Genomic DNA, 560,990 nt, shown 5'->3' with positions numbered 1-560,990 from the left:
TGCTTGCTTTTGCATGGAAAGAGAAGATATTTTCAAGAATGTTACTAATGTCTATACAATTTAAAAACAAAACCTACTGACTTCCACTCAAAGCTTGGAGATATGTTTCGAAATGGTATGTTCTACAGAAAAAAGTTAGTCATACAAGGTTGGAACTACATGAGGGTGAGTAAATGATGACAGGATTTTCATTTTTGGTTCAACTATCCCTAAGGTTACAGAAACAAAAATGTGGTTTTGTGTATTTGTTTCAAATGCATTTACACTATTATTTGAAGGCATTTACACTCTTTTCATGGTTGGACCGCTATGGAGTGACCAACTTTCTTCTTGAAAACTGACCTCCTTTTAGTGGGCCTTCATTGGGTTGGGTAGTGAGATCATGTATACAGTATTTTGGTACTTTGATAGTAAAATTCCCCTCCCGTCCCGAGGGCTTCATTTACACATGCAAATGCGCCACACTGAGAGGTTACACATTTTCGCTGCCGTCGCTGCAGAAGGGTGAGCTCAACCCTCGAGCCAGATAATAGCCTTGTTACTGCTAGTTAATACAGGCAAATGAGCAGGTGTCCTTCCTTTATTCTGTCAAGCATGAAAGATTCACCCTCTTTCTCTTCCTCATACTGGCATGCAACAAGTCCAGCACCCCCTGATAGTTTCTGCCAGAGCAGAAAAATAGTTGATTTTGTAAACCCAAATTGATCATTTGCTCCTAATTCTGCTGTTGGAGTCCCTGGAAGGTTCCTAGTCATCTGAGCTTGACGCTTTATTGTAGTCTATCATGCCTGTGGTCCCAGCGCTGAAATCCGTGGCCGTCGGCCAGACCCACATTCTTCTGGAGAGCGAGTCGTGCCAACCTGGCCTGTGACCCTAGCGGAGAGGATTCCGTATCGATGCCAACAGCTGGCCTTCTACCCCACCCTAACTTCAGGACGTAACTTCCCCACTCCTCTTAAACAGTTTTGAATGTTGTGGAATTCCTGCAACTGAAAATAGCTTAAGGCTCGGGGGGTTGCAGAGCAATTCCAGCAGGCATTTGTTTGCATGACGCCCGCCTCTGCGCTCGCCCATGCACACAGTGTCTGAATGTAAAATCCCAGCCCCCAGGTTGTCAAGGGTTTGTTTAAGCTGTCTTCCCCACATCGAAGACAGGCCTGTGCGTGTTGGTTGGGGGAAGGGACAGGACCAGCTGTGGCCATATGTGTTCTGATAACCCACATAGCTGTGTGGGAGAGTCCCAAATTCTGACCAGTAATGGTAACCGTTTTTACCGTGCATATGTTTCACTTTTAGTTTCTGGCAGGCAGCTTGGCATTGCGTTTTTCAGACAACCTCATTGCAAACTGTATGTTTTCAGTTATCGTCATGAATTGAGTAATACCTTGTCGTCTTGCAACCGTGAAGTTTCACACATCAGTTTAATTTGCCTGTATTCAGGGAAAGAATTGAAAGTGAAGCAATGACAAATAGTGGTGTTGCAAGTATTGGTTTTCTTTTTCTTTTTTCCCTCACAAACCAGTTAAGTGTAAATCATGCCCTGCAGCTGATGTCATGTCATTGGCCTATTTATTTACACAGTCCAAGAAAATTCACGAATTGATCCGATCATCACAAATCGTAACTCTTACTATCATGTTACCAACAATATACTGAGGTTAAGGTTAGTGCTTTTGGTAGGTTGGGGGTTCGTATTTGTTTCAGCGTTATGTAGGCAGTCAGCACTATGAATGCCTGACATGGGGGGGAAATCATGCATTGTTTGTTGGGTTTGGGGTTTTTAAAATCCACAATCCTTAGTATCCCGCACCATTTGTGCTATGGACATGAGTGATGCTTCAAATTGTGCAGCTTATTGTAAGATTTTTGGCTGGTGGATGATAAAACAGAAGGGGAAAAAGTCAGCTGAAATGAGACTTTGGAGTGGGCTCTATTTAACAACCACCTAGCAGCAACTCAGCTTAGCAACCGTATATCAATGGCATGGCAACTACCCAGAACACCCTTACGTCGTGATATTTATTTAGGAAAAATTATTTAAGGTCTTTTTAAAAATCCATAATGCTTTGTATTAAACGTTAGCATGTTACCCATACGTGGCAATGAATGATAAAATCGTTTGGCTTTTTGTACAGTTTTTGGCTAGTGGACAATAAAACGGAAGAAAACAAATCATGCTGACTTTTTCAGAACACCTTAGCAGTAGGGATGTGACGGTGAAGAAATTTCCCTACTGGTTAATCAATGTGTGACAACACTCGTATCACCGGGCGGGGGGATGGATGTTGGAGTTTACCTCTTTTGCACCTTGCTATTAAATCGCTAATTTAGGCATTCAGAACGGTGTGTGTCCACTGGGGCTTAGCAGAGCAGCCGTTTTCAATTAATTTCTATGGAAGTTGAGCTTCACGCTGGCGCATGATCTGTGCTGCGACTGTCGGTCGACTCACGGTGCATTAAACAGACGCATTGTAGTTTTTAATTGTAGTGTCTGTTCTCTAACTGAACTAAATAATTTTTATTACTATAAACTAAATCAAAACAAACGGTGGGCAAGTGATGTGTTGCGGCTGAACATGGTGTAACATTGTTGTCAAAAGTACTGATTAATGTGTTGATAATTGTTAGAAAAATATGCAGTTTTGCACATCACTAGTGCTAAGGTGTTCTAGGTGGTTGATGCGATAGTCGGTGTGACACTAGTGTTGTCAAAGTCGGCACTGAAATTGTAAAAATGTGACTCTTTGAGCGCTGTTGAGCGGAATCGTAAACACCTCTGATTGCCCATTATGCTCATCAAATATGTCTGTGATTTTGTCTACAATTGTCAGTGCTTCAAAAATGATGCATCAATGAGCAACTTGCGAAGATATACGCAGGCGCGTTTGAAAGCAGACCGGTCCGCTGATAGACGCCTCTTGTGCTTTCAAGCTCTCCTGCTTTCAAAACACTTTCAGACACTTCCGTGTGCTTTCAAACACTCCCATGCGTTGATCATTGTAGTCAGTCACAGACATATCCGATAAGTGCGTGAGCACTATAGCCAATCAGAGGTGTTTATGATTCCGCTCAACAGTGCTCAGTCACATTTTTTACATTTCAGTTAGGGATGTGCGATTATACATTGCAGCCTCTTGTGATAACGATATATATCACTATATATATATAAAAAGTTAAAGTTTATTATTTATGATGATAATCGTTATAAGTAAATAATACATAAACATTTAAAGGCTGTAGGCTGTTTAAAAGTAAACATAGTTTATAAAAAATATCAAGTGAAAAATAAGCAACCATCTAGGCATAATTATTATTATTTGTAGAGACTAATTATTATAACATAGAGACGTAGCTAAATCTACTGTAGGCTACAACAGTAGCCCAATATATTCTGTCAATTTCTTCACATTAAACCAAACTTTTATTTTGACGGGTTGTTGTGAAGACCTTTGAGTGTCAGTATTAATTTCATGATATGATAGTTTTCTCAAATAAAACGGTAAATTCTCATGAAGTGACGGTTTTTGCGTTCGTGTCCTCATATAGTGACACACGGCAGAGACTACAAAGAGCGCGTGTGTGCGCTCCCGCACATTTGCGCCCATCATTCACACACAGACGTAGAACATGCAAGAGTAATATTTAAATAGTATTTTGCAGTTTAATATTCACAGACACTATTCGGCTACAGTCTGGATCCCTGCGATTAGATAAACACAGAAGCGACTGAATGCAGCTGCGCGTACCAAATATCAGTACTACCACTACTACTGCTGGTATCGTCACATTTTTTTTAAATTTCAGTACTGACTTGGTTACGAAGTACCAGTACTTGTGACATCCCTCTTAGGGAAATACTTCCAGTATTAGGCAATTATTTGAGGTGGGAGAACAGATTCGTCGTGTTACCTCCTCTAGCCGGAGCTGTTGCCCCACACACTCTACAGAGTATAGCTTGCTGCTGCTCGTCGGACGGCTTAAATCCGAACCAAGTCCATATAATGGATGTTGCACCGGTCACCAGCTCCTCCGTTTCGCTTTCAGCTGTGTTTACTCAAGATGACGAATACGATGATGCATTGCAGCTTGTGGCTCTAATTTCATGGGTAGATTGCGTCATCAATATGCATTATCGCAATAGAATTAAAATCTTTATCGTAGGCCAATTTTGTATCGTTTATATATTGCATATTGTTAATCGCCCATTACCAATTTCAGTACTGCCTTGATACCAAAGTCGGTACTTTTGACAGCACTAGTGTAACACAGACTATCGCAGAAACCACCTAAAACACCTTAGCATCATTGTGCGAGTTTTGCACAGGCAAGTGATGTGCAAAACTGCATATTTTTCTAACAATTACTCTTAAAAAAAATCTTGAATAATTAGGCTTGTTCAGGTTTTGAACTAAAAATCTATTTTGAAAAATATTGATATAAGCTTTGAGTTACTTTTGATGAAAGCCTGAAAGTGGTTCAGAAAATCCTGAGCTGAGATATTTTTATTTGGAGTAACACCTCTCTGTTTATGGTTCAGCACTTTTATCACACACCATCTGGCTTCGAATTGGTGGAGGAGCCACAATTATGCCTTAACTTTGAGACATGTCTGTCAGCAGATGCTATGAGAGACTCTGCATGGTCGAGACTGTAAACATGCTGCTTTAAATTTAGACATTTGTTGCGACGTTCTAACAGGTAGCTCCAAATCAAAATGGGGTCTGAATTGCTCCGGCACAAAGCTGTAATCCATTTTCTACAGTCAAAATGGCAAAAAAAAAGCACTGTCGTCTTGTAGTCGCTAAGTATTTTTCTATTGTATCAAATGCTTGCCAGCAGGGTTTCCCTGTGACTAACAAGAGTAAAGAATTGAGTCTCCCTTTCTCCTCTTTCCCGCAGCGGTGCCGTACCCTCCCACGACGCGGCTCACCCTGAAAGAGCTGTACGAGGATGGCAAGCCCAAGGTGGAGCTTTTGAAGAGCCACCTGGTGAAAGAGGGCCGTCTGGAGGAGGACGCAGCCCTACGCATCATCAACGACGGCGCCAACATCCTCCGCCACGAGAAGTGCATGCTGGAAGTGGAGGCCCCCATCACAGGTAGGCTATTGCACACTCAGCCATGTGCTGCTTGTTCTGATGACTCACTGTGCGGCAACACTACAAACCTGTCGTGATTCACAACCAGCATCTACATCCAGGATGTGGTTCTCGCAGGATCTTCTGTACACCTAATGCTGTATGATCACAGACAAGCGTCGATGCCCACTGCTGACAGTGACGATTCTTATCATGAAAAACGTTATGAGAGTTCCCTCAAGGTTCTGCGGTTACTTGATCGGGCGTCTCTGATTTCATCCTTAATCTTTAAGGTTTAGTCTTGACCCCGACATAATCCTCAAGCCAGTGAGAAGAGCGTGATTTATTTTCATATGGAGCTAGTCTTCCACAGCAACCTAATGTGGTTGCTCTATAAAGGTCAGAGAAACAGTTGCATCCTATACTCTCTCTCGCACACACCCCCACACTTTAATTCCCCAACGGAGGCCACAGGAAACCCCCAACACTCGCCATACACTCGAGCAAACACACAAACAGGTGTGTGGATATAAATGGGCACATCTATCCCCTCAACCCCACCCCCACCCCCCTGCACACTCTCGTGTTTTTCATAACACGCACTATGTGCGTAATAATTGGCCTACAATAGAAAAGCGAAAAAATTGTGGCATGGATAATCGAGAGAGTGCCTCTGTCTGCTGTTTTCTACAACTTTTTACCTTGTAAGCGGAAATGATGTTAGTTTGGCCACATCCTGTTTAGGGTGATCACTATTGATTATTTTTTTTTTTGAGTGGGCCTAGTATTTGTGCACTTCCGTTTTAGTGGTTTTAAGATTATTGCACCCTATTCCAATCTTAGCATTTCTGCTACCAATTTATTTCTTAAGATGACCTCTAACCTCCTTGCAAGTAACAGTGTCTGCTATTTCTTTCCACAATGTTTTCCAATGTTTTCACCCTTCCAATGATGTCACTCTGTTATTGTTTCAACTTCAAGTGTTGGTCTTACTGTGTTTTGTCTCCATCTTCAGTGTGTGGAGATGTCCATGGGCAGTTCTTCGACCTGATGAAGCTTTTTGAGGTGGGGGGTTCCCCGCAGAACACACGCTATCTATTTTTGGGAGACTACGTCGATCGAGGCTATTTCAGTATTGAGGTGAGTATTACCCAGTAGGGATGGGTGATATGGACTTAAAAATGTATCCCGATATTTTCTAGTATTTATTGCGATAACGATATCAATGACGATAAATGTAGTATCATTCCCCATGTTTTTGGATACAAGTGAAAGCTGCATGCATTCTTGCGAGTTTCAGAAAAACAAACAATGATCTAAAGTAAAACGTACATGTCATCAAATAGGCTCCTATAATACATAAAAACAATTTAATTAAATATATATATATATATATATATATATATATAATTAATTTGTTTTTTTTTATGTAAAATTACACACCAGCCTTTTCAGAAATGGAAAAGTTGCAGATATAATTGTCTTCTGTAAAGGTGCAGGTAATGTTTAAATAGTGCAACTGTGCTAAAAAACATCACACAATACAAACAATAATAATTTTGAAATCAATGACTAGTTTTACATGTAAACCGATTCTGTATTTATTCATACATGGTGCAAACAGTGGTAAAAATACCAGAAACAGCAAAAGTAATTATCCCAAAAATGTCTTCAGATTACAAAAAAGTTGAAAATAATGATTTAATGATAGAACTTCAGTAATTTGAGTTGATAAGATAATAATACCACAAATTCTTCTACTAATAAAAATAAACTGCACCAAGGAATAATGAGCTTCTGGGTTCATGAATATTAATCACATTGTCAGCGCTCATTCTAACTGATTTGCTGAAATCAAATCAGGCACCGTAATAGGTGCACGCCAGCCAATGAGATTCCCGTTTGTGCATTCGTTTCTTCCTGTTCACAAAAGGCTGAATAATTCCAAATAAACGCCATTATTTTACAGGAAAATACAACAAAGGATATTGTTTACATGTAGCTCATCAATTCTGTGTGGTATAAGACTCTCTTGCTCTCTCTTTGAGTGTGTGTGAAACACTGAGCGCTCTCAGTCGCGCGTCTCACACTAGTGTTTAATGTGCGTCAAATGCACTGCGCATTCATTGAAATAGTAGTAAAGTTTTATGAAATATAAACATTTAAATGGTGGCTGTCATAATAACTTGCCAGATTTATTCAAACATGCGTTAAATATTGAAGAACATTAACAATTATAATGAATATGTTATGTGGTGCATATATTTATTAGGAGTGTAAACCTACACTGGTCTTACGGTACGGTTCGATTACGAATATCATGCCATCGATGCAGTTCAATTCGATATCACGATGCATCACAATGCATTGACGATGCACTGCATCATGTATACAATTTTGTCAGTCAGTTATATGAACTGAACCTTTAATTTTACCTACTCAAAGAAAACGCGCTTCTTCAATGTATCAAACAACTCAAGTCTGGGCACGGAAAACAACTGGAGCCTTTAGAACAAATACACAATACAGTCCAAACTAAAGTCTAAATGCATCTGGTTGTTGAAACCACATATGTAAAGTTTACTCCTCGCTACAATGCTAAAAAAATGAACGTGTTATGGACTATATGACATGTTATAGCCCGCTATAACGGTGCTACTGAAGCACGCATCGACGCATCTGAGTATCTCCTCAACAAGCAAATGCACAAACTACCTAAAGTAAAGTCGCAGGTGCTCAGCATAAAATCATATTCATTAAAAGTAAAGAAACTGAATGATCTGACCAGTGCTGTTGCCCAAGTGTAAATTAAATCATTTTGATAAATCAGATAGCTTTGATTTACACACAGCGCGTTTGTTCTTCAGGCTGTGCTTACCAGGTTGTTCATAAAAGCCGAAATGTGCCCAGATGTCTGCTTTTAAAGTAGTTGAAGCATTTTAATTACTCGCACTCGCGTCTTGTCTCCCTCTGCCTTTGTATGCTACCGCGACAACGCACGTACGTGACAAATGACGTCAGAAAAGAATAAGTACATTAGAATCGCTATGATCTATTACTGAACCGATACCGTATCGTCCTCGTCTGCATCGCGATGCATCAAAGAAACGATTCATTTCGACACCCCTAATATTTATCAAAATGCTCCTCTCTAGAGTGAATTTTTCTAGCTGACTAATGAGTTTATGGACACTGGATATGGTTTTTCTGAGGTAAATGTGACGTTATGTGACATTGTTCACAAGCTGTTTTATTGACGTCTTTCCGCGGTTGAAACCGAGCGATTCCTTGTGACATGATACAAATTCGGTAAGTTGTACTGTATCTTTTAACACTTGCAGATACTCATTCATGTTTATTTCGCGCTGTAACTGGTATTAAAGCGGATGAGTTCATGTGCGCTGTCGCTTCTATTGAGCTGAGCTGCACCAGAGCGATCTCACTCCACAGAGCCAAAACGGTATTTGTTTTTGAATTTCTTAATAAAATGGACGTACTTTGAAATCTGGGACTTTGTTTCAAATCAATAGTAACAAAGCACAAAGATTATTGCGATTTTATTGGATGAGAGGCACGCTACAATGTCCCGTCCATTCATCAACTGGAAACAGGATGACTAATCGATTCTTGGGATTTAAAGGGTTAGTTCACCCAAAAATGAAAATTCTGTCATTAATTACTTACCCTCATGTCGTTCGACACCCGTAAGACCTCCGTTCATCTTCGGAACAATAATGAAGATATTTTAGTTGAAATCTGATGGCTCTGAAAGGCCTCCATTGGCACAATGGCACGGTTCACTCTCAAGACCCTTAAAAGGTACTAAAGAAGTCGTTACAAAGTCCATCTCACTACAGCGGTTCTAAAATAACTTTATAAATCGGCGAGAATAGTTTTTGTGCGCAAAAAAACCCTAAATAACGACTTGCATAGTGATGACGATTTCAAAACAAGGCATCATGAAGCTTCGAAGCGTTATGAATCAGCGAGTCGAATCAGTGGTTTGAATCGCCAAATTTCAGCAGTTTGGCGGTTTGACACGCGATCCGAATCATCATTCGGCTCATTGATTCATAACGCTTCGAAGCTTCATGAGGCCGTGTTTTGAAATCGTCATCACTATGTAAGTCGTTATTTAGGGTTTTTTTGCGCACAAAAACTATTCTTGCCGATTTATAAAGTTATTTTAGAACCGCTGTAGTGAGATGGACTTTGTAACGACGTCTTTAGTACCTTTTAAGGGTCTTGAGAGTGAACCGTGCCATTGTGCCAATGGAGGCCTTTCAGAGCCATCAGATTTCAACTAAAATATCTTCATTACGGTTCCGAAGATGAACGGAGGTCATACGGGTGTCGAACGACATGAGGGTAAGTAATTAATGACAGAATTTTCATTTTTGGGTGAACTAACCCTTTAAGAATCGATATTGGTTCGTAAAAATGAGAATCGATTAAAATCGAGAAATTTATATACATTTGTGTTTTTTTTTACCCAGCCCTAGTAATCACTATAAAATGTATTTTGTAATTTTAGGGATTTGTAGACATAGCTCTGCTGAAAGAAGTTACATCTTGCACATTGTAAACTCTTAAGACGTTCACATTTAATGTACCTTGGCACTCAGAAGATGCCATGTGGCTGTGCTTTTCAAACATCCTCTTTTGTACCAGGATGCATTGTGATGATGCAATCAGCATGTCGCCTCTGCCTGTAACACTCTGTCATCATTGTAAAGCCACCACAATGATGAAGCAGATGGCATTATTGATCCTGCAGGCCAGAGAAAGCGTTTCTCAAAATCGAGGTTACTGGTAAAATGTTTCTTGTTTGAGAAAAATTCTGGTCCAGTTTATCAGCTGCAGTCTTTCATATAGTTGGCCTTGATGTCTGATGTCATTCTGAATGGTCCGGCGACGCGCGAGTCCTCAAAAAGCTTCCACCTCTGTGTCACGCTTTGGTTGCAAAGTTCAGGGATGGAAGAAATGTCATGGTTAAAAGAGGCGGCGTAAGCGAGCGGACACACCGCTGCTCAATACCATCAAACACAGCTGAGGGTTTAGGGCCGTGGGCCACCTGAGACGCATAGAAAGAGAGCGTGTGTGTTTCACAATAAAGGCCACGCAAAGTTCCTACTCCCTCCCTGGACATCAGACCACAAAGGACTGAACTTCAGTCATCCACCACACCACCCGCTAATGCCCTCTGACTGGGACACTGCAGTCATCAAACGTTTCGTAGGTTACGCCACCAGACTTTGCCCCACCCTGACACCCAGAGCTGTGTGGAGAACACTTTTTTTTTTTTTGTATTTCAGTGTAGGACTTGATGAAACCGCAACTGCTACTGGGCCTTTTTTTTTTAAATAACCACAGCGTATCCTTCCAGAGAGGATAGCGAAACAATTATGTATCCTGTCCACTGTTATGCAGAAAAGCCTCGCAGGTGCTTAATGGGATAGCATGTCTATGACAGACACGGCAAGTTTTCAAGAGAACAGTATTGATTAACTTTAGACATTTCAGTGCTTTGAGTTCAGAGATGATATCAGAAGGGAATGTGAAAAGATTGCAAACATAGTCTTGCTTAATGCAGCACAATGTTCTGTCTGCTCAGATGTGTTAGTGGTTCAATGTGTTTGGAGTGTACATGAGCTTCAGTTTCTGAAATTCTTATCTGCGTGCGGTAGTCTAAGGTTGGGGATACTAGCATACTACTTACTGTATCCTTACTGTATACAATTACTAAAAATAGTACACTACCGTTAAAAGGTTTGAGGTAAGATTTACTTTAATGTTTTTGAAATCAATTTCTTATGCTTACCAAGACATCAAAAATACAGTAAAAACAGTTCAAATATCTTTAGTTTTCTATTTTAATACATATTTAATGTCATTTATTCCTGTGATGCAAAGCTAGATTTTCAGCATCATTACTCCAGTCTTCAGTCATATAATATATAATACAATATAATAATTTGCTGCTTAAGATCATTTATGAATGTTTAAAATTGTTGTGTTGCTTTATATTTCTGTGGAAACAGTCATACTTTTTTTCAGGATTCTTTGAAGTTCAAAATCTTTTTAGACATGACTTTTATTGTCTATTTTAATCATTTGAATTGGGCTTTGCTGAATAGAAGTATGAATTTATTTTCTTTTTTTTTATTGCAGGGGTGGCATCCAATTCAGTTTTGTGTAAAAACTAATTTTATTTTGAGTATTAAAAATTAAGTAATGTGTAAAATGTATTTGTTGATGGAACTATTTATAGTGGTAGGACAAGTCAACCCCATTGCATTGTGGGATATAGTATTTCTCACAGTCTACTAGCCTTAGTGGCAAATGAAGTCAGTCATCTAGGTCTTCCCGTGCATAAAGGAAATTTGCATACTGTGAATGCTAGTGGTCTGTTATGATGGAATGATTTTCATTTGAGTGATCTATTCCTTTAATAAAATATCAGGAGTTATGGAGGTATAATCCTCTTAAACACTGAACCTGCTTTGTCGTGGTCTTCCAGCATAATAGTTTAAGCTAAATCAGAATGTGAATGATTAGAGATTTAGATATTCTGAATAGTCTATATATAATTATAGATATTCTAAATATTATATTATATTATATATTATATATTATATATTATATATTATATATTATATTATAATAGCTTTAACCTTGATCAAACACAACTGAACCAGCTAATTAAGATCTTCAGGAGCACTTGATAATTAACGACAGGTGTGTTTGATCAGGTTTGGATCTGAACTCTGTAGATCTCCAGGATCAGGATTGGGCACCCCTGATCTAAATTATACAGGGAAACCTCTTTCTGTTATATTAGAGGTTAAAATTAACAACAGAGACCAAATTATTATATTCAACTGCTATTTTGTTTTCAGATATAATATTTGCACTCAGATTTTTGTAAACAACTTAATTGCGCATAAGGTAGTTTTCATAAACGCTTGTCTTCATGACAAATTTATATAAGCATACATATATAATTAACAGTAAATAAGCTTTTTATAGCTAGCTAGCAAACTGTGAGCATTGGATAACTTTCCTGAGGTAAATGTAACATTAAGTGAGCGGTTGAAAAACTGATAGAGCGATTACATGAGTCATGATGCATTTCGGCAACTTGGATTGTATCTTTCAACATACCTTTTATGTTCATACATGTTTTTTCATGTTAGAACGTGTATTAAAGAGGAAGAGATGACTCGCGCTCCATGCTGCCACTTGAACTAAGGTGCTGCGGTCTCTCACAGCACATTTAAAGGGATAGTTCACTCAAAAATTTTAATTACCCCATGATTTACTCACCCTCAGGCCATCCTAGGTGTAATTGACGTTGTTCTTTCAGATGAATACAATCTGAGTTATATTCAAATATGTCCTGACTAATCCAAGCATTATAATGGCAGTGAGTGGTAGCCCAAAATTTGAAGCCCAAAAAAGTGCATCCATTATAACAGTAATCCACACGGCTCCGGGGGTTAATAAAGGCCTTCTGAAGTAAATCGATGGGTTTTTGTAAGGAAAATATCCATATTTAACACGTATCTAGCTTCCAGTGCACCGCCTTCCAAATAAATATTGTATAAATGTATGATATAATCGTCAGAATTCGAAAGCTGAGACTTTATTTCTTATTAGAAGTAACAAAGCTCTTTGTGATTTACTGGATGGAAGGTGTGGGAAAAACCATTTCACAGGGGATTTATAGGGTCAAATAGAGCCCGTTTTAACATTGTGTTAACTCCACACAGTATGACATTGTGACACGTTTTTCCCACCCTCTTTTGATTGGCAGGCTATAATCAGCTCCGATCATTGTCTGTTTTTAAATGAAAATAATTTATTTTAGGGGCTGATACCGATTATTGGCTGATACATCAGTTCATCCCTACTAATGATTGCTTTCTCTAGTATAGTGTGTTTATATTTGATGGAGCATTTTAATTTTCCACTTGTATATCAATCTCTTTAACTCATGGTCCATCTTGATGTTTAGGACCGGGTAACTGCAACTACTTTATAATATGACGTACATTGCGATGCATATGTCACTCTTCGATACAGTGATTCATCACATTTTCATATTTGTATTGAAATGCCACCAAATGCACACAAGAAACCCAGTCTGCAGGATGTTTAGTTTGGCGCCTCATACAAACAACTCTGACCACATTGAGAAACAGGAGTTTCAAAGTTTCAGTGACCTGGATTTTCGTCGTTTGAGCTGTAGGAAATGTTCATAAACAAATAAATTGAAATATCGAAAGTTTCAGTGCAATTATGATCAAATATATGACCGTATATAGAGTATTGCTAGTGTATGTGGTTAATTTTGTTTTTGCCTTTTTTCTGTTTGCATCTCTGCAGTGTGTGCTCTATCTGTGGACCCTGAAGATCAACCACCCGACCACCCTCTTCCTCCTCAGAGGCAACCACGAGTGTCGGCATCTCACGGAGTACTTCACCTTTAAACAAGAATGTAAGCTCAGCTCTTTAGAAACTCTGATTGTGTGTGTGTATAAACGTTATCAAGAGAACGAAATAAGATTTTTCCCCGTCCTTTCATTCAACTCTGTCATGGCAATTTTTTTTCCGTGGCATCCCGAGAAAGATCATGTCTTGAGAGTATTGGGTGACGGGCCACTGGCACAGAGCTCAATTACAATCTCTCAGTGCTCGTCAGGGCTCTTCACTCCCCACTTAGATTTACATCAGCCATCATCCCAGTCATGACAAACTCTGACAGCTAACTGAAACCCTCGCACCGAACGGCTGCCTGCTTTCCACCAGCAGCTCATGATCATAAGCAGACCCACACAGAATCTGTGCGAAATTGTAACACCTGTCAATTTTATAAAGTCCTTGTCCCGTATGTGTTCATTAAATATTTTGGCTAATATAATTATGCTTCCAGCTGCCACTGTGTAGTTTTCTCAGCCCTCTTTTTTTTTACAGTGTTAAAAAGTCTATATCTGGAGCAGAAAGCAAAATCATTACGCCTTCGACTTTCTTTGCTTTTGTTTACTTTCTGTCCACTCAGAAGACGATTAGGGTAATGGAGTATTTTGACTTATGCTGCGTTCACACTAAACGCGAATAGAGCGTCAAAATCGTGTCTACCGCGTGTAGTTTGACGCGCAAAGATTTTGAATGCATTCGTGCGTCCGCGGCCAATTGGAAATTGACGCACGTTCAAGGCACTCCAGGAGAAATGTCATAAAACACCACTCTGCCTCTTTTCATTTTCGTTAAAAATATATATTAAGCATTAATAGCCACACAAATGTGGTCCAGGCAACTCCTTCATTATCTTCACAGTATGTTTAATTAAATATCCTTAAAATATAAAGTTATGAAACTTCTCTTTGCCCTCAGTCAAAACGATTTGGCAGACAACAAATGATAGATTCATGACACCAAAGATCGCCCGTTAGATCTACACAAGACAAGCCACTACAGGACATCCGAGCCAGCGGCAAGCGGCAGAAGGACTGGCCGAGGAAAGGCTGCCCTCGCCGGGGTTATGAGCGGTGATTGCCCGGTGATCGCCTGGATCTCACAACTCCAAAAACACAAGATAATTTTTTTTTAAATAGGCGCTCTGTTTATAAATAAACCACAGACTTGACCTTTAAACAACTACATTCTCACCTGAAAAAGTCTTAACTACATTTTGTTGCACAATAGTACTATTTTTAAAAAATGCAGGGTTTCTCATGACGTCACTTTACCACGTGACCGCAGCGGGCAGGCTCCTGATTGGTTAACGCGGCGCGAATTGACGGCAAAGTTCAAATTTTTCAACTCGGGCGTCAGACGCGAATTCGCTTCAAACACGTGAATGCACAAAAGCACCATTCGCGTGTAACGCGCGTATCGCGCAAGACGTTCAATTCGCGTCCAATTTGCGCGTCAACGCGCCTTTCCATTGACTTAACATTGAAATCACTCACACCAGACGCTCTATGTAATACTAAAATATTACAATTTATAGTGTTCAGTCACGTGACTGTTGCGTAGTCTTGGAGGGCAAAACCGCCATAGAACTGCAGCACAAGCCTGTCAAATTTCCATCTTAAAACAAACATATGTGAACAAGATGCGTGTTTTGGGCACTTGTGATCCATATACAGCACCTGCTGCAGTATTCCAATGACTAGAAACAGCGGGACGTTTTTAAAACGCTTAACATGAAAAACACTATAGGGTGAGTTGCACCAATAAGGATTCAATTAAGCAAGGTTTAACGCTAATCAAGGATTTGTTGATATGAGGTTTATTTTAAATCGAGTTGCACCATTTAATTTTAACACAGATTAATTACGCAGTAAAACCGTTGATGAAGCATCAGACGGAGGCTGAACTGACCGACGGCAGGCTAAAGAATCCTTATTTGTGCAACCCACCCTTAAAGTGCTGTAATGTACTAAAACAGTGATTTATTAAAAGCTCACATTCAGTTTACACCTTTTTGATGATGCATACTATATACAGGCAAGCAAATGAGCGAAGAATATGAACACAACGCGTTTTCTTTATAATGGGTTTCAATGGGAAAAAATACGCTTAACGAGAAACCTTGTTGCATAAATGTTCATTTGCTTTCCTGTTCAAAGTATGCAACATCAGTAAGGTGTATATTGAATTTGGTATTTTAATATCACTGTCTTGAAAAGTGACTGGCGGGCAAGGGAGGAAAGCCTTGTTTTGCCCTCCAGGTGGGCCTTCCTATAAGCGTGACATCACGTGAAAACTATGACTTAGGCTTGCTTATAAGCTAGTTATTCTACCGGTTATGATGGACTGTACCAGTATGACATTTTATACGGGTTTAAAGCAGAACCATTATTAATTAAACTTACTTGATAACTGATCCTATTTCAATATCCTAACAAATAGAATACCTTAAATAATGTATAGAATGTATAGTTGCTGGTAAACATCAGGCTTTGCTTGCAAATGTATTTATTTATTTATTTGATGCTTGTTTTTTTTAATAATTCCATACATGAGAATCTGGTTCAATCACGGACGCACAAGCATTGGCCATGGTAATGAGCAATACTAACTTGACTAAAAATTTTAGTACGTTAACTAACTTTTGAGGAATTTAGTTTATAATATTGAGTTTCTACTTACTGGTCCTGCACTCAGTTGATTTATAATAAATGTTCTATGGATTACAGTGCAAGGTAAGCACAGCGCATGCATGACCTATTTTTTTGCAGCATATGGGGTTTGTTTGTTTAATTCATAAATTAAGTAGGCTTTTTCAGATGGATCGCTCATACAGTCGACTAGTCGGTTACAAAATGTCTGTTTATACGTTATGGAAATGAAGTCATGCTGCACCTCCCTAGTTTGTATCAGCAGAATCCTGTGGCTGTTAATGCATTCATTCAGCCTAGATTGAGGCTGGCTGTTTCTCCATCCAGCTAATCAAGGAGCCTTTGATAATGATGTGCTACTTCACCAATTGCCGGCGCGTTGCAATGTTGTTCTTTGCTCATCACGAGGCAGCCTGTTTCTCATCTGTCAGTGCTGCTGTTTACAATATGCGGCACGATTGACCCGTTCTAAAATGTCAGGATTTAACAACGGTATGCGGCCCTTGTTCCACGTGTAACCTGTCTCTGGCCTCAGCTTCCTTTAATCAGCCTCCCGCCACGCTGGCTTCTTCAGTTTATCCCAATTAGCACGCGGATCTGCTGCAACATCACCTAACAAGGCATGCAACATCCTCCTCCATCTATTCCTCTAGCCTTGGAAAGTTGGCAAGCCTCAGTCTGCCCTCACCCACCCAGCATTACTGCGATATGTCAAACGGACAGCGTGACAGCCTTGGCTTGAAAAGCTCATTCACCCTGCTCGCGCCTGTTCAGAGATACATGGGTGTTTTTATTGTGGTTCTCTCATTGCAGGCAAGATTAAGTACTCTGAGCTTGTGTATGATGCCTGCATGGAGGCCTTTGACTGCCTTCCCCTGGCCGCTCTGCTCAACCAGCAGTTCCTGTGCGTTCACGGAGGCCTGTCCCCTGAGGTCACCTGCCTCGACGACATCCGGAAAGTAAGTAAGATGTGGAGCATCGCTTTGTGTCCTGTGCTGTTCCATTGTGTATGTAACGGACATGGTGTGACTGTACCAGAAGATGGTGAAATATATTACAAAAGCAATGCTTTGATCAGTGTAGTGATGATGCATTTAAAGGGGATGAATTTAGACTTGCAGTTTCTCAGAGGGAGTTGTACTGCTAAATCACAGCAAGCTGTCAACATGCTGAAACTCTCTCTGTAAGTTTGAACTTTAAACGGATTGCCTTTTAAAGTTGAATATTCAAGCTAAAAAAAGTCTAGGTAAACTCACTAGTCTACCTCATCATTCGAACTAGTGACCACCCTGATCCATCCCTGTTTTTTTGTTAATAATAATTATATTTACTAAATATTTATTTAAACACTTCAATTTATTATAATACTATTAATAACAAGAATAATAAATTATTTATTTATTACCAATTAAATTACACTTTAATTTATCACAAAATAATTAGTAGTAGTAATAGTATTTATTATTAGTATTATTATATAAAATATTTTATAATAACAAGATTATACAATAATAATGCTAAATTGAAATGTTTTTTAGAAGTCATAAAAAATAAAATAATAGGAATATATAGTCCTCATAGTTGGCGTTAGAAGCAGGAAAAAGGGCAAGCGTAAGGATTTGAGCGCATTTGACAAGGGACAAATTGTGATGGTTAGACGACTGGGTCAGAGCATCTCCAAAACTGCAGCTCTTGTGGAGTGTTCCCGGTCTACAGTGGTCAGTATCTATCAAAAGTGGTCCAAGGAAGGAACAGTGGTGAACCAGCGACAGGGTCATGGCTCATTGATGCACATGGGGAGCAAAGGCTGGCATGTGTGGTCCGATCAAACAGGCCCCACCTCTTAACTTACAGGACTTAAAGGATCTGCTACTAACATCTGGTGCCAGATGGCACAGCACACCTTCAGGGGTCTAGTGGAGTCCACGGGTCAGGGCTGTTTTGGCAGCAAAAGGGGGACCAACACAATATTAGGTGTTACATAATGTTATTCCTGATCAGTGTGTGTGTGTACCACTACTAATAATAATTAGTATACACTAGCATAAAAAACATAAAATGGTTTTCTCGTAATCACGGTCTGATCATTAAAAATGTCATTGATTAGGGAAGAAACGGTATGGAAATTTCACATCACGATTATAGTGACCCAAATGATCACGGTTATCAATATTATCACGGTTTTCTTCAAATGAGATGAAAGTGCAGGGCTCCAGACTTACTTTTTTCACTAGGAGCACAGTGGCCCCCAACTGAAAATTTTAGGGGCACAACCAGAAATTTTAGGGGCGCACACCGTAAATCAACATGCTAACCAAATCTACTAATTTCCACTGTATTACTAATAGGGATCGGTATCGTTAAGGTTTTAATGGTATTACTACTCTTACCGATACTGCTTATCGATCTGGTACTTTAACAGTATTCTTACCAGTTCTTTTTATTATACTTAATTAATTTTTTTATAAAAAAAAAACATAATTAAGAACATAATTAACATGGCTTTATAATCTGAAAAGTAAAATATCTATAGCAAAAGAAACCGCAAAGTTTGAACAAAAATATAAAATATCTATTTGTAAATGGACCAGTGTGCAGGCATTCGGAAGGTCTGCTAACATTAATATTACAGTAAAGAACAAACCTACAAAGAAATCTAATAAAGTAATGAAATGTAAAATAACACTGCATAGTTTTCACTGTATAAATTGATAGATTAATGCTTATAAAAGCTAAAGTTATTAATTGAAGAGATGTGAATATTTTCTATTTGCCTTTTGTTCGATTCGAATTAATGGCTCAATCGTCAGCAGGTTTATTAGACGCTGCCCCTTTAAGACCGATCAAATGTAGAACTAATAATATCATATTCTCCTATTTCTCCAAACTATTTACACCCATTTAAGATTTAAACTGTTAAAATAACTACTCTCCAATCCGGTCATTTTGACACCGGCTATTTGTTGTTTATTTGATGGTTTAGACGCGCACACGAAGCCTAAAATATAAAGAGCCAGCCGGTCCATTTCGCAGCACACACACATAAGCCGCCTTGAAGTTGGAAACAGCGTCTCTTGCGCAGATTATTGTGCATTTAATAGCTCTTTATTATCAAACACATCCTGCAGTTTAGCAACAGTAGAGAATGCAGTTTACAACAATCACTGAATCTGACGTTTAATTTAGGTTTAAGGAGAAATGACAGCGCAGCTGTGAAGGGAAGGGTGAGCTCGACGAACACGGCTATAGGAATAGTTTTACCTCATACCATCTTTTTTTATAATTCTTGGAAGCCAAAATCGAAAATAAAATTAGATTAATATCACAGCACATCCCTAAAGTTTAAGCTGACTAAACTTTTGTTTAGTTCTTGGCCATCTTCACTCATTAAAGCTGACTGTGGTGTTGTGTTCGCTGTAGCTCACGTGAGAGAGAGCGCTCGCTTTCTCTCTCTTCTGGATTGCGAATGGCAAAAATGCATCACCGACAAATGGTTTAATATTCTCTCATATAGAAACGGCTGGCAAAGATCGAATTTGCCAGACATAACATCTATCAATTATAATTAGTAGGCCTAAGTGTATTTTCTTAATTTCTCCAGTACCGACAGCAGGCAAATTTACTGGTCGCACATGTGCAACTGGATGCAAAATTCAGTCGCACACTCAAATTTTAGTCGCAAAATGCGACCATTTAGTTGCACTCTGGAGCCCTGAAGTGTTCAAAAAGAACAGATGCACACACTTAAAACATTTCAACATGTTTTATATTTGAAAGTCAACAAACAACAAATAAATCAAGCAGCTCTATGCACTTTTTTAAGCTAGATTCTATTCTGTGGGATCTCCTTCCTTATAATGGCCGTCGTCAATAGCAACGCATAATGCATAAATCATAATAAATCTCTAATATTATCTCTGTAAATATATTCTCAAGCAATATTCTCATCAGTGTTCTATCAGACACATTTAAATCTAGCATATTTTGTGTACGAGCCCAGTCTCCTAGTGAAATAATGCATATCCATATTTTCATATGATTTGACAGTTTATTTTAAAATAAAAAATCCAAAACGTGTGCATATAGGCCTACCTGACACCTAGATGAACACTTTACAGCTGGTTTTATGACTGCAAGTCATTTTCTTTAAATGCTATTGAAGTTAGAAACGTGTATACAAATCTTGTATGTAACTTTAGAGACGGTCCCTAAATTCGCGGATCTCGAGCGTCAAGCCAGCGTTATGCCAGTCATATCAGATGCGCTGTGGTTCTGCTGTGTTTGTTTGAAACCATTTTCGCTGCTGAAATAGAACAAAAACAGTCAATCACTGTATGATGGATGAATCTCCTGCGTACATCGCACGTTTTGAGCACAGATTTCAGTGAGAACTAATCTGAACGCCTCTTATTATTAGAAACACGTGTGGTTGGTTATAATGCGCAACGCGATTATAACCGATGGCTTTTGAGAAGACTATAATAAGTTAAACCGCCAAAGTGGCCAGTGTGAGTGGTAGTAATACCAGACGTAGTTTTGGTATTGAGGTCAAAGTCCACTTGCCTTGTGTTCGCAGATGTGAATTGTTTCCCCCTATTACAGCGACTTTCTTCTGGCATGTTCTGCAGACAGGATGACCATCTTCGATTAAGTTTCCCTCAGGACTTTTGTAAAAGCCAAAATATGACCACACCTCAGATTTGGTCCTTTTAGAAGGCTGAACAATCCCCCGAGTGCTGTCACTGCCTTCTGCCATTTCTTCTCATTCAAAAACAGCGCTGACTGCACAGGATTTACCGCGAGTTTTCAAAATCGTGATAATCACGCACGGTTTTAATGATAATACATTTTTAAACGATATTACTAACCTTCAGTACATTTTATCGTGAAAACGGTAATCGTTCCATCCCTAATTTATACATTTTCAAACTGACGGGCAGATTGAGCTTGTATTGTTGCAGGGATGGATAAATTGTTGAGATGGTCTAATTGTTTGCTTTGCTCTCCAGTTAGACCGGTTTAAAGAGCCGCCAGCTTTCGGGCCGATGTGCGACCTGCTGTGGTCTGACCCTGGTGAGGACTACGGCAGCGAAAAAAGCTCAGAGCACTTTTGTCACAACAGTGTGAGAGGATGTTCCTATTTCTACAGGTACTCCAGCTGACATTCTGCCCACATGCACATTTGTTTGATAGCTGCCTACTCAGTCCCTGTTCAGTCGCACCTCTCGATGTTAGTCATGGCGTTTAGACTGATGGACTGCTGGAATCGCTAATTACACCTCTCTCCGTCTCTCACAGCTACCCTGCAGTATGTGACTTTTTGATGAATAATAACTTGTTGTCAGTTATAAGAGCACACGAAGCCCAAGATGCAGGGTGAGTCCACTGCACAGCACACTCTTAAACCAGGCTAAGAGCTTCAATTCCATTTTAACAGCTCTTTTTAAATGAACTGCTGACAATTTCTGTCCCATTTCACTGACCCCCCTTAGGTATCGAATGTACAGAAAAAGTCAGACAACAGGCTTCCCCTCATTAATCACAATCTTCTCTGCACCAAACTACTTAGATGTGTATAACAATAAAGGTAAGAGCTTTCAAAATGCTTTTGAGCCTGTGCTGAACACTTTAATTTCTAGCTTTGTGCAATTTCTCAACAAGGTAAGCCAGTTTTGCTGAAAGGAAAATGTCTGTATATAGTTTTTTTTTCTCTCAAAATGAATTACAATTCTTAAGTCTTTCAGACTTTCTGATTGTTAATTTTTTTTGTCCCTTTACCCCTCAAGCTGCTGTGTTGAAATACGAGAACAACGTCATGAACATCCGGCAGTTCAATTGCTCTCCTCACCCGTACTGGCTGCCCAACTTCATGGATGTGTTCACGTGGTCACTGCCCTTTGTTGGGGAGAAAGGTAAGGAGCAAATAGAAACGGCTTAGACTGTTTTTCTTTTTTACATTGATTTTGACACCTGTCAGGAGTACGAAAATATTGGATGCCGTTTTAAAAATGAGTTGCTATTTAAAATAATGCTATTTATCAGCTCTGATGGTTTGCTTTGTTGAATCTCTAGGAAACATTCAGACAAAACATATGCAAACAAAAAGAATAAGCAAATACATATTTGTATAAAATTACCATAGATCTCATGTTGAACACAATGAAGCATGTCATTTATGTAGTATTAAAGCCTAAGCATGTAATAAATAGAAGTAGACCAATTTTTGGTTCAGAAAGCGTATGTTGGCGGTCTATGTAAGCCGGTCTTCTCTCATGTGCTCTCAGTAACGGAGATGCTGGTCAACGTGTTAAGCATCTGCTCAGATGATGAACTTATGTCAGAGGGAGATGACACATGTGAAGGTAAGAACATGTAAAGCTGTTGTTTTTAAAGCTTGTAGTTTTACGGCACCAGCATTTTTATTTATTTATTATTATCCTCCAAATAAATACATTTAGGCTTAAAGTTTTTTTCTTTAAAGAGGTGAGGGGTCAGGGCTCAATGCTAAGGACTGGCATAATACTGGCCTAGTCAGGCCAGTGATTTGTACGGGGCAAATGATTTGATTTTTAGTTGCCCCACCACGAAATAAAAAATATGGACAAACATGATCCATTTTTAAGTGGCGGCTCCTTTAAGGCTCAGTAAATGGCCACTGATATGATTGGCTAACGTCATAGGAATGCATATCAACGCCCACTTGTTGCGCATGAGTAAGTGCAGACAAAGAATTGGGAAATAATTTACTTGCGGTTTTTGTTGCAGAGAAAAGAGCTGTTTAAACTAGACGTGTCACAGCATGCGTTTTTCACTCTTGCATTTGTCCTCAGTCCTTCCAGAAAAATGCGGCTTTTTTTTGTGATTGTTGCGGGAAAAAATCCTTGATTATGCGGCACGTTTTCTTAAAAAATGCGATGAAAAATGCGGGATATTTATGCAATTTTATGCGATAAAATTGCGGGAACTTGCAAAAACTGCAGTTTGATGAGAAAGAGAAAAAAAGCACTACATCACAGAAAGTGCTGGAATATTTAAGTTCTCATCTTGTTTTATTGAAGACCTTAATAATGGCTCAAATTTACAAAACATTTAGTCAATCAAGTTCTGTAGCTTTACAAAAGGAATATGCTACAACTTCTGAAAAAATTAATAAATAACTTCCTGTTTTACAGATGTCGCTATACAAAACAGACATTTGAGTGCTTCCAATGCACAAAGTGCAATCTCTTAAAGGGTTAGTTCACCCAAAAATGAAAATTCTGTCATTAATGACTTCCCTTTATGTTGTTGGACACAAATTAAGATATTTTAGTTGAATTCCGATGGCTCAGAAAGGCCTCCATTGGCACAATGTACACTCTCAAGACCCATAAAAGGTAGCCTACTAAAGACGTCGTTACAAAGTCCATCTCACTACAGTGGTTCTACAATAACTTTATGAAGCGACGATAATAGTTATTGTGCAAAAAAAACTAAATAACGACTTATATAGTGATGACTGATTTCAAAACACAGCATCATGATGCTATGAATCATCGAGTCGATTCATGATTCGGATCGCGTGTCAAACTGCTGAAATACGTGACTTTGGCGATCCAACCCGCTGAATCGACTCATTGATTCATAACGCTTCAAACCGCTGAATCGACTCATTGATTCATAACGCTTCAAACCGCTGAATCGACTCATTGATTCATAACGCTTCAAAGCTTCATGATGCTGTGTTTTGAAATCAGTCAGCACACAGGGAAACTGCTTTGCTCTTTTGCTGTTATTTTTGTTGGCCAATGGGAGTTTGTGCTTCATCATGGTTTCACCGGTATCTATGGTTTCTCCACGGGGTTTGAAGCTTTTCGATGACGTTCGCGTCGGGTAATCACGTCACTTCAAAACGTTCCCATGGCAATAGGCGGAAATGGCGGCTCTTGTGTGAAGTAAACGAAAATTTTTCAACTTTCTGCTAATATATGACTTTTTTTGCAACGAAAATGCTGGGATTATGAAATCATGATAGCCCCGCATATTTTGCACGCGGAAATAGGCAATTTATGCGGCGAAAGTGCGGCGTATTTGAAAAAATGCGGCCCCCGCATGAATATGCAGACTTTGGCTGATTATGCGTTAAATCACGCGATCGCATAATCGCGTTTTTCTGGAGGGACTGGACTGTCCTGTTGTCGACAGACTTAAGTGCGAGGAGTACGTCAGAAATTGAATGCACATCTGTATACTGTATTCGGTATAGACGGCGTCAGTGATTTATAATGGGTTCTAATTGCTTTTGACGTGACATCACGCATCTAACGTGGGCAAGCGTCAGCCGTTAAGCAACTGAATGCCTGTGGGTGGGGCCTATGGTGCGATAATGTATGACTATTCGTCAATGTCTTGCTCTGGAGGCAGTCATATGCAAATATATTTGCTTGTGTGACGTCACAGATCCCGCAATATCAAAATGAGTCACTTTTGGAGCTTGATTAAATAAATTTATTGAAGTTTATGCTCACCATGGCTGCGTTCTTTGGTCATTTATTGTGAATTATTACTAAAGTTTAAAAATAACTCTTTGCTATTTGAATATATTTAGAAAAATAAAATAATTCCTGTGAAGTTGAATTTTCAGCATCACTCCAGTATCACATTGATCCTTCAGAAATCATTGTAATATGTTAATTTATTGTTATTATCAATGTTGAAAACCATTGTGCTGCTTAATATTTTTGTGGAAACATGATACTTTATTTTAGGATTGTTTCATGAATAGAAATTTCAAAAGAACAGTATTTATTTGAAATATAACATTTTGTAATATTAATAATGTGTCTGTCAATTTTGATCAATTGAATGCATCCTTACTGAATAAAAGTATGAATTTCTTTCAAATAAAAAATAAATACTCACCCCAAATTCACCCTTCGAATCATTTCTGTATATCATAATAATATTTGTAATAATGTAATCAACATTTATTTGAATTTAAATGTAACAAAAAGTCTGCTCCATTAGCCTTCTCGATAAAATGTCACCTTTCTTTTTTCTGCTCAATGTGGATTTCAGCTCTGTTAAATATATACCAGCATGCCCCTCATCTCATCAAATAATAGTTCTCTGATTAGTGTGTATTAGTCCTCAGTGAATAACCCATATATTTCTATTTAGGACACTATATTCTTGTGTGCAAGTTGCTTTAAATATGAACTCCGCGTTAAGCATTCAGGGTTTTTGTGATTTTAAAAGGCCATCCTGCTTTATTGTTTTATCTGTTTGATGCATATAACGCTGCATAAACAGGAAGTACATAGACAGTGCTTTGTTTTTTTACTGCATGAATGCCTTCGAAGCCCGTACTTTTTTTTATCAAATTTATAACACCCCTTCTATACAGACATGCATTGCTCTTAACGGTTTGCCTAAGCGAAGACAAACTGGGTCTCCATTCAGTCACTTCAGTGATTCAAAATTAATGACTGCTCTTAACACAAGAGCCATGAAGTACAGTGATGCCTCTCTTGCTGTAATGAAACCAGATGAACCCGTTCTGAATGCCCCCCATCCCCCCCTCACATCTGAGGAGCTGTCATGAAGGAATACAGTGTCCCATTTACGGTTCTTGATGCCCATTTGATTTGTCCTTCTTTTTTTTTCTTTTTTTGAATGGTGCATAATTTTAACTTGGCCTGACACACTTCCTCTATGTGTCTGTGAGCCTTTGAGTTTTGAAATGGGGTTTATTTATTCCTTATGGGAGTTCAGGATGTAATGCCTCATTTGATCTACAGTATTTATGACTCTAGCCATCAGATTAGGGCTAGTTTGCAGGTAATGATGTGGATTATCTCTCTTTACTTTATAATTTTTTTTCTGGATAAAAGTAGTTCATAAAATCAAGTAGATGGATATATAGCAAACTTGTTCCCATGTACCATCAATGAAACTAGACCCTAACCTTCTTTGTCTATTTTTATTTTTCTCTGTCCCTCCCCGTTTGTGCATGTTTGTGGCAGGTGGCACCCCGGCAGTCCGCAAGGAGGTGATCCGAAATAAGATTCGTGCCATTGGCAAGATGGCCAGAGTTTTCTCTGTTCTTAGGTGAATAATACACACTTCACATACAAATCCCTGATGGTCAAGTATTTGACACGCGCGCACACACTCCTTTCTGCAGAACACCGATGTTTGACCACTGTAAAAATATCCTGTTAGACTTGCAGTAAAAAATTTGCAGCTGTGGTTGCCAGAAGTTTACCTTAATAAATACTGAGACTATATAGATGTGAGTGTGTGTGCATATATAGATATAGATATAGTAGGGGTGTAACGGTACACAAAACTGACGATTCGGTACGTACCTTGGTTTTGAAGTCACGGTTCGGTACGAGTTCGGTACAGCAGTTTTACAAAATGGCTTTTTATTTGTTTTTATTAAACAGTGGTTTACTGAAGAAGAAAAAAAGTGTCTGTCCTTGAATGAATTAAATTATAACTAAAAGTTTATTGAAAACATTTCTGTAAATTATATAGGGAGCCCTTACTTGCACATTAATATTAAAGGTTAACAACAGAGCCCAAACTATTAGCCTAAATTCAGTTGCTATTTATGTTTAGGTATAATAATCAAGACTCAAATAATACATTGTATGCACACATGTAAACTTCACATAAGGCAGTTTTTGCATTAACTTCTAAATCTAATTATAAAATAGTTTTTCTCATATTCGTTGTTGAAATATAATCATTATACGCGGTGTCTGTCATTTTCATGACCGGTTTATTTAACATGCATGAAATAATCAAGACATCCTTTACAGGTTAAGTAGAATATAATGAATATATAGACTAATACAGAGCATACATTTAGTGAAAGAGTTGATTTTTTTTAGGGAATAAAATTCTGTGGACACTGAATGATTGCCTGAGGTAAATGGTATGCTAACGTTAATGTTACATGACATTGTTTAGTTTACAAGCAGTTATATTGACGTCTTTCCGCCGTTGAAACACTGATTGAGCGATTACACCACATATTATACATGACAGTAAGTTGTAATGTATCCTCAGCATACCTTCAGATGGTCATTCATGTTTATTCTTTAGGAAGAGGTGATCGATCGCCTTCAGAGATGATCGCGTTCATGCGTGTCGCGTGGCCGCTTGAACTGTGATCAGTCACGCCACATAGAGTGTCAAAACGGTATTTATCGTTTGAATTTCGTGATAAAATGGACTGAATACTTATGTTCGTGTGGAAACTCGGATTGAAGTGTGGTCCGCACTTAAAACAAGCCGACTGTTAAAGATTGCACTCGTAAACCGTTCGGTACAGGCGTGCACCGAACCGAAAGCCCTACGAATACGTATACCGTTACACCCCTAATATATAGATATAGATATATACAGATGTAGATATATAGATGGTGTACAGGGTCTCACACAAAGACAAAACACCATCAGGGTAAAAAACAGTAAAATGAAACTTAAGATTTACCATAAAGCACACTAATGTACATTACTGACAACAAAAATAAGAAACAAAATAATTGCATAATATATATCATATGCGATGTGTAAAGCAGAGACTTTAGTAGTCATTTTACTGTTTTTTTTTACTTTATTTTTTTTTTTTACCGTAAATGATATGGTAATATAAGTTTATGGTACTTGCAAAAACCATAAATTTGATAAGTAAAATGACATATCATGTAATGTAAAACTATTTACAGTTTTTCACTATATATGGTAAGGTAACTTGTAAAAAAAATTACAAACATTTTTGCAGTGTATACTTTAAACGCATTTGATGCAAGTAGAATATGAATAATGCATTTTAAGGTTGGTCGATCTATTTAAAATGTATTTATTTGGAAAAGCTCATGACCGTGTCAAGGTCATATGCCAGATCATTTTACATTACAAAGGCAAGCTTATGTCATGTGGTATGACTCCCCAAAATCTTAATATTTCTAAATTAAATAATTCATGATATTTGTAAAAAAAAAAAAAATAATAATAATAATACAAAAAAATTAAATTCAAAGTATAAGGAACATTTTTATTAATTTTCCTGGTTGCACCACATGATATTTTAGAGTCATTGAATTGATCTGTAATCTGTATTTTCAGAGAGGAGAACGAGAGTGTGTTGCAGTTAAAGGGCTTGACCCCCACTGGGACATTGCCTCTGGGTGTCCTGTCAGGAGGCAGACAGACCCTACAGAGCGGTAAGTCTTGCTCCCGGCCTTATTGAGCTGTATCTCTGGTGGTGTAGAGGGTGTGACCGGCTCTCCACCAACCCCCCTGCTCCTGTTACGCTCTTTCTTTCTCAGTCTTTCTGTCTATACCTCTCTCGCCCTGTTTCTGTCACCGCCTTGCCCGGCAGCTATGCCTCTCTCACGGTGCAGCGCATCGAAAGTGATATCGTATAGAGGGGGGTAAGATTTTAGAAGGGTTTGGTCATGAAGGGGATTTCAATCAACACGCTTCAGATTTCCTGCCCTGAAAGGGACCTGAAAAACTTCCAAGCAGCGCTGAGATCATAGCGAGTGCCAAGGAGCTGCTGCGGGTGATGCTTTCACAGTGAGAGGGGCTCCTGCGAGCTTATGACTATGACGCAATATGACCCAATTTAGCCAGCGCATGTCGGTGTGCCATGCTTCCTCTCCTGGCCTTCAATGTAAAAACTCACCAGCCTGCTGCATCCTGCCGCCCTCCTACTAACAGCCACATTAACATTGTCAGGTTTGTTTTTGATGAAACTAGTTGCTCTTTAATTTGTATAATTCAGATTGTTTCATAATATATAGAAAGATGCATGAAGCACTTCTCACACAAGTCACTTCAAATCAAGCAGCTTTCTGTTGGTCAACAGAACTGTCTGGGTAACTTTTTCACCCTTACACAGCTCCCGGGCATGCCGATTCCTGTTGAAATGATTGGATTTTGCCTGTGGAATTTCGTTAAGCAATAGTAAATGTGACCTCACCTTAAACTTTGGTGTGTGTTGCATCCTACATTTGTGAAAGATACATCAAAGTTGTGCTATTATTTTTTTTGAGTGGCCAGGCTTTTCAAGCCATATCTATAGTATCATACAGACTTGAGGGCGTGGGCTTTTTTTTTTACTTGAGCCAGAACATCTTAGAAACTTCATAGGAGTGTGCTAAACACTTTATCATCCAATTGGAAACACCCTGGTATCACAGTGACTAGTTTCCCATGCTCAAAACACTTTTGTTTTTTTAGGGCGAATATATGGGCTTGCTGCCCATATGGGCACAATAGCTTAACGTGTCTGAACATTGCACTCCTATGAAACTCCTAGGCCAGCGTTCTGCCCAAACTGCTCAATTTAAATGTTTTGGCTTGTATATGCATAGACTTTAAGTTGTTATAAAAAAATTCGGTCCCACTTTATAAGAGGTGGCCTTAACTACTATGTATTTACATCAAAAAATCTAACAATGTACTTATGTTCATATTGTATTGCAAAACACTTTTGCTGATATTGAGGTGGAATACGAGTGAAGTTAGGGATAGGTGTGGTTGTATGGAAGTGTCAACAGTGTAATTATAAATGTGATTACAGAAATGAGTTACATTTTTTTTTTTTTAATTACCGGCATGTAATTTCATCTGTAAGTACAATGTAAACATGTATGTACACAATAAGTGCATTGTATCAAATGATTAATTTAAATGTTAGTACATAGTACTTAAGGCCACCTAATATAAAGTGGGTCCCAAAAATTCTTTCACATAAATGCTGTCACATTGCAGGATGTGCGATGTCAAGAAAGTAGGGAACGTAGAGACCAGGCCCCACGGTTCAGAATGCATGGGATTTGCGTATTAATCGCTACGTTTAACCATCATAGAGTGAAAGTTTATCATTTGCATGCATTTAAGTCCTCTCAGTTTATATTCAAGCGCAAGAACACACAAAAGAGCATTTCAATGAGGAACTTGTGCGCTTTTTTCTGTGCACAGACAGAACACCAAATTCAATTCTCCTTCTCGCAAGCAAAATTGTCAAAATGCCCTTCTCGTAGAATATCCTTGTAAACATTGTCTTAAGTGAATGTAAACAGTTGAGAAAGAAAACGGATGCGTATCATTTATATCGAACAGCATCCGAATAAACAAAAGACAAATCTTTTTTTTTTTTTAAGCTACAAAAGTGATTATATTTATATTTAATATCTCTATATTTAATTTATGCAGTAAAGACTATACAGTATAATTTTTACATTTGATTATTCAATTTCTGTATCTGAATACTGTTAGACTTGCCTGAAAAACATTTATGTTGTATTTATCGTGCTTGTGATTTATTTTCTATGCAGATTCACTCCCCTACAAAATCACCCCAATCAATCTGATTAAATTGTTTTCAGATCACCATATATATCGAAGAAAATTAAAATATGGCAATGTTGTTTTTTTTCCAATATAGTGCAGCCTTAGTATAAAAGGGTATTCATTAGTGCAAAATACACTGAAAGGCACTTTTAAAGGACTTGTCCTATTTAGGGGTCTGTGGCATTAACATTTTTGGTTAAACGTCAAGGCACAATAAAATACAACTGCGTCTTGTGATTGTAATCTGTCGATGGTGCACTGGGGGAGGAGATGTAAATAAAAGAATTCTTCAGAAGCTGAAAATAGAAATAAAACGACACATCGCTCAAAGCTGTTTGGCCTCTCATCTTCCTGTGAAAGCCACAAATAAGCTGTCATCATGCATATACAGTACGTTGCGTGGTGTTTTTACGGCGAAAGTCTCTCCTTGTTTGGCTATTGTATACCTTCAGCTGTAAAAATAGACTCAGTCCATGTCAAGAGTCGTTCAGAAGGCCTTGCGCCTCAGGTTCAAAAGCATGGTTTCTCAAAAACAAACCTCACCAAGTAAAAACTAATTTTGAAATCTGTTTATGTTCTGGATGAAGCAACTAAACTAACCTCTTTTAGGTTTCTTCTTGTGTGGCATGTGAAGCATTTGGGCTGATGTTGGGAGGGGAAGATGAATGAATGGGCAACAGGGAGGGGGTTTGAATGTACTTGTGATTGCATTGATAACTTGACTCACTTTCTTTCCCCGTTCGTTTTGGGCATGGCACTACTACTCATGCTTACACAGCCACCATAGAAGCAGAGGAAGCACAAGGTATGCAAGACATCTGTGAAACCTTCTCAGTGTTGTCTGTCTGTTACCCTCCCCCTGTGATTTACTGTCTGTCGTTCCTGTGCATTTTGTCCTTTTGTAGTCGCCGATGTCACTATTTATTTGTGTGTGTAGTTCACATGCTTGTTACTTTTAAAGCTAGCAATTTAGTTTGATTTGCACATGTTGAGATATTTGTTTGTTGTTCCTGTTTTGTTCCGTCTGTTTGCATTTTAAAAGTGACTTGTAATCTCTGTGCCACTAAACGGATTAAAATGACACGCTTGCAACAACATTCACAAGACATTTTGCTTTCATAATGTGACGCAATATGATAAGGAACTTGTGTTAAGAAAGTAAATGGGGTCGTTTTGACTTTGACTTAAAATAATTGTATACCTAAATGAAAATTTTACACCCTCGTGTCATTCCAAACCTGTATGACTTTCTTTCAAAAAGTGTTTTTTTGTTTTTTCTCTCCATACAATAAGAAAAAAGTTTTGACTTTCATTGTATGGAGAAAACTAGCTCTTCAAAATAACTTTTGCGTTCCACCAAAAGTTTAGAATGACATGATGTAAATAGTAAATGATGACTATTTCCATTTTTGGGTGAACTTTTTAACCCAACATAAACTGGCCGCAGAGACAGGACGTTTCAAAAAAGGCTCACAATCGTGAGCGCTTCAGTCACAGCTGTAGGGGGAAGCCAGAGGCAGGGGTGTGAGCAGACCACAGCATGAGACTGAATCTTTGTTTTTATCAGTTTCACTTCCTGACCAAAGAGCACACGGGTAAACTCAAATCTAGGCCTGTTTTTGCCTTTAATGTCAGGCTTGACATGTGTACGCCAGCGTTTCTGGTTAATGCCATCTAAACTAATCGAAGCCTTACTGTACAACGTCTCTTTTTTACTTATATTAGCTGGATGCTTACATGTTTAGCTTTATTTCATCCACCTTTTTTGGGAAGAACAGCCCTCTCTTAGACTACGTTCACACTGCGACCTTAGTGTTCAATTCCGATTTATTGCTCCGATCCAATTTTTTTTGTTTAGCTGTTCACATTGTTTTAAATGTGGCCAATATCAGATTCCAGTGCGCACAGATTATGGTCTTGAACTGAAACGGAGAACAAAACAACGGTTAAAAGATGTCACTCATCGGCGTTATACGGAAGTAAACACCGAGAACATTAAAGTAAAATGATTTCGCGTTTTTATGAGCTCAGCAAATTTATGTGCAGGCAAGATAAAAGACGAGGATTCGAAAAAAGAGCAGAGTTTTTAAACATTTATGATACGAGCCCTCGTGTTTTGCTTGTGTGTGTGTGTATAAAGAGAGCTCTCACTGTAATACTTATGAGTTCTGACACATCACTGTCCTTCACTGATTCAGTTCGCAACTGGTTATGTGAAATCTTTGAAGCGACTCCCATGAGCGCAGAATTGTGAATATTGTTGTTCTAGAGAGATGTAAAAGACGCATGTGACCGTTCAGACTGAGGTTGCATTGCAAAACATCTGAGCTGAATCAGATTTAGTACCACATATGGAAGTGGGACAAATCAGAATGGAAAAGATCAGATTCCATGTGGTTTGTGCTGTTCACACTGTCATGAGAGAAACCGATCTGAGTCACACGAGCAAAAATTTGGGCCACATTTGCCTGCAGTCTGAACGTAGCCTTAGTAGTCATGCTACTTTAGTAACTGGAAATTTTCATATCTAATACGTTAATGTTGGGATATAAGCAGGGTTTGAAATTAACTTTTTCGCTCACTGGCCAATTTGGCTTCTAAATTAAGTTACCAGCCATTTAGAACTTGCCACTAGCCAAAAAGAAGAAAACAAAGGTAAAATGTTACAGTAAGGTTTTGTTGGTTAACATGAACTAATAATGAACTGCACTTCTACTAATCTTTGTTAATGTTAATTTTAACATTATTTAAATCAAAAATTGTATTTATTAACATTTATGCACTGTAAAGTAACATGAATTGTTAATAAAAAGTTCATGAACTAACCATGAGCAATACATGTGTTACTGCATTTGTTAACGTTGTTAACATCTTTCTTAACATTAGTTAATAAAAAAAGACAGGTGTTCATGTTACTTCACGGTGCATTAACTAATGTTAACAAATGAAACCTTATTGTAAAGTGTTACCAAAAAAAGAAATAAACCAGATTAACAGTCACACCATATATGTATATTTTCACTGGGGTTATTTACCCCCAGGCAAGTATCGCACATTATTTGTGTTTTTATAATCTATTATAAAAATATGCTTCAATGCAAATGAAAAAGCGCGCCATTTGTTGCCTAGTGACGTATATTCAAGTAAGCCAGATATGACTGAGTATTTGCGCTAAATCTGTGCAGATTTGGTTAACACGATTTGGCTTATACTTCCCCAGCAAAGTGAGTAAACATGAGTACAGTTAACCCGCCAAATTGGCTAGTGATTTTATAGCGTTACCCACCACAGTTGATTTTTACCCACATTTGGCGGGTGTTAATTTCAAACCCTGGATATAAGGCTGCATGATTTGTGAAAAAAGAAAATTTTTTCCTTAAGCTTGTTTTTTTAAGATCTAGGTTTGTGGTGTTTTTGTGTAATGTATATATGTATGTGTATAAATTAATATGACTGTAAAATAAAAGTAGTAGTAATAATAATTATCAAAATAATGATTATTGTAATATTTCACTTTAAAATAACTATTATTTATTCCTTAATTTTTTTCGTTTTCAAACATTAAATCAAGCTGATATTTTGATGAAATAACTTAGAAAGCCTGCATAGCTTCTCTTTTGTTGGAAACAGCCAGTTTAGAAGCGCTTCTCATAAGAATGGTTGGTGCGTGTTGCGCTCCCAAATGCACGTCATAAGCAACCCAAACTCATCAGCACATAAAGAGGCGAATTAGTGTGACATTTCCTTTGAACTGAATGCATACATTTAATTAAATTGATGCCTTTATGTTTTAAAACTCAACGCAATGATACCAATAACCCCCAAAACAGACGGAAATATAGTCATTGTTGGATGTCACTTCATAAGCATTATCTAACTTCCGGCTTCCATACTTCCAGCCATCCAAGGCTTCAACCCTCAACACAAGATCCAAAGCTTCGAAGAAGCACGTGGACTGGACCGGATAAACGAGCGAATGCCTCCGCGCAGGGACAGCGTGCAGCCAGACGGCACTGCCAACTCCATCAACGCAGCCAATTCCCCCGACAAGAACGGCACCAACGCACAGGCGTAGTAACCCAGCAGCTACCTAGCGCTCTCCCTCATCCTTTCCTTTGTCTCTCTCTTTTTTTTTTCTCTCTCTCTCTCTCTCTCTCTCTCCCTCTGTTTTCCTCTCATTCTCTCTCTTTTTGGTAGAGGTGATGCCCCCTACATGCAAAACTCTCCTGGACCATTTCGGGGAGAATCGCACAATACCATGAAGAGGGCGTAGTGAAAAACAAACCATGTTTCTTATTTATTTATTGATATAGATGATAAGAAATTTAAGATCTGTAATGGTGGAAAAATTGAGATGAATGAATACATACATGATGAATATTACATGTGTACATAAAATACAGAATATATATATATAGACATAGCATTGGGGTGGTGTAAGGTCATCTTAGATTCAGTAGATTAAAAAACAACAAAAAAAACCAATCCATTTTGTAAATTTACGTTTATAAATTAGATTTATTTCTGACATTTTTCTTTTCTTTCTTTCTTTCTTTTTTTTTTTTTTAAACAACCAAGACTTGCTCTGCAGAATTACTTTATCGTTGTTTGTGCGCTTGGCAAAAAAAAAATTGGGCCGACATAATTATATAGAATGCTTATTTGTGAATACCCAAAGCAAGTATGATAATTGTTGACGCAAAACAAAAACAAAAAAGTTTTATTGAAACGATGTGAAAAAAAATACCTTCAAAATGCCAATTATAGCTAAGGGGAGTGCATTAATAACAAGTGTTGACACATTTATATGTACATTTTCAAGTGTTCCCTCAACCAAATGTGATGTTTACTTTTGTTTCATTCGTTTTCTTTTTCCTGTTCGCAACTCAAAATTTCTACACTTGATTTGTAATCAATAAGGAGAAAAAGCAAAAGGTTAGAGGAGCGATCGTGTCTGCTTGTTTTTTTTGTTTGTTTACTCTCTCCCTTCTTTTTGTAGTCGGACACGCTTTTATTGGCCGTAATTTCGCACACGTTTAGATCTTTTCACGTTTTGCTAAAACCATAGTGGTAAAAGGCACGTTTTGACTGGCATGATTTTACACGGACATTTGTCTTGCCGCCCGTAATATAAATAAATATATTAAATGTGATTGGATGAGGTGAACGTTAAACATCTCAGAAAATGAGCATACATGCCTTACGTCTTGTGTCTCATCTCGGCTAAATGAAATTAGTTAAACCGAAAATTCTCGCTTGCCTTTTTTTATTTTCCGTTTCTACAAAACAATTGTAGCCCACCATTTGGATGTTTTTAACATTAAAACCCAATTCAATTGTCGGATTTTTGTACCTATAAAGGTTTGCATCAACAACAAACTTGTAAGTATCTTCAGCACTAGTATTTCTATAGCTGAGCGGTACGCTCTTCTAAACGCCTGTATTCTCTAGAGTGGACCATTGTCCACGCGCATATGATTGATTGAAGCCTCATCTTTGCTTTTATCTAAAGTAAAACAAGGTTATTTTGATTGCTTTTACTCTGTACTGGGTGTTTGGAGAAGGACAGGATTTGCAAGAACTGTTTACCGAAGCGTCTTTTCAGACCTTTTTTTTTTTTTTTACACTGTACTGTTATCTTTACATAAACCCGGCGACTGGAGATTGCGCTTTGCAAAGACTCTGACTTCCCGTACTTTTGAGGTCATGTGCCATGCTAATAATTATAGCAAGAGTTCTGTGCGCAGGCATTGAGACAGACGCTCACACATTTTTTTTTTTTTTTTTTTTTTTTTTTTTTTTTTTTTGATGTTGCTTAACGCAGTTCAGGTTCTGCATGTTTTCATGGCGCACATCTTAATACGAGACTTGACGAGGGTAAACCTACATGTTATCATAACTGTATTTAAAGTAACTCTTTCATCCAAAGAAAAATCAGTGTTTTAATGTAATATATGGCTTTTGATCATTGACAAAAAAAACAACTGCTGATTGTATATGATCGCTGCCTCTTTATTCAAGAGTGCTCAAAACAGCGATGCAGTCTTTAAAGAAGAAAAAAACCCACCTGTTAACGCTTTACTCTTTGCGATATAAAACAGACATGAGGGAGGCCTACATCCTTAAACAGGTACCAAAAGTTGATGAGTAAATCATCATGACCCCATGACCACCTTTTCATGTCCTCTTTTTAAGTGTTTGTCTCTTCAAGTCTTTGTTTTATGTAATGAGCCTCTGCAAACTATTATTTTGTTTAGTTTCCTTCATGTTTAATTTAAAAGGGTATGTCTGGTGTGAGAGAGTCAGGGGTTTCGGGTGGGAGGGGGAGGGTTTTGTTTCATACGGGAGAGGAATTGGGGCGCTCGGACCATTGACCCCGTTTTAGGAGGGCTTCTGTTTCAAATTCCAAACATATCTTGCAGAATCTACTAAAAAAATGTTTAAGACCTTTTTTTCTTAATAGCTAATAAAAGAGGGCGAGGTGAAGTTTGTGTCAAGTACTTGTATTGCGAGGCCTCTATAAATCTCGAATTATGTTGATGTATCGCTCCATTAAAAATGAAAGTAAAATGAAATACAAAAAATGTTGGGGAAAAAAAAAACCTGGTGTTGTTTCTTTATTTGTGTGTTTTTGGAAATTGGACTGTTTACATCTGCTTTTACCATTTTGAGTGGCTGATTGATGGCAAAGTAGTGTTTTGATAGACCGGCTTTGTCATTTTCTCTTCTTTATCCATGTCTGTGCTCGTCAAGGTTTCCTATGATTACGCCGCTCACATTTTGTTCTGTGCTTGAAGGACTGCTAGTGTATTGTTACCTGTCTGAACACAGCCCACACACACAAGCACATGCAGAGCAAGGCTGAGATTGTGTGGAACTTGCGCTTGAGGTAAAGAATCCACACACACACACACGGTGTTGACGTCTAACACTATTACAAATCCTTTTCGTTAATTGAAATAAAGCTAAAATAAAATATAAACATTTGAAGAAATGTTGCATTTGCACCTAACTGACATAAATTAAAACTGAAAAGTAAATGCTAATTCAAAATATTAATATATACTATAATGGTATATAAATAATTCTAAAATAACACTGCAGTAAGATGCATTTGATTATACATTTAGTAGTATAATTTTCTGGGAAGCTGCTTTGAAACGATATGTGTTGTGAAAAGCGCTATACAAATAAATTTGAATTGAATTAATATTAATCATGTGCAGCAACATGATAAAATGATGCGTCCATGTTGTGTTATAACCTGAACATGAGTTCATCATTTGAAAAGCTCGGTTTTCAAATCCGAAGGTCTTGTTGAAGGGTGTTTTTAGACTAGTTTGTGTGAAGGATGCAGCTGAACACAAAATGAAATCATGCTTTTGTTTTATTGAAAGGCCTTGAGCTGAAGCAGGCCCTTGAAATAGCATGTGTTGCACCACAGAATATTCCACAAACACCTATTCAATGCCATTTTAAAGCCTGCTCATTCTTAACCAACCTGAAAATGAATGTCAGTTTCCTATTATCTGTCAGCAGATCACGTGGAGCGTACATTGAAAGTCTTGCAGGAAAACAAACCACTCGCATCATTTTAAAATAAATTAGACGACTAGTTATTACTCGTAACTGCCCAACCCAATTATGATTGCAATTATACCGTTTTTAATTAGTATGTAATAAGCTCTTTTCATGTGAGGTTGAAATCCAACATCATTAAATATGATGGTGTATAATTTAAATGTATCTGAGCCTATAAAGTAGGACCGCATCTTTCTGGATTGAAGATGTAAGTAGACGGAGTATGCTGCTGAACATGGGGAGGTTATCACATTCATGTTTACTGGATTGCTTAATACTATTTTATTCTTACTTATGGTCTATTTGTTCAGGAGTCCTGTCAGACACCAGCAGTCCTGTTACTCTCTGTAGAATTACACAATGTTTGAATCATCAGTGTGTCTGGAAATTAGATGTTGAAAATGTACAGATGCAAGACTTAGAAATGGTTATTCTATGTTTTAACCCATGCAAAAGAGGCTGTTTTTGCTTGATTTCGTGTGCGTGACAGTTTGTAGTTGTTGCAACGTTTCCTCTAGGGCAGGGGTGTCCAACCCTGGTCCTGGAGAGCTACCACCCGGCACATTTTAGCTCCAACCTCAATCAAACACACCTGAACCAGCTAATCATGGTGCCCAGGGTGCTAGATAATTACAGACAGGTGTGTTGGAGTAGGGTTGGAACTGAAATCTGCAGGACGGTAGCTCTCCATGAGTAGGGTTGGACACCCCTGCTCTAGGGCAATGAATTTGCAATTGGTTGCATTTAGAGCAAATATATATATACGCGCGCGCACACACACACACATTTATTTTTACATACATACATTTTATATATTATATCAAAAGCATTACGCTGCCTCCGCCGGCTTGCCTTCCCATAGTGCATACTGGTGCCATGTGTTCCCCAGGTAAGCGACGCACACACACCCGGCCATCCACGTGATGTAAAAGAAAAGTGATTCATCAGACCAGGCCACCTTCTTCCATTGCTCCGTGGTCCAGTTCTGAAGCTCACGTGCCCACTGTTGCTGCTTTCAGCGATGGACAGGGGTCAGCATGGGCACCCTGACTGGTCTGCGGCTATGTAGCCCTATACGCAACAAATTGTGATGCACTGTGTATTCTGACACCTTTCTATCAGAGCCAGCATTAACTTCTTGAGCAATTTGAGCTACAGTAGCTCGTCTGTTTGATTGGACCACACGGGCCAGCCTTCGCTCTCCACGTGCATCAATGAGCCGCCCATGACCCTGTCACCGGTTCACCACTGTTCCTTCCTTGCACCACTTTTGATAGATACTAACCACTGCAGATGGGAATACCCCACAAGAGCTGCAGTTTTGGAGATGCTCTGACCCAGTCGTCTTGCCATCACAATTTGGCCCTTGTCAAACTCTCTCTCAACCTTACGCTTGCCCATTTTTACACATCAACTATGAGGACAAAATGTTCACTTGCTGCCTCATATATCCCACCCACTAATAGGTGCCGTGATGAGATAATCAATGTTCACTTCACCTGTCAGTGGTCATAATGTTATGCCTTCTGTGTTTTTTTTTTTTTTATATATGTGTGTGTGTGTATGTGTATATGTATGTTTTCAATTTATCAGTTACTAGTATATAAAATGTTCAGTTAATTAGGTTGTATTTTTCTTTCCTTTATTTTTATAAAGCATCAAGAAAGAGGGTGAGATCAACATTAATGATGCTGATGTTGTTGCAGTTTTTCTTTATTACAAAGGCAAGTGACTGTGAGTTATGTAGTACATCATCCAGATTTCTGCTTGTGAATTTGAGTGTTATTTAAAGACCCCCTGTGGTGAAAAAATTGTTTTTATTGTTGTTTATATCTGTGACATTTTAATATGCTCCAAGACAAACCATTTGCAAATTCATCAGTCAATGCCATTGCTGAGTTTACCAAAGTCTCAAAAACGTGGTTTGATATTGCCCGTTTCCTACCTTCACAAACATGTAACCAATCCCATCAGTGTGCAGGGCGGGGCTTTTCTCCACTGATGTTCTAATATGATGTTCAAAGCATTTGTGAGGATACTGATTTTTTTTAAAAGGCAGCTGACTCTGGCGAACTGGAGCAGGGTTTGGGTCAAATTAGCAACACACTAGCAGCTGTTTGATAATGTAGTCAAGCCAATTACAGTAATATGTCCGAACATTATTGTAGAGAACGACACAAAGCACATTACCATTCTGCTACATCGACTTTTAGAAGACCCTGTATAGTTCAAAATGATATACCTGAATTAAACCAAAATTTCCACTTGCCAGGCATTGTTACCGCAGTTGACCGACGGATCATGTGGTCCGACCAGGTGTGATTGAGTGGAGGCGGGACTAGTTTGCATATTCAGGGGCCGCAAATACTAAATATTGTGTGTGCATATATTCACCTAGGGCACCAAATAAGCCAGAACCGCTACTGCTGCAAGGGGTCTTTTAAAGGGTTAGTTAACCCAAAAATGTAAATTGTCATTAATTACACACCCTCATGTCGTTCCAAACCCGTAAAACCTCAGCTCATCTTCGGAACACAAATGAAGATATTTTTGATGAAATCCGAGAGCTTTCTGACCCCTCCATACCATAGACAGCTATTTAATTAACCCTTTCAAGGCCCAGAAAGGTAGTAAAAACATTGTTAAAATAGTCCATGTGACTATAGTGGTTCAACCTTAATTTTATGAAGTGATGAGAGTACTTTGTTAGAATACTAACAAACAAAAATAACAACTTTATTCAACAACTTCTTCTAGCCTGTGTCAGACTCTTACGTTGTTGACAGCTCTCGGATTTCATCAAAAATATCTTAATTTGTGTTCCGAAGGTGAACGAAGGTCTTACGGGTTTGGAACGACATGAGGGTGAGTAATTAATGACAGAATTTTCATTTTTGAGTGGACTAACCCTTTAAGTCGGCAAAGAAACTAAAGCAAGTATCTCAACTTCAAATGGAGAGCGCCCTCTTGTTGAATAATGAGGTGTTGCAGGTGCAGGGGTCAACTTCACATTGCAGTTAAAGGCCTACTGAAGTGCCTTGAAACACGCAGCATTTTTCAATGTGTTGACATAATTTCCACTAAAAACAGAAAGACAGGGCGGGAGATATCGAACAGCTCCTCCCCTTTTTTAAAAATGGCCAATAGAGTTTTGTTTATATAACTGCTCTGGCAGTGCCATTTAGCTCTGTAAAGCCACAGTTTCCTCCTAATCCCTAACTGTTTCTCCTCCTAATCTCCTCCATAACACTTTAAAATATAGCAGTCCGTGCAGAATTCCGACTCGCACATATGATCCGCTCTTTGCTGTCGTGTCTCGGAACCGGAGCAGACTATGTCTGCGTTGCGGCAGTGCGCGTGACACTAACGTGAAACCAGACTTCATTCGCCCCAGTGTTCACCATGTAGAAAATTAGTAAATGTATCAATGTCTTATATAGGACGGGACGCTTCAGATTCTAGAGAGCATTTGATTGGCCAGAGAAGCTGATGATGTAAGAGTGATGTCTTTAAAATCATGGAAGACTAAGTCTAGAATGCTTATTTCGTCTAAATGCAAATTTTGTCATTGTTTTGGAGCACACTGGCTTATCGATAACAGTAAGGCTAACATATTCATACTAAAAGCCAAAAAAACGTCAAATTTGATTTCACGGGGACTTTAACATCACTTTCTCTAGGTAGGTGGATTGGAGCGGTTATTCAGGCTCGTTGCTGTCAGGATTTTGTCTGTGATGTGATTTGCTTCACAAGCTCATTTTTTAATAATCCCCTGAAAGCACATTGTCCCTGTATAGATGCTATTGTACTAACAACAAACTGGCTTATTTAATGTAAGCCAGTCTCATCCATTATGCTCAATGAGAAATGGGATTATCTAATCCAATAGATGAAACGGTCATCATGTCGAGTATTTGATCTGAGGGATCATTTATCTGTACCTGTAATAATGCCTTTGTAATCTGATGACAACGGATGCTTTTAAAAATCTCTTTTTCCGCTTTCATGTCTGTCCACAGTTCTCTCTATTATTGTGGAGGTGGGCATCACTTGTGTTTTCTTTAGAAATTTTAAAAAAAAATATATAATTTTCTCTTTTTCTACTGTGTGAAATACATAGTGATAACATTTCAATACAGCCCACATCAGTTCCCCATGATATACAGGAAGATGAGTAAAATAATTCAACCCACAGTCAAAACATTGGTGGTGAGCTATTTAGAAGAGCTGAAAACAAGAAACATTTCAGGAAGTGAGAAGATCTTCCAGATTAGAGCGATTATTATTAAAAACGTGTTGCATTCAATCTACATTAGTTGAATCAATAACTTTGAACTGACTATGAATGTCATTCAACCAAGATATTTACTGTATGTACAACTTAAACATCTTAAAGGTAGGGTAGGCAATTTAACACTTTTTGTTATGGTTGAAACATTCTTCACGTTCTTAAACCAATCAATAATATATATTTTTTTACGTATCTTCTGTGGAATCCGTGGAATGTATTTCCATACCTCCGTACACCCGCGGACATCACACGTCATCAGCACATTCCATAATGCTATGCAGAGTTGTAGACACTCGCTGTAAACCCGGATAAATTGGGCTAAGTCAAAAAAAGGTAGTCAGTTGCATCAAATTTTGAGTTATGATGTTCACAATTTGAAGTAGGCAGAACTGTCAAGTTTTGAGTTAGTAGTACTCATGCATGTTAATTGCCCCTAACTTGAAGTACCGAGTTAGCTAATACATACATTTTGATAGCAACTAACGTAAAGTGAATTACCTAAATATTTTTTTATTTTGAGTTCTTGCTAATCAAATGTATTATTTACTTCATCGTAAATCCTAATAAGTTGTCAGAACTCTTTATTTTTTTTTTAAAGTTAAGAAATGTTTTGCTAGCTATAACAAACTAATTCAGAAAATGCCAACGTGCTAATTTGTTAACATGTTAACCATAGCATGGTATAGCACTGAATGAGTACAGTAACTTAAAACATGTAACTTACCTGCTCTCAAACCAAGCAGCATGATGGTAACTCTCCACAAACCCACATAACAGAAACTCTTCTAAATTAGCATAAAACATTAATCACTACAAAATCTCCCTTACCATTAATCTTGCACAAATTTTTTTCAGATTTTACTCTCCTTTTCGAGTGCCATGGGCAAAGCATGAAATAAAGTCCCAGCCCAGTTTCAGTTAAACTGAAGTTAGTCTAAATTAAAGGAAATGAGTTCATACAACTCAAAACAATGAAACAGTTCAGTTTACTTGAAATATGTCCGGGCTGTGAACTCAAAAGAAAAAGAGCATTCTAAATACTCATAGCAGTTAATTTAACTGAACTAAATGGTTTAATTTAAGTTTGTCCTTCTCAAACTAATTAAGTATTTTGAGCGTTAGGGTTTACAGTGCACAGAGCGGCACAAACCTACAGTAGCCGTCTTTTACAGTTCCTCCTGAATCAAAACAATGAGCTTATGCTGCGTTTACGTCATGTCGTAACCGTAATTTACAAGATGGCAACCCGTGACATTTGTGTCAACACTATCAACGGCAAAATGAATCTGCAGCAGTCAGGTGGTACAAGTTGTAGCTCTTTAAGTTGTTTATTATTATTGTAATGTTATGTGCATGAGGTAATTTAATACCGTCTTGTGGCGCTTTGCTGAATCTGCTCTGGCTGTGCGCGACCTGCGCGTTTGTGTTTTGGATGAGTGGCTTGGCTAAGCGTGGCTTAGGAGACGAGAGGGAATGTGGGTTCTTATGCTTTCAAAGCTTAATTTTGCTAGCCTCTCTGAAATTGCTTCCTCAACCTTTTAAAATAATGCGTCCTGGGAGTGTATACTAACTAGGTTTATCACTTGAAAGCGCATAGCGGGGATACAGTAAATATACTACTGTTCAAAAGCTTGGTTCAGGAAGAGGTTTTAATGTTTTTAAAAGCTCACCAAGGCATTTATTTGATGAAAATACGGTAAAAGAGTAATATTGTGAAATATAATTACAATTTAAAAGAACTGTTCATTTTAAAATGTAATTTATTCCTGTGATGCAATGCTGAATTTTAAGCATCATTCCTCCAGTCTTCAAGGAACTTTGCTGCCGTACCATTGGTGCAGAGGCGCAATGATATTACGCAGCGCCTGAAAATAGTCCCCAGAACACTCTGTGCAAGTAGGTTGTCACGTTGGTTATGTCTACGGAAGAAAGCCTATTTTCAGGCGCTGCGTAATATCATTGCGCCGCTGCACCCATGGTACGGCACAAAGATCCTCGATTATTAAGCAGGAATGAGAGAATAGTTCCTAGCCATATCGGTCTAGAAAATCGCAACTTTTCATTTTCCGTCGGTCTTGGTACACGATGTAACTATACACATCACAACATGTAAATAGGAAAATGTTGGCGTTGTTTTGTCACTTATTGAGCAGTGGGCTAGCTGGAGCCGTTTACCTCCAGTTTTTGTGCTAAGCTAGGCTAGCGGTGGGTGCGTCAGACAGAGTTATGGCACACACTGAGATGAGAATGGCATGTATGGACTTATCTAACTCTGGGGGATACGGTGAATAAGCTAAAGTCACAAAAAGTAGGCGTGTTCCTTATTTTTGTGGAAACTGTGCATCTTTTTTTCTTGATTCTTCGATGAACAGAAAGTTAAACAAGTACAACAGCATTTATTCAAATCTTTTGTAACATTATAAATGTATTTACTGTTACTTTTGATCAGTTGAATGAAAAAAAATCATACTAACCCAAACTTATGAACGATAGAGTAAATATATTTAATTTCCAGTTTAATTATTGACTGATCGAATTCTGTGCACATTACTTTTTGTCAAAAGAAGCTTGGTTTTTATTCTTGATATGTGTGTGTGCTTAGCTATAGCTGAACAGTTGGATTCTTACAGTTGTCCATTGTGGTTTAAAGGGTTTGCAGAGCATTATTGACCACCCACACATACTGGCGGGGCTACTTTTGGCTGTTCTTTGTGATGTAGTTCTCTTTATTTTGGACTGTCTTTGTCAAGGCCGTTTCTAGTAGAGAATCCTTCTGAAAGCTCATCCTCCAGCATGGCCGTTTTTTCTGGTGTATCTTACAAGAGAACAAAATTCTAAGAGTTTGACTTTTATACAGTTAGTGCAGCATTAGACAATGTGTGATCCTTCGGCCTTGATCAATGCTTTTAAACCGCATTCAATTCAATCTCTCTCCAAGATTATCTAGTTTTTTTTTTTTTTTACTGTATTATTGAACAAATTTTAAGGTGTATTATAATTTTAAGGCTTTAGCTTGACCCTTTTGAAGCTTTTAAAAATGTTTTAAGAATGAGATCATGCTTTTGTGTGCAGATTTTAGACTATAATTTCACACTTGCGGTTTCGTGCAGATTATACGGTGGACACAATTACATTAATTTAAGCGTCCAAAAAAGCCTAAGCAGAAAAACCATGGTATCATTTACAGTACTTCAAACAGTCAAGCCTGATCTGAGCATTTCACATGTTCATAAGAGAGAAACGTGTAAACAGCTCCACCTGCTGTCTCACTTGCTGTTTCACTTGCCTCTTTCTCTACATGTACTTCACTGAGTTATATCAAAGTTAGAACCAGTAATATGGGACTAAAGTTTTGCGGTAATGGATCGAAAAATAAGCGTCAATCAAACATTTAAAACGCATGTAAAAAAAATATTGCACAAACTAAAAAAAAAAAGCAAAATGATCAGAATAGCAAACAATGTGGTCACTGATCAAAATATAATAAGCATGAATCAAAACATTAAAAACGCATTTAAAAAAATAACTAGCATGAATCAACTTTAAACACATTGAAAATTTATATTGCACAAATTTTACACTTGTTTTCCATGGTTTTATTACTCTGTACTTATGTGCTCTTATATTTTCTGCTCCTATTTAATTTTTTGTACGCTTGTGCTGTTTTTTTTCTTCGCTCTTCTTTCCATGTTTTTGCAGTTTGAGTTTCATGTAAATTAGGCCGGGTTTAAGCGTGACCATTGGTCCACTAGTTGTCGATTGACAGCTCCTCTAGCCAATCAATCAAAGAGGAGAGTGGACGTCACTCTACTGCGACTCGTGGCAACCCCAGACTGTTCCCACAAAGTTGGGAACATGAAATTGTCCAAAATGTTTTGGGAAATATAAATAAACACAACTGAATAATCATTCAGTGAATTTCACACTTACGTAATTTTACAAAATAAAAGCTTGATTGGAAATGATGCTCAAAAGAATTCCTATATTTGTTGTTGTTCCATTTCTCATCTCAAGTGAAAAAAAAGTTGCTGCCTTAAATTTTTAAGTACAATCAACTTTGATGTTTAAGTAATTTCAACTTAAATTACATGAAACTGCCTTGAGTTGAATCTTGTATAACTAAATATGAAAATTGCTTATTATCAGCTGGCAATTTTCGAGCTGGGGTAAAATCTTATCTGTTATCGTTAAAGGGATCATGAATTGAGAAATCAACTTTTCCTTGAGCTTTTGATATATAAAAGGTCATTGTAATATAAGAATATCCTGTACGTTTCGGAGCTGAAAACTTCCTTGTTAGTCAAATAAAAGCTTTTATTGACAGCTGGCTCATCAAATGAGAGATCTGCGAATTTGCCTTCCTTTGACGTCAGAGCAGCAAAGCGCTACCTCAACAGAAGAAGATGAACGCCTAATTCTGTAGCCCTGCCCAGCGATTTGCACATGACATGTGATAGGTAAATAACGTGTCGCTAAACCTTATCGAGCTACCAAGCAATAAACATGCCATTGAAGATTACAAAATATTGTGCCTGGTTGTGGAAGAACACAAGTCGCTGCATAAGCTTCCTTCGGATTCCATAATAAGTTCCAGGTTGGTAAACGTTGGTAAGACGTTTGTTCGCTGTTTTTTATGTGACAGTATTGCATTTGTTACAGATCATTTGATATCTACTGATTATGTGTACGTGTCTCACTAAACATAATTAACAATAACTTACCACGCTGTCACAGGCTGGAGTATCCTTTGTATTTGAGGTGTTGTTGATTCATTGTCCTGTGATTCGGGATCAGACTCTGGGGCGAACATGTACGGGCTAGGGCTCGCAAAATCTCTAGCCTGACGTCCCGGGGCTATGTTTTCCAGTCAGGCTACCAAAATGCATAACCAGCCTGCCCGACGGGCTATCTTAAATAGTGCAATAAAAATCCTTTCTTGATGTGCGTTGTTCACTCTCTTGACTTGTTATTTGAAGGAAAAATACAATCGCTGAAGTTTTGAACATGCTGATTTGTGTGTGTGTGTGTTAGTGATGCACGGTTCACGGTTATTTACACCGATCAGACGGGCAAAATAAAATAAAAAAATAACATTCCAATTAATTTCGGGTGGATGAGATAAATCGTTGTGTTAGAAAGACATTTTGTGAGCCCTGTGGGCGTTTTTCCACATTGGAAGTTTTCAAAACAATTCCTCACGTGTACTGACGGGGGAGTCGAAACCCATTATAATATGCAAAACTGTTATCCAATCAGAGCAGTGGGCGTTTACTTCCATGTCTTCAGTGCGGCATGCCCATAAAAACCAAGCATTTCTGGAGCTAGGCTCAAAACCAAGGTAAATGGTAGAAAGAAAGGTAGAAAATAGTCTATTACTTATTCATCAATGTTTTTGAATGTAAAAACCATGCAAAAGTTGACCTCAGACAACGGTATAAAAAAAAAAGTTGTTTTAAAATTTGATTCACGCTTATTTTTTTTTTTACCTGTGACCGTAGGACTTTAGGCGGAAAACTGATCCCATACAGTAGAGCCAGAATTTTAGATGTGGAATCTGCTGCTCAAATCATATGGTTAATAGCTCACAGTGGGACTTTCCCTGATACAATTTCACTGATCCAATTTAGATATCTGCTATTTGGCATCCTGTTTTATAAATGTGCCATTGAATCAAGTCACACTGCTGTATCTTAAAGGGATGGTTCACTCAAAAATGAAAATTCTGCATTTACTAACGTATCCTCTTTATATAGGCTAATACAACACCTGTCAAACATTATGGAATCACTACTTTAGTGGATGTTCACCCAGATTTTTACGTTATAGCAAATAAACAAATCACACATATTGCAAACCAAAAAGTTCCGTTCAATAGCGTAACATTCTGGCTTTTATGAAACATACCTCAAACGAATTCAGGACATTTTTCTATATTAATGGCATGTTTTTTACCCAGATCAATGTGGATGAAATCATTCAATGTCGAGGGAAAAATTAAGGAATCATTTACAAAAAAAGTTATTTGATACTTCTCATCTGGCTTTTATGACAGCCTGAATTCTTTCACTAATGGAAAAACAATATTTCCTATCAAACTGGTTCCAACTTTTTCGAATAGAGGTTGACATCATCTTTTGCAGGATGGAGCCTTGTCGTGGACTACATGATTTTTTTTTTTCTCACCATAAATTTCCAATTGTATTGAGATCCGGACTGTCCCATGTCATTGAGTTGATAATATGCCTTTCCTGAAGGAAAGCTTTAACACTCTTTGCTCTGTGGCAAGATGCATTATCATCCTGAAAAACAAGTTCATCTCCAAACCTATTTTCTATCAATGGAATGAGAAAAGTGTCCAAAATTTAAATTTCAATGGTAATGATTGCCATCTCCCCTGGTCGTTTACATGCAACCCCATTTCATAAATGAGTTTGGAAATTTGATAGTTTTCTTCAGGCAGTCATCTTTATATGTTTCATTTGAACGGCTGATTGTTTCTCTTTTGCCCACTGTAACCTTGTTTTCTTATATTTATGTGCTGGTATTCATTTGTTTTTTTCTGTATGCAAATCCCATTTCATTCAACCAGTTTCTTACAGTTCTGCCTCATACATTGACTCCGGTTTCCAGTCATTTTTTTGTGCTTTTTCTATTTTCAGGGCTTATCGCTTTGAGTTTTCTATTCTGACACTGTCATCTTCCTTGGTCTGCCCGTACGCTTTCCTTTTTATAACCTTCCCTTTTAGTTTTTACTATACAAATTTTTGACAGCTGACTGGGAACAACCAACTTCTTTGGCCACACTCCATGTTAAAATTCCTTGTTGATCCTTCCACTGTTTCAAATGACAACTCTCTTGTTGGCGCCGTGTTTCCTTTCAGTTAGCCACCTCCGACAGCTTGTTAAGGTGTGTAAGCACTCTTTTAACTACTGACTAATTAGCACTTTTAGGGAATGTTTACTCGATAACAGTATCGTTTTCAAAAACGTGCACTTTGAAACTCATTTTTACAAAATTGAAAATGCTTACGGTGGACCACATTCCGTATTCAAGTAATGAAAAAAGTGTAACCGGAGCGACGATGACGTACGCGTTTTTACACTTTCTTCTTAATAATAATAATTTGTTACATTTATGTAGCACTTTTCTGGGTACTCAAAGCACTTTACATATAGAAGGGGGTAATCTCCTCAACCACCACCAATCTGCAGCATCCACCTGGATGATGCGACGGCAGCCATATTGCGCCAGAACGCCCACCACACACCAGCTGATTGGTGGAGAGGAGACGGGATGGGGATTATTAGGAGGCCATGATGGACAGAGGCCGATGTGCCAATTTGGCCAGGATGCCGGGGTTACACCCCTACTCTTTTTCTGAAGTACATCCTGGGATTTTTTATGACCACGGAGAGTCAGGACCTCAGTTTAACATCGCATCCGAAGGATGGTGTGTACTGACCAGGCTCAGCCCTGCTTAGCTTCAGTGGGAAACCATTGGGTTACAGGGTGATATGGCTGCTGCTTAAAGGCCTGTTCACACCGGGGCGATTTTCGCACGCGTTTATCGCCGATGTTTAACGCCTCGGGACTAAACAATGGGCGCCAATGTGAGTGTTCACACCGACGCGCAAAACGGCAGGCGTAAAAGCGTCATTTTTAAAAAAACGCCTCGGGTTCGTTTTTTTATTTTGACGCGGCGCATAAAAAACTGGCCGACCAATGAGATCAGCGCTTTTGTTCACGTGCCTGGTGCTGCTGAAGTGACCGTAAAACACGACTTGGTGGCGCTCAAGCACAAAACTCTCTTGCCGAGCACACATTGATACGAAGAAGAAGTAGTAAGTAGACAAAGAAGAAGATGAACTGCTAATGCTGCTTGCCAGTTAGCAAAAAGTGTGTGTGAATGGTTTTGGCCATATACATAATATATCTGTGGCTTTGGCAAGCACGTAAATACCGTCTCTCTTCTCCTTCTGTGTGACAAGCGAGTGTCAGAGGCGTAAAGTGCCGCAGCACCACCTTGTGTACCGGGAGCGCATCTACTGAATGTGCACGTTCACTCGGCGCATCGCCAGTGGAAATCGATTGGGTGAACACTCAAGACGCGCCGAAAAACGCTGGCGATAAGCGCGCGCGATATTCGTCCCGGTGTGTACAGGCCTTAAGTTGAATACAGAAGGCGGTCTGCCGGATGCTAGATATTTTTCTTTATAAAGTTTTGAAGATGGATTTTCTCCTCTGGCTCTCCTCTGGCCAGCAAACGAACAGATTATGATTCAGACAGCATTACAGGTCAGAGGTAAGATTGGAACGGAACATTCTGAATATTTATCCAGTTCCATCTGTCGTGTTAATGAGGCCTTCACAGGGGAGAGTCTAGTTGACACAATCTCTGCTGACAATTCAGGGATGCGTTGTGGTCATGTCTAGGCGCAGGTCCACCATCTGATCTGGATACGGCCCGGATCCGGCTGACTATAGTAAACCTCGGGATTAACAGAAAGACTAATATTAGCATAGATGACATTTTTCTTATGATGTAACGAGTACATAAGGGGTTATGGGAAGTGTTGACAATTCAACTCTCCATTGACTTTGCATTGCGTGAGGCTGCCTCCTTGTCATTTCGGACTTATAACAAAAAACAGAACAATGTCTAAAAGCTGATATGTGAAAAGATGTACAGCAAACAAGCCCCCCCCCCCCCCCCCCCCAAAAGTGGATATTGGCAATAAGACGTGAAACTTCAGCAGCAAGAATGGGTACATTTTGGGATCCTGACACTCAGTATGTCTATGTGTGCAGTAAACATTTTGTCACTGTTAAGTCAAATATCCAAATGTCAGTTTTATATATTATATTTCCTGTCTCTGATTACATTCCCCTCTAGTAGGTGGGTGTAGTTCTCAGTGTAATATATCGTGCTCTGTCTCAATTGCCTGTATCCACTTTTTTGTCCTTAAATGCTCTTTTTTTTTGGGATCAACAGCTTATACAACCTTTTGGGTTTTTTCGTTCTGGGTTGTTTAGCTTGTTTGCTGTACACCTCATCACATATCAGCTTTTATACATTGCTCCAACCCCAATTAAACACTGTACCAGCTAATCAAGGTCTTTTTAGGCATACTAGAAACTTCCAGACAGGTGTGTTAAGGCAAGTTGGAGCTAAACTCTGCAGGACAGTGGCCCTCCAGGACAGACTTTGGACACCCCTGCCATAGAGGATCAAATAGCTACAATTATAAAATGTTAAAATATTTGTTAAATAGTGTTTTATCAGATTTATATTTTATTTGTGTAATGTGTTTTTGTTAAGTCATGTTATAATTGTTTTGAACTGCTTGTTATTTACAATGGTTACTATTAACTGTTTTCATTGATTTTGTTTTGTTTATGCGGGTGAGTTGAATTGTATTAAATCCAGACCAAAAATCCTAATAATCAAACTAAATCATAATTATTAATGTTAATAATAATATAGGGAGCCCACAAAACAACAACAACAAAACATTTAAAATGTATTGTCCCTGTTGTTGTTTTTTTTTTTTTTTTTAAAGATAATAACAAATTAGATTTTAGTCATATTTTGACCACTCAAATAGGAAAAGTCCCCGGTTTCCCTTTCAGAAATCTGGTCACCTTAACTTAAATTTAGCAGCTGATTGGTTGATTGTAATTACATACCTTTCTATCAAAGTTATCTGACATTATCAAGATGAATGAGTTCTTGTCATTTTATTACCATTTTCTAAACCGTGATAATGTGAGAAATAATGTGATAATGTGTCTGAATACATTTTGGTTTTAATGTGTTGTTCATCTGAGGTGGTATTTACTTGATTTTAAGACCAGATATTTGTATGATTCCTGATAAGTAAAACCATAGAATTCAAAGGGGTGTAGGCTATTTTATTTAATTTTTTTACCTCACATTCAATAGGGAAGAAAAGACTATCGCAATTTCTGTTTCATGCCGGATGGCTTTAAACACTGCAAACTTAACAGGGTAATCGTCGTCCTAAACCCCACATTTAAACCTGGGTAAAGGAATGTTTCAAACTCGTAATTGAGAGACGGGTTTGCAGCACCGCTTTTTACCCAGGTCATGAAGCCCTGCTCTGAGTAGTGTTTAAAGGGGAAAATGTCAAGGGTGATGCTAACTGGAGTAAAGAACAGAACGTTTCATTCTTACCTTTATTGTGACCCCTTTGTTTTCAGCCACTAGAGAGCGCTGTTCTCAAATCACTATAATTTCATGTGTGCACATTAAGTTCATATTTGTTCAGTCTGAGTCAGACCATTGTGACAAATTATCTAAATATGCGGAACCAAGTAAGGTAGACACAAAATGTAGGCTATTTTTTCTAAGAGGAAATAAAAATTAAATTAAAAATATACCAAAAATAAAGTCTGAAATTACAATGTGGTATTGACATAGAAAGCCAGGATTACTTTTTCATGGGTGACTGTAGAGGAAAGGCATGTAGGCTAAAGGCACATTTGGTCGGTACAGAAGAGTCACCGTTAGTTACTGCGGTCATGCTTCATAACAATGTCCTTCTGTTGATGGTTGTCAGCCATAAGCAGTGAATAGCTTAGACTGTTATCAGCATAAGAAATGCAATCAGTATCGTATGTGCAAATGGGAAGTCAATGTGACGTAAAATATAAAATGTGAGTTTGCATGTGCATTCCATGCCGGATGTTACGCTAATAGACTTAGGCCTATACCATAATGACCGCCTTTTGATCCCGGTCAGATAGTGTTCCCAGCTGTTCCCTTCTGACGATAGCTCCACATAAAAATAGCTTAATGTGTTGTTTCCTCAGAAATGTTGAGTATCGGCGTAAGAGCACATATTAGCCATTGAAATATACATGTATTTATAGTAGACCCTTCAATTTCCCATCATAGAGATAAGACTGGTGGCTTATGGGAGCTAAATATAAACACTGATTACGGAATTTGATTACATTAGCTAGCAAAAGTACAGTCTGTTTTTTAAATGCTTCTTAGCAGGAATAGTGTTTTCTTATTACAGTGTTATAGTGGAATAATCTTGCGCAATTAATCACTTTTTGTTTTTAATGTAGTCACTGAAAACAAACAAGCCTAAAGGCTTTAAAGAATTAATATTTTTATTTTCAAAAAGGTAATTTTAGACTTCCTTTAGCCTAGAGCATTTTAATAATTTTTTTTTAGAATACATGACAAATTACAATATACAGTGATTAAATTTAGCAGTATTTTTACTATACATGTGTCTTTTTAATTAACATATGTTTTAATATTCCTCAAATATATATATATATTATAATAATTGTTAATATATAGACCTATTATAATAATTGTTAATTGTTAAATTATAATTGAAATATAGCATGTTTCACTTACAATTAACAGCTTTTTACTGTATTTTTATTTTGTTTTTGTGTTTTAACACTTTTTTTAATAGTGTCCTAAATTCATATACGCCTGTCTTATAAGGCTTTCATGAAATGGTATACTCTTTTCATGGCACACGCACTATAATGCATGCATGGGACAAGTATACGGTCATGCGGAAAGAACAATCAGGGCTTATTTCTGAACATTATCTCATAAAATGAGAAAGTTGCATGTTGTTCTTTAGCATTCTTCCAATGAAACGGCTTGTTTGCTACGTAATGTCCTACAGGAGGAAGACAAGTGCTAAAATATTTAACGTTTTTGCTGAAATTTTAAATAACACGTCATTTTCATGAAGTTTGATGGTGAATGTCATGCAGGTACTTCCTAGGAGACATAAAACATTTAAGTGTTAAACGTGTACAGATGAAATCATCTGAACTAAGCAAGTGGTCTCACCCTTTGTGTTCCCCTCATCATCAATAAAACAAATAGTATGACAAAATACACTGGAGAAACTTACAACTTCTGTAAAGCAAGAAAACTCCCAAACTTGAGCTATGCCTATATTCTTTAAAGCATTCCATAATAATCTAATTGCAAATTATTATAATAACGCTCATCCTTTACAATTTCCACTTTTACTATTATTCTTTCTTTTTTGATGAACTGGAAAAAAAAGTTAGCCTATATAATATAATTTTATGCCTATATAATATAATAAAAAAAAACAGATGTTTTTTTTATTATTGATTATTACATTACATACAATGGCAGTAAAGTATTCATAATTCATTGATTCTCCCTCTCCTTTTTAACTTTTAAATTATCCTTTCTATAAAAAAAAACCTTCAGCTTTTTATACATTCAGAAGGTCTGTGGTTTGTGGAAATGCACACACAGACCAGCCATTCATCATCAACTAATCAGCTCCCATTGATCACTCAGTGAGGCATTTAACCATGTATTACTGTCTTTGGAAGGCTTTTGTCTCTCATTCACATGCATAAATTCACATAATTTCATACTTGCATGCAATTCCCCAACTTTTTGTCAGCGAAACCTCTTTAACCGAATATATTTGCTTGAAGCACACCCTGGGGTTTCAAATTAAATTAGGTCAATAATAACTCATCATTAATAATAATAATAAACAATAAAATTAGGTTCAATGTTCTCTGATGTTTGGTTTATAGTAATGCGGGTAAACAATAGCCTATAAAGTATTTTTAAATCTTTTTTAGTTTATTTTATTTAGATTTTTTATTTGAAATTTATTTTAATTTTACATTTTTATGATTTAATTGGGCTACATATAGCTTTTGATTAAACTCACGAACCCCATACAGTTCCTTCAGGAACCCCAGTCTAGGAAACCCTGACGTAATATAGCCTAATATATGCATGCACTTCATGTTGTTAATAACAAAGAATGGGATATTTTCTTTTTCTTTGTATTTTTATATCAATATTCCTATACAAATCAATGTAATAAACGAGTTGGGTCAAAAAAAAATCAGATTATATTACTCAAATAATGTAACGGATTACGTTACTAACAACAATTTCGTAATTTAATTTGGAACCACCCGCAATGCAAAAGGGGCTTGCTGCCCTTGCGGCCCCGCATTTCATGCCGGTATCTCGGCCCACAGTGGGCTGCCTGCAAGGGCCCCATTCGGGCCCCAAAGGAGCATGTTTGCTGGGCAGTAACCAACTACAATTTGTAAGTAGCCTATAGGCTACTGTAAAAAAAAGTCAGTAAAACTAGGGCATAGCCTACTAGCTACTGTATAAATATGAAGGAATGTTCTGTAGGCTATTGGTTTTTTACAGGGGTTTTACCTGTATTTTGAATTACACATTGCATTAGTTTGTGTTTTAAAATTTCCTACTGTATGTAGCCCACTGGCAGAAAATTGCCAGTAGCTATAGGCTACATTTTCCATTTTTAATTTTTTACAGTGTAATCTACCCAGAAACACAAATTATAACAATTATGGTATGCTATGTTGTAAACATGTAGGCTAGGCCTAATTATATTATATATATTATTACAAAAAAATCTATAAAATGCCCCTGTGAGGAAATGTATTGCTATTCCATTTTGGAGTTTAGCTACAGTGCAGCCTACTGTCATAAAGCAATTTAGCTATAAAGTTGAACTGAAATGAATTTTCGAGAAATTTCGCTTACAGCGAGTCAGTTGCTACTTAATTAAAAAAGTTTATCTTTGCGTCAGATCAGTTTCCATCAGCGCGTCCAGCACGGTTAAGTTGGGCGTTCACTAACTGTTTGTATGACGTCACATCTAAAGGGAATTCTCGCTCTGTCAGTCAGTCCCCTATAAAACCGGCTTATCTCCAATGCTGGAGTCACTCAGAGCACAACCGCTGCTAACAGACACAGGACATCTCGAAAACGATCTTTTCTAACGCCATGTCTTCAGCCGCGTCTTCTGACTCGCGTCGCGTCAGCCCCGCCAGCGGCGTCAAATTCGACACGGCGCACCGCAAGAAAGCGTCGCCGAACATCTTTGAGAACATCAACCAGGACGTGCTGGTGAAACTCTTCGAGAAAGCAGGAGACCTGAAGGCGGTGGAGAGAGCCAGGAGCATCCTCGCTCTGAACCAGGATCCCGAGGGCATCTCCAAAGCGCTTATGGCTCTTCAGCTGGACAAGAAGGACAAATTTATGATTATTACTGGACTGACGCGCCAGTCGCTGAAGTTTCGTTGAGGCAGGTTTTCGTCGGGAAGCTGTGCAGATTTGTGCAGATTAAAAGATCGTGATCGCTCGGCACAAGAAACCTTATGCTGGAGGCTGGTGTTCTTCAAGACTTCGTGCTGAACTTATGATGGTGTCCTCCTACCAGAGTCATGATGTGCTGGGGAAATAGAGAACTGATCCAGAGCAACGAAGTTTGAGCCTGAGTGACGTTTTGATGTTTCTTGACACACCATGCAGCACTTCTGAAATATGGACTGATGCCACCGGCGAAATTTGATTATGAAGAGGTTCAGTGTCAGCAATGACCTGTTGCAATGTTACAGTCTACTTGAAAAAAATATTTTGAATAAAATTGTTTTGATAATATATCATGAGTAGGCTATTCATTTTTCTTAAAATGGGGTTCAACACTGTCAGATAAATGTGTAAAATATCTATTATATTTCTAAAACGAGCATTTACTTAAGTGAATGGGTTTCAAAACGGCTGTATTTTGCCTATACGCATGCATTAACTGCATGTTAAAACAGTAGCCTACACATATTTAAATAAAATAGCTAGATACTAATTAGAAGAACTATTAATTACCATAATCAATTATTGAAAGAAAAAATCTCACCAGTATGAATAATTGAGTTATAAGATTATAAAGTGCAGCCAGTCGCATATTACCGTTGTTCTGAAATTTTGTGGCGAAAATCCAGTCAAATCAGAGTCTTTCTTGCTATTTGGTGACTTTTGGACATTATAACATTTAGAAAATCGAACTCTTTTAAAAAAATGTTTTTGTGTATGATCTGGGTGATGTATAGGTGTGAATCGTCACTGGTCTCGCAATTCAATTCCATTACAATTATCATGTCGATATCACGATGCATTACATCCTCAATTTTCGATATTAGGCTACTGCACATTGTTACATTTTCGTCAATTAATACAAGCAGTTAGATATACAGGGAGTGCAGAATTATTAGGCACGTTGATTTTCTGATCATATTTTTTTTCCAGGCACATTTGACCAATTCCAAACCACAGTAATCCTAATAACTACTATTGATTTAGTATTTAATAATGTATAAGTGATAAATAATTGTTCATGAAGGCCGGAAATGAAAATCACCTTATATTCAGGTGTGCAGAATTATTAGGCATGTTTTCTTTTACAGATAAATTGAGCCAAAAAAGAGATTTAACTCAGACTGAAAAGTCAAAAAGTATTAAATGCCCATGAGAAGGATGCAATACTAATGCAATACTAGACATTGCAGTTAAGGCATGACCATTGGACAGTGAAATGCTCGTTGGGTCAGCAGGGTCAGACAAAAACATGTGGCGGAGAAAAGACACCTGTTAACTGCAATAGAATTAAGAATTAAGGTGAAGAATTAAGGGTGAAACCATCAGGAACCCTTTAGTCTCCAGCGCCACCATTTTCCAGAGCTGCAACCTACCTGGAGTTTCCAGAAGTGCAAGGTGTCAGGATCTCAGAGACTTCAGTTAGGTAAAGAATCCTAAAAAATGACCCCCACTAAATAAGAATCACAAGCTGAAGTGCTGTAAAATACATGAAGAAGGTTTTTTTATAGGCTTTATGGACAGATAGGTTGAGAGTGACTCTTGAAGGACCAGCACCACATCCTCTAGTACCACTGTTTGAAGAATTCATCTTCCAGAATCTGGCAGTACGTTTTGGGAGTTCATTTTAGTCCATCCTGAAGTCCGTTTTGCAGAGAATTCTTCAAACAGTGGTACTAGAGGATGTGGTGCTGGTCCTTCTAGAGTCACTCTCAACCTATCTGTCCATAAAGCCTATAAAAAAACCTTCTTCATGTATTTTACAACACTTCAGCTTATGATTCTTATTTAGTGGGGGTCATTTTTTAGGATTCTTTACCTAACTGAAGTCTCTGAGATCCTGACACCTTGCACTTCTGGAAACTCCAGGTAGGTTGCAGTTCTGGAAAATGGTGGCGCTGGAGACTAAAGGGTTCCTGATGGTTTCACCCTTAATTCTTCACCTTAATTCTTAATTTTTTTGCAGTTAACAGGTGTCTTTTCTTCACCACCTGTTTTTGTCAGATCCTGCTGACCCAACGAGCATTTCACTGTCCAATGGTCATGCCTTAACTGCAATGTCTAGTATTGCATTAGTATTGCATCCTTCTCATGGGCATTTAATACTTTTTGACTTTTCAGTCTGAGTTAAATCTCTTTTTTGGCTCAATTTATCTGTAAAAGAAAACATGCCTAATAATTCTGCACACCTGAATATAAGGTGATTTTCATTTCCAGCCTTCATGAACAATTATATATCACTTATACAGTATTAAATACTAAATCAATAGTAGTTATTAGGATTACTGTGGTTTGGAATTGGTCAAATGTGCCTGGAAAAAAAAATATGATCAGAAAATCAACGTGCCTAATAATTCTGCACTCCCTGTATGAACTCCCTTTTTATTTTATCTGCTCCAAGAAAGTACACTTTCTGAATGTAGCAAACATCAAACACAACTTAAAGGAACCCATCGACTTTTTGGGACTTTAGCTTATTCACCGTATCCCCCAGAGTTAGATAAGTCCATGCATATCATTCTCATCTCCGTGCGTACCATAACTCTGTCTGACACACCCACCGCTAGCCTAGCTTAGCACACAGACTGGATGTAAACGGCTCCAGCTAGCCTACTGCTCAATAAGTGACAAAATAACGCCAACATTTTCCTATTTACATGTTGGGATGTGATTAGTTACATTGTGTACTAAGACCGACGGAAAATGGAAAGTTGCGACTTTCTAGGCTGATATGGCTAGGAACTATTCTCTCATTCCTGTGTAGTAATCAAGGAACTTTGTGCCATACCATGGGTGCAGCGGCGCAGTGATATTACGCAGCGCCTGAAAATAGGCTAACTTCCGTCAACATAACCAACGTGACAACCTGCTTACACAGAGAGTGTGCTGGGGACTATTTTCAGGCGTTGTGTAATATCATTGCGCCTGCTGCAATAAAAGTATAGTTCCTAGCCATATCGGTCTAGAAAATCGCAACTTTCCATTTTCCGTCAGTCTTAGTACACAATGTAACTATACACATCACAACATGTAAATAGGAAAATGTTGGCGTCAGTTTTTCTTTGACTTCCTTGTGAATCGTCGCCCCCACGGCACGGTTGTTATCTTGTGGATAAACTAATTACTGCAAAAAAATTCAACGAGCATGTGCGACCTGCGCATATAAGTACATGCGGTAACAAATTCCTGCGGTGCGTGTACTCTTCTGATGATAAAATTTGCGTCATGCGCACTGTACGCTGACCCTCACTTACACGTAAAAAGTAAAGTATACTTTGGTCTTCAGGCTGAGTCTGAACACAGAAGATGACAGGAGCATTTAGAACTAAACACAAAATAGCCTACTAATTGTCAGTTTCACATGTTTTGGCCCTGTTGGCCTTCCATATACCAAAAGCGCATAAAAATTGTCAAGTACTTAAGTTACAATAACGCACACTCGCATAAACATGTATACTCATACACGATGTAAATATTAAAATAGTGGGTGGATTTTTTATCGCTTTTGTGTTTCACCTCCCTCCAACATTTTACGCTAGCGCGAGAAGCACGTATGTGACGAATGACGTCAGAGAAACGTCAGTTGGCTATAACGCCTATAACAGATTATGGTATTGCATCGATGCAGAATCGTCCACATCGTGATGCATCGTAGAAACGATTAATTTCAACACCCCTAGTAATGTAGCTGAAACATTTGAAAAATTATTTTGGTCAAGCTCTGGTAAATAAATTTGTTTGTTGTGGACTTCCACAGCCTATAGACCTTATGCGCCAGAGAAACAATCCCGCAGCCATCTTTACAATTTAGCATTTGAACTTCCGTTTTTGCGTTAGCTCTGTATATTTCCATGGCATCGCTTTTGAAGAGTAATTACCTAAGTTAATGAAAGTTATCATGAGCATTGTAATGTTTGAAGCGGATGTCATAACAAATGTCAGCAGACCAGGAAGATTTAAAGGTCCTGTTCTTCGTGATCCCATTTTTCAAACTTTAGTTAGTGTGTAATGTTGCTGTTAGAGCATAAATAATACCTGTAAAATTATAAAGCTCAAAGTTCAATGCCAAGCGAGATATTTTATTTGACAGAAGTTCCCTTTCAAAGCCTACAGCGAACGGCCGGTTTGGACTACATCCCTGTACATCCTGCTTTAATGACGTTAGTAGAACAGTTTGTTGACTAACCTCCGGCCACAAGAATACGCGAAAAAGGGGGCGTGGTCTTGTTGCTCCCTCGTGGAGAAGAGGAAGTGTTGCGTTCGGTTCGGTTCGGTTGCGCTTGTCGCCATGTCGTTCAGACGCTGTTATTTTCATCCCGGAGTCAAATCACCTTTGTTTGGCCTTCAGGGGCTGTAGTTTGAGCGCGTTCATCTCCCCGTTATGGTAAGAGGCGTGACCTTTCCGGGCAACGTGCCCTAAGCTGCTGTCGAATCACAACACGGGACCCGCTGGCACAATCAGAACTCGTTACGTATTTCTGAAGGAGGGACTTCATAGAACGAGGAAATTCTCAGGCCGTTTTGAGGACAGTGAAAACAGCAGTATACAGATAAGTAAATTGTGTGAAAAATACTGTTTTTTTTTACACATGAAACATGAACACATGTTATATTGCACACTGTAAACACAATCAAAGCTTAAAAAAAACACGAAAAACGGGACCTTTAAAAAAAGTTGCTGTGGAAAGGCAAACAGGTGTTTAGCCGAATTTCGACCGCCTGTCAAATTATTACCCCCCTCGTTGAAGTCACTACCTGATTGGCTAATCCTAACCCCTCCCCCACAAATGATCCTAAACCTACCAATACTAGGGGGGTAATAATTTAGCGGGGGTCGGAATTTTGGCACAACACCGGAAAAGGGGCGTGGCTACATAAGGTCTACAGAATTAGAGCAATTCTCAAAACATAGCCTATATTTTTTATATTGGTTCTTCTTTATTAATGAATCTTCGCATGTGCGCTTTGTAAACATGGGGGCGGTACTTCTGCCTACGTCTAGTGTGACGTTTTCGACGTGATTGCGCAATCACTAGCACGTCGCAGAGCAGCACAAGATGAGCAATTAAGGTTAAAAAGTATATTCTTTTTTCTTTTTTTTTTCGCTAGATAAGACCCTATTCCTCGTCTGGGATCATGCAGAGCATCGGAAGCCCTTCGAAGCGCTTTGAAACTGCATTGATTTGGACCTTGAACATTTTGGTTGCAATTGAAAACCATTATGTGAAGAAAAATGTTGAGTGTTTTCCTCAAAAAAGCTTAATTTCTTTTCGACTGAAGAAAGAAAGACATCAACATCTTGGATGAGATGGGAGTGAGTAAAATATCAGTACACTTTCATTTTGAAGTGAACTAATCCTTTAACATGAACTAACGATGAACAATAATTTTACATTAGGCCAATTTATTAATCTTAATGTAAACCAACATTTACCAATAAGCTAAATTAGCCTAATAGTTAATAGTTAGTTAAGGCCCTGTGAACAAACTATGAACATTTAAAAATCAACATTTATTATGCATAACTTTCAGATTGCCCCACTGTCAAAACATCATGTGCTCATAAAAGACTTTATGAAAAGAAAGTATGATTCGGAACCACTGATTAAATCCAGATTAAATATTAACAATATTCTTGTAGGCCTGAGAGATAGTATTGTTTTATGGTGAGTAAGCTTTTTGATGCTAGAAATCTTTTCGCCAATCATTCACGCTAAATCAGCAGAGTCATGGAACGAACCGTGTCTGCTCTCTGAGATAAGGGTGTTTTCTGATGTTGACAGTCTGAGCTGGCCGTTGCTGCCATCAGCAAGAGTCGGTTTCTTCTAGTTGAATCCAGTTTGAAATGCAAAGTTGTTTTTGCGAAGGGTTAAATATCAGATGACCTATATTAGCAGTTTTAACATGGTTTTAGAAGTCTGTTGGTATACAGTGAAAAGACACTTCTCACATCATAATCATGCGTTATTTTGACACAAATGCAAAACCATAACTATGTTTTACCATAACTATGTTTAAGGACAAAAAATATTGTTTACTGAAGGGCTGACTCTATGAAGTTAAAAGCTCAGATTTGTCTTTGCCTCTAGATGTATTATCACAACAATGGCAGTTTATTTACAGTCAAACAGAGGATCACATTACCCTGAATCTAACCCAACTGTCTCATTTAGTCTGCTGGACTTTTTTTAATGTATTATTTTTACAGAGCCAACAACATTTAAGTGTTTTGAAGCTGAAAACCTTTCAAGTATTTTGTATACTATATTATCAAAAACACTAGTGACTGGGGCAGTAAGGTATTGTGTAAACAAAAATAAAAAATGTATTATTATTATTAGGGCCCAAGCACCGAAGGTTTGTAATCGTTGGCGTTCTTATTCTTCTTCTTCCGTTTCTTCTTCCGCTCTGGAAGTCTATGGCAACCACTTGAGAGAAAGTTATGAAATTTGGTACACTGATAGAGGACATTCTGAATTGTAACCATAGTAAATTTGGAGTCTCTAACTCAATCTCTCTAGCGCCACCAACTGTCCAAAGTTTGACTTACGTTAGTGCTAATAACTTTTGAACCGTAAGGGCTAGACGTTTCTATTTTCCTCTGATTTCTTGGCTCAGGATGATTCGATTGAACCTCATGTTGATTCATCAGTGTTTTTAAATAACGTGCAAACAAATTTTACATAGCGCTTGCGAAAATAGACAGAAGGCTGTTTCTCCGGAACGCTTTATCATATTTTGTCCAACCTTAATACAGATCATTACAAGCATGACCTGAGGCTACATGCTGCACTTCAGCACAGCACCACCTACTGGTACTTTTTTTGGGGCGTCGGCCATTTTGAATTTTTTAGTAAAATGCTGTATTTTATGAACGATTTTGCGTATCGTTACAAAACTCGGTATGGGTCATCAGCACAATGTCCTGAATGAGCTTGAGAAGTTTTGAGCCAGCGCCACATAGTGGTAAAGTCAAATATTTTACATGCTTATTACTTTGGATTTGGTGAACTTATTTTCACGGGAGTCATATCCCTAGATTCCTGAATCCTTGCTGAGCCCAACAATACCAAACAACATTTGTTGGAAGTCTATGGCAGCCCAGTTATGAAATTTTGCACACTGATAGAGGACATTCTGAATTGTAACCATTTGTTCAACGTTGTGATTTAGCTTGAAAAAGGCGGTGGGACTGCACCACTATAATTTAACAAAACATGATTGCTCTGTACAGTTGTTTATTAATATTAAAATATAATGTTATTATTAATATAATGTATTAATATTATAGTATTTATATTTACACATTTAATATGTATATTTAACAATAATTTATAAAATATTTACATTAAATCTATTATTATTATTATTAATAATAATAATAATAATAATAAAGTATTATTGTTGTTATTATTATTATTATTATTGTTACTATGTTGATGTTATTTTGGTGGGTATTTTCTTCTTGTTGCTTGCTGGAAACAATCCTATAGATTCCAGATTTAACCAGTTGTGGATTTATAAGAGAGGAACTGAAAGTTCTGCCAAGAGTTGTGTCATAGTCAAGTAGTTTTCTGTGGGCAGTGCTGCTTTTCAGTGTGAGTCACCCTGGACAGTGACCCTTGAGCATCAACAGTAAATACAAGGACACAAACACTCCCTACAGTCCTTTGCAGTCAAATTCATTTTTCCCATTTCATATCAAGTTATAACAGTTCCAGTAAAACTGTGTACAAAGTGCCTTTAACTACTAACATTTAATAATTTGATACAATGCAGGCATAACATTATGACCTTTCTAATATTGTGCCAAAACAGCCCTGACCTGTCGAGGCATGGACTCCACTAGACCCCTGAAGGTGTGCTGTGGTATCTGGCACCAAGATGTTAGCAGCAGATCCTTTAAGTCCTGTAAGTTGCGAGGTGGGGCCTCCATGGATCGGACTTCGTTCAAAACATCCCACAGATGCTCGATTGGATTGAGATCTGGGGAATTTAGAGCCAAGTCAACACCACAAACTCTTTGTGTTGTGTCTCTGTTCCTTCCTTGGACCACTTTTGATACAACCCCAAATCAGAAAAAGGTGGGACAGTATGGAAAACGCAAATAAAATAAAAAAAAGTGATTTCTAAATTCACTTTGACTTGTATTTCATTGCAGACAATATGAACACAAAATATTTCATGTGCTCATGTAATTTGTAAATATGCATCCTTTCCTGACATTCAGACCTGCAACACATTTCAAAAAAAGTTGGGACAGGAGCAATTTAGGGCTAGTAATGAGGTAAAATGGTTAAATAATGATGTGATTTGAAACAGGTGATGTCAACAGGTGATTGCAATTATGATTTGGTACAAAAGCAGCATCCAAGAAAGGTCTAATCCTTTAGGAGCAAAGCTGGGCCGAGGATCGCCAGTTTGCCAACAAATACGTGAGAAAATTATTGAAATGTTTAAAAACAATGTTCCTCAAAGAAAGATAGGAAGAGATTTGGATATTTCACATTCAACAGTGCATATCATAATTAAAAGATTCAAGGAATCTGGAGGAATTTCAGTGCGTAAAGGACAAGGGCGCAAGCCTAAGCTGAACAATCGTGATCTCCGATCCCTCAGGCGGCACTGCATCAAGAATCGTCATTCATCTATAAGCGATATCACCACATGGGCTCAGGACTACTTTGGCAAACCTTTGTCAAGTACCACAATACGTAGTTACATCCACAAATGCCAGTTAAAACTGTACTGTGCCAAAAGGAAGCCCTATGTTAACAGTGTCCAGAAGCGCCGTCGACTTCTCTGGGCTCGGAGGCATCTGGGATGGACCATCACACAGTGGAAACGTGTACTGTGGTCAGATGAATCAGTATTTCAGGTATTTTCTGGGAGGAATGGACGCTGTGTGCTCTGGACCAAAGAAGAAAAGGATCATCCAGACTGTTACCAGCAACAAGTCCAAAAGCCAGGGTCTGTCATGGTATGGGGTTGTGTCAGTGCCCTTGGCAAAGGTAACTTGCACTTCTGTGAAGGCACCATTAATGCTGAAAAGTACATAGAGATTTTGGAGCATAATATGCTGCCTTCAAGAAGACATCTTTTCCATGCATATTTCAACAAGACAATGCAAAACCACATTCTGCACACATTACAAAGTCCTGGCTGCCGAGGAAGAGGGTACGGGTACTTGACTGGCCTGCCTGCAGTCCCGACCTGTCTCCAATAGAGAATGTGTTGCGCATTTTGAAGTGCAAAATGCGACAACGAAGACCCCGTATTGTTGCCCACCTTAAGACTTGTTTGCAGGAAGAATGGGACAAAATTACACCTGAAACACTTCATCACTTGGTGTCTTCAGTCCCTAAACGTCTTTTAAGTGTTGTGAAAAGGAATGGCAACATGTTAAATGCTTTACTGTCCCAACTTTTTTTTAAATGTGTTGCAGGTCTGAATGACAGGAAAGGATGCATATTTACAAATGACATTAAGTTGACCAGACAAAACATGAAATATTTTTTGTTCATATTGTCTGCAATGAAATACAAGTCAAAGTAAATTTAGAAATCATTTTAGATTTAAATGTAGAATTTTTTTTTTGCGTTTTCAATACTGTCCCAACTTTTTCTGATTTGGGGTTGTAGATACTTACCACTGCAGACCGGGAACACCCCACAAGAGCTGCAGTCATCTAGCCATCACAATTTGGTCCTTGTCAAACTCGCTCAAATCCTCACGCTTGCTAATTTTTCCTGCTTCTAACACATTAACTTTGAGGACAAAATGTTCACTTGCTGCCAAATATATCCCACCCAGCATGTGCCATGATGAAGAGATAATCAGTGTTATTCACTTCACCTGGTCATAATGTTATGCCAAATCAGTGTATTACTACATGCATGTTTTTTTTTTTACATTGTACTTATATTTAAAAAAATACCTGCATGTATTGACAGCTGTAATTACACTGTTGTCCTTTCCCTTATACCTTCATCCACTCTTAAACCTAGTCATACCACCAAACCTGTCCTAACCTTTGTCCTAACCAAGGGTTTTACAATAAAACAAAATAAGTATTGTACCTAATGATGATTATTATTAATGTAATCATTTTAATGTAAGCACATTTAAAGACACTCAATGTAAAGTGTGACCAATACATTTAAATTAACTATCACATTTTCAATCGACTGAATAACGCAATATTAAAAGATAAACTTATAAAATACAACTGGCAAAAGTCTGTCCTGTATGAAATATGAAGTTGAAAGCCGGCATATTACAGAAATATTATACAGTAGATCCTTTCATGGGATCAGACTCTCTTTGAATGCCCATGAGGGCTAAGTTCCTCCTCGGAAATCAAATGTCAGACCAAATGTGGACGTCTTTCAGTATGACACGGAAAATTCCCTGAAGATAGACTTTGTGGGAATATTATTCATACTCTTAATCCTGTATGATTTACTGAGTTCTGCTTTTATGGAAAATAATGTGACAAAATAATATATTTAGGCTTCATAGATTGGGATGTGTTACCCGGTATCCTATCGAAAATACACAATCTCTTTCTTTTTTCACACTGTTTTTGCTTTACACTGCAATAGATTTCGAGCTTCTTCGTCTTGTGCTGAAAGTGTCCCTCCCTTGTGTTTACTCCCAGTGTGGATCTCTATAGGTCACAGCAGGCCGTGATAAACACTGGAGCCTGTGTCCTGCACTCTGCTGATTAAAGTTCAGTCTCAAGACATTCCCTGCGAGCTCATTTGGTAGCTGGTGGGCTGTCCTGCTGGTTATGTGATCAGTGTGTCATATTTATCTAGTTACAAACGTATTTTTCACCTTTTATAATTGAAAAATAGTTCAAAGTTAGATATAATGTACGTGCTTTTTAAAATGCAGCTCAAGTTGGACTGTTCAGTCGTCTTGAATCATTTCAAAATATCTGTTTTGATATGCTCGTGTTCATTTATAAGTGATTAGTACAGTTAGTACAGTAAAGTAAAACTGGCTCATCCAGCAGGGTTGACTCTGCAAGGTCATTTTGTACAAAATTATGCAGATGATGCCACCTTCTGGACAATAAAGGAGTTGCACTTTTTGTATTTTCAATGTAGATATTATTAGATATAGATGTTGAAAAACATTATCTATCTATCTATCTATCTATCTATCTATCTATCTATCTATCTATCTATCTATCTATCTATCTATCTATCTATCTATCTATCTATCTATCTATCTATCTATCTATCTGTCTATTATCTATCTGTCTATTATCTATATATCTGTCTCTCTGTCTATCATCCTATCATTAGTCTATCTATCTATCTATCTATCTATCTATCTATCTATCTATCTATCTATCTATCTATCTATCTATCTATCTATCTATCTATCTATCTGTCTGTCTGTCTGTCTGTCTGTCTGTCTGTCTGTCTGTCTGTCTGTCTGTCTGTCTGTCTGTCTGTCTGTCTGTTATCTATCTATCTGTATGTCTATCTGTCTGTCTATCATCCTATATCAGTCTATCTATCTGTCTGTCTATTATCTATCTAGCTGTCTGTCTATCCGTCTATCTATCTATCTGTCTGTCTATCATCCTATCATCTATCTATCTATCTATCTGTCTGTCGTCTATGCTATTATCTATCTATCGATCTGTCTATCTATCTGTTTGTCTGTGTTAGTGTCTGTCTGTATGTCCATCCATTTGTCTGTCCATCCTTCTTAATGTAATTTTAAAATATGACTGATTAAAGGGATAGTTCACCCATTATTTAAAAATTTCACTCACTCTCATGTTGTTCCAAACCTGACTGACTTTCTTCTACTGTATGGATGAAAAAAACAAACAAAACAAAACTCAAAAAATCCTCTTTTATGTTCCACAGAAAAATGAAAGTCATACAGGTTTGGAACAACACATGGGTGAGTAAACTATTTTTGGGTGAACTATCCCTTTAACTATGAAAACACCACCCATCGTTCCATCCATCCAAATGAGCAAATTATTTCAGTCCAGTCCTCAGTGAGTCTAGTTGAGCTTTTAAATCGACTCGGAGCCAATGAATACAAAGTAACCACAGCCCTCAAACTGATGAAATGGTCTAGCTTACAGCTGCCAACATATGGAAGAATTTTACCCTCAAAGAACTCTGGGATTCTCTGGGAATGAGTAAAAACAAACAAGTTTACAAGCGTGTCCTCGGATCTTTGTAACAAATGACACTGGATGACTATCACGGCCTATTTAGTGGCTTGTTTTTGACCAGCGCAATTTGCAATGGTGAAATTGAAGGACGCATCCAGTTCATCTCAAGAAATTAAAGACAGACTTAAAAAAGCAGCTTAGACGAACATAGAACGTGAATCCTTTGGGTTTATCTGGTAGAAAATTATAACGAAAAATTGCCTCGTGCTACGCGTCGGTGCTTGATGATGTTGGACTTACTGTCAGTGTGAGTAAAGCCTTAACACGCTGAAACTGAACAAACAATTTACAGTATAGACTACATCACCACCAGAGCAAAAGAAAGAGCTGAAATCAGCTAAATTACTGTACTTAATCAAGGTTACAGAAACTTCTGAAAATGTGCTCCATGATACACTTGCTAATTCATATGACAGAACAATGTTGGCTTCTGTCACATGGCATTTTTCTCTTTTAAACACTCTCTATATGCTATTATTTAAAGGTAAACGTTATGAATACATTATCGGTGGTCCTTGCTGCGCTGTGCTGTCTGCCTGTATTTGAATAATCAATCATGATAGTGCCGAGATAATGAGCTGAGCCCAAAGAAATGAAAACTTACAACTGCACTCGCGCTGGCTTAAACTGGCTTATTTTGTAAACCAAAACTGCGTTTTGATATTCCATGTTTTAATATTGAAATAACCGACTTCTTCATAGCATGATGAAACCAGCTAAAATGGAGATTTTCAGATGTTTTTCGATACTTCGTGTCGCCAGTCGTACATCAGGGAACAGTCATCAAATCTGTAGTACAAAGGAAACCCCTCCGGCCCCTTCCGAGATCCAGCCAGTCTGCTGGGAATCACTTGCAATCCATTTCATTTTTTAAAGATTGTCTTACGTCGGTCCTTTTATCTTTAAAGCCCTATGGGCCTTCTTACCACACATTCATCATTTACAGAATGAAAAACATTGTAAAGAAAAGGCCTTTGGGAGAGACTGAGCTGTGATTTATAGGAGTAGCATTGCATCTGTTGTTTGCCTGTCATTCCGGAACAAAAACAACAGTGGCACTTTCTAAACGAGTGTGAATTAGTATTATAACACGAGCATTCAACTTTATAGAAAAAAAACAGAACTACTTATCATATTTGTGTCAGAATTGTTTTATTCTCTAGGATGCCATATTTTGTAATAAATAATGCTAGCATGTTAGTTTCACGTTGTTGTCATTTTGGGAATAATTTGATTATTTTGTCTCTTTTAATTGGAATTGGTCCTTTGTGAAAAGCACTAAAATGACCCAAACTCAGCAAAGTGCACGATAGCCCATAATATTACCATTTTCATCTCAATAATGCCTCATAGTGATCTCCTGGGTTTCTTTCGTCACTGCAAGAGATAGTAAATAGTTAATTTTCTATCCATTTTGAGAAGAAAAAGCTTTTGCTGAACATTTAGAGCAACACAAATCACTGGAACGAAAGATGACTGTATCGTTGTACTTCGGTCCATTGCTTTTGTGAGTCTGCTGATTAAATTCAGCTTCAAAATCTCTCATTTTAATATCATAGGACAATTCCATTCAGACTTTATGTACAAAATAAAACAAGAACATTTCATACGTCTTCAGTGGGCTGAGATCTAGGATATTTGATTGACATTTTCAGTTCTTACACACACATTTAACTTAAAATATAAACACAATATTACAACCAAAATAATTTTTTAATCACACATTTAAATAAAAGCTAAAAATTGTGCCTATTCTACATGCCTTAAATATATACATTAAAATGTGTTTTTTTGTTTGTTGGTAATTTACAAATTTAGCAAAATGCACTATGGTTCATAGCAATCCATTATCACCATCCCATGTCTGTATCTTCACTGGTAGTGTCCATACCACTGTCATAAACACAATGGATCAAGAGAATATGAACAGATATCATGCTGTGGCGTCATTCATCTGAAAAAGCAGAAGCTGCCTTGACTTCCACAGAAAGATCCTCAGTTTCAGAAGTAGAGATGCTCCATCAAACTTCATTTGTTCTTCAAGCTGAGAGGGAAAGCAAAACAGATTAGCCTGTCATGGCTTTGGTTAATGTTTTTTTTCTTCTTCATTTTAGTCATTTGACATTTTTTTTGTATCATTATTACTTTTAGTCCAATTTACTGGCTAAAATACCATCTCACTTTTCCACCGTCGGGCCAAACCGTTCTCATTGCTTAACTGTTCCATTCCGTGTTGATCCCGCCAAGCCAGAACAGTTTGTAAACATGCTGTACCGAACCAAGCTCAAATGGAAATATGACTGGAACCGTTCTTGGAACCGTTCAGCTCGACGGTGGAAAAGCACCTTAATTTTAGCAAACAAAAATAACATTTTGGTGTACAGCAAAGTATATTTAAATATTTAAATATTATTTAAAGGAACACTCCACTATTTTTGAAAATAGCTAATTTTCCAACTCCCCTAGAGTTAAACAGTTGAGTTTTACCCTTTTCGAATCCATTCAGCCGATCTCTGGGTCTGGCGGTAGCACTTTTAGCATAGCTTAGCATAGATCATTGAATCTGTTTAGACCGTTGGCATCTCACTCAAAAAAATGACCAAAGAGTTTCGATATTTTTCCTATTTAAAACTTGACTCTACTGTAGTTATATCGTGTACTAAGACCGACAGAAAATGAAAAGTGGTCTTTTTCTAGACCGATATGATAAGGAACTATACTCTCATTCCGGCGTAATAATCAAGGAATTTTGCTGCCGTACCATGGGTGCAGCAGCGCAATGATATTACGCAGCGCCTGAAAATAGGCTAACTTCCATCAACATAACCAATGCGACAACCTAAAAAGGGGAGCATGCCTTGTAACCATGGAGACATTTGTGAGAGACGATTCATTAGATATTTACTTTGATGCAGATCATGAACAGTATATATTTGAACGTATATATTAGAAGTATATATTAGAAGTTACCTAGCAGGGGACTATTTTCAGGCGCTGTGTAATATCAGTATGATCTACGCTATATGCTAAAAGTGCTACCGCCAGACCCGAAGATCGGCTGAATGGATTTGAAAACGGTAACACTCAACTCAACTGTTTAACTCTAGGGTTGGAAAATGAGCCTACACTCTAAAAAAAAGGTTCTATCTGGCACCAAAAATGGTTCTTCGTCGTAATCATAGAGGAACCACTTTTGGTGCTATATAGCACCATATCTTAACATGTTCTGTATATGGTCGTGGTGCTATATAGCACCATAGTTAGCGGTGCTATATAGCACCTTAGTCGAAGAACCTCTGAAGAATCACTGAAGCACCAAAATTGGTGCTATATAGCACTTAAAAAGGTTCCCCTATGATTACGAGCCAAGAACCATTTTCGGTGCCATATAGAACCCTTTTTTTAGAGTGATATTTTTCAAAATTAGTGGAGTGTTCCTTTAAACATGCATCAATCAAACACAGTCAGTACACTAATGTGTTATAATATTGTGAAATCTTTACGTTTTATTAATTAGCATATTTACAATGTGAAATTCTGACTAGTATGCAACTTAGTTCAAGTTTACTTGAGCGTTTGTATAATTCAAAAATCACAATTTTCCATACAAACTATCACATTTAACAACTTCATATAAAATCACCACCTCTTAAAATAGTTGTTTAGCATAGTTTGTACATTGTTAACATCTTGCAGTATCAGTGTGTTTTATGTGCTTTGTGTAACCTCAAAAAACACTTTTTCTCAATGAACATTTTCATTGGTAATTTCATTAACACTGAATGGAAGGGCATGTGATTAGTGACCCAAAGAGAACTCCAGCAGTGACACTCATTGCTCTCGCATCGATCCATCATTGAAAATTCTAAATCCGGCGTTCGGTACAAAATTGGCAGCAAACGCTCAATTGAGCCGAGTTCCAGAGATTCGGACACTGGCCTCCGGACAGATTTCTGACTCAGTCAAATGATTAGTTTAAATGTGTTTTAAAGGTTAATGGAATGGGGATTTAAAGATGAACATACTGGAACACAAAAAGCATGATGGTGGCAAACGACCAAATCCCCTGCTCTGTTTGGCAGCATTTACTGAGGTAAATAGTTCAAAGGCAGTGTTCTAAGCACCCATGACTAAACATGCTTACTGAACGTATGCATAAGCTTTCGTTTCAAGCCCTGCGTGAATGAGTGCTCGCGTTCCCAACTGTAGTCACGAATAAGACATAGACCCCAAAATGACATTTCCATTTTAAATTGTTATACATTTTGAAAACAATGGAGCACAGACTGGTTTGGTAACGTGAATACTTCATTCAATCATTTAAACTGTTGTAACAGTTCACATTAGAGGTGTTTTTTTTTTTTTATTAATCTTATGAGTGAACCAATCATTCTTGTTCAGGACTTCTGTCTTCAAAGTTTTACTTTATCATGAGCACTGATTTGGTGCTCAATTATTATCATCGATTATTGGTGCACAGTTATTAGGGGCCAAGTACCGAAGGTATAGGCATTTCACGAGTTCACACAAATTAAATAGATTAAAGATTATGCATATTTGGCGTGCTGTCTGGGGGAGGGCTCCAGGCTCTGAATTTTGGCCCGAACCCAGAGTAACCCCCCTCCCCCGTGATAGAGATGGTCTAGAACTAGACTGCATTGTATAATGGATTGTGGATTCCTTCTTCTTCTTCTGCTCTTGAGTCTATGGCAGCCCATAGAACCGCTTGCGGGAAAGTTTGGCACACTGATAGAGGACAGTCTGAATATTAACCATAGCAAATTTGGAGTGTCTAACTCAATCCCTCTAGCACCACCAACTGTCCAAAGTTGCACTCACATCTATGCTAATAACTTTTGAACCGTAAGGGCTAGAAACAAAATTCTGTTTTCCACAGAGTCGAGACGATTTGATTGCACCCTATGACGTCATTTTCCGACATGAAAACGTTTCCGCCATTTTGAGTTTTCCGAAAAATTTACTTTTTCAAACTCCTCCTAGGCCATTACTCGAATTTTCACGAAAATTTGACCATTCATCTTCAGACCATGCGACAAAAACTTTTGGAAATCAAGTGCAAACCGTTCTCGAATAACATAACATGCAAACAAATTCAATGAAGAGCACACCAAAATGAACACGAGGCTATATCTCTGCAACTTTTTAGCATATACTGACCAAACTTGGTGTGTTATGGCAACAATGACCTGAGGCTACCTGCACAGTTTTGGTCCAGTGATCCACCTAGTGATCAGGAGATATGAAAAATGGCTATTTTTGCTTAAAACTTCTGAAAAAAAAATCACAAAACTGGTCTCTTTGCAGAATGCCGAACAATACCCAATTTTCCCATATCGGCCATTTTGGTCGTCTGCTATTTTTAATTTTGTCCTAAAAGGCTGTCCTAAAAGAATGCATTAGTGTATTGTTATGAAACTCGATATGTGTTTTCGCCACCATGGCCTGACAGTACTCAAAAGGTTTTGTGGCATCGCCACCTTGTGGTCAAAAGTTATAATTAAATTTCCAAAAAGGCTAATAACGTTTGATTAAATTAGCCTATTGTAATGAAACTTAATAGATTCTTAATAGACTCCTTGGGTCATGCCAAGAACATAGATACCAATTTTGCCATAGTCGGCAGAATTTTCTGTCCGCCATTTTGCTTTTCTTTAAAAACCTACTTTTTCAAACTCCTCCTAGCACGTTGGTCTGATTTTCACTAAAATTGAATCGTAACATCTTCAGAACGGCAAAAAGTAATGGATTTCATGTTGATAGACGAAACCGTTTATCGTATACTGCATCGACAAAGTTGAGGCATGATGCCAAAATGACTCTGCTGTATCTCTGCAATGCTTTGGCACAGTGAAACCAAACTTTGCATATGTCATTGTAACCTTACTCTGACCACACCACATCAATGTGACCACAGCATCACCTATTGGTTGAAATCATATTACTAATGACTGTATTTGTGATTTTTCAACAACTTTGCCTTTATATGTCTTTAAGTGCTCATTATTGCAGTTGGTCTGATGCTCCCAACCACATTTGCATGACTTATCATGTTCTTTGTGCTTGACCCCCATAATTGCTGCTTGCAGCTATATTTTTTTATTATTATTATTATTATTGGTGCTTAATTATATTATAATGGTTCTTATAATTGAATGTTATTGAATGTTGATTGTAATATTTTGGGTTACACTTTATTTTAAGGTGACATTGTTACAGTGTAATTACACAAACAAGTACGGAATAATATTCACTACTGTACATGTACTAACTATAGGTTTGGGTTAGGGCTTGGTTTAGGGTTAGTTACTTGTAATTATGCTTACTTAATAAATTTACTTTTAGTAAGTACATATAACAAATGTAACTAAGTCACCTTAAAATAAAGTGTTACCATTTTTGTGGAAACCTTAATACACTACAACTGTTTTCAACATTGAGAATAATAAATGTTTCTTTAGCATCTAATCATGATATTAGAATGATTTCTGAAGGATCATGAGACCGTGAAAACTGGAGTAATGATGCTGAAAATATCAGCTTTGCATCACAGGAATAAATTACAATAGAAATATATTAAAATAGTGGTGTGACTGCATAGTCTTTGAGATGAATCTCCAACAGTTGACATGGTTATTTTTGTTTGGTTATGATTTTAATTAATCAAATCATTAAGTTTGATGTAACCAAATATAGTCTGAAACTACAAACAAAAGTTTAGTAATTATAGTCAAGTGTTGATGATTAGTATTCATTTCCCCTAAAGCCTGCCTCTCTCTCTCTCTCTCTCTCTCTCTCTCTCTCTCTCTCTCTCTCTCTCTCTCTCTCTCAAGATTCAGCCGCATTAAATCATCAGCTCCTGTAATATCTGAGCCTCAGGGTCCCATACATTGTGGGCCGTCCTTGTGTGCGCTCATCGCAGCTTCTTCTTGTGCATGCTTATGAACACGCAGGGTGAGAGGGTGGAATAATGCCACTGCGTGCCATTCTGTGACAGCTTGGGCACGCCTGCCGGTTCCCATCATGCATCTCACGTTCCTTCTCCTTCATCTCTACCTAATTAACATTCAATGCAGCCCAGCACGCTATGCTCTGACCTTGCCTGCTCTGATGCAGTTTCCACATGGAAACCGTGGCCCGTACGTTACCGTGAGGACATGGTCCAGTCAGGCGGAATATTGATTCAGAGCAGATATTGATCGCGTATACAACACTCCATTAACTTCTCTCACATGAACACAATGCAAGTTAACATTATGCTCTTGCGTATCAGCACTGTACAGTGTCCACATTACAGCGATTACATGTCAGTATAATTAATAACATTTAGTTACATAGTAACTAGATTTGAAGTTCCTGAAGGAAATAGTAGTGCTTGTACTACAATAAATAAATTTGTGATTGGAACAAATATCAATTTCGATCTTGATTCAGTATCAATTCATATGTATATATCCTACTGTACATATAAGGAAAAATAAGTTTGTCTTTTTAGCATTATTTAAAACTTTTCTTGGGTTAAATGCATGGCATTTATGTCTTGCATTCATTAATATTCACTTGTGTGTGTATAAGTATCATTAAAAATATTAGGATGTAAGTTATTAACTTTTTAAAATTTCACATTTAAAGAAATCTAGTGTTTGATAATGTCTAAATATTTATTCAAATGCAAAGCCTAAAAATAAGTAAGAAGATGTGATCTGCAATACTTTTTTGAGCAACTAGATACATGCATATTTATTGAAGAGCCATACAGGCACCTAGTGGATAAACCATGGCTTTACAAATGAAAATTATTTTCCAGCCACAAAATGACTCTAATTTGCCTCTTTGCATTGGAATTCTCTATTTTAACCTTAATTACTACACTAATTGTAATATAAATTATAAAAAATATATAATAGTAGGACTATTTAGTACCAAAAGATATCCTCGAAATATTCAATAAATATAATTAAACTAAAATATAGAACATTTATTTAATAGAAAAATAGTTAAGGTGTGGTCACATTTGACCACCAATGAGTATACGTGTGACCAATTAGTAAGCAATGAGGGCTAAATACAAGAAAAACATTAACATTAATGTTAACAATGTTGCATCTCCATCACTCTCGATAATAAAATGGTCCTGTAAATATGTTTGACTGTAATTAAAAATTGCTGCATATACCTGTATAGTAAAACTATAAAGTCAGATATAGTAAAACTATAAAGTCAGATACACTATAAAGTGTATCTGCTTAAGCCATTCAAATGCATTGACTGGTTTGTTTACTTTAGAAGCTCTCTGAAAACCACGTGACCGCGCGCGCCGCCGGGAGATGAGAGAGCATGTCGCGTCGCAACCGGTCGCAACTCTGTTCTTCAACGCCTCTGGCGTTAACTGTTATGCCACATTAGCGCCAAAACGCTATTTATTGTTTGAATTTCGTATTCAATTTTAAAAGCTTAGACTTTCATATCAAAAGCAGGTTTGGCAGTTTGGCGTGAGATTTAAATACGTGGCGGCCGGTGTTGATTCTGTGGCGCACCGCCACGAATTAGTCTATGTGTGGGAAACACTGGCCTCGTACAAATTGTGGTTTTGGTCTATACGGCTAATTTTGCCCTTCATGACAACTGTGAGGGGGGAGAATTTTTTTTATAACTCATTCGTTTACATTATATAAAGCCTTAAAGTTCTGCATAATTAAGGGCGTGGCCACTTTGAGTGACAGGTGGATAGCCATTTATCTGCTGTCTGCTAGTCGTCACATCACCTCAGCTTCGCCCACGTCCCGCCTCTTCGCTCATTGTCAGTTATCCGGGAGTGACGCGCTGCCAAGATGTCAAACGGCCAGCTCGACCCTACTTTACGCTTCAGAACTGCTCTTCAGAATCCTATGGGTGACGTCACGGACACTAAGTCCATATTTTTTACAGTCTACGGTTACTTTCAACACACTACTAACTTAACTCAGTCAGGCCACGCCCCCTTTTTTGTGTATGTCTTAGGGTATGGAAGCTTGTTTCCGCCACGGAATAAAACAATGTAAAATATAATTGTACTTTTTTTCTCACAATTCTAACTTTTTTTCTCTTTTCTCAGAATTGTGAGATATAAACCCGCAATTCTGAGAAAAAAAGTTTATATCTCACAATTCCGACTTTATAACGCAATAATATTTATATCACGCAATTCTGACTTTATAACTCGAAATTGCCAGTTATAAAGTCAGAATTGTGCAATATTAACTCGAAGAAGTCTGAATTGTTTGGATAAATAGCAATTACCTTGTATTATTTTTTATTCAGTGGCGCAAACAAGCTTTCATACTTGGGCGGTAATTATTTAAATTAAGAATATTGTGATGTGTTCGTTCCCAGAAGAAAACTCAAGACTACAATCGAGGCGTTTCAGGGAGTTCAGAAACAGTGTGCACTGATATGGAGAATAACTCCCTTTGAGTGACTTTGTGCTTGGTAAGTTTGCAGACCTTTTTCATGCTCAAACAGTAACATTTAACACTAAAGAAAGTTAAAAATGTAGGTCCTCTTTAAATCTTTTGAAACTGTTCACCAAAGAGATTTCTTCAGATTAATTTATTGATTCGTTCAGTGGCACTTTATGAATTGTTACACCAGTACGTTGCTACCAGTGAGTGTCTTTTTAAATGTGTAATGAGTGAGTCACTGAATCGTTCGCCAACCAGTCTTATTATGCTTTATTAAAATTTGTATTTTGATCTGTTACTGTAGAGATGTATTTTCTGCCATATTATCATTGTGATTCACAGCTGGTTAACTTTTGATTCTTGCCTTTTTTGTGTTCAAGATGAGATGCAGTGGCTGAAACTCACTTGTTCTGATGTTTGGAGCCCTGCAGATGTGCGTGGTATTGTGCCACGGAGTTGAGCGTAACACTGCAAACCTCGCATGTGTGACTCCGCTTCAGGCCTAAGAGAGCATACATAAATATATACACATCTATTAGACCACAACTAAACCAACTGCAAATGATCTCAAATCTTCTCTCAGGGCAATATGAGGACTTATTTAGACAAACACCAACAGACATCTAGAAACATGAGCATTTGACCATCTCTTCACCATACATGAATCACATGAAGTAAATTAGGATACAGCCCAAATACAGCACATTGATATTCTTTCTAAAAAAAAAGAAGACCATAATGGTAAATTTGTGAATATTTTTCACTCCAAAATCAAACGATAAATTATATTTTTCAAAATTAAGCCATAGGACTATTTCAGGCAAAATTGTTGCATTTATATATAAAAAACAAAACAAAAAGAAAAATAATAATTTTGTCTAAAACCATACTTATATATAAACATACTGTATACACTGACCAGGCATAACATTATGACCTAATATTGTGTTGGTCCCTCTTTTACTGCCAAAACAGCCCTGACCTGTCGAGGCATCGACTCTACTAGACCCCTGAAGGTGTGCTGTGGTATCTGGCACCAAGATGTTAGCAGCAGATCCTTTAAGTTGCGAGGTGGGGCCTCCATGGATCAAATTTGTTTGTTCAGCACATCCCACAGATGCTCGATTGGATTGAGATCTGGGGAATTTGGAGGCCAAATCAACACCACAAACTCGCTGTGCTACTCAAACCATTCCTGAATAATTTTTGCTTTGTGGCAGGGCGCATTATCCTGCTGAAAGAGACCATAGCCACCAGGGAATACCGTTTCCATGAAAGGGTATACATGATCTGCAACAATGCTTAGGTAGGTGGTACGTGTAACATCCACATGGATGGCAGGACCCAAGGTTTCCCAGCAGAACATTGCCCAAGCATCACACTGCCTCTGCCTTCTTCCCATATAATAATGTCAGAATGCCAGTAATAATGTAAAAAAAATCCTAATGGCCCTACAAATAGATATAATTTACAAAAATATATTATAATGTAATAAAATATACAACCATTTCTTTTGTTTTTTGGGGGGTAAAATAAGACGGACTTGTTTCTGTGACATTCATTCACATATAAAGGCTTGAAATGCAGACATCCATGCTCCAGTAAACAGATTATGCATGACACCAAATATATATGCCTCCTTCACACATGAACATAAGCTTATGTCCAAACATGACTCATATATTCAAAGAGCATGTCTGCATGGAACCATCCAGCGCGTGATGCGGTTTACTATGGGAAGATGGGTGGTGTTAAATGACCCTTACATATGCCACATGACCCTTGCATATGCCACAAAGCCAGTTTAAACAAGAGGAATCTTTTGTTATCCGAGTGTCTTAGCGATCAGGCCAGATAATGAATGGAGGCTCATCAATACCATTTACCACGGATCTATATTCAATCAAAGCCGTAGATTACGTTGGCCTCATCATTGCAGCAACACTGCCTCAGCTTTTCTTTGGCATTGTGCACATTCGCAATGATTAAACACACATAACAGAAGGGGCCGTGAAATACACTGATAAGTCGTATCCTCCCACAGCTCTGTCTTCCCACACCAAATCTGTTCTCCACCTCTAACTAGGACAGACCAGTAAATTATAAGCTTGTGTGAAGCTCGGAAAATCAGTTGCTGGCTTCCTGTGAGGTGGGAAGTCCGATTAAAGCGCTATAAAATGGGAATCAGTTATTGCCGAGCATTGATTCGGCCCTCTGCTGTTAGCACCACTAACTTTTTTATTTATTCAACGATAAAACAGCGTTTGATCGGACAATAGCCAGTGAGTAGAAACAGCATGTCAAGTACTATTCTAGTCTATGTTCATAGAAGACTAATATTTTAAACACCACAATAATAGTGTTTCCAATCCCGAGAGTGCTTGTACTATCACTGCAGAGTGCAGTACTCGGAAGCCTTGAACCCCCATTGAAAACTGCAGCGATGAGTCACATTTATGAGTCACAAGCGTGAGGGACAGGACACTTTTCAATCTGAATCTAAATCCAACATTTGGCCAAACGGCAGCTGGTAAACACCCACGAAATGGTTCTCTTCCCTCTACAAGTCAAAACTCACCATTGTCCGTTTGTTTGGCGAGCAAAGATCTTGCAATCGGGGAGACTCTTTGTCGCGCCATTAATTACCTATTGATAACTGCCTTGAACGAAAACTCTTTAGCTAAGCTGCTGAATAATGCAGATCTTTAATGAAATGCCTGCTTGTGAAAAGACTCTAAGACCATTAAAATGCCTCTACTAAGGCCTGTAAAACAGTGGATGGTCAATGCTAAAATGATATCTGTGCTTAAACGGTGACATTTACGACAGGGTTATTCATGAGCCATTACCACAAACTGATGAAAACAAACATCGTTACAGTTTAATGTACTTTTTTAAATGGACAGTTCAGCCAACCCTCATTCAATTTCACCTTTGCATCATTCCAAACCCATAAGGCTTTCATTCATCCACAGAACATAAAAGTCGCCCTTGTACATGAAATACAATTTCAGCTTTTAAGCTTTAAGTATTTTTTGCATGTTTAACTAAATACAAACAGGTCAGTCAGTAAAATAATAATTTGCGCACCAAATCACAATGTACTGAAAGAAATGTACTTTGAAAAATGACTTTTGATTGGTTCATTACATAAAGCTTGCTTCAGGAGACTTGGAAAATAGCGCAGACGAAGTCACATAAGCCACTTTTTAAATCGTTTTATGGTATTTTTGCATCCTTTCTGAACTGCTTTGAAAAGAGCAAGCAGCTCATTATTTAAAAATGTCCTTTTGTGTTCCACAGAAGAAAGTCATGTTTGGAACAGCATGGGGTGAATAAATGATGACAGGATATTCACTTTTGGGTGAACTATCCCTGTAAATCCTTGTTTTGTCTATTCCTCTCAGAACATACCGTTCATTTCATCTCCATCCTCCAGACTTTTTCCCAGCTGTGTGAGGAGGTTAGCTTGGGCTGCATTTTTTTTGTGCTTCTTGCCTTCGTAGTGCTGTCTAGCCATGCCGGGGTTGTTGAACCAGGCCTTGCACAACTGGCAGTAGCGGTGTGAGAGTCTGCCATGTATGGAAGGACTTCCTGGGGAATCTTCAGTCACCATATGCTCTGAACTGGCTGTCACTTCTGCAAGAGGGCAAAACAGATTTAGGGCCAGATTTACTAACAGCTTGCACCAGCGCAAACCCTCTTTCGGCATTAAAAAAACTACTGTCATTATAGGACCCTTTTAGACGCAAAATGTATGGGAGGAGAGTATTTAAATGAATCATGCAAGGTGATTTACTAAAGATTGCGCTAGTCAATTTACTGGTATTTGCACCATTATTTAACCTCCAAAAAAGCATGTCTTTAACCAATTATGGAAATGATCCGGCTGTGATCCCATCTGCGCTTTTTTGAAATTGTTCGCTTTTATCACTTCCGGTTCCATCTTCCTGAAGTCAATGGGTTTTTGGTTAAGGTCTTTATGGGGTGAACACAAGCTCCAGATATTTTACTTCAACAACATAAAATACATCAGTAATACCGGCTTGTGATTTTGGTAGCACTTTATTTTACAGTGTCATTGTTACATATGTTACATATAGTTACTATAGTAATAACTATAAATTATGCATAATTATATGCAACTAACCCTAAACTAAACCAAACCCAAATCCTAACCCTATAGTAAATACATGTAGTCACTTAATAATATTACTCCGTACTTAAATGTATCATTACAGTGTAACAAAGACACTCTAAAAAAGAGTGTAACTTTAAAATAAAGCTTTTACTTGTCAAGTGGCTATAGAGGTTGTTGGGGACATTAATGGCTCGTTTCCACTGAGCGGTACGGTTCGGTACAGTACGGTACGGTTCGGGTCGGTAAACCATGAATTCGGCGAGCGTTTCCACTGCCAACAGTACCCTTTTTGATAGGCGTGGTGTATGCCGGAAAGTAGTAATCAACGTCACTTGATAGGCGTGGTGTATGATGGCGCCTCTTGCGTTGTCGATCCCCCTGTCGCACGCGCAAGTGACGATTCTCTGTCAACCAATCAGCGTTCTGCAGTGAGTCTAGCTCCACCCTTTAGTACCGTACCACTGTGCTTGGTACCCTAACGGTAGGGTACCGGAAAAAGTGGTACGGTAAGGTACGGCATTTTGGTACCAGTCACAACTTTTGACAGTGGAAACGCAAATAAATGCGTACCGTACCGTACCGAACCGTACCACTCAGTAGAAACGAGCCATAAATGTCGTCACACCAAACAGAAAAACTCATCTACTGATCATCCCACTTTTACAGCCTCGTTGTGTTCTAGCAAACTATCTAACTCAAACTTCCAAGGAAAAGAGTTTAAATAAAGACAGAAAGAGTTGTCGGAAACGTAATGATGGTGACGTGGTGTAGTTTGTTTATGTTTAGCTTTTAACTTCTGCCAATTGTATTTAGGCATCAAAATTCATATAAATGTGTTTATTTGTGAAGATTATCATGATGAACATTATTGTCTGCAATATTCCAAAAACCAGTGGGTTTTTGTTGAAGGAACCAGGGTGATGCTAACTTTCAGGTTGGCCTAACAAAACAGTACAAATTTGATCAAATTATCAATAAATTTATAAACTAAAAATGCAGCATCTGCAACAAAAGAAATAAAGAAAAACGAGACATTCATAGTGCAACATACAACACAATCTTACGGCAATTTGTACATATTTTACATGGTGACTAATTCGTACAAATTTAAATTACCTTAAATGAAATTTTTTGCTAAATCGTAAGTATTATACGAATTGCCCAATTCGCATGAATTCATACGAATGACCTACCCCTAATCCCGCCCCTAAACCGACCCGTCACTGGGGTTTAGACGAATTTGTACGACCTCACTCGTACGAATTGGTCGTGAGAAAGCGTTGGCAACATACCAACACAAGTTAACAGCCAGCCTTACAGTTAAAATGGCAAATCCATTTCTCATTTTATTTACCAATATCGGGGCAACAACAGCAGGTGTGTGACAGCATTAATAACACATATTAGAATTTCGGAGACATGCGTACGTGATTCTAATGACATATTTTGCTTGCGGTCTGTCTCACCTGTCAAGGCATGGGTCACAGTCTCATGTCAGTTTGAAGTATTTCATGGGTAAAGGGCACAAATTAGGAACACAGAATGTCCCCTGGGGCTGCAACTTAATAAGGTGCATTCTGAATCTCATGACACTAATATGATGAATTTGTTTCATAAACAGACGGGAGGTTGTTTGTCTTGCACTAGCAGGTGTAAGCTTGTGTTCTCCCTGTTTGTTTTTAAGAAGTGAATTTTTATTACAAAGCTGAGAAGCTAATTATACTCAGTTATAGTAAACGGCATACATAAGACTACACTGACAGCTATCCCACGATACAACATGCAGAAAATAGGAACTCTTGGCTCTTCTGCTGTTTTTCAAATGGAAGATATCTGGGTAGATTCTGGCAGCTCTACACGTGTATTTATGGAAGGTATCAAAATAACTTGATAATAGAAGCATTTTTTTTCCTTTTTTTCTTCTTCCTTCTGTCTCAATTTTCATCCAATTCCCTAAGGTGCTTGAATGGAAGGTTGTTTTCATTATATCATAATCAGAGTGTGATATGAAACACTACCATTACAAATACAGTGGTCTGAGACCACAAGAGAAGTTCTAGTCATTAAAAAATCTTGAAAAAAAGGTATCATGGTTTCTACAAAAAACATGAAGCAGCACAACTATTTTCAACATTAATAATATAATGTTTCTTGAGTAGCAAATCAGCATATTAGAATGATTTCTGAAGGATCATGTGACACTGAAAACTGGAGTAACAATGCTGAAAATTCAGCTTTCCCATCACAGGAATAAAATTCATTTTAAAATAGATTCAAATAGTAAACAGTATGGAAGCTTGTTTCCGCAGTGGAATAAAGCCATTTTAAAAAGATAATTGTGACTTTTTATCTCACTATTCTAACTCTGGGTCTCAACTGCGTGTTATAAATCAGAATTGCGTTATATAAAGTCGAAATTACGAGTTATAAAGTCAGAATTGCGTGATAAAGTCGTAACTGTGAGTTATAGTCAGAATTGCGTTATATAAAATCACAATTACGAGTTATAAAGTCAGAACTGCGTGATAAAGTCGTAACTGTGAGTTATAGTCTGAATTGCGTGATATAAAGTCACAACTGTGAGTTATAAAGTCAGAATTGCGTGATAAAGTCGTAACTGTGAGTTATAGTCAGAATTACGTTATATAAAGTCACAACTGCGAGTTATAAAGTCGTAACTGTGAGTTATAGTCAGAATTGCATTATATAAAGTCATACTTACGAGTTATAAAGTCAGAATTGCGTTATATAAAGTTCAATAATGAGTTATAAAGTCAGAATTGCATGATAAAGTCGTAACTGCGAGTTATAAAGTCAGAATTGCGTGATAGTCGTAACTGTGAGTTATAAAGTCAGAGCTGCGTGATTAAAGTAATAATTTGCGAGAAATAAAGTCAGCATTGCAAAATGTAAACTCACAATTTTGACTTCACGCAATTGATATATATTTTATTATATTTTTATATTATATTTTATAAAAAAAAAGAATTGCGACTTTTAGAGCACGACCGATATATCGGCGGGCCGATATTATCGGCCGATATTAGGCTTTTTCCAAACTATCGGTATCGGCATTTATGATGGCCGATAAATTAATATTTAAAAAAAACCAAAAAACGGATGAAACACCGCTCAAACACATCGAGTGTTGGCGTTTCATAGTTTGTCCACCAGAGGGCGCTCTACAACGTGCAGGCTGGCAACACCAGCTGAGAGCGCTGCATTCACAACGCAGATCATCCGTGAAGTGCATGTAAGTTGGCACGGAGACATACATTGCTTGAATAACAATTAAAAGAACATCCTCATCAGTTCTCTCAACTCACATAACATGACAAAATTTGTAACTGCCAAGTCCAGTTTTGCTGCTGTTACATGTAAGCTAAGAGAGTTGGTAATTACGCTAGGTTGTTACAGTTGACTGACTAAGTTTAACTCGGACAATGTGACTGAATAAGATGTATTTCTTTAATAGTTTGACAGCATGAGACGTATCATCTCTCCCCTGCCCGTTATTTTGAAAAAGTATACATATTTCTAAATTACGACTTATCATAGACGCTAACCACAAAGCTAGCTAATGCCATGGCTATCAGTGGGAGACCGCGCTAACATTAATGCGCCTTGGAAATCACAACAAACTTATTCTGCCTAAATAAAGAAATGATTACTGTATTTATAACTAGTATATTTGTAGTTCCAGTCCCTGCATTGTAAATCGTAAGTTAGGCTCGTGAGGAGTTCACGAAAGTGCGTGACTTCGTTCAGACGCAGCATTAACAAGTCAAATAATGGATTTACTGCATCATCAGTGGTAGATTTTAGAAGGCAGGCAGCAAATGATGATTGAAAATGGTTTGTTGTAGCTTGATGGACAGAATTAAAAGAGTGCATGTAAAGGGATAAGCAAGTTGACATTGTAATTATAAGGTAGCTCATATTTATACTGTATATAGTTTATATTTTGCTGTTGTTGTTATTTATCAGAACTTATAGAACTTAACTGAATATTTTTTTTTCCAGTCTTGCTCAAATTTATATTTATAACGCTTACAACATCTATTAATACTGGTAACTTAGATTTTTTGTTATTGTGTTTTCGTCCAAACGACTTTAAGTTTCATATCTTAAGTTTGTATTTTTATACATTTTATTTATAAGAACTTTAATATATTTTTATGTTCCTCTGTTCTGTTGTGACAATTAAACAAACAAGTTTATTTTTAAACTGCATTATCATATTATTTTAGAGAGGCTGAGGGATCATGAATAACTACAAATAACTAATGTATAAGGGAAATCTGTTTAAGTGTTTTTTACGCGTTTCTGTTATTTTATTTATTTTTAATATATATCGGCTGATATATCGGAATATCGGATTTTTAAATGACCAAATATTTGTATCGTATCGGCCTTAAAAAACCTTTATCGGTCGGGCTCTAGCGACTTTACGCAATTCTGACTTTATGACTCTAAATTGCGACTGCACCATCATAAATCATAAATATTTAAGAGATATTTCTCACTAGAAATATTTAAGAGATAAGGTCTCACTAGAAACAAGAACCTTCTCATATCTTCTTCAAAAACACATGCAAAAAATTCTGGACAGAAAAATCGCCATAATTTAAGACCTTTATGACTGCGAAAGCAGCCGCATAGCAACCATCCAATTGTAACTGAATAATGCTGAGCCTCTACTATGACTGCTGAGCAAACAACAAAAGGACAGTTTCTTGAACCCTATTATGGTTACTAATAGTTTTTAATGGTGTTGCTTAGTGATGCTTGCTATTTGAACAAACACTTTACAAAAACAGCACGTAACTCGTCCCGCACCATTTGTACTGTGGACATAAAGGCACATTAAATCATGTGGCTTGATGATGAGAGGTGTGCTATTACTTTCTAAGCGATTAGACATAGAATTGCCGCCTGGTGAATGATAAAACAAGGAACACTGCCTTTTTTGCAGAAAATGAAAAAAATCTAGTCTTGCCAATGCATGTCACCTGATATACTGTATGTTACACAACAACAATGTATAAAACGCAACAACTCCATCAAGAGGTACCTGTCTTTTGTCAATGAGAAATGGCGGTACACTCCTACTTTATCTGTTTCTGCATATCCAGCAGGCATTCTGGATTGTTTTCTGAGCTCTTTCCATTTTTCTTTTTTTTGGGTCATTTCACACCCTCAGGTATTGTGGCCATGCACAATTATGCATGCTAAGAGAGTCAGTAATGTGTTGTTCCTGCTGAAGGCCCTGCTCTTATCATAAACATGCTAGAAGCGACAGTCTTCAGAACATAGACCTCTAATATGCCTAATGCACTCACATTTGAATGGATGAAAAACAGGACATCCAAGTGCTAATATACAGTACTGCAAACTTGTGAAACTCAGTTGTCAACTTTATAATCTTATAATAATCTTATTTTTTAAATTTTCTGAAAATGTGTGTGCTGGTTCCGATAGGTTTTTTTAATACATTTTCCCCATAGTGATTTATTTTTAAAATAGTCTTTGTTAAAGAGTTATAAGCCATTAACCAAGCCAACCAACTACGAGGTAAATCACAACTTTACAAACGTTGATTTGAACAACCCTCTAGCCTCTTTTTATTTTACTCGCCAGACTTTTTACATGGAATGCAAGTACAAAAAAAAAAAAAAAAAAAAATCGACATAAATATAATATAAGATATACATCGATCAGGCATAACATGGTGAAATTAACTCTGATTATCTCTTTTATCACGGCACCTGTTAGTGGGTGGGATATATTAGGCAGCAAGTGAACATTTTGTCCTCAAAGTTGATGTGTTAGAAGCCGGAAAAATGGGCAAGTGTAAGGATTTAAGAGAGTTTGACAAGGGCCAAAATGTGATTGCTAGACGACTGGGTCAGAGCATCTCCAAAACTGCAGCTCTTGTGGGGTGTTCCCGGTCTCTGTGGTCAGTATCTATCAAAAGTGGTCCAAGGAAGGAATAGTGGTGAACCGGCGACAGGGTCATGGGTGGCCAAGGCTCACTGATGCACGTGGGGAGCGAATGCTGGCCTGTGTGGTCCGATCAAACAGACGAGCTACTGTAGCTCAAACAGTAGGAAACATGTATTGCACCTACACAAAGCAAAAATGGTTCAGGAATGCTTTGAGGAGCACAACAATGAGTTTGAGGTGTTGACTTGACCTCCATGTTCCCCAGATCTCAATCCAATCGAGCATCTGTGGGATGTGCTGAACAAACAAGTCCGATTCATGGAGGCCCCACCTCGACTTACAGGACTTAAAGGATCCGTGCTAACATCTTGGTGCCAGATACCCCAGCACACCTTTGGAGATCTAGTGGAGTCCATGCCTCAATGGGTAAAGGCTGTTTTGGCAGTAAAAGCAATATTAAGAATGTCATAATGTTATGCCTGATTAGTGTAAAAATAAAATATAAATTTCAAACACTATTAAAGACAAGTAAACAGTCTCTAATAAACTAAGAACTACAAGCAATAGCACAAATAAACACAAAAGAACAAAGATTTAAATGAAATAAACAGGTTTTTCAGGTAGATCTAACAGTAGTTAGATACAGATTAGGTACAGAAATTAAATAAAGTAATCAAATGTAAAATAAGACTGCCCAGTCTCCACTGTATTAATTAAATACAGATTAGCCCTTATTAAAGTTACAAAAGTTATTCAGGCAAGAGCATTGCGTTACTTTTTTTTTTGGCAGTGAGTCTTTTGTTGTTTGATTATCATTAAAAACACAGTTTAAGACAATGCACAGATCCAATATACAGGATCTGGTCATTTAATTAGAATATCATCAAAAAGTTGATTTATTTCACTAATTCCATTCAAAAAGTGAAACTTGTATATTATATTCATTCTTTACACACAGACTGATATATTTAAAATGTTTATTTCTTTTAATTTTGATGATTATAACTGACAACTAAGGAAAATCCAAAATTCAGTATCTCAGAAAATTAGAATATTACTAAAGACCAATACAAAGAAAGGATTTTTAGAAATCTCTTCCAACTGAAAAGTATGAACATGAAAAGTATGAGCATGTACAGCACTCAATACTTAGTTGGGGCTCCTTTTGCCTGAATTACTGCAGCAATGCGGCGTGGCATGGAGTTGATCAGTTTGTGGCACTGCTCAGGTGTTATGAGAGCCCAGGTTGCTCTGATTGTGGCCTTCAGCTCTTCTGCATTGTTGGGTCTGGCATATCGCATCTTCCTCTTCACAATGCCCCATAGAAAATCTATGGGGTTAAGGTCAGGCGAGTTTGCTGGCCAATTAAGAACAGGGATACCATGGTCCTTAAACCAGGTACTGGTTGCTTTGGCACTGTGTGCAGGTGCCAAGTCCTGTTGGAAAATGAAATCTGCATTTCCATAAAGTTGGTCAGCAGCAGGAAGCATGAAGTGCTCTAAAACTTCCTGGTATACGGCTTGGACCTCAGAAAACACAGTGGACCAACACCAGCAGATGACATGGCACCCCAAACCATCACTGACTGTGGAAACTTTACACTGGACCTCAAGCAACATGGATTGTGTGCCTCTCCTCTCTTCCTCTAGACTCTGGGACCCTTATTTCCAAAGGAATGCGACAGCTGAAACCCATGTCTTGCATACGTCTGTGCGTAGTGGTTCTTGAAGCACTGACTCCAGCTGCAGTCCACTCTTTGTGAATCTCCCCCATATTTTTGAATGGGTTTTGTTTCACAATCCTCTACAGGGTGTGGTTATCCCTATTGCTTGTACACTTTTTTTCTACCACATCTTTTCCTTCCCTTCGCCTCTCTATTAATGTGCTTGGACACAGAGCTCTGTGAACAGCCCACCTCTTTTGCAATGACCTTTTGTGTTTTTCCCTCCTTGTGCAAGGTGTCAATGGTCGTCTTTTGGACAACTGTCAAGTCAGCAGTCTTCCCCATGATTGTGTAGCCTACAGAACTAGACTGAGAGACAATTTAAAGGCCTTTGCAGGTGTTTTGAGTTAATTAGCTGATTAGAGTGTGGCACCAGGTATCTTCAATATTGAACCTTTTCACAATATTCTAATTTTCTGAGATACTTAATTTGGAATTTTCCTTAGTTGTCAGTTATAATCATCAAAATTAAAATAAATAAACATTTGAAATATATCAGTCTGTGTGTAATGAATGAATATAATATACAAGTTTCACTTTTTGAATGGAATTAGTAAAATAAATAAACTTTTTGACGATATTCTATTTATTTGACCAGCACCTGTACTGATACTGTTACATATGCATTTTCTCTCTTGACTTTTTACGTTCACTTAAGACATAACTGGATACTCGCCAAAAGACAGGCATTTTGACCATTTTGAGTAAAATTGTCAGTTCAAGCACATGAAGACGTGAAAGAGTTCAATTCAGTATTTGCATGCGTATTTCACAGTTGCCTAATGGCAAAATAAAAAAAATGTGTCGCCTAGCGTGAAAGTTGATCACATATGCGAGTGATTTACTTGCATTGTAGAAAGTTGATGGAAGCAAAAAAAGTTTTTGATAATCGGCCAAAAAGACAAGGTACAAGACTGTGTACTTAATTGCTTAAGATCTACAATCCCATGAAGCATTGCAAACAGCATAATCGAATGAAAAACAATGGAGAAATATAAAACTGCTCATTTACAAAAGTTATTTATGTGTATAAAAACTATTTATTTTAAGTTTATTGCAAAATATGCATATACATACAAACATTTTAGCATTATGAAGGCGTAGGAAAATCGACTCGATTACGTTATTTGCAGTGTTTCATGGGAGTGGGCAGAGCTAAAGAGCTATTTTGGCACATGTTCCTTGTTTCCAATCTCTGATTGGTGTAATTTTCTGTACATCATCGTAAAACCTCGTAGCTCACAGTAAGGCTGTCTTTAAAGGTTTTTAAGTTTTTACTTCCGAAACCCGACTGTTGCGCACTATTAGCTTTTAGTTACTTGCTAAAGTCTTCTGTGAAACTTGTTCTGGATGGTTGCTATGCGTTTGTTAAGGTCTTCTGAGAAAGTGTGTTTCTATACGGTTACTAGGGTATTCTGGGAGATTGATATATAGTTGCTAAGGTCTCCTTAGTAGCTTTTAGTGCATTGTGTTGCGATTCACAAGGGTGTTTTGCATGGTTTCTATGCGGTTGTTAAGTAGTATTTTGCGCATTGCAGGGAATGTCAAGTACCTATGTTTAAAATGTAGATTTAGGACCATAACTCTAACTGTGAATAGTAGTCATATCATATCTCATATCATACTTCATCAAATGTCAATAATATCTAATAACTTGAGCATTAATAATAATGAACTCATTCTCAAGAATAAATTGCCTCATTATCTCATATTCAGAGTCCATCCATGGCTGAACAGGTCACTTCCCCGCTGGCTGCTTAAGACGTCATATGCGTGTAATTCTCGGGTATGAATACTGATCCAGGAACAGCTTGGCCTTCATATATAGTGATCTAGTCAGTGTGGAGCCGATCTTAGACCCCCACCTCCTACCTTTAGATGTGATGGCAGGTGGTTCCCCCAGCAGTAGCCTCAGTCTCTTGGCATGGATCTTGCCTTGGTAGTGCGACTGGGCCACTACCGCTGAAGTGAACGACATATTGCACAGCGTGCAGCACTTGTTCTTGTCCACGTCTCCCTCCGCACTGCCCTGGGATGACACAGACACAGACACATACTCTGATATCCTTTAACCAGGACCGTTTATCACCTTTAACTAATAATACTGCATGGAGAACAGAATGATTTATGAAGCAAACGTGTTATCATAACTTTAAGAGGAAGATATGAAATTTGGCTGTCAAATTGGCAGATGTGGGTCGCGCTGAGGAGAAGTAATTTACAAACTTCTGAAAACGGTGTAGCATTATATTCTACTCCCTGCACTGATGCAACCACTCTGAGTTTCTCATATTGACTGATATTGGCTCTAAACACTGTTGGGTGAAGTCAGATCGAAACTTTCGCTAAAAGCTAATCGTTATTTAAAGTGCAGCAGAAAAAGTAGTTACACTACCAAGCTAGTGCTCTATTAATAGTACACTATTAAACTAATAACAAAATGTAGATGAGCTACACTGAAGCTACTTGAGTGGACAATATTTTCAATATAAAAATATATTTAAAATATATGCTAAATATAGCAAAATTTGAAACTGAAAATATATTATTTTGTTTGAATATTTAAATGGCAAAATATATTACAAAATACACTTTAAAAGGCATTTGTATTTTACATTTGTATTTTACATTTGTATTTTTAAATATATTTTGGACAACATAAAGGTATTTTGACTGAAAATGTATTAAAAAGTAAAACTTACAAAAAAAATTGTTATATCAATATATTTTAACATGTATTATAATATATTTTACTATATCATAGTATATATATTTATATATAATATGGACATATATGTGAACAAATACATTTACATTAAAATTAATTAACTATCTATCTGTCTGTCTGTCTGTCTTTCTATCTATCATCCTATCATCAGTCTATCTATCTATCTGTCTGTCTGTCTGTCTGTCTGTCTGTCATCCTATCTACTATCTGTCTGTCTGTCTGTCTGTCTGTCTATCATCCTATCTGCCTGCCTGCCTGCCTATCTATCTATCTATCTATCTATCTATCTATCTATCTATCTATCTATCTATCTATCTATCTATCTATCTATCTATCTATCTATCTATCTATCTATCTATCTATCTATCTATCTATCTATCTATCTATCTATCTATCTATCTATCTATCTATCTATCTATCTATCTATCTATCTATCTATCTATCTATCTATCTATCTATCTATCTATCTATCTATCTATCTATCTATCTCTCTATCTATCTGTCTGTCTGTCTGTCTCTCTGTCTGTCTCTCTGTCTGTCTGTCTGTCTGTCTGTCTGTCTGTCTGTCATCCTATCTACTATCTGTCTGTCTGTCTATCATCCTGTCTGTCTGTCTGTCTGCCTATCTATCTATCTATCTATCTATCTATCTATCTATCTATCTATCTATCTATCTATCTATCTATCTATCTATCTATCTATCTGTCTGTCTGTCTGTCTGTCTGTCTGTCTGTCTGTCTGTCTGTCTGTCTGTCTGTCTGTCTGTCTGTCTGTCTGTCTGTCTGTCTGTCTGTCTGTCTGTCTGTCTGTCTGTCTGTCTGTCTGTCTGTCTGTCTGTCTGTCTGTCTATCTATCTCAAGTTAAAAAAGCATAGCAATAAGTAAAGACAGTATAGCAGCTTAATGTTTTGTTATAAAAATAACATCTAAAATGCCATTTATTCTCTTCAGTTACTCAATTTGGTGAGTGAATTTACATGAGCTATGAATTAATCAGATTTTCTTTCTACTGGAAAAGCGAAGTAATAAAAAATGTTTGTCACTGCTGAGCTATTGCATCATTCACCGTTTACAGGTTCATCTGCTCTTCAGATCAATATATAAATCAATGGTCAATATCCTGAGCACTAAGAAAGTGGGATTGCAAGGTCAATGATGTGCAATAAACTACAAATTAAAAGAAAAGCTAAGAGCAGAGGATAGTTGTGGAGTCTTTAAAGAATAGTTATGTCATTTTTACCAACAATCATGTCATTCCAAACCTGTATGCTGTCCTTTTATATAATACAAAAGTAGTGTGTGAAAAATCGTCATGCAATTTTTGCTATTTAGCAACAGTATCTTAATACAATCTATGAACTGTCATTTGTGGCAAGAAGTCTAAATTTCTCCATTCTCCATGGAAATATTACATGATGGTGAGTAAAAACAAATAAAAAATTTGCATGAAATGTTCCGTTAAACATTAAATAATGAGACACTGATTGACTTTCTGAGCTTTAAGTGTTCTGTAACCCTTGCGCTTGAACTGAGGTCTGTGTTCCCTCCGCAGGGCATCGATCTGTGTCCACACATTCTGCTTCTTGTTATTCCTCTCCTGACACGTAATAATGTCTTTATTTACTCCCCTGAGGGGAAAGACCTCACCAACCTCCAGCTAAACCATGAATGTCCATTTAGACATTGACCTTGACTGGAAACAATCATCACATCCACACAGGAGAGAAGCATCTCTTTTAATTTCAGGTGAGTTTTTTAATATTGCTGGCTGCGACAAGAAACAGCAAACATGTGCCTTAAACTGACGCAAGTTTACATTATGAGTTAGAGTGAGAAACTAAAATACACGAGGAGACTCAAATGTTTATAGATGCTTTATAAGTGTGTCTGTGGGGGTTACTTTGCTTTATTTTGAATTAAAATAGTCAAGTCTTTATGTAATGCTGATTGTTGTTTATATATCACAAGAAAACGTTAACAAATGTTTTCAAGAGCTCCGCAGTTAGGCTTGAGCTTGAGGATCACAGCAAAATACATGAAAAAGGTGAAAGAACTAGGGTAAAACACAGGTGCAAGCAACGATTACATTTAACTGAACAAAAAAACAACACTCTCTCTTGCCATCTGCAACCCACAACACCCCTTGTTCCCTGTGGAACAGCTTCCGAAATTCCCTCAAAATGCTTGTAATATTCAAATCCTGGACTAACATTTTCTGAACTGAGATGACAGCATATCTTAACTCATTAATGACAAGCTATGTGGTTTAATACAAAATAAACATTTATAACACTGACACATCAAAAAGACGGTTAGATAAAATGCTGTGTCTGACCCTCAGAACTCCACTTTCTAATTTATGTTGGTGCAAGAAAATGTTTTATCTTTTCATAATTTTTTTTAGTTCAAGTTTGACTGTAGGTGCGGTCACGCCATGTCGTAACTACCACAATTAGGTGATTTTAACTTATAAAAAGTGTCATGTCCTCCTAGCGCTCGTGATTACAGCTTGTAACCCAGCTAACAATTTTTGGTTCCCGGAATGTTCGATTTTTAAAGATTTGTTTTTGGTTAGCCAGGAAAGTTTTCTTAACAAAAACAGAACATTCCCCTAAATTTATCCTCTAACATTCCCCTGACATTATATTCTTACGTTCCTCTTGTTCCCCTAACGTTATATTCTAACGTTCCCCTAATGTTATCCTCTAATGTTCCCCTAACATTATCAACTAACGTTCCCCTGATGTTGTATTCTAACATTCCCCTAGCGTTATATTCTAACGTTTCCCTTATGTTATCCTCTAATGTTCCCCTAACGTTATCCTCTAACGTTCCCCTAATGTTATATTCTAATATTCCCCTAACATTATATCCTAACGTTTCCCTTATGTTAATTCACTAACGTTCCCCTAATGTTAACCTCTAACATTCCCCTAATGTTATATTCTAACATTCCTCTAATGTTATCCACTAACTTTCCCTTAATGTTATATTCCAACGTTCCCCTAACGTTATCCTCTAACATTCCGATGACATTGTATTCTAACATTCCCCTAACATTGCCCTTATGTTATCCTCTAATGTTCCCCTTACGTTATCCTCTAACGTTCCCCTGACATTACATTCTAACATTCCCCTAACGTTATATATTCTAACGTTTCCCTTATGTTAATCCACTAACGTTCCCCTAACGTTATCCTCTAACGTTCCCCTTACGTTATATTCTATCCTTCCCCTAATGTTATCCACTAACTTTCCCTTAGCGTTATATTCCAACGTTCCCCTAACGTTATCCTCTAATGTTCCCCTAATATTATTCTCTAACGTTCCCCTGACATTGTATTCTAACATTTCCCTAACGTTATATTCTAACGTTTCCTATATGTTATCCTCAACGTTCCCCTAACATTGTATTCTAACATCCCCCTACCGTTATATTCTAACATTTCCTATATGTTAATCCACTAACGTTCCCCTAATGTTATCCACTAACTTTCCCTTAACGTTATATTCCAACGTTCCCCTAACGTTATCCTCTAACGTTCCGATGACATTGTATTCTAACATTACCCTAACGTTGCCCTTATGTTATCCTCTAATGTTCCCCTTAAGTTATCCTCTAACGTTCCCCTGACATTGTATTCTAACATTCCCCTAATGTTATATATTCTAACGTTTCCCTTATGTTAATTCACTAACGTTATTTTCTAACGCTTCCCTGACATTGTATTCTAACATTCCCCTAACGTTCCCCTAACGTTATCCTCTAACGTTCCCCTGACATTGTATTCTAACATTCCCCTAACGTTATATATTCTAACGTTTCCCTTATGTTAATTCACTAACGTTATTTTCTAACGCTTCCCTGACATTGTATTCTAACATTCCCCTAACGTTCCCCTTACGTTATCCTCTAACGTTCCCCTGACATTGTATTCTAACATTCCCCTAACGTTATATATTCTAACGTTTCCCTTATGTTAATTCACTAACGTTATATTCTAACTTTCCCCTTGTTATCCACTAACGTTCCCCTAATGTTATCCTCTAACGTCCCCCATATGTTATATTTTAACGTTCCCCTAACATTATATTCATGGCTTTTCCAGGTTTTTCATGACCGTACTATCATGCAAGTCTGTCACAGATTTGTGTAAATCTTTTGACATTAGTAAGAAAGTCACTTATGAACAAAAATGTTTGCATATTTTGCAAAAATATGCCAAAAATATCCATTCAAAGTGAACAAATCCTCAACTGTAGTTTGTACCAGTCATAAAACCTCTAGACCTTCAGCAGTCCAAACCACAGACATTCACAAGCCATGTGTGACATGAAGTGACAGCTTGACATGTGAAAGTTGTAACAAAATGGATTGGGTCATTCTTCGTTCTTTTAAAAGATCCACTTCATCACTACACCCCAATAGTAGCCTGAAATGTGAGAGATGCGGGACTGGGCAGAAGTAATACGCTTAGACGAGCAGGTCATCCATGTCAATCAATATGTTGTGGACATAAAACCGTTTTCCTGGGGTAGCTACATCTGGGTTCCTCAATGGAGTAATGAAACTGCCAGCTTAAATTTTTTAGAAGGAAAGTGGTTTGGAATTGGTGCTAGTATATATTTTTCTGCAATCTAACAAATTCAAATAGCATAACTAGCAACAAATTCTCTATTAGTACCAATACATGTACATTAAATGGCCATATGTAGGCGTATTTCTTCACTTACATTGTCTGTCCGAAGTTTCTTTGCAGGGCAGCCACCATCCACTGGGTGTAACATGTAATACAGGCGAACTTTGTTTGCATGCTTTCGACTCTGCAAGAAAATGAGATAAAGAGTGTTTCACAAGCAGCCAGTTTCATTCCAGTGTTGACAGAAAAACAGCTTGCCATTGATTATCAAGCTAAGCGATGTCAGACCCGACCCAAACAATTCTCATCAGAGCTACAGGAACAAGATTATGGACCACTGCTTTCATTTCTCAAAGCTTGATATGCCCCACTGTAGCCTCTGAATGATCGCTCTGGTGGCTGAATAAAGGTCCGTATTGATTGCTGTGTAGCAGACGAATGCCCGGCCATATGAGCAGTGAAAAGGCACCAGAGAAGTAATTCTCACAAGAGGGTTCTTCAATCCATTATCAAGCAGGGTGATATGTGCCCCAAAATAGTAAATCTCCATAAAAAGCCACCGTAAACTAAAAAAGATTTGTAGCAGTTATGATGCCTGCGAGACAAAGGATTTTGGAAATCTTAAAGGCAGAAAGATGGATCATCAGACATTAAAGGAATAGTTTACACAATAATGAAACATCAGGTCGTCCCAAACGTGTATTGCTTTCTTTTATCTGGAGCAGATTTTGCAGAATGCCCTGTTGTTTATATTGACACAGTACTCAAAATAGATGATTAAAAAGTTATCTTGGAATATTTACTTCGTATTAAATTGACTGCGTATCTTCTATCCACTATTACAGTATGTTAAATGAATAAAACTTTCAAATATATAAAAAAATTTGGTAGTTATTTCTGTTTATACTGTTTATGGCTGTCAATTGAATAAATAATTGTAATTCATATTATAAATTAGAATGAAAATCAGTAAATGTACTTTTTTTAAAAACTTATTTAATTAAAAACCATGAGCCCTAAAAATACATTTTGTCTTTATTTTTCCCCCTCATATGTGACCATGGAACACAAAACCAGTGGTAAGTCGCACAGGTATATTTTTGGCAACATTGAATGGGTCAAAATTATCCATTTTTCTTTTATGCCAAAAATTAAGATCATGTTCCATGAAGAGATTTTGTAAATTTTCCTACCATAAATATATTAAGAAATATAGTCCTTGCTAAGGACTTCATTTGGACAACTTTAAAGGCGATTTTCTCAATATTTAAGATTTTTTTGCACCACAGATTCCGATTTTCAAATAGTTGTATCTCGACCACATATTGTCCAATCCTAACAAACCACACATGGAAAGCTTATTTATTCATCTTTCACATGATGTATAAATCTCAATTTCAAAAAAATGTATCCTTATGACTTGTTCTGTGGTCCAGGGTCACAAAAACCCTATAGTATGAACTACTTTTATGGCTCATAATCATCTTCATTGTATGTAAAACAGCAGCATGAACATTCTGCTAAACCTTTTTAGCTGTATACTTTGAATCCTCAAATACATGGTCTTTTGTACTTATTATAAATGAGTTTTTTAAATTTAGAGTAAATTTAGTAACATTTTTCAATTGTATAATCATTCTTGTCATTTTATGTAATTTTAACGTCATTTGAAATGCTTCATGGGATAAGTAGCTAATTCTTCAAGACAGAACATACTTTTATAGTGCAATGAATATTCTGTAAACTCCATTTGTGTTCCACAGAATAAAGAAACTCATACAGGTATAGAATGACATGAGGGGGAGTAAATGATGACATTTTAGGTTGCACTGAGTAACTGTTTAAATCATTATGCAAATGCTAATACTAAAGTATGCATTTAGTCAAGCACACCTTTGATATTCCACTGTGTTCTCTTTCACTAGAGTACATTTTCACCTCTGTGAGGGGCTTCAAAGTAGAGCAGCGAGGTGCTAATTGACCCGGGATACTCTTGATCCCATCAGTCACTGAGTCGTTCCCTCACCTGTTCCTTCTCTTTCTTATCAGATCCTTTCAGCCCATTGATGCGATATCAGGCATATGCTTTAGGTATCTGACACAGAATAGGTCAGCTGAATCATTTGCATTGTGGCTGCATTTATCCAGAATGCATAAAAATGCCACAACATCCCCGGTTCTGACTAATGTTTGGCATTGATCCTAACTGTCTGTTCGCTTATAATAAGCAAAGCGGCTAAGGCTATAGCGTTGACTTTGTTCGTTCTTGTAAGCTAGGTTCTCCTCAGCATGAGGTGGTGGCACTGAGATCGGTCTCATTAAATGCATGACCACACAACCTCATCACTCTGTATCCAGCAAACTTTTACCGTCCTCATTATATTGCACCAACCAGCTGACAATAACAAGCCAACAACTCAGGGCTTTGTTTTCTGAATTCTGTGCAGAAAAACAAGGAAAACCAAAAGCACTGAGCAGATGTGTCACTCTGCTGTAATGGGGAACATGCAGTCCGTTTAGAGCGGCTAGAGCGCAACTGGAGGGTTTTGTAAGTGCAAATCTCTTGAATTTCTATACATTTTATCAATAACATACAAACCTTTCAATACAGACCTAACATGAGCTCTGAGATTGTTACGGCTGTGTTTTGAATGTGTTTAGTTGAAAAACTACACTACACTATATTCACCAAGAAAGATGCACCAATCAGAATAGTCGCTGTTACTAAGGAATCATGGGGTGAAAAATCCTGCAGTGACTGTGCACTCCAAAAAACATTGCTAATGATTATTGTAAAAAGTTGTTTGTGTTGTTGTTTGTTTTTTGTTACATTTAAGTTAAAAAAATTGCTGTAAAAAAAACTGATGTTACACACTTTACATTTGGTGAATGCATTGTACATTTTACATTTTGCCATTAAATTATGTAGTTCATTTATATCATCCTATTTTAACTATTAAAACCTTAACTTATTTGATGTATCAACCTATTTGAGCTATTTAATTGATCATTTTTTTAAACCAATCAATTTTAACAATAATTTACTTTGCCTTGTTAAATACAATGTTTTCCTATAAAAAATTTAACATTTTGCTGATACTTTTTTTTACAGTTTTCTGTAAAATTACATGTATTGTCTAAATATAATATAATATAAAACATAAAAAATATAAAATATAAAATATAAAATATAAAATAAAATAATATAATTCTTATTATATATGGTTTTTACTGTACCATTTTTACATTTTCTTAAACTTTTTTACAATGTGTACCTGTATATTCAAACACTTTGCAAAAACTTCAAATATATTGTTATTATTAGTATTTATAAGCAAATGTTTTCATATTTCTGATTGGATGAGGTCATTTGCAATAAGTAGTTCATTTTCTCAAAGTATAAATGGTTTGTACCTTTTTGCTTTTCTTTCAATACTTCTTTGGATGTTGTGATGATTCAATCAGTCATACAGCAGTAAGTGGAGATCAAAATTACAAAATAGTACAAATTATTATTATTATTATTATGAGGAAGCATATGAAATAAAATGACAGATTTACACAAAACAAACAAATACGACATAAAAAAATATGCAAATGAATATGTACAGTATATATATACAAATTATATTTATAAAACGTTAGGATAGTTCCGGTCCTTGATGCTGATTGGTTGAGCTGCGTTTGAAGCATCTATAAATTACTCTACAATCATACACCTGTGACCTCATTACATCAGTATTCTTAATGACTAACCATTTTATAAAAGCCCCATGAAGTCATAATCCTTCTTGGGGTTTATTGCTTTAGTATATATGCGCCAAAACAAACATCTGGGGATATGAGCATATATGCCCATATACAGCAATATACAGTCAAACCAAAATTTATTCAGACACATTTTCTCACATTATCAGTTTATTCGCTATAGTTTAGAAAATTGTAATAAAATATGACAAGAACACAGAGTTAGACTGTGTCAGAACAAATTTATCTTGATGTCAGATAACTTTGATAGAAAGGTATGTAACGGATTACAATCAACCAATCAGCTGTCAGCTGTTCAATTTAAGCACACAATTAGATAATACCAATTTAGGTCAACCAATTAGCAAGCAATGCTTAATATTGTTCAGTCTGTGGTGTGAAATGTCACATTAGCAATTAAAGAAAAAACACTTAAAGTCCCTGTAAAGGCAATTCTGAGATTTTTTTCTAAACACATTATAAATGTTAGAAATGTATTGCTGAAACAAATTACAAAGACTGTGAACTATGTAGTACTGAATTCAGAAGTTAGACCGTTAAACAGTTTTTCACCGTTGCTGTGTTCAGGATTTTCTGGGCGGGGCTAAAACAGTGGCTCGATGACGCACTGGAGCCACCGAGCCTGGCTCCTCCCCTAACACGATCATAACTAGAGCACATTCGCATCAGTTTGCCCGCTCGATCGCGAGTTACTGTCAGTACAGTTAGTTATTACAGCCTACAACTTACAAAACAAATACGATGATCAAGAAGAGGTGGATAAATTTTGTGAACAGCCATCTTGATGGAGAGCTGAGGATCACCACCGACGCCTGCCTCTGAGTCTGCAGTGACAATACACCGGATCGTTTTACAAACTTTCACCGGAGACAACTGGGATTCACTGATAATCCGCTGCAGAACCGACTATCCCCCGCCCCGGCCTTAGTCCTCCCGTCCCGCCGACATCTGGTGCGTCGTGATCATAGACGCTCGTGATCAGTGAGTGTTGTCTTGTGTGCTACGGCCGCTTTCCCGCGAGTGGGCGTGGTTTCGGCGCCGACAGCGGACACATCCCCCAGCGTTTGAGAGCAGAGAATGCTGCTCATTTTTTCAAGTTTTTGATAAGCTATTTTATGTACTTGGCGGATTTTTTAATGATTCAAATTTGGCTGGGTGGTTAATAACACATTTATCTGTGGTGTGAGAAACTCAGAACACATGTTTAGTTTTGACTTTACAGGGACTTTAAGCAAAACAAGGTCAGGTCAAAGTGTCTGAATAATTTTGGTCCCAAATTTTTATCAATTTAACTGGTAGTCCACTCTATAAAGAATTTTTGGATATAATATGTCACAGTCACAGTTTACTTTATTTTGCTATCCTCACTTGCAAAAATTAACTAAAGTGTCCTACACCCACTACTAGTAAAACATTATATCTGGTGTCTGAATCATTTTTGGTTTGACTGTAAGTGGTAAAGTCCAGATCGACTTGCTGCAACCCTTGACACTTAAACCAGTGGTATGACGCTGAAAAAAGTAATCGGCAGATTAAAAACCCCAAACAGGGAACAATGAAAGATAAAGAACAAAAGAAATACAAAACTGAGACAGCCACAAGACCAGAGAGGGAATCCATGAAGTGGATCAAATCAGATCAAACCAATAGACCTTTAAGCTTCTCCAAAGTTCATACTAAAGTCTTATGATTCCCTCTTTTGCCCCATGAATGTGCTGTGGACAATTCAAGATGAACAACGTCTATAAAAGTAAGTGCCCATTTAAGCTTATTTAGAGTATGTAGAGGTTTCCATCTCATTGCAACTATCTTCATGTGTCCTTAATCTGTCAAACCAGCTAAAAACACCTTCTCCCACTGCATGAAAAGTGGGATTTTCGTCAGTATGTGACACTGTAGATTGCCGTGAAACTTCAGGTTTACGACTGTGCACGGCAATTTGCAGGCAACACCGAAAACTGCCGTAAATTGTCTGAAATTGACGTGGGCCTTGCTTGGCAGTTGTCCCCCCATGACCCCCCCTCCCCTTAATTCTAGGGGAGGCTTTATCATGTAAATGAAGATGCTGTGAGCTACACAAATGCAAATCAGAGTAGCAGCAGGGGGAGTTTTATCTAGGTTCTGAATTTTTTTGACTAAAACAAGTTTAAAGTTTAAGTTAAAATGTTAACTTAAATTTAAGTTAAATGTACTCGTTTTAGTTCACATTACTAAATTTTTAGGGCAACCAGTTTGCTCCAATTTTTTAAGTAGATTCAACTTGTCCGGGCTCACAGTGTAGATTAATTACTCTGTATGTCATTAGCAATAACCAATGTTATGTAAAAAAAATAAAAAAATACAGGACAGCAGTTCATGTCTTCAACCTTTAGAGAGGTTATGTGATGCAACAAGACAATGAACCAAAGCACACAAATAAATCAAGTAAAGCATACAGTTTACATACCAACATTAATTTGTCCACCCTGCACTGTGAATGATTTTTTAAATGGCTATTAATCATAAATGTGAAAAGTACAAGTTTGTTTGTTTATAGTTAAGTCAGATTGTGTTTTTCTGTAATTGTCATTTAAATTGAGCTCACACCACATTTTATGAATTATCAATGCAGATTTTCAAGAGGTGGTTTCCTGGACAGGGTTTAAATTATGCCAAGAGTAGGCCTTAATCTAGTTAATCGTGAGTTAAAAAATTGTTGCCTGGAACAAAGATTAAGCACAGATTACTAACACCTGGACTATGAGTCCTGAACTAAAATAAACTGGATTCATTTACAGTTTTATCTAATTGCTTACACACAATTTCTGAAAATATGGCTCCATTTCTTGTAACTCTACACACAAAACATCAGACATCTCTTGCAAAAGCAACACTTTGTGCAAAACTATTTTAACTATTTCCAAAAATGTAGTTTTTGCATATATCTAACTACACACAATGCACAACTGAGGAATTTACAGTTGAACTGAAATCAACTGAACTGAATCAACACTGAAGTCACTTGAGCTGAATATTGACACTATATTGGCTTGTTAGAGCCGGTTTACAGCAGAATTTGTTTTGAACTTGTTACTGAAGCTGCTATGAAACAATATATTTTGTTGTATGCATATTCTTTCTTTCTCAAACCTTAGTTTTGATTTCTAAGTGATCAATTTATGTATAAGTGTTTTCACACATGATCATTGGCTGTATGGGTCCTCAGTAAATGAATGTGGCATTTAAATGGCAAAAGTTATTCTTGTCTCTATAACTTATGGCTTCCTAAAGACACGTTTATGGGTAAATAAAATATTAATAATATAAATAAAATGAATATCAAAACATTTTAAATATAATGAAGTCATTTTATTATAGCACTCATCAGATGTTCCTGGAAACAAAACAGAGACAGAACAGTATAAACAAACTATACAACAAACTAAACACCAAATTACAAAAACATTATTATGTGAAAGTGAATAAAGTTGTGTGTGTTTTCAGTTATAAATATGTGCTGTGTAAATTAGCCTATACTTTTAGAAATTATATATAGCCTAACTTTAAAAAACAAACAATAACCCATATAGATAAATTATAATAATTGTATAATATTAAGCATTTACTTAATATACATTGTAACATTAGGCTACTTTACTCTAGCACAGTAGTCAGTTAAGCAATTAATTAATATCTTATATTAATCTGTATGTAGCCTAAGCTACATCTAAAGGTAAGTCTGCTTTAAAAAAAAATATTACACTTCGACATGTACAGAATGTGCGCGTTAAGAAACACGTTCAAATGTGTCTTCTTAACATGTTAAAACTGTGCGTCGACTGTGCGTGTATGCCTGTTACACGACCAGAATGTGCGTGTCTACACCATGGGTCTACACATACAGAAGACACACGTAAAAAATTGCTGCGTTGAAGCGGAAAACAGGGCGTGTTGAAGGTTGAAACGATTATAAGTCACGCGTTTCGTAGAAAGAGATTTGGCCCCGGGCGCGTTCCTTATTATAGCCCTAGTCCAATGAGGTGCGAGGTCGAGGTCATGGCCATGACGCGTAGAAGACGAGCTTTAAACTTTTTTTTATGTTTTTTGCTGCTTTCCTTTTTCGTGATCAACAATGACAGGACACCGTCTTCAACTCAATCTCTGCATGGACGCGACGAACTTTTTGGACTCATTTTCAGGAGGCTGTCTTCGTCTTCATAACTCTGAGGCAAACTGCAGTCGCTATGAACCAGAGCATGGGTATGTAACGTTACGATTTAAAGAATATGCTTTTATTCAGCTGTATAAGGAAATGGATGCGTTAATAGATCCGAGCTTAAAACTGCACATTTTGTTTACACAGACTATCCTCGCCTCATAACGAAGCTGTGAGCTCTTATCTGCTTGGAGCGATTTCCGCGAGTCCAGATTTAACCGCTGATCATGACGACATTGTGTGTAAGTAACTTCTAATGTGTTTCTCATTCCTTGTTTAATTTTAACGTGACTGTTTTTATTAATACCAGTCTCATGTAATTGTTTTCCAGCTGCCTGTAAGACGTATTATGAATCGACACGCTGGAGCTTCAGATACAAACAACCTGAACTTAACGTTACATAGCAGGCGGAAACTGCGAAGTTTAGCTCGGAGTCGATCAAGAAGAAAAAGGGTAAGATTTATTATATTAGATCCGTTTTTTGTCAATGTGAGTATTTTTCAGGTTGCTTATTGTCTTTATGGATTGTATTACAGTTGCTGGAAGCGAGAGAGTGCTGGATGAGGATGAGGTGGACGTTTGGAAGTCCGCGACCATTGAACTCATGTTTGACGAGGAAGACGGCTTTGTTGACGGGGTGTCTGGATGGATTGTGCGGCCACCGCGCTCTCGCAGCCTGGAGCACGCCGAACTCTACATTACATTACGAGACATTACTGCTGCACTGTACATAGTTGTGTGTTTAACAATAAAGCTCTTTCTTTAAGTAAACCGCTGTGTTTTATAAATGAAGCCCTTTCTCTTGAATGAACAGCTGTATGCTTATAAATGAAGCCCCTTGTTTGAATAAACGGCACGGTCCGTATAATTTTCCCATATATTCCTTGATGGTATGAATACATCATAGCACAATAACATTAATATGAAACAAATTATTACAACATAAATTATATATTTATTATTATTATTGGGGTTTACATTTATAATGAGCCAGGGGGACCAATAATGATTGGTTTGCAGTGATCTGCCAACCAATCACGAGGGATTTTTCTTTTTTAAATGTAGTGGCTTCAGCCAATAGTGAGTGAGTAAATTCAAGTCTGGCCGTTGACTCTCTGGTTTCGCTGCTATTCATATGCAAATTAGAGGCGTCGCACCTCCGCGCGGTCTCTCAGCGGGGGGCTCTCCACCTACGTCATGGTTCGTTTACGACAATTTGTGGCACAGACAAACGCGACGTTCGCTGCCTCTAAATTGTCGAAAACTGCCGAAAATTAGGGAGATTTCCAGGAGTATACAGGCGTTTACGGGGTCGAAAATCCCACTTTTCATGCAGTGTCCTTAGTTTTGTTAAAGGATTAGTTCACTTCAAAATGAAAATTTCTGATATTACTCACCCCCATCTCATGCAAGATTACTTTCTTTCTTCAGTCGAAAAGAAATTACGTTTTTTGAGGAAAACATTCCAGGATTTTTCTCCCAATCATAGACTTCCATGGCAACCAAAATGTTGAAGGTCCAAATCAATGCAGTTTCAAAGCGATTCGAAGGGCTTCAACGAAACTGCATACTTTCGCCTACGTCTACCGTGACCTTTTCAACGTCCTTGGCAATTATGCAATCCTTGGCACGTAGCAGCGCAGCGCAAGATGAGCAATTTAGGTTAAAAAGTATATAAATATCTTTTTTTTTTTTTATGACAGATAGTTGCGTTAGATAAGATCCTATTCCTCGTCTGGGATCGTGCAGAGCCTCTGAAGCGCTTTGAAACTGCATTGATTTGGACCTTCAATATTTTGGTTGCCATGGAAGTCAATGATGAGGAGAAAAATCCAGGAGTGTTTTCCTCAAAAAACTTAATTTATTTTCCACTGAAGAAAGAAAGACATTAACATCTTGGATGAGATGGGGGTGAGTAAAATATCGGGAAATTCTCATTTTGAAGTGAACTAATCGTTTAAGTTGAATGTCAGAGAGTTCATTTAAAATCAATACAGACAAAGGAACAGAAGAGTTGAATGTAGTGGACTTTTGTTTTTTACTATATGCCAAAAATGTAGCAACCCCAGGGCATTCCCAGATCATGTGATAAAAAGTAACAATTTCACATGTATGGCATAACATACAGTTAAATTTGAGCTTCATACTATAGATTGTATGTGGAGTCATTTAAGTCCTATTAATAGAATTTCAATGGATTTGTTTTTGTAGACGAATACCACATCACAGACGTCATCCCACTGTGATGATTATCTTAAAGCGATAGTTCACCCAAAAACTTTAATAATAATTTACTCACCCTCATGTAGTTCCGAACCCGCAAGACTTTCATTTATCTTTGGAGCACAAATAAAGATATTTGTAATGATATCTGAGAGAATTCTGTCCCTCTATTGACAGTCTACGCAACTACCACTTTGACACTTCAAAAAGTTCATAAAGAGGTCGTAAAACGAATCCACATGAATTGAGCAGTTCAGTCCATATTTTCTGAAGAGACTTATATGATGAACAGGTTTAATTTAGGCTTTTATTCATATATAAACATTCATCAATGCACACATCAGTTATGATAAATGGAAGCTCAAGCATGTTCACTTGACGTGTGAGAACCAATGAGGTTCATTCTCGTGTGTTATGCAGCACGTTTGAGCTTCCGCAAGAACCAATGAGGTTTGTTCTCTCGCATCAAGCATGTATGGTTTAGCTTCTGTAAATGTTTGCTGATACATTTTTATATGTGAATAAAAGCCTAATTTCGATCTGTTCATAATGATATAAAGAGACCGTGTCTCTTAAGAAAATTTGGACTAAACTGCTTGATTCATATGGATTAGTTTTACCATTTCTTTATGAAGTGTCAAAGTGGTAGTTACATAGACTGCCAATGGAGGGACCGAAATCTCTCAGATTTCATAAAAAATATCTTCATTTGTGTTCCGAAGATAAATGGAACGACATGAAGGAGAGTAAATGATGACAGAATTTTCATTTTTGGGTGAACTATCCCTTTAAAGCGGGTTAAACCAACCAGCTTTAAGATACTCATCACATAGGGATGACTTCTGGGACATGGTATTCGTCTAGAAAATATACAGCTTCAAACTCTTTAAAGAAATGCCTAGAGAAAATGAATGGGAAAAATACTTCCAGAACCAAAGCTGCAAACAGTGAGCGGTCCTGTTAATCATGCTGGTGTAAATAATCTCAAGCTCTTTGTTTGGAGAAACATTTAATCCGCATCTACCTGTACAACTGTGACCCACTGTGCTAGCAATCTCTAAATACAATCTTTCATTCAGTCAAGAACATAGCCGATCCATGTATCAAAAGCTATCCAGCATGACCATGCCAAGCAACAAGAGGGTCAGATAAAATCTGAACTTCTCATGTTGAAGCCTCATCGTTTAATCATGAGAGACATGATATTGCAGACGTGAACAGACTCTAGATTGGGTTAACAAGCTAACAGCTGGTTCTCAGCCAGCCCAAGTGTCGACCACATGGCTTCATTCCCTCAGGAGCAGGCAAGCGACAGGCAAATTTAAGAGGTAATAATTAAGACATCTCCGTTCATGGCTGAGGTAATGACATATGATGCAAGAAGCTGTCATCTGAATTAACCACTCTCTGGGTTTCCCATCAGGCCGATGCATTATTAGACAAAAACCGAGCAGACAAAAAACGCAGGGCTATTCAAACAGAATAGTCTCCATTTTGGGCAAACAACTATATCATATCTAATATCATGATTAGGGAGCCCCAGCTGGTCTGGGGTCCTGGATGATTGGTGTGCAATATAAAGACCTGCACGTCTAATTCCTCAGGTTGTTTTGTGAAATGGTATGGGGTGAAAGGAGCGAATGAGGAACAGCTGAGTGTTTCTGGGAAACACTGACCTTTTGAACCACTGAGATTTTGGCCCGACAAATCACAAATGCAGATATCCAATTCTATGTAATTATCTTGGAAACAGCTCTGAAAGTGCCAGCAATAATGTGACTCCTACAAAAAAAACTGGAAGGTTTTAAGAAGACAGAAAGCTGGCAATGCGCTGCTGCTAGTGATCCATATGCGTTCCAATAATGGCTTATCCCACTGCGGTTTATGCAACAGAAAACCGTTAACTGATGCAAATGAACAAAAGCAGGTACTTCTTTTTAAATGTACTAAAATGCTTATGCGTGCAAAGAGGACTTGCATCTACACTGGTTCAAGTGGATTTATAAATCAAATACTGTTGATCTAGAACAAATTTAAATGTGCTTTAGGCATAGCCAAGCAAATATATAATAAACACAACATTTATTTTGCAGTATAAATGGAAATATACACTACCATTCAAAAGGTCTTTTAAAGAAATTAATACTTTTATTCAGCAAGGATGCAATACATTAATCAAAAGTCACAGTAGACATTTATGTTAAAAAGATTTCTATTTCCAATAAATGCTTTACTTTTGAACTTTCTATTCATCAAAGAATACTGAAAAAAATAGTGGATTCCACAAAAATATTTAGTATGGGACATAACAAGCCGACTTAGTTTGTTCAGTGTGTTCTGCATAGTTGGCTGTAGGCTGTTTTTTTTAGGCCGATTCAACATGTAGAATCTGCTTTGGTCCGTCGGTTAGAGAGAGAACTCTGATTGGCTGTTCAGTTTAGCAAACGAGTCAGTGCAAGAGAACGAGCAAAAGTGATTAAAGCAAGCAAAGAAGTCATGATGGCACAGACAGAAGGCTGTTCTAATCATCTTACCTGAGCATACTACTGCGCAAATATTTTGATCAGCATGATTGATATGCAAAACGGTAAGGAAGTGCTGCTTTGTGCTTTGTTAATGGTTTATACCAGCAGTTTTAGGCCTGGGACACACTAGAAGATTTTCACATCTCACGATTTGACAGGTGAATAACAATGATTATCTCTTCATCATGGCACATGTTAGTGGGTGGGATATATTAGGCAGCAAGTGAACATCTTATCCTCAAAGTTGATGTGTTAGAAGCAGGAAAAATGGGCAAGCGTGAGGATTTGAGCGAGTTTGACAAGGGCCAAATTGTGATGGCTAGATGACTGGGTCAGAGCATCTCCAAAACTGCAGCTCTTGTGGGGTTTTCCCGGTCTGCAGTGGTCAGTATCTATCAAAAGTGGTCCAAGGAAGGAACAGTGGTGAACCGGCGACAGGGTCATGGGCGGCCAAGGCTCATTGATGCACTTGGGGAGCGAAGGCTGGCCCGTGTGTTGCCCATGCTGACCCCTGTCAACCTTTGAAAGTGCCAACAGAGGGCACGTGAGAATCAGAACTGGACCACGGAGCAATGGCACCAGGATGCACTATTGGAAAAAGGCAAGCCAACGGAGGCAGTTTGATGCTTTGGGCAATGTTCTGCTGGGAAACCTTGGGTCCTGCCATCCATTTGGATGTTACTTTTACATGAAGCTACTTCTACCACCTTCCTAAGCATTGCTGCGGACCATGTACACCATTTTAATGGAAATGGTATTCCCTGGTTGCTGTGGCCTCTTTCAGCAGAATAATGTGCCCTGTCACAAAGCAAAAATGGTTCAGCAATGGTTTGAGGAGCACAACAATGAGTTTGTGGTGTTGACTTGGCCTCCAAATTCCCCAGATCTCAATCCAATCGAGCATCTGTGGGATGTGCTGAACAAACAAGCCCAATGGAGGCCCCACCTCGCAACTTACAGGACTTAAAGGATCTGCTGCTAACATCTTGGTGCCAGATACCACAGCACACCTTCAGGGGTCTAGTGGAGTCCATGCCTCGATGGGTCAGGGCTGTTTTGGCAGTAAAAGCAATATTAAGAATGTAATAATGTTATGCCTAATTGGTGTAAGATTAAAATATACATTTCAAACGCTATTAGTATTAAGTAAACAGTCTCTAATAAACTGTAGTCTCTAATAAATAATGTTTTGGCTGTTTAAAGGGTGCCAACACAATATTAGGAAGGTGTTTATAATGTTATGCCTGATGTATGACAGTTTCAACCGATTTTTAGTATTATAATCCTTTGAACGCACACACTGGACGATTCAGCCGGACCGCAAAACCACACACTTGTTGTTTGTAGGAACGATTTCACAGTGACACGAGATCTCACAGAGACTCATGAGACCAAACGTGACCTGAGAAGAAAAACAAATCGAGGACAATTGACTTTGTCAGCTGGCTGTCATGGAACACGTTCTGTTAGCACAGTGAAAAACGAAGTAAAAAAAAAATTATATCGTTGCTATCATGGGTATGGCAGGTATCACGTCAAAAATATCTGCATAACTAGACAGTTATCTCCTTCAAATGCAGGCGCAAAACATGCAAACACGCAAAATGCTGATATACAGTATACTACAGTAGCAGTATAGAGATATGAATAATGTGGATAACATCACTCAGGTAGATTGAGAAATGTTGAAGCTCATACTGAAATCTCTTTTGATTGACTTTAGTACCTTATTAAATATGAGCAGTTTGAGACATTGAGATGAAACTTACTGTATGTGAAATTACCACAGTCTACTTCTCAAAAGAAAAATCAAGAGGACACTTGCACCAATATCTCCATTTGGTCTTTATTTAATCTCAGTGTTATCTGGGAGAAATAATAGAGATATAGATGCACTTATAATCTAATTTATTTTCTTTCATATGGGCAGGATTGTGAGGAATCACTCCAGGCTGTATATCAATCTACTTGCATATCTAGCTTGATATTATCAGATATAAATTTATTTACATACCGTGATTGATGGCGGGTGAAATTCATGCAGCCTTTTATAATTGCATATGAATATTAGAAGCAAAAATCTAATTAACCTACTTATCTGCCCTCATTTAAGAAAGTGCGCAGCAGACCGTAGAAAATTATTGACAGCGGATCAAATTAACGGGTATCAGTAAATGTTTATGCTTTGTGTGAATATGTGTGTGTGTGTGTTACTCACCTCATAGTGGGCGACTCTCTGTGACTCAGAGATAAGCTGAGCGCTGCACACTTTGCAGTAGCTGTCAGTGAATAACCCCGGATCCACTTCCGTAGACTTCATCTGAAGAGGAATATCAGTGTATTTTTATTGGTTTCACACATTCATTAGGAATACTTTAAATTAGTATCGCGAGACCATCTCTGCTTTCCTAAACTCATTATCACAAACTTTGTATATAACAGTGGGAAAATAAACACTCGATTGCTGAATCAAACAATATTCAGTGTATTTGTCATAACCTTGCCAACATCAATCATGCAAGATTTCATCACTGTGACATTTTTGGTTTATCATACAGTGACATTCTTTGTGCAAACTAATGAATTCTATGACATTTGGATTTTGGAAAAAAGAGGGACGCTGGAAAGGAGGGGGTATAATGAGACAGACAAGAGGAGAGATAAATCTGGCACCGCTCCATGTCAAAAGAGGCAACAACTCGCCTGGAGGAGAAAGAAGTGCCATACTGTAGAAGACATCTTTTTAGTGCTGATCTGGGACCATCTGACGCCAACCTTATACTGACCTTTAATAATCTAGACACTGCAAAATGATTGTAGGTCATAATAAGGAGAGATTTCTAATGACAGAAGGAGGTGAGGTCATCCATTTGGACCATACTATCGTTTGGAAAGCTCCTGGCAACTGACAGGGATCTTAAAGGGATAATTCGTTAAAAATTTAAATTCTGTCATCCTTTACTTACCCTCGTGTCATTTCAAATTCAAACCTAAATGACTTGCTTTCTTCTGTGAAACACAAAGGTAGATATTTTGAAGAGTGTTTCTACTGGTTTTGTTAAAGGGATAGTTCCCCCAAAAATGTTTTCTTTTTTTTTTAGCTGAAACTGTAGTCCTTGGTGATTCATATAATGCAAGTCAATGGCTACCATTACATTGAGAGTCAAAAAAACATATACAGGTAAAAATAATCGGGAACTAGGGGTGCTGAGTTGAGTTTTATTATATTTATGAAAGAAAGATACGCTGTACCGAGTCTTTCCGGAAAAACCCGAGCGGCTGGGGGCATATCGTGTGGGCAGAGCTAAAGAATCACGAACGCGCAGCGATTGCGTTGAGAGCTGAGAAAGCTGTGACATCCTTAAACATGGAAAAAAAACGTTATCCTAAATAAACCATGGAGATCAATCGGATTTAGCCATACATATATGATCCAGAATCAGATCTAGAGGCTGAAATTGAACAGGAGAAGCAGCAACGACGACTACAGCAGGACGTCTCAATGGTATGTACTGTAAAATGATAACTTATAATGGTACCTGCTTATAGCGGCTTGTCATGCGCGAGTTTTGCAACATGTGTGTGTGTTTACTCATGGTTTATGAGGACATAATTTGATTTATGGACTATTGTATGCAATTTAATGTTAGCAGTAGGAAGCGGAACGGTTTTGCAAGTCAGACTAGTGCGTGTTTACATAGAAAAACAATGAAATAATAGCGCATTTGAATGAACGAGTCAATAGCTAACAACACAAAGACATTTGTAGCAGTTTTACTCACCACCTGCTTCCAACCTTAATCGCTGGAACTGCTCCATCTTTCAGCGTTAGACGAGCTACAAATCCGGAGTTGAACTGGGCCTTGTTTATAAAATGATCGTCGCCGAAATGCAGGGATCCCATTAACGCTGGGTTCTTTGGGAAGCTGTACAGGGTTGTCTTGGGTTTCCCGGACAACCAAAAACACAAATCTTTGTTGACATTGTTGTTTTCGTGACGTCTTATGACGTGGACGTCAATTGAGTTGAAATGGCGTGCATTTGCTCTCTCGCTCTAGTCGCGCTCGATCCCTACCGGGAGAAGAGCCCGTACAAGGACATTCCGCCCCATCTGACGTCACATAGACCCATACTCAAAAAAAACTTGGAGTATTTTTGGCACAGAAATATTCCATCAAACGTCCAACTTTTTTTTTTAAACTTTGCCCATGTTTAGAATGGGAATCCAAGTCTTTAACAGTGTAAAAATCTCAGTATGCATGAAACAGCACCCCCCCCCCCCCCCTTTAAGATGACACAACTTAAAATACATTTGTTTTTTAAAATGTTTTTAATTTCCCACCTTTATCCATAAAATAATATTTCGTTTCTATATGTTGTCAAATATGGTTTTATGACTTTGAGAATTCGATGTAAGCTATTTCAAAAGTTATTGAGTGACGTGGCTACATTTGGTTGAGGACCAGCATGTCTCCAAAGACTTTATAGGAAGACGGTGCACTCTGATTACTTATGAATGGGAGAAAGTGCAACGCTCAATATGACAAATAAGCCATGCCTTCTAAATGAAAGAGCCAATCGTTGATTAGTAAAGTCATTACATCACTGCAGCTGCCGTTAGAAGCTCCGGTTCCTATAGAAACAGGCAGTGTTCTAAGACTTTTTTTAGGTTTAGGATTGTGCATGTGCATTAGCTTTGTCCTGGCTTTTTTGTCATGATTTGAGCGTTTAGAAACCAAATTTATGAGACAGTTGTTGTCAGATTTCATTGGTGATTTCAAAGAAATGTAATCATAAGCTTGGCGAACAGTTCTGGAGAATTTGATGTTTCCCCATTCAAAGAGATAGGAGCTGCACTTGCATGCCCGAGAGAGCCGTTTCAAAGATGGCCGCAGAGTGAAATTACTTTTCTTAAAGGGACTTTGATGTCTCAGAACTCATTTGACACTGCATGTTCATGCAGACATTGGTGAAAAACGAAATATATAGGTCTTGATTATCTTCTAGAGCATTCATCGGCATTAGGGGCCGTTCACTTAGAATGCGTTTTTTTTTTTCATTTGACTGAGCTACTTTTCCATTTTTTTTCTTTGTGAATGTGCAAGACAGACCGTTAACCAATGCACTTGCGTCTCCATCTTTTGCAGGGTCTAGTGCATGACACAGCATTCTAAAAACGCACATTAAAGATAAAATAAGTAAAGCTTCTAAAAGCGTCTCGAGACCTTGCGTTTTTCCCCATTTTTGCTTTCAGTGTGAACCGAACCCTTACTCCTGAGCACCAAAACTACATTAGAGTATTATAAGGTAAGAAGCATTTTTCTGCTGCTGCTGTGTAGTAAAATATACAGTGTTTTTAACATTTCGATTTAGCCTATTTAATCATGAGTTCTGAGCGTTCTCGCATAACTCTGTCCTCTTTCATTTGTTCATCTGTAAGTGTTGTTTGGGCTGTTTAATATAGGGTTTTATTTAAATACTCCATCACGGCACCGCCCCACAACATCAAGCCCAGCCCCCCAACAACACCCTGATAAAATATGTTCCCGCAGCTATGCCCGTGGCTCCTGACAATACATTGAGGTTTTTTTAAGCGAAGCGATTGGTTTGCACAAGAAAATGAACATTGTGTTGCCATTAAGGAAAAATGTTAGGGACTTTTAATTTGATAGAGACTTTTATTTTGATTTGATGTAGACCTGGAGTTTGGGGTTAGAGTTTATTTCCTGTACAGAAGTAAGGAAGGTGACAGAATGTGAGCACATGTAATCCATTTGTTGTTAGCACTAGAAGCAATGTTGTAAGTACAAAAATAATTTTTATGTTAATAAGTTAATGTTACAATACTGTTTAAAAAGAAAAGACTACACATAGTTACAATATTTATTTACGTTTATTTACAGGTATATTTCATTAGACAAGATTTATGTTAAAACAGTCAAACTTTATTTCTTTGTTACAGTTTTCACTCTGTCATGTAAGATGATGTTGAAGCCACAGTAAACAGCAAGAAATCGCTCACTACGACTTGTCGTCATTTTTGCATCAGAGTTAGCTGGTTGTATAGCTACAGTTGCTACACTGCAGTGAGGACAACACAGTGAAAAAACAGAGAAAAGTTAGTGTTGAACATTGTGGCAGGATGGAAGGGAAACGTGCTAAGTCTTCCGTAGCAAGTGGAAGTTCTCACTCATCTGCATCATCAAGGAGTGCAGTAATCCGTGCACGGGCTAAAGCTGCAGCTGCTAAAGTACGTGCTGAATATGCAGAAAAAGAGGCTAAAGCTAAAATAGAAAAGGCAACTAAGGAAGCTGAATCACAGTTGGAGAAGGTAAAAAGAGAGACTGAGCTGGAAACACTCGCCATGTGTCGTGAAGCAGCGGCTGCTGAAGCTGAAGCAGCCGTTTGGGAATCGGCCGACTCAATTGCGAAGTGTATTGTGTTGGATGAAACAGGCTCGTCAGGTGAAGATAAAATGGAGCGGACGAGCGAATACGTCCAAACTCATTTTGGCCCAACTAGCTCCCCAAAGCGAGAAGCTATGAACGCTTGCTCTCAGGCTTTTCAGCCTGCTACAGATGGCACTCTCATTTTCAGTCCGAACAATCCCTTCTCTTCATACCAGCAGGTTCCTGTTTCTTCACATGAGCCACGACAGGCTAATAACAAAGGAAATGGGAATTTATCAGAGGATGGTCTAGGCGATGCTTATGTTCCACCGGCAGCCAAATTGTCATATGGTCAGACTTTAAATGACAGAGAGGATGCTCAAGTCGATTCAAAGAAGTTCCATAGTGACTTGAATATTTCTGCTCCGTGCTATTACCCCCAGCTAAAAACTGATCAGAGCATGTCTGCAACTGAACATCTTGCGCAATATTTAGCGCGACGTGACCTGGTGAGTGCAAGCTTGTATGAGTTTGATGATAAACCAGAAAATTATCGTGCTTGGCAGTCTTCGTATAAAAATGCTACACAAGGGCTGGGTCTTACTGCTACTGAGGAGCTAGACTTAATGACTCGATGGCTTGGCAAAGAATCCAGCAACCAAGTGAAACGCCTGCGTTCAGTGCACGTAGCAAATCCAGATATAGCACTCAGAAAAGCCTGGGAACGTCTTCAGGAATGTTACGCAGCACCAGAGATAGTTGAAAAGGCCCTCTTCACTCGACTTGACAAGTTCCCCAAGGTTTTAGCGAAAGAAAATCTGAAGCTAAGGGAGTTAGCAGATCTGCTGATGGAAGTGCAGTGTGCTAAGGAAGACGGCTACTTTCCAGGTTTGTCCTACCTGGATACTGCACGAGGCATTGAACCTATAGTAGCCAAGCTGCCTTATGGACTTCAGGAAAAATGGATTTCTGCGGGTTCAAAGTATAAAGAAGAAAATGGAGGACGGTTTCCACCATTCGAATTCTTTACCAGATTCATGTGCTATGAGGCAAAGAAAAGGAATGATCCCAGTTTTGCCCTTTTAAATGCTAGCGGATCTGCTGTAAAGGCTGAAAGTCCCCAATTTAAAAGCACCAAGAACCCCATTGCAGTTCATAAGACCAATGTCTTCCCAGCAGAGTCGAGCACTTCTAGTGATCCAAATAAGAGCTGCCCTATACATGCAAAGCCACATCCACTGAAGAAGTGCAAAGCCTTTAGAGCCAAAGATCTTCAAGACAGGAAAGTCTTTCTGAAGGAGAGAGGATTCTGCTTCAAATGCTGTGGCTCGAATAGTCATGTGGCGAAGGACTGCACTGCAGTTGTGAAATGTTCTGAGTGTGACAGCACCAAGCATGTCTCCGCAATGCATCCGGGCCCTCCACCAAAGATCACTGCTCCAGTTACCTCGCCACAGAATGGCGGGGAGGGAGAAGAGGGTAACGATAGCGGGGAAGTCGTCAGCTCAAGCTGCACTGAAGTATGTGGTGTAGGACAAGTTGGGAGGTCATGTTCCAAGATATGCCTAGCAAAGGTGTATCACAAGGGCTGTCCAGATAAAGCCATCAAGGCATATATCGTTTTAGATGACCAAAGCAACCGGTCATTGGCGAGGTCCAGTTTCTTTGACCTTTTCAACATTCAGAGTAAGCCATATCCTTACTTACTGAGAACGTGCTCCGGCACAGAGGAAACATTTGGCAGAAGGGCTGAAGATTTTATGGTCAAAGCACTCGATGGGAAAGTGACAATCCCTCTTCCCTCGCTTATTGAATGTAATGACTTACCTGACAACCGGGCTGAAATTCCTACGCCAAACGCCGCTCTTCATCAACCTCACCTCGTCAAGGTAGCAGAACACATTCCCGAGTTGGACCCTACTGCGGAGATCCTCCTGCTGCTTGGTAGAGATATAATTAGAGTGCACAAGGTAAGGGAACAAGTAAATGGCCCTCCAAACGCCCCTTTTGCTCAACGTCTTGACCTGGGTTGGGTGGTGGTTGGAGAGGTCTGCCTAGGGAATGCGCACAAGCCAAATGTCAGCATTTACAAGACAACAGTGCTTGATTGTCAACGGCCCTCGCTCCTCCAACCGTGCACAAGTGTTATGCATGTCAGGGATAAGCTTCATGGCAAAGAGCCCAGGAAAAGTGTCTTAGGGCCCAGCAGGGCTAAAGAAGACAGGCTGGGTAAAAATGTATTCGATCGCACCGAACAAGACAACAAGCTGGCACCATCAATTGAGGATGAGACTTTCTTGAACATAATGGACAAAGAAGTCTACAGAAATGATTCACACAGTTGGGTCGCTCCACTACCGTTCAGACAGCCTAGAGAACGTTTGCCTAACAACCGCAGCCAAGCACTCAAACGTTTTGAATCACTTCGACGCAACTTGAGGAGAAAGCCGGAGATGGAACAGCAATATGTGGCATTCATGGGCAAACTGCTGGAAAATGATCATGCTGAGGTGGCACCAGAACTAAGGGAAGATGAAGAGTGTTGGTACTTACCAAGCTTTGCAGTGTTTCACCCACAAAAACCAGGTCAAATCAGGGTGGTGTTTGATTCGAGCGCCCAACACTCCGGGATCTCCTTAAATAATGTGCTATTGACTGGCCCTGATCTTAACAACTCCCTTCTGGGAGTACTCATGCGGTTCCGAAAGGAAAAGGTGGCTGTTATGGCAGACATACAGCAGATGTTTTACTGCTTCCTCGTAGAAGAAAAACATAGGAACTATTTGAGATTCTTATGGTTCAAGAACAATGATGTGGCAAGTGAAGTCGTAGACTACAGGATGAAGGTCCATGTGTTTGGGAACAGCCCGTCTCCAGCAGTGGCAATTTATGGGCTTAGAAGAGCTGTCAGAAAGGGTGCGCAAAGATATGGACAAGACACCGTCAACTTTGTCGAGCGCCACTTTTATGTTGATGACGGTCTTTGTTCTGTCCCTACTGATGCTGAAGCCATTGACTTGCTGCGTAGGACTCAGGCTTCATTGGCTGAGTCCAACCTTAGGCTCCACAAGTTTGCATCGAACAGTACGGCTGTCTTGGCAGCTTTCCCAAGTGAGGACTGTGTGGCAGCTGGAAAAGAGGTAGACCTCTGTGGGAAGGAGTCGCCCACCCAACGCAGCTTAGGCCTCTTGTGGGAGGTAGCTAGGGACACATTCACCTTCTCTGTGTCAACTGATGTAAAACCGTTTACCCGCCGTGGAGTTCTCTCCCTGGTGAACAGTGTTTTTGATCCCTTGGGTTATTTGGCTCCGATCGTAATCCAAGGAAGAGCCCTTCTCAGAGAGCTGAATTCTGGGGCTTCAGAGTGGGACACCATTACCTGAAGATAAATTAGGCAAGTGGGAGGCTTGGCGAAACTCACTTCAAGAGTTGAAGCACTTCCATATACCAAGGATGTACACAGGCATCTCTCTAACCAAAGCCGAACGAGTGGAACTCTGTGTGTTCTGTGATGCTTCTACAATGGCCATTGGGGCTGTAGCCTATTTGAAGACCATCCAAGAAGGCATTGTTGACATTGGATTTGTCATGGGGAAGTCTAAACTTGCTCCTCAATCTGAGCCAACCATACCAAGACTTGAGCTGTGTGCTGCGGTCTTGGCTGTAGAAATGGCCGAACTGATTCAGGAAGAACTGGACTTGAAGTTGAATTCCATTAAATTCTACACGGATAGCAGAGTGATCCTTGGATACATTCATAACCAATCCAGACGGTTTTATGTATATGTCCACAATCGAGTCCAGCGTATTCGCCAGACCACGAATCCTGAACAGTGGCACTATGTACGCACAGACGACAATCCGGCTGATGTTGCATCAAGGTCTGTTCCAGCATCACGTCTCACACAAACAATGTGGTTCAGCGGACCTACCTTTTTGCAAAAGCCTTCCATTCAACCAGAGCCTATTCAGTCATTCAGCTTAGTTTCACCAGAATTGGATGCAGAGATTCGTCCAGATGTGAAGAGTTATGCCACCCAGCTTCACGAGAAAGGTCTCAGCATAGAGCGTTTTGAGAGGTTCTCCACCTTTGACACACTCCAGCGAGCTTTGGCACTCTTAATTCACATTGCAAGATCTTTCAAGTTCCCTAACATCATGGACAAGTGTAGGGGATGGCATACATGTGAGCTGCCTCGCTCTCCAGATGAGCTTTCCCAAGCAAGAGAAGTCATCATTAGAGCCGTTCAGAGGAAAGCATTTGGAAAGGAATTTGAAGCTCTAGAAAGAGACAAGCCAATTCCTCTAAACAGCTGTCTACGTCGTCTCAACCCTATCTTGCAGGATGACCTCATCTGCATTGGTGGCCGTCTGAAAAACGCAGATTTAGAGATTGTGCAAAAGAACCCTGTAATTCTCCCAAAAGACAACCATGTTTCCTTACTGTTCATCAGACACCATCATACCCAAATAAAACATCAGGGCCGACATTTAACAGAAGGCTCTGTGAGAGCTGCAGGACTCTGGATCTTGGGAGGTAAAAGGCTCATTAACTCAACTCTTCACAAATGCGTGACCTGTCGTAGACTCAGAGGTCGGATGCAGGAGCAACTAATGGCAGATTTGCCACCTGAGCGCCTCAAGGCCTGCCCTCCCTTCACGTATGTAGGGCTAGACGTCTTCGGACCATGGCACATCACTACCAGACGTACAAGAGGAGTTCAGCCTGAGAGCAAACGGTGGGCCATATTATTCTGTTGTATGAGCTCCAGGGCGGTTCACACTGACTACGTTTACATGGACAGCAGTAATCTAATTATTGACCTTACTCTGAATAAGACAATAATCTGATTAAGGCGTTTACATGAGTTGCTTTTAGAATATTACGTTCATGTTCCCATTTTACATGTTACAGAACATAGCTCGATTAATAGTACGTCATTACGTACCCATGCCACACTACGCTGTCCGGCATCCAATCATAGCGCGACTTTCGTAGGTCTGTTCAAATCAATGGGCTCAGGCAACCCGCTGTAACTTTACCTGCGGGTGTCGCTGTTGGACAGTGTGACTTTATAAAAACGAGTGACTTTTATACTTTTTAATATATTATATATATATATATATATATATATATATATATATATATATATATATATATATATATATATATATATATATATATATATATATATATATATATATATATATATATATATATATAGTTTTATTTTTTGTATATATTGTGTCTTTCAGTTTTTTTTAAGAGACACTGCCCATCTTGCCTCCTTCTTGACAGCCAACATTTCGAATAATAGCTTTGATTAATGATGAAAATTAAGGTTTCAAAATCGTGATTGTTTGGATTGTTTTTTTCTGCCATCGAGCCACAAGCGCTCACTGAATGGCCATATGGCTCGCGAGCCTAGAGGTTCCCGACCGCTGTTGTAAGCAGACAATTATGAATCTGGGATTACAGATACAAACGTATTGTATTTTACTTTTACAATGAGCAGAATTATTACAACACAAAGAAAAAAAATATAGAGGAGGCCATGTCCGAGTGAGCAGTCAAGCAAGACACGCAGTCACGCACCATAGCAACACGTCATGGCAACGACATTTCAGACTGAAAGATACGTAAAAGATAAACGGGAATTTGAGCGCATTGTTACTGTTTTGTACGCGCGGTTATATTAATTATAATCCAAATTCTGTTTTATTTGTCACAATATTATTGATGATTGTTTAGAGGGGCACTTTATATACTTTTGATACGAGCCCCCAAAGCCCTCCCCTCTGCACTTGCCTGGTGTGTTTGCCTGGTGTGTGTGTCCTGTCACAAAATGCGGCGAAAACTCATACACGACGTTAATAGTTAGATTAAGGTGTGTACATGTCTACAATGCACTTGGATAATGCGACTAAAACAGGCATACTCCACATGTCTTAATTCGATTTTTGTTTAATTCGAGTATGGCTTTAACCGGATTAAGGTAATTAGAAATCGCTGTTTACATGGTAGTTTCTTAATCAGAGTATGGTCTTAATCAGATTAATATCGGAGTATTGTTGTCCATGTAAACGTACTGATTGAGGTGATTGCTTCAATGGACACTTCAAGCTGTGTCAATGCCTTAAGGCGTTTCTTTGCCATAAGAGGACCAGCCAAACAACTGAGGTCCGATTGTGGCACGAATTTCATTGGGGCCTGCAGAGAACTTGGGATGAGAGCAGATCATCCAGACACCACTGTGCAGAGGTACCTACACCAACAAGGATGCTCCTGGGTGTTTAACCCACCTCATGCTTCGCACATGGGTGGTTCATGGGAACGCCTCATTGGAGTGGCTCGAAGGATCCTGGAGTCAATGCTTCTTGAACATGGCACTCGCCTGACTCATGATGTTTTGTGCACTCTAATGGCAGAGGTGGCAGCAATTATGAATGCAAGGCCTCTGGTTCCAGTTTCAAATGATCCAGAGGATCCATTCATTCTCACACCATCTATGCTGTTAATTCAGAAAGTCGGCACCCCACCTCCTCCAGGAGACTTTACGGACAGAGACCTCTTAACCAAGCAGTGGAGGCAGGTACAAGCCTTGTCCAACATGTTCTGGCGCCGTTGGAGACAAGTGTATTTGTCAACTTTACAAGGCCGAAAGAAATGGACCAAGTCCCAACAAAATCTGCAAGAAGGAGATGTCGTCCTCCTCAAGGACAACCAAGCTGTCCGCAACAGCTGGCCTATGGCGATAGTCACAAAGGCTATTCCTGGAAAAGACGGGAAAGTCCGTAAGGTGGAATTGAAGACCACAGATCAAGGACATTCAAAAAAGTACCTTAGACCAGTGACAGAACTTGTTTTGCTTCTGCGTAGAGAGTGACGTTCGTCTGGTTAGTTAATACATAACTTGTTTGTGTAGTGACCTCACAGATGTCAAGCGGGGAGTGTGTTGCCATTAAGGAAAAATGTTAGGGACTTTTAATTTGATAGAGACTTTTATTTTGATTTGATGTAGACCTGGAGTTTGGGGTTAGAGTTTATTTCCTGTACAGAAGTAAGGAAGGTGACAGAATGTGAGCACATGTAATCCATTTGTTGTTAGCACTAGAAGCAATGTTGTAAGTACAAAAATAATTTTTATGTTAATAAGTTAATGTTACAATACTGTTTAAAAAGAAAAGACTACACATAGTTACAATATTTATTTACGTTTATTTACAGGTATATTTCATTAGACAAGATTTATGTTAAAACAGTCAAACTTTATTTCTTTGTTACAGTTTTCACTCTGTCATGTAAGATGATGTTGAAGCCACAGTAAACAGCAAGAAATCGCTCACTACGACTTGTCGTCATTTTTGCATCAGAGTTAGCTGGTTGTATAGCTACAGTTGCTACACTGCAGTGAGGACAACACAAACATCATTTACAACATTATTACCTGTAATCCACAGCCTTGGCAAACGGTACTGAGCGCGTTCATGGCAGTCTGGAGCCCGAGCTTCCCGTCACATAATGACGTATCACAGACTGATCGTTTCGCTTCATAAGACCTCATTGAATTGTCAGGAGCCACAGGTATACATTTTTTTATTTTTTTATCTCATAGTGACGTAGCCATTGACTTTTATTAAATAAATGACCAAGGACTAAAGTTTCAGCTAAAAATCTTCTTTACATTTCTACTCAAGAAAAAAAGACACCTACATCTTGGATGGCCTGAGGGTAAGTAAATTAACAGCAAATTAAAAATTTTTGGGTGAACTGTCCCTTTTAATGAGGGCCAACAGCATAACATTGGACCCCATTGACTTTCATTGAGTGAACAAAGAACACCGAGACATTTTTCAAACTATCTTCTTTTGTGTTGAGCAGAAGAAAGAAAGTCCTAGGTATGGAATGTGAGTGAATGATGGTCATATTTTAAAAGAAATTTAATGAACTAACAAATTCAGCAGGTGTAATTTTTGTAAATCCGAAAGTAATCTACACTCTTAAAAATTAAATATCCAAAAAGGTGTTTTTTCAGCGATACCTTAGATGATGTTCTAATCTAAAGAATTTGGTGCAATAGAACGTTTCCATGTATGTTAAAGGGGTCATGACATAAAAAAAATCAAATTTTCCTTGATATTCTGACCTCTTTGTATCATTAAAACATCTGCAAGTTTCATAGTTTAAAATGTCCACCTCATAATAATAAAAAAAAACAAGCACCGAAAACAGCTAATTTGGATTTTGTGGGAGTGGTGACGTCACACAGGCAAATACATTTTCATATGACTGCCGCTAGAGCAATACATCAACAAATAGTTTTATATTATTGCACCATTGGCAATCAGCCTTAAGGCCTGTTCACACCAGGACGATTTTTGCACGAATTTATCGCCAACGTTTAAACGGTTAGTTCACCCAAAAATGAAAATGCTGTCATTAATTACTCACCCTCATGTCGTTCAACACCCGTAAGACCTTTGTTCATCTTCAGAACACAAATTAAGATATTTTTGTTGAAATCCGATGGCTCATAAAGTCCACCATTGGCAGCAATGTAATTTGCACTCACAAGACCCATAAAATTTACTAAAGACGTCGTTACAAAGTCCATCTCACTACAGTTGTTCTACAATAATTTTATGAAGCTACGCGAATAGTTTTTGTGGGCAAACAAAAAAACAAAATAGGGACTTTATTCAACTTTATTCTGGGCCTCAGACGTGAACTCATGAAGCACCATGACACACAAAACGGCAGGCGTACACTCTAAAAAATGCTGTGTTAAAAATAACCCAAGTTGGGTTGAAAATGGACTAACCCAGCAATTGGGTTGTTTTAACCCAGCAATTGGGTTGTTTTAACCCAGCGATTGGGTTGTTTTAACCCAGCAAATGGGTTGTTTTAAGCAAACATTTAACACAACCGCTGGGTCAAAACAACCCAATTTGCGGGTTAGTCCATTTTCAACCCAACTTGGGCTATTTTTAACCCAGCATTTTTTAGAGTGTAAAAGCGTCATTATTATTATTTTTTTAATGCCTTGGGTGTCAAGCGAGTGTCAGAAGCGTAAAGTGGCGCAGAACCACCTTGTGAACTGGGAGCGGCATCTACTGAATTTGCACGTTCACTCGGTGCATCGCCAGTGAAAATCGTTTGGGTGTGAACACAAAGACGTGCCGAAAAACGTCTCAAAAACCACTTGCGATAAGTGCATGTGATAATCGCCCCGGTGTGCACAGGCCTTTAGAGGAGCCGGATCATTGTAGACAGAGGTTAAATATTAAGATTATAAGTGAACCTCAAAGATAACAAGGCCTACAAAATGGCCTACTTTAAAATCAGCAAGTTTACTTTAAAAAACAAACAAACTTGTAATTCTGCAGTTTACCTGTTTTTCGCATGCTTTGATGACTCTACTCATTCACAACCATTTTGAGATTGTCATGGGAGATATTATGCTGCTCTAGATTCGACTTCGGAGGGCCAGATCTGAGGAAACAACTGCTTAGGGCTCATTTGTGATTCAAGGGCATTGCCAACTGAAATTTGAATAATGATAAAAGAGTTTTATATAAAAATAAATAAAATGGTGATTGTTTTCAACCCCATTCTTTTCACCCTAGGGGTAGCTTCAAACCAACTAAATATCCCATAACTATTCCAGACAAATTGTTTGCAGGCAAAAAGAAAGTCTGTGACCCTCTGATGCCCCCCAAAACTAAATAACACCCTGCAGCATCCTGCAGTCCATGACTTTACACTCAATAATCCAAAATCATTACTTCCAAAAAAAAAGCCATTTATCCTCACTTAAACGCAAACAAATGCATTCTCACTTATGTATTGACCTGATTTGTATAATAATCAGCTTCCTCTAAAGTAAATAACTGATTTATGGGTTGAACTTAAGTAAGCACCACTACAAAAGCCCTTCTAAATGATAATCAATGGGTCAAATAGGTTCAGAATAGCAACTGGCCCTGCCAATTTCTCAGAAATGTAACCTTTAATTTAGAAGTGTAGGATTACAACAGTTTGAGGAATCAATTGGGAATTACACCATGATTGATCAGACACTGTATTTGAGACTTTAACTGTGAATAAGTTGCTCAATACAAATAGGGTTGCCAACCGTTCCGTATAATACGGAATCGTCCCGTATTTAAGGCATCAATGAAGCATTCCGTATGAAAGCCATACAGAACGCAGTTTGTCCCGTATTCAGGCATACGCTCTAAATTGAAAATTAATCATTGCAATCATCGTTTGATTTGCGAACAAGGATATATTTAATATCCTTTGGTGTAGAAAATAAATATTAATATATTTGAGCATGCAACATTATATCTATGCGACTGAACCATATAGGGCCTTTAAAATTAAGGTTACAAAATAAGTTTAAGAATGAGAATATAGAAGGATTATTGAGATATATTTAATACGTTTAGAGTTACAGGCACAACATGGGAAAAATAGTATTGATGGCACTCAGACAGCAATGTTCAAAAAAAAAAACGAGATACTTTTCTAGTTTCAACATTATTTGTTGTTCAGAAAATGTGTGAACATTGAAAATGTGAACCAATTTACTCATGGAGCCACATTGAGATCCCTATATCTCTTAAAAATTAAAAATTAAGAAACCAAAAGTAATTTATTTTTTAAAGAATTAGAATCTAAAAGGATATTAAAGGTATCTTCAAAATGAGTTACAGGTGTGCAAACTTTGATCAAAAAACACAAGAAGTGCTTTTTTCCCATTTTTGAACTGTCACTGTTGGCATATAATGCAACAAAGATTGCTAAAGTCAACAGATTTCACTAATAGATCTACCAATCTCTGTGTTAAAATAAAATAATGATGCTGCCATCTTTCTAAAGCCATTTTTCCACCCCTGTGAAAATTGTCATTCTGACCCCCACTGCAAAATATTGAATTAATCAGTAAATATGAATCCATCACATTTAATATTTTGTCTTTTTTCTTCATTTATGTTTGTCTTTCTTCGGAAACAAACGTAACAAAATCAAAAATTTGAACCGGGAAGTTTCTGAAATTTGGTTGATTTTGACACAGAATGACCCAAATGTGTTTGTCTGAGAACCTTTGATACACACACTTAACTGCAGATACTGAAATGGCATACACTGTGTGGTACAGTAAAAATATTTTGAGTGTCCCTTATTCTGTCCCTTATTTTCCTATAAAGAACTACGATTGTCCCTTATTTCTTTTCCAGAAGTTGGCAAGGCAACCCTAAGTACATAATACATGTCCATCAGGTGTCACTCCAAAGATGGTCTAGAAATCCAAATGTCCGAAATCTAACATGAAAGATCTCTTACAAATTACACTGAAATAACTCTAATCCTACACATATATATATATATATATATATATATATAGGTAAGTAGGCAAACATTTAGATATTTTTAGAAGGAATGATTTGGAAATGGTTTTCTGAAGAGATGGATCTTATCAGAGTCTTTCCTGTCAAAGTTAATCATGTCAATAAAAGTTCCTGCTAACAAAGGCCTGAGCAGATGCGCATAACGCTCTTCTTTCATGTGTGGAAAAGTGATTGCTTGCCTCGCGTAAACCCCAGAACCACATATTGATTTCCCTTCAGTTAGAAAAAAAATGCAATTTCCATTATTTCAATGAACATTATAATGGAGAATGAAGTGAGGAGAAAAAAATATATCATTGAGAGGAGGCACAGGAGAGCAGGTGCTTTCTTTTTATTCCTACAAAACCCACCATTTCTGAGTTACCAGCATCATGATACTATTGTAGATGACATTGGCTGTATTTATATGCACAAGAATATTCCGATATTAATTCAAACATGGTTATATTCTGATTATGCAAGTGCCATTAACATGATTGTCAACCATATTAAACCAATGTCTCAGTTTCTAGATATCTTAATAGGATAGCGGACATATTCCTGTATTATTCAGAACTTTTGATGATGTAGTCTTATAACTACAACTTAAATATCAACTCACTCTGCAATATGATATAGTGCATACCCAAAAACTTTATTTTGTGTAGCCATTTGTTTAAAAAACAATTTTACACTTATGATCCAATTAAGATCTCTTATCAGTTTCTTGACATTTCAGGTGTTTAAATATGCTCAGGTAGCCTACTCGAGATTTAGTAGCTCTAAAAAGTATTGTATAATAGTAGTAACGTAGTAATAGCAGTAACGTTAGTAGCCTAGTATAGGTTAGTAGGCTAGTACGATAATAATAAACTAAAATTTAAAAACAAATAAAGTTGCGCCTGTGTGCAAGTTCATGCATTATTATGAGTGAGGAAAAAATGGACATTCGTTTAAAAGTCAAAACAAAAGCTTACTTGTAATTCCAAACTGTATCCCCGGTGCAGGTGATCGGAACAGACGGTCAGATGAGGGCTGATACAGTCCATAGAGTGTGTGTGAGAGTGATGTTGCGCGTGCTGCTGTGTGTGTGTGTCGGTGTCCTCAGTGAGCTCCATGTTCGTCGACTGCTCTCCGCCCCCCCGCCGCGCTCATTGGCTGCTTCTTCCTCCACACATCGGCAACGTGCAAATCAAGAAATAATTGATTTAATGAAAATTAAATGTCATTTTTATTTAATCCGTGAACTGCTGAATAATTGGGAAAACGCTGATTCAATTTAAAATGCATTCTACAACGCTGTTGCAAACGTTATCATTTGTTATTATAGCATATTAGGCTACATTACTATTTTTTAAGGTGCCATATTGTTTACAATATTTGATACAATATTTTAAATTGTTCTTTGATATCTGAGTCATTCTATAGCATAATTAGGGGTACATGTCATGTCTGTGGACTCAATTATCAATTTTACAAATGTTCACTTAAAGCAATGATCGCTTTTATATCAGGGGATATTTGTTATTCATTTAATACAAAAATCCAACAGATACCTATTTTTTATCTTGCAAAAAATAGCATATTCTATACTGGTATTTGCTGTTTTTGTGCTGTCCGATTTGGTAAATGTGAAGTTTTGCTCTTCAGATAAGCTCTAAAATGCATGTTTCTGTATTTCTTATAAATATTTGTCCAAAAGAATCATTAAATTATGAGAAAGGTGTTTTAAAAAATATTTTGCTCATGCATCTACATTAAATCATCAATTTTGTGTAGGCTTTGGCCCTGTCCCAAATGGCACCCTAAACCCTCACAGTCTTCCTCTGAGTCCGCACTTTCACGACGTAATACCACTTTGACTGCTGGGAAGAAGTCCGCTGCGTAGCTCACACCAGTGCGGGCCCGGCAGAAGTGCGTATCGAGGGCCCATATCGCGAGCACCCTTCTGAGACCTAAAATGACAAATGGGACATCCTACGGTCTCGTGGACTTAAGGGACACGTACACGCAGCGGCCATTGTAAGTCCACAAGAACTATAGTGCACATGAAGTGTGCCATTTGGGACAGGGCCTATGTCTGAGAAATCAGTGTCTCCCTATCTCCCTATAAAAAACCCTATAAATCAGCAATGGTTTGTTCCAAAGTCACATGTCCAACATCACGTGATGTCATTGCTTTTTTGGAGGGAAATTTGAAGACAGTGGGTGCGTCCAAAACCTGGAAAATGCTGCCTTCGGAGGACACATTTCAAGGTAGGAAGGCATCAAGGCAAGTCCGAATCTAATGTTAGCTTCACTTCCTGTCTCCTGAGATGCCTTCACCTGATCGATTTTTGAAGGCAGCATTTTTGTATCCTTCGCTGCCTTTGATTTCCCACAATCCTGTGCGTTCCATTCTGTGACAGTTGAGCTGGAAAAAAAAGATGGCGTCCGAAAATTGCGTTGGCTGGTCAGTTTGTGTGTAAATGTACGTTTTTGACCAACATTTTCCCATTCTGATGTCATTTCTTGTGAGAAATTGCTAATGTAGTAATTACATATTTGTTTAGTTCTCACCAAAGCTCTCTCTGTTTTGCTGTAGATCATTAAACTGTAACGCTGCCTTAGAAGTCTGTCCGAAATTAGTTTTGTGAGGTGCCTTCATGTACAAACGAGTCAGCTGCCTAGGTTTTCGGACGCAGCAAGGTGTGGTAAGCAAGCGGAAACCTCCTCCAGTTTCTCTTGAAGCCAATATGGAAGTGACTTAAACTGCAACTGGCCGCCAGAGACAGGCTCCAGAAGGGAGCAGACACTCATTGAGCTCCATGTTAAAATGCCCAACTTTACAGCAGAAAAAAACATGTTTACAGCCTGGTAAAAATTGTGGTTTTGGTCTATATATCTAATTTTGCCCTTCATGACAACTGTGAGGGGGGTGAATTTTTTTATAACTCATTCGTTTACATTATGTAAAGCCTTAAATTTCTGCATAATTAAGGGCGTGGCCACTTTTAGTGACAGATGGATTGCCGTTTGTCTGCTGTCTGTTAGTCATCACGTCACCTCAGCTTCGCCCACGTCCCACCTCTTCGCCCATTGTCAGTTATCCGGGAGTGATGCGCTGCCAAGGTGGCAACGGCCAGCTCGACCCTACTTTACACTTCAAATCTGCTCTTCAGAATCCTATGGATGACGTCACGGACACTACGTCCATCTTTTTTTACAGTCTATTGGTCTGCATTATTGGAAACGCCCACACCAGTGTCATATTCGCCATATGCCGTGGGGGAAAACAAGCCATTAGAATGAATGCACGTAGACCTTGTTAGACGCTTTATCTTTACTTTATCTTAACTTCAGATAACTTACTAAAGGTGGAGAATGCCACATGGCAACTTTTCGGGACTAGCAAAGCAAAAATGAATCGTAATCATTACAAAGAGTCAAGATAAAGCGTCTAACAAGGTCTACGTGCATTCATTCTAATGGCTTGTTTTCCGCCACGGCATATGGCGAATATGACATTTTTGTGGGCGTTTCCAGTAATGCCGACCAAGTCTATGGCGTAACCACAGTCACTCCGGCCGGTGGTGATGTCATGTGCATACCCTCCATAGACTGTAAAAAAAAAAATCTAATCTGGTGATTTATTATCAATGTTGGAAACAGTTGTGATGCTTAATATTTGTTTTATAACCTGTGATTTTAAAGTTAAAATGCATAAGCTTGAACAAAGCATGTTTCCCAAAGTCTGGTATATCCTTTCATAAAAATACTTCCTTACATTTGACACAAGCATCATTTTGTACAGTCACAGAGTTCAACAGGTTCTGCATAAAAAGGAATGAGGTAAAGCAGGTACTGCCCTCTATTGTGAAACTGGTGTAAGTGCATGGATGGAGATGATGGACCCAGCTGTGGAGTATTTCATAAATCAGTTGATTGCTTTACATATACCTATCATGCTGCTGTCATAAGTCATATGATGACATTGATTTGTTTATAACTCTTTTTACAGGCATCACAGTGACGTATCTCAGTATTAAAGGTCAGGCCCTGATTACGAAAATAAAAGACTGCATGAGAATCGCTTGTAGAGTGACAGTCATAAATTTGAACAAACTGTTTTTTATATTATTCTCATGATGAAAGAACGGACTTGAGATTTAGAGCCAGCTTTCTTCTCTCAATCATCAGGGAGTTTGCAGTGCCAAAACTGTAGAATGGGGAAATCGGGAGGGGGAGATTCCTGGAGGAAACTTTTCCTCAGACAGAGTCTCCAAACCAAATGTAATAGTACAAGAAATAAAATAATAGATGAAGTAAAAATGATTTAACTGATAATATTTACTTCTCTTGTTAGTGGCTAAATGTAATACAACTCCACAGCTTTACCCCATTTTCAATTTGTCAATGTCATAAGCGAAACATATAAAAAAGATGTGTTTATATCCCGGAGGTATGAGAGGCCATCAGCTGATTTATGAAATCCTCCCCTCCTGCCAAAATCTGCTCTCACCTCACAGTGGGGGTCAGGTCTGTATCTCAAGACTCAAGTCTACAACTCCCATCTCTGTCAAATTCATGATCCATGACACCCAAGCCAGTAGTCATCTGTCCTGGTTATGTTAAAACTGAAACGCATGCTGTCCGAATTTAAATGCATCTGATTCAGCATTGAATCTGTGCCTAAAAGGAGTGGCAATGGGCCACCTTAAAAGGCCAGTTTACCCAAAGATGAAAATTCTGTTATTCTTCGCTTTACACTCCATTCTGTATGATGTTTTTTTTTTTAACGTGAAATACAAAAGGAGATATTTTACAGAATGTCCAAGCTGTTATTTTCTATATAATGAAAATTGTGACCATGACTGTCAAGTTCCAAAATAGACAAAAAGCATTGAAAGTATCAAACTGATCCTAGTCATATAATAGCTTTGTGTGAGGAAAATAACTAAATCTAAGTTTATTATGCGCAATTTAATCGATATCTGAATATACACAATCGCGATTGAGATTTGTGAGCTATAGCAGACTTAAAGGGTTATACGATGGTCTGAAGCGCAAAGCAGGTGCACTTAGGGTGTGTCCGAATCCACTTTTGCTAGTTTAACGACGGAAAAGAACGGTTGGTTGCTTTGGTACATTTCTCGAATCATCCTCGACATTTGCAAAACAGCGAGTGCATTTCTCAAAACAATTCGTACAAATAGCAAAACACCATGGATTACCTGCAAAAGCCAGTCTCTTGCTTAAAATCCTTAGTTCATCTCTCAAAAGTAAATATCTGTGTCAATGAACATGTCAGTGCCATCAGAATGACAAGTCCTTGTGTCATTGTGTATGAATAAGACAGTCAAATTGCTTAGTCATATTGTCAATATAACTGTACTCTGGAGGGAATGTTCTGATGTAAATATGGCTAAAATTTTGATGACAATTATTGTAAATTGTAGGTTACACCTTAGTGTATGTGGGAGTTTGAATGCAAGAGACTGGATAAGGTTCAGATTTATGCTTTTACTGTTTGTACTGTAATTTGGTGACAGACCATGTCATTGCGATACAGAAAGGAAAAGTCAGCACTGCATAGCACAAAGAAAAAACCCCCCAGAAAAACAAAAGTAGAAATGTGAACGTCTAACGGAAATGTATAGAAATATGCTTGACATTTTATGACAAGTTGTTCAACCATTTTGCATGTAAAGACTTATGCTATGAACTAATGCCTAAATGTTGTGGGGGGTGAGACTATTCAACAGAGACCCATTATAATACATTTTGATCAACATGACATAAGCAACGGATAATGTAGGAAACAGCAGAGAATTGTACATAATCATTTGCATGGATGTACACAAGCATTTGCAACTTGTTCAAAGAAATGAGAAAATGCTTTTTTGATGTGCACAAGTGACACAATGATGTGAAGATTGAACAGGTAGCTTTGAGAATTTCAATTCTGATCTGAGAAATGTACCAAAGCGACTGAGAAAAACTGTAAAAGCCAGTTGCGCTTGCACCATGGCGGATTCGCTATTTACATGAAAAGACTGAACGCTTTACCAAAGAGGAATCCTTTTATTTTTAATATTTGTGTGCTGTTGCGCGACCCTGTGTGTGTAATAAGCATTTGAGGTTGGGCAGTTCGGTCTGGACTTTATCCGTTGTGGAGAAACTATGCCCAAACAGAAGCTTTTCGGACCAATGAAATTGTCAGGGTGGGCTTTAGACGATGATGGACAGATAAACAGTAACGTAATCCTCCACGTCACCAAAGCGCGCTTGGGTTGAATTCGTTCTAATCCTAAACGGAGAACTTGTTCGTATATGCATTCACCTTCACTATTTCTCTCAGAAATGATGATTGTGTTGGTAAGTAGGCTACCCAGCTAACAGGGAACATTTCCATAACTTTCACTAACGTTCAGTAAAAGTTAGAAAAAAACATTCCTAAAATAATGTTTCAGGAGCATTCTTATAATGTTTTCATAGTTCAAATACATTCTCGTAACGCTGAGAGGAAACATTATTAGAACAACATTGTTGGAACGTTCTTATGATGTTATTTGTGCTTGACTGATGTTCTCATAATGTTGAGCGAAAACGTTCTCATAACAACGTTCTTGCAACGTCTTTATCATGTTATTTGTGCTTGACTGATGTTCTCATAATGTTGAGCGAAAATGTTCTCATAACAACGTTCTTGCAAAGTCTATCATGTTATTTGTGCTTGACTGATGTTCTCATAATGTTGAGCGAAAACGTTCTAACAACGTTCTTGCAACGTCTATCATGTTATTTGTGCTTGACTGATGTTCTCATAATGTTGAGCAAAAACGTTCTCATAACGATCTTGCAACGTCTTTATCATGTTATTTGTGCTTGACTGATGTTCTCATAATGTTGAGCGAAAACGTTCTCATAACAACGTTCTTGCAACGTCTTTATCATGTTATTTGTGCTTGACTGATGTTCTCATAATGTTGAGCGAAAACGTTCTCATAACAACGTTCTTGCAACGTCTTTATCATGTTATTTGTGCTTGACTGATGTTCTCATAATGTTGAGCAAAAATGTTCTCATAACAAAGTTCTTGCAACGTCTTTATTATGTTATTTGTGCTTGACTAATGTTCTCATAATGTTGAGCGAAAACGTTCTAACAACGTTCTTGCAACGTCTTTATCATGTTATTTGTGCTTAACTGATGTTCTCATAATGTTGAGCGAAAACGTTCTCATAACAACGTTCTTGCAACATCTTTATTATTTTATTTGTGCTTGACTGATGTTCTCATAATGTTAAGCGAAAACGTTCTCATAACAACGTTCTTGCAACGTCTTTATTATGTTATTTGTGCTTGACTGATGTTCTCATAATGTTGAGCGAAAACGTTCTCATAACAACGTTCTTGCAACGTCTTTATCATGTTATTTGTGCTTGACTGATGTTCTCATAATGTTGAGCTAAAACGTTCTCATAACAACGTTCTTGCAACGTCTTTATCATGTTATTTGTGCTTGACTGATGTTCTCATAATGTTGAGCAAAAATGTTCTCATAACAAAGTTCTTGCAACGTCTTTATCATGTTATTTGTGCTTGACTAATGTTCTCATAATGTTGAGCGAAAACGTTCTCATAACAAAGTTCTTGCAACGTCTTTATTGTGTTATTTGTGCTTAACTGATGTTCTCATAATGTTGAGCGAAAACGTTCTCATAACGCTCTTGCAACGTCTTTATTGTGTTATTTGTGCTTGACTGATGTTCTCATAATGTTCAGCGAAAACGTTCACATAACAACGTTCTTGCAACGTCTTTATTGTGTTATTTGTGCTTGCCTGATGTTCTCATAATGTTAAGCGAAAACATTCTCATAACAACGTTCTTGCAACGTCTTTATCATGTTATTTGTGCTTGACTGATGTTCTCATAATGTTGAGCGAAAACTTTCTCATAACAACGTTCTTGCAACGTCTTTATTATGTTATTTGTGCCTGACTGATGTTCTCATAATGTTGAGCGAAAACGTTCTCATAACAACGTTCTTGCAACGTCTTTATTATGTTATTTGTGCCTGACTGATGTTCTCATAATGTTGAGCGAAAACGTTCTCATAACAACGTTCTTGCAACGTCTTTATTATGTTATTTGTGCCTGACTGATGTTCTCATAATGTTGAGCGAAAATGTTCTCATAACGCTCTTGCAACGTCTTTATCATGTTATTTGTGCTTGCCTGATGTTCTCATAATGTTGAGCAAAATGTTCTCATAAAGTTCTTGCAACATCTTTATTGTTATTTGTGCTTGACTAATGTTCTCATAATGTTGAGCGAAAACGTTCTCATAACAAAGTTCTTGCAACGTCTTTATCATGTTATTTGTGCTTGACTGTTGTTCTCATAATGTTCACCGAAAACGTTCTCATAACAACGTTCTTGCAACGTCTTTATCATGTTATTTGTGCTTGACTGATGTTCTCAATGTTCAGCGAAAACGTTCACATAACAACGTTCTTGCAACGTCTTTATTGTGTTATTTGTGCTTGACTGATGTTCTCATAATGTTGAGCGAAAACGTTCTGACAACAACTTTTTGTTAGCTGGGTACTCTGTGTATCCTTAAATTCTTTTTTACAACACCAGCAAAGATCGTAAAGATTCTACTTCTTCCAGCGTGCGTGCTGACGGGGTTGCCAAGTTTTTTCAACAAAACCCGCCAAATTGGAAAAAAATGGCGTTTGGGGTGGTAAAATATGTGGGGGTTTTTTGGCTGGGTTGCCTGCTAAAATTCGCATTCCTGGGTCTAAATATCACATAAATGGGGTCGCTTCAACCCGCGGGAAAAACACAGACTTGGCAACACTGTGTGCAGTTGAGTTCTGTTGACATTTGTCAACTAACGTTATGCGTCGCTCCGTTGCTCTGATTGGTTGTAGGTCTATCCAATTGAGGTCTTTCCTGGTTCGGTTGAAATACGCCCCCATAATCACAGCCCAACAGAGCAGTATCCGACTCATATTCTGACTAGAATTGAGTTGGACAACATCAGGCTAGCAGTCGTTTTCAGTTCCCTCAAAATAGCAACGCGCCAACAATATGCCTGAACACACCTCTTTTTCAGACCAGCACGCCCATGGGCGAACAGATGGGCGCGAGTACATTTGCTATTTAAACAACGTGGCGCTGGACGTGAAAATGATAACTGCGCTGGGCAGAAACTAGCAAAAAACACTTGCGTCACGCCTGCCGTTGCATTGCGCCAGGTGTATGATAGGGCCCATATAGTTGACAGTTGATGGCACCCATTGACTTCCATAGTATTTTTGTCCTACTATGGAAGTCAATGGGTGCCGTCAGCTGTCTGGTTACCAACATTCTGTAAAATATCTTCTTTTGTGTTCAACAGAAGAAAGAAACTCATGCAGGTTTGGAACAACTTTAGGGTGAGTAAATTATGACAATGATGTCCATTTTGGGGTGAACTATCCCTTTAAGTAACGGTTTGAAAATATAGTGCATTGTTTCAGAATCTTTAGACTATAGTGAGAGTCATATGGACCACTTTTAGGGTGCTTTTTGTCATTTTTGGAGCTTGGACAATTCAGAAAAAGCAGTTCAGACATTCCCAGAAGAACGTCTGTCACATGGGTTTGGAAAAACATGAGGCAGGAGTAAATAATGACAGAATTTTGCTTTTGGATGAACTATCCCTTTAAGTTATACCAGATATCGATACATTATGTTCTTGAATATGTCTAAATAAACGATTGTGACATTGACTTTGATTACACAGGACATTTCTTAGCCCCAAAGTTTTGAGAAGTACTTCAACAGACAGCATTGCTTCACTCCCACCCGAGAAGGCCTTTTGCTTGATAAAATTGTGAGATGTTGAACAAAGAGTCCGATTTTTATCTAGATCAGAAGGATTGCGCAAACAGACCTCAGAGTTTAGATGATTTTGTGCTAATATTCTAGCTTAAAATAAACACTCATAATAACACTGGCGGACAAACCCCACAACATTGAATTGGGAACAGTGATGGCACCATGTTCCGAGTCTACGCATCCCATCTGGCAGAATCTGGCATGTGTGAGAACTTCACTCCCCATGTTTACCGCAGAGCCCATCTTACCTCAGTTGCTATCCTGTGAGAGCATCATATTATTTATGGCTTTTAATTGGCTTTTTTCCCCCTCAAGGCTGGAGGCAAAAGAGCAAGTCTTTTTCATTCAATAAAGCTGGGAAATATGCAGCAGCAAAGCCAACAGCTGCTTCTAATGATCATCCCATAGACTCTGGCAGTCAATGTCATCCCAGAGCACAAAAGCACAGCTATTTGCTTAACCTGGATAAACCATCACTATGCTTTTGCACGAGCTGAGGTCGGTCGACTTCTCCTGGGGGTTACACGCACTCAAGGTTTTTGCCATTTACCATGTATGGATTTTCTTTCGAAACGTGTTCCCTGATGATTTAATTATGGTTTAAATCAACCAGAGAGGACGTCAAAACAAAAGGTTGGGGGGGTCTTCAAATGTAACTAAACAGTTTTACTGGAATGTTCCTGGTTCAGTACAAGTTAAGATGGTCAACATCTGTGGCATGCTGTCGATTACCATAGACAATCATTTCGACTCTTCCCTCAGTTTGTAAACACACAAAATTGCACTTACAAGTCTATGGGACAGGACGTTCTTGAGGGTCTAAAAACTCATATTTAAGTTAAGGTATTAATACTATTATATTCATTTGTCTGTTAACAAACATCACAGGAGAATTGTCTTTTCTTTGTTTCTTTTTTTTTTTTGGAAGTCATGAAAATGTCCACCACATTTTAAATGATGTTTTATGTTTAGTAGCATTCTGTGATGGAAATGATGATGGCAGAAATTACATTTACATTTAGTCATTTTTACATTTACATTTACATTTAGTCATTTTTAAAATTATTTTTAAAATTACATTTAAAATATTTCTGTCAGCTCCTTTCTCTGCTAAGGCTAACACACAAACACACACACACAAATATTTTTATATTTTTTGTATAATTTGACAAAAACAGCTTGATTGGAAATTACGTTAGTTAGTTAGTTAAAATTTATTAAAAATTATTATTAACTTATAATTATGAGATTAAAAAATTGAAATGATGATAAAAAGATTATGAGTTAAGATTAAGATTATGATTATGATATACAAATTATGAGATAAATATTCATGACATAAAAAGTCAAATTATGACAAATGCATGACAAAAAGTCTAAATTATGACAAAGGCATAATTATGACAAAAAGTCAAAATTGTGAGGAAAAAAGTCATAATTATGACATAAGTCAAAATTATGAAAGTCGAAATTTAAATAAAAAGTATAGCCTAATTATGACAAGACATAATTATGACATGTTGAAATTATGAGATAAAAAGACATATCATGACAAAAGCATAATTACAAAAAGTCAAAATTATGAAAAAAAAGTCAATTCTACTTTTTGTCATAGTTTCAGCTTTTATCACAATTGACTTGTGTCTTATGTCCTAATTATGACTTTTTATAATTATGATTTACCATATGAAAAAATGACATCATTTTTTAGGATGGTTTTTATAGTTTAAGATTGAAGTCAGGGATAACGGTAAAACATAATCTAAATATAAAATCTATTTGCATAAATGTATTGCATGTACATTGTGAAAGTTCCAATCTTTGCAAGCTTTCCACACGTGAGCATGGCCGTGTCGTGCTCTTTAAAAGCAGCACCTGTGTATTCCGACTAGAATGATTTCATGGCAGCTTCATTGGCATAGGCATGTTGTCAACACCTGCACTATCTGAATCTGATGCTATCTCTGTTGCACACTTTATGATGCTGGGAATGTAAACAGGTGTAGTGCCAAAGGCAACATGAGACACACACATTCACACACTATGGCATCACAGAGTCGTGTGTTCTTATGAAAGTTATCCGGTCAACATCTTTCAACTGTTCTGATTTTTTGTTGACATTAAATGTCTTAGAATCCTGCATGGCTCTGATAACATATGCAGTGCTTCACTGAAACAATGGAAATTGAAATCAGATGAATGAAAGCGAGCGTTTTGATTCTGTTTACGAGCAGTATGCATCATTACTGCAAAGTTGGTTATTTGAAGGCCAGGCCTGTTACAGCATGATAGTAGATAAAGGATCTTACTGCTTCACAGCTCATCAGCAGCAAATAAGGGCCCTTAAACCGTATCAAGGTGATTACTGATTGGCAGGCTTTACAACACAGATGTTTTCTCAGGCAAATGCCCTCTTAGATAAATTGATAAATGCTTTTCTTGAGCTTTTAATAAAAAAGCTTTTAATATTTAAAAGCTTTTAATAAAAGGTTGCATCACAGCCATTAACCATGGTTTGCTACTTGCTAGTTGGAGGCATTCTAGTCATCAAGGAGAATGACATTTCTCTCTCTGGAAAGCATTTGATTGGACAAAAATCTGTGTACAGGATGAGTCATCAATATCTTTGGTCCAATTTCCATGAAGAAAAAGACTGTAAATTTGAAATGTCAAGTGTATGTCAACTGCATAGATGACCTCAAAGCTAATATGGACTAAAACTTTTAATTTTATTATTTAGTTGCATATTCTTTTATTCTTTTCTAAGTCATTAATTGTGAATAACTATCTAGATTTGACTTTCTCTCAAGCACAAGCAACATTTGATTACATAAATTGAATTCATTTGTTCAGAATTACAGTATTTATTAATTTATAGAAAATCCAGTAACACTTTATTTTAGGGTTCAATTCTCGCTATTAACTAGTTGCTTAATAGCATGCATATTACTAGGATATTGGCTGTTTATTAGTACTTACATCGATCAGGCATAACATTACGACAGTAATGTAGAAATTGCAGCTCTTGTGGGGTGTTCCCGGTCTGCAGTGGTCAGTATCTATCAAAAATGGTCCAAGGAAGGAACAGTGGTGAACCGGCGACAGGGTCATGGGCGGCCAAGGGTCATTGCACGTGGGGAGCGAAGTCTGGCCCGTGTGGTCCGATCAAACAGACGAGCTGTAGCTCAAATTGCTCCAGAAGTTAATGCTGAATCTGATAGAAAGGTCAGAATACACAGTGCATCACCGTTTTTTTCATATATAATCACAGTTTGTTGCATATGTAATCATTTACCTTTCATGGAAACGATATTCCCTGGTGGCTGTGACCTCTTTCAGCAGGATAATGCGCACTGCCACAAATCAAAAATGGTTCAGGAATGGTTTGAGGAGCACGAGTTTGAGGTGTTGACTTGGCCTCCAAATTCCCCAGATCTCAATCCAATCGAACATCTGTGGGATGTGCTGAACAAACAAGTCCGATCCATGGAGGCCCCACCTCGCAACTTACAGGATTTAAAGGATATGCTGCTAACATCTTGGTGCCAGATACCACAGCACACCTTCAGGGGTCTAGTGGAGTCCATGCCTCGATGGGTCAGGGCTGTTTTGGCAGTAAAAGGGGGACCAACACAACATTAGGAAGGTGTATAAAGCACATATTATTACCTTATTCTGCATGGCCTTATTCTACATCCCTTAATCCTACCCAATACCTAAACTTAAACGCTACAAAAACTACCTCACTACCTAATAAGCAGTAAATTAGGAGTTTATTAAGGCAAAAGTTCTAAAAAAAAAAAAAAGGCCAAAAACTCTTAAATTGGATCATTTATTATCATTTCTAGATCATGCAAAGATGGTGCAATGAGATGTATCGGAATATCATCCAGGGTGTGTGAGGATGAGATTCATGGGTATGAATCAAATTTTAAATCCAACCAAGATCAATAAAGAGACGGCACAATTACTCCCAAACTTTCTCTATTAGCAATGTTAAAACTAAATAGGTCTTATTACCGATCCCTGGGGAACTCCTCAAATCACTGGCTATTTAAACACTGCGTTATAAAAGAATTTGAGCGTTTTGAATTTGTTAGTCACACCCTAAGAAAAATGTGATTTTAATTAATCCCATTGTGTATGATTGCTGAAATTTTTTTTGTATTGGACATTTACGGAGCAACAGATTTTGTGTGAAAATAAATCATAATGGGTGGTGAGGGGGGCCTTTTACCCCACACACGGTGTAAACAGTATTGATACAAATACTTTAGCTAAAATAATAAAGTAAAAACCTAAAACCTAAACTTAAACGCTACACCTCACTAATAAGCAGTAAATTAGGAGTTTATTGAGACAAAAGTCCTAAAAAAAAGGGCAGAAACTCCTCTTGGATAATTTATTATCATTTATAATTTATAATATAATATTTTTGCTTTGACAGGAAAATATATTATTAACGGTCCTAAAAACAGGAGGGAAAACTCATACCGGCTTTCATCAGGAGAGCTGGGAGAGAAAAAAATGTCCCAAATCTCTCCCTCCCTCCAAAACAAATATATCTGATCTGTCTATACAAGATAAACACTTTGGCTGTTTGCTTACACACAGCACATACAGTGTCTGATATTTCTCTAATCTGATCTCAGTTCATAGTGATTATTTCACAACATGTGTTTTGTTGCAAAGCTGGACTGCTTGGCAGGTCACAACTGCTGCTTGTCTTTTGCATTTTCATGATTTATAACTACTTAAAACAGTCACTAATGCACAATATGTAAGAAAGAGTCAGTCACATATATTAAAAATATGTTCCGTTTTAATGTTCAGTGATTACAGTGCAATGTGCAAGTCCTCAGGCATGCTACAGGACACCTTCCACTTCATGAATAACTGTGATTTGCATCCTGCAAGCCAAACAAATGAGTGCCTTTATCGTCTAAGGTGCATGTATTATGTGTTTTTACTGAATATGCTAATAACTGAAAGTTGTGATGAATATTATAAAACATAAACATTATTAACAGATTGTATGAATAGATATGAATCCAACATGAAAATGTCAAGATATATCAAAATGCACTGATTTTCAGCATAAAAATAACTGTGAATATTGTTTTGTACTTGGATTGATTAGAATTGAATTTGAACTGAATTGCACTTGTTTGCATGTATTCCAACATTTGTTGGGCAAATAAACTCTTTCAAAACTGTCTGGTTGGGTTGTGGCCTTTATGGTTTATTTTTATACTATACTGTAAGGTAAATGGTAATATAATGCTGTAATGACAAAATTAGTTACAAAATGATTAAAAATCACTTGAACACTGACTCAAAAGCTGGGCATTTATGGCTTTTGAGGTTTTTAAGGGCCTTCTTAAATTCTTTGCTAGATTTGTCCCACTTGTGAATGCCTGTCAAAATATACTGTCTGCCCACCCCACGACCCATGATTAGGTAGTGGTTCTTTAAGTTTTCCAGTTGTTGGCACGGACAGTCTGCTCCGTTTTTCAGGTAAAGAACAAGCTTCTTTAGTTCCTGTTTATCCAGATTTCCAAGCTTCACCGGCTTCCTCCTTTTCTGCAGAATGATTTTTCGGTCTAAGTTGTCTATTTCGACTTCCTTAATCTTCGTCTTGATTGCTACAAAAAGAAAAATGTAGAAGTCATTAAGGTTCATATGAGACAATTGCATTGCACACCAATGAAGTCTTGAATAAATCTAGAAGAGTTCAAGTATCTAAAAACTTCAAGTACTGATAGAAAATACAAATATTTAAAGTATTTTTGCTTAAGGTCATTGTTGTATTTCTTTGCCATGGAGATGCTGAACACTTGGCTGTTTTTCATCATCTGTTTTCACGTTTAAGCCAAGAACTCACTCTAGTTTATGTCTTTCAGATGCTATTCTGAGCTAATTGCGCAAAGATGGTGCAATGAGATGTATCGCAATATCGTCCAGGGTGTGTGAGAATGAGATTCATGGGTATGAATCAAATTCTAAATCCGACCAAGATCAATAAAGAGACGGCACAATTCCTCCCAAACTTTCTCTATTAGCAATGTTAAAACTAAATAGGTCTTATTACCGATCCCTGGGGAACTCCTCAAATCACTGGCTATTTAAACACTGCGTTATAAAAGAATTTGAGCGTTTTGAATTAGTTATTGCCCATGTGTGTTGTGGATAGCAATTTTTTGCATTACCAACAACACAGAACATCTACTAAACATAATCAAACACATAATCAGGCTAGCAGCATGCTATTAAAGAACGTGGCCAAAGTCACACCCAAAGAAAAATGTGATTTTCATTAATCCCGTTGTGTATGATTGCTGAAAACAAATTTGTTGTATTGGACATTTACGGAGCAACAGATTTTGTGTGAAAATAAATCATAATGTGTGGGGGGGCGAGGGGGGCCTTTTACCCCACACACGGGGTAAAAGGCACACAGTATTGATGCAAATACTTTAGCTAAAATAATATGTTTTTATAATGCCTAAGTTAATACTTGTTCAAAACAATCACTTTAGCGAAGTTTGAACTATTTTCTGTTTATTTTGATAAACAAATTAATTCATTTTTGTTCAATAAATATGCTAAATATTTATTGTTAATATGTTAATAATTTATTCTATTGTAATATAGAAATATATTTCAAAAAGTAAACATAACGTAAACCAATCAGAGTCTGACAAATCTCCCATTCCCTTTAAAAGCCACCATGGCGGATTCGCTATTTACATGGCGGAAAGACTGAACGCTTCTCCAGAGAGGAATCCTTTTATTTTTAACATTTAAAAATGTTTGCGTGTGTAACAAGCAGAGTGTACAACGAACCCTTTAAATAACACAGAAAATACAGTCGTTTTCAGTTGCCTCAAAATAGCAACGCGCTAACAATGCGCCTGAACACACCTCGTTTTCAGACCAGCACGCCCCCGGGGGCGAACAGATCGCAGCGAGTCCATTTGTTATTTAAACAACGTGGCGCAGGAAGTGAAAATGACTATTAACATGCGTCAGGCTGAAACTAGCAAAAAGCACTTGTGTCGCGCCTGGTGTTGCATTGCACCGTATGCATGATGGGGCCTGAAAAGCAGATGTTTTGGAAAGTGCTACGGCAAGTTTTTGTGCCATCTAGTGGTTTAGAGGAAAATAAAATCAAAGGAGCCTTTTACCCCCTGGAGCCTTTAGCCCCATTGTAGTAGTTAAACTAGTTCTTAAATTCTACAACATAGGGGGGGGTGCCAAACTCAGCTCCTGGAGGGCCACAGTCCTGAAGAGTTTATCTTCAAGCCTAATTAAACACTTCCATCTAATCAAGTCCTTCAGGATTACTTGAAAACTACAGGTATGCGTGTTGGAACTCTGCAGGACTGTGGACCTCCAGGAGCTGTTGCTCTGCAAGCTGCCAAATGTTCTTATTCCCTGGAGCTCTATTTTAACAAAACAACTATCATATGGTGTACTTTCAATGACAATGTATTTTCTTCAAACACACCGGTGCCAGCAAAACAAACTACATCAGGTTTTCCATTGATGTCCTAAAGTTATTTATGTGTTGCAATTATACCTTCGACATAAAACAAGAATTCAATTAACATAAGCTACCTGAATAACACACAAACTGTACATTTTCATTTTCACATTTTACATGTTGAGACACATAGCTTGAGATACAGTCATCCTATAATGGCTAGAAAAAAAGCCTTTGTTGGGTTGGTGCTTGATAGCTTGCCATAAAAATAAAAGGTCCCATGAAATTCTTGCCAACGGCACGCTTCCTGTCTTTGACAACATCTCAGACCCTGAAAAAAGAGACCTGCTGGATTCTGACCACATCACTAGTTCTTTTGCAATGGAAGAAGTAGCTCTGTTTTTTATAAACCCGAAATATCTCCATTTGCGGTTGAAATCTAATAATCCACTGTCATGGATATGTGGTTTTACGACAAAAAAAAACTAGACAAGGAGGTTTGACCATGTTGAGTTGCATTTAAAAACAAAACAACTGGAATGGAACAACAGAAAAAGAACAATTGAGCTCTAAACAATACACAATAGTCAGTGTTTATCAGTACTGTGGACATGTTGTTATGTTTAAGCAGAACTACACCATACTTATGGTCTCAGGAGAGAAATAGATTTAAGGAGTGCAAATCCAGACCGTAATATTAGAAATACTCTTTTCAGGCTACAATATTATTGGAAACAAATGTTTGGGCTAAAAACCTGGACCTGAACGGAATCACAATGATGGGAATCAGCCGATCGGATTTTGTTCTCTTGAAGTCATTAGGCTCTTGCCAGTAAATGAAGCGTTTTGAAATCACTTGCATTATAGCAGAATGCTGAAACGGGTTTGGAACAAGATTTGGTTTTCAGTGCATGTTATGTTAGGAAAGATCTTTGCCAAAATATCTGGTGTATTTCAATATGTTTTAGACAGATTTCCATGATAATCTATAAAATACCTCATTTTCTTTTCTATTGTATTTAGTTTTAAAAAAGACTTTTTGAACCCAGTAGCCTTTGACTTTGCCTGTTTCAACTGTAAAATCAGCAAATTGATAGTCAGGGAAAAAAATAAAGCCACATCCACTTTTTCATTTCTCTCTTGTCAGTAAACACAACAGATTTTACTTGCATAGTGTTTTGTAGTCAAAGGCAATTTAATATATATATATATATATATATATATATATATATATATTTTTTTTTATTTATTTATTTTTTTTTTATTAGCAACTTGACTGGAAAATCTCATATTGAGGTTATCATTTAGATGTTATTTATCATGCGTTTATTTTGTTAATATTTCTTAAATAGACTACATATTTAAGCATCACATAAATTATTCTTTACCGAATTCACTGCCACACATGTGTTCCAGAATTGTATCTGTGTTCATCTCATTGTCGCATGGTGGGCACACAGAAGAGACACCTAGAAAAGGAAGGGAAAAAGATTCAATCCAAATGTCCTTCCATATGCAAGCAATAATGCTTGTAAAAGTATTTAATAATAACATAAATGTGTTATTTTGATTATGTGTTTGAGAAAAAGAACTATATGAACATCTAAATGACTGTAACTTAAATTGATACATATCAGCCTCTTTGTTTCCATCCATTTAACTTCTATATCACTGCAGGTTATGTTATGTTAAGTTTAAAGTGAGAACTAACACTAAATTCCTAATATCTAAATTCAGTAACTCTTGTTTATTTGTTAAAAATGCATCACAAACTTTATCAAACCGTCAAATTAAAAGTTTAGACACACATACTGATTCTTTAATACTACAATTTTTCACATTTTTAGAATAGTATAGTACAATAAAAACAAAATGTGAACAAAACAGTAGGCTACTCTCTTATGGCATCTGTGCTTGGTTCCAAGAACATTTAACATCCATTGAATAATCTTTCCACTCCACAAAAGGCTCTTTATAGTGGTAGAGATTCTTTAGCTTTTTAAAAATAGAAGAAAAGAAGAAAGAAAAACGTGGTACTTTTAAAAACTGCTCGCTGAATGTTCTTTTTGAAACAATGGCATCACTGCTAAAAAAAATTAAAATAAAATAAACACTTAATTGTAAAGTGACCGAATAGAGGCAAAATATATATGTCTAAAATATATAATGAAGATAATAAAAAGAAGAAAAAAAAGAAAATTTCGTAAATAATACACACCTGTGGTTTTGTCCATAGCATCGCTGTTGGTCGTGTTCATGGAAATGCAAACGTCGCCTTTAGGAAACTTCGAACAGTTGAGCATTTCAGGCCAAGGGAACCCAAACGCCTGCATAATAGGGGTACAACTGTCTCTGACAGCCTCGCAAAGCCAGCGGCACGGAGGTATGGGTCTGTCCAGGCACACCGGGGCGAAGAGCGAGCAGAGCAACACTTGCGTGCCGGGGTGACAGGCTTTGTGCACCAGAGGAACCCAGCTGCCCGCTTGCTGCTTCACCTCCGCTATGGTTTCATGCTCCAGCAAATTGGGAAGCACCATCTGCTTGTAACCCACATTAAAACACAACCTCAGGTCCTCGGGAATGTCAATGCACTGTTGCCTTCTGCCGTCACTTTCCGGCTTCCAGGTGTAGTACTCATACTCGGCAGCTTTGAGCAAAGGGAGCAAGAGAACCGCAGCGATGAAGATCCACAGCTTGGGGAAAAGGTTCTGCATGGCACGCGGGAGAAGTATAGTATCGATAACAGTTATATCCACCTGCGTTGCACTGGTAAGATTTCCGAGGAATGTATTTGCGTCAGTAGTGCACTAACTAGGTTTCTTTGACGTCCTCGTTCTCCACAGTCCTGATGTGAGTGTCGCGCGCTGCAGTTCGTTGGCGCAGCGCGAGAGTAAATGAATGCGATAGATAGGTGAAACAACCAATGGTAATGCAACCGGCTTGGCATAACGTGAAGATTGCTCAGTGCGCTTGCTTGACAAATGTTTTTCAAGCAAGAGGAAACTCAATTATTTAATTAAAGGGATAGTTCACCCAAAAATGAAAATTATGATTTACTCACCCTCAAGTCACCCTAATTGCATGACATTCTTCTTTTATACGAATACAATCGGAGTTATATTAAAAATGCCCTGGCTCTTCCAAGCTTTATAATAGCAGTGAATTTGCTTTGAAGTCCAAGGTGCATCTATCCATTATAAGGGCTCCACGTATGCGGCTAAGGGGGTGAATATGAGGCTTTCTGAAGTAAAGCCATGTGTTTGTGTAAGAAAAATATACATATTCAAAACTTTACAAACTGTAATCTCAAACTTCAGCTAACTCGTACACGCGTTCACAAGAGACTGTTCCAATGTATGACGTAGGACACTGGTGAGAATATGCTAGTTCTTGTGAAGTGAGAACCAAATTTGTTGACATCCATGTGAATAATTTAATTGTTTGAGCTATACTCTACATTTTATTAGTCTGAAAATGTTTATATCTGGGTGGCTTCATCAAAGCAGTAGTCTCAAAACCATCAAGGGTCACATGGTCTATCACACACTATGAATCGAACTGGGCTGCGTTTTCCAAAAGCATCGTAAGCCTAAATTGATCGTAAAAACGATCGTACGAGTGATCTTAATATTAAGGTCTGTTTCCCAAAAGCATCGTAACTTAAGTAGCACTTGAAAATGATCGTAGATCTACGAGTGCTCTGGAGTAATCGTAAAGCTCTAAGTGTATCGTAAGAAGACAGAGTTATGAGGTCACCTACAGGACAACCGACAGATTGCATCTTTAACTTTATTCAAGTGCATTGTGATAATACTATAAGGTTTTGATTGTACTTTATTGTACACTTTTTTTTGTTTGTTTTTTTTAATATTCTCATTATTATCAATGTTGATTTTTAAAAAAAAAAACAGTTCTGCTGCTTAATGTTTTTGTGGAAACTGACTTTATGATCACTGGATTTTTTTTTTTTTTTTATGAGGGCAGGTAACAAACAAAAAAAATTATAAATACACATCTGAATTAAATGAGGATATCTATTTCGTCTTTTTGAAAGGTATCTTTTCTTGGGTTTTTTTGTTCAGCCTTTTGTCAGTGCCTCAGCCTGAAGGTAGTTGCTTTATATAGACGTGTTTTGATTGCTAATCCACATCAGATGACAATTATTAGGTGAAACGTTCAGAGGAAACGATTCCAAATAAGGTTATATTTCAGCACTTCGCAAATGGACAGCGACTCTTAAGTAGCACTTAGAGCGCGTTCTCGCGCGTTCATGTTAAGTACATTTTTGGGAAACGCACGTGGAATTGCTGCGAATGATCGTAACTTCGCTCGTAGAGCATGCTCTTTAGAGCTAAGATACATCGTTATTGGGAAACCCGGCCCTGGATGACTTTTGCTGCGTTCCAGGCAGGTTTTTATGCCCGTAAGTTACAACTTCAAACAAAGTTTGTAAGTTACGAAGTTTAGAACTTTCTTTTTCTTGTGAGTTTTCAAAACTGACATTTTAAGTAATCTGAATTGTTTCATTGTTTCGAGTTATGAACTAGTTTCTTTTAATTTAGACTAACTTAAATTTAACATTTAAATATGTATTATTAATTTTGGGATTTCTATTTCCATCCATGCTTTTCCATGACACTCAAAGGGGACAGTAAATGCCTAAATTAAGTGTTATATCATGTTTTTTTGTGTGCAAGATTAACGTTAAAGGGTTAGTTCACCCAAAAATGAAAATTCTGTCATTAATTACTCACCCTCATGTCGTCCGACACCCGTAAGACCTCCGTTCATATTCGGAACACAAATGAAGATATTTTAGTTGAAAGCTGATGGCTGAGAAAGGCTTCAGATAGGCCTCCATTGGCATTCAGTACATTAATACTCCCAAGACCCATAAAAGGCACTTAAAACGTCGTTACAAAGTCCATCACACCACAGTGGCTCTACAATAATTTTACGATGCGACGACAATAGTTTTTGTGCGCAAAAAAAATAAAAATAACACCTTTATCCAGCTTGTTATTGTCTTCCGTGTGTGCCTCCACGACGCATGCGCGAGAATATGACGTAGCGCCAGCGTTCGGGAATCCATGAAATGCACACTTAAAGGTCCCATGGCATGAAATTTTCATTTTATGAGGTTTTTCAACATTAATATGAGTTCCCCTAGCCTGAATATTGTCCCCAAGTGGATAGAAATGTTGATCGGTGTAAAACCGAGTTGTGGCTGTCTTTCTCTGCCTTTGAGAAAATGACAGGCCAGACTAGCCAATCCTGAAGCCTCCTGGTTTGACGTCCAAGCAGGAACGGTTTCCTCCCTTTCCTCCACCCAGAGAATCTGGCACGCCCATGCAAGTGCTCGAGTGGAGAGATCATTACTTGTGAACGAGTGAACGCTGGCAGTTTCTCAGTGTTTGGATGTACAAATGAAAACAGAAGTCTTTTTTCAGTTCCTTCTGATCTGTGATCAGTGATTTCTGATGTGTAGCTTATTATTTATTATTCGTGCACACAATGCGGCTTCTCTCTCTCCAGACAGAATGGTGTTTTCGTGTTTTATATCTTGTGAGTCAGTGTTTTTGTACGTCCTCGTCGCGTCTATCGGTTCTAAAATGTGCATACAGTCATGAGTTTCTGCTCAACATCAGCAGAGATAAACCTCACACACGCCGAAGCTCGGCCTTCAACATCCCCGACCCCCAGTACTGCATCTGGCCCACAGCGGAGGCACCAAACGCGGCGTGAGATTAAGCAGAAGGGGGGTAAGCGCGAGCATATTCGGGCTAGCCAGCCTAGCCCCACAATAAACTGGATTACATTCGATTACTGCTGTTGTGTCTTTGTTTGCGCTGTGTACTCAACGCGCGTCACTGACGCTTTTATTTTATTTTAAAAATAATGCTATTATCAACACTTACTTTTAACTCGTTCATCTCGACAGCTGTAATGGTACTTTGCATGTGTTACAAAGTTGGTAGATAATGATGAAGAGAAGACGGACTCGGTGTGACTGGGACTCGTGTTTATTCAGAACTCTCAGATACAAACACAATAAACTCGCGCTGACTGACAGCGCTCTCATAACTCAGTAGTTACTATAAATAACTTTGTTAGCAATCGCTGAGCTCAGTCTCTGGTACATTAGTGATGTCCGGTTCGCGAACGATCTTTCTTTTGAACCAGTTCTTTTTAGTGAACCGAATCAGTTCACCAAATCGGACTGAATCGTTCTAAACGGTTCGCGTCTCCAGTCAGCGCTGATCCATAATTTACTAAAGTTACTAACTTTCTGACATGAGTGACAGTCCCTCCGACTAGAAATAGACTAATAACCTGAAGTATATGCTGTAACTAAAACAGTTCAGACATGCTGAGAACTGATGTGAAGTGAACTCAGGTCTCTCTGGCAGAAGCTCGTGCCTCGTTAAACCACGCCCCCTCCGCTCATATAAAATGCAAAGATGTCAGCCAATCACAACAGTGGGTGTTTTTACTGAAGTCTCACAGCAGACACGCCTCTTGAAGCAGGGCATTCAAGCCACAGGGCAAACAGCAGTATAGAAAAAATGCCTTTTATTTCTAAATTATGACATTTTATGATGTAAAAGTCATATTAACAATATAAGTACAGCTCAGGAAACATTATAAAATAATAGAAAAATGCCATGCCATGGGACCTTTAAGCCCCATTTTGAGCACTACGCTGAGACCTAAAGCACGATCAATGTAGAATCCAACAGCTTAGACACGCGTGTCTTCCTCTGCTTGTAAACAAATCCCTTCTGGGTCATGTGTCCGAGCGCCGGATCTGCGTCATATTCTCGCGCATGCGTCGTGGAGGCACACACGGAAGACAATAACAAGCTGGATAAAGGTGTTATTTTGATTTTTTTTTGCGCACAAAAACTATTGTCGTCGCATCGTAAAATTATTGTAGAGCCACTGTGGTGTGATGGACTTTGTAACGACGTTTTAAGTGCCTTTTATGGGTCTTGGGAGTATTAATGTACTGAATGCCAATGGAGGCCTATCTGAAGCCTTTCTCAGCCATCAGCTTTCAACTAAAATATCTTCATTTGTGTTCCGAATATGAACGGAGGTCTTACGGGTGTCGAACGACATGAGGGTGAGTAATTAATGACAGAATTTTCATTTTTGGGTGAACTAACCCTTTAAGTGGGAGATTCAGTAGTGTTGAATGTTGTATTATGCTAGTTTAGAAGAGTTTCTGTTAGGTTATTATTTTTTTATTTTTTTTGTAGGGTTACCATCATGGTGACGAGTGGAGCATGAGCTTAGTTTGAGAACAGTTATACAGATATATATTAAATCTATTATATTGCTGGCCCTGTTCTCATTCAGAAAGTGCTATGCTACCAAAGCATTGTGTAACCAATGGACCATTCGCAAATACCCGCCCCCTTTAGTTACTGTTGCTATGTCCGACAAGCCATGGCGCTCTCATACCACACACATGTTCTCATGTAGAGAAAATACATCGCGGAGCAAAGAGGATACTGACAACACGCCGACAGACAGGGCAGCGCAAGTTACTTTTAATATGAAACAAAGTCTCAACTTTGAAATTGTAATTTTTTTAAGAAATTTAAACAATAGATACCGTTTTGTGGCTCTTTAATGTGTCGTAATCGCTGTAGCGCCTCAGTTGCTGCTCGAGAACCGATTATCTCTTCCTTCTAGTTCATTGATAAGCATGAAATAAACATGAATTAACACTAAAAGAAATGTTGTTTCAACCGCGGAAAGACGTAAGTATACACCGTTTTTCCAAGTTCAAGTCCACCGACGTTAATCTAGCCTACTACTCTCCTGACTGCTTTGTCGGACAAAACGGCAGATTTGGCGATGTGGTTGGTCAGATCGCCTGTCAATCAAACTTGCGGCGAAGGGTGAATTAGCAAGGTGGCATTTATTGAATTAGCTAGTTAAAGCTAGTCAAGTTTCCACTACTAAAAATGTGAGATTACATGACATTTTTAAGGTAAATGTATGAATTAGCTTACTCAAATATTTTTTATGTATTAAAATGTATGATTACAAAATAAAAATCTGCAAGTTCTGCTTACTTAAACTTAACATTTCTTAACTTAAAAAAATTGAGACAACTGATTGAGTTTTGCCATAAAATAATTAATTATTTTAGATTAATGAAAAATGACTCTGTGGGGTTGTAATTGTAACAAAAATAAATTCTATATTTTCAACAAATAAATCTATGTTTGGTACTTAACTTAATATTTTGAATAACTTATTAAATAAAATGTTGTTACATGTTTTTTTACAGTTAAATGGTGGGTGTATTATCTTGAGTAATGTTTACTAGGCTTTTTAGATGTGTGCCTTTTCGAGATACTTTTTAAGTAAAATTTATTTAAAAGTCTAAACAAGTGGATTTGGCTGTTGCAAAAACACAAATGTTCATGACAGACGCCATTTTGATTGGTGACAGGACTGAATTTGCACTGCTGGCACCCCAACGACACTAAAAAAGGTAAGAATGACAATAAATATGAACTGTTCAATGGTTTGATGCTTTAAATATAGCAAGGATAAAGCTAAATGTTTGTATTATTGATAAATACTTACATTTGCCTCGAATTACTTCGCCTTCCTCGCATTGTCAACAGCAACCTTATCAAATGTTTACAAAACAAGCGTGAACCCAGTGTGCCTGTCTCTTTCTCTATTTCTGTTCTGTTACGTGATAGAAAGTCTAAGGCCTTCAAAGGCCGTATGGCAAACCCATCTAATCTGCTGCCTGTTACTTGTCAAACTAAGATTACTGTGGGGGGAAAAATTACAATTAATACTGTTAAGTTAGCACTTTTAAACATCCGTTCACTTAAAAACAAATCATTTCTAGTCAGCTACTTAACATCCACAAACAACCTAGATTTTTTGCTTCTAAATGAAAGTGGCTAGAAGACAGCAGCAGTGCAACAGTCCTCAATGCAACAGCCCCTCCTAACTTTACTTTTATGAGTGTCTGCAGGGCAGTCAGGAGGGGTGGAGGGGTCGCTGCTCTATTTAAAGATGTCTATCAATGTAAGCAAGTATCATTTGGTGACTATTTGTCTCTAGAATATCTGTGCATTGTGCTAAAATGTGCTCCACGCATCCTGCTTATCATTATTTATAGGCCTCCAAAATATTCTCCGGCCTTTATTGATGACTTTACAGAGCTGTTATCAGCAATCTCATCTGAGTATGACTGTTTTGCTATTGCTGGGGATTTTAACAGTCACATTGACAATGCTGAATCCAGTACAACAAAAGATCTCATGACTGTTCTTAACACTTTTGATTTGATGTTTGATGTTCACGGACCCACACATGATCGTGGACACACTCTAGATTTACTTATCAGTAAGGGTCTAAATATTTCATCGATAGTTATTAAGGATGTAGCACTGTCTAATCATTTCTGTATTTTCTTTGATATATCAATCTCTCCTGCCATTGAAACTAGATCTGTCTCTGTCAAAAAGTGATGCTTAAATGAGAACACTAGTGTGCTGTTTATGAAGGCTATATCTCTAACACCAAGCATATCTGCAGACTCTGCTGATTTTCTCCTTGACTCTTTTAACTCAAAAGTTAAGGGTGTAATTGATGATATTGCTCCTGTGAGAGTCAGAAAAAAGAGTGGCAAACAAAAAGCACCTTGGAGAAACTCAACAGCAGTGCAATTAATGAAAAGACAATGCAGGAAATCTGAACGCATGTGGCGGAAGACAAAACTTGTAGTCCATTATAAGATCTATAAAGACAGTCTTCGTGCTTTCAATGTGGAACTAGGCAAAGATAGACAGACCTTCTTTTCAAATATTATAAACAGAAACATAAACAACACGCACACTCTTTTTGCTACTGTAGAGAGACTAACAAACCCCCCGAGTCACATTCCCAGTGAAATGCTCTCAGACAGCAAATGCAGTGAGTTTGCCTCCTTCTTCTCAGAGAAAATCAATAATATCAGAAATGCGATCAGCACATCCTTGAGTTGCTCTGGGGTGAGTCAGATCAGACCACAACCTCAGAAAGTTACTATGACTAATTTCCAAGCAATTGATGGTAAAATTTTAGAAGAAACGGTACAGCACCTTAAAACATCAACCTGCGCTCTTGACACACTCCCCACTTCTTTTTTCAAAAGTGTGTTTAACTGTTTAGAAGCAGATCTCCTAGAAGTGGTAAACGCCTCACTTCTTTCTGGGACTTTTCCAAACTCCCTTAAAACCGCAGTAGTTAAGCATCTCCTGAAAAAGAGAAATCTGGATAACTCCATACTGAGCAACTACAGACTAATCTCAAATCTTCCCTTCATAGGCAAGATCATTGAAAAAGTTGTTTTCAGTCAACTGAACAAATTCTTAAGCTCAAACGGACACTTTGACAAATTTCAATCTGGTTTCCGACCGCATCACAGCACAGAGACGGCCCTCATTAAGATAATAAATGATATTCGCCTCAATACAGATACAGGCAAAACATCAATTTTGGTACTACTCGACCTCAGTGCTGCATTCGACACTGTTGACCACAACATACTTCTTGACAGGCTAGAAAATTGGGTTGGGCTTTCTGGAATGGTCCTCAAATGGTTCAGGTCATACTTAGAAGGGAGAGGCTATTATGTGAGTATAGGTGACCATAAATCTGAGTGGACATCCATGACATGCGGAGTCCCACAAGGGTTAATTCTTGCACCACTCCTATTCAACCTGTATATGCTGCCACTCAATTTTTCAATAATGAAAAATAACAAAATGGCTTGCCACAGCTATGCTGACGACACCCAGATCTACGTAGCCCTATCACCTAATGACTACAGCCCCATTGACTCTCTATGTAAATGCATTGATGAAGTTAACAGTTGGATGTGCCAAAACTTTCTTCAGTTAAACAAAGACAAAACTGAAATTACTACATTTGGAAACAAAGATGAAATTCTCAAGGTGAACGCATATCTTGAGACTAAAGGTCTGAAATCAAAAAATCAAGTCAGGAATCTTGGTGAGATTTTGGAGTCAGACCTGAGTTTCATGTCACGAACTGCCGTGAGACTGGGTTGAAATACGCTTACTATCATCTGAAAAATATTGCAAGAATTAGATGCTTTGTTTCCAGGCAAGACTTAGAGAAACTCATTCATGCTTTTATTACCAGTAGGGTGGACTATTGTAATGGTCTCCTCACCGGCCTTCCCAAAAAGACCATTAGACAGCTGCAGCTCATACAGAACGCTGCTGCTAGGATTCTGAGCAGAACCAGAAAATATGACCATATCACACCAGTCCTCAGGTCTTTACACTGGCTTCCAATTACATTTAGGATTGATTTTAAGGTGCTATTACTTGTATATAAATCACTCAATGACCTAGGACCTCAATACATTGCAGCTATGCTGATTAAATACAAACCCAACAGATCACTCAGATCATCAGGATCAAGTCAGTTAGAAATACCAAGGGTTCACTCAAAGCAAGGAGAGTCTGCTTTTAGCTATTATGCCAGCCGTAGCTGGAACCAGCTTCCTGAACAGATCAAATGTGCTGCAACAGTAGCCACTTTAAAATCCAGACTCAAAACACATCTGTTCAGCTGTGCATTTACTGAATGAGCACTGTGCCACTGTAGGTGCTTTGTCCGAACTGCTTGCATTTTAATTTATATGTTTCAATTTAACCCTGTTTTTATTTTTATTTTTAATTATACTTTTTATTTTTATCTTTCAATATTTTTATTTTGTTAAGGCTATCTGGGTGGAAGATGTTGAGAGACGGGGAGCGATAAATAAGTAAACCTGACTCTCCATTTTCTTCCACCACAGATAGGGGTTTTCATCTTTATTTTTAATTTCTTTTCATTCCTATTATAACTGTTTTAATTCTCTTACGAATATTTTTATTTCATTTCTGTGTAAAGCACTTTGAATTGCCACTGTGTATGAAATGTGCTAATAAACTTGCCTTACACGGCTTGGCTAACGCTAACAGGCTAAAGCTAAATTGCTGAATAAAGTCGTTATTTTTGTTTGTTTTTGCATACAAAAAGTATTCTCGTGGCTTCATAACATCAAGTTTGAAGCACTGGAGTCACATGGACTATTTAATTATGTCTTTCCTATACTCAGAGATGTATAGTAACAAAGTAGAACTACTTCACTACTGTACTTAAGTACTAAAAGGCAGTATCTGTACTTTACTAGAGTATTATTTTTTTCTCCTACTTCCACTTTTACTTCAGTACATATTTTCGATGAGTTTAATACTTTTACTCCGATATTTTTTTCTGTGCTGCATCGTTACTCGTTACAATTATAAAAATTTTACGAATCATTCCATTCCAAACCCACATTACCGCGCATGAGAGAGAGAGAGAGAGAGAGAGAGCGCGCGCGAGAGTGCGAGAGAGAGACAGAGCGCGCGAGAGAGAGCGCGCGAGAGAGCCCCGCGAGCGCGCATTCACTGTCTTTAAAACAACACGAGCGTCTTGCGCTCAAATTTCTCTCTACTTGTTTACATAGTTAATGTGCACTGTGAAGTAACATATACAAACAATGAACAGCTGTATTTTTATTAACTATATTAACAAAGATTAATAAATACAGTAACAAATGTATTGATCATGGTTCATGTTAGTTATTAGTCTAATACATTAACTAATGTAATGTTAACAAATCAAACCATATTGTAAAGTGTTACAAACAAATCATTTACTCAGAACACCTCTTGAAATGAGAATATAAGTGTGCTTATACCCCATTTTTTTTTAGTAAGAGTGGTTATAAGATTTAATCTTCATGAACTACAGTATTTTCAGGTTATTTATATGACAATATGTAGAAAAATTACCTACCAACATTATGATTGTCCTTTAGCTTAATCATTTGAAATAATAAAAACAATATGATGTTCAAACTTTTGACTACTTTCTTTAATAACTACATAACACAATACTTGTACTTTTACTTTCAGTACTTGAGTAGTACATTTTAAAATAAACTACTTGCAATACTTAAGTACAAAAAATGTTGAATACTTTAGTACTTCTACTTAAGTGTGGTGCTTAAAGAGCACTTCAACTTCTACTCAAGTCACTTTTTTGATAAGGAACTTGTACTTTTACTCAAGTATGTGTCTCTAGTACTTTATACATCTCTGCCTATACTTTAGGGCCTTGAAAGTGTTCATCACATTGTTGTCTATGGAGGGATCAGAGAGCTCTGGGATTTCATCAAAAATATCTTCATTTGTGTCTGAAGATGAACGAAGGTTTGGAACGAGGGTGAATTATTAAATGACAGAATTTACATTTCGGGGTGAACTAACCCTTTAAATTGGTGTTCACTTTTCTCAGTGATTATTTTTTTATCAGCTGATGTAATAATTATGATGTATTTGAATTCTATGTTTTTAACATTGTTCGAAAGATTGTTTTAATTAGATGACTGAATTACTGTTCTCAGTGGTTTAAACAGACCAATGGTCATTGAAAAAACTGTTATACGAAAATTAAATACTGTTGCTACCTCTTGTAGTACATAATGTTTTTTTTTACTTGAAGTCAGCTTTATGTAAAGGTGAAAAAATAAGCTATACTGTGTTTTGCACTGTTGCATTGTCATTTTAAAGAGAATAAATGTTTTGTATTGAGATGCTGGTTTACTGTTTCATGGTGAATAAAAAAAATGAAGAAAATAAAATTTAAAGGGAAAAAAAGTAGCTTGGAAAAAAAGTAACTTAATGTGTGGCTTACAAGGAGACATTTGTAAATATTACTTAAAAAATTATATTGGATATACTTAAAACTATAATTTTCTAAATTGATAATATTGAGTTGCTATTACTTAAGAGTCCAAGTTGAAAACATGCAAAGTCTAATAGGATGAACACAAATAAAATGAGTTTAAAATACTCAAAAAGCTGATGCAAATAGTTGCCTCAATTTTATTGAGTAAAACGGACACAGTATTTTTTACAGTGTACATTCCTTCTATAAATCAAAGAATGGAATACACATAAAGGCACTCCCGCTGGACAAAACTCTTTTAAGAGGATTTCAGCTTTTAGCACCTTCTTCCTTGAACCTTATTGGTAGAAACGGTAAAACTGAAATCCGTACAGCTGCATTTCTTCAGGTTGAAAAGCTCTTGTGTAACAGACTCATAAAATGAAAGTGAAAATGGCTGTACATGGAGTGTGTCAGTGGGGCATCTATAAAATGTCTGATCTAATTCTATAAAAGTTCCACAGCCTGATTTATAATAGTGTTTGTCAAGTTGGTCAAAGCAAGCCGGATGGCTCCTCTGCTACAAAGACACATTATTTAGAATTTACAATGAAGCATCTGCGACTTTTGGCTCGGTTTCTGGGACTGGGACGCAGATGCTTTCTAGATGCCCTTCACTGCGTCTCGTTTGCTTTTCACACTGATTTGAGAGCAGCTTCTACTCAAATACTAACTTCAGCCATTACAAACGTCAGTGTGGGCATTTCCTTTATCACATTACTGCAGCTGCATGCACTGGCTTTCATAACCACACAGAGCAGAATTATTTCACAATGTTCATAATGAAGTGAGAGTTGAATAAGAACAGACATGCTATCATGGGATGCCAAACTAGTCATCACTTAAGATGTTTTAATTACACCAAAATACATCTGTCATCAGGATGTGTTTACCTTGCTTTTTTCTCTCTAAACTCCACACGAGAGGATCTTTGGTGGTATCAGACCACATATCCCTCCAATGAGACCACCGGTTGCAAGAATCTCAGAGATTGATTCTCAAGAAATAAGGGAGATTTATTATGAATGTCTCCACTCATGACTTGGCTGGAATCCGAGATTTTCTTGATATTTTAGACAGCACTCACATTAGTTAAACATAGATTCTGTTCCCCTGACATTGAATTGGTGAAATATAAATAAAGTTGCAGAACATTTGTAGGGAATGATTGAGGACTGAGTCGAGTTTTTGACATGCTTACATACAGTTTTGGGCTAACACTATTGTTCAGAATGGTAATAAAATTATTCTATTTTATTTAGCCAAATTAAATAGTTTTAAAGGTGCAGTGTGTTATGAGTATCTATTGACAGAAATGCAATCTAATTCAGTGGTGGATAAAGACCTTACACAATGAACCGTTATGTTTTTATTACCTTAGAATGAGCCATTTCTATCAACATACACCACAGGTGAAGTCAACATTTTGTGCTGCCATTTTTCTACAGTGGCTCTAAATGGAAACTACTCTACAAGTGCTAGCTACTCTCTGCTGTCTCAGACGACAACATATTTGTCCTGTGTCGGCCACCGTAGCTTCGAAAGGGAGGGATGAGCGGTGGGCAGTTGCAATTCGCAACCTCACCACTAAATGCCGCTAAAATTTACACAGTGCACCTTAAATGCAAATTTGAGTTCTTAATATTTTTATTAAAGTACACTCTGTAACTTTTGACCCTCTAGTGGTTAAAAAAACATTGTTTTGGTTGTGCTTCGGCTCTACGTTAGCTTGGTCCTACCAGACTCTCGTACATTTCATTTGTACAGAGAGTCTGGCCACTCTCCATTGACAAGCGTTAACTTCCTTGAAGGCGGGGACTCTGTTGAAGTTTAAAACTATTGGATCTGCCCTGAGCCACTCTGGATCTGCCATAACTGCCATTGCTAACGTTTGGTCGTGAGCTTGTGACGTATGTCATCTCAAACCAAGCGGCAACCTCCTAAACTTTGCAGTTTCTCTTGAAGCTGATACGGAAGTGAATTAAACTGCAATTTATCAACTGGCCGCTAGGGACAGGCTCCAAAAGGGAGCAGAATCTCATTGAACTCTTGTTAAAATGCCCAACTCTACAGCAGAAAAAAACATGTTTACAGCCTGGTACAAATTGTGGTTTTGGTCTATACGGCTAATTTTTGCCCTTCATGACAACTGTGAGGGGGGAAACTGTGAATTTTTTTATAACTCATTCGTTTACATTATATAAAGCCTTAAAGTCCTGCATAATTAAGGGCGTGGCCACTTTGAGTGACTTTGTTAGTCGTCACATCACCTCAGCTTCGCCCACGTCCCGCCTCTTTGCCCATTTTCTGTTATCCGGGAGTGACGCACTGCCAAGATGGCCACTCCCTCTGTTCACTGATTGGACTGGTTAAAATTTGACTGGAGAAAACCAGAGAATATACCGCAAACCCAGACGGAGTACTGAAGGAAAAGGAAAATTGAGCAGAAGAACTTAGGAGGGCGGAGCCAGGCTAGCTCTGCGTGACTGTGTGGATGAATATGGCCCTTCACAATAGATAATGCTTTACAATGAACTCTGTTAAAAAAGCTACATATGGCATTTTATCTGTTACCTGTTGAGCAATAAAACTCCACCACTCTGTCGCAGGCACGGGGGGGGGGGGGGGGGGGGGCTTTTGGTGCTCGAGCCCCTGCCCTTTTTCAAAATGAATCAAAAGTGCCTCTCTCAGACAAATATCAATAATAATATCGTGGTCAATAACACTAAATAAATGTGATTATTATAACATGACATTGATGACAATGTATACAATAGTAACGAACGGCTCAAAAGTCGGACAATTTCTGTTTGAGGCGTTGCCATAACGCGTTGCTATGGGTTGCGTGCGTTTTGATTGATTGCTGAGCCTGATTTTCCTTTGTTCGGAAGCGGCTCTCGAGCCAAATATGGTCCTTTCCGAGAGTGTGTGGCCTTACGGAAAAAAAGTAAACCAATATTTTTTTTCATTCATAATCAGAGCTAATGTGTTGATTTAATTACAAATCTATATATTATATATTTTAAAGGTCCTGTTCTTCGTGATCCCATTTTTCAAACTTTAGTTAGTGTGTAATGTTGCTGTTAGAGCATTTATAATACCTGTAAAATTATAAAGCTCAAAGTTCAATGCCAAGCGAGATATTTTATTTAACAGAAGTTCCCTTTCAAAGCCTACAGCGAACGGCTGGTTAGGACTACATCCTGGTATTTCCTGCTTTAATTACGTCAGTAGAGCAGTTTGTCGACTAACCTCCGCCCACAAGAACGCGCGAAAAAGGGGGCGTGGTCTTGTTGCTCCCGCGTGGAAAATAGGAAGTGTTGCGTTCGGTTGCGTTCGTATAGTTTGTTTGTTGCCATGTCGTCGAGACGCTGTTATTTTCATCCCGGAGTCAAGTCACCTTTGTTTGGCTTTCCCAGGGACGCTGTACTTAGAGATCATTGAGCGCATGCATCCCCGTTATGGTAAGAGGCGTGACCTTTCCGGTAACGTGCGCTCTGCGTGTGCTAAGCTGCTGTCCAATCACAACACGGGAACCGCTGGCACAATCAGAACTCGTTACGTGTTTCTGAAGGAGGGACTTCATAGAACAGGGAAATACTCAAGCCGTTTTGAGGACAGTGAAAACAGCAGTATACAGATAAGTAAATTGTGTGAAAAATACTGTGTTTTTTTACATGTGAAACATGAACACATGTTATATTGCACACTGTAAACACAATCAAAGCTTCAAAAAAACACGAAAAACGGGACCTTTAAAGTATTACACAATTCACCAATGCCCGTTTGTCATGTATACACCAACCAATCGTGATCTGGCAAAGCAAGTTCAAATTCCATTGGGCATGTGAAGTGGAGCGGTAATTTTCTGTTCTTATTCATAAATCGGTTGAAAACTACATGGACAGACGAACTAACGTTTCGGGCTTTCGGTACGGTGCGCGCGTGTACCGAACGGTTATGAATGTAATCTATAACAGTTAACAGTCGGCTTGTTTAAAGCGCGGAACACACTTCAATCCGAGTTCCCACACGAACATATTAAGTATTCAGTCCATTTTATCACGAAATTCAAAGATAGACGCGTTTCAGTTCAACTTCAAGTGGCAGCGCGCGAGTGGATGCGATCATCTCTTCCTAAAAAAATGAATATCTAAAGGTATGTTGAGGATACATTACAACTTACTGAAACGTATCATATGTTGTGTAATCGCTCCATCGGCGTTTCAACCGCGGAAAGACAATAAAACAGCTTGTAAACAAACAATGTCATGTAGAATCACCTTAGAAGTCATTCAGTGTCCACAGCTGTGAGTTCACTAGAGAGATTAACTCTTTCACTGAATACATGCACTATATTAGCCTATATATTCGTTATATTAGCCTATATATTCATTATATACCACTTAGCCTGTTAGTGATGTCTTGTTTATTTAATGTATGTTTAAATAAACCTGTCATGAAAATTACAGCCACTAAATGATTATATTTCAACGAGTTGGAGAAAAAATAATAATAATTAGATTTAGATATTAATGCAAAAACTGCCTTATGTGAAGCTTATGAGTGTTGATTATTATATCTAAAAATAAATAGCAAATTAATTTAGGCTAATAGTTTGGGCTCTGTTGTTAATCTTTAATAGCAATATGTAAGGGCTCCCTATATAGTTTACAGCATTATCTTTAAGAAACTTTTAGTTATAACTGAATTCATTTAAGGACAGACACAATTTTTTTTTCATTAAACCACTGTTGAATAAAAATGAATAAAAAGTAATTTTGTAAAACTGCTGTACCGAATCCATACCGAACCGTGACTTCAAAACCGAGGTACTTACCGACCTTTTTGCCACCAGACTGTCCTCTGTTCAGTGATTTTTATTTTTATTTTAAAACAGGCGATTCCCCCGAAAGGGTCGAGATTTAGCGGCTCCGTGTCAACCTTTCTCTCTTGTTGTGACAACTAACCTATCCCACGCATCAAAGTAGCCAGAGCATCTGGTCTCTATTACGGATATGGTGAGACACGAGCTATGCTTATCTCAAGGCGAACACATTAATAGTGTCTGATATATAGTTTTTAAATATCTTGGATCTGTTCATTAATTGTATTCATTGAGAAGTGTGAGAGACGGCAGATGACAGTAGATGTTTGGCCCGAGTTCATGACAGGGAGCTCTGGGGCCGTAATGGGTTCAGAAGAAACAGAAATTACTTTTGCAGGAGCCTCAAGGGTGACTATATCAGGGCAATGTACTATGAAACTGTAACAGTGCAATGTATAAATAAACATTCAATATACATTTTCTTGCACGGTTTCTTAAATGTTCTTACATATTTTCTTATACATTTTCTTGCAAATTTTCTTACAAATGTTCTTATAATATACATTCTTTATGTATAAATATATATTATATACAATTAACTATTATTTACAGATCTCAAAACAAGCAATGCTGCCAGATGCAAATATAGCTGCTTCAAGTCAAGGCTCCAGATGCTCCCAGGTTTTCACAAGGGAAGGATTTGTTACAAAGCGCTTGAGTGAAGATAAACAGTTGGAAGTAGCCTAATATGCCTGATATTCCAGAAGGAAAGGTTATCTTACCGTCAAGCATCTTTCTAGCCTGATAAGCCAGACCCACATCAAGATGTTGGGTCTGGGAACTCACCATTGGCAGGGCTCAATCCTAGGGTCGGGACAAACGGTTTTTCTTTCAAATTCCCTCTGCACGCAATTGGATAGCGCTACAACCAACCAGAGAGCAATGTGAAGTGGAGCTAGTTGATAGATAGAAACTTTCGCCGTATCCGGTCGGCAAAACTCCGAACACATCTCCCTTTCTTAAGAATGACTTCAGTGCCGTTCTTTGTTCTTTTCTCAAAGAAAAGCTTAACTCAATGTCTTCCAGAGTCGCGGCCAAAGCCGTTTCGAAAGACCGCTGTTCACCAGATTCTTTGCCTACAAGTAGCGCCACACGGCAGTAGCATGCGGAACCACCACAACTCTGCCGTGACGTGCCGTCATTATGTTAAGCCCGCCCACCAACTCTATACACGATGTGATTGGCCTGACCAGAGTTTGGTTTTTCCAGCTCGCAGATCTACCGAGAGTTGCTAGACTACACTCGCGGCAGATTACATTTTCTGCCGCTAGGGTGTCTAGATTTCTAGGCTAGCAACTCTCGATTGATTAACACAAACCTTGCTCACTGGAGGTATGCTGGTGGTTGTGCAATCATTCAATCTTTTCATTTAATAATCTTTAATTACTGTGAACTATATTGTTTGTTTGATGCTAATTATATAATAAAAAAATTGAATCAAATAATTGTATTATCTCGCAACCATATACATAAGTGCAACAGTATATAGTAAATCCTGCAAAGGTTTTTGTATTTTAATTTTTAATAAAATGTATGTACATTTATAATACTAATACTTTCTATTATATTACTTTTGCATCAAATTACAAAAAACAAGTTGCTGCTGATGTGAGGGTGTTTGTAATACAGCGTCTATGGGAGTGATGGTAAAAAGTAACATCTTTCTCTCTTTTCACTGCCGTTATCAATCTCACTCTATTTTTTTCTTCTTTTTGAAAGTTGTGAAATCACTATTGTGGAGTTTTTCTTTTGCTATTTGAGCAAATGGGCACACAAAAATATATTTAATGTGTACTCTCATTCACCGCTATAAAAGTTAGCTCAACTATGACGACTTCTGCTCTAAGAAACCCATAAATGTGAAAAGGGTCTATAATAAAAAGAAAAACTGATTAAATTAAATAACAGTCTGTGCTTGCAAAAATATCATGGCTGTAAAAGTTTATTTTTTATGTTTAGTCATTTTGCTTCCACATTGTTTGAAAGGTAAGGTATGTCATATGTTTTTTATTATTATTATTATTATAGAAATGCATTCTTTATAGAAGGATAGAAAATTTCCTGTTGCAAAAATTCAAAAAACAAAAAACGTCAGATCAACAATTATGTGAGATGAGAATTTTGATATATATATATATATATATATATATATATATATATATATATATATATATATATATATATATATATACATACATACATACATACATACATACATACATACATACATACATACATACATACATACATACATACATACATACAGGTGCTGGTCATATAATTAGAATATCATCAAAAAGTTGTTTTATTTCACTAATTCCATTCAAAAAGTGAAACTTGTAAATTATATTCATTCACACAGACTGCTATATTTCAAATGTTTATTTCTTTTAATTTTGATGATTATTACTGACAACTAAGGAAAATCCCTAATTCAGTATCTCAGAAAATTTGAATATTGTGAAAAGGTTCAATATTGAAGACACCTGGTGCCACACTCTAATCAGCTAATTAACTCAAAACACCTGCAAAGGCCTTTAAATGGTCTCTCAGTCTAGTTCTAGGCTACACAATCATGGGGAAGACTGCTGACTTGACAGTTGTCCAAAAGACGACCACACCTTGCACAAGGAGGGTAAGACACAAAAGGTCATTGCAAAAGAGGCTGGCTGTTTACAGAGCTCTGTGTCCAAGCACATTAATAGAGAGGCGAAGGGAAGGAAAAGATGTGGTAGAAAAAAGTGTACAAGCAATAGGGATAACCGCACCCTGTAGAGGATTGTGAAACAAAACCCATTCAAAAATGTGGGGGAGATTCACAAAGAGTGGACTGCAGCTGGAGTCAGTGCTTCAAGAACCACTACGCACAGACGTATGCAAGACATGGGTTTCAGCTGTCGCATTCCTTGTGTCAAGCCATTCTTGAACAACAGACAGTGTCAGAAGCGTCTCGCCTGGGCTAAAGACAAAAAGGACTGGACTGCTGCTGAGTGGTCCAAAGTTATGTTCTCTGATGAAAGTAAATTTTGCATTTCCTTTGGAAATCAGGGTCCCAGAGTCTGGAGGAAGAGAGGAGAGGCACACAATCCACGTTGCTTGAGGTCCACAGTGTTAAGTTTCCACAGTCAGTGATGGTTTGGGGTGCCACGTTATCTGCTGGTGTTGGTCCACTGGGTTTTCTGAGGTCCAAGGTCAACGCAGCCGTATACCAGGAAGTTTTAGAGCACTTCATGCTTCCTGCTGCTGATCAACTTTATGGAGATGCAGATTTCATTTTCCAACAGGACTTGGCACCTGCACACAGTGCCAAAGACACCAGTACCTGGTTTAAGGACCATGGTATCCCAGTTCTTAATTGGCCAAACTCGCCTGACCTAAACCCCATAGAAGATCTATGGGGCATTGTGAAAAGGCTGATGCGATATGCCAGACTCAACAATGCAGAAGAGCTGAAGGCCACTATCAGAGCAACCTGGGCTCTCATAACACCTGAGCAGTGTCACAGACTGATCGACTCCATGCCACTCCGCATTGCTGCAGTAATTCAGGCAAAAGGAGCCCCAACTAAGTATTGAGTGCTGTACATGCTCATACTTTTCATGTTCATACTTTTCAGTTGGCCAAGATTTCCAAAAATCCTTTCTTTGTATTGGTCTTAAGTAATATAAGTAAAAGAAATAAATATTTGAAATATATCAGTCTGTGTGTAATGAATGAATACAATATACAAGTTTCACTTTTTGAATGGAATTAGTGAAATTAATCAACTTTTTGATGATATTCTAATTATATGACCAGCACCTGTGTGTATATATACATACATATATATAAAACAGGACAATCACATTGCAATATGCTAGCTTGTATTGATCTAAACTAAAACAACACTATAGAGGGGCATGAATTAAAAAACAAAATAGAATGATTAAAAACAAAATGTTACACAGACTAGGATGTCAGATATTGTATCAATACACTCAGAATGCTAATAAAATTAAAATATCACTGCGCAACATTTTACAAAATATTGTCTAATATATGATCTGACAAATGTTTTTTTTTTTTTTTACAGATCTCATAGACTTTCTGCATAAAGGTCATTCTTTTTTATGTCCATAGTGAGGTGATCCAATAGTCCTTCTGATTAATCATATATCATGTAAGGATGACTGAACCACTGCTGTAAAATAACAGTGATTCCTTGTAGCCTATATTCTCAATCATAAAGACTTTTCTCTGTTGTAAAAAGACAGATGGAGACTGCTGTTTAGGCATTATAGTTTCCTCCTGATTTAGCTCAGTGTCACAAATGCATCTGTGATCAAAGTGAAGGTTAGGCTATCGTGAATTAACATCAGTTCACTTTTAGTAAGCTGGACTGGGACGTTTCCTTTTCTCACAGGAACACAATGTCCTCCTCTCCGAAATGTTCTGATGATATTGTCCTAATGCTGGCAAACAAATAGCTACATTACTATGTTATGAGTGTCTGTTTTACATTTAAGTGGCATCCAAGACTAAATCCACCTCAGAATCACAAAGACAGTTTGTTTTTCTGCCACATGCCTCTGCCACTCAATTTCTGAAACTGTTACACAATGTAATTTTATTTTTATTTCCAATTGTCAGATTGTCTAATTATCATATTCTCCTGTACCACATTGAATTGAATTTACCACAGAAACATTAATTCTTCCGAAAACCCATTTAATCTTAGGTTGGTTATTGTAGGCTAGTCATGGTTATTTATTTAGGCCTACTTATTTTAACTACTGTGTCGGAAATCACTTAGCCTATATTCTATAGCGTTCTATTTGTTTACAATATTATTTGAATTACAAGTGCTTGCCTATGTTGACCAATTTGAATGAAAACGTTTAAAATAAAATGATGGCATTTATTTTGAATTTCAAATCGCCATTAGTTTGGAATTGGTGTAGCAGCGGAACTGAAGAATAAAGCCAAAGGTTCCTACCGGACTTTATTTTGAAGAGGATAGGAGGTTGAACAACAGGAAGAGGAGCAGAACTAGCCACCATGGCGGAGGTATGTGAATAAAAAACATTTTATTACAATTTCCTCTTGTCCATTGACAAGGATTGACGTCTGAAATAACGCGTTATACTAAATGTTTTATTATCCTATTCGGATAATTACATGCGTGTCTTCTTTGTAATACCATTATTGTTAGATACGTTAGCGCTTCTCTAGTGGTCGTCAAAGAGAATTATCTTTGTCGATCATTAACTTTCGTAAAATAAAATTGTCTTTGTCAGTATACTCGTATGAATATAAAGCCAGGTAACATATTTAAAGCGAGCTTCATGTTGTCATCCGATTTCAGTCGTTTTATTTGAACATATCTGAAGATGGTGCTGCTATTAGGGCGTTGTGTGAGGTTTATGTGTATACGGATATGATTTCCTGTTTTTAATGATCAGCTTTGATCATAATAATCACGATAAATGTTATTTTAGCACCAAATCAGCATATTAGAATGATTTCTGATTCTGAAGGATCATGTGATACCGAAGACTGGAGGAATGATGCTGAAAGTTCAGCCTTGCATCAGGAATAAATTACATTTATTCAAATAGAGAACTGAAATTGTAATAACTTCACTATACCACTGTTTTAATGTATTTTTAATACAGATAAATGCAGACTTAGTGAGCATAAGAGACTTCTTTCAAAAACTTTTGAACGGTAGTGTATGTTATAGATAAAGATGTCTTGCTAGGGTGAGAAAAGTAAGTTAAACTTTAAAGAAAAATATAACATGAATCATATTATTTTGAAATGGAAAACGTTAGTTAAGTTTTCAGCTTTAGCGGTTAAAATGTAATGATTTCTGTGTTTTTAATAATACACTCTTTTGTTTTCTCTCCAGACGCACAGCTTGCAGGACCTGCGGCAAGCAGCCGTCGCCTCCAAGGTTTTCGTGCAGAGAGACTACACCTCCGGCACCATCTGCAAGTTTCAGACCAAGTTCCCGGCAGAGCTGGAGAGCAGGGTGTGTAGCAGTGGCGGAGCCAGATGGGTGTCTGACTGGCCACCCCAAAATTTAGATCGCTACTTCCATTTCACCTCCTATTGAAAGAAGCATTTCTTTTGACGAGCAGCGGCGCGGAACATAGTTCATATATTAACATTGATTATTAATAGAATATTAACGATAGTTGCCAAACAGACGATTAAAAAAAAAGGGAGTCATGCACAAGCGCAGAGTTGTTCAAGATCCTGCCGCGCCATTCATAGTTTTTCCATTAAATGACAAAATTTGTCTCCAAATGTTTATTAATGTATAATGACTTCACCCTAGGCTGCAAGATTGTGTATAGACATTTTCAGTATTTTTCCTTGTGTAAAGTCTGTGTTATGGAAAGATATAATATAGATCGCCCTTTGTTTCTGTTTGCACATTTTTTGTACAGCAAAACACATCGATGCCACTGTTTTCATTCTTGAAGTGAACTTTTTGCCCGTATGGTGATTTAGATTCACTGTTTTGCATTGCCGCCTTGAACATGAGAAAGCGATGCGTTTAGTGTGTGGCATATGATGCTTCATCCACAGAGGATGTTGGGCTTGCGCTTAAATGGACAAATACACATAAAAGTATGACAAATAACCGTCTTGGCGAGTGTCTTAGGAAACACATGTCTTAACCGAAAGTAAGCATTTGACAAAGAAATCGTATGCGTGTCAATATTGGATTCAGTATTTTGACTGCAGCTTATAGTCTACCTCCTGCCATCTGTCATTAAAGTTGAATTTGAATTAATTTTTTTATACGTTTTTGAATGAAGGATTCAATGATAAAGACTCAGCGTTCATGAACGAGTCTCTTGAATGAATGATACATTTTCTTAAAGCTGCAGTCCTTAATTGTTTTTTTTTTTGGTTAAAAAAAAGATACATTTTTGAGTAAGTACATAACCAGCCAGTGTTCAAAACCTCATTACCTTACCCTGCCTCACAACAGTAAGCTTGTAATGCGTTATAATTTGAGTGGTACTGATAGCTCTCCATGGGAAGTATGAGCTTATACACTTTTATCCCAGTACTTCTATGATTTAATATGAGTTATTGTAAGACAGAAATAAGGATACTGTGTTGTTGGAAAGACTGTTTGTAAGGTGTTGACTTATTCATGATAACTGCTCTCTCTGGGGGGTACTTGTGAAAGGTTTAATAGACATTTAGGAATAGGATTGCGTGGGTGGTTAAATCAAGATCGCAATCTTTTAATGATTAGTCGTCCAGTAGTTATTACCTCTCACAGAGTGTGTATGCTGATAATTGTTTTGTTGTTGCAGATTGACAGGCAGCAGTTTGAGGAGACCATGCAGACCCTGAATAATCTCTATGCAGAGGCCGAGAAGCTGGGCGGCAGGTCATATCTGGAGGGCTGTTTGGCCTGCCTCACTGCATACACAATCTTCCTCTGCATGGAGACCCACTATGAGAAAGTGAGTTGACAGAGTTGTAGGCCATCGATATGACCTTGTCGATATGGATTTAAAACAATGTGTTAATTTGTTCAGGTGCTGAAAAAGATTGCCAAGTACATCCAGGAGCAGAATGAGAAGATCTTTGCTCCTCTTGGGCTTCTCCTGACTGACCCCATAGAGAGGGGACTCAGGGTTGTATCCTTTCCTACCTGAAAACGTGGGTCTTTCTGTCCCATGGTGAAAAAAGGTGTTTCCTGACCTGAAACAATTGCTGTTGTATTCTGGTAACTTCTCTACCGTTCAAAAGTTTTTCCAAAGAAATGAATACTTTTATTTAGCAAGGATGCATTCCTTTGCTCAAAAGTGAGTGCAAAGACGTTTATAATGTTGCAAAAGAGTTCTAGTTCAAATAAATGCTGTTTATGCATCCAAGTATCTTGAAAATTATAATGTCTACAAAAATATTAAACGGCACAACTGTTTTCAACATTGATAAAAATAAGGAATGTGTCTTGAGCAGCAAATCAGCATATTTAGAATGATTTCTGAAAGATCACAATGATTGCTACTGAATAAATAAAAAAAGAAATGTAAACTTTTGAACAGTAGTATTTTCCTCAAGACATCCGATAAAGATGTCTTGCTCAAGGAAAAGTAATGAGAGGTTTTTCCCCATGTTTCAGTTTCATACAAATTGTACTTGATATGGAAAACCTTAGTTTAGTCTTACGTCTTTGCTAAAATTTAATATTCAAGAGATTGTCTTGTAGGTGAGCGGTCAACTTTCATGTCTGTGTTTATTTCCTCAACTTGAGTTTTTAAAGGTGGAGATCACTATTTTTGAGGATAGAAGTATTGGTTCAAGATAAAACACACCAAAGGTAAGTCCTTTTTTTTTTTCCTGACCTAAGACTTTTTTTTGCACACTTCTATATGATATCCCATTTTTATGGAAGTGCATTGGTTCATACTTACAATAAATGAGTTAATCTTGAAATAATGCAATGTTTTATTTATTCTTGCAGGATCGTGTTTGGAACGTGTTTATTGGCCTGCTGGACTCAGTACCTGCTTCTCCATCATGATATCACAGCCCTATTGCTTTAAATGTAGATAGTATACCTTTATTTTCAGACCATTGATTCATTAATAGAGAGAGTGATTATATAATATAATTATATAATGTATCTTAAACTCTTGTATAATGTATCTGAAAACTCTCCAATTCAACTTTCCCTCAGTTATCGGCTTTAGTTATTTTAAATCTATGTTGTGCCATGTAATTTTATATTGCAGCATTTGATTTCCTGTCTCTTGTTTTCTGTATATACTCGTCTTGAATGGGAAGTATATATTAAGTGCACAATGTTCTGTCTCTGCATCTTGATTATTAGGATCGTTTGTAACTGCGTTCTCATAGTAAAAATCTTGTTTTGAGATATCTGCTCAAATATGTGCTTGTTAAACCTGTCAATACATTCATGCCGAAACTTTGGTTATGTGTGTATGGAAATTTGAGACTGATAATGACAGTTTGTTGTATTTATTGATTTTAAGGAATAAACAGTTTAGTTTCTTTATAACATTGTTCCATTCCCCTCTACAAAAAAAACCCTTTTATTTTTTAACACTACGTTTTACTATATTTACCAATGAACTACTGTACTTTTATTTGGGTCTGCCATATAATCCTTATTTCACACAAATGCCATAAATCCTTAAAAGGCATGGCTTGCATTTAATATTGCATATCCAGCTTGTATTTCAGACTGCTGTCCGTTTAACCTGTTTCTTGCGTAAATCTTTTTATCAGTGTTGTATCATAATGTCTTTTTTGAAAATCTTTTGACACTTATTTAAACTATGTATCGTATAATAAATAGTGTTTTCTTGAACAAATGTTTTGTGTTCATTTAAACATTCCATGTTAGTTGGCATTAAAATAGACATGAAAGGATTTCTGTTTGGCGGGACTTGATTTTGTCCACAGGGAATCGATTGGATTCCCTGTGGTTGTGGTTTGCCATTGTGGTGTGAGTGACAGCTGTCCTCACGCCAGTAAACACGTCATCAAAGAAGAGATTTTCTTTAAAATAACTGATAAATCATCTATAGTAAATACTGCAATATTTCATAGTGACTAAAATAACTTGTTATTGCACCCCTGACCGCTAGAGGGGTTGAAAAGCTTTACACCGAAACTCTTAATGACGTCAGAGGTGTCAGTTAAATTCAGTGTTTTTAGGGTGTTTGCGCGGCTGTCGTTTTTAACTGGGATTTAATCGTGTTTGAATGTGTCTTTAAAGAGTGGCATACATTTATTTGTTTAAACCAGTCTCGTCTTGAAACGCGTATAATGTTAGTGAATGATGCGCTAAGCTAGTTGCTAATGTTTAAATTCGCGCTTAGATTCACGAGCAGATGTTTAATGTCAATCACTTAACCTCATATAAGTTACTTTTTTGTATTTGACGCATGAGCCCGTGGTAATAAAATAACGTTAAAGTGCCTTAATTTTAGGTTGAAGGTGAATTCATCTCTTTATTTTTACTTAACGAACACAAGCGACCTCTGTATTGTGATGTTTTAAACATGATGTAAGTTACGGATCCGCTCTTTAATATGAAATGAAATCAGGACTGAAAGCAAGTCTCTGTGGATAAAGATCATCCTCCAGCACCCTGGCTCTTCCTTGCGTCAGTGGCTGTTACCTCCCCAAACAAGAGACTGCATTTATCCATACAGTCCGCGAGGAGCTGGACGTTTTTCAACAAAAAAATGAGCTGAAAAGGTAACTTCATCACACATCTGAGGATGGGAACACTAACAGCCGTCAGTAATAATATTCACCAACATTATTAGGAAAGCTAGTCATTTTAGCAGGGTGCTGGGGCATTCTCTTTTATAAGTTTTTTGTTTTTGTGTGTGGTAGTTCCTTGTATAACTTATGGGTTATTATGGATAGGATGGGTTGTTGACGTGACATGGCATTTTCACTGTCACACAAGACAAAAATAAATATAATTAGTATTGTCATCATTTAAATGCAGTAATTGGTTATACGTTTCTTTGTCTTACATGGACCAGTTGATATAAAACCTTTGTCTTTAGATTTTTTACATTTATGAGCATGTCTCAAGCATGGTTCAATGAATTACAAAATTATAAAGAAAAGCATACAAATGTTAATAAATACCTCGGGCATATTTTTATTTTACAAGTGTCTATTTTAGTAAATGACAATCCATATATTTCTAAAAGCAACTTGATACATTTTGTCACTGAAAAAAACCATGTCCTCTGGTGTGACACCATATCCTGATTTTAAATCGGGCAATTCCACTGACAAGTTTAATTAGTTGAAGGACCCCATTCTGGGTCATGTTACTGTGAAGCCCATGACATGTGCACATGGTAAGATTTTGTCTCAGAGTTGCTTAAATATGTAACTTTTTTGGAATCACTATAAAAGTGTTTATTTCTGTTGTCCTTAGGTGTGACACCATTTTTTCTATGGCACACCAAAGGACACATTTAAGTAAATTTTTTCAAAAAACTGAAAGAATTGGTAAAGTTAGTGATATTTTCTCAAACATCCGACTTAACAGTACATAACAATATGCATTTTTTTCTTCTAAAGTGGTGTTTTAAAAAAAGTTTGACAATTTATTTTACTTCTACTTCAAACATTTTCTTCTATTGAAAATACTTTTACAGATTTTGTTTTCGTTTAACCAGGTTTTTAATGATTTATGTAGTCTTTTTTAATTCCAGAAATACATTTTTCTCCTTAAATATCAATCGTCATTAGAACAGAACACATTTTGCACATAGAGAAAACTAGCTTGATCCATAATTCATGAAGGTCCTTACTTTAAAGCTGTAGATTCTAATGTATACTTCCCCATATAATATTTATACTTACTAGTCTTGGTTATTGGTGGGGTTATATGTACAGTCAAACCAAAATTTATTCAGACACCTTCAACATTTTCTCACATTATCACAGTTTATTCGCTATAGTTTAGAAAATGGTAATAAAACATGACAAGAACTCTCAAGAAACTTTTAAATTGTGTCAGAACACATTAATCTTGATAATGTCAGATAACTTTGATAGAAAGGTATGTAATGGATTACAATCAACCAATCAGCTGTTAAATTTAAGCACACAATTTGATCATACCAATTTAGGTCAACCAATTACCAAGCAATGCTTAATTTTGTTCTGTCTGTGGTGTGAAATGTCACATTAACAATTAAAGAAAAAACACTCAAGCAAAACATGGTCAGGTCAAAGTGTCTGTTCCCACATTTTTATAAATTTTACTGGTATTAAGAATTTTTGGGTATAACGTCACAGTTTACTTTATTTTGCTATCCTCGCTTGCATAAATTAACTATAATGTCCTGCACCCACTAGTAAAAACATATATCTGGTTTCTGAATAATTTTTGACTGCAATATGCTATATTGTTATCTTTTAATAATTCCCAATTGTAGCATTCTACTCTTCCCGCCTGTCCCGAGCCGACTTCGCTTCTTGATTCACCAAACCACTGCTGATCTCCCCGACCTCTGCACCTTCTCTGTGGGTGAGGGCTGCGCCCGCAGAGTCGTGGTGTGCTATTCCGACCTCAGGTAAAGCTGCCAGATCTAATGTCACGTGACATGCTCACAGAGATTTGGTGTCTCATTATTGTGGTGCATCTGATAGATTGCCAGAAGAGCATCATACGGGGAGAAGTTCCCATGAACAAGCATGCAGTCGAGACAGGGAAATGGAGGACAAAGGCAACAGACGGAGAGCCAGACGCCCAGACAAGGCATTTTACGTTCCACGCCCTAGGAGACATAAGGTAGATCTGGGACAACCGAATCACAAGGAATCATCGGAGGATTCTGATGTTGTATCCAATCAGGAGACAGAAGATGACAGCACTGACCAATCACTGGCCGATCAGGATCAGGAGTATGTGCAGCTTTCAAGGTCCGGGCCTTCCCCTTGGCCTCCAGCCTGGGACCAGACTGTGTCTTTCTTCATGTCTTTAACATTAGATGACAAGGCAGATGAAAATTGTGCCAACAACACGGTCCTTCCCACTGATGCGACACTCCAGCAGCAGGGCTTTGATGAAGGTTTGCTCTCTGAGGTATTGTAACTTCTTGAGTCTCATACACTAATTGCTTGGATTATTCATATTTAAAGGCACAATATGTAAGAATTTTGGAGTAAAATATCCAAACACCACTAGAACCACTTGTGTACTTATATTATCCTAAATGTTCCAAGAATGTTGAAATCCAGAGAATTAAATATCAAATATTTTAACCAGGACACGGACCATGTCCGTGCGTCGCCTATCAATGACATTATACCCGCGTAGGCATGTTGCGATTAATTGCTGAAGCTTTTATCACGGTATACGGTATTATCACGATATTGAGTTGATTTAAGTTGCAAAAAAAGTGTTATCATACTATAACAGGTTTAATAACTTTCTTTTATTTAAATACAATAAAGCAATACACAAATAGGTAACACTTTACAAAAAGGTCTCACTAGTTAATGCATTAACATTAACTAACAGCTGCTTTTTTTAACCAACATTATCAAAGAACAATAACTTTTAACTAAAATGTAGCTATTTGCACTTTGTTAGTGTTAGCTCAGGTCCGTTAAATAATAGTTACAACTTTTGATTTGAATAATGTGTTAATAAATGCTTTAGAAGTATTTTTCATTGTCAGTTTGTTAATGAATGAACTAATGTTCAATAATGGAGCCTTATTGTAAAGTGTGTGTGACTGAACAACAAAGAATCTGAACATATTCAAACAATATCTAGGGCATGTAATTTAGTCCAGATTAAAATATAAAATGTTTAAGTTTGAAAAGGAATAGCCTTTAAGTCTTTAAGTATTAAGTATTTGGTTATGTAATGAGCACCGTAGCGAATACAGAAATCTGAATGGCTGTGTGTTTAGTAGCGCGAGTCTGATTTGTTTACGAGGGTTACCGGAGAAACGGCTGCATTTCTGCTGTTCCATCAGTGCCCTCTGCTGTCAGAGAGTGAATTGCTGCGTCCCAATTCGCCTACTTATACTATGACCTAAAAGTATGTACTCTTTTTGTGAAGAAAAAGTACATACTTTTGAGTATGCAAGCTTTGGGACATACTACTTCGTCATCTATAACGGACTCTGTTGCTTAGTTACGTGCATCCCATCACCGTTTAAACTGTCCTGTCAATCATCGTCACAGTTCAAATCCTCCACGTTCCAGTGTTAATTTCGTTGACGAATAATTTTCGTCATAATTTTCGTCAACAACCTTTTTTCCCTGACGAAAACGAGACGATAACTAAATAAAAAATAGTGTTAGATGACTAAAACTATAACGAAAATCAACTCTCATTTTCGTCAACAAATAAAAACGAGACGAAAATGTTAGGGAGGGACGATTAGGGAAGAGATCCAGTCAGAACTGATGTCCGCGCACATTTGATTTGGACGTGCTGATCTAACCGCTGGAGAACACGGCGCTGTTGCACGTTCTACAGGCTCACGCAAGCATCCCCAATCCAGCGCTCCAGAGCGGCTTACAATCAATGAATAACACACATTTATGCCAGGCAATTGTTTATGAACTAATGCTGATGAATAAGGACAATGTTTACTTTACGATGTTTATATAGTAATGTGTTTTAGACGGTTGTAGCATATTTTATCGCCCTCATCTGAACTTGAATGAGCTCCTACAACTACAATAGAGGCTCAGACATTTCCAAATAAGAGTCCCGGTGTATTTCCAGCTGGTTTATAATTAAAAGTCACGCATTATATATTCGTTTTTGCTTACACAATAAACTGTATTTAGTTTCATTCCCATTTAATTCATAGTCAGGAGGAAAGACCAGTATTTAACACATATTCAATAAAGTATCAGGGTTATAATAGTTCACTAAAACCATAAAAAAAATCTTTGTTACTTAAAATTAAATAAATGTTAACTGAAATAAAAAAAAAATAAAAAAAAAAAGTTATTTGAATCTTTAGCTCAACATGATATAGGCTACTAACTAAAACAGAAATACAAATTTTTTCTGTTTTAGATACAAACTATATGGATGTTTTTAAAAACAAACGAAAAAGTGAATTGAGCTCTCTTTTGTGAATTTTTAATGTTAAAAACAAAATTATGTCAAAATGTCAGTTCAAGTGACAGTCGGTTATGTAATACTGTAATAAATGCTTAATGTATTACAATTTAACTAAACTCATTAGATTTTAGGAGACTAACTCTACTGTAGATTTAGTCGACTAAAAGCTTATGATATTTAGTCGACTAAAACTAGACTAAAACTAAAAACAATTCAGGTGACTAAAATATGACTAAAACTAAATGGCATTTTAGTCAAAAGACTATGACTAAAACTAAATCAAAATATGCTGTCAAAATTAACACTGCCACGTTCAATTTAATTTCCTACCGTATCGGAGAGAAATGTAGTAGCACGTTGATCTACCATTCGTGGGACTTTTAATGCGGAGTCTCCTCTCATGTGTTTGCAAAGTTAATGGCCAAACGTATCATTACAAAAGTTCACAATGCTGCTGCAGGTTAAATATAATGTTGATAATTGATGATTTTTTTGTTAGGTTAAATACTGATGATTGCTCACTCAAACCCCTTTATCTAACCCTCTCTACTTAACCACTTAACCGTCGGACCCGCATAACCGTCATGTTTGTAGTTTTTTTAACACTTTTTGTAGTTCTAATCGAATCCTCGTCCATCTCGCAATGGGTTGTGGGCAATATCAGCCGTTATAGTGCACCATCCGGGAATCTTTAGAATACTCTTTTCAACATACTACGATTTGGGCTTACTAATTCTATTTTCGAATACTATTTAGTACGGATAGTATGCGAATTGGGACGCAGCAAATGTGTTTAACAATATCGTGCATGTTCATTATTGTGATATCGTATTACCATATTCCGGCAGATGTCTATACCCGCGTTACCCTCGATTTCCGAGGTTTTATTTTGTAGAAACCATGGAAACACCAAAGATGCTTTTATTCATTGTGTGTTTTATTAGACAGGTGAGCAACTGTTTGGATGCATTCATAGACAGAAAACTAATCATTGTTATACAGCTCAACACAGTTAGTCTTATTGTTTAAAGGAACACGCCGACTTTTTGGGACTTTAGCTTATTCGCCGTATCCCCAGAGTTAGATAAGTTAGATAGTCTGACGCACCCACCGCTAGCCTAGCTTAGCACAAAGTCTGGAGGTAAACAGCTCCAGCTAGCCGACTGCTCAATTAGTGACAAAATAACGCCAACATTTTCCTATTTACATGTTGTTATGTGTATAGTTACATCGTGTACTAACTAAGACCGACAGAAAATGAAAAGTTGCGACTTTCTAGACCGATATGGCTAGGAACTATTCTCTCATTCCAGCATATAGGGCCCTATAATTTCCGCGATCACGGAATCTCGGAATTGGCATATTAACACGGAATCTAGAGTTAACGCGGAATTTCAGACCGGGGGAAGCAAATCTGAGCGACACAACACCTCCCGTTATTTCAGCTCCCCCTTTAAAACAATGAAAGTATGGCGAAGCGGCTCTCCACGCCTCTGCTTTCGTCAGCGAAAAAGTTAAGAAACTCAACGCTAAGCCCTCAGTACCGAGCCGAGCAGTTCCCTCACGGGGAGTACTTGCTGTATTTTGCCTTGTTTTTAATGCACTTTAGTGTACTGTATGGGAAATAATGCCTTGGCTTAAATGAACTTGAGAGAAAACGAGATGCTCGGGTCAGCGCGTCTGATTCACATCATGTTCGGCAGAGGTAGATCTTAAAGTGACAGTAGCACTGATAATGTCTGTCATTAATGTTCAAAGAACAACGTGAACAGAGAAGATTGTAGCTTTAATTATGATTCATCTATATTTTACTTATTATTTATGCAGTTAAGAAAGGTGTTGATAACTTTATTCAATTTCTGTGTAGACTATGTCTGACAGGGAAGGCCATGGGTAAATATAACATTTATTATAATGGGTTTATGTAAGGATTGTTTTAAGTTCAATTAAATTAAAAGTAATTTTTTTAAAGCCTAATAAATGTTGAAATTGGTAGCTTTCAGTTATACTGTAATGTAACGTCATTAATGTTTCATAGAGACATTAGTATCAGTGACACTGGCCTTCATTCATAAATGAAACATGCCATTACAACACATATTTAAAATATACTGTCTTTAAATTGTTTCTTCATTAATTTGGAGAGTAACTGAAATTATTACAATATTAAAAACTCCAATGTTTTTAATTGCAATTAATCATGATTAATTACAGAAAAAAATGTGTTTAATTAGTTTTTTTTATTATTATCAATTCACAGCACTAATATTTTGTTGTGACTTGAAGTACTTAGAGTGCAGTGTTATGTTGCATCATGCGGTATTTGTCCTGAAAAGTAAATGTGATGTTTGTTACCTCAATAAATTTAAGGTCATTCCTATTTTATGTTTTATGTTCTATAATATTAACATTAAAACACACTCTTTTTATGACTAAAATAACAGTTAAGGGTAAAAAAATGAATTCCCAAAAATTAAAACGGAAAAAAAGGAATTAGCAAAAACTAAAACGGAAATAACGGAAAAATTTGGGAACAAATCAAACGGAATTTGGGAAAAAAATAAAACGGATTTCATAGGGCCCTAAATGGGTGCACAGGCACAATGATATTATGCAGCGCCTTAAAATAGGCTTACTTCCGTCAACGTGACAACCTGCTTGCACGCTGCTGGGGACTATTTTCAGGCGCTGTGTAATATCACTGCGCCGCTGCTCCCATGGTATGGCACAAAGTTCCTTGATTATTACGCAGGAATGAGAGTATAGTTCCTAGCCATTTCGGTCTAGAAAATCGCATCTTTACATTTTCTGTCGGTCTTAGTACACAATGTAACTAATCACATCCCAACATGTAAATAGGAAAATGTTGGCGTTATTTTGCCACTTATTGAGCAGTCGGCTAGCTGGAGCGTTTACGGTGGGTGCGTCAGACAGAGTTATGGCACGCACGGAGATGAGAATGGTATGTATGGTTCTAGGGCTGCACGATATGAGGAAAAGCTGCGATGTGCGATAACATTGTTTAATATTGCGATGATGATATGACTTGCGATAAATATTCAAATGTGAATGTTAGCTATACTGTTCCCATGTCTTAGTGCTTTAATAGGTCGTGTTCAGTGTTGGGCAGTAACGGAATACATGTACCGGCATTACGTATTCAGAATACATATTATTAGTAACTGTATTCCGTTACAGTTACAATTTAAATAGTTGATATTTAGAATACAGTCACATTGTTGAAATCAATGGAGGACATTAACCATAGCCTACTTCTCTGTTTCATGAGTTTATTTACTCTCTAAATAAATTAAGGCAACTCAATGCATTTCTCAGAACTCCCCAATATGAAAACGAAAAAATGCACAGTTTGCGTGATCAGTCGGAAGAGGAGCAGCGGGAGCTAGAGGTAGAGATGGAGCCAGAGCAACAGAGCCAGGGCAAGAAATCGTTTCTATCTTGGAAATTCAAACAGAATTTCATATTAAAGAAGGAGAAGGGAGAACGAAATATAACACGGCAGTGCAACTGTGCAGTGCCGCGGTGGTTGGGGTGGCGGCTATACACGCAGGCACGCCTATATATTTTTTTTATATAGCCTATATTATATATATAAATTCGTTATATATTCGTTAAATATATTATTCGTTTATATATTTTATATAAATTGAGATTGACATGTGTGTGTATATATATATATATATATATATATATATATATATTTATATAGGCTACCTCAATTAAATAGCCTACATTTTGAAAAAAAAAGGCTCAAACATGCGTGTTTATTTTAGTAGGCCTACTTCCGTCAGTGAAACAACAAACTACAGTCTGTAAAACATTTAAATAAATATCTGTAAATAATCGAAATATAAATAGTATTAGTTAAATATTAGTTAAAGAAAAAATTTGTTTATATTTCCTCACAGACGTGCGTCATGCCTCTTTGCGCTGAAAGGGAAGACACGAGCAGGAAAGAAGCATCGTTTTCTGATATCTTAATGTTTTCTCCTGATGTTCCAAAACTGATAGGCTACTTGTAGTAAAATGTGAAGAACGAAATTATCTTCCGCAGAGTCAAGAACTGAGGCTTTGTTTGATTATGCGCTTTGAGAGAAAGCGAAACTAAAAATCTCCGGCGTGTATGAAATACGCTAAAGGCTACACATAAATTTGACCAAGTCTAATAGCAAGCACAAACTGTGTTAAATAAAGTAAATTTTGAAGTAAAATGTATCTGTCCTACTCCGTTTTCTACTTTACCACAGTAAATGATGCAAATATAGCCTAGGCTACTCCTAAATTAATCAAACAAGGAAGACACGTTTAATCCCCTGTGAGAGACGTAAATTAGGATTTGGGGAAACAAATAAGAGATTCCATGTCCAGTAGAATAAAATGGAGTAAGCCTAAGCCTATTGTTAAATTTGAGGAAAATCGTGTGACCAGATAGCAAAACGCAAGCAATCTTAAATTTGTCTCACCACACAAAGCTTCCTCTCTCGTTCAGCCTGAATCCATGTTTCCATGGCTGCGATGTAACATTTAATTGCAAACCTATTATTTATTTTGTAAATGAAGCTTTGTGCTTCACTCGTGTCATTAATATTCACGTAAAACAGCATTCACAAACAGAAAAAGGTGTTTTGGCCGACCACCGCCGGTGCCCTGCTTAGTTGACGTGCAACTTTACATTCTCCTATGCGCTGATTTACCAGCCCAAGCGCCGTTGACCCCGTTGACGGCAGCTAAATATTTTATAATATATGTTTAGTAAGCAGGATTTGATGGCCGCATTCTTAGACTTATAAAATGCAATTCAATGCGGAAGTAATCCAAGTATTCAGAATACGTTACTCAGATTGGCGCATGTAATAAACAGTTTTCCCTTATTCATCGTGTCAGGCTGTCGGTTGCGATGTGTTCATCGCGCGAGTTCATATCGCGATGACGATGAAAATTCGATGTATCGTTCAGCCCTAGTATGGACTTACCTTACTTTAGGGGATACAGTGAATAAGCTAAAGTCCCAAAAAGTCGGCGTGTTCCTTTAAATCTCGTTTCCTTGATTTACTGTGAGTACCATGTTTTACCATGCCTAATATCGATCTAGCTTACTGCAGTGTGCAACAAGTGTCTCAAAGTAGCCGCAGAGCGAACGCACAGAGTAGCTTTATAACATAACTTTCAACACACTCAAATGTATCTATGATAAAACATCACCCCACATGCGCATGACCGGAATAAATCAAGGCGTCATCAAGCTACGCCTTTGTTTTAAATAAGCGACCTCTAGTGGTGAAAAGTACATATTGTGGCTTTAACACATTTAGGCCTGACGCGATTGGTCGATACAATCGACTGTGTCGACGCTGTTAATTAGTTGACGTCAATATTTTTAGACTGGGTAAGTTGGGTACAATATGAAATGAAATTGTATTAGTACCAGTACTTTAAGAAATAACTTACTGCTCTTATTAGAGTGCTGTCATTTTTATTTTGCCTCGATGTGTGACGGCAGGAGTGAGAACCTGTGTGTGAGCTCAGCTTCCACCGTTCACTAAACATATAATATATACGCGCAGCTCAGGAAAGACCGCAACAGAAGTGCGGCACGGCCGGTACATGCTCGCGCGCAAGCGTGCTGCCGGACTGTGACCTGAAGCGCCCGCAGCCGCGTACACGCCTTTCACTCAGAAAGATCGCGACGCCAGTTTTGCGGATTATTGGGTTTTTGAATGGTAAAAAAGCTGTACAAATGCACGTCCTGGCGAGTACTCGGGTAAACGCAGTCAGATATGTCTTTACTGAACGTATACAGAGTTGAATGAGAAATCAGGTGTTACAATGAATTTGATCCGTGCAGCTCTTAAAGGGCCGGAGCTCATATTCTGTGTGAAGCAGGGCAGGACAGGAACATGCCGGCTAAGTGAGTTTTGTTGGGGGGGGTTTTTAACCCTAAAACAACGATAAAACAATGAATAGTCATGTTATTCAAATACTTTTACTGTTTTTTTGCCATGGTATTGATTTAGTATCGGTATTGAGGTATTTTAGTCTGGTATCGTATCGAAGTCATAATTTTGGTATTGTGACATCACTATTCTATATAAAAAGTATTTGCTGATATTCTCTTTTTTTGTTATGTTGGTTTACAAATGTGTACCTTTTTACATTTTTACTCTTTTAGTTTTACATTTTTGTCAAGGGCTTGTATACATTTATACTTTTTTATAGTACACTACTGAATGCCAAAGTTGCAAGTTAAATTAAAAGTTTTTTAGTAAAATTGTTGAAAATTATTGTGATAAATTAGTCGATAGATTAATCGATAGATTAGTCGATAGATTAATTGATAAAAAATAGTCGTTAGTGGCAGCCCTAAACACATTTATAAGGTCACCCAGAGTGTGATTTTTGTGTATACATGTTTTCAGTTGGTCCTGCATTTTATTTTTATTATTTTCTGGAAATTTAGAATGAATATTAGTACGGAATTTGTTTGTTAACTTTCTGATTTCATGCACAAATTTGTGCGTACGCATGGTTGGGAAATGAGACCCGGTGCATCTCTTACCGTAATTACCATCATCTTTATTCTGTTTGTTTTTGTCATTCATTCTGTCTTGTTCAGATCAAAGCCAAACTCATATGTGGGGACATCACCATACTGAACACCTGCAATGATTTCCCTGCCTATGCAAACATCTGGCTTGACCCAGAGGAGTTCGGCCACGTCATTGAGATCTACAACTTTCCTTCCTTGTTTAAAACAGACGACCTTCTTGATGCTTTTACTGAATATAGGTAATACGTCACCCTTATAATGTGAGTGAAATAATAATAATAATACAAATCCATAAATCTGTTATCATAAATCGGTCTACTTCTGTTTCCAGTAAAGAGGGGATGAAGATCAAGTGGGTTGATAACACTCATGCTCTCGGTATATTTTCAAGTCAGTCGGCAGGTATTGTTTTATTAGGCAGTATTTTTTCCATTCACGGATCAAGAATGATCATCCTTTATACATAGTTTGACTGACACATTTATTTTTTTTCAGCTACACAGGCACTCTCTCTTAAGCATCCAATACTGAAGACCCGCACGCTGCTAGAGGGGAGCCAGAAAGCGAAGTGGAAAGCAGCCAGACGAGCAGGTATGAAGGCTAAGACAGAATAAATGTCTTTCAGAAATATGGTGATTTTTATATTAGAAGATTCGAGTGTCAATGAACAAGATAAAGGAAAACCTGGTTCAAACACCTGAGAAAGTCTGTAAAATTGTACTTTTTGTAATTATTGGTTTGCTATGTTTATAAAAAAATTTTTTTATAATAGTTTGTACCTTTTTATGAAATTTAAATTTTAAGTGGTGAAACAATTGATTTGTTAAATTGGTTTTGAAGAACTATCTAATCAGTATTTATTTAATCAAAAATACAACATTAATGTTGTAAAATGTATTACAGTTTTTTTTTTTCTATTTCTATCTAGTATATGTTAAAATGTAATTTATCTCTGTGATGTCAAAGCTACATTTTTCAACATCATTACTCCATTATTCAGTATCATGTGATAATTCAGAAATCATTATAATATGCTCATTTGATTCTTGAGCAATTTGAGCTACAGTAGCTCGTCTGTTTGATCGGACCACAAGGGCCAGCCTTCGCTCCCCACGTGCGTCAGTGAGCCTTGGCCGCCCATGACCCTGTCGCCGGTTCACCACTGTTCCTTCCTTGGACCACTTTTGATAGATACTGACCACTGCAGACCGGGAACACCCCACAAGAGCTGCAGTTTTGAAGATGCTCGTCTAGCCATCAAAATTTGACCCTTGTCAAACTCACTCAAATCCTTACGCTTGCCCATTTTTCCTGCTTCTAACACATCAACTTTGAGTACAAAATGTTCACTTGCTGCCTAATATATCCACCCTCTAATAGGTGCCGTGATGAGATTATATATATATATATATACACCAAGTGCAAATAGCGTGCCTTGTTGGCAAGTGCTATTCACACTACCTCTGCCTAACAATGCCTGTTTGGGCCAAACAAGATTAAAAGAAGCGCATATTTCAATCAGTGGTGTAGTCAGTAAAGCGTAATGTTCAAGGATCTAGGTTTTGACGTGATCGACCCAGGTTCGAATCCGCCTTTTGCCAAGTTCACTCTTCTCCCTTTTCCCATCACATATCACATCGGAAAGGCATTTACTTTCAATAAAAATTAAGAAAATGTTCTAAAAATGATAAAGTGCCTAAAGAAATGCTTCATAATAATAAAAGGATTTATTGGACAGGGTTAGGGTTAAGTGTAGGGGGGGCTTTTATTGTCCCATTAAGGCGGCATCCATTTAATTTAATAAAATAAATATAATAATTTACACTCTGTTATTATTGCATCCTGTTAATGTACAACAATATTGAGGTGCAAATAGTATGTATCTGTCAAAATAAAGTATAAATTGCATGTAATTACTATTTACACATATCGCAAAGAACAGCTACTTTTATATGGTGTAAATAGAATACATAGCATCTACAGATATTTGCACTTAGTGTAAATATCATCTATTGCTAAGAAAATGTTATTTTCACTGTGTAAATAGAATCTAGTTCCTATTTACGCTGGGTGTAGTTAGCCTTTATATATCTTTAGCTGCTGCCATATATATATATATATATATATATATATATATATATATATATATATATATATATATATATATTTTATACAGCGCTGGAAAAAATTAAGAGACAACTTAATATGGATTTCTCAATGTTAAGTGGTCTCCTAATTTTTTCCAGAGCTGTATATATATGTGTATATGTATGTATATGTGTGTGTGTATATATATAATAATATATATATATATATAATAATATAATAATATTTCTGCTTGTTAGTCTCACCAAATGATTAGGAGGACAGACTTTTTTTTTAAAATATTCAGCAGTGAAGTTGTTTTGATAAAAAAAAAATGGGGGAAAAAGTGCTTTTTAATAGTCATTTTTTAACTTTTAAAAGTTGCATTACCCTGAAATTTTTCGTGGTACAAAAATATCACAATTAATTTGAATTGGGAAATTAAAAAAATAAGATCATCATCGATGTGTATAGCTTGCGATAAAAAAATAAATATATATACTGACTATAATATATAAATATATTATATATTATAAAAAATATATATACTCGTGATGTCGTGACCGCATCACCACCTCGGGTGTGCATTATTCTAATAATTCAACGGCCTGTCGTCAATTATTCCTTACATAAATACATTTTTTAACATGCATGTATTTTTAAATAATTGATAGATAGATAGATAGATAGATAGATAGATAGATAGATAGATAGATAGATAGATAGATAGATAGATAGATAGATAGATAGATAGATAGATAGATAGATAGATAGATAGATAGATAGATAGATAGATAGATAGATAGATAGATAGATAGATAGAAACAAACATCATGTCCACATAATGAACAAGTTTAAATGAGAATATATCTGAGTATGATGTTGTTGTGTGCCCCATACAGAGTTCATTCAGCCGGTGAAGGAAAGGCCGCGGACGGACACAGAGGTGGCTCGCAGGATGGTGACCCGAGCACTGGGGTTGAGAGGAGTCTTGAAGAAATGACTCCAACTGAACAAATCCACACGAGTTCCTGTCTTGTTTTTATTCGTTCAAATGACAAATGTCCTCGGCATCAACTACAACACCATCCAGACTGAGAAGCGGAGATGCTGCAAAGCTTTCTTTTAGCTTCACAGGAAGCGGAAAATCTAAAACACATGAAATGTATTTTGACACCCAAGTTAAATTTTTTTGAGTTCTGTACTATTTTAGGAAAATAGTTTGTTAAATAATCATTTGAGAATTTCTCGAGTGTTTATTTATCCAACCAAATTATTATTATTATTATTTTTAGCAGGAAACAGCCTTGTTTGTTTTCTCATGCTCTCATGAACATGACATCAAGTTCAAACTATTTTTTTTTTTTTTACTTTAAATCTTATTTTAATGACCGGTAGGCTATTTTGCTCATTTTGAAGCAAGTAGTGAAATGTCACTGTTTAGTGTAAGTTGAATGTGACCGTGGTTATTAATAAGCATGTCTTGATTGGATTTCCTGAAAATGGCTCCAGGACCATAATATTGAATCTAATAATTAAAGACTGTGATCATAAGAAGTTCATGCCGCTTCTGTTACTTCATGTTTAGCTTGTGTGTAATTTAAGATTGGAGTGGAGTCTAAGTTTCTACTATATTTGTCTTATTTTTGCACTGATGTTTTAAAATTGTTTGATAATTCAACTTATTACATTTTGATTAAATGTTTGTTGTTGCGGTTTTGATTTCTGTCACGTCTTTGTTTCCACACATTTTAGCACTGGAAATACATGGGTAATACAAATAACGCACATGAATCGCTTTTAATATAGAAAACAATGCAATGGTTTGACCAAATGTGTTGTTCAGTCATAAACACATTGTATGTTCTGGAAACCATTGAACTGGTCATAGGTACCCTCGTAAAACGGAGGGTAGATGCGTCACAAATTTGCAACAAATTCTTACAGTTTCACATTGCATACACAAAATATAATCCCTGACTGAACACAATAAATTACTTGACATGCTTGCTGAATTAACCACAAAAGAGTCTGACAGCCGCAAGTGGGGTTGGGTTTATGAAACTGCAAGCTTTGCGATACTATGAGTTGTAATGCAGAAAGAATCTAAAAGTTTAAGGAAGATCCAAGCTTGAACATTAAAGCATGAGGCTGTAACCACTACAACAATAAACTAGCATTTCAAACATAGAAATGCAATAAGTACAGTACATTTAAATAGCTTCTGAACAAAGCAAGCTTGATTTAGCGAGGACCGTGAAAACATGAGCTATACTTCAACCTAACGACTGTGCCTATATTTGGAGGTCGGTTAACAGAGCAGCGGTCGCTGCCTTTTGAAGTGCTGGAGTCTCTCTAGTGGTCAGTCATATTTGAATAGTCTTGAGTGACAGTCCGCAGCATCCTCCACTGAGAGCCTTTGACGTTCCTCACCGTCTCCTATCTGAGGTGCAACTGGTTGCTCATTCCGGGGTATTCGTCCATGTCTGAACTCCGCGAGCCACCTGGAAAGTGGTAGAGGTGGTGTTATTCACTTTCGAAACTCCCAATTAATTGAACCAATTGCTTCGCAAAATAAATCATTGTTTCAAAGCTCTCAAAATGCCAAAACCGTGTAACAAACTACACTACCAGTCAAAAGTTTGGACTCATTAAGATTTTTTTTTATGGTTTTGAAAGAAGTCTCTTCTGCTCACCAAGGCTGCATTTCTTTGATCCAAAATACAGCAAAAACAGTATTTTTGTGAAATATTTTTACAATTTAAAAGAACTTTTTCCTATTTGAATATATTTTATAATGCAAATTATTTCTGTGATTCAAAGCTGGATTTACAGCATCATTACTCCAGTCTTTAGAGTCACATGATCCTTCAGAAATCATTCTAATATGCCGATTTGATGCTCAAGAAACATTTATTATTATTATTATCAGTTTTGAACAGTTGTGTACAAAACTTTTCAGGATTATTTAATGAATAGAAAGTTCAAAAGAGCAGCATTTATCTGAAATATAAAGCTTTTGCAACATTATAAATGTCTATCGTCTGATCAATTTAATGCATCCTTACTGAATAAATGTATTAATTTCTTTAAGCCCCCCCCCCTCGGAAAAAAATCTAACCGACCCAAAACTTTTGAACAGTAGTACAATGTTACAAAAGCTTTTTATTTCAGATAAATACTGTTCTCTTGAGCTTTCTATTCATCAAAGAATCCTAAAAAAAAAAATGACATAACTGCTTTCAACATTGATAATAATCATAAATGTTTCTTGAGCAGCAAATCATCATATTAGAATGATTTCTGAAGGATCATGTGACACTGAAGACTGGAGTAATGATGCTCAAAATTCAGCTTTGCATCACAGGAATGAATGACATTTTAAAATATATTCAAATAGAAAACAGTTATTTTACATTTTAATAATATTTCACAATAATACAGCTTTTTTTTGTATTTTAATAACATAAATGCAGCCTTGGTGAGCAGAATAGACTTCTTTAAAAACATAAAAAAGATTCCAAACTTTTGAATGGTAGTGTACATAAAATATGTGTAAACCAATTGCAAATATTTTATTGAAAGTGTAATCTATTACATGCAGTTAACAAATAATCTAATACCATTAAATATGAATAGTCTATTATGTGTTCTTTTGTATTAATTTGCATGGTTTGTTTTATGGAGTGCTTGGCTAAACTGGCCAATAAGAGATAAAACTGATCTGAGATCAGGTAAAAACCATTCAGACACTGGTTCATGGGTTCGCAGAGATCATCGTACTCTAACGGCAAAGCACTTCAAAACTGTGGTGACGTAACAAATCCTCGTTTGATCAAACTGGTTTGAAACAAATGTTTCGAAGCTTCACAAAGCGCCATCCCTACTTCTAATGTTTTTTAAACTGTCCTGGCAGACTTTCATTACAGTATTTTCCTAATCAACTCACCTGTATGACAGTTGTACGTCCATATCCTGTATCCATCATAGCGGCACTTGCACTTCAAGACATTGTTGGTATAATCTGATTCGGCTACGTCATAGTTAGGATTGATTACAACCTGTGTGACAGAGTCATGTTAGTAAAAAAAAAACAATTGTGTTTTTAGTTCACTTCAGTTAAAACGGTACCTGGAAAATATAGTCTCCCGGTTTCACATCAGTGACATCGATCCACTGACAATCAATGTCATGTCTGTAGGTGTCCCAGCAGCCAACAGTGATGCCTTGTTCACCAAAGTTGGCACAAAGATACCGTTTCTGAATACCTGGATCAAAGAAACCAACCAATTAGATCTTCGAGCTGAATAATGACACTGTTTGCTTCTGTAGAGCTGTTCATGGATGAATCGGTAAAAAAAATTGACCCTAAAAAGATGGACGACGCGCCTTCACTCTCTCCTATTGAAGTAAGTGAAGCCGCCAGTGTCCAATTACGGCGATGACATCTTGGGTCTCGAGTCTGCGCAGTAGCAACTTTGAGCCCGAGTCTACGTAGTAGTGAGTGCGAAGTGGAGCCGCGTTATCAAGGTCCCCGCCGAATCAACAACTTTTTGTGAAATTAAGCTCCAATCTCCTCCCGAAGTTCCCGAAAATGTCCGTTGGTGCCTCAGTGACTACTTCGCTCAGAGAGGCTGTCAATCTCAGCAGTCAATCATGACGTCAGACCCCCGTTTGTATTGATTTTTTTAGTTTGTCTATGTCCCATTACATTACATGGAGAGGGCGGAGTTTATGACCTATACTGCCACCTGGGGGCGATCGAGGAGCTTCGGCTTCACTTTTCAAGACTCGTGTGGCACACTTGGGATGAATATAACTCGTTTCATAATTGATCAACTTTACAAACAAACTTTACTAAACTGAACTGACTTGAGCTGAATAAAAACACTATTGTCCTTTTTACAGCTGCTTTACAGCAGACTTTACATTTTATGAAGTTTGCAACATAGATTCTGTATCTATCTTTTATTACTGTGAAGCTGCTTTGAAACAAACTGTAATGTATAAATATGACTATTTCATTAAAAACTGATGGATCAAAGATGGCGCATTCTTATTTGTCGTCTTGTGCTGCGTTCACGCCATGTCGTGACCACACGTGACATACTCCGACTCAGAATGATGTGTTTCTATAGCAACCAATTCAATCTGCAGCAGTCAGGTGGTACAAGTCAGAACGCTCCGAAAATTCAGAGTTAACAAGTTGTAATTACGAGTTCTACGAGGACGTGAACGAACGCTTTTTACAAGTCACAAATCTCGACATGGCGAGAATGCACCTTTGAACTAGTCTTGCGTAGCCACACCTTCAGAATGACGGCAGAATGTCTGGACTCTTTCACAGCTTTCATTGGTCGAGGACCGCCCAAGTGGACATTTGACTGACATGTAATGCAACAAATCACAGTGCGTTTTGTTCATGTTTAGGGGCGTGAAAATGTAAATTCGATGTGTCTGCAATCTATAAATTATTCATTCAAGAACGTTGAGCAAGTTTACTGCAACAATGGAGCCGCGAACTTCACATACTTTTGAAAATCCAGCATTTAGTTGATCCTGGTAGGCGCTCAATGTCACAGTTGTAAACACAATGGCGTTCTTCTTCCACGAGGGAGTTTGGATTGATGCCATCTGTTTCTAGGCGGATCGTTAAAGAACGCAACACACTCGTCTCGCGGACATCTTGTAGAATTCGACCAATCAGATGACGACTTCGAAACTCCTGAAGTGTTTCCAGATAAGTGTGCCATACGCATCAGATATTCAGCCAACGGTCCGTGGGCGTGTGACGTCTGAGGCTGAGATTACCTTTGAACTAGTGTTGAGTAACTTTAGCGGTATTGGACCATCTCGTAAAAAGTTCTCACCTTCGTCACATTGAGTGTCCTCTAGACAGAAACTGGCCTTGTGACCCTCCGCCACCTTGGTGCCGTTCAGACTCAGCAGGTCATAATGTGTAAAAACCTCCATGCTGTGATAATGCCTGTACACAGAGACACGACAAAACAATGATTTTTAGATGTTTGTAAACGTTGCCATACTGGCATCGTATGTTAGTGTATATCTTTGTCGTTCACTAAGCTGTTTATGGTCTTGCCTGTGACACTCGTGCCAAGTCCAGGCATGGTAACCCATTTTGGGTCTGAAGTCAGCTTGGCCGACGTTGTGGATCTGGGAGGAGAAGCGGAGCAAGCGGCGGTAGGAGCCGTGGTCGTTCTTTTTCGCCGTGCTGGACAGGCAGTTCTCCTCTAGGGCGCACTCTAGAGCGTACATGGGCCGGTCCTCCAGATAGGTGGTCTGCTCCACCAGCTGAGCATTTAGCACCAGGTCAGGAGCCGCTGTGAGCGATAAGATCAGAGGTCAATTCCTCCATGCATATCAGTAAAGACAATCAGGTCAGACGGGCTTAGTTGGTCCTGAAGATCTACCATCCTATGTTAGTTTTTAAAAAATAAATTTAATTCACATTAAAGCCATGTTCAGAATAGAACACTAGCATACAGCTTACTACATACTGCACAGTTTTTTTGTCTTTATTTTTTTTATCAGTGCACTGCCGTTGAAAAGTTTGGGTTATGTTTTTGAAAGTCGTCTTTTATGTTCACCAAGACTGCATTTATTCGATTTTTTAATAAATAGAAAGTTCAGAAGAGAATGTATTTTGGGACTGTGATATGATCAACACTCAGAAAAAAAGGTACAGTGGAGATACTCAGAGCAGCTCTCTAGGACCGAACTTGCCTACCCCTGACTTAGAGGTACAAAAATGTACCCTTAAGGGTACCACCCCAGTGACGGCCACTTTTGAACTCTTTTTTTGAAAGTGAAGACTGGAAAGATATCCATCAAATTGTTCAAAAGATCATTGGAAAATATTAAATTTTTATTTCGTGTTTATCTTTTTAACTGTAAAGCTGATTTACATCTTGAATGTGTGTTGCATTTCTGTACCTATTTGTCCCTTCTGTTAATATGTGGTTGAGTCAAGTTGCTTCCCTTTTACCATAAGAGAAACTTTTGATTAACTTATAATTAAAGGAACACTCCACTTTTTTTGAAAATAGGCAAATTTTCCAACTCCCCTAGAGTTAAACAGTTGAGTTTTACCGTTTGCGAATCGATTCAGCCGATCTCTGGGTCTGGCGGTAGCACTTTTAGCATAGCTTAGCATAGATCATTGAATCTGATTAGACCGTGAGCATCTCGCTCAAAAAATGACCAAAGAGTTTCGATATTTTTCATATTTAAAACTTGACTCTTCTGTAGTTACATTGTGTACTAAGACCGATGAAAAATGAAAAGTTGCGATTTTCTAGGTCGACATGGCTAGGAACTATACTCTCATTCCTGCGTAATAAACAAGGAACTTTGCTATTGATATTACACAGCGCCTGAAATCGACATTTTTCATTTTCCGTCGGTCTTAGTACACGATGTAACAACAGAAGAGTCAAGTTTTAAATAGGAAAATTATCGAAACTCTTTTGTCATTTTTTGAGTGAGATGCTAACAGTCTAATCAGATTCAATGATCTATGCTAAGCTATGCTAAAAGTGCTACCGCCAGACCTGGAGATCGGCTGAATCGATTCGAAAACGGTAAAACTCAACTGTTTAACTCTAGGGGAGTTGGAAAATGAGCCCATTTTCAACACAAGTGGAGTGTTCCTTTAAAGGCCTGTTCACACCAAGGACGATAACTATAAAGATAACGATAAAGATATTATTTTAAAAAATCATTCTTAATATTCAAAAATAGCACAGTTTACATGATAACGGCACAGAGAAACGACTTGGAATCACTTTCAGAATGATTTTATCCAGCTGATAAATGACAGCCAATCAGATCCATCAAATCCATCCTGCTGTAACAAGCTCAAGCATTTAAAGCGGCAGACAAGCACGCGCTTAGAATAAACAGAACGATATCGTCTGCTGGTGTGGGTGATAATATAGTTTTCATTATAGTTATCTTTCTCTATCGTTCTCGGTGTGAACGGGTCTTTACACCAGAAATGTGATTTCTGGCATATTTTGTCTCCTCTTCGGAATTTTCTTGCGAATGATGTATGTTTAATGTCCTTATCTCTTGATTTCTGTTCATTTTGGTGCTATCGCCCCTTCACTACCTCGGATTGTTAGCCATTGTATGATTGTATATATTGTCGTGAGATATCTGTACCACTGTTTTGTTATTGTAAAAAAATAACAAATAAAAATGAACAAAAAAAAAGTTCAGAAGAACAGTATTTATTTGAAATAGAAATCTTTTGTAATATCACAACTGTCTTTACTGTTACTTTAGATCAATATAATGCATTTTTGATGAAGAAAAGTAGCCTATTCATTTCTTTTAAAAAATCTTACCAACTTCAAACTTTAGAACATTTGTGAATAAGCATTTAAAATAAAAGCAATTTTTTCATTTTTTAAATAACATTTTTGTATATGTCTTAACTCCAGAAAGCCAAGAAAACCAGATGAAATAAAAGGGAATTATTTGTCATTTATGAGACAATGCTTCCCCATCATTGGCAGAATTGTATGGCTTTCTGTGATTTCACTGTTATACAGTAGGGGGCGCTATTACACATCTTCTGAAAGAGTAGAGAATCTCTGGATCAAAACCATAGACTGTATAAAACAATGGACGTAGTGTCCGTGACGTCACCCGTAGGTTTCTGAAGAGCATTTTTGAAGGGCTGGCCATCACAATCTTGGCAGCGCGTCAACGCGGATCACTCCCGGATAACCAAAAATGGGCAAATAGGAGGAATGTGGGTGGAGCTGAGGTGCCTGGTTGCTGAAAACTTAGCTATAGATCAAAAGCACTTTTTGTACCAGACTGTAAAGTAGGGCATTTTAACATAGGGGGGTATATGGGATTGACTCCCTTTTGGAGGTGGCTGGCAACTTTAAAAAAAAAATTGTGGGGGGGGGGGAAGAGTCAAACATTAATTTTCAAATGAATGATAATTATGTCACAGTGGAAATAAAAGGTTAAGTGGAGTGCATTGCATTGTGGGATACTACAATTACTTTTGGAGCTGCTTTTTAGTCTCCTATTAGATTAAGCTTGATCCAGACAAGGAGTTAATTCACTTTTCTTAAAGGGTTAGTTCACCCAAAAATGAAAATAATGTAATTTATTACTCACCCTCATGCCGTTCCACACCCGTAAGACCATCATTCATCTTTGGAACACAAATTATGATATTTTTGTTGAAATCCGATGGCTCAGTGAGGCCTGCATAGGGATCAATGTAATTTACACTCTCAAGATCCATTAATGAACTAAAAACATATTTAAATCAGCCCATGTGAGTACAATGGTTCAATATTAATATTACAAAGCGACGAGAATATTTTTGGTGCGGCAAAAAAACGACTTATCTACGAATTATATAGTGATGGCCGATTTCAAAACACTGCTTCATGAAGCTTCGGAGCGTTATGAATCAGCGTATCGAATCATGATTCGGATCGTGTGTCAAACCGCCAAACTGCTGAAATCACGTGACTTTGGTTCTCCGAGGCGCTGATTCGATTCGCTGATTCATAACGCTCCGAAGCTTCATGATGCAGTGATTTTAAATCGGCCATCACTATATAAGTCGTTATTTAGTTTCTTTTGGCGCACCAAAAATAATCTTCTTGCTTTATAATATTAATATCGAACCACTGTACTCACATGGACTGATTTAAATATGTTTTTAGTTTGTGTTCCGAAGATGAACAGAGGTCTTACGGGTGTGGAACGGCATGAGGGTGAGTAATAAATTACATTATTTTCATTTTTGGATGAACTAACCCTTTAAGAGAATGATAATCAATAAGAGGTGATTGTCTCACTGTCAGAGCAGGAGACCCCAGCGGCAAAGCGTCCTCCTCCTTTCGGGCAGTTGATGTGTTTGCCGTGATGAAGACACTGAGGAAGACTCATCTCAGTTCCTGAGCATCTGACCCCACTCATCACAACATTGTCTGCATTTGCATCTCCAGCCCAGTACCACGTCTCCTATAAAAACACATGTTAAATATTAGTTAGTAAGTTTATTAGTCATAGGAATTATTGCTGTAAGAGTCCCACAATATATTCACATTCTCAAAGTCACCATGAAATCAATGCCCTCTTGACATCTCTTCTCTGATGACGGGCGTGAGGGCGGGATCAATCAGTCACTCACATGAGATCGACCAATAGCAAACCACAACCATCCAATCAATTCCCTATGGACAAAATCAAGTCCTGTCCAACATTTTTTCTTGTTTGAGAAGTCATTTCACTCGGATATACATCAAATCAATCAGTTTATTGAAAAGAAAACTGGTAACACTTTTAGAATATCTTTTAAGTGCTTTTTTGATATATATTTTTAAGAAAATCTTAAATAAATGTGTTAGTGTTTTGAAACGGAATATTGCTAACCCATGAAGATGGATATCTGGGTGCCATTACACCTTCACACCAAACGAGGGCTGTTCAATCACGTTTTACAGATCGACTGCATGTTCCTGAGCATCTGCTCACAAGATTGCTTTTCATTTGAGCTGTTGCATAAGCTTAGAGGTTTGAAACATAAGACGTCCCGTACCCCACAAGATCGGGAAAGTCTTTGTCAGTGTTTATGACTGCACAAACATATGTTCACGATGAGTAATCATCCAGTATTATGTTCTGTTTTCAATGTGTTGTGTCCTAGGCTGCACAGGGCTGAGTCACAGCCCCCTCTGGTAGATAAGCCTACAGGACTCCCAGCGTGGGCAGGGGGAATGTGGGCACATTCTGTCAGACTTTCCATGTGCTTCCTTCATCTCCCCCCGATGTTAAAAACCTTCCACACACGCTGTCTGGAAAGACCCACCGGTCCAGACTGTCAGACAAATCATGTTTAATGGCCACTCAGACATCTGGAAGTTGTATCTTGCACTTTTTGAGCTTTGGTAACAGTCTGAAAACGTGACCAACAGCATGTCGAAGTGTACAAACTTCACTATTAAGTAATTGAAATCTCTTTATTATGCTTTTAAGTCTCTTATGCTCACCAAGGCTGCATTTATTTGATCAAAAACACAGTGAAACAGTAATATTGTGAAATATTACTACAATTTAAAATAACTGTTTCCTATTTGAATATATTTTAGAATGCAATTTCTTCCTGTGATCAAAGCAGAATTTTAGCATCATTCCGCCAGTCTTCAGTGTCACATGATCCTTCAGAAATCATTCTAATTTGCTGCTCAAGAATCATTGTTGAAAACAGTTTCAACTGCTTAATATTTTTGTGAAAACTGATTTTTATTCAAGTTGAAAAGCACAGAGTTTATTCAAAAGCACAGTAGAAGTTTGTCAGCTATGTGTTCTTTCTGAATATAAGTATTAAGGTACTGAGCCCAGCATTTTGAACGTTAGTATATGTGGAACAGTACTTTAAAAACTAAAATACTTTATTTTACTTAAAATAAGTTCTTTAGGAGAAAAGGCCTTGACTGGACATCTGATTGACTACTTTTCTTGTTCAACCACTACACCAAGAAGACCAGAATAGTTGACTAACTTCTACATTTTGCTGGTCTATCCTGCTAAAAAAAGAAAAAAGAAACCTGCCGAAACTGGTTTAAGCTGGTATTAGCTGGTTTAAATGGGTTCTCTTAGGCTGACCAGTTGAAATGTGCCGAAAAACCTTCTAAAAAAAGCAAACAGACATGCTGGTAGACTAAATAAGACCAGCAAAAAAAAGTTTAAGCTGGTTCAAGGTGTTAATTTTTTAGCAGGGCAACAGTTAAATCAACACCACATTAGCATAAGCCAGCATGGATCGTTCACGCTAGCCTTTTCAGAATGCTCTAAGAACTATAATGACTATGAGTGACATTAGATTTAACTGCTTTGTGTCCTAAGGTCGAAGCCATTACGGCCATATTATGTCTTGACATGCGGCCATATGCCGCAACTAGTGGCAAATATCAGTCAATCATCATAATAACACTTAATCACGGCATTAGCCTGCAGAAGCACTTTAGCGTTTTCCAATTTCCACTCATAAAACCACCCCTCAAACCCTTCGTTCCATACCGTTTCTAATGCAAAAATTGTTTCCAGACCTGTATCACCAGTATTTTGTCACTGGGCTGTTAATTATCTGTCTCTAGTCCAGCCATTTCAGCTCTTGAAAGTCTGTGTGATCTTACATGCACGTTCAAATATGATTTAAATAATTGGGATTTAATAGGATTATGGCAAGCAAACGTATGGTGGAAGAAATGGGGACGCCACACTGGCTACATGGTATGTGCCTTCATTAAAGCTCTTCATCTACACCAAACACACCAAAATAGTCTCATATGCTATAATGATGATGACTCAAAACAATGCGTTGTGGATATTGATGGTTAAACACTATTGAATGTGGACCTTCATGAGAAGGTTGGTGTGTAGAATTTGCTAAAGTTGCGATCACATTTACCATTGTTCGGTGAATTTCATGGGTGAAATCTAGACATTTTAATAAGACCCCATGTGAACGTGAATTTTGTGTATGGATTCATGCTTGCTTTGAAAGTAGATTTACCTGAAACGCATGGCTGGCGAAGCCTAATCCCAGCTGTCTGCAGACCACCATGGCCTCTATAATCCCCCAGTTTTCACTACAAACGGTTCCCCAAACCAGAGAACCATTCTTCTCAGCAAGAACTTCCACACGTCCCTCGAGGGGGTTTCTTCCTCCGCTTAGACGTATCTGTTGTAGTCAAAAGTATTCATTGCTTTAAAATCTTACTGATTCATCAATTGTTAGAACATTAACGGAATATTTAGGGAACGTTTAAGAGTCCTCACCCTCTTCTGGAAACCCATGGCAGGTATATTGCAGCGTACAGCAGCGTCTTCCTCATGACTGCAGCCCAGCGCATCATTATTGAAGTAGCAGTCAGTGAGAGATTTCTCAAATCCAGAGCACTCCACCTCATTCATGTGGACCGGACCCATTCCTAAGAAAAAAACATGTACATTCATAATTCATTTTCAATATTAATTTAAAGGGATAGTTCACCCAAAAATGAAAATTACCCAGTGATTTACTCATTCTCAAGCCATCCTAGGTGTATATCTTTCAGACGAGAGTTATATTAGTTATATTAAAAGTTATATAAAAAAAAAAATCCTGCCTCTTCCAAGCATTATAATGGCAGTTAATGGCAGCCCAAAATTTGAAGCCCAAAAAAGTGCATCCATCCATTATAAAAGTAATCCACACGGCTCCAGGGTTTAATAAAGGCCTTCTGAAGCGAATCGATGGGTTTGTGTAAGAAAAATATCCATATTTAAAACTTTATAAAGAAAAATATCTAGCTTCCGCCTTCTGTATTTAACTTACGTAGAAAATGTAATATCTCTCACAGTTCAAAACGCTTACACTACGTCCAACGTCATGCGTCTGGTGGAAGCTAGATATTTTACTTTATAACATGTGAAATATGGATATTTTTCATACACACACACCCATCGATTCACTTCAGAATGCCTTTATTAACCCGCATGTGGATTACTTTTATAACCGATGGATGCACTTTTTTGGGGCTTCAAATTTTGGGCTGTCGTTCACTCCCATTATGAAGCTTGGATTTGCCAAGGACATTTAATAATATCATTTATATTCGTCTGAAAGAAAAAACTCATATTTACCTAAGATGGAGTGAGGGTAAATCATGGGGTAATTTTCATTTTTGGGTGAACTATCCCTTTAATGGTAATATACAGTGGAGCATTACGACAAACAGAGTGTTCATGGACAGGACATCTATCTGAGTTTAAATTATTTTATTTTCTTATCTGTAGATCATCTTAAAGTTTCAGCTAAAGGGTCCATAACAACACAGAAAAACATAAGCATATTTTATTGACTTGACTACTAAAAGTTGCAATTATTGACCAATCTCAAGCAGATTCACAAATTTAGCCCTCATGCTAATCAATTCCTGAAGTAACCTAGGGTGAATTGACTTGCTCAAAAGCACATTTTGGAGCTTAAAAACATCAACCAGATGTCATTCAATGGAGTCACATATAAAAAATATTTTTTCCATTAGATGCACCAAACAATTTTGTTTATCTGACGTTCTCTGCTGATCACATCAAATAACAGTAACAACTGTGCCTAAATGGATTTTAGGAGTTTGTTTTGATAGAGAACTGCAGAAGGCTTGTATTTGTTTAGACTAGAACAAGCAAAGAGTTGTTGACTTCTTCCATCAATGAGTAAATGAAGCCTTCAAATACCACACAAAGACTTTTGTCAGGGAAGAATGTATTTTAACGTGAATCAAAACATTAAACCATTTTTTGGGAACCCGTTTGGGACCGTTTTAAAGTAGTTTTTATAGCTGAAGGCTAAAGTAAATTTGAAGATTTGCAGCCAATTTGTAGGCTGTATTATTCAATAAATCCTTTGAGAAAGTAGAATGCATTGTTCTCATCTCGAAATTCAGTTCTGTGTTATTTTTGCCACACATCACTAAATACACCTACATAGTTTCCTAAATTTCCTAAACTATCAAAACAATCATCTTAAAGAGATAGTTCACCCAAAAATGAAAATTCTGTCATCATTAACTCACCCTCAAGTTGTTCGAAACAAAGGAAGATATTTGGCAGAGTGTCGGGGAAAAAATAGTATGGTAGTCAATGGGAGCCAAGATCTGCTTGGTTACAAACATTCTTCCAAATATCTTCCTTTGTGTTCAGCAGAACAACAACATTTATACAGGTTTGGAACAACTTGAGGGTGAGTAAATGATGACAGAATTAAATTTTTTGGGTGAACTATCCCTTTTATTACAGTGTGATTAATTTGAAACATTATGCATAGGAATACAATTAAAGTGTACAAGTGTGCATGACTCTCAGCAATTTTACAGCATTTTAAAATCAACTAAGGACCTGTCCAAACATCAGCTGAGGAGCAGCTATCTGCACATGCAGTTGGCGAACAGATGTTTCATTATGCAAAGTCTCCTGACCAAAGAATGTTCACATCTGCCTCTCATGCATCTGATCAAAGACACTTTAGTAAAGGGCAGTGATCCATGGATTTCTGTTAAATGCCAGAGACAGAGCCTGCCGTACATGCTGTTGTTTTGAAAAGGACAACGTGTGACTGACTGATTCTTGCTTCCTGCTTAATGGCTATACATTATAATTTTCTTTCCAAAATTTAGATATTAGATATTTCTAAGAGCCTGTTGTGAAATATAAGCTATGCATGATTATATGGTTAAATTCATTTTATTATTTGCATTTAGCCTTTGTAACCCCCTTCAGTACAAACCTGCGACTAGAGCAGTTTGATTCCAGTCTTTTGGAATTTTAATGCAGATTCCAAGAATAAATTCTGTTTTTTAAATTTAAACGAATCTAGTTTTGAATGAATCTGTTGAGTGAATGATTGAAGGAGTCACTCATAATACTCAAAAAAAATACTCACTCATCCCCACCTATTAGCGTAATGGTGTAAAAAGAGTCACCAAATGAATCAGTTAATGAATCTGAGTCTTTTTGGTGAACTGAATCAATCAAGACAATGGAATGAATCAAAACTCCCTCTACTAGATCTTTAAGGGATAGTTCATCTGTTCATCGGTCATTAATTACTCACCCATAAAGAGGTACTTCAGCGCTGGGAACATGAATCTGTATTTAAACTGGGTAATTTATGTAGTAGAAATGTAAAATTATTTTTGAATTGGGTGCCTTCTAGACTGAGAAAAGCCAGGAAATGTGTTTTTGGCCCATGTGGATGAAAGACAACAACTCCCAGAATGCACTTGCTTCGCTGACCTACGAGGCCACTCCCAAGCCACGTCTACCGGTTCTACAGTAGTTGACTAGAAACAAAAAAGACGCCGTAATATTGTGAGTCTCCGTGACGAGCTAGTTCCTAAAATAACTTAAACAGTAGTGTATTTTCCATTCAAATGGTGCTGTTGCTTTGTACCGGGATGTACAGCCAAAACCAGAAAAGGACAAGCAGTAAGTTTTCATCATTTCCCGATAAAAAAATTGGAGCGGTGAAAACAGTCGCTGCGGGCTATCGACCACCCGAATTTTGGAGAGGACACTAATATCGAAAACCTGAAAATACGGAGGGTGTGCAGTCGCCATTTCAAGCAGGAAGACTACGAACCGAATGTGCTTGGAATGAAGAGAGCCACTCAGAAGGACACCGCGATTCCTTCGATATTCACCTTCCCAGATGACGAACAGCCTGGGCCATCTGGTACTAAACGCATTCGCCTAGAGGTAAGACTTTCTCTAATACTCGACACGATTTCTGATCACATAGTAGCCTATACATAGTGATTTATAATAGTAAAATAGCAAAACATCAGAACGTAAAAAACGTTACCACGCATATACGCTGAGTAACTCGCCAATCTTGTCAATTATCTGAACATGCTCCTCCCGAGCTTTGGTGATAAAACATTATTTAACGTTTTTGAACATGTAGTTTCAGACTCCAATCACGTCTGTTGCGTTAGAACGTTAGTTGTACAGATCCCACCCCCTATGGGCAGGTTTAAAACATGTGGAACTAACTTCTACTACTGGCTGTAGTCTCTAGCCTCTGGCCAAAAAACGAGAGAATTATGCATTTTATTTCTAGAAAAAAATCCTCTGATGATGCAAATATCGTCATTTTGCATCATCTGAGGATTTTTTCCAGAAATAAAATGCATAATTCTCTCGTCTCAGGGGGACATGAGGGGGGAAAGTATGATAATTTGAATATACTACCGGGTTTCTACTGATACAAAGCTTAATGCTAATCGCTGAAGTAACCCTTTAAGTTGTTCCAAACCTGTGTCAATTTCTTTCTTCTGTTGAATACTATGGAGTCAATGGGGTCCCATTCACTGTTTGGCTACCCATATTCTTCAAAATATCTTCTTTTGTGTTAAACAGAACAAAGAAATGAATACAGGTTTGGAACAACTTGAGGGTGTGTAACTAATGACAGAATTTTCATTTTTGGGTGAACTGTCCCTTTAAGGCTCTCCTGGGACATGCAGTAGTTTGGAAATCAAGGTAATAGAGTCTCTGAATCTAAAAACTGATTATTTTAGGATAAACTCCCAACCCTCCCTGTGATCCATTTTATAGAACCACTGATATAATGTATTATGTATGAAAAGACATACTAACCTTGTCCTAACTTCGCTCCAGTGAGAGCGTCCTTGGCGCTCCCGAAGCCCAGCTCTCGACACACGACGGTAGCCGCCTTCAGGTTCCAGTTATCGTCACAGACCGTTCCCCAAATACCATTCTTCAGCACCTCCACTCGTCCTTCACCGATATTCGCACCTCCCCGCAGACGAACCAGGGGTTGCTGGGAAATCAGACAGGGAGTAAATTGGTGGTGTGATCAATTCACACAACCTCAGTGACCAGTGTTTGTTCAGTCTAGCTCTGTCCGTCTATGGATCTGATCCAGATGATTCAGCCTTTCAGATGAATTTTTTCCCATCCCCTGTATAAACAAATTCACTTCAGCTGTCTGGTGCCGTGCTTGAAAGTTATGTAATTTCCTTTTGATCCTTTCCTTTTGATGGAAACGTGATTTAATGCACTACATGTCACTATGACATTCAGGCTGAATGAACATGATGATCCACAGGAAAATATTGGAAGAGGAAATTATTCTTTCCAGAAATGTGAGAGGCCGAGAGATAGGGAAAACACTCGCTAAACATTCCACAACCACAAATCATCTCTGAGAGGGACTGTAACCCTAGCATCAACATACAACCATCTGCAGACAGAAAGAATGAAAAAATTGAAAATTAATTCAATTTGCACGTACGCTATAGTACAAACAAATAGTCTGTGAACCCAATGCTACCTGGAAACGGCTGATAGAAGACAGCCCAAAGTGAATTTTCCTCCATGACGTCATTGCTGATGACTGAGTAGATTCTTAGAAAATCTTTTTATTCCAGCGTCACTCCTTATTTTGCTGCTAAGCAGCGCTATCGCTACCACCACAATCATGAGGCTGCTAATGTTAACTTCATGCTCTGAATGTTGTTCATGCCAATAGCTGTTTCCATTCAAAGTTGCAAATTTAACTTATGCGCAAATCCATCCAAGGAGGAGAAGAGAACAAAATTGTCACTTCCTAATAAACTGGCGCCAAATATCACTAAGAAAAATGTAATTTGCTGCAGTAGGAGAAGCCAACTGTGGGTCTTTTTCATATATAATAAATTACTTTTATTAATGAAACACAGATGAAACACGATAGACACGGTCGTGTTATCTTGGTTTCGGAGGCGGATGCCTGTTGTTTGGGAATGCAGTCATGGAAGACAGTTCTGGGAATTATACCGAAGCACTTTGAAGACAGACTTTGGCTCAAGAATTTCAGAATAACCAAAAAAAACATTTTAGATGCTGTCCAACGAGATCGGTCTGCTGGTTAATCCAGTTATGATGTCCGATGTTACATGACTTTTTTAATGCGTATTGAGGAATTTATACGGTAAATGTGTTTCCATCGTAGTTTAGGCGCATGTTTTCTTATTGGATAAAAAAAATGATCCGCCTCAATTGATACGTTTCAACTGACCATGGTAAACATAAGATGAAGACTGTGGCTTCACTGTAAAAATATTGTTGGTTTAACAAAAAAAAAGTAAGTTACCTGGTTGCCTTAAAGTGCCCCTATTATGCTAGTTTAAACTTTCCTAATTTTGTTCTGGAGGTCTCCAACAATAGGTTTACATGCATCCCATCAAAGGTAAAAAAAACACTTTAATTTTCTCATAATATACATTGCACATGACCACATTGTTCAATGATTCTCAAAAAGCTCATGGATGAATCAGTCTCTCTAAATCCCTCCTTTCCGCAAGCCTACTCTTCTCTGATTGGTCAGATGGCCCAGTCTGTTGTGATTGGTCTACCGCGTACAGCGACCATTACCATAACTGAACTTCAGCTCTGTCCGGAGGCTTCAATTGTACACACACAGTGTGTACAGTAATGAGGACGTCGATTTTACACCAATACCAGCGCAAGTCTGAATCAATGATGAAACATTGGAAGAACTAGATATTCAACCCGAAAATTCAGCAGGACGTTTCTCAGTGATGGTACTCAGTTTGAGGAACATTATGAGATGTTCCAACTGTAATTCCTAACCATCAGCATAAAAGGGTTAGTTCACCCAAAAATGAAAATTCTGAAATTAATTACTTACCCTCATGTCGTTGGACACCCGTAAGACCTCCGTTCATCTTCAGAACACAAATGAAGATATTTTAGTTGAAATCCGATGGCTCAGAAAGGCCTCCATTGGCACAATGCACTTTACACTCTCAAGACCCTTAAAAGGTACGAAAGACGTCGTTACAAAAGTCCATCTCACTACAGTGGTTCTACAATAACTTTATGAAGTGAAGAGAATAGTTTTTCTGTGCAAAAAAAAACTAAATAACGACTTATATAGTGATGACCGATTTCAAAACACTGCATCATGAAGCTTCAAAGCGTTATGAATCAGTGAGTTGATTCAGCGGTTTGGATCGCCAAAGTCACGTGATTTCAGCAGTTTGGCGGTTTGACATGTGATCCGAATCATGATTCAACACCCTGATTCATAACGCTCCGAAGCTTCATGAAGCAGTGTTTTGAAATCGGTCATCACTATATAAGTCGTTATTTAGGGTTTTTTTGCGCACAAAAACTATTCTCGTTGCTTCGTAAAGTTATTGTAGAACTACTGTAGTGAGATGGACTTTGTAACGACGTCTTTAGTACCTTTTATGGGTCTTGAGAGTGTAAAGTGCATTGTGCCAATGGAGGCCTTTCTGAGCCATCGGATTTCAACTAAAATATTTTCATTTGTGTTCCGAAGATGAACGGAGGTCTTACGGGTGTCGAACGACATGAGGGTAAGTAATTAATGACAGAATTTTCATTTTTGGGTGAACTAAACCTTTAACAAGAGTGAGTGTATTTCTAATTTATTGCGGTGCACATGCGGGAACTGTGTCAGTAACAGCGCATACTTTAGCCGCGCACAACGTGAATGACTGATAACTTCAAAGTTTGCAAAACAAATCTTGCTCCATCCTTTATCTTTACTCAAAGTAGTAAAAATGACAGACAAACTGCATTAATAGACACAGTTTTAGGTAATACTGCAGCCCACAGCTGATTTACAGTAGTATTTCAGTAAGATACCTACACAATATGAAACACAATAAACACATTGTAGAGCACAGCGTCTTCTTGACATGATGCTATCCATTATCGCTGCAGTGTTTGAGGTGGATCAAGTTTTCCCTTGTGTCTGCGTGTGCAATAAGTGGACGGGAAATATGCTAATGTTTCATCCTGATGTCACAACGAAACGGCTTAGGACTCGTTTAAAAAATGATTTCAGAGTTGACTCTTACTTTTGAGAGACAATAACTTTATATATGCTGCACTTTCAGATTTAAAACTTTGCAGGATGTTTTCATTCACTTAAAACTATGTTACTACACTACATAAAAGGTAATTTTCAAAAATCCATAATAGGGGCACTTAAAATTTTTGAGTTCATTGAAATAAAACATTTGAGTACAATGAAGGAGTTTGGATTTATAAGTAGAAACTCAATACTGTTATCTAAACCACATTAATCATTTGTTGATTTGACAAAAGTTGATAACAAATCATGAAATTATTTATTTTTTACGGTGTAATTTAATTTTGACGTGTTGATGTGCATGAAAGAAAAAATTTGGCCAGCGGCTAACTAAACTAAATGCTCTAGACACAGAATGAGCAGATCTGAGTTAAATGCGTTAAAATAGGTTTATGGAAACATAGCTATCGACTAACTATTGTCCAGGTTGGATATGTTCTATAAAACCTAAGGCCGTAATATAGGCCTGCTATAAAGTAGGTAAATGTGTAGTTTATTAGTACAAACAAGTTTTTTTTTTCCATCATCAACTTTGTTGCTAAGCAGCACTAATTGGTACAGCCACTCAAACCATGAGATCGGTAAATGATACATTTTAAATATCTTTTAAATTGTACTCTATATTATGGCTTTTTTTTATCAAGAAGTACTTGGTGAGCCAAATGCTAACCAAAATGCCTTACGAAAGACAATCGAAATTACTTTTCCATTGTTGCTGACACAGTAGATTATTCTGAGATTCTGTAGATTTCCAGTGTTACTCCTTATTTTGGTGCCAAGCTGTGCTAATAGCTACAACCACAAGGCCGCTACTGCAAATGTTACACTACCAACCTCTGGTCTGTAGGCCTTGCGGAAGCCAGTGGAGGATGAGGGGGCAAAAGCTCTTCCAGGCACACAGCTGACCACCACAGGCAGGCCACGTCCACAAGTGCCATTCCTCTTGGGCTCCAGGGGTTTTCCCAGTTTACAGCTGGACAGGTGGGCTTCGTTTCCTGTGCAGTTCACCGAGAAACCCCAGTAGTTCTTTTTTTTACGCATGGACAGTGATCTGTAAAACAGAGCCACAGAGAAACTTCAGCTGTGCTATAAAATAATGAATAAATTGTGGAATATTATTTCAGTGATTAATTCTTGTTTAGGTGGATATCACAACAATGATTCAGAGGAATATCTTTTATGATTAATATAGTGATTAGACATTGCCTCTAGCAGTAAAGTAGTGCTAACCCAAGAAAATAGGACATTTCCCATGATTCCACAGCCAAGAGAAAATCCTAGATCAGAGAATCTAGTCTCAAACAATCTGTGAAGCATGCAGGTTTCCTTTCCTTTGGAAACCAAACCATTAAATATTAATTTAATGAGAACAGCATGTTCTGGGCTCAACACAAGTGTGTTGTGTCAACACAACACATGTATCAATAGCCTTTTGGTGCTATAATTATGTTGAGCAATGCAATCTATGATCTATTCATTGCAAATTAGGTTTCTCATATGAATAAAATTATAGGCCCAGACTTCAAAATACTGACATTGAGGAAAAGTGAGGTCACATAACCAGTGGCTTAAACACTGCACCTTTATGAAATGTTCCAACAAACAAACAAAAATATACATGGACATACCTCACCTTTAAATATCAACAGGCATTTTTTAGTACATGGCTTGGTTTAAAAATAAACCCATGAAAACATCTAAAGAAAAAAATAATATTTTCAGAACACTTATTTCCTGGAATGCTCTATTTTGGAAAACGTATACAAAAATAAGGACATTGGCTATAAACTTTTGTGTAATAGTGTATTTTAGTGTACAAATGTGGTAAGAACACACCAAAACTATAATTTATAGGGAGTTTTACAGTTAAATGTTCTTAGCAGAGTTACAGAGGAAACGCAATGTTCTCTGCTCGATGGGAAACGGCCAAGAAATATGTTGGGAAACAATCTGGCCATGATTCACTTGGGGAGGCGTTCACAGGACCAAAGAACTCTTGCTGCATGTTTGCATGGTAACTTTAAACTTTACAAAGTTAATGTTACTTTAGGGGAAACCTTAAATTCTCTGTGCAATGTTTTTGACATTGTGTATCTTTGTGTGTGCTTTCTTCCAGTTTTCATTGTATCATAATCATAAAAGACTGAACATTTATCTTTTTCACAGAGAGATGAAAAGTAATGATCATTATTATCATTATTGTCCTCGTTTTTCATACAAAGCAAAATTATTGGGGAGTTTTCCTTACTTATAGACTTTGTTGTTGTAGTTCTTCTCTCCGGGGAATCCGTACATTCCACAGACGACTCGGCTGTTTAAGGGGGTCCACTCCTCATCGCAGATCTGCCTCCATTTGCCCCGTTCTTTCAGTTCAACATAGCCTTCTGTGATGGGTATGCGCTTGAGGTGGGAAGATATTGGTCTTATACGGATTTCTTCCACCCGTTCTTCAAGAGTCTGAAGAGGAAGAAACAAAAGAAAACTTTTTTATTCATTAGCAGAATCCACACAATATTCCCAGAATGGCCATCATGACATATTTTTTTCAAGTCATTTCCTCAGGTTGCAGGAGATTACTTTGAGAAAGTTCTGAAGATGTTTAAGTCACTGTTTAAGAGTGTCTTCCACTCCTGGAGGGTGGAATCTGAGGGCCAAATTAAGGAGCCAGATAAATCATGCCTCACATTTGACAAGGCTGAAACAGGCTTAAAACAAGGTCAAAGTTGGAATTTGACTAATATCACTTCAATGTCTTCAGAAATGCCCTCAAAATATTCGAAACCCTTAAATGCATAACTCAGGTCTTTAGTGAAATAGGATGTCATTCACTACCCTCCTCCTCATTCATTTTAGACATCAACCTTCTTAGTATTCCTCTATCAATCAAACAAAAATGATAAAAGAATGCCTGTTTTCACATTCATTTTGTTTTCTATTAAATTTTTCAAAATTGTATCCACCTTTTTCCGGGGGGCGCTACTGTAAAAAAGAACCAATGGTAATTTGTGTGCTAGTTAGTGAAGAGGCTATGTGTTTTTCGGATCATTGGCAAGGTTTCAAAATTAACATTTGTACTATTTTTTTTTTTATCAGATGGTGCCACAAGGGTTACGTGAAGGTTACTGTGAAACAACATGAATGACACACACTAAACATTTTAGTTTAGTACATTTATTAGTTAACGTTAATTAATAATATCACAATACAATAAACAATACAATTTTCGTGCCCTTAATTGTCCTTACTTTACTGACCTTCCACAAAAGCTACAACAGCGTCCTGGCCCTGCAATACATGAACAACCCGCTGTCTGTACTTTACCTGTCACTGATGCTAGAATCCATGCCTTTTGATGGGATACGTGTAGGCTCAAGCTCAGCGCAATGTCTGCTTTTAGATCGTTTCTGACAGATACTGATACGCCTCTGAGCTTTTCAAATTGCTTATCGCCTAACCACCACAGGCTACTGAATCTAGAAAATAGCTAACAATGCAACCATACGTGATACGAGGCCACTTCTTCATGTCATCCTCCCAACCAACTACCGTGGAGGGTAAAGGTACTGTTGTTTCACCCTTTTGAAAGTTCGTTGAAGTTGTGTTCCCACATCGTTAGAAAATTTGGATAGCTTGAATGACTGTCAACTGTTGAATGTCAATAAGCTATGTTTCCATCCACCTATTTTTATGCGCATTTTGGGATATCGCATAAAAAAATGCTGAATGGAAATGCCAAGATGCGCATGAATTCTATCAATGCGCATAAAAAACTTATACGGATAAATGTTCTATCCGATATGAAAACGTGCGCATAAACTACGATGGAAATGCATAATGTCCCACTTGTTTACTTTGAACCGGAAGACACTCCCACTTTTGACGCAAGGCTTCATGGGGCGTAGGAAACTTGTGGATAGGGTCATCAACGACCCAAGGTGTGTAACAGAGTTAGAAAAGTATATTTTTTCTGCACAACAATAATGGAATCTTTGATGACTAAATAAGTACAATTCCCCTTATCATACACAACGCAAGTGTTTTTTTGCTAGTTTCAGCCTGACGCATTTATCATTTTCACATGCTGCTCCACGTTGTTTAAATAGCAAATGCACTCGTGCCGAGTCTGAAAACGAGGTGTGTTCAGGCACATTGTTGGCGCGTTGCTATTTTGAGGCAACTGAAAACAACTGTGCCATTGACCAACAAAAACCTGGTCTAAAATCAATAGCGCAGTATTTTTTGTGTTATTTAAATGGCGCATTAGTAATATGTGCCTATAGGCGGGTGCACAACGCGCCTACATTCTGTTTATTACACACACAGGGACGCGCAGCAGCACACAAACATTTTTAAATATTAAAAATAAATGGGTTCCTCTCTGGAGAAGCGGTCAGTTCCGCATCTGTCTTTTAAAGGGAATGGAAGATGAGACTCTGATTGGTTTACTGCACGTTACGCCCAAAACACACCCATGACTCAATAAGAGACTAGGTAAAACCCTTTTGGACAATGTGCCTGACGCACCGACCATTTTTTCAGTCGTTAAACTAGCAAAAGTGGATTCTAAGTGCATTTGCACCATGCGCTTCAAACCATGCACTCAGATCGTTAAAATAGGGCCCATAGTTACTGCAGGCAGAAAACAAAAGAAGAGGACGTATTATCAGCAAACCTTGAAATGGCTCAGCGATTTACTGCAGAGCAAGAACTGAACGCAATCAAATATTAGTGTCACTGTCACTTGATGGTGGATCTGGTGAAGAAGCTGTCAGCGATCAAAATATTGATTTTGAAGATGTTGAAAATTATAGTTTTGCAGATATGCTTGAGATGGCGAATATGAGCCAGATGCTGAATGTACTAGGAAATGAGCTCTGACGAGGACAGTGATGATGGTATAAAACATCTGCTGAAACTGAACCCTTTCAAGCTCCAAAAGATAACAAAATCTGCTTTATTTTATTCTTATGTAATTGTTACTGTAATATCAGGTGAGTTTTATATTATTGCGGCAGGTAGAGATCCATCTGTGTTAGATATAGATCTGGGTTGCTAAAGACCCGAATATGTAGTAATGTTTAGTAAAACATTCATGCAGGTTAACCAGTCTTAAGGGCGGTTATCCTAGATTTTGAGGGGTTGTGTTCGACCTTTCATTACAGAAACACGTGAATCTGTCATCGAATGCATTCATTTACAGGAATCTTATAGCTTGGAGAAATAATAAGTCTTATAAAATTCAAAAGCATCCTTGTTAGCTCCACAAAAAACACACTTACATGGGCTGTTTGCCGTGATATCAACTAAAAGGAATGTTTTAGATGTGTAAAACCAGCAATGTTGTACTATTAACAGGATATGTTTTAACTGACCATGGTAAACATAAGACGAAGGCTGTGGCTTCTAATTTAATTTCAGCGTGTGTTGATGTGCCCGTGTGTGCATGAAAGAAGAGAGAGAGAGAAAGTTGGCCAGCGGGATTAAACCAAAAGAATGTGGTGGCCTCACGTGGACCTAAAAGCTCTAGACACAGAGTGAGCCGAATGTAAATGTAAATATTACTATATAAAGGCCAGACCAATGGGTACAGTTAAAGTGGGCTCTCAAGTCAGACACATTCCTGTTTTCTTAAGCATTTGGAAGTCTGGAGGAAACCAAAGAGGTGACTGTTGAACTGAGGGTGTGAGACGGGGTCATCCAGCCAGATGTGAGGAAGAGTCTACGCCTGTTGCCTGATAGTGTGACCTCCGCCTAAAGAAACCAGACCTTCCACTGCATATTTTTACACCAAAGAGACGCCCTGTTTAATCAATCTCAGGCTTTGTTGAATTTCAGAGGTTGATCTACGATGATAGTACAGGTACATTTGGGTTTTTTTTTCAACGTACTGATAAAAAATACAGTTGGAATGTTTATAAATCCTATATATATATATATTCCTTTGCCAGCCGTAGTAAACCTGCCTATCAAACTGCCCTGCAGGAGTTTAGTGATACATCAAGCATCTTTTAAGGGATAAAATATCAGGCTAACAGGGAATGTTCTCTTGTACATAAGATTTGAACCAACAATTTGCGCCTTGTGAAGATTGAAGAATGTCTGGTCCAAGACCCGACATGCTATGACCAACAATGAAGGCAAGTTTGTAAACTCCTTGACTGATAGCATGACAAGTTTGACAGGAGCCATCAAGACTTCAAATCCAAGGTTTTGTTTTAGGGAAATTCCTAAAATTGCACTGTAAGTCCCTTTGAAATAAATTAAATGAAGCAAGTTACTCCAGCTAACAGTCATTGTCTGATGCAAGAAAAGTCAGACATTGCTGTATAAATAAAATACTGAATAGTGCCAGACACCCAGTAGCTATCAAGATTGTGGTTCAGGTCAAAGCAAATCTATTTGTTCAATTCCTGCATCTGACTATACCTTCTTCCCTACTACATAGTACGTGAGAAACAGTATGCGAAAAGGGTAGTATGCCAGAAAACATAATATTCATGAGAGGATTTGTGAATGACAGTGAAGCAATGCAACCGACGAAGCAAGTCACATGCCAATGACAACATGGCGGATGTAGTGTGTCCAAATTTAATTTATACCACATATTAATATTATATAAACTTTTATTTTATATAACCGTTGCTCATCAAATGTAGTACTAGACAGTGTGCGATTTCAGACGCAGCTAATGCCCTGCAAACATTTGTCTGACGGCAACATCATGTCCCTGGCCAAAAATACACTATATTGCCAAAAGTTTTGGGATGCCTGCCTTTACATGCACATTAACTTTAATGACATCCCATTCTTAATTCCCATTCTTGGAGTTGGCCCACCCTTTGCAGCTATAACAGCTTCAACTCTTCTTGGAAGGCTTTTCACAAGGTTAAGGAGTGTGTTTATGGGAATTTGTGACCATTCTTCTAGATGCGTGGAAGTGATTGGAACACCTGAATTCAATGATTTGGAGGGGTGTCCCAATACGTTCGGCAATAGAGTGTAGTCGCGGTAGGACAGCATAAATCGGCAAAAATATCTAACACAGAACATTTCCTAAAAATACAATATGGATACCGTCAACGACATCTGTTCAACTTTCATTTTTTGACTATTTTTCAACCATGACGGGACGTGTCGGAGGGACGTCTTTTCAATGGTCACTTAACAACAAATGTTTGCTGGGTATTTTTATACAAAAAGATTATCCAAGTATTTTTCCCTATTCTGCAATTTGTCACTACAGCACTACCTTTTTAAGGGGGATTATCGAATGTTTAAAGTAAACCCCTTTTAAAGATGTTTATTAGCTGCATAAATAACTTGGCTCTATTACAGACAAGTGCTTTCATACACAACAACTACGTAAACAGGTAAATATTTTTGTCAATATGCACATTCCATTGGGAAGCAAACCCCTCGCCATATGTGACTATCTACAGTGCTTAAATGAACTGTGAAGTGATTAACCCACTGCTAATAATCTAAAAGTAAGTGTACGACCAAACAGACTATTTCATTCAATCACATCACCTTCTCCTTCATTTTTGGTAGTAATAAAACCAGACAAAGAGGTCTTTGAGTTTGTAAATGCTGTCTGTCAGCTCATATATACAGCAGTATATCTGAGACATACGCACTTACAGTCATTCATATAAGTGAGAAACCATTCCCACATCTTACTGCGTTTAAGAACCGGGGGTCCATGTGTAAGCGATGGAAACGGTAGCAGCAAGACTAAATGAGGGGGAGGAAGCCCCTCGTAGTTCAGACATTCCTTAGTTGCTGAGGTGCCAGCTGGGACAGAACTACCTTCTTTTTACATTCATGGAATCCAGATATCAAAATATTTACATGCCATTAATGTTCCTCCGCAGGACTTCTCGAGGTGGGCGAGGTGATGGTGTCTGGTGCAGACGTGCAGTCAAAATCTCCCCTCTTATTCACTTCCCACCACGTGTTTCACGTTGGACCTCCACGTGCCTGTTCCAGGGACTAGGAGTGAAAACGCCTGTTGATTGTGCGGGTTTGTGGTTTTAGGGAGTGTTTGAGAGAATTTTAGGCACTTTTTGAGGAAGTAAAAGGATAATGTGAGGGGTTGATGGATTCAGCTGATATATTGATTTTTGCTGAAGTAATGAAGAAAAAGAGAAAGAAAGGGGATACATGAAAAACATCTGGATTTTCTCCATTGTTACAAGCCAAGCATATGTACACACAGCCATTCCCACCACCCCAAGAAGCAGGAAGTTTCTACAGCTCGGTGTGTCATCACAACACACACACACATATTCACACCACCACTCCAAAATCAGCCTGTCTACAACTGTCTGCAAGAAATGCTATTTTCAGACAGGCTTTTGTCTTCAGGGTCATTTTTGTGTCAGGACACCACTTACGACACTTGGACAAGAAACAAAGTATGACAGAACTAATGGTGAACTTTTGGCAGTAGAACAAGGGTCACAAGGGTCCCATGAACAAGTCGGTTCCATGGAAACGCTCCAGGTTAACGTAATCCCTGAACTCCACAGAGCAACTCTGGGCATATTTACATTCAACCTTTATGTTCTTCCCACAAGGGTATTTTTTCACAAACCAAGAGTAGCTAGACAGTTTGTGGACAAAGAAACTGGTCAGAACAAGTCTTGGGTTCTGGGACAACAAGAGACAACATTTAAACTCAATGCAGCAATCTAAATGTGCTTGAAAGTCAATGCAGCAAGACATCTTGTCAATATATAGAGTACATGATTCTGATTAGACAATATTCTATGGCTGAATATTTTGGTATAAAATTTAGTGACACATAAACTGTATATTTGACCATTGTCCCTAAAAAAACGAATCACTTGCCGGCGCGATCACATGCATTTTTTCCTGATAACAGCGGAAACAACTTAAAATACACCCAAAAAGTTTCTGTCTTCTGCTGAACACAAAGGAAGATATTTGGAAGAATGTTTGTACTCAAGCAGATCTCAAAAAATACTATGGTAGTCAATGGCTGCCGAGATCTGCTTGGATACAAACATTCTTCCAAATATCTTCCTTTGTGTTCAGCAGAAGAAAGAAACTCATACAGGTTTGGAACAACCTGGTGGTGAGTAATGATTACAGAATTTTCATTTTTGGATGAAGTATCCCTTTAACTGAACAACTACTAGTTGGCTAGAAAAATCTTTAGCCCTACCAAATACACACCATTTGTAGAGACCTTTCAGGATGAGTGTTTCGGGGTTTTCTAAAGATACTGATTTCAGTAATATCAGGACATTTTATGCATGCTATTCCAAATAAATTGAATTTAACCTCACAACTGACCTCCCCTCCCTATACTTCCTGACCTGGTTTTAAATCTGATAGCTTTTATTGTCATGAAGTATCTTGAGTTTCCTACTCTTCTTTGAAAATGGAATGTGAGAGAAAGCCAACACCTCTTAGCATGGTGGAAAATCCTGAACTTTGACCTCTTCAGGGTACATTTAGCATGTAGGTTCACTACTGATACATTCTGTTGAGACAACTGGTTGAGACAGACACAGGCTTGTTGACTTAAGAGCATGCTTTGTCTGTAAGTGAATATATAGGTCTATATATTCAAATCAATCACCATGACAAGCAGAGTGCAATCCATTACAAGCATTAATCTTCTTCAGGTCCTGTCTTTTTGCCTTATGAACTTGACCTTACAATGTTCTATCCTGATAAACATCTGCTGACTGTTCACAACAAACAGTAGGCACTACTCCATATTTAAAGGGGTGATTAATTGAGAAATCAACTTTCCCTTTAGCCTTGGATATATAAAAGTTCATTGTGATATACGAATATCCAGTACGTTTCGGAGCTGAAAACTTCCTTGTTAGAAAAGCTTTTATTGGCACCAGGCCCAGAAAACGCTCAATCTCAGAATTTGTCGACCCTTGACGTCATCGTATGCTTAAACGCCGCCTCAACAGATAAATATATACGCCTGATTCAGTAGCCCTGCCCACAGACTCGTGGAGCTAAATGGATCGCGCTACCGAGCAATAAACATGCCGAAGAGAGTAATATATTGCGCCGTGCCTGGTTGTGGAAATAACACAGTCGATGCACAAGCTTCCTTCGGATTCTAATATTGGAAATGTGTGGTTGAACTTTATTTTTAATAAATATCCAGCTTACGTGACATTGCACGAATGTTAATTTCACCGGATTCGTTTGTAAACAAGAGACTGGATTTGCAGACAGGATGAGATTACATGAATGAATGAAGCAACACACTAATGTAAGTAAAAATTTTTTTTATATGTGATAGTAATGCATTGATACAGATCAAATACAATGTTACATTGTGTACATGTCCAACTAATACAATCGCGGAAGTTTTGATCATGCTGTCTGCAACGTACTTGGCACACGCGTATATCCACCGATTGGGCAGCCAAAGTAATATAAAATAACATTCATATTAATTGCTGGTGGATGAGAGAGAAATCATTACGTTTGCTTGATAAAGACCTTTTTTTCGAGCCCTGTGGGTGAATCCTTACGGTTGCCGTTTTCCCACACGCTTTTAAAACAATGCCTCACGCGCACTCATGGGGGAGTCGAAGCTCATTAAATCTGAAAAGCTTATCCAATCATAGCAGTGGGTGTTTACTTCCAAGTCTTCAGTGCGGCACGCCCATTAAAACCGAGTGTGTCTTGAGAGAGGCTCAAAACCAGGGCAGAAAATAGCCTATTACTTATTCATTATGATGTTTTTGAATGTAAAAATCACGCAAACATCACAAGTAGACCTCAGACAACAGTATAACAATTTTTTTTTAAAGCCAGTTCATGACACATTTAATGATTTTGAATCATTTGAATTTGAATCATAACTTAATTTTGTCTGAGGTTGTATTGTATTTTTGCAAGTAGTCTACCACTCTCATCTCATCAGTTGGTAGGAAACATCTGCTATAGACAAACATGGAAATTAATTGTATAATCATTAGCTGAGAACTGGCATCAAATCCATGAACTGCAAACAGCTTCCATGTTCTGAACTTTTGGTGACCATTCTGTAGACCCTTGATTGTTTCCACGTGTTGTGGCAGATTGTGTGTGGTGGCGATTCATTTGATTACGATAAGCATTTCTTCTGTTCCACTTAATGTTTACAAGAATACAAAACAAACCATTAACTCGTTCATTTACCCCTGCTGTCTGCTCTGAGAGTCTGTCTTTTGTCTTTCTTATTAGTTTAGACAATAAATTAGTTTATTGTACAGTTTCTAGCTGCATGTTATAAGTATAAAATCTGTTTATGTTTCAGAGGCAGATAATATAGTGGGAAAACTGTGAAAAAGAAAACAATATAAACAGTTACATATTTGATTTATCATTCCAAAAGAAATGATCGCACTGGGGTAGTGATTGTTAGCATGTTGCTATGCGATTAGGCTGGTTGTCTTTAGATAAGTATTTCAGCTAATGCCTTCATCAAAAATGTGAATGTGAAAAATATCTGTGCTTCTGTGGAAAAATATAAATCTATGAGCATCTAAATGCAGCCGAAAGCTTTCCAGCTGTCTTGGAAAGACATTCATTAGATCAAGCATTTTGTGCTTTTGCAAGAGGTCATCCAATTAAGCAGTCTTTGAATGACTTGTCTAAACTGTTTCACAAGCCATTAAACCCAGCTAGTCAAATATAGTGTCTGAAGTGCACTTATGGGCTCTGAAATAACGCTAACGCTAACTAATGTTTTACGCTAACCACTACATGTTTTCAGGGTAATGTAGTGCATCTTTACATGTAAATAATAAGCTAATATGATCATAGCAGCAAACTGGATGTGATGCAGTAAAAAATTATATCCGTCATCTTCCCCTACATCTTTAAACAAGGTCTTTAAAAGGTTTAAAAGGTAATGTTTGCTAGGTGGAGCACACACAGGCTAACTGTGCTGACACCCAGGAAAGGTAAATAAAAGCACACAAACAGACTTTCAAACAGTTTTGTTTGTATGTATATGACAGAAAACCCCTTTATTCAGCAATTTTCCTGTTTTAGCAAAGGGTAATATTTGTGGAAGGATCTCGTAATCCACTGCTCATGATGCGCAGAATTTAGCACTGTTCGGCTGCCAGTTTTTGGCTACTCTTTGTCATTTCTGACATCAAATTGTCCATTGATGAGAAAAAATACACAAAAAGATGGACTCTTGCTTATAAAAACATTGGCACTAGAAGGAAGCCTGAGGAATCTGGGCGTCTGTCTCAGTTCAGTTCACCCTGCTGAGCTGGTGTTTGAGAATTCACTCATACAAGGTTCACAGAGACTGCTTGTGTCTCAGACTTCTGGTATGTGACGCCGGAAAAGTCACGATTACACCTACCAATAGATAACTTCTCACATTCATTCACAGACTGTCGCCTGACTGGTGACATCATAGGAATTTGAGGTGACCAATGGAACCTTTTCACAAACTGTGATGACACAATTCCACTGCTATCAACATCGCAAGTTTTTAATGTTTTCATTTAAAATAAAAATACATTTATAATACCACACTTATTATATCTACACTCACCTAAAGGATTATTAGGAACACCTGTTCAATTTCTCATTAATGCAATTATCTAATCAACCAATCACATGGCAGTTGCTTCAATGCATTTAGGGGTGTGGTCCTGGTCAAGACAAATTCCTGAACTCCAAACTGAATGTCAGAATGGGAAAGAAAGGTGATTTAAGCAATTTTGAGCGTGGCATGGTTGTAGGTGCCAGACGGGCCCGTCTGAGTATTTCACAATCTGCTCAGTTACTGGGATTTTCATGCACAACCATTTCTAGGGTTTACAAAGAATGGTGTGAAAAGGGAAAAACATCCAGTATGCGGCAGTCCTGTGGGCAAAAATGCCTTGTTGATGCTAGAGGTCAGAGGAGAATGGGCCGACTGATTCAAGCTGATAGAAGAGCATCTTTGACTGAAATAACCACTCGTTACAATCAAGGTATGCAGCAAAGCATTTGTGAAGCCACAACACGCACAACCTTGAAGCGGATGGGCTACAACAGCAGAAGACCCCACCGGGTACCACTCATCTCCACTACAAATAGGAAAAAGAGGCTACAATTTGCACGATTGGACAGTTGAAGACTGGAAAAATGGTGCCTGGTCTGATGAGTTTCGATTTCTGTTGAGACATTCAGATGGTAGAGTCAGAATTTGGCGTAAACAGAATGAGAACATGGATCCATCATGCCTTGTTACCACTGTGCAGGCTGGTGGTGGTGGTGTAATGGTGTGGGGATGTTTTCTTGGCACACTTTAGGCCCCTTAGTGCCAATTGGACATCGTTTAAATGCCACAGCCTACCTGAGCATTGTTTCTGATCATGTCCATCCCTTTATGACCACCATGTACCCATCCTCTGATGGCTACTTCCAGCAGGATAATGCACCATGTCACAAAGCTCGAATCATTTCAAATTGGTTTCTTGAACATGACAATGAGTTCACTGTACTAAAATGGTCCCCACAGTTACCAGATCTCAACCCAATAGAGCATCTTTGGGATGTGGTGGAACGGGAGCTTCGTGCTCTGGATGTGCATCCCACAAATCTCCATCAACTGCAAGATGCTATCCTATCAATATGGGCCAACATTTCTAAAGAATGCTTTCAGCACCTTGTTGAATCAATGCCATGTAGAATTAAGGCAGTTCTGAAGGCGAAAGGGGGTCAAACACAGTATTAGTATGGTGTTCCTAATAATCCTTTAGGCGAGTGTATATCTCTCTATATTTTCCCCTCTTTTGGAAAGTCATTGCAAATGGAGAAAATGGGAACACAAAAATTATATTTGTTGTAGTCTCCCGTTCACCACTATATAAGTTTATAGTGAACTATGACGACTTCCGAACGCCAGAAAAGTGAGAAGGGGGTCTGACGGCTGGTGTTTTTCATACCAGACAATTCCCTCATTGAAAACTATTAACCAACAGTCTTTTTGCTTCTCATAATTGAAGAATTCACGTTTGACGGGTGGGATTCCATTTTGCTTTTATTCCTTCCATTAGTCAGCAATTCCTAAAGGCGGCATTGAAGGAGTGGGGGAGCGGGTCGGGGACAGGAAGGATCGGGGGGGAGACGCACAATGTGGTAATGTCATTAAACCTAGTGGAAATGGAAAAGCACACCATGGGCTCTTTGATCGCTCTCAAAGGTCCATCTTTAAACCTGCTTACTGTGGTTGCCACAGTAACATGGCAAATATACAAATATCATGATTCTGGTACAGACCTTTGCATCAAAGAAAACGTGTGTGTGTGGACAGCTGGCATGTCATAAAAGGAGAATTGAATGCTAAAAAACGATTCTAGAGCAGCAACTTTGGAGAGGAATGTGTGACCTGTAGTAGCAGACGTTCACTTCCTTTTGTCCATGAGATAATGTTGGGAAAGCAGAACCTCCACTCAACTGAATTTTCGGATATGACAAAGATATGTGGTTGTTTCTCTGAGAAATAATGCTTTTGAGGAAGGTTCTTGGTAGGATTCTTGATTCTTCTCATGGAAAACAGTGTGGTTGATGATATAGTGTGGTTTTTGGTGCATATTGTCATCCTAAAAAGGTGTTTCAAAGGCATATCTGGTTTGCTTTAAAACAAATTACCATCAGTAGATACTTAGGCTTGGTTTACTAGCTCTGAACTCACATCTGCACTCCATTTCAGTAAAACCAAAGTGATTCAGCACTGTCAACCTCAGTTAGGTTAATAAACTGCCCAGAGTGATTTGACATACCTCAACATTGTTGTTCATTGTACTGATGAACCGGTGGCCAGGGATGCGCTTCTGATTGCACATCACCCCAACATCCTCACTGTGCCTGCAGTCCGACACTCCAAAGCCATTCGAGGAGCATTCTGCCAAAGATTTTTCTCTTCCTGTACAATGGACATTGTCTAGCCAAATGCGACCTGTGGAACAAAGAACAATTGTTGGTTTTGTCAATCACCGACAAGTGTTGTGCTTTGGATGCTGTGTTTGTGTTACTACCAGTCTTCTTAACTCACTTAAAGGCATACTATACCCAAAAAATATCCCATAATTTCCTCACATTCAAGCCATCCTAGGTGTATATGACTTTCTTCTTTCCCAGCTTTGTAATAGTGTCCATGTTTTTGAAGCTCCAAAAAGTGCATCCATCCATCCAACCAACCAAGTAATCCATACCCAACTCCAGTGAGTTAAAGGGATAGTTCAACCAAAAACGAAAATTTGATGTTTTTCTGCTTACCCCTAAGGCATCCAAGATGTAGGTGTCTTCGTTTCTTCAGTAGAACACTAATGAAGATTTTTAACTCCAACCGAATGGTATTTATGCAATTAATTTCACCTCATATCAGACGAACGCTTCAGCTCTCCAGACTGCCATCACATCCTGTCAGTGAGGTCAAATAGCAGCCGGGTCATAGATATATACATAGATTCCTCATTAGTGCCTGCATGGATCGCTCGAATGAGGAATCTACGTATACATATCTATGACCCGGCTGCTATTTGACCTCACTGACAGGATGTGATGGCAGTTGGAGAGCTGAAGCGTTCGTCTGATATGAGGTGAAATTAATTGCATAAATACCGTTCGGTTTCTCTCAGAAACCGATCGTTTCGTGTCTTAAGACATCAATGTGTCGTCACGAGCCGCAGGGTTTAATTTGAAGTTGTCTGTCCATGTTTTTTTTACTCTAATAGAATTAGACCCCATTGACAAGCATTATATGAGTGACACACAGCAACGGTTGGAGTTAAAAATCTTCATTTGTGTTCTACTGAAGAAACGAAGACACCTACATCTTGGATGCCTTAGGGGTAAGCAGAAAAACATCACATTTTCGTTTTTGGGTGAACTATCCCTTTAATAAAGGCCTTCTGAAGGGAAGCGATGGGTTTTGTAAGAAAAATATCCATATTTAAAACTTTATAAACTATAATAACTGGCTTCTGGCAATGGCCGTATGCGCGTATGCGAGTGACCTCTGACCCAATGTATGATGTAGGACATATCTCTTCTTCTCTCAAATCGAAATCCTCCAACATTTCTCTTTTAAACTTCTCATTTTAGACTTCTAATTCGTGACCAGCATTTTGTTGAGCTCTATCCTCTGCGCTTCTGCGTTTGTCAATTCTCACCTAAGGCAACGCCTACATCTTACGTCATGCGTTGGTTCGTCATACGTCAGACCCAAGCCAGTGATTATAGTTTTAAATATGGTTATACTTCACTTCAGAAGGCCTTTATTAACCCACTGAAGTCGTATGGATTACTTTAATGATGGATGGATGCACTTTTCGGATCTTCAAAAACTGCCACTATTCAATGCCATTACAAAGCTGGGAAGAGTCAGGATATTATTTAATATAACTCTGATTGTGTTCTGCTGAAAGAAGAAAGTCATATACATCTAGGATGGCATGAGGGTGAGTAAATTATAGGAAAAAGTTTATTTTGGGGTAAACAATTCCTTTAAAAGAACATTTCGCCTTATCTAATTCTAAACCTGTATGACTCACAAAAGGTGAGTTTTTAAACAATATCCTAAAAAAGCACCATTAAGGTATCATTAAAGTGGTTCACACTTGTGTGCTTTATTGTTATAGTGTTCTGAATGTCTTTACTCAATGATCAGACCAAAATCATAAAAAAGTTTGATATCTGCACTAGTTAAAAACAGTTTGAATGACTCTGTCATGAAATGGACTGATTGAGTTCTCACTGATCCAGTGAAAAAAAAGATTTTATGATGTTTTTATGGTGAATTTTGAAGCTTAAATCATGAAGCATTAAAAATCTTTAACAACCTAGTCAGTGTAGTTTTTGCTATTTTCCATTGCTTCAGTATAAAGTTATCCTTCCAGAATTTCTTCTCACTGTGCATTACATGCTGCATATGATTTTGCATACTCGGTGGAAAGTGGAAGACCAGTGGTTATTCTTCCATAGGGCTCAACCATAACCACCCACTGAACTCTGGATTTACAATCTTTGGACAGATTTATTGGAACAAATCATCATGTTTCTTTAGTAAAAAGACAGAGAGATGAGATTATGTCTGCTCTTGATGTTGAGTCTTGTTTCCATACTTTTTCGACTGATTGGTATCAATTACTGCTAATGACTAAAACATGATGGATTACTAATGTAATCCAAGAATAAGTGGATCTTTCAATTGACCATAAGCTTATAATATCCTATCAGAATGAGTTTTTGGAGTAATTCTTGCCTACCTTCTCCTTGTCCGAACTTTGCAGATGCAGACCAAGCCACAGCGCCCAGGAAGCCAAGCTGCCTGCACGCAACATGAGCCGCTTCGATTGAGAAGTCATCATCACAGATAGTCCCCCATTCATTGTTGTAGAAGACCTCTAGACGACCCTCGTAATGCTTGCGTTTATCCCCGGCTAGACGGAGTTGAATCTTGGGTTGCTGGGATTCAGATTGGGCCTGAACCAGGACCAGCAGACTGAAGATGTACAATGCAGAAGAGACCGCCATGGCTAAGCTTCTACAGGGACCTGCGAGAGCAATGTATAATTTGGGGAATTATTATTGACAGATACATTCAGTGAAATGATTAATTTGAAACCTAAACCGGATATCAGCACATTTCATTCAGTGTATAATGACCACAAAAACTCATTAGACGATCAAGAAGGCTACAAGGGAGGCAAAGGTATTTTCTTCGCTAATACAGAGCATGTGTATGACCATGCTGAACTCCGTCTCAATGTCAGTCCACTCTTCTCCAAATCCTGAGGCTATAGGAGACAGATGGACTGCATGGGGGTGTCTAGTGTCTACCTTTTCCATCACACATCACAAACTGTCAGTCAGAGAGATTTTGTAGAAATAAGACCTATAATACAGACATTATTGATGTCTCACAAAGGCCTGCATGTACACTGCATTAAAATCAGTATCTATGAGCACATTAATTCTGAACTCACAGTTCTTCAAACAAGAACTATGAATGGAAGCCAAATAGTTTCCAGGATGTTTATAGTTTATAGAAATGCCAGCACATGATATAACAACCTCCTTCATTCATACACATATAACTGCCAAAACCACAAAGTGGACATTTTCATAGAAGTAGACATCTACACACAGTTAAGATGCATGTTTTACTCACGTGTATCATGTACTTTGTGCGAGGTAACTAAAACTGAACTAAAAAGGTAACTAAAACTCCTCATCTTTCCAACCAGCAGGACAATTACTCCGTAACACAATATCCCATTTCCTGACTCAGAAAATCCCTTTCCCTAAGGGATTCTGTTCCCAAATAAATCACTAAAAGCTGCCTTTTCAATTAGTCACTTTATTCATTTAATTTTAATTTAGAGAGACTTTAAGGTGATGTCATAATCACTGTCCAAACAATGAAACCTCATCCAAGCTTCTGTGTTGCAGCAGGGAGACACACTTAGATTTATAACATAATCGTTAAAATGCTACTGGCCATGTGAGTATGATTTTTTTGTCTCATTCATTACACATTAATTGTCTTATATAATATGCTATTCAGCTGGAAATAGGTTTGTAGCCTACACATGTAATAATAGTCTACTATACAGTGATCGAAATAAATAAAAGTATAATTAAAAGTGTGTGTGTAAGGGCCTATATATGTATGTGTGTGTGTATATATATATATATATATATATATATATATATATATATATATATATATATATATATATATATATATATATATATATATATATATATATATATATATATATATATAGAAAATTTAGTTATTATAAAAGCAATAAAAGCAATTTAGCTTTATTGATATTATTACAATTTATACATTATTGATATTTGGAAAATAATTTTCTGGGAAAAACCTATACTACATATAAATATATAACACTAAATATTGTTACCTATTGTTCTTTATAATTCTTTTGTACTTTAATCTGTTTGAAACATTTGCTTTACATTGCTTTATGGTATTTAAATGTTCAGAGTTATTTTTGTTATAAGAAAAAAATATTAAATATTTATATAATAATTGAATTATTAGCCTATTCTTTTTTTGCAACTTATATAAATATCGTGATAATACCGTATACCGTGATACAAACTTGAGCAATTAATGCAACACGAAAATTTGATACCATCACATGGCTAGCATACAATTGTCCAATTAAATAAAAGTATAATTAAAAGTCTGTGTGTATATATTTATACATTATTTATATTTCTAAGCTGTAATTTAGCTATTTTTAAAAAATATTAAACATTATTGATATCTGGAAAACAATTTTCTGGGAAAAACCTATACTAGCCTATATTATTTGTATTTGAAGCGAAAGGAACGTTGTAGAAGGCCTAACGTACCTCATCACTTGAAGATTACACTAGCCTACTTGAGAATTAATACTCATTAAAACATTTTCAAAGGTCTATGGAACTAACATGAATATAACAAGTACATTTCTAAAAAACATGACTGTAGATTTTTAACGATTGTTCCTACTTAAATATGTTATGGGGTTAAATTCCAGTCATGATATCACATCATATTTCGTTATTACAGACACCCAACTCGAACTCCGGTGTTAGAATTTCAAAATAGTTTCAAACAGAATTCGCTTTAATGATAAATAAATTATAAAACACTAAACAGAATTTCTGATTGGCGCCTTAACTCACCTCTGGGAAAAGTTTGTTCTTGTGAAGAAACTCTGCCAAGTTCCACCCGCAGCTGGATGCAGCAGCGCTGATACTGTCTGTCTCCTGCAACACTTTTAAACGAGTTCACGCGCTTCACCGCCTCCCACCAGCGCTGCAATCTGAAACCAGCCAATGCTGCCCACATTATGAAAGTTACAGACACATGACTGACGTCATACGGCTGGGGATGCCCTGCAGACCTGCGTGAGGCTTCTCATGCACACGACTTTTCCATAGACAGACAGACAGACAGACAGAGCTCTGTGTTGGGAAGGCTACTTAGGTTACCAATTGCAAGTTACTGTGTAATATGTAGTGTAACTATTTCAATTACTTTATTAAAGCAATGTAACTGATTACATTTGATCATTTTTTGATTACTTTTGTAAATTTCCAACGAATGTTTTCAACTGTTAATCATTTCCAAACTTTTAAACCAAGCAGGGTTATAACCTCTAAAAACAGAGATAGTTATATTTAGTTATATTTAAGAGAAAACGTCTCGGTTACGTATGGTAACCCTCGTTCCCTGAAGGAGGGAACGGAGACGTACGTCCCAATTCGTCGGTACGTCCGACGTACGTCGAACGTGACCGACTGAATGGGAACACACAATTCTAGATCATTATACTGTAGTAAAACCATGTTTTTTCTTCTTACTGATAAAAAAAATCAAAACTCAAATAGTAATATATTTCTTGTATCATTTGTATTTGTATCATAATCACTGGCAACCCAAACAGACCCCCACAACCTTGCAGCTGTCATAACATGCATGGTATTGTTTATTTTAATAAAGTTCACAATAAATTCCACATAAAATTTTGTTGAGACTCATGACCAATCGTTGTGTTGACTAGTTAAATACCTCTATTTTGCAAGTCAAATGTGACAAATTAATAGAGAGATTTGTCCACTAGGTGGCGCTTAAAGGGTTAGTTCCATAGATATCCAAAATAAAGGCTAGATGTCTTACGCGGCGGCCATCTTGTCACAGGCAGGGCTCTGTGGTACCTGATGATCTGCATGAACACAAATACTCTTATCTCACTGAAATCTTGACAGATTTAAAAATGGTTTGATTTCTTATAAACTTTATTGACGTGGCTATAATTATGGATGCTTGAACAAATTATGAATAATTTTTCATAAGTATGCAGTGTCATAACTACATCTCTGACGTTCATAACAAACCAAACAGTTTGAAAATCGGTAGAAAATTGAGCAAGTTATGGTTATTTTAAAAGTGCAAGCACCCATGAAAACAATGTTTCGAGTGAGCAAGCTGCCTGTGACAAGATGGCCGCCAGATGTGGACGTCGACCTCCATTGGCCAGCAGCGCGGACAAGACATCTAGCCTTTATTATGTATATCTATGGTTAGTTCACCCAAAAATGAAAATTCTGTCACCCTCATGTCGAGTTCCAAACCCGCAAGACCTTCGTTCATCTTCTGAACACAAATGAAGGTATTTTTAATGAAATCCGAGAGGCCTAGAAAGGTAGTAAAAACATGGTTAAAATAGTCCATGTGACTACAGTGGTTCAACTTTAATTTTATGAAGTGACTAAAATACTTTTTGGAGCAAACCAAAACAGTGCAGCCCTTTTGAAGCGCTACATCAGAACGCAGCTTACCATTGGCCGCTGTTCACGTGAGCACCACGCATGCGTGTGATGCTGACCAGCTGACCAATGGTGAGCCGTCGGAAGTGCTGCACTGTTTACACTACGCGAGTACGCGTAGGAGTCTAGGAGACTGGCACAGACAAGAAGAGATTGTTGAATAGAGTCCTTATTTTTGTTTTTTTCGCACAAAAAGTATTCTTGTCGCTTCATAAAATAAAGGTGGAACCACTGTAGTCACATGGGCTATTTTTTGTGTTTTTACTACCTTTCTGGACCTTGAAAGTGTTGATTAAATTGCTGTCTATGGAAGGGTCAGAGAGCTCTCAGATTTAATAAAAAATATCTTAATTTGTGTTTCCAAAGATGAAAGAAGGTCTTACAGGTTTGGAATGACACGAGGGTGAGTAATTAATGACATAATTTAAATGTTTGGGTGAACTAACATTAACCCCTTCAGGTTATCATTCGTCATAGGAGATGTTTCTTTTGGATAGCATTTTAATAGTTGCCAAACATATTTTGCACTGAACTATTATATTTGCGTCCTTATAAAACAATTATTCAATATAGTAAGATTTAATTAAATAGATAAAATGTAAAAAAGTATGGTAAGTAGATAGATAGATAGATAGATAGATAGATAGATAGATAGATAGATAGATAGATAGATAGATAGATAGATAGATAGATAGATAGATAGATAGATAGATAGATAGATAGATAGATAGATAGATAGATAGATAGATAGATAGATAGATAGATAGATAGATAGATAGATAGATAGATAGATAGATAGATAGATAGATAGATAGATAGATAGATAGATAGATAGATAGATAGATAGATAGATAGATAGATAGATAGATAGATAGATAGATAGATAGATAGATAGATAGATCACAATCAAAAACTTTTTAACTGGTAATTTATTTATTCATTAGTTCAGTAAATGCTCAGTTGAGATAATTTACAACATAAAATTGAAGAGGTAAACACAAAATCTATAAGCAGTGTTTATTTAACCCCTGTATGTGTAATAGCATGAACACAGATTATGCTGCTGCCCAATAGACAAAAGCTTATATCAGTTACATTAAATAAATCAGAGGAGGGTTTACTTGACATGTATGACTAAATGTCTCTGTGTTCAGGGTTTACAGGGAACTGACAGCCAACCGAATGAGCAGGACACCCAGCAGCAGGACATGGCTGGAGCTCAGGGGCATGGCGGCGTTGTTGTCTCCATGGTGGTGGGACCGGTGGGGGCCATTACAGTCGTCGTTGAAGCAGCATTCCAGCTTCATCTCACCATTGCTCATGTGAGACTTATCACAGAAAGACTTGTAAGCACATGACTTCATCACAGAGCCTGTGGTGAAGAAAAAGCATAGATGTAAAACACACCATTTACAAAGAAAAAAGAATCCCCTCAGTCCAAGCATTGCTAAATGATACATTAGATAGATCCTACATTTAGATAATCCTCATTTGGTCTGTGCTTTTTCGTTGAGTGTGTGTGTGCAATCCAGCAGAAACAGTGTTATGTAATAGGGCTGACCGGGGCTATTAACTGTAGGTTTTGAGTCAGAAGTTTGTTTAGTAGTGGTTTTGTATATTGGCTTCAAACACATATTTCAAAACTGTCTTAAATCACCATATTTTTTTACGAATTCTGTCCTTCAAATTAAAATATAGCCTATATATTTTTATTGGTTTATTTTTTGCTATAGATGCTGGGTAAACAAGTGGAAACAGAGAGTACTTTTCATTGTCTTTGCAAGTTGTTTCATGTTTTACATGTTATAATTTAGTTATAATTAATATAATGTTTTATTGTAATATTTGTTATTTCAGTGCGTTAATTTCTTTTAAAAAAAGCATTGACTGTCTGTTTAATAGCAGGTTCCATTTGAACAACTTCATAGCCTAGTCTAGTGTATCGGGGATGTTGTCACAATAGGTCAACGAGTTCGATAAACTGTAGTCTACCTGTAAATAACGGTTTTCAAAGGTGTAAATGTTTGATAGCTTTATTAGTAACCAAGTCGTCAAGGCATGTGTTTGTACATAAATTGTATTTTAATAATAATCACACCCCAGGAAATATTCACTTGGGTTAAAACTGTGACAACTAGCCCCGGTTTGCCCCACTATATTAAAATGCTTGCACACCAGAGATATCATCAAGAGTGATGTCTCCCCCATGTGGCCAGTAAGCGAGCTACAACAGCAATCAAAATTGTGTGTGTATGAGTGTGTGTGTGTGTGTGTGTGTGTGTGTGTGTGTGTGTGTGTGTGTGTGTGTGTGTGTGTGTGTGTGTGTGTGTGTGTGTGTGTGTGTGTGTGTGTGTGTGTGTGTGTGTGTGTGTGTGTGTGTGTGTGTGTGTGTGTGTGTGTGTGTGTGTACTCACTTGGCCCTGTAATAGTAGAGCAGGCATCTGAATGAGCAGGGCACACTGTAGAGCCCTGCCGGTTACACTCCTCCATGTTATTCGCTACACAGGTGTGACACTTCAATCCCTCACCTTCACACATCGGACAAGAAAACACAGCTGATCTGAGATTAAACAACTCCAAACTCTTTGCAGATACTAGTAATCATTTCACAAGGACTGTCGGAATTTATATGTTATAAATAATATACACACAATTAAATTTTCTTAAAGTCTTTTACGCTCATCAAGCCTGCATTTGTTTAATTAAAAATACAGTAAAAACAGTAATATTGTGAAATATTATTAAAAAATGAAAATAACTGTTTTCTATTTGAACATATTTCAAAATGTAATTTATTCCTGTGATGCAAAGCTGAATTTTCAGTATCATTACTAGTGTTTAGTGTCACATGATCCTTCAGAAATCATTCTAATATGCTGATTTGATGACCAAGACACATGTTTTATTATTATCAGTGTTGAAAACAGTTGTGCTTGCTTACTATTTTTGTAGAAATGTTGATACTTTTTTCAGGATTCTTTCATGAATAGAAAGTACAATGAACAGCATTTATATGCATTTATTAAGCGTGTTTATTGCATGAATTAATTTAAAGTATTAATTTCTCTCTTTTTTAATCTTACCACAAATGTTTGAATCGTAATTATTTACACAAAAATATTAAGCAGCACAACTGTTTTCAACTACTGATAATAATATGAAATGTTTCTTGAGCAGAAAATCTGCATTTTAGAATGATTTCTAAAAGGATCATGTGACACTGAAGACTGGAGTAATGATGAAAATTCAACTTTACCATCACAGGAATAAATTATGTTTTAAAATGTATTAAAATATAAAACGATTATGTCGAATTGTAATAATATTTCACAACTTTACTGTATTTGTGTATCATTTAATGTGTATCATTACAATTATTAACATTAAAAACACCTGTTGCTGTATATAAAATGTGAAAATAAAATTAAAAATCTAAAATAAATCATTTCATATATATTTAAGCGTGTTGTTGTCATTATTATTAATAAAATAATTATAAAATAAAATTATAATAATGTAATAAAAACACTTGCTGCTGTTACAAAATGTATATACAAATTGGATTTGATTTATAATACATCTATCCACTGTAATATTCGAATGTATTATAAATAATAGCAATATTAATAAATATGTTAACATTATTGTAAGATTTTTCGTAAAATCTCCGTTGAGGAGTATCAACACTCAAAGCAATGTCAGCATTAAAATAAACAACCATAAAGCAATATAAAAAAAAAAAAAAACCAAGCATTTGATTTGCATGCATTTGATACTATGCAGTTACTCACTGTGTAGCACAGCGGCGAACAGGACCAGGGCGGCGAGGAGAGTCTTCATGTTGAGGAGGCTGTAGGAGAGAAGTGCTGGGACAGTGTGGAAGTCTTAACTACAAAGCACCTCAGCGCCTCTCCATAATCCCATAGTGTGCATTCATCACCCGAGCATTACACCGGCTTAACACACACAACGCATCCGCGTAATCAACTGTATACCAGGGGTGAAGGAGAATGAAGGGGGCCGCACCATTCAAAAGGAGAAATGATTTATGATCTGGACATTTGTCTGAACATTTCAATACAGATTAACTTTTTAAAATGAGTGGAGGACCCATGCAAGTCGATAACGCTTACCAGAAGGCCACAGAAGGACATCAGGGACCTTATTATTTATGTACTGTACATTTCAATGATTGAAACATTGCATTTATTGTGTATTATTAGTAGTACAACAGTGTTTTTATTGAATTCACTGCAGTTTATCTGTCCTCAATATAAGGACAATCTCTTTGTGAGTGCATACAGTATATTAATACCCAGTCAACCCTGTCACCCGATATCCCTCTTAAGAAGAGATTAGCTATGCAACACACTCACAACCTGAGAATCATTTCTGTAAAGACGTAGATACCAACACTATGACTGCAACATGCATCTTTGCACCTAATAACATATTTGAAAAAAAAAACAGTGTCATCAAGCTAATTATTTCTTTATTCAGGGAATGCATTTATGCACAAAATATATATATTAGTCAACGGGATTTCTGTGCAACTCTCTCTTCCACTTTACAAACATTAATAACACAATAAAAGAACTTCTCATAAAAATATACACAGGTCCGTGAGGACTGTAAAGAACACCAACACGCTGTTGAAACAATCATGACAATTTACAGGCTCGATTTCTCCACACGAGTCGACACGTCAATGTTTGGCACATGGATAGCGGTTTCATTTGGCAGTTGGATATTCTGAGCTGAAATATTGCATAAGATAGCACAGAGGAATTGTGGGTTAAAAAAAATAAACAAAAAATAAAAACAGCCAATAGAAAGCATCACTTCAGCATTAGGCACATATACTTAGATTGTCCATTTTTGAAATAGTTTTGAAATTGATTCAGTCCACAGGCATAACTTTTGAGAGTTAACTTGTGATATTCTGTCATTTATATCTGCGATATATCTGTAATTCATGCAGATTTCATAAAACAAAAAAAAAGTTTAAGTGCTTTCAGTTAGGTTTGCTTTTGTGCCGTTACATTTTGCAAAGCAAGCATTTGACCGGATGATTATGACCTCGGGGCTAGAAAAAAGCCATCAGAACATCTGGTAACACCAGAGCTTGCTTAATATAATAAATTATGATAATTTGGCACCTATAAACACCCAGAGAGGAAGAAAACCAATCTATGGAACTACGACTGTCTACAAACTCTTACAACAGAAGTTTTGAATATATATATATATATATAAATATTCCGGGTTCAATACAAGTTAAACTCGACAGCATTTCTGTTGAGTACCACAAAAAGTCATTTGAATCCATCATTTTTTTCACAGAGATTACAGTGAAGGATTTAAATGGAAGTGAATGGGGCCAATTTTATAAAAGTAATCACATTAAAGGTGCAGTGTGTAGTATTTATGAGGATCAATTGACAGAAATGCAATATAATTAACCTAACTATGTTTTCAGTGGTGTATAAAGACCTTACATAATGAACCATTATGTTTTTATTATCTTAAAATGAGCCATTTCTATCTACATACACCACGAGTCCTCTGACATTGGAAGTCACCATTTTGAGCCGCCAGGTTTCTACAGTAGCCCTAAATGGACAAACTTCTCTACAGAGCGCTTGCTAGTCTCTACTGTCTTAGAAGACGACATCTTTGCCCTGTGTTGGCCACCGTAGCTTCTCTATGTGCTTCGAAAGGGAGTGGTGAGCAAGTCTCAGCCTCAAGCATCACGCTGACGGACTGTTGGCTGAACGTCTGATGCAAAGGGCACAATTTTTCTGGAAACCGTTCAGGAGTTTCGAAGTCGTCATCTGATTGGTTGAATTCTACAGGATGTCCGCGAGACGTGTGTGTTGTGTTCTTTAACGGTCTGCCTGGAAACAAATGCCGTTATGCCAAACTCCCTCGTGGAAGAAAAGAACGCCGCCGTGTTTACAACTGTGATAATGAGCGCCTACCAACTAAACGCTGGATTTTCAAAAGTATGTGAAGTTCGCGGCTCCATTGAGTGAGGTAAATTTCCACATCGTTCTTGAATGAATAATTTATAGATGCACACCGGTCTGTTATTGCAGGGACATCGACTTTACATTTCCACGGCCCTAAACATGAGTCGGAACAATAGACTGTAAAAAAATATGGACGTTGTGTCCGTGACGTCACCCATAGGATTCTGAAGATCAGCTTTGAAGCGTAAAGTAGGGACGAGCTGGCCGTTGCCATCTTGGCAGCGCGTCATCGTGTGTCACTCCCGGAAAATGGGCAAGAAGGCGGGATGTGGGCGGAGCTGAGGTGACGCGATAACTAACACACAGCAGACAAATGGCTATCGACCTGTCACTCAAAGTGGCCACGCCCTTAATTATGCAGAACTTTAAGGCTTTATATAATGTAAACGAATGAGTTCACCCCCTCACAGTTGTCATGAAGGGCAAAATTAGCCGTATAGACCAAAACCACAATTTGTACCAGGCTGTAAACATGTTTTTTTCTGTTGTAAAGTTGGGCATTTTAACATGGAGCTCAATGTGATTCTAAAAGGGAGCCTGTCTCTAGCGGCCAGTCGATGAATTGCAGTTTAAGTCACTTCCGTATTGGCTTCAAGAGAAACTGGAGGTTACCGCTTGGGCGGAAACAATACGAACTGTGATTGGTTGTGTTACATGTCAGTCAAACGTCCTCTTGGGTGGTCCTCGACCAATGAAAGCTGCGAAAAATCCAGACCTTCTGCCGTCAAGGGGTGAGCGGTGGGTGGTTGCAATTCACAACCACACCGCTAGATGCCGCCAAATTTTGCACAGTGCACCTTTAATTCTTCTGTGAACATGTGCATATTATTTGAGCTCTAAAGCTATTTAAAATGTTTTTTTTTAGGGTTTTAGGCTTTATGGACGGCAACAAAGTAGTGATTTTTCACACTAATATCATATTAACACTCACATTGTTACTTGTGAGTATACTGTAATATATAATAGTCAATAATGTAACGTTTAACATTCACTTTCATTGTAAGTGCCTCACTGTAAACCACAAGAAGAGCAAATTCATTTTTGTGGTAACCACCAGTGATGTCAATTGGTCTTAATTCGTCCTGAACCCGTAGTTCCTTTAAATTTGTATCGTGATCACTAATATATAACCAAATAATTACACAGGTTACAGTATTATCCAATGCAAGAAACGTAACTAAAAAAAGTTGTAAATAATATGATTTGCTCCCTCGTTACAAATAGCAGCAGTGCAATCATGTAAACTATGAACAAGGCCAATGACCCTCATCCAATGTCCGTTCCTTTCCACGAACACCAGAACACACACACACCCAGAGTCTCTCCCAAACACACAGCTGCCATAACAGCCAGCAGAAAGTCTCAAGCAGTCATCAGAATGAGATATGTGGGTGGTTTTCCCACTTTCTTCAAGACTCTCACACCAATGAAACATTTTATACCAACAAATACAGGTGGAAGTCCAACATCAGCACTTTCTGAATCTGTAAAAAACATTTGGGACTGTTTTATTTGATTCTTCATCTCATATCGGGTTGTTTCTTCCAGTGCCTGAGCCAGACCGATGGAAAAGTGACTCCTTTCCAAAAATGAAAAAATGAGCAATGGGAGATCCAATGGGAGGAGTTCTTGGTCAGGGTGGGTTTGGGTCAGAAAGGGTGAGCTTCTCCTTCCTTTTAGTCCGTTGTGCCCAATTTTGCTATGAGCTCATCACAAATTTTAGTGAGCTCTTCAATCTCTTGATTCTGGAAATAACAATGTGACTTTTAAATAAGGTTTTCTTGTAAAAAATGAATTGTAACATCTTGATTTGATGTTACAGCATGTGTTGAATGTGTGAAAGTTTACCTTCTGTTCGAGCGCCCGCTCTAGGGAATCCACCTTCATCTGCTCTTTCCTCAGGCTGGCGTTCAGCGCCACACTCTCTGCATTGGCCTTAGTTCGCACCTGAGCTATTTCCTCATTCGCTCTACAAAAACGAACGCAGGTCAGGGATCATTCAATAGCACAAAATACATTGGATAAAAGGTGAAACTGACGTATCATTTCAATATTGAATATGGTTCTTACTTGTCAAGTTTCTCCTCTGCGTGGATTTTGAGGGTCTGATAACGTTGTTCCTCCTGCCTCACGCGCGTGAGGTAGTCCTGAGCGCACTTCTTTAGCACTTCCTCATTCTGATAAGAGACCAGCAGAATCCTCAATATATATCCAGAGGAATCGTTTATATATTTAGAATTGTGGACATTAAAGAAGACATCTTACCTTCTTATAGCCCTCAAGGACGGTCTTCAAGTTTTCGTAGCGTCTGAACAGGTCGGACAGCGAGCGCTCCACAGAGTTGAGGTCGGCGAGGGCTTGATCTCTCTCCATGGTTATCTGGTGGACACTTTTCTGAGATCCTATGTTCTTTTGCTGCTCATCTTCTGTATTGCAGAAATTACCAGACAAACAAAGATTGCACTGCATTGTAGAAATATGCAAACACTTTGTATTCATAATGTTACAGTTTTAAGAGGTAGATCACTCACCTATCATTTGAGCTACCGTCTTCTCATACTCATCCACTATTTTCCTACGGTGAAATCAGTAAATATTGTTAGAATTGTCCGGACTGTACAGTGCGGGGGATTAAAATGGGAGCATTCTGGGAAGGGTTCTAGATAAGGATGTACCTCATTTCAACGACCTCCAGTTTACCCTCTTCATATTTCCTCTTCCATTCATTGGCTTCGATCTCTTTGGCAATTATCTACAGGTACAAAACTGCAACTTTATCGACAGTCAACAGACTTTTAAATTCAATTTAAAACTAAATTTATAAAAATGTTATAACTAATTTAATAGCAAAAAATACATTTGTAAAAAAGTAAAATAATCATTAATTATTACTCAAATTTAACACTTTTTGAGACCTTTTTAAGACCATTATGAATTAAATTTAAGACCTATAAAGGAAATGCAGTCAAAAATGTACTTGCAAAGTAAATTCATTTATTCAAATTGAACAAATCGATAAACTTGCACTTCCATCCCACCAGGATTTCGCAACTTTTTTGGGTGATTTTTGAGATCAAAATTACAGATTTTGTGGTGCATTTGCATTTTTTCATAATTAGGACACCACATTTACCATATTATGTATTATGTTAAATGCACAATATGACAATATAATAAAAAACTAAAATACATAAATGTTGTTTATTTCGGTTTACAAATATTGCAGGTTCTAAAAAAAATGTATGTTGATTTTTCATATTTAGTAATCGCAGAAACACGAAAAACTGGAGGACTATTAGCTGAAGAATAAAATCCGTTTTATGTGTCTGTGGAACAATCTGAAAGAGACTCCAATAACACTAAAGCTGATTGGCTGCAATATAAGCTGCATATTGGTCTCATTTCTAGTCGTATTACAGCAAATTATATTTGGACTATTTAAACCTTCTAAAGTGCTGCAGGATTTCAATGAGCATTAGAGGTAACGTTACATGGATGTAGGAAAATTAAGACCTGTTTAAGAGACCTAGAACAGAATAGGGAATTTAAGACTTTTTAAGGCCTAAAATTTTGATTTTGAAATTCTAGACTTTTTAAGACCCAGTGGAAACACTGTTACTAATATAAATATATAAACATATAATTAAAAACTAAATAAATGTAATGTTTATTTGTCATTTAATGTGTTTACATATTTGTGACGGACTGATCTCAGGACAGTATATCTGGAATATCGGGATCATATGTTTGAGTGTTACCTCTTCTCTGATCAGCGTGAGCACTGCCGCTTTATCTATCTCACTGAGAGGGATTGAATCCAGCCCGGGACTCGTCTTCGCTATGGTCTCACTGCCTGAAGAGCTCAGAGAGTGACTCTTGCACAGACTCTCACTCTGCAGAACATCAGAGAAAAGCTTTAGGAACTATTTCATTTTGACGTTGATTCAATATACCATATGTTCTTTGGCAACATACATAATACCAAATTTTTCTGTGAGATGAAACTATGACTACACTCTTTCCTCTGACCCAGTTATTAGCTTGCCCTTGAACAGATTAAGTTCTGTGGACATCACTAATCCCCTTAATGGGTTTATAATTATGAATCTCTGTCTGGCAGATACAGTATGGCACCTCTGCTAGTAGTGTGTTGAAGATAGTCATACAGAATTTAAAGGAATGCCATAGATACTAATCAATCAGAACTTACCGAAGAGGAGAGGTCCTTCTCATCAAACTGGTCGGTTATGCCTACTGGCAGATCTGATTAAAAAGAAAGGAAGATTATAGACTTGATTAGCCTATATTCTAACAATTTCACAGGATTTTATGGTACATTTTTTTGTTACTTTGCCAGAGGAGAAAAATGTATTTGAAAATATCAAACAGTAAAAAGGTATTTACATTGTTTATAATAGTCTCCCTAGGCTTAAATATTAAGGTTTCATATAATTCATAAAGTAGCCATTAGAGGGCAGCACAGGCTACTAGCGAAGTGGTGTCACTTGCATTCAGATCAAATGCGAGTGCTTCGTTCACTTCTTTCTTCTAATTGAAATGTATCCAGTATCAAAGCATAATTACAAAGTTTAATGAAAGAGAAAGAAGAAACAGAAAGATTTAGACAGTACTAAATGGCATTCACAGCGTTTTTAATAATGGTAAAACTATTTTAGGGCGGGCCTTAAAGGGTTAGTTCACCCAAAAATGAAAATGATGTCATTAATGAATCACCCTCATGTCGTTCCACACCCGTAAGATCTCCGTTCATCTTCGGAAGACAGTTTAAGATATTTTAGATTTAGTCCGAGAGTTTTCTGTCCCTCCATTGAAAATGTATGTACGGTATACTGTCCATGTCCAGAAAGCTAATAAAAACATCATCAAAGTAGTCCATGTGACATCAGTGGGTTAGTTAGAATTTTTTGAAGCATCGAAAATACATTTTGGTCCAAAAATAACAAAAACTACGACTTTATTCAGCATTGTCTTCTCTTCCGTGTCTTTTGTCAATCCGTGTTCACGACTCTGCTGACGTGTTATCTGGTGCGCCCGAGCTTCGTTTACAGTCTGAGGCCCTGTCCCAAATGGCACACTTCATGTGCACTTTCGGTTTCAGTGCACTTACTGCAGGGTCTCCCATTTGTCATTTTAGGTCTCAGAAGGGTGCTCGTGAGCACCCCCTTTGAGGTCGATATGCGCACTTCTGCCGAGCCCGCACTGGTGCGGGTTACGCAGCGTACTTCTTCCCGGCAGTCAAAGCGGTGTTACGTCGTGAAAGTGCGGATTCAGAGGAAGACCGTGAGGGTTTAGGGTGCCATTTGGGACAGGGCCTGAGGGAGCTTGGGCACACCAGATAACACGTCTTACGTCAGCAGCGTCACTGCGGAGTCGTGAACGCGGATTGACAACAGACACAGAAGAGAAGACAATGCTGATTAAAGTCTTAGTTTTTGTTATTTTTGGACCAAAATGTATTTTCGATGCTTCAAAAAATTCTAACTAACCCACTGATGTCACATGGACTACTTTGATGATGTTTTTATTAGCTTTCTGCAAATGGACAGTATACCGTACATACATTTTCAATGGAGGGACAGAAAGCTCTCGGACTAAATCTAAAATATCTTAAACTGTGTTCCGAAGATGAACGGAGATCTTACGGGTGTGGAACGACATAAGGGTGATTCATTAATGACATCATTTTCATTTTTTGGTGAACTAACCCTTTAAATTCCCTTAATTGTACCCTGTGCGATTTGATTGGATCGTCCGAAGGCTATGCTATGATCATATTGGTTATTTATTTGCTTCCCACCGTATGGTCCTAGACACGACGTCAGCAGCAAACTATAAAACTAGTTTCTGACTGAGGCAGATAAATGTACATTTTAATAAGAGATTATGAAAACATATTTTAATTCAAATAATTTGTCTTCTTGATTTCACATAATTTTTTTAACTAGGTAACCAGAGACATATTTTTCAACATCTGTGACAGGACCTACTGATCAACTTCAACTACGAGAAAACATAATCTTGCCAGACTCTCTGGTGGGCTCAAAAGATCTCATTTCAAATTGAAAGGGAACAATAGGATTGTCTGCAACTGTTTTGTTTACTGGGTAAATGAATATGCCGACAGAACAGAGGACTGTTATTTTTTCCTGGGAAAGAGAGAGAGAGAGAGAGAGAGAGAGAGAGAGAGAGAGAGAGAGAGAGAGAGAGAGAGAGAAGCAAGCTGAACAAGTAAGTCTGTTTCCCATACAATGACCCCAAACTGTCCGACCTAACAGAGGTCAGGCTTGTTAAACCTCATTAGTGACAGATTGACCCAGTCTCTAATGATTATTGATTTATTATCCAAGAACAAACACTGCAGTACTACAAGTAGAACAGAATGAGCAGTAACAAGCCCTCAACTGTCCCCTCACCATCTGCAGTCTTGGTACAGGTGGTTGTTTTGGTGCAGTCTGAAAACTCCTCTGGCCCGTCCTTCTGGCCCATGACAGTGGAGGCTAGCTTCTCCTCATCTGTGGCGTGATGGACGCGGTGAGGCAGTTTAGACGCAGGATCCTCTTCTACGTCTTTCTCCTGTAAATGAGAAAGCAGGTAATAATGTTATACATATAGACTTGGCACACTAAAAAGACTTGATATGTAATACATAACAGATTTTATACTGATGGTAAACAGTGATTAATCTGGCTGCATACAAAATAGCACTGTAATGCAGCTTTAAACAGGCAAAATATTGGAACAGTCTAAAAAATTAGTTAAACTCTCTGGGACAAAAGCATAGACGAAGTGACCTGTTTTGGGAACTGCATCCTGTTTCAGTTTGCATGGTGCATGCGCACACACAGACACACACGCACACGCAATGACGCACACTAGTGTCCTGGATCAGAGAGAGCAATAATATAGAGATACTGTATTTGAAGAGGAGGGTTTGTTCAGAGTGAGTTAATGGGAGAAAGAGAGAGACTGTGAGGGAACTTGAAGGAGGATGCGTTTGCTGAGTCACTGCAGTAACAGCAAAGTCAAAGACAATACAGCAAATCTAGAGGCTTTGTATTTAGAATATTGCTCATGCATTCATATTAATGTACTATACATACTCACAAAAGCACACACATATATAATATGCACAGATACACAAAATACACAGATTCACGCATGCCCATACAACACAAGATGCATACTCTTATCAGTTCTGAAATCCTACCTGATTGCAGACATCCAGAGCTAGGGACTGATTCTCATACTTCTTTACTTTACATGAGTTCCTGCAGAAAGGAATATTGAAAGCATCAGCATATGCGAAAGAAACATTTTACTTTTAGCAAAAACTTCCTTCTTCAAAATATACTGTATTGATAGTTGCAGTAATACAGATAGTATCAGACAGACCAATATACAGACTGATTAATCAACATTGGTGATATTTTGCTCTCAATTCGATATTTTGTCAATGCATAATGCACATTTTATTCTTTTAAAATTTTTTGAGGGAACTGACTTGCGTTTTAGCAAATAAAAAAGTAATATTTTGTTTTTCATTTATTTCCAACAAAACTTTTCAGATAAACATGCAATGATGCACACTAACATCAGATTAAAAATTCCAGTCATAATAGTGCATTATATCCTATATAGCCTATACACATCAACACGTTACGTTGGCCATCCGGCCTGTTTTCTTGGTATTGGCATCTATTGAACAGCTGATTGGTTAAAGCCTATACACATCGACATTACGTTGGCCATCCAGCCTGTTTTCATGGTATTGGCATCTATTGAACAGCTGATTGGTTAAAGCCTATACACATCGACATTACGTTGGCCATCCAGCCTGTTTTCATGGTATTGGCATCTATTGAACAGCTGATTGGTTAAAGCCTATACACATCAACATTACGTTGGCCATCCAGCCTGTTTTCATGGTAATGGCATCTATTGAACAGCTGATTGGTTAAAGCCTATACACATCAACATTACATTGGCCATCCAGCCTGTTTTCATGGTAATGGCATCTATTGAACAGCTGATTGGTTAAAGCCTATACACATCAACATTACGTTGGCCATCCAGCCTGTTTTCTTGGTATTGGCATCTATTGAACAGCTGATTGGTTAAAGCCTATACACATCAACATTACATTGGCCATCCAGCCTGTTTTCATGGTAATGGCATCTATTGAACAGCTGATTGGTTAAAGCCTATACACATCAACATTACGTTGGCCATCCAGCCTGTTTTCTTGGTATTGGCATCTATTGAACAGCTCATTGGTTAACCACTCAGAAATAGGGATAATCGTTGTATCCTACAACAAAAAAAACAGTTTCGATAATTAAAACAGAGCCTGCATACATACAGTTTGTTTGATATTACAACTGTATATTGAGCACTATGAGAGGGTCAAATCTGAAAATCATTACAAAATGCCCATGGACTAAATCAATACTGTCTGCCTGGACAGTCGGAATACAATAAAATAAATAAAGTACACCTTCTGCCCTAATTTGTTTGGAGGACTGACATTGCACATGATTTGGAGCCAGAAGGCAGCCTTGAACAGCGCTCATGACATGCAATGGGACAGAAGAGATAACATTGAAAGTACAGGAAAGGAGGGCAGGAGAGGATACTTACAATAGAAAACAGAGAAACTGCACTTGCTCAGTGGTCCTGAGGACAGTATGACAGAGGAAGGGCGGGGGAGGGAGGGCAGGAAGGAGGGAGGAAGCAGACACAGAGAGGAGGGGATGTGGAGAGGGGACGTGCCATAAGACGTTAGAGGGCGAGATAGAAGCATGAAGAAAACAAGTAGGAGTGCGTTTAAGCTTCCTGACTTTCACAAACAAATAGGAGTTAGTTTGTCAAAGGGATGCCATAGTTTAGTGCAAAGTGGGAATCGTAAACACTGGGACAGTGTAAACAAGACTACCATAAACTTTACGACTGTAAACTATCAAATACGGTTGTGCCACATGAAGGATGCATGATTAGACGACAACTGAGATGTTGAAAAGGAAGGGTAGCGTACCAACAATAAACACAAATGTGAAAAGTAGAGTGACTGATGTGTTTATAATGCTTAGTGGGTGAAAAATCACTCCTGTTTACTAAAAGACGCAAAAGAAAGCCACAGATGCAACACACAACATACTTTTTGCCTGTCTGTCTAGCATAACTGCCACTCACGTGATGATCCTGTCTTTGTTTTTCTTCTGAGACTGTCCTGCTGGCTTCCGCTGCTCCAGAGTTTCGTCTGGTTGGTGTTTGTCCATTAGTTTCTCAGTCGTTGGTTTAATTGTGTCACTCCCACCTGAGGTCTTTGAGGACTTAAAAGGATCAATAGAGTCATCAAAATGATCAGGGTCAAAACTATATGATCCTTTAGGGAGTGTTGGTGAGTCGCCAAGTTTACGGTTCCCACCAAAAGGATCAAAGTTGGGATCATCCCACTGACTTGGGTCAAAGTTATAGGATTTCTTAGGAATAGGAATATCATCAACGTTCATTGGAGTCACATTCTCAGCTGGTGGTTGGTCTTGTTCTGATGAAGTTTCTGGTGGTAGAGCTGCTGTTTCTGATAGATTTGTAGATTTTGGTCGGTGTTTTTTTGGAGTAGCCAGCTTGCTGCTCATCTTCTTTCCAAACTTCTTGGGTGGAGGTCTCTTGGCTTCGGCATCATCAAGTCCAAGCTCCAACATTACTGGCTGTGCAGGCATTTCCTCAATCAACTCTGATTTAGTAGTGGCATTGTCAGGTGCAGGGTTCTGCAATTTGGACCCCCCAGTTGCGAATGTATTCATGGTGTTGTCAAACTGATCAGGATCAAAGTTGTAGCTCCCCTTCGGAAGTATCGGAGGATTCTCGTCCACTTCATTGGGGTCTATGCCATTCAATGGGGCCTTCACCTTGAGAGAAGGAGGTCTAGACTTGAGGGACTTAGTCTGTGGTTTGGAGGATGGTTCTTCAATGTGCCCATTGCAGATGTTGGCATCATCGGTTGGAACTGCTTCAGCAGGATCAGGCTGGTCCACATCCATGTCAGCAGAGGAAAGCTGGTTCCTGGATTTCAGGGTTGAGCTGGGGTCCACACTGCTCTGCCGCACGACCGGGGCAGGTGCATCCTCAGGAAAGCGCTCGTCCAGGGTCAGGTTCTGGGCTTTGGTTGTGATGGAGGTCAACTGATTCACATAATCTTCTGGGAAACCTGTTGAGAGTAGAAGAGGTTAAAAAAAATTAAATCAGGGTCTATATAATTTATAGAATTATTCTGTTGAAATATGCAATAATGTGTTATATATAATGTATAATGCAATATGTTCCCCTAATATAATCTTTCTTGTGTTTGCACTTTTCCTTTCATGTGTTCTTAGAGCACATACAGTATGCTCTATTGTTCAACCTATGGAGGATATTTGAAGAACAGACTTCCTTACAACAGAAAGGACGGGAAATGCTTCACTCAGGATGCAAAGAGTTGAACAATAGTCCTCTTTTCCCTGTCTCCAACAGGCACAAATAGCACAACTCCAAGCAACAATCAGCCAGAAAAGTGGGCTAGATGTTTCATCACACCCATTTTGGATGTACTGAAAAGAAGACTTGGCCTATGTGGCACGTCCTGATTTTGCAGAGTTAGACGTGTTCCTGGGTCAACATACACAATTTGCCAAAAGTATTAGGACATCCTTTCAAATCATTGAATTCAGGTGTTCCAATCACTTCCATGCACTTAGGCATGCAGACTGCTTCTACAAACATTTGTGAAAGAATGGGTCACTCTCAGGAGCTCAGTGATTTCAAGCGTAGTACCCTGATAGGTTGACACCTGTGCAATAAGTCCATTCGTGAAATTTCCTCACTACTAAATATTCCACAGTCAACAGTTAGTGGTATTATAACAAAGTGGAAGCAATTGGGAACAACAGCAACTTAGCCACAAAATGGTAGGCCACGTAAAATCACAGAGCGGGTTCAATGCATGCTGAGGTGCACAGTGCGCATAAGTTGCCAACTTTCTGCAGAGTCAATAGCTACAGACCTCCAAACTTTGTGTGGCCTTCAGATTAGCTCAAGAACAGTCTATAGAGAGCTTCATGGAATGGGTTTCCATGGCCGAGCAGCTACAGCCAAGCCATACACCAGCAAGTTCAATGCAAGCGTCAAATGTGGAGACGTGTTCTCTGGAGTGACGAATCACACTTCTCTGTCTGGCAATCCGATGGACGAGTCAGAGTTTGGCGGTTGCCAGGAGAACGGTACTTGCCTGACTACATTGTGCCAAGTGTAAAGTTTGGTGGAGGGGTGATTATGGTGTGGGGTTGTTTTTCAGGGGTTGGGCTTGGCCCCTTAGTTCCAGTGAATGGAACTCTTAATGCTTCAGCATACCAAGTCATTTTGGACAATTTCATGCTCCCAACTTTGTGGGAACAGGGATGGACCCTTCCTGTTCCAACATGACTGCGCACCAGTGCACAACGCAAGGTCCATAAAGACATGGAGGAGCGAGTTTGGTGTGGAGGAACTTGACTGGCCTGCACAGGGTTGTCCTCAATCCAATAGAACACCTTTGGGATGAATTAGAGCGGAGACTGCGAACCAGGCATTCTCGTCCAAAATCAGTGCCTGACCTTACAAATGCGCTTCTAGAAGAATGGTCAAAAATTCCCATAAACACACTCTTAAACCTTGTGGAAAGCCTTCCCAGAGGAGTTGAAGCTTTTATAGCTGCAAAGGGTGGGCCAACACCATATTAACCCCAACGGATTAAGAATGGGATGACATTAAAGTTCATGTTCATGTAAAGGCAGGCGTCCCAAAACTTTTGGCAAAATAGTGTATTTTGTTGATTCTGTAAAAAACATTCCTGTCCGAAAATGTAATGCTTACCATATCCCTTACCTCTAAACCTAACCCTGCCCATACGTTATCCCAAAAATCAGAGGGAAATGATGGTGAATAACACTGATGTAGAAGCACCTTTCCCTCGTTGTAAGCCTAAACTTGACATAAACTTTAAACTTGTCCCTCAAATTTGATTGGTTGATACTTGGAATGTTATTCCAAGATGTTGATCCAGGAACATGTCGCACTTGGTAAAAATCAGGTTCTGCGCCTTTCTGTGCCATAATACAAAAAAAACTACCTCAAAACCTGCATTTCAAGCCACTGTAACTAGAGGATACCTGCTGAACAAAATCACACTTCAACCATCTACATGTGAAATTGTGTCAATATTCTTAAAGTTGTCATTTTGAAACAATTCCCTTTGACAAACAGTTTGGCTGGCAGTCATCACTGAGTTTTGATGAAACAGCCTGTTGCTAAGAGACAGGAGACAGTCTATTTATGTATGAGATGGGTGACTTTGCGCTGACCTCCAATTGAGACGTCTTAGAGAAGTACTATCTGTTATCTGTTCAAAATATTTACATGCAGGAAAGAACATGTCCAACAGGAGAATGTATCGGAGTTGAATTTGTGAATCCTGTTAGTGCTCCAGCATTCTGACGTCATGAGTTTGAGTCTGTTCGAGTGACATTCAGTCGTGGTAAAGGCTCAAGGGTGCTGTCTGAAAGGTTAAAAGTTTGATCCTCAGAATGAGCAAGAGCCGTAAGCCTTAACTAATGAACCACAGACTGCTCCTGACTAACCCGGGTAACATCACATGAAAATCACATAAACAAATGCAACTTTTCGGCTAGTAATGTCTTAACTGCAACACAATGGTTTCTACTAGACATCCAAAAAGAGGAACTTGAGCTTTACCATCAAGCATTTTAGGGAACTAGCCTTACACATATTAAATAAACACAACTACAGCCTTCAATATTGCAAAGACAATATTCCACCCACAGACCTTCCATGAGTCCTTTCCGATGTCTACGCCCAATCTTCCTACTGCTTTCGCCAAGTTACTCTGTGTGTCTTTTTCCACACATCTGGTACTACGTTGTCCTTCACTGTTAAATGAGATGGCAGACAGCCCTTCCCATCGAGGACACTAAAAGTGCTGATCAGATTGTTTTTAAGTCTACGCAGCTGCTTTTGTCATCATTTCCAGAGGTCAAGGCTCCTCCTCTGCATCCACCTATAGGCAAGCTAATTTCGGCAATGGATAAACCTTTTGGCAGATATGAGGTACACCATGTCACTATACGTTCTATGACCTTTTTTTTAAACAGGAAGCACTGATTGTCAAATGTACTATGTGCCAATTTAGGGCTTTGAAATTAATTTATATTAGGTAGGATGTATCTGAAATGTAGGCTTGTACATCATATAGTTATTTTGAATGTTATGCAGAAACAGAAGCTTTCAGGCTATGAAAGCAACTGTTGCCTTTTAAACACACAACACCAGGGAAGGAGAATCATCATCAGGCACAATGCGATTGGTTATGCATCCAGTGCTAGTGGCCGTGACTTGAGCTTCCTCTTTGTGGCGAGAGTGTGATGCGTCGACAATGTTTATTTCATCGAAACAGAGCAGGCAGTGAGCGTGGGGGAATAAATTCAAAAGACAAAGGCTTCATCTCGACCCTGCTGAGAAACATTTCAGAGCGGTTTTGATTATATAACTACAGCAAAAAAAATAAGAACACTCATACCAGGCGAATGCATAATGCTGTCACAACACATTAGTCAATCCGGTCATAAAGATACTGCACAAAAGAGCCATAAAAATAACACTGTGCACGTCTGAGCTTGTTATAAAGTAGAAAAGGCAATCAAACAGTCAATAATGCTTGTTTTTCAGTTATATTCTCTGACGATAACAAGCAACTGTGCTTATGTATGATTTTACATTAAAGGTGCAGCAGGATTTAGTACCTGGGGTGGAGAGGACACAAGAAAGCTTCTGTTTACATAACCACCAATTCTGGCTAATGCACTGCTAGCCATGAAAACGTGTTCCTAGCAATAGCATGCGTCTGTACAGCTGTGAGGATGAGGACGACTGTAGTGGAAACTGGATTGTGCTCTGCTGGAGCCAGACTTTTACTGTCTGTCTGCTCAAGCAATCCAAACCCCGACACGTAGGCTTGGAAAGCCTGCCTCTATTAGCCTAAAGCACCATTTCTCAGGACAACTTTCTCTCAAAACTCACCAAAAATGTAGATATTTTTTTCATAAAAGATTTAATAGCCACATTTCCAAAGATACACTAAGAGAAAAGAGATAACTAGCAAGCCTAGAACAATTTCATGAGTGCGAAAGTTTGTTTTAGAGTGTCTGTGTGTGGCATTTAGAGAAAAGAATGAAATCACATGATGTTCTTCGCTGCGAGCTTTTGACCTTGCCCATTGATAAACGTGCTCTGAGAGGAGCGGACGCTTTTGTTCAATTCCAAACTCCTGAATTCCAAGCTGTGCGCTTTTCCCACACTGGGTCAGGGGCCTCTCTTTACCCAAACCTCTATTTTCCAACCTCAAAACCTCCTCCACTCCATTACATTTGAGTAACTAATAATGTCTGCGCAGTTTTGATTCAAGCTGAGGTCAAAATGCATCACTGTAGTTGAATCTTTGAAACACAAAACAAAGAAACTCATCCTCACTGTGGAAAACACTGGAAAACTTGACCCGAGCTACACCTGGAGACTAAAATAAGATTTCAAGTGTAAAACAATAGCAACATGCACATGTTTTTGCGCATACGCTTAATGGTAGTGACAAGTCACATTTTAGAGCGTTTATGAGATTTTAATGGGCAGATAAATTCCTCAAAAAGAGTCTGGGGAAGTGCAGCTGTTTTCAGTTAGTGCTATGGTACACTCCCCTGAATTTGGACACGTGTCTTTAAGAGGAAAATTTAAAGAAAACAAGGCATGCTTTTAAGTAAAAGGAAGAACTGGAATTGTACTCAACGTCTAGGTCAGATTCATTCCTTTAAAACAGTCAGTTTTCCCTCATGTTTGTGAATAACTTGTTGCTTCGGAAAAATTAATCTTTGCTTATTTACTTGCCTTCCAGCAAATCAGATTAAGTAACATTGCTATCCAATTAATATTCATGAGCCCAGCTGATTCATAAGGTAAAGTATAATTTATAGGACTATACTGACCCACTATCCAACACTACAAGAAATGCTACCAACGATATATTACATTCAAAATTGATACTAAAAAATCATACATACACACAAAACCACTAAGAGACATACTTTCTTCCTGTTGCCATGGAAACATTACATTGCATGAGGGGAATAGAGGCACATGTAGCGACAGGTGCTCAGTAGCATCTCTGAATATACCGTATGTATCTATGGCTCTCAGTTATTATCATGAGGTCTTCTTTTACCTGTGCTCTCTGTTATTGGTTGATCCAGTGCTGATGGTTCTTTATACAGCTGATGGACAGGCGTCTCAGCTTCAGGTGTGTCAAATTGGCCCTCTGAGTCCGAACTGATGGAAAACGGAGAAAAACTCTGTGGTTAGTCACGGCAAAGTTCTTAAATCTGTACTATGTAGACAAAAGTACATTGCCATGGTTATTTGGCGCAGCTTGATTTAAAAATCGGATGTATAATGCTGATCTCAGATCAGTATAAAACATACAAACGCGTCAGATCATCAAATGGCATCAATATTTAATAAAACATCTTGCACATGTGGCTTAAAGCTTTAGCCTCGGGTGAAACGAAACTGAACTGAGCACATCATGTCCTCATTAATTAATAACTATGTATAGCTTTGACACCAATGCTTTCTGCAAATTGTTTTTTATGTGTCTGTTTTGGTGGTTTTGTGTGCTCATATGTGTGTGAGGTAACACTGAAGAGCTTTCCAGGTAAAAGGAATAGTCCCAAAAATGGAAAATTACTCATGTTGTTCCAAACCCATATGACTCTAATTCTTCCGTTGAAAACAAAAGACGCATTATGCTATTAGGCTTTCAAGTTTCAGAAAAGACACATGTAGCATAAAAGTGTCACAAAAGCAGACCAGATGACCCATGTGCTATTTTCGAAGTGTTCTGGAGTTATGTGATAGCTTTGTGTGAGGGTTTGAAAGATTTTAAGGCAATAATGAAATCAATTCCAACATGTAAACCCAATCATTGTAATTGAATGGAAAAACCAGTCCAGTTTCCTAACATTTCTTTTGTATTCTGCAGGAAGAAAGAAAGACAGGTTTAGAACAACATTTTAATGTTTGGGTGTACTATCCTTTTTATATTCACAAGAGCATAACGGTCATGAGCCTGAGCTAAAAGGGAAGAATTGTTAATCTAGTGTGAGTGTGTGTGTGTGTGTGTGTGTGTGTGTGTGTGTGTGTGTGTGTGTGTGTGTGTGTGTGTGTGTGTGTGTGTGTGTGTGTGTGTGTGTGTGTGTGTGTGTGTGTGTGTGTGTGTGTGTGTGTGTGTGTGTGTGTGTGTGTGTGTGTGTGTGTGAAATCAGTCCCCAATCTGGGAGGACTGCCCAGTCTTTTTGCACTGGGCCACCTGCAGTCCCATTAGGGAAGCAATCATTACTAGTCCAGCAAACAAACACAACAGACAAGAGAATGGATGAACTTGCAAAAAAAAAAACCTCTTAATAAGTAGTGATGTGAAAGGGTTTTGCAAAAATATCAATTTTATTCTGTTGTTCCCTTCCAACAATCACCTATTTCTAACTGGGCGAACCCAAACCCAACACAATCCACTCCACTAATTCACTGTATTTTTCATAAAATCCCTGCCTGCACAACTCATGCTACTTGTATTGACTCATACTGAGCTCCATAGAAATGAGTAGCTCTCTGTGTGGGTGGCTTACTGTGTGCTTTTCTAAGTATATTTACAACTTTCATGATCCTGACACTCTTTTGGGCCATTGTTCTGGTCTGTGTGGTGATTAATTTGCGGCAGTCTCTCAGGCTGCGAGGCATTGGGAAAGAAAAGATTCTTCCTGGAAAGGAATGCTAGCAGACAGTTCCACAGCACATAGACAGGATGTCAACAACACAGCTTGAGGGGAACCAAAACAAAACATACTTTTTGCCTGGATGATACATATGAATTAAACATTATATCAACAAAAATAAACTGCATTTTTGCATATTCAATGAATATATGAGTGGTGCTTGCCTATAAAAAACTCTCTGCTACAATGCTAAGCTGCTGTGGGTGGTTGTATTAACATCTAACAGTGGGTGTTGCTATGTGTTTGTTAAGATGTTAGCACATTGCTTTGCGGTAGTTGGGATGCTTTGGGTGGTTTGCTAGAGTTATTCTGGTCTCTAGATATTGCTTGGATTCCTCCATTAATGGAAGTCTTTAAAGGGTAACTTCGGTGATTTAGCATCAAGCTTTGTATCAGTAGAAACCCGGTAGTATATTCGAATTATGGTACTTTTCCCCCTCATATCCCCCTGTGACGAGATAATTATGCATTTTATTTCTGGAAAAAATCCTCCGATGACGCAAATATCGTCATTTTGCGTCATCTGAGGATTTTTGGCCTGAGGCTAGAGTCTACAGGAGCTAGTTCCGAATGTTTTCAACCCGCCCACAGGGGAGGGATCTCACCCAGAGAATGTAACTCACTCGGGCATTCATAACGGAGCGGTGTTGAGCAAAGTGAGTGTTTCAACTTTTCAATGAATTCCTATGAAAGTTTAGCTTCCATATGCGATCTGATAACGCGCCAGACTGGACACGCGCCGAGAATGACAGCCGCGCTTACCTCAGCTCTTCGCTCTCGTGATGAATGAAATCTGACTCCTGCTGCGTCTGTGACGTGACTTTCGTTCGGCTCACTCACACTTTATTGAAAAGACACGATCAGTTTTTAATTGTAGTGTTTATTCTCTAACTGAACGAAATGATTGTATTACTATGAAAAACAAAATGACGTTGGGGGCGGTTCCGCGTTGGGCAAGTGATAACCAATAGCCGTGGCTTTGGGAGTGGCCTCGTAGGGCAGTGAAGCAAGTGCATTCTGGGAGTTGTTGTCTTTCATCCACATGAGACAAAAATACATTTTCTGTCTTTTCTCAGTCTAGAAGGCACCAAATTCAAAAATAATTTCACATTTCTACTACATAAATGACCCAGTTTAAATACACATTCATCTTCCCAGCGCTGAAGTGCCCCTTTAAAAATGGGGTTTTGACTGTCAGAGAAAGGTGTGGGACAAATTACGCACCAAATGTTAATAGTCAGGAGGGGTTCCTTCAAATCCTCAATCCTACATTTAAGCAAAAAAACAAAAAAAAACATTCTGATGTTTTAGCATGCATTACTAATGAATTAGAGTAATATACAAACAAGTTTCCTTTTTTTTAACAAAGGACAGGGCCAAGAAAGGCAGTGTTATCTACTAGCAAGGAAATTAGCCATGACACAGTTGGGGGTTGGGAGAGGAGAACGCTTAAATTCTGATCTTTATCTGAGCATAGGGACACATTAGACTAACAGCTAGAACCTCAGCCATGCACACTTCCTAAGGAAATCCCCAAATGATGCTGAAAACCCCCACAAACACACTGAGCGCAAACATACAGAAGAACAAACGTGTACATGCCACTTTCCCCAACCATGACAAGAGCACTAACAGACATCGACATGCAGAGCCTCTGATCTCTGGCTGCTTTGATCCATGTGGCTGACTGCTAAGCCATGGCTGTCTGCATAGCATTCAGAACAGTTAACACCATCATCTGACTCAAACAGGTGGCTCTGGAGGCAGTTTTGCTAAGGTTGGCTGATCTTGGGCACATTTTCAAGGTAAAACCTTGATTTAAGAACTAAAGAGCATTATAAATAAACAGATATCTCACACTTCCTCTCTCAAAAGAAACCTTACACCGCTACATTATATACCTCCATACATCACATCCTTATTTCCTTGGTCACGCTGGGAAGTTTACAAGGTTCTAGACTTGCCTGCAGCCATGAGACCTTTCGTCGTCGTCTTGATCTCCTGACATAGACTCTCGTGTCTCTTCCGTGAGGGGTTCGTCGTCCATCCCTGAATCAATATCATCTTCTTCCTCCCCTCCTCCTCTAACGGCTGACCAGGTCCATTTGGCCCACTGCACTGGTGACAGCCAAGACATCTTCAACCTTTTACTGGTGATACGCCAAACGTCTACTGGAACACCTTGTGGGCGAATCCAAACAAATGAGTCAGTCTCTCCTTGCCTCTTTTTCTCTCTCTTACAGATGTTTTTCTCAGTGGAGGGCAATGCTTCACGTGGTCTTGAAGCCGAGCTTCATGTTTTCGTCGCAAAAGCCTCTCTGCTTCCTTCCTCTCACGCGACTGTTGATGTTGAGTTCTCTTGGCTTCCTCTATCTCAGTGCAGCTGAGTGACGAAGAGTTTGCAGTCTCCTTTCCCTCGCAGAATACCACAGCAAAGATCAGCTGGCTGCCAGATAACTCCCCTTGTACACCCCTCCTTTTCAGGATCAGACTATTGAGAAGAAACGAATGGGGGGAGGAGAATAGAGAGTGCCTGTATCTCTGGTCCAGCTGATCCGGCAGCCCCTGTGGTATAAAAATGGTAGCTTCCCAAGCAGAACTGCCTCTCTCTCTCATGAAAAGCAGAAGAAGGGAACACAACCGAGGCTGAAGGGAAGGGAGAGGGGGGCTCCGTGGTTTCGGTAGGGAGACTGTGGAATGCAGAGCTGAGCTCCTCCTCAGTCTTTTTTCCATTAACCATCTCTAGCCTTGAGCTCCGGCTCACAACCAGGAAAACCTGTTCTCTCACTTGTCCTTTCACACACACTCATTGCTACCTGTTTGGAATGCCTTAGCAGATCGCCTGGGGAAATCAGCGTTCCCATGACTAATCTGAACTCAAACCAAAAGGGAAAAATGACCACACGATTTTTGCATACAAAACTCTGAGTCAAAAGCTTTCCTTTAAAAACACTTAAAACACAAATAAAGGCTTCTAACATGACCCAAGTACTCTCAGTGTGTACACTACATAATCTTAATCAGGATAATACCATACGCAAGAATTTAGTTGATGAATACCGCACCAAGCATCTTCATTTTACACCACAACTACTTCCTTTGATCACTGTCAACAGTCTAAAAATACAACCCCAGTGAGGCTGTGTTGTTGGTCGTGTTGCCATCACAAAGTCCACCAACACAACCAGAGCAGCAGTTCTCAAAGCCATAACTCGACTTAGCTTTGACAAAATGTCCTGAGCAATGAGATACCGAACTCAAATCTTTATGAAACCTCTACAGATGTTCCTCCATGGCTTGGGGTAACTTACATAACTGATGTCCACTGCGAAGATGGGTCATTCCACATCAGAGGTCTGCAGATATTTCAGGCAGAATTCATTCTGTGAGGCAGTTAACTGGTTTCGGAAGCCTGTATGATATTAGCAGAACTGCCAAACTTACGTATCTCTATTAAGGTTTTTCTTATAAGCTTGGGAGAGCATTTTAACATACCATGTTACTTACATCGGTTTATACTTGAGTGTATCATGTTTTGGTGAATAATCACAGAAGAAGAAGAGTTTTTTTCATCGACTTTTCCTTATATGAGACCACCCATGTACGTTATGGAGCGTTTGTGAGGTTTTAATACCACATGCTCAGGATATGAGGCTAAGATTAAGTTGAGGGGGACTGTACAAGGACGTCTCACATTTCAAACACACAACGGAAACTTGGCAAGAGACACCACAGAAGCCAGAATAAAAGAAAACACACAAAATAAAAGAAAAACAGGCCACTGAAGAAAGTGCTTCTAAAAGACGAGAAACGTTGCTCTCTTGCCCCAAAACAATGACTGGGCACACGTCTTCCGGTTAAGCAAACCAAACAGACCGAAATATGATGGTTTCTCAGACAGTTTTGGTTCAAGAGAAAAATCCTAAGGGAGTGTGCATCTGTGCTTTTAATTACAGATTCCACATTTGCAGAGTCGGACTGCAGCTCTGGATCCACCCAACAGTTTGTGACTGAACCGCCACGATTTGGACTCACAGAAAGACACAATTCCCTTGTTTGTCACAAGGGAGACTCTAAAAGAGATGAAAAATGTGAAGAATTCCAATCAATTTGTTCTGGGTGCACCCTGAGCGATACCTAACACTGATTTACAGAATGAAGGTAGTGAGATTTACATGTGTTAGTCCAGTGAAGCTCTGCTTTTACAAGCCACGTCCACCAAACAAAAGTATGGAAGCTGGTTTCCCCCACAGAATAAAACATTTTAAAAGGTAATTGCGACTTTTTATCTCACAATTGTTTACGTCTGTGAGTTAAAGCAGCACTAGGTAACTTTTCAACCTTTATGATATATTTTCAAACCTCTTGTGATGATACATCGACTTACAATAAGTTGAATGACACGTCTGCCATAGCCTGACGGGGTCTGTATCGTTTTTAATCGTACTTTTAAACTTCGGGTTTCGGGTAGTAACCCGAGAAAAAAAAGAACTACAAAATTCGACTGCTTTACGGCATATACGTCACTTCCACCACCACCCCCACTTCCTTAAATTCGGACGTGCAAGCCCAACTATCATTTGTTTTCCGAATGTTATAGTCATGGCCGAAGCAGCACAGAAAAATAAGAAAGCAAAGGTTTTGTCGGAGGAAAGCAAAAAGAGGAAACGAGAAAGTGATCGGATCAAAGGCAGGACGAGGATCAACATTGGGCCAGCGTTTGCTCGTTGGCGTGAGCTGAAGGAGGAGGGGCTACATTCTTGCAAGTAAATACGTAAGACGTACAAAATCATATTGTAGGATACCTAACATGTCTGTGATATTGGTTTATTTGTCTTTCCTCAAGCTATAATGCAAATCGATTTTTCAAATTTGCAGATTCATAGGGTAGCTTGATATTATAATATTGACGATATATGGTTATTACCTACCACTCAAACATTGAATTGAAGTATCATATAGATTCTGTAAAACAGGAACCAATAGACTAGGCTACTATAATGATGCTGGCTTGTAAACGTGAGCATCGCGATCATTTGGCGTTTGAAAAAAATAAAACCCATGAAATTATATTCATATGACATGATGAAACATATGCCACTGTACCTGGGATGAAGACATTTCACACGCGACGCAAGCAGAACACCTGCACGTGAACTACTGCAGTGTTCAGGGCTATCATAGTTGTCATGTCAACAAATGCACGTGCGATGCATCCCCTGATGTAGGATGACAGTTTACGACAGTAGTAGAGGACAATACTGTTTCTCAACTGTAGGGGGACCCCGAGAGCAAAAACTACCTAGTGCTGCTTTAAAGGCCCACTGAAATCAAAATAAAGTTTTTTAGCTTTTAGTATGATTATCTTAGCCTTAAGGTTATGAATAAGCTGGTGTGTTCCAAGACAATGACAAAATTTGCATTTAGGAGATACAAGCATTCAAAATGTACAATCTCTCACTTCCGTTAAAACGAATCACAGATTTTGATGACATCATCGCAGACTTCACCTTCTAATCAAATCTTCTGTCCAATCAAATGCGCTCTAGAATCTGAAGTCCCGCCCCCTGCATTATAAATAGACCCTGAACTGCGTCAGAAAACGGTCAGTTGTTCCCGCGTTTACTATTTTCTACAACGGCACATAGCACACTATATATGCGATAGGAAACGATTCAGACAGTGTAAATATGCTTTCATTTGGGGCGAATGAAGTCTGGGTTCACGATAGTTTCACGCATACCGCACACACATAGCGGAAGTCAACTCTAGACCAGAGCCGTTGACTACAGAGTCAGACACGAGAGCGCAGCACGGATCATATGCGCGAGTCGGCGCAGACAACAAAACATATCGGACCCATTTAAATGCTGCACAGAATGCTGTATTTCAAAGAGATATGGAAGAGATTATGATGATAAACAGTTAGATTCGGAGGAAACTGGCTTTAAAAACACAGAAAGGCTAGTCAAACTATGATAATAACGAAACGCTATTGGCTGTTTCAAAAAAGGGGAGGAGCTGCTAACAGCTGGAGCCGTTTCAATGGCATTTACGTCAACACATTGAATAATGCTGCGCGTTCCAAGGCACTTCAGTGGGCCTTTAAGGTCCTTTCACACTGGACGCGATTTTGATGCGCGATAGTTTTATTTTTTGATCAGCTGTTTGTGTAATGAGTGCTTCCACACCGAACGCGAATGTGCTGTGGCAAAAAAACTATGTTTATTTTTTTCGTTTCGATGTCGATTTTTTAAAATTCTAGCAGCGACAGAAAAGGCTTAAACCAATCACATACAAGGAAACAGAGGTGACAAAATGTCCAGTTGATGTCACTAGCTATTCAATCAACCTTTGCCAAGCATCGCATTTCTCATGAGATTACAGCTGTAGTTTTAATTACAGGTGTACAGCTGCAGCTGTGTTTACCCAGTGTAGGCTACAGACAACAATAACATAACCTTTTGAGTTAAAACTCGTTAATTTTTTTCTGAACCTAATTGTGTCTGCGAGTATGGAAAGTGAATGTGTTTCCGTCAGTACGACTGTGTGAAATTATTTTTGAATTTGGTGCCTTCTGGACTGAGAAAAGACAGAAAATGTATTTTTGTCTCATGTGGATGAAAGACAACAACTCCCAGAATGCACTTGCTTCGCTGCCCTGCGAGGCCACTCCGTAGTCTGTACAACGTCGTTTTAATACAGTAATTTTGTTCAGTTAGAGAATAAACACTACAATTAAAAACTGAACGTGTCTTTTCAATAAAGTGTGAGTGAGCAGAACGAAAGTCAAGGCACAGATGCAGCAGTGTCAGATTTAATTCGAGCTGAGGTAACGTTAAGCGCCAGTCTGGCACGTTTTCAGATCGCATACGGAAGCTAAACTATCACAGGAAATCATTGAAAAGTTGAAACACTCACTTTACTCTGCACTGCGCTCCATTATGATTGTCCGTGCGGCCGTCAGTGTCTTGTATTCTGTGCGTGAGATCTCTCCCCTATGGGCGGGTTGATAACATGCGGAACAGCTCCATCTAGTGGCTGTAGTCTTTAGCCTCTGGTCAAAAAATCCTCTGATGACGCAAAATGAAGATATTTGGCGAGGATTTTTTCCAGAAATAAAATGCATAATTCTCTCGTCTCAGGGGGATATGAGGGGGGAAAGTACCATCATTTGAATATACTACCGGGTTTCTACTGATACAGAGCCTAATGCTAAATCACTGAAGTTACCCTTTAAATGTTTACATTGTGACTCGACTGGAAACAGCTGCTCCGGATCAATTGATTCCTGAAGTTCTTGGTTTGTCTCGTCAGATGTGGTGCTACTGTCTCTAGAGGAGCTCCTCAAATTGTCCCACAGACATTTGAAAGTAAGTGCGGAACCGGCCATGATACAGTTTTAGCTCCTGTACAAGATTAGCATACTCCCCTTCAGACTCTCTGTTCTTTTAAGACTGGGTTCACCCAAAACCTTCTTTTCGGTCTTTGAAAAGCTCGTCTTTACTGGATGATGAAGTGTCCATGTTTTCTCAGTTGTCGCCGTGAATGTTTTAGAATGTTGGAGCTCTGAAACGTCACAGACATCGCAAATTCGTGCCGCGGCTGATGTGAATGGTTTTGACGCGAACTATTCGCACACGAAATATTCGCCGTTACATGTCCGGTGTGAAAGGGCCTTTATAAAGTCCACATTTTTTTTCTCGCAATTGCGAGTTTATAATTATAATAATTATAACTTTATATCACGCAATTCTGACTTCTTTTCTCAGAATTGTGAGATATAGTGCCCTATCATACATCCGGCTCAATGCGCGTTAATAATATGCGCCTTAGGCGGGTCCACAATGCACATACACTCTGCTTATTACACACACAGGAACACGCAGCAGCACACAAGCATTATTAAATATAAAAAATAAATGATTCGTCTCTGAAGAAGCATTCAGTCTTTCTCCTCGCAAATTCCGCCATGTAAATAGCAATCCGCCATGGCGTGAGCGCAACCGGCTTTTAAAGGGAATGGGAGATGAGACTCTGATTGGTTTATTGCACGTTACGCCCAAAACACACCCAGGACTCATTAAGAGAACAGGGACAACCCTTTTAGACCATGCGCTGGGCAATTTCCCATCGTTAAACTAGCAAAAGTGGATTTGGACACGCCCTAAGTGCACCTGCGCCATGCGCTTTAGACCATGCACTCAGAGCGGTAAAATAGGGCCCATATACTCGATAAAATCCAATTCTTAGGGGTAAAAAGACTGAATTTTTCTCAGAATTACGAGTTTATAGCTCACAATTCAGACTTTATATCTTGCAATTGCGTGTTACAAAGACAGAATTGTGAGCTATAAACTCGTAATTCTGAGAAAAAGTCCCATTATATCATGCAATTCTGACTTTATAAATTGCAATTGCAATTGCAAAAGTCAGAATTGTGAGATAAAAAGTCAAAATTACCTTTTTTATTTTTTATAAAAAAATATACTCACTGATTTTTTTATACTTTTTTTTATTTTTGAGTATTTTTTTATATTTTTTATATTTTTTATATTTTTTTATACTCACTGATTCATAACGCTTCGAAGCTTCATGAGGCCGTGTTTTGAAATCGTCATCACTATATAAGTCGTTATTTAGGGTTTTTTTGCGCACAAAAACTATTCTCGCCGATTCATAAAGTTATTTTATAACCACTGTGGTGAGATGGACTTTGTAACGACGTCTTTAGTACCTTTTGAGGGTCTTGAGAGTGTAAAGTGCATTGTGCAAATGGAGGCTTTTCAGAGCCATCAGATTTCAACTAAAATATCTTCATTTGTGTTCCGAAGACGAACGGAGGTCTTACGGGTGTCGAACGACATGAGGGTAAGTAATTAATGACAGAATTTTCATTTTTGGGTGAACTAACCCTTTAAAAGGAACTGAGCAGAAATTCCAACACGTGGGATTTTCATAAACCTTTAAAGTGTTGCTTTGTTGAATTACCTTTGTTGCACATGATTCCATTAGAGAAGTGACCCAAAAAGGTTTTCTTCTAAACTATGTAATATGATATGTGTTTAGTTCATAGACTTTAAGGGGAATTTGACCAATTAACACTTGCTATTTTTTTGTTCAGGCTACTTTTATTTCTTGAACACAGCTGCTACGGCCTATGAGTCAAGCTAGCTTAACACATCATAACAATGACAATCTCAGACAACCTTCAGAGCATCATATTCCTGTGTTCAGCGCCAGACTCAGCACGAGATCTCCTAAGCTCCCAGCATCCAATCTTGGTTGAGTGTGAATGATGACATCTGCTACCAGGGAGACTTCACTGTTAGATAAGATTATTTACTCTTAGTTTTCATTTTTGCATTATCACAAAATGTATTTAACTGCGGGATTTCAAAAAGCATCATTTATGGGAGGATGCCTTCAAAAAGCAATGCTTGCCCAGTTTCTCAGCCTTAAAGGAAATATTAGACTGAACTAGACTGTGGTAAAAGATCATGAATGAGGGGGCAGAGCCATCTTACATAACACTCTTTACTGATGTGAGAAATAGCAGTAAATCACAACTGAGCTCATGCCTCTGGAACAACACAACTTCACGCGGCTGCACACTGTGTACAGCCAAAAATAGGTCAAACAGAAAACGCTTCACATTTCCAGAAAAGACTGGAACATGATGGCCAATAAATAGTCACCTATCTAATACTGATAGGCTTTATGTGTTACTTAATCTATATAAAGCTGTATAGTCTATTTGCAGCTGAGCAATAATCATTGTTATTTTTACTGGAGTCACAAGGCAGGGAGATCAGCTGTCCAAAAACAATTCACATGAGAAAAACCACTCCCTTCAAAGAAAGGGTGTATCGCAACATGAGTCCAGAAACAGTTCAATGTTTAATCTTGGCATAATACAGGAGATTAAATGGAGGGTTTGGTTAGATTACAATCAAACATCCGAGTTTTTTAAACGCAGTTGAAATTCAAACTGTTGGGCGATATGAACAAAGAAGGTGCAACGTTGAAAAAGACGACAAAGTTCCAAAATTAGTCTATAGACTTTAGAATTCTATATACTGAATTTCTATGGGCTGGGAGTTGTTTTTGCTGTAGATCAAAGAACTATAATACTATAAACACCGCAGTCAAATAAACCAAAGGCCTTGTGCACCTCTTCCCTCATGAAGTGTTAGTGTAAAGTCACAGAGCCACCTTGTGGTGGAAAAACTGAACTACTAATAAAACTACAAGGGAACTATATTAACTTTATCACTGTATGAGTTAAATGGTTATTAAGAAATTAGACATGTTTCACAACTTTACCAGACATTAGTATTTAAAATTCCATCACTTCCATAATTTTTTTATGGTTATTTTAATAATAATAATTGTGCTTACATTTAGTGTGTTATGACCATGATTTATCGACACAGTCACACAAACTGTAAAATAATTATTTAGAACTTTAAGATAATTTGCTTCATTTCATGTAGGTCCATATTAACTGTTTTAACTAGCCAGGGGTTTAAAAATACAAAGAAATTAGTTAAAAAGTATTGGTATTTTTTACTTTATTAAAAGGTATCTAAGAATCAAACAAAAAATGTACTTGCCTGAATGTAAACATTTTCATATTTAATTTTAATTTTTAAAACTAAAAATAGGTTACACTTTATTTTAAGGTGTCTTTGTTAAACTATACTTAAACATTTAAGTACTGAGTAATATTAATTAACAACATGCACTTATACATGATTAGGATTTGTGTTTGGTTTGGCATTAGTTGCATGTAATTAAGCATAATTGATAGTTATTACTACGGTAACTACATGTAACATATGTAACAATGACACTGTAAAATAAAGTGCTACCAAAAAATATCGTAAAAGCTGAAACAAATAACAGAAAAGTTGTTACATGTAACTACTATAGGAGCTAAAATATTGTGCTTTGCAGCCTCACATTACAGTTTTTCTCAATTGTTTACACACAAATACTGGTACTTGAGACACAATGACCACAACATGTAACTCATGCACCAACCCCCTGAATCAATTCTGCTAAACTACAAGCACAATTCCTGCTTTACACTCGGATTACAGTTCTAAAACACTTTTTTTTGTTCAAAACATTACACACAATTCTCTGCATTTGACACAATTTTCATGCAGAAAATCTCTTGTTTTCATAAGGAACACACTGCCATTCAAATATGCACACTGACTCATCACATGGGCAAACACTTGTCACATTAACATATACAGCGCTTTAGCATCAAAGGGCAACAGGTGAGCTCTTCTGTTTTGGAGCAGCATAGTTGTTGTTTTTTTTACTGTAACTGAATACAATAAATTCTTCTGTTGTTTTGTATGTAGACCACTGTATGTGCAACTTTGTGTTGGTTAGGATGTACACTGCGTGTACATTGTTTTTGTGGGAAAAATTAAATACATTTGTTACTGTGTATTTGTGTGTTCTGAGCATATAAACAATATTCTCAAATATTTTACGACACACTTATGTATACTGTCTGTAGTAAGTGTAACACTGAACCAAAAAAAGACCTAAGCCATTATGATGAATGGAGAAGAAGTGTTTTCCATTCATCATAGTGTTTTACATTGAGCACATCAGTGTTCAACTGGTTCTTATAAATGTCTATTCATATGATGGTTTGTGTGTGTCATTTGAAAACACAATACCATTTTGAGAAAAAAATAACATTGTTTTGAAAGTAAAGTTTAATTCTGCAGGAGAATTGAGGGGTTTTTCCCATTGTGTGTGTTTTTTTATTTGTGTGTAGAGTTCTGAGAGTATGAGACACTTTCAGAAAATTCGTATTTTTGAGAAAAACTGTACAAGTGTTAAGTTTTGAACCAATAATTTCTGAAAATATTTTGAGCAGCAGTAAAAAAAGCACATTGGCTACATCTGCTGGTCAAATGTAGGTATATTCAAGCAGATGAACACATTGACACAATGTGGGAGTAACTTCTAAAATATTTTAATTTATGGGTCATTTAAAATATCATAACAGACCTAAAATAACGTATGCTTCTTATATTGTTATGTTTTCAATAGTATAGCTTATATACTACCAGGGTTGGGGAGTAACGAAATACATGCAACTTAGTTACATATTTTAAATACAAAATTTGAGTAACTTTCATTACAGTTACATTTGAAATGGGTGGTAATACAGTTACAGTTACATCCAAAAAGTATTTTAGATTACCAAAGTGATTACTTTGAATTTTAATGTCATTTATTTCATTTAAACATTAATGTAAACTGCAATTGGTGACTCTGACAGTATGCAAAAGCATCCTAAGATACATTTCTCCTCACAAGTTTCATACCCTTTGCAAAATATGCACATTTTTTATAATTTTAACAATATGAGAGGGATCTGGGATCATAGAAATTGCATGTGATTGTATTTATTAGTGTCCTGAATAAGCTATTTCACATAATAGATGTTTACATACACTCCACAAGACAAAATGACTGAAATTATACAAATTGCCACATTCAAAAATTGACCCACCCTTGAATCTGAACTGTCTGTCGTTACCTGGATGACTTACTACTGTTTTCATGTTTCATGTTAAGTCATTTGTTTAGGTAATTGCGACTTTTATCTCATAATTCTGACTTTTTTTCCTCGTAATTGCGAGATAATATCTCACAATTCTGACTTTTTTTATGAGAATTGTGCGATATAAACTCGCAATTGTTAGTTCTAATGCACAATTATGAGGGGGATAAAAGCCTGATATTTTTGACTGACTTTCTTCTTTTTTTAAAAAAGGTAGGTAGTTGCTTGCGACTTTTATCTCCCAATTCTCACTTTATAACACACAAATGTGAGTTTAAATCTTGCAAGTCTGACAAGAAAAAAAAAAGTCAGAATTGTGAGACAAAAAGGTCGCAATTACCTTTTTAGTGGCAGAAACAAGCTTCCATAAAACACAATGCATTAAGAGCAGGGGGTAAAAACTTTTGAACAGGATGTGTATATTTTTCTTATTTTGTTTAAAGATCATATTCCATTTAGTACTGCCCTTCCGAAGCTAATAACTACATGCTTCACAGAAGTCAAAAAAAGTACAATTTACCCTGTTCATCCAATTTAAAAGGTTCACACATCCCTCTTAATGCATCATGTTGCCTTCTTGAGCATCAGTATTATTATTATTTTCTAAGATTGTCTGCATTTTTTGCTTCAAGAAATATTGTGAAAACTGATGTTGTTTAAAATAATATGCAGAGGAAAACCAAGTCCTATGTTTGGTAGTCCCTTTGTGTTACATTAGTATTCCAAAGCATTTAGATTAAGTTACAAAACTTGTGTAATCCAATAAAATACATTACAAATTACCGTTTAAAGCATGTATTTTGTAGTGAAATACATTTTAAAAGTAACCTTCCCAACCCTGGTAAACTACCATTTAAATTTCAGTTCGTTTTCCTTTTAAATAAATTATTACTTTTTTCCAGTAAGGCTCTATTAAATTGATCAAAGTGACAGTTAAGTCATTTATAATGTAACAAAAGATTTATATTTCAAATAAATTATGTTCTTTAAAAAAATATATATTCATCAAAGAATCCTGAAAAAAAACAGTATCATAATTCCCACAAGCATTACATATTACAACATTGATAATAATTATTAGAAATATTAGACTGAGGCATATTAGACTGATTTATGAAGGATCATGTGGGAGTAATGATGCTGAAAATTCAGCTTAGCATCACAGGAATAAATGACATTTTAAAATATTGTAAAATATTATTACAATTTAAAATAGATTTTTTCATATTAGTCTTTTTGAGACATGTCAGTACTACTCCCACGTATGTATCATCACGCTCCAGCACACTTGACATAATACATCACAATACAAAAACTCAACACAAGTATGCCATTGTCCATAGATGTGCAGCCTTAATCACATGCATGAATGCAGAATATCATTTCAGCGCTGACCCTCTGACCTAAAACCAGCGACTCCTCCACCCCTCAAAACAGAAACAAACATTCATCAGAGGACCTCCTTATTAGCAATCCATATTAACAGAAAGGAATGTTTCTTTGAACAGTCTCTCTTTATCTAATAAAAGCTCAAACAGTTATATTACTAACTTCAAAATGACTGACTAATAAACAATAACTACAGCATATTTTGACCTGCACTGTGGGAAAATGGTAACATTGATTCAAGTGTCCTTCTAAGAAGCGCTACCAGCATGGAAAAGCTATTTTTAGGGTGTGTGTTTGAACAACGAGCACTGAATAGCATGCAAACCCGACAAGAAAACTTAGTAACGCTATACAATAAGTTCTCATTTCTAAACATTAGTTAACGCGGTAGCTAACAAAAACTAAAATGAAAATTTTTTTAAGCATTTATCATGTTTGTTAATGTTAGTGAAAACTTTGTCATTGTTAGTTCACAGTGCATTAAGTAATGTTAACAAATACAACTTTTGATTTATGTATTATAAATGCTATCTAAGAGTAATAAATGCTGTATGGAAGAAAAAAACAAAACAATTGAAGTCAATGGGGACCATCAAATGTCTGTTTGGCTACTGACATTTTTCAAAATATCTTCTTTTGTGTTCAGCAGAAGAAAGAAATCCATACAGGTTTGGAACAACTTGAGGGCGACCGAGTAAATCATTTTTGGGTGAACTATCCCTTTAATGTTAACAAATGAAACCGTATTATAAAGTATTAATGAAAACCTTGAGTCATCCAAACCGTTTCTGTAAACTGAACCTAATCAGATGCGTCATGTGTCAGATTTTCTAATCCAAATGTAATTTATTAAACACAAACTCAATGAAGTAGGGTCACATAAGGATCATTTCCCACAAAACACCACATATGCTGTAAGTTCAGTGCACTACATTACATACAACCTGATCCTGAAGAGGTTACGAATCACCCATACATTTGAATATGCAAATATGCTATACAAATAACACCACGTCAAAGTGGAAATTGGCATCCAATGAGTTAAATACTCTCGAGATGAACTGATGACCAGCTGACATGTCATTTGTACCTTTACAACCCACTACAGATGGTGATGTAATAATCAGTCATAAGTTTTATGGATGATCTTTAGGATCAAATGCTAGCATGATACAGACACTTTGCAACAGCCAACATGCAATATAAAATCGCACTCACAGTAGCGCCTTGCTAAATAAAAGATGTTCAAATAAAAATAATAAAAAGCCTTGAAACTTGTCAGTGTACCTAAAAGGCGTGGAGTTATTTGCACAAGAGCAGGGGTTTGCATTAAACAAAGCATTGCGTTATAAAAGACGATTCATTTAAACATTTCTAAAAAGTCTGTGACTCAAGCCTGATGAGAAACTTCACCAGCATAATGACCACACCTTTCTGTGACACCGGGGAAGTGCATATGACACAGTAACACTGACATAATGTACAAACAGGTGCAATATTAACAGGGTTTTACTGCACATTTACATGACTATGCATAATGCGTCATGCCTTTTTAAAGTACATATGTATCAAAGTAAGTCTATTGTATGAAGTTCAACTTACATGCTGATACTCTTCCGATTAAGGGAGTTTGTCCCATTGCTCTTTTTGCTTTGGGATCCCCCCATGATGTTGGTCTGTTTAGAGTGTGATTAAGTTAAGTTATTATTTTTAAGGTGGTCCGAGCAGGTGGAGTTGGCTCATCTTGGCTCCGGTCCCGACAGTTAAAGAGTCCGACAGAGCTACAGCAGTGACGGTGCAAAGTGTGTCAGAAATGCTGAAACACTGCTTGTTTCTACGCTGCATGCCCCTCCTATCTCAGTACACACACACACACACACGCTCCTACAGGAGCTACAGTAGCACATGACCTCTAAACACACACACACACACTCATGTTGGGTTTTCATGTTTTATGGGGACTTTCCATAGGCGTAATGGTTTTTATACCGTACATACCGTATATTCTATCCCCCTACACTGCCCCTGCCCCTAAACCTACCCATCACAGGAGACATTCTGCATTTTTACATTGTCAAAAAACATCACTTGGTCTGATTTATAAGATGTTTTCCTCATGGGGACCTAAAAATGTCCCCACAAGGACGAGGATTTCGGATATTGCCATCTTTGTGGGAACATTTTGTCCCCATAACGTAGTGATTACCAGTCCACACACGCACACACACACACACACACACACACACACACACACACTAGCTGTCAGTCAGACATTGGAGATTCCACGGAACCCTGGCAGGGAGGGATACACATCAGGCATCCATCCCGACAGGTTTATCTAATTATGTTCTGAATGGACCTGCATCGATGATCTAAAGTGATCATGTTTTGTTTTTCTAAACAAGCACCAACATGTGGACTTGGACAAAGTTCAGTTAACAACTTTTTCTTATACACAACTAAAAATGTTGCTGTGATCTCCCGAGACAGTCTAATTAAGGTTCAACTTCATATGTGGGTCAAATCTGATTAGCTGTTCTTTTTTTAGACCATATCAAGGTAAAAATGATGTGAGATGTTCTAAAAAAGGCTTGTAGAAAGACTGTAGAAAGGTGTTGATAGGGTTGCTTTTTGATGGAGTAACTTTTCAAAAATCAAAACTGTTTACTCACTCTCATGTCATTCCAAACTTGTATGACTTTCTTTCTTCTTTGGAATATAAAAGAAGATATTTCGAAGAATGTTCACGCTGCTCTTTTCCACACAATGGGCCTCATTCATGAAACACGAGCAGAACTAATTTGTGTGTAAACTGTTCGTAAAGCCGCTCTGAAGTAAATTTTCGGATTCACGATTTTCGGTTCGTATTTTCAAAATGTTAGTTGGTATGAAATAAATGTACACCTGCGATACCACGTCTAAATGTTGCGTAAAACATTTGAACATTCGGTGTTCTAATTTAGATGACAATTGATGACATTGCATTTTGATGCACTATGTACAACCCCAAATCAGAAAAAGTTGGGACAGTATGGAAAACGAAAAAAAAAAAAAAAGAAGTGTTCTCTTTCATAGGTTCACTCAACACTGCGTCACTTTAATGACGTAATGGGACGCCCTCTGGGTGTGCCGATTGTCTGAAGCCCTTATAGAATCACACCAATTGATTGGCTGATGGCGCGCACGTCGCCCCACCTGACGTAGTCACCTATATTAGCTCGCGCGCCATCTGCTCCTCAGATTTCTCTGCCTTCACGAAGCGGCCATTTCATGCCCTTCGGTTATCGATTTTTCTGTTTACCGCCCGGAGGAGCGACCAGAGTTATCCTCCACCCACCACGGTCTGGGGAGCTCGCGGTCGTCCATTTCCCTGTCAACGTCCTCACAGACGCATCGACCCAAAGCGGCCCAGCAAACCTTATGCTTCGGCCACTTCGAGTCGCTCCTGAGAAAAAGGGGAGCTGCAGTTCACGACCGGGGCTGGGTCAGACCGCGCAAGCGTTTCTGCCCGCCCCCCACCAGCTCTCCCTATCCAGCTCTGTCATTTCCGCCGCCCAGCGCGCTTCGGAATACAGAACCGACTCTATCCTCGCCTTTTCCGGCGCTGAAGGAAGGAGACGCTGTCTGCTTTCTCCCCTCACGTCTGATTGGCTCACCATCCGCCGCTCGTCCAGACGGAGACACATCCGGTCTTCTCCGGGAACCAGAGCGGCCCAGCCTTCCACTGCCTACTCCGCGCCAGGACGCCACGTGCTCTCCTCTGCGGATGGCCACACCCCCCTCAGAGGTCCAGCTCGACACCCCAACTCAGGTATGTCCACCGCACCTCATCATACCTCCCACTTTGTCAAATTTCTTCCACGAGTGGAAGCTTTTGCCAGGGATATCATCCTGGGTCCTCCGCACGATTCAGTCAGGCTACACACTTCAGTTCTGTCGCAACCCTCCTCGCTTCGACGGGGTCGCTCAGACGGTAGTAAACAGCGCCTCTCAGGCTTCTGTGCTACAACAAGAGCTCTCTTCTCTCCTCCTAAAGGGGGCAATAGAGGAAGTTCCGGCAACAGAGGAGAAATGTGGCTTCTTCAGCCGTTATTTCCTTGTTCCGAAGAAAGACGGCGGTCTGCGTCCCATCCTGGACCTCCGCCGCCTGAACTTTGCCCTCTACAAAGGGAAGTTCAAGATGCTAACGCTAAAGACTATCTTGTCTCAGATACGTGCGGAGGACTGGTTTGTCACTATAGACCTGAGAGATGCTTACTTCCATATTCAGGTTGTCAGACGACACAGGAAGTTTCTCAGGTTCGCCTTCAAAGGGAAGGCTTATCAATACAAAGTCCTTCCCTTCGGCCTTGCCCTGGCACCAAGGACGTTCACGAAGTGTATGGATGCTGCTCTGGCCCTGCTGAGGCTCCAGGGCATCCGTATTCTCAATTACCTGGACGACTGGCTCATTCTGGCCCACTCCAGGGAGTTAGCCTGTCATCACAGAGATGTCGTTCTTCGACACGTTCAATCTCTTGGCTTGAGAGTGAACACAGACAAGAGCGTTCTTACTCCGGCTCAGCAGACCACCTTCTTACCGTTTGGCCCCTGCTCGGATTTCCAGTATCACAACATGCTTGGTCCGCTTCAGGCTGGGCCATCATGTTTCTGTGGGTACGTGTCGCAGGCTCCTGGGTCTCATGGCCGCAGCTTCCCCGGTGCTTCCCCTGGGACTGCTCCATATGAGGCCCTTCCTCTGGTGGATGAAACGCTCAGGGGCTCGGTCAACAGGATCGGCCCTTCGCCTATTGAAGGTGTCACGCGGCTGCTTTTGTGCCCTATCAATGTGGCGAGACCCTCTTTTTCTTCAGAAAGGGGTCAAGATGGGGGCTGTTTTCCGTTGCCAAATGGTTACGACGGACGCCTCTCTTACCGACTGGGGTGCGGTATTCGAGGGCAGACCAGCTATGGGGATCTGGGAGGGGGAAGTTCTCTCCTGGCACATAAATTGCCTGGAGTTGAGAGCGGTATCCCTGGCCCTTCAGCATTTTCTCCCCTCACTCAGGGGGCATCATGTCATTGTCAGGACCGACAACATGGCAGTGGTGTCTCACGTAAATCGCCAGGGAGGATCACGGTCGCGCACCCTGGACAGGCATGCGCGCCGACTCCTCCTGTGGTCTCAGGACAAGTTTTTGTCCCTGAGAGCAGTCCATGTACCCGGAGTCTTAAACCTCGCTGCAGATTATCTGTCGAGACAGAAGCTCCGGTCGGGGGAATGGATGCTGAACCCTCAAACTGTGTCACAGATTTGGGAGATGTTCGGGAAAGCGGAAGTGGACCTCTTTGCCTCGAAGGAGTCGTCCCAGTGTCGGCTCTGGTTTTCTCTGAGCTCTCCGGCCCCGTTGGGGATAGATGCGTTCGCGCATCCATGGCCCAATCTGAAACTCTATGCGTTCCCGCCCATCAAGCTGATTCCGGCGGTTTTGTACAGAGTAAGGGAGAGTGGGGCCAGCCTCCTGCTGGTGGCTCCACACTGGCCATCCCAGACTTGGTTCTCGGAGATGGTTCTCCTCCTGGACTCCTCCCCATGGGAAATGCCGGTCAGGAAGGACCTTTTGACACAACTTCAGGGCAGGATTTGGCACCCTCACCCGGAGATTTGGAAGTTGTGGGTATGGCCCATCAAGGGCCAACGACACTAAACGCTGGTCTTTCTGCGGACGTTCAGGAGATCATTGCTAATGCAAGAGCCCCCTCCACAAGGAAACTCTATTCCTCCAAGTGGAGGGTCTTTGAGTCGTGGTGCTCGACTCATGCAGCAGATCCAGTTAACTGCCCGGTTGGTTCAGTTCTGGAGTTCCTGCAGGAGAAGTTTACTGCTGGAGCAGCGGCCACCACCCTTCGGGTCTATGTCGCAGCTATAGCTGCCGGTAGGGAGTCGGACGAAATCCCTCTAGGCAAGCATAGACTGGTTTCATCTTTCATGCGAGGGGTTAGGCACCTGAGACCAGCACGCTCCCCTGGTATTCCCTCTTGGGACCTCTCCGTGGTCCTTGAAGGGCTAACTTTGGCTCCATTTGAGCCTTTGGAGTCAGCTCCTGAGCGAATTCTGACTCTCAAAGTTGCTCTTTTGTTAGCTCTGTCTTCTTTGAAACGAGTGGGCGATCTACAGGCTCTCTCTGTTAACGGGACCTGTATGGATTTTGCCCCTGGCCTAGTCAAGGTTACCTTAAGACCTAGGCCGGGTTATGTGCCCAAAGTTTTGTCCACGTCATTTCGCTCTCAGGTTATTACTCTTCACTCCTTTCACCCCCCTCCGTTTGACTCGGAGGAAGACGAGAAACTTCATTTGCTCTGCCCAGTTCGAGCGTTGAAGTGTTATGTTGACCGTTCAGACGGCTGGAGGAAATCTAACCAGCTGTTGGTGTGCTTCGGTGCTGGCCGCCGCGGGCTTGCCGCTTCGAAGCAAAGGGTTTCCCATTGGGTGACAGAGGCTATTTCCTTAGCTTATGAGGTGCGTGGTTTACCTTCACCTCTTGATATTAGAGCACATTCTACCAGAGGTGTGGCTTCCTCTCAAGCACTTTTTAGAGGGGCTCTTTTGGAAGATATTTGTGTGGCGGCAGGTTGGTCCTCTCCGCACACTTTTGTGAGATTCTATAGTTTGGATCTCGACATGGCTCCGGGTTCGCATGTCCTGTCTGCTTAACCTAGTCATGCAGGTTATCCGGTGTTCTTTGAGCCAGATACGGCAGCGCTTTAGCTTGGCGTGTTTGGTATATCGTTCCCATTACGTCATTAAAGTGACGCAGCGTCGAGTGAACCTATGAAAGAGAACGTCTCAGGTTACTTGCGTAACCTATGTTCTCTGAGTAGGGAACGAGACGCTGCGTACGCTGCCAAGCTCCTCGCGCTGCCGACAGGCTTTCCTTTTCGGCAGAGAAATCTGAGGAGCAGATGGCGCGCGCTAATATAGGTGACTACGTCAGGTGGGGCGACGTGCGCGCCATAAGCCAATCAATTGGCGTGATTCTATAAGGGCTTCAGACAATCGGCACACCCAGAGGGCGTCCCATTACATCATTAAAGTGACGCAGCGTCTCGTTCCCTACTCAGAGAACATAGGTTACGCAAGTAACCTGAGACGATTTCTAAATTTACTTTGACTTGTATTTCATTGCAGACAATATGACCACACAATATTTCATGTTTTGTCTGGTCAACTTCATGTCATTTGTAAATATGCATCCTTTCCTGTCATTCAGACCTGCAACACATTTCAAAAAAAGTTGGGACAGTAAAGCATTTACCACTTTGTAATGTTGCCATTCCTTTTCACAACACTTAAAAGACGTTTAGGGACTGAAGACACCAAGTGATGAAGTGTTTCAGGTGTAATTTTGTCCCATTCTTCCTGCAAACAAGTCTTAAGGTGGGCAACAGTACGGGGTCTTCGTTGACGCATTTTGCACTTCAAAATGTGCCACACATTCTCAATTGGAGACAGGTCGGGACTGCAGGCAGGCCAGTCAAGTACCCGTACCCTCTTCCTCCGCAGCCAGGACTTTGTAATGTGTGCAGAATGTGGTTTTGCATTGTCTTGTTGAAATATGCATGGACGTCCCTGGAAAAGATGTCTTCTTGAAGGCAGCATATTATGCTCCAAAATCTCTATGTACTTTTCAGCATTAATGGTGCCTTCACAGAAGTGCAACTTACCTTTGCCAAGGGCACTGACACAACCCCATACCATGACAGACCCTGGCTTTTGGACTTGTTGCTGGTAACAGTCTGGATGATCCTTTTCTTCTTTGGTCCGGAGCACACGGCGTCCATTCCTCCCGAAAAATACCTGAAATACTGATTCATCTGACCACAGTACACGTTTCCACTGTGTGATGGTCGATCCCAGATGCCTCCGAGCTCAGAGAAGTCGACGGCGCTTCTGGACACTGTTAACATAGGGCTTCCTTTTGGCACAGTACAGTTTTAACTGGCATTTGTGGATGTAACTACGTATTAGAGCCCTGCGCGGGACTGTTTTCTTCATCCCGCTCCCGCCCGCACCCGCCGAATTTTTGACCATTACCGCCCGCTCCCGCAACGTATGTGTTACACTCCCGCCCGCTCCCGCAATATGTATGTCCACTCCCGCCCGCACCCGCAGAACTCTGAGAATTTATTCCCGCACAATAATAGAGATGCATTGATTTTGTGTCTTTTCCCGTCCCGCAAGAAAAAAAAACACGTATTTGTATTGATATTATTAAAGAGATTCATGGGGTTGTTTGTTTCGTTTCCCTGGCCTGCATGTAAAAAAAAAAAAAAAGACAAAACACAATACATTCAAATATAATTTCGTTTTTATCAAAAACTTTGCACATAAAAATAGACTGCTTTGCAAAAAAAAATACATAATATGATAAACTAGGCAACATGAAAAACAGCAGTTTTACAATATTAGCCAAATGTCGCAGGTATTCTGTTGGAAAAATACAAATAAGAATAAAAACATTCAAACTTAGGCAGCCTGCTCAATAACACTGGCATCATCACGCCTCTTGACCTAATTAACAAATGGCAACGAGGGGCTGTGCTCAAAAAACAACACTAATAAATAACATAAAATAAACAACGTTAACGAATGAATTTAACAAATGAATCACTTTGCAATATTGCTGTGGAGGAAGAGAATGTTGCTGATCGACTGCGGTCCCAATCCCGTGCGTCTCTCTTCCAAGATGCGCCCACAGACACTAAAGGCCCGCTCTGAAGGCGCACTGGATGCGGGGATACTAAAGATGAAACGTGCCAGCTTTGATAGCGCTGGGAAGCGCTCTTTGTTGAACTTCCACCATGGAAGCACGCTGTCTGGGTCTGGGTTATCAGAGAGCCGGGAGCTGAGATATTCAGCCATTTCATCATCGATCGGCTTTGGCACTGAAGCAACGGATGCATCGTCTTCCCAGTCTTTGAATCGGTCTGTGCTTTGCTTTTTGGCTGGTGGCTCATTCTCTGCTGTGGCTGGGCCCAGGTGAAACTGCATCTTCTGAATAATTTCCTTTGCGCCTTTGGATAGGATTTGATGTATATAAAAATTAATATGTATTTTTAAAATGGCTCATTAGATTTTGTATTTATTCATTGTCTTTTATCTCCGTTTCTATTTTTTTTTACTGCTTTTCACTTATTCTATTGTAATTGTACTGTGTTTTGTTTATGTCTGTAATAGGTTACATATAGCCTACCTTTAACCACTTCATCTTTTTCATCTGGGGGCAGCATCCGTAGCATTCGCATTTTAGGAGTCAGGAGCGTTGCAATTCTGTACATCATGTGGAGAGGTAATGCAGATGTGTCACTGGTACCCATCAGTTCTTCCAGACGCGAGGCACACACATTGGCGACTCCAGAGAGCAAGGGCTCGAGCATTGCTGCTTGGCAGTGTTCAATGAGTTTCACGGACCACGGCAGTGGAAGTGATGCGCTGGGAGTGGAGTTGTCGGACTCTAAGTCATTCGTAGCTTCCTTGAATAACTTAAGGAACGCAACTACTGTTTTTAAAGTGTTTGCATTGATCTGCGCAATTCTTTCATACTGGTTATTTCTAAGCAGTATTGTGGAGATCTCCTCATGCTGTTGCAGTATGGAATCCAGCATTTCATAATTTGAATTCCATCTTGTCTCGATGGATTGCTTGAGGGATTTTTTTAAGCTGTTTTGAAGACCTGAATGTTTGAAATATTTCACCAGTTTTTTTGCACTGGTCAACAGTTCAGACAGCTCAGTACTTTCAGCCAACACGTCTGGTGCAAATGCACTTGATAGGGTGACGTTCAGGATGTGCGCGTTGCAGTTCAGCCTGGTGTATCCACGCAGGGCAGCGACTATGTTGGCTCCACGGTCAGTGACAAACACAACACGGCCAGATAGAAGTGACGCATCTATTCCAAATTCACGGAGTTTCTGGAACAGCAGTTTCCTGATATTCTCCCCTGTCTTTGACACACCACTCTCAAAGGGAGCCGCGAATAACACCCTGGAAACGAGGTCGAAGTTGTTATTTGTATAATGGATGGTGCCGGATATGAAGGAAGTTTTATGATAATCCTCCGTCCATATATCGGTTGTGGTGGCACATCCATATGTATCAATGATAGGCTTTATCTCCGCTGCCACTGACGCCTGCAGTACTTGGGCTCGCCCCTCGACATGTCTGGATACAGTGGTTGGATGAGGTAAAACATCTTTAACATCAAATTTGCCATATTTCGCGGCAACATCAACAAAGTGTTGCGATATATCAACAAAGCCTTTCCCGGCGACGAAGTCATATGGCCTTATGTCTTTACAGCACATTTCCACACATTTCTCTGTAGTTTCTTGTTTAATGTGTGTAGGGAGATGTTGTTTATCCTTGAAAACCAGCTTACTTTGACCGGGGAGAACAGAGCAGGTGTGTCGCCTCAACCCAGACGTGCCGGATTTGTGCCCATTGTAGATGAGTATTTTTGCACATTTGTCACAATGAACAAAGTCCAGCTCCTTTCCATCTTTATCACAAACAATTGAGAAGCTTCTCCAAATGTCAGACTTCCCTTGCTTAGCTTTTGTGCTGTAAATACCTCGTTTGAGGTTCTTTTCTACGTCATCTATTGACATCTTCTCCATAATGTTAGGCAACCTCCCTATCCCGCCGATTCCCGCGGTGTTTTTTTTAGCCGCCCATTCCCGCCCGCAGCAAAATTCAAACCGCCCGCTCCCGCGAGATTTGCGTTGGGTCCCGCGGGACCCGGCGGGACCCAATCCCAATGCAGCCCTCTACTACGTATTGTGGAACTTGACAAAGGTTTGCCAAAGTAGTCCTGAGCCCATGTGGTGATATCGCTTATAGATGAATGACGATTCTTGATGCAGTGCCGCCTGAGGGATCGGAGATCACGGTTGTTCAGCTTAGGCTTGCGCCCTTGTCCTTTACGCACTGAAATTCCTCCAGATTCCTTGAATCTTTTAATTATGTTATGCACTGTTGAATGTGAAATATCCAAATCTCTTCCTATCTTTCTTTGAGGAACATTGTTTTTAAACATTTCAATAATTTTCTCACGTATTTGTTGGCAAACTGGCGATCCTCGGCCCAGCTTTGCTCCTAAAGGATTAGACCTTTCTTGTATGCTGCTTTTGTACCAAATCATAATTACAATCACCTGTTGACATCACCTGTTTCAAATCACATCATTATTTAACCATTTTACCTCATTACTAGCCCTAAATTGCTCCTGTCCCAACTTTTTTTTAAATGTGTTGCAGGTCTGAATGACAGGAAAGGATGCATATTTACAAATGACATGAAGTTGACCAGACAAAACATGAAATATTTTGTGTTCATATTGTCTGCAATGAAATACAAGTCAAAGTAATTTAGAAATCACTTCTTTTTTTTTTTTTTTGCGTTTTCCATACTGTACCAACTTTTTCTGATTTGGGGTTGTAGTATAATAATATTTCAAGAGTTGATTTGTCCCGGTTTTTTTTTTACTGTTGGGTAATAGGCAGCGCTATACCAGCTATTTTACAGGCCTTTTACCAGGCCGTTCAATCACAGTGGAGGAGCATTGGGATAAAAATTACACGAGCAATCATCCCACTTGTACACCGACTGAACAACAATAATGGAGAAGTTAATACTGCTTTTTACTGCATTTTTTATATTCAGTAATACTCTTCAAAATGAGATACTAGTAACACATTACAGCCATGGATATTCTGTATCAGCAACCAAAGTATCCCTGCTGGAAAAACGCTGCCCTAGCAAAGCACTTTCAAGCGCCACCAGCTGGCCATTTTTAGAAGAGCACCAGGCGTTTTTAGACAGCTAAAAATGCTTTAATGGACACACGATAATTGAATATTGCTAGGAATGTGGCCAATTAGTCTCTTTGGCATTTATGCAAAATACTGGAGCCAATCCTGAGAAAGAAGGCCAGAAGATTCCACAGCGTTCCTGGCCACATCATTTGCAGTTGTAACTCATGGGCAGGGATTATGCTAATTAAGAATGAGCGTACACGCGCGTCCTATTTATGAATATTTGGAATTCATTAATTAATATACACACGTTTAACTATCGATTCAGTGGTATACAAAGCATTTGTGAATCTGTAGGAGAATTTTCGTAAAGGTCCATTTCACGCGCAAATTACTCAGAATTTGCTCATATATTTACAAAAGTTTCATGAATGAGGCCCAATGGAAGTAGATGGGGACTGGGGTTGTCAAGCTCAAAAAAAGCACAATAAGAGTCGAGTAAAGTCACCTTCATTTATATAGCACTTTTTACAATACAGATTGTTTCAAAGCAGCTTTACAGTGATAATAGGAAATTAATGGCAGAGAGATTGTTTTGGCTGTACAGCAGCTCTAGAAAAAAGTTATTGTCCAGCTAGTAAGTTTTTGATGGATTCATTTCCGATTAAAAATCATTAGTTATATACTTTGGAGCCACTTACACGACACCACTTTCAACTAAAATAAATTTTAAAAAACTCCCAATGCGTTCTGGCCGTTCATTTGCATGGCAACAGTGTTTGGTGGCTTGAGAACTTTGAAATAGGTTTTGAAATGATACAATAATCATCTTCGTGTAAACTAAAAAAAAAAGTCTGCCTAACGTGTTTGTGTTCCAATGAAAAAGTAAGTTATCAAAATACATGTGGGTGACTAAACGATGACTGATTTTGATTTATAAGTGAACAGTCCCTTTAAAATCTGGACAAGATGTCAGAGCCGATAACCTCGCAGGCAGTGCTTCGACATTTAGCGCAACTGCGCCTCCAGTAACTCAAGTTTGATTTCAGGATCAAGAACCTGTACTGATCCTGTTCCTCTCTATCCCACCCTGTGCGTTCCTGTCTGATCTCTACACTAAAAAGGCCAAAAAATGTAACTTAAAAAAAGAGATCTGGACAGACAATCATGCAAAAGCATTAACCGTACATTTTCTCTTTTTGCAAGTCTATGATCTTCACATAAAAATGCTTCCAGTCTTGAATGTGTGCACAAGCTGTACATTTAAAAGGCACAAGTTTGACTGGCTACTTCATATCTTGATGACATAAGGTCAAAATATCGGTCTGAAAACCAGTCTGCAGCTCTAATAAGCACATGGAGCAACAGTGATATTTCATTAGCTTAACTGAATATAGCATCTTTCTATTGGTGAACTAAAGTACCTTTAAAAGTTGTTCCGGCACCTTCAACTGATTTCATTTATAGGATAAAAGCTTCAGGCAAAAAACGAGTTTAGCTCAGGTTTCCTCTCACATACCTGACACATTTTTACCCACATCTGCAGATCTCACACTACTCTGACACTATCTGATGTTGTTCTGAGATACATGTGGTTGGCTGGTTTCAAAGCAAAATTCCTCAGTATTCAAAATGTAGCTGAAGACACACCTCTTCCCGAAGGCATTTAACCACTCCGCAACATTAAACACACACACACACACACACACACACACACACACACACACACACACACCGTAAATCCGAGTGCAAACAAAGGGTTCTGAACAAGAAAAATGTAGACCGGGACTTTTGTTCATGGGGAATTGATTGGATGGTTGAATGGTTGTTGTTTGCTATTGGTTGATCGCATGTGAGTGACAGGTTGCCACGCCCTCCCGCCAATAAACACATCATCAGAGAAGAGATGTTGCTGCAAAAGGGAGTGGAAGCTATTGATTAAAGATTACGAGGGCACATGAATTAAAAAAAAATTGTGTGCAAGGATAAATGATTAATAGACTTAAACCAGGGCTCGACATTAACGCTTATCCGGGACAAGTGGATTTTTTGAAGGGGCAAGTGAAAGAGAATTTTACTTGCCCGACCGGACAAGCTGATTAAAACGTCAAAAAATAACTAGGGAATCACCAAAATGCAACAATAATTCTGCATTAATTTAGTGTAATTGGCGATCGATAGTGGATAATAATATATAATGTAATGAACTGACAGTAACACGGTTGCTCTGTTGACGCTCGCGCAGCCTCTCGAGGAGAAATCACAACAATTGAGCGCTGCTCATACAAATAAACTCAGTTAACATACACGGTTAAAATTACAAATTGAGGATTTTTTATATTTATAACATATGACATAAAATTATAACATATTTATAGCCTACAATTAAGCAACCTCACAGAACCAAGAGTGCTGCTTTCCTGAATACCATCACAACTGAAAATGACACTGATTTCATATGACAGTTCCATAAACAATTAATTAACATCAAGTTACTTACATTTTAGATGCAATATTCACTGTTTTTGTTCGATTTCAGCAGCAAAAATTGTTCCAAACAAAGATCACAGCAGAACCATAACGCTTCTCACAGCAACGGTGTGTTACTTAATGATTCAGTGTTTTGAATGAATCGGTTGAATCAAAGATTCAATGACCTATTCGTAAACGACTGCTGCTGCGTCCCAATTCGCATACTATCCGTACTAAATAGTATTCGAAAAAATAATTAGTAAGTCCTAAATCGTAGTATGTTGAAAAGAGTATTCCAAAGATTCCCGGATGGTCTATTTCTGGTCAGAATTCGAAGTGCAGATCGATGCGCACTCCAACGGCTGATATTGCCCACAACCCATTGCGAGATGGACGAGGATTCAATTAGAACTACAAACACGGATAAAAAGTGTTTAAAAAAACTACAAACATGACAGTTATGCGAGTCCGATGGTTAAAGGGTTAGTTCACCCAAAAATGAAAATTCTTTCATTAATTACTCACCCTCATGTTGTTCAACACCCGTAACACCTCTGTTCATCTTCGGAACACAAATGAAGATATTTTTGTTTAAAGCTGATGGCTAAGAAAGGCTTCAGATAGGCCTCCATTGGCATTCAGTACATTTACAATCACAAGACCCATAAAAGACACTTAAAACGTCGTTACAAAGTCCATCTCACCACAGTGGCTCTACAATAATTTTACGAAGCGACGACAATAGTTTTTGTGCGAAAAAAAAAATCAAAATAACGACTTTATTCAACCTCTTCTTGTCTTCCGTGTATGCCTCCACGACGCATGCGCGAGAATATGACGTAGCGCCGGCATTCGGGAATCCATGGAATGCACACATTAGTCCCATTTGAGCACTACGCCCGAGACCTAAAGCACGATCAATGTAGAATTCAACAGCTTAGACGCGGCGCGTCTTCCTCGGCGCGTCTTCCTCTGCTTGTAAACAAATCGCTTCTGGGTCATGTGTCCGAACGCAGGATCTGCGTAATATTCTCGCGCATGCGTCGTGGAGGCACACACGGAAGACAAGAACAAGTTGGATAAAGGCGTTATTTTGATTTTTCTTTGCGCACAAAAACTATTGTCGTCGCATCGTAAAATTATTGTAGTGCCACTGTGGTGAGATGGACTTTGTAACGACGTTTTAAGTGCCTTTTATGGGTCTTGTGAGTGTAAATGTACTAAATGCCAATGGAGGCCTATCTGAGGCCTATTTCTCAGCCATCAGCTTTCAACAAAAATATCTTCATTTGTGTTCCGAAGATGAACAGAGGTGTTACGGGTGTCGAACGACATGAGGGTGAGTAATTAATGACAGAATTTTCATTTTTGGGTGAACTAACCCTTTAAGTAGAGAGGGTTGGATAAAGGGGTTTGAGTGAGCAATTATCAGTATTTAACCTGGCAAAAAGATATTTATTCAATATTATCCACATTATATTTCACCTGCAGTAGCATTGAGAACTTTTGTAATGATACGTTTGGCCATCAACTTTTAAATGCATCATTATATTTAAACTGCAAACACATGAGGGGAGTCTCTGCATTAAAGACCCACGAATGGTAGATCCACGTGCTACTACATTTCTCTCCGATACTGTAGGAAATTAAATTGAATGTGGAGGATTTGAACTGTGACGATGATTGACAGGGCAGTTTAAACGGTGACGGGATGCATGTAACTAAGCGACAGAGTCCATTATAGATGACGAAGTAGTATGTCCCAAAGCTTACATACTCTTCTGCTACACACTAAAAAGTATGTACTTTTTCTTCACAAAAAGAGTACATACTTTTAGGTCGTAGTATAAGTAGGCGAATTGGGACTCAGCATGCCTCCTTGAATGAATCATCCGTTTGACTGAATCGTTTAAATGAATGACTCAATGACTCACTCATTAAGACGTTCACATGCTGCCACCTACTGGTGGTTTAGTTTATTTCTTATTTGTATACCGGTATTCAAACATATTTAAAAAAATCTCATTACATTATCTAATTAGTTGTATTTTTGTTTTGTGTGTGTAAATGGTTTAATTGGATTGGTACCAGCCCTATAGTGTCTTATTCTAATTGAATTTCGAGATCGAATTAAAAAATAAAATAAAATGAAAGCTGAAGCATAGCCTATATTTAATAAGATTATGGAAAAAAATGCCCTTTATAAAAGGTAAAAATATCCCAAATATGCCGATTTAAATATGTCTGATTGAACACTGATGAGACTATTGCTTCAGAATAAATTATATTTACAAAAAAATAAATAAAAAATAAACATCTGGACAAGCAAATTTTTCACTCGGACAAGTGAGTGACAGATTTACTGACAAGCACGTGAACCGGCTTAATGTCGAGCCCAGCTAAAACTACTGCGATATTGCATAAAAACAAGAATTGTTCATTTTGATTTCATTATGACTTTAAATGAATTTGGAAATTTTTTAGGTAAACAATTTTGGCTCTTAGTTTTCTCTCATGTCATATAATTACTTGGCCAGCTCATAATAAAGACCAAATCTCTCTGAATTAGGATGTGCATATATTGCCAGAAGCTTATAGAAAAGTGGCAAAGTTGATGGATTGAATGTTAATTGTTGTTACTTGAAGATTTTATAAAAAAGAAAAAAAAGAAAAGTGGTAATGACTAAATCTGGTAAAGACTGCCCTCTTGTGGTGGGGGTGAGCAAAGATTGTGTGATGCCAGACTGCAGAAAACCTCATTATAGAGAATCCTTCAAAGCACATATGACTGATGGACATGAAGCATACTTGGAAAGACAATTCCTGCAAATTGTAACCACATTAAGACACCCATTTTTTCTTCAGAAAATAAGAACCAAACAACCCTATAAAGCTGGAAAAAAAAAAAAATCAAAATTTAAGACAGCTGCCGTGTCTCATTTTAAAGCTGCAGGGGTCGCATTTGTCGTCATTGAGGCTGCCTCATTTCAGTATCGTAACCTTCACATTCCTAAGTCATACAACTATTTATGCTTCACTGGGAATAAGTCAAATTTATAATGATTACTTTTCTAAATTCAGACATCCTTGATGACGTGTGCGGTCCTCCAGAGGACGCAGCCTTCGAAATGAGACACTGCTAGCATGTGCTTACGTGTGTTTACATAGTTGCCATGCAACAAGCAGAACAAGAGTGCACGGAATATGAGAAATTCTCTTCAGTCGGGTCTCAGTGAATTGTATCTACACTCTTTTCAGAGGCACGGAACCATGAGTGATCTCAGGCTGCGAAACTTCCCATTGTTGACTCAATATGTTTCCACATCCTCCTTCCACAAGGGACGATTACATAGTCCACTGCACACTGTAGGGGTCCAGATCCAAGTATATGAACATGACAGATAGTGTTCCACTACTTATTCAGAAGACTAGAAGTTTCACCCTCCAGCAGGTCTTTAACTCAACTGATGGGCACAAGACTCCACATTTCCAAGCAATGAGTGTTTTAGGTGTGACCTCACCCTTCAGCCTCAAGACACTTGGAAATGCCAGAAAGAAAGAGAAAACCAAGCCAAGATGACGCAATCCACATGCAAAGGTCTTTTGAGACGAGTCACAGAATCATAAGCCAGGCATTTATCATTTTATATTTTTGTCAAATACAGATTTTCTTGATTCAGCGCCTCAGCATTGTGAAAAGATGCAGCCAACAGAGAGTCTTTACAAACGGGAGGGTGCCTGATTAAAGCTTTCCGAATGAGGGCAGTTTGGGGACTTGCGTGTCTTTCTTTGTGTGAGTCTAGAAAATGAATTGACCTTTGCTTCGGTGGATGAAGCAGAGACACAAATTACAGTACTGGCTTCAATGTAGAGGTCAGTTTTCTCATGCGGTTAACACATGTGACTGACCATGTAATGAGACAGTTCAGCTCTCCATTTCCTACTGCATAGCTCAAATAAAGTTTCCAGTCCTGATGATCAAAGATGATGCTGGTATTTACATATGTTTCCATGAATTGGTCAACCATGTGACTATGAAAGGAATGCAGGACTTTAACTACAGTAGGATTATAACATTTGTGCACTGATGTGTGTAAGTAGCAATAACTAGGTTTTTATATTTTGGTGAGGGGACCAAATGGTATACTTGTGAAAACAACAGCACCCTTTTTGGGAGACAACCGTGGCCAAGTTTGGATTAGATTCAAAAAAGGGTGACTTGAGTTTAGCCTAAAAGACATCCATGGGTTAAGAAAACAAATATGTTCCCATGGAAGTCTAGTAAATCATTGTATCATGATGTAAAATCTTCAGCCTAGAACAAAGTGACTATATGAGAAACAATGTGATAAGAATAGCGAATAAATTAACAACTGGGGACTAAATGAAGTGACTGAACCGGTGAAAACCCACCTGAATTTCCTTATCAGCAAAGAATAGGCTAACGTTACTGATTTAAAGTGAAATTAAACATCCCACTGATGTTTAATAGAATGTAATAAATATTAAGTCATCATTTACTTGCCTCCACCAGGACTGAGTTTGGACACCCATGGACTTTAAAACTCCTGTGTGATTTGCCATTCAATGTTCTACCTCGATTTCTGTGAAGTTTGACTCTTATCCCGCGAATCGATTCTTTACAACAGTTTGGTTTAATTAACTAGCTTTAAAACCTTTTCCGCGTTATGTCATTTTCTTCAAATGTTCTTGACTATGTCTGGCTTACTACGATCAGACATAAGTTACTTGACAGAGACAGAAAGGTTGACCGTTCAGTGCATTCACGGCGCCAGAATATTTTCTCTACCGGTGCTAAGGGGGGGCTAGACCAATATGTGGGGGTGCTAAGAAAATAATCAGTATTCATGACGTCATAGTTACTTCATAAAGAAATTGTCGTTTTCTTTTTTTAAATAAAAGCAGCTATGGTACACACCACATTCATCAGAAGTGTAGTTTAAAATTATATATGGTCAAAGAATAGGCATATTCAACAAAATAGATTTTTTATTTAGGTGACCACAAGACAACGACAAAAACCTTTTACATGCAAAGGTGACAAAATTTTGAAAAGAAGAAAAAATATATTGTCATTTTACTTATCTAGTAAATGCATCTTGATTTAAAAATGTTTAGATATTTAGATTAGGAAAAAAGACAAAAATACTAAGAAGAACATTTTTTGCAGTACGATTGCGTTTAGATGAATAGCCTATATAAGAAATGTAGGCTATTAAAAACAGAAAGACATATTGTTTCAGTCTTAAAGGCCGCGGAAACAGGCAAGTTTCGTTAAGCATGTCAATCCATTCCGAACATTCTTGGTTGGTTTGCTTCTTTATTGATTCAAGTAAAGATACAATTTAAACAAAACGAAATTCACTTTAAAAAAATGGCTTTCTGCATAACAAAACGTAATGAAGTCAAAATCATGTCTGATCCGCATGTCCCCCGACATATTGGGCATCTTAGTCTTATGATGTAGTGATCTTGCTCAAGCGTCAAGCTGTTCACTTTTTTAACATAGATGAAATAATATATTTTTTTTAATATAGTAGAGCCCTGCACGGGCCTCAAAACTAAGCCCTAGCCCGGCCCGTGTCCGACAGCTCATCAAAATGATCAGCCCGACTGGATCCCGTGTTTTTTTTTATCCTCCCTATTACACATTAGTTGCAGCCATTAAAATATTTCAGTTTTGTTATTAATGTCAAAGTAGTTATATTTCGTTTTGTTTCTTTATTAAGTTTATTTAGAAAAATATTTGAAGCATTTTGTTGCTTGTTAAATTAAAGTTTTTGTTATTTAAAGTGACGACCAAGCGGCCCTGGCCGATAGCGTTGGTTAACCCAACACTTTAGCCTCTCAAATCAACACTTGACTTCTCTTGCTTATAAAATCCATATAAACACTTAAAGCATCGTTTAAACGTTTAGCCTACTATCACCACCATCACAATAAAAATATTTTTTGACAAGATGAGGCAGGCAGATCGCAACGGCGCGCGCAAATGAAACGGGCTACACAATCTAAACAAATAATAAATAAAAAAAACATGGTTGTCTTGCCTACCTCTCCGTGAAATGAATATAAATCCGATCTTCAATTCCAGCGCTATATGCACATTTAACGGAGTTCATGTCAACGAAAGCAACAGATATGAGCATTTTATTCATCAGCTCATTTCAACATCAAAGACCGCATTATGGGAAAGAGCGACCTGAACACTGGTAAGAGCCTTTAGTCTCATTAGTTTTAATGAAGATGGTTGTGTTTTTGAACATCTCAGACTTGGCTTATTTTCAGTATCACTTGCGGCAGTTTGCGTGTTGGCTTGCTTTACTCATTTGTGGGCTCGTGTAGGCATAGCACCGTCCTCTAAACACTGCGCGAGTCAGTCTTGACAGTTGCGGACTCGCGATATCATGGTCTCATGTTGTTTCCACCAGCACAGCATATCTCATTGTTTCTTTTAATTCTTGAATGTCTAAAATATAAAATGAAGGAGAAGCCTAAAAAGGCCCGAAGCCCGGCCCGCGTTTGAGGTATGACGGGACAATTGGCCCGAAGCCCGGCCCTATAGGGGTGTAAAAAAGTCGGGACCGTCGGGCTTGGGCAGAAATGCAGGGCTCTATAATATAGGCTACTATTTAAACATAAATATGAAACTAAATAGGCTATACGTTTTCTTTAACCCTCTGGTCGACGAAAGCGGCGGCACGTTCTGATGGATTTTTTTCCTCATGACAGCGGGAAAAACTCACTTTAGCCTACTGCATAATTTTTGGCCATACTGTGCTTGAGACATAATTATAAATTATAGGCTAGATTGTCTACTTTTATTTGTATACATGCTCACAATAACGACAGTGGTCGTCAGTAAGTGCCATTAATGCGCATTGTATGTCACAAATCCTGCGGAGTCACTTCGTCGTCGTATTAACGGATTAGATTAGATTTACCGGTAGTTAGATTAAAGTGTGTACACAGTCCCGCCGCTGGCCGTTTTGATGCCCTAAGCGTGATCACTTAGAGTCATTTAGGTAGAGAGAGCATTTTCTTGTGGTGCCCTACGCATCGCGTGTGATGTATGGTGGGAGCGGCAGCACTGTGTGTATTTTCTGTAGCCTAATGGCCTTCGATAAGGGCATTTCTCTCTCTGACTCCTCTTTCTTTTCTCCTTTTGGACCCCATCAGAGACAGGGTTTCGGCCTGCACTCTGTATTCTTTATCAAAAAACGGTCCATTTGATTCTCAACTGCTTGGGGGGGCTAAACCGGGGCTATTCAAAATTCTGACGGGGCTTTAGCCCCCCCTAGCCCCGGTGTAGCGCCGTCACTGGTTCAGTGAGAAAGGAGTTGAACCGAGACCCGCTCGGTCCGATTCGTAAATAAATCGTTTTGTTAGCCGGTTCAACTGACTCATTGAAAAGATTCTATTTAAAAAAGCGAGGCGTTCAAATGCTGCAAAGCGAACGTTCTAAAAATTAATTGTTTAAACCTTCAATTTGATCTAATGAACTGTTATATGTACAAACATGGAACTGTGAGTATTTGTTCAAGAGAGCAAATCTGAAACTTCTGACAGCCGAGAACTATTCTGTCTCGAGAGCAGCGTGCGTAAACTCGAGCGCGCGTTCATGTTCGGCAGGGTTCAGGAGTTTTAATTCCCTCCATGCAGAGAGGAAAAAAATGAAACAATTCTGTAACGTTCTTGTGGAATAAGAGCGTTTCCTCACCTTTTTATGATGTTTGTTCAAAGGCTGGGCATCTTCATGCAAATTATTTTTCAAGTCTTAATGAATAGCCTAGTTTGAATAGTCTCAAGTAGCGGAACTTCTACATTTAAAGAGACGGACAAGTCTCGTAAATCCTGACGGCAGTAATGCTGTTGTGTTCATTGGCTGTGTGGAATTCTTGGCGGAGGATGCATGGGAGGGCAGTTCATGACTCTGTATGGAAAGGGGATGTTTTGTAATGTGTGGCGCACTATTCCAGACGGATAAATGGGAAATGAACGAACTTCCCGGTGGCTATGATCTAAATTCTGCCTTAAAGACACAGTGCTGGTATCTGAAGAATGTCTAATAACTAAATCGAATTTGAGATACATATACAGTCATCACAAAAAAATAAGTTGGGTTAGGTATTTAATAAATAATAACAACATTATGAATACACAATATTATGTAATCAACATTTAGAAAACACTAACCAAAGTTACATAGCAAAGTATACATTAGATCAGTGGTTCCCAACCACGTTCCTGGAGGACCCCCAACAGTGCACATTTTGCATGTCTCCTCAATCAAACACACCTGATTCAGGTCATCAGCTCATTAGTAGCTACTCCAAGACCTGATGTGGGTGTGTCAGACAAAGGACACATCCAAAATGTGCACTGTTGGGGGTCCTCCAGGAACGTGGTTGGGAACCACTGCATTAGATGAAAGTTTCTTTTACATTAGTGCTCAAAAAGGGTATTGTGTGGATCAAATGTCTCAAAGCCTGCCTTGAGAATACTGGAACAACATCTTAACAGGGCCGTAACCATCATAGACATTGAGGGGAACAAGCCCCCCCCCCCCTAATTAGAAATGGCCAAATTGTCCCCCCCAATATTTGAAATTCTTGCACTGCTCTGTATGTTGTTGTTAGGATGACAAAAAGGTTTATAAGTTACATTTTAGTCTGGTCTGCCTCAGGTCTAACAGCGCTCGTCAATGTCAGAATGATTGAGATGGCCAATCAAATCAAAGTAGGCGGGGTTTACGTTCTCTTTTGGCTTCACACACAGACGAGCGCGTCAATCATTGCGGAGAGAGACTATTCTTTCCGGTGAAATCACAAAACAAAATGCACACAAACGTGTCCCTGCTCTTAAAATACAATCATAGATGAACATCTTTGATTTTAATGAGGAAGAAGAAAAAAAAAAACAATATGAGGGCGGATTAGAACCCGGAACCTTTGACACAGTTTACACAAATTCAACCACCAGACCAAAAAGGAATTCAAATGTCAGCAGCGGATCTATGTATTTATTCACTAATGCGAAGAATTTCGGGACTAATAATATATTTGACGCAAATGAATGCAAATATTGTTTGCAAATAGTCCCAAAATAATTTTGTTCACGGTTCTGTTTCTTCATGCTTTATAAAAAAAAAAAATAATAATAATAATTGGTCCCCCCAATGTTCAAGACATGGTTACGGCCTTGGATCCTAATACCTGGCAACAGTTAAATTAGGATTCTAAATTCAAATTTCTTTATTATTTTATTGGCTGGTTAATATGTGTGGAGAGAATCGCCTCACTGTGGACTGGACTGGCATTAAAGGTTGTCAGTGCTATACCAATGGTATATAACATTTATAATTGAGCATATCTCACTGGAATATTTCCATAAATCTCTCTCAGAACCAGCAGAGCAGTATCTTCTGACTCCCTGCAAACAAAACAGGAAGAATTAATCATTTCATACACTGTAAACCCTAAAACTCAAAATAATTAATTGGTTTGAGTAGAGCCCTCAAATTAAACAAATTAGTTCAAACTAATGAACTTTTATGAGAATTTAAAACTTTTGTTTTCTTTTGAGTTCTCAAAACTGACATATTGGGAGTAATCTGAATTGTTTCATTGTTTTGAGAACTTGTTTTATTTTAATTTAGACTAACTTAAATTGAACTGAAACTGGGCTGGGATTTCTATTTCCCAGCATGCTTTGCCGTGACACTCAAAAGGGTAGATGGCAAAATAAAGTGTTATAGAGTTTCTGTTATGTTGTTGTTGTTGTTGTTTTTTTGTAGGGTTACCATCATGGTGACGAGTGGAGCATGAGCTTATTTGAGAACAGATATACAGATATATGTTAAATGTATTATATTTCTGTCCTCAAGTGATATGCTAATGCTATCAAAGCATTGTGTAACAAATTAGCAAGGTGGCATTTATTGAATTAGCTAGTTAAAGCTAGTCAAGTTTCCACTACTAAAAAATTGAGACTACATGATATTAAGTTAAATATATGAATAAGCTTACTCAAATATTTCAAGTTCAGAGCAATTCAAATTTATGATTACAAAATAAAAATCTGCAAGTTCTGCTTACTTAAACTTGAAATATCTTAACTTTTTGCCAACTTATTCGGGTTTACAGTGAAACATAGACAGATATGAATGATAAATACACAAGTATAATGAAATATTTTCTCTTACCAGTAGCACAGATGGCTCTGTATAGCAAACAGGTACTCATTGAAACTTTCAATTGGTGTCTCCTGAAGGACAAAGTCAATACGTCTCCCACGATTCAACATTCCCACCGTGGCGAAGTTTCCTTCCTCGTGCTCCATTGGTGACACTGCACCACAAATATTCAAATGTGAGATGGGACATTCGAAATCTGAGGTGGATTTGATAAATATCTGAAAAGTAAACGTTTCATTTCGATACCTTCTGCTTCATCAGTAGGGGTCACAGAACTGAGTCCACCCTCTGCGAGCGCTGGCGTTGGGACGTGAGCAATGCTCTGCCAAACCATTCGCAGGGATCCCAGTAAATCAGAACTGACTCGAGTCAACCCTTCTTTGAGTTCTGTATGCATCAAAAACATTTCATATAGTAAAATTTTGCCTCAGAGAAATTTTGGAATATAAAAACTATGGATTTCGTTCCATAAAGTGATGTGAAATACCGAGGTGCATCCTCTTTCTGCCTTTATGATGGGGTATCAACATTGGAGGCAGGTCCACGTCTTGAGGCACAAGCATGGGCTCGATCCGATACGCCACTGGGTCAAACTGCAGAGATTACAAGGTTTAAGAACATCGCTCTAAGGAAGTTATATGGTTCTCAGTCAGTGTTTTGGAGCATGTCTTACTGGATGGAAGATGTTGTAGAAACTCTTGCAAGTAGGGAAGCTGTAGTTAGGATCAATCCTCTTCAGACCTCTGACAATTAAAAACATTCCTATGGGCGAACCAACAGCAAAGAAAGCCTGAGGATGAAAGGCTAACTGAGGATAATCAATGGATACCTGCAGAATAAAGAACAAGTTATTTGGCAACTGTAACTTAATCAGTGAAATACTGTTTTTAAGTGAAAATTTTAAAGATGTTTCTGATGTTCAAGATCTTTCTGTTTTCATTTACTCACCCTCAAGTCATCCTAGGTGTATATGACACTCTTCTTTCAGACGAATACAATCTGAGTTTATTAAAAAAATGTCCTGGCTCTTCCAAGCTTTATAATGGAAGTAAATGGCTGTTTCTGTTTTGAAGTCTGATGTGTTTGTGTAAAAAAATATACACATTTAAAACTTTACAAACTGTAATCTCTAACTTTCCGCTAACTGTTGTACGCACGTTCATGAGAGACTGGCGTTCAAGCTTATGACATAGGACGCAGGCGTAGGGGAAGTTCAGGTGACGAATGAGGAAGTGCAGAGGATAGAGCAAAACAAAACTTGGTTCTCGCGAGAACTAGCATATTCTCCCCACATAGTCCTTTGTCATATGCTGGAACGCCAGTGTGGCGAGGTTGGCGAGGGACATGGGAGGAGCGAGCGGAACCGGTGGGTGATTGAGAATGAGCACCACCTGCGAGTCACACTGGTCTCGAGTCTCTCAGCGGGCTGAGGACCGAGCGGCAGTGTGTCAGGGAACCGGACCAAGACTTTTTCCCCCCTCTCTTCACTCTCTCGTCCGGTCGCTCTGGTGTCTCCGTCTCCCGTTCTCTTGTCTCGCCGGCCCGTATCCCCGGACGCAGAGTTTGGGTAGGCGTAGTCGCGGGGTACTCCCCGGCCTACGAGGGGTGTTGGGGGTATGTGGCTAGGGACATGGAAAGAGCGAGCGAGACCTGTGAGTCACACCGGTCTCGAGTCCTCTCATGAGGGAGCCTGGAGACACATAAGAAGGGGCGACATCATTGGAGGACGAGAGAGGGCCATGCCTGGAATTTTATGTTGTGTTTTGTTTATGTTTGTTTTGTACGTAGACGGCAGTCGTCCGTGAGGGGCTGCCATTGATTATTTTCATTTTGTGTTTATTATTTGATTAAAGTTGTTAAACGTTCGCCGGTTCCCGCTTCCTTTCTTCTCACACGAACAAACATTACTACATTGGTGCCGAAACCCGGGAGGAAGGAGAGACATGCTGTCGGAGAGCCCTTGCTGCTGAGGGGGATCACGGTGCTGAGGAGTTCAGGCAGCGCGGAAGAGAGAAGACCGCGAGTGGCTGCCCGAGGTGGTGGTGCTGGAACGAGTGAAGAGAGATCCGGTGGGACGGAGAGCTCGCTGCCGTGCCCCTGGGTCGAGGTGGGGTGGCTGCCGTCCTAGAGGGAGCGGAGGAGATGCCGGTGTTCACCGTGGGCAGGAGCCTGCTGCCGTCCGCCACGTTGGGGAGGAACAGGGAGCGCGGGACTTGCTGCCGGCTGCCCTCGACAGGAGGAGCCACTGCCGGCAGCCAGGGGGCAGAGGAGGATCGAGCCGTCCACCGAGCATCCAGTACCATCGCATGGCACCGCGAGGAAGAGCCTCTCAGCGGGCTGAGGACTGAGCGGCAGTGTGTCAGGGAACCGGACCAAGATTTTTTTTCCCCCTCTCTTCACTCTCTCGTCCGTTCGCTCTGGGGTCTCCGTCTCCCGTTCTCTTGTCTCGCCGGCCCGTATCCCCGGACGCAGAGTTTGGGCTCCCCGAGGAGGGGAGTAGGCGATTCGCAGGGTACTCCCTGGCCTACGAAGGGCGTTGGGGGTATGTGGCGAGGGACATGGGAGGAGCAAGCGGGACCAGTGGGTGATAGAGAATGAGAACAACCTGCAAGTCACACCGGTCTCGAGTCCTCTCATGAGGGAGCCCGGAGACACATAAGGAGGGGTGACATCAGTGGAGGACGAGAGAGGGCCAGGCCTTGAATTTTATGTTGTGTTTTGTTTAAGTTTGTTTTGTACGTAGGCAGCAGTCGTCCGTGAGGGGCTGCCGCCAATTATTTTCATTTTGTGTTTATTATTTGATTAAAGTCGTTAAACGTTCGCCGGTTCCCGCCTCCTTCTTCCCACACGAACAAACATTACTACAGCCAGTTGTAATTTCCGAAGTTAGAGATTACAGTTTGTAAAGTTTTAAATATGGATATTTTTCTTACACAAACGCATCGCTTCGCTTCAAAAGGCCTTTATTAACTCCAATTGTATTCGTCTGAAAGAAGAATGTCATATACACAGCATATCAGAGTCATGTCATATACATAATGATGCTGAAAATTCAGCTTTACCATCACAGGAATAAAGTTAAATATATTTAAACTAAATTAAAATAGAAAACATTATTTTCTCCTTTTTCTAAATACTTACTTGTCCAATGCCAACATCAAAATGCTGATAATCAACTGCACTTGTGGTGGGGGTTTGATGTTCATGAGCATTTCTCATTCCTAGACTTGGGGAGTATGTCTCATTTTGGGCTGCATGTCCACTTCCGATTCTGGAGTGCTGTTGGATATTCAAGAAGTAGTTGCAATAAAGTATGAAACAAGCATTCCGATCTAAAACAATGGACTCTTATCGTCTTCCTTTCCATTTCTGGGTGTGGAGAGGAAGCTTCACACAATTAAGCTACATTGCAAACCTTTCCACTTCTGCCATGAGACATCGAGCTCTTACAACGCTAGAAGGAATTTCAGGAATTACCTTCCATTTCTTGACACAGCTCATCAATTTCTTGCGAGGACCAAGGGGTATTCCGATGTCTTTTAGGTCCTTCTCTGAGCAGAGCATCTGAAACGGTGTAATTGGAATAAGAAAGGTGAAATGAAGAATTGAAGTGTTGCGTTTTTAAGATGCGTATTATGTTTCAGGACAGAAAACTAACCAAAGACTCCATATCCACTTGTTCTCTCTGCAGTATATTGAGGTGTTCTTCCAATCCATGGCTCTTCAGCAACTCCTCCAGACTCTCATACGAACTGCAACCTGTGTCAACATGAGGGTCCTTGTGGAGCTGTGCAGAGCACAAAGACATCAATTGATAACTTATATACTTTGCAATCTATAAAAGCAATAGACCTTATGTAGCCCAGCCCCGTTCTGTCTTCCGGTTTGTATTTCCAAGGTAAAATCTTATGGATTGATGAATAAGCCCGCTCATTTTAAAATCTTCCTGGTCTACTGACATTTATTATGACATCAGCTTTAAACATTACAATGCTCGTGATAACTTTCATTAACTCTACAATAAGTAAATCCACTTCATCAGTTAATAACTTTTCAACAGCGCTGCCATAGCAATATACAGAGCTATTGCAAAAACGAAAGACAAAATTCGAAAGATCGCTTGTTTCTCTGGTGCAAAAGGTCTATAAATAAAGGCACAGTAATGTTCAAAAGCCAAAACATAAGACAGTACATTTTTAGGAACAAAATGATGGTTAGATTTAGTTTTTTTTTTTGTTTCATAGCAAAAAACTTATTGCATAAAAAAAAAAGATATATATATTTAAAAAAAAAAGAATAAATAAATATATAATTTAATATTTTATATTCATAATTAACTTTTAAGGAAGTTTAAATTTTTTTTAAATTTATTAGATGAATAATGCAGAGACATGCTGGAATAATCTTTTTTATTTACAGATAAATACTAGTAATCTAACAACAATAATTACTTAATTTTAATTAGTCACATGTTAAATTCACCATTAATGTACAGTACAGTGTACTGTAGTATTTTACTGTAGACAATAACCATTAAAATTGATACATTAAATGTGTATTACTAAATAATTTTATAGAAATATTTTAAGGAAGTTTTAATTTTTTTTTTAATTTATTAGATGAATAATGCAGAGACATGCTGGAATAATCTTTTTTATTTACAGATAAATACTAGTAATCTAACAACAATAATTACTTAATTTTAATTAGTCACATGTTAAATTCACCATTAATGTACAGTACAGTGTACTGTAGTATTTTACTGTAGACAATAACCATTAAAATTGATACATTAAATATGTATTACTAAATAATTTTATAGAAATATTAATGACAAAAGCTTAGCGTAGTGCTGTTAGTGATTAGTTGTGATTAATCACATCTAACAAAAGTTTGTACACACACACACACACACACACACACTTATGTTAGATGCGATTTGACTGCACTAATATTATGATAAACCAGCGTTATGTAACATTATTTATATCCTATTATTAGCATGTATTAATATTAATATTTCCATTTTTTATTTTATTTTATTAATTTTATCATATGCATATGTCATTTTTGTAATATTTCTATATAGCTGTAATTTAGTTTTAGTTGAATAATTTAAGTACTTCATTATTTATAAATAAAGTAATTCAGTATTTTATTTCAGTGAGTTGGCATGGGAACATATCTAATTTTAATTTTTTTTTAAATATATTTAATTACAAAAAATAATTCCTAGTTTCAGTTAACAATAGCAACACTGGTGCAAACCTCATGATCTGTGGCATCTGCACCTGTCTCTTGATTGGTCAGGAGATCAAACAGAATCAAGGAGCCTGTATAAAGCAAGACACAATATTGGAAAAACTTTACACATGAAACATTTGTACTGTCCCTAAGTATTGGTTAGTATTATATCACCAAACCAATGTTCTGAAAAGCACAGTTATGTACCGAGGCTGTGTCCAACCAGGGAAACGTGTCCTGTGAAGTGTGGATTCCTCTGAAGGAAGAGGCTGTGGAGACGGTTGATCTCAGATGCCACTGTGTCCACGATAGTCTGGCAGTATGTGGCGCTATTGTAGAAGAAAAGGTCCAGCACGGTGTCGTTGCTGAACTGACGCAGACGGCTAATGCTAGGCAGAGTGATTCTCTCAATGTCTCTATTAAAAATAGAAATAAAACAATAAAAGCGTTTGTGTTGGTTTACTCCAGACACACAAAAAAATGATCAAGACAATTAGAGTTGTCTTACTTATCAACTCCTATTGTTTCTCCATGTAAGACTTTGTGCCAGTTGACTGGAAGATACTCAACCCTTCCAATGATGCACGATACCTCACTCTGCCTGAAGTGGCTGTTTATGAGGCCATTGGAGGCATTTCGAAATTCATTAACTGCAGCAGGGAATGGAGGAAAAAAAAAAAGTCAGAATGCTTAAAAAAAAAATGGTACAATAATATGGAGTGTATAAACGTGGTTTGTGAACTGCTTGATAGTTGCTGAACTCCAACAAGAAATGCTCATTCTTAGTTTTAGATGATAAAGGCTCACCACATTGGACAATGCCACGAAGACGTATGTCACAGGCCGGACCGATACCGTGAACCATGAACACCAGGTGGTCTACTATCTCTGGTTCTCCTACAGAAACACAGCAAGAAGTTATATCAAAAGATATTGTTCACAAACAAACATTACAAACCACTAACCCTAAGCCATGCTTGAGATTTAACTAAATCTACTAGATGTAGCCTAGCCTGAGGTTTCTTTCTGTCTACTGCCTACATAGAGTAGGAAGCTATCTTCTGAGGCAGCATCCCAATTAAAGTGAACAGCAGAGACTTAATTCACAACTAACAGAAATGAGATTGATGTAAGCATGCTGCTAAGCTAACAATGTGATATAACAATGTGATATTTATGCTGCATTCACGCCATGTCCTAATCACCATCATTTCGAGATGACAACACACAATGTTCTACTCATAGCTGTTCACATCTTTGAACTTTGAATTATGCTTTTCTATGGTAACACTATCAATGGCAAAAATAATCTCCAGCAGTCACGTGATACATTAGTCATGTGGTACAAGTCGGAGCTTTCTAAAAATTCTGAGTTTATTTAAGTTGTACTTACTAGTACTACGAGGACATGTCAGAATCTTAGGGTAGCAATTGCTAGTAAACTAGCAAGCTAGTAAATTGGTAGTAAACGCACCTTTTAACATGCAAAAACTACACAGCTCGCACAAATATTAGGTGAAATTGTCCAGAGTTTGATGTTAGCATGTTTCTAAGCTAACAGTGTGATTCTTTTATACACATTAAACTACACAGCTCACACAAATATTAGGCGAAATAGTCCAGTGTTTGATGTTAGCATAGCATGTTTCTAAGCTAACAGTATGACACTTTAATAAACTACACCATTCACACAGATATTAAGTGAAATAGTTCACTTAGTTTGATGTTAACATGTTTCTAAGCTAACAGATTCTTTAATACATATAAAACTACACCGCTCACACAAATATTAGGTGAAATAGTCCAGAGTTTGAGCATAGCATGTTTCTAAACGAACAGTAGCCTATGACACTTTAATAAACTACACAGCTCACACAAATATTGGGTGAAATTGTCCAGAGTTTGATGTTAGCATAGCATGTTTCTAAACTAACAGTATGACACTGTAATACACTACACAGCCCAAACAAATATTAGGTGAAATAGTCCAGAGTTTGATGTTAGCATAGCATGTTTCTAAACGAACAGTAGCCTGTGACACTTTAATAAACTACACAGCTCACACAAATATTGGGTGAAATAGTCAAGAGTTTGATGTTAGCATAGCATGTTTCTAAACGAACAGTAGCCTATGACACTTTAATAAACTACACAGCTCACACAAATATTAGGTGAAATAGTCCAAAGTTTGATGTTAGCATAGCATGTTTCTAAACGAACAGTAGCCTATGACACTTTAATAAACTACACAGCTCACACAAATATTGGGTGAAATAGTCCAGAATTTGATGTTAGCATAGCATGTTTCTAAACGAACAGTAGCCTATGACACTTTAATAAACTACACAGCTCACACAAATATTAGGTGAAATAGTCCAAAGTTTGATGTTAGCATAGCATGTTTCTAAACGAACAGTAGCCTATGACACTTTAATAAACTACACAGCTCACACAAATATTGGGTGAAATAGTCCAGAGTTTGATGTTAGCATAGCATGTTTCTAAACGAACAGTATGACACTTTAATAAACTACACAGCTCAAACAAATATTAGGTGAAATAGTCCAGAGTTTGATGTTAGCATAGCATGTTTTTAAATGAACAGTAGCCTATGACACTTTAATAAACTACACAGCTCACACAAATACAGGGTTTTTCCTACATTGAAATTTTTTGGGCGGCCGCCAAAACTAATTTTTGTCCCGCCAAAGCTTTATTTGATGAGTTATTGTGATTTATGAATGATGAAGAATAGATGCTGCGCTTGTAACTGAGTGACAGAGAACGATCAGAGCTCCTCCCCCGCTCGCACGCTCTCTGTCTTCAAAATAATCATTCTTAGCTTTCTAATATTTCACATATTACGTTAATCAAGATCAAAAGGTCGGAAGACCGAATCCATGTTGCACGTGGCGCTATCAGACGATGTTTTCCTTTAATTACCGCTGGGTGTGAAATGCGCTCAAAAAACATTGACTGATTCTCTGACCAGCTGACATAAACCATACTTTCAATAAACGGGAAACAAATCCTATCCGGTTATGAAGTGTTTTCTGTGTGTTGACAAATCTTTCGCGATGTTCTAACAGACGGGATTCGCACACAAAGCGTCTGCTAATGTCCGATTCGCCATAATGACTCCTTTGAACCGAATCATTTTAACGACCGGTTAGAACAACTGATCTGTCCAACACTGAACTCACGAATCAGTTTAAATTTACTCAGAACAATCTGAAATGAGAACACAAGTGTGCTGACCCAATTTAGCAAGAGTGGGTGTAAGAGTTAGTTTTAATTATCCACAGTCTTTCAGCTTATTTATGTTCATAATGTGTAGTAAAATACATAGCCTATAAATCACTTAGTTTAGACTGGAGTGAGGTGAAACCAGACCAAAGTTATTAGCTAGCTGATAATTTTATGAAATTGTATATGGCAGACAATTAGGCTATTTGTTCATTTTTGTAATACTACTTTTTAATATTGATATGATTATATACCAAAACAATTATCAGTAAATAGTGTAAAAATGAGGAACAAAAACAAACATCAAGGTATCCCACATGAAAAAATACTATAGTATATTATAGTATATTATAGTAAAATTACTATAGTGTTTTTGAACCATACTATAGTAAAGATACTACAGTAAATTGTAGTATATTGTAGTATATTATAGTATTTACTACACTTTGTTAATTTACTGTAGTATATTTACTATAGTACGGTTCAAAAACACTATAGTATTTACTAGAGTAATTTTACTATAATATACTATAGTATTTTTTCATGTGGGATCAAAATAAGATAAGCAAAAGTTACAAACTTTCTTTGAATTTATTTAAAATGTATTGTCAGTATTGCGCTTGCAGATAACGTGGGTAGGGTACTTTTTTAATGTGCGTGCGTGCGTGTGTATGGATGACCATGTCTGTCAGCCACCACCGAAGACCATTTTTGACCCAGGAAAAACCCTGAAATATTAGGTGAAATAGTCCAGAGTTTGATGTTAGAAGGTTGCTGAGCTAACAGTGTGATACTATAATACACATAAAAATACACAGCTCACACAAAGATTCGGTGAAATAGTTTAGAGTTTAAATGTTAGAAGGTTGCTGAGCTAACAATAGTTGTGTCCCAAAATGACACACAATGCAGGTGCTATGCACTCTATCGTCTAGTGTATAAATGTTAAGGTTATATTTTCATCAACCATTGAAGTCAAATATCCCCTCTACCTTCCTCTACATTAGGAAAGCTGCAGCAGTTGAGTTCATGAAGTGTCCAGCATTCCATAGCACACAAATGTTGGACAAATTGTCAATTTTGAATTAAGCTGAACTGTTTTATTTATCTTTTCAGTATTGAATAAAATAAGTATATTTGTTGTCTACATTTCTCTCTACATACTCGCCATCTTGCATGAGCGGTCACAGAACTGTACCGCTCAATAGAACTGTCTATTAGGTTTTATACCTTTTGGAAGTGCATTAGTGTCAGAAACGAGTAACTAGGAACTCCCTTGGATTTTAAATAGTTTAAAGTTTTAGGGAGCTGCACTTACCCTCTGGTATCTCTACTGGAATATTCTCAATTCCTCTCTTTAGAGTCATGGGTTGAGTTCGTTCAGACGGAGAAGGAGGAAAGTCCTTGCAGCTGCTGGGATACTGTGTCATGAGCTGAGGTAAAGCAGTGAGAGAGACACAATGTAACTTGTGGACAGAAAAGTGTCAATTTTCCATTAGCTTAACATTTAAATAATACCTTTGGATTGTGAAGGATCACAGTTTCTCCAGATGGGAGCTCCAAATTCGTCTTCCATTCGTCCAGCGTAACTGCAATCATATAGGCATCCTGTTTTTGAATAAAGAAATATTATTAAGTAAGTATTAAAAAATTTAATTATTCTAGAAAATCTGTGCATCTCACCTCTAGGAAATCACTTAGTTCCTCGCTGTAGGGAGTGTAGTTCACGTCTTTGCTGCCTTTGTGGAACCAGGAGCATCGTCGGACCTCGGTGGGCTTCTGTTCCCAATACACGGAGTAACGCTTCCTTTCACGTAGCCTGACGTCATACCGTCTTCCATCTGTAGCCACTACCACTTCATCCTTTTCACTTTTCCCCACTGCTAACAAAGCAGATTTCATGGTTATCATTCGAAAGATACATACTTGTGCTAATAAACTAACTATACTTTTAGCAATTGCAACCAATAGGTTTTAAAGTATCCAGAAAGAGACAATGGATGACCTCGACTGTAAGCATCCTCCAGACGCTGGGAGTCTTCTCTGCTGAAGGGCTGCCAGGAGTCCTTGGAGTCCACCAGCTGGTTGAAGAACCAGTGGTACTGGACGGGTTTATACGGCTCAGCAACATTCATGCTGAGAAGAGCAGAGACGCCACACCAAGACCAACGGACTGCAAATATAATGTTGCCATGTTTTTTAGCAATACACTAATGGTTTCTGTTATCTCATTTGTACACAAACACACAGGTTTCCATGTTTTATGGGGACTTCCCATTGATGTAAGGCCTTTTATACTGTACAAACTGTATAATCCATCCCCTAACCCTAAACCTACCCATCATTTTTAGATTGTCAAAACACTTCATTTAGTATGATTTGTAAGCTATTTTCCTCATGGGGACAAAAAAAAATTCCCCATATGGTCAAAATGTACTATACTTGTAGGGACATTTTGTCCCCATAACGTAGGGAACACCAGGTACACGCACACATAGACACTCCATAGAAATTATGGTTTTTATACTGTACAAACTGTATATTCTATCCCCTTACACTAAGCCTAACCTTACCCATCACAGAAAACTATCTGCATTTTTACATTTTTCAAAAAATAAATAAATATTAATAACAATTCTGTATGATTTATAATCTTGTTTCCTCATGGGGACCTCAATTTAGGTACCCACAGTGACACGAGTCCCCAAGAGTCAGTGTGCATTCAGGTTGAAGTCCCCACTGGGATAGAAAAACATGTACACACACACACACAGGACAAAATAATCTGCTAAATGAATAAATGTTGACACATAAAAACAAGAGAATATTTTTCTATATTTCAAATCGCTTCAGTTTTTTTAATTAATGGAAATTATGCCAAGCTACTTTTACACATTTTTTGGGATTTATAATATCCAGCCTGTTACACCACCAACATATTTTGGATTTGAAACTCCACATTGGATAACGTTTTGACGTTTTTTTAATTCTTTGTTTTTAAAGAATAGCTACACAAAAAAATGTCATTGTCAATATATTTATAACGTAATCAAATAACATAAAATATTGTCCATGTACGATCGGGAACAAAAACATAAAGCACAATACGACTCTTGACATTACTCAAACGTCAAGTAGCGGTTACGTCATCACTTTGGTGCCAGCTATCTATTACGTAATTTTGGAAGATGGCAGCAAAACAAATGACAAACAGAAGTCAAATTATCAGTTGGTCCACTGGCAATAGAAATATGTGTTGTGAACAATACAAAATAACCAAACTAAAGTGATTTTAATTTAATATACTGACATTGGAGCCTGTTTGCGGTTTTGTTGGGTGTAATTGTTCTGCAAAAGTAGGACACGACATGAGTGACCGAGGACAATGAAACATAAACAAACTGCATTTTATGTGATCGTGCCAGCTTAAGTATACACGACTAGATCTAGAACATAAATGACGATTCGATATATTGAAAAAATACATAGAAAAAGACAAACATCTGACTATCACAAGGACAACTGATTCAGAAGGCACCTAATACGCCTGTTTTAATAAATACATTTTAAAACACGATGTCAGGTCATACTGATCGTAAGTATTATGAACATTTATCATCTGATACAACCAATGAAGATAAATAGAGGGGAAACCATAATAAAGCATCTCAATATACTCACCGGCTGCTTGTAAGGATGCCCGCTTAGGACAAAATTGACTCCTGACAGAGAGAGAGCAAACTTCACACTGTTAATCCCTTTGGTGGTCAAGTCCGAAGTAAATGTATACCAGGAGCTGAAACCTTATAAGTGTTCTCTGAGGCTAAAGGTCGACTGATAGGGGGCATTTTGAAATAATCAATCAACCACAGCAACAGCAACATTTCCACATGGTGAGATGGGTTACGATGAGTCAATGAATCTGACATTATGATGCTCATAATCACATGCATAGTTACCTCAGAATAACAAACGATGCATTGATATTCTTTAGTTTTCAGTTTCTTGCATAAGATGTGTGTCCTTTAGAATTTATATTTAGAAAGACCACATTGGCGAATTAATTTCTATTTCAATTGAACTGTTTCTTTAAATATTTTAACTATAACTGACTGACAAGAACATTTAAAGGGATAGTTCACTCAAAAAATGCAACTTTTGTCATCACTTACTTACCTCAAGTTGTTCCAAACATATATGAGTTTTTTTACTCTGTTGAACACACAAGAATATATTTTAATGTTGTTAACCAGACAGTTGACGGTAGCTATTGACTTCAATAGTATTTTTTTTTCCTACTATGGAAGTCGATAGCTAGCTACCATCAACAGTTTGATTACCAACATTAAAATATCTTATTTTGTGTTCAACAGAAGAAGAAAGAAAAAACTCATATAGGTTTGGAACAACTTGAGGGTGAGTAGGTGATGACAAAAGTTTCATTTTTTTGAGTGAACTATCCCTTTAAATGTTCTTGTCAGTCAGTTTTTTGTTAAATTTAAAGAAACTTTATTTTTATTTCATTCACCAATGTGGTTAATGTTTTTGGGTGAACTATCCCTTTAAGTTTGGACACGGATTACTCTTTGTTTATATATATTCTATTCATTTTCTATTCAGGTTTGCAATTTGACTGCTAAGAAAATGACTGAATACAGCTTAAAATCATTTGTCATTTTGCAATGCTATATTTATTTTTTTATTAAATCTACACCAGAATGTTACAAATATAACCTAAATAAAGGTTGGAACCAAAGGTTGTTTTGTAGGTACTGATAAACTTAAATAATTTCTAATAAATTAAATATTTGATCATTTTGATAGATCTGTGAACAGGGTTAGAAGGATGTTGAGTTTGACAAATGGAGTCATGACTACACTGTATAAAACTTGAGAAATTAAAATAACCAAAATCTGTCTTGCATGTTTTAGCTAGTTCCCAAATGATGCTTTTCTCGGATGCTGCATTTTTGTACTCGAGAAAATTGTGTAACATGGTCGCATGCAAATTGTGAAATGTTCTTGGTATAAAATTAGCTTGTTAAAAATAGTTTTACTAAAATGTCAAAAATCTGACTCTTGTCAAAAAGCATGACCTCTGGCTTTTGCTTGTGTAATTTCATGTCTTCGTTCTCAGATATGACCTGGGCCGCAGATGATGGGACTGCCTCGTAGTGAAGGTAATAGTTTATCAAACATATCTATCTATCATTCTCAGCACATAAACCAAAACAAAACATTACAGACTCACTTCCAGGAAACTCCCAGGATGATGTCCCATACTGTACCAGATAACAGATAATACAGAGCAAAGGTCTCCTCACAGCAAGTAATCTTCTACAGTGTTGACAGACACTGAAATGTCGAATGATCTGCTCAAATTCCAGCCGATACATTAGAAATCCTCACAAACTTTATTGACAAAGATATCAGGGGATTTCCTGTATGCATACAGTCTCTACTGGAGATCTCTAGAAATATGCCAAGTTGTAAAATTGACCTAGAAGCCGTTTTAACATACATTAAAGGGATAGTTCACCCAAAAATGAAAATTACCCCATGATTTACTCACCCTCAAGCCATCCTAGGTGTATATGACATTCTTCTTTCAAACGAATACAATTGGAGTTTGTGTCCCGGCTAATCCAAGCATTATAATGGCAGCCCAAAATTTGAAGCCCGAAAAATGCATCCATCCATTATAGAAGTTGAAAGCTAGATATTTTACTTTATAGTTTTAAATATGGATATTTTTCTTAGACAAACCTATCGATTCGCTTCAGAAGGCCTTTATTAACCCCCGGAGCCGTGTGGATTACTTTTATAATTGAAGTGGATGCACTTTTTTGGGCTGTCATTCACTGTCATTATGCTTGGATTAGCCAGGACATTTATCAATATAACTCTGAAGAAGAATGTCATATACACCAAGGATGGCTTGAGGGTGAGTAAATCACGGGGTAATTTGGATTTTTGGATGAACTATCCCTTCAAGTTCTTTCACCAGGATAGTTCACATATATAAACCTCAAAGAGCTTGATAAGTTACAAATTTAGACATTTTCAAAAAGACAGCTCTACAATACCAAAACTTTCATTGTGAATGTCTAAAACAGTATACGAAGGCAAAAAACGAGAGTACTCGTTGGGTGACAGGCGACAAACATACAAAAACATACACATAATCGCAGCAACTGGCTTGGTAAACATTCACACAGTATACGTTTGTTGGTCGGGTTAAGGTGTGGCAGAATGTGAGTTCCTACAAAGGTAAGAGGTAGCCTGGGATGGCCGGCTTGCGTTCCTGTGCAGGAGCTACTGCCTCTCTCATTCGGAGGGGTCTGTGGCAGTTTGAGTCGTTGAGAGCTGGGTAATGCTGTCGGTAACATAAGTACGAGAAGGCCATACCGAGGAGAGATCCCACCAACACATCTGGGAGAGAACGGGAGACCATGTCATTGTCTTGAATCCATACATGTCACTAGAGCAGTGATAATGATGGCATGGAATTCTCACCTTGCCAGTGATGCTTGTAGTCACATGTTCGGGAGAGGGCGATCATGATGGCTATAAGAAGAGGGGTGAGGAAGGCACACAACCTCCAGGCTTTACCTTGGCCTGCTGGGCTAAAACAGTGCAGCTTCCCAGCCACGTACAGGGCAGTGAAGCCCAGACCAGCAAATGCAACTATGACAAAAAAAAGATAAAAGTTGTTACATTCGCAGGTAACTGAATGTTCCGACATTATTAAGTCATATTTTATCATTTTGAGTTACACACATACACATATAAAGATCAGTAAGAGTTTTTAATAATCTTTAATAAAGCAAGGAATGTGTAAATTTATCAAAAGTTTTGACAAACTATTTATATTTCAAATAAATGCTGTTCCTTTAACCTTTGTTCATCAAATAATTTACACTTTGCCATCCCAGAAACGAATTACATTCTAAAATATATTAAAATACAAAACTGCTATTTTAGGGGCCGTTCACACAACACCGGAAGGAAAAACTGAAATCTGTTCATGCGTTTTAGCTGTTAATTTATACGACAACGGCGTTTTGGGCGCTTGAAAAACTGAAACTTTTGAAAACCGGTCTCTGTGTAAACAACAAAAATTTGTGAAAATGGTGACATCATGTGCTTGTGTATTACGTGTTTAGACCACATCCACACGAAGCCAGAGCATTCTCTAGCCAATATAAAAAAATTCATTAAATACGGCATCATCTCAAGAAATATCTGGGTACACACAAAACCACTGAAACCGACTCAAAACGATGTATACATGCCAGACCAGTATGTGGCTACACTAGATGCACTAAAAACAGAGAAGAAAAGTTGGAGCATGAGTTGAGTTGTGGGGTGATGACATCATCGTTTCACAAAATATACGGATTGGCTGTACACACGAAAACTCTGGGACACGGTAGTAAAAATATAACCGTTTCAGGCTCCCAAAGCGCTGGATCCGTCTGGACGAAACGCAGATAGGACACAACATTTTACGTATAGAGCTAAACGCGTTTCAGTGTGTATGGGGCCTTAGTCTATAGGCGTGTAGTGTTTCTTTACAAAGTGACATCGCCACCTACTGGCCTGGCATGGATAATACAGCATTTTAGGGAAATTTCGCAGATCCATGTGAACTGGGATCGTTTTGACTGTACTCGGAAAATGTAAAGGAAAATCTGTTGTTGTCGTGTAAATGTACTCTTAAATTGTATTTTTTAAAGCCTAATAAATGTTGAAATTGGCATCTTTCATTTATACTATAACGCCATTCTGTTTCATAGAGACATTAGTATCAGTGACACTGGCCTTCATTCATAAAAAGATGCCATTACAACACATATTTAAAATATGCGGTCTTTAAATTGTTTCTACATTCATTTGGAGAGTAACTGAAATTATTACTATTACATATTAAAACTCCCAAAATATTAAAAACTTACGATTAATCGCGATTAATTACAGAAAACAATGCGATTAATTAGTCCCCCCCCCCCCGATTCCCAGCACTAATTAAAATTAGTATTATTATATTATTATTATTAATTTATTTTACTTAAATGTATATAGATTTGCCAGTGTATTAAGTGTAAAACAACTTTAAAGTCAACATGAAATCAAAATTGTCCCTACTGACTTCTATAATAAAATAAAAAAAATACACATTGTCCTGGTTTTATTATGCGTGATTCAGTGATGCCCTTTACTCTAAATAAAACAAATGTTGCTCATTGGAATCTTTTATGAAATGTACCAGAATCCCCTCTGAAGCAATCTACCAATGAAGCAATCAACAGAAATAAAATGGGTCGTGAACAGTGTTTCAAGTTGACTTTAAAAAACACCACTAAATAAACACTGCAGCTGCTCTTACAGGAAGAATGTCCGCTTGGAAAGCTCTTCCTGCCTTCCATTACTATATCCGGGTCACCGCTACAGCGAAGCTCTGGGTTCATTTGGCCATCCGGGAAACAGCGGTAGAAGAAATCAGGTCGGGGCCTGGTATGGAGGGAGAAAGGAAGTTTAATTAGGCCTGTGTCCTCTCTACTAGTCTTCAAAACAAATGCTTCATTTGTCAATGCTGAAAGTCAATGAGAGATCTTAATGTAATGTAAAAAATAAACAGCACATCTATCTGAAATTATTTACGAAACAAAGTCTTTATGTTAAATGGTTTGAGATTAATTCATTTTGAAAATTGTACAGTCCTGCAGGAATGTGGGATATTAGGGTAATATTGCATCTAGTGCAAAGTTAACATTGTGATAAGATTGGTCACTCACTCACTCACCTTCCCACAGCTAGCTTGACTGCATTAGTGAAAACTCCATTTAACACCAGGGTCAAAGTCACAGCTGTGTCATACAAAAGACATACAGAGACTTCCGTTAGCCGGCAATAACACAAAAGATTATGAGATCATCATTTGATACTTTTATCTCTTTCCAAAGACTATAAATAAACATTACTGGGAGGCATACAACTATTCTATAATAGAAGTATATTTTATATCCTCCTGGGACCCATGAATATACTTTTGTCCACTGTAGTGGACATTATATTTTAGACATCATACATGTCACGTGTCACAGTCAGGATGTCCTGTAAAGAGCACATTTGGGGCTTTGCAGAGATACCAAATGTTTGGAGGTTTCACCAGGACAACAACTTCTTCTTGGTCTTTAAAAACAGCTGACATTAATGTTTAGCACTCCTATGGAAAATAAAGTTTTTTAATTATAATTTAAATTGGATTCATTTTCAAATTGTTTGTTATAAATCAACATCTCAGGAAAATTTCATGGGGTTTCTAATCAAAATATGACTTTCTGTTACAAAACAGGGCATTGATTTCATAAATGTCCACTGTAGTGGACGCAAGGATTTTGGAGACATAAGTGAATAGGGAAAGATATTACATATCAATATTCCTATGAAATATTAGATATTATTATGAAAATGTTGCCAATTATTACTCCCATTATTACACTTCTTTTTTCACTACATGTTGCACCAAGAACACATTAATATGTAAATTAGATGCAGTGTACAGATACATTGTAGTGAATGGGAAAATCCAAGTATGGCCAGTTTACCCACATATTTCATAAAGTAAAATGGTATATCAATGCATTTCGTTATAGCTTTCATAACATAGTCCAGAATCATCTTTAAACAAAGTTTGTTTAAAAAAAATTCTGAAACCTAAAAATTGATTGGCGAATTAAAAATAAATCCCATTGTTTTTGCCTATACATGCAATTTCATGTCATTTTATTTTACCAAAGAGTCCTCAGGCCTGTACCATGATGGTAGTTTAACAAACTCAGGGTTACAGGATTAGTTGAGTTGACAAAACCAAACCAATCTATTCAGGCTTTGTTGGTCCCATGATACTGATCATCCGCTTTCTCTGTCAACTCAGGCTTTGATCCTGAGTTTAGGAGTTTAGCTGTGACATCAGCAGTGAACAGCCAATCACATGCTGTGGATCAAGGAAACTGAGATTCACTTCTCGCGAGAAGCAGTGAGATTCATTTCTCTCTTCTGCAGAATAATGACATGATTGAAAAATACTAAGAATTTAAACTAATTTACACAGGAAGAAGAAAAGAGCTGTCTATAAAAGAGGACCACTTAAAGAAAAATCTTACTACGTCAATGCAAGTAAAAGTTATTAAGTTAGTTTAGTTGATATATTGAGAGAATTGAACATTTCAGCTCACATGTAGTAATTTTTATAGTTTTATTTATTGATTTTAAAGCTTATTGGTATGATCTTTATATAGGCTATTTATATTAATTTTAACCAAGTGCCTATTAATGATTGATTCACTAAAATTATACATGTGTAATTGATTAAGGGTATAATAATTACATAAATGATAAATAAACCAACATTTTTATTATTATAAATAAGCATTGTTAAAAGTCAGACGCTTTAGTCTTTAAAAAACATTTGCTATGTAGTGACCTTTAATTTAGAGTAGAAAAAGGGGGACTGACTTTATTGGATCAGAGGTGTGTCACTTTGCTCACAGGTGATTGGTCCAATTTCAGTTTGAGATCTCTTATCCAGAACATAATCTGCCCTGGAGCAGGTTAGCCGTGGAGCGTAAGTTACTATGGAGATGAACACGGCTAAAAGCCAAACCTCTTTAATGGTACCAAAAACCCAGGATTGGCACAAACTAAGCTTAAACATATCTGGTTAGTCAGCTAAACCGGCTTCATGGTATAGGCCACTGGTGTCAACTACAGAGGACATATCATAACATATGAATAAAATATAATTTTTCAAAAATGTTCCCCCCCCCCCCCCCCCATTTGTTTCTTATGCTCTAAACAATGTAATGACATGAAAAAAATACTAAATTCAAAACACTTTTTTTTTCTGGTTCCCAGGAGGATATGAACTGAACAACAATGTCCTACACACGCACACATATATATTAGTGCTGTCAAATCGATTAATCACCTCCAAAATAAATCTTTGTGTTTCCATAATATATGTGTTTGTGTACTGTGTATAATTATTATGCATATTTGAATACACACACATACATGTATATATTTAAGAAATATTTGCATGCATGCATATATGCATATATATATATATATATATATATATATGCATGCAAATATTTCTTAAATATATACATGCATGAGTGTGTACATAGTTAGTGTAAAAATACAAAAATAGAATCATATTTGGCCTCTCTTTTTTACGTAATGTTTATTTAACCAAGAGAATTAAGTGTAACAGGGACATTCACATTTGATGTGTATACATTTCTTTTTCTTTTTTTTTTGCCTCATTTTAAAACACCACTGCACACCACTGAGTGATATATTATGTGACCCTGGACCACAAAACCAGTCATAAATAAGCTTTCCATTGATGTGTGGTTTGTTAGGATGGGACAATATTTGGCCGAGATACAACTATTTGAAAAGCTGGAATCTGAGGGTGCAAAAAAAAATCTAAATATTGAGAAAATCGCCTTTAAAGTTATCCACATGAAGCCCTTAGCAATGCATATTACAACTAATAATACATTTTTGATGTATTTACAGTAGGAAATTAGAAAATATCTTCATGGAACATGATCTTTACTTAATATCCTAATGATTTTTGGCATAAAAGAAAAATCAATCATTTTGACCAACACAATGTATTGTTGGCTATTGCCACAAATATACCCTTGCGACTGGTTTTGTGGTCCAGGGTCACATATATATCACGGCTCTGATGAATACTTGATTCTGATTGCTCAATTGTGCCATCCAGAGGTATGCTATTCCCTGATAAAAACTGATAACACAGGCTCATCCCGATTACTTATTTTTTTCTTCCTTGCATCATTTGGCAAGCGTTACAGTGTAAAAAAAAAAATTTCTTTTTAGTTATACTATGTAAAATTACTACATTTTATTTTAATCATGATTAATTATACATTTAATACATGTAAATGCACACACTTAAGTCCTTACCCAAAGATGCCTCTTTCGCATCATCCTTTCCACCTCGTTTCAAGAAGGTAAATAAAGAAATAACCACCAATGGGGTGAAGAGGGCGATAGACTGTTTAAATCAGAGAAAAAAAGGTAATGATATCCCTTTAATCAAACACCTGCATGGCATATTCAAATGCAGTTTCATGGCTGAATATGAGTGGTGAGCACTTACAAACATAAGGCGGGTAGGAACACGGTCCTTTTTGACGGGATGGAACTTATAGAGCCAAAGTTCCTCAGGCTGGATCTCACGGCCGAAGGGAGGAAGCTCTTCAGTCATGCTACAAGAACATAATAACAGCCTGAGAGAACAATCCTCATCTCCACAAAACAAACAAACAGAGGCACAGCTCAGGAGACTGAAAGATCTTCCCACACAGCTGTGAGAGAACCTGTCGCTCGCTTTATTGGGTGGCTCTCCAAACAGAACATAAACTGGTATAACAGGTTATGAATAAAGAATTTACCGGTTAGATTCGTCATACCCACAGAAGTACAAGGGTTAGGGTTAGTAATACAAGTGTACTTACAGAAAAACCCCTAAAAGCAGCAGCCGTACAATAACTTCAGCAATGAAGCCATTATCAAAACTCATCCTCATCTTTGGTCCTGGTTTGTCATTGAATATGGAGACACCTTCCCCTAAAACCTGGAAGAAAGTGGAAGATGATTTTGTATTGAACTGAAACCGTGATTTGAAATGTCCTGAATTGAATATCTGACAATCCAAGCAGGAACTTCCAATATAAACTTCATCAACAAACCTTTCACCAGCACGAAATAAGATATGATGGGGAACGTGACACTTCAGCTGGTTAGTTTTATAAACCCAACATCATTAGAAAATAAAGCACTAGTGTTATTCAAGAGGGGAGTTATATTACGTTCACTACCCTGAACCCTGTTAGTAAAATTAAACAGTTTAAGGTGGTTTCTGGATTCTAACTGGTCAGTGATGGTCATTACAAGCTGGTTGACCAGTTACCATGTTCCAAAAATCAACCAGAAGTATGACCATATAGCTGCTGGTTTGTTGCTGATCACCAACTAATGGCCACCTTGGATCAGCTAGAAACCATCTACCATGTTTCAAAATCCAGTTTAACCACCTTAAAATGATACATACAGCTGGTAGCTGCTTTGTTGGTGGTCCAAGATATCACAATTTAAGCCAGCATAAACAAGATGCCAGGTTTGTGGCTTGTCTACAGCTTAGACCAACTAGAAACCAGCTATCATGATTCGATTTAGCAGTTTTTCCTACAGTTCTAATCTGGTTAAAACATCCAGTTTAAGGTGGTATCTGAATTCGAACTGGTCTATAATAGTCATTACAAGCTGTTTGACCAGTTAGGTCTACACCAAAAACCAATCTGAATAACAAATCTGGTTTGTTGCTGATCACCACCTTAGATGGACTAGAAACCATCTACCATGTTCCCAAAACCAGTTTAACTACCTGAAGATGGAATATGAACAGCTGGTAGCTGGTTTATTAATGATCCAAGATGGCTTATACCACAGTTTTAAAGTAGTCTAAAATGATACAGTTTAGAACAACTAGAAACCAGCTACCATATTTCAAGACACAGCAAGATTTAGCTCAGTTTTTCCAGCAACGGAAGTAAGGATCGACATTTCCAAGTGAAACCAGAGCATCACTAGAGAGTCGCCACCAGTCGCGCGGCATATCTTATGATATTTGCTTACGAACATTTCCGCAAACACGACATCGCGCATCCTCCGTCTTTTGTCTGCATCGCGGAGTTGAATACAGACCTTCGGATTCTTTCCTTTTCTGTTTAAACCGTCGCCTTATCGTCGGCTGTTGAGAGCAGCCACCGGAGCAGAATTTTGCGCTGTCGGTCATATATATTTGTCATGTCCAGCTGCAGCTGACCGCGGTACAGATCAGCGATGAAGAGGTCCGACCGACAAGGCAGTGCACAGCCACTCTGACATTACACGTCAGTGCTTTCTGCCATGTCCGAATCGCGAAGGAGCCGTTTGATTGAACAGGTTCTTTTTACAGATTCGATCCGCAGAGCCTTTGTGAATCACATGAGAGTTTTTTTAATCAACTCTTGCCCTATATCTAATCTTTTTCTCTCCTTTTTTTAATTTCCAAAAATATACATGTAACATTTCAGAAGATACAAATGTTTTAAAATAATTCCATAACATCATAAAACAGGTTGCCTATTGTGTTAAGGATAACATTCATATCAAAGATACTCACATATTAAAGAGAAAGAAAAAGGGAAGGAAAAACGGTACACGTGTGTACTCAAAAAAATAAAGAAGAGGAATTTAATTGTTTGTAAATGTCCATAGTTCTTACTGCCTTGCGGTTTGAAAGTCCTTGCAAGGTTTCAAAATAAATCTTCATGTCAGCCTTGAAATGGGTGATATTGGGAATCTTTTCAGACCATTTACATTTGTGTATGTAGAGATTTAACATAAAAACATGTCTCTTTTCTTTTTCGTCATAAAAAATAGCATCTCTATGTTAATTTTAATTGCACTCAACATATTAAATACATATTCCACATCAATCCAGAAGAATTTAACATACATAAAAAAAGATGCAAAATAGTTTTAGTATCCATTTTACAAAATACACAAGATTCAGAAAGATAATTTTATATATTTTTAGAAACTTTTTTGATTTGTTGGATAAACTATATGTATAATTTTAAAGTATATTTCGTTAACTTTATTTTTAACACAGTATTTGTTATAAGTAAATCACATGGCAGTAAATGTAGATTGTGAATGGCTGATGACTTTGGCATTAGTTTTTAAAATACATTTTCACTTTGAAATTAATCAGATAATCCCAAGAATATTCCTAATGCAAAATTACACTTTCATCATGTCTCTTTACTCACTTAAAACCAGCTGTCATCAGACCATATACATCTGAATAGGCTACTATATACTCTTGAAATGTATAAACTTTTTAATACATTTATGAAAACATTTCAAATCATGCAAAATCAAAGTCAGCCTTCTCCTACGAACTCAACGATGTTACATTGACTTTAATGGGATTTGTGTGTTAAGTAAATGAACGAAAAAATGAGTGATAGTGGATGCATATAGCTAAATGTACTTTTGTGAACACGTCACGATGCGATGATTCAAATGTATCAGTGAATCACGAGCGGTCCGAGCGAATCGATTCGCATGAATCTGACAGCGCCCTCTATAGACGCTCACGCGCATTTAAAAAGGCCCAACCCTCGACAATTTTTGCACATGCAAATGTGTGGATGTGTGACGACATTCGACAAACTCATTCAAATGTGGATTCAGAGAAACACTTGAACATTCATTACAGTTTATTGAAGTCAAACCAGGCAAGTCTGAAAACGTTTAAATCTGTGGAATGTCACTTAAAGTACTCTCAGAATAAATTATGAATTCTGAAGAAATACATCTCAAAAGTTGGTCAAATAAAATACAAGAAAAGAAATGTACAAAATGTTTCTACGTTCACAAACATTCAGAAGCAATATTACAAGCATTCTTATGACACTACAATATAATGACAATGGAGTTGTTTTTTTCCTTTTTTTTCCGCTTTCGACTATGTACAATTGATCAAGCATCATTCTCTTACACAATGCAATGACATGGGCTACGTCACATAGCCAAAGAAATCTCTATCCATGAGTAGCACATCATTAGAAAACTTGGAGAGGACATACATTCTACCCAAGCCATATCATTTAGGATAAGTTTTATTCAGTTGGAGTGTGTAATGTGATTCAATGCGCGTGGTGAAAAATATTACAGGAACATTAAACTTTACACAAACTCTGTAACTCAGTAGCAAGAATTAGTAAACAGTCTATTTAAAAGGAATGTGAAATCAGTACACAGAAATCAAAGTGTACGCTGGTAGGACACCAGCTTTAGTAAATTTAGCTAAGCAACACAAAGAACATGCTCGGATAGCACAAAATGATAATGACACCTTCAAATACACAAAGAAAATGCACACAAAGTACAGTGCACTGACACCAAACACTGGAATCAATGGAGGTAATACACTTTTAACATTTGATGCGGCAAATATATAGCAACAAATCAGTTACAGTCAGATCAGTTATTGAACCACTGCATAAACAAAATTAAACGAGGGTTCAAACAAACCGTGCCGAAATATCACTGGCAAATTCTAGTGATCATCCGTATCCGATTAAACATGTAAAAAAAAAGAAAGAAAAAAAGGGGGTAAAAATAGTACCAATGACCAGGCATTGCATCCTGCCAACTGCATTTTCTTGATATTTTCAGCCATAAACATAAGGGCAAATATTGGTATTTTTAGGAACAAAAGTGCCTATGAATTCTAAAAATAAACATAAGCTATATAAAAATAAATGTAAACTATAAAAATATCACGTATCAGAACATAAACAAGCAAAAGAGACTCAAAATGCCTTCCATGTTTCAAAGATGCAGATGCAAGTAAGAGCATACATTATTTTCATAAACACACAAATCTCAGTTTGGCAGTCAAATCGTCGGAATTCCTTAAATTTGCCGTCGGATGCAAGAATCCAGTACAGATATCCACCAACAACGCTCCATTTCGAGACGAAGAAAAGAATAAATACAGAAATGAACAAAAAGGCAAAATGGACACGATTCAAGTAAAATTAAACTTGCAGCGTTTTCCCTCCTTTCCATAAAGTGACAAACATACTGGGTGGTGCCATCACGTATAATACTTGTCCTGTGGTATATAAAACTGTTCATGTGAAATGACTAACGAGTAAGTATACGAAGCCCATGTGCCGAAGCCGTCGAGATCGAGTCTTCGTCCGTGCAAACTGTGGCACAGCACGAATGCACAGCTACCAGTAACAAGAGAGTAACAGTTCCACTTTACAGCACAGGCATCAAAGCTATTGAGTTAAGTAGATTCACATCAAGTACAAGTCACAGAGAGGAATATGCTACGCTCTGCCCCTCCCACTGCATCCGACAGTTCGGTTTTAGCAAAGAAGCGCGTGTCGTTACAACCGAACGCAATCGAAGAACGATAAACAAAAGAGTGCGGTTAAGGTACGGTTGGATACCTTTGAAATGAGTACAGCGATATACTAGTCGTGAAATACAATCCAAAACCAAAAAAAAAGAACAGTAAGTCTGATTATATTTACACTCGGAAACCAATATAATAAAATAAAAAAGTTGGGAAAGAAAAAAATAAAATCACATTATTTAAAGATTGTACTCACAGTCTCACAACTAGCGCTGCTCGGAAACATATGGGTTCCTCGTATTTGATATTACACACTGGCACCTGGTCAATACTCACAATGGTAAATATCGGTTTAAGACACATGGCAGTGTTGGAGTATATGTGGCTTAACACTACACCACCGTTTGTACACGTTGGAACTGATCTTCTCGGGTGACCGATAGTTATTTCTAACACTTCTAACTCTGAACTTTACTCAATGGACCGAAAGATGATGGCAATACAGTACCGGCCAAGCAATTATGTCATTTTGCTGACAAAAAGGGCACATATACAACAATACGATTAGTGATATCAAATTGACTAATACAGATGAATAATACTGTACATTGTGAATGGATGTAAACATCGACATAAATATATTAATGATTATATATCTTACAAATCACAAACTCACTGGAATGGGGCGGCAGTTGAACAAACCTCGTATGTCTTGTTTTTTTTTTTCTTTTCTTTTTTTTTTCTCAAGATGTTACCACGACAGGCTCATATTCAGACATGTAGTGAAATCCTACTGGCGAGGGGCGACTGGTTGCGCCCGACACATATTACAACAGTCTTTTCTATTTACATGAGGTACATAAATAAAGTTCTTGGTTTAAAGTGTTTATAGAGTGTTTTTAAGTACCATAGATGTGGATACTGACTTTGCCGCTGAAAGGCGTCGTTTTAACCGAGTGGTTTTTTTTGTTGCCGAAACGGAGCATGTCTGAAAAACAGTGAGAATTAGCTGTGAAATTTTGCTTATAAAACCAGATACGAGTCGCTTACATTGTTGTATAAGCCCGTATGAATTTGACATGAGGCCGTAAATTGTGATATGTTTGAAAAAATTCATATCAGCTGCTGTAGATTTGGAATGAATCAAACCAGTTTATCAAGTCCACTTGGTTTAAATGGAAAGTGGACCAGCTAGCTGCATGTATCTATTGTAGTTTGAGAACTTTCATGTACTTTGATGTGGTTTTCAACACTTCCTTGGTGCTTTGGCCGCATTCACTCTCCCCCCTCGTCGTCGTCCTCTTCCTCCTCGTTGCCGTCGTCCCCTTCGTCTCCGGGCTCGAGCAGTTCCTTCTTTACAGCGACCTGGCTAGTGTTAGCCTGAGGCCCTAAGGGTCTCTGGGGGTCGTGGTTCGAGCAGCAGGGCCGGTTGTCCAGGGCAGACACTGCCAGCTGTCCTCTCTCGTGCTCTCGGCAGAAGGAGGCGGGGCAGAAGTGGCAGAAGGAGGAGGCGGAGCGCTGGCACACGCTGCACTGATGCCAGGGGCATTCCCATCGCCCTGAGAAAGACAGAAGAAACGCATCAGTCGTACAACATGAAAGCAGCTCAAGAGAGAGCTTTTGCCACTCTCATACTGGCGATTTCTTTTCTGCTTAACATTAATATCAGCAACATCTCCTTCTGATTGAATTGTCAGTTGGATTATAAACAGGTTATAAAATGCATGTAAGTGTAACTGGGTCAATGACAAATAAGGAAAAATCTCGTTTTGTATTCATGTTGGTTTTGAAAACCGTTTAAGTTGTTCTAGTTGGTTTGGTTCTAGTTTATGTTGATGTCCCTTTGATACCTCTAGACAAGTGGTCTTCGCTATTTTTCCCAGGAGAGACACACTGATAGGCAGTGTTGGGTGTAACGCATTACAAGTAACTTGAGTTACGTAATATTACTTTTTCCATGTAACTAGTAAAGTAACGCATTACTTTTCAAATTTACAACAAAATATCTGAGTTACTTTTTCAAAAAAGTAACGCAAGTTACTTTTCCACATTAATTTGACTGACAGCTCTCCTGCCCCCATGTTGAGAAAAATAAGTGCAGAGGCGGTGTGTGTAAACATGAGGGTTATTGTAGTTCCACACTAAATGTGAGCATTTATATATCTCACTTGCACAACAAAGATTCTGCACTCCTCAAAATGAATAAAATCAGTCAAATGCAAAATCAGAATACTATGCAAACCTCCAATAATTAAATGTTAAATAAAACAACAATTTTTATGCATTTAATCTATCTTTATATTTAATTTACCAATGTCTTGCTGCTGACCTTTGATGATGAAAATTACTAGATTTGTTTTGTTTTTATTGGTAAAACTTTTTTCTCCTGCATCCTATTCTACCATTATCCAGAATGGCAGCACAGCAGAGCGGCGCCCTCTACTGTTCATGTGTGAATTTGCATTTTTACCTCAGCCTGGGGCTTATAATTTAAATTTTGGTATGAAGAGGTCTTTACAAAAATATAATTTTTTGTTATAAACAAAAACAAAAACAAGCCCAGCCCAGGTGAGAAAAAGTAACGCAAGAGTAACGTAACACATTACTTTTCTTAAAAAGTAACCAAGTAACTCAATTAGTTACTTTTTAAGGTAGTAACGCAATATTGTAATGCATTACATTTCAAAGTAACTTTCCCCAACACTGCTGATAGGACAAAATCAATAGGAGAGCCACTTTTACCGCAAAGTTTCAAAAGTTACATCCAGTCATAAATAGCATGTCTGCTTATCAGTCTGTCATCCCTGAACATACAATATGCTATGCAATAAATACAAAAGGTAGATAGATAGTGGGTAGGCATAATATATTTTTAATGTAGGCTAAACTTTCTTTTAGTGCTGTTTTAAACTAGATTATTCACACATTTTTCTGTTTAAAACACGTTTTTAGTATATTTTATAATGTAAAAATTTCACAGTAAAATCACCAAATTAATGTAGAAAAAACAAAGACAGTATATTTTAAATATTTGCTTCAAAGGCATCTTTTTATGAATGAAGGCCAGTCTCACTGATACTAATACTGATGTCTCTATGAAGACCCTCCCCCATTTTAAACATTAATTATAGCCATTCAACATTACAGTGTAATTGAAGGCTTTTTAACATTTATTAGGCTTCAAACTTCATTAGTTAGTGCTGCTGTGACTTTAAGATCTGCTGCTGCCGAACATGACGCGGATCTGGCGCGTTGTCACACGCATCCCAATTCCTCAAAACTCTTAAGTTAATTTAAGACGTTATTTAACTCATTTAAAACGGTTCTTCTGAGGTTCTTCTGAGGATACTTGAAAAAAATTGACATTTGGGCATAATTCTGTGTGTTATAGTTTGTTCAAGAGCGAAAGAACACTGGATTCTGGCACGCTGTCTGTGCTCATGATACTGGCACGTAACCCACACAACTCAACCTAGTTGACAATATGTATCATATGCACGTAAAAAGTCATTTTGCCGTATAAATTGCACGATAAATACAAATTGTGTTATATATATATATATATATATATATATATATATATATATATATATATATACACAATCACCTCAGGAAGCATTACTGTGAAATCCCCACAGCCGACAAGAAGAGCCGGCGTGACGGACAGCACGTACCGTATGGAGGTTTAGTCAGGTTGAGGCAGAGGAGATGGTAGGCCTTCGGACAATCTTTTTTGTCACACATGACCAGCTCTCCTCCCTCTCCACAGCAGTAGCAGAAATACTCATGGGTCTGTTTGCTCTCCGTCTTCAGTTTGCGCTTCTTGGGCTTGAGTTTAGCATTGCGCACCTTCTCTTCCCTCTCCATAACCACTGCACTCTACAGGAAGTGACACAAGGTTTAAGACGGACATGATGGATGGAACCAAGAGAAAGACAAACAACAACCTAGAGTTAAATAAAGCACAGATACACTTCATCTATTGGAAACTCCAGATAATTGTCAACGGTGCAACAGGAAATCGTGGATAAGCACTTCATGTGTTCCTGTCTAAGTCAATTAGGCTTTACCTTGGGCTTGACTCCAAGAAAACCACTGCAGTTCTCGGACCCGCAGTGGCACGATGTCCTCCCATTACCCAGACAGTCCAGGTTGTAATTAAAGGTCAATTCCGTGTCTGAAGAAAATATGATTGTCAATTAGCTTCTAAACAAACGTGGTCACTTTTTCAAAGAAAAAACGTAGTAGTTCTTACCAGCAGCGATATCACACAAGGTGAAGAGTCCTATCCGCACGTCTCCGTTCACAGTCCACTTCTGGGTCTCACAGTTGGGACTGCAGCTGTGATTCATAAAGCGTGACAAATTCCCTTTGGGTCCAGCATCGATCACACGGTCCTGAGAAGCACAGGAGGGTTGACTTTAATATAGCTGAGATGACGTTATAATGTAACATGCACAAAGTGAACATGAAACGGTGGTACCTTTGTGAGGGTCAGCATGTAAAAGTTGGTCACATGGTTCTCATTGGCATGTCTTATTCGTTGCTTGCACTCCTCAGAGTCAATCAGTTCCCCAACATACTCCATGACAAAATCACCCTAAATGCAACCAAATAATGCCCAAAAAAAAATCAGTAAAAAGAGACATCTGATGCACAATAAAGTTCAAACTAATCATCAAGTAGAAAATATTCACAAAAAGTTTCTCACATCGATTATTTTTGACATTCCAAAAAAAAAGTCAGAATACCGGAATTAAGGTTTCTACATACAATTAGATAGATAAGATAGATTAGATAAGATAGATAAGATAGATAAGATAGATAAGATAGATAAGATAGAAACACAATTTATAATAATAAAATGATATTTCAGATTTTGGCTGTGAAGGAAATTCTTTGCATTTTCATGTAGCTTTTTTTAATGCTGAAAAGCAGGCCACCATCTCTAAAAAATAAATATAATGCTAAAATAATTCAATAAAAACAAACAAAAAAAATTACAGTATTCTTAATTTTTTGGAACAACGAATTTCCATGATTTTTTTTATATACTATAGACAATAGACTCAATTGTCTAGAAACAATTTCTGACCTATTAAATAATTTTGAGCAGAGCAAAAAGGTGTTATTTTAATTTTAACTTTTCTTTTGTGGCAATTTTTGCCTTTATTATGATAGGATAGTGTAGTGTGGACTGGAAGCAAGGTGGGGGAGAGTGGGGGGCAGGATCGGGAAAGGGGTTGCCCAAAGCACTATATGTCAGTGCTCTGCCCACGAGGTTATTGGCGACCATTCTAACTGTTATTATTAGATTTAATTTCTTTCCAGGTAATAATTTCAGTCATTCAACTTTAACTTAAGCTAGTTCTCAATGCAAATTTATAAATACTTTTTATTAGGAATGCACCGATATGAAAATTTTGGCCGATACCGATAACCGATAATTCTTAATATTTGAAAGCCGATAACCGATATATTGGCCGATAAATCTAAATACAAATTTTAATAAACTCTGAGAGCCTGATTACAAAAACAAAAGGCTCACCATTAAAAGCCATGTCCCAAACACTTCAACATAAATCAAACCTATACACTACAGTAGCCTATTTGAACCAGTGTGAGATTCCTTACCTTTTCAAATTAATTTTACACTCCTATGGCCAAATTTTTTTTTTTAACACTTTACAATAAGGTTTAATTTTTGTTAGTATTAGTTAACCAACAATGAATGAACAATACTTCAACAGGATTTATTAATTTTAGTTCATGTTAATCTCAACATATTCAGACCCAAAGTTGTGTCTTTTAACATTAGGTATGAGCTGTGAATGGACTGTTACAAAACACAAACATTTTATTACTAAAAGAAACAAAGGTTATTGCTCTCTGTTTGTTCATGATAGTTAATGCATTAATAAAATGAGACCTTATTTGTAAAATGTTACCAAAAATTATATTGTCTAAAAAATAAAAATAATATACCTAAATATAATGCAAACAAGTAATTGAAAAGCATTACTTAGGCTGCATAATAAAGAATCAGAATGCAAGTGCATGAAATAACCTCCGCACAGACGATAAAGAAATGGTTTTAATCAAACCATATTGTTGATGGAAATGATACGAGAACAATAAAAGTGCTAATTATAAAAAAATAATGCTTCTGTGTTTTTGAAAAAAAAAATATGTTTAATATTACAGTAATAGTAAACATCTGTAATATTAGTCTAGTCTATTAGGAATAATGTTGCTGTTTGAGAGCGCGCTGAAGCTGGAGAGAATGAACGAACAACCATAAACTGAAGCGCTTAGAAGTTTAATTAACAACTAAACGCATCATATATGAGAACAATCAGATATTTATACAAAATAAATATAATATTACAACTTATATTAGCACAAAGTCACGCATAGGTGAAGGGTTATAACTCCTGTGGATGCTCTTCCCCTGTTTGAGAGCGTGCTGAAACTTAAGATGATCACCGGTACAGTGAAGCACTGCGGGTTATTGACTTAACGAAACACATCCTATATGACTTTAATCAGATGTTTATACTACAAAAACGTAATATTACGACTTACATATGCTTAAAATGACGCGAATGCACAAGCGAACTTGACTGTGCTGGTCAGAATGCGTTGTTGACGCTTCCCACAACAGCGCGCTGAAAAACAACTAAACCCAGAGAATTCACTACGTTTTATAACAGAAATATTCTCATTGCAGTGTTATGTATAGGACAGTCCCAGTAGTTATTAATGCTGTGCATTTCTGTTTGAAATGCGCGCGCCGGTACAATGAAGTGCTTTACTGCATCGTTAATTGACTCAACCAAACGCATCCTATATGGGATTATATACACAAAATAATAAATATAATATTACAACTTACAATGGCACAAAAGGCTGTGAATGCACAAGCAAACTTGACTGTGCTCGTCATGAAGGTGTAACTCCGTGGGCGCGCGCTGAAGCTAAAGACCGGTACAATGAAGTGCTTTACTGCATCGTTTATTAACTCAACCAAACGCATCCTATATGATATTACATACACAGAATAATAATAAATATAATATTACAACTTACAATGGCACAAAAGGCTGTGAATGCACAAGCGAACTTGACTGTGCTCGTCATGAAGGTGTAACTCCGTGGGCGCGCTCTTCCCTCAACAAACGCGCTGAAACACAACGCTCTTTTACAGCCTATTCTATTCTCATTATCATTTTATGTAGATTATAGAAGACTTGCGCTGCACATGTTGCACATAACTGTATTTTCCTTTTCGAAGTGATTCCAAACATATTTAGAGCAATTTAAACCCATCATGGTGGACAGCGCGTCCGTCTCAGCTGAAGGAAATAATACATTATCTATCGGCTTGACTATATCGGTCAAATTTTCTTATTGGACCGATAACGATAACATCAAAAATAATCATTTATCGGCCGATAACGATATGTTGCCGATATATCGTGCATCCCTACTTTTTATATATATATATATATATATATATATATTTATATTTATATAATTTTTTAAAGCTCCAGGCCATTAGTGCTATTAGACTTTATGCTCAGTAATCCAACTCTCACCTTCTTGAGTTCCTGCTTGGTCTTTAGACCCCATCCTCGGCCGCTGGTCTTGATGACTTCAGTGTCAGGGTAGAGGCGTTTGGAGAAGCACTGGTTGTGGCAGCGGTCCCCTGCAGGACAGACTTGCGGGTGGCACTCGTACTGCAGCATGCGGTTCAAGCACTGAGAGTCCTGGCTGCATGGACGTTCATCTGTGGGTTTGCAGTTGCAACGTGGGATCTCTGAGAGGTCAGCGACGTGAAGCTGCACCTTCCCAACTGGCTTATTGGACTGAGGTAACAAACAAGGACAATACAGATTTTTACATTCTTTGTTTTTATATGCTTTATATATAGATTTTTGGTGGATACAAAAGGGATGGGCCGTATTATGGTACCATGTGTCAGTAGAAATGTGACAACCAATAGGTCAGATTATTATATATTATAAGAAATATTGAAAACAAACTCTGTACTGTGTTGTATTTGACTACGTTTAAAAATATAATCTAACATACATTTTTTAAAAATTATGTTTAATAAGTCATAAGCCTTTCATAAGTCACCTGATTATCAAAATAAAAACGAGATATTACATCATGTGGTCAAATTAAAAGATCAAATTGACTATCCAGCCAAAATAGTTATATTGTGATCATACGATTAACATCTACTGAAAGACACTGCAAACTTTTCAAATGGAGCAATAAAATGCAGGATTTGAACTACATCCTGTACCTTGATAAGTTTGTATGGTGGGGGTCTGCGAGAGTTGCGCTCCTGTTCGAGGGCCTCCTTGGTTTCTCGCTGTGCTTTTAGTTCATGGAACCTTTTTGCTGCCTCCTCAAGTGCTTTACACAAAAACATTAAAAACAAACAAGTCAATTAAGCTTATTTATTCAAGTCATCACCTTTACATGAAAAATATGGCTAATTAATATGCCAGAATAATAAAACTCCACTGAATTGGTCTAGTATCTCACCTTTCTTAAATGTCTTATTGATGCCAACTTGCCCCTCTGCAAAGTTCTTATCACTTTCAACGTATGGGAAAACTCTGCCCTGGTTTATCCAGTAATAGTCATGGGATCCAAAGAAAAAGACTGGAAAGTCGCCAATGTCATGCTTCAGGCTCTGGATGTTGGAGGGAACCAGGCGAGGGTTGCATATCTCAGCGGGCCACCACCTACACATGGTTCAACATCAACATTAAGTCTACAACTTATTCATTGATCACAGTTCAAATCTAGACATTATCTTCTTGGAAAATAAAACAAAAATACTGATGACTCATGCTGTACTCGAAGTCGTGTCCAAATATTTGCTCAGTCAAAGCTCTACACAGGTGCGTCTCAAAAGAATTTGCATATCGTGGAAAAATACCTTTTTGTCAATTTAATTAAAACAATTAAACTTCCATATATTCAATCAACATTTATTTGTGGAGCACATTTAAAAACAACACAAGTTGACCAAAGTGCTTTTTATGTCTAAAAATTACTCGATAAGCACATAACATAACTCAAAATACAACATTGATCATAGTCCCAAAATCTAGAGGCAATTGTATGCCACCGCGTAGAAATGTGTTTTCAGCATAGATTTAAAACATTCTAATGATGTAATATGCAGGGGAACACAATTCCAAAAACATGGAGCTGCCACAGAGACAGAATCTATATATACATATATATACATATATACATATATATATATACATATATACATATATATATATATACATATATATATACATATATATATATATATATATATATAATAGATTCATTAAACAAAGTTAACCATTTCCTTGTTTTAATTTAGATGGAAATCAAAAATCCAGTATCTCAAAATATTAGAATATTTCCTAAGATCAATCAATCAATCAATCAATCAAAAAAAAAAAAAAAAAAGAATTTACACTACAGTTCTGAAAAGTACAATGTTCATTTATGGACTCAATACTTGGTCAGTTACAAAGTTATTTAAAAAGATAGGTACTTAAAAAAAAAAAAAACTGCATAAACACAGGAAAGGAAATGTTTCTCATCAAGCCATATGGACCTATTCACATAAAATCCAAATTTTCAAAGCAAAACTCCCATCAAAATATTAAAAAGGTCCAATATTGGTGAACCCCAAGTCAGAGATTGCTTTGAAGGGTTTTTTCTTAAAGGGTTACTTCAGCAATTAAGCTTTGTATCAGTAGAAACCTGGTAGTATATTCAAATTATCGTACTTTCCCACCTCATGTCCCCCTGAGACGAGAGAATTATGCATTTTATTTCTGGAAAAAATCCTCTGCGTCTTTCTTTGCGTCATCTGAGGATTTTTTGGCAAGAGGCTATAGACTACAGCCAGTAGAAGGAGCTAGTTCCGCCCATAGGGGGACGGATCTCACTCACAGAATGTAAATGCGCACGGCCTCTCGGATCGGGCATTAATAACGAAGCGGTGTGGAGCAAAGTGAGTGTTTCAACTTTTCAATGAATTCCCATGAAAGTTAAGCTTCCATATGCGATCTGAAAACACGACAGACTGGACACGCGCCAAGAATGACTGCCGCGCTTACCTCAGCTCTTCGCTCTCATGATGAATGAAATCTGACTCCTGCTGCGTCTGTGACGTGACTTTCGTTCGGCACACGTTATTGAAAAGACACGTTCAGTTTTTAATTGTAGTGTTTATTCTCTAACTGAACGAAATTATTGCATTACTATGAAAAACAAAACGACGGTGGGGGCGGTGCCACAGTGGGCAAGTGATAACTAGTAGCCGTGGCTTGGGAGTGGCCTTGTTGGGCAGCGAAGCAAGTGCATTCTGGGAGTTGTCTTTCATCCACATGAGACAAAAATACATTTTCTGTCTTTTCTCAGTCTAGAAGGCACCAAATTCAAAAATAATTTCACATTTCTACTACATAAATGACCCAGTTTAAATACACATTCATCTTCCCAGCGCTGAAGTGCCCCTTTAAGCATTACATTTTTAATATTTATTTTACTTTTATTTTATTTTCACATTTACTATACTCTATATTATTCTGCATCAGATTTTGTGTGAATGTCTTTGGTGCAGAAAATGTTGAATTTTGTTAAATATTTTTGCGCCATGAACATGCCTTTAGCTTAGTAAAATAAATCTTAGGAGACGTTCAACAGTTGAACGGACGTACCTGTAGTTGCCCAGCTTGACCCAGACAATCTGCTTATAGTGAGGCTTCTTGCCCGCTCTGCATTCCCCACACAGCCATGTCCCCTCTGGCATCTCCATGTTCAAGCACTCGGGGTGGAACGAGGCAGGACAGGCCTCACAACACAACAGTCTTCCTCCTTTTTGACAAGCACACACACGCAGATAAACACAGAATCGAATAAACGGGCCCACAGTATCACCACATGCTTGTCCATTCCCGATAAGGCGGTATTCCACAAACCTCACCCATGAGCATGTCAGAATCAGACAGTTATATGTCCTCTGAGATCGATATACGCCTCTGAAATGCTTCAACGTATACATTTAGATTCTAAATGCCAATTTGAAGTTCAATTTGACATGCTCAAAAGACAGGGTTTGATGACTAACACCTTTCACCATTGTTAATGTGCTTTTTTGTGCCAGGTGATTAAATAAGCAGCCAATAGTGAATGATCAGAGGGGGGAACTATGGGAAACATGCAGTGATGCACACTGACTGATTGTCCGCATTAACATCACCTGCAGTACACTAGCAGACATAGAGCATGTATTTTGGATGGTGTCTGGTTTGACTGACAAGAAAAATAGGGCTGATGGACAGCCAAAGAAAGAGCTCATCAGTGGGTGCCCACTTTTCCCACTGCTTTGATTCCGGCAGTGTATTTCCGATTCATTTTCTCCAGAGGGATTTAAAAAAAAAATCTTATATGGAGTTCTATAACTGAACCAAACCAACATCATATTCGTTAAAACAACAAATTGATATTGTATATTATTTATGAGGGAATGAACAACTTGTGCCATGAATCGTCGCAAATTATGTAGGTAAAATATTTTTTTAAAAAGGTACAATATAATTTAACTAATTAAATGTACAAAAACTATATTAAAAATATTCAGATATACACATATTTAAAGGGCTAATTCACCCTATTATGTAGGTAAAGTATTTTTTTAAAAGATACAATATAATTGAACTAATTAAATGTACAAAAGCTATATACAAATATACACATATTTAAAGGGCTAATTAACCCTAAAATGAAAATTAAGTCATCATTTACTCACCCTGGTGTTGTTCTAATACAGTATGCTCTTCTTTCTTTTTCAAACCACAAAAGGAGAATTAAAAAATAAATAAAAATTGTCCCGCTCGCACTCATACACATAATGGCAGTGAATAGTGACCAGCATCAAGCTTTTAAAAAGAGATATAAGTATAACAGAATGGTCCCATCGTGACGCATCTTATATCCCATGTGTTCTGGTGGTATACAACAAAAAAAAAAAAAAAAAAAAAAAAAAAAAAATTTAATGTATTTAACGAAAATCCTGACCTTGGCCGTCTGGCTATGCGACGCGCATTCATGAAACAGAAAAAGCTTTGAGAAGTTGTGAGAAATCAAAAATAAGAAAATTGTAACATGAAATACAATCCATTTACTTTTTTCTTATCTGTTAAAGTGAAAGTGAGTGAAGTGACGTGTGGCTAAGTATGGTGACCCATACTTGGAATTTGTGCTCTGCATTTAACCCATCCAAGTGAACACACACCATGAGCAGCGGGCAGCCATATTGCTGCGGCGCCCAGGGAGCAGTTGGGGGTTCGGTGCCTTGCTCAAGGATCTCACCTCAGTCGTGGTATTGAGGGTGGAGGAGAGCGCTGGTTATTCACTCCCCCACCGACAATTCCTGCCGAACCTGAGACTCGAACCTGCAACCTTCGGGTTACAAGTCCAACTCTCTAACCATTGGGCCACGACTGCCCCCAAGACGGGGACTCTTTTCACAGCATGCCGAAACCCGGGAAACCCTGTTGTGTTCGTCGCCACAAAACAATAATCATGTTCACATCTGTCAACTGTCATCAGATAAACAGAGTTCCAGTCTGAAGAAATTCAACTCCGTGAAGAAAGTACACAGGTACTTTTTGGGGATTTCTAGGCATTGTATTTTACGTCACATTTTTTTAAACTAGTTCTCATATCTTGCGTGATTTTCGAAGTTAACTGTGGGGCTAATGGATTACGAACACACGCTGTGCACAGACAACCTTTGGCCATTGGCCAATGTCAAGATTTTGGTTAAGTAATACATTACATTTCGTTTTTTTTTTTAGCAAACCCTATCTTACACCACCAGAACACATGGGATATACATCATGTGTTGCATTACCCATTTTTGTGATACTTTTGCATGTTTTAAAAAGCTTGATGCTGGTCGCTATTCACTGCCATTAAACGGACAAGCACGAGCAGGACAATTTAAAATAAAAGAAAGAACGGCATAATGCAAAACAACACCAGGGTGAGTAAATGACTTCATTTTAATTTTAAGCTATCAAGTGCCTATAAACAGTTAAGCAATTTGCAATGTAATAAATAAAAAAAAGTTGTTTTTTTACTAAGTCAAACTGAAGTCTCACTGACTAGCTTTAACAGAAGCGTCTATCAGCGCTACTAACTGGAGTTCAAGATGTAGAAGTTATCTTTAAAAATCAATTTCTCTATGGACAAAATGAATGGGATTTTTACTCCTGGGACCCTTAAAATTTAAATTGCCATCCAAAATATATTTTTATGTTCAGAGGGAGGTAGGGTATAATTGTGCTCAAGCAAAACAAGCCAAGCAATTAATGCTAAGCCAAAGTGTTACGGACTCAGAATAACATGAATTACATGACATAACCTAGTTAAATTCCCAGGAATCTGTTAGAGACATTTATAGGTACACAAAAATTTGAGTATTACGGCGACTTCTATTTAATTTCTCTACACTATATCCCAGAAATTGTTAATCCAAAATAATTTAAAAGGCTGCTATCTGATTAAAGAACTCTGTGATTATTTAAGAGTTGTTGCTGCGTGTTATTTTAAGCCCACTGTGCGTTAGAAGCAGCGTGATGGTGTCAAATTACGAGCAATAAAATGACCCCAAAAATAAACAAATAAATAAAAAGTAGCAATAAGACAGCTGTGAAAGCATACAGATGGCAAACTACATAAACCAAGAAAACATGATTTTACCTTTCCCAATATTCTTTTTGGTAGCTGACGAAGAAGAAGGAATCATAGGTAATTTCATCAACTCAGCACGATTTGACTCAGTCAGAAGGTAGTGCGACTTAAAGGTATATGAACTTAATATGGTGTCAGTATGGTCGTGCACTAAAAGCCCTACACGAGACAAACAGGAAAAGTCATGAGTAATGAAACTACCCATGATTCCAGAAAACACACATCAGGAAAAAAATGACACGTGATTAAATAAGTAGTCCTGAAAAGAGAACACAAAAAAAGGAGAGAGTCTTAAGAGGAATACTGCAGTGTTAGCATGGGAGCTTTAGGATAAAATATGTTCTGGAAAAACTTTTTTTCTGCTTTTAAATGGTAGCCAAATGTTAAATGAACAGTTAATTCAAATATGTAAATTGAGTTACAGTATTTATTCACCCTCATATTGCTCCAAACCTATCTTTCAGTTAAAGTTTAGTCTGTTTGACACACATATGGCTTCAGCAGACTTGGAATGTTCAATGTAGTGCAGAGTCATAGGCTACGTTCACACTGTCAGTTATAACATCACGCGTACTCTCCATTTACAGGCCTATCATTTGCAGACATCAGGGAGCCGCTATCAATATGCGGGTTAGTCAATTGTTTTTGAATGTGAACTTGCTTTTTACTTTCAAAATCATGATAAACTCTGTGTATAGGGAGCGGTGGTACTGACCGCACATTTTAGACTACAAGATAAGATATTTGTTAATGATGCTCAGGATCTGTTGATCACCAAATCCTCCAACATAATTCTGTCAGTCATCTCTACTTACTTGTCATGTGATAAGTAAAATCTGACTTCTTCTGTTTAACTGACTACAACAGTAAGCGTAGTTGTGAATCCTGAAATTTACAGGTGAGAGATCACTAGGATGCAGTTGTCACTCCCAAAAATAACTGAACTGTGAGGGAACGTAACGTATTAAAGGGTTAGTTCACCCAAAAATTTAAATTCTGTCATCATTTACTCACCCTCAAGCTGTTCCAAACTTGTATACATTTCTTTATTCTGCTGAACACAAAGGAAGACATAATTCAAATATGTATTGTAAGAATGTTTGTAACCAAGCAGATCTCGCCAGCCATTGGCTACCATAGTGGGGGGAAAAATACTATGGTAGTCAATGGCTGGCGAGATCTGCTTGCTTAGTTACAAACATTCTTCCAAATGTCTTCCTTGTTGTGAATAAAGAAATTCATACAGGATTGGAACAACTTGAGGGTGAGTAAATGACAGAATTTTAATTTTTGGGTGAACTATCCCTTTAAGGCTCAAATACAGAACTAACAAACATATTCTGTTGCTGTATGAGCATGGCATATAGAGACTACTTTCATGATACATTTATGGTACTATTGACCCTTATTGGACCTTGAAAACCTCAGTCCTCAATTGCTAAAACATTCTTCTTTTTGCCTTTCAGAAATAAAGTGATGCTTGTTTGGAACAACGTGAGGGCGAGTAAATGACAGGTTTAACTCTTTTAATGACGCAGGTTGTATAATAACAAATATTGGTCATAAATGATCAAAGTGACATTCAGCTGCTCCCATGCCAACACAGACAAATTCAGTTTATCATTACCAATTAGTTCCAGGAGAAATTAGAGTGTTAAAGATCTTTTCTACAAAAGTGGGAAGGTGTCTGATAATTTCCAATTTTGAATATGCAATCAATGATATTCACTAATGTGTACATTCTAAGAAATGCTGAGTGCGTTTATAAAACGTTATTTAAAAAAAAAATCAGTGCATTAAAAATACCCATTTATGCATGAGATTTCTTTATAATTTTAGGGGTTTAGGTCTTGGAACGCACTCATTGACATTAACTTCTAGATGCACAATATTGTGACCATATTTGGTATCACTCAATATTACCAATTTATTTATTTTAAATTGTAATAATTTCACAATATTACTTTTTTCCCCCCTGTAATTGTGATCAAATAAATTGCAGGCTTGAAGGGCATAAGAGACTTCTTTTAAAAACATTCAAAATAGAAATGTTTCCAAACTTTTGACCGGTACTGTATATGAAGGCAATAATCTCTATAAAATCCATACAAATATGATAGCCATAAGCTAAAGATAAGACATAACTTCTAAAAGCAGGAGATTCTCTGTTTTTTTTTTTTTTTTTTTACAATTTTACCATTTACAACAAAAATACTTTTTTTTTATTTTTTATAATGTGTTCATTAATTGCTCACTGGAATGTCTTAAATTATTTATGATTATATTTTAATTTGAAAAGTTCTAAATTAGATATTGCATTTTGAATTCAGTCCTTCCCCAGAAGAATCACAGACGATTAAAATGTTACTAATTAGTAGGAAACAAACATGATCTGATGGATCACGAACACAGTACATCTAACAGTTAAGGATTAGATGACAAGAGAGAAGGTCAGAGGTCACATTAAAAAAGTGTCCTACTCTTAAAGAGAAGGAACATTGAACATTGCAAAGGATGACACCAGAGAACATTAAAATACTAATGTGGTGTTAAGACTGTTAAAAAGTGTTGCGTTCACTAAGTGCACATATATTTTGACGAACTTATTTAAACGGTCTTTAAAACGCGGTAATTATGCCATTAGCTATTACGCAAGGACTGAAGAATGTCAGGCCAAACGTACCTCGAGCGCAGATGAAACACCAGCCTACATTTACAGGTGATGAAAAATGTCCATTCTTCCTGGAACTGGAGTGGTTGCTACATATGATGATGTGGGGTGTTATCAACACACTACCAGCCGCCACACAGCCGTCTCCTGTGTGATACGCCACCGGACAGCGGATACATCGCATCATACGGCCTAAATGAAAAATATTAAAGAAAAACTGAGGGTTGGCTGATGTGCCTCTATGTTTCAGAAAAACACTTATTGAGTTCAATATATCTGTGGTGTACCTTTGCCAGCTTTGTGAAAGTCTCTGTCGAGACAGCATGTGGCACAGCTGTGCTGAGGGCAGCGGAGGCCTCTAGTATCGGTGGTGATGCCAGTGTACTTGCGAGCACAGGTATCGTGGTAATATCGGCCACAACCGTTCACCGAACACCGCTTCACATCACCCTCCAAGACCTTGCAGGAGAAACAAGGGTGGGAACCTGGAGAAAGTGACGGCGACAAACAGATTAGACTGAACTGGGGCCCGTTTCAGAAAGGAGGTTAAGTGAAAACTCTGAGTATGTTAACCCTGAAATGAGGGAAACTCTGGGTTTTCTGTTTCAGAATGGGAGGCATGTCAAGCCTGAGAAACCAGGGTAAGTCAAGCCTGGGTCAATTACCAGGGTAACTTACTCTATGAACCTAACCTGGCCAGGAGCAGGTTTTCTTTGGGAAACCCAGAGTGTCTTTCGGTCTCCTCCCCATTTTTAAAGCACCAGCAGTGTTTAAATACTTTATTCATTCATTCAAATTAGACAAATGCTTTTTTTTGTAGTATTTTGTCATGTTTCAAGTACAAATATCAATACAATTATAAATTAAATCTAAAGTAAGTGAAGTTTACTTAAAACAAGTTCAATTATCTGCCACTTGACAAAAATACAAAGTGAGAAAAGCATTCTTTGCAGTGCAGGTTCATTCATTCATTGCTCATATTTCATCATGAGGACACTGTCAACAATGGCATGTCCTTTTATACAGGATCCTGACGTTCACTTGATAAACCTCTAGAAGTAACCTAATAATTAGAATTTCCTTTAGGATTTGGACACATTGATGACACTCATATTCCCATCATAACACTTTCTGAAAATGGATTACTGTATGGGATGGAAGGATGCTGCCAGATGGTAGTATGAGATATGCCATAACCACCACCACAGCTGTTAAATACATTTCTTTACAGTTTTTACGGTCAACTTAGTAAAATGTTAATGTCATTACCCTAATTAATAAATGTAACAGGTGGGATCAGAGAACATAGACCCTTTTCACATTTCTGGGTTTCTCAGAGTGGAATTCGTCATAGTTGGGTTAACTTTTATAGCGGTGAATGAGACAATACATTAAATATATATTTTTTGGTCCCCATTTGCTCAAATAGCTAAAGAAAAACTCCACAATAGTGATTTCACAACTTTCAAAAAAAGGGGACAAAATAGAGTGATATTGATAACGGAAGTGAAAAGAGAGAAAGATATTACTTTCACCATCACTCCCATAGACGCTGTATTAGAAACACCCTCACAGCAGCGGTAACTTGTTTTTTGTAATTTGATGCAAAAGTAATATAATACAAAGTATTAGTGTTATAAATGTACATACATTTTTAAAAAAATACAAAAAATACAAAAATGTTGCAGGATTTACGATATTGATGACAATTTAGTTTGTCAAAGTCTGTAAAAAGGGTCTATGTGGGAAAAGCTGCTGCACATTGGACACTGAATGATATTTATTTAATATGTCAAATGTTTGTAAAGTCATTAAACCTGAACCTTTTATGCTTAAAGATTTACCTGATTGAATTATGTTTTTATTTTTAGCTGCTGCCACAATCTTTTTTTGCCTTTTGTATACCATGAAAATTAAACTTAATTAAACTAATTAAGAATTCAACTTATAGATTGACCCGGAAGTATGCAAACATCTTTATGTTGGGTGCTGTTGCCATGGTGAATCATAATTTCGGAGCTCCATTGATCGTGGCTTTTCATAGTTGGGGTGCATGTGCTTAACTCAGAGTCAGTCTACTCAGAGTTCAAGTTTAAACTCAGAGTTGGTTGAACAGTCTTATTGAAACGGGCCCCTGGTCTCCACAAATGATTCAAAAACACTTTTTTCAATGTTCTACAAAAAAACTAATTCTTAGCAAAAATAAAAATGCATGACAAACGGGGCTTTCGCACCAGGTAGTTCTAGGAACTAGCCACCAGGGTGGTTCCCTAAAAGAGCAAAAAGTTCCCCTAGGGCCATTTTCCTGGTTGCATTCGCACTGCCCGTAGGAACTTGAGTGACGTTAAGACATGCTTATTGTTGTGACTTTAATTTTGACGGCACAGAGAACGGCAGAGCCTGAGCACACAGCGCTCACATTACCGGTCTTCATTAGTTTACCATCTGTCTAGTCTCGCGTAGCCAGGACTGGACTCTTTCGCAGCTTTCATTGGTCAAGGACCACCCAAGAGGGCATTTGACGGACATGTAACGCAACCAATCACAGTTCGATTTGTTCGGCGTCATGTTTAGGGGCGCGAAAATGTAAAGTTGATGTCCCTGCAATAATGGTGTGGATCTAGTAATTATTAATTCAAGAACGATGTGCAAGTTTACAGCAAAAATGGAGCCGCAAACTTCACATACTTGTGAAAATCCAGCATTTAGTCGATCTTGGTTAGCGCTCATTGTCACAGTTATAAACACGTCGGCGTTGTTCTTCCATGAGGGAGTTTGGCGCAACAGCATTTGTTTCCAGGCGGACCGTTAAAGAACGCAACACACACGTCTCGCGGACATCCTGTAGAATTCAACCAATCAGATGTGTTTCCAGAAAGTGTCCTATATGCATCAGACATTCAGCCAATGGTCCGTGGCCGTGACGTCTGAGACTGTCTAACAGTCCTGTCTAATACATTATTAAATAGAACTGTCTGTTATACAAAGAAAGTAGATATGAAATAGTATTGGCGTTTGCCGTGTGGTTGATGTCCAATGTCGCAAGCTGAGCAGAAATACATAATAATTTTTTGCTTGGTCCCCTCAAAGTTGTGTTAGATTTTCTTCTTAGCGTAAAGGTTGAGAGGTCCATCAATCACTGTTTTCCATGTTCTTAGAGTTAGTTTTTGGAGTAAATATATAGGCTATAATGTGTGTGTGTACACAGCTTTTTAAAGTTTTGTGTGCATTCGGCCAATCAGCGTACACTTACGTCACAGGCTGGGTCAGTTACTCCTTTTGTGCTGAGTCAGACCCTACTCTGAAGTAGGAGTTAATTTAGTCCCCCCAAAAGCCGTTCCTAGAACTAAAATTGTTCCCAGTTCCTGCAGTGCGAACAACAACAGCAGCAGCGGGTACTTCCACCAATAGTTCTAGGAACTTTGAAAAGGTGCAAAAGCCCCTAAAATAATGATCTTTTTGAATAGAGATGTTTTTTACAAGCTCATTTTTTTCAACGTTATTGGTGGGTTGATTAACTGGTTACAGCTTTTGAAAATCTGATCACAAATCAGATGTATTGCTCACCTGTCTTACACTCTGGACACAGTAGTTCACCCTCTGTTCCACTGTTAGATCCGATACACTCTGGATGAAACAGCCTGTTACAGTCTCCCTCACAGCTCACCAAAGAATCCCCGAATGATTCACACACCTATGAGATTGTAAAAACACAACAACAGATTCTTATTAAACCTGAAAGAATCATACAAAATCTGAACAACTATTTTTCATTTCTGTGGATGCTATGAAAGCTTGTTTAAATAAAATAAAATGAAAAAGACTATTTCGCAATTGTTCAATTTGACAATTATGATTTTTTTCTAGCAATTGCTAGATTTAAATGCCCAATTCTGAGTTTGTTTCTCACAATTCTGAGTTTAGATATAAAACTTGGAACTGTGATATATATAAAGTCAGAATTGCAAGAAAAAAATATATATCTTAAATTTGTTATATCTTACAATTATGACTTTTTTCCTCAGAATTGTGAGATGTAAACTTTTGCAAAAAAAATTGTGAGAAGAAAAATCCTAATTGTGAAAAAGTCACAATTACTTTATTTTTTACTCCATGGTGGAAACAAGCTTCCATAGGATGCTGATCTGGTGCAACCACTAATAACACAAAACTACATAATAGCTCTGTTGCAAAACCTAGTGATAACTTTTTAGTACCGATAAACAACAGCATGAAATCATCTTTCAATTAAATTATTACATAAAGACATTTTAGATGCGATACAGTGAGTCAAATAAAGTGTAATGTATTGCAGCAGAGTCATATAATACACTACTGTTTAAACGTTTGGGGTTAGACAGTTTCTTTTTAAAGAAATTAATACTTTTATTCAGCAAGGATGCATTAAAACGATGAACAGTGACAGTAAAGACATTTAAAATGATTGCTGTTCTTTTGAAGTTTCTACTCAAAGAATCATGAATAAATGCATCACAATTCATATTTTAAAAATATTAGGCAGCACAACTGTTTTCAACATCGATAAGAAATGTTTCTTGAGCAGCAAATCATCATATTAGAATGATTTCTGAAGGATCATGTGACTGAAGACTGGAGTAATGATGCTGAGAATTCAGCTTTGACACTACAGGAATAAAATCACATTTTAAAATATAGTAAAATTGAAAACAGTTCTATTAAATTGCAATATTTCACAATATTATTGATTCTACTGTATTTTTGATCAAATAAATGTAGCCTTTGTGAGCATAAGAAAAAACGTACCGCCTCCCAAACTTTTGAACAGTATATTGTCATTATATATAATGTTACATAAATAGTGTTTATAGTGCTCACATGGCAGACTGTGTCCTTTTTTGAGGAACTTCCTCCCTGACGGGACAGGCTGGAGTCCACGGACTGTGCATCCGATCCGTCAGCATCTACTGTAGCAGGACTGTCCGAGCGCTTCCCAAATCCAGTCTACAAGGGATGCAAATGTATGGAAAAATTTAACTTTATAGCCACGTCATTTGGCTACAAAACATGCCAGACATTCAAATGAACACATTTCTCATAACAATTGTGTAACCGAAGAAGGGCTGTATCACTCAGATGTCAATGAACAGATCCTGCTGGTCTAGTCTGACCTGTGGGTCATTGAGGCCTCTGGAGTCAGAATCAGAAGTATCTCTGTACAGTGAGCTGGCCATCTCCACATCCGTAGATGCTCTGCTGCGTTTCTTCAGTGGTTTACATGAGTCTGAGATCTCACTGGCACCTACAAGATTGAAGTAGTGTTAGTAGGGGGATATTGATCTATAAATGAATTTATAGACTCATTTAAAACATAACATCAAAGAAAACTATTTAGAAAAACTTTAATGTAAAATTCATCTTGTAGTGTCAAGCACCTTTTTGCGATCCCGTTTTGAAATCCATCTGAGGTGCTGTTTCAGCCTGCAGAACAAAAAACATAAGGCATGTTTGTTATAAGATGTTCCCCTTCTACTTGACATGTAAATAGTATATACACAGTATATATACCATTATGTCTCTTTTCTGCTGATATTATGAATAGGTGCTATCGGTGCAGGTATATCACTGCTCTGTATGCATTTAAAGGTGTGTTCATTCTTGGCATGTTTGGTTCAATTACAACGAACCCTGGTGCGATTGCTCGGTTAGTGCGGTTCATTTGTACGTGTGTGAACGCTGCCGTCCGAACCCTGGTGTGCACCAAAGAAATGGACCGAGACCGCTGAAAAGATGGGTCTATCCGCTTCCAAGCGAACTCTGGTGCAGTTCGAATGATATATGAAAGCACCATGGACCAAAGACATGTAATTGAAAACAAAAACAGGAAGATGACGCTCACGCACTGTTTTTTTTCTCGTCATAATCGCGAGTTTGCCCATCACAGTTCAATACAGGCATCAGAACCGCGTCTCCTCGCAGTTGATCGTTTTGGGTGTGTGATGAAGGGATTCCTGCCACTGTTTTGACTCCTTTACACATTTTATAAGCTCTTCACAAGTTCTCAGCTGGTCAAAATACCATCATATGCAGGCTACGCATACACAACTAGCGCATTTATCCCCCCGACACAACATTGTTTTGGGTGTTTGGGAAGTTCCATCTCAAAATAGGCAATACGTCATAAAAGCCAACCAATCAGGTTGAGAAAGTATCCCTTTGCCTTTAGGTTCGGTATCTTTTGGTTTGGTGTTAAAAATGCCAATCGGACAAGGAGTAAATGCTTTTTTTTAGGTTCTGTCTAAACAAACAAACCAAACACACTAATTTAATTGTGCATCTTTTCAACATAAACAGTTTAACCAATTACAGATTGCGTTCACTTTTTTTGAAAATAGGCTCATTTTCCAACTCCTTAGAGTTAAACAGTTGAGTTACCGTTTTTGAATCCATTCAGCCGATCTCCGGGTCTGGCGGTAGCACTTTTAGCATAGCTTAGCATAGATCATTGAATCTGATTAGACCGTTAGCATCTCGCTCAAAAAAAATGACCAAAGAGTTTTGATATTTGATATCCTATTTAAAACCTAAGACTAAGAAACTAAGACAGACGAAAAATGAAAAGTGGCGATTTTCTAGGCCGATATGGCTAGGAACTAGGGCTGGGCGATATATCGCATGACATTGTTAGGCGCATCTCGTCAGTAAAGCCGGTTCCTTGATTAGTAGTAAATCGCCATCACCTGCTTTCAGATAGAGCGGCATTTACTACACAGAGCCGTAGTTCACTGACAAGCTGAGCCATATCGCCTTAATTATCACGGACGTATCGCCTGCGATAAATGAGGCGATATGGCTCAGCTTGTCAGTGAACTACGGCTCTGTGTAGTAAATGCCGCTCTATCTGAAAGCAGGTGATGGCGATTTACTACTAATCAAGGAACCGGCTTTACTGACGAGATGCGCCTAACAATGTCATGCGATATATCGCCCAGCCCTACTAGGAACTATACTCTCATTCCGGCATAATAATCATGGAGCTTTGCTGCCATACCATGGGTGCAGCAGGCGCAACGATATTACGCAGCGCCTGAAAATAGTCCACAGCACGCTCCCTGTGCAAGCAGGTTGTCACGTTGGTTATGTTGACAGAAGGCCCCGATAAGACGGAGCGCGTTTTTCAGATTTGAAAATGCAAGGCGCAACACACTGCCTTTTTTTGTTGACGTTTTTCAATTTAGAAAATAGCAGTGCGCTGCGTTTTTTATTGTTTCTTAGCAACCCCCGAATCAGCTGTGCTGTCAGTCCAATCAAGATAACCGTCACCACAACGGAAGAACCGCCTCAATGGGGAAAAACACGATGACGTTGGGTGCTTTTCTGCTCAGAGTTGATTTTTTTTCAACTTCATGCGCTCAGAGCGCTCTTTCAAAAACTCGAGGTGCAGCAGGCAGTTAAAACGCGCGAGGTTAGACGCGCATAACGCTCTCTGCCAACAGAAATCTATTAAAAAAAAGGCGCCTCTCACTGCAAAAACGCATTCTGTCTGTTCGGGGTCCAATTTAGCCTATTTTCAGATGCTGCATAATATCATTGCGCCTGCTGCACCCATGGTACGGCAGCAAAGTTCCTTGTTTATTATGCAGAAATGAGAGTATTAGTTCCTAGCCATATCGGCCTAGAAAATCGAAACTACAGAAGAGTCAAGTTTTAAATAGGAAAAATATTGAAACTCTTTGTTAATTTTTTGAGTGAGATCCTAACGGTCTAATCAGATTCAATGATCTATGTTAAGCTATGCTAAAAGTGCTACCGCCAGACCTGGAGATCGGCTGAATGGATTCGAAAACGGTAAAACTCAACTGTTTAACTCTAGGGGAGTTGGAAAATGAGCCCATTTATTTCTTTAACAAGTGAGTGCTGTTTACCAGATGCAATGTGAAGAATTGTGCTGTGCAAATAACGTTCTCCACATATATCTAATAGATAATTATAAATATATTAGTATATAAATAACACGTTGGCATCGCCATCTTTGGATAATTCCTTTAGTGAAAGTATGTAGGTGGTGACTACAAACACATGGGTTTGTTGGATTCATCACTTAAATAATTGTATAGTACAAATGTATGTGCTCTACCTGTTCTTTCTTCACTTTCTTTTTTGGCACTGGTTCCACACTCTTCTCCGACTCAGAACGGCTTCGCACAGACCGGCGCTGCTGCTTTCTCTCTGGTATCACACACACAGAGGATGTGTTCATAGACTTATACCGCAAAGGACATCTGAACATCTCTGTCAAAGGGAGTTTGTGTAACACTGTGTTTGTGCTCATATATACCTGTGGATTGCTCTGCTGAAGCATGCTCAGCACTCTCCTGGTCACTCCAGCCTGAGGGAGATGCAGCTCGCTCCTCTTCACTGGAACACGTCTCTGGTTCTGCCTTATCACTGGAGCCCTTTGTGGAATAGATTAAGAAACATTAAAAAAAAAAAAAACTACCACCAACTGCTCGGCAAAAAAGGTGCAATTTCTTCTTAAGCAGCATGCAAGTAGGGTAAGTGCAGAGGCCTAATTTTGGGTTAGCTAGCTGCAGCATTGGTTATTAAGTAAATAGTAGGCTTTAATAGCTTTGCATGTACCTTAAGACCATTTTAACCATAGGTGTATTTAACCGTGGACATGGAGTTCTTTTTATTCCTGTTTGCATCAAACCCTTTAGTTTCATCTGACCCTTTTGAAGGTCCAGTCGTGTCGGATGCTGGAGTTTGTTTCTGGGTGAGCGAGGAGGATTTTTCTTGAAACCCTCCCAAACAATGTGGGGATGTAGGTGCTTGACCCCAAGACTCAACTAATCTCTGCAATTCTTAATCTGTGATCCTTGGAGAGTCTTTGTCCCCTCAAACTCTCCTCCGCACCGTTCATTAGGACGATATAGACACACGTCCTCTTCCAGGCAGATTTGTAACATCTTTAGATTGGAATTTCTTAATTATTGCTCTGATGACGAAAATGGGGATTTTCAATGCTTTAGCCATTTTCTTACAGCCACTTTCTATTTAAGCACAACAATATTTCGCTGCACATCACAAAACATTTCATCTTGGCACTAAGAGTTCTCCTAAATAGCAGTATAAGTTCTTAGTTACGAGTTTTCTCTTAAAACTTATTCACAAAGCTGCTGAGACCAACTTTTACTAAGGAATAGAGAAAAGTCTTAAGCTAAGAGTAAAGGGGTTGATTTGGTTGCTATGGATGATGTCTTCACACTTACTATGACCACATTGATTGGCTGATAGGAGAGGAGTCTCTGTCAGTGATTTAATCAGAAATATTGTAGAACAAAATATCAGATTGCCACATGATTGCCACATTCAAATAAAGATTTTAAAAAGTAGGCTAAGTGTCACTGACTAAACAAGTATGTTCAGCTAATTGTCAGCCTTCGAGATTGCGGCATTCAAGCGACAAATTATGTTTTGTAAACAAAGTTCGGGAGAAGTACCATCTAATCAGCTTGAGAGGAGGCATCCAGTATACACAGCCACCTCACCTAGTACCTCAACAGTACCCCTCCGCCACCCTGACTCCTCACTCTCGGCCAAGCCAGGGATATGGGGGAGTACTCTGGGCTTGGGCTAAATTCCGAGCTCGAAGCCCTCTATCCCCCGGACAGCACGCCAAACATATGCGCCAAATAATGTGTGAACAACTGCCACATGAAATCAGATTTGATTTATTTATAAAATCAATATTGTATATGGCATTTTTTTTACTTTGTATTATGATAGGACAGTGGAGTAGACAGGAAGCATAGTGGAAGAGAGAAGGGGGGAAAAAAGTCTGCAACAGCCATTAGGATTGTTTGTGATTTGGTCTTAGTGACTTAGGAGTCCTCTTGACTTTTCACAGATTTAGGAGCTTGTTTTAGCACTAAAATACTTTGTGAAATACTCTTATAGCAAAAATTTAGGACTGACACGCCCAGTTTCTCATAAATCAGCCAATTAGGAGCTACTTTTAGCTTTAAGAGGTTTTGTGAATACGGCCCCAGAACTATATTCTTTGGTTTTACTCATTGTGATGAATGATTGAGGGAATTTGGCCTTTGTGTTTCCTCATATTTATATTCCTGTAAAAACAAGAAGTCACAGCTGGACAATTTCCTGTTCCTAGTCACCCTGTTGTGCTTTAAAAAAAAGTTGTAAAAATGAATGGGAATATACTTCAGAGATATTTTACTCTTAAAAAAATTCTAGGGGTGCCAAAAATTGTGTTCAACATGTTTTGGAGAAAAACATTTATTTCATAATGTGATTTTCCACCCACTTTCAATTCTTCTACGGGGGCCAATAATTCTGACCACAACTGTATATACACACACATACATACATATACACAAGTGTTTAGAGTTCCAAATTATTATGCAAGTGACATATCAGTAGATTTCAGTACAATAAACATTCAGATTTTAGTTTTTGAAAGAAAGCGTTTGTTTGTTTTACAGCTCAACAGAGGCTTTTTTTAATTGCTATCCTTTAATACAATATTTTTCTTTTTTTGACAGAAACTTTCCTTAAGCCTTTTTCTGACCGAGTTCTCTTGTGCTGTAAATTACAAATCTTATGATAGTTTGATAATCTCCATTCAGTTTTCACACAATTAGTTGTTTTCATGCCTTTTGCATAACATTGCACCATTTCATACTTTTCATCTTCAGAAAGATCTTTCTTCCTCCCCAATTTACATGGAACAACCTCTCCAAGTCAGGTTTCCATTTACCTAAGCAGACCTGGCAAACTATTTAACAAACCGGTCTGAGATTGATACCAGTTATCTAAAAAGATATGGAGAAATAAAACAAACACTTTCTTTGAAAAACTAAAATCTGAATGTTTATTGTACTCAAATCCTACTGATATGTCACTTGCATAATAATTTGGAACAGTTTATATACATAAACATATTTCATACACACTAATGAAATATAGACATGTCCTATTTTTACTTTATTGCATAGCTGTAGTAACTTGGGGTAACTACTATTCATAATCAAGAAACTGTAGCCATTTAAAAACGTCTTTTTGAAATTACGTTTCAACATTTCTTTGATTTACACCTTTCTTTATGAAGCTGACATGCCTGTGCTCGATGGTGCCATGATATTATTTACTGTACCAGACTCTCTCATGTTCACGAGCATTTTTTCCATTCTTACCTCAGGCGACTGAACCTGATCGCTGGGCCTCTCCTCACTCTCGGTCTTCTTAGGCAAGTCCACCTTTTGTTTTGGGAGTTGCCAGTCGCACTTTATGATTTCCACATTGAGTTTCTTCATGGTAATGGAGAGTGGGAGGAGCTTGCGGGCTGCAGCGGTCCTCCAAGGTGTCCTGACTGGAGGTGGGGAGGGTTCCTGCGGGTGGGGATCTGGTTTTGGGGGGCTACGGGGTTGCTCTTGTTCCATTTCATCCTCTCCCTGATTGGGAGATGATGGTTCCCCACTACTATTGATGCTGCACTGTCTCCGCGGCTGCTGCCGACGAGGCACAGGCTCCTCTTTGGTTCCAGCACTACCTTTAGAGCGTCTCTGCTTTCGTTCAGGCCGGTTTTTACCAGTTGCCCTAGGTGGGGTCACAGGTTCAGCAACAGTAGTAGCAACAGCAACAGTAGCAGCAACAGCAGCAGCAGCAGCAGCAGCAGCAGCAGCAGCAGCTGGTTCCTTGTCGATGTAGATGAAGGTGTAGTTCTCATTGCGTTCTTCTCGTGTCATTTGCAGTGCAGCTTCCGCGTGACCCACGCCCACTTTCCACTGGGCACGCTCCTTCTGTGACTGAGGCTTCAGCAACTATAAAATATACAAACCACAGCATGAGCACTCAGAAATTACCACAGAAAGGAGGTCACCAAATGTAGAGTTATGGGATACCTTTTGTTTCTCGGTTGGGTTGGTTGTCTTCCGGAGTGTTTCTGCTTGCAACTCATCAAATTGGCTCTCACCCTGGTACACCACAATTCTTTTCTCATGGATCCAGGCCCTCTCAGGGACACTCCCAAAGAATTGCACATGGTATTCCTTGACACCTGTTCAGGAAAGATTGAAGCAAGATATTAGAAACATGAATGATTAATCTGCCGATTATTTTTTCGATTAATCGAATAAAATAAAACTAAAAATTATTATACATGACAAAAATGTAATTAATTTTAATCTATTATTTTAAACAATGTTATTCCACATCCTGGCCAATGCTGTCATCCAATATAAAGCCTATGAAAACATAGTGAATGTATGTAGGCTATGCTGCACATAAGGAAAAAAGGGGTTAAAATACAAACATTACAATCTAAACCTAAAATCAACTTTAAAGCAGAAATTAGATTGACTAAATTATAAATGATATATAAAAAACAAAAGCACAAAATGTTAACTTGAACAAGGTATGAAGAACACAAACATTCACTCATCTGAACATAGTAAATATATTACATAAATGGCCTATTCCAACAATAGTGCCTTAACTGTTACAGCTCTCATAAATATGATTACTTGTGTTGTGTAACATGTAGAATTTTAAACCTACACTTAATTTAACATTTTAGCAAAATGTGCATTTAAGTCAGAATTATTGTGCTCCTATTCTACTGCACTCCGCCTGTTTGACGTGCATGCACCCACCGGCGCTCATTTACTGAAGTTTAACAAGACGCTTGTTGTCAAAACATGCTAAATACAATGTATCATTCCACTGTTAAGCGGAAGACACTCCTGTGCGACAATCAAACATGAACATTATTGACAACTTACTGGCCTGTTTACAGGACATTAAAGCCTGGATGGCTGCAAACTTTTTGAAATTAAATGACGACAAAACTGACATTGTGTTTGGCCCTAGAAATCAGGAAGTGGTTCAATTCTTAAAAGCTACACCCCTGTCAGGCTCAATTACAACTAGCGTAAAAAATGTAGGGTTTGATCTGGACACAGATTTAAAAATGGACAGACAAATAAATTCAGTTGTCAGATCTAGTTTCTTTTGCCTTTGTCTTTTATCCAAAACAAAACTTTTATCTTCTGTTGACTTTGAGAAGGCAATCACTGCGGTCGTTTTTTTACGTATGGACTATTGCAACTCGCTTTATTTTGGAATTATAGGCTGCTGCCAAACTGCTCAAGTCAGCTAAGAAATTTGAATCAATTAGTCTGATATTAAATCGTTGACATGGTTGCCGATTCAGGAAAGTATTAGCTATAAGATCTTAATACTTGTTTTTAAGGCGTTACAAGGTTTTGCCCCTACTTACCTTTCTAGTATGATGGCATTTTATAATCCATCTAGATCTTTGAGATCTGAAAATCAAAATCTTGTTGTTGCTAAAACTAAGGGTGATCGAGCTTTCTTTCATATCGGTCCCAATGATCTTCCTCTCTTTAAGGTCAGTACAGTCACTACCAAAATTTAAGGTCATGTGAAACGCACATCTTTTAAAAACCGCCTGGGCACCTTCTTGATGGGTGTTTGAGCATTACCTTGTCTATGTCCTGTGTGCTTTCTTTGTATTTTATCTGTTTTCTTCCTTGTTATTTGTGTTTTCTTTATTGTTTGGAAAGCACTTTGGGCAACAGCAGTTGCATTAAATGTGCTATATAAATAAAGAAAATGAAATGGAAATACTCAAGGGACTTCCGAACATTTGTAGATAAGGATATAACCATAAAGTGTAAGTTGTGCTGAGAAAAACATGTGTCAGTGGCATTAAAGTACCAATGGTTTTTCGAATATTCCCTTTTCATGCAGTGTGTAATATAGCTGTTTGAGAATGTGAACGTTCTGCAAAGTTGTAAAGTCAAAAGTGCACAATAAATAAAGTTATTGTCTCCCAAAAGAAAGAATCGACTCTGAACTGCCTATTTTACTCAATTGTATTTCGGATCTCACTGCGTGATGGTTCAACGTCACTAGAGAAGTAATTTGCATAATGCCCGTCTATGTTGTACGTTGTCTGTGTGTAGTCATTTGAGAATCATTGAAAAATGTGGTGATGTGCAATGTATATTATGAGAAAATTAAACCTTTGATGCATGTCAAACTCCAAAACTAATTTAAGAGCCTTTAAAATAGCATAATAGGGGCACTTTAGCACACGCATCTGTCAAAGCATGAAAGGGCAAGACGTGGTTAACGCTTATGCTTTTGTTTGAAGCGCTTACAAATATAAAATGTTTTGGACATCTTGGATCATGTACCTATCCCACAGCAGCTCACTCGGTGTCCCCTGCTATTGGGTTATTCACAACTGTAAAGCGACGTGACTGGCTGATGGTTTCTGAGCACAGCATACAGATGTGACTAATCGATAATCAAATTTGTTGACGATAATAATCAATTTGAACTATTAGTTGTTGCAGCTCTAACTGAAGTAACTGAAATGCACTGATAAAAATGATTTTGTGGTGAATTAAACGGTCAGGCAAGAATTTAAAACACAAAGTAAATTCTATATTAGTACTCAATTCAAGCTTGCAGATATTAAAGCATACATTTCAACGTTATAAAATTAAGTAAAACTACTTAATTCTTCTGATACTGGTATTCCCATCATGCTCTGGTACTTGAATAACTAATAAGGTTTATTTTTCGCTGTTTTCGAGCTGTATTTACACTGTTTAATCATACACTTTAAAGTGTGGTTTAATTCAGCGTTATATTATTTGAGTAAAAAGTATTGCAAAGGAAACTTCAACCAAGTAGAAGTTACTCAACCTTTTACTGGCCAAATTAAAATTACTTAGTTTCTTTGTTAATTTACTTAATTTAAAGGGTTAGTTCACCCAAAAATTAATTCTGTCATTAGTTACTCACCCTCATGTCGTTCCAAACCCGTAAGACCTTCGTTCATCTTCAGAACAAAATTTTTTGATGAAATCCGAGAGCTTTCTGACCCCTCAATAGACAGCAATTTAATTAACACTTTCAAGGCCCAGAAAGGCATTAAAAACAGTCCCTATACACAGAAGTGAAGAAATTGTTGAATAAAGTTATTTTTGTTGTTTTTTGCGCACAAAAAAGTATTCTCGCACTTCATAAAATTAAGATTGAACCACTGTAGTCACAGACTACCGGTATTTTAACAATGTTTTCACTACTTTTCTGGGCCTTGAAAGTGTTGTAAATTCAAATAGCTGTCTATGGAGGGGTCAGAGAGCTCTCGCATTTCATCAAAAATATCTTAATTTGTGTTCCGAAGATGAACGAACGTCTTACGGGTTTGGAACGACATGAGGGTGAGTAATTAATGACAGAATTTTCATTTTTGGGTGAACTAACGCTTTAAGTACGGTTTACTTAATTGCAAATGTGAAATTTACTTAAAAATGTGAGACAAAACTTGCAAAAGAAAAATTAAGTACATTCCTCATACTACATTCCCTGTACTCCCTGTATATTTGTCAACAATGCATTACAGCAATATTAATATAATCAAATTAAATCATCTTTTGAATGTCTCAATTTTATAAGGTTCTCTCCCTTTAATTAGAAGTACACTATGCAAGCTGGCCAAAAAAAATTATATTTACTATCAAACCAGTGTTTTGTCGTCTATTTTGCTTGTTTTGTCTGTCCAGTAAGGACAGAACTAAAACAACCCACTTTAGACTTTAATTTAGCACATGAACCACATCACTCAATGCCACATAACAATAAAAGACTGTCTAAACAAACCAAACTGAAATATTGTCTCATGTCAAAGAAACAAACCTGATAATTGTGTAGCATTTGATGGGCACAGATTTTTTTGGTTCATTTTCTTGATTTGATCAAGTCAGAGGTTATCGAACATGTTTGGGAAGATTTTAGTCATGCATCTCCTAGCAATGATGCAGATGCTTTTGTGTGAGTTTGCTGTGATTGGAATGACTTGAAAGTCTGGTAGTGTGTGATCCTCAGTCATTTAGTATATAGACTAACCCACATTGGTACATCATAAGCCAATCAACGGCAACAGACACGTTTGTCAGGTCAGATCAATGCGTTACCCCTGTCAGTGTCTGTTAGCATTGGTCAGCACTTGCTTTCGCTGATTGAGAATGTTCAATCTGCATTTGTTGGGGCGTGGAATGTCTGAGAAGTGATACTGTATCACTTAATCTGGTGATTATGTAACCTTTTTCAAAGTTTTTCATGTAACCTTTTTCAAAGTTGGCAAGTGTATGACGCCAAGTGTTTTAAAATCTGTTCAGATAGATTTGTGTAGAGTATTCTACAATTCTTAACAACCTTATTCTTAACAACCTTAAGAATATACTTGTATGAACTTGTAGTAGATAAATTACCTCTTGTATTAAGACGTATATGAACGTTTGACTGAGGGTCTGATGACACCATGCACGGCCACCAAGGATACGTCCCAACCTTAGCCCACACCAAGTCACCGATCTCATACTCTTGACAAGAGCCAGTGCTAGTGATGACCGAAGGAAATTGCTTTTCGACCTAAACAAGAACACAAGATGGTCTTGGATGAACAGGAAAAGTAAGCTTGAATCTCATAAACCAGAGATTCCCAAGACTTCCAAAGTGGAAACGACAATAGACATGTCAATAATATGAAACTTACTTTCTGTTCCTTGGGTTCTGCTTTGGGGCTATTGAGGGTTGAAGAAGGTTGCTCTTCTCTGAATGCAACCTGACCTTCGCTGGGCTGTGCGGGGTTGTGGACAGCCCCGGACTGTTCCTCCTCGCCTTTGCATGGCTGCTGGCTCTCCTCTTCTGGACAAGCAACATGTCTGCTGCTTCTCTTTTTCCTCTTCTCCTTCTTCTGCTCATGTCTTCTCCTTGAAGCCTCGCCAGCCTGAAACTCTTGCAGCAGGTCCCCGCACAGTGAGGACTCAAACAGCTCCCTACCGTTCTGGTAGGTCTTAATGATCTTTATTTTGATCTCTGGGGAGCTGGTCTTTTTGGGAGTGGAGATAGATTGCACAGTGGGGTTGGAGACGGTGCTTTCTTGAGGTGACAGGAGGGGTGGCGAAGAGGGCAAGAGCAAGGGAGGAGGGGGCGGCAAGACTTGAGGCATTAGGTGGGAGGCAGGAGGAGGGTGATGGTGGTGAGGTAACAGCTGCGGGTTATGTGGGTGGTGTTGCTGCTGATGGTGGTGATGGTGAGGAGGATGATGAGGCTGGTGGTGATGATGGGGATGAGGCAGAGGTGAGATGTGTGTTGGAGGCTTCTCCTGGACCACTGGGGGTCTCAATACTGTTCCCTCACCAAGCAGCAAACCATGATCGCCATAGTTTCGTATGGCGCCATAGCCATTAGCTGAGCCATTGGGGAACTGAGAGTACAAGGCAAACTTGGCCTGTTGCTCATAGGTACCTACGCCCGTCGGGTAACCATTTGTAATAACTGGGAGGTCTTCAGCAGGGTAAGAAAAGCCTGACTCCATAGGAGACTCAAAGTTTTGCTGTCCTCCATCATCTCCTGGGTCACTGATGGCTTCATAGACATCATCCTGTCTGATGTTGGCTGAGTCAATAAGCTGAGGGGGTTGCTGAATTGTGTTTCCCATGATCCCTTGCATGAAAGAGAAGGAGAAATCCATTGTTCTGCTCCAGCATCCTTAAGTTTCCCTTTTTCTTACAGGGCCTGCTGATATGATGAGGAGAAACAGAATGTTTATGATGCATAAAAACATGTTACCTCGTCTTATCACATTTGTGAAACATTGCTCCAGGCAAAAAATTTTATTAAACCATTTAATAACCATATTTTGAGACAAAATGGGTCAAGAATTTGTGGTTTATGTTTTGCGCAAAAAAGTCTGAGAATATCAGGCTGCTTCTGCAACGCTGCAATCGCCCTCCCAAGGGATAAAGTTTACTCTAGTGTACTCCAAGTTATGCCAACTTTCCCTGGAATTTAGAGTGGAAACTTTAGTTAGAATTTTGATTGAAATCACACAGCCTGTTTAGCATATTTACTTCCAATCAAACAAGTCCAATAACATTTCCTCATACTACATTCCCTGTACTCCCTGTATATTTGTCAACAATATGCAATTAAATTAAATAATCTTTTGAATGTTTCCATTTTTTAAGGTTCTCTCCCTTTAATCAGAAGTACACCATGCAAGCCGGCCAAATTTAATATTTACTATCAAGCCAGTTTTTTTTTTTGTCGTCTATTTTGCTTGTTTTGTCTGTCCAGTAAGGACAGACATAAAGCAACCAGCTTAAGACTATTTTAGCACATGAACCACATCACTCAATGCCACATAACAATAAAAGACTGTTTCTAAACAAACCAAACTGAAACATTGTTCCATGTCAAAGAAACAAACCTGCAATGACCAGCAGTTGGCTAACATTAGCCTGCTAGCGTTTTCTGGATAACAAAACAGAGCCGATATAAGCATATTAACAATGTATAAACACACACAACTTAATGTAAATGCTATATGGGCCACAAATAAACAATTAATAATATCTTGTGTGGTTAAAAAACAAATCGTGTTTTCCCAACAGCCTTGTAAAGCGGACCCGTGTAATGTCGCTGCATTATATGAAAGGCGGCGTTAGCGGATGTGCTAATGTGTGTGTACATGGGGAAAACAATAATACACGTACATTTTTGGTTTATCACCGGGGAATGTTTTAAACATACGTTTTGATGTAAAATTGTATGTTTCTTAGAAAACTGCATCATGCGGAGAGCCTTAAAAACTGAATAAGTGAATGCGAACATGCCAACATGGCTGCCCGTGCCCCTTTAAATCAAATTGGCCATATTACATTTCCACCAGGAAAAGGTGTGATGAAAACCATTGCTTTACAGTAACAAAAACAGAAATGCATGCAGCGCTTGTTTGGATTCAACGCGATATCATGAAACGAAGCATCGAAACAGCGGTAGAATAAAAGCGTCTGTACCTTCAGCGTGTTCCATTCTAAACAAATACACCAAATAAACTGGATTCCTGCTGCAGTTAACATACATATAAACACAAAGACCTATGACTCCACGTTTTTTTTTAATCTAATCCGTTGTTTGGAAAGAAAATTGGGCTAGATCAGTCGTATGTCGATCCCCATGATAGGATGTGTGGCTGTGGAATCGGGAGAGGCCCCGTTTTTTTGCGGGATGCTCCTGCAGACCTAGGGAAATTTGGCTCCCATATATTTTATTATAGCCGTCTCCCTCCCTCTAGCTGTAACAAAAGCCCCTCTGCTTGAGGCCTCTGTCTCAGCGCCAAAATAAAATCTCCCCCATTGGCTGTGCAGCAAGATGTGAGGGGCATGTTGGGACGAGTAGTTTTTCTTCTTCTTATGATTACAATATAAAACCATTAAAGTGGATGATTATGATTGCTTGAAAACAAAGCAATGTATTCGAGTACAGCTATAATATCGTTTTTATTTTCAATTAGACTATCATTTTACTATTTATATAGGAGGGTACTATTTGACAACCCTAGACATTTTACTCTCTATGTAAATCAGCCATCTATTTTTTATTAATTTTAATAACACATTTTACTGTTATTTTAGACCATACAAAAACATTCATTGAGCATTAATTTTTAAATTAAATTAATTTATATTAAACATTTAAGATATTTTTATGCTTTATAGATCAAGAGGGTCAAGAGATAGAGCTCTTTATTTAATAAATGAGACCTGCACTATTTTATATCCAGCTTAACTTTACATGAATTGTTTTAAGAAAACAGAAGCCATTTTACCTATAATATGGTTTTTATTTTCAATTTGACTATCATTTTACTATTCATATAGCAGGGTACTATTTGACAACCCTAGACAATATATTTTGCTGTGCATATCAGCCATCTATTTTTAGACAATAATACATTTTACTGTTATTTTAGGGCATACACAAAAATTCACTCAGCACAGACATGTTTAAATAACGTGAATTTATATAAACATTTAAGATATTTTTAAGCTTTATGGATAAAGAGGGATAAGAGCTCTTTATTTATTAAATGAGACCTACACTATTTCATAACTACCAGAAATTGTTTTAAGAAAATGCAAGCCATTTTAAAAAAAAATTCAATAATATATAATTATAAAGTATATTATAATATAATAAAATATTATATTATATAATTAATATCATTGAAAATTAGAACACAAAAAAACAATATTATTTAGGATTTTATGTTCCTTTTAGGATTGTAGCGCCATCTTCTGCACAAATACCTAACGATCCTATGAAACGCCTTGCTACTCTTTCGCTGTTCTGGGCACTGCAAATATGGCTGTTGCCATAGCAACTCTGAACTACAGCTGAACTAAGAACAGTAGGCCGAACGTTCATGTGCGGCGATTTCGAATCGCTGCTTCATGAAGCTTCGAAACCTTTACGAATCTTTTGTTCGAATCACTGGTTCGGAGCGTGTATCAAACTTTTGTTTTAATGGACATAAGTAAAATAAAATGGAACAATAGTAGTTAAAAGTATCTGGTTTTAGTTGAGCCATCCATTGAACAAACAAACAAGCCCTGACAATTGATAAAAGAACACATATTATGCAGACTTTATACAGAATCTTATTGGATGATTAGTTAATTGCATTGGATAGATTTTACTTTCAATAAAACATTTGCAATGGGTTTGTAAAAGGTGTTTTTATGCGTTTTTGGCGTGAGTATTTGTTGCAAATACATTGTTTTGACCAGCAGAGGTCACTAGCGTGTGGCGTTTCGAACACTTCGGAACAGTGAATCATTTTGCGAGGTTCAATTGATTCGAAGCTTCGAAAAGCTTCGTTTCTCCCATGTGCCCTCGTCATCACGGATGAGGTCATGGGAAGTTCCACTGACCGCCCCGTCCAAGCGGATTGGCCAGCTTCGCTAGTGCGTCCAGCTCGTGGATTGGTGCTCGTGGCTGTCAATCACGCCGCTCCTCTCGTCGGATGATCCTCCTCGGTAGGACGGTCGGCTTTCACCGGGGCACCAGAGGCAATCCGACATCCCATTTTTAAAATCCGATCAAAACAGTACATCAGCTCGGATGTATTAATTTACAAGTCTATTTAGATTTAAACCTAAGGAGTGACAAACCGTGGTGAATGGAGTATCACAACCCGCAAAAGGTCAGTTTTTCTGCCGTACCATCGCCTCCGAGGAAATTTGACCCTCAACTGCAGGAGGAGCGCTGTCGAGCCGAACATTTTTCTCCCCCGTCATCCGATCTGACACTACAGCCAATGGTTACAGCCTAACAGCCATCGCACCGCACGACACGGGCCTTTTCCCGCAGGTTAGTAACGTTAGTTGTTTAATGCTCAATATCACACTGTGATCATCTCTATCCTTTAGCTTTCATCCGTTGCCGCTGTATTGTTAAGCAACCGCTCGCGGCTAACTTGCTTGTAACGTTAATCATTAACGAAAGTAAAACAAAAGTATTGTCCGATCGCTTTTGTATGTAACGTTAGTTGATCGATGTTGTGTATGTCGACTGTATCCATAGATCATTCCATAGATCATTAGCATCTGTAACAGTTAGTAGTTTAAAGTTGTGTTTTGAGATGGTGGTCGTGTATCTGCGGCCTCTATTGTGGCCTTCAGCGCCTGTCATTAAACTCCTGCGTGTTTACGTACCCGCACCACTTTTTATATAACAATTAGGATAGTTTAAACTGTTAAATTGTAATTATAACTGGAAGCGGAGACTGTAGTTCATTTTGACATTGGCGTAACTTACGCATTACAAAGAAAGCCATTGCACTTTAATAATAGCGGAGTCTTTGTCACAATGGCCATAAATATGATAACTATTATAAGTTGCAATTTGAGTCAAACCTTCGGGTAAAATGCAGTGTTACTTGTATTGGCGTTAAATATGGCCGGTGACTTTGACCGGTCTCCGTGTTTGTGTTCTGTTTTAGCAACGCAAGTGGCGTAGACACACACGTGAGTCAGTATTTGTGTGCAGTGCTCGCGACCGCCGCTTCGTCACAACAGCTTTAATACAGCAGTGACGCATGTCGTGAAGTTATTATTGTTTCAGTGTTCATGAATTAATGGACACACACACATATTCACAAGTAAATAGTAACAATTATAAGTTTCACAAATAAATTAAACGAATTCACAAAAATTAAAAGGTAATCTATTCATAAATACCTCAGACAGTCAAGATTTGATCACGTTTGTGGAACCCCTTACACTTATTTGTGTATCTGTATCTATTTGTGATTATATGCACATTTATTCATGATTAGTGGAACAATAATCAATCATTCCTATATTGATATCATGGTCTTTAAAAAAAAAACAGGTGTGTAATTTCACGATTCTAGAAACAATTTAAATGCCACAGAAAGACGAATATTGAAATAGGAAGTAGATTATCAAAAATAAAAGTATCACAAAACATAAACAAATGAAATGAATGGGATTTGTTTTTGAATCTGGAGTTTTATATTTGTGAGTCTATATTTTGTTAATTAAAGGCACAATATGTAGGATTTTTAGATTAAAATACCCCAAAACCACTAGAACAATGTTATATTTTGTTGACTTGTGTACTTGCATTATCCAAAATGTTTCCAAGAATGTTTAAATCCAGAGAAATAAGCTATTTTAACCAGGACACGGACCACCCGCGTTACCCTCGAACGTTTTATTTTGTAGAAACCATTGAAACACCAAAGACGTTTTAATATATTATGTTTTTTTTAGACAGGTGAGCAACTGTTTGGATACATTCATCGACAGAAAACGAATCATTGTTATATAGCTCAACAAAGTTAGTCTTATTGTTTTTATCTTGTTTTCTTGATTTAGCGCGAGTACCATGTTTTACCATGCCTAACGTCGATCTAGCTTACTGCAGTGTGCAACAAGTGTCTCAAAGTAGCCGCAGAGCGAACGCACAGAGTAGCTTTATAACATAACTTTCAACACACTCAAATGTATCTAATATGATAAAACAGTGCTGTGTTACCCCACATACACATGACCGGAAGAAGCAGAAGTGCTCGTCTGTGGCATAATAAACGCTCCACTGCTTTCGAGCTCGCGTTTGTCTCTCATCGCTCCAGCTGCCTCGTTCTGCTCAAACGGATTTAGGCTCCGCCTTGCTTCATACTACAGTAACGTTAATAAATCTTTAATACATTAAAGGGATAGTTCACCCAAAAATGAAAATTTGATGTTTTTCTGCTTACCCCTAATACATCCAAGATGTAGGTGTCTTCGTTTCTTCAGTAGAACACAAATTAAGATTTTTAACTCCAACCGTTGCTGTGTGTCACTCATATAATGCTTGTCAATGGAGACAAATTCTATTAGAGTAAAAAAACATGGACAGACAACTTCAAATTAAACCCAGCGGCTCGTGACGACACATTGATGTCTTAAGACACGAAACGATCGCTTTCTGAGAGAAACCCAACAGTATTTATGCAAATATATCACCTCATATCAGACGAACGCTTCAGCTCTGCAGACTGCCATCACTTCTCGTAGGTGAGGTCAAAATTCTGTCCGGGTCATACTATAGATATATACATAGATACCTCATTTGTGCCTGCGTGGATCATGGCGTGGATCGCTCGAATGAGGAATCTATGTATATATCTATGACCCGGCCGGAATTTTGACCTCACACACGGGAAGTGATGGCAGTCTGCAGAGCTGAAGACATACGTCTGATATGAGGTGAATTAATTGCATAAATACCGTTCGGTTTCTCTCAGAAACCGTTCGTTTCGTGTCTTAAGACATCAATGTGTCGTCACGAGCCGCAGGGTTTAATTTGAAGTTGACTGTCCATGTTTTTTTTACTCTAATAGAATTAGTCTCCATTGACAAGCATTATATGAGTGACACACAGCAACGGTTGGAGTTAAAAATCTTCATTTGTGTTCTACTGAAGAAACGAAGACACTAGGGCTACAACGACGCGTCGACGTCGTCGATGACGTCGACTACGAAAATACGTTGACGCGTCGGCGGCACAATATTTACGTTCTAGAATGGAACAGAAGATCTAGAATAATGGCAGCTTCTGCTCCCGGGCATAGTGAAAATGATCATTTATCATATAAAGCCAGACCGCGACATTCAAAAGTGTGGGAGTACTTTAAACAGAAGCCGAATAAAACTGTGCTTTGTTCGCTCTGTAACGCCGGTTTCACACTGCACGCGGTGGCAGAGCAGAAGCTGTGCGCGTGGAGAGCGGGAGCTTTCACACTGTCAGTCAGTGTTGCCAAGTCCGCTTTTTTCCGCGGAATTGGGCTACTTCTACACTGTTGCCGCGGGCTGTGTCTCATGTCCGCGGGTTGAATAGAAAAAACACACATATTTAACCCCCCGAACGCGATGTTTACCAAAGAACCTCCCCGAAACGCGATTGAGCTTGTTTTGGGCTAGTTTTGAGTAACGAATGGGTGGGTTTTGTTGTATAAACCTGGCAACCCTGCTACCAGTGTTCTCTCGCGCAGCTGAACCGTGGCGCGTGTATTGCAACAGACGGTCACATTTTCCTGGGTTCTTCTCCGACCCCAGTACGTCTCGTGCTTTTATTTATTATGGGCTGCATATATCTGCTGTAAATGCGACCTGGTTCCGCTCTGTCCCAAACACATATGCATAATAACTTGCTGTATATAGGTAGTTTACATGATTAAAGTAACATTAAAGTTAAGATATGCCTCTAGCTTTAATCATTTAAATGTGTCTTTGAAGTTTGGGCAAAAACTTCTGGCCGCTTTAGTCGTTGTTTATGCACATGTATATCTTCAAAATAGACGACTAGTTATACATTAACACTATGCTGAAAGCTCCTGTATGTGAACCTTTTGCAGATAAATACAAGTGCATTTTCGTTTACTATTGACAAAAATCAATAAGTAAATCATACTCAACTACTATAGTAAACAACTTTTCCTAATTAGGCCTACTCTGTATACATTTTATGATGAATAGTATCATTATATATTATGTTTAAAAAGCTTCTTGTGTTCATATATTTCATTATAAAATGGCATACTATGTACACTACCCTTCCTGAAATACAATTAATATTGTCATCATTCATTGATTTCATGTTAAAATAATATACAAATTCACTACCCTCTTTGAAATACAATAATCAGTAAAAAAGAATAATAAGATTAATCTGGAAAAATAATCGTTAGATTAGTCGACTAATCGAAAAAATAATCGTTAGATTAGTCGACAGAAAAAATAATCGTTAGTTGCAGCTCTAGAAGACACCTACATCTTGGATGCCTTAGGGGTAAGCAGAAAAACATCACATTTTCGTTTTTGGGTGAACTATCCCTTTAACTCATCCATAAATATGATTTCTGCCTGAGTCCCGTCAGATTCTTTTCCACCTGCTAGAGGTGAAGACAACAACTCCTATGATTCCGCGAAATCAAGGCGTCATCAAGCTACGCCTTTGTTTTGAATAAGCGACCTCTAGCTGCAAAAATTACATATTGTGCCTTTTAATATAGCAACAATAACTTCTTTTATTAGTTTTTGTTTTGACACGCATTCAAATCTTCCCCATAGTTTTTGCATTTAAATAATACACAAAACATAACTAACAGTGTTTACTAGGGGTGTAACGGTACACAAAACTGACGGTTCGGTACTTACCTCAGTTTTGATGTCACAGTTCGGTACGGGTTCGGTACAGCAGGGGAGAGAACTAAATATAAAATAGCTTTTTTTTTTTTTTTTTTTTAAACAGTGGTTTACTAAACAAATTGTCTCTGTCCTTAAATTAATTCAATATTAACTAAAATTTTCTTAAAGATAATGCTGTAAACTGTATAGGGAGCCCTTACTTGCACATAGAGGATATTAGAGGTTAACAACAGAGCCCAAACTATTAGCCTAAATTCAGTTGCTATTTATTTTTAGATCTAATAATCAACACTCAAATAACACATTGTATGCAAACATGTAAACTTCACATAAGGCAGTTTTCTAACTTCTAAATCTAATTGTAAAATTATGTTTTTACTCCAAATTATGTTGTTAAAATCATTTATAGCCTACACAGTGACTGCCATTTTCATGACAGATTAATTTAAACATACATTAAATAATCAAGACATCAGTAACAGGTTAGGTAGAATATAATGAATATATAGGCTAATATAGTGCATATATTTAGTGAAAGAGTTTATTTCTCTAGTGAACTAACAGCTGTGGACACTGAATGACTTCTGAGGTAAATGCTACGTGACTTTACAAGCTGTTTTATTGACGTCATCCCACCGTTGGAACACTGATTTTTTCTTTTGCAGGACACCCAATTTTAAGTCACAAAATGGCCGTTTTCAGCTCACAGGTGCTTCTCGCTGTTACAAGATCAAGGTGAGGTCATCATCCAATAAACATTGGCTGAATTTGAAATCGCCCCCTGTACCCTCAAATAGGGTACTATTTGAAGGGACAGCCCTTTGTAGTGGTGTCTGAAACTATAGTGGACATTATTGAGTGCACTCATTCAATCCAACATTGCATTGCAATAACGAGTGTACAGCCGATGTACACACAACGGCTGTCCGACTTTACGTACTCGGTTTCATTCACTCCTTCAAGTGAACTGTATCAGTGGACTAACGTAGGGAATAGTGAATGAGGGTTTAGGGGGTGATTTCGGATTCAGCCATTGTATTCACTTCACGTGTCTTATTCATCTGTTTTAAGCGATGTTCTGGTTCAAAACAGTGCTGTCAGTTACCATAGAAATTAAATAATTTTGCCCTTGTATTTTTTTTTTTTATAGCATATACAGTCAAACCAAAATGTATTCAGACACTTTCAACATTTTCTCACATTATCAGTTTATTCGCTATAGTTTAGAAAATGGTAATAAAATATGACAAGAACTCAGAGTTAAACTGTGTCATCTTGATGTCATAACTTTGATTGAAAGGTATGTAATGGATTACAATCAACGAATCAGCTGTTAAATTTAAGTACACAATTAGATAATACCCATTTTAGTCAACCAATTGCCAAGCAATGCTTAATTTTGTTAATTCTGTGGTGTAAAAGGTCACATTATCAATTCAAGAAAAAATTCAAGAAGGCCAAAGTTTCTGAATAATTTTGGTACCAATTTTTTTTATCAATTTTACTGGTTGTCCACTGTATGAAGAATTTTTGGGTATAATATGTCAGTTTACTTTATTTTGCTGTCCTCACTAACATAAATGAACTATAGTGTCCTGCACCCACTAGTAAAATATATATATATATCTGGCATAATCTTTGGTTTGACTGAATATTAATTCTTGCATTCAAAATATATTTGACCTGTAAAGTTGGCAAAGTCATTTTAGACAGACAACTTTTCTAGGCTGATAAATGTAATTCCTGAAGCTGGATTTTTAATGTAATTTAGCTTCTTCCTTGAACGTGTAATTATAAAGTTGCCATGTTTACTGTCTTTATATGATCATGATATGATTGAAAGATTATAAACAGAAAAGGCTTGTAAGCCATTTCAAAACAACACTAATTTCATGATTTTAATTTCATGGCTATATTTTTGAAACTGCTCTCTGCACAATACCTTGCCCCATAGAGCACATTACTGTAAACACAATTTTGCTTGTTTATACAAACGAAGGAACAAGCACAGAACATCCCTTAATTATTCTATAATATTTTATTTGTGCTTTAATACTATAAACAGTCTCTATATTTTCATTTCCTTTCAGAGGATCCTACTTGCTCTCTAAAAGACACGGCTGTGTTTCGCTCCCGTCGACTGCATGCATACGGTATCATTCAGAGTTCCTTGGGCGGGTTGCCCGGTGTCCCAGGCCTTTGTATCCCTGTTACTCATCCAGCTTGATCCGCCCTGGTTGCGTAGCTGCACGTCCTCTCCACGGTTCTTGTGCGTGGCTGCAAGAGGCGAAAGACACTGCTGCGGGTTCTGAACCCATCAAGGGTGACCCTGTCCCGGCTGCCTCTGTCACTCAACCACCGCCAGGACCACCAGCACCACCAGCAGTGCCAAGGAAGTCTCTGGGACAGAAAGTCTTGGATGAGCTCAAGCATTACTATCATGGCTTCCGCCTTCTTGGCATCGACACAAAAATCGCGGGCAGGATGGTCTGGAAGTTACTGCACGGGCAGCTGCTCACCAGGAGGGAGAGGAGGAGGGTATGTTTGGGGTGTAAAAGTTTAAGAAATCTTGGAATTAGAATTATTTAAGATGTTTTTACTTTGGGTTTACCACGCTTGAGTGATTGTAGATGAGATGTTATTCCATGGTTCTTTGATATGGATATGATAATTATAGTGACCCGTGCTGGCAAAATGAGTCGGAATGCGCACGGGATAATTTCAAACTACAGACAAAACAAGTGAAAAATTTCGATTTTGAGGTTTTCACAAAAAATTTTTCAGTAAGGTCTAGTCATCCCAATGCTCCAAATAGAAATTAAAAATCTAAAAGTATCTTTATTTGTACGTTATCGGAGGAGTACTTTTCCTTTGTCCATGAAAACTATCTCACTTGTGCTGACTGAAAGATCTGACGCTGACTGGACAATCGCGCTCGGGCACGGTACAAGGTGCCTAGTGTGAGGACACCCTTAAAGAGTTGGATTGTCATGTTAAACATGGCCAAAATGTAAAACATTTGTTGGATGAGTCTATTTCTGTGCCAAATACACTCCTTCAGGATTCGAATAAGTTTCTGAAAGTAGTTTTTTCGAGTATTGCTTCATGCAGGGTGGGATTCTTTGTATGGACATTTCTCCCGGATGAGCGCATGCGCACATCAACCAGAGCGAGAGCAAGAGCACACCCATCAACAAGCTTCATTACGGAAGCGCTGTCATTTTGTTTTTAGGCCACAAAATCAACAATGTCACTAAAGAAGTGTGTTTTTGGTTGTAAGGGAAAGATAACCCAAATAACTAGGGGTGCACCGAAATTTCGGCCGCTGAAAATGTAAGCCGGAAATGGCATTATCGGTTTCGGGCTGAAGTATAAAAAAAAAACAGCCGAAAACGTAAACTGAAAATCAATGTCACCCACCCCTCCCATCCGTGCACGACCGCTTAGGTTTCACTCACGATCGAGCTGTTATCACGCGTCTGCATATCAAAGATTAAGCATGTCAGCGGTATGGAAGTATTTTAAAGTTTCAGAGGAGGACATCAAAGTTGCAATATGTTGTTTAAAATGGAAGTAAAAAATTGTTTACATGCAGCAGCAGAATAGAGGCCCACTGCCATTCAGTGATTTTGTGTGCAGTTATTCAGATAATTGTGGATCTTTTTTTGCTGTTAAATTTTATTTGATGGAACATAAAACTTGAAGAATAATATTATTTGGTATTATTATTTATATTTATTGTTAAACATTTTATATAAAAGTTTTTAAAAGAAGCTATTTTCGGCTTCAGTTTCGGTTTTCGGCCAAGTGCATCCTAAATTTTCAGTTTCGGCCCAGAATTTGCATTTCGGTGCATCACTACAAATTACCCAGCGTTAAGGAAACAGTGGAAGCAGTTTGTTTTCCAACGGAGCAACAACGGAGTTCTGTATTGTGTATGTGTGTGTGTAGCTCCGCCCACTGCACGCCTCCACGAGTTTGGCTGTTTTTAGAAAATAATCAGTACAGCGTGCCGTACATGATGACTGTTTTTTATATTATAAAACTAAAGACTCTTTGGTGATATGAAAGATGCAATACTACTTTATAGGTACTCAAGATTAACATGAGATAGGCAGAGACTGTGTGTGTTATGTACCCTTTAATATCCAATATGTTAATCAAACAAATGTGGTATCATGGAGGTATCTTGGGGTGTGTCAAATTTTGTGTTATTACCAGAGTTTTAAAGGTATGGTTGCTAGGTGATTTTTGTTTTGGAACCTTCAGATTCTCAAAATTGACTATGCTGACTATCGACTTCAAACAGTAATTTTTTTTCCCGTCCGATTCAAACAAATCATACATCTTTTTAAAAGTTTTTTCAATAATAGAGAATAGAGAAACAACTCCTTTTTTTTATAAAATTTGCTCATTGCAACTCATTTTGCCAGCATGGGTCACAAATATCTCCTTTATGTATTTAAATGGTACTCCAAGTTAATTTAAATAATACATGCTGTAGCAATCCATCCGATTATGATGTGAACACGAGTTGAATAACATCCGGTATTCCAAAAACTTCTTTTAAGAATGTTTAACAAAATTAACTGGAAACAAAACGTTTTGAGCAAGATTTGAGCGATGCAGTCATTGTGGGAAATTGTCACCATCGTTAAGTAATATTATGGAGCTTTATTTTGAATATTAAGTGTTTGGAAGTATTTAAATCTTATTACACTTATTAACTTCACAATTATTAAATCCACGTCTGTAAAAATAAATAAATAACTTAGGCTTTTGTAATACCATTGGCACTACCATGGTACATGTACAAAAACGATGTATAACTACTGGACCATGTCCATTATTACCATATTTATACACCATGGTATTTGCATAATATGCCAAGGTACTTCAAAGAATGTCATGGTATTACCATGTTACCATGCAAGTAATACCATAGTACCGAGTCTCAACTTCTTTATATAAGAGGATGTAAGTAGTTATGAGTTATGTCAAAATAATTATGTTTGATAATCCTGTTAGAACAAACCAGTGCTTGATCAAGGATTTATAATGTAAGGTGACACAAATAGGATTGCATAACTAAGATGATTTACACCTCAGAGAAAGTACAGCTGGATTAGGCCAGAAGAGCTTCTCTCAGTTTCACTAACCCATGTTGCTTTTGTTTTTGACTATGGACGAATAAAACTTGCCCCATTGTCTCCACAGCTGATGCGGACATGTGCCGACTTGTTCCGGCTCCTGCCGTTCATGGTCTTTATCATCGTTCCGTTCATGGAGTTTTTGCTCCCCGTGTTCCTCAAACTCTTCCCAGAAATGTTGCCTTCCACATTTGAGACCGAGTCCAAGAAGGTATGTCATGTTTTTTTTAAATGACAGCAAAAGTTGACTAGTTCAGTTTGATTAATTGGACAATCATGAAACACGAGAATTACGAATGTGTGTAAAACTAATCTGCAAATTTCAAAATTGAGTATCAACTACTGAAACTGCTGAGTTTGTGATGAGTTCAGTTTGATTCATCGGGTCTCATTCATGAAACATAAATTGAACAAATTTATATAATTGATTCGGAAACCATTCTCCATTGAATCTGATTAGTAATTTCAAGTTGTTTGCAGATTAAATCAGTGTAAACCGTTGCCCAATTAATCTAAATAATAACTTTCATGAAGTTGTTTGCATATTCCAAATGCATCTGCACATTTCAAAACTGATGAGTAATGACTACGCAAAGTGCTGAATTAGTTTATTTTACACTGACAGGAGGAAAAACAGAAGAAGGGACTTGCTGCTAAACTGGAGCTGGCCAAGTTCTTGCAGGAGACCATTGCTGAGATGGCCAGGAGGAATAAAGCAGCTGTCGGAGACGAGACTCAGAGGTTCTCCACATATGTACAGCAGGTTAGTTTGATAATCAAAGCCATTTTCCCATTTCCCATCTAGTGAAATTGTTCTTATTGACTCTTCTAACTTGTCTGCTATAGGTGCGGCACACGGGTGAACAGCCCACCACTAAAGACATTGTGAAGTTCTCCAAGCTCTTTGAGGATGAGCTGACGCTGGAGCATCTGGAGCGGCCGCAGCTGGTGGCCTTGTGCAAACTGCTGGAGCTGCAGCCCATCGGCACCAATAACCTACTGCGTTTCCAGCTGATGATGCAGCTGCGCAACATCAAGGCAGACGATGAGGTGAGACAAAGGCAGACAGCTGCTACTGACCCTTTAAAATAGTTGTACAGCTGAATTTATGACTTGACATGTTGCTGTGACCACTAGGTTTGTGGGTGACTGAGCCATACGTCTTAAAGTGTAGGGGCCATTCACTTTTAAAAAAACGTGTTTTGCAAAAACGTTCTGTGTATATGGCCCCTTAGACCTTAAAGGGTTAGTTCACCCAAAAATGAAAATTCTGTCATTAATTACTCACCCTCATGTCGTTCCAAACCCATAAGACCTTCATTCATCTTCGGAACACAAATTAATATAATTTTGAAGACATCCGAGAGCTCTCTGACCCCTCCATAGACAGCAATTTAATTACCACTTTCAAGAACCAGAAAGGTAGCAAGACATGGTTAAAATAGTCCATGTGACTACAGTGGTTTAACCTTAATTTTATGAAGCGATGAGAATACTTTTTGTGCCCAAAATACAAACAAAAATAACGACTTTATTCAACAATTTCTTCATGTCTGTGTCAGTCTCCTACGCTGTTGACATTGGTCAGCTCCTGCGTCAGCATCACAACCATGTGTCGTGGTGCTCACGTGAACAGCATCGGCCAATGGTAAGCTGGCGTGGCTCTGACGTAACTCGGAGGCACTGTGCTGTATTTACTACACTGCAGAAAATGCTTTTCTTACTTAGTATTTTTGTCTTGTTTCTAGTCCAAACATCTAAAAATTCTTAAAACAACAATAATTTACTAGACAAGTAAAAATGATTGTCTTGTTTTGGGTGAAAAATAATAACTCAAAATTAAGTGAGTTTTTGCTTAAAATAAGCTAAATAATGTGCCAATGGGGTAAGCAAAATAATTTTAATTCAAACAGAAAACGAGATAAGTTTGCTTATTTTAAGCAAACACTCATTTAATTTTGAGTTATTTCCCAAAACAAGACAATAACCTTTGCTTGGCTTGTAAACATTTCTTAACGTAAGACTTTTTAGATATTTGGACTGGAAACAAGACAAAAATACTAAGTAAGAAAAACATTTTTTGCAGTGTATACGTCAACAGCATAGGAGACTGACACAGAGGTGAAAAAATGATTTTTGTTTGTATTTTGGGTACAAAAAGTATTCTCGTCGCTTCGTAAAATTAACATTGAACCACTGGAGTTACATGGACTATTTTAACAATGGTTTTACTTCCTTTCTGGACCTTGAAAGTGTTAATTAAATTGCTGTCTATGGAGGGATCAGAGAGCTCTCGGATTTCATCAAAGATATCTTCATTTGTGTTCCGAAGATGAATGAAGGTCTTACGGGTTGGAAGAGATGAGGGTGGGTAATTTAATGACAGAATTTAAATTTTTAGGTGAACTAACCCTTTAAAGTAATGTTCCGGGTTCAATATGTTAAGGAGATGATCTCCGCTCTTGGATAATCACTGTTTGTGTCTCTTTGTAGGTGATTGCCACGGAAGGTGTGCCTGCAATGAATGTAGCAGAGCTTCAAGCTGCCTGCAGGAGTCGCGGTATGAGATCTTTGGGTCTGACCACAGATCAGCTCCGACAGCAGCTACAGCAGGTGTGTGTGTGTGTGTGCCTGCACAGACCAGTCTGTCTGGGTTGTAAACCTGCCTACTAGAGGATATTTATGACTGTTTTCTACCCAAAGACTGTTGACAAATTGAAGTGTGACACATAAAACAGACTTTGAAACAATCTTCTTATACACCGATCAGGCATAACACTATGACCACTGACAGGTGAAGTGAATAATTATCTCTTCATCACGGTACATGTTAGTGGGTGGGATATATTAGGCAGCAAGTGAACAATTTGTACTCAAAGTTGATGTGTTAGAAGAAGAAAAAAAGGGCAAGCGCACGGATTTGAGCAAGTTTGACAAGGGCCAAATTGTGATGGCTAGAACAACTGGGCCAGAGCATCTCCTAAACTGCAGCTCTAGTGGGGTGTTCTGGTCTGCAGTGGTCAGAGTATCTATCAAAAGTGGTAAAAGGAAGGAACAGTGGTGAACCGGCGACAGGGTCATGGGCGGCCAAAGCTCATTGATGCACGTGGGGAGCGAATGCTGGCACGTGTGGTGCGATTGAACAGACGAGCTACTTTAGCTCAAATTGCTCAATAAGTTAATGCTGGCTCTGATAGAAAGGTGTCAGAATACACAGTGCATCGCAGTTTGTTACATATGGGGCTGCAATAGTCGCAAATCAGTCAGGGTGCCCACGCTGACCCCTGTACAACAGGAGCATCAGAACTGGACCACGGAGCAATGGAAGAAGGTGGGCTGGTCTGATGAATCATGTTTTCTTTTACATCACGTGGATGGCCGGGTGCGTGTGCGTCGCTTACCTGGGGAACACAGGGCAGAGGCAGTGTGATGCTTTGGGCAATGTTCTGCTGGGAAACCTTGGATCGTGCCATCCATGTGGATGTTACTGTGACACGTACCACCTACCTAAGCATTGTTGCAGACCATTTACACCCTTTCATGGAAACGGTATTCCCTGGTGGCTGTGGTCTCTTTCAGCAGGATAATGCGCCCTGCCACACAACAAAAATGGTTCAGGAATGGTTTGAGGAGCACAAGTTGAAGGTGTTGACTTGGCCTCCAAATTCCCCAGATCTCAATCCAATCGAGCATCTGTGGGATGTGCTGAACATACAAGTCTGATCCATGGATGCCCCAACTCGCATCTTACAGGACTTAAAGGATCTGCTGCTAACATCTTGGTGCCAGATACCACAACACACCTTCAGGGGTCTAGTGGACTCCATGCCACGACGGGGTCAGGGCTGTTTTGGCAGCAAAAGGGGACCAGCACAATGTTAGGTCATAATATTATGCCTGATCGGTTTATTTACCCTCTTAAATGCATTATTTCCCTGTTGCCATGGGTGGAAGTGGTATCGTAATGCTGCATCATCCATGCTTACAGCTATATTTATGATGTTTTCCATCTAAATACTGTATATAGAGCTATGTGTCACTGCTTGCTCTTTTTGCTTTGAATCATTGATGATTTGTTGATCTTTTTTGCGTTCTTCATCTCTCAGTGGCTGGACCTGCACCTGAAAGAGAATGTCCCACCGTCCCTCTTGCTGCTCTCCCGTGCAATGTACCTGACGGACCTCACTCCTAAAACTCCAGTCATCCCACCAGTGCCCAAACTGGAGGTGAACACTCAATATACATTATATAGGCTTCAAAGTTGTCATCTTCCCATGTCTCTTTTGTGTTTTCCCATTTTTGCTCTTGTATTAATTTCTGGCTGATAACCAATCGTCCGGTAACCAATATGTTACTAAAATATTGCAAATCCTACTTTACTTTACTCAGACAAGTTAGAGCTGTTGTATCCAAGTTATCTGATTCCCATAATGTAAAGTTGGTTACAAACAGCATAATTATATTTGTAAAAATATTCAGTACACATTCTGTAAATGTTCAAAGATCACACATACTGTACATTATACATCTAGAAAATTGCATAAATTAAACCAGATGTTTACTAACTGCTTAAAAACTGTACAACAGATTACCTTTGACCTTTTGAAACCTTAACCAATTGATGCATAGACCTTAATCAGGAAGAAATGCAAACTGGCACATCCCCGCATAAGTGACGGCTGATATGTTATCACATATTGCTAATGGTTGTTATGGATTCATGTGCAATGTCCTTCTTCTCTATATCCGTGTCACAGAAAGCCACTCCTCCTGTGGAGGCCGAAACAGCAACCAAAGGGAATCCACTGTCCTCCTCAGTGGAGGCGCTGGTGGACTCCGCTCCAGTCATCAAAGACAGAAAGGTAGGAATCTTATGTCGCCAATCAATCAATTTCTCATTATTTGAAGGTGTCTCAGCCTATTGTATGACAGACGAATTGAAGAGAATATAGAAGAAATGGTTACAAAGAGATTTCATTTATGATATTCCTAATAAATGACAGTGACTTAAAAGATGTTTTGGGTCAGTGGTCAACGAATGTCCGGCACCAGATAAGGAATCTGGGCGTAATATTCGACTCATTCTTATCGTTTGCTGCACAGATTAAGTGTGTGGTGAGAAGAAGTTTTTTTCAGCTGAGGACTATTGCTAAAATGACTGCTGCTGAGACCATGATTCGCGCATTTATTTCGTCCCGTTTGGACTATTGTAATGCAATTTATTTTGGAGCTAATCAATCTCTCATTTCGAAATTACAATTGGTCCAGAATGCTGCGAGGCTCCTCACGAGCACAAAGAAAAGGAATCATATTACCCCAGTGTTGGAAAGTCTGCACTGGTTTCCGGTTAAATTTCGGATTCATTACAAGGTTTTGCTCGATGTCTATAAAGCTGTCCACGGTCAGGCCCCAGAATATAATACGAATCTGGCTTCTCCGAATTCTAGTAGACCTCAAAGATCGTTAAATTGCCTACTACTCGCATTTCCTAAAACACGCCTGAAATCTAAAGTGGGTCGGGCATTTTCTGTTGCTGGTCCGAGACTGTGAAATACCCTTCCACCTGACATCAGATCTGCTCCCTTAATTAGCACTTTTAAATCTCGATTGAAAACATACTTGTTCTCTATGGCTTTTAACTGTTTATTTTTTTTTTTAATGTATTTATTACTTTATTTCTTTATTATCATTGTTTTTTTCTGTTTAATTATTGTTCTAGACATCCTTTCATTGTTATTGTACAGCCCTTTGGGCTACTTTGTAGTGGAAAGGGCTTTATAAATAAATCAGACTTGAGACAGACTACTTGTTTTGTATTGTAGTCAGAAGAGTTGTTGGAGAAACCCAGAGGGTTAGACATGCCATCACCCGAAGCTCAGTTAATACATGTAAGTGTGTCATCACAAATATGTGTACTTAGAAAAAAAACATTGATTTTAATAAGATAACTTTGAATATTATGCATATTTTACCAGACTGTCCTGCTTTTATGTTACTAGGCAACCGTTATGTTCAGAAGTTTAATTAATAGATGATTTTAAAAAGGCTTCCCTAAAAACATTTTGAATTTCTATCAACTATTAAAACAAAAGATTTTTAAAAGAGTTTTAATTTAACATTGTAATTTTTTTTTGGCATGAATATTATGGAGGCCCAAACCTGAAGAAATTAAAAATAAATAAATACATGTCATAATAGGAAAATAAATAACTTGATAAAACAAATATAACTCATTTGTAATTGAATTTAATCCTGAATTTGTTTTTGTAGAACTTCTGTATTTATATTTAAATGTATTTTTATTCATTTTAACTTTGATTTATTTATACTTTAATTTATCTTTTTATATTTATTTATGCTTTCACTTCCTTCCTCATTCCATGCTGCACATGGTAAAGTAAATGTGGGAATAAATACATATAAAAATAAATGAAAAAAAAAAGAAATGAAGAAAAAAGCAATACAATATTAAATGAATTATATTTGTTTTATCAAGTCATTTATTCCCTTATTTATTTTCCTATTGTTTACATTTATTACATTTCCTATTTTATTTATTTTTCCTGCAGGTTTGGGCCTCCATAGAATGTGTTATTTAAAATATATAAATAAATATTTAATAGCTCATATGTAACTTGTTTTATATTTGTATTTAGTGTGAGTGTAGCTTCTACAGTGTTGTTTAATGTGACCAGAAAGGTCAAAGTTCTAGAAGGTGCTGGACATCAACACACTCACCCCCATCTGTTCTGTCCCATCAGGCTAAAGAAGCAGAGTTGTCACAGAAGTCCAAGAGGAGCGCCAATGGGATATGAGTTGGACTCTATCTTTCCACACTCACCTTATTCTGTCGGAGAAGAGGGTGTGGGGTTTGAGGCATCTCTGTGACAGTCCAGGACCTCTCACACCTCTCATACGGACCTGATGGACTGGCCGCATCACATTGACATCTGGTCCTCCAAAAAGGAGGAAAATGGTTTATGTTAGACTATAGTCATCACTCCTGCTTGACACCCGTGACATGTTTACATCTGAAGATTTGCCGAATTCTGTAAATTTGCAAGAGAAGAGCATCAAGACTTGGTCCAGCCAGCAAATGCATAAGGAACTCGCAAGATTTGCCTCTTTTTGCTGAACTTCATTATGTAAATGTGTAAATAAATTGTACAATACCTGCATATTATATAAGTGCTACTGGTTCATACAGTCGGCTGTGCCATATGTCTAGACTAAAAGGTGAAAGTCATATTATTTTAATATGAGGAAATGCATTTGCTTGCATTCTGGATTTATTTTGGCAGATGAATTGTAAAATGGCCAAGTATTTGGGTATTTTTTTATTTGAGAATTTCAAATTCCCTTTTCTAAGGGAATTTTACCTTCACTCCCTCAGGAGATGCGATTAGTGGTGTGGCGATTTACGCCCGGCCTGCCTATGGCAGACTTTGTGGTTTGGCACAAAAAACTTTGTGGTTTGTTTGTTTTCAAACAGAGTGTATTTCATTTGTTCATTGGTATGATGTGCCCCCCTTTGAATCATGCATTTAAATTTCCCTTGGCAGAAAAGCCAAATGACTATTGGAGTCATAAGTTTATGTTTAGAATATGGTGAAATACATTAAGAATTCCCCCAAAGAGAATTTTTTTTATTTTTTATTTTATCTGTTTGGATTATTGCGTTTGATGTTGCACTGGATAAACCCAGTCAGGGAAAACAATATTGTATGGCAATACTGTAAAATTTTCATTTAAAAAGCATTGAATCCCCCAGATGTTGCTTTATTTATCCCATCGTCTGCTGTTAATTTGACTGTCATCTTAACTCCATTTGTTACCTCTTAAAACTACCCTGTCCCACTCTGTCCCAGTGCACTTTTTTATGTTGATCAATTGTGTAAAATTGAAAAACGAGTTTAAACTGCCTCTCATTTTGTAAAACGGCTTACCGTCTCTGACCATTGTACAGTCAAGAAGTGAAGGTGCTCAATGCTCATACCTCTTCTAAACATCCAAGTGTTATTACACTCGTTTATTTAGTGTCATTTGAACACATTTTGGTTTCCAAAATTGACATTTTAAAGGGTCAAATTCACACACATTTGCAATTATTTGATTCTTTTTTGTGTTTAACCGTTCATTAAAAAAAGCTTCAAAGGTCAAAAAGATTGATATGAAATGTATTATTTTGTCTTGAATCCGATCATCTAAATTTGTTGCAAAATAAAAGATTTTTTTTAACTAACCTCCACCTGTTAGTTAAATTACCTATGGGGTTATAGGAGGTCTGTGTAGAATGAGATTTTAAAAAAATGCATGTTTAGAGCTATCATTAGCATATTAATGGTAACTTAATATATTATAGGAAAAAAATCGACTTTTCCGTTTCTTAAGACAACTTGCATTCACACAAAACGTTTGCGTTCGCTTGTTAAACTTTAGTGTTCTGAGAAATTTTTGCAAGCGAACGCAAAACTTTAGCGTTTACTTGCTAGAAAGTTTTGCGAGCGAACAAAAAGTTTCTCTTTTCCATCACCATGACCCTTTTACGGTCTTCGTAGTTTTGTAAAATGAAAAAATCATGCAAACAATATTTTCTCACACAGTATTCTTCTTTATAGCCTACATGAAACCATATAGTTGCCTTTTATATCGTAAGGAATCATCATGTTTGGCGGTCCTTGGCATAAAAGTTATTGGCATTTAGGCCTACTTATTTTGTTTTTATCAAGCCTCGCCACTGTTCTCCACCACATACTTTGACTGCACACAGCCTGTGATTCCTGCTGATCAAAGATGTGTGCTCTGTTTTTTTTTTTTAGTTTGACTCTGTTTACCCGAGCTGATAAGCAGGAATCTCATTATCCAAGTTCTCATTCCTTAGATTAGTTCAGTGGAGCATTAGGCCAGGACTTACACTGCTCATGCTGGTACACGAGGCTGGTCACAAGACTCCTGAACTTCTTTAAAGTCTCCCATAAACCTGCCTGGAATTTGAGTGTTCTTACATTTTGGGTGCACACATTTAGGTGGCGGGTCAAAGTTAGCCAGAGAAGAAGGCTACTTCAACATGTTAAAAATAAGTTAAATATATATATATTGCAAAATAATTACGAAATAACATTAATCATAATTCGACTGGTTGTCATTTTAGGACCAATTAAAAAAAAAAAAATATCTAAATTGCATTTCACAGAGATCACAGTTTTTGCAAACTTACTATTTTGTACTTTGTTGATACTAAACTTATGAAACTATAATGAAATTATGCAATTTTTACTATATGGCCCCTATACGACGAGAATACCTTTTGTGCGCAAAAAAAATAACGACTTTATTCAACAATTTGGTTCTAGCCTGTGTCAGTCTCCTGCGCAGTTTACGTTGTAAACAGTGCAGCTTAGTCGTTATTTTTGTGTTTTTGCGCACAAAAAGTAGTATTGTTGGTGAACTAACCCTTTAAAAGGATTTGCTATCCTTTGGCTCCCTCTAGTGGATAACATTAGTATTATGGCCTTCATCTCTACCGTTAATGATTACTTTATTACTGATAATAATAATATATACCCACAACATTAAACTCAAATTCACATTTCCGGATTTATCAGAAGCGGAAGTCGTCAAAGAGGGTAACTTATGCACTAATTGGGAAAACTGGCAAAATGCGAGTAAAACAAAACGATTAACTTATCAGTTTAAACTACAGTTTGGACTCCATATATAGTGTTCCTTACTACTTACCCAAACATCCAGTGATCCAAAATTCAACATATTGAATTTGACAAAAATTGATAACTGCAAATCCACAGTTTGCTGTTTTTTCTGTAAATTGCAGCTATCTTTTTGCTTCTCTTATCTGTGGCTTTCGGCAATCTGTAAAAATATACCGCAGATTTCTTGTCAAATCTATTTGTAAGCCTACAATCAATCTCAAAGCTGCGTTCACGCTAAAAAACCAGTGCGGCCATAAGTCTTTCTGCCAGTCAGTAGGGCGTAACCGCCAATCCGGACGACGGTGACGTCACGTGCAAAATATATTTAATGAGAGACCACATTAAATATATACTTTTATGTTCCCGTTTGCTCAAATAGCAAAAGAAAAACTCAACAAAAGTGTTCTCAAAACTTTCAAAAGGGGGGGGGGGGGGGGGGGGGGGTTAAGAGATTGATAACGGCAGAGAGAAAGATGTAAATTTTACCGTCACTCCCACACCACAGCTGCTGTATTGGAAACACCCCAACAGGAGCGTTTTCTTGTAATTTGGTGCAAAGGTAATATAATAGAAAGTATACTGTTATATTTTTAAAAAATTACACTTTTGCACTTTTGTTTCTTAAAAAGATTGTTCTTACATTTTCAATAAGCCGTTCTATTTCAAAACTACATTTTTCGGACTATTTCATGTCAGCCTTTACAGGGTTAATTGTGTGGAAGTGGGACCATCTAGTGGTTAAAGTGTAGGACTACATCTCTCAAATCATCCTACGTATGCCAGTAAACAGAGCGAACAGTGGAAAATGATCTTCCTGGTTTCTTGGTGCCTACCATGATGTTTTTTTTTTTTTTTTCCATTCAGATTTTTATTAACAGTAAAAAAAGAGGGTGATTTTAAGCTAGCACATGTAGGCCTATAATCGGGGATCCACTGTTACTCAGGTTAGGTTTTGAAATCACTAGTAATGGGGCCATGTGTTCACAGTACAGCTTTTTTGCCAAAACTCAACACTCACCCTGAAACCAATCATTCATATCTGTTTATCTAAATCATTATGTTTTATAACAATGGCACTGTGAGTAGCTGCTCAAAAACACACTACAATAGACAGACAGCACAAAGTACATCTCTACAGACACGAGGCGCACATCCTACACATCATAGAGGCCTATATTTTTGAAGGATGTGGTTGCTACTTGCAGCTTCCTGTCTTGCTCTGAGGTGCGCATAAAGGGAGACAATCAAAAACATCTTTGACTTAGAGAGACTCGTACAGTTGTCGAGCGTTGTTTTTATTTTGGGCCAAGATTTTGATCGGTGAATGAGACATTGAGGACCACCGACAGACTAAAGGGACTGGGATTTCTTAAGGAGTTGGGGTGAATTTAAAGGGAGGGAGCCATGACCTCCCTCCTGATGCGTATCTTTCGGTTGGGTGTGGAGAAAAAGCGGATTAGGCACTACGAAAACCTGAAGAGGGATGTGGATCCACACCAGATGTGGGAGACTCTGGGAGAACTGGGGGATGGAGCTTTTGGGAAGGTGTATAAGGTAAGGGATTCAAATGATGATGATGATATATTAAATTCTCTGTTAAATACAAAATAACACACTTGCAATATATTTCTCTCAGGTCATTTACTGCAAACTATATTGGATTTAATGCTAGCACTAAATGTGTTGAAAATAATCACAATAAAACTAGGCCTTATAGGCTACTGACATAGTCTGATCTTATCTGTCATTCAAAGGAAATGCCTCCCTCGTCACACTGGCATGCCAGCTAAACTGACAAACATATTTTGCTAGTAGTTGTTTCTTGTTTAAAAAGTCATAATTATGTAAAATTGTGACTTAAATTATGGAATGCCAAGTCAGATTTTTTTTTTTAAATTGACTTGAAAGGTCAATTATGACATTAAAAAAGTCTCAATTATTTACTAAATAATTATTATGACATGAGATACACTTTGAAGTATTGATTTTCTTAGTATTGCTTTCCGTCTCTGACCTGAGTGGTGATGTTTCGTTCCTAAATGAATCAGTTGGAATTATCTTATCCAATGATTCACTCATAAGTGCACTAACTTGTCGCCACCTACTGGCGTAATGAAGTAGCCTGCAAAAAGAGACACTAAAATACACTTTAGTTGAAATGTTTTATGCAGTATTGCTTATCAAGTAAATTGATCTTGTTTGAATAATGTTTAGATATTTATTTTCTAAAAAACAGCCTGAAAATTTGAATTTCAGATTAATATTTACTGTTTAGGCCTAGAAAACATTTTTTTGAATTAATTTTAGTTTATTTTAAGTTTGGTGTAAATAGATAAAAACATAAAAAAATGTATTTCAGCGTCTTCAGTAGCGTAGTCAGCGTAAGGTTTAAAGGGTTACTTCAGCGATTTAGCATTAAAGGTTAGTTCACCCAAAAATGAAAATTCGTTCATTAATTACTTACCCTCATGTCGTTCGACACTCGTAAGACCTCCGTTCATCTTTGGAACAGAAATGAAGATATTTTAGTTGAAATCTGATGGCTCTGAAAGGCCTCCATTGGCACAATGCACGGTACACTCTCAAGACCCTTAAAAGGTACTAAAGACGTCGTTACAAAGTCCATCTCACTACAGTGGTTCTAAAATAACTTTATGAATCGGCGACAATAGTTTTTGTGCGCAAAAAAACCCTAAATAACGACTTACATAGTGATGACGATTTCAAAACAAAGCATCATGAAGCTTCGAAGCATTATGAATCAGTGAGCCGAATGATGATTCGGATCGCGTGTCAAACCGACAAACTGCTGAAATTTGGCGATTCAAACCGCTGATTGGGCTCACTGATTCATAACGCTTCGAAGCTTCATGATGCCTTGTTTTGAAATCGTCATCACTATGTAAGTCGTTATTTAGGGTTTTTTTTGCGCACAAAAACTATTATCGGCGATTCATAAAGCTAATTATGGTACTTTTCCCCCTCATGTCCCCCTGAGACGAGATAATTATGCATTTTATTTCTGGAAAAAATCCTCCGATGATGCAAATATCGTCATTTTGCGTCATCGGAGGATTTTTTGGCTAGAGACTACAGCCAGTAGAAGGAGCCAGTTCCACATGTTTTCAACCCACCCACATGGGACAGATCTCACTCACAGAATGTAAATGCGCACGGCCGCTCGGATCGGGCATTCATAACGGAGCGGTGCTGAGCAAAGTGAGTGTTTCAACCTTTCAATGAATTCCTATGAAAGTTAAGCTTCCATAGGCATGATCTGAAAGTGCGCCAGACTGGACACGCGCCGAGAATGACTGCCGCGCTTACCTCAGCTCTTCGCTCTCGTGATGAATGAAATCTGGCTCCTGCTGCGTTTGAGACGTGACTTCATTCGGCTCACTCACACTTTATTGAAAAGACACGTTCAGTTGTAGTGTTTATTCTCTAACTGAACGAAATTATTGTATTACTATGAAAATCAAAACAACGGTGGGCGTGGTGTAACGGTGGGCAAGTGATAACCAGTGGCCATGGCTATGGGAGTGACCTCGTTGGGCAGCGAAGCAAGTGCATTCTGGGAGTTGTAGTCTCATCCACATAAGACAAAAATACATTTTCTGTCTTTTCTCAGTCTAGAAGGCACCAAATTCAAAAATAATTTCACATTTATGCTACATAAATGACCCAGTTTAAATACACATTCATCTTCCCAGCACTGAAGTACCCCTTTAAGGATCTTGGTTTTGACGCGATCGACCTGGGTTCGAATCCGCCCATCACATATAACATCGGAAAGGCATTTATTTTCAATAAAAAATAAGAAAAATTTTTAAAAGTGGAAATAAAGTGCCTAACGAAATTATATTTAATAATAATAAAAGCATTTATTGGGTAAGCTTAGAGTTAGGTGTAGGGAGGGATTTTATTGTCCCATTAAGGCGGCATCCATTTAATAATTTTAATAAATATAATCATTTACACATGTTATTATTGCATCCTGTTAATGTACAACAATACTGAGGTGCAAATAGTATGTATCTGCCAAAATAAAGTATACATTTCATGTAATTACTATTTAAACCTATTGAAGATAACTGCTACTTTTACATGGTGTAAATAGAATGTATCACTATTTTCATTTAGTGTGCTATTTCACTTAGTAAATAGAATCTATCGCTATTTGCGCTTAGTGCAAATAGCCGCTGCCTTTTTAAAAAATTGCTTTGAGATGAAAAACATATGTATGCACATTGTTTTACTTGTAGGTTTCCAAGGTGATGAATAACGGGGGTTTAGGGCTATACTGCGGTTTGGCAACTTCCTGTCAAACCAAAATGTGAAAGATCAATGATGGCTTCCTGTTAGTGATTTCAACCTCATATTATTCAACCTCTTTTTTTTCTGCATCCTTCTCTGAAAATGAATCGCACTTTGCAGCTGTACAACTTTCAGCCTCTTTGCAGTTTCTATAAGTGCATGTCTTGCACCGCTTTTATAATTTCGGATTACTTTCATGCACTTTTTTTAGAAGTGACAAAGACAAATGTTACAGTATGTAGTGTTGATCTCAGGCTCACAATCAGACTACGGGGGTCCAGGGAGCTGTTAAAGTGATTGAAGTGCGCAGTGAAGAGCAGCTGGACGACTACATGACTGAGATAGACATCCTAGCAGCCTGTCGCCATGCAAACATCATCTCCTTGCTGGACGCCATCTTCTTTGAGGGCTGGCTCTGGGTAAGCCACATCTGTTTATGGAGGTTTCCCCCGCCAGCTATGGACGCTTGTATGTAACATAGTTTCAATTTTTTTATTTTTTATATTCTGTTATATGGATAGACTATAAATGCTGTATAAAACTCTCTTGCAAGCTTTTTTAAATTTTTCTGCTAGATTTTAAATGCCATTAATGTATAGATTGCATTGTGTTACCCTTGTCCAAGACCCAGGCCTTTAATGTTAAAAATATAAAAATACATCATAAAAATATTGGAGAAAATAGTAATTTAAACAAAGAATGAAATAAATCTCAAATTATTGTGTGACATCATTAATATAATATTTTTGACACCCTCAGTTGTGGTATCATCATGCAGTTCCATCTTAACCAACAATTTTTTCACTGGATATATGAATATATTGTAGTTATTGTAGCTAACCAATATGTGCCATGCCCATTTCCATCATCATCCTTTTTGCCACACACACACACACACACACACACACACACACACACACAAATGTCGGGACATTCCATAGTCGTAATGTTTTTTTATACCGTACAAACCGTATTTTCTATCCCCCTACACTGCCCCTACCCCTAAACCTACCAATCACAGGAAACTGCACAGTTTACTTTCTGTGAAAAAAACCTCATTCTGTATGATTTATAAGCCTTTTGAAAAGTGAGGACATGGGTAACGTCCTCATATTTCACCCTCTCCTTGTAATACCTATGTCATACCCATGTCATTATACACATTTGTGTCCTGATATTTCACAAAAACATGCCCACACACACACACAGCTCTGGAAAAAATTAAAAGACCACTTAACATTGAGAAATCATATATGTGCATATATATGTATGTATGTATGTATGTATGTATGTATGTATGTATATATATATATATATATATATATATATATATATATATATATATATATATATATATATATATATATATATATATATATATATATATATATATATATATATATATATATATATATATATATATATATATATATATATGTATGTATATGTGTGTGTGTGTGTGTGTGTATGTATATATAAATATAAATATTTGCATGTGCATACTGTATATATATTTAAATATGTAAATGTATAAATTACGTAAATGTACATACAAACATATACATAACGTATAAATATATATATATAAGATATATACATTTCCTTCATTTTAGTTTATTAAACACAATGAATCTTTTGAGATGTTATGGGAATGTTCATGACAACTCAGAATAATGACAGAAAATGATAACTCTTCTTTGATGTATGTACATGCACTCTATTTCATTAGATTCTCTGAATGCTTTCTCTTTTTAGATCCTGATTGAATACTGTCCTGGAGGAGCTCTGGATGATATCATGTTGGGTGAGTGTGGAACAGACTTGATACTATTATCATTTATGGTTGTGTCTGTGTGGCGTTATCATACTTTATACATGCTGTGTGTGTTCCAGAGCTGGAGCGCGGCCTTACGGAGCAGCAAATCAGTGAAGTGTGCTGTCAGACTCTACAGGCTCTGTCTTACCTGCACCAGCATCACATTATACACAGAGACCTGAAGGCAGGCAATATTCTGCTCACAATAGATGGACAGGTCAAACTAGGTACAGATATACTGTTCTTTGTTCCCCTCTCACATTTTTACGATTAAATACGCAATGCAGTCTGTGCTGTATCTATTTACATTCTCTTTCAGCTGACTTTGGTGTGTCTGCAAAAAATGACAATACCCTTCAAAAACGATCAACTTTCATTGGAACTCCATACTGGTGAGACTCCCTTCTGTCATCATTTACTCACCCTTGTATTATTTCATATAAGAAAAAAGTCATACAGATCAACAGGAGGGTGAGTAAAAGAGAATTATACATTTTGGGTACACTATCCCTTTAAAGTGCCCCTATTATGCTTTTTCGGATATTATCTTTCATATAGGGTGTAATACAGCGGTCTGCAGAGTTTTAAAGATCAAAGTGCTTGATAAATGGAGTTATTGTCTCTCAAAAGAAAGAACTGATTCTGAACTGCCTGAAATGAGTCGTCAGTAATTACAGTCTTAGTTCCTGCAAGAACCTACACTATATTGCCAAATGTTTTGGGACGCCTGCCTTTGCAACCACATTAACTTTAATGACATCCCATTCTTAACCCGTAGGGTTTAATTTGGAGTTTGCCCACCCTTTGCAGCTATAACAGCTTCAACTCCACAAGGTTTAGGAGTGTGTTTATGGGAATTTTTGACCATTCTTCAAGAGGCGCATTTGTGAGGTCAGACACTGATTTTAGAAGAGAAGGCCCGACTCACAGTCTCCGCTCTAATTCATCCCACAGGTCAGGACTCTCCACACAGTCAAGTTCTTCCACACCAAACTCGCTCATCCATGTCTTTATGGTCCTTGCTTTGTGCACTGGTGTGCAGTCATGTTGGAACAGGAAGAGGCCATCCCCAAACTGTTCCCACAAAGTTGTGAGCATGAAAATGTCCAAAATGTCTTGATATGCTGAAGCATTAAGAGTTCCTTTCACTGGAACTAAGGGGCCTAGCCCAACCCCTGAAAAGCGAACCCCACACCATAATCCCACCTCCACCAAACTTTACACTTGGCACATTGCAGTCTGGCAAGTACTGTTCACCTGGCAACCGCCAAACCCAGACTTGTCCATCGGATTGCCAGACAGAGAAGGGTGATTCGTCACTCCAGAGAACACGTCTCAACTGCTCTAGAGCACCTGAATTTAATGATTTGGAGGGGTGTTCTAATACTTTTGACAATATTGTGTACATAGGCTTGTAAAACAATGTACATAATGCCAGCCTATGGTCTTCATTGGCTACTCACGATCAATGTCTACTTCGACCCGCCCTCAAACACTGTAGTTGAGATTTGGTTCATGTTGTTGACGTGTTCGCTGTTTTCTGGGCTCGAATTGATACTGTAAAACTGACTCCCTTGTTACTGTTCGTATCACTGTGGAGTTGAAATTCAGATATGGTAATGGGTGTTTCATTTCCAAAATGCGCTGTAAGTGGAGGGTTAGGGTTTTAAAAAGATTTAATCTGAATCAGAGTGTTTTAGAGAGACAGAATCCTTTATCAAACCATTTCAGACACTGTGGAAAAAGAGGTGATGCTGCAATGTGTGATATGAGAAAATTCAAGTTTTATTTTGACCTTGAATGCATGTAAACCTGTTGTAGGAGACCTCCAAAACAAAAGAAGGAACCTTTAAAATAGCATAATAGGGGCCCTTTAAATTATATAACTACATGAAAGTTAACACAATTAAATTATTCCTCTGAAAACAACCATTCTGTCACTAAAAAGAACCGTTAGATCATCAAAATATTTTGTCTTTCAAGGATGGCACCGGAGGTGATTATGTGTGAAACGTCGAAGGACAATCCCTACTCCTCTAAAGCTGACATCTGGTCATTGGGCATCACTTTAATTGAGGCTGCTGAGATGGAGCCCCCTCATCATTCTCTCAACCCTATGAGGGTCCTGCTGAAGATCACCAAGTCTCCACCACCCACACTCTCAAATCCTCGCCATTGGTGGGTCTTCACTTCTTCGTCACCTCTCTGGATCTGCTAAGAGGTTTAGGCTTACCCTGATTTCTGTCACCAGGTCATCACATTTCCAAGATTTTCTACGGAGGACCTTGCAGAAGAACCCAGAGGCTCGTTGGGGTGCCCAACAGCTCATGGCCCACCCTTTCTCTTATGCAGGACGAGACGGACGAGCCCTTAAAGAACTTGTCGCTGAGGCCAAAGCAGAGGTCACTGAGGTCATAGAAGCTGAGGTAAACACACAATGTTCATTAAAAATTAACAATTAATAAATGATTAATTAAATAAATAATGTAATCGATAATTTGAATTCGTCATTTATTCAGAAATACATTAATACAATGAAAAATGCAATGATATTTCTGAATTGATAATACATGATATTTGTTAAGAAATACACTTATGTTGAAAGGTTTGGGGTCAGTGTTGAAAGGTTTGGGGTCAGTCACATTTTTTTAAAGTACTTTTATTCAGCAAGATGTATTAAATTGATCAAAAGAAATTTATATTTAAAAAATGTTTTATTATATATTATATTATATACAAGTATTAAGCAGGACTGTTTTCAACATTGATAATAATAATAAATGTTTCTTGAGTATTTAATCAGCATATTAGAATGATTTCTGAAGAATCGTGTGACACTGAACACTATAGGAATTATGCCGAATAAATTACATTAAAATAAACAAAACAAATTGTAATAATAATATTCATAATATTCCTGTTTTTAAAATATTTTTGATCAAATAAATGCAGCCTTGGTGACAATAAGAGACTTCTTTCAAAAACATAAATAAATAAAAAATATGAAATTCTGACATGGCTTCATGGTGTAATGAAAATATTTTATTACTTTTTACTTTATGGTTACACCATATGATATTTTTAGGGTCATTAAGTTGAAACTTTTTTTAGAAAACTTAACTACGTTAACTCAAAAAAAAAGAAAACTGTTGTTAGACCTGTGAAACAAACATAATCCATTTTCTGCATTTATTCAACTGCAGTTAGATTTCCAATGTTCTGGGAAAGAGCCGGTCGCCACAGAGTCGGAGCAAACAGCGACACAACCAGGACAAACCATTGAAGAACAAGGACCACAAGAACCTGAGAGCCCTCAAAAGACCTGTGTTCCAGATGCTGTTCCTCAGTCTCCCACCAACTCAGAGCCAAAACCTGAGTTTAAAGTAACCCGCAGGGCTTCCCAGGCCACAGATAAAGCTCAGAAGAGGGCAAGACGCCTCTCTGTTCCAGGAAATCTGCTCTCGTTTCTGACCGGGAGCTCCCGTCGTTGCAAATCTGGATTCTGGGGTGACAATCCACCCGCTCAAGGAACTAAAGACTCTGAAAATTCAAGCGCAGCACAAACTTGCCCTTCAGATGGCAATGAAAGTGAAATTACTGATAAACCGATGGAGCAAATTTCTGACGTAGTTGATGCTCCAAGTAATAAGGTCGCTGACACCAAAGAAAAGGAAGCTAGAGTAGAAATTGACAAGGAGGAAGCCCAAAACTTAAACCACTCAAGCAAACCAGAACAAACACAGTTACTGACAGATTCATCTGAAAAGGAAACACTAGATTTTACCAAGGAGGACACTGACGCTGATGAAGAAAACAATGGCAATGTGAAGTCTGTTGATTCTGGAAACGATGACCAAACTTTTTGGAAATCCCTCCAAAAACCTGCTGTTATCGACAAAGACACAACACATCCACAGAACACACTGGTTACAGCTTTGTGTTTGGAAACACCACTAGCTAAAACAGCTGAAAGGAATGAGGGAAATTATAAATACATGTACCTTGATTTGGCCTGTTCTTTGAAAACTTTAAATTCTCCTCTCACAGTTGATATTAACAAAAGCTTAACTGTTGAGATGCCTAATAATGTTCCTGAAGAAGTTCCTGACCTTAAGAAAGCAGAAGAGACAACTGAACCATCAGAAAATGACACTGTAGAAGAAAAAACTGAGGCAGAAATAGAAGAACCAGCTGAACTGGAGACAGATGGAGGAACAGGGGATGAAACAAAAGAGGAAAGCTGTGAAAGTGACAAGGATGTTAGTGCAGGGACAGAAGAACATATAACGACCAGAGAAGATCATATTACCATGAAGGTAGAGTTTGAGGATATCAAAGAAGCTGTCAACGAAGAGCATGTTACCACTGAAGTCGGCTATGAAGATGTCAACTCAAGAAATGAAAAGTCTGAGGAAGAGAAAAGCTGTGAAAAAGACAAGGATCTCGTTCCAGAAACAGAGGAAGAGGAATGTTCAACCAGCAAGGAAGAAGTTACTATGGAGGTTGATCAAAACGAAAACAGCGAGAACACAAGAGAATCTGAGGAGATGGAAACACCAACCCAAAATGAGATGACAAAGATCATTGATTCACAGATGCCAGAGTTGTCATGTCAAAATAAAGAAGAGATCAACTCTGATGGAGAAAAGAACATCGTTGGTAACGAAGAAGATGCTGTTGGAGAGAGGGCAAGTCTAACAGAAATCTCTTCTAAACAAAAAGAAGATGGCACAGATTCAGAGGAACCTCAGCAAGAGCTTCAAACGAATACAAATAGTACAAAGAATGTTACAGGAGAGCAATCAAAACATCTAGGCGAAGATAAAACAGATGTTCCTGGACCAAAGTTGAAAAAGCAAGTGATGTTTACTTTTCAGGAGGATAAAAACGAGCAAGAAAGGCCACATGCAAATGGCTTGAAAGATTCAGATGTAACGCCAACACATGGATCTAATGGATCCACACCTAAGGAATCTAATGAAGACGCATTTCAACCTCTTTCTTCAACCGAGCCTCCACTGTCTCCTGGGTTTGAAGTGGTGAGTGTGAAACAAACAACTAGCTAAAAACATTAGCAACCAGTCAAATTTAACACAATCGTTCCCTATTTGTGCTAATTCAGGAAACGCACCCAAGCAGACGAACCGTTAAAAGGACACGTAAATTTTTGGTGGATGGTCGTGAGGTCAGTGTCACCACTTCCAAAGTGGTTAGTGAAGGAGACAGCAAGGAACAACAAATGCGCTACAACAGGTAACAAGTCTTAATGCTTTAGGGTGGACATGGGAAAACGGAAGCATCACATTCTGAATGTATGTGTTCGGGGGTGTTTGCAGACGGCAAGAGCTGCACGCGTTGAAGCTCTTGCAGAGAGAAGAGCAGAGAGAACATGCCCAGCTGGAGCAGAAACTACAGCAGCAGCGAGAGCAGATGTTCCGCCATATAGAACAAGAGATGACCGTAAGCCACATGCACCACAGCCCTTTGGTCTCTGTTAGCAACTTAAGACATGCTATAAAATATAAATGTTTCCATTAGGGTTGTTGTCTAAAGTACAGGTAAAGTACAGATCATTAAAGATAAATAAAAAATAAATAATCGCATTGGCAGCCACAGATTCGCAATATATTAGCACCGTATCATTTGTTTGGCCTAGAATCTACTATTTATTTATATTTTGTTGATACCAGTCAATGTTGAAAATAATTTTGTATGCCTATTTTAAGATTTAGATCATCATCTATCAATAAATTAAAGGTGTAGCCATAGATTTTGGCTAATATTTAACCATTTATAACTTTTACTAAACCATACCACTTTCCTTAAGTGCATGTCGAAGTACAAAAACTTTTACAAATGTTACTTTGACATGCGTGGACTTATTTTTGCTTATTTAAACACTGTACTGTTTTCTAAAGCAGAATTCAAAAGGAATATTTATGCATTTTTCAAACTGTACATTAATATAAATGCCTAAATTCGCCTGTAACATACAAACTATTATTTTTGTTACATTTTAACATTTTATTTCATTTTTTTTTATAAATTTGTATTAATCATTATTATTATGTTATTATTATTTTTATGTTTTCATTTTGTCAGCATAAGACAAATGGAAAAAAAATCAAATAATTTTTTTTTCTTTTTATTGTTCACCGGCCAAAAATTGCAACATTGTAAACTAAAACTAATAAAACAGTTTTCACTAATTGTAATAAAGCTAAAATAAAAAATATAATGAAATAAAATAATTAAATTAAATATAAAATAAAATAGATGAAAACTTACAAAACTTAAATGAAAATGACAAATGTTGCCTTGTTTTAGTTGAAGTAAAAAGATAACTAAAATAAAATAACTATATGAAAATATGAACATAAACTAATACTAAAATAACACTGAACTGCAAAAGTATTAGCACAGTCTCCTCAATAAGCAGGATGTGAGGTAATAATTCATAACCATAAATATGAGCACTAGAAATAAAAATGCTTGCCCATTAATAACCTCAGTCTCAGCTGTATGTTTATCCTGTTACAGAGCAAGAAGCAGTACTATGACGGTGAGCTTGAGAGACTTGAGAAACAGTACCAGCAGCAAAGCGGTCAGATGGAGGCTGAGCACACATCCCGGCTCAGGGAGGACGCGCGGAGGCTCAAGGCCCAGCAGGAGAAAGAGCTGACCCGCAAGAGCAGTGCACTGAAAGCGGACCCCAAAGAGGTACAGACTGCTCCATTTACCCACACTGACACAGAACTAGGATGAATGCATGAATACAGTGACCACACTAAATAGGCCTAAACGCATGAAAACAGTGTATTTCTATTTTAGGAGCAGCGGTTCCTGCAGAAGCAGCAGCAGGAGCTGAATGATGCTCTGCAGAAGGGCGTTCAGGAACACAAGAGGAAGGTGGCGTCCATGGAGTGGGAGATTACAGTCAAATCTCAGCAGCTCAAGCGAGGTAAATATGCCACTGCTAAAAAACGTATTTATGTAATTTTTACAAAAATCACTATTTATGACTGTACTTGGTCATAAAAATGTCTAAAAATATAGATAAATGTAACCGTAAATAATGAATTGATAAATCATTTTTAAATTGCATTTATATGTCGATAAAATTGAATTAATATTCAATACTAAATTAAGTGATAAAATCAACTAAAATAAGGTGATAAAATTAAGGAATTTTAAACAAAAATGTTAAGTAACTTTTCAAATGAACAAACAATTTTTACAAACCATTTATTTATACATGTCCGTTGGGAGCAATGCAACTCCAGAATGATAGGAAAGACATCATTAAAGTAATCCATGTGACTCCATTGGTTTAACCTCAATTTTATGAGGCGACACGAATGCTTTGTTTGCACAAAAAAACATAATTTACCACTTACATATACAGGAGAATGTTTGGTAGTATGTGATTCTAAACATACACACTGTTTCCTTCTTTCTCAAGCTCGGGAGGCAATAATTTGGGAATTAGAACAGCGCCATCTACAGGAAAAGTACCACCTATTCAAACAGCAGGTGAAGGAGCAGTACTCCCTACAGAGACAGCAGCTGAGCAAGAGACACAACAAGGTAAATTATGTGGTAACCTCCAAAAGCATTCTGCATCCTGTTTTGTATTTATCTTCTTGTTTTTCTGTACCTTATCCTGACCAGTCTTTTTTGGCTCTTATGGCAGGATAAGGAGAGAGCGTCTCGGTTCCAGCAGGCTCTTCTAGATGAGCAGAAGTCATTGCAGGCCCAGGAGAGAGCATCCTTCCATAAGGCCCAAAAAGCTGAAGCAAAGTCTCGTTTGAATCAGTTCAAAATGGAGCTCAGGAAGCAGGGTGTGAGCGGCCCAGAGCAGCGGCAACGTCTCACACAGGTTTGAATTCATAAGCCTTTGAGTGTTAAAACATTATGTAGTAAAATAAACTTACACTTTGAATAAGGCCGTTTTCAAACCTGGATCGTTTGTTTAGGAACTTGGCACATTTTCTACCTTAGTTCGGTTTGTTTAGGCATATATGAACATGACAAAGCGTTCAGATCCGCGACAAAACAATCGGTCTGAGATCCTGAAAACAAACTCTGGAGTGGGATTCATTTCATAGGACCAGTAACATTTGATTTACATTTTAGATGAGGTTTAGGGGGGTGAGTGTAACGCCCGTACGTAAACCTCACTCCCCTGGCCTTAAGAGGCTCACTAGCAACTGGCGCTAGAGGCACGTCCGCCTCTCACGCCGGAGACCCCGGTTTGAATCCCGCTCAGAGTGGGTCGAGTAGAATCAGTTACATTTGGTGCCGTGACTCCGATGGGAGTGAGGTTTAGGGGGGTGAGTGTAACAGACGTGTATGTAAACCGCACTCCCCTGGGTTCAAGAAGTGTGCTAACGACTGATGCTAGAAACACGCCCGCTCTCTCACCGGATACCCCGGGTTCGAATCCCGCTCGGAGCGGGTCGTGTAGCACTGATTACATTTGGTGCCGTGACCCGGATGGGAGTGAGTGTAACAGATAACTCCCCTGGCCTCAAGAGGCGTGCTAGCAACTGGCGCTAGAGGCACGTCCGCCTCTAACGCCGGAGACCCCGGTTTGAATCCCGCTCAGAGTGGGTCGAGTAGAATCAGTTACATTTGGTGCCGTGATCAGGATGGGAGTGAGATTTAGGGGGGTGAGTGTAACAGACGTGCATGTAAACCTCACTCCCCTGGGTTCAAGAAGTGTGCTTGCGACTGATGCTAGAGACACGCCCGCTCTCTCACCGGAGACCCCGGGTTCGAATCCCGCTCGGAGCGGGTCGAGTAGCACCGATTACATTTGGTGCCGTGACCCGGATGGGAGTGAGTGTAACAGATGCGTGTAAACCTCACTCCCCTGGCCTCAAGAGGCATGCTAGCGACTGATGCTAGAGGCACACCTGCCTCAAACACCCGCCTCCCACGCCAGAGACCCCGGTTTGCTTCCCGCTCAGAGTGGGTCGAGTAGAATCAGTTACATTTGGTGCCGTGACCCGGATGGGAGTGAGTCTAACAGATGCGTGTAAACCTCACTCCCCTGGCCTTCACTAGCAACTGACGCTAGAGGCACGTCCACCTCTCACGCCGGAGACCCCGGTTTAAAGCCCGCTCAGAGTGGGTCGAGTAGAATCAGTTACAATTGGTGCCGTGACCCGGGTGGGAGTGAGGTTTAGAGGGGTGAGTGTGTAACAGACGTGCGTGTAAACCTCACTCCCCTGGGTTCAGGAAGTACGCTAGTGACTGACGCTAGAGACACGCCCGCTTTCTCACCGGATACCCCGGGTTCGAATTTCGGAGCGGGTTGAGTAGCATCGATTACGTTTGGTGCCGTGACCTGGATGGGAGTGAGTGTAACAGATGCATGTAAACCTCACTCCCCTGGCCTCAAGAGGTGTGCTAGCAACTGATGCTAGAGGCACACCTGTCTCCAACACCCGCCTCCCACGCCGGAGACCCCGGTTCGAATCCTGCTCAGAACGGGTCAAGTAGGACCAGTTACACATGTTAAGAATGTTGTCCCGACGAAGCCTTAATTCCTTCTCAAAATGATAAAGTAATATAATGACAGCTTTAAAGAAAACCACAGTAAGCCCGCAGAGCTGTTGTCTACCCATCCTGATGGATGACAGCTATGAGTGGAAACCTGAAACATAAACAGGTGCACTCTGACCCGTGAGAGGACAGTTTACTCGCACATGACTTGTATTAACATTGTTGCCTTGTGAAAGTGAACCGAACCAAGTAGAAATGGCACCATTTAATCCCTGTTTCAGAACAAAGCGAACTCCCTAAAACGAAACAGTTGCAATTGATAAAGTTTGTTCTCTCTGCTTTTGCGTCCTCAGTTTCTGTCAGAGGAGGAAGCCAGACAGAAGCAAGAGAGACAGAGTCTTCAAGAAAGTCATGAGAACCAATTAAAAGCGGTGCAGGAACAATGTGATGTCAGTACAGCTGAACTACAGCAGCTTCAGGTACATCAACGACAGTGTGTCTATCTATAGCCTTACAGTGTTTTCATATTGAGGGAAGGTGATTCTCAGTGTCAATGTGTTTGAATGGGTTTTAGAATGAGAAGCTTCAAGTTCTTGTGGACATGGAGAAGAAAAAGATCAAAGCTCTAGAGGACGAGCACACTCTGGAGCTCAACGAATGGAGAGATAAGCTTGCATGCAGAAAAGAGGTAACGGATAGTAAAAGTCAAATTTGAGGTTTAAAGCTTTAAATTGGGCAAATACGTGACGACTGTTGTATGCGTATATTTAGGTGTTAGAGGAAGATTTGGCTCGCAGACGTAGAGAAAAAGAAGGAACCAGGAGACGAAGCAGTGAGCCGGAAAACCGACATGCAGCTCGTCGTCCAAAGTTCTTCCATAACCTAAGCTTCTCCTGACAAAGTGAAGGAATACACTAAACCCTAATGTCATTATATACAGTAATACAGTACACTGACATTCAAAAGTTTGGTGTCAGTAAGAATTTTTTTTAAAGATGCAATATGTAAAAAAAATTCTGTAAAATATCCAAAAACCACTAGGCCAGTGTTATATATTTTGTTCAGTTGAGTACTTACAATATCCCAAAATGTTTCTAACTATTTGTAAAACGTGAGAAATCGCAATTTTAACCAAGTAACCGGGACGTGTGAGGGAGTCGCCTGTCGATTGCGTCATATCTACGTTACCCTCTGGTTTTATTTTGAAGAAACGCTTTACCCTTACTGCAGTGTGCAACAAGTGTCATAACAGCACGTCGAGTGAACGCACAGAGTAACGTCATCACGTCATTTTAAACACACTCAGATGTATCTAATATGATATACAGAGCTGCGTTATCGTGTTGATCGTGTTGGTAAGTACTCTGTGTATCCTTAAATTCTTTTTTTACAACACCGGCAAAGTTCGTTTACACTCATCTTTTTCTTCTAACGTTAGGCTACTTATTCCAGCGTGCGTGCAGACATGGTTGCCAAGTTTTTACAAGAAAACCCGCCCAATTGCTAACGTTCCTCAAAACTAGCCAAAAACAAGCCCAATAGCTTTCCAGGGGGGGTTCTCCAGGAAAAAAAGGCATTTGGGGGGTAAAATATGTGTTATTTTGGAAGGACTGCCTGTTAAAATTCGCATTCCTGGGTCTGTATATCACATAATTGGGGTCGCTTCAACCCGTGGACTTGGCAACACAGTGCAGTTGAGTTCTGTTGACATTTGACAACTAACATTATGCGTCGCTCGGTCGCTCCGTTGCTCTGATTGGTTGTAGGTCTATCCAATTGAGGTCTTTCCTGGTTCGGTTGAAACACACTCCATAATCACATCCCAACGGAACAGTATCAGACTCATATTCTGACTAGAATTGAGTATGACGACGTCAGGCTAACACTGAAGACTGAAAATTCAGTAAATTCAGTAAATTACATTTTAACATGTATTAAAATTGTGAAATGGATTATCAAAAAAGAAAACAACATGCAGGGCGGGATTTGGTTCTATACATCGGTTGTTGATTGGACGTAGGCAGATCTAAATGCGAGCTTGCAGTAATTTATGAACAAAAGGGGCGGGGTTTAAGTGGAATTACGAGGTCAAAAAATTTAATATAATTAAACACATGCAGTGAATCTATAACATGCATTTTAAAAAAATTTGAATTTCTACTTCATGCTTACTTTAAATTATAATAATATAATATTTTATAATATAGCGTTGGTGAGCATAAGAGACTTCTTTCAAAAGCATTAAAACATCTTACTGACCCCAAACTTTTGAACAGTAGTATGCGTGTTTGTATGGGGCTTGATGTCTCACTGGGAAAGTTATTTTATTAATTAATTTAGTTTTCAAATACAGATATATTATGGAAGAGGGCTTTTTACGTAATATTTTGAGATATTTTTCGTTTAGTGTGATAACATGCTCCACTATCAAAGACAGAAATGGACTATGATCAAGAAAACATGCAACTATATACAGTATGGATGGACATTTGGGTTTCAGTTCAGAAGTTTATGTATTTTTGTAAATATGTTTAAAATCTGCTTAGACATAATTCCTCTGTAAGTGTATCTTATAGCCTGAAGATGAAAATTCATATGTAAATAAACCTTCTAACTATTTTAGACAAAGAGTCTATTCAGAGTATCTCTTCGGGTGGGTGTGTTTGAAGCTTTTGAATAGTCATCCTCATGCACACAAACACAGCACAGAAGCCTGGGTCTGTCTGTAATGCATTTGAGAACATTATTACATGAAGCTACACCCCAGACCAATATCTGTCTCCACTGTCAACATAATTACGATTGAGCAGAGAGGGCTGCTGGATAGACATTTTCAACCTCTTCACGGTAAGAGAAATGCTTTCATATAATAAATGTCTGGACGTTATAAATGTCTATGTATAAAATTATAGTTATTCTAGTAAACTTTAATTTATATATACATACGATCTATTGCCAAATCCTAAATACTAACAAAATAGTTTACCATTTTAATGATTTGTCATGTGTTGCAAGTAACTTGAAGCACAGTGCTCATAACTATTATGAATATTGACAAGCCTACTTGAAATAGAGAAAAATTGTCCTACTGCAGGAATATTGAAATAATCTTTTAGCCTGTTAAATTGTACTCATTCATCTAAATCTTAGCCTGATTTTGAAAAAGATGTAGGTTAAGAACAAAAGGAGGTAAAAACAAACATGTAATGCTAATTCATTTAGCGGTATTGTTTTGTTATTGTTGCTCATTAAAACAGATTATAGCTGTATGTCCTATGAGGAATCTTGAGTTCAGCATAAACAATTATTCTTTCAAACAATATTCTCCGACAGCATCAGTCATTTTATATTAAGTACGGCAAGGTAATAAGAAACGTTTCAATTAGCTTATCGGCTGTGCCATACATTAACACTTGCTTTATTTTCAAGATGTTTTATGTAACTGTTGTTGATTTTGTTCTCTGTGGAATTCTCGATTGGAAGTATAGCGGGAAAAATGTTGATAATATCTCAAGGACTCACCTTAGGCTTTTTAAAGTATCTTACATCTCAATATTTTTTTTATGTTTTACAATCTCCCTAAAGTGCATTATGGGCACTAAATGGATGAGTTGAAAGTGCTGTATCACCATGATTTCCTGTCCATTACTTTCACATCTGTGCAATTTCTGAGGTCCTCCAATGGAGCTGCGGTAAACACTGATGGCATTTTAATGATCGGTTGTTTTCCAAACAATACAATTGATCCCTAATAAATGCAGCTAAACGTGTCTTAAGTGCATCTCTTTTTTTAAGCAAGTATTTCTAACATTATAAAATACCATTCTTTCTCTCTTGTATATAATATCCATTAGACTCTTGTCTGGTAATATGCTAAATTACTATTGCATTTCAGTAAGCTTATTTCTTTTGTCTTAAACTCTGAATTGTGTGCTGTTTATCAAGTGTATGCTAACTCAATGTGTCTCAATTTGTTAGGGCCAAAATGGGGCAGTTAAGCAAGCTTGTTCCGTTAATTTTGGTTGTGATGGCAGTGCTACACAATTCCTCCGGAGGAACGACGAACCGCAAGACGTACACCCCTCCCAAGAAGCCATCCGTTAAGCCATCACAGAGGACCAAGACCCAAGCTAACTATCCCAGACAACCCTCCAATCCTGGTGCAGGAATTAACCCAGGCTACCCTAACCAGCAGTATCCTGGTAGAGGCGGCTCCAACCCAGCAGGATATCCCAACCAGAATCCTGGAGCAGGTAGCTATCCACCTGGTGGCAGCTATCCATCAGCTGGTGGCAGCTCCAGTCAGTATCCGGGAAGAGGCGGCTCCAACCCAGCAGGATATCCCAACCAGAATCCTGGAGCAGGTAGCTATCCAGCTGGTGGCAGCTATCCTTCGGCTGGTGGCAACCCCAATCCATATCCGGGAAGAGGAGGTGTTAGCCCTGGAGGGTATCCCAATCAGAATCCTGGTGCAGGTACCTATCCAGCTGGAGGCAACCCTAATCAATATCCAGGAAGAGGAGGTGTTAGCCCTGGATGGTATCCCAATCAGAATCCTGGAGTAGGTACCTATCCAGCTGGAGGCAACCCCAATCAATATCCAGGAAGAGGAGGTGTTAGCCCTGGAGGCTATCCCAACCAGAATCCTGGAGTAGGTACCTATCCAGCTGGAGGCAACCCCAATCAATATCCAGGGAGAGGAGGTGTTAGCCCTGGAGGCTATCCCAACCAGAATCCTGGAGCAGGGGGTTTCTCTAATCAGTATCCAGGTAGAAGTGAGTACAACCCTGGTGGGTATCCAGCAGCTGGATCTTATCCAGTGAGAACTGCAGGGCAACCTGGGGGATACCCAGGAGGATACCCTTCCGTTGGAGGGGGATATCCCAACTGGAACCCCAACAATAAGATTCTCAGTCCACGTTATGGAGGCGCATTTGGAGGTGGTGGGTTTGGCACGGGTGGTTCTCCTTTCTCTCAAACAGTGAAAGGCATGGGCTATAGCCCTTCTGTACAATCCAAAGGCTTTGCAAAAAAGGCAATGCTAGCTGCAGGTGTTGGAGCAGTGGCAGGAATGGCTATAGGCTATGGAGTCGGAAACTTTCCACGCCCTAACTTCCAATTCCGTAGCCCCCAGGAGGAACGCCACTACAACAACTATATGCACCGACATCAGGGCACTCATTTTAAAGGCAAAACTAACAAAGAAGAACCTAGCTACACATCAAAGCTGCCACACCAGCCTCAGTCATATGACCAATTCATGAACACATGCATGAAGCGAAGTGATCTTTTAATAGAGCAAAACATGAAAGATCCCGCAGTTCGCAACAACATTCAAAGAGATGAGCCATTGACTGATTCTCTAGGTATGAATGAGAAAGGTGAGGCAATGACAATGACAAAGAATGACACCGCATCCCCTACAACTGATTATCCAAAGGATGCTGGGATTCATAAGGATGAGGACGATGACACAGTGAGTATCGTACAGATTGGCTATCCAGCACTTATTGAGCAGATGAAAGCTCGAAAGTGTGTTGAGCTGTTCTTGGTTTACTCTGAGAGACTCTCTGAGAAGCAGAAAGAAAGTAGGAAGGAAAAAAAGAAAGAAAAAAATGCTCTCAGAAGTTCCAGTAAACATAATGGACGTGTCTCTGGAGTTCTTCTGTTTCTCACTACTTCCCTTATGCTTCTTAGAAGCACTTAGTAGCACTCGACATTGATTATATGGAATGCAGTTGCCCTTCCTTTCCACTCTACAACTGTAGGAATCCAAAGCTGAAGTTACATTTAAAATGTTGTGTATAATATAAAGATGTCTTGACTGAAAGTTTCTCTTTACTGCTTAAAATCGAACAAGACACTCCCTCACTGGCTATTGCAATGTATAGTACCAGACAAAAAATGTATAGCCTAATGGCCATATTCGTTTTATGAATGCATTGTATAATATAAAATCATTGTATAATATAGAAAAACTATTGTTTTTATTATTGTTCCTGAAAAATAAAAACTGAATTCCTTTAATAAAATGTTAACTGATGCATTTATTCATAGGATCTATAAAAAAAAATTGATATGAAAAATAGCAGCATCTGTTTTTTTTTCTGTCATCCTTTGGCTAGCGTTGTATCACGTTCTTATTCATCCAAATGCTTTTAAAACCATTCAAGCACATCAAGACAAAAGAGAACACGTCTGTGAAAGTCCTGACACACACACTTGATGAACAAACAATAACACACAGAATTATGCCAAAATGCCCGTTTTGTCACGTGTCCTCATAAGAGCAGTCTTAAATCAGTTAAGTAACTTAAACTTGAAGAGAAAATGAGATGCGCGCGATAGCATGTCAGATCCGCATTATATTCGACAGACAGATCTTAAAGTGACAGCAGCCTAATAAACCAGTTGCTGCCATGTCTGTCATTAATGTTAAATGTTAAAGAACAAAGGTAAAAGATTTTTTTTTTTTTGCTTTAATAAGGATTAATATATATTTAATGTATAATTTATGCGGTTAAGACTGTGAAGTGTTTGATAACTTTGTTCAATTTCTGTATATTGATTATACATGAAGGCCACAGCTAAATATGACATTTATTATAATGGGTTTATGTGAAGATAGTTTTAAATTCACTTAAATTAAAAGGGTTTTTTTTAAAGCCTGATAAATGTTGAAATTGATAGCTTTCAATTATACAGAAATGTTGAATGTCTATTATTAATGTTAAAAAAATCAGTGTAAGTATCAGTGATACTGGCTTTCATTCATAAAAAGATGGCATTACAACAAATATTTAAAATATACCGTCTTTAAGTTGTTTTTACATTCATTTGGAGAGCAACTGTGAAATTATTACAGTATGAAAATATAAAATAATTTGATAATTTAATCGATTGACAGCACAAAAAAAACATTATCATCAATAATAATAATAATCTTTTATTTTCCAGAAAATACATTTACATTTTTTTTTAAATAAAATGTAAACTGATTCATTTGTGTTCTTCAGTAGTAGTAGTAGTAGTATTTATTATTAGAGTCCAAATCTTTTAGTAATTCCCTAAATGTTATTTCCCTCAAGAACGTGCAGTGTAAACCGAAATTTACAATGTTTCAATGTTATCAAACATTGGCTGATCTGTTTAAAAGCCCCCTAGCAAAATGAAGACCATTGCCATGGTAACATCACAGAGCAGACTGTGTGGCCTTCACATGATACATGAGTTGCTAGGAGACCAGGCCATTCAGAGAAGGAACATCATGATTAGGATAAAGAAAAGTGGATGGGAATAATTAGAGTCAATTATTTATTAATTTCAACTCTGAAAACAGTACAAAGACCAAACAATGACATGGTTTAAAACACCTGCCAAAATACACATCAAACCCTGAAACTGACAGAAGAGTAACTGACATCACTGGAAAGAAAGGACCAGCAAAAAGTGTGTTATTTTTTCTTATGTTCATCACTTGACACTTCAGCTCAAAGTTTGCATTCAATGATTTCAGGCAGAGAATGCACTTAAATATTAGCCCTTAAATTAAAGTTTTAAAGGGATAGTTCACCCAAAAATGAAAATTCTGTCATTAATTACTCACTCTCATGTCGTTCCAAACCCGCAATACTTTCGTTCATCTTCGGAAAACAAATTAAGATCTTTTTAAAGGAATCTGAGAGCTTTCTGTCTATCCATTGACAGGCGAACGCAAGTACTGCTTTCAACGCCCCAAAAAAAGCTCTCAGATTACTTTAAAAAGATCTTTATTTATGTTCCGAAAAAGAACGAAAGTCTTATCGGTTTGGAACGGCATGATTTTTTATTTTTGGGTGAACTAATCCTTTAATAGCAATGTGAGCACTACTTCCAGGCATTAGCAGCACAGCATCAATTAAATATAAATTTACATTCATCACACCAACAGATAAAACAATTGGATATATGTTTTATAGTAAAAAAATGTATTAACTCAACCTTACACTCAAAAAATGCTGGGTTAAAAATAACCCAAATTGGGTTAATTATGAACAAACCCAGCGATTGGATAGTTTTAACCCAGCCCAACCAACTGGGTAGTTTTATTTAACTCAACAATTGTTTAAAAATTACAATATTGTGTTCTTAAAAGAGGTTGAAATTAACATTTATTCATATGTTTAATAAATGGATACTTAAAGCTGCAGTCTGTAACTTTTTGCGCTCTAGCGGTTAATAAACAGAACTGCATGTGTCTTGCGGAAGAACATTGCAGCCGGAGCTACTTCTCTCTGTTTATGTCTATGACGAGTCACGCAGGGACTGTGCTCCTCCACAGGGGTCCTACCAGACCGGTCTCAAATAGTCCCAATATAAACACTTACTATAAGTGTACCATAATGATTCAGGGTAAGACAAAAACACGGTTTGGAAAATGGATTCATGTTGTACATTCTCATTATATCATTTTTGAAAATCTTGAACACAAAAAAATTACCAACAGCAGCTTTAAATAATACTTAAATAATAATTATTCAATTGCTTATTAAATGTCTGCCTTTTGATTATTACTGTTGCCTTTAGTAATTATGTGTCTGATTTTTAATTTCCAACCTATGTTGGGTCCTTTTTAAGCCAAATATAATAGTATTTTTTTAACAATAAAACTGCCCAGCAGGTTGGTCAAACATTTAATCCAATCGCTAGGTTTGTCCATATTTTAACCCAACTTGGGTTGTTTTAAACCCAGCATTTTTTAGAGTGTATACCTTGATGATACCAGAATTCCAGTAGTCGGTAGCAATACCATTAAAATGTTATGGTTTTCGGTACCACAGCAAAATCTGTTGTAGGCTATTTTACTATTTTATTAAATTCAATGCGTTTTTGAAAATGTAGCCTTTTATTTATGATGGTAATCATTATAAGTAAATAATCCATGCTGTTTAATAGTCTTAATCTACTGTACAACAGTAGCCTAATGTATTTCTGTCAATTTCTTCAAGTTGAACCGAACTTTTATTTTGACGAGTGGCCGTGAAGACATTTTAGGTTCTGTGTGTGTATATGGCAATAGTTTTTCTCAAATGAAACGGTAAAATGCTTGTGAAGTGACTGTCTGGCTGAATCTGAAATCGCCCCCGAAACCCTCAAAAGGACATTATTTGAGGGGACAGCCATTTGTAGCGGTGTCCAAAACCATAGTGGGCGTTATCGAGTGCACTCATTGTATCCCACATTGCTCCGCAATAACAAGTGTAGGCTACAGCCGATGTGCACTCAACGGTTGTCTGAAATCTCTCACTCGTTTTCATTCACTCCTTCAAGTGAACTCTATCAGTGGACTAAAAAGTAGGGAGTAGTGACTGATGGTTTAAGAGGCGATTTCGGGTTCTGGAGATGAAATTAACGCATTCATGTCCTCATATAGTGAGGCTGAAAACACTGCGAACGTCAGTGTGCTTCAGTGTGTGTGTGTGGTAAATGAAACCATGCGTCTGCCCCACACACACAGAGACAGGCAGAACATGCAGGATTAATATTTCTAAATAGTCTTTTGTGGTTTAATATTCACAAACACTATATATCGAGGTATATATCGGCAACAGTGCTCCTAATACAAAAAAAAAGTTAGTCTAGAGCCATGCGCTCGGATAAACACAGAAGCGACTGATATCAGCTGCCTATAAGTGGGTACCGAATATACCCGGTACTCTCTGTACTACAGAAATGCTGGTATCATCACATTTTTTTTTATTTTAGTACCGATAGGCTACTGTGACAACCTTAATAGGCTATGTATATGTCATCACTGTCTCACATTTCACGCTCCTCTAATATTGTTGGTAATAAATAAGTTTCACTTCATCAAAGAAAATGATTGCATCCTCCGTTTAAAATGAAACGTTTCTGCATTAGCGAGACAAATGCCTCAAGCCTTGTAATTCATCCCCACATAAAGATGTGTGCCACTGTTCCAAGTGTTAGGAGGATGCTGGCCGCGTGCTGTGAGCTGCCTGTGTTCCTGTTATACTGCCAGTCTGAGCGATTGTGGTTTCCAGATCCATCGGGGTAATAGCGCCTGCCCTGTTCGTCGTAGCCATGGCCGTACCTCGGTCTGCCCACAGAGCCCAGCCCATAGCCGATGGCCGCTCCTCCGATAGCCCCCGCGGCTGCAGCACCTGCCAGTTTCAGGCCCTTAGATGAGCTTTTGCCCCTGCCAGCCCTGCTACCCCCGCCACCCCCTCCACGTCTGCAGTGGGCCCAGGGGTACAACGACGCCACCAGTAAAATCCACACCCACATGATCATGAGCTTCTGATTACCCATCATGTGTAGAGGTCCCTTCAAAAGACAATGGAAAAGAATTATACACATTTTAATAAAGGTTCCTATAATAATATTACATCAATTTAAAAGTTACCGGTTATTCTATTTACCTACTATTCTACTTTTTCAATAATCGTTTCATAAGGTGTTTTATTATCAAGGGCAAAATGTCTGTGCACAGTTACAAATTAAGAATATCGGTAACAATTTACAATAAGGTTTCATTTTGTGTAACTTTTGGCCATAAGTTTTAGTGATTAATGCAGCCTTCAGGTGTTATCGGAATTATCGTAGGTATGAGTTTACTAGGTAAACATTCTACATGAACCACCTCTGATGTCGTGTTTACCACTGGGAAGTTCGGAAATAATTTTGATACCCAAAATTCCCATGTTGGGCGTGCCATAAACTTGAAACATGGTGGCGGAAGAACTACTACTGTGACAGGGATGATTTATTAGTTTTTTTCCACCAAAACAGCTAGATTGTCTGGTCTTGGCATAAATGTAGTGCATATTTAATCATTTGAAGCAAATTGTATGTTTCATACACAGCGAAAATAGCCTGCATTTGACCGAAATTACAGGATCGGCCGAAAGCGTACTGGATTTATATGGTTGTCAGTGCATGTAACACTAGGCTACATATAATGTTGGTTTTAATACGATTTTCCCAATAAATAGGAAGGAATAAACCTGGTGTGCTCCCGTTCCTGTTCATTTCGACAACAAAGAACTTGATTACAAGCTCGTATTATCACGACTTCTGAAGTGGGGATTATGAATTTCCAATAGCATGTGAAGGCAGCATAAAAAACAAATCATGCATTTAGCGGAAGAACGTTGTTTACTCTGTGCGGATGAATATGGCCCTTCACAATAGATAATGCAATGAACTCTGTTAGAGAGCAACATATGGCAATTTATCTCGTCAATAAAATACCTTACTCACATGTTGAGTAATAAACCAAGCCATTGTTGATTCTAGTTTCGATTCTAGAATCAGTTCAAGGTTTAGCGTTCTCCATGTCTATGGCAAGCCATTTTAGCTTAAATTGTTCCCAACGCTACTCGTCGTAATTGCATTTTTAGGGTTGAGTGGGGGAAAACGCCATGCCTACTGTTTTTCCCAAAATATCCACTAGATAAAAAAAATTCACGGCGAAGCTTACACTGGTGACGTACCTGAGATTTCACGTTAAGTGATATCAATTAAATCAGTTAAGTGGTTAAATAAAAATATTTGGACTTTATATTTAAAAATTACCTCAGTTAGCCATCCAATTAGCATCAGCTAACAATATTTTTTCAAAAAGGTTGATTTTCAAAATGGTTTATTAATACATATTTATATACTGTTATTTTGGCTTGTTTTTAAAAAAAAAAGCTAAAACATGCTTGTACTCTGATTTACTGTAAACGTACAGCAAATTGCTTTGTCAGAGTGGGGCCATTTTACCTCACCCTGGGGGGCATTTTACCCCACGTGTGGACGGAGTAAAACTCCCCTTGGTACAAATGTAATTTTTGTTAAAAATCATGAAAACATGAAAACTCCTGACATTTTTCATCCTTGGTTTATCATGTATGTCATTCTCACTGAAAACTAGGATAACTATTCTTGACACATTTAACTTTTGTTTCACAGAAATAAGTTAGACCTGGTGAATAAGATCAGAATGAACGTATATTTATTTCTTTGTATTAAACATTTTAGTCATTATTCTGTCATTTTTCATCGACAATCAGTATGTAATTCACACATTTATGCCAAAATTCTTAATATCCAGAGCAGTCGCGCGGTCACTGTTTAAGATTAATCAAACAACATCATTAAAACTGATTTAAAACAGTTACCACGCATTAATCCTATGCTATCACGAAATTTAACCGTGGTTTTACAGCAAAAACAAAACATGGTGGTAGTTTAACCATTTGTAGTAAAACTGTGCTAAACAGGCCTACAAAAAAACATACATTTTTACAATAATAAAACCACGGTTAATTTTCGAAAGGGTGTTTATCAATCTAATTCATTTAAAAATGTAAATTCAACAGGTATGAAATACGATCAGAAAAAGAAAAACGCACTTGAATGGAACAAGCTCATAATCACGACTTGTGGGAAGTGGGAATTATGAAATTTCCGATATGTGACGCCAGCATTAGGGCGTGTCCGAATCCACTTTTGCTAGCAAGTTCTAATTGTCATTGCACATCCAAAGAGAAGTGCTGACAACAAGCAAACGTAGTCTACTGACTGACTGGTGTATCAATTGTCAAGCCCACCTAAAATGAGTGCTACGATCTGCATTTGCTGACACAGTCACCCACTTCTTGTGCCATAATTATATACAGTATATTCGTTATATATTTATTGCATTACATAGACATCCATGTGTATGTCATTGATGTCACAATGGTTATGAAACTAATACTGTAATATGAAAACAATAATTAATTAAAACAATTAAATAAACCGATGAAAATCTTTAGGATAGGCTACATTACATATTTGATAGGCTATATTAAATGGGTTACCTCAGTATTCAGCTATATTAACTTTTAATCTCTTCCTTATTTTGCAAATCTCAACAAAGCCCCATCTGTTGCTACAAACAGAAGCATCTTACCAAGTGATGATCAGTGGCTTCTCTTCACCGCTTGAACTGGCCAGCCTTTACTGTGAGAATCTGCTCTGTGTTGTAAACAACCACCTTATGGAACTGGAGCGAATAACCAATCAGCGATGCTCAATGGCCCCGCCCACTTGAGAACAAAGGCTCAACAGAGGATGAATTAGTGCTTGGCACAAGACTGCTTTTTACTCATTTTAAAGCGATTTCTATTAAGATTTACATCCCATTGCTCCCACACCCGATTTCCCCCTTGTGTCTATTATCTCTGACCATTAAGTTCTCAAATCTCAGTTGTAATAGTAAGAGATCAGTGCTTAGGAGTGTTCAAGAAACTAATAAAATATATTTGGAGAGATTACAAGTCTTTATTCCACATGGAAAAATGATCCTTATGTTGAAATAGCATGCCTAATGTGGAGCAATGGGTTAATGTAGTGTGGCGTGAAACATATTCATGGTAAATGGACTGTAATTTTTATCTCCACGGCTCAGACCCATGAGATTTATTCAAATGCTAGAAAATATCAAAAAGATTAATATGACAGACAGCTACAGGGATCACTAAAATGTTATGAGATCTTTCGCTGAGGTAAATGTGCATGCAGGTCCACACAATAAATTCAATCATTTATTCTATGGTTTTTTTTTTATTATTATGGGGCAAAAATCTGAGCATAAACACTTGTAAAATTACACACATGAAAGATATTAAATATTTTCTGTACCAAAAAACATTATTACAAACAGTCTGCAATTATTGATTAGATTTACAAATTATTTATCTTCGTTTCACATTTTGTCTGTTTATTCACACTGTCTTACACATTAAATCTGATTTTTAATGACTAGAAAAATAAACATTCTTATGGCTAATTACAATTGTGCATGAGTAAAAGTCGCAAGTTTTGGCAAGTAACAGCCTGCTGTTTATCCAATAAAGCTTATTTAGAGAAAGCCATGGTACCTTTGGATATTGCTGTATTATAATATTATATAATACACAATAACCGGCTCATAGAAAACCAAACTAAACTTAGAATATGTTCCTGTCCCTGAGAGAGCAGCGTTTTGCTGCTGTTGGTGCACCCTCTTAAAGATGGTGTTCAGAGGAATGATGCTTGCATCATCAAGTGGTTTTATCAGCTACAGACTTCATGTATCTCTTGATTATACGGCGCAAATCAGCGTATCTGACATAACAAGTAAAAAGGGTACAGAAAGGAAATTAGTGCACACGATGATTACAAAAGACTGTATTTTTATTTATGACAGGCTGTACCTCTTCTTCAGTTTCCGTATCTCTCTTTCTTCTTCCTCTTGCAGCTTCGCAATGAAACTTTGTAAAACAGGAAGCTCAAACTTGATGTATTGTGCCACCTTGAGGACAAAATGAAATATTACAACAATAAATACAAACTTGCACTACTCACAAAGGTACACTAAAGTACTACTCTTACAATTTCTGAATTAACTAGTAAGATGACAGTATGCAAATGCAGCCAAAATGTGCAATATACAACCAGACACATTGTAATGTGCATGATCTTCCATAAGCAATGTGAAAAATGTACAGGAAGTTATAAAATATTTCCAATTATATATTTCTAAAATATCTATTTTATTTGATTAGTCTGAATATATATATATATATATATATATATATATATATATATATATATATATATATATATATATATATATATATATATATATATATATATATATATATATATATATATATATGAATGTAATTATGTATGTATGTATATATATATATATATATATATATATATATATATATATATATATATATATATTATTTTTTTTTTTAAATATATATATTACATAAAAACTTAGAACTACTCAACATAGAATCATTAAATAAATACATAATTCATAATGTTAATGAAACATTTAAACATAGAAACAATTGAATAAATTATTTAATAATGAAATCACCAAACAAATTAATAAATATGCGTTCTTTTTCATTTTAGCATCAGTTTGCGTTCATTGTTTCATTTTTATTATCATCTTTGGAAAAAACTATTCAAAGATAATGATAAAAATGAATGCAAAATCATGGTAAAATGAATAACTAATTTGTTTTGTGATTTAATAATTATTATGATTTATATGTTTTATTAATGTAATTATGCAATTAACGATTTATTGGTATGGATGGATGGATGGATGGATGGATGGACGGGCAGGCGGAAGGATGGAGGGACGTATGTACGGACAGACAGACAGACAGACAGACAGACAGATAGATAGATAGATAGATAGATAGATAGATAGATAGATAGATAGATAGATAGATAGATAGATAGATAGATAGATAGATAGATAGATAGATAGATAGATAGATAGATAGATAGACAGATAGATAGACAGATAGATAGATAGACGGGCAGGCAGGCAGAAGGATGGAGGGACGGACGGACAGACAGACAGAGTCAATGTGATATTTGGTCTCTTACATCATAGGTGACCTCTTCCACCTGGTCGGTCTCCATTAGGAACAGTTTGCTGACCTGTTCACAAGGTCCTTTCAAAACTCTGACCGCCAAAGGATGATCATTAGGCTTCAGCTGATGTCTCTCTGAAAGCAATGGAATATGAGCTCAGGCATAAATAAAAGAACAATATGACACATGTGAATTCAGTTAGGACGTACCGCCACTCGTGTGGACAAGATAGAGGCTGAACTCATCCGGGCTGTTCTCAATCTTGAACTTGCTCAGTAACACCCGCATGACCTGTGCCGTCGTCATACAGCTGTTGATGCGGACATTGGTCACAGAGCCGAACGCTGGCGTAAAAACCGCTGTCTGTTTTGACAAATCAATTGTGAGCAAAATTAAGCTGTAGGGCTATACCACTGAACGCTTATACCAGTTTTTGAAACATGCCGCTTGCCTTGTGGTTATAAAAGTGTCCGTTGAAGGAGCATCTGTGTCTCTTGATTCTCCTGATGCCAAGTCGTCGTCCACTGATTCTCCTCCCACCGACATCACTCCTGGTCCTGATGACCCGATCCGAGTGTGTCGACTCCTGCTGGCCCTCACCTGCCAGATGAGTTTTGACCAAATTAGACTATGTCATTCAAAAATGATGAATAGGCGGTGAACACGGTTAAGTGATTAGAAAAAGTCAGGAATGTATTCACCTGCCTCTTCCTTCTCCTCACCGGAGTCTTTTGATGAGTCATCTGCTGCTTCAATGGAAATACACGGCTGATTTGTTTCATGATTTCTAAAAGGCAAGAAAACAAAAACCTAAAAGAACATTCTGGAGAAAACAATTTTGACTCCATCAGTTTGTAAATAAAAAAGTTGCTTTTACAGTAACGCATTTACAATGAAAGTCTATGGGGCAAGAGCCCTGTGCTCATCATTTTGTGCTTAGATGAAGTGAAAGTGTATAGTTGGTATCTATAAAGTTCCTTTTTGAGGAAGTTTTTAGTATTATCTATGAAGTTTTACTTTTTGAAGTGGGCTATTCTTGGGTGTGGGTGGAGTTTGCTCCATGTTTTACTTTGGCTGCTCCAAGTTTTACTTTGGCTGTAAATCTCCCCCTATATACCATTAGATAGAGCACTATTTGAGGAGACAGCAATTTGTAGTGGTGTCCGAAACCACACTGGACGTTATCGAGTGCACTCATTAATAATGTACCGCAATAACGAGTGTACAACTCATGTACACTCAACAGCTATAGAATAAGCTATGCACTGTGAGAGTCGTGCCGAATGGATTCCCGCGTCTCACCAGAAGATGGCGCCCGCAGCTGAATCATCCATTTTCCAAACTGGACGCTGGTCCAATGTGGCTACAGCATCGTAATGTCGTACAGGTATAAAAGTCCCTTTTAATTGGTTATTAAATTGTTTAAGTAAGGTTTATACCGTTATACATGCTAGTTTCCATGACATAGCTCAAGATAAATATTACTACTGGAGCTGCCCGTTTGCTAATTTTCAAATGATTAAACAGCAAGCATATAAAAGCGGCAGCCCTTCCGTCACATTTAGTGTCCGAATTCACTGGACTATAACAGTGGGGTAATGTAGGGAATAGAGAATGAGGGTATATGGGGCGCTTTCCAACACAGCTCTTGTTTTACCAGCTCATTGTTTTGGTCCAGGTGGAGGAACTGAAAGAAAGGCAGCGGCTGGTTTGGCGAACGCGCGGATGACGTGTGATGTAGGGAGACATGCAGGTAGTACAACCAAACATTGCATTCGGACTTAAAAAAAAGCCTACCCTACCTTTAATTCAATAAATATTAAATAACATATACACTAATGTTCAAAAGTTTAGGTTCAGTGTAAACAAATTAATAATTTTATTCAGAGAGGACTCATGTCCATTTGCCAGGGCATTTCTAGTACAAATAAACACTGTTTTGAACTTTCTATTAATCAAAGAAAATTGTAGAAAAATGTATCATGATTTACATGTTAGAATGAAGGATCATGTGACACTGAAGACTGGAGTAGGCTAATGACGCTGAAAATTCAGCTTTGACATCACAGGGATAAATAAAATTGTATAACATATTAAAACAGAAAACAGTTATTTTAAAGTTCCCCTGTAAGTTCCTCAATAATTATATCCCTTAAAACTAATCTTTGACATGATTGGATACAACGTAGTTTGTGATGTAGAGAACAGGGCGATTTCAAACCACGTTTTTGAGACTGTTGCGTCCGAAAAAGCGTACTCTCTTGAGTAGGTACTTATTTTGAATAAGTAATTACTTCACGACCGCCAAAAAGTATGTTCTAATCTACATAGTATGAATGTGTGTAGTATGAATGTAAACCGGACCTACATCGCCATGTTGTCATTATCATGTGACCTACCAGCGTCAGTTGAGTCGCTTCACTGCCGTTCACAAATCTCTACCGTGACCTCATAATAAGGCCTTGTGGATTTACAATGGCCGCTGCGTGCACGTGTCCGTTATGTCCACTAGACCGTAGGGTGTCCCATTCGTCATTTAAAGGGTTAGTTAACCCAAAAAAGAAAATTCTGTCATTAATTACTTTAACCCTCATGACGTTCGACACCCGTAAGACCTTTGTTCATCTTCGGAATACAAATTAAGATATTTTTGTTGAAATCCGATGGCTCAGAAAGGCCTCCATTGGCAGCAATGACATTTCCTCTCTCAAGACCCGTTTCGGATGTGAGTTATACACTCACCTAAAGGATTATTAGGAACACCATACTAATACTGTGTTTGACCCCCTTTCGCCTTCAGAACTGCCTTAATTCTACGTGGCATTGATTCAACAAGGTGCTGAAAGCATTCTTTAGAAATGTTGGCCCATATTGATAGTATAGCATCTTGCAGTTGATGGAGATTTGTGGGATGCACATCCAGGGCACGAAGCTCCCGTTCCACCACATCCCAAAGATGCTCTATTGGGTTGAGATCTGGTGACTGTGGGGGCCATTTTAGTACAGTGAACTCATTGTCATGTTCAAGAAACCAATTTGAAATGATTTGAGCTTTGTGACATGGTGCATTATCCTGCTGGAAGTAGCCATCAGAGGATGGGTACATGGTGGTCATAAAGGGATGGACATGATCAGAAACAATGCTCAGGTAGGCTGTGGCATTTAAACAATGCCCAATTGGCACTAAGGGGCCTAAAGTGTGCCAAGAAAACATCCCCCACACCATTACACCACCACCACCAGCCTGCACAGTGGTAACAAGGCATGATGGATCCATGTTCTCATTCTGTTTACGCCAAATTCTGACTCTACCATCTGAATGTCTCAACAGAAATTGAGACTCATCAGACCAGGCAACATTTTTCCAGTCTTCAACTGTCCAATTTTGGTGAACTTCTTTTTTGGTGAGCGTCTTTTTCCTATTTGTAGTGGAGATGAGTGGTACCCGGTGGGGTCTTCTGCTGTTGTAGCCCATCTGCCTCAAGGTTGTGCGTGTTGTGGCTTCACAAATGCTTTGCTGCATACCTCGGTTGTAACGAGTGATTATTTTTTAGTCAAAGTTGCTCTTCTATCAGCTTGAATCAGTCGGCCCATTCTCCTCTGACCTCTAGCATCAACAAGGCATTTTCCCCCACAGGACTGCCGCATACTGGATGCTTTTCCCTTTTCACACTATTCTTTGTAAACCCTAGAAATGGTTGTGCGTGAAAATCCCAGTAACTGAGCAGATTGTGAAATACTCAGACCGGCCCGTCTGGCACCAACAACCATGCCACGCTCAAAATTGCTTAAATCACCTTTCTTTCCCATTCTGACATTCAGTTTGGAGTTCAGGAAATTGTCTTGACCACTAAATGCATTGAAGCAACTGCCATGTGATTGGTTGATTGGATAATTGCATTAATGAGAAATTGAACAGGTGTTCCTAATAATCCTTTAGGTGAGTGTATGTTGACTTTGCTCATGGTTTGTCTTAAGGAATATTATAAACACCACATAGACATATAAACAACATTAAAAACTTGATTTTCACCACAGGAGGTCTTTAAATTGTAATCATATTTCACAATACTATTACAGTTTTTACTGTATTTATGATCAAATAAATCCAGCCTAGGTGAGTATTTAAAAAACATTAAAAAAATCGTGCTGATTTTAGTTAAGTTTTAAATAGTTTTGCGCAAACAAGGCCATTAAACATTTATCTCACACCAGTCTCTTGTTAATGTTTAAGGATTTTGGCTCTGCTTTCTAAACTTCAAACATAACTGTGTGTTTTGACACTTATTCTGGTTCCATTGTAAAGGCAAACCAATAAACACATTGTTTTTACAAACTGAGGTATGAAATTAATTTCTTTGGCAATTACATATGCTATATTTATCCCAAAACATTAACCCGGAAGCACCAATAACTATAATATAATAAAAAATAAAAATAAATCATATCTGACTTGACTGTGTTGATGTCCGTTTCATCGCTCAGAGATGTTAGTGAGGGGCGTGGCCTGCCTGTCTCTTTCTCATCTTGCATCTGCAGTCTGATTGGCCGCCGTACGCCCCAAAAAACATTGAGCAAGCCCTCTATGATCAACTCTCCTTCCTCCTGTAAAATTCACATAACACCTCAGTCATCAGGTGTATGACACCAATTCAACACAGGCAACAATTGACCAACTAACCTCTCTGTGCCTCAACTGGAGGGCTTCTCCTTCATAATAAAGGTTGTACGTTTGAAGGTGTGAGAGAATAACGCTCCTGCAAACAAAAAGAAAATCAAGTTAGGTTTACGAGAACAGCGAGAGCAAGAAACCCTCGCAGTAACATAATAACAAGATGCACTTACTTGCTTACGAATTTGTTTTCTCCAACCTGGATCTTGTCTGAATCCTCACCGTCCATGTCAGGTCAGTGAAGAAACACAAGGAAGGCCTGTAAAAAATTAATTGAAAAGGGTCTCTGTGGTCAGAGGAGAATCTCATGACTTTACGCCTCATATCGCAGAATGACTAGAGGCTCTCTCTCTCTCTCTCTCTCTCACACACACACACACACACACACACACACACACACACACACACACACACACACACACACACACACACACACACACACACACACACACACACACACACACACACACACACACACACACACACACACACACACACACACACACACACACACACACACACACACACACACACACACACACACACACACACACACACACACACAGTTTGAACTGTCTCACACCATACTATTAAGGCTGTAAACACACATTTAGGCCTAATAATATGTATATTTACCATGGTTTACTGTGACACATTTCATCCTTTTTACTGCTAATTCAAAAGTAATGAACACAAAATTGCTAGTTCCTCACAAGCAAGCAATAACTTCACAGAATTTGCACAGCTGAAATTAGTTTTAAACCAACATTTCATCCATTATAAGCTCAAATGCAGCACAAGATCTCAATTTATCTGAATTTATATTGTTATATCTTTGGTAACAAACCTGTAAAGGTCAAGATGCCGGAGCAGCACGTGTGGTAATCCAGCAAAGGAAGTTAAACCAAGTCGGACTCAGGCACTCACATCAGAGAAAGTGATCAATCAGGAAACGTGGAAGTCTTGGAAGTCAGCTGGTCACCATGAAAACAGCTGTGCTGTGGGATGAAAGTGTGTCGTTGACAAGCTACAGGAGCCTTTGCCCCTCCCTATATAAGACTCTTCCTCATTGCAAACGCTCAAGTCAGGAAGTCACCGCTTTTTTTCTCTCGGGTCAGACTTCCTCCTATGTGCTGCAGATATGCACACACTGCCCCCGACCACAATTCAGCACAGCAAGATAATTACTAACACAGAAACCCAACACTCGGGCGGTTTGCTGGGCCAGACAGGAAGTACGCTTGGCCGAGCACATAAACAGGCCTGTAGAGTGTACACCGGGGCAGATGTTAACACACCGTCCCGTGGATACCAATGAACACATAATGTCCTTCCACTAAAAGTTAAGTGAGCAGAAATATGCATTATGTAAACATGCATTATGTATATTAGGAGTGCTGGGTGTGTCATAAGTCAATTTCCTTTGCATTCTTTCTTAAAATACAATACTTTCATTTTGAGAAGGCACAGAGTTGTTTCTCTGTGTTTGAGGAATCCAGGTGACCCATAAAAAGAGGAAACTTTATAATACAGTAGGTTGAGATGTGAATGACACATTGTATTTTACTGTATGAACACTTTTGACACTTAAACCAGAGGATGAGGAGATTTTTGTTCAGACATGAGAAGGAACAGTGACTTGATGCAAAGGCTGCTTTCTCTTGTGCATGTTGCAACTTCCATCAGTTACTCTGGTAACAGGCAGGTTTGAGCACAGCATTGCCACCTTGTGGAAGCTAAACTAAATACAAGTGGACTCAGGATCTCTGGATCACTATCTATGTATGTATGTATGTATGTATGTATCTATCTGTCTGTCTGTCTGTCTGTCGGATGGATGGACGGATGGATAGACAGGCAAACATATAGATTTTATATGTCTGTCTGTCTATCCATCAGTCTATCTATCTATCTATCTATCTATCTATCTATCTATCTATCTATCTATCTATCTATCTATCTATCTATCTATCTGAAACACAGGCAAACATTTACATTTATGCATTTGGCAGACGCTTTTATCCAAAGCGACTTACAGTGCCCTTATTACAGGGGCAATCCCCCTGGAGCAACATGGAGTAAAGTGCCTTGCTCAAGGATACACTGGTGGTGATCACTGGGATCGAACCAGCAACCTTCTGCGTATCAGTTCCATGGTTTGACCCACTGGACCACCATCTCACAAATAGATTCTATATGTCTGTCTGTCTATCTATCTCTCAGTGTCTATCTATCTGTCTCTATCTATCTATCTATCTATCTATCTATCTATCTATCTATCTATCTATCTATCTATCTATCTATCTATCTATCTATCTATCTATCTATCTATCTATCTATCTATCTATCTATCTATCTATCTATCTATCTATCTATCTATCTATCTATCTATCTATCTATCGGATGAATAGACAGACAGGCAAACATATAGATTCTTTATGTCTGCCTGTCTGTCTGTCTATCCATCCATCTATCTATCTATTGGATGAATGAACGGATGGATAGACAGACATATAGATCCTATATGTCTGCCTGCCTGTCTGTCTGTCTGTCTGTCTGTCTGTCTGTCTGTCTGTCTGTCTGTCTGTCTATCTATCTATCTATCTATCTATCTATCTATCTATCTATCTATCTATCTATCTATCTATCTATCTATTGTGACATACGTCCCGACCCTCTATCAGCGTCGGGCTGAGCGGTCACAGGCAGCTGCGGGTCATCAACCATCCCCTATATAAGACTCAGAGGCAAGCAGAGAGGTGAGAGATGTCTCCAGAAGACTCGGCTAACCTCCAGCCCACTCACGGGAGAAGAGCACGGATCCACACTGCACCGCACCACTGGGAGAACGAAGGACGAGACGCCGAGCACCCACCGACTTCACGCCGAAACGGCCCACTTTCACTCTGCCACTTAAATAAAACCCACCCTTCGGGGAACTCACCTGCAACCTCGTGTCGTGTGCTTCTTCACCCCGTCACACTATCTATCTATCTATCTATCTATCTATCTATCTATCTATCTATCTATCTATCTATCTATCTATCTATCTATCTATCTATCTATCTATCTATCTATCTATCTATCTATCTATCTATCTATCTATCTATCTATCTATCTATCTATCTGTCTATCTGTGTGTCTATCTATCTATCTGTCTGTCTGTGTGTCTATCTATCTGTCTGTCTGTGTGTCTATCTATCTATCTGTCTGTCTGTGTGTCTATCTATCTATCTGTCTGTCTGTCTATCTATCGGATGGATGGATGAACAGACAGACAGGCAAACATATATATTCTATATGTCTGCCTGTCTATTTATCTATCTGTCTGTCTGTCTATCTATCTATCGGATGGATGGATGGATAGACAGACAGGCAAACATATAGATTCTATATGTCTGACTGTCTGTCTATCCATCCGTCCATCCATCTGTCTATCTGTGTGTCTATCTATCTCTCTGTCTATCCATCCATCTATCTATTGGATGAATGAACAGATGGATAGACAGACATATAGATTCTATATGTGTGTATATATATTTATATATATATATCTGCCTGTCTGTCTATCTATCTGCCTGTCCGTCCGTACATCCATCCATCTATCTGACCAGATTGGTACTGGACTAATAAAATCTCTGATAATGTCTTTGTCTCTCTTCATTAAAATGTTTATTAAATATTACTTAATTTGTATTACAGCATAACACTATACTGTGCCATATCACCGATCCTGTCATAGTAAATAAATAGAGGAATTGAAGCTATTTTTAAAAATGTATTATTATTATTAATCCAAACAAATGTCCTCTGCATTTCTACCACAACATCACTGTGTATTTTTTAAAGTGAATTCTGTTTCTACAAATTTTGTTTGATTTTCACATAACTGACCTTGTTTAAATTATGTGAAAAAAATATTAGTAATTAATTTTCTAAGATACAGAATCCCACATATCCCACACTAGCTTGGACATTTGCACATCATGGAGTCATTCACGGATGCCTTTATTACTAAATGACAATGGGCCAGTCAAATAGCAGGCAAACATGCAAAATGTCCTTTATTTAGGCAGCAATCAACCAGTTTAAGGGTATACAGAACAGATATATCTACATATATACAAACGAGCATTTACAACCTGTCTTGAATACTTAGGATTAAATTGAGACATACAGTAATGGCACACTCGCAGGCGGCCCACATCCTGTTATAGCATTCAATACAATCAATCAAAATGTTCATTCACATGCTACAGATGATGCAAAAGGCCTAGGTGCAAAACAGAAGTGTTTCTAGAGAGTCCCCGTGGAGCGCTTGAGGACTAATGGAACGATGCTGGAAAAAGAGCAAGGATCATTCTGCACTTCATGCTGCGCTCTAGATGACATTCTCAAACAGCTGCATGGAGCTCATAATGTTCTCGTCCTAATAAAAGAGAAAGAGGCGTCAGTCGCAGTTTGTTGCTGACAGCTTCATGTTAGAGAGAGTTTAGAAAATGTCTGGCTGTCACGCTGACAGCGAAAGCCTCCATATCAAAGTAAAGCAGTCGAATGTTGACATTTATTTGACATTAACTCTGATGCTTCTGTCAAAGCATGGTGAGGAACCGCAGATACTTCTAGACAGGACATGAAAACAAAAGGTTTGGAAGGGGTCTTATAAAATAATTTTATAAAAGGTCCACTTACTGTATAAAGTTAGCCCAGATTTTTGTGCCAGAACAACTCAAAATGTATTTCATGACTATTTTCCATCTTCTTATTAAACAGGCTGTTTATTTTTGTTTAATATTACATAAAATAACAATCTAATTATTATTCATAAGCTAAGCTGATTTTTAATGTGTTCTCATCTACTTTTATTTTAAATGGGCATTGTTCCTATGGTAATATTATTTCAAAGAATGAGCCCTTTTTTGTAGCTTGGCTTTCAATGAATTTCATTTATAAAATAATAGCAAACTATGGTGCTCTTCGTCATTTTTTCCCAAACTATTTTACGTTTTAGTAATTTAGAATTTTGGTACAAAATGGTACAAAACTTGGTAAAGTTGCTATATGAACACATGGTCATGATTCGAAAAGGTTGGGTCTGAAAAACACTTGTACTCCTTGTAGAAAGAAATGACTGCATTGGAAATGAATGGGAAATTAATTTCATCTAATAATGGACAAACAAAATCTTCCTGAATGCTCGCTTTTTGAGATATCAACCTGAAATTTGCAACACAAATTGTTTAGATTTACAGCTTTGATTTTCTCACAATTTTAGAGTCAAATGTTTTGGAAAACATATATTTCATTTAAAAATTGAAAATAGTATTTTCGCTTAGTTTAAGTTGGAAATTTCATTTTCAGGTCTATACTCAAAAAGTGGTTAACAGGTAATAAATGGATTGTAACTACTGCATTAAAGGGGTCATAAATTGAGAAATCAACTTTCCCTTGAGCTTTTGATATATAAGAATATCCTGTAAGTTTCAGAGCTGAAAACTTCCTTGTTAGTCAAAGAAAAGCTTTTATAGACACCAGGCCCAGCAAACCATCGATTTCAGAATATGCCACACCATGAAGTCATCGTGTGGTGAAACACCGCCTCTGCAGTAGAAGATCAACGGCTACTTCATCACTGCCTGTTTAGCCCCGCCTAACGATTCGCGTATGTAACATAGGCCTAGTGTTAAACCAGATCGAGCTACCAAGCAAAAACATGTCGTTGAGGATTACAAAATATTGTGCAGTGATTGGGTTCAACAGTAATGCAGCATGTAAGTTACTGTGTTCATTCTAATGCCTGATCTGAAATGTGTTGATTCATGTAGTCAGATGTTCTTTGTCAGTAAATCAGACCAGTGACTAAACATCAACTTGCGTTGTTTCTCTTAGTAGGATGAAAATAATCTGTTATTTAACGTGATTAAATTCTATAAAGAAAGCGATCAAAGAAAGCTCCCTTTGCAATCGTTTGAGCAGCGCTGAACCTGTCAATCAAACAGGAGAGTTTATCAGTGACGCGCTTTTCAGTGACTCCCGTTTTATTCAACGAATCTCTTAACTATATCACGTTTGCACTGTCAGTGAAGATGAAAGCATTCATTAGTGTACAGAAACAATGCAGTTGCAATTAGGGATTCCAGGATTTGGGTTCAGATTCGGCCGAATATTGGGCTTTTTGACGAGGTTCGGTTTCTGCCGAACCTTAGAATTTTTTTCCACTGAACCGAACGTAATCATGACGTAAAAACGTAATGACGCCACCGTTGATTATGGGAACGTGTTTAGGCTACTAGCTGGACCGTTCGAATCCAGTAGGCAGTGACAAAGGGAAAATGGAACTCATGAACAGAAAACGTGTTGTTTGGCAGTACTTTAAGTCAAAAGAAGGCGATTCAAGTCAAGCTACATGTTCAATTTGCAATGCCGATTTGTCTCGTGGTGGCAAGGACCCTAAACAATAGCAACAGTTAAAACATTATTAAAAATGAATACGAGTTGTGCATGAAGGAATCAACAGACAGCAGCCAAAATGCAGCAACTTCAGGTAGGAAGGAAAGTCATCCTGGCACAATGTTGCCTTTTCTTAATTTTAATTAAATTAAATAAAAAATACACTGCTGTAGGGATGCTTATTTCAGTTAATTTTCCCAACCGACAACCACTGCTCATTATCCGATAATTAAAGGTCCCATGGCATGACATTTTCATTTTATGAGGTTTTTCAACATTAATATGAGTACCCCTTGCCTGAATATTGTCCCCAAGGGGAAATTTTGATCGGTGTAAACCGAGTTCTGGCTGTCTTTCTCTGCCTTTGAGAAAATGACAGCTCAGACGAGCTGATCTTGAATTTTCCTGTTATGACGTCATAACACAGGGTTTCTGCAGGGTTTAATCAGTCAAATTTAATGATTTGAATTTATGACCTAAACGAATTATGATAAATAACTTCAGTCATTAAAATTCCTTTCAAAAGTCTTTATTATTGACTTTCATTGAAAGTAACAAGTTTTATTATTTAAAGAGTAATTCTATTATTTCTTACTTAAGATTAAGAAACTGAAGCCTTCGCCTTCTTTTTCTTGAGTATCAAGAACACAGGAACACTTAACAATTGTAACATTGTAAAGTAACATTGTAAATTAACAATTATTTTATGGCATTACTTTCCAAAATAACAAGTCAGTCAGTCAGTTAGTGTCTGGCACTGGATGCGACAGAAACGGAATCCCGTGCTGTACTTGGACCGGGTAACGCTAGTGACGGAGCCGAACAAAACTGACGGATCGCCTGCACCCGCTGCAGGCCTTTTACAACAACGATATGCTTTTCCGACTTTGCATGCGACTTCAAGGCTTTTATGCCTAAACTAGACAGCTCCAACGTCTTCTTACACAGAGTGCAATAGGCTTGATACCGATTGTTAGCGACGGGCTTGAGCCAGGCCCAGTTCCAGAATCAAATCACTGAGGGTGCTTCTGAAATTACTGAGGGTGCTCTAGTAAATGTGCTCCACCACAGCAGTGTACAGTGAGAAATTTATGATTATTTATTTACTATTCACTTTTACCAATAATTGGAATTTCACAAATATTTTGCTTCAAATTGTATATTAATCTATTAGTCTACCTTTACATTACATTAGATTAGATTTTTTTTAGGTCATTACATTGTTTGGAGCATAAAAAAATCCTGTTATATGCTATATCCTCTGCTCTGTAGAGGACACCAGAACTATTTATTGAGAAAATGAAAAGACATGAATAGACAAAAACAATGGGATTTTTTTTTTTCATTCACCAGTCAATTTTTATGCTTCAAGCTTTTTTTATCCAAACTTTGTATTAAGATGATTCTCAATGTTATGAAAGATATAAAATAATAATTTGATATACCATTTTACTATGCAATATGTGTGTAAACATGGCCATGTGCCATTCCCATTCTATGCAATGCATCTATACACTGAATATAATTTGTATATTCATGTGTTTTGGGACAATATGTAATTGTAAAAAGACGTGTAATCCTATTTTCATAAGAAAGTCTCATATTTCATAAGAATATCCAGACTTAAAACTGTGCATGTTGTCAGAGAAATTCGCTAAAATATAATTAAAACCTCTATTCTGGGTCTCAGGAGGATATTTCTGTCTCGAGCAGAGTGGCATTTATATTTAGATGTCACTTCCTAAACTTTGCTGCATGCGATTGGCCGCCGGTCCTCTTAGCAACAATAGTTTTATTCAATGAATGTTACAGACTGTAGCCTCGAAAGCAAGCCAAGATCGCTACGATCACTAAAATGCTGTTGCTTTGTCAGTTCATCGCGATCTCAAAGCTCCGTTATAAAAATTAAGTTGTCAACAATAAATATCTTACCTACATCGTGTCTTGTTAATGAGAGGTTTCGCGAGCCTGCATTAACTGCATAGCCTAAAAACGCTGCGGTTTTGAGCGGTGAGATTCTGATCACATTCAAGAGATTAATAACTATATCTGTGATTGCAATCATTGGCTGCATTACTCACCGCTGCAAACACTCGCTGTAATGCATGCATTTGACGCTCTCCAGAGGAAACAAATGTGCAAATCTGCCAAATCTGTTTCGCCAATATTATTACAGTATCATCTGAGGGTGCTTTTGCTTAGCACTCCCGTAGAACCGGGCCTGGCTTGTCCCAGCTACTAAACGCACCGTCTTCGAGCCATAGATCTTTAAAGGTACATTTTCCCATTGTGATAGCCAGGATGATTTCAATTAAACTAAGCAGTGACTCAGTATGATACAGTATGTTCGGAGTTTGCGCGGGTCTCTGTGAAAGTCCTTCCGACAAGTCTGTATGCTGCCGCAAGGACCTTGTAGTTCTGGAACGCTGTGATACCAGTGTGATACCACCCAGATTCCTCATACAGAACTACAACAGGCGAAACAAATGAATGCCATTGCCGCCGCGAGCGCATTTTGATGGAAGAACAAATTAATGGACGAGCATATCAATTTAAGACGTGGCTAAATGTTTTTTATGACCTTGTATGGAAAATCCGGACGTTTTTATGACTTTTTATGGCCTTAAATTCTTATTGTTAAATTTATGACTTTTTATGACCCCGCGGAAACCCTGATAACAGGAACGGTTACCTCCCTTTCCTCCACCCAGAGAATTTGGCACGCCCATGCGAGCACCATATTTGTTTGTCCTCGAGAGATCATGGCTTGTGAACGAGTGAATGCTGGCAGTTTCTCAGTGTTTGGATGTACAAATGAAAACAGAAGTCTTTTTTCAGTTCCTTCTGATCTGTGATCAGTGATTTCTGATGTGTAGCTAATTATTCAAGTTCACACAGAACTTTATTATTTGTGCACACGCTGCGGCTTCTCTCTCTCCCGACAGAACGGTGTTTTCTATCTTGTGAGTCAGTGTTTTTGTACGTCCTCGTTGCGTCTATCTGTTCTAAAATGTGCATACAGTCGTGAGTTTCTGCTCAACATCGGCAGAGCCACATCTTTAGAGATAATCTCACGCACACCGAAGCTCGGGCTGCACTGACCGGTCGGCCTTCAACATCACCGACCCCCAGTACTGCATCTGGCCCACAGCGGAGGCACCAATGCGCGGTAGGGCTGTACGATTAATCGAAAAATAACCGAAACCGACATTCAGAACTTCTAACCGACGTATTTTTCCCATGTCGGTTATTTCGGTTTTCACGTGACTCCGCCCCGTCAGTCACATCAAGTGCAGTTTGCAGGCACACAGACAGATGCAGGAGCAGTTATCTGTGTTAATAGATGCCCAGAATCACTATAGTAACTTCATGTTTTACACAGTTTATACAGGTCAGTTAATTGCCGTTCTTATAGCCTACGCGCTGACACACACACACACACACACACACACACACACACACACACACACACAGACGGTGTGCGCAAGCCCCGAAGCCAGATCGCTTTCACTTTCATGCTCAAGTTTGTCAAGTACATGCGTTTAAAGGCTTGCCAGTTTCAACATTTTGGGCCCTATCTTGCACCCAGCGCAATTGACTTTGTACACCGACGCATGTGTCATTCCTATTTTGCACCCGCGCAAAGCGCGCTTTTCCCTCCACAGAAGCACGTCGCTAAACTAGTGAATGAACTTGCGCTACCTGGACGGTTCAGCGCAAAAAAGGAGGCGTGTTCCGGCGCAAACAATCCCTGGTGCTATTTTGCTGTTCCATTAAACAATTGCGCCACTGACCAGAAAAAAGCTAGTCTAAAGTCAGTGGCGCGTTGCGCGTTGTTCATTATGCTATTTTAAGGGCGCATGCTTGACCATAATGTATAGCGTGCACAACGCGCATACACTTTGCTCATGTAGGCTAATCTACACAGATGCAACAGTTATTTTTGCAAATCATAAATTGTTACACTAAAAAAATATTAACACATGAGATGACGGAAATCATTGTGGTGTGCCACGAAGATGTGAAAAAATAGGCATAAATCTAGCTTACAAATGATTCAGGCTAATTGTAATAATTAAGGATAAGACCTGTTTGCCCAATAGTGGCAAGACATAGGCTATATGTAGCTATATAAGGACATCTGACAAATTGGTTTGTCAGTCAAGAACCAGGAAAAAAAATCGACTGAAAAACTGAAAAAACTGAAAGACTGAAAAAAAAAAGACTGTGAAATCACCTTTACCATAATGTACAACATTACAACTTCACTTCTCTGTCTTTCACTGCTCTTACAAGAACATCAGTCTCCTCGGCTGTGAACCGCTCGGCGTGCGCCTGGTAAATACGCCATAATAATAGCAATCCATAATGGAACTTGCGCACCTGCTTTTAAAGGGAATGTTGGATGACGCTCGGATTGGTTTATTCACGTTACGCCCAAACCACACCTATGAATAATGAAGCTACTTCAGACCAACCCATTTTAGATTTGCGCCGGGCGCAAGAGCCATTTATCCCGCCGGGAAAATAGCAGCAGCGCCGAGACCCGCCCACAAAGTTACTTGCGCTTCGCGCTTTGACACTTGCGTTTCAGATCGTTAAAATAGGGCCCTTAAAGCGATTGTGCACTATTCAAAAACAACAATACATATCCGTTCAGTGCTCAGCTTTTTTTCTGTGACACAGAGAGCCGAGTCGTGTCGCGTCTCTTACAACACGCGCGCGCCCTGAAGGCAGACCTCTTTCACCTAAGTCCTCACAAAGCTTTGCCATTTGTATGTGGTTTAAGCCCCGCCAGTTTGAACAGTAAAGCGAGTTTCGACCATCAGATGTGTATTATGTTGAACTAATGCCTGATATATTGTGACAAACGAAAACTCAGACAGAAGCTCGCACATCACACGAAGATCGCGCGCAGAAACGCAGTGTCACCGCCGTCCTGTGACTAAAGTCACTAAAGGAGCTTAGAAACTCAACCGGTATAGGCATACATTTGAATACCTTTGAAGTAAGTACAAACCGCAGCTTCATAATGAATAGAGACGGTATGACTAATTCACACACACAATCACTCTCATATCTCTACTCCCATAGACAATAACTGCTAAAAGTGAACCGTTTCCTTCAAGTATTTTAAAATCACAAAGAAATGCACTTTTTCATTAGAAAAAAAAAAATCCACCTTTAATAGTAGAAAATATTTACAGTACAAACCTTATCAGTGAACTTACTCAAAAACCTTATGAGGGCAAAAAAAAGAGCAAAATAATCGTTCATTAATCGTAATCGAGGTCAAATGTTCAATTAATCGAGGTTTTTATTTTTGGTCAAATCGTTACAGCCCTAATGCGCGGCGCATGATTATACAGAAGGGGGGTAAACGTGAGCGTATCCAGGGTTTTTACTGGGTCAAAATTGGTCTTCGGTGGTGTCTGACAGACATGGTCATCCACACACACAGTAAAAAAGTACTCTACCTACGTGATCTGTGAGCGCAATACTGACAATAAATTTAAAATAAATGCAAAGAAACCGTTTGTAATTTTTGCTTATCTTATTTTGACATCTGATATTATGTATGATCTCTACCTTGACGTTTGTTTCTTTTGATCCTCATTTTTTACAATATTTACTGATAATTGTTTTGGTATAATCATATCAATATTAAAAAGTAGCATTAAAAAATTAACAAATAGCCTAATTTTCTACCATATACAATTTTGTAAAATTATCAGCTAGCTAACAACTTTGTTCTGGTCTCACTTCACTCCAGTCTACACTAAATGATATTTCACTACACATTGTCAACATAAATAAGCTGAATGTCTGTGGATGATTAAACTAATTCTTACTATCCACTAGCTAAATTGGGTAAGCACACTTGTGTTCTCATCTCAGATGTGTTCTGAGTAAATGAATAAACTGATTCGTTCGTTCAGTGTTGGACGGATCAGTTGTTCTAACCAGTCGCTAAAATGATTCGATTCAATGGAGTCAATGGATCGCGAATCGGACATTAGCAGACCCGTCTGTTAGAACATCGCAAAAGATTTGTCAATACAGAATACACTTCATAACTGAATATAATGTTTTCCCGTTTATTGAAACTATGGTTTATGTCAGCTGGTCAGAGAAGAGTCAATGTTTTTTGAGTGCAGTTCACACCCAGCGGGAATTCAAGGAAAAAATTGTCCGAATGCGGCACGTGCAACATGGATTCGGTCTTCCGAAATTTTGATTTTGATTAATATGTGAAATGTGAGCCAATATGTGAAATATGAGAAGACATCGACAGAGAGAGAGCGCGCGCGGGGGAGGAGCTCTCTGCTCGTTCTCTCTGTCTCTCAGTTAACACGGCCGTATCACAAGTGCAACAGTCATCTATTCTACCCTCATAAATCACAATAAATCATCAAATAAGGCTTTGGCGGGCCAAAAATTTGTCTTGGCGGCCGCCAAAAATTTTCAATGCAGGAAAAACCCTGGTATCCGGGCTAGGGTAGCCAGCTATCCCCACAATAAACTGGATTACATTCGATTACTGCTGTTGTGTCTTTGTTTGCGCTGTGTACTCAATGCACGTCACTGACGCTTTTCATTTGATAGGAAAATATCTAAAAATAATGCTATAATCAACAATTACTCGTAACTCGTTCATCTCGACAGCTGTAATGGTACATCACATGTGTTACAAAGTTGGTAGAATAAGGAGGAAGACGGGTCGGCGTGACTGGGACTCTGTCTGTTTATTCAGAACTCTCAGATACAAACACAATAAACCCGCGGTGATAGCGCTCTCACAACTCAGTTGTTACTATATAACTTTGTTAGCAATCGCTCCGTCTCTGGTCCGTGATGTCCGGTTTGCGAACGAATCGTTCTTTCGAACCAGTTCACCAAATCGGACTGAATCATTCTACACGGTTCGCGTCTCGAGTCAGCGCTGATCCATAATTTACTAAAGTTACTAACTTTCTGACATGAGTGACAGTCCCTCCGACTAGAAATAAACTAATAACCAGAAGTATATGCTAGTCACTACAACAGTTCTCTGAACTGAGACGTGCTTAGAGAACTGATGAGAAGTGAACTCAGGTCCATCCGTCTCTCTGGCAGCAGGCTCGTACCTCGTAGACCTTGTTAAACCAAGCCCCCTCTGCTACAAGATCTGATACTCATTTCAAATGCAAAGATGTCAGCCAATCACAACAGTGGGCGTTTTTTACTGAAGTCTCACAGCAGACACGCCCCTTGAAACAGGGCATTCAGCCAGAGGGCAAACATCAGTATAGAAAAAATGCCTTTTATTTCTAAATTATGACATTTTATGATGTAAAAATCATACTAACAATATAAGTACACCTCAGAATACATTATAAAATAAAATAAAAAATCCATGCCATGGGACCTTTAACCATTAACTGATAAGATTATAATATTGAATTGGGTGTGGGCATGGGCGTGTTGGTCTGAAAACGAGGTGTGTTCAGGCGCATTGTTGGCGCGTTGCTATTTTGAGGCAACTGAAAATGACTTTGCCATTGACCAAAAAAAAACCTGGTCTAAAGTCAGCACACAAACTTTTTTAAATATTAAAAATAAAAGATTACTCTCTGGAGAAGGGTTCAGTCTTTCCCTACACAAATTCCGCCATGGTGCAAGTGCAACTGGCTTTTAAAGGGAATGGGAGATGAGATTGGTTTATTGCACGTTACGCCCAAAACACACCCAGGCCTCATTAAGAGCTTACGTACAACCCTTTTGGACCATGAGCCTGGCGCGCCAACTGGTTTTTCAGTCGTTAAACAAGCAAAAGTGGATTCGGACACGCCCTAAGCGCTCAGATCGTTAAAACAGGGCCCTATGACTGCTGATTTGCAAATGTGGGTGGCCATATGTTAACTATTTCATAAGTGTTTTCCGAATGAGCTGTTTTTGTAGCTTGGTTCTCGAATAAATGTCCTTTTTGGACTGGGTAGGAAATTTTGACCTCTGAAAGTTATAGTATATTTTTATATAAAGCAAACAATGAACTCTTCCATTTCAAAAGATTAAAAAAAGAAGTTTGATTTCTTATGATATGACCCCTTTTAAACATGGCCTACCTTCTGACAGGTCTCTATGAACTCATCAACGGTTACAACTCCGTCTCTGTTCCGGTCCATTTTCTTTGAAGCAAAGGTGTTTTGAGATTTTGGTCAAGCAGATGACAATGGCAGGCTGAAATAACTTTCCACAGGACTGCTAAAAGTTCAGTACCTGGAAGAATATCTCCACGTGTTCAAATGCAGCATCATCTTTGACACTAGGAGACGTGTGCCTGCCCATCATGTCATAGATGGACTTCATGATAGCCATCATTTCCTGTAGAAAGTCCAGTAAAAATAGCAAACACATATTTGTACTAAAGAAACAATGTGCAGACTGTTAACACTTTCATACCTCTTTGGTGATGTAGCCGTCTTTATTAATGTCATAGAGGTTAAAGGCCCAGCTCAGTTTCTCTGTCACAGAACCTCGAAGCAGAACAGACAGGCCAATTACAAAGTCCTGCCAACACACATTATTTAGTGTTAAAAAAAAAGAATTAATTAAATATTCTCAGTTGTGATGTCTGTTGGACTAATACAAATGTATAGGAAGATATTATTGTTCATCTTCTGATGTACATGAATATACACATTTGAGTTGAATACAGTAGTATAACAGAGCTGAAGTCTTTCAAATGACTTTGTTTTAATAATATTTAATAGTATTTAATAATGTTCCTAACCTCAAAACGTATAGAGCCGTTTCGGTCCAAGTCAAAAGCATTGAAGAGGAAATGTGCATATGTGGTAGCATCTGGGGAAAAAAAATTATTAACTATATTTCTGCATAAATATTTGGATTTAATAACTTCACTAAGCTTCGACACCTACTTAATCTTTATTATAACTTTTCCACATTTGACAAAAATAGTCACCAAAAAGTATAAAAAAAAGTTAAATAAAAAAATGGTGATTAATACTATTAACAATGCTATACACTGTATAACTAATTTTTAAACCTATTTTTGATCAAAACACCATTTAAAAAAGAAAGAAAGAATATATTAAAATGAATAAACTGCTAATATACACTATATTGCCAAAAGTATTGGGACACCCCTCCAAATCATTGAATTCAGGTGTTCCAATCACTTCCATGGCCACAGGTGTATAAAATCTAGCACCTAGGCATGCAGACGCTTCTAAAAACATTTGTGAAAGAATGGGTCCCTCTCAGTGAATTCAAGCGTGGTACCAGCTGTTAGTGGTATTATAACAAAGTGGAAGCAATTGGGAACAACAGCAACAGCCACGTAAAATAACAAGAGGGGTCAGCGCATGCTGAGGCGCACAGTGCGCAGAAGTTGACAACTTTCTGCAGAGTCAAAAGCTACAGACCTCCAAACTTCGTGTTGATTAGTTCAAGAACAGTGTGGGTTTCCACGGCTAAGCAGCTCCTTACTTCACCAAGTGCAATGCAAAGCGTCGGATGCAGTGGTGTAAAGCCACTGGACTCTAGAGCAGTGGAGACGTGTTCTCTGGAGTGACGAATCACGCTTCTCTGTCTGGCAATCCGATGGACGAGTCTGGGTTTGGCGGTTGTCAAGGACACAGTACTTGCCTGACTGCATTGTGCCAAGTGTAAAGTTTGGTGCAGGGGGATTATGGTGTGGGGTTGTTTTTCAGTGGTTGGGCTTGGCCCCTTAGTTCCAGTGAAAGGAACTCTTAATGCTTCAGCATACCAAGACATTTTGGACAATTTCATGCTCCCAACTTTGTCGGAACAGTTTGGGGATGGCCCCTTCCTGTTCCAACATGACTGCACACCAGTGCACAAAGCAAGGTCCATAAAGACATGGATGAGCAAGTTTGGTGTGGAGTAACTTGACTGGCCTGCACAGAGTCCTGACCTCAACCCGATAGAACACCTTTGGGATGAATTAGAAGGGAGACTGCGAGCCAGGCCTTCTCATCCAACATAAATGCCTTACCTCACAAATGTGCTTCCCATAAACAGACTCCTAAACCTTGTGGAAAGACTTCCCAGAAGAGTTGAAGCTGTTTTAGCTCCAAAGAGTGGGCCAACTCCATATTAAACCCTACCGATTAAGAATGGGATGTCATTAAAGTTCATGTGCACGGAAAGGCAGGCATCCCAAAACTTTTGGCAAAAGTGTATATATATATATATATATATATATATATATATATATATATATATATATATATATATATATATATATATATATATATATATATATATATATATATATATGATTCCACACAGTCATCAAATTGTATTTAAACAATTTTAGTTTTTAAAAATAAAGTTAATGTATTAATGAATAAATATTTATATTTTTAATTATATATATTTAAATTCATCCACATTTGTCATATTCATATTGAGTGAATTCACAATCAAACCTTGAAAAGCTGAAAATGCGATAATCACCCTACCTCCTTGAGGGAAGAACTGGGAATAGATCAATTTAAACGTCTCCTCATCCACCAGTCCGCTAGGACACTCCTATTTAGAAACATGACAAAAACTTGAGGATACTTTCATTTGCGACAAACTCAAAAGGATAGTTCACCCTAAAATGAAAATGAGGTCATCATTTGGTGTTGTTCTAATGCAGTATGCCAGTCTTTCTTTTTTGGACAACAAAAGGAGAATTAAAAAAGAAAATGCCCCAATCGTGCTCGTCCATAGCACAGAATGTTCCCATGCGACGTGCCGTATATTCCATGTGTTTTGGTGGTATACGATAGGGTTTGGTGAAAAACAAACCAAAATTCTATGCATTATTTAACAAAAATCCTGACCTTGGTTGTTGGTCTTCTGTGCACAGCTGCGTGGTCGTGAGACTCTACTAATGCCACAGTTCACTCTAAAGGCCAACTCACACCACACAGACATCTGTTGGAAGTTGTTGGATCAGTGTGATACCCGTCGGTGTTTGTTGCCGTTGGTCTGAGGTTTGTTTTCTCCCGACTGAACATGTTCAATCTGCGTTTGTTGTGGAATGTCTGAGCAGTGTGGTATGATTTTCCAACAAACTGTGACGTAATCTAACCTGGCCACAAATTGTTGCCATGACGATTAGGCAAGTCCCTTGCAAAGACTGCGTGTAGGTGCTGGGCGTTCTTAGTAAATTATCCTTGTAGTGAAAATGGCAGGTTTCTGGACAAATCAGAAGACAATTCTAGAGAAAGAATAAGAAGATAGTTGCAAGAGAACACTGGCAGAGTTGGAGCGTGCACGCGTGAAATCTGAGCGAGAGCAGAGCCATATTTAAAAGCTTGCATCCAGTAAGTTATGTGCTATAGAGTGAAAGAAATCTGGCTGCGAGTGGAGAAATTTGTTACATGGATGCACTCTCGTGTAACAATAATGCGCACTCGACATTTAACGCAACAGAAACGGCCTCAAAAATAAACTATAAAACGAGAAAGTCATGTCTGAAAGCTGCAATATTTATTTGTATTGGTTAAAATGAATGTAGAATATCTCGTGTTTTCCCGTGGGTGCTCAAGTTTGTCGGTGTCTGTTGGGCAGCGTGAACATGGGATTTATTTACAAAATTAGTTTGTTGGCGTTTGTCTGTGCAGTGCGAATTGGCCTTAACTCGCCCATGAAATGCACGTTGTGTGAAAAAAACACGACAAAAAGTACACTGATATTTTTTGGGTGATTTCTAGGCGTTGTATTTCATGATGACTTAATTTACATTTTAGGTTGAACTATCCCTTTAAGCTTCTTAAGCAGTCTTACGTTTTTGAAGCCTCTGTAGAGCGACTGCAGCTCCTTCCTAGTGAACTTGGTCTGAGCCTGGAGCTGCTCCAGGCCCTCTGGCTGATGTCGCACCATGGACAACTCCAGATCATTGTCAATGCTGTCTGTCAGAGAGAGAGCATGAAGAAGAGGGGGGAGAGGAGGGCCGTGGAGGTGGTGAGTGACTGATATCAGTTGGGTTGCACTAAGGGCAGGACAGTAAAAAAGGAAACAGGTAAAGCATGGAGTGCAGGTGAAAGGACAGCCACATATTTGGGGTTTAAAAGAGGAAGACAAAAATATGCCGCATTTACATTACATGGTTCAAGTGACCCAATTCACCCATCGCTGCAAGTTTGATTGACAGGCGATCTGACCAATCACATTGCCGAATCTGCCGTTTTGTCCGACAAAGCAGTCAGGAGAGTTAGTAGATTAACGTTGGTGGACTTGAACTTGGAAAAACGGTGTGTACTGACGTCTTTCCGCGGTTGAAACAACATTTCTTTTAGTGTCCATTCATGTTTATTTCATGCTTATAAATTAACTAGAAGGAAGAGATAATCGGTTCACGAGCAGCTTTAACCTGAGGCGCTACAGCGATCACGACACATTAAAGAGCCACAAAACGGTATTTATTGTTTAAATTTCTTTAAAAAATGACAATTTCAAAGTTGAGACTTTGTTTCATATCAAAAGTAACTGTCCTGTCTGTCGGCGTGTTGTCCGTATCCAATGGAAGATGAAGGCTCAACCAAATGTTTTGCTGACTTTTAAAGATGGTATGGAAAGCAAAATCTTGGGCCCTATCATACACCCGGCACAATGCAATGCCAGGCAAGCAAGTGTTTTTTGCTTCCATCACGTCCAGTAGGGCTGTAGCGATACACTAATCTCACGATACGATACGATACACGATATTCAGCTCACGATACGATATATATCACGATATTCAGCCAACGATACGATTCGATACGATTCGATATAATTCGATACACTTACATCATTTTCTGAAAGATTTAAAGGGGACAGAGTGATTTTGGTGACATCTTGTGAGTGTTTCATTTACTTGGATTGAATTAACTGAACTGAAAACTAAAATCATCAATTACACAATATATGTCTCTGACGGGACAGAGAGTCTACAGCTTGCAAATGCTGGACAAAATGAATCAAAGATGTGTTGAGAAAATTAGTTCCATTTATTGAAACAGTGCAAACTGTAGCTTACAAGCCTTTGAAAAGTAAATAAAGTGCAGTATTGCAATTAACAATGGAGTTTTAAAAAGCTTGACACTGACATTTGGTAGTATTTCCAGAGTATTTCACGTTTGTGTCACACAGCTTGCAAACCAACCGCGATGCTTTGTCTAAGTCAAGGGTCTCCAACCTTTTTTCATTTGAGAGCTACTTTTTAAAAAAGAAAGTCAAAGAGAGCTACTCATGTTATATAATACTTAAAACTCTTAAATAATGCATCATAATTCTCATATTAAAAACTATCCAAACTGTTTTACAACTGAAAGAGTATAGTAGTAGTTCCAGTAGTCGGTACAATACCACTATTTTTTTTTTTTAAATAAATGTTTTATTATATATGATGATAATCATAAGTAAATAATACATAAACATGTAAAGGCTGAATGCTGTTTAAAAGTAAACATTGTTTATAAATGAAAGATCAAGTGAAAAATAAGCAACCATTAATAATTATATAATTAGTATTATTTATTTCATAATTATTATTATTAGTAGAGACGTATTATTATTACATAGACGTAGCTAAATTTACTGTAGGCTACAATCTGTAGTCAATCTTCACAATCTCTTCACGTTAAACCGAACTTTTATTTTGACGGGTTGCCGTGATTACCAGTGTCTGTGTTCATGAGGATATGACAGTAGGCGTTTCTCAATGTCAAGGAAGGATCCTCGGAAGCCAGAATTCCGAGGATGCTACGTCATCGACGTCCGTCGAAGGACTGTTCCAATGTCGAGGATCCTCGGAATTTCAACCAAGGTCTGAGTCCTTCGTTCGAAAAATATGCCATATACAGGAAAGGATGCATACGAGTAGACTTCGCGCACTTAGCGTTCTCAAATCACCCACAATCCTATGCGCGCAGCTTTGCTATCTTGTTCAAAAAATACAAATTATCGGACGTTGGCAGAGTCGGAGCGTTAACGGGGCAATATGCTTTCAAGTGTAAGTATTTACGTTACCAAACATTTGTTATAACCGTAGTAAATATAAGTAAAGTTTAACTTGTAAATGCCAGTACAAATTACAACCGTATACAAATGTCGTTATTGATAACGGACGCTAACGGACCTTTTCACTGACGTAATGAGGCTGACGTGCACTTGCTAGCCTGTTCCATTTACGTGTTCTCCGAATGCTTAAGAGGAGCCTCGCCTAGCCTCTGAAGGAAGTGACTTGGAAGGATCAGTCCTGCAGAGGAAGGATCCTTGACATTGAGAAACACCTAGTGGGTGTGCGTCTCAGTCATTCAGCTCCCTAGTTCAGTCAGGGCACTGATCAGGGATCAGCCCATTGACTCATGTCCTGATCAGTGCCCTGACTACTGAACCAGGAGCAGAATGAGACGCAGCCAGTTTTCTCAAATGAAACGGTAAATTCTCATGAAGTGACGGTTTATGCGTTCGTGTCGGAGCGAGTGCGCGCGCGGCGCTCGTCATCCACACAGACGCAGAACATGCAGGAGTAATATTTAAATAGTATTTTGCAGTTTATTATTTACAGACACTAGTATATATTCGGCTTCAGTCTGGAGCCCTGCGCTTAAATGAACACGGAAGCGACTGAACACAGCTGCTATGGTGAGCTATTTTTAGAACAGACCCGCGGGCAACTCCTGTGGTCCTTGCGGGCGACTCATGTTGTTGACCCCTGAGTCTAAGTCGTCGCTTTCCTTCTTCTTTTTAAACCCAAAGTGCTCCCATACATCTGTTTTTAAGCATGAAGGCGCTGGATTTATATTCGCCGCCATTTTCTTGAATCTCCTCGCTCTGACTCCGTAAACAAGAAGAGGTAGACGTTGGCGTCTGTGTAAAGATAGTAGTACGGGTAACTTGCTCTACAGCGATACTAGCGGCTGGCTAAAATCGCTCTTCCTGCAACGCAAATGGGGGTAAACAGTAAACACAGGGATTTGAATGGGACTTATGTATCGATACTCGCGGCTTAAAAATCGATACTTTCTTGGGAGAAAAAATATCGATTTATATCGCAGAATCGATAAAATTGCCCAGCCCTAACGTCCAGGACCACGTTGTTTAAATAGCAAATACACTCACGCCCTTCTGTTCGCCCCTGGGGCGTGCTGGTCTGAAAACGAGGTGTGTTCAGGCGCATTGTTGGGGCGTTGCTATTTTGAGGCAACTGAAAACGACTGCGCCACTGACTAGTGGTGCAACGGATCACAAAACTCACGGTTCGGATCGAACTACGGATCATGAGTCACGGATCGGATCAGAATAAAAGGGGGAGGAGACTATTTTTATTTGCTTTCCATTTATTACATGAAAACTTTTGGTGTTAACATAACCTATATGGTTTATAGGTTAACAAGAAACTTTTGGTGTTCACAAAAATTTAATAAATATATAACCATCTGAATAAATCAAATTTGACTAAAAACAACCTGAGATGTGAAAATGGGCCTGAGCTGCTTTTTTATTTTTTTAAAGAGATTATGATGTCAACATTCTCTGGGGAGAGAGTAAACCTTTCACACTTGTCAGCATTGCAATTCTCTTTGTAGGCCTATACACTATTTTATAGATATCATGTTTAAACGCACTACACTTAAACAACGTTTTATTGAATTCATTACTTTGTATTTATATAGCCTAATACCTACTTTAGATGTATATATTATACATTGCTCATGCAAATTGCAAAACAGACAATAGACTATGTTAAAATAACAAACATTTTAAATTAACTTACGCTTTTCTTTCGTTTTTAAATCTTTTTACAAGAAATCCTGCAGGTCATAAAGAACTATGTTTTTCCACCTCCATGAAAGGACAGGTGCTCTCCATTATTTATCTTTGTTTACTTAAAGGCAGTTTTCCTTGCTTTACTCGAGGCAAAAAGCCATGTGATGACTTTGAAACCGAGTGGACTTTACATTATATGCATCTGTGGTGGAATTACTAGATTTTCGCATCGATACATGTTTGTTTTAATGCGGATGCGCTGTCACTTTAATTCAGCGCCAGCACATCAAAAAATAGACTCTGTGCAGAAACGATCGCAGCACAGCTGTATGGCTACACGCTCCTGGAACGCACTGACGGACCGAAGCCGCGTGTAAAAGCTGTATCCGTTAACAAGGGTACGGAAAAAATACGCACCGCATACGCACTGCAAACGGAGTGTGAAACGGGCGTCAGCAGGTGCCATGCTCGATGTATGCGCCCCTTTCATACGGCTTTCTCGTGCCACAGTGCCTACATACGGTTACAGTTTTGTCCACACCCTTCTTCCGTCATCATTATATTTTACGGGGAAGCCAACATGCTCCCATACATGCGATTTGAATGATGCGGGAGGCTTTTCAAGTTCTTCTACTTCTCTGCTAGCCACTGCTGACTGATTAACATGCCCTGTTCACGTGAACACATGTGTTTCTCTGAAACTCTGCATCGAGTTTAAAGGAACGAGATCACTTAAAAGCAATATTGGCAGAAAAACTGTCTTTTAGTCTGCGATCACTAAACAATTCAGATTAATCCACGAGTTAAAAAAAAATGCACAATAAATCCGCGGGTCACGTGCGTGCCGAACCGTGGGTCGTGATCCGTACGGATCACGGATCAACTGCGATCCGTTACACCCCTACCACTGACCAACAAAAACCTGGTCTAAAGTCAATTTTTTTGTGTTATTTAAAGGGCATGTTAGTAATGTGCGCCTATAGCCGTGTACACAACATGCGTACACTGCTTATTACACACACAGGGAAGCGCAGCAGCACACAAACATTTTTAAATATAAAAAATAAAAGGATTCCTCTCTGGAGAAGTGTTCAGTCTTTCCACTCGCAAATTCCGCCATGTAAATAGCGAATCCGCCATAGTGCAAGCACAACTGGCTTTTAAAGGGAATGGGAGATGAGACTCTGATTGTTTTTTTTTGCATGTTACGCCTAAAACACACCCATTATTCATTAAGAGACTAGGGACAACCCTTTTGGACCTTTCGTCGACTGTTTTTCCGTCGTTAAACTAGCAAAAAAGGATTCACACCTGCACCATGTGATTCAGACCAGGCGCTCAGATAAATATTAAAATATTGCCCCTTGTATTATAATATTTTCTGCGTCCATTTCAAATGACAGCTTTTTTACGTCCTTGTCGACCTAAGCTTTTCCTGGATCAGAACGTCTACCTTGGGTTGTTTCGCCAAATGGATACTTTTAAAAGATGTGAGCTGGTCGTCAAAAAAACCCTGATATAGTCAACAACATCGGAATTGGACATCAAGACCTGCAATGTAAATGCGGCCATAGACACTGTAAACCACAGAAGAGGAGCTATTGGGGAGACAGACAGGGCAGAACGGGAGACCAGAGAGATCAATATCAGCGATTCTCTACTGGTTTTGCTTCAGGGCCCAGATTTGTAATTGGGCATCGAGTGGGGAATAACATTCTTTACATTTAATTCGCACTTAAGTGTATACCATGTGTACATTCTTTGTATGTAATGTTTTTGACACTTAACTGCATGCAAATTAAACAAATATGCATTTATAGGAACCTATAATAAATAAGTCCAGCTAACTTTATGGCACTTTAAGTCTTAAGTACTTTACATCTTTATATGTGATTTCATAATTACTTCTATTGGTTTTTGTATAAAATATGGTTAAAGTGTACCGCCAAATAGTGCAAAGTATTTATGGCAAACTAAAATATAATTTAATGTCTTTCTACTGAAACCGTTTGTCATTTATTTAAATATATTTTTAATTACACATTTGTAATGATTATGTTGCAATTTAGTACATTTAAAATATATTAACTTTAAATGTAATACTGAATAACGCATTACTGTTAAAATGATAAACAAGTACTTTACATATGCTTAAGTGTGTTAGTCAACACGTCAAGTAAGTAACGACAAATGATTTTTAAATCTTAATGATTTAAAATGCACTTTAAGGTAAAACTTTTAACAACATTACAAAGTGCACTATCTAAGTCTACTTAAGTGTGTTAAGAAACAGTCATAAAAGTGTGCTCTCTAAGTACACTTAGGTGACCTTTAATTTCATAAATATACACCGATCAGGCATAACATTGTGATCTAATATTGTGTTGTTCACCCTTTTTCTGCCAAAACAGCCCTGATCCGTAAAGGCATGGACTCCACTAGACCCCTGAAGGTGTGCTGTGGTATCTGGCACCAAGATGTGAGCAGCAGATCCTTTAAGTCCTGTAAGTTACGAGGTGGATCGGACTTGTTTGTTCAGCACATCGTTCAGCACATCCCACAGATGCTCGATTGGATTGAAACCTGGGGAATGGAGGCCAAGTCAACACCTCAAACTCGTTGTTGTGCTCCTCGAACCATTCCTGAACCATTTTTGTTTTGTGGCAGGGCGCATTATCCTGCTGAAAGAGACCGCAGACACCAGGGAATACCGTTTCCATGAAAGGGTGAACATGGTCTGCAACAATGCCTAGGTAGGTGGTGCGTGTCAAAGTAACATCCACATGGATGGCAGGACCCAAAAACATGCCCAAAGCTCCACACTGCCTTCACCGGCTTGCCTTCTTCCCAAAGTGCATAATGCCCATAAGCGACGCACCCGGCCATCCACATGAGGTGAAAGAAAACATGATTCATTAGACCAGGCCACCTTCTTCCATTGCTCCGGGGTCCAGTTCTGATGGGACCACATGGGCCTTCGCTCCCCACGTGCATCAATGAGCCTTGGCTGCCCATGACCCTCTCGCCGGTTCACCACTGTTCCTTCCTTTGACCACTTTTGATAGATACTGACCACTGCAGACCGGGAACACCTCGCAAGAACTGTAGTTTTGGAGATGATCTGAGCCAGTCGTCTAGCCATCACAAATTGGCCCTTGTCAAACTCGCTCAAATCCTTACGCTTGCCCATTTTTCCTGCTTCTAACACATTAACTTTGAGGACAAAATGTTCACTTGCTGCCTAATATATCCCAACCATTAACAGGTGCCGTGATGAAGAGATAATCAGTGTTCACTTCACCTGTCATAATGTTATGCCTGATCGGTGTATTATCAAGTACAAGGGTAATATGAACTGCATAGGCCCAAACAAGATAAAAATTGATTAACAAGCTTTGTTAGAAAAGACCTGCAACCCACCAGTTGAGAACCGCCAATCTATTTGACATTTACTCACCATCTATGAGGCATACGAGAACATAAAGAAGGAAGGGAAGAGATTTAGAGAGGAAATAAAGAGGAAGCAAAGGGAAAACAACACATTAGTTGGATCGTACCAAGACAAAATGACATTAAATTAATGCATTTGCTCATATTGAATATAGCTGTTATGTTCTTCTCGGGTTATGTGCAGTTGTTACCCAGTGACATGAAACATGAAAATTGACTTTCGCAGTTCCAGATTTCGAAGTTTCTACATGCAGCACATTTTTTTAGGTTGCCTGACCAAATAATTATTCACAGTCTAAAGCTGATGCAAACAGACCATTAAGACTAACAACATATGAACAGAAGAAAAGTTGTCAGTTAAAGGGGTGGTAAAACACGATTTCACTTTACTAACTTTAGCTAGTGTGTAATGTTGCTGTTTGAGCATAAACAACATCTGCAAAGTTACAACGTTCAAAGTTTAAAGCAAAGGGAGATATTTGCTTTTAAAGAAATCAATTTCTAAGGACTACAGCAAACGGCCGGTAGAGACTACAGACATTCCTCCAGGGCTGTTGACATCACCAGCCACAATATTTACATAAACCCCTCCTCCGAGAATATTAAATAAATGGTAAATGGACTGCATTTTTATATCGCTTTTAACAGGCCATCCAAAGCGCTTTTACATTTTTGACTCACATTCACACACCGACGGCGGTGTCAGCCATGCAAGGCACCTTCCAGCTCGTCGGGAGCAGCTGGGGTTAGGTGTCTTGCTCATGGACACCTCGGCACTTGGTCAGGTGGAACCGGGGATCGAACCCCCAACCTTCCAGTTTTTAGACAACCTACATGAACCACTGAGCAACTGCCGCCCCAAATATGTGAGGCCATTTTGTATTGCTGTGGGGAAGAGTTGTTGTGGTATAGTTAGTAGGCTGGAGTGTTGTTGCCGTAATGCCGACGAAACGCTGTTATTTTCATCCGGATTGCAGGTCCACTTTGTTCAGCCTTCCTAGGGACGGGGGTGCGTTGCAGTGCGTTTAACATACAACATGTTATATGCATGTGTGAATGAGACAGAGGGGAACATGGTCGCATTTGCAGCAGATATATGCTGCCCATCATAAATCAAAGCACGAGACAGACAGGGGTCGGAGGACAAGACCGGAAAATGTGACATAATGGACAATATTCGTCTGTATTTGCAATACACGAGCCGCGGTTCAGCTGCGCGAGACAAACACTGCCAGTGTGAATGCACAACGGGCGCGCGCGGCTCCCGCTGCACATTTCATGGAGGAAAGCTTCCACAATCTTCGCGAGTTCAATGCAGGATTCGCACAACAGCTTGTCCTGAAAGATGGATTTAAAAACAGAAGCTGTTTACGGGCCAGGGGTCACAACCTGTAAGTATGACTGAACAGGTTCTGCTCGATCATCTTCACTAAAATTGTCTGGGTCCGATTCGGGCTGAAATTGGTATGGTTTTATTGACGCCATTGTTTCTAATACTACCAAAGCACAGTCTACCGGTAAAGGTAAGGGGCGTGACGTTTCCGACAAACGTGCACTAGGCGGTTAGCGAATCACACCACACTGGGCCAGCTAACCAATCTGAGCCCATTGCATTTTTTTGAGGGACCGGCTTCATAGAACCCGGAAACCATCAGACCGTTTTTACAAGGAGGGACAGAGCAGTGTAGAATACAGGTAAAATATATGAAAAATAATGTTTTTTTTTTTTAAACGAAGCATGAACACATGTTACAGTGCACCCCACAAACACAATCAAGCCTTCGAAAGAATGTGTTTTACCACCCTTTTAACAAAAAAAGTCATTTATGTAACATGCATATTATTCAAGTCAAAAATATGACTTAATATGACCGTTTCAACCTACATTACCATTCGTAAGTTTGGTGTAATTAAGATTTTTTTTCGGAAAGAAATTATTCAGTAAGAATGCATTTAATTGACAAAAAGTGACAGTAAAGATATTTATAACGTTACAAAAGATTCAAATAAATGCTGTTCTTTTGAACTTCCAGTTCATAAAAGTATTCTGAAAATAATTTGTTGATAATAAGAAATGCTTCATGAGCAACAAATCAGCATCTTAGAATGATTTCTGAAGGATCATGTGACACCGAAGATTGGAGTAATGAGCTTTGCATCACAGGAATAAATCACATTTTAAAATATATTATAATAGAAAAAGTTCAACTGTATAATTTCACAATATTACTGCTTTTACGGTATTTTTGATCAAATAAACAAGAAAAAAAAATCTTAATAGAAAAAGTTCAACTGTATAATTTCACAATATTACTGCTTTTACGATATTTTTGATCAAATAAACAAACAAAAAATCTTACCGACCCCAAACTTTTGAACGGTAGTGTACACTTGTTACACCAATGCAATTCATTTTAAATAGTCTAGTTAGGTATAAACCGCTCCTGCTACCCATTTACCCCTTTTACAGTAAACTAGGGCCAACATCAAAACCATACGGTGGTTCTTACCATCCAGCTGTGGGTCCGCGGCACCAAACTGTTTGAGCACCATTATAAACATAAGAAGCACTACAGCAATCGCGAACAACTCCATGCCCTGAATAACCATTGCGACGAGTGCTAACTGCGATTAGCTATGCGATTCCTTTCAGAAAATGTACAGAGGTCAAGAGGTCATGCCAGATTTCAGTTGAACGATTTTAGGAAAAGCATCTCATCTTGTTTGATCAATGTTTCTTCAAACTACTTTGCAGCAACAGGTTCTTAAAGACTCCATTCCCGGAACAATTCTCAATTCCTGTAGACTCGCAGGTAATCACAGATGCATTAAGCTGTAAACAAACCACAAATGTAAACCGTACAGTCATGCCTGCACTACGGATCCTTTCAAATGATGTCCTTTTAAAATAAAAGCAGATTAAAGTCACTAGGTTAGAAATCCCTCCACAACAACATCAACTGCACGGAAGCCTCCTGCAGCTTGGGTCTCCACGGACTAGTGTGTCATGGTCCTCCTCGGACATTATACTCCTTATGGAGTACCGAAAGAGTCTGATCTCAAGACACAGACACTCCCTCTTCTCTCTCCATCTCTCTAGCAATAATGCACAATGATGAGCCAGCCATAATGTGAGTAGCCTATGCTTAGAAGCAGTTGAAATGGTGAATCACTTACTTACATGACACAACAATACAGAATTGAATCACAATATTTTGGACGTACAAGAGGGGTGTTGTATCTTTGTAAAAGGGGTTTAAAAGGGGGTTTTGTTTTGTGATTATGACAGGATGACTGTACATTATCCCACTTATTGCCTGGCTACTTGCCAAATAAATAAATAAATAAAATGTGATAAAGCGATATGAAATATTGATTTCAGCCGAACTCATTTTATCATGTGAGAAGATAGAGACCATAGTAACACAAGATGCATGATGCTAGTACAGATATTAGGCCATTTAGTGAGAAAATGAGAGGTTAGTGGACATTACACAAGAATACCTGACCACAGAATGCTGTGAATGACCACTTAAAAACAAGTATTTTATGCACCAAATAATAATTTTTTATAGTTATTATGAAGTTGTAAAGGTTTGTCTAAAGTGGAGACAAAGTAAAACATAACGATTATAAAATATAGTAAGATTTAAATCAATAAATAAAATGAAATGTATGGTAAGTAAATAAATAAAAGGACAGACAGACAAATAGATATAGATAAACAGATAGACAGACAGACAGACAGACGGATGGATAGACAGACAGACAGACGGATAGATAGACAGACAGATAGATAGACAGACAGACTGATAGATAAACAGACAGACAGACCTGGATAGATAGACAGACAGACAGATAGATAAACAGACAGACAGACGGGATAGACAGATAGACACAGACAGACAGAGAGACAGACAGACAGAAGGGATAGATAGACAGACAGACGGGATAGATAGACAGACAGATAGATAGACAGACAGACAGACAGATAGAAACAGACGGGATAGATAGACAAACAGACGGATAGATAAACAGACAGACAGACAGATGGAATAGATAGACAGATAGACACAGACAGATAGACAGACAGACAGACAGACAGGATAGATAGATAGACAGACAGGATAGTTAAACAGACTAACAGACGGGATAGATAGACAGACAGACAGACGGGATAGACAGATAGACACAGACAGACAGATAAATAGACAGACAGATAAATAGACAGACAGACACACACAGACAGACAGATAGACACAGACGGGATAGATAGACAGACAGACGGGATAGATAGACAGATAGACACAGACATATAGACAGACAGACAGGATAGATAGACAGACAGGATAGTTAAACAGACAAACAGACGGGATAGATAGACAGACAGACAGATAGGTAAATAGACAGATAGACACAGATAGACAGACAGATGGATAGATAAACAGATAAACAGACAGACATATATGCACAGACAGACAGATATATAGACAGACAGATTGGATAGACAGACAGACAGATAAACAGACAGACAGACGGATAGATATACAAACGGATAGACAGACAGGATAGATAGACAGACAGACAGACAGACGGATAGATAAACAGACAGACATACAGATAGATAAATAGACAGACAGACGGGATAGATAGACAGACAGATAGACAGACAGATGGATAGACAGACAGACAGATAGACACAGACAGACAGAAGGGATAGATAGACAGATGGAAAGATAGACAGATAGATAGATTAATAAACAGATAGACACAGACAGACAGATAGACACAGACGGGATAGATAGACAGACAGACGGATAGATAAACAGACAGACGGGATGGATAGACAGATAGACACAGACAGATAGACAGATAGACAGACAGACAGGATAGATAAACAGACAAACAGACGGGATAGATAGACAGAGACAGATAAGGTAAATAGACATATATGCACAGACAGACAGACAGATATATAGACAGACAGATTGGATAGACAGACAGATAAACAGACAGACAGACGGATAGATAGACAGACAGACAAATAGACACAGACTGACAGAAGGGATAGATAGACAGACAGACAGACAGACAGATAAATAAATAGACAGATAGACACAGACAGACAGAGAGACACAGATGGGATAGATAGACAGAGACAGATAGACACAGATAGACAGACAGACAGACAGGATAGATAAACAGACAGACAGATGGGATAGATAGACAGATAGATAGACAGACAGATGGATAGATAAACAGATAGACAGACAGACAGATATGCACAGACAGATTGGATAGACAGACAGACAGATAAACAGACAGATGGACAGATAAACAGACAGACTGACGGGATAGACAGACAGATAGATAAACAGAGACAGATAGACACAGACAGACAGATAGTCAAACATACAGACGGGATAGATAGACAGTCAGACAGACAGACATATAAGGAATCATGAAATTACTCCTCACTCAACATGCTCTTAAGTGTGTATGCATTAGCAGAAGGGCATTATGACTATTTTATGGCTCTTCCGTGTGTAAAAAATTATGTGAAAATCTTGACTGTGCATTTCTGTAGCATTTACAGCTCTTTTTCCTCATCAGTTGCCCAAACACATGAAACCGGAAGCTTCGTCCCCATTCAAACTGAGGAGCAGAGTAAACATTGAATGTTTTAAAGTTCACACAGCATATTAAAACTATGATATTCATACGTGAGATGCTGAAGTCTACAGACTGACAGACTCTATTTTGAAATGCACTCTTGAAGACTGTAAGCCAGCAATATATGTTGATTAAATGATATGGGGAGAAAACAATACATCTAAAGCATCTACTGTAAAACTGTTTGGCAATTTATATTTATACTTTTACTCATCTGCAACAATTATAGTTTATAGCCCTATAGTTTATACTAATATGAGAATAGTGCATCAGAATGGTAAAGGAAGATATACTAATAATCACTGATAACATGAGAAACTTTCCCCTTCATAAACCCGTGTGCAGGAGGGCAAAGATGATTGCTGATGAGTTTGCACTTATTAATGCATGAGTTTAAACTGGGCACAGGCATCAGTGAGATGGGGGGAATCAATACATGAAGAGAGGACATGGCCTTTGGGGCCTGCCAGAAACTCTCTCTAAAATCTCCATCTGCATTGAAGTTTTTTATTTTTATTTTACATTTATGCAAGATTTTGTAAGAACAAGGACTGACATAGGACATGAGGGAAATTATAAATTAACTATATCTACTATGTTCAAAAAAGAAGTGTCTCATGCTTAAAGCTGCATTTATTTATCAACAATAGAGTATAATAAAATTACAATTAAAAACATGATATCTATTACACCGATCAGGCATAACATTATGATCTAATATTGTGTTGTTCCCCCTTTTGCTGCCAAAACAGCCCTGACCCGTCGAGGCATGGACTCCACTAGACCCCTGAAGGTGTGCTGTGGTATCTGGCACCAAGATGTTAGCAGCAGATCCTTTAAGTCCTGTAAATCGTAATTGTTTGTTCAGCACATCCCACAGATGCTCGATTGGATTGAGATCTGGGGAATTTGGAGGCCAAGTCAACACCTCAAACTTGTTGTTGTGCTCCTCAAACCATTCCTGAACCATTTTTGCTTTGTGGCAGGGTGCATTATCCTGCTGAAAGAGACCACAGACACCAGGGAATACCGTTTCCATGAAAGGGTGTAAATGGTCTGCAACAATGCTTAGATAGGTGGTTCGTGTGAAAGTAACATCCACATGGATGGCAGAACCCAAGGTTTCCCAGCAGAATATTGCCCAAAGCATCACACTGCCTCCGCCGGCTTGCCTTTTTCCCATGCAGCCCCTATACGCAACAAACTGCGATGTACTGTGTATTCTGACACCTTTCTATCAGAACCAGCATTAACTTCTTGAGCAATTTGAGCTACAGAAGCTTGTCAGTTTGAAAGGACCACGCGGGCCAGCCTTTGCTCTCCACATGCATTAATGAGCCTTGTCCGCCCATGACCCTCTCGCCGGTTAACCACTGTTCCTTCCTTGGACCACTTTTGATAGATACTGACCACTGCAGACCGGGAACACCCCACAAGAGCTTGTCAAACTCGCTCAAATCCTTACGCTTGCCCATTTTTCCTGCTTCTAACACATCAACTTTGAGGACAAAATGTTAACTTGCTGCATAATATATCCCATATATATATTAAGAGATAATCAGTGTTATTCACTTCATAATGTCATAATGATATTGTGGCGGAGGGGCGTGGTTTTGCAAGGTCTGTAGCGGGAGAGAGAGCCCCGAGCCGAGTGGTGAGTAAGTAGGTCAAGTGCTGATGAGTAACACCTGTGTCTGATTGCAGTAATTGGCATGGAGAGACTGCATATAAGCTACAGCGGGGAGAGAGTTGGGAGAGAGAGCTTTGGACTGGGACTTCGCGTGTCTGCCTGCCTGTACAACCTGTGTGAAACTGAGTGATTTAACTGACGTTCTGCTGAGACTTATTACTGTGTTGATGCACCCACGAGGGCACATTTTGTTTGTATTTAAAGTGTGGAGAATAAAATTGCGAGTCCCAGTCACGCCGACCCCGCCTTCTTCCTTTCCTCACCCACACACTCATCGAACCTCATCACACTGGTGCCGAAACCCGGGAATGGAAGAAGATCGCCGCCGCCATGCAATCTTCGCCGGGAACGCCACTTGCCGACATCGTACGATCGCTCACAGGTCTTCATCAAGAACACCACCAGGAACTGCTGGCCGTGAGGGAGGAGCACGGGAAACACTTCGAGGTCCTCCTCCGTGCACAGCATGAAGACCGCGAGCTGTTCCGGAGCTGGATGGACCGGGAGATTCGGGCCGTCCCCGCCCCCGCCAAAGACTCCATCGCAACGCTGCCTCTCAACAAGATGGGTCCAGATGACGACCCCGAGGCTTTTTTCGACCTTTTTAGGAGGTCCGCTGAAGCACGGGGATGGCCCAGGTCGGACTGGCCAATGTGGCTCCTGCCATTGCTTTCCGGAGAGGCACAGGTAGCCGCCCACCAACTGCCAGTCCAGAATCTCCTGGTCTACGACGACCTGAAGCACGCCATCCTTCAGCGGGTCGACCGGACCCCGGAACAACATCGCCAGCGGTTCCGGACCCTGGCCCTCGAAGAGTCCGGTCGACCCTTTGCTTTTGCACACCAGCTCCGGGACTCATGTCGCAAGTGGCTGATGGCCGACGGGAGTGACGTCGAGGGAGTCGTAGATCGAGTGGTGCTGGAGCAGTTCGTCCCAGTGCCACCGCCCGACGTCGCTGAACCAGGCCATCCAGCTGGCGGAGGATCAAATGGTGGCGTGCCACGGGGTTGGCGAGCCCCTGCCATCGGCATCTCTCTTTCTCTCTCGCTCTTCTCCTTCCCCTTTCCCTTCTCTCTCCAAACCTGTCCCTCTTCCCAGGTCTCGCGGTGGGATGCTGCCCAAACCAGCGCCGAGATGGAGGACGGGTGCTCCGCCCGGGGCAACGGCAGCTCCCAGACCGGCGCCCAGGGGAGGGGGAGTGACCACCGACCCGTTCCCCTCCTCATCCTCAACGGCACTCTCTCGACGCCAATACGCTGACCTACTTCCAGCCACTAGGGCGGCGGGGAAGTCTGGGCCGGCTTGCTGGTCCTGTGGGGACCCGGGACACTTTATTGATCGTGTCCAGTCATGGATCCGGGTCCCCGACGCGCCACAAGCTGCCCCCGATCAAGCCGGACTGTAACAGGTACCCGTGAGTATCAAGGGAGGCAGTTCTGCTCCGCACTATTTCGGCGAAAAAGTGTCGCGAGCATGCTGTTCTCTTTAATCTCCCGGGTGGGAATCCCAAAAGAGATTCTCACCGATCAGGGCACGGCGTTTATGTCACGGACAATCCGCGAGCTTTACGAATTGTTGGGCATTAAATCGATTCGCATCAGCATCTATCACCCACAAACGGACGGTCTGATCAAGCGTTTTAATCGCACATTAAAAGCCATGATTCGTAAGTTTGTTCACGAGGACGCCAAAATTGGGATAAATGGCTAGAGCCTAGGGCTGGGCGATATGGAGCAAAAAATATATCTCGCTATATTTTGCTATATCTCGATATACGATATATATCTCTATCTTTACAGGAAAAATAACCCCCCAAAAACTACTGCAAAAACAAATATGCCAAATACCACAAAGTCTTTTTTTTTTAATTGAAGTGCAAAGAGGTAGGCAGTTCATGTAGGAACAAAGTAGGGATGCAACCATACAGTAAGTCCACAGTTCAATACATACCTCAGCTTTTTTTACCACGGTTTTCGGTTCGGTTCGGTTCTGATGGCTAGTCGCATCAGATTTTTTCTTTTCTATTCTTAGCCGAACAGCAAGAGCTTAAGGAGGAAAAAATACTATTTTATTTATTGCAATACTCTTTATTTATTTTACTTAAAATACTTGAAAACCCTTACTTAAGCTTAACTTTACTTTTAAAAATCCTTGTACACATTCCTAGTGTACTGTATAATATAAAATAAATATATATTAATAAAGATTTACACTGGCAGCTCAGAGCTGTACAGCAGCATTTAAGTATGAAATTGAATGAATAAATGTAAAAATAAAACACTACATAGACTTCCCTATAAAATATACATTGATTCTTATTAAAGCTACTGTATTAGTTTTTCAGTCAAGAGCCGTGAGTGATTTTGTCTTTGTCTTTTGTTAACCACTAAAGGAATAGTTCACTCAAAAATGAAAATTCTGTCATTGATTACTTGCGCTCAAGTTGTTTTAAACCTGAATAAAGTTCTTTCTTCTGTTGGACATATATTTTGAAGAATATTGGAAACCAAACAGTTGCTGGTCCCCATTGTAGGAAATAATAATATGAATGTCAATCGCTACCATCAGCTGTCTGTGTTCAACAGAAGAAATTAATACAGGTTTGGAACAACATTAGAGTGAGTAAATAATGACATCATTTTAGAGTGAACTGTCCCTTTAAGGACAAGCGGCAGCGTGTTCACTAGGCTGCCCTGCTGTCAATTTAAGACTTTCACGCATCTAATATACAGACACACGCCGATTTTACTTTCACTTTAGACATAACCGACAGTGTGTATGACAGTATTAGCGTAAGATTTAGTCCAGTAATCACTTGTTTGACAGGCTTTTAGTGCGTGCGCTCGGGAAAGCGCATGGTGCCCTACGCGTAAGGCTTTAAAACGCATGCAAATAATGAATTTTCATTCAAACATAAAACAACGCAAATCAAGGACATAGTAAGTAACCTTCTCCAGCGAGCAAGCCGCTCTCTCTCCGTAGTGTACAGTCACGGGAGTTCTTGTCTCGCAAAGTAATGCCGCCTAGGTAAACTGTATCTTGGATCAAGTGTTTGAGAACCAACTGTCGGCATTCATGGCAGTAGACATCTGTCTGCTGTACGTCCGACGCCTTAAAACCGAAGTATCTTCATATAATGGAGCCAGTTGTTTTTAAGACGAGTTCTGTAGCCTCCGAGCAGGTTGTGGACGCCGCCATGACAACACGCGAGGGGAGGGGGAACAAAAGCAAGGAGGGGGGGGGGCGAGCGAGCGGGGGCGAGCACAGCACAGAGAAGGCAAACAAGCAAAGTGGCGGAATCAGAATTAAATATAAACAATATATCGATATATACGATATGTCAAAATCCATTTCGTGTTTAAAAACTATATCGAGATATTTTAAATATCGAGATATCACCCACCCCTACTAGAGCCTCTGTTGTTCGCTGTCCGCGAGGTCCCCCAAGCCTCCACTGGGTTTTCCCCCTTTGAACTGCTCTATGGACGCCAGCCTCGGGGGGTGCTGGATGTCCTTAGAGAGGTTTGGGAGGACGGACCTTCCGCGAGTAAGAACGAAATTCAGTATGTCCTGGACCTGAGAACAAAACTCCACACTTTGGGGCGGCTGTCTATGGAGAATTTGTTACAGGCTCAGGACAAACAGAGACAGCAGTACAACAGAGGCGCTAGATTTTCACCGGGAGATAAAGTGCTTGTGTTACTCCCTACGTCTAGCTCTAAATTACTTGTAAAGTGGCAAGGGCCCTTTGAGGTCACACCACGAGTTGGAGATCTCAACTATGAGGTGATACTGTCAGATAGGGACGGGGCACATCAAATTTACCACCTCAACCTGTTAAAGAAATGGTTTGAGGCCGAGTCCGTGATGCAAGCGACGGTAGTGAGTGGAGAGGAGGATCTCTGGCCAGAGGCGGTCCAAAAACCTCAATCTCTCGCTCTGGCCTCTGGGAGAGACCACCTCTCACCCTCGCAGCTCACTGACGTACAACGGTTACAAGCAGAGTTTGCTGACGTGTTCTGGCCGGACCGACCTCATTCAGCACCACGTTGAGACGGAGCCGGGGGTTGTGTCGACACTGGACTTAACAAAGGGATATTGGCAGATCCCCTTATCTCCTATGTCCAAAGAAAAGACCGCTTTCACCACGCGGTTTGGATTACACCAATTTGTCACCCTTCCTTTCGGCTTGTTCGGGGCTCCTGCGACCTTCCAGCGTCTGATGGACAGAATTCTCCGGCCGCATGCTGCATATGCCACTGCCTATCTAGATGATATCATCATCTACAGTGCAGACTGGCAGCGTCATATGCAGCATTTGCGAGCTGTCCTGAAGTCGTTGAGAAGGGCGGGGCTCACCGCCAACCCGAAGAAGTGTGCAATTGGGCGGGTGGAAGTAAAGTACCACTTGGGTCATGGTCAGGTGCGTCCCCAAATTGACAAGACCGCAGCTGTTGCGACCTGTCCGAGACCCAAGACCAAAAAGGAGGTTAAATAGTTCCTGGGGCTAGCGGGATATTACAGGAGGTTTGTGCCTAACTATTCGGACTTCGCTAGCCCGCTGACTGATCTAACTAAAAAGGAGGTACCAGATACGGTTCATTGGACGGAGCGGTGCCAGCAGGCTTTTACTCAGATAAAGGCTGCTCTGTGTGGTGGACCGCTCTTACAAGCTCCTAACTTTTCTCTCCCTTTTCTCCTACAGACTGACGCCTCAGACAGGGGGTTGGGTGCAGTCCTGTCCCAGGAGGTGGAGGGTGAAGAGCGGCCGGTGCTGTACATCAGGATGGCTCCCCGGCCTCAGTTGGGCGGTGGGGGTAAGTGGCGAAGGGGGCGTGGTTTTGCAAGGTCTGTAGCGGGAGAGAGCCGAGCTGAGAGGTGAGTAAGTAGGTCAAGTGCTGATGAGTAACATCTGTGTCTGATTGCAGTTATTGGCATGGAGAGACTGCATATAAGCTACAGCGGGGAGAGAGTTGGGAGAGAGAGCTTTGGACTGGGACTATGCGTGTCTGCCTGCCTGTACAACCTGTGTGAAACTGAATGATTTAACTGACGTTCTGCTGAGACTTATTACTGTGTTGATGCGCCCACGAGCGCCCATTTTGTTTGTATTTAAAGTGTGAAGAATAAAATCGCGAGTCCCGGTCACGCCGACCCCGCCTTCTTCCTTTCCTCACCCACACACTCATCGAACCTCATCACAGATATGCCTGAAAAAGTTGAAATTTCAGCTTCCATCCTTCAGAAAGCATTCTAATATGCTGATTTGCTGCTCAAGAAACATTTGTTATTGTTGTGCTGCCTAATATTTGGGGGGAAACTGATACAATTTTTACAGGACTATCTGAAGAATAAAATGTTTGAGCATTTGAAATAGAAATGTTAAAACAATGTAAAAGTCTTTAATGTCACTTTTGACCAATCTGAAGCATTAAAACTAATCCCAAATGTTAAATGGTAGTATATAATGTAACATGCAGCCATGAAGGATTTATTTTGTCATTTGGAAACTGCTGTGCATGTTTTTCATAGGCGATGCATTAAAGTATGCATGAGGGTGAATATTATCTCAGGGGAGTGTCTTCACATAAGTGATTAAAACTCAGCGCAGCTCTAAATTTAATGGCCTTGTTGCTGAAACAGCATTATAGTCTATGAGTATGAGACATCAAACATTACTTATAGATGTCGTGAGTTCTTAGTTTTGTTTTGGTGGGGGAATGTTTTGCCTGCTATTATTTATTATGCTGCCTGTAAGTTTTAAAAGATTTAGGTGATATGTAAATGTGAGACATATTTGCATATCAATATGCCTTGTATAAATCCAAAGCAATACAGAAACAGATAGTTGTTAACAACGAAAAACTTTTCAACAGGAACTTCGAGATTACTTGAGAATTTTTATCATTATCCAATAATTCTCATCAGCATTTCTCTGTGGTTCTCCAGTAATATTGTATTAATAAATCACATTTCCCTCATTCAATAAGAAGTGTCAGCATATTACATCATGGAATGGTGCACCTATACATCTCGCTACTGAGGGATTAATAGAAAACTGTAAATAATATCAATGCGATATGTCTGAAAACAAGGACAGATCTAGATGAAAAAGAGTTTCAATGACTGTATGGATTCAGTACAATTTGGTTCTGAATGTGGCAGGAATATAATAATTTACAATTCTTGTAAACATGTCATTTAAAATATTGCTGACCAGATTCTAAAGTTTTCTAAAGTAGTACACACACACACACACACACACACACACACACACACACACACACACACACACACTTTTTTTGTGTGTGTGTGTGTGTGTGAAAGAAGTCTCACAAGGGCTGCATTATTGGATAAAAAAAAAAACATTAATATTTTTCCAATTTTAAATAACTGTTTTCTATTTTGATACATTTTAAAATGTAATTTATTCCTGCGATGCAAAGCTGAATTTTCAGCACCATTCCTTGTTTCTCCAGTGTCACATGATCCTTCAGAAATCATTCTAATATGCTGATTTGTTGCTCCATTTCTTATTATCAATGTTTAAAATAGTTGTGCTGCTTAATATTTTTTAGTGAAAACTGTAAAGTTCAACAGAACACCATTTATTTGAAATAGAAATAAATGTATTTACCGGTACTTATTTAGTTATTGAGTGCTATACTAGTTTATATGGCATTTCAGTACACTCACAGCCTAAAGTAATTATATTTGTGAAGGGTGTCCATATTTCCATCTTCAAAGGTACACTGCCATCTGTTGGGCTCACAATACAAAGTACAGAGGAAAAAACCTAGTTCAGCTGGACTTTGACTACTTGGGATTCTGTCCTGGTTTCTTGCTCTGATCTATTCTGAATTTTTGCCACCTCTGGCATCTCTTTCTTTTCTGAGTTTCATGTGTGCCTCCTGAAAAATGTATTTACATTTTTGTAATAAAATTACCAACACAATGTTAGGAATATTAGTATCATAATGTTATGCCTGATCGGTGTATATATTCAAATGTAATATTTGTTTCCACACAAAATTTGCCAAACAAACCTATATGGGTAACTTCTAGGTTCAACTCCTAATTAAATTAGGTCCATTTTTAAGTAGCCATGTCATAACACGTGAATGGAAAATTATTGTGCTTATTTAATTCATTGGTTTTAGTGGATTATACCAAATGAGAAGTAGAGCTTCTCACTGCTCATAATCCTTTAAATTCACTAACAGTGGAACTAACTCCTTCCTAAATGCTGCTGCTCACAAAAAAACATGCAATGATTATAATACTCTTCTTCAGAGGCTTAAGTAATGAGAAAGCAGTTTTAACAACCTGCTTTTAACAACCTCCAGTCATACTTCATTTCACTGGCACGAAGACAAAGTTTGGAGGCTGCCTGGTGTCCCAAATGGTTTGTTTCAATAGGTGAAGCAGAATCACATTTCTGCACCTGATTCAGCAGTTTGATATTTTAGTCACTGGTCAGGGGAGCCTCTAAAAAAGCAACACATGTATTTCTTTAAAGAATTGACATAAATAATAGCTCATTTTAAATGCACACAAATTGACAGCCGAAATGACCTAAAGAGAAGTGAGGAGTGAATGTTTTTTGGGGCCAAAGGCTTGTCTGAATATAGAAATAGAAACTAGAAGACACCACAGGCAGCTAAAAAATGCTGATGGGATGGTGGGTTTAAAGTGAACTGGTCTCAGTCCTGCAGATGTAGGCACACACTCACGCTACATTGCTCACTGTCTGTTGCAGCTCAGACACATCTTGTCCCCTCACGCCGTCCCTGAGCGGTCTGACACAAGTTACATATTAATTACCACACAAACCTGCATATAACACTGACTAAAACATCTCAGTTTTTACAGAAAGATAATCAACTATAATATTGGAAGATTCTTTATAGTGGGGCAGAAGGGGGAGGGATCAGTGAAAGAAGATGAAAGAAAAATTAGAGGAGGATGGAGAGAGCGATGCTGTAATAACAGGAAAATATGACATTAGATTGAGTGTCTAGTGAGTTGCGGAACAGTGTTGCCCTTAGCAGAAGCAGCAGTATATTTTATAGATTGTTATAGACAGTATATAGAGTTGTAGATCATATAGTGCATACCCTATTATGTTTTTTCAAATATTCCCTTTCATGCAGTGTGTAATATAGCTGTCTGTGAAAGTAAACGGTCTGCAAAGTTGTAAAGTCGAAAGTGCACGATAAATAATGTTATTGTCTCCCAAAAGAAAGAACTGACTCTTAACCACCTAAACGAGTCGTCAGGTATAGGCTATCACCTACGGCTACATGTCACTTGCTAATACACTATATTGCCAAAAGTTTTGGGACGCCTGCTTTCCGTGCACATGAACTTTAATGACATCCCATTCTTAATCCATAGGGTTTAATATGGAGTTGGCCCACCCTTTGCTGCTATAACAGCTTCAACTCTTCTGGGAAGGCTTTCCACAAGGTTTAGGAGTGTGTTTATGGGAATTTTTGACCATTCCCCTAGAAGTGCTTTTGTGAGGTCAGGCACGGATGTTGGATGAGAAGGCCTGGCTCGTAGTCTCTGCTCTAATTAATCCCAAAGGTGTTCTATCGGGTTGAGGTCAGGACTCTGTGCAGGCCAGTCAAGTTCCTCCACACCAAACTCGCTCATCCATGTCTTTAAGGACCTTGCTTTGTGCACTGGTGCGCAGTCATGTTGGAACAGGAAGGGGCCATCCCCAAACTGTTCCCGAAAAGTTGGGAACAAGAAACTGTCCAAAATGTCTTGGTATGCTAAAGCATTAAGAGTTCCTTTCACTGGAACTAAGGGGCCAAGCCCAACCCCTGAAACCCCACCAAACTTTACACTTGGCACAATGCAGTCAGGCAAGTACCGTTCTCCTGGCAACCGCCAAACCCAGACTCGTCCATCGGATTGCCAGACAGAGAAGCGTGATTCGTCACCCCAGAGAACACATCTCCACTGCTCTAGAGTCCAGTGGCTTTACACCACTGCATCCGACGCGTTGCATTGCACTTGGTGATGTAAGGCTTGGCTGCAGCTGCTCGGCCATGGAAACCCATTCCATTAAGCTCTCTACTGACTGTTCTTGAGCTAATCTAAAGGCCACACTAAGTTTGGAGGTCTGTAGCTATTGACTTTGCAGAAAGTTGGCGACTTCTGCACACTGTGATTTTACGTGGCCTACCAACTTTGTGGCTGAGTTGCTGTTATTCCCAATTCCTTCCACTTTGTTATAATACCACTAACAGTTGACTGGAATATTTAGTAGTGAGGAAATTTTATGAATGGACTCCTATCACGGTACCATGCTTGAATTCACTGAGCTCCTGAGAGCGACCCATTCTTTCACAAATGTTTGTAGAAGCGTCTGCATGCCTAGGTGCTTGATTTTATACACCTGTGGCCATGGAAGTGATTGGAACACCTGAATTCAATGATTTGGAGGGGAGTCCCAATACTTTTGGCAATATAGTGTACATATGCATAATGTCCTACTATGTTCTGCGTTGTCTGCTTATGAACAATTTGACCCGCTTTACAATGCGGGATATGCAAAATGCTTGCTCTTGAAAGATGGGTCAGAACCCAATTTATTTGGACCAGCTTGCTCCTCCGAATCACAACCTGTAAGTATGATTAATTATTGCTACATTTTCTACCGGGTATTCAAAATACGTGGTTTTGTGTTTTATATTGTGTTCAGTTATGGTAATGGGTGTTTAGCTCCCGACACGTGCTGCAAGTGATAGACCAATCGTAACAGAATGGGCCATCTGGCCAATCAGAACAGAGTAGGCTCTCGGAAAGGAGGGGCTGAATCATCTGACGAGTTGTTTGAGAATTATTGAAAAATGTGGTTTTGTGCAATGTATATTATGAGAATTTTTTTTGACCTTTGATGCATACAAACCAGTTGTAGGAGACCTGCAAAACAAAAATAGGAACCTTAAAAAATTGCATAATAGGGGTACTTTAAAGAAATAAATACTTCTATTTAGAAAGGATTAATTAAATGTTGCAAAAGATTTCTATTTCAAATAAACTATTCTATTTTGAACACAGAATCCTGAAAAAAATATTCCACAAAAAATATTAAGCAGTGCAACTGTTTTTAACATTGATAATAATAAGAAATGTTTATTTAGCAGCTAATCAGAATGATTTCTGAAGGATCATGTGACACTGAAGACTGGAGTAATGATGATGAAAATATCTGCTAGTACTGGGACTATACTGGAACTGGAACTAACAGCTGGACGATATTCACCATTTGTGTTTTTGTTTGTGTTCACAGAATTTCAGACCAGAGTATGTGAACGGTGCAGAACGGAAGCTAGTGTGGAGTTGTATGATTTTGAATGGAGCGAGGGGCATGATTTTGAAAGTCTGTTTCACTCACTCCAGGATCGCTCAGAGCAGTATTTCTTTCACCACTGAGCAGGGAGCGTGAAATGGAAAACCTGGAGTGGAGCGTAATATGCTAGCTTCAAGTCATGTCTTGAATGATGCTATATATGAGCCAAGCGCACATGCACGTCATACCACAAAGTAATTTTAACTGTGGGAACCTAAAGTGATTTTCTTAAAGCTCAGATGTGTTTAAGTTGGGGTTGTGGCAGTTAAAGAATTATGGCAGAAGTAAGAATAGACTATATCTCTAAGGGTGCGTTCACACGTTCTGGACCAGAGTTTGATTGTTTCCCTTTCCCCTGTTAGATTGTGTTCACATTATATTATTTGGGTCTAAACCGTAGAGAGCCGTACAAGTCCTGAAAAGTGAAGCCAAAACGTTTCGATCGCCCCTAGGTGGCTGGTCCCAGTGTAGGTCATAAACCCCGCCCTCTCCATGTAATCTAATGGGACGTGAGACAAACTAAACAATCAAATTACACTTCAAATACATTTTTTCCAACAATGGTTTCTGTCATTTTAGGTAGTTTTTATCATGCTGATGTAAGTTCAAGTGTTCGGTTTTTAAATAAGTTTGGTTTTAGTTAGTTATTGATGCTATAAAAGCTTGACAGCTTCTATGACCAAAGTAGTCACTGAGGCACCAACTGAATTTACTTTTTGGGAGGAGATTGGAGCTTCAATTTTAATTTGTACATTTCCATAACTGTTTATTTCACACCGTCATAATGAGTTGTTCTGCAGTAAACTGTACTAACCAATTCTGCGGGAGTGTGGACGGGGCCTTGATACCGCGTCTCCACTTCACGCTCACTGCTGTGTAGACTCGGAGTCCAAGTTTACTACTGCGGAGACTCTGGATCCAAGTTCACTAATGCGCAGACTCAGGATCCAAGATGTCAGCGCCATATTAGGACAGTTGCTTGGTAACGACGACACGAGAAGGCGGCAAAATGCATAGCGTTGCTCACTTCACTTTTATATTTTGTTTTTTGAACCTTTGGTTTTGTTTTCAAAGCATCAGCACATAACGGCACTTGCGTCTATCTGCCGTGAATGTACTGCAAATGTTCTAAAGAACGTGGGAGTGGCTTAGAAATTAGCAGTTTTGTAAAATCACACGTCATCAATAGCAGTTCACCTCCGTGATTTAGTATGATTGTGTTTATATCAGCAGTGAATTTACATGAAGAGTTTATGTGAACCGTACCCTAGACCACCCTTTTTATGCAGACTCGGGTACGGTTCACATGTGCGTATATGTTATGAATGCTACATTAAACATCTCCTTTGTAATTAGTTCCCTCCACTCCTCCATCTGGATAATGGCTAGCACTAGTGTTCATATAATTTTCTGGGTTTTTAAGAGTCATACTTGAGCCTTGGGGCGCTGTACTGGCGATGATCCATTTGACCAGACAGCATTTCATGAGGGACTTGCGGGAGATGCGCGGCTTCTGCCACTTCCCGTCGCTCTCCTTCTGCCCGCTGGGGTCCCCATCCCGCCCGTTGGCGTCAGGCAGCAGACCTCCATCGACGCCCTTCTGTCCATCTGCCTGGAGGACAAAGACAACGAGAAAACACATTAAAAGAGCCCAGATCTTAAAAACACGTGAAGAAGTTTGGCACAGAATATCATCTTTTTGAATGTGCTGTTGTTACAACCTTCAACGTCTGCTCAGCCATGCTATTTTTAGTTTTTAAAACATAGAAAATGGATGGATGCTGTGTATCAAGAGAAGCTGATGATTCAGATAATACCAGTTCTATCATTTAACAACCATTAACATGACCATAAAACAAATAAGTGTAATCTAAATCAGTTATATTTTTTACAGATTCTTGTAACTTTCATTGTCACCTCAGGATGGCTGTGGGCATGCCAGCCAATGCTTTTACCCCTCTAGTAAATATCTAATTGGAAACTGATGTTGTTGCAACTCACTACGTGTTACAACACTCCCCAGCCACCCCACAGGTGGGTTTACCACCAGTAACACGGACATGACAAACACATCAACGATGGGTAAGGTGAGAGACATGATAAAAAGATACACAAATAAAATAAGTAAAAATATGACAGACAGAGTGAGGAAAGTGTCTAAGGAATAGCTTCCTATTAAAAAAATGTCCTTCAAAAAAATGCACTTCTCATGGAAATGCACACATCTGTGAGAATTCGCTTGCGTGTGCAAACTATTGTTTGTCTTAAATGGCGTAAGGAATCCTGTGAGGGCCCTCGCTTTTTTCTTGTTTCTTATTTGCATATGAAAAGACAGTAAGCTTTGCTATGAACATTTAGAGAATCGCTAAATTATTCATGCTCCCCAAAAACAGCATCAATAAAACATCAAGAGGCCACCATCTTGGGGGACATCATTTTTGAGCGCCAGCATGTGTTAAATATTGCCATGAAAGAGAATTCGTATTACTCACTAAAAGAACTATAAAGAACATTTTTAATTCTTCAAATACACACAGTTTAAGCACTTACTGAAAAAGTTGTAAATACCTACAAGCACTAATTTGCTTGGCTACACATCAGCTCTAAAAGGAAGTGGTGAGTTCCATAATCACACCAGCAAAATCATTGCAGAGTGCCAGACTGTTTCCTTCCTTGACTGTATTTGTGTGTTTAAAACTGTGATTTGGATGATAACAATGCTTGCTGTTGTGTGGGCATGTGCGTATTTGTGCTGGACTGTCATGTTATCACCTAGAGACCTTGGCACCTGCTGCATTATTGACATGACTGCAGCGAGTCAGTCGAGTGTATCGTGTATGGTAAGGAATGTCAGCATAGCAGACTCCAATTAATCTCTGGCTTGACCACTGTGACTGCTCAACGTGTCCCAAACAACCACATATGGCACCTTCAACACAAACAGCCCTTGATATCCCCACAGGAACAACATAGAAGCTGCACTGGTACAAGAGAAAATAGAGCAGCACGTTATACAAGTGATTTTAGTAAGAGTGATTCTTGCTCATTAGGGTTGCAGATGTATTGCCTTTCTAGCAACAACTTCATGACCTTGAATTAGATGAATCCAGACTGAACTTTCAGTACTTTACCTGTTTTGGGGATTGAGTGAGTACATGACAATGGGACTAATGGTACTACACAGGACACACTAGGGCAGCTGTAGCTGACCAGGATCTAGAGTGACACTAGTTGAGTTGGAACTGGAGCAACACTCACTAAGCAGGATAAAGAGCCAAGTAGAAACTAATGCACAAGTTGAGCAGGCTTTTGAACCAACACTGGCCAAGCAACGGCTATAGTTTATCCTAGAGCGAGTTTATTCTGGCTACACTGTAAACCCTAACGCTCAAAATAAAGAATTATTATTATAAATAATACATAATAATAATTGGTTTGAGTAGAGCCAAGTCAGCCAACTCAAATAAATAAGTTAAATCAAATGAACTTTTATGAGTATTTAGAACGCTCTTTTTCTTTTGAGTTCACAAAATAGGCATGAGCTTATTTAGATATATGCTTATCTTAGTAGATATATGTTAATGTTTTATATTGCTGTACTTATTCAGCAAGTGATATGCTATGCTAATGCTATCAAAACCCTATGGCTGAATCCGAAATCGCCCCCTATACCCTCAAATAGGGCACACATTTGTAGCGGTGTCCGAAACCATAGTGGACATTGTTAAGTGCACTCATTCAATCCCACATTGCACCTCAATAACGACTGTACAGCCGATATACACCCAACGGCTGTCCGACTTCACGCACTCGTATTCATTCACTCGGTCAAGTGAACTATATTAGTGAACTAACGTAGGGAATAGTGAATGCGATTTCGGATTCAGCCTGTGTTACCAGTTAGCAAGGCAGCATTTATTGAATTAGCTAATTGAAGCTAGCCAAGTTTCCACTACTAAAAATATTTAAGTTGAGATAACATGACAATATTAAAGGGTTAGTTCACCCAAAAATGAAAATTCTGTCATTAATTACTTACCCTCATGTCGTTCGACACCCGTAAGACCTCCGTTCATCTTCGGAACACAAATGAAGATATTTTAGTTGAAATCTGATGGCTCTGAAAGACCTCCATTGGCACAATGCACGGTTCACTTTCAAGACCCTTAAAAGCTACTAAAGACGTCGTTACAAAGTCCATCTCACTACAGTGGTTCTACAATAACTTTATGAATCTGCGAGAATAGTTTTTGTGCGCAAAAAAACCCAAAATAACGACTTATATAGTGATGACGATTTCAAAACACGGCCTCATGAAGCTTCGAAGCGTTATGAATCAGTGAGTCGAATCATGATTCGGATCGCGTGTCAAACCGCCAAACTGCTGAAATTTGGCGATCCAAACTGCTCATTTGACTCACTGATTCATAACGCTTCAAAGCTTCATGAGGCCGTGTTTTGAAATCGTTTTCAAAACGATTTTTTTGCGCACAAAAAATATTCTCGCCGATTCATAAAGTTATTTTAGAACCACTGTAGTGATATGGACTTTGTAACGACGTCTTTAGTACCTTTTAAGGGTCTTGAGAGTGAACCGTGCATTGTGCCAATGGAGGCCTTTCAGAGCCATCAGATTTCAACTAAAATATCTTCATTTGTGTTCCGAAGACGAACGGAGGTCATACAGGTGTCGAACGACATGAGGGTAAGTAATTAATGACAGAATTTTCATTTTTGGGTGAACTAACCCTTTAAGTCAAATTTTATGTAATTGATTACCTCAAATATTTTGAGTTTTGCCAGCTTATTCAGGTTTAGCGTCACCATCTGGACAGACTTGAAAGCAATACTAGCAGAGAATGACTTCAGAGCAGTGCTAACTGAAATGATTCTAGAGCAGCACTATCCGAGCAGATTCTAAAGAAACACCAGGGTAGCATTATCGGAGCAGGATCTAGAGCAGCTGTAGCTGAATAGAAACAAGTGCAACAATACTTGAGCAACTGCTCAACAGAGTTTATTCTAGAGCATGTATGGGAAACAGGTCAATTTAGCTCAAAGGGAATTTATTTATTTAGGGAGTCACTTATTTTAAGGCCGAACAAGTGAACGTCCAGCCCTCAATTGAACGGGCTGTATTGATCAACTCTGCAGTATAATATCAAAATATAGTGAAAATACTATTATTAGCAAGGTAACAAGATCAGCAGTTTAAGACATTAAACAACAGGGCAAATTAGCATGAGGGCGCAATCCTAAAAGAGCTGATAGGAGTGGAAAGTTCTGCACGTGATTTACTGACGACGAGCGAATGAAAGAACACAGCCGGATCATTTCCATGATGACTACCAAGAGCAATGCAAATTAGTGTCTGGCTTAAGACATGCTTTTTTGGGCTGTAAATAATATGGGCTGCGCAAATACCAGTAAATTGACTAGCGCAAACATTAGCAAGTCACCTTGCATGATTTATTTAAGTACTCTGCTCCCATACATTTTGCATCTGAAAGGGAAACTTTCCTGGAAAGGGGTTTCCCAGGTTCATTGATTCCCTCTTTTCACGTTTAGAGTGAGGTCTTGGGCAGCCAATCAGTTAGTGTTTTGGTGGATGAATGGAGCAGAGTCTCGTGGCTGAAGTTTAACCCTCTGGTGCTCTTCGTTTAGGGGTTGCATTGGTTGTCTTCCCGGTCATAAGTGACCGGACACCTAAAAATGTAACTTTCTCCACCCCAGTAAAAACAATGCAATTTATTTTTCTTCAATACTATTTTTTCTTTTTAATTTTGTATTTTGAGATGATTTTATGGTATTTTTTAACATTTATGCAATAATTATGGTCTATTTTTGCCATTGAAAATTATACACATGTTTTTTTTCAGGTTAAAATAGAGACTAGGCCTTCAATATATATATATATATATATATATATATATATATATATATATATATATATATATATATATATTTTTTTTTTTTTTAAGGCAGATTAGCGCCCTCTTTTGGAATTATTTAAGAAATCATGCAACCATGGGTGTAATCACAAGAGGTCTCTATGGAGAGGCATGAGAATTCCCTAGTTCTGTTTTGAACACATTTAATAATTTTTTGTTGTTGATGGATTTGAATATATATTTAAAAAATCTTTTAGATTTTTTTGTTTGTTAGAAATATAGATTTTTTTTTCTGTGAATTTGTGTTTTTGCAGATTTCCCATTCATTTCCTATGGTGTCATTTTTGACCAAAGAGCACAAGTGGGAGTATTTTTTTTGACCACTTAGCATGCTTGAATCATGCCCTCATTTTTTTGTGTGTTAACATACCTAATGCTAGAAAACTCACCAAATTTCATATAATTCTGATGAAGCTGTGATTTAAAAAAATTCCAAATGTGGTTCATAGGTTCAGTTTTTCATAGGTGTGTGTGTGTATAAGTGTGCGTGTGAGTGGATGTGTCAATATCACACTCTTGATGTTTTAGAGTGTCACCCCTTTACTGCTGTGTACTTTTTTCAGCATTGTGGCCGATTTGTAGATTGTACACACAAATATTCGGAGAATTTTTGCCGATTTCCCATTCATTTCCTATGGTCGGTCATTTATGACCGAAGACAATGAACGTTACTTCTTTTTTTTTTTTTTACGACCAATTAGAATCATGACCCCAATTTTGTTGTGTGTTTACATACCTAATGCTAGAAAAGTCACCAAGTTTCATATCATTCCGATGAAGCAGTGATTTTTTAAATTTCAAAACAGAAATGACCGAAGAGCACCAGAGGGTTAAAGCGAGCAAAGAAAATTTCCAAAAAATCCTGGAAAGTTTCTGGAAACTTTGCAACCCTAGATGTAGAAACAAGTGCAGCAATAGTTGAGCAACATCTCTGAGTTTATTCTAGAGCAGGCATTCTCAACCTTGGTCCTCGAGGGCCACTGTCCTGCAGAGTTTAGCTCCAACCCTAATCAAACACACCTGAGCCAGCTAATTAAGCTCTTCAGGGTTACTAGAAAGCTACAGGCAGGTGAGTTTGATCAAGGTTGGAGCTAAACTCTGCAGGACAGTGGCACTCAAGGACCAGGGCTGAGAACCCCTGTTCTAGAGCATCACATATCCAAACATATCCACAATATAGTGCAACACTAGCTATCAATTGAGCAGAGCAGAAGACTCTAGAACAGCTGTAGCAGGATATTGATAAAAACTGCAACTATATAACTATCTAAGTTGAAAATGATTAGAGAACCAATAACACGAACTTCAGTTTATAGGTTAAAAAAAAACCTACAACACAACAACCAACAGTGAGCACATGAATATCCAATCACATTCATAAACCATGTGAAACCATAATTAGGCTCTTGGGTTCAAAATGCACCAAACAAACATTTCTTACACTTTTAAAATGTGCATGTACACAGTCCCGACAGACAGTGTTAAGATTTTGTTCAATCCTCTTGTTCTCTGCCCACCCAATGATCTTACCTTTATGCAATGATGTTTTGGGTTTTTCTTGTGAATGATTCTCAGAGACCAGCAAGTAAGACATTTTCCTGTCTAGAGAAGTTGGCAAAATGTTCAGTGAATTATTAAACACTACTTAGAGTTATGTTGTGTTCGAATTTTAAAACAGTCTGCCAGCATGGAGAGGCAACATTACATCACTTCCACCTCTGAGGCCCCCCTAGTGTAAGCTGCATTTCATTTTTCAGGAACCGAAGAAGAATCTAATCTCCTCCTGTAATGATCAGATAGACGAGGAGTTGACCAAGATGAGCCAAGTATACTTTCTATGTTGTGTGAGTGTCACATTTTGCTATTGAATTAATACAATACTTGCTTTAAATAACTGCTAATGGTCTATCTGGCTCATTTAAAAAAATAAAAAATAAAAAAATAATATTTTGTGCAATGCAGTTGTATTTTTTATTTTATTTTGCTTTATAAAACTATTCATTTTGACATCATCCTACACACAAAGAGAAGAAAAAAAATCTGTTAACTCCCACCAAAATACTGGTTACTGAGTGTTTAAGGAGAACAAATTCTTTAGTGGAAGGCAAGCTTTAAACTATCACGGTGATCAATCACAAATGACAGTATCAAGCAACAGTCATGAACACACTGTTCCTTTGCCACTGAAGCCATCACTGCAGTTGTCATAGGTCATCAGTGTCAATGTTTTGTGTGTGTGTGCAACTATAAATATCACCAGTGTAGTGGGAATATGCAATGTTATCATGTAAAATATTAAAAGAAAATGTTGGTAGCATTTCCCAGAATTCCTTTACCGTCATTGACTGGCCTAAAAAAATAGAATTAGAAATTTGGTATAGATGTTGATATATTTATTTTTGTCCCTTTTCCATGTTTCCTCCAAAAGCTCTTATATTAAGTTAGGCAAGGGACATGAAGGTCATGATATCAAATTCTTGACACCGGCTGTTCTAAAGTAGTCTAAAGAAGGCACAGTGTTACATAATAATCAGATTACAGGTTATTAAAGTCACTTTCCAACAAACTTTGTAGATGAAAATGGCTTAGGGCTCCTCTCAAGACAATTTAATACACTCAAAATCTCTCTCTCTCGCTCTCTCTCACTCACTCACACACACACACACACACACACACAGATCCACTGCTTGGTATGAATAACCAGCCTTGAGAAATTTGTGTGTGATTGAAGACAATATTAGAAAGCAGGCATTGATAGAAAGTTAAATAGGAAACAACCTTTAACAAAATCATATTTATCACTTACATAAGCAATAAATTACAAGTAATGTAATTGAGTGTAGAGAAATGAATTGTCGTTAAAGAAGACGATGACTTAAATGTGCACAATACCTCAAGTTTAACACCCCAATTCTAATTGGAAATACGAGGATTGGATTAAAGTTACTTAATACTTAAAAATGAAAGGCATGGAAAGACAAAGAGATAAGTTTTTTGCCTTTAAATTTATTTATTTTTATATTATTTGCAAAGTAGGTATATAAACAACTTTTATCAGTTGGGAGACCAAATAATGTACTATATACACATTTTCTTTGCCTTCGTCTCAGGTAGGCTAAAGCCTCTTACCTGCATGGTGTTCAGGTCGTCTGTTTTGATGACTAAATTAATGAATGTTGACGGATCCTCAGATGTTTGCGCGCGCTCTCATTTACTGCCTGCTTTGATGGCTCTATAGATGTGAAAACAGAAGAATATTCTGCTCGACCTCTAGTAACAGAGAAGATGGGACGACAGCGAGAGAGAGAGAGAGAGAGAGAGAGAGAGAGAGAGAGAGAGAGAGAGAGAGAGCGAGAGCGAGAGAGAGAGAGAGAGAGAGAGAGAGAGAGAGAGCGCGTGATGAACGGTGGAAAAGCTTTTGTCACATTGTCTTTTCAGTCATTCGTTAAATTCAACGTGTGATGATGACTGGATTATCACACGGGCTATTTCAAGTGATGTTATAGTTTTAGAAAAACATAAAAAATATTATAATAAAACAAGCTATTTAGTTTAATGTGAAGTGCACAATAGTTTTTTTTGTTGAAGAAAATAAAGGATTGTTTATTTATTCATTTATAGTTTGTGTAGCCTGGTTTAGTGATTAATACAATTATTATAGGTCTACAAGTTATTTCCCTTAAAATATAGCTATAATTGTTACATTTTTACGACCACATTGGATGTGATTTTCTCAGCGAACTAGCATGCTAACATGTCATAAAAAAAGTTAATTTGAAGAAAACAAATTAATAACTGCAAAAGCCAAATTTTGTTTTCATGATCATACAGAAATGAGAAATATTGTGATGTAGTCACAATATACCAACAAGACCATTAAAAACTTACCCTTCACTCTTGCCCGTTTGCGGTCAGATTCGTTCAACACACTGATTCATTCAAATAACGAAACAAGTGAGCGAGTCACTGAATCATTCATCCAATAGATTCGTTCAAACACACTGATTCATTTAAGAATTGACTCACTACTGTGTTGCTTGGGAACGGGCCTTTCCCGAGTTTCTTTGCGAATTGCCTACTGTCCCTCGTTTACAAAGTAATCTCAGTAAAATACTCAGACCAAACATAGCCTTTAATCCTCAGACACGACCCTGGACACTAATAAAAATAAACCATTCCCCTGATGCTGGGATTCTTCTGAAGACTGTATTGTGGTTCACTCCTATTGGTTGTTGCTCCCAAAAGTCGCTCTTCGTTTGCATAAAGTTGAATATATCTTTGACTGTTCTAATATGATGGACATAAACATATATTACGTATAGCAGCCCGAACAGTCACTAATGTGGAATCGATGTAAATCTTCTCACCTATGTTGTTGCCTAACAAATATTTTGGAGGGACAAGACAAGCATCTGGGTTCACGAAACCATTCAGGCTCAGTCACGGCGAGCACATCCAAAACATAAATTATAGGAACGTTTCTGATTATTTAAATTAACGACACCACTACATGATGTAGTGACAGATCATAAGCGCTCCAGTGACTTCACTCCTATTGGTTGTCACTCCCTAAATTCACTCTTAATTTGCATAAAGTTGAACTTATCTCAGCTTTGTTGAATCACTGAGCCGAATGATGATTCGGATCGCGTGTCAAACCGCCAAACTGCTGAAATTTGGCGATTCAAACCGCTGAACCGACTCAGTGATTCATAACGCTTCGAAGCTTCATGATGCTTTGTTTTGAAATCGTCATCACTATGTAAGTCGTTATTTAGGGTTTTTTTTGCGCACAAAAACTATTGTCGCCGATTCATAAAGTTATTTTAGAACCACTGTAGTGAGATGGACTTTGTAACGACGTCTTTAGTACCTTTTAAGGGTCTTGACAGTGTAGAGTACCATTGAGCCAATGGAGGACTTTCAGAGACATCAGATTTCAACTAAAATATCTTCATTTCTGTTCCGAAGATGAACGGAGGTCTGACGGGTGTCGAACGACATGAGGGTAAGTAATTAATGACAGAATTTTCATTTTTGGGTGAACTAACCCTTTAAGTATTAAATTAGTGGTCACCAGGTGCTCAGTAATTCTCAGTCATTTACATGCATGTTTTAAAAAAAGGTTTTTTAAAAAAAAAAAGAGTTTAAGAAAGTGTTAGACGGTGTCTTTATTTGATTGGAATTAACTAAATGGAGGAGAAAGGTCCAATCTGTGTAAAGCTCCTCATTAAACTCATTCTGTTTCTGATTGTTCAAAAGTGCTTTTATCTACACTATTCCCCCAGTGCTTCACAAGCTTAATTAATCTGAACCCATCATTTCCAGATGGGTTCACCACCCTGTTCTTTAACGTTCTTAAGTCTCGCCAGAATCACCGTATGTGGAGGAGTGTGAGAGAGTTAGAAGATAAATTAGGTTTTTTAGTTTATTTTTGGTTGCTGGAGGTTTGCTTGAAGGTGAATTCCTTGCACAGACAAAATTACTCAATCAATTTGTATGCCTGGTACGACTTGCACGGGTAGTGCAATGGGGTTGAAGACTTGAGCCCCCTCAGATCTGCACCATTAACGTCACCATTTATTACCTTTAGCTGAAATCTTTGTCCTCACTTTTCACTCTGTAAAACCTGTTTTGGCAATGTTTTACAGATCTTGTGTTGGTATTTTCTATATGTATGGTCCTATTTCAGGCCATTAAATTGATTTCTACTTCAAGTCTGATCAATAGACGGCTTAACTGGACCCAAGTGCCTTCCTCTGTCACTATCTTTAGAGGAAGGTGAAGTGATGAGTATCCCAAATTTAGTCCTGAAAGGAAAATTAGAGGACTAGGGGTCCACACTTAAATGCATCCCATAAAATAATTCAATTTATCATATAAATGGTTGATAATTTATATAATAACAATGGGTGTTCCATTATTGAAGATCACATTAAAAGTGTAAAAATATTTTACCATGTATATAATGTATAATTTACTTTTTATTTCATTATATATATATATATATATATATATATATATATATATATATATATATATATATATATATATATATATATATATATATATATATATATATATATATATATATATATAAAAATAAATAAAGTTCTTCAGGTACAATAGGTTTATTTGACATGCAGAATTAGAATAATCAAATGTAAAAATAAAATATTGCATAGTCTTCATGTATTAATTAAATATAAAGGTATTCTTATTAAAGATAAAAAAAGTTATTCAGTCAAGAGCAGTAAGTTATATTCTCTTTTGTTTGATTCACATTAATGACAGCAGCAAGTTTATTAGTCTGCTCTCACATTAAGACCAAATGCACGGATCCAATATACTGATACATATCTGGTTTACACCGAACTGTTTACTTTCACTTGAGACATAACCGTCTGTGTTCACATGAATACGATTATGTGTGTTTTGGACCATTCAAGAGCAATAAGACGTGAAACGGAATTGAATTCGCAATCACACGCTGAGAGACGGGGCTTTCTGTACACGGACTGCCGCAGGAATATAAGGCTGCTGTCGCTTTAAGACTGAATGCACGGATCCAATATGATACACATCCGTTTTCTTTCTCAATTGTTTATGTTCACATAAGCGGCTGTGTTTACGAGGATACTCAACGAGACGGGCATTTTGGCATAATTTTGCATGCATGTGTCCGTTTAAGCACAAATAGAAGCGGAAGAGAACAGAATTGGGTGTTTGCGTGCTGTCTGTACTGCTCTGTGTGTGCACAGTCTTCAGGTTCAGAATTTAGTTCTCTTTCGCGTCTTGCGCGACAATAGTTTAAAATCACTTACATTTTTAAACTGACAGGTCCTAAAACACATGCAAATTATGAACTTTCACTCTATGATGGATAAACTTTGCAAGCATCACGTGCATTTTGAAACTATGATCCCTATAGTTGACATCGCACATCCTGCGATGTGACATCGCGGATGCACACATCACAATATCAATGCTAAAACGATATATCATGCATGCCCAACCCGGAAAACCGAGTCAAAATTATCTCATAAAATTAATAGTAAATATGACTTGAGGGGGCATTCATGTCCAATTTCCCACTGAGAAACGTCTCGGTTACGTATGTAACCCTCGTTCCCTGAAGGAGGGAACGGAGACGTACGTCGGAACTGACCGACGAATTGGGATCTGTCTTCAGAGACCAGTCTACTTCGAGTGTATCAGAAACGAGCCAATTGTATTGGCATGCGGTCCACGCACCGCCCCGCACCGCGGGTATAAACACGGAAGTGGAGTACCGCATATTGCTTTTCCAACTGAGGAGCCGAATAAGTGACTCGGCCCTTCAGCGGAAGCACAGCACCTGGCGACGGGACATACGTCACCGTTCCCTCCTTCAGGGAACGAGGGTTACATACGTAACCGAGACGTTCCCTTTCAGTCGGTCACGTTCGACGTACGTCGGAACTGACCGACGAATTGGGATCCCTACCAACACGCCAGAGATGCTGGCCCTTCAAGCGCCCTGCCTGAGCTCAATGGACCACTCCTATGGAGTGGGAGTCAGGGCTCCCGGCAGGGAAGGTCAGTCACTGCTGTTCCTGCAAGACCCACTCTGCGTGACTACTGGATAACGCTGGGAAGCGTGCCAGTCTCAGGGAGATGGAACGCTGCGGAGCCACGTCCTCCAAGGGAGGAGAGGTGGAATACTCATAAGGACTAACCTATCAGGGTAGTGCAACATATGGCAGTCTCTGGGGTGGATCCAACCTGGTCCCAGGGGGGAAAGAACACACCCAGAGACGACAGAGCGGGGCTCTGTCAAGGGAAAGACACGGGGCTAGCCGAGTAGGGTAGCAGGTACCGTGGAAATACACATATGGGGTCGCCGTGAGGGGACCAACACATATGGAACTCAGCCTACACACACGTTCCACAAGCATACGGGTGCAGGCCTGGCGTCAGACGGCCGCAAAGTCTGACACCGAAGGGGTGACGGAGGAGCTCGACAGGGTTCACCATTTCTGGGGAACACAACTGGAGAAGATAAACGCACGAATCCGGCCATAGGCGGGAGTGCCGTAGCAAGCCGACACAGGAACGGGCACTTCACGTCTACCGGCCGTTGGAGGCGAGTACACGGGAAGAAACCGGCTCCACACGGAGGCTATAGAATCTAGCGAACGTGTTAGGTGTCGCCCAGCCCGCAGCTCTACAGATGTCTGTCAGCGAGGCGCCTTGAGCCAGTGCCCAGGAGGAGGCAACACTCCTTGTGGAGTGTGCTCGCAACCCGAACGGGCAAGGCACGTCTTGCGATTGGTACGCTAAAGATGATAGCATCCACTATCCAGTGGGCTAACCTCTGCTTGGAGACAGCCTTTCCCTTCTGCTGCCTCCATAACAGACGAAGAGCTGCTCTGAGGTCCTAAAGCTTTGTGTCCGGTCAACGTAAGCGCGAAGAGCGCGGACAGGACATGACAAAGCCAGGGCTGGGTCTGCCTCCTCCGAGGGCAGCGCTTGCAGGTTCACCACCTGGTCCCGAAAGGGAGTGGTAGGAACCTTGGGCACGTATCCGGGCCGGGGTCTCAGGATGACGTGAGAGTTACCGGGCCCGAATTCTAGGCACGATTCGTAGACCGAAGCGCATGCAGGTCCCCCACCCTCTTGATTGAGGCAAATGCAGACAGGAGTACCGTCTTCATAGACAGGATTTTTAACTCAACGGACTGCAAAGGCTCAAAAGGAGGGCCCTGAAGTGCTCTGAGCACCAGGGCTAAGTCCCAAGAGGGTAGCGAGATAGAACGAGGAGGATTTAGTCTCCTCGCACCTCTGAGGAACCTGACGATTAAGTCGTGCTTCCCTAAGGTTTTACCTTCAACTACATCGTGATACGCCGCTATTGCTGCGACGTACACTTTCAGGGTGGAGGGAGACAGCCTTCGCTCCAACCCATCTTGTAGGAAAGAAAGCACAACATTAATCGAACACTTCCGGGGGTCTTCTGGCGAGAAGAACACCACTCAACGAACAGGTTCCACTTCAGGGCATAGAGGCGCCTCGTAGAGGGGACCAGGTCCGGTTGGGCCAGTAGGGCGCAACTAGCAAGACCTGCTCCTCGTCCTCCCTGACCTTGCACAGAGTCTGTGCTAGAAGGCTCACTGGGGGAAACGCATATTTGTACTGATATGCCTTCCCCTCGAACGCAAAGCATAAGAACGGTCTGTGTCGAGGGAGAATAGAGACATGAAAGTACGCGTCCTTCAGGTCGATCGCTGCAAACCAATCTTGGGGACGGATGCATTCGAAAATGCATTTCTGCGTTAGCATTCTGAACGGAAGCTTGTGCAGGGCCCGTTTCAGAACACGCAGGTCCAAGATTGGCCGTAACCCACCGCCTTTCTTGGGTACAATGAAGTAGGGGCTGTAGAACCCCGACTTCATATCGGCTGGAGGAACCGGCTCGACCGCATCCTTAGCCAGTAGGACATCGATCTCTGACCGCAAGACATGGGCATCACTGCTCCGCACGGAGGTGAAGAGGATGCCCTTGTGCTTGGGAGGCCGGTACGCGAACTGAGTCGCATAGCCGAGTCTGATAGTACAGATGAGCCAGCGAGACGGTCTGGGGGCTCTCTTAGCCAGGCCCCCAGAAGCCGTGCAAGCGGGACCAATGGCACCACAGACGTACCCGGGGTGGGGCAGCGAGGTGGAACGCTCAGACCCAAACCGGACGGCCCGGAGGCGACCCGGAGTGGGTCTGATCGTTCCAGGGTGGGGCAGTGTGTGGGAGAGAAGGCACGGGGGCGTCCTCTAGCCTCACACCACCCCCTGGCGAAGAAGAGAGGGGAAGCCAGGAGTGGCAAGGCCCGGGGGCGTCGCACACAGCCGGCTTGAGCCTCTCTGGGCCCAGGGACAAAGGAAACTGCTCTGAGAACGTGGGTACTGCTGGACTCCGGAGAGCCAGCGGCAGGACCGAAACCGAAAAATATATTCTCCCCCCGGTCCTCCTCCGGGGGAGGGAGGGGTGCGGACACCGACTCCCTGAGCAGTTCCCCTCTTGCTGGGCTGCCCGTTTCAGGGCCGCTTGCCCTTGTGCTTGCCAGCGGACTTTGCGGGACCCTGGACGGGTTGGGCGCCTCCCTTGCGCCCGGCCACCTGCTGCCTGGGTGGAGGCTGCTGCTTGGCTTAGCAGGGGCGGAGGCGGACGCAGGGAGACACCCTCGGCGACAAGCAGATGGAGATGCTGCGGACAACGACTGGGTGGAGGCAGCAGCTGGTTGTCGTGGCAGGAAGTTTTTTTTTTTTTTTTTTTTTATTATTTTTTACCTCCACCTGCTTCTGGGCCACCAAGAACTGCTGGGCACAGTTCTCGATGACGTCGCCGAAGAGGCCAGCCTGACAGACAGGGGCGTTGAGGAACCGAACTTTGTCGGGCTCACGCATATCTGCCAGGTTAGCCCCAGCTTTCTGGACCACTAGTGTGGACATCGCCTGACCCAGGGAGCGTGCAGTGACTTCCGTCACCCGGAGGGCGAGGTCCATCACAACACGCAGTTCCTGCATAACCCCTGGGTCGGGACTACCCTCGTGCATGCAGGACAGAGGGCAGTGAGAGAGGGAAAAAACTTAAACATTATGGCCCTTTTGGCGTTCCATATTTTGGCACCAAATAGTTCCACACTGCTAAGTTTTTCCAATGCACAACCGAGCAGCCACCCCAGAAAGCATGGCTGTCAACTCTGAATCTGATTCAGCATGAGCACACTATTATAGTGGGAAACTCAGCATCATCATTTCCAGCGCATAACAGCCCTCTCTCCGATGCAGCAATTGACATCTGTCCTCCGCCAGAGCCCCAAATGAAACGCTAGGTCCCCCCTTTTTTCAAAAAAGGACCAGCAATCCCATCCGTAAGCTACCAGCAGGCATGTGAGACAATGAGCGTGGCCGTCCGACTTGACGGCACACGGCGCGCTGAACACTCAAGCCTCCAAGAAGAGGCACGGTGAACAAAGCGCCGATGTGGTCATGTTCTCATAAGGGAACATGAACCACCCACGAACAAAGTCTCAGCATGCTTGTGATGCGATAGAGGAGTGGGGGCCCACGGGGAATGTACCCGGCGGGGAAGCCCCACTATAATCCTCAGGCCACCAAGACTTATTAGCCAAAGTAGACCTTTTCCGGTGCACCAGAAAAGGAACTAGATCAGGGAATAAGCAATGGGACTCAACCCCGTTTGAGGTATCACAGTCTCGACCGCGCACCAGAGGACCGAGTGACGTGCTGGGTTGCCGTGGCAACCCCCGCTGTCCGCCGGTGCCAGACAGCACACGACGCGCTGAACGCTCGGGCCCGAACAACGCGCCGACGTGACCACGTTCTCCTGGGAGAACGCGGATCACCCACGAACGCAATCTCACATTTTTATATGCGAGAGAGATCGTGGCCGTCAAATGAGGACAGGAAACAACCGCATCCAGAAACACACGGTTTGAATGACATCTTGAAAAAGACGCAGGGTCAAACCGTGTTGCTCTTTTTAGAAGGAAATGCTCTTTTAGAAGTGCTGAAGCGCTCAGGGAGATGACCACGGCTCACAGCAGTCCGATTGCAAGCCTGCATGTGAGCACTCAAGAACGGAAACGCCCAGCCAACCAACACAGGAACAAGTGTATGTTGCAGCGGCCGCTCGCTGACTCGCGCCGTCACACCAGCACCCAGGTAAGAGAGCGATCCTCCTCGAGACTCGTTTAAACACTCTTCGCAGAAACAGCTTGATACAACAAACCGTTCGGCTCCGAAGTTAAAAGCAATATGCGGTACTCCACTTCCGTGTTTATACCCGCGGTGCGGGGCGGTGCGTGGACCGCATGCCAATACAATTGGCTCGTTTCTAATACACTCGAAGTAGACTGGTCTCTGAAGACAGATCCCAATTCGTCGGTCAGTTCCGATGTACGTCGAACGTGACCGACTGAAAGGGAACTCATATTTATGATAATTCTGATATCAGCCATTTTTTTTTATCGTTCATCAGCTGGATAAAATCGTGCTGAAAGTGATTCCGACAATATCGTTTCTCTGTGCCGTTATCATTATGGTTGTGGTGTAAACTCTGCTATTCTTTAAAGGAACACGCCACTATTTTTGAAAATAGGAGTTTTACCGTTTTCAAATCCATTCAGCCGATCTCCGGGTCTGGCGGTAGCACTTTTAGCATAGCTTAGCATAGATCATTGAATCTGATTAGACCGTTAGCATCTATTCTAGAGTTAGCAAAGAGTTTCGATATTTTTTTTATTTAAAACTTGACTCTTCAGTATAGTCTCATTATGATATACCTTCAAAGCCATTGTAAAATACAGTATAAACACACACCTGTGACCTTATTATATCCCTATTACTGCCCCTGTGTCTGGGTGTTGCTTGGCAACCATTCTGCTAAACATTGCTGAAGAAGAACCACATTGCTTGGCAGAATAATTTTTTTTGTTATTAATAAATGAATACATTTTTGCTGCTGTGTTTATTTTATGGAATCTTTCCAGGTATACAGTATACTGTAGTAACAACAGCCTTAGCTCTTCTAATATCAATGTAAACCACAGCTACTGGGTATTTACAGGCATTTGTAAATGGTAACAGGTTTTTTTGGTAAATATCCACATAGATAAATCATATCCATAAGATATGATGGTGACAGAATGAAAGGTGAAAGATGCAAACAGGATGCAGAATATTCTTCATACTTAGTGTGATAAATGAGCTGTGTTTCGGACTCATATTTTAGATCAGTTCAGAACTGTAAAAAAGTTACAAAACTACCTGCTGAATAAAAGCAGAATATGAATGAATAAATTATAATGAAGACTTGGGGGCTTTATGTAGAATTCAGAAACCCTTGTTATTAGCGGCCCTTGTTTTTAGTTAGTATCACCGGTGGCCGTTAAAGAATTAGTTCACTTTAAAATGAAAATTTCCTGATAATTTACTCACCCCCATCTCATCCAAGATGTTAATGTCTTTCTTTCTTCAATCAAAAATAAATTAAGTTTTTTGAGTAAAACATTCCCAAAAGGTACATATTAGTTCCATATTACAAATCCGTACCTTAAGGTAGTACTAGGCCTACTATGAACCTTTTTTGTGGTAAAACATTTACTGTACAAATATGTCCTTTTAAGGGTACTGCTCCAATAAGCTGTTGTACCCCTAAAGGTAAAATTTTGAGACCTTTTTTCTCTGTGTGAATAATAAAAAACTATGTTTTTATTTAGTGCATATAATCTATTTTTTAGAATTCATGACTTTTCATATTTCACTAATAAGGTTAACGAGGTACCATATAAAATAACTACCTAGAGAACATGTAGCCTATACTGTGGATTTGACAAATGTACACATAGGCCAGTGTTGTAACACTGCTATACAGGGGGGTATTCCAGAAAGCAGGTTATGTGACATACCTAGGTATGTTCAAGGATAAATAAGCGAATAACCTCAACTTTCGGTTCCAAAAACGGAGGTAACTTTCAGGGTATGTAAAGCCATGGGCGTCACTTGGCCCTTTTTAGAGACTTTAGAGACTTCTGTCCAGCCCCCCTAAAAAAATGTGTGATTAACCTTTCAAACATATGAAACTGGCCGGAGGCTTCGGTTTCGTCCTGTCTTTTAATCTGCGTTAATCAGCGTGTTCTTCAATCCGCAGCGGAATCGAGCAGAGCGCACATCAGAGGCAGAGGTGTGTGTGTTGATCTGAGCTCTCATTGGTCTGTCACCGCTCGTCAATGTCAAAGTATTTGAGAAAACCAATCAAATCAGAGTAGGCGGGCTTTATGTTCACACAGATGCAGCTGAGGCTGAGCGTGAATTTTAGCAGCATGACAACATCAAGTGCGAGATATGTAAGTAGCTAAACTAAACAGTTCATTTTTGACAGCTGCTTCTATAAGTCAGAAATGTTAAACAAATGACAAAAATATTCACGCATATTAATAAACTTTTGTCTAATTTTGCAATTTTGATTTGAAATAGACCTATGTAATGTAATTTATAATATAATTAACAAACAAGAAATATTAACAAAGTAATTAATGTGTGCATATTGTAAATGTAATAATTCCATGTGTAGCTCTCAGTAAATAAAAAGCCAATATCCTAATATGCAAACTAATAAGCTACGTTAATAGTGAGAATTGGACCCTAAACTAAAGTGTTACCATTTTTTTTATACCCTCACTGGGGACTGAGCCCCCCTAAAATGAAAATCCTAGGAACGCCCCTGTAAGTAGCCATAGCAAATCACTCTCTGAGAGTATAGCTCCAGAGCAGGTTATGTTCCAGGGTTAGTTTGCTTAAGAGGTATTCAGATGTATTTTATATAATTAATATAGTTATTAATATAACCAAAATTGTTTCAGTTATATAATATACAATATTACATATTAATTCTAAATAATTAGAATAAAAATATTACAAGGTAATGTTAAATGTTAATTCAATTAAAATATATTTATTATTTATTTTATTGTCATCTCCCACATGGATCTGCATTCAATTAATTAGCATCCTATATATAATCCAATATAATCCTTATTCTAAGTGAATAAAAATTACTTAATAAAAAAATGATTGCATAACCATCAAATAGGTGGCAATGTGCATTAAGTAGAGGAACTAAGAGGAAGTAGAATGGAATGTAAAGAATGTAAAGCTTTTTCCCATAGTGAATCATCGATTCGTCGCTTTGTTGAGAATGTCTTGTGTGTTAACCGGGAACTTACTCTGAGTTGTCTGTACTTAGCCTACTCCCGGACTCGTTTTTGGAACCAGCATACCTCGAGTAAGCATGGTTTGGGTTAATCAACCGAGAGTTCAGGGTGTGACGGTAAGTTAACCTTCCTTTCTGATGATTGGAGATTTGAACACAGAGATTTTTACACAGGTTTGAACACATTTGTTTATTTTTAATTAGAACTTATTTAACACTTTTTATACTTAAAACACTACTCCAATATGCAATAAAATTTATTTTCAGACCTTCCTTAATCATGCATCACATGGGCTTCATTTCCATTTCCACAGTGTTTTCATTCAATTTTGGTTAAAACATAGACATAACATTTTGTTTCCCCTCGACTGTCTGTTTATTTTATTATTGCTGATCCAGCAGCACAACATAACATAATGAACATAACAATAAATGGTTGTCAAGTACAACGCTTTGCCCAGTTTATTGGAAACCTTACTACAAATTCAGTCAAAATAAAATACTTGCCTGCAAAAATCATCTTAAACTGTCCTGCAAAGCATTGGTAGGCGTTTTAGAATTTGTCTTTCACAACAAGTGAAGAATATATATATATATATATATATATATATATATATATATATATATATATATATATATATATATATATATATATATATATATATATATATATATATATATATATATATATATATATATATATATATTAAGGGTGAACAAATCTCAATTGGAGTGCTGGAAATAAGAGTCTAGTGAACAAGTGTTGTTTTATGTGTGCCCGTGTTCATTCTAGGGTGAAAATCAAGTGGAAAGCCTTTGCCTCGGTGCAGAAATACAGAGCAATGCATTTCCCAGAAGCTCTAATGATAAAGCCACTATACTAACCTTTAATTAAAATATCTTGAACTTAATTAATCCTTCCAAGACAAAGGTTTCCCTGCAGACATTTATAAATATATAATCAATTCAAGAAAAAAAAGGCCCCCAAAAAAATATCAATGTCACACAAATACTTAGCTTATAAAAATGGTGTATTAATACAGGAAAAAAATACATATTTACACATCAAATGATCTGTGCAGCAGTGCCCTCTGCTGGGCTTCAGCAATAAATATGAAAGAGTTAAAGGGTTAGTTAGTTCACCCAAAAATGACACATGAAACCCTGACTGACACAAACGAGAAGAAATTGTTGAATAAAGTTGTTATTTTTGAAAGTATTCTTGTCGCTTCATAAAATTAAGGTTGAACCACTGAAGTCACATGGACTATTTTAAAGATGTTTTACTACCTTTCTGGGCCTTGTGTTAAGTGTTAATTATATTGCTGTCTATGGAGGGGTCAGAGAGCTCTTGGATTTCATCAAAAATATCTTCATGTGTGTCCCGGAGATGAATGAAGGTCTTGCGGGTTTGGAACGACATGAGGGTATAATTAACGACAGAATTACCCTTTTAATGATTTCAATACAAAATATATTAAATATCTTATGGTGAATATCATTATTATTAATAAATAATAATAAATAATTGATAGCTAGATGAAATATCAACATAATCAACATCTGACAGCTAGCATTGACATCATTGTTGGCTTTAAAAGTAATGTATTTCATTAAAATGAAATCAGTAGACAGATTACTCAAGTGGAAAAACTAAAAATATATTTATGAAACCTCTGATTAAGGACTATCATTTGTTGTAAAAACTCATTATAAAAGGTGGAACTGAGGTTAAGAGGTCTCACCCTGATATAATCAGCGAGGTTAATGTTCAAATGTTGTGAGAATCACTCGCAATATTGGTAAACTGTTGCTCATTAAGTTGCAATTAAGTCCGTTTCTATTTCAGGAGTTGAAGTGTTCATGAGTAACAGTAGCGTCAGAAAATTAACATTATTCCCATTCATCATCTTCAGCTGTGGGCATCGCTCCATCTGCAGAATGATTGGCTCCTGCATGGCCCACTTCTCCAAGACCTGATTGGCTAGTAGAACCTATATGATTTGGATGTGAAGACCAAGCATGACACCAGCTGTACTGGGCCTCTGCCACAGTCTTGGCTTAAGGCTGGAATCAAGCCCATTGACATTTGTTTGAGCCCTGAAGCGACTGGGTCAGAGAGAAGACGCCACACCCACTGGGTGATGATGAAACAAACGGCTGGAAATGTCATATGGAGATGCACAGCACTGCTGAGGCGACAGCCACAGTCATTGCGCTCATCTCTTATGAGTCCAGTCAGGGCCACTGACCCGCTGTCACAAAACCACATCCCATAATGATTTAGCTCAGATGACAACAGACCAAACAATATAGCTTGACAGGTCTTTTTATGAGACTGAAACTACAATGCAAGCACTATTTCAGTACATTATGAAGGCCTTTAAGATATGCGTAAGTATATATTTGACAGTTTTATACCTATATATATATATATATACACACAAATCATGCATAAAATTATGACCACTGACATCTGAAGTGAATAACACTGATTATCTCTTCCTCTCAGCACCTGTTAGTGGGTGGGATATATTAGGCAGCAAGTAAACATTTTGTCCTCAAAGTTGATGTGTTAGAAGCAGGAAAAATGGGCAAGCGAAAGAATTTGAGCGAGTTCGACAAGGGCCAAATAGCTTGTTTGCAATCACGTGGTTCTGATGACGTGCGAAATTCAGATGGAGGGCAGGAAGTAAAAAACAGAATGGACGAAAGGGGAAAGTCCGTAAAGTGCTGGTTTAGAAAGCTATAAACAGAAAATCACCACATATGTTGGACGTGATCCTTATGTTATGAAGAGGAGCGATTTTTCTACTGAATTGGAAGACTTGCCTGGCATCTAGACGGTTGATATAGAAAATGTGAAGCTACTGTCACGCCGTGTTGAGTTCTGGTTTGTTTATATTGGGCTGTCTTTCTGCTAGTGAATTTAGGCTATTTTGATTTTCTCGACTCGTAGGCCATATGGGAAAGTGAATATTTACAATGACAACAATAAGCTTCAGTTACATTTACATCTTTCCAACAAAGACGACTTCTGTCAGCTTGTTTAACACATTTTTATTTGGACACATTTCTACCATATAATGATGGCTGAAGCAGCGGCGTGTGACACGGTTTTTACGGTAACCAGATCAACATTGTGAACTGAATTCTTCAAAACTTCAGTGAAAACATCAAATGAACATGCAATGAAATAAAATATATTTTCTATTTCGCGCTAAAGCAGGGACGTCACGTACAAACAACCTATAGTGGTCTGATCAAACAGACGAGCTACTGTAGCTCAAACTGCTGGCTCTGATAGAAAGGAGTCAGAATACACAGTGCATCGCAGTTTTTTGCGTACGGGGCAGCGTAGCCGCAGACCAGTCAGGGTGCCAAGCATTGTTGCAGACCATGTACACCCTTTCATGGAAACGGTTTTCCCTGGTGGCTGTGGCCTCTTTCAGCAGGATAATGCACCCTGCCACAAAGCAAAAATGGTTAAAGGTCCCATGGCATGAAATTTTCATTTTATGGAGGTTTTCAACATTAATATGAGTTCCCCTAGCCTGAATATTGTCCCAAAGTGGCTAGAAATTTTGATATGTGTAAACCGAGTTCTGGCTGTCTTTCTCTGCCTTTGAGAAAATGACAGCCCAGATGAGCTGATCTGGAATTTTCCTGCTATGTCGTCATAACAGGAACGGTTACCTCCCTTTCCTCCGGCCAGAGAATTTGGCACGCCCATGCGAGCGCCATATTTGTTTGTCCTCGAGAGATCATGGCTTGTGAATGAGTGAATGCTGGCAGTTTCTCAGTGTTTGGATGTACAAATGAAAACAGAAGTCTTTTTTCAGTTCCTTCTGATCTGTGATCAGTGATTTCTGATGTGTAGCTAATTATTCAAGTTCACACAGAACTTTATTATTCGTGCACACACTGCGGCTTCTCTCTCTCCCGACAGAATGGTGTTTTCGTGTTTTCTATCTTGTGAGTCAGTGTTTTTGCATGTCCTCGTCGCGTCTATCTGTTCTTAAATTTGCTCAACAAATCTACTCAACATCGGCAGAGCCACATTTTTAGAGCTAAACCTCACACACGCCGAAGCTCGGGCTGCACTGACCGGTCGGCCTTCAACATCACCGACCCCCAGTACTGCATCTGGCCCACAGCGGAGGCATCATACGCGGCGCGAAATTAAGCAGAAGGGGGGTAAGCACGGGGTATCCGGGCTAGGCTAGCCAGCTATCCCCACAATAAACTGGATCATATTTGATTACTGCTCTGTTGTGTCTTTGTTTGCGCTGTGTACTCAATGCACGTCACTGACGCTTTTCATGTGATAGGAAAATATCTAAAAATAATGCTATAATCAACAATTACTCGTAACTCGTTCATCTCGCCAGCTGTAATGGTACATTGCATGTGTTACAAAGTTGGTAGAATAAGGAGGAAGACGGGCTCGGCATGACTGGGACTCGTGTTTATTCAGAACTGTCATATACAAACTAAATAAACTCGCGCTGACAGCGCTCTCACAACTCAGTAGTTACAATATAACTTTGTTAGCAATCGCTCCGTCTCTGGTCCGTTGATTACCGGTTCATCATCATTCTTTTGGACCGGTTCTTTTTAGTGAACTGGTTCTTTTTAGTGAACCTTTCGAACCAGTTCACCAAATCGGACTGAATCGTTCTAAACGGTTCGCGTCTCGAGTCAGCGCTGATCCATCATTTACTAAAGTTACTAACTTTCTGATATGAGTGACAGTCCCTCCGACTAGAAATAAACCAATAACTTGAAGTATATGCTAGTAACTACAACAGTTCACTGAACTGAGACGTGCTCAGAGAACTGATGAGAAGTGACATCCGTCTCTCTGGCAGGCATGTGCCTCCTAGACCTCGTTAAACCACGCCCCCTCCGCTCATTTCAAATGCAAAGATGTCAGCCAATCACAACAGTGGGCGTTTTTACTGAAGTCTCACAGCAGACACGCCCCTTGAAACAGGGCATTCAGTCAGAGGGCAAACATCAGTATAGAAAAAATGCCTTTTATTTCTAAATTATGACATTTTATGATGTAAAAATCATACTAACAATATAAGTACACCTCAGAATACATTATAAAATAAAATAAAAAATCCATGCCATGGGACCTTTAAGGAATGGTTTAAGGAGCACAACAACAAGTTTGAGGTGTTTTGGCCTCCAAATTCCCTAGATCTCAATCCAATCGAGCATCTGTGGGATGTGCTGAACAATCCCCACCTCGCAATTTAAGGACTTAAAGGATCTGCTGCTGACATCTTGGTGCCAGATACCACAGCAAACTATATATATATACTCTAGAGTCTAGACAAAACAATGACTATAGGGAGCAAATGGTTTCTAAAATAAAGAATTTAGAAGCTAGACGATTTTTTAGATGTTAAATTACAAAATCAATTGATGAAGATGGTTGTTGGTTGAGTGCAGCTTGTTTACATTTTAACAACAGTAATTGCTGTGACAAAGGGACGTTTTAGTATATAGATTATGACAATTTATACAACAGGGCTGTTAAATGCTTGATTCTGACTGGCTGACGAATGTTCTAAGTGTGCAATTATTATTCAGTAAATGCACAGCTATTCCAAGGCCTGTCGGGTGCAGTTCCTTCTCACTTCACAATCGCAAGTCCTTACAGCATACAAATGAACCTAACATACAAAGACATTGACCAAGCAAACAAATATGACTAACAGGATAAAAATGGAAAACAATTTCTATGTTTTTCCAACTAAATTACCTTTTACTCCACTTCTCATTACCACCTCGGGTGCCATTCTTTTTCTCTGATGACGTGTACTGGCTCGAGGGCGGGACAACCTGTCACTCACATGCGATCGACCAATAGCAAACTACAACAATCCAATCAATTCCCCATGGACAAAATCAAGTCCAGCCCTACATTTTTTTCTTTTTTGAGTAGCAGTTTCACTCAGATACAGTACATCTGGAAAGTATTCACAGCGCTTCACTTTTTCCACAGTTTGTTATGTTACAGCCTTATTCCAAAATTGATTAAATTCATTATTTTCCTCAAAATTCTACAAACAATACTCCATAATGACATGAAAGAAGTTTGTTTAAAATATTAGCAAATGTATACAAATTCACAGCCTTTGCTCAATACTTTGTTGAAGCACATTTGGCACCAATTACAGCCTCCAGTCTTTTTGAGTATGATGCTACAAACTTGGCACACCTATGTTGGGGCAGTTTCTCCCATTCTTCTTTGCAGGACCTCTCAAGCTCCATCAGGTTGGATGGGGAGCTTCAGTGCACAGCCATTTTCAGATCTCACCAGAAATGTTCAATTGGGTTCAAGTCTGGGCTCTGGCTCGGCCACTCAAGGACATTCACAGAGTTGTCCCGTTGCCACTCCTTTGTTATCTTGGCTGTGTGCTTAGGGTCGTTGTCCTGTTGGAAGATGAACCTTCGACCCAGTCTGAGGTCCAGGGGGCTCTGGAGCAGATGTCTCTGTTCATTGCTGTAGTCATCTATCCCTCGATCCTGACTAGTCTCCCAGTTCCTGCCGCTGAATAACATCCCCACAGCATGATGCTGCCACCACCATGCTTCACTGGATTCCTCCAGACATGATGCTTGCCATTTAGGCCAAAGAGTTCAATCTTTGTTTCATCAGACCAGAGAATTTTGTTTCTCATGGTCTGAGAGTCCTTCAGGTGCCTTTTGGCAAACTCCAGGTGGGCTGTCATGTGTCTTTTATGTGGCTTCCGTCTGGCCACTCTACCATACAGGCCTGATTGGTGGAGTGCTGCAGAGATGGTTGTTCTTCTGGAAGGTTCTCCTCTCTCCACAAAGAAATTCTGCAGCTCTGTCAGAGTGACCATCGGGTTCTTGGTCACCTCCCTGACTAAGGCCCTTCACCCCTGTCGCTCAGTTTCGCCAGGCGGCCAGCTCTAGGAAAAGTCCTGGTGGTTCCAAACTTCTTGCATTTACGGATGATGGAGGCCACTGTGCTCATTGGGGCATTCAATGCTGCAGAATTTTTTTCTGTACCCTTCCCCAGATCTGTGCATCAATAAAATCCTGTCTCGGAGGTCTACAGAATTCCTTGGACTTTATGGCTTTGGTTTGTGCTCTGAAATGCACTGTTAACTGTGGGACCTTATAGACAGGTGTGTGCGTTTCCAAATCATGTCCAATCAACTGAATTTACCACAGGTGGACTCCAATTAAGTTGTAGAAACATCTCAAGGATGATTAGTGGAAACAGGATGCACCTGAGCTCAATTTTGAGTGTCATGGCAAAGGCTGTGATTACTTATGTAGATGTGATTTTGCATTTTTTAATAAATTTGCAAAGATTTCAAACAAACTTCTTTAACATTGCCATAATGGAGTTTTGTTTGTAGAATTTTGAGGAAAATAATGATTTTATTCAATTTTGGAATAAGGCTGTAACATAACAAAATGAGGAAAAAGTGAAGCGTAGTGAATACTTTCCGGATGCACTACATCACAATAGCGAAAGATAAAAAAAAAGAAAGACTATTGCAACTTCATGCCGGCTTTAACTAATGCACAAAACTGTTTTGAGAATTTCATGACACATTAAGACGAACCAGCTCATATGAGTCATTTGTTTGCAAATCACATCACAGCTCGTGTTGTGTTCGTTGTTGTGCTGTGAGAAAAATAATGGACAAAACACCAAGGTTCCTAACTATCACCAATGCTGACCATAAAAAGATGCATATTTGTGCTATTTTTAGTTGCGCTACAGAGCCCTGCATTTAAACACTATTTGCATGCATAAAAAATATATGAAAAAGGATTTGCTACATAGATGAAAAACAATTGTCCTAACAAGTACACCATTTTTTGCATAGCTATTCAGTTATATAAAGACAGTTCCCACAGATTAAAAACAATCACCCTAACAAGTACACAATAGCCTTACAATTGAGCTCTAGTTGTTGATCACTACAATAACTAGCACATTTTCTGGATAAACATTCCACAGTTATTGGTTCATTAGTCATGTTGGGAATTAAGGAGAGCTGTGAAAATGAAGACTAAAGAACATTCCGATGAAGCTGAGGCACAGTAGATTGAATAAGAGAAAAGGTTCAAAGCAATATTGAAGTGCTTGAAAGTCCCAGTGTTTGTTGAATTAGCAGGAAGAGGGGACTTAGCAATTTTTGTACCCATTGCAAATTACAAGCAGCAACTCAGCAAAGTTTTTTGAAGATATTAAGCTTGTTCTTCACATCACACCCAAGTGTAATGTAGGATGTTTATTAATTTACTAAACTTCTGCTTTCAAAGAACAGTACGTCTACATGTGCAGTGCAGATATAATTGGCCTGTAACAAAATAATGTTAGGTAGGACACATTTGGTCAATTGATGCTTGAAATATTTTGAGTGTGAAATTGTAGGGTTTATAGTTATTAATAATGAAAGTTCAATAATGTTGTGAAGTTTCTATAATAAAGTATGGATGTGCCAAAATATACTGTAGGGAAGTACTGCACTGAAAATTGTTGGCTTAGCTTAAGCAGGGGAGGAAGGTCAACTTGGCATCTGAGCAGGGCACAGATCCCAAACACAAGGTGGAATGAACACTGAAGAACAAAAAGCTGAAAGTCCTACAAGACCCAATATCAAAGCTCTGATCTCAACCCAATTGAGAATTCAAGGCACTATTTGAAAAGTGCGTGCCTGACAAACTTGAACAACCTTGAGCCAATCTTCACAGAATATTGAGCCAAAATCACACTTGACGGGGTGTGAATTTGGTACATATTGATGTAACCGTGCTGCAAACAGATTTTTACATTTTCTAAAAACAACGTGGGAGGTGATTGCCTGTTTTAAAATTTGCAGCTACAATGCTAGTTTGTTGTATAGTAAACGACTGCCAAGATGCTGCCATGCCAGTGCTAAGGTGCTGTGAGTAGTTTGCTCGGTTGTTCTGGGGTGCGTTTCAAGAACAACGACGTAACTGCTAAACTTAAACTAGGCTACCATAGTACGATGCATCGTTGAAGAAATCAACCAGCTTGTCACGACTGTTTCTCGAAACCGTAGTGTCGCAAATTTGTCGTTCAACCACCTTGGTGAATGATGTCACGCAGGTGGTGGAGTAATAACTTCTTTTAATTAATCCGTTTGAGATCGAATTAATGCTAGATATTTTTGCAATTAATTACGGACATGACATCTGAGGAGTAATTCAAATTTTTTTTGCTTTATTTCCAGATACAATCAAAGGCTCGTTCTTACGTACTAGAGCACACACATGCGCACTCTTCAAAAATGGTGCTTTATATCTCTTACACAAGTCCTGAAAAGTGAAGCCAAAACGTTCCGATCGCCCCCAGGTGAATGGTCCGAGTATTGGTCATAAACCCCGCCCCCTCAATGTAATGTAATGGGACGTGAGACAAACTAAACAATCCAATTACAGTTCAAATACATTTGTTCCCAAAGATAGTTTCTGTCCTTTTAGGTATAGGGGAGCGCGGGGCACAACCTAAACACGCATGGTTTAAAACTTTCCACACATGCCAGGATGGCGAAACTATTGCGCCAAAATTAAGAAATCTTTGGAAGATATTACTTAACATTTATTTAACCATAGCAAACGTAAATTTCTTACGTTTATTTTTCATATCTGTTTTTTGTGTTTATTTAAAATAAGACAAATCTGATATTATTTTAATCTTATATCGTTTATTTAACAGTTGAGATTGTTCTTTAATGCTGATCTAACCAGTAGAAGACACGAGCCGCGGTTTAAATCCCAGTTGTGCAGGCGGGGGGTGTTGTAACACTGCGTTACAATGAGCCCCTATTTGAACTACGCTATTATATTCTAAACTTTTATGAATTCTTTTGAGAAACCACTAGAAAAGGGTGTATAATGACTGAGAGTCAATGTTCAGAAATGATTCATTATTATTATGTGTTTAACTATGCTGTTTAGCTGTATTTAGCAATGTGTTTGTTGTCAACTCAAAAATTAGTATATTTTTAATGATTAAAAAATGCCATTATTATATTTAAAAAAGTTAATAATTGTATTTTATTGACAAAATAGTTTAGTTTGTCTTGTATAATTTTTGGATTATATCAGATAACATTTTAAGCTGTCATTTGGTCATGTTACAATGTGACCCTCACATGTTACAATGTACCCCACCTATGGGGCATGTTGTCACATTTCACTTCCATTTTTTCGGGGTAAATCAAGAAAAAAGTATGCACTGTATTAATGAAACAAAACCACATAATTGTACTAGATGTGAGAAATTAATGTGGGAAAAAATAAATACTCTGAACCCCAAGTGGATTTACACAAACTGAGACAGTCCAAAAGCGTTAGGTTGTGCCCCGCTCTCCCATACTTTGTGTCACGCTTATTAAAGTTCAAGTGTTTTTTTTTTTTTTTAAATAAGTGTGGTTTTAGTTAGTTATTTGATGCTATAAAAACGTGAGTGTGACGTCATGATTGACAGCTTCTCTGAGCGAAGTAGTCTGATTTATACTTCTGCGTCAGACCTGAGTCGTTGCCTGTGCGCCGTATGCAACATGTCGGATTTCATTTATACTTCTATGTCAGCGCCATGTTGGGACATTGGCGACTTCACTTTTCTGCAATGGAAGAGAGTGAAGGTGCATCGTCCATCTTTTTTACAGTCTATGATCTTGACAAACTAAAAGACGTAAATTACATTTGTATATATTCGAAATAAAAGATATAGATTGTACTGAAAGTCAGCTTGCTTATTTTGCTCAAGATAACGGTTTATTATGTTCACATGTCATGCAAACAAGAAACTATGCTTCTAGCCACAGGTCGAGAGCTGTCGTTCCACACAGCTTTGTGATGATGTTTGCGAATTTTCATTGGAACTATGGTTTTGGGAAACACAGAGTTGTTGAACTATGCTTATAACGACGGAACTTGCGAACATACACTAACCTAAAGGATTATTAGCAACACCTGTTCAATTTCTCATTAAAGCAATGATCTAATCAACCAATCACATGGCAGTTGCTTCAATGCATTTAGGGGTGTGGTCCTGGTCAAGACAATCTCCTGAACTCCAAACTGAATGTCAGAATGGGAAAGAAAGATTTCATCGATTTAAATTAAATGATTTAAGCAATTTTGAGCGTGGCATGGTTGTTGGTGCCAGACGGGCCGGTCTGAGTATTTCACAATCTGCTCAGTTACTGGGATTTTCACGCACAACCATTTCTAGGGTTTACAAAGAACCTGTGGGCGAAAATGCCTTGTTGATGCTAGAGGTCAGAGGAGAATGGGCCGACTGATTCAAGCTGATAGAAGAGCAACTTTGACTGAAATAACCATTCGTTACAACCGAGGTATGCAGCAAAGCATTTGTGAAGCCACAACACGCACAACCTTGAGGCAGATGGGCTACAACAGCAGTAGACCCCACCGGGTACCACTCATCTCCACTACAAATAGGAAAAAGAGGCAATTTGCTCAAGCTCACCAAAATTGGACAGTTGAAGACTGGAAAAATGTTGCCTGGTCTGATGAGTCTCGATTTCTGTTGAGACGTTCAGATGGTAGAGTCAGAATTTGGCGTAAACAGAATGAGAACATGGATCCATCATGCCTTGTTACCACTGTGCAGGCTGGTGGTGGTGGTGTAATGGTGTGGGGGATGTTTTCTTGGCACACTTTAGGCCCCTTAGTGCCAATTGGGCATCTTTTAAATGTCACAGCCTACCTGAGCATTGTTTCTGACCATGTCCATCCCTTTATGACCACCATGTACCCATCCTCTGATGGCTACTTCCAGCAGGATAATGCACCATGTCACAAAGCTTGAATCATTTCAAATTGGTTTCTTGAACATGACAATGAGTTCACTGTACTAAAATGGCCCCCACAGTCACCAGATCTCAACCCAATAGAGCATCTTTGGGATGTGGTGGAACGGGAGCTTCGTGCCCTGGATGTGCATCCCACAAATCTCCATCAACTGCAAGATGCTATCCTATCAATATGGGCCAACATTTCTAAAGAATGCTTTCAGCACCTTGTTGAAGCAATGCCACGTATAATTAAGGCAGTTCTGAAGGCGAAAGGGGGTCACACACAGTATTAGTATGGTGTCATAATCCTTCAGGTGAGTGTAGTTGGCTAATAATAATGCAACCCTGGGTGGTTGCTTAGTAGTTGTAAATAGTACTAGACCAAGTCAAAAACCTCTATGCTAGTGTGCTATGGGTAGTTGCCAATATTCAGTTGTTAAGGTGAGCTAAGGTTTCTATGCAGTTTTGAGTCCTTCTTTAGTGTAAATATGAGCAATATTAATGGTAGCCTACTTATGAGCATGTTTTTATTGTTTAAAGGATATTGTATAACATATGTTTTAACAAATGTCCCATGTTTTAGTGCTAATCAGTGTTGTTCTTATTAACTAAAAGTAAAACAATTAAAACAATCATATTTGTTCATTTAAAAAAGCTGAAATAATACAAACCTAAATTTTAGATATAAAAGTTTAGTAAAAAAGTACTCAAATGAACTAAAACTGAAATGAAGCTCTAGGGTAAGTTCTGCCAGGAATATTCAATGTTACGTCACTTATTACAATCAGACCTAAACAATCATGTCCTAATACTCGGAGTATAAAAGATCAGTGCTAACACATGTCTGAGTTTGCAGATGCTGACGCCAACATGTACCTCCATCCTCCCCAACACCAGGATGGTCCCTGCCTATACCTCCCAGGGGGTCGGCTGCGCCCCTGCCTTCATCTCCAGGCAGGAAATGCAGAGTCCCTTACCCCCGAGACGGGAGCTACGGACGGGGCCCACGCCAAAGAACTCTAAATATAATACTTGCTGGTCTGTTACTAAATTTGTTACTTCATTGTACTTCATCTGGCCTCCCGAGTGTTTCTGGTAGAAATAAAAATTAAGCTAAAAAATTTAAAAACTAATAAAAATGACAAAAGCACATAACAAAATGACTAAACCTCAAATTAAAACCACAACTGAAAATATTAAAACAAAAGCTAATTCTAGATATTAATAAACACTAGGCTATAAAATAACACCGCAAAGAGAATGAAATCCCCTAATTATTTTCTGGAATTGTATTCTCTTTTAATAAAACGAGAATTGACCTTTTCTCTAAAAACGTATCCATTTTCTTCCAGTTAGCGATCAAAATGATCTTGTGATCATCTTGAGATAATTTTAATAATAAGAAAATGGCAAGACTAAAGCCTCATTAGGCCCTTCAGCACAGCCAGTCTGCCGTCAGGAGCTGCAACTGCATTTGCTCATCTCCAAATATCATATGCCAGCTGCAGACTACAGTAGCTGACCTTTCCCCCTTTCTCTAATACCCCAGAGCATCGCCATTCTGACATTTCCAGTGTTCAAGAGGATGGAGGCGTGCATGCTGTCTTATTCCAATAGAGGCCTTTGTGATATTTAGACAGAGAATGAGAAAGCCTTGATCTTTGACAGATGAATATGAGGACAGGGACCATTAAAGGTTTTAATATACTGGCATGACCTCCCTAATTAAATCCATGTCTGTCATAAAGCCATGCTCCGTCTGCCTCTGCACGCTTAGGGCTGCCTTAGACTTGACTTTTTGAAGAATAATTTTTACTTGGCTACTTAAAAAGCATTTTTTAAGCCAAAAAATATATATTTTTGACAATTTTGTAGAACATTTTGATATTTATAAGATACAATAAACACGATTCAAAATGGTAAACAGCATTTTACATTCATCCCCCCCTCATAAACATGCCTGCAGTTCCATTGCTAAACACTTGATGGCAGTATAAGCAGGGCTTGACTTTGTGATGGCAGAAGTCCTGTTGCATCTCCATTTGCATTGAGCATCTTGACTGCATCAGGTGCACCTGTCACCTTAAAGATTTACACGGCCATCAGCATTAGATCAATTACTATAGTTCACCGACGTCTGAAATATGCACTGGATACAGTCTATTACGTTGCTTATATAGCCTAATAGTTGTGCTTAGTGGGAAAAAAAATGCAAACATTGGGTCTCATTCACTAAACACGTGTACCCACAAATTTGTATGTGAAATCTGCATATGAAATATCATACTAAAATGTATTCTAAATTCACAGAACAACTGAAACCACAAAAACACTTTCTCTGTGTGGCTTTATAATCGTGCTAAGAAGTTATAGAACACGACTATAATTATATTATAATATTATAAAATTAATCAATTATACAATTTAATATAGGCCTAATCTTAAATATATTTCATCATATAATACAGTGAAAGAGAAAGAAAAGTTGCGTTATAGTGTCAGCTGTGTGGTTTCTCTGAATAACGCAGATATATATGTACAGCTGGCTAGTGATGAGAGGTCTGTATAATAGGTGTTTATTGTGTTTCAACTGGTTTTGAGAATGACACACTTGGCCTTGCTCGAGAATCTGGCGAGAGAGCGTCTGCAGAAAGCGACATATGTTTGACGAGAGTGACTAATGCTGCATTCCAGACAGATCGGAATTTGTATTTTTCCTACCTTCTTCTAGGAAATAACGTCTAGAATGCCACTCAAAGTCGGAAATTCATGTGTAGGCCTAAACTCAGGGTACACCGATCAACCCTGACCTCAGTGAGACGTCACTTTCAAGATGTCGGCAAGTCCTGCTTTCAATGAGTAGCTATAAATATAAAAACAAACTTTAACATTAGACATTAAAAGGATAGTTCACCCAAAAATGAAAATCAACCCATGATTTACTCACCCTCAAGCCATCCAAGATGCTATACAACATGTTGGAGTAAAAAAATGTCCTGCCTAATTCAAGCATTGTAATGGATAGATATTTTACTTTATAACAATATTTTTCTTACAAAAACCCATTGCTTCGCTTAATTCAGAAGGTCTTTATTAACCCCCCCGGAGCCGTGTGGATTATTATTTTTTTTATAATGGATGGATACACTTTTTAGGACTTAAAATTTGGGGCTGCCGTTCACTGCCATTGTAAGGCTTGGATTAGCTAGGACATTTTTTAAAGGGATAGTTCACCCTGAAATGAAAATAAAGCTTTTACGCACCCTGCTGTTGTTCCAATGCCCAATGTCCTGCTATCTTTTTCAGACCTCAAAAGCAGAAATTTTAAAAATAGTCTTGCACGCGCTCCTCCATATAATGGCAGTGAATAGCGACCAGGCTAAAACATTACAAAAATTATACAAAAGTATCACGCAATGATACAGTGAGACGCGCGCCATATATGGAAAGTGTTCCGGAGGGATACTATAAGGTTTTGCGTGAAAGAAACCGTAATATTCAGTAAAAATCCTGAGCTTGGACGTTACTCTGTGCCCGTTCCTGTGAGTGCATACACCGAGCTGTCAGCAGCCACTCACAAAATGTTGTCATGACAACCAGGACACAACATTCACTTCAGGAGGTTTACTATATTATTAGTATTATTGTATTATTTCTTTTCATATATCTTATAGAAAAGACGAGAGTTGCGTTTGTTTCTATTTAGCCTGATTTCTGCGTGTGTGTGCTTATCCTGGGTACCATGACAACAGTGCGGCTGCTGACGGCTCGCACACACTCACAGGAGCGCGCACAGAGTAACGGCCGAGCTCAGTATTTTGACTGAATAATATGGTTTATTTCTCGCAAAACTGTATAGTATGCCTCCTGAACACTTTCCATATATGTCGCGTCTCACTGTATCATTGCGTGATACTTTTGTAGCTATCATTTTTGTAATGTTTTAGCCTGGTCGCTATTCGCTGCCATTTTATGGAAGAGCACGCGTGTGCAGGACTATTTTTTAAAATTTCTGCTTTTGAGGTCCGAAAAAGATAGTAGGACAAAGGGCATTGGAATAACAGCAGGGTGAGTAAAAGGTGGTTTAATTTTCATTTCAGGGTGAACTATCCCTTTAATATAACTCTGATTGTATTCGTCTGAAAGAAGAATGTCATATACACGTAGGATGGCTTGAGGGTGAGTAAATCATGGGATAATTTTCATTTTTGTTTGAACTACCCCTTTTAGTTCATGTAATATATGCCTCCATTTTGTTTTTAGTCTGCTGTTTTCAAAGCGATTTTATGTTGTTTTGTTATAGTTGACACAAAAACACGATATGCTCTCGTTGTGTGGTGGCGACATCATGTGGTCAGTGTGAACGTGACCTGTGATTGCCTTGAGGTCTGAAGTAGGACATTTAATTTGGGATATTCCCTCATCTGGAACGCAGCATTTGGGCTATAGAGGAACATTGATTCTGGAGAGCCACTGCCCTGCAGAGTTTAGCTCTAGCCCTGAAGAAACACTCACCTGCCTGTAACTTTAGTAATCCTGAAGACCTTGATTAGCTTGTTCAGGTGTGTTTAATCAGGGTTAGAGCTAAACTCTGCAGGGCAGTGGCTCTCCAGGATCAACGTTCCCCACACCTGCCTTATCATTGGTGTAAAACTCAGGTCAGAACCACTGTCCTGCAGTGTTTAGCTCCATCCCTAATTAAACCTGAACACCTGAACCAGCAAATCAATATCCTCAGGATTACTAGAAACTTCCAGGTAGGGGAGTTGGAGCTGGTTGGAGCTATGCAGGACTCTCCAGGAGCTGAGTTTGAGACCACTGCCTTTTATGGAGATGATTTGATTTGTGCATATGTCTAATCACTCATTAAGGCCTAGTCCACACGTACACAGGTATTTTTTCCCTCCGTTTAAAAAAAAAAAAATCACGTCCACATGAAAACGCAAAACACGCTATGAAGCGCTCTCAAGAGCATGCCAAATCAACAGGTGGAAATATAACCCTAACCGTAAAGCCATGTTGGCCAATCAGAGGCCTGGAAAAAAATATTATTGCCGGTTCCGATTATGACGCAACATGCCAAAATCTCTGACACCACTGCAACCAGAGTTTCTAAAAATGTTCACCCTGGCAAGAGTTTTCAAAAAAGTTTGGTTTCAGTGTCCGGATACTGCATTTGCATGTGAAAAAGATGCGGCCAAACTGCATAGAAAAAGATGCGGTTTTGAAAATACCCGTGTTCGTGTGGACAGGGCCTTAGAATACTCCAAATTCACTAAGGGCTGTGTCCAAAATCACATACTCTCTTGAATGTGTGTAGTAATGTAATCTGGACATACTACATTCGCCATGTTGCGCTTATCACATGACCTACACTGTAAAAAAATATTTTCATGATTTAATAATTTAATAATATAATGTGGTTCAGATAACAGTTTCTATTTATTAAACCAATCTCCTTTGTTGTATTAACTCACATTTTCCATTTCAATGAACTCAAAATTTTAAGGCAACCAGGAAACTAACTTTTTTAAAACCAACAATATATATATTTTTTTACAGTGTACCAGCTTCAGTTACGTCGCTTCATTGCCATTCACAAATCTTCTCCCGTGGCCTCATGGGATAGTAAAGTGTCCATCATGCACACTTCAGAATCTCGCTGGAAGTAGTAGGTCATCCAGTTACTTTTTATTCTTTTCTGTGAATTTGTATACTTTTGTCACAAACTGTTTTTGGCCTACTATATTTAGTATGTAATTATGTATGCAATTTCAGATGCATCTCAACGTTAGAACGATATTAAGAACAAATGCATGTGAATTAGGCATAGATTTTTTTTGTATGAGAAGTTCTGTAAGTACAAAATAATCCACACAATTATTTGTGAGTGAGACCCACTTAATCTTATTTAACAGCGATCTTCATACCCGAAAACAAGGTAAAGTGGGAATTATAGCCATGAACTCTGACAGACCGAGAACATTAAAGATTAATAACAGTATATTAGAGAGGAAATTTGGAAGTGGAGTGTCTTGTAGAAGTTTGTTTTACACAATAATTTATCATATTTTTAAGCCGGGTTTGCGTGTATGAGTGTGACAAAATGCACTGCATTTATTTATTGAAGGTGTCATACTACCAGCTTTGGTTAAAGCTATGTTTCTTTTATAAAATACACTCATATAGTTCCCTAGCAACAAGCGCTGATGGCAACCGCAGTGCAGTAAATATTTGAGTATATTTTCCCTCTCTCTTGCCTAAAAGACACTCACTTTCATGTTGCTATTCTGAATACAAATAAGTGAGGCAATTTCATATACTGTTTAGCTGTAAACAATGTAGAGTCTGTTTTTTTCAGGACAACACATTTTATGGTTTTAAGTGATGCTGTATTCGACTCTATATATAAACTTTAAAACTCCCTAAATCTGATAGGCAGCTGACTTCTAAGGCGGGATCCTAACTATCATGATACCCTCCATCAGTCATTGATCTGGAACACTTTAAATAGCCCTTTGCTAAAACAATCATTTGAAATGCTTTTAAAGGGTTAGTTCTCCCAAAAATGAAAATAATGTAATTTATTACTCACCCTCATGCCGTTCCACACCCGTAAGACCTCCGTTCATCTTCGGAGCACAAATTAAGATATTTTTGTTGAAATCCGATGGCTCAGTGAGGCCTGCATAGCCAGCAATGACATTTAAACAAAAAACATTTAAATCAGTTCATGTGAATACAATGGTTCAATATTAATATTTTAAAGCGACGAGAATATTTTTGGTGCGCCACAAAAACCCTAAATAACGACTTATATAGTGATGGCCGATTTCAAAACACTGCTTGATGAAGCTTCGGAGTGTTATGAATCAGCGTATCGAATCAGCGGTTCGGAGTTTGACATGTGATCCGAATCATGATTCAACGCGCTGATTCATAACGCTCCGTAATAAATGGTGAGTAATAATAAATTACATTATTTTCATTTTTGGGTGAACTAACCCTTTAAGTAAATGTATAATGTACACTACCATTCACAATGTTTTGTTCAGTAAGATTTTGTAATTTTTTTGAAAGTTTTCTTATGTTCACCCAGGCTGGATTTATTGGATCACACAGTAATGATGTGAAATATAATTGCTTTCTATTTTAATATATTGTAAAATATCCTTTATTCCTATAATGGCAAAGCTGGATTTTCAGCATCATTCAGTGCCACATGATCCTTCAGAAATCATTCTAATATGCTGATTTGCTGCTCAAGAAACATTTCTTATAATTATCAATGTTGAAAACAGCTTAATATTTCTGTGGAAACCATGATATATAATTTTCAGGACGTTCAGATGAATAGAGTATTTTTTTTAAATATAAATCTTTTGTAACATTATAAATCTCTTTACTGCCACTTTTGTCCAAAATGAATGACTTTGCTGACAAAAAAATATTAGATAAAATAATTTTGAACAATAGTGAAAAGACTGTTATTAAATTATTACTGGTTTTAAATATTATTTTTTAAAGTGTTAGATGATGGCAAAGCTAATATATCTCCCGGAACATATCTAATATCGCTTGATAAATAATTATTAAAAACTCTAATATGGGCCAATAATCGTATAAAACCATAACAATATATCTTGCATCCCTAACGCAATCCAATTAGAAGGTCTCATACTGTGCAGTCGCACATATTACAATATTTCAACCTTTTTGAAGCTTGAATCTGAAAATCCTGCATACCTAATGAAGCATAATTAACCTTTTGTGGAACCTAAAACGTGGCTACAATGTCTTAAAATGGTTGTCTATAAGCAGCTCACTTACTTTTGAGCATATAAACAGTATATGTATGCATATGCATGTACACACATTTCATATACCAACAACGCTTTAAATAGGTGTCAACATAAATATACATTTACAACCATAGCAAGCCTTTCTGTGCAAAAGAATGATCAAAACTGCTCAGCATCACTGCACTGAGCAGGATATGTTAGTCCACTGAGGTTATTGACCGCCTCATGAGGTGTGTAGAAATGATGAAATGGTTCAGTGTATGAAGCATTTCATCCATTTCAAGAGCAAAGTAATGACGCACAGAATATATAAGGCACGGTCTGTGCAAGATCAGAATGCCATGGTGAAATGAAACGCAAGTCATGGATGAGCATTGGGCCGGACTTCCTACAATTGCTCCCCATGGGAGCTTCCGGTACAGGCCTGTGCAGCAAAACAGCCTGTTATAGTTCCAGAAGCACGCTATATTTTATTCCCCAGCCTGATTGTTGGTCTTCCATGGCTCTCAGATCCTACAATTTGCTCAAATTTCAACTTTTTACACCACGCCGTCGCTTCCTTCACTCAGGGAAATGCCTGCATTCCTTCATTCAGAAGCATAAAGAGGACAAAACGCCGACAAATTACAGAGAGGGACATTAACGCTGACGAACACAACATGACAAGAAAATGGTAGAGACTCGCGCCTCCCAGCTCCCTTTCTCGCCCAAAGAGATTTAAATAATAAAAACCGTCGGCCTGTGAACAAACAGGATAATTATGGCCTGCAGTCTTCCTGTCGCTGGTCAGGCACGGCAGAGCAGAAAGAAACACGTTATTACCACTCAAAGCTTTCTGCCAAGGAATTAGGGAACATCAATGTTTCATGGAGTCTCTGCATTTGGAAGGGGACTCATGTTGGAAATCAACACATTATGACCAAACGTCTCTGTGTTGAATTTCCCCCCACTGTTAAAGCCGTTGCATGTAAATGTGGTGACTAAAAATCCCAAATAAACTGCATAAATTTCCGCACACAGAGATTATGCGTTTTGGCAAATTGAATGTGAAACTGGCTCAGATTTGAAGTTCATGCCGGCAAAATTAGAATAAAAGATAAAAAGCAAATATTGATGTCATGAAATTAAAGCACTCATTGCACAGTGTGTCCAAGTAGATGAAAAAAACTATTTAAATGAAGGTTTATTCGAAACCAAGAAATGTCACCTCCCAAAAGTATTTAATTTCAACAAAACGTTTTTCTTCCCTTTTTTAATATTCTACCTGCCAAGTGAAGTTAAATGTGGCTTTGAGCATGTGAAATTACTCCACAAAGAATATTTTTTTTAAATAAATAACTACAAAATAATAATGAAATCCAAATCTAAAATGTCTATGGTTTATATCCATATAATGCAAGTCGATGGGTTCCAAAACCATGTTTCATTGGACACCATTGACTTTCATTGTATTGACAAAAAACACTGACCTTTTTTCAAAATGCTGCCTTTTATGATCTGAAGAAGAAATAAAGTATTACAGGTTTGGAATGACACGAGGGTGAGGAAATGATGACACACTCCCTTTCAATAGGCCTATATCTATGGAAGCTTGTTTCCGCCAGAATAAAACATTTTAAAAATTAATTGCAACTTTTTATTAATTACAAGATCAGAATTACAAGTTCCCTTTCGTTCAGTCACTACGACGTAACGTTAGTGACTAACGAATGGGGGTTTCGCTTAGAAGCCTATCAACTTCGAGTTTTGAGAAAACGCCCAATGGCGTGCCAATGCCATGGGGCATGCGGAATTTGCATACGTAGCTCCGCCTCACTGCGTGAGTATATAAGGAAGTACGAGGCAATATCGCATTATGTTTTCTGCTTTCGGAGCCAAGAGTACCTACCTCTTCACTCCTACAGCCTTCTGAGACTCTGTCAGCTTCTTCGAGACGAGCAGCTTTCCAGTCGGTGTTGGTGTGACGGCGCGTTCCAGTGATCGCATACTTCCTGCCTGCTGATCTGTGCAGTGGTCTGCATCCAGCTGGTGTGTGTTTCCCTGGGCGCTTCGGCATCGACTGCGAAGTTTCCTCTCACAAAAGAGCTTGCACGTGACACGTCCTTTTCAGGATGTTTCGTCCGTGCACTTCTGGGTGCGGTAGATCGCTTTTTTCTTTCGACGGGCACGAGCGCTGTGTGACGTGTTTGGGCTTTCAGCACGCTCAGGCAGCGCTCGTGGATGACTCATGTTCTCTCTGCGGGAACCTGGCCATCTCAGTGCTTCGATCGAGACTCCGTGAATTCCGTGCTGATGCCGGAACGAGAGTCCCCTCCGCCACCCCCCAATCTGCGGTCTCCTCTGGAGGCGGCACTTTGGCTGGTGACCAGGGTGATCTGAGGGTGACGGTGTGGAACAAAGCTCCGACGCTAGTTCCTCGGCCCACACCCCCCTCTCAGGCACTTGACCCGGTCCGCGCTCAGGCGTCTACATCGGGGCCGGCTCCTGCTGTCCCGACTGTGGCGTTTGGCGCGGCGGAGGAGGAAGTGATGTCTATCGCCGCATCACAAGGTGGGCTGGAGTCATCTGAGGATGAGGATTCGGCTGTGCTGCCACCTTCGGGTGCGCCAGCATTGCCCGAGTCGGACCCAGAGTTGACAGCCATGCTGTCCCGGGCCGCCGCGGCGCTTGGACTGGAGTGGAACCCTCCGCCTCAGCCCGAGCGTTCGCGGTTGGATGATTGGTTTTTGGGGGCGGCGCGTTCGGACACCCGTCCGGCCGCTCCTCCAATACCTTTCTTCCCCGAGGTGCATGAAGAGGTCGCGCGTTCCTGGAAGGCCCCGTTGTCTTCCCGTGAACGTTTGGCGGCCTCTTCCGCCTTCACCTCTCTCGATGGAGCCGCGGCTCATGGGTACACTGGGGTCCCCCCAGTCGAACGTTCTGTTGCGATGCAACTGTGTCCACAGAGCGCTTCGTCCTGGCGTGGTGACCCAAAGCACCCCTCCAAGGCCTGTAGGTTTTCGTCATCTCTGGTGGCGAAGTCCTATAGAGCTGCGGGGCAGGCCGCCGCTTCTTTGCATACCATGGCAACTCTTCAGGCTTACCAAGCCAAGTTGCTGTGCGATATGCACGAGAGAGGGGCTGATCCAGGGCTCAGCAATGAGTTGCGTGCCGCCACCGACCTCGCTCTCCGGGCGACGAAGGTGACCGCACGCTCCCTGGGTCAGGTGATGTCCACAAATGTGGTCCAGGAGAGACACTTATGGCTCACCCTGTCTGATATGCGCGACGCCGAGCGAACACGTTTCCTCGACGCCCCCATATCACAGGATGGGCTATTCGGCGGAGCGGTCGAGAGCTTCGCCCAACAGTTCTCGGCCGCTCAGAAGCAGACTGAGGCTATAAAATACATCCTGCCCCGGCGGTCAGCTGCTGCCTCCACCCCACCGCCCGCGCAGGTGCCTCAGCCTGCTCGCCGCCGAGGACGCCCTCCCGCGGCTTCCTCCGCCTCTGCGCCACCCAAGCAGCAGCCTCCACCCGGGCCGCGCAGAGGCAGCCGCAGGAAGGCGTCCCAGTCCGCTCCAGCCCCGCAGCCCGCGAAGAAACGCCAGGCTAAGCGGCGCTCCTGATGCGGACGGCTCAGGGATGGGCAGTTCTTTCCAGGAGACGGCGGCAGGGCCGCTCCTTCCCCCGGTGGAGGGCCGGGGGAGAATCTTTTGTTCAGCTGCTGGCCCCCGGGTCAGCAGCACCCTAATGTGGTTAAAGAAAGAACTGACAACCCCATCCCTGAGCCCCCAGAGATCGGTGACGGCAGTGCGCGCCACCCTCGGGTCGCGCCACTCTCGTTCCTCTCTGTCGCCAGCCCCCTGGCAGAGCAGACCCCCGTGGAACGCGAGTCCTTCCCTGGTCTCCTCCGTCATGCGTGCGGAGATTGCCACTCTACTGGCGAAGGGTGCGATCGAGCCTGTCCCTCCAGCCGAAATGAGGTCGGGGTTCTACAGCCCCTACTTCATTGTACCCAAGAAAACCGGTGGGTTACGGCCAATCCTGGACCTTCGCATCTTGAACCGATCCCTTCACCGGCTTCCGTTCAAGATGTTGACTGCGAAACGCCTTTTCGAATGCGTTCGTCCGGTCGATTGGTTTGCAGCGATCGACCTGAAGGACGCCTACTTCCATGTCTCCATCCTTCCTCGACACAGACCGTTCCTACGGTTTGCTTTCGAGGGGCGGGCATACCAGTACGCAGTTCTCCCATTCGGGTTATCTCTGTCCCCTCGCGTCTTCACGAAGATCGCCGAGGCAGCCCTTGCGCCCCTTTGGCAGCACGGGGTCCGCATCTTGAACTACCTCGACGACTGGCTCATACTAGGCCACTCTCGAGAGCAGGTTTGCGGACACAGAGATCTGGTTCTCCACCACTTGACCCGTCTGGGCCTTCGGGTCAACTGGGAGAAGAGCAAACTCTGCCCAGTGCAGAGGATCTCTTTTCTCGGTATGGAGATCGACTCGGTCGCCATGTACGCGCAGCTTTCGAGCGAGCGCGCGCAGTCTCTGCTGACTTGCCTCCGACAAATCGAGAGCAAGAATGCGGTTCCACTGAAACTTTTTCAGAGGCTCCTGGGGCATATGGCATCTGCAGCCGCGGTAACGCCGCTCGGATTGCTTCATATGAGACCGCTTCAGCACTGGCTTCGCGATCGAGTCCCGAGATGGGCATGGCAGTCTGGCACGCTCCGGGTCCAAGTGACTCGGGCCTGCTTACAGACACTCACCCCGTGGTCGAACCTCAGCTTTCTACGGGCCGGTGTGCCCTTAGAACGAGTTTCCAGGCATGTTGTCGTATCGACGGATGCCTCTGCCACGGGCTGGGGTGCCATGTGCAATGGACAAGCAGCCGCGGGCTCCTGGACAGGACCCCAGCGCCTCCTGCATGTCAATTGCCTCGAGTTGCTGGCAGTACGGTTCGCCCTGCACCGCTTCCGAGCGTTGCTGAAGGGTCAACATGTGCTTGTCCGGACAGACAACACGGCCGTAGTAGCGTACATCAACCACCAGGGCGGTCCACGCTCCCGCCGCATGTCTCGCCCGCCATCTCGTCTTATGGAGTCAGAAGCGCCTGAGGTCCCTTCGTGCTGTCCATATTCCGGGAGTCCTGAACCACGCAGCCGACGAGCTCTCGCGGTTTCAGCCTCTCCCGGGAGAATGGAGACTCCATCCCCGGACGGTTCAGCTGATTTGGGAACAGTTCGGCGACGCACAGGTAGACCTGTTTGCCTCCCACGACTCTTCCCACTGCAGCCTGTATTATTCCCTGACCGAGGGCACGCTCGGCACGGATGCACTGGCGCACAGCTGGCCGCGGGGCCTACGCAAATATGCGTTTCCCCCAGTGAGCCTACTCGCACAGCTTCTGTGCAAGATCAGGGAGGACAAGGAGCAGGTCCTTTTGGTCGCCCCGTACTGGCACGGCCGGACCTGGTTCCCCGAACTCATTCTCCTTGCGACAGCCCCTCCCTGGCCTATTCCTCTGAGACCGGACCTCCTTACTCAGAGACGGGGCACCCATTGGCAGCCGCGTCCCGACCTTTGGAACCTCCACGTGTGGCTCCTAGACGGGACCCGGCAGGTTTGAGTGGCCTACCACCTACGGTGGTCGCCACCATCACTTCCGCTAGGGCAGAGTCCACTCGGCATGCCTATGCGTTGAAGTGGAACCTCTTCGTCACCTGGTGCTCTTCCCGCCAAGAAGACCCCTGGAAATGTCCGATCGGGTCCGTGCTTGAGTTTCTCCAAGAGGGGCTGGAGCGAAGGCTGTCTCCCTCCACCCTCAAGGTATATGTGGCCGCAATATCTGCCCACCACGATCTCTTGGAGAACAAAAAGGTAAGTCAGCACGACCTGGTCATCAGGTTCCTGAGGGGAGCTAGGAGACTGAATCCTCCTCGCTCTCCTCTCGTACCCTCTTGGGACCTCGCAGTAGTGTTAACTGCTCTGCAGAGACCTCCCTTTGAGCCTTTGCGGTCGGTCGATATTAAGTTTCTGTCTATGAAGACGGCTCTGCTGACTGCATTGGCCTCAGTCAAGAGGGTCGGGGACCTGCAGGCATTTTCGGTTGACGAAGCGTGCCTGGAGTTCGGGCCGGCTAACTCTCACGTGATCCTGAGACCCCGGCCTGGATATGTGCCCAAGGTTCCCACCACTCCGTTCAAGGACCAGGTGGTGAACCTGCAAGCGCTGCCTTTGGAGGAGGCAGACCCAGCCTTGGCATTGCTCTGTCCAGTACGCGCTCTCCGCGCCTACGTAGACATGACGCAGTGTTTCAGGACCTCAGACCAGCTCTTTGTCTGTTATGGTGGAGAGCGGAAGGGAAGTGCTCTCTCAAAGCAAAGGCTGTCTCACTGGATAGTGGACACCATTGCTTTGGCTTACCAGCAGCAAGGCCGACCATGTCCCCTTGGTGTGAGGGCACACTCCACCCGGAGTGTGGCTTCCTCTTGGGCTCTAGCGCATGGCGCCTCGCTAGCAGACATCTGCAGAGCTGCAGGCAGGGCGACACCCAACACATTCGCCAGATTCTATAATCTCCGAGTGGAGCCAGTGTCCGACTATGTACTCGCCCCCCCGAGGGGCCGGTGAAGGACCAGGTTCAGGTGTCTTCGCTTGCTCGCCACTCCACTCCACGGACTGGATACGTGCGATATTTCCTCAGGTGAGTTCCCCGAGAGCCCTGAGCTCCTCCAGCACTGTCGACGCCGACATCAGTTCAGTCTGCCCTTTCGAGCCCAGACCCTCATGTCCGGCCAGGTGCCCCATGTGCATGGTTCCCTCTGGCGACCCCCACATGTGTATTTCACCGTAAGTCTCCGCAGTGAGCGGGTTTCTTCCCTTGGCGTGTCCCCGCCACCCCTAGGGTTAAAAATCCACCTTCGGCTGGTACCCTAGAGATCTTCCATATGCAACCCTCTCCGGGTCATATGTGTCTCTTAAGTCCTCCCCACGGGTAGGCATCTTGGCATTCCCTCACTGGGATATGCTTCCCAGTGTACCTTGGTAATCCTGTGTTAAGTGGGAGTCCTTCGTCCGTACTAGTCTTACGACAGGGTACTCACACTTACGCAGGGCACTGGAAGACAGCTGAGTGGCGGGATTATATTGGGACCCCCATTCGTTAGTCACTAACGTTACGTCGTAGTGACTGAACGAAAGGGAACGTCTCGGGTTACGGATGTAACCCTCGTTCCCTGAGGAGGGAACGGAGACGTAACGTCCCCTTGCCACATCGAGCTGTGTTGCCTGGAACGCAGGAGTTCAGTCTTGGCTCCTCAAGCAGGTAACATAATGCGATATTGCCTCGTACTTCCTTATATACTCACGCAGTGAGGCGGAGCTACGTATGCAAATTCCGCATGCCCCATGGCATTGGCACGCCATTGGGCGTTTTCTCAAAACTCGAAGTTGATAGGCTTCTAAGCGAAACCCCCATTCGTTAGTCACTAACGTTACGTCTCCGTTCCCTCCTCAGGGAACGAGGGTTACATCCGTAACCGAGACGTTATAAGGTCAGAATTACATGATATAATGTCTGAATTGGGAGATATAAAGTCAGAATTATAAAGTCAGAATTGTGAGATATAAAGTCAGAATTGCGAGATATAAAGTTAAAATTGCGAGATATAAAGTCCAAATTGTGAGGTATAAAGTCTGAATTGCAAGATATAAAGTCCGAATTGTGACATATAAAGTCTGAATTGTGAGATGTAAAGTCCGAATTGCGAGATATAAAATCCGAATTGCGAGATATAAAATCCGAATTGTGACATATAAAGTCCGAATTGTTAGATATAAAGTCAGAATTGTGAGATATAAAGTCAGAATTGCGAGATATAAAGTCTGAATTGTGAGATATAAAGTCAGAATTGTGACATATAAAGTCAGAATTGTTAGATATAAAGTCAGAATTGTGAGAAATGAAGTCAAAATTGTGAGATATAAAGTCAGAATTGCGAGAATTAAGTAAAAATTGCAAGATATAAAGTCAGAATTGTTAGATATGAAGTCAAAATTGTGAGATATAAAGTCAGAATTGTGACATATAAAGTCAGAATTGTGAGAAATGAAGTCAAAATTGTGAGATATAAAGTCAGAATTGCGAGAATTAAGTAAAAATGGCAAGATATAAAGTCAGAATTTTTAGATATGAAGTCAAAATTGTGAGATATAAAGTCAGAATTGTGACATATAAAGTCAGAATTGCGAGATAGGAAGCAAAAAATGTGAGATATAAAGTCAGAATTGTGAGATATAAAGTCAGAATTGTTAGATATGAAGTAAAAATTGTGAGATATAAAGTCCGAATTGTTAGATATGAAGTCCGAATTGCGAGATATAAAGTCTGAATTGTATATGAAGTCAAAATTGTAAGATATTAAGTCTGAATTGTTAGATATGAAGTCAGAATTGCGAGATATAAAGTCAGAATTGCGAGATATAATGTTAAAATTGTGAGATATAAAGTCAGAATTGTTAGATATGAAGTCAAATTTGGGAGATATAAAGTGAAGTTATTAAACGTAATTTCGGGAGGAGTACGCCCATCTAATCTTCCAATTAATACCAATGTATAAAACCAGCAGCTTACCTCTTCCCATTTTTAGTTCCTGCAGCATCCCTCCTCCTCCCCTGCTCCTCCTTTTGTACAATTTTGCCTGTTATAGGGGGGCAATCGGAGCTCGGGTAGAATATCCTCTCCGAGCCCCTCTATAGCAGACAGCAAGCCAAATCTGTTTACCACTTTCACTAAGATTATATGGGCACACGAACTCGTGAAGTCAGAATTGTGACATTTAAAGTCAGAATTGCGAGATTTAAAGTCAGAATTGTTAGATATGAAGTAAAAATTGTGAGATATAAAGTCCGAATTGTGACATATAAAGTCTGAATTGCGAGATATAAAGTCTGAATTGTATATGAAGTCAAAATTGTAAGATATTAAGTCTGAATTGTTAGATATGAAGTCAGAATTGCGAGATATAAAGTCTGAATTGTATATGAAGTCAAAATTGTAAGATATTAAGTCTGAATTGTTAGATATGAAGTCAGAATTGCGAGATATAAAGTCAGAATTGCGAGATATAAAGTTAAAATTGCGAGATATAAAGTCAGAATTGTGAGATATAAAGTCAGAATTGTGAGATATAAAGACAGAATTGTCAGAATTTTGAGATATAAAGTCTGAATTGTGAGATATAAAGTCTGAATTGTGAGATATAAAGTCCGAATTGTTAGATATGAAGTCAGAATTGTGACATAAAGTCAGAATTGTTATGAAGTCAGAATTGCGAGATATAAAGTCAGAATTGTTAGATATAAAGTCAGAATTGCGAGATATAAAGTCTGAATTGTGAGATATAAAGTCTGAATTGTGAGATATAAAGTCTGAATTGTTAGATATGAAGTCAGAATTGTGACATAAAGTCAGAATTGTGACAAAGTCAGAATTGTTAGAAATGAAGTCAGAATTGCGAGATATAAAGTCAGAATTGTGAGATATAAAGTCTGAATTTTGAGATAAAAAGTCTGAATTGTTAGAAATGAAGTCAGAATTGCGAGATATAAAGTCCGAATTGCAAGATATAAAGTCCGAATTGTGAGATATAAAGTCAGAATTGTGATATATTGTCACATCCACGCCTGTCCCGGACTCCAGTTCCCATGATCCTCCCTGTCTCACACCTGAACTCACTTCCTCATCGTCTCTCCCACTCTCCCTGGATTCCCTGCACCTGGTTGTCCTGTTATTAGCCCTCCTTTATATTGTACTCACTCCCTGCACTCCTTGTCCGTTCTAAATGTTGTTATGTTTTTTTATTCTGTGGTGGAAACATGCTTCCATATACAGTACATCTCCTCCACCTACCTGCAACATTTCAAATAATGCGCCCTTGAAGTTTTGATTTATTTGTTTAGCTCCAAGAAGTCAATTCATTAAAGATCCCCAATTGGTTAAATTTGTCTCACCAAATGTCTTCGTATGTGGTTGTGTTTCCACTCTCCTGCACTCACACAAATCTATAAAATGGAATTTAGAAATAGTGACTGCTTACAAACAGGGCTGCGTTCAGCCCCGACAAAAGTTGCAAAACGTTTTTTTAAACGGAAACGGTGCTGCATTGAACACCCTGTTCTGATGACGCAAGAGTTGCAACTATGGCAGCTGAGTAGGCCATTCTTTGTGTTCTTTTTGAGGAATTTTCGGAGCCATATGAAATCGATAATAATAATACTGCAAAATACATGCAATCACTGCCCTTGCCGTCCAGAAAAAAATACAACATCCCAATCCCATATATTGAACCTTTTTTTTTATCTCCTGGCAATCAATTCTAATTTTATTTTATTTCTAGTTCTTACTTATTTAATAGCTAGTATTTTCTTTCTCATTTTTATGTAAAGCTCTTAATTACCATATATGAAATTTGCCTTGCAATGAAGCTAAATATATAAATAAATACATCATGTTGATATATATACTGAATCATTTCTTGACATCCAAACAGGAATGGTTACCTCCCTTTCCTCCGCCCAGAGAATCTGTCACGCCCATGCAAACGCTCGAGAGATCATGGGTTGTGAACGAGTGAATGCTGGCAGTTTCTCAGTGTTTGGATGTACAAATGAAAACAGAAGTCTTTTTTCAGTTCCTTCTGATCTGTGATCAGTGATTTCTTATGTGTAGCTAATTATTTATTATTCGTGCACACACTGCGGCCTCTCTCTCTCCCGACAGAACGGTGTTTTCGTGTTTTCTATCTTGTGAGTCAGTGTTTTTGTACGTCCTCATCGTGTCTATCTGTTCTACATACAGTTGTGAGTTTCTGCTCAACATCAGAGCAACATCTTTAGAGATAAACCTCACACACGCCGAGGCTCGGGCTGCACTGGCCGGTCGGCCTTCAACATCCCCGACCCCCAGTACTGCATCTCGCCCACAGCGGAGGCACCTTACGCGGCGCGAGATTAAGCAGACGGGGGGGTAAGCGTGAGGGTCTCCGGGCTAGGCAGCTATCACCACAACAAACTGGATTTCATTCGATTACTGCTGTTGTGTCTTTGTTTGCGCTGTGTAAGTTACTCAATGCGCGTCACTGACGCTTTTCATATGATTGGAACATATCTAAAAATAATGCTATAATCAACACTTACTAACTCGTTCATCTCGACAGCTGTAATGGTACATTGCATGTGTTACAAAGTTGGAAGAATAATGATGAAGACGGACTCGCAGTGACTGGGACTCGTGTTTACTCAGAACTCTCAGATACAAACACAATAAACTCGCGCTGACAGCGCTCTCATAACTCAGTAGTTACTATAAATAACTTTTTAGCAATCACTCCGTCTCTGGTACATTAGTGATGTCCGGTTCGCGAACTAAACATTCTTTTGAACCGGTTCTTTTTAGTGAACCGAATCAGTTCACCAAATCGGACTGAATCGTTCTAAAGGGTTCGCGTCTCGAGTCAGCGCTGATCCATCATTTACTAAAGTTACTATCTTTCTGACATGAGTGACAGCCCCTCCGACTAGAAATAAACTAATAACCTGAAGTATATTCTGGTAACTGCAACAGTTCACTGAACTGAGATGTGCTGAGAACTGATGTGAAGTGAACTCAGGTCCATCCGTCTCTCTGGCAGCAGGTTGTGCCTCGTAGACCTCGTTAAACCACGCCCCCTCTGCTCATTTCAAATGCAAAGATGTCAGCCAATCACAACAGTGGGCGTTTTTACTAAAGTCTCACAGCAGACACGCCTCTTGAAACATTCAGCCACAGGGCAAACATCAGTATAGAAGAAATGCCTTTTATTTCTAAATTATGACATTTTATGATGTAAAAATCATACTAACAATATAAGTACACCACAGGAAACATTATAAAATAATAGAAAAATGCCATGCCATGGGACCTTTAAAAAAAGCAACTGTTTTTACAGATTTCAGGGGAAACAACATGTGATTGGCTTATACCTGCGGTTGTCTCTATTAAATCCTAAGAAATGTTAAATTTTTAATGATTAAATTCCACTTTCACCTTTAGCTCTTTTCAAAATTGTTTCTAAAAACCAGATGTACTTGTCTTCGAGTTGAAATTTTTAATTAGCACTTTAACAGCTCAACATATTTATGTTGATAATGATCTGGATAACATTTTTTCTTGGCATTATTTTATTCTGTAAGAATAAGATAATTAACTGGTGATAGAACATTGAACATGGCCTGCTAATGAACCATGACAAAAATAAATCATTTATACCTCTGACCATTAACCACCACACTGATCTTACCTGAATTATGCATTAACAATGACCTCTGATTATTTATGAGTGCAGAGTGCAGGTATGGTAAATGACACTACACATTACAGGAATTGATTTATGAAACTAAACATAACATACATAAGCTCACATTACAGCAATGACAATACATGAAAATGTATAGCCACAGAAAGGCTACAGTAGTACAGTACAGTAGTGACAATTGTATCAATACACACACACACACACACACACACACACACACACACACACACACACACACACACACACACACACACACACACACACACACACACACACACACACACACACACACACACACACACACACACACACACACACACACACATATATATATACTGTAAAGAAATTGATTATTTTAATCATGCTTGTACCACCCAGACATGTTTCATCATCACAATGAATTTGTGTTAATACTGAATTTAAAACAAAAATCAAAAACAAAAAACATGCTCATCATAAAATATTTTTTTTCAAGTCACTCTATGAATAGCATTTTTAGTCACCATGAAATAAAAATGGACAATTCTTGTTTTTTTATGGACTATTTCAGTATGTATTATAAATGAATATTAATTCAATAATAAATAACAAATGTATCTTTGCACATCATTATTTCTTTGTTAATTAATGTGTCCTTATAAATCTTTATCTCTTTCCCCGCCAGCATTTTTTTTTAGTTGCCAGCCATACCAGTGTATTTGGTCATTTTCACAAAAATGTCATGGCCCCCAGAATATTTTGTATGAATATCTACATGCTATATTTTAAAAGATAGAACAAATCCTCTGCTTTAAAACAAACAACAACAAAGTTTTATTCTAGCTTCATGCATTTTTTTTTTTTAAAGGTCCTGTTCTTCATGATCCCATTTTTCAAACTTTAGTTAGTGTGTAATGTTGCTGTTAGAGCATAAATAATACCTGTAAAATTATAAAGCTCAAAGTTCAATGCCAAGCGAGATATTTTATTTAACAGAAGTTCCCTTTCAAAGCCTACAGCGAACGGCCGGTTTGGACTACATCCTGGTATATCCTGCTTTAATTACGTCAGTAGAGCAGTTTGTTGACTAACCTCCGCCCACAAGAATACGCGAAAAAGGGGGCGTGGTCTTGTTGCTCCCTCGTGGAGAAGAGGAAGTGTTGCGTTCGGTTCGGTTCGGTTCGGTTGCGTTTGTCGCCATGTCGTTCAGACGCTGTTATTTTCATCCCGGAGTCAAATCACCTTTGTTTGGCCTTCAGGGGCTGTAGTTTGAGTGCGTTCATCTCCCCGTTATGGTAAGAGGCGTGACCTTCCCGGGCACCGTGCACTAAGCTGCTGTCGAATCACAACACGGGAACCGCTGGCACAATCAGAACTCGTTACGTATTTCTGAAGGAGGGACTTCATAGAACAGGGAAATCCTCAAGCTGTTTTGAAGACAGTGAAAACAGCAGTATACAGAGAAGTCAATTGTGTGAAAAATACTGTGTTTTTTTACACATGAAACATGAACACATGTTATATTGCACACTGTAAACACAATCAAAGCTTCAAAAAAACACGAAAAACCGGACCTTTAATCAACACTTGAATGTGAGTACGTTTCTTAAAAAAAAAAAATGTTTTGCCAAAAGCTGAGACAATTGTGTTTTTGTCAAAGACTATGTCTGGATCCGGTTCAGAAAGATGAGCAAAACACAGATGGATTAGATCGAGTCCATCGACACCCCCAAAACTTGCACAGTCCTAACCGTTGCAACGCTATCTCATGACCAACTCGTACATATTTGTACGAGGTGGCTAATTAGTACGAATTCGTACGACCTCACTCATGAATTAGTACAATTTGTCTGAACGGGTAGGTTTAGAGGCGGGGTTTGAGGTTAGGTCATTCGTACGAAATCATACGAATTGGGCAGCTCGTCAAATACGTACGATTTAGCAAAAATCTTACGAATTTGAGTGAGCTTGTTCATATTCGTACTAATTAGCCACCTCATAAAATACGTACAAATTACCGTGAGATCGGATTAACCACTTCCTGGATTGACATTTCACTTGGTAACATTAGGCCGCTTTTATTTATATGCTGTTTATTGTTGATGATTGCATTATCTTTACATCTGAGATCGCTAGTTTCTGATTCTTCTTTCCTGTGTTTTGATCTGGAGATACCGTACTTTTCCAGGAGATGCGTAATAGCGCCCTTTAACAGTGATTACACAGAAAGACGTAAAAACTCGTCATAAAATATGAGATAACTCTAGCCTGACAAACCAGACCCACATCAAGATGTTGGGTCTGGGAACCCACCATTGACAGGGCTCAATCCGAGGGGCGGGATAAACGGTTGTCTTTCAAATTCCCTCTGCACGCAATAGGATAGCTCTACAACCAACCAGAGTGCTATCAGTGGTGAGACAACAATCACAAGGGGGTTGTGGCTGAGTCCCATGCGTTTTCACACCAGCAGAGCCGTATCCGGTCGGCAAAACTCCCAAAACTTTTTCTCAAAGAAAAGCATAACTCCAAGTTAGCCATCTTCTTTGTTTTCAAGTAGCAGGGAATTTACGCGGAACCGCTGCAACTCTGCCGTCATTATGTTAAGCCAGAGCCGGCTCTGTGTAAGCCCACCCACCGACATGATATGATTGGCCTGACAAGAGTTTGGTTGTTCAAGCTCGCAAGCCAACGGAGAGTTGCTAGACGACCCTGGCTGCAAATTAGATTTGCTGCCGCTAGGGTGCGTCTAGATTTCTAGGCTAAGATAACTTGTCAATGGCAGGGAAAGAGTTAATAACTCTTGCAGCAACAACATCTCTCTTCTTTGATGATGTGCTTACTGGCGGAGCAACCTGTCACTCACATGAGATCGACCAATAGCAAACCACAACAATCCAATCAATTCCCCACAGACAAAATCATGTCCCACCCTATAATTTTTTTCTAGTTCGAGAAGCCGCGTCACTCGGATGTATGTCACAATAGGAAAGATATTGCAACTTCAAAAAAATGTTTAGACAGGCAACAAAAAAGCATCATGTCATTGACCTCATTTCCTATACACAATTGTGCAACTTCTGGTGCAGCTGTTCAAAACCTTCAAAGAACATCCTATCTTTTCTGAATCAAAGCACTGTCTGTGAAACCTACTCTTCCATGAAGCAAAACAAGCACCAAACCATCCACCTCTGCTTAGTCTTTCCTGCTAAAATCACATGTACTCCCCCAGGATCTGGCCGGGCCTCCAACACACCGATTCTGGCTGTGCGCATCAGGCTCTGTGCCTGTGCCTGCTCTAAATAGTTCAATCAGAAGCGTACGTGGGCGGCACTATGGAACCTGTCCGCCCGGGCTTCAGGTCTCCATCCAGCAGATGAGGCTGCCAGCGGCTGAGTGCAAAGAGGCAGATGGCGTATAAGCGGACAGATACGCTCTCCATCAGCGCCGGCGCTTTGACGGCTGAGACAGTGTTGCCGACTGCTACCTCTAGTCCCACTTTGTTACGCCACCGTCCCATATGACAGCCAACATGCTCTGCCTTAACCGCAGAGACATCTGCTGCGCTCTCTCCAGTCAGGACCTGCAATTATTCTCGCACGCGCCACTGTTTCCATGACTTCTGACAGTCTTAGAGAGGATTACGGGGGTTTTGTTCTGGTGGTAGTTAGCATTGTACTGGATTTTGTTTGTTTGAAATTCCTGAAAGGCAGGAGGCTTAATTCAGGGTAAATTATTTCTGAACGCTGCAATATAGGGAAATATCACATACAATCGAGGCGGCGTTGCAACCTAAGGAGCTACAGGCAAACGAGAAGTGCGCAACCTCCAAAGGGCAATGGGTCCTTCATATTCAGCTGGAAGCTTTGCAGAGAAATTGTGTTAGGGCCTTACTTTGAATTTAAATGAATATTGCATGCTCTTTTTCAAATGTCATCTTCCTTGCATGCCAAGTTTACACTTTCCATTGCATATTTAGCCAGGGGAATGCATAAGGACCTTTCAATCAAGGAAAGGCACCTTCCCCTAGACTTTGTATTAATTATGAAAATGCATTCAGGGCAAGGCCATCCAGATGTCTAGTGGCAATTGGAATTTAAAAGCTTTTTTTGGCTTGTTATTTTGGTCTCAAGACTCTGGGAAATCCCAGATGCATCACTGGGGATTGCGCTCGCAGTCCAATTAGCATTTCCAGCAATTACAGCAAAGAAGGCCATGGTCATTTCAGAGGCGAGAAACTTACAGAGTTTCAGGGCACTTTAGGCAGGAACGGGATGTGTGAGATTAAAGCTGAACACAGAGTAAACAGAAGAAAGTTGAGCAGTCCGTTTTGAGAAGTGCTGTTGAGAGACAAGACAGCAGAGAAGGACGTACAAGGTCTCAGGTCTCATCAACAGATCAACATTTTTTAGTTAAGAAATATAACGTTTAAGTAAGCACAAGTTGCAGATTTTTATTTTGTACGCAAACATTTTAATTGCTCTTAACTTCAAATATTTGAGTAAGCTAATTCATATATTTAAAATTAAAAATATCAATATTTTTAGTAGTGGAAACTTGGCTAGCTTTAGCTGGCTAATTTAATAAATGTTACCTTGCTAATTGTAACACAATGCTTTGATAGCATTAGCATAGCATATCACTTGCTGAATGATGACAGCAATATAGAACATTTAACATACATCTGTTCTAAAACCAAGCTCATGATCCCCCCCCCAAAATAAATAAATAAATAAAAAAAATCTCCACCTTAACATTAATCTTGCACAAAAAAAAAGACATTATATAAAACCTACACTCTAAAAAATGCTGGGTTAAAAATAACCCAAGTTGGGTTGAAAATGGACTAACCCAGCAATTGGGTTGTTTTAACCCAGCGGTTGGGTTAAATGTTTGCTTAAAACAACCCAATTGCTGGGTTAGTCCATTTTGAACCCAACTTGGGTTATTTTTAACTCAGCATTTTTTAGAGTGTAATTTTAGCATTTACGGTCAGTGCCATGGCAAAGCATGCTGGGAAATATAAATCCCAATCCAGTTTCATTTAAATTTAAGTTCATAAAACTCAAAACAATGAAACAATTCAGATTACTTAAAATGTGTCAGTTTTCTGAACTCAAAAGTAACAGAAAGTTCAACATACTCATAAAAGTTAATTTGATCGAATTTTGTTTTATTTGAGTTGGCTCTATTCAAACCAATTAATTATTTTGAGCATTAGGATTTGCATTATATAATCAGTTTAACAAATGCAACATGGTAATAACATGGGCCTATGCAGTTGGTGATATTAAAACATTTCAACATTTAATTAAAATAAAAAAATATATATATTTTTTTACAACCCCAAATCAGAAAAAGTTGGGACAGTATGGAAAACGCAAATAAAAAAAAAATGAAGTGATTTCTAAATTTACTTTGACTTGTATTTCATTGCAGACAATATGAACACAAAATATTTCATGTTTTGTCTGGTCAACTTCATGTCATTTGTAAATATGCATCCTTTCCTGTCATTCAGACCTGCAACACATTTAAAAAAATGTGAAAAAAAAAAAAAAAAATTCTATTGGAGACACATCGGGACTGCAGGCAGGCCAGTCAAGTACCCGTACCCTCTTCCTCCGCAGCCAGGACTTTGTAATGTGTGCAGAATGTGGTTTTGCATTGTCTTGTTGAAATATGCATGGACGTCCCTGGAAAAGATGTCTTCTTGAAGACATCATATTATGCTCCAAAATCTCTATGTACTTTTCAGCATTAATGGTGCCTTCACAGAAGTGCAAGTTACCTTTGCCAAGGGCACTGACACAACCCCATACCATGACAGACCTGGCTTTTGGACTTGTTGCTGGTAACAGTCTGGATGATCTTTTTCTTCCGGAGCACACGGCGTCCATTCCTCCCAAAAAATACCTGGAATACTGATTCATCTGACCACAGTACACGTTTCCACTGTGTGATGGTCCATCCCAGATGCCTCCGAGCCCAGAGAAGTCGACGGCGCTTCTGGACACTGTTAACGTAGGGCTTCCTTTTGGCACAGTACAGTTTTAACTGGCATTTGTGGATTTAACTATGTATTGTGGTACTTGACAAAGGTTTGCCAAAGTAGTCCTGAGCCCATGTGGTGATATCGCTTATAGATGAATGACGATTCTTGATGCAGTGCCGCCTGAGGGATCGGAGATCACGGTTGTTCAGCTTAGGCTTGCGCCCTTGTCCTTTACGCACTGAAATTCCTCCAGATTCCTTGAATCTTTTAATTATGTTATGCACTGTTGAATGTGAAATATCCAAATCTCTTCCTATCTTTCTTTGAGGAACATTGTTTTTAAACATTTCAATAATTTTCTCACGTATTTGTTGGCAAACTGGCGATCCTCGGCCCATCTTTGCTCCTAAAGGATTAGACCTTTCTTGGATGCTGCTTTTGTACCAAATCATAATTATAATCACCTGTTGACATCACCTGTTTCAAATCATATCATTATTAAACCATTTTACCTTATTACTAGCCCTAAATTGCTCCTGTCCCAACTTTTTTTGAAATGTGTTGCAGGTCTGAATGACAGGAAAGGATGCATATTTACAAATGACATGAATTTGACCAGACAAAACATGAAATATTTTGTGTTCATATTGTCTGCAATGAAATACAAGTCAAAGTAAATTTAGAAATCACTTCATTTTTTTTTTATTTGCGTTTTCCATACTGTCCCAACTTTTTCTTATTTGGGGTTGTAGTAAAGAACAATGTACTGACCGAGTCTGATTCAGACCCACTTTGAGGCTGTTTTGTGAATCATTTTGACTGACTCATTAAAAATAATCACTTTATTAGAGATATTTGTTCACAAATCGGACATCACAGGCTCTGTTTGTTCTTGTGTGCGGAAAAACAGCGCACAAGATGATATCAGACAAAACTGCATAAGAATGTGCAGAAAGTAAATGCTAGATTTTCACATTTATTTGGATGCATTTCATGCCATCTTAGGTGCAGTCTGGAGTCCTGCTTTTTTTTCATTCACTTTTCTCCAAATACAAAACCCTCAAACTGAAAAGAAACGTCCAAATGATAGAGAGAAAAAAAATTACATCAAAACTTTTGTCACTGTTGAGCAATTTCTTGTGTTGCTGATAAAAGGTCCTACATTTAGACAATTCAAAACCCTCAGCCGATAAAATGTGTTGCATAAAGTAAGCCCTGTGTAAATTTATAATTCCGAATAAAGTTTTCTCTGTGGTGGGAGGCAATCTAACTTTGCTTAAGTTTGACAGACAGAAGCTATTCCAATTGAACATACAGTAAGTAGATACTTCTTGGCAATAATAGTATCTAGGTCAGGCAGCACATGCAATCATCTCACAATATACAGAAATATGACATCATGCCCTGACAACAATGTGCAATGAAAGCAAAATCATGGCCTTATATAGCTGCGTGATGAAGCCTTGGTCACACATAATAGCACCGCCGATGAAGGCCTGAATGAAAAGCTATAATCAAGTGCATACAGAGGACTCAAGACATATGAGCTTTGCATTGAGTTTCTCCACTCACATAATGCTGAAAGCACACTTCAAATCAATAAAACTCAGAGCAGTCACCAATGAAACGCTTTTGAGAGTGTCAGGAGTGGCAGATCAACAAAAGGATGAGGTATAAATTGCTTGTGTTACAAAAGAGGCTAAAACTGACCATCAAGAAAAAGGTAAATATTAAAAGAAAGCGAGAGTAAGAGCCCTCACAAAAAATGCTATAAAGTTTCCTCTCAAACTTTAAAGCCTTGATAAATTGTTACAATATACTGTATGAAAAATACACTTTTATATTAATTTTATAGAAATGGTATAACAAATACAGGGCCTATGAAGTGGGAGATATTAAAATACTTCAATATTTAATTTAAAAAAATGTTTTGTTTCTTTTACTTTTTAGTAAAGAAGTGTAAAAAGTTAAATTCATGAAAAATATGGTACTTGGGGACAAAAATCACGAAATAGCAAAAATAAAAATACAAAAATACAAAAAAGGTTTTAAAAAATCATAAAAATTTAAAATTGTTAATTTTTCTTTAGTATAGTGTCATCATGATGTCCAGTGTAAAAAATGTTGCCCAAATATAGTTTACCTCAAGTCAGTTCAACGTTACAGTTGTACTTATTAACCTCTTAACAAGCGCCCCATTTTTTAGGAATTCTTTGAAAACGATATACCCAAATGAAAATGTCTGCAGCTCTTAAACCCTATGGTCTATATTCATAAACCTGGTCTTATTTTAAACTAGACACTTGAAATAAATAAATATTTCTCTATAAGTTTCCCTTATAAACTCTGCAGACCCTGTACAGGGTCCGGAATGACATCATCAAGTATATACTTTAAATTTGAAATGTGTGTGAAGGAGCTGGCCTCATATGTGGTACCATTTGAAAGCTTAGAGTCTCTACTTTCTGGAGATATGCATCACTTTACATAAAGTAACTTATTTACACTAAATTACTCTGGGACCATTTCCGCCTGGATTTGGCCTACCCAAATTGAAAAGCTTCCCATACCCACATACAGTGGTCTAAATACAACATTTTTGTGTCATTTTACAGAACACACTTTGATGTTACATAAAACACTGCTAAAAGTGATAAACATTTAAGTATATGTTGTCTGAGCTGTAATAACCCCTCCAAAAAAAGAGGCACTTTTTGACTTTTTTGGTTATAAATTCATTTTTGAAAGTGTGTAACTCAGACAGTTTTGGCTGTTTCCATAGATTCCAGAAAATACTAAAAAAGATTTTTGTCTGTATCATGTTGTATGCAAGATTTATTCAAATGGATCTGAATGAAGGAATATTACCTTTTTTATGTAGCCCCCCCCCCCCCCCCCCCCCCCCCCATACCCATATACAGTGGTATGAATGCAATTTCCCCGTTTTTTTTTTTGTTTTTGTTTTTTACAGAAAACCCTGAAATTACATAAAAATGCAATATTCCTCCCTTCAAAATTGTGTATTTAGACATGTCACATACAGTGTATGTGGGTATGGGAAGCTTTTCAATTTGGGTAGGCCAAATCCAGGCGGAAAAAATGGTCCCACAGCATAACAAATAATATTTTTGGGAAAATATTTGTGTTTTATAACAATATCATAATGTATTATAGAATATTACTATGTTATATATAAGTCATACTAAACTAAGATATACATCGATGTAACCAACAGTAACAGAATCTGGTTATTAATAATTATATTAATACATTTCAATATTTAATTAAATTAGATTTATTTAATTAAATGAAATAGATTTAATTTAATTAAATTATTTAAAAAAAGTTTTAAAGTTCATAAATTAAAAATTATAATAATAACATTTAAAAATAGTCATTTTAGTATTGTGCCATCACTTGATGTCCAGTGTAAAAAGCAAGACTGTTTGTGGACATGAACTGCCTAAAAAACACAGCATGAGAAAGTAAAGCGCAGCTGCTGTTGTAAAATGCTTTCTTCATAAGTTGCAGAGAGAGGAATCAACGCTTTGAGCATCTTGTGGGAAAAAGACTGCAGGAATAATGGTGCTCTGGCATTGAAGAGAGGAACAAAGAGGAGGGTGCAAAAGGTTTTGATGTGAGACGTCACAGGTAAAGACAGCAAAGTGAAGGGCGGGACAGAGATGAGAGAGCGAGGGAAGGATGGGACTAGAAGGTCAGACAGAGAGAACAAAAAGAAAGGGTTCGATTCAGCACGGTTGAAGAGAGAGACGTAAATAACAAGACTGACAGGTGAATGGAGGCTCTTTTTTTGTGTTGAGACTGCATTTATAAGTATGCGCAGCTGAGAAGTTCGCCTTAAGTGCTGACAAGAGGCCGTGAAAACAGAGTATACCTAAGAGTGAACCCATCGTGGGCTGTGAAGTGCTGTTTGGGGAGGAACGTTGAGCATATGTTGACATAGCTGATAGAACAATGCTAAATGTGTTGATAGTGTGAAGGATTTGCTGAGGTCTTTGTGAAAGAGACATCCGTATACACTATACTCAACAACCTCACACCTTGCAAACACGCACAATGGAGATGTATTATGTGGCAGAATATTTGGTTTCTGTCTAGATCTATTCATTTATTCAAAAATACACACAAATCATTTTAATACACCTCTTTTGAGCATATTATTTTTACATTTTTGAAAATCATATTCAGTAGTTTGACATAATAGTTCATTATTATTTCGAATTGTATTAAAACATTACAAACATTTGAAAGAAATTAGCCCAATCCATCCAAAAGTCATGTGGCACGATCAACCTAATCTCATGGAAAAATAAAAAACGACACTATTTTACAAGGTGATGATTTTGTATACATTCATATGATGTCAATAATACAAAAGCGTACACCTTTTGAAAAAAAGTAATCATGAAGGACAAGCCCTAAACATCCCTGTCACTGGGGTGTAAACAGATCACACGAAAACATACAAATGAGACTGTACGAATTCTTATGAATTAGCCACCGATTTGCCAAAATGTAAAATAGTTATGAATTGTCATGAGATTGACTTGGATCATTGTCCTGATGGAAGATCCAACCATGGCCCATTATAAGATTTCTAGCAGAAGTGGTCAAGTTTTGATATTTTTATCTGTTGGTATTTGCTAGAATCCGTGATACCATGATGGCCCACAACATTAAAGATCCAGCAGTATATTTAACCATGGGCATAGGGTGTTTTACTTTTTATCCCTGTTTGCACCAAACCCATCTGGTGGCTCTGCTGCCAGAAAGCTCTCTTTTTTGTTTCATCTGACCCCTTTCATTCAGGTCCCTTTTGAAGTTCCAGTCGTGTCTGACAATTGACTATGCTGGAGTTTGTTTTTGGACGAGCGAGGAGGATTTTTCTTGACACCCTCCCAAACAACTTGAGGTGATGTAGGTGCTGTTTGATTGTTTTTGAAGGCTTTCTGTCTTCAAGACTCAACTAATCTCTACAATTCTCCGGCTGTGATCCTTGGAGAGTCTTTGTCCACTCAAACTCTCCTCCTCACCGTGCATTAGGACGATATAGACACACGTCCTCTTCCAAACAGATTCGTAACATCTTTAGTTGATTGGAAGTTCTTAATTATTGCTCTGAAGGTGGAAATGGGGATTGTCAATGCTTTAGCTATTTTCTTAATGCCACTTTCTATTTTGTGAAGCTCAACAATATTTTGCTGCACATCAGAACTATATTCTTTGGTTTTACTCATTGTGATGAAAGATTAAGGGAATTTGGCCTTTGTGTTTCCTCATATTTATACTCGTGTGAAACAAGAAGTCATGGCTGGACAATGCTCCTTACCCTGGTGTGCTAAAGAAAGAGAGAGAGAAAGAGAGGGGGAGGGAAAAAAAGGTAAATATGAATGGGAATATACTTCAGAGATATTTTACTAATAAGAATTTCTAGGGGTGCCAATAATCGTGGCCAACATGCATTGAAGAAAAACATTTATTTCATAAAGAGATTTTCCCCCACTTTCAATTGTTTTACTTCAATGAAAGGTTAGGATTTTTTTATTTTTTTTGATGAAAGATCAAAAGGATAAACAATGCAGATTTATTTTCACAGCCACCTTTGCTCATATTTACAAAGGGTGCCAAAATTAGTGGACTGTACGTTTTACTCGATTATTACACCATACACTCTAAAAAAAAAGGTTCTATATGGCACCAAAAATGGTTCTTGGCTCGTAATCATAGGGGAACCTTTTTTAGTGCTATATAGCACCAATTTTGGTTCTTTAGTGGTTCTTTAGTGGCTCTTCAGCGGTTGAAGAACTGCTGAAGAACCACTGAAGCACCAAAATTGGTGCTATATAGCACTAAACAAGGTTCCCCTATGATTACGAGCCAAGAACCATTTTTGGTGCCATATAGAACCTTTTTTTTTTAGAGTGTATGCCATTTTTAGAGTCTAAAAATGAATTAAACTGAAACTGTTCATAAAAACTGTATAATAAAATGTAATCTTTTAATTAAATACAATTTGAGTCCCTGGATGGCACTTTACTAAACTTACTGAGCCCCTAAAGCCCCAAAAGGGACATGGGAGGACAAATTATATTTCAGTGATTTAGTATTTGCTCACAAAAGTATATTGCATTCACCCGAGAAACTGCCGTTCACTCGCAAAACCATTTAAATTTGTAAGTTTTTAAGTTTTTCTCCTATCATCATTTTGAAAAAAAAAAAAAAAGTTTTGCAAACGAATGCTACATATTTGGGAATCGTGTACCTTTACATTTCTGCATCTACCATATGATCCTACCGTGGGATTTTTACCAATTTTTTAAAAACTTTTTAGGATAGTATATTTATATAAATATATTTATTTATTTATTTCAATATTTTTTTTTCATTTATATTAAATGGTATATCTGTTATAATGCTTTTTTGGTCTTCCTACATAATTTTTCTTTGGAATATATATAGTTTAGTTTTTTTTGTGTGTCTTTTTAAGTGTTTCACTTGTTTTTGTCTTGTTTTATGCTTCTGCAATGCCTAAATTGGGGATAAATAAAGTTTTATCATTATCATTTGCATTAAAATATAAAATGTCAAAATAATGACGTTTAAAAAAAGGTTTTCTAAACACCCCTTGTTTACCATGTGACTTTTACAAGAAAATGAATAAACTGTGAGTGCTGCTTACTCCTGCAAAAAAAAATCTCCCGCATAATGCTCGCTCATCAGCTGAGGTTTGTTGCTATGCAGTTGTTACACTATGTAAGGGTTTTATGGGAGCATTTGCCCTACAAAGATAGCAAAACCTCACCAACGCACACACACACCTTTTCATGGCCCTCCTCCACAGCCCATCAACTCATTTCCACACACTCCTTTTCCAGCTACTGTCCCACTGATTTTTATTCAGGCAGAAGAAGGAGGTCTTTTAATTGTTCCCATGCACACATTTCCTAAGTGTGTTCCTCTGCCAGCGCTGAGAGACTCAGAGGGGGTGGATGATCCCGTGAGGCTCGCCGGGCGGACAGGGCCATGAGGACTGCGGAAAGAAAAATGCTCAACACTATAAATACATTTATGGCAAGAATGTACTCTTTCAAAAAGGCCATTCCCTGCTATGAGGCTGTCCCATTTTTATATTCATGTTCACATAGTTCATATTTTTCTCATGATGTGTGTCTATGATGTTGATATGGTTATTGCTTCCATGCAAATTGAAGGCAAAGGTGGAAACAGTTTTCTATGAATGTTCATGGTATTTCCATAGAAATGAGATAAAAAGTATAGATATTGTTCCAGTTGCAGAGGCAACGCTGATCCCTTGCTTATTTCTACAGCTGTTTGTTCCTGCTTTAGAAACACAGCATAAAATGAAGGAGTCAATTAGACAAGTAAAGCGCATTACACTGCATTAATTTTCTCTGCATATGGAAATCAGACAGAAAATTGATTCATTATTCTGTGTTGAAAGCAATTATAAAGTTTACACTGCTCGCATTAGAGAGGCTGGAAGGTTGTTGACAGCTTAGACACAGAGTGGGCTTTTGGTTTGATAATTGCTCATTAAACGTGGAGGTGGTGTTGAGTTCCGAGACGGTTACGTGGCTCGATGCAGTCGCACACCCCGTATCTAACCCCTATCTTCAACTGCAGACAATTTACAAAGGCTAACAAAGTGACGAGAAACAGTTTTGGCTGCGGACGTTTTGGACTGTTACATGCTCCTCGTCATCTCTCATTCATTTGCGATCTGACATTTTGACACAGGGCGTAAAATGAAAGTTTTATCTCAGATTGGCTTCTACAATTTTTCTCTAATTGATTATTGGCTATTTTGAAAGAGTTGCACGTCGAAGAGACGTGATTGGCAACACTAAACACTCAACAGCGCTAACCTCTCCATTCAAATGAGTGCATGCTGTTGTTTGGATGCACTTGTTGAACGAAAACTATCTGTTTTTTGAAAATAAATGTAATTTGCTTTGTTGTAACCAAGCCTGCAGCACTCGTGTTAAAAACTGAACCAGGCGCGCCTCGATCGCCCCCAGGTGGCTGGTCCCAGTATAGCTCATAACCCCCGCCCCTCCATGTATTCTAATGGACTTGAGACAAACTAAACAATCAAATTACACTTCCTATAAGTTGGTTTCTGTCATTTTAGGCAGTTTTTTATCACGCTGATTTCATTTCAAGTGTTTGTTATTTAAACAAGTTTAGTTTTAGTTATAGCTAACAAGTTTAAACAAGTTTAGTGTGGTCTTGTGGACTTACAATGGCCGCTGCGTGCGCGTGTCCGTTAAGTCCACGAGATCGTAGGGTGTCCCATTTGTCATTTTAGGTCTCAGAAGGGTGGTCGCGAGCACCCCCTTTGAGGTCGATATGTGCCCTTGATGCGCACTTCTGCCCGAGTCCACACTGGTGAGGGTTACGCATCGGACTTCTTCCCGGCAGTCAAAGCGGCATTACGTCGTGAAAGTGCGGACTCAGAGGAAGACCGTGAGGGTCTAGGGTGCCATTTGGGACAGGGCCTCAGTTCCAAATCTGCGCAAGATGTCAGCACCATATTCGGACCTCCGGAAGCTTCACTTTTCTTCAGTGGAAGAGAATGAAGTCACCTTGTCCATATTTTTTTACGGTCTATTGTATCTATGCATCGAGTTGAAGTCGATGAACCATTCAGACAAGTTTTGTGAACTTACATAGAATCGTTCATGAATCCCACATTACTACTAGGACACGTCAAGACTTCTGGTAAATATGGCTGGTTATTGATACAGATTTCCTGATTCGATTCTAATTCACAAACTCTCATTTTGATTTGATTTGGATTAATTCCTGTCAAAATGTCCATTTTGCTTACTTATAAAAGAAAGTATCTCTTTGCTAATGCTGTGAATTATATATAGGGCTGTGTTTTTCAGATTGATTCCCTCATAAAAGTAGGCTCCATTGGTCACACTGTATATTTTTGATTCACTAAAATGAAACGGCTCGTAAAGGTGCGGTCACATTAGGGAAATTTCAGTGAAATTTTGCGGACAAAAAATAAATTGTTTCGTTAACTCGAAATTGTAACGGTGGAGGTACCAGGAACATGACGAAGACTCTGGAAACAATAATAAAACATAAACTTGAATCAAAACTTCTCAAAGACCTGGGCTGCATTTCCCGAAACCTTCTTAACACTACGTCGTTCTTAAGTTATACCTTAAGGTGTACCTTAACGTTAATACGTGTTTCCCGAAACTATCTTAGTTAAGAATACCTTCTGTAAGTATTACTTTCGTAAGGTTGGTCTGGACCACTCTTAGCTATACCTTATCACTATTGACAGTTAATTCCACTAGTGGCCACCACTGTGCATAAAGCGTCTTTACATGTCAGTCTATACGAATATAATTCTGAAGTTGTAATATACACCTAATGTTCAATCAGGCTAATTTTTTTTAATGAAAGGATTACAATTGTCATTACACTAATGTTTGTTAGATTTTTAATTATATTATCCAAAGGTACATCAGCTGGCAAACCATTAGACAGGAAAAGCTTAGGAGCCTATTTAAAGGGAACGGTTGTGGAGGGGAGTTTGGTCAAACTATGGCAGCGAGACAGCGAATAGTTGTGCTAAATCAAAGACGGCGCCGTCCGCGGAGCCATTTAGTGTATATGCACTATTTCCAGAGGTGGACAAAGTACACAACTCCATTACTCGAGTAAAAGTAAAAGTACCACTTGTCAAATATTACTCTGTTACAAGTGAAAGTTGTTAAAAACTATTTTTACTTAAGTAAAAGTACAGAAGTACTTGCTTTTAAAAGTACTTAAGTATCAAAAGTACATTTCCTTTTTTATGTCAATGCATTATTTCATTATTGTTGCATTGTTGTATAAATGCACGCTATTCCATCATGGGCCAACATGCTAGCATACGACCATCTTGAACTAATTTAAATACTTAAAAGTTACAAAGCTATTTATAAAGCTGCTGTCACTTTAAGGCTGAATGCACAAATCCTACACACTGATACACATCTGATATTCCCCCAACTGTTTACGTTCACTTGAGACATAATCAACTTTGTTACCGTGAATACTTTCCAAAATGAAAATTGTGACATTTTGTGTGTATTGGTCTGTTTAAGTGCAAAAAAAACACAAAAGAAAGCTCTATTCAGTACTCGTGCTCTGGCATCTCAGAGGCACAAAAAAACAGACTGAACTCTTTCATCATGCTTTTTCAGATTCATCCATATGTCTGCTTCTCTTTCTCCCAGATATTTACATTTTGCAAAAAAAAAAAAAAAAACACTTTTAAAGAAGAAAAAAAATCATCCACTGACTTGCAAAGCTGCTACAGAAATGACTTTTGACTTCGAGGATCTTGATAGAAATGTAGTGGAGTAAAAAGTATGATATTTGTCTTTCAAATGTAGTGAAGTTAAAGTAAAAGTTTCCTTAAAAAATAATACTTCAGTAAAGTACAGATACTCAAAAAGTTTACTTAAGTACAGTACTCAAGTAAATGTACTTAGTTACTGTCCACCTCTGACTATTTCATACGTGAAAACTTTAGTCCCCTGGCTACCATGTCAGAAGCCGCTATTCAAAATAAATTTCGCCTGCCACGACAGCAAATTGAGCAGCTTTTAGATCTTGTTGGTCCAACTTTGTCGAGACAAACTGGACGGAGCTACCCTCTCAGCCCTGAAATCCAGCTGCTGGCGGCTCTCCGTTTTTATGCCGTGGGGAGTTTTCTGGAGGTGGTTGGGGATGGATATGGGCTGAGTAACACCTCGGGGTGGCGGTGCGTTCATTCAGTAACAGAAATTAGTTATTTACACAATAATGTAATGCAGCTGCTGGGCAATCATCCCTGATTGTGGAGTAAATTAACACACTATGGAAAATATATTGTAATAATATAAATGACTCTTTCAAATGCCAGTGAAGGCATACTGCCAGTTAGTGTAGCGGGTTGACGCATGATGCGGTTGAGCATGAAATTGCTGGTTCGCGTACTCATGTCAGAATTATATAAAATTTAGTTTGCAAGTTCAACTATTTCTGAAGTGCTTCTTTTATAAAAAAATAAAATATAAAAAATTCGCATAAAGCAGTGAAACAACCCCTGCATAGAGTAAATAATCGATTCTTGAGCTATCGATATAAGCCACTTCAGCACCGCCGCCACGGACAGCACCTGCTAACGTCGCACTTAAGAAGGTTTACCTTAAGTAACCTCCTAAGGTATAGTTCGAGGAACACACCTAGAAATGGTATACCTTTAGTTAAGTTATACCTTTAGAGTCTTCGTAGCGCGCTAAGAGACAACGTTATCGGGAAATGCAGCCCTGAACAACATAAACTCAGCCTAACATAACAGTGACTAGACAAAGACTGAGTGAACAAGAGGAACTTAAATAGGAGACAGAAACAAGATAATTAACTAAACACAGCTGAACAGAAATTAACTTACGAGGGTAACCTAGGAAACAGACAAGCAGCGGGGAAACTAAGACAAAGGAACATGTGACAGGATGAAAACAACTGAAAGATCAGCTAAACAGACAGACATGTGACAGTAATATTCCGCTGTATGTTTGATGTAGCACACATCCTGCCAAGAAAATTCAATGGAAAAAAAAGTTTCCCCCTTAGTTGGCATTCTAGTAATGTCAGTGTTTTGATACTTGATAAGCTGTTTCTGTCTTTGTAAATATACTTATTCTTGTACCAGAACCTGTTTACAGGTTGTTGTTTTTATGACAAAATAGCCAATAATGACTTAGAGAAAAATGTCACTTCTATTTCCTATATTGTTTGAAGTCAATGGACAAATTAATGAGCTTGACCTTATATGCTGTGTGAGAATATGACCTTGAGCCTTGTTATTTGAGTGTGAGCGTTCATAATGTTCTCACAGCTCATTAGGAGCTTAAGTGATGTAAAGATCACTCTCTGATTGGATGACGTTCAATATGCCATCTCTGATTAAACTGAAACAAATTATCACGTCACTTAAATTCTCGCTATGTTAAGCTCTCAGGTTGCTGTATTAGTGCACGTGTGCCACTCTTTGAGGAATTGACATTTGATAAATGGTTGTAGATGGTTTTAAAAATGTCTGAATCGATTGCATCAGTCACAATAATTGGAACAACAGCATATCACAAACTCATAAGCTGCATATCCTGAGGTGAAATTCTTGCATGTTTGAAATGTTTGCACGTTTCTTATAATGTAAAAGATCAGCAGAGTTTCTTTATTGACCAACTGTTGATATAGTGTCTTGCAGGCTTTTGTATCTTATCAGTGGAAGATTTTCTTTTCCACAGAGGGAAAAGAAAGTTAGAAAAATGCAAATGTTTAAAGTTGGAAAGATACAACTTATTGATCTGAACTGTGCTAAAGCACCCTATAGTGTGTAAACTGGTTAATTTCTCCTCATGTAGTATAAAATAAATTAAGATCTCCACGGAATGGATACTAACACATCAATATCAGGCATAATTATAAAAAAATGTGTGAGGATCCTTTCTAAAAGGCTGATTAAGATTTAAATACATTCACTCGCACACACAACTATTTTATCTTCCTGCACTAGAATGAGGTGGATGATGGAGATGCATGGATTATTCCAGAGTTTGATCTCTTGCTGTTAGCACAGAAAAGGCACCAGCAACACATAATGGGGTGAACAGACTTGCTTCCTGAGCTGGAGCAGTCCTTACTTCCAGAGATGGAATGTATTTAATATATAAATAAAAATATATAAATTAAACCGCAAATATATATACAGGGTTGGACAATGAAACTGAACCACTGGCCAGTTGTTGAACCACTAGTGTTGGAGGTTTGACGCCTATATACACCGGTCAGGCAAAACATTATGACAGGTGAAGTGATGACACTGGTTATCTCTTCATCATGGCACCTGTTAGTGGGTGGGATATATTAGACAGCAAGTGAACATTTTGTCCTCAAAGTTGATGTGTTAGGAACAGGAAAAATGGGCAAGAGTAAGGATTTGAGTGAGTTTGACAAGGGCCAAATTGTGATGCCTAGACAACTGGATCAGAGCATCTCCGAAACTGCAGCTCTTGTGGGGTGTTCCCGGTCTGCAGTGGTCAGTATCTACCAAAAGTGGTCCAAGGAAGGAACAGTGGTGAACCGGCGACCGGGTCATAGACTCATTGATGAACGTGGGGAGCGAAGGCCCGATCTCAATCCAATCGAGCATCTGTGGGATGTGCTGAACAAACAAGTCCGATCCATGAAGGCCCCACCTCACAAATTACAGGATTTAAAGGATCTGCAGCTAACATCTTGGTGCCAGATACCACAGCACACCTTCAGGGGTGTAGTGGAGTCCATGCCTCGATGGGTCAGGGCTGTTTTGGCAGCAAAAGGGGTGCCAACACAATATTACACAATATATTAGGTCATAATGTTTTGCCTGATCAGTGTATGCACGGCCAAGTGGCCAATCTTCACTGATTTTACATTCCATCAGTAAAAGCAGAGTGTGAAGGTTGAATTAGCAGAACAATAGCTCAGCTGTACATAAAATATAGCAATCCAGACACCATAATGGGAGACTGGAGATGCTGGAGCATCTGTGACCAGGACAGCAAGTCTTTGCGGTGTATAGAGAACTATGGTATCCAGGGTAATGTCGGCATATACAACCACAAAGGATGAACCACATCCAACAGGAGTAACTGTTGACGCAAGAGGAAGCTGTCTGAAAGAGACATCCAGGTACTAACCACATATCCAAAAAAACATAAAACCATAGCTGCCCAACTTCATTGGTGCCAGCAGTGTAATTCTTGGGCTGTGGACAATGTGAAACATATTGTTCTCAGATGAGTCCCCCCACTGTCTTTCCCACATCCGTGGGAAGCCCCAAAGAGCTCAGCCTGGACAGTTGTGTTCCTAGAGTTAAGCATTGGGGTGGATCAGTGAAGGTTTGGGCTGCAATATCATGGCATTCCCTTGATCCTTGATGGGCACGCCACTGCCAAGGACTACCAAACCCTTCTGGAGGACCACGTGAACCTAATGGTTCAAACATTGTACCCTGAAGAGGGAGTCATGCATCAGCATGATAATGCACCAATACACACAGCAAGACTTGTCAGAGTGGTTTGTTGAATCTGAAAGTGAAGTTGAACATCTCCCATGCATGGCCTGCACAGTCACCAGATCGAAATATTTTTCAGACACTTTGGGGTATTTTGGAGGAGCAAGTCAGAAAACGTTTTCCTCCACCAGCATCACATAGTGACCTGGCCACTGTTCTGGAAGAGGAATGGCTCAAAATCCTTCTGGCCACTGTGAAGGACTTGAATCTATCATTCCCAAGACGAATTGATGCTGTAAAGATGGCCCTACACCATACTAATATATTACTGTGGTCTAAACCTTTCAGTTTCTTTTTCCAACCCCATATTATATATACTGTATTAAGAAATACTATATAAAAATGCAAAATGGACATGGGTTACTTTTGTAATGAAACACACTCAAAGCGGTTGACCAATCACAAGAAACTGTTCCAGCCGACCAATCAGAGCACATTGCACTTTTTGGAAGGAGGAGCTTCATAGAGACGGGAGCTAAACAGGGGTACGTTTCATGAAAGTATCGTTAGCAAACTATGGTCGCAAGATCCGTCGTTATAGTTCAACGAGTCAGTGTTTCCCGAAACCATAGTTCCAACGAACATTCGTAAACAGCATCGCAACGTTGTGTGGTTGGAACGACAGCTCTCAACCTGTGGCTAGAAGCATAGTTTCTTGTTTGCATGACATGTGGACTTAATAAATCTTTATCTTGAGCAAAATAAGCAAGCTGACATTCAGCACAATCTATATCTTTTATTTCATATACATATAAATGTCATTTAGTTTTTATGAAGTGTGCGTATGTGCTCTAGTATGTAAGAATGAGCCTATGATTGAATCTGGAAATAAAGCAAAATAACTGAGAGAATTGAGAATTAGTCCTCAGATGCCATGTCTGTAATTTATAGCAAAAAAATCGACAATTAATTTGATCTCAAACGGATTCATTAAAATAAGTTATTACTCCACCACCTGCCTGACATCATTTACCAAGGTGGTTGAAAGACAAATTTTCGTTACTGACAGACTGGGAAGAGAGGTGCTGCAACAATGTAAAATATATGAAAAATAATGTTTTTTGAACCTTTCAAGCATGAAAATTCTATTCTAGTAGACTCCGAAAACCAAAAATAAAGACTTTGTAAAAGGTCCTCATTAAAGCTTTTACTTGTCTTGAAAAGGCGGCTGCTGACTAAATGGGACTACAGATGTTGTTGGAGATATCGTCATGCTGAACAGGAAAACTCATCTAATCACTAGTCTGCTTTCACAGCTTCTTTGTATTTATAATAGCATGCTTACAAACTACTCTAACACAAGCTTTCAGGGCAAATGTTTTTTAATAACTTATCGAAAGAGTTGTTGGTGAGGTTGAAGTCTTGTGACCATGGTGTAGTTTGTTTACAGCCTATGTTTTTAGGTATTTAGGCTTGACAATCCAGTATTATATTCATTTGTGAAGATTATCATGATGAACAAAACGTGTAAGAATCTAACATTTGTTGGTCACAGAGCTTATTTTCTGCAATAATCCAAAAGCCAATAGGAAAATCCATCGAGGGAACCAGGGTGATGCTAACTTAGGGGTTGGCCTACAAACATACGTCATATCTGCAGCACTCTAATAGGATATGTGCATTGATTGCCAGCATTAACTACTTAAAATACACAAAACTAGAATACATATTTGGATATTTATAGATGTAGGGCCCTATAATACACCTATTGAACGTGACGCCAGGCACAACGCAAGTGTTTTTTGCTAGTTTCAGCCCGACGCAGTTATCATTTTCACGTCCAGCGCCACATTGTCTAAATAGGAAATGCACTCGGGCCCATCTGTTCGCCCATGGGCGTGCTGGTCTGAAAACGAGGTGTGTTCAGGCACACTGTTGGCATGTTGCTATTTTGAGGCAACTGAAAATGACTCCTAGCCTGGCTCCGCCTTCCTACGTACTTCCGCTCAATTTTCATTTTCCTTCAGTACTCCGTCTGGGACTGCGGTATATTCTTAGGTTTTCTCCGAACAAATTTTTGTCGGTCCAATCAGCGAACAGAGGGAGTGGCTGAGAACGATGACGTTGATGTTGTGCGCCGGTTTGAGTTGTAGTTCAGTAATGGCGGCGGAGAAAGATGCGAGCGAAGTTTGAGCAAAGTTAATCTTTGCTGAGTTTTGTTGGTAGCCATGATTTTGTGTCCCGGGAAAAGTTAGTGGTGAAGGAGTTGGCTGAAGCCCCGGTAATTGTTTCTTGTGTGGTCGGAAGGTATTGTCATCATTTACAGGGGCTAGTCAGTGATTTTATTGCCGTCCGTCTCCCACCACCCGCGTAAAATTCCCCGGCCGAATTACCTACTGTTTTTAGACAAACACCACGGGTGTGTGGTGATTTAATTGCTGTCCGAATCCACATCGCTGAGTTTTCAAAAATATATAACTTCAAAATTCACTGTTTATATCCTTTTTGACTACTGCAGAGCACCGTGCGTTTGTGCTTCGCTGTAATTTGAATGCATTTCTAGACTTATATTTCTTTAAATGCTGGCAAGTATTTTCAAGAGCAATATATTTAATCACCGCTCAAAAAATAAAAAGAAGAAAAGCAAGTAAACATTTGAATTGGGCCGTTATTTACGGAGGCATTTATTCTTTTCATACCAAGCATATGACATTTTATTTACAGCATACAGTTATGTTATGGACCACTTGAGCAGCGCATTCCCGATCACAAAACTCTCCCCTCCTCAATAATTAAATCACAATCCGAATGCACAAGGTTTTTATCACTGAAGTGGCTGCACGTTTAATTTTACGGACTTCCATGTGAGAAATAAAGGCGAACGGCGCATGACATACGCCACGACCAAACGTTAGCGATTGGTTATGGCAGATCCAATAGTTTTAAGCTTCAACAGAGTCCCCGCCTTCAAGGAAGTAAACGCTTGTCAATGGAGAGTGGCCAGACTCTCTGTACAAATGAAATGTATGAGAGTCTTGTAAGACCAGGCTAAATGACTCCGCCATTGACCAAAAAAAACCTGGTCTAAAGTCAACAGGGCAGTTTTTTTTGTGTTATTTAAAGGGCACATTAGTAATATGCGCCTATAGGCGGGTGCACATGTGTACACTCTGCTTATTACACACACAGGGATGTGCAGCAGCACACAAACATTTTTAAATATTTCAAATAAAAGGATTCCTCTCTGGAAAAGTGGCCAGTGTTTCCGCTCGCAAATTTTGCCATTTAAATAGCGAATCCACCATGGACACTGATTGGACTGATTGGTTTATTGCATGTTACGCCCAAAACACACCCATGACTCATTAAAAGACTAGTCACAACCCTTTTAGACCATGCGTCTGGCTTGCTGACCTTTTTTTCCATCGTTAAACTAGCAAAAGTGGATTTGGACACCCAAAGTGCACCTGCGCCATGCACTTCAGACCATGCGCTCAGATTGTTAAAATAGGGCTATTATATTATATATATTGGTTACTATTTCAGAACTATTGGTTATTATATAAATGGTTAATATTTCAGAAATCTGTTCACCTTAACACATCACATTAGATTATTGCCTAAAGAGACAATTAAGTCTGTCAATGTTCCTTCTTCAGACAGAGTCTAGCGCAACTTTAGAAAGCAAGTGCACACAGCGTTCCTTTTCATAGACACGACAAATGCTCAGAGCTCATTTATGGCAGATATAACAAAATGCAAATAGAAAAAAACAACAACGTGATGTTGTATCCAAGTTAAGTGACAGTTCTTTGATGCGTTTGAAAGTGGTGCAGCGAATGCTTTATATTTTCGTACCAAATGGTATCTTGAAACAGTGACTAGCCTTATTGCTAATTTAAGTCAGCAGTCATAGAAATGATGGTGCTGTATAACACTTTTACCTGAGGCTTCTGCTAGACATCAAAGTGTTTTTTGTTGTTATTTTTCGGCACCTTAACAGTGGTGAGTCACTGTAAAAAACAATGTTAAACACAGCTGCTGGAAATGTGTTCCACCCCCAAAAGCCCTCCACCTCCATCTTGTTTAATGATTGTATTTCTGCTACTGATTAAACATGATTTTTATTGGGAGATCTGTGCCCTAATGCAATTAACTTTTCACTAGCTAACACCACCAAGTGAATATCATTACATTACCTGGAACAATTAAGCTTGTTGATACACAGACAAGGCAGAACAAAATGTCTCAAAAAGCTATTTTTGATTTCCCACAAGAACAGGAGAAATGGGTACTAATAAAAGGTAAATTGCCATTAATCCATTTTGCAGATGCACAGTACAGCAGAATAAAGAAAGAGAGAGTACTCAACACCACTATACCCTGAAAACCAGTGAGCACCTCCATACACAAACACTGGGATGTGTTTTTGTTTAAGATGTTGGCCAATTTAAATGGTTGTTTGAATAAATTAATCATGCATCAACAAATGAACATTTGATGAAAGAAGCCACCAAATAAATATAATTTAAAGATTAGACTGTCTTTAGTCAGTTCATGAATGAATCGTTCCAACCCGGTCTCACAGCAATTTGTAGCTACGTATTTTACGAGGTGGCTAATTCAGACGAGTTTTGCTAAATTGTACGTATTTTACGAGTTGCCCAATTCGTATTGATTTGTACGAATGACCTACTCCAAACCCCGCCCCTAAACCTACACGTCACTGGGGTTTAGACAAATCGTACGAATTTGTACGAATTAGCCACCTCGTAAAATACATACAAATTGGTAGATTTGTAGCGTTGAGATAGCGTTACAACGTTAATAATAATAATTATTATTATAAAAAATGTGTCTACAAATGGGAGAATCACTGATTTGGTTCTTTGAAATGAATGAGAAATAACCAATTCACAGAAATAAGTCAGCCATGCATTGGCGGAGCCAGGATTTTTTCGTAGGGGTGGCCAGGCAAGGGCCAGCAACCAGTCTGGCACAGAAATCTTCATTATTTCAACATAAAAATGAGTTTGACTATAATGTACTGGACTGTTTTAGTGCCTGTTTAGTGCCTGTAGTGACTGTTTTAGTTTCATGAATACAGTTAATTTGTACTTAATTGTAATTTAGATAGTAGTAAATTAGATCATGGAATACTGAGTGAGTTTGACCAATTTTTTTTAATATTATTATTCTCCAGGAATATTAATAAAGGGGCTCACATTACAGCTAAAGTTCAACTTGCTCAGTCAAGCTTGGTTCTGGTGCTCAAACCTCCCAATAGCTTGTTCTGCATTGTTGCACCTTAATGGATGAGACATGCAGATTACTATTGTAGTTCAAACATTATTCAACCTCCAATCAATGAACTTGTTTTCAAAAATTCTGAGTTTGTCTGTTTCAAAATATTTGAAACCAAAAAAGAACACTGAATGTTTAACTTTTTGTATTAGTGGTCAAAATAGATAATTGCAACAGTTCTATAATACCTCAATTAAACTCAGTACAAAGGGGGAAAAAAATGTGTCCTCTTTTGAATCCCGATGTGCAAGAATGCGAATAATGGCGGAAGTCAACAGCACATAAATCCCAGAATTATTTTTGTCTGTACTTTACAAATTAACACAAAATTAGCGCCTATCTTCAAGAAAAAAAGCCCAGTGCTCACATTTATTTGTGCATTTAAAATGACATATCAGCCCTTTTGTGATCTCATAGCAGAATATTTTAGTCCAGAGACATTTGACGCATATAACAAATATATACACGCATGCACAGTTTTGACACAGCTTTAATCGCCATTTTGGTTATTTTAATGACTTGACAACAGAACTATGACGTTGTATGCTATATCTACAGTTCACCGATCTCTGTTGTTCTGCTGAAGCTCATTCGGCTCATGTACCTTTTCCACACTTGTTTGACTTGCACCTGGCGCTGAGGCGAAGTTGGAGTGCGCATCTGAAAAGTCTCCCGTTTTTTGTGGTCTGAAAGGCACAAAATGTAAAATATTTGGATTAAAATATCCCAAAACCAAGTTATATATATATATATATATTTTTTATATATACTTGTTTACTTTCCCAGATGTTTCCAACAATGTTTAAATCCAGAGAAATAATAAGCCTTTTTTTTACCAAAGGGGTAATCCAGCACCCGGAAAGCATACCTTCCATAGGGGCAGCCATTGCTAACCAAGCCATCACCTGCTGTTAGCATTCCATTGACTCCCATTCATTTTGGCGAATAACTTTACATCTGAGGCATTTAAAGACTCCATTTGACCATTGTTTATTTCTAAAGAAACTTTACCTTGTATCTTGTATCTCCATTACCTTGTATCTTACACTATCTTTTTGTAAAAATAGGCTAATGATTGCGTCATAACCACGCACAGTAGAGAAATTACCATATAGACAGGAGGAGAAGCTTACAGTCAATCTTTTACTGCGTACTGGCATTTTTTTAAATAAATAAATACTATGCAAAATTACAAAATAATTAATCAGAATACTTACCAAAAGTTCTCCTAATCACGCTCTCCGTCTCTGCAAGATTCTGTGATTCAGATTTCACTTTGCACAACTACTAGAAGACTTACAACTGTCAGACAGGTTGCTCACGTCACTTCTACATCGCTAAGCTCAGTCTGAGGCTGTGTAGTACGCTCAGCCATCAGGAAGTGAGTGCTTCTAATTGACTTCACTTTTCTGCGTTGAAGTCCATGGGGTCGCTGTGTCCATCCTGTGTCTACTGTCTATGTTTTTTTACCAGGACACGGACTCTGTCCGAGTGTCGCCTATCAATGACATCATACCTGCGTTACCCTCAATTTCCATTTTTTTTATATAAAAACCATAGAAACACCAAATACTCTTTAATATATTGTGTTTTTTATTATTGTTATTAGACAGGTGAGCTACTATTTGGACACATTCATCGACATGAAACTAATATTTTTTATAAAGCTCAACACAGTTAGTCTTATTGTTTAAATCTCGTTTTCTTGATTTACCGCGAGTACCATGTTTTACCATGCCTAATATCGATCTAGCTTACTGCAGTGTGCAAGTGTCTCATAGTAGCCGTCGAGTGAACGCACAGAGTAGCATTGTAACATAACAATCAACACACTCAAATAATGTATCTAATACGATAAAACAACGCTGCATTACCCCACATATGCATGACCGGAAGAAGCAGAAGTGCTTGTCTGTGGCGTAATAAAAGCTCTGCGAAATTCTGCAGTACACTTGGTGAAAAATTACATTTGACTTTAAAGAGACGGTTCAGCATTTAAATAAGCGCAATTCTTGTCAAGAAAAAATGAGACAGAAACCCCTGGCCACCCCCTAGCTCTGCCCCTGCAGCCACTGTCAATATGTCTGAATTTATGTTAATGATTCATTACATTTATTATTTAATGTATGCAAATTGTTAGCCCTAACACAACACAACACAACACAATACAACACAACACAACATAAAAAACAATATGGTTATGTGGATGTGGATGTGGATAACAGTGCTAATTTAAAGAACGCTCCCACTCCACAGGAATACCCATGATGTCTATGCCAGGATCTGTCACTGCCTAGAGGGAAGGATAATTCTTAATGTAATGAACTTTTTAGTTTATTAATGACTGGCAAGGGGAGAATTCAGAGTGAAATAACCTCAGAGCTTATTGCAGCTGTCGTTTTCAGTTAACATGAAGAGATTCACTTATAGTTGATTCACTTAACTTGCCAGTGTAGAGATGTGACAAATACAGTCAATTACACATATTTCAGCACCAGTGAACAACAGAGAACAGAAATATACTTGGCAAATGTTACCACACAAAATTTAACAGCATAGAAATTAATTTGCTTTTATTAATACAACACGATGCTTTCCCATGGGTCCTCGAGCACCTGAGCACCCACGGGATCAACGTCTATGCCTCCTCTCAATGTCACGCCAGGAGTTCAACAAAACATAACTGCAAAAATGAGTCACATTGGGTTCGACACCAATTAGTGGTGTGTGTCAGATATTAAAAAAAGGTTTGACACATAGCATTGAGATCTGGGAGGTTTCAAAGCAGCATGAGGGATTTTCCAAAGAGGCCAAATGATGGGTTCTCAAATTAAAGGTGCTTCATTCACAAGTTTGCTAAATTTAATGTGCCAGGGTAATATAGCCTGGCAAACAATAACAAAATGTGGCAAACTGCATCAGCAAAGAAAAAGAGTTGCTATTTGTACAGGTATTGATATTCAAGGTCAATGCACAAGATGTACAGTATTACTTATGCAAGTTGAAGAAAAACGCCTGACTCCTGAACAAGAAAAAATGTACAGTGCTCTACAGAGACTTTATTATTTATTGAAAACTGTGTGGTATCACTCTAATTCGAGTCTAAGGAATATAGTCCCTCTGATTATTTCACTGGGACTGGTTCTGAATGCAGCCAGCACATGCTACTTTTATTTTCAAAAAGGTTTTCAACTGATTGCTCATCAAATGATAAATCAAGTACAAATAATATTGTCACATTTTGGTAGCTATAGAAATCATACGACGGAGGAGAATCCAAACAAACACTTCTTTATTAACCCACAAAGATACATACAGGAGATCGCAAGAGAAAACTAACACATGCATTAAAGATTATGGACAATGAACTGAATGAACTGAGGCTTAAATACAGAGAGAGTAATCAACAGAAAACAGAACAGGTGCATAGATTAATTGACAACAAAGGAAACTAACGATGACTAAACTAAGGCAAAACGAGCACAAGAAACAGTGAAACTGAAACCAAAATAGAAAATATATGACAAGTTTGATTGCATGCAAGTTTATACATCATAATAATTATTCCCAAAATTATTATTTTTATTTAAAAAAGGTTTGGAGTCAGTAAGATTTTTTTAAATGTTTTTGAAAGAAGTTCACTAAGGTTGCAATTTTTATGATCAAAAATACAGTAAGAACAGTAATATTGTGAAATATTATTACAATTTTAAATATTTATCTATTTTTATAGAATGTATGTGATGTCAAAGCTGAATTTTCAGCATCATTACTTAAGTCTTCAGTCACATGATCATTCAGAAATAATTCTAATATACTGATTTTGATTACTCAAAAACATTTATTATTATTATCAATGTTGAGAACAGTTGTGCTGCTTAATATTTTGTGTGATACATTTTTACAGGATTCTTTGATAATATTTGAAGCATTTATTTGAAATAGTATTTTTTTTTTGTAACTGTAAAAGTCTTTACTGTCAATTTTAATAAGTTTAATATGTCATTGCTGAATAAAAGTAATTAATTTATAAAAAAAAAAAATCCCTAACTCTCCCAGAACATTTCAACCTTCGGTATGAAATACATTGCCAATGTATTGTTGGCAACCTATAAATTACGGTAACACTTTACAATAAAGGCCTGTGCACACGCGTTTTTCGGTGCGTCTTGAGTGTTCACACCCAAGCGATTTTCACTGGCGATGCGCAGAGTGAACGTGCAAATTCAGTAGATGACGCTCCCGGTACACAAGGTGGTGCAGCGGCACTTTACGCTTCTGACACTCGCTTGTCACACTAAAGAAGAAGAGCGACAGTGTTTGCGTGCTTGCCAAAACCATTCACACACTTTTTGCTAAGTGGAAAGCAGCATTAGCAGCTCATCTTCTTCTTTGTCTACTTACTTCTTCTTCGTCGTATCAATGTGTGCTCGGCAACAACGTTTTGTGCTTGAGCGCCAGCAAGTCGTGTTTTACTGTAACTTCAGCAGCTCCAAGCACGTGAACAAAAGTGCCGATCTCATTCGTCGGCCAGTTTTTAACACACCGCGTCAAAATAAAAAAAACGAACCCAAGGCGGGTTTTTTTAAATGAAGCTTCTATGCCTGGCGTTTTGCACGTCGGTGTGCACACTTACATTGACGCCCTTTGTTTAGTCTCGAATCGTCCCCGTGTGAACAGTCCTTAAGGCTTTACATTACACTCTAAAAAATGCTGGGTTAAAAATAACCCAAGTTGGGTTGAAAATGGACTAATCCAGCAATTGGGTTGTTTTAGCCCAGCGATTGGGTTGTTTTAACCCAGCAATTGGGTTGTTTTAAGCAAACATTTAACACAACCACTGGGTAAAAAAAAAAACAATTGCTGGGTTAAACAACCCAATTGCTGGGTTAGTCCATTTTCAACCCAACCTGGGTTATTGTTAACCCAGCATTTTTTAGAGTGTAGTTAACGGTGCAATGTGTAAATTTTAGCGGCATCTAGAGCTGAGGTTGTGAATTGCAATCACACACCGCTCACCCCTCCCTTTCGAGGAAAAAATGTTGTCGTCGAGACAGCAGAGAGTGACTAGCGCTCTGTAGAAGTTTGTCGGTTTAGGACTACTTTAGAAACATGACAGCGCAAAATGGCGATTTCACTGTAAGGGAACCCGCGGTGTATGAAGATTGAAATGGCTCATTATAAGGTAATAAAAACATAACGGTACATTATGTAAGGTGAAAACAGTTATGTATATTATATTTAATTTCTGTCAATAGATCATCATAAATACTACACACTGCACCTTTAAATACTTTAGTTAACAAGAACTAAGAATGAACAATATTTACATTATCTATTTATCCTAGTTCATGTTAATTTAATCATTTACTTATACATTATTAAAATCAAAACTTGTATTTGTTTAATAAATACTGTAACAAATGTCTTGCTCATAGTAGTTCATGTTCGTTAATACATTAAGTGATGTTAACAAATGAGACCTTACGGTAAAGTGTTACCTAAATGACTAATATTTAATTATATTTATAGTTGATGTTTTGTGATGCATTTTGAAGAGCTTTAAAAAAGCCTGAAAAGCCTGAGCAGCTGCCAATGAGACGAATAAGAATGTTAGCGTATAGCTTTCTGCAGGCATTACAGAGCATTTCTATGAATCATTCAAATGGTGTTTGAACACCATTCTTACTGTATAAACCTGTCATTCAGGGGTACCTTATGGTTAGGGTTAAAGATCTGCGGTTGGTTGATAGGAATGTTAGATGTCGATCCAGGAATATGTCCTACTTGGCTAAATCACCTCACTGGAGCCATATGCGAAGCCTGCAAAACATATAAAAAATTCATGCTGGTGATAATGAAATTAAAACATCATTGTAATGAAAATCTCATATTCTCCCAACAGAACTTCATCTGTCTAGTGTAAAACAAGCACCATAGGCAACTGAAAATAATGAACCAACTGCATCTATATTGCGACAGGCAAAACTTCAAAAGTGTGAAGTATTAAGTATTAAGTGTCTTAATCTGTGTGTATATAAATATACATTTTTGAAACGACTGGAGTCTGGAGATCTTAATATAGAGTGAATAAGAATGAGGCAGTGGGCGGTAGTTCTGTAGGTGTGTGTGAACTAATCCTAATTAGGATATGCAGCGGAGGAGTTCTGTAATAATTACCTGCTGCAAAGATTGTAGACTTGTTATGATCCAGACTTTATTCATTTCAGTGATTATTACTTCAGAAGGGATTGCGGTTTTAAACACTCTATGCTGTGGTTGACTGTAATTAGTACCGTGATACTACAACTATAATATCATTGTAATCACGGCTTTAATGTGGAATAACAGGGTATCTGATTCAGTCATAAGAGCAGGGCTGTCGTCAAGTTTGGAAAGTATAGGAAGAAAACTGAAAGAAGTCTTCTTTGGCGAGAGTTAAACTTGTTAGCTTTCAAGTTAAAGGTGCATTACAGAACTTTGTGTAAAAAAAAACAAAACAAAAAAACGCTGTTTTATTACAGTAAGCCAACAAAAATGATTTACTAATTTTGAGCAGTCAGATTGGATATAGTGGAGGGGAAGCAAACAACTTTGCAAGTAACATAAAAGGCAATTTTATGTTTCAACCTCAGGAGCCAATAGAGAGGTTAAAGTACCATAGTGCACATTTAACATATTCATTTAGTGTACATAAAAGTTATTTCATGATATATGTATACTATTTAATAGATTTAATAGTTGTATTTTGGAAGATGGCCTAATTACTAATTGATACTTTCAGCAAGGATGCATTCAATTAATCAAAAACACAATAGGGCTATTTGCACTAAGTGAAAATATCATATTTTCTTAGCGATATATGATATTTACACTAAGTGCAAATATCTGTAGATGCTATTTACTAAGTGAAATAACATACTAATTGAAAAAAGCGATACACCTCTTTACACCAGCTGTTCTTTGCAATATGTGTAAATAGTAATTAGATGATATTTATACTTTATTTTGACAGATACATACTATTTGCACCTCAGTATTGTTGTACAGGATGCAATAATAACATAGAGTGTAAATGATTATATTTATTAAAATTATTAAATGGATGCTGCCTTACTGGGACAATAAAAGCCCTCCCTACACCTACCCCTAACCCTACCCAATATATGTTTTTATTATTATTAAACATTTTGTTAGACACTTCATTTTCACTTTTAGAACAATTTCTTTTTTATTGAAAGTAAACGCTTTTCCGATGTGATATGTGATGGGAAAAGGGAGAAGAGCGAACTCTGCAAAATGCTGATTCGAACCCGGGTCGATCACATCAAAACCTAGATCCTTGAGCATTACGCTTTACTGACTACACCACTTACACGGACGCACGCACGTCATATATATACAGATCATTAGCATTAACTTCTTGAGCAATTTGAGCTACAGTAGCTTGTCTGTTTGATCGGACCACACAGACTAGCCTTCGCTCCCCTCGTGCATCACTGAGCCGCCCATGACCCTGTCGCCGGTTCACCACTGTTCCTTCCTTGGACCACTTTTTATAGATACTGACCAGTGCAGACCGGGAACACGCTTGTCCATTTTTCCTGCTTCTAACACATCAACTTTGAGGACAAAAGGTTCACTTGCTGCCTAATATATCCCACCCACTAACAGGTGCTGTGATGAAGAATTAATCAGTGTTTTTCACTTCACCGGTCATAATGTTATGCCTGATCGGTGTATATATACATATATAATTACTTGAATGAATTGATGTATCAAGTAACTAATTATAAACAAATTCTTAATCAAATGTCCTTATAATCTGATCTAATATTTGACTAGTTTCACCGTTCTCATTATTTCAGTCTTTTTTCTCTTGTTCTTGTAGCACCCACTCTTTCAGTGCTCTCGATTGAATGCAACAAGAGCGCTACCGGTGTTCATTACCATGGGACTGCTTTACAATTCAAATGAACGCTGACCCCCTGTGATATACATGAAATGAGTATGTGAGTTCCGGAACAGACATCTTGTCAGCGGAGTCGCCAAACCAAATTCTATTTCCTCTTGCTGGGCACGACGGGACAGCCCATGTCACCCAGCCTCTCATACCCAATTACCTTTGGGTCAACACTGGGAAATTGGCTTCAACATTGATTATTTTCTATCCCGGTGGGGTGTATGAATAATTGACCCATCTGATGTCCTATGTTTAACTCGCCCTGAAAACATCACAGTACAGTTATCAGTCGTGAGAGGCCTGTGTGTACGTAGCCTGTTTGAACATGCTGACTCAAAAAGTGAGGCTCATCTGAGATCACTTCAAACAAAGCCTGGCACTCTTATGCTTTTTATCATTTCCCCTTATTTATTCTTACCTCATTAGTTTCATCAGAGCAAATAACCCCCCACTTTGTGGTTATTAACTTTTATTAAAGTCCTAATATTCTCTCTTGTAGTAAGAATCGATCTCACGGCCGTGATTTATTGGCCGATCAGCAGAGGGTTTGGTCATTACGTGGTGGTCCAGCTCTGTACTGTTTAACCTCAGGAGTGCAGTCTGCTGTCTCATCTCCATGGCAACTCACAAGAGAAGAGGTTAGGTCTGCACATAATGTATAGGAATCTATAAAACACAATTTACTGGGTTAAAGTTGCCATAAATCTGTATTCACGGTAACCTCAACCTCTAATTTACACATTACAAGTGGTACAACAACAACGGTCCAACCGACCTATCTAAACTCTCCGATTAGAGCATTAGGTAACCGTTTCATTTCATAATCTGTAATGATTTTCACAAAACCTTGATTGTACATAAGTGGCACTACACAATATAATACATATAACGATTAATTATATGGCGATTCATCCACATGACACTAAAGTAATACAATAAACATGAACTACTGTATAAACATAAAAAGTAACACAAAACATCCTAATGTACATTACTGATAGCAAAAATGAGAAATTATGTATATATAATCGTGATGTGTCACACAGGTTTTACAGAAAAATGCCATATAATACGATGTGGTACGAACAATACGAACATGAAATAACGAGCAATACATTTGTCGCAGTATTTGTATTAATATTGTTAATATTAGTTAATAAAACTCCAGCTGTTCATTGTTTGTTCATGTTAGTTCACTGTGCATTAACTAATGTTAACCAATGCAACATAATGTATTAGTAAATGTTGAAATTAACATGAACTCAGATTAATAACCGCAGTATTGTTTTGTTAGTTCATGTTAACTAATGTAGTTAACTAATGAAACCTTATTGTGAAGTGTTACCTGTGATGTTATATGGTAATTTATATTTAACCAAATAAAAGGGTTTTTACAGTAGCTTTTTTTCTTTTTTTCTGTAAAGATTACAAACAAAAATCACAAGATAGCACTTTTTTGAGATGAAAAATGGTTATTACTATAGTAACTACATGTAACATGTAAAATAGAGTGTTGCCAGATAATCATATTTATTTAAGAAAGTGCACAGAATTCAGCTTGCAATTCACCATTTCTTGTATAAGTCACATTGTGCATTCTGCAACAGTTTGTTTTAACACGTCTGTTAAAACTCGACACAACATACGGCTTTTGATGTTGTCTTTGAGCTGATGTATTTGAGAAGACAGCCTGGAGCAGTTTCCACACTGAACAAAACTCAAGTCAACAGCTCTATGAAGGTGCAAATAAATAAATTAAAATATATATTCATTTTTCTGTCTCTTTCTCTTTCTCTCTCTCTCTGTCTCTGCCCCCCACTAATATTAGAACCCTTGGTAAATATGAGCAAATGCAGCTGTGAAAATAAATCTGCATCGTTTATCCTTTTTATCTTTCATTAAAAAAAATCACAAAATTCTAACCTTTCATTGAAGAACAACAATTGAAAGTGGAGGGGAAGTGTTCGTTTTTTTCCCCAAGATAACAGCTCTGAATGTTCTTCTAATGCCTGATGAGTTTGTAGAACACCTGACAAGAGATCAGAGACCATTCCTCCATACAGAATCTCTCCAGATCCTTCTCTTCCCTCTTCTTATTCTCTTCAGTTCACCCCACTCATTTTCTATAGGGTTCAGGTCAGGGGATGGGGACGGTTCATTTAGTGCTCAGTGACACATTTTTGTGTTGATTTTAATGTTTGTTTTGGTTCATTGTCCTGATGGAAGATCCAACCACGGCTCATTATAAGATTTCTAGGTTTCTAAGGTTTTGATTTTTTTTAATCTGTCGGTATTTGCTAGAATCCATGATGTATCTGAACAAGATGTCCAGGACCTCCAGCTAAAAAATAGGTCCAATGAAAGGTTATACTTTTGTGATTTTTTTAAATGAAAGATCAAAAGGATAAACAATGCCGGTTTATTTTCACAGCTGCCTTTGCTCATATTTAACATACTTTCATAAAAACACTAAAATCACAATAGGCTACAAGTAAAATAACACTACAATAGATTAAAATTACATTTTTTGGATGGAACATTCGAGCCCGATCACACGAAAATTTGTATAAATAATACGAGTGTGCAATATCGTGGAATGTATATATACGCCAAAATGAGTTTTGGCATGCATATGGTACGCAGTTTTTCGCATGCATATGATATGCACTTTATGGCGCAAGAACCAAAACACCCCCCACCCCCATCCTACCCAAGAGCGTGTCATATACATGCCATCAAGTGCGTATCATATGTACGCGGAAAAACTGTGTACCATATGTACGCCAAAATGAGTTTTGCCGTATACATTCCACGACATTGCACACTATTGATACGCATTCTCATGTGATCGAGTTGGACATTCCCATCAACCAGTGCCCAAGGATTGGTCTTATTGTTTATACGTAGGTATTAATACGTACATGTACAAAACATAATTTTTTGTATGCTTGGATAGATGCTGAAATGTACATTTTCAGCATTATTGACAAAATTTAAACATAAACATTATTACATATTTACAGCTAAAAAACTAAAATATTTATGAATCTTTTATATCGTAAAGATATTTGTATAATTTAGGGTGACCAAACGTCCTGTCCTGTTTTCAAGTCCTGTCCTGGCCCTAATATAACAATTTTCTATCCATACAGAGGGGGCATACTTTAAATGTATTGAAATTAATGAGGAATCAATGAGTAATCTTCGAGTATCATTTGAGTATCTCATTGCCGGGCCGAGTGTCCTGGTTTTCGGTAATTAAAATATGGTCACCCTAGTTGTCCTTTTACCATTTTATACATCATTTTAGATCCCTTAACCCTACCCCCAAACCCATACAAAAAGACTGTAAAATCCAACAGTTGTTCTTACTAAGACTTTTTTAGTAAACTTTACTTAATGTCCAATAATTTGTTGACCTTACTTAAAACAAGTAAGTAATCTGAGCTATTTGCATGCTATGCCTTCGTTACTTAGAAAACTCAAGTAAACATTACTTGACTGGTTTGAGTACCATTTTGCCAAAGCAAAAAAAACAAGCGGGTGGACGGGCAGACGGGCAAAGTGTTTTTGAGGCGGGGCAATTTTTTCTAGACTTATAACTCATTTCCTCCACTTCTTCTCACCATAATTGTGATTAGTGTTCCCTTTGGTTGGGCACTTGGAACTTCATTCATATTATAGTAATTAACTTCCCATTAATGCAGCAATGCAACAAGAAATTGATTTCAAAACAAGGGAAGTAATATATATATATATATATATATATATATATATATATATATATATATATATATATATATATATATATATATATATATATATATATATATATATATATATATATATATATATATATATATATATATATATATATATATATATATGTAATATTTGTCCATTAATGATATAGAACATAACTATTTTTCATGTCAAATAATTACCTTTTAACATTGTTTTGCTACTATTTATGGCATAACCTTTTAATTGAGTTGATAAAATCCCTCTATGTTTGTCACAATATCATTTGACCATGCTCGAGTGTGTCACACACATACTTCAACATTCAGCAGGCAAAACAAAACAATGGTAACAAGGATTTTTTTTTTTATTTTTTTTTTATTTTTTATTATTAATACGACCTTTACTATTTTACTTGCTGTCATTATTGGGGTTATACTGACAAAAGACAAATAGTAAAATAAAGCCAAAAATAGTCAAACGAAGCAATTAATTTATTCATGCCACAATGCACTCTGGGAGTACACTTCCTCAGATCTCAGATAGAATTAAGTTGACAAAACTTAAACGGTTTAAGTAAGAACAACTTAATGCAATTAAAAAGATAAGCGAAGTAATTAAACAGCGGTATTACTTAAAATTAAAGTATTTAGTCTATTCAACTTAAAATAGTTATTAGAATGACTAATATCTTTAAATAAATTTAACTCAAGTTTATCAAGTAATCATTACTTAAATTTTTTAGGGCAACCACTTTCCTCAAATTTTTTAAGTAAACTCAACTTATCCGGTTTTAGAGTGTATATAAAATGTAATGAAGAGAAATGTTTAGGGAAATTACAATTTTAGCAACAATATGGCATTAAAAAGATATTTTACTGTGGGTAGAACCACACTTTACGTTCGAATACTCATGCAATCACGTCGGATTAGTGCTGTGATTGGTTGGCAGGAATTTTGTTCCAGGAGCAACAAAGGATGTTGATCCAGAATCATGTCCTACTTTTGTAAATCAAGTTGTGCATTCGGCTACTGTTGCTGTAAGTGTGTTTGTTTGAGTCAACATTTTACACATCATTTCATACTGTGCTTTGCTGTTGGCTTTGACTCGTGTTGGTGAAGACTGAAGAAATGGTTCACAGCCTGAAGCAGATTCATCGGATAATGAACAGCAACGCTCAGTGAGGTCATCCCACCAAAGTGTCTTCTCGACTCAAAACCGCAGCATTACAAAATATGATCCATGCGCTTCCTGCCAGCAGTGTGACTGGTACTATCCACAAGGGACTTTTAAAAGCTATTAAATGGTTTTTCTGTGTCTACACTGAATGCGCAAGTTTAATATATTTGACCGCAGGGAGCAAGGGAAGCCGTCCTGCAGGCCATTCTATAGATGCAGAAATACAGACCTGAAAAAGGAATAGATCTCTTTGTCTTTATGCCAGTAACTGCTTTTAGAATAGGGGAGAGAATCTTCCATCTCCATTCACACTTTTTTCAAACTTGTATCTTGTATCATTAATAATGGACTGCTTCCATAAGTAGGTTTTGTTGTACTTTTCTCAAATGAATGATGCATTTGGCATGAAATTTTGAGTGAGGTGCCATATAAAGGAAATTCTGCCAGAAATCTCTGCACATGCACATCAGGTCCCTAGAAATTTCTGCCCGGCATGATGGATCCAGGAACCGTGGTGAGGAATTGGTATGTTGCAGTGAAGAATGTGACTTAGAATAAGCGTCAATAATTCATGCGATGTGTGACGCATGCCACCCTGCCATAGCTGTTAAATTGATCCAGTTCCTGATTAATTTGTTTCCCTTCATCAATAACAACCTGCAACTACAGAGTCATCCGAGAGTCACAGAAGTTTCAGGATGCCGGTCTCTTTAGCTCTGCATAATTGTCATCTGGGATTCCTCCAAAGGCTCAGAGAAGTTTTTTTTTTTTTTTTTCCCAGGATGTGAGCGAATCTCTAGAGACGGCATTATACAAATGCTAAGGCCAAGTTGGTGCAAACAAACAGGACAAATTTATCTAGCTTTCAAACAAGCACGAAGGCAACAATGAAACCTGTCAAATCTCTGCTACTGTCTTGAGAAGGTGATAAGCACCAAACTAATCATTTACTCTGGCCAGCCATTGGTTGAAAATACACTCCACTGATGTTTCCTTCTGCTTGGCTGCTTGCTGCTTAATCTTACCTGCATTGATTTTACTGAGAGAGATCGACAACTGGCCCTGACGGCTCAGGCAGGGCCATGGCTTGTTGAAAAGAAACTATGTGCTCAGGTGTCCTCAGAAATCACCAATAGTCAGGAACAGCTTTCAGACAGAATTGCTGCTTTGTTAGCTTTGCAGCTCAGTTTAAATTATGCTTTATACGTGGGATATGAAGTCACCATTGAAAGAAATGAAATATATAATAAAAGGCAAAAACAATGATGAGATAACATCACAATTATGAGATATGAAAGTAAAAATATAAGACGTGTTTATTAAGTGATTATTTGTCAAATTGTGACAAAAATAAGGTAAGTGTGAGACGGAAAGTCACAATTATGAAGTTACAATTATTATCATAACGGAAGTTGTAAAATATCAAATGTGATATTTAAAACTGCAAAATGAGAAATAACATCACAATTATGAGACACAAAGTCACAATTGCGAAAAATAAAGTCGCAATAAGGAGATATACAGTAAAGTCATAGTTGTGAGATATACAGTAGCACTCACCGGCCACTTTATTAGGTACACCGTGCTAGTACCGGGTTGGACCCTTTTTTGCCTTCAGAACTTCCTAAATTCTTCGTGGCATAGATTCAACAGGGTGCTGGAAACTGATGACAATCTCCCATTCCACCACGTTCCAAAGGTGCTCTGTTGGATTGAGATCTGGGTACTGTGAAGCCATTTGAGTTTAGTGAACTCACTGTGATGTTCAAGAAACCATTTTGGGAAGATCTGGGCTTTATCACATGGCTTGTTATCCTGCTGGTAGTCATCAGAAGATGGTAGCCTACACTGTAAAAAAGATATTGTCATTTTAATGGTAAAAGCATGGGCATCACTGGGCCCTTTTTAGGGGGGCTTTCAAACATATGAAACTGGCGGGAGGCTTCGGCTTCGTCCCATTTTTTAATCTCCGTTACTCAGCGTGTTCTTCAATCCGCTGTGGCGGCGAATAGAGCGCATGTCAGAAGCAGAGGTGTGTGCGTTGATTCATTGGTCTGTCACCGTTTGTCAATGTCAAAATATTTGAGAAAACCAATCAAATCAGAGTAGGAGGGATTTGATTGGTGAGATGTGTAGCTAAACTAAACGTTTGATATTTGACAGCTGCTTCTTTAAGTCAGAAATGTTAAACAAATGACAAAAATATTCAGCCAAATTAATAAACTTCTGTCTAATTTCGCCATGTTGATTTGAAATAGGCCTATGTAATGTCATTTATAATATATTTAACAAACAAGAAATATTAACAAAGCCGTTTTCTTCAGATTAGGCATAAGATTAATAGTAATGAATGTGTGCATTATGTAAATTAATAATTCCATTTGTAGCTCTCAGTAAATAAAAAAGTTCATCTTTTTTCAGCGCATAACATTAGTAATGAATGTGTGCATTTTGTGAATTAATTTTAATACATTTAGTTACCTAGTTTTCCTGTTAGCCTTATAAAACATATAAATACCAGTTAAACATATTTTTACTTTCTTCACTGACAAAAATGGAAAAACTTTATCAGGCATAACAGCCCACTGAAATGGTTTTCAATCTATTGTTATCAATTTTTTTGTCGTTCAGGATATCTTAAAATGCACATATGTAGAAAAATCAAAATTTTCTCGAGGTGCCATGCCCCCGAAATGAAATAATAAACAGCCAATATCCTAATATGCATACTAATAAGCTACTAGTTAAAAGTGATAATTGGATCCTAAACTAAAGTCTTACCAATTTTTTTTCACACCCTCACTGGGTGCTGAAATGAAAATGAAAATGAAAATCCTAGAATCACCCCTGGGTAAAAGACTGTTAATTGGTTAACAGTAAGTTTCATTTTTACTGTAACATAATTTACAGTAAATACTGTTATATTTAAAGTTTTTGAAAGTGAAAAAGAACAAGTCATTGTATAATTTACAGTGACTTTAACTGTTTTTTTTCAATGCATGACACTTCACATTTGATGTGTTTTTAGCTTTTAGGTCTTAGTTTTTAGGGTTTAATGTTACTGTTAAAATAATGTTTATTGCATTTTTTAATGCCATGTGTGTTACCATAACGGTGTTTCGTATTTTTCTGTGATTGACACCTTCAATATATTAGGCTAGTATTAATCTTCACCGCTTGTGGAACAGCTGCTTGTGATACGCTTTGATTCATCATATGTCCTTCTCATCACCACCTGTTTTCGGTGGTTGTCAGTGTATTACACTGGTATTACAAGGTACAAAACAGATATTATACTCCAATAAGTTGGTGTATTAACATTATATCAGTTAATGAAATATGTTTTCTTACTATAAGTTAAATCTCTATTAGTTCCGGCAACCACAGCTGCCGTTTATTTTATGGATTCTTTTTTTATTTTTTCATAGTGGTCGTGGTCAGGAACAATACTCAGGTCGGCTGTGGCGTTTAAGCGATGCTCAATTGGCACTAAGGGGCCCCAAGGGGACCTCTGGCATCTACAAGGCATTTTCACCTACAGATCTGCCACTCACTGGATATTTTCTCTTTTTCAGACCATTCTCTGCAAACCCAAATGCTTGTATGTGAAAATCCCAGTAGATCAGCAGTTTTTGAAATACTCAGACCAGCCTGTTTGACACAAAACATCCATGCCATGTTTAATTCACTTAAATCATCATTCTTCCCCATTCTGATGCTCAGTCTGAACTTCAGCAGATCGCCTTGACCATGTCTACATGCCTAAATTCATTGAGTTGCTGCCATGTGATTGACTGATTAGATATTTGTGTTGAATGAGCAGTACATATATGTAGCAAATATGAGACATATAATTAAAATAATGAGATACAGTCACAATTAACAGAAATATAGTCAATATACTTCCATTGTATGCTATACAGCAGGAGGTTTTTAAAATTGTATGTGTGATACATATCTAATGTGTTCCATTATAGCTGATTTGGAAGCAAACAAAGGATTCAAATGGAAAAAAGCATCACATCAAGTAAATATGGACTCTATTAAAGAGGCCAGATTCTTAGAGCGTGAGGTCTTCAGGCTTTAGTTCTTACAACTGTGACAGCCAATGCATGTTGCCATGGATTTTTTCCAGCTCCCTTGTTGCCAGTGGCAACAGATCAGTTCAACAGTCACTGTATTGTTTCGTGGTAAGAGAAAAATCCTGTTTAAAACTGAGGCTAATTCTCACAGAATTTAATTGACAGGTTTGTCCTGAGCTGTCAGTTCGAATCCATTTATCTGCAGTACAAAATAATATAAGATAAGAAATGTCCATGATGATATTGTGAAAATAACCACAAAATATTAGATATTTTGTCTGATAGCTCAAGATGTCATTTGCCTGCTCTTTTATCAAATTAAATCATATATTGAACAACAACAAAAATGTGTTGTGACACTTTTTAATTCTTTGACGTCTCATTATGCAACATTCTTCCAGTCAATTTTTATGGCACGAAAATTGAAATCACAGTTAAAAAAAAAAAGAGCACCATATGCAAGGACACAAGCACCATTGAACTGAATGTGTGGGGTAGCTGTTATTCTTTGCTAAAGGAGCAATAATTGCCCAACAATGTTTAACCAAATTGTTCAGGCTTGGATAAGCAATTAGGTTAATCGGCCTGTATAATGACAGTAGAATTGCCACAGTCCGCAACCATTAGCAGATCCTTTTCCAAGAATCTAAGCTTGACATCCTCACATCCTTTTGCTCAACTCATGCTGTCTAACTTTTTTTTTTCTCACACCTTTACATTCTCTTGTACATTTCTTTCAGTCTTTCACATCCCTTCCTGCCGCATCAATTGCATTACTAAAGCACTTTCATTCATTTTCTATCACCCCAAAGGCAATTATACTGAAAATACAGGACCTGAAGTTGAGAGTCACTGTTACTCTGAGCCAATATATTTCATGCTGGGAAAGAAGGCTTTAATTGGCACACAGTAGCAGGAGAATATATGAATGGGAATTTGCTATGAATTCAGTTAAAGATATTTTTCGGTGTCGCATGGAAGATGTAAACTCCAAGGAAAAGATGTCTTCTATTCCTCCATTTTTGATTCCTTTTTATTATGGGGGAGAGAGACAGAAAATGTCTGTTTGAAGAATAATAAAGCTTTCTGCTGAATTTTGATGTCTCATCGTGTATGTATGCTACACATGGGGATGAGAGGAGAGATGAATTCATGAAATCAAATGCTCAGGTTGCTTAATTCTTGCTTCAGTGTTTTACTGTTCTTCTGACAATCGGAAATATTAACCACATCCAAGATTTAATCTGAAAATATGGCTTTGCATAAATATCTCTCTTTTGAATAAGTGGAGCTGAATAGAAGAGCATTCTTGATGTGCTTACAGATAAAAATCATGACTTTTGGATCCGTCTGAGACGCTTCTTTTTTATGTTCTTATGTCTGATGTCTCAGATGCATATACGAAACAATAAGTCTGAAATATATACTGCACACTGTATGTTGAATTTTTAATTGAGACACACGCATGTGAAAAAGCTATTTCTGGTTCGTTCATGGTGTTGAAATGATGAAAAAAATCAACAGATGAAAAGGCACATCTGACTCTTTCTCACTTTTTGAACCAAACATAAAAGTACTTTGAGGAGTCCTATTAAAAGTATCTTCCTACAATTTCAAAGTCATGCCCATCTTATGCATATATATATATATATTTATCATCCTGCAGTGCAATAAAATTAAGTTGGATTTATGATGATGAAAATGTGTTTCTCAACCTTTCTGTAATGACTGTTGTTAGATTATCTCCATCGTTGTGCGCATCATTACAGACACAGCTATTTCTGACAGAACATGTAACACTCAATACGAGTAAAGGATTTCAAATATGGACTTTCCGGCCATCCAGCTGCTCTGCCTTGATCGGAAAGACAGTTCACTGGAGGACCAGGACTTTTTAAATCTGGGGTGCCTATCCCCATATCCGGACTGTTTGCTCTGCGTTTCTTACCACACCAGCCTCAGTGAGGCACTCCTGCAAGTGAACGGTCCCATCCTCACTGGTCCTGCCCAGCTCCAAGTCTCATGTGTCTCCGCTGGACCCACCCAGCTCCAAGTCTCCTGCATCTCCAGACATCCCATCCAGCTTCCTTCTCCCACCTCCTCTTCCAAAGCCAGCCAGTTCCTTGCCCTCACTTCCGTTGGTTTCCTTTAGGTCCTCTGCTCCTCCTTTGTCTACTCCACTATGCTGCCTGGATGCACCACAGATCTTCCAGTCATCAGCATCGCCTAGTCAAGAGGAACTACTGGCTCCACCTCCAGCCTCTGAGCCCATCACTCTACCTCGGCTCGTCGACCAGTTGGCTCATCCCTCCCTTGGCTCCACCTTGGACTAGCGGCCTTACAGCTGCACCAGGCTTCCTAGTCCCTTCAGCTCCACCTTGGTCAATTGTCACTCTGCCTGCGTCACGGACTTCTGGACCTTCAGCTGTGTTTCGTCCCTCCACCCATCCGGCTCTGTCGGGCTCTGCCTCCCCGTCTCCGTCTGTCATCACCCTGATAAAACCTGTCAAGTTTCCAACATGGCTCCTCCCTCTGTCGACTCCGTCGTGGGCCTTCGATTGGGCCTGGCTCCTCCTGCTCCTGGCTCCTTCCTGGCACCATGCTTCATCGCATCCTGTTTGTCGGCCTTTGTAAAGCCCTTTGTCCTCCTCCAGAGTCCACTTCCACCTCGGTTGGACTTGTAACATGTCATTTTTAAAGTGATATTATATTTAAATTTGCTCTTATCATTTGCTCACATTATAAATATATATATATATTAAAGTTACCAAATATACTGTAAATAGTTAAAAAAAGTTTAATTTTGTACCTACAACTAATGATAAAGTCAAATAAATATCAGTAGCCTAATGAAAGCTGTTGTGGAGGCCTCTTTGTTGAGATCACATGACCAGCTGAACACTTAAGGGGATCGCACACCAGACGTGAAGCTCAGCGCCGCGCCGTGCAGCGCCACGCTGCGTCTCAGGTATCTCACACCGGATGCGCACATTACATTCTATACGCGCAAGCTCAATTTTGAAAGTTCTTGTAGCACAGGGTGAAATCAGTATGTACATTGACGATTTGAGGTAAATATAATAAAAATTGAATATAAAACCTTGAAATGGCGCTCTGTGACGCGGCAGGATTTTGAACAACTTCCTGAGTCGTAGCTGGGCGCCATGGACAGGCAAAAAATGTTGCCGCCGGTGTGCGTACACTCATTGAAAACAATGTGTTCGAATTTTAAAGATGTGGCGTGGCGCTGCACGGCACTGATCTTCCCGTCCGGTGTGCCTTTAGGCTGTTTTCAAAATTGCATACTTCCCTACTATATAGTCGGTGAAAAACAGTACTTGACAAAAGAAGTATATCCAAATTCACAGTAGGCTATTCATAAAAGAGTAGGCAAAAACTACCCAAATGACCTACTTCGTCCAGCGAGATTCTGAATTGTACAAACGATGGATACTTTATTATCCCATGAGGCCACACTGGTAGGTCACATGATAATGACAACGTACTGAATGTAGTACTTCCGGATTACATTCATATTACACACATTCATTCTATATAAAACATTATTTTTTAGCAGTCACAAAGTAAGCACTTATTCAAAATAACCTCAATAGAGTATGCGATTTCGGATGCAGCCTCTATCTTGGTAACCTTCTTATTAAAATCAAGTTTGACTGAATAGGGCACTTCTACAATGGCATCGATAACTGAATTTTTTTTGCGAGGTTTTTGCATTTTCTGCATCCACGCCACTAGGTGTCACTATGCTATAGTTCAAGTACAAGAAAACCAACATGACAAAAGATTGCATCATAAAAGAGTCTACTTCTTACACTGCTGTTCATCAAAGTGGAACCATTTTGACAACAAGAAGTTGTTAATTTACATCAATATGCACATACTGTTTAACTACATGCTCCGTTTGAAATCAGGACACGTTCATTTACATAAAAAAAAAAACAGCGGAAAGCGGTGCAGCGACAAAGGCGTTTGCCACGACCACTCATCCAGAGTCTGTTCTGAGATGCTTTATTGAGTAGTTTTATGAGCAATGAGTGCGTTGCAAGCGCAGGCTGGGATGAAAGATGAATCATGGCTCCGCACGACTGCATCGCTTGTGAAATGAGGGCTCGGTAATGAGGATTAACTTGAGCAGTCAAGCCTGATCCCACCTGGCACCCCTCATTCTCTGACACAGCGCTCTAAACTCCCCGGTGATTTTCACTCACATGCTCACTATCATCAGCACCTTCCCTGCGTTTCCATCTCCACAATTACAGAGCCGCTCTCAGCCACAGGGCCGTCCGTGTCAACTTTTGACATTTCGAAGTTTTTTGAAACATTCCCAAAAACTTAACTTATTATTAGCTTCACAATAGCATGATTTAATTAGTCTACGTACGTCTAGATTTGGAGAAAACAGTTAAAAGTACAGCCGAACGTGATGGGCCTAAATGTTATTTTAATTAGCGAACATTCGCATACCAATAAAATGGTTTTGCATGTGTCAAAATTTTGACCTTGATTGTGTGGCCTTCGATTATATTTCACTGTGGAATATTTAATGAATGTAGGAAGATTTGTTTCAAAAGACGGGCTGAGTGCACAAAGTAATGAAATGGCTTGTGCTTTCTGCCTTTTGTATGACAAATAATTCCGCACCCCTATGTGACCTCTTCATTTCCAGTGAGTTTTCCCTAACATATTTACTGTAATTAACATGCCAATGTTTCACTCAGCATCCGAGTAAAAGGGTCGCTCTGTTCTGGGTAAACTCTGAGCATGAAAGTCAACCTCAATTACTGTTCAGAAATGCCATTTAGCCTTTTAGTTAGACTCTCAACGCTCTGTTTTGTTAAGCAAACAAAAACAACAATGTCCCCATTTTCCAGTCGAGACAGATAACATAAGCATGACAGTTGTAAATGTGCTATTTAGTTTTATTATCAAAATATGAATTTTCAATTACATTTTTGAGTGGTGCAATGCATTCTCAGAGTTCTCAGAGTAAGGTAATTATGAAAAAGGGGGTGCAATGTTCTGGGGCATGAAACTAATAAAAACCTAATTTAGTAATTCATTACATAGTATACCCTCTGCTATTCTCATAAATGTGCTGTGCAGTCACAGATTTAAAGTGCGCCTTACAACTTTATTGCAATCAAAAGGGGGAAAAAACTCAAAACAATTACTTTTTATGCTGTGATAAATGTTTCATTCGAAATGCAAGACATACAAATGAGAAATCATATTTCAGGGTCATTTAAACCTTCATGCTGCTTTACTCTGCTCATGGGGGGCATATGTAGCTAGACCGCAGAGATTTGTGGGAGATTCTGCCGTGACGGTCATTTAAGAGGCGAGGGTGCTCATTCCAGTAGGAGTCAATGTCCTAAATAGATAAAGACATGGATTGCCATGGACTGTTATTTCCAGTTATTTGCAAGGCATCTGGGATTATCTGGTTTACTGCATGCATTATGCCACTTAAAATGGGATCTAACCTTCATAAAAGTCTGTTATATTAGAATACTTCCATTAAATATTGCCATAGAGTTCATGCAACACTGTTCAAATGATGCAGCCTATTGAGGATAAGTAAGTGATAACAAAAAATGTTTGTCTGGTGGACAAAACAAGTGATCCCATGCATAGAGACCAAAATATCATAGACACTTGAAGGTGAGGTCTTTTCACTTGGGCCTGTAAGCAAATAACCTCCAAGAACTCCCTAGAACACCATAGCAATAAGCTAAAAATCACTGAGACAGTCAGGCTACCTTGGCAACCGCATAGCAACACTATAGCACCTATTTGTAGATGCCAGTGGGTTTTGAACAGTATTGCAATAGTTCCACTTTAACATAATGAAATATACTTAAGTATATCTTAAGCAATAACTAAGTGCATTACGAACAAAATTAGTTCTTCCAATTTAGTAGACTTTAAATATACCAATTTAGTGGACTAAAAGTACAATGTCATGTTGTATTTCATTGCAGACAATATGAACACAAAATATTTCATGTTTTGTCTGGTCAACTTCATGTCATTTGTAAATATGCATCCTTTCCTGTCATTCAGACCTGCAACACATTTAAAAAAAAGTTGGGACAGGAGCAATTTAGGGCTAGTAATGAGGTAAAATGGTTAAATAATGATGTGATTTGAAACAGGTGATGTCAACAGGTGATTGTAATTATGATTTGGTACAAAAGCAGCATCCAAGAAAGGTCTAATCCTTTAGGAGCAAAGATGGGCCGAGGATCGCCAGTTTGTCAACAAATACGTGAGAAAATTATTGAAATGTTTAAAAACAATGTTCCTTAAGGAAAGATAGGAAGAGATTTGGATATTTCACATTCAACAGTGCATAACATAATTAAAAGATTCAAGGAATCTGGAGGAATTTCAGTGCGTAAAGGACAAGGACGCAAGCCTAAGCTGAACAACCGTGATCTCCGATCCCTCAGGCGGCACTGCATCAAGAATCGTCATTCATCTATAAGCGATATCACCACATGGGCTCAGGACTACTTTGGCAAACCTTTGTCAAGTACCACAATACGTAGTTACATCCACAAATGCCAGTTAAAACTGTACTGTGCCAAAAGGAAGCCCTATGTTAACAGTGTCCAGAAGCGCCATCGACTTCTCTGGGCTCGGAGGCATCTGGCATGGACCATCACACAGTGGAAACGTGTACTGTGGTCAGATGAATCAGTATTTCAGGTATTTTTTGGGAGGAATGGACGTTGTGTGCTCCGGACCAAAGAAGAAAAGGATCATCCAGACTGTTACCAGCAACAAGTCCAAAAGCCAGGGTCTGTCATGGTATGTGGTTGTGTCAGTGCCCTTGGCAAAGGTAACTTGCACTTTTGTGAAGGCACCATTAATGCTGAAAAGTACATAGAGATTTTGGAGCATAATATGCTGCCTTCAAGAAGACATCTTTTCCAGGGACGTCCATGCATATTTCAACAAGACAATGCAAAACCACATTCTGCACACATTACAAAGTCCTGGCTGCGGAGGAAGAGGGTACGGGTACTTGACTGGCCTGCCTGCAGTCCCGACCTGTCTCCAATAGAGAATGTGTGGGGCATTTTGAAGCGAAAAAAGCGACAACGAAGACCCCGTACTGTTGCCCACCTTAAGACTTGTTTGCAGGAAGAATGGGACAAAATTACACCTGAAACACTTCATCACTTGGTGTTTTCAGTCCCTAAACGTCTTTTAAGTGTTGTGAAAAGGAATGGCAACATTACAAAGTGGTAAATGCTTTACTGTCCCAACTTTTTTTTAAATGTATTGCAGGTCTGAATGACAGGAAAGGATGCATATTTACAAATGACATGAAGTTGACCAGACAAAACATGAAATATTTTGTGTTCATATTGTCTGAAATGAAATACAAGTTGCAGTAAATTTTAGAAATCACTTCTTTTTTTTTTTTTTTTGCGTTTTCCATACTGTCCCAACTTTTTCTGATTTGGGGTTGTAGTATACTTAGCATAAAATACATTTTAGTATATTTCTTTTTCACTAGGGATCTAAAGTGTTACTGAAACAACAAGAACAGAAACTACAACTGACTTCCAGCCACAGCCTTAGATTAAATCAACTGCAAATCAAAGAAGACATTAAATCTTTCAAGATCGCAGCAGAGGATGATTAAACAACTCCAAAAACAACATTACCAGCTTCACTTATTCCTAACCAGTTTGACTTTATTTCTGTCATGCGTCTACAGAAGTTCTTATTGAGAATTAATAAGATGTGGATGTTTGGCGGTTTTTTTTGTATCAATGTTTGTTTTAGTTGAGCTCTCGACTTTTCTCTTTTAGCAATTGCAAGTGTTTTCAGAAAAAAAAAAACAATCCTGCATTGATAAAGAGATTGATGAAACGGCAGATCAACATGTCTGTTCTAATGGCAGTCAGATGGCTGCATTGAAGTAGTTTTAAACAACTGATTTTTCTTTACTTGCATGACTGACTTAAATAGTTATGGAGTTGAAGCACTAACGAAAAAAGTAATAAACAAATTAAGCAGTTGAGACACACTTAGACAACAACATTCATACCTCAACAATGTAAAATTCTCATAAAAATCAGCTTCATAATTTATTTGCGCCGCAGTGCATGCTGGGAGCCATGAAGGAGCATTTCACCATTCATATGCTGATTATTGATGGCTGTGAGTGTTTAAGTAACACTGTAGTTATTCACTTCCTCCTCACACCATTTTCATTTTTCAGAAGATCTGATTTCCAGAATAGTGTCACATGGTCTGTAGCACAATATTTAAAAGAAACAATAATAAAAACACACTTCTGATCAGTGATAAGACCATATGTGACCAGTGAATCAAACCACTTCCATTATATTTATAGGCTATATTAATTCTAATTACACTCTAAAAAATACTGGGTTAAAAATAACCCAAGTTGTGTTGAAAATGGACTAACCCAGCAATTGGGTTGTTTTAACCCAGCGGTTGGGTTAAATGTTTGCTTAAAACAACCCAATTGCTGGGTTAAAACAACCCAATTGTTGGGTTAGCCCATTTTCAACTCAACTTGGTTTTTTTTTTTAACCCAGTATTTTTTAGAGTGTACTTTTAATTCATACAATATATTCATATAATTATTATATTAATTGACAAGTAGCCAAATATTAATATAAATATAACGCATGCATTCATAATTCTTTTAAACAACGTGTATTCATTTGAGCTCTTTTTGAACCTATAATTATTAGGCATACACTCACCTAAAGGATTATTAGGAACACCATACTAATACTGTGTTTGACCCCCTTTCGCCTTCAGAACTGCCTTAATTCTACGTGGCATTGATTCAACAAGGTGCTGAAAGCATTCTTTAGAAATGTTGGCCCATATTGATAGTATAGCCTCTTGCAGTTGATGGAGATTTTTGGGATGCACATCCAGGGCACAAAGCTCCCGTTCCACCACATCCCAAAGATGCTCTATTGGGTTGAGATCTGGTGACTCTGGGGGCCATTTTAGTACAGTGAACTCATTGTCATGTTCAAGAAACCAATTTGAAATGATTCGAGCTTTGTGACATGGTGCATTATCCTGCTGGAAGTAGCCATCAGAGGATGGGTACATGGTGGTCATAAAGGGATGGACATGGTCAGAAACAATGCTCAGGTAGGCCGTGGTATTTAAACGATGCCCAATTGGCACTAAGGGGCCTAAAGTGTGCCAAGAAAACATCCCCCACACCATTACACCACCACCACCAGCCTGCACAGTGGTAACAAGGCATGATGGATCCATGTTCTCATTCTGTTTACGCCAAATTCTGACTCTACTCAACAGAAATCGAGACTCATCAGACCAGGCAACATTTTTCCAGTCTTCAACTGTCCAATTTTGGTGAGCTCATGCAAATTGTAGCCTCTTTTTACTATTTGTAGTGGAGATGAATGGTACCCGGTGGGGTCTTCTGCTGTTGTAGCCCATCCGCCTCAAGGTTGTGCGTGTTGTGGCTTCACAAATGCTTTGCTGCATACCTCGGTTGTAACGAGTGGTTATTTCAGTCAAAGTTGCTCTTCTCTCAGCTTGAATCAGTCGGCCCATTCTCCTCTGACCTCTAGCATCAACAAGGCATTTTCGCCCATAGGACTGCCGCATACTGGATGTTTTCCCTTTTCACACCATTCTTTGTAAACCCTAGAAATGGTTGTGCGTGAAAATTCCAGTAACTGAGCAGATTGTGAAATACTCAGACCAGCCTGTCTGGCACCAACAACCAGGCCACGCTCAAAATTGCTTAAATCACTTTTCTTTCCCATTCTGACATTCAGTTTGGAGTTCAGGAGATTGTCTTGACCAGGACCACACCCCTAAATGCATTGAAGCAACTGCCATGTGAATGGTTGATTAGATAATTGCATTAATGAGAAATTGAACAGGTGTTCCTAATAATCCTTTAGGTGAGTGTATTTCTTTGATTCACATCATGCATTGATATAGTCAGATATTCCTTCAGCTGCCTTCTCAAACTTTTGCTGCAGCAGCAGTGTTTATCCCTGCTTTGTAAACACATTTCATTTCATGATAATTTTCAAAAGGATCTCTCAATCTTCAGAAGATAAGTGAATTGCGCCGTCTCTTTCGAGAAGTGAATAAAACTTTTAATAAAATTGCCACACGTGACACTTTCAGGTGCAAGCGCTTTAAAGTTTAACAGAGAACGTTTATACCAAGCTTTAAAAGACCGTTGAACTTGATCTAAAACAGGTTGGATTTATCTGGATTTGTCAACTAAAAAAAAGTTTGTTCAGCTAGCTTCACGCAAAAGGCCTCTGATGATGTCACCAATAATTAACAGTCAACATCATCTGAAGTCATCGAAAGCCAGAAAAACCTCCCCCAAAAAAACAATAAAACAATCAAGGATCAAGAGCACAACAACAGGAAACTCCAATCACCACAATGGTGACTTCAAATGTTTGTTCCTCTTTCCTTCAGTGATTTTACTCATTAACATCAGGTGTTATCACTAATGTTCACTCCACACTGAGTGGTGTTAATGAAACACAGCATCCAACCTTAAACCATTTTTACGCCAAAAAGTTTGGGAACCTTAATACATTTATGAGAAAAGGAACAATAACTATGGGCAAGGCTACAAAACTTTCCCATGCTCCAAGGATGTTTTTATAAAATAGCACACATAACCTTATTCATTTAAAGTTAGTTCTAATTCTAATGTTTAAAGGGTGTTCCAAGAATGTTGCTCTAATAATGTTTTCTCCCAACATTATGAAGACATTTAAAAAACTTCTACAAACAATGTAAAACTAAAAATTAAAGACCATATAACGTTGAACAAACATTCTAATAACGTTACTGGAAGACTGTTTGTTTATAAGAGAACCGTGCCAAAGTTATGAGAACATTCCCTATTAGCTGGGTGCCAACCCATTCTCACTCCCAAGGTGTCAAAATTTGCTCCCAAGGCGTCACAATGAAGATGCTAAAGGCACCCCTAGGCGTCACTACATCGACGCACAGAGTACTCCATAGATTTCAGCTGTTTGCCCAATGCGTCAGATCAAGACGCGTTTAAATATTTGCATTTGTAAAAGCAGACAGACATGATTTTATGAATATTTATAGGCTACTTTTATATTTAATTGCGCAAAACTATCGTTGTATGAACGTAGAGCAGCACGAAAGCATAATGCAGAATGATGTGCTTTAAAGATGTGCTTTTTTTTGTCTCAGGCTAACCTCGCTCCATAATAAAAAAGTTTAGAGCACAATGTATCTATTCAATAGGATTTTTTAAATTCTCGTTGCTATTTGTGATGGTGAGTTTCATTCAGTCTGCAACTCAAGCCCTCCAATCTAACAGATATCCGGTAGTGAATACCAAACCATTCAGAATCACCAATAAACTGCAGCAAAATGCAGTCCTTTTAAACACAATCACTGACATTTATCTTTAGATTATGCATTATAATGGGAACATTGGAACATCTTGGAGAGAGTTTTACTGGGCTGACTGCCGTAAACAATCACGACACTCTGTTTGAATGCTGAATGGAGAAAGACGTGATGCTGCACGGAAGAGTTTCTGTGAATTTAGTAACATAATATACTCTCTGTAAAGCTATTAAATGTCTTCAGAAGACCCGGAATATTGTACAAAAACATTTATGGTGCTTTTATATTATTTAATTAGTCATTTTTGGAGCTTGAACAACCATTATGCACAGTGCTGGATTTGGATCTGTCCTATCTGACCGATACTTGATCCAACAAAAATGTCTGCATCGGACGGATACAGATATATGGATAACACTTTACAATGCACTAATATGCATTAATTCATGTTTAACTAATGCACAAATAAGAGTTAATGAGTTAATGTATGGCTCATGAAGAACTAAACCATTTATTAATGATTACTGTATCAGCAACTAATGAAGATTCTATATGATTTATACAACCCCAAATCAGAAAAAGTTGGGACAGTATGGAAAACGCAAAAAAAAAAAAAAAATGAAGTGATTTCTAAATTTACTTTGACTTGTATTTCATTGCAGACAATATGAACACAAAATATTTCATGTTTTGTCTGGTCAACTTCATGTCATTTGTAAATATGCATCCTTTCCTGTCATTCAGACCTGCAACACATTTAAAAAAAAGTTGGGACAGGAGCAATTTAGGGCTAGTAATGAGGTAAAATGGTTAAATAATGATGTGATTTGAAACAGGTGATGTCAACAAGTGATTGTAATTATGATTTGGTACAAAAGCAGCATCCAAGAAAGGTCTAATCCTTTAGGAGCAAAGATGGGCAGAGGATCGCCAGTTTGCCAACAAATACGTGAGAAAATTATTGAAATGTTTAAAAACAATGTTCCTCAAAGAAAGATAGGAAGAGATTTGGATATTTCAAAATTCAACAGTGCATAACATAATTAAAAGATTCAAGGAATCTGGAGGAATTTCAGTGCGTAAAGGACAAGGGCGCAAGGCTAAGCTGAACAACCGTGATCTCCGATCCCTCAGGCGGCACTGCATCAAGAATCGTCATTCATCTATAAGCGATATCACCACATGGGCTCAGGACTACTTTGGCAAACCTTTGTCAAGTACCACAATACGTAGTTACATCCACAAATGCCAGTTAAAACTGTACTGTGGCAAAAGGAAGCCCTATGTTAACAGTGTCCAGAAGCGCCGTCGACTTCTCTGGGCTCGGAGGCATCTGGGATGGACCATCACACAGTGGAAACGTGTACTGTGGTCAGATGAATCAGTATTTCAGGTATTTTTTGGGAGGAATGGACGCCGTGTGCTCCGGACCAAAGAAGAAAAGGATCATCCAGACTGTTACCAGCAACAAGTCCAAAAGCCAGGGTCTGTCATGGTATGTGGTTGTGTCAGTGCCCTTGGCAAAGGTAACTTGCACTTCTGTGAAGGCACCATTAATGCTGAAAAGTACATAGAGATTTTGGAGCATAATATGCATTTTGAAGCGCAAAATGCGACAATGAAGACCCCGTACTGTTGCCCACCTTAAGACTTGTTTGCAGGAAGAATGGGACAAAATTACACCTGAAACACTTCATCACTTGGTGTCTTCAGTCCCTAAACGTCTTTTAAGTGTTGTGAAAAGGAATGGCAACATTACAAAGTGGTAAATGCTTTACTGTCCCAACTTTTTTTTAAATGTGTTGCAGGTCTGAATGACAGGAAAGGATGCATATTTACAAATGACATGAAGTTGACCAGACAAAACATGAAATATATTGTGTTCATATTGTCTGCAATGAAATATAAGTCAAAGTAAATTTAGAAATCACTTCTTTTTTTCTTTTTTTTTTGCGTTTTCCATACTGTCCCAACTTTTTCTGATTTGGGGTTGTAGATTAAGTAATATATGAATTGCTATTAATTAAATATGACATCATGTATTAATTCCCTAATAACATATTATATTAACTAATAATGTAAATTCACGTGTTAATTACCAAAATGGGTCAAAGCTATGTATTTCAACTTCCAGTTGTCTGCTTTAATTAATCATTATAGCTAACTCCAATTCTCACTATTAACTAACTATTAAATACAACTTTTGCCTCAATAAACTCCTAATTACTGATTAGTTAGTAAGGTAGTTGCTAAATTTAGGTATTGGGGATTAAGGGATGTAAAATAAGGTCATGCAGAATAAGGCATTAATATGTGCTTTATAAGTACTAATAAATAGCCAATATCATAGTAA

At 38.5% G+C, this 560,990-nt stretch overlaps 17 protein-coding genes and 1 long non-coding RNA gene across 29 annotated transcripts; 8 read left to right on the top strand and 10 right to left on the bottom strand.

Annotated features, from left to right (window-relative positions):
• The first annotated feature begins 4,903 nt into the window (after positions 1-4,903).
• Positions 4,904-37,152, top strand: ppp3ccb (protein phosphatase 3, catalytic subunit, gamma isozyme, b). 2 transcript variants are annotated; one of them, XM_079804873.1, is made up of 13 exons: positions 4,904-5,097; positions 6,092-6,216; positions 13,465-13,576; positions 17,019-17,164; positions 21,215-21,354; positions 21,504-21,581; positions 21,698-21,792; positions 21,992-22,117; positions 22,490-22,567; positions 26,210-26,294; positions 28,326-28,423; positions 31,339-31,365; positions 34,460-37,152. In XM_079804873.1, exons 1-13 carry the CDS (start codon positions 5,070-5,072, stop codon positions 34,633-34,635), a joined length of 1,314 nt encoding a protein of 437 aa, XP_079660999.1. In that variant the 5' UTR covers positions 4,904-5,069; the 3' UTR covers positions 34,636-37,152. The 2 variants fall into 2 exon arrangements, with proteins under 2 accessions (XP_079660999.1, XP_079661000.1); XM_079804874.1 differs by lacking the exon at positions 31,339-31,365.
• A 19,066-nt stretch (positions 37,153-56,218) lies between these two features.
• On the top strand, positions 56,219-56,712 carry tcimb (transcriptional and immune response regulator b). The gene has a single exon (XM_079803816.1). It carries the CDS (start codon positions 56,265-56,267, stop codon positions 56,562-56,564), a length of 300 nt encoding a protein of 99 aa, XP_079659942.1. The 5' UTR covers positions 56,219-56,264; the 3' UTR covers positions 56,565-56,712.
• Positions 56,713-69,979: 13,267 nt separating this feature from the next.
• Positions 69,980-129,071, bottom strand: zmat4b (zinc finger, matrin-type 4b). Its single transcript, XM_079803810.1, has 7 exons — positions 128,949-129,071; positions 112,407-112,508; positions 97,571-97,660; positions 91,982-92,138; positions 81,714-81,938; positions 78,705-78,801; positions 69,980-70,885 (listed from the first exon to the last, which is right to left on the bottom strand). Exons 1-7 carry the CDS (start codon positions 129,018-129,020, stop codon positions 70,870-70,872), a joined length of 759 nt encoding a protein of 252 aa, XP_079659936.1. The 5' UTR covers positions 129,021-129,071; the 3' UTR covers positions 69,980-70,869.
• LOC307118252 lies at positions 105,257-106,208 on the top strand. The gene is made up of 4 exons (XR_013815512.1): positions 105,257-105,483; positions 105,587-105,681; positions 105,771-105,893; positions 105,977-106,208. It is a non-coding gene; the product is annotated as an uncharacterized lncRNA (long non-coding RNA).
• Positions 129,072-142,647: 13,576 nt separating the features above from the next.
• sfrp1b (secreted frizzled-related protein 1b) lies at positions 142,648-148,308 on the bottom strand. Its single transcript, XM_079804115.1, has 3 exons — positions 147,551-148,308; positions 146,721-146,801; positions 142,648-143,491 (listed from the first exon to the last, which is right to left on the bottom strand). Exons 1-3 carry the CDS (start codon positions 148,044-148,046, stop codon positions 143,166-143,168), a joined length of 903 nt encoding a protein of 300 aa, XP_079660241.1. The 5' UTR covers positions 148,047-148,308; the 3' UTR covers positions 142,648-143,165.
• Positions 148,309-169,014: 20,706 nt separating this feature from the next.
• Positions 169,015-173,445, top strand: golga7 (golgin A7). Its single transcript, XM_079804892.1, has 6 exons — positions 169,015-169,081; positions 169,926-170,048; positions 171,355-171,507; positions 171,583-171,684; positions 172,314-172,370; positions 172,515-173,445. The coding sequence occupies exons 1-5, from the start codon at positions 169,073-169,075 to the stop codon at positions 172,356-172,358; spliced, it is 432 nt and encodes a 143-aa protein (XP_079661018.1). The 5' UTR covers positions 169,015-169,072; the 3' UTR covers positions 172,359-172,370; positions 172,515-173,445.
• Positions 173,446-173,704: 259 nt separating this feature from the next.
• On the top strand, positions 173,705-189,083 carry r3hcc1 (R3H domain and coiled-coil containing 1). Its single transcript, XM_079804623.1, has 8 exons — positions 173,705-174,016; positions 174,127-174,280; positions 175,993-176,130; positions 176,207-176,642; positions 185,287-185,459; positions 185,552-185,622; positions 185,716-185,811; positions 188,208-189,083. Exons 4-8 carry the CDS (start codon positions 176,271-176,273, stop codon positions 188,306-188,308), a joined length of 813 nt encoding a protein of 270 aa, XP_079660749.1. The 5' UTR covers positions 173,705-174,016; positions 174,127-174,280; positions 175,993-176,130; positions 176,207-176,270; the 3' UTR covers positions 188,309-189,083.
• On the bottom strand, positions 188,906-227,990 carry loxl2a (lysyl oxidase-like 2a). The gene is made up of 14 exons (XM_079804622.1): positions 227,486-227,990; positions 225,049-225,336; positions 222,562-222,737; positions 210,027-210,235; positions 208,613-208,829; positions 204,508-204,691; positions 200,146-200,297; positions 199,880-200,047; positions 197,160-197,325; positions 193,406-193,646; positions 193,176-193,291; positions 191,437-191,573; positions 191,255-191,366; positions 188,906-189,809 (listed from the first exon to the last, which is right to left on the bottom strand). Exons 1-14 carry the CDS (start codon positions 227,649-227,651, stop codon positions 189,745-189,747), a joined length of 2,397 nt encoding a protein of 798 aa, XP_079660748.1. The 5' UTR covers positions 227,652-227,990; the 3' UTR covers positions 188,906-189,744.
• Positions 227,991-230,043: 2,053 nt separating this feature from the next.
• Positions 230,044-233,413, bottom strand: LOC307118250 (uncharacterized protein). Of its 2 annotated transcripts, none has more exons than XM_079803814.1 (3): positions 232,924-233,004; positions 231,547-231,687; positions 230,044-230,504 (listed from the first exon to the last, which is right to left on the bottom strand). In XM_079803814.1, exons 1-3 carry the CDS (start codon positions 232,970-232,972, stop codon positions 230,290-230,292), a joined length of 405 nt encoding a protein of 134 aa, XP_079659940.1. In that variant the 5' UTR covers positions 232,973-233,004; the 3' UTR covers positions 230,044-230,289. The 2 variants fall into 2 exon arrangements, with proteins under 2 accessions (XP_079659940.1, XP_079659941.1); XM_079803815.1 differs by having other exon boundaries at positions 230,052-230,504; positions 231,547-231,660; positions 232,924-233,413.
• A 194-nt stretch (positions 233,414-233,607) lies between these two features.
• Positions 233,608-288,176, bottom strand: tacc1 (transforming, acidic coiled-coil containing protein 1). 2 transcript variants are annotated; one of them, XM_079803795.1, is made up of 13 exons: positions 288,089-288,176; positions 250,487-250,590; positions 244,375-245,392; positions 242,393-242,453; positions 241,599-241,758; positions 239,375-239,427; positions 238,923-239,057; positions 237,840-237,916; positions 237,696-237,739; positions 237,430-237,590; positions 237,235-237,341; positions 237,013-237,133; positions 233,608-236,909 (listed from the first exon to the last, which is right to left on the bottom strand). In XM_079803795.1, exons 3-13 carry the CDS (start codon positions 245,223-245,225, stop codon positions 236,841-236,843), a joined length of 1,839 nt encoding a protein of 612 aa, XP_079659921.1. In that variant the 5' UTR covers positions 245,226-245,392; positions 250,487-250,590; positions 288,089-288,176; the 3' UTR covers positions 233,608-236,840. The 2 variants fall into 2 exon arrangements, with proteins under 2 accessions (XP_079659921.1, XP_079659920.1); XM_079803794.1 differs by lacking the exon at positions 288,089-288,176 and adding an exon at positions 254,057-254,793.
• A 308-nt stretch (positions 288,177-288,484) lies between these two features.
• ddhd2 (DDHD domain containing 2) lies at positions 288,485-302,872 on the bottom strand. Its single transcript, XM_079804177.1, has 17 exons — positions 302,735-302,872; positions 301,059-301,226; positions 300,737-300,933; positions 300,572-300,661; positions 300,372-300,486; positions 296,615-296,704; positions 296,316-296,457; positions 296,015-296,223; positions 295,832-295,896; positions 294,222-294,350; positions 294,041-294,127; positions 293,705-293,842; positions 291,237-291,392; positions 291,051-291,156; positions 290,810-290,950; positions 290,573-290,717; positions 288,485-289,800 (listed from the first exon to the last, which is right to left on the bottom strand). Exons 2-17 carry the CDS (start codon positions 301,186-301,188, stop codon positions 289,725-289,727), a joined length of 2,016 nt encoding a protein of 671 aa, XP_079660303.1. The 5' UTR covers positions 301,189-301,226; positions 302,735-302,872; the 3' UTR covers positions 288,485-289,724.
• Positions 302,873-303,715: 843 nt separating this feature from the next.
• Positions 303,716-313,087, bottom strand: plpp5 (phospholipid phosphatase 5). Of its 3 annotated transcripts, none has more exons than XM_079804921.1 (8): positions 312,866-313,087; positions 311,617-311,735; positions 311,259-311,367; positions 311,063-311,153; positions 307,860-307,923; positions 307,443-307,567; positions 305,570-305,740; positions 303,716-305,485 (listed from the first exon to the last, which is right to left on the bottom strand). In XM_079804921.1, the coding sequence occupies exons 2-8, from the start codon at positions 311,685-311,687 to the stop codon at positions 305,316-305,318; spliced, it is 801 nt and encodes a 266-aa protein (XP_079661047.1). In that variant the 5' UTR covers positions 311,688-311,735; positions 312,866-313,087; the 3' UTR covers positions 303,716-305,315. The 3 variants fall into 3 exon arrangements, with proteins under 3 accessions (XP_079661047.1, XP_079661046.1, XP_079661045.1); XM_079804920.1 differs by having other exon boundaries at positions 304,445-305,485; positions 312,797-313,075; XM_079804919.1 differs by having other exon boundaries at positions 304,445-305,485; positions 312,801-313,066.
• Positions 313,088-314,420: 1,333 nt separating this feature from the next.
• Positions 314,421-351,790, bottom strand: nsd3 (nuclear receptor binding SET domain protein 3). Of its 3 annotated transcripts, XM_079804810.1 has the most exons (24): positions 351,450-351,770; positions 350,861-350,904; positions 349,142-350,169; positions 348,858-349,017; positions 344,451-344,605; positions 343,743-344,369; positions 340,865-340,982; positions 340,664-340,755; positions 337,962-338,007; positions 337,698-337,828; positions 337,405-337,530; positions 336,115-336,241; positions 332,835-333,032; positions 332,560-332,739; positions 329,886-329,909; positions 326,837-326,993; positions 324,645-324,847; positions 324,400-324,512; positions 323,684-323,953; positions 320,569-320,685; positions 320,341-320,482; positions 320,156-320,262; positions 319,760-319,964; positions 314,421-317,644 (listed from the first exon to the last, which is right to left on the bottom strand). In XM_079804810.1, the coding sequence occupies exons 3-24, from the start codon at positions 350,120-350,122 to the stop codon at positions 317,361-317,363; spliced, it is 4,563 nt and encodes a 1,520-aa protein (XP_079660936.1). In that variant the 5' UTR covers positions 350,123-350,169; positions 350,861-350,904; positions 351,450-351,770; the 3' UTR covers positions 314,421-317,360. The 3 variants fall into 3 exon arrangements, with proteins under 3 accessions (XP_079660936.1, XP_079660934.1, XP_079660935.1); XM_079804808.1 differs by lacking the exon at positions 350,861-350,904 and having other exon boundaries at positions 329,886-330,035; positions 351,450-351,790; XM_079804809.1 differs by lacking the exon at positions 350,861-350,904 and having other exon boundaries at positions 351,450-351,790.
• Positions 351,791-353,419: 1,629 nt separating this feature from the next.
• On the top strand, positions 353,420-372,463 carry letm2 (leucine zipper-EF-hand containing transmembrane protein 2). 2 transcript variants are annotated; one of them, XM_079804730.1, is made up of 11 exons: positions 353,420-353,805; positions 358,820-358,889; positions 360,245-360,692; positions 363,372-363,515; positions 363,930-364,067; positions 364,151-364,354; positions 365,798-365,917; positions 367,411-367,530; positions 368,062-368,166; positions 369,127-369,192; positions 370,066-372,463. In XM_079804730.1, exons 2-11 carry the CDS (start codon positions 358,843-358,845, stop codon positions 370,117-370,119), a joined length of 1,446 nt encoding a protein of 481 aa, XP_079660856.1. In that variant the 5' UTR covers positions 353,420-353,805; positions 358,820-358,842; the 3' UTR covers positions 370,120-372,463. The 2 variants fall into 2 exon arrangements, with proteins under 2 accessions (XP_079660856.1, XP_079660857.1); XM_079804731.1 differs by lacking the exon at positions 369,127-369,192 and having other exon boundaries at positions 370,066-371,544.
• A 1,762-nt stretch (positions 372,464-374,225) lies between these two features.
• LOC307118899 (STE20-like serine/threonine-protein kinase) lies at positions 374,226-390,747 on the top strand. The gene is made up of 17 exons (XM_079804748.1): positions 374,226-374,568; positions 377,586-377,750; positions 379,087-379,135; positions 379,225-379,374; positions 379,467-379,539; positions 381,131-381,325; positions 381,399-381,573; positions 382,351-384,186; positions 384,270-384,400; positions 384,484-384,607; positions 385,688-385,867; positions 385,979-386,108; positions 386,610-386,734; positions 386,841-387,026; positions 389,011-389,136; positions 389,232-389,345; positions 389,429-390,747. Exons 1-17 carry the CDS (start codon positions 374,419-374,421, stop codon positions 389,552-389,554), a joined length of 4,035 nt encoding a protein of 1,344 aa, XP_079660874.1. The 5' UTR covers positions 374,226-374,418; the 3' UTR covers positions 389,555-390,747.
• A 584-nt stretch (positions 390,748-391,331) lies between these two features.
• Positions 391,332-394,738, top strand: prnpb (prion protein b). 2 transcript variants are annotated; one of them, XM_079804750.1, is made up of 3 exons: positions 391,373-391,504; positions 392,636-392,910; positions 393,022-394,682. In XM_079804750.1, exons 2-3 carry the CDS (start codon positions 392,643-392,645, stop codon positions 394,362-394,364), a joined length of 1,611 nt encoding a protein of 536 aa, XP_079660876.1. In that variant the 5' UTR covers positions 391,373-391,504; positions 392,636-392,642; the 3' UTR covers positions 394,365-394,682. The 2 variants fall into 2 exon arrangements, with proteins under 2 accessions (XP_079660875.1, XP_079660876.1); XM_079804749.1 differs by having other exon boundaries at positions 391,332-391,504; positions 392,636-394,738.
• Positions 394,739-402,261: 7,523 nt separating this feature from the next.
• rassf2b (Ras association domain family member 2b) lies at positions 402,262-409,929 on the bottom strand. Of its 3 annotated transcripts, none has more exons than XM_079803872.1 (10): positions 409,597-409,929; positions 408,923-409,008; positions 408,759-408,834; positions 408,531-408,682; positions 404,779-404,864; positions 404,529-404,677; positions 404,287-404,440; positions 404,090-404,211; positions 402,886-402,983; positions 402,262-402,796 (listed from the first exon to the last, which is right to left on the bottom strand). In XM_079803872.1, the coding sequence occupies exons 2-10, from the start codon at positions 408,976-408,978 to the stop codon at positions 402,733-402,735; spliced, it is 957 nt and encodes a 318-aa protein (XP_079659998.1). In that variant the 5' UTR covers positions 408,979-409,008; positions 409,597-409,929; the 3' UTR covers positions 402,262-402,732. The 3 variants fall into 3 exon arrangements, with proteins under 3 accessions (XP_079659998.1, XP_079660000.1, XP_079659999.1); XM_079803874.1 differs by having other exon boundaries at positions 404,800-404,864; positions 409,597-409,826; XM_079803873.1 differs by having other exon boundaries at positions 409,677-409,817.
• Positions 409,930-412,740: 2,811 nt separating this feature from the next.
• kcnip3b (Kv channel interacting protein 3b, calsenilin) lies at positions 412,741-461,406 on the bottom strand. Its single transcript, XM_079804054.1, has 9 exons — positions 461,233-461,406; positions 453,584-453,764; positions 427,008-427,132; positions 425,690-425,759; positions 423,973-424,043; positions 423,642-423,749; positions 423,459-423,563; positions 423,305-423,367; positions 412,741-413,178 (listed from the first exon to the last, which is right to left on the bottom strand). The coding sequence occupies exons 1-9, from the start codon at positions 461,236-461,238 to the stop codon at positions 413,131-413,133; spliced, it is 777 nt and encodes a 258-aa protein (XP_079660180.1). The 5' UTR covers positions 461,239-461,406; the 3' UTR covers positions 412,741-413,130.
• Positions 461,407-560,990: the final 99,584 nt, after the last annotated feature.

The sequence above is a fragment of the Gobio gobio genome (genome assembly GCF_949357685.1).
Source record: "Gobio gobio genome assembly, chromosome: 22".
Classification (NCBI taxonomy): domain Eukaryota; kingdom Metazoa; phylum Chordata; class Actinopteri; order Cypriniformes; family Gobionidae; genus Gobio; species Gobio gobio.
This window is presented reverse-complemented; position numbering and strand designations above follow the sequence as displayed.

Excerpts from the sequence above, each read along its gene's own strand:
- ppp3ccb (XM_079804873.1), top strand. The coding sequence starts at position 5,070 with ATGCTGGAAGTGGAGGCCCCCATCACAG. Across the intron at positions 22,568-26,209 it reads GGGAGATGACACATGTGAAG|GTGGCACCCCGGCAGTCCGC; the intron begins GTAAGAACATGT and ends TGTTTGTGGCAG. Across the intron at positions 28,424-31,338 it reads CAGACAGACCCTACAGAGCG|CCACCATAGAAGCAGAGGAA; the intron begins GTAAGTCTTGCT and ends ATGCTTACACAG.
- tcimb (XM_079803816.1), top strand. The coding sequence starts at position 56,265 with ATGTCTTCAGCCGCGTCTTCTGACTCGCGTCGCGTCAGCCCCGCCAGC.
- zmat4b (XM_079803810.1), bottom strand. The coding sequence starts at position 129,020 with ATGGACTGTATCAGCCCTCATCTGACCGTCTGTTCCGATCACCTGCAC. Across the intron at positions 81,939-91,981 it reads ACCTGCCATCACATCTAAAG|AAGTGACAGCCAGTTCAGAG; the intron begins GTAGGAGGTGGG and ends GCCCTCTTGCAG. Across the intron at positions 78,802-81,713 it reads GGATGGAGATGAAATGAACG|GCCTGAAGCGGAGTCACACA; the intron begins GTATGTTCTGAG and ends ATGCTCTCTTAG.
- sfrp1b (XM_079804115.1), bottom strand. The coding sequence starts at position 148,046 with ATGCAGAACCTTTTCCCCAAGCTGTGGATCTTCATCGCTGCGGTTCTC. Across the intron at positions 146,802-147,550 it reads TGCTATGGACAAAACCACAG|GTGTCTCTTCTGTGTGCCCA; the intron begins GTGTGTATTATT and ends TTCCTTTTCTAG. Across the intron at positions 143,492-146,720 it reads CATGTGTGGCAGTGAATTCG|CAATCAAGACGAAGATTAAG; the intron begins GTAAAGAATAAT and ends TTCTTTTTGTAG.
- golga7 (XM_079804892.1), top strand. Across the intron at positions 171,508-171,582 it reads TGGAGACCCACTATGAGAAA|GTGCTGAAAAAGATTGCCAA; the intron begins GTGAGTTGACAG and ends TAATTTGTTCAG. Across the intron at positions 171,685-172,313 it reads TAGAGAGGGGACTCAGGGTT|GTGGAGATCACTATTTTTGA; the intron begins GTATCCTTTCCT and ends GAGTTTTTAAAG.
- r3hcc1 (XM_079804623.1), top strand. The coding sequence starts at position 176,271 with ATGGAGGACAAAGGCAACAGACGGAGAGCCAGACGCCCAGACAAGGCA. Across the intron at positions 185,623-185,715 it reads ATTTTCAAGTCAGTCGGCAG|CTACACAGGCACTCTCTCTT; the intron begins GTATTGTTTTAT and ends ATTTTTTTTCAG. Across the intron at positions 185,812-188,207 it reads GAAAGCAGCCAGACGAGCAG|AGTTCATTCAGCCGGTGAAG; the intron begins GTATGAAGGCTA and ends TGCCCCATACAG.
- loxl2a (XM_079804622.1), bottom strand. The coding sequence starts at position 227,651 with ATGTGGGCAGCATTGGCTGGTTTCAGATTGCAGCGCTGGTGGGAGGCG. Across the intron at positions 222,738-225,048 it reads AAAGTTCGGACAAGGAGAAG|GTCGCATTTGGCTAGACAAT; the intron begins GTAGGCAAGAAT and ends TTTGTTCCACAG. Across the intron at positions 193,292-193,405 it reads ACTTGGCACGAGTGTCACAG|GCATTATCACAGCATGGAGG; the intron begins GCAAGACCATAA and ends CTCTGTGTACAG.
- LOC307118250 (XM_079803814.1), bottom strand. The coding sequence starts at position 232,972 with ATGAAGACTCTCCTCGCCGCCCTGGTCCTGTTCGCCGCTGTGCTACAC. Across the intron at positions 231,688-232,923 it reads GTTCGCCGCTGTGCTACACA|CTGTGTTTTCTTGTCCGATG; the intron begins GTGAGTAACTGC and ends ATCTCAGATCAG. Across the intron at positions 230,505-231,546 it reads CTCTACTATTACAGGGCCAA|GCTCTGTGATGAAGTCATGT; the intron begins GTGAGTACACAC and ends TCTTCACCACAG.
- tacc1 (XM_079803794.1), bottom strand. The coding sequence starts at position 254,229 with ATGTCTTGGCTGTCACCAGTGCAGTGGGCCAAATGGACCTGGTCAGCC. Across the intron at positions 245,393-250,486 it reads ACCAATAACAGAGAGCACAG|GTTTCCCAGAAGATTATGTG; the intron begins GTAAAAGAAGAC and ends TACTCTCAACAG. Across the intron at positions 237,134-237,234 it reads GCAGAGGAGAAACTTGACAA|AGCGAATGAGGAAATAGCTC; the intron begins GTAAGAACCATA and ends TCGTTTTTGTAG.
- ddhd2 (XM_079804177.1), bottom strand. The coding sequence starts at position 301,188 with ATGAATGTTGCTGAGCCGTATAAACCCGTCCAGTACCACTGGTTCTTC. Across the intron at positions 296,705-300,371 it reads TCCAGTAGAGATACCAGAGG|GAGAACCAGAGATAGTAGAC; the intron begins GTAAGTGCAGCT and ends GTGTTTCTGTAG. Across the intron at positions 295,897-296,014 it reads CCTGGTTGGACACAGCCTCG|GCTCCTTGATTCTGTTTGAT; the intron begins GTACATAACTGT and ends TGCTTTATACAG.
- plpp5 (XM_079804919.1), bottom strand. The coding sequence starts at position 312,956 with ATGACCGACAGCGCAAAATTCTGCTCCGGTGGCTGCTCTCAACAGCCG. Across the intron at positions 307,568-307,859 it reads GTCAAGCTAGCTGTGGGAAG|GCCCCGACCTGATTTCTTCT; the intron begins GTGAGTGAGTGA and ends CCTCCATACCAG. Across the intron at positions 305,486-305,569 it reads CTACAAGCATCACTGGCAAG|ATGTGTTGGTGGGATCTCTC; the intron begins GTGAGAATTCCA and ends GTTCTCTCCCAG.
- nsd3 (XM_079804808.1), bottom strand. The coding sequence starts at position 350,122 with ATGGATTTCTCCTTCTCTTTCATGCAAGGGATCATGGGAAACACAATT. Across the intron at positions 333,033-336,114 it reads GTGTCCAGAGTGTAAGACAG|GTTCCCACCCTTGTTTCTCC; the intron begins GTGAGCAATACA and ends CACTTTCTCCAG. Across the intron at positions 324,848-326,836 it reads GTCAAGCTGGGCAACTACAG|GTGGTGGCCCGCTGAGATAT; the intron begins GTACGTCCGTTC and ends AACCATGTGTAG.
- letm2 (XM_079804730.1), top strand. The coding sequence starts at position 358,843 with ATGGCCGTTTTCAGCTCACAGGTGCTTCTCGCTGTTACAAGATCAAG. Across the intron at positions 363,516-363,929 it reads TTGAGACCGAGTCCAAGAAG|GAGGAAAAACAGAAGAAGGG; the intron begins GTATGTCATGTT and ends TTACACTGACAG. Across the intron at positions 365,918-367,410 it reads TCCGACAGCAGCTACAGCAG|TGGCTGGACCTGCACCTGAA; the intron begins GTGTGTGTGTGT and ends TTCATCTCTCAG.
- LOC307118899 (XM_079804748.1), top strand. The coding sequence starts at position 374,419 with ATGACCTCCCTCCTGATGCGTATCTTTCGGTTGGGTGTGGAGAAAAAG. Across the intron at positions 386,735-386,840 it reads TGAGCAAGAGACACAACAAG|GATAAGGAGAGAGCGTCTCG; the intron begins GTAAATTATGTG and ends CTCTTATGGCAG. Across the intron at positions 389,137-389,231 it reads CTGAACTACAGCAGCTTCAG|AATGAGAAGCTTCAAGTTCT; the intron begins GTACATCAACGA and ends AATGGGTTTTAG.
- prnpb (XM_079804749.1), top strand. The coding sequence starts at position 392,643 with ATGGGGCAGTTAAGCAAGCTTGTTCCGTTAATTTTGGTTGTGATGGCA.
- rassf2b (XM_079803872.1), bottom strand. The coding sequence starts at position 408,978 with ATGGACGGTGAGGATTCAGACAAGATCCAGGTTGGAGAAAACAAATTC. Across the intron at positions 404,865-408,530 it reads ACGGACATCAACACAGTCAA|AAATCATGAAACAAATCAGC; the intron begins GTCAGATATGAT and ends CTTGCCTTTTAG. Across the intron at positions 404,441-404,528 it reads GACACTTTTATAACCACAAG|ACAGCGGTTTTTACGCCAGC; the intron begins GCAAGCGGCATG and ends TTGTCAAAACAG.
- kcnip3b (XM_079804054.1), bottom strand. Across the intron at positions 427,133-453,583 it reads TACAGCGCCCCAAGGCTCAA|ACAGCATTGACAATGATCTG; the intron begins GTATGACTCTTA and ends TCTCTCTGACAG. Across the intron at positions 423,368-423,458 it reads ACGTGGAGATATTCTTCCAG|AAAATGGACCGGAACAGAGA; the intron begins GTACTGAACTTT and ends TTTGCTTCAAAG.